Raw genomic sequence first — 483,284 nt, 5'->3', positions numbered from 1 at the left:
GTATGTATAAAATATTTGCCTTTGTAGTAAATAGCAGCCATACTGGGGCAGACCGATGGTCCATCTAGCCCAGTGACTTCCAGCAGTCACAAGTACCTGGCAGAAACACAAAAAGTAGCAAGGTTTCATGCTACCAATCCCATGGTTTTCCTCATAGAAAGAGCCTGAATTGACTGGCTTGCAACCTTTCAGGGTTACCATTTGACAGTGCTACCATACTTGCTTTAAAAATCCATCTGCTTTCTTTCAGCTGCTTCTCTATATTACAGCAGAAGCTACTTCAAAATCATTCCATTGGTGTCTTGGTAATTTAATTTTAGAACAAGCTGAATACGTGAATACAGCTAAATGTCTAGCAGCATTGATTTTAGAAAGGGAAAGTATGATTCCTTCTGAAAATCACTTCTTTAATGCATGCAACCAGAAGTGCAGGTTCCGGACCTGGTGTAAATACACATGTATATCTGCAGATGATGTCTACATGTGTACTTTGTATTTTGTGTAAACCCTAAATTCTAGCCCCAGGAATGCCTGCTTTATGAGCACTGAAAACTAGATGTGAGTTGTGCATTTGTTACTGCATAAGCTCCCAGCTTGGTTGACTGGTTTTATCTTGTATTCCACTCCAAACCTATTTAAAGGTGTTGAGGGGAATATAACATAACATAACATATTTGGTTCAGTTGTTAGTGTGTACAGATCAATTGTATGTATACAGTAGATTTACACATGTAAAAATGTTCTAGTGGGCGTACGTGTGCATTAAAAATGAATGTGTGAAACACTGAAAACCCTACCCATACATTGGGAAGAATTTGGAAAATACAAAAATGAACCGTGCACAGCCTTAGTTGTGGAAATGGTGGCAAATTCTTACTTATTTTGCTTTTTATATTCAAAACCCAGTTTTAGATGTTCAAAGTATTTCTGAATGTATTGTCCCTGTCTCTGCTAGAAACAGCAGCAGCATTCAGAGGACTTGGACCTGTCATTTGATTGGAGCATTGTCAATTACTGAAGCTAAGTTCTAGTTTTAATTCTACCAATTTCTGTGAAAAACATTGCTCCTATATTTTTTGCTATTGCACCTTGTATACTTGCTGCAAAATAGTTCTTGCAGTAAACATGACACACTGCTACTTTATGCACTTCCTTGGTAGATGTGACCTGAAAGTCCTAGAACAGCTAACACCTTCTTTTTCAGTGGCTGATAGCTTGGAGGCCTCCACTTTTACTTCCTCCCCAGAAGTGGCAGCATGCTTCTCTTCTGAAGGACACAAGGGATACATAAATTCCTATGGTTAATCCATGCATTATTTTTTGGCAAATTGGATATTGAGTTGTGTCTTTTATGTGCATTACAGCATTTCCAGCATGTTTTTCACTGCTTCCTTCACATAGCTTATAACATTGACAAGGCTGTTTTGGTACCTAGTACAGGGCACCAGGATTCTTTCTTCTTACAAACTCTAAAATTTAGAATTTGATACCCCCAATGCAGGTGGCTGTACCCACCAAACCATGGCCCGTGTCGGGTCCAACTTTTGTTGGTTTCTTTGCAATAAAGTTGTTTATATAGTCTCCAAGGCTGATCATCTTTTGTGTCATCCTCTACTTCTGCTTGATTCATATTCTACACCATAGCTACAGACTCCTGAGGCAGGTGCTGCTGTGTCGAGTCTTTGGTATATTTTTAGTAAATTCTTTAACAAAAGAATTTACATTTCCTTTGTGTCCTTCAGAAGATCCAGTCTACCTTACTCCATGGTTTGTGTGTTCTACGACCATAGGGACTTTAGTGTTCCTCTACTTTTAGTAGTGGATCCCTTCTTTCAGCATGCTTCTTTGCATATGAAGCACACAAAAAACCTCCTTTGATTTGAATTTGTTTTGCTTGTAGTATTTATTGCTAAATTTACTTAATATTTTTAAACAGTAAGCTACTGAAAGAGATAAAAATCATGTTCCTCTAAATATATTCAAGGAAGTTGCTCTTTAATAGGAACAAAGTGTGCTCTCCTTTTTAAGCCACGGCTGTCCCTCTGCAGCAGTCTTGTCAGTTTTTCATATTTCAAGCCCATTTTAGAAGCTAGAGACTACATAAAATTTTCACTGCTTTATTTTGTGTTTAAGAAGCTGAAGGAAACTTTTATGACATTCATGATTTGTGATATTCATGACTTATATACAGGGGTGTGCTGGTAAATTTTTAACAGGCTCTTTCTCCGGACGTAGCCAGCTCTGCAGTTGGAAGGGCCAGGGGTGGGGGGGGGCAACACTTGCCTCGCTCCTCAATCCCTTCGTGCAGGCACGCTAGGCATACCTTTGCTGGCACCCAATAAATGGACTGCCACCACTCCCAATGTCTTGCTCTGAGCAGCATGCTGGAACTTCTCTCACATGCTCGAGAAGTCCCAGCCTGCTGCCCAGAGCTGGAAACAAGGAGCGGGGAGCAGCAGTAGTCTATTTACTTGGCTGGCAGGGCTCAGTATCCCCACCAGCAACGTAAAAGATAATTCAGCAGGGGGCCCAAGCCCACATTTTGGGAGCCAGTTGTTAAAGTAGCCATGGAGGGCCCTACTTTAACAACCGGCTCCCAAAATTCTTAAAAACTTAACAACCGGCTCTTGCGAGCCTGTGAGAGCCTGCTCCAGCACACCACTGCTTATATAGCTTATCTGCTTACAAATTGGATTGAGCTGAAGAGTGCAGTAAAAACTAGACTGTCCCCACCCCCACATGCATTTGTATTACAGGAAGTTTACCTTAATGATGGAACTCAAAACACTAATTTCCCATTTTAATATATATTCTAATCCATAGTAGCCAGGCACTCAATTAGCTGAATGATTGTAAAATGTACAGGAACTGCTAGAGACTAGACAAAAGACCACTCAGAAACAGAATTGGAGAGAAGTTTAAGTTAAGGAGCTAAAAATGTAAAAGCTTCATGCCTGGCCTTGACCCATGTTCTGTAATTATCATCGGTCACCAGCATAGGTGATGGGTGGCCCAACTGTTTGGGGAGGCTAAAGGGGGTGGGGTTAGGGGTGGGGCCATGGGTGGAGCTTAAACCCATAATTGTCTGATAACACGCAGAAAAAATAAATAAAAATAAGTAACAATACCTTTTATTAAATTTAGATATTAGATATGTATCATATGTCAAAGAATAAAGTGGTTGCTCAAAGCATATTCTAACCACAATTGCTCAACTGCAAAACACTATGCACAACTTTGTCCAAAAACACACACAGAACCTTACTGTACCATAAATATTACACTGGGCAGACCTAATACACCAATATACCACCCATATGGAAAATGCAGACCGTCAACAATATGAAACAAGGGATCATATCATCAAAATTCTCATGTAGAGCCACAAAACACCCTAATTCATGTTTAATGTGGGATAAAAATGCCATAAATAAGTAAATAAATATAAACTTTTAATGTTGAGCACCTGATTCTCAAGTGGACATATTCCAAACACTTATAATGAAAATAAAATGATCTTTTCTACCTTTGTTGTCTGGTGACTTTTTCTGATCATGCTGGCCCAGTATCCGTTCTGCTGCTATCTGTCCTCAGTGCAGGTCAGGAAGTCATCCTCGTTAAATATCTCCCTGGCAACCCAGGACACCTCCAGCCAACCCTCCCTGCTTTCCCAGCAGTAAGGTAAACAAACCATAAACCAATTTCTACAACTGCTAGAGGGCTTTCACTGCAGCTCCTGCTATGAGGATGGAGGTAAATCAACAATTTAATCCCCTCAGAGCAGCTGAACTCCACAGCTGATCCATTCTGCTGCAGCAGGGGGGAGGCTTAGCCTCTCCAAGCCTCTTATACCGGGCGCCTATGGTCACCAGAAGGCACATAGTGCCTGTTCCAGCTTCAATAGCAGCCTCTTGGTCCTGCTTTTCTAGCTTATTTCTGTGTTTTTTGTTTGTTTTTTTAGAAGCAGCTTTAATTTTTAAGTCAACCAGTTTACCAGCATAACCCAAAGTTGGATACATCTTTTTATTTTTTTTGAGGCCTTTTCAGCAAGAACATCTCTTAAGAACTTACACTTTATACTGTAGTAGCACTTCCAAACTTTCACTCATAATCTCCCTTTTACAGTTTAAAACATTTCCATGACCCTGTTCTACCTCTTTCTTCTCTGCCTCACTCTATGCTGACTTCCAGTAAAAACTAGATTTCACGTCTACTTGTTCTACACCACTAATGGGCCCATTCACCACTCCCTCTCCCCCCCCCCCCCCCCTTACTAACTCCAAATGAGGTGACAGCCTACAGTTTGGGAACCATTTTGCTACAGTTTGAGAGCAGAGTATAGATCTCCTTACCAATGCCAAAGTGCTTAATCTTACTCCCATTTAAAATGCTATGCAAATGCCATAGTTACGTAGTGGAACAGGGTATTCTATCCTTTGTTAAACTCCTGGAAATATGTTTCTATAATTTTTTTGCTGGGGAGAGAGATGGAATGGTCATATCTCTTGAGGCAGGTCCTAGCTTTTTGATGGGTATTGGTAAAGCTAATATGGCCAATGTGATTTAATAATAATCTACCCACTACAACGATTGATGCTTCAATATTGATTCCTCTGGTATGCTTAATTGAAAACATGTAATTGGTGGAATTCAGTTGCCATATGATTAGTGCCAAACACGTGTTTCTGTGCACTTGCAAGAATCCTAATGTTTATAAACTAGAACTTGGGTTTTTTTTAAAAAATCCATTTTCCATGGTATCTTTGGCTAAATGTATTTTTTTCATGAAAAACCAACGCTTATGTTTTCTTTTAAATCCCAATATTTAGAACAGAAATAAATCAAGTGTGCAGCAGAACTTAACAGTAAGTGACGTTTCTGGATAGGGATTAAAAGATGCTTTTTCATTTGTGCTTGCAGAATATTTTAGTAGCAACAGAGTATTATTTTAAGGCAAGTGCTTTAATCTTCCTTCATGGGCAATATTTGTAGCATTTGGTTAGGGGAGAGAGACAGGTTGCAGCCTTCTACAGATTTTCAGTATCAATGAGTGATCACTGTTGAGAACCAGGTGCAGTACTAATCTACTACTACTACATGTGATCACATCCTGGTTGCTTTTGGGCTAAGATACAAGCACAGGGTATGGGCCATGAATTCAGGACGGGGCCCTTATTGGCCTTTTTCTCTAAAACTGAGAATTTAGACCAGAATTTCCCAAACTGGGAGCTGCAACCTTAAATGGGGTCATGACATTGGTAGATACTCCATAATGTGTAAAGTCCTGTGTCTGCATGTGTCACAGCCAGAGAGAGAGAGTGGTAGCTCTGGTCTATACAGAATAGGTGGGAAGGGTTCCTTCAAGCATATGACTGTAGTGTGGCCAGACTGAAATATTGCTAAGGTTGAAGGATTAAACTGTCCCTTCTATTTTTAAGGAATTACTAACCTACTGTCATCCTGAAAACCAGACGTGTGTATTACACGGGAACTACAATTGCAGTAATGCAGCCTATCAGCAATGAATATTGAAGAGGTAGTTGCCTACTCTGGATGTGTACCTTAGCTAAATGTGGGTATCCTAAAAGCCAAATGTATGTTTGGCACCAGAGTTGCTATACTTACGTTCTCTGAAATGTAGCACAAAACTATGCTAGATCTGGTCTGAACTAGCTTTCTCCGCTGCGGGCCTAAAATAAACTGCCAAGTATTAGCACCTCTCATTTTACTTCCTGTTGCATGAAGTTTATAGTGAAGGAAACATTCTTATCGTTCACATTCTTCTAGTACTGAGGATGTGCTAGTGCTATAGCACTGCATACACAGTTTACACACATGTGCTTTAACCATAATTCTCTAGATTCTGTATATGGTGCCCAAAGTTGTGTGCAACTTAATTGAATAATGAGCCCTCAACTAACAATAATTGGGTGCTAACAACCAATTGTAGTTAATGCTTCCATCTGGCTGCAGGCTAGTCTATAAGGCTTTTCACCTGACTTTTATAACGCATATCTGAAAAGGGGGGTGTGGTGGAGCGTTCCACAAAGTTGGCTTGTGGATCTACAGAATACAGCCTGCATGCACCCAAGTTTGGTGCCAACATTTTACCAGGTATAAGTGCAACACCTAAAAGTTTTGCACAGAACAGCGCTAAGCACGATTCTATAAGGCATGCACCGATGTTTTGGGGCACCAACGTTTGAGTGCCATTTACTGAATCTAGGCCAGTGTGATCTATCTGAACTCCTGCTAGCTGTTTGGTAGCCAGAGGGCTAGTGTTGTCAACCCTTATTGGTAGCATGCTTTTGGACATCAGCTGTGAAAGATGGCTTAACTAAGGACCTGGGCTTCCTTATATTACCACTTGAATGATTGCCTCCACCCTGGGGGCAAAAACCCAGTAATTCAAACACCATTCTTCAATTGGGTCTGATGCATATTTTCACAGGAAATGCTATGTAAAGGACTTGAGATTCTTGTTTTAACTCTTTGCCAAATTCATATCAGTGTCATCCTTGGTAAATTACTTGATACTTTCTGCTTTTGGTAATGTTGAGGCTGGTTTTGTTATAGGCATTTACTGCTGCCATGTATGAGTTTTGAAAAACTTTTGGTGAATAGATAAAATAGATTAGGACACATCACAGGTGTTTACTAGATAACTGAGTCACTCAGCCTAACTTCGTAATGGGACTGCTAGGATTTAACAAACTCTAAAACACCCCCAATTTTCTTATTTAAAAAAATTATCTCTCAATTATACATATCAACATAAAATGGCTATTTACCAAATGAGACCTTCTGGTCCTCCCATTCAGTGCTGCTTTGCTGGGATATCTGAGACTGAAGCTCTCTGGTTAAGCAATTGCCAACATCCAGACTGCAATGCTGCCCCGCTTTACCACACATTGTATGATTATGGATTACTTTGCCTATTGTGAAAAATGTTTTATCCATTACAAGTTATTCTGTCTCAGTTCTATGTAAACTGACTATAGCAGGTGTGGTGAACTTGGAGGGCTCGGGACCCCTAATCTAAAAGGCCTAAGTTTCAAGACATGGGAATGTTTTAGTAACAGCTTGATCTAAAGCATTTTTCTCAGACACAAAAAGGGGGAAAATTCTTTATAATGAGGCTCTAGTATTTTACAGGTTAGCACTAGAATATACCATGTAAATTAGATTATTTTTTTAAGTTGGATGTGATTTTAGAAAACGATTAGGTATGTTAACTTATTTTTCCAAGACCACCTCCTTATAAAAAATGTTATGATGTATAAAGTTCTTCCTATTAAAGGAAATGGAAAATGTCATACAAACCTCAAAGTCAACTCTGATACCAAAGTGTCTCTTCTCTACAAAGAAAATGTATTTAAAAATTGTATGAAAACTATTTGTATGTAACATTTAAAACCATGTGTAAAAATGATCAAATATTTAAAGATAACATTCTTACAGGGGAGGAGCATTTTTTTCTGCTGTTTTAAGCAATAGTGAAGACTCTGTTCTTGTGGAAAAATCATATTCTGCAAGGTGCCTTCAGCATCTATAGTTTTTGCTACCACAACCCATCCTAGTTCCCACCCTTCTCCTGTGACTCACCAGCCACCCCCTCTTCCAAATGCAACCGTGCATCTTTTGACCTTGGAGAAGGCTAGGTCATCCTTTCTCTCCATCTCTAGTGTATCCACCCAAATTATGTTGGGCAATACCGCTTGCTGTGTCACTTTACCCAACTAGCAACTGTTTGATTAGGGCACTGGTCCCTAAACCTGGTTCTGGCAGTACCCCAGCCAGTCAGGTTTTTAGGATATATACAATGAATATTCAAGAGAGAGATTTGCATGCAGTGGAAGCAGCCAAGGTTGGCTCACATAAACTATGGTAACAGGCCAACCAATATTTAACGTGATTTAAGCAGGCAGGAGAGGCTCCTGCCCAATTTTATATCACTCATTGCTGCTTAACTGCTGATATTCAGTGGCATGTAACAGGGCAGTGCAGCTGAATATTAACACTAAGTGGCCCTGTGCAGTCTGGGTAGTGTGGGGGCAGAGCCTGAGAGGAGCTGGTATTTAACCAGTTAGTGGCAATGTACAGACTGCTAACCTGTTAAGGCAATGGCTACAGTGAGGACAGCAAAAAGGCTTCAAAATGGCCATTGTGACCCCTAGCAGCAGTCTCGCAGTACTATTGAAGGCTACAGCTAGAGGTCACAGCAGTCGTTTTGAAGGGATAGCTGTAATGGGCATGAGTGGAGTGGGGGACATTGCTGCCGCCCATAGGACCCCCCTAGACCAACAAGGAGATTTCAGGTAGCCGCGGGGGGGGGGGGGGGGGGGCTGTGGAGGGAAGGGAAGAGGGCTGGGTTGATCATTGTCTTTGGATGGGGGGAATCAGAGGGGATGAGGCATATGTTTCTGATGTGGGTCCTGGGGCCCACATACGAGTGGGCAGCTAACATGTTTTGAATTAGCCCCAGCTATTCAATGCCTGCATGTAGGCCCAGCATGCAGTTCTGCTCCACTGACTGCCATGGGCTGATTATTAGCCTGTTTAATTTTTGTTTGATATAATCTTAGTGTACATTACTGTTCTGAAGTTTTAACAGATAAGTCTGTCAGCTGTATTAACTCCAAGACACCACTCCACTAAACCCCCCCAAGTCATTGAGATGGTGCCTGAACACTGTGTTGTTTGAACTGAAAACACTATTTGGCTAAAGGTTCTCCCCCACCCTTTCTAGTTGCAAAATTAAGAAAATAAAATTTATTATTGGCTCATTACCTGTGGGGTTTGATCTGAACATTTGTTGCTATGTTTCTACTAAATGCATCTTCCCAAGTTATGACATTTGATTTCTTTGCTCACTGCCTTCAATACAATCTAACCCTGTACTCATTTTATAAGAATGAAAGATAATTAAATTCTTAGTATTTTATACATAAATTTTTTATGTACTGCACAAGTAACTTATTCTTAAATGATGCAATTTTTCTGTTATGTATAAAATCTGCTATTGAAAGTTGAATAAAAATGTCTATTTGCATCACTTCTGTTCTACATGCCACTTTCTTCATCCTGTAAATCTTGTAAAAGATTTTTTTTTCTTACATTGTGGTTGACTGTTGCAGTGGTAGAAATTTACTGGGAATGAGTAGGTTTTAATGTGTCCACTACAGGGTGGTATGTTTGTAAGGTTCCCAAGGCATGTCATAACACCACAGTCCTAGCAGGAGACAATGAAAGGGGCAAAGACATATTTTGTTTTACATTAGCTGAGATTCCATGGCTTGCCATGTTTTGTACCATTCCTTTGTAAGGACAAGCAGGTATAATATTCTCACTTGTGGGTGATGTCATAGTACAGATACTGCTTAGTGTACTGTCACTTTAAAACCTTTAGGCAATGCCCCCCACCCGTGCATGTGCAGGTGCCTTCTTGCCCGATGCTTGAGTGTAGGACCAGCAGTCATTTTCCACAGAGCAGAAAGGTTGGATTTCTAATCTCTCTCCTCAGGAAGTCAAACTTTATGTATTTGGTGCCTTCCTTGTTCAGGCTATTTTTAATCATATTTTTCTGTTCTCAGTGTTAAATGAAAAAGAAAAAAAAATGTGAAAACACAGTTTTGTTTAAATATATCAGTCTTTGGGGCCTCTGAAGCCTTTTATTAGCTAAGGAGCATTGACTATTTTTGGCTAGAGATTTACTCACGTTCCCTGGACCATTGAGCTTTTTGACCTTGCATGGGCCATTTTTCCCTCCATGTCAAAGAGGGTGCTGAGTGGGCTTTAAAAGTGTACTTTTTATTTTGTTACATTTGTACCCCGCGCTTTCCCACTCATGGCAGGCTCAATGCGGCTTACATGGGGCAATGGAGGGTTAAGTGACTTGCCCAGAGTCACAAGGAGCTGCCTGTGCCTGAAGTGGGAATCGAACTCAGTTCCTCAGGACCAAAGTCCACCACCCTAACCACTAAGCCACTCCTCCACTTGATGTAATTGGACTATTTCAGATACAGGTCCCCCTAACTGGTGTGTGAGATGTATGGGTCTGGAGCACCAGGACATACATTGTAATCGCTGCAGGCTTTAAATGTCCCTGTTTGTATTCAGAGACAATCCAACATGAAAAGCATGTTTGTTTTAAGCATGGCAGGAGACTTGGCACTGGACATTGGGAATACCCAGCATTGGACTCAATACCGTGGCCATGTAAGGACTCCATGTCCTAATCGTTGCATGTATCGAGAACCTGCAGTGTAAAAAAAACAAACAAACCCCAAAGCAGCATTGCCATCATTCTTCTGTCAGGCATGGTGACCTCCCCCTGCATCAACATCGTCGATGCAGGGGAAGTGTCCATGCTTCAATGACCACTCTCCTCTTCAACTGATTACTCCTTAGTTACAGACTTCCAGGATCCTTGAGATCTTCCATACCTACACAGGCTATATAACAGGTTGTCTCTACACCGCTTTACCAGCTGTAGTGATGCCTACTGTACAGGAAGAAATCTGGGTTATGCTTGAAGAACTTTCAGGGCTACTGTGTACTATATAGGGTGCTTACGCCTGCCTCAGCCCGGCTCGAGGATGCAGAGGCAGTCACGGGAGAGGTCCTGCACACTGGCTTGGCGTCAGCCGTTGTGGGCAGCGTAAACCCAACTGCTGCATGCATTGACATTTGCAAAGGAATTCCCTCTTGGTTCAGATGCACCTAGCTTGATGTTCTTTTACGCAGAGTTAAAGCTCTAGTTGACACATTTTCATATAGTTCTCAAGCCAAGTATTTTGAAGAGTCAGACTCGGACCTTTCCTGGGCGTTGGAACAAGAACCACAGCTGAGGAGTCTTATAGAATTCCATCTGAACCTTTTCTGCCACCTCCAGGAAGTCACCTCCAGAAAGTATATCCTTCTTGGTTTTGTCTGAGAGAGGGCCCAGGCCATACCTTTCAAATTAGAAACTGAGGATCCTTGTTCAGAACACTTTGATGTTCTAGATTATGACTGTCCTCCTAGAGAGGGAATCACTGTTCCCCTGCATAGTTATGAAGGATGCTCTTTTCAAAAACTGGGAAGCTCCACTAACAGTTCAGGTTGTTCCAAAGAAGATGGACACCATGTACAGCATACAGAAATATTCCGTCTTTGAAAAAACACAATTACCCTGCAATTCTTTAGTTGTGGAATCTGCTTTAAAGTGCACACGCAGTGTGTGTTTTTGCTTCTCGAGGCAGAGAAGCTAGAACCTTTGACTCTTTTGGCAGGTGAACATTTTCAAGCCTCTATGCTAACCAACAGCATATTTGATTATCAAATTTATACTTGCGATTTCAAGTAGTTCATGGAATAGAATGCTCTCTCCTTTGCAGACTTCCTTCCTCCTGTAAAGGCTGCAGAGTTTTTTAAACTCCACAGGAAACTTCTGTATTGTTGCAAATACCTGGCAAGACAGACCTTTGCTACTTGGAGTAGCAATGAGATGTCGTTCCTAGCTCAGAGTTTCCAGTCTCTAATCTGCAGTCAAGTATGGTGTAGCGCAAAGTCCCTTGTTATGGAGACAACTTATTTGGTGACAGTCAAAGTGGCCGATCTGATTTTAAAAAACATAGATACCTTTAAAACTCTTTCTCCAGGCCACTGTCATCTACCCCTCCTAGAAGATTGCCAGAAAATTTTAATATTCTAAGTACTACAGATCTAAGCAAAGTTATACTCCTCTGCTACTGCTTCTTCTCCTCCTCAGAGGACTGCATCCCAGCACTCATGCAACGGGAGCAGAAGTCACAGGCCCCTTTATCAGCCTAAATAGCAAACCTGGTTTTGACTCATTAGTAGAAAGCATTGCCACCGTCCAGTTGTCTATGCCACTCAACCTACCGGTGAGAGGCAACCTGATCCCCTTTGAAGTGATCCCTCATACCTCTGACTGTTGGGCACTTGGATCATTCAGCACCGTTACATGCTGTGTTGAGAAAGGCAGCCTCCCAATCGTCCACCAAACGAATATTGTTTCAACTCCCTCCAAATGATGGTACTTCAGCAGGTGCTCTTGGCCCTCCTCCAGCAAAATGCAACATCTAGACACACTCTGTCTCTGGCCCTGATGGCATGGTTCTTGTTGATGTAGAGTTAAGCTGCCTTAAATCTTCCAGATGGTATCTCTAGTATACTCCTACCTCTAGGAAGCCACCTATGCTGAAATGTTTTCCTTCTGGTATACAGCCAGAGCACTCAACTGGTCTTTGTGCTCTCTGTCTTTATGATTCTGGCCTCAAAACTACCTTCATTTGAGTGCTATTAGCACTTTCCAGTCTAGGGTTGATGATGATGATGGAGAAATTAGACCTTACCTGCTAATTTGCTTTCCTTTAATCCCTCCGGACCAGGATTGGACTGATGGGTTGTGCACGCCTACCAGCAGGTTGGAGACTGAGAAAAAAACTGACTCTAGCGAGCCAATAGGAGCCCTGGTCATGTGACCCTAGCCTCAGTATTTGAATAACAAAGCAGAAAGAAAAAACAGTCTGTGCCCCAAGGAATTCAAGCAGCCAGAAAGCACTAGTAAGGACGTGCTCTAACAAAGGCTCACCGACAACTCTTCCCAGAGAAACGGTATGGTCTTATTATAATGGCTCACTGAGTACCCTAACCAGAGCATCGGTATGGCCAGATTATCCTGGCTCACCACGTACTCTAACCAGAGCAGCGGTATGGCCTTATCACAATGGCTCACCGAAAACCCTAACCAGAGAATCTGTATGGCCTTATCACAGTGGCTCACCGAATACCCTAACCAGAGCATCGGTATGGCCCAATCATTGTGGCTCACCACGTACTCTAACCAGAGCAGCGGTATGGCCTGAATAGAAAATCCATCATTTTTTTTTAAACTTGCAAACAAAACAGCTCTGCAACCAACAATTGAACATAGAAACTTAGACAGAAAGATAGAACACGGGAGGGACCTGGGCCGGTCCGGAGGGATTAAAGGAAAGCAAATTAGCAGCTAAGGTCTAATTTCTCCTTCCTTAGCATCCCTCCGGACTGGCCCAGGATTGGACTGATGGGACGTAACAAAGCAGTAGTCCTACGGGAGGGACCTCAACAGACCCGCTGAAATTACTCGCAATGCAAAAATCGCCTCCTGCCGACACTGCACATCAAGCCTCTAATGTTTAGAAAACGAATGGAGAGAGGACCAAGTCGCTGCCTTACAAATCGCCGCTGGTGGAACCAATGAACACTCGGCCCAGGACGCAGCTTGCCCTCTAGTTGAATGAGCTTTAACAGAGTCCGGGACAGCTTTACCTGCCAAAAAGTAGGCTGACCCTATCATCTCCTTGATCCACCTAGACAATGTGGGCTTAGAAGCCGCCAACCCCTTACGGTGACCGGCCAACAGTAGAAAAAGACGGTCCATGCGCCGAAAATCCTCAGTAACTCGAGATACCATTTAAGCACTCTTTTAACGTCCAGAGTATGTAACTGTCGCTGTTCCTGCGTCCCTGAGGCCGATCCCAGAACAGGAAGAAAAACTGACTGGGACAGATGAAAACGAGATACCACTTTAGGCAAAAAGGAGGGAACCGGACGAATAACTACTTGCTCCTTGGAAAACTGCAGAAATGGAGATCTACATGAAAAAGCTTGCAACTCTGAGACTCTCCGAGCCGACGCAACAGCCACCAAAAACACTGTCTTAAGCATCAGATCCTTCAAAGAACATGCTTGCAAAGGCTCAAAAGGTGGTTTCGTGAGAATCGAAAGAACCAGATTAAGATCCCAAGATGGAAAGACTGATCTTACCGGAAGACGAAGAAGGCTGACTCCCTTTAAAAAACAGGCCACCTCAGGAAGACTGGAGATTTACCCCGAATCCGACCTCTAAAGCAGGGAAGAGCTGCCGCCTGCACCTTAAGAGAAGAAAGAGACAGCCCTTTATCCAACCCTCGCTGTAGAAAATCCAACATCTGAGGCACAGATACCCGAAATGGAAGGATGTCAGCCTCTGCACACCAGGCCTCAAAAATTCTCCAAGTACGAATATAGTTTAGCGAAGTGGAACGCCGACGAGACCTAAGCATGGTGGAAATCACCGGTCCTGAAAAACCCCGTTTAGCTAAACGGGCTCGTTCAAGAGCCAAGCCATAAGACAAAATCGACCCGGATCTGGATGTGGAACTGGCCCTTGAACCAGCAAAGTCCTGTGAACTGGTAGCCGAAGAGGAGGCGCCACCAATAGACACTGTAGATCCGCGTACCAAGGACGCCGCGGCCAATCCGGTGCCACCAAAATTACCGGTCTTCCGTGATCCTCGATCATCTGTAGGAGACGGCCTATTAGCGGCCAAGGAGGGAACGCGTAAAGAAGGTCGGAGGGCCACTGTTGCAAGAGAGCGTCTATCCCTGCCGCTCTTACATCCTTTCGACGACTGAAGAAACGAGGGACTTTCGTGTTGAGACTGGAGGCAAACAGATCTAGAACTGGAGTGCCCCAGCACTCCACTATCAACCGAAACGCCTGATCGCTGAGAGACCATTCCCCGGGATCGAGAGTGTGGCGACTGAGAAAGTCGGCTTGAACGTTTTCCACTCCGGCCACATGCGATGCTGAAATGGCCGAGAGGTGAATCTCCACCCAGGCGAGGAGACTCTCCGTCTTCCGACACAAGAGGCGACATTTCGTTCCCCCCTGACGGTTGACATAGGCCACTGCCGAGGCATTGTCCGAAAGAACTCTGACCGCTTTGCCTATTAGTAGAGCCCTGAAGTGCTGCAGAGCCAACCGGATCGCTCTGGTCTCCAACAAATTGATTGATTGAACTGCTTCCATTTGAGACCAAAGACCCTGGGCCCACTGCCCCAGGCAATGCGCTCCCCAGCCTCGGAGACTGGCATCTGTCGTTAACGGTATCCAGCGAGGAGATTCCAAAGGCATGCCTACTGTGAGATTCTTCATCCACAGCCACCAAAACAGCGAGCTGCGCTCTCTGTTGCGGAGAGGCTGACGCCTCCATAGTGTCTCTCTCTGAGCGGACCAACGAGATAGAAGAGACCACTGAAGAGGCCTCATATGGAGTCTGGCCCAGGGTACTACTTCTATGGTGGCTGCCATGGATCCCAGAATCTGAAGATAATCTCGAGCACACGGACGCTGCTGTTGAAGAAAGCCCCGAATCTGAGACTGGAGTTTTAGAATCCTGGCCTACGGTAGAAAGACTCGGCCTCATGTCGTGTCGAACGTGACGCCCAAATACTCCAGAGATTGAGAAGGAACCAACTGACTCTTGGACACATTTACTACCCAACCTAGAGACTGCAAGAACTGCATCACTCGTTCTGTGACGCGACAACTCTCTTGATAAGACTTTGCTCTGATTAACCAGTCATCTAGATATGGATGAACAAGAATCCCTTCTTTCCTGAGGGCCACAGCCACCACAACCATAACTTTGGTGAAAGTGCGGGGAGCCATCGCAAGACCGAAGGGCAGAGCGCGAAACTGGTAATGCTGCCCTAGAATTGCAAAGCGCAAGAACTTGTGGTGAGCCGGACGAATGGGAATATGCAAATATGCCTCTGTGAGATCCAAGGCTGTCAAATACTCTCCCTGGCGCACTGCGACTATGACTGATCGCAGGGTCTCCATAAGAAAACTTGTGGCTCAGAGCGCGATTGACAGGCTTGAGGTCCAATATAGGGCGAAAAGAGTCTTCCTTCTTGGGAACTACAAAATAAATGGAATACCGGCCTTGCCTGTACTCGGAAGGAGGGACTGGACAGATAGCTTGAAGATCTAACAGCCTCTGTAGAGTATCCCGAACCACCCTCGCCTTGAGAGGAGAACGACAGGGAGACTCCAGAAAGGCGTCTGCAATAGGCCTTTCGAACTCTAAGGCATAACCGTCTCGTATAACTTCCAAGACCCACTGATCTGAAGTTATGTGGGCCCACCTCTGATAGAACTGAGAAAGACGAGCTCTGACAGGCACCAGTGGAGAGGCCCTCGCCCCTTCATTGGGAAGGACGGGTCTGGGATCTAAAACCTGGAGTGGAGAAACTCGCTCCTCTGCGAGCCCCCCGAAAGGACTGTGTCCTATTGTAGAACCGAGATTTGTGAGGTTGAAAACCCCGACCAGTCTGAAACCTATGGAAACCTCTACCTGAACCTCTACCAGAGAAGGAACCTCGACCGGACAGGCGAGGTCTATCTTGCGGCAAACGAGGAACTTTAGCATCTCCTAAGGATGCTTATCCAATTCTTCCCCAAACAAAAAGGAACCTTTAAATGGAAACTTGCCCAATTTGGATTTGGAGGCCGCATCCGCCGACCAACCTTTCAACCACAGCGATCGGCGAGCAGCGACTCCCAAAGCCAAAGAGTTAGAAGATGCTCGCAACAAATCATACAAGGCAATAGCCAGAAACGCCGCTCCCGTTTCAATCCTAGCCACCTCTAGATCAATAGCTTGAAGATCATCCGAAGTCCTGTCCAGAACTCTCTCTGCCCACCTAAAACAGGCCCTAGCCACTAAGGAACCACAAATGGCAGCCTGCACTGCCAAGGAAGAAACATCAAAACTATTCTTGAGCAGAGAATCCAGACGTCTGTCCTGAACATCACGAAGAGCTGTTCTGCCAGCTACGGGGACCGTATTACGCTTAGTCACCGCCGACACCACGGCATCCACGACTGGCACCTTAAGCAAAGACTTATCCGCTTCAGGAACCGGATAGAGATGAGACATAGATCTGGACTGCCGGAAAACCGCATCTGGGGACTCCCATTGTGCTTTAATAACATCCCAAAAATACTGGTGCACAGGAAAAGTCTTGGAAGCAGACCTAGAGCCTTTAATCAAGAAATCGACCTTACGGACTTCCGAAGCTGGCTGTAAATCTTCAAAGTTCAAAGTAGAAGACACCATAGAAATTAGCTCCTGCAAATCATCCTTATGGAAGACTCTGGCTACAGAAGGATCTTCTCCTTGAGCAAAAGAACTAGCCTCAGGATCTGGAGAAGAAGAATCCTCCCAGATATGTTCCGCCAGATCTTCCTCTTCTTCTAAGAAGGGCATTTCCTGATCATGAACTGACTCCAAATGCTCCCGCCAATCTCCCTCCCTAGATCTCTTAGGGGGAGGGGGAGCAGACATACTCAAAGGACCTGGCTCAGCTGAAGAATCCCCCTTCTGCAGCAAAAAAGCCTGATACATCTGGAGCACAAACTCAGGAGGAAAACCCCCTGCCTGAGTAGGCCCAGCCTGCATCAGTGCTCCTGAAGAAAAAACATCCGAAGTAGGTACCGAAAGACCTGCAGGCTGTGAGGGAGATTGGGAGGACGAATTCAAAATGGCCGCCGTTCGCGCCAAAACCACCGTTCCGGAGTCCGGGGGCGTGCCTGACCCTTCAGCAATCTCGGGATCGGAGCGCGCCGGTGAAGAGACCGAACCAGCTGACTGAACCACTGCAGGCAAAACCAGACCCGAAGCTCCCGCTAGCGCTGTACAATACTTACAAGCGCCTGAAGATGAAACACCCCGACGCTGACAAACGGAACAGCGCTTAAGTTTTTCAGACATCGCTGACGCGCGTGTGCACCCAATTCGCGCCGAAACTGTACTTTTTTTTTTTCCAATAGCGCTCAAATTAAACACACAAATCCCCCCAAAACAAACAGTGATGGGAGCCAGACCAGGTAATGAAAACTGTACTTTTTATGTTTCCCTGCTGATGGAAATGCTAACCAGCCACACCACACACACTTGACAGTAACAGAGCTGCCTGCTCGTTTAATCAATGGGGACTTAAGAGGTCCGTGGCATTAAAGCAAATTTAGCTTCTTTTCACATCTGGCTGCCTCTCCCAAAGGTAAAATCCCCTTGCTAACCAAAGGGCAACCCTTCCCTTAGAAATTGAATTAAATAATAAGGGAGGTGGGGAGGAAAAAGGGGGGAGGGACCCGGGGCACCCGAGTTTTCACCCCTGAGGCTGAAAGTCAACCAAGCTGAAAAGAAAACCTAACAAGCCTCAAAGAATTCCTGTGGCACAGAATAAAGGCAGAATAAAGCCAACAATAAAGAAAATGCTGAAAGACAATAAAGAGAGACTAATGGGCTCACTCCTACCTGCTGGGAGACTGAGAAAATACTGAGGCTAGGGTCACATGACCAGGGCTCCTACTGGCTCGCTAGAGTCAGAGTTTTTTTCTCAGTCTCCAACCTGCTGGTAGGCGTGCACAACCCATCAGTCCAATCCTGGGCCGGTCCGGAGGGATGCTAAGGAAAATACATTTTCTGTTCATCCCCTGGCTCAGTAGATTGGAGCCGTAAACCCCATACTCTGCAGTTCCATAAGCACTGGGTGCAGCAGCAGCTGCTTAAAAAACTCATATCCACTCTAGAAAAATCAATTTCTGAACTATACAGCTTCTCATAAAACCCTCAAAACTCATCCCTAACATGTACGCCCCCTGATCCATCCACCATCTGAGCTAGTCTCCCGCCCCTTCATATATTGTGCCAGGAGAATGCCTGACTTAATTTATAGGCTTTTAAGCTAATTAAGAGGATAAGAAGGTAATTTTTCATTCCAGGGCTTAATTGTGGATTTTTTTTTTATCAGCAAGTGAGTAACCCTTGGGAACAGATTAATTCTTTGCAATTTGGTGAGAAGCAAATAAAATAGTGATATAAAGTACACCAAATAAACTTTAGGGAGTTTTAGATTAGTCTAAGCATGCCTACTCCTTTCAAGTATATAGTGCTGAACAGTTGCGTTCGTATGAAGTCTGAAATGAATAGTCACATCAGATATGTAGGTGAATGCATGCTATATCCCAGACTAACCCAAGTTTAGAGAGCAATTTATTTAACATTTATACCTAGTCACAAATATGAAAAGCAGTATTACATATGTCAGAGTCTTGCTTATTTTACCTATTTTTTAGAGAAAGCATATTAGTTGTGGAGATTAACATTTTTTCCTTTTTGGATATTGATGAATAATGCTATTTCTCTAATTACTTCGCTGTATTTCTGATTTATAAGTATTATCTTGTAAATTTTGAAAACTTAATAAAGAAATTAAAATTACATATGCCAGAGTCAAAGCTAAAAGAAAACGTGCACACAAAATATATAAATTCAGCTTAGCGCTGAAACATATGCACTTATATCTACAGCCAGACATAACCACAACTGAATAAAAATGGAAGTGGAAAAATGTTAGTGGAAAAATGTTAATCTTTGCAAAAGCAAAGATCTGAACAAACGATTATATAGCACAGACCCAGCATGTGAAGATTACATAGAAAACAAGCAGTACATTTACTAAAAGAATTGACATACTAAGAAATGATGTAAAATCAGCAGAACAGAGCTTGGGCTTAAAAACTAATGTTAAGTACATAAGCATTGCTGTGCTGGGATAGAACAAAGGTCCACCATATCCAGCAGCCTGTTTTCTGATGAAGGCAATGGCAAACCACCTGCAAATAGTCTTCCAAAAAGACCAACATGCAAGTGACAGCACTCTTAAGTTGTTTGTGAGTTAAGTGTATTTTCAAAGTGCTTAGACTTACGAAGTTCCATAGTTAACCTATGGAACTTTGTAAGTACACCTCTTGGTACTTGTATGCAGAAGATTACCCTTATCTTTTACCAAATAGCAGAATTCTTTTCTCACAGTCACAGCTTATTAAGATATGTCCAGGGAACCCCCTCTCCCCCCACCAAATCTCCCTGTTATACGGAAAACGTCTTACGTGCACAGGAAGAAAAGGATTCTATGCTTACAAAAAATAACTAACAGGGAAAATGCCTTACTTGAGTTGCAAATGTAATGCAACAAGATGCTGGAACAATCCATTGGTTGTTAAGACAAAATTCCAGGTTTTAGAAATTTCAGCTTGGAAGAATGATTCATTTGATCCATTACAGGAGATCTTACATAAAGAGTTAGTATAAAATAAATCTTACAGAAAGTCTTCCAAGTTATTCCAATATAGAGAAGTTGTTATTACAGGAATTTTGTTTACCTCCCAACTAACCAATTGACTTATATAAACATTAATCCATTCAGTGAAATTATAGCTCAGACTAGGTATTCTCCGAGGACAGCAAGATGAATACCCACCATTGATGGGTGACATCATCTGACGGAGCCCAACATGGCAAGCGCTCCCCAGTATTCTTGGAAACAGCCCATCACACATACATGCCTCTTCCCACCACCGCTCAGTTCTCAGAGGACAAGCAGGATGATATCTCTTCAATGATGGGAATTGCTAGCTACAAGGATGTTTTAAATAAAAGGGAACAGAAAAGGCCTGCAATAAGCAAGGCTTAACAACCAGAGAACTTTAACTTGTTTTTGGAATTTTCTCTTTATTTGTGGTGGTGGTGGGAGGGTGGGGGGAACAGCCTGGAACAGAAACAAATGGGCCTAAGGTGTTGTAGTTGGATTCTAGACCTCACAAATTCTGAAGGACTGTCTGACCAAACTAGCTGATGTGTCAGGAAAGCGAAGATACATATCTGTAGCAGGTATTCTCTGAAGAAAGCAGGCTGATTGTTCTCACATGTGGGTCGACGTCCGCGCCGGCCTGGGAACCGGCCATTTTGCAAGCAAAATATGAACAAATCTTGCCAGAGTCTTCTGGCGCGCGTGCAAATCAGCTTCCCGCCCGTTGCGAGAGCACTCCCGCTCAGTTAAATCAAAAAAGCAACTACTAAACAACAACAACTCCAAAGAGGAGGAGGAAGTGACGTCAGCGCTACCGAATGGCTGCCTAAAAAAAGAGCTCTGAAGAGCCAGAAGTAAAAGCAGTCCCTAACGCCCCGAAAACGCGGCGAAAATCCTCACCAAGCAGGAATCTAAACATTAGAAGTAATGGCAGCTCGGAAAAAGCTTGCTAAATTCAAATACTCCGCAGAAAACCCCGGAATAGGGAGAAGCGCGGGCGCGAAAGTAGCGTCGCGAAATTTCAAAATGGCGGACGGAGTTTCCGAATCAGACCCGGAGCACGAGGAATTGGTGGAAGAAAATTCGGAGACAGATAAACTGGATGTTTCACGCTGGTTTCAGGAGCTCAAAGCGGAAATGGTGAACACCAGAAAAGGAATACAGGCAGCAATAGGAGAGCTGCGGGAAGAATTGAGAGACATGGGGAAACGAGTTGCAGAAACTGAGGAGAGAGTGGATGGTGTGGAGGAGGAGGTAAAAGAACTGCAGCAAGCTATACAAAAAGAGAATCCAAGCAGAGAAGCACTGGAAATGCAACTAGAAGATCTGGAAAACAGGTCTAGACGATGTAATCTGAGATTCAAAGGAGTACCAGAAGTGGAATCATATAAAGATGCATCAAAAGTAATAAAAGCAATCTGTGCATTCATTCTAGATCTGGACAATGAAAGCGTTGACACATCCAATCCTGACAAACATAGAATTGATAGAGCACACAGGACATTAGGGCCACAGAGAGCTGAGGGGCCTAGAGATATAATAGCATGCTTTCATGATTATAATATCAAAGAGACTGTGTGGCGTAAAGCTCGGGCCATGGGAGAGATTACATGGGAAAATAATAAAATACAAATATTTCAGGACTTGGCAAAAAAAACCCTGCAAGCACGGAGAGAATTTAAAGACATTACAATGTATTTGCAAAAAGCAGGATTGAGATACCGGTGGCTGTACCCAAGAAGAATTCTGGTAACAGTGGGAGCCAAGTCGAGACGAATCCAGATGGTGGAAGGTGCATGGAAAAGCTTGAGAGACATGGGTTGCACGGACATTCCACAGGATAAGGAAGGAGAACAAGGACGACAACAAAGACAGCAGACCCCGGAAAACCAAAGATGGCAGAAAATTGGAAGAGAAAAGAAAAACAGATCCATGGATAAAGCCAGAGTTGAGGGGGAAACGAGAGGAAAAGACTGAGAAATTAACCAGAGGACTACTATATAAAAAAGTGGTAGTATGATAAATGAGAATCATATTGATGGTTAAATGATATATCATGCTTGGTGAGGGGTAATATGGAGATGTAAATGGGGGAGGGGGAGGGCATGGATGATGTAAATATATGGGGGCGGCCTTCTGGCACAGATGCACTTCCTCCAGGGTAGCACTGGCCAGAAGAGTCCAGGGCCAAAATCAGGAGCCCACTGGGGGGGAGGGGAAAAGAGGGGGGGAGGGAAGGGAGGGGGGAGGGAGGGGGATAAAGGTAGGATCCTGGAACGTTAACGGTCTGAATAATCCCGGGAAAAGAAGTATAGTTCTTAAAGAACTAAAAAGATTGAAGTGGGAGGTGATAATGCTCCAGGAAACACACATCCAAAGGCGAGATGAACACTTGATCAGCTATAAAACACTGGGGCAGGGAACTAGGCTGGCAAATCCCAAGGGAGGGAAGACGGGTGGATTGGCAATATACATCAATGAACATTTAAGATTTGTACAAGAGGACATATATAAAGGAGAGGATGGGAGAAGCTTAGCAATTAAAGGAAAGATAGGAAACCACTTGATTACATTCATCAATGTATATGCACCAAATGAGGGGCAGGGAACATTCTTCACGAAACTTGGCTTGGGCCTAAGCAAATTTGTAAGGGGACAGATAATTATGGGAGGGGACTACAACATGACTGCTTCTGGATTGGATCACTCACAGGGGAGAGAAGGGGGTACACGAACACATAGGGGGAAATTTCTTAAACTAATGAAAGATTTAGATCTGATAGATATATGGAGGATACAACACCCAGGTCAAAAAACATACTCTTTTTATTCTCATGCCCAAAAATCATACTCACGGATAGATGCGATTTGGGGGAGTAGATCAATATGGGGGGATATGAAAGACTCAGGCATAGAAAATATACAGACATCAGACCACGCACCAGTATGGGTATTGGCGGGAAAAATAGAGATAGAGAGAAAGGAAACGGTGTGGAGACTAAACGAATCTTTGATAGCAGCTGAGACAGATTGTCAAGATATACGTACGAAAATAATTGAATACCTCCAAAATAATGATAAGGGAGACGTGTCGGAGGGCATCTTGTGGGACGCACTAAAGGCAGTGCTTAGAGGACATCTGATAGCAAAAGGCACATACAAAAAAAAAAAAAAGAGAAGCAACAGAATTGACAATTAGGATAAAATTAACACAATTAGAAACGCAGCATCAATTACATGGAGATGCAAAAACCCTCAGGGAACTAATACAATGTAGAGGGGAATTCCGGAAAATACAGATGAGTAAGATGGAATTTCATAGGACCCTCATGCAACAAAAATTTTTTGAATTTAGTAACAAAGCTGGGACGATGTTGGCACGCAGTTTAAGACAAAAACAGACAAGGAGCTTAATAACTAAACTAAAAACACAAGGGGACAGATTGGTATACCAGGATAAAGATATTAGGAAAGCCTTTGTGCAATACTACTCTAAATTATATGAGGCAGGGGAAAAAGCCCCCAAAGAGGACATACAAAGCCAACTAAGAGATTTAGGACTCCACAAAGTAACAGAGACCCAGAAATTGGAACTAGAGAAGGCCATAACGTTGAAAGAAGTATTAGAGGTGATCAAGGGGCTAAAAGGAGGGAAGGCTCCGGGTTTGGATGGATACACCGGGAAATTCTATAAAGTATTTGGAAGGGAACTAGCCCCTTTATTGGTGAGAGTAGGAAATGCGAACTTCGGAGGAAATGGGCTCCCTAACAGTATGAAAATAGCGGGTATTACAGTATTACCAAAACCAGGAAGGGACCCAACATGTTGTGGATCATATAGACCTATATCATTATTAAATATTGATGTCAAGATTCTAGCTGATCGCCTAGCCAGTATAATGCCACAACTTATACATTCAGACCAATCCGGATTCATACAAAATAGAAAGGTTGCTGATAACATCAGACGTACATTGAATATTATATGGGGGGCGCAAAGAAGAGGAGATTCGTTGAAGCTGTTGGCAATAGACGCCGAGAAAGCGTTCGATAGAGTGGAGTGGGAATATCTATGGGAAGTAATGAGGGCCATGGGGATGGGAATACCATTTATAGAATGGATAAAAGGGTTATATTCATCACCGACTGCAAGAATAAAGATAAATGGGGGATACTCTGAAATTTTCCATATTCAAAGGGGGACACGCCAGGGATGCCCGCTATCGCCCCTATTATTTGCGTTATCTATTGAACCCCTGGCACAGAGAATTCGAACCCTAAATGCGGTGAGGGGAATAAGACTAGGTGGAAAGGAACATAAAATTGCATTATTCGCTGATGACATTCTATTTTACGTGGGCCAGCCGATACATACTCTACCTATCATAATTAAAGAACTTGAAGTATATGGGAGACAAGCAGGATTTAAAGTAAATTATGATAAATCTGAAATAATGGGTATTACAATAACAGAGGCAGAATGCACCTACTTGAAGGAAAAGTGCAGTTTTAAAATAACGGAATTGGGATTCCGGTACCTAGGAATAAAAATTCCCAAAGATTTACAGAATCTATATGCCTGGAATTATGAGCCCCTGCTTAGGTCAGTGAGGAGGGACTTGAATAGATGGGGGTCAGGTTGGTTATCGTGGTGGGGGCGGATAGCAGTAATAAAAATGAATATCCTGCCGAGACTTCTATTTTTGTTTCAAACACTACCCATCCTAGTACCAAATAGGGAGTTGACAAGATTGCAATCAGAACTAGGGAAATTTGCTTGGGGGCGGAAACCGGCTAGGCTATCCAAGAAGATAATGTGGGGAAGAGTACAGGAAGGAGGGAGAGAAATGCCAAACATGCAATGGTATTACTGGGCAGGACAAATCACACAAATAGCAGAATGGTGTAAGGTAGATCTGTCACACATAACCACATTAGAGCAAGTGTTTGTCAGAGAGGGATACCTGGAGGGACTCTTGTGGGCCTCCATCCCAGAACAAAATTATGGGAAAATGACTTTAAACCCGTTTATAACACACTTGTTAACTCTATGGGGAACCCTAAAAAATAAATTAAGGGGGAGACAACAGAGATCCTCATATGCGTGGATTACGCAGGAGGAGGGATTCCCAGCGGGGAAAGAATCGAGGGTCTTCTCCACATGGTTTCAGAAAGGTTTGATCAGATTTCGTGACTTTATGGATGGAGGGCACATGAGGACATTTGAAGAGCTCCAAGAGAAATATGATTTACAAGAGACAGATAAATACGCATACATACAAGTCCAACACTTTATCATATCAGAAAAATGGATAAAATACCCACCAGTAGACCATGAGAAATTCGAAAATTTATGGGGAGAAATAGATGTGTCAGGCAGGGGAATTTCCAAGATATATGGTCATCTCCGGGGCCAAGATTTCAGAAAACATGCTTTTATGGAAGCATGGGAAAAAGACATGGGTCAGACATTAAGTGAGGCCGAATGGAGGAGGGTGTGTATTGAAGTTAAGAAAACATCAATATGTGTGTTGATCAAAGAAAATGCCTACAAGATACTAAGTAGATGGTATTATACACCAGAAAAAATTAATAAAATGTATCCAGGGGCCTCTGCGGAATGTTGGCGGTGTGGGAAAGGGAAAGGTACATTTTATCATATATGGTGGGAGTGTACCCAGATACAAGAGTATTGGAAAGAAATTGTGAACGAATTATCAAGGGTCTTGGAGATTCCCTTTACACATGAACCTAAATGGTGCTTACTTGGTTGGGGAAACCATAGAGGGCAAAAATGGCAACAAAGAGTTAAGCGGATAGGGCTCGCAGCAGCGAAAACGGGCATAGCACGCCATTGGAAAAGTAAATTGGGGCCCACAAAGACTGATTGGAAGGTTAAGTTAAGGGAGCTCATAGAGCTGGACAAATTAACAGATAAAAGAATAGGGAGATACAACCCTGAAGCAAAAGAATGGACACGATTGCAGGAACTTTTGAAAGATACGGGGAAAGAAGAAATTGATACGATATCCTGAGGATTAAAAGAAGGGGGGGAGGAGTGGGAGGAGAGGGAGGGGGGTGGAGGAGAGATGGGGGGGGGGGAAAATGTATAAAATACAGATGAGCATTGTTATAATATTATGAGAAATGCAATGTCAAGTCATGTTATAACACAGTTGTGATATTTTGTTTTCAATAAAATTTATAAATTAAAAAAAAAAAACAACTCCAAAGAGGAGGTGGGTGGGTTTGTGAGAACAATCAGCCTGCTGTCCTCGGAGAATACCTGCTACACGTATGTATCTTTGCTTTCTCCGAGGACAAGCAGGTTGCTTGTTCTCACGTGGGGTATCCCTAGCAACCAGGCTCACTCAAAACAATGAACATTAGTCAATTGGGCCTCACAACAGCTTGATTGACCTGAAACCATAAACAACTAACAGAGTGCAGCCTGGAACAGAACAAAAATAGGTCTAGGGGGGTGGAGTAGGATTCTAAACCCCGAACAGCTTCTGCAGCACCAACTGCCCAAACCGACTGTCGCGTCGGGTATCCTGCTGAAGGCAGTAGTGAGATGTGAATGTGTGGACTGATGACCACGTTGCAGCCTTGCAAATCTCTTCAATGGAGGCTGACTTTAAGTGAGCCACTGACGCAGCCATGGCTCTAACATTATGAGCCGTGACATGGCCCTCCAGAGTCAGCCCAGCTTGGGCATAAGTGAAGGAAATGCAATCTGCTAGCCAATTTGAGATTGTGCGTTTTCAGATGGCGACTCCCCTCCTGTTGGGATTGAAAGAAACAACTGGGCGGACTGTCTAAAGGGCTTTGTCCGCTCCATGTAAAAGGCCAATGCTCTCTTGCAGTCCAAGGTGTGCAAACTGCTTTCGCCAGGGTGGGTATGAGGACGGGGAAAGAAAGCTGGCAAAACAATTGACTGGTTCAGATGGAACTCCGACATCACCTTTGGCAGGAACTTAGAGTGCGTGCGAAGGACTACTCTGTTATGATGGAACTTGATATAAGGTGCATGCACTACCAAGGCCTAAAGCTCGCTGACTCTATGAGCTGAAGTAACAGCCACCAAGAAAACGACCTTCCAGGTCAAGTACTTCAGATGGCAGGAATTCAGTGGCTCAAAAGCAGCTTTCATCAGCTGGGTGAGAACAACGTTGAGATCCCATGACACTGGTGAAGGTTTGACAGGGGGCTTTGACAAAAGCAAACCTCTCATGAAGCGAACAACTAAAGGCTGTCCAGAGATAGGCCTACCCTCTACATGGCAATGATAAGCACTAATTGCACTAAGGTGAACTCTTACGGAGTTGGTCTTGAGACCTGACTCTAACAAATGTAGAAGGTACTCAAGCAGGGTCTGTGTAGGACAAGAAAGAGGATCTATGGCCGCAAACCTCCTCCATTTGAAGGAGTAACACCCCTTCGTGGAATCTTTCCTGGAAGCAAGCAAGACTCAGGAGAAACCCTCTGAAAGACCCAAGGAGGCGAAATCTAGGCTCTCAACATCCAGACCGTGAGAGCCAGAGACTGGAGGTTGGGATGCAGCAGCAACCCCTCGTTCTGAGTGATGAGGGTTGGAAAACACTCCAATCTCCACGGCTCTTCGGAGGACAACTCCAGAAGAAGAGGGAACCAAATCTGATGCAGCCAGAAGGGTGCAATCAGGATCATGGTTCCGCAGTCTTGCTTGAGTTTCAGCAAAGTCTTCCCTACTATAGGTATGGGAGGATACGCATGCAGAAGGCCTGTCCCCCAATGTAGGAGAAAGGCATCTGACGCTAGTCTGTCATGGGCCTGAAGCCTGGAACAGAACTGAGGGAGCTTGTGATTGATCTGAGTGGCAAAAAGATCCACCGAGGGGGTGACCCACACTCGGAAGATCTTGCGGGCTACACCCATGTTCAGTGACCACTCGTGAGGTTGCATTATCCTGCTCAACCTGTCGACCAGACTGTTGTTTACACCTGCCAGATAAGTGGCTTGGAGAAACATGGTGTGATGGTAAGCCCAAAGCCACATCTGGACGGCTTCCTGACACAGAGGGCGAGGTCCGGTGCCCCCCTGCTTCTTGGTGCAGTACATGGCAACCTGATTGTCTGAATTAAAATGATTTGGTTGGACAACCGATCTCTGAAAACCTTTGTGGAGGAGTAGCCTAGTGGTTAAAGCAGAGGACTTTGATCCTGGGGAACTGAGTTCAATTCCCACTGCAGCTCCTTGTGACTCTGGGCAAGTCACTTAACCCTCCATTGCCCCTGGTACAAAATAAGTACCTGAATATATGTAAAACCGCTTTGAATGTAGTTGCAAAAACCTCAGAAAGGTGGTATATCAAGTCCCATTTCCCTTTAGAGCGTTCCAGATCGCTCTTAATTCCAGGAGGTTGATCTGCAGACCTTTTTCCTGAAAGGACCAGGCTCCCTGAGCATGGAGCCCATCTACATGAGCTCCCCACCCCAGGAGACATGCATCCGTTGTCAGCACTTTCTCTGGCTGAGGAACTTGGAATGGTCGCCCCATGATCAAATTGCATCGAATCGTCCACCACTGAAGAGAATTCCGAAAGCTGATGGACAGTTGGACTACATCTTCTAGATCCCCCGCAACTTGAAACCACTGGGAGGCTAGGGTCCATTGAGCTGATCTCATATGTAGACGTGCCATGGGCGTTACATGAACTGTGGAGGCCATGTGCCCCAGAAGTCTCAACATCTGCCGACCGTGACCTGCTGGGACGCTCGAACCATGGACACCAGGGACAGAAGGTTGTCCGCTCTTGCCTCAGGAAGATAAGCTCGAGCTGTCTGAGTGTTCAACAGGGCTCCAATGAATTCCAATTTTTGGACTGGGGTGATACGGAACTTGGGATAATTTATGACGAACCCCAGTAGCTCTAGCACCTGAATAGTCATTTGCATGGACTCCAGAGCACCCTCCTTCGAGGTGCTCTTCACCAGCCAATCGTCGAGATAAGGAAACATGCACTCCCAGTCTGTGTAGCGATGCTGCAACTACAGCTAGGCATTTGGTAAACACTCTGGGTACAGACACCAGGCCAAAAGGCAGTATACGGTACTGAAGTGCTGTGTTCCCAGCCAAAATCGAAGATACTTCCTGTGAGCTGGAAGGATGTGGGTGTAAGCATCCTTTAAGTCCAGAGAGCATAGCCAATCATTTTCCTGAATCATGGGAAGAAGGGTGCCTAGGGAAACCATCCTGAACTTTTCTCGGACTAGAAATTTGTTCAGGGTCCTTAGGTCTAGGATGGGACGCATCTCCCCCCCCCCCCCCCCCGTTTTCTTTTGCACAAGGAAATACCTGGAATAGAATCCCAGCCCTTCTTCCCCTGGTGAATAGAATCCCAGCCCTTCTTCCCCTGGTGGAACGGGTTTGACCGCTTGGGCCTGTAGAAGGGTGGAAATTTCCTCTGCAAGTACCTGTTTGTGCTGGGAACTGTAAGATTGAGCTCCCAGTGGACAATTTGGAGGTTTGGATTCCAGAGTGAGGGTGTACCCTGACCGGACTATTTGAAGAACCCAGTTGAGAGAGGCCACCTTTGGTGAAAAAAATATCAACCTCCCCCCGACTGGCAAGTTGTCTGGCACGGACACTTTTCCTGAGGCTAAGCTGGGGAGCCGCAGAAGCCTTAGGTGCACGCTGTTGACAAGAACAAGCGCGCTGGGGCTGAGCCTCGACAGGCCGCCGATAAGCAGGAATGTACCTACACCTAGCATCAATCCAGGTTCCCCGTGGATCCAATATTGGGATTCAGTTCTTTTTGGGATCACGGGGTTAGACAGAGGGAACAACCAGTTTCGCATAAGGACTTCCTTCAGTACATTATGCAAAGGAGCCATTGCAGCCACTCTAGGTGGAAAAGGATAATCCAGGACCTCGAGCATCTCAGCCCTGTGTTCATCCTCAACCTCCATAGGGAAGGGAATAGCCGCAGCCATTTCCCGGACAAAGGAGGTAAAGGATAGACTCTCCGGTGGAGACAGTCTCCTTTCTGGTGGAGGGGAAGATTCAGAAGGAATCCCATAGGACTCATCAGACAAAAAGTACCTGGGATCCGCCTCTTCCTTCCACAAACACTCATCTTCAGTATCGGACAAGACATCTTTCAGAACAGTCCAAAACTGAGCCTGCCTCGATGCCGAGGAACAACGTCCTCGATGGCGGTGCCGAGAAGTCGACGCCTGGCTGGACTCCGGTGAAGCTTCCTCCACCAATGTCGAAGGGGAGTCGACCTGGGTGACAGCTGACACTGATGCTGCAGGCGGCACCTAGGTCGGGAACTCACCATAGGCAAAGGGCCAGATACCGCTGTAGCAGACAGTACGGAAGACGCAAGCACCCCTGACACCGAAGCAGACTGGCGCAGTAACCCTTCCAGAAGCTCTGGGAGCAGGGCCCTGATGCGCTCGTTGAGAGCCGCCGTCGGACAAAGCTACAGGGAGCCGGTGGCAGAATCTGTCAAGGCTCAGGAGCAGGTATCGGGCTGCTAGACCGACGCATTGGCACCTCCTGAATAGAGGGGAGTGATCCTCTCGGCACCGACGCTTCTCAGGTGCTGAATCTCTCGACGCCCCAGAGCTCCTGGCACCGTGTGTCGAAGGAGAATGATGACTGTGCTTCTTTGCCTTCACTCGACACCCATCATCGAGACTCCTCGGTACCAATGAGGAAGACGTGGAATCCTCATGTCTCCTCAGGGCCGGGGCCGCCGAACGTTGGTCCCGGGGGGCCTGCATAACAGGAGGCGAGAGGTGGAGACCCACTCGATGCCTCACTGCTCCCAGCATGAGTTGGTTGTTCCGCAGCCATTACCTTCGCTCCCGACGTCGATGTGTCCCTCGATGTCACTGACCTCGGTACTGATGTCGACGTTGAAGGACCGGACTGAGCCCCAAAAAGCTTCTCTTGTTGGGCCTCTCGAGACTCTTGGGTCCATTTCTTCATGCGAAGACACAGACTGCAAGCGGCTGGGCTATGGTCGGGCCCAAGGCACTGGATATACCAAGCGTGGGTATCGGTACCCGAGATAGTCTGGTTGCACCGAGTACAACGTTTGAAGCCGCCGGGTGTCTTCGATGGCATGGAAGAAAAAAATGGCTTCGGCGAAATCAAAAGACACGATCGTGCCTGTTAAAAGAAAAAAGGACACAAAAAAAAGGGAACAAGCTGGCCACGCCGAAAAACAAAGGAAACTTGAAAAGGGGCAAAAAAGTAAAGAAAACTACGGGAGTTTTTTTTTTTTAACTGTAATCATAGAAACCAAAGAAAGAAACCAATGCAGAAAACTCTTTCCCGAGCCTGCGAGGAGCAGGGGAAAATTCGACCACACCTCATGGCAGAGAAAAAAATAACTGAGCGGGAACACTCACGCAATGGGCGGGAAGCCGATCCACGCGTGCGTGCTGCACATGCACCAGAAGAATCTGGCAAGATTTTTAAATATTTTGCTTGCAAAATGGCCGGTTTCTGGGCTGACGCGGACGTCGACCCACATGTGAGAACAAGCAACTTGCTTGTCCTCGGAGAATCTTGTGCTAGACAGTAGTGAGAGCTGAACATATGGACTGAAGCGCATGTTGCAGCTCTACAAATTTCCTCTATGGAAGCTGTTCTCAAGTGGGCTACCGACGAAGTTATGGCTCTGATGTTATAAGCCATGATATGACCCTCCAAAGTCAGCCCAGCCTGGGCATAAGTAAAGGAAATGCAGTCTGCAAACCAATTAGACAAGGTGCATTTACTTATGGTAGCCCACATCCTACTGGGGTCAAAAGAAACAAAACATTTGGTGGACTTTCTATGGGTTTTAGTTCGCTCCACACAGCGAGCAAAGGCTCTCTTGCAGTCCAGTGTGCAGTGCACTTTCACCTTGATGGACATGGGGTCTTGAGAAAAATAGTGGCTGAACAACTGACTGGTTAAGAGAGCAGTCCAACACTACTTTAGGAAGGAACTTAGGATGGGTGTGGAGAACCACTGTTATTATAGAATTTTATGTAAGATGAAATCAGCTACTAAAGCTTGGAGCTCACTGACGTCGCATGTTGAAGGACCGCCACCAGAAACAATGACAGATATTCAAGAGGCTCAAAATGAGCTTTCATCAACTGGCTAAGGACAGCATTGAGATCCCATGATACTTTGAGGGGCTTGATTGGCGGTTTTAGTAAAAGCAAGCCCCTAATGAAGGAAACAACTAAAAGCTAAGCAGAGATGGGCTTACCCTCTACACAGTGATAAGCTCCATGCATTCTTATGGATTTGGACTTGAGACCTGACTCAGATGTAGAAGGTATTCAAGCAGTTTTGGTGTAGGGCCTTGGCCTTATACCAGATGTCAAACCTCTTCCACTTGAACTCATATGACTTTCTAGTGGAATCTCTCCTAGAGGCAAGTTGAACTTGAGAGACACTCTCGGCACATCCAAGAAGTCTATCTCTAACCTCTCAACACACAAGCCTTGAGGTCAAAGGACCGAAGGTCAGCATTTAAAATCCCTAGTTCTGAGTGCTGGAAAAAGCATTCCAGTTTCCATGACTCTTCGGAGGCTAGTGCCAGAAGTAGAGGGAACCAGATGTACTGTGGCCAGTATGGTGCGATGAGTATTAAAGATCCCTTCCCAATCTAGGAGAAAGGCATCTGAAGCTAGTCTTCCATGGGATCCTAGCCTGGAAAATAATTGAGGGACTTTGTTGTTGAGATCCACAGAGGAGGTGCCCCACTCTCGGGAAAACTTCCAGACAATGCCCACATTCAAGGACCACTCATATGGTTGCATATCTTGGCTCAGTTTGTCCAACAGACAGTTTTTCTTCCCTGCCAAGTGGGGTTCTAACCTGTGGAAGATGGCCCATCACCACTTCCCGACTGCTGCTTCTCACAGGAGGTACAAACCCATGTTTCCCTGCTTGTTGGCTGATTGTGGAAAGCCTTTAGGGCATTCAAAATAGCTCTTAGCTCTAGGAGATTCATTTGGTGCTGCCTCTCTTGAGCAGATCAACCACCTTGGGTGTGGAGCCCATTTACATGAGCTTTCCACCCTAGCTGGATGCATCTGCCATTGGTGTCTTGTGGTGCTGGAAAATTTGGAATGGGACTCCTTTGTTCAAATTGCTGCAAATTAGCGTGATAGTGATGACATCCCACAGGTTCCCCCTGGCCTGAGACCATTGGGAAGACAGGGTCCACTAACTGAAAGCATGCCACGGGTGTGACTTGCACTGTGAAGGCAATGTGGCCCAACCTTGACATTTGATGAGCTAATATCTGCTGACTTTGGTGAACTTCCTGGACCACATAAGTGAGAGCCTCTATTCTCTCGGCTGAGAGGAAGGCCTTGTTCTAGTCATGTTCTAGCAGGACTCCTATGAACTCCAATTGTTGGAACAGGCTGAGATGGGACTTGGGTTAATTGATGACAAACCCTAGTTGCTCCAGCACCTATATGTGCATGGGTACCTTTGACTCTTCCCGAGTTGTGATCTTGACCAGCCAATTGTATAAGTAGGGAAATGAGTGTACTCCCATTCTGTGTAGTGACAGTGCGACGACTGCTAAGTATTTTGTAAAGATCCTTGGAGGTAATGCGAGGCAGAATGGCATGTTATGCGATACTGGTAGTGCTGTTTCCCTACTCAGAATCACAGATACTTCCTGTGACCAGGATGCATCTGTATTCGGGTATAGGTGTCCTTTAAGTCCAGAGACCATAACCAATCTTGAGCCTGAATCACTGGAACCAGGGAGTCTAGGGAAACCATCCTGAACATTGTTTCACCAGGTATTTGTTTACGGCCCTTTGGACTAGGATGGGACAAAATCCCCCCTCTTCGTTGTAACCAGGAAGTATTTAGAAGAAACTCCCTTCCCTGATGGAACAGGTTTGAACATTCTGGCATGCAAAAGTGAAAAGAGTTCCTCTGTAAGCAATTTCTGGTAGCAAGAGCTTAACTTTGATGCTCTTGGTGGGCAATCTGGAGGGGTGTGTCCCAATTGCAGTGTGTATACTATCCCGACTATTTTGAGAACGCTCCGGTCTGAGGTTACAAGGGGCTAACTTGCTGGAAAAAAAATTCAGCTTCCTTCCTACCAGATGGTCATCTGGAAAAATTACAGCAATGCTCTCCTGGAGCCAGTCAAAGCTCTTCTCTTGCTTTGACTGGGAGCTGGCTGGGATTTTTGGGCTCTCTGCTTCCTCTGATGGGAGCGAGAACCCTGGTTATTCTGGGGAGGTGGATAAGTGGGAGGATACCTACTTTGAAAATAGTAGTTCCTTCACTGCCCTCTGATCAAATATCTCCTGGATGTGGAGGCAGAACTAGGAGTGGGCCGTGATAATGACTTGATAGTTTCAGAACATTTCTTGAGGTATGTGACCCTCTTCCACCTTATCACAAAAGAGGTTGTCTCCCTGGCACTGAACGTCTGCCTGCTTCTCCTGCACCACTGGTTCTAAGTCTGAGGTTTGCAGCCAAGCAAGTCTGCATAATAATACCTATCGTGGATATTCTGGATGCCGTATTAAAAGCATGCTCCTACTGCTTGGTTACTAGCTGATGGAGTTCCTCAGCTTTCTCCTGGGAGATAATGTCTGCAAACTCTGCCACACTTTGCACAATGTTCTGCAAATGAATGCTCATTAAGAATTGGTAAGAAGCTATGTTTATCCCAAAAGAGTCCAAGGTACAGGCTATCCTCCCCAGGGGTTCTGTGGAGCGGGTGATGGAACTCTTGGGCTCCTTTGAAAGTGTATTTGACCACCAAAGAATGGTGAGGAAGCAGAAGCGTCTCAAATCCCAGAACCTTCTTGACCCTATACATAAGAGTCAATCTTCTTGTTCACCAGCTGTACAAAGAAGAGTTTCTCCATTGTTTCATCTATATAAGCTTCTGTGCACAGGCACTGTCACAGCTTCCTTAGGAGAAGAATCAAACTGAAGGATGTCCAACACCTTGGCCTTAGGTTCATCCTCAGTCTCCAAATCAAACTGGATGGACCTGATAAAATAAAGGAGAGCTCCTCTTGATGAGATTCTTTCTTTTCATGTGGAGGGGAGGGGTCTGAGGCAATACCAAGGGATTCCTCCTCAGACACCCAGGAATGGTCAGAATCATACTCATAAAAATACCAGCCAGTGCATGGGCCTCCTGGATGGGCTGGTGCCAATGCTCTCAATACCATTGCTTCTTGTCAGGCAAAAAGGCACCCTATCTCCTTCATCATGGCCCCAAGCTGTTCCTCAAGGGCTATCATTGATGAAGGTTGGGGCTCAGCTGAAATGGTCATGACCTTTAAAGTCATCAGGGTCATATCGGTGACTTGGTCTTGGTTTGATGGAGGTTGTTGTGTCCTGTCCGATTCCCAAGGAGGGTGAACAGCCCTCTTATTGGGGGTGGGGGTATGTGCGCTTTGAGAGTATCGATGACCTCAATACCTCGGTGCTCTTGATGCTGTGCTCCAAAGTGGATCAATACAACAAAAAAAAGGGGGAGAGCGACCAAGGATACCAAAGACTGGAAGATGTATGTTGGTAAAAAAAGTTTATTGAAGTATGAAGAGTCTTCGTACTTCAATAAACATTTTTACTAACATACATCTTCCAGTCTTTGGTATCCTTGGTCACTCTCCCACTTTTTTTTTGTTGTTGTACTGTTACTTTTACCGTGGGGTGTCTTGAGTTCTCCATCTTTTGGTGGATTTCTTATCCCAAAGTGGATCAAAATGCTGATACTTTATGGCCTCTGCTCGGTGTTGATGAAGATGACGATGAATCCTTCCTCACTCCCAGAAGGAAGATTGCCTGATCCTAGCAGCTGCTATTGATGCTCAATGTTGAGAATGGTGGCAGATGATGGTCTTGCACCCTCCCCCATGTCTGATGCAGCTCTGAAGCCATTGAGACTGATGCCTCCAATGCCAAAGTTAACTGGTTTTCTCAGCACCAAAAACAGAGTTTATAAGAAGAGGGATTTTGATTGGGCCCCAAATACTGTAGGCACCAATTATAGGTGTCTGTGTTGGAAACCAAGGTGAGTTTTCTGGAACATGTCAGGAAAAACAGTAAAGGCAAAATCAAACAGCTCAATGGTGAAAACATCCCTAACCGGGTGCTTGAGGCCTAAGGGGGCCTAGTGAGCCACTGAAAATAAAAAGTAAAAGTGACAAAAAATCTTAATAAAAATAAAAGGGAGTAGAGACGCACTGGCCCTGCGTAAGACACTTACAGAAAAACAATGAAGGAAAATAGGACTGCAAATTGCAGGTCCTTGAGGGCCACAACGCAGTCAAGATCAAGTTTTTTTGATATACCGCAGAATCATTTAAAACATCTTAGTTGTTTACAATTTTAATTAAAATGGGGTAATAAAGCAGAGTCAGATGCGATTTTCTCCTGGCACCGATGGAGGTTACTCTGATTATGCAGTTTGTAAGAGTAGAAAAAATATTCTCAGTTGAACCCGATGACGTTTAGCAAAACACAGTGACTGTCAGGTTTCATGAAGAATGGACTGTCTGTGCAAAACAAGAAAATTGTAGTTGATGTAGTTCATAGTAGCGTAGTAAATGACAGCAGATAAAGCGAAGATACATACCTGTAGCAGGTATTCTCTGAGGACAGCAGGCTGATTGTTCTCACGACTGGGTCGGCGTCCACGGCGACCCCACAACAGAACTTTTCAAAGCAAAAGTCTTCAGAGCTTTGAGAGAACTTTCTGGCGCACCGCGAATGCGCGGCCATCTTCCCGCCCGTCGCGCAAGAGAACCGCTTACTTATATCCAAAAGCAAGAATTAAAGAACAACTCCAAAAGGGAGGTGGGCGGGTTTGTGAGAACAATCACCCTGCTGTCCTCAGAGAATACCTGCTACAGGTATGTATCTTCGCTTTCTCCGAGGACAAGAAGGCTGCTTGTTCTCACGACTGGGGTATCCCCTAGCACCCAGGCTCACTCAAAACAACAAAGAAAGGTCAATTGGGCCTCGCAATGGTGAGGACATAAGAGGGATTGACCTACCAAAGGGAAATCGTGCCAAACGAATCTCATTGAGTTCTTTGATTGGGTGACAGGAGAATTGAATCAGGGACGAGCTATAGAAGTAATCTACTTAGATTTCAGCAAAGCTTTTGACATGGTTCCCCACAGGAGGCTCTTAAATAAACTGGATGGGCTGAAGATAGGACCCGAAGTGGTGAACTGGATTAGGAACTGGTTGATGGACAGAAGCCAGAGGGTGGTGGTGAATGGAATTCGCTCAGAGGAGGGAAAGGTGAGTAGTGGTGTGCCTCAAGGATCGGTGCTGGGACCGATTCTGTTCAATATATTTGTGAGTGACATTGCCGAAGGGTTAGAAGGTAAAGTTTGCCTATTTGCGGATGATACTAAGATTTTTAACAGAGTGAACACCCGGGAGGGAGTGGAAAACATAAAAAAGGATCTGAGGAAGCTAGAAGAATGGTCTAAGGTTTGGCAATTAAAATTCAATGCCAAAAAATGCAAAGTGATGCACTTAGGGAATAGAAATCCCCGGGAGACGTATGTGTTAGGTGGGGAGAGTCTGATAGGAACGGACGGGGAGAGGGATCTTGGGGTGATAGTATCTGAGGATCTGAAGGCGACGAAACAGTGTGACAAGGCGGTGGCCGTAGCTAGAAGGTTGTTAGGCTGTATAGAGAGAGGTGTGACCAGCAGAAGAAAGGGGGTGTTGATGCCCCTGTATAAGTCATTGGTGAGGCCCCACCTAGAGTATTGTGTTCAGTTTTGGAGGCCGTACCTTGCGAAGGATGTAAAAAGAATTGAAGCGGTGCAAAGAAAAGGTACGAGAATGGTAAGGGATTTGCGTTACAAGACATAGGAGGAGAGACTTGCTGACCTGAACATGTATACTCTGGAAGAAAGGAGAAACAGGGGTGATATGATACAGAGGTTCAAAAATTTGAAAAGTATTAATCCACAAACAAACCTTTTCCGGAGATGCGAAGGAGGTAGAACGAGAGGACATGAAATGAGATTGAAGGGGGGCAGACTCGAAAAATGTCAGGAAATATTTTTTCATGGAGAGAGTAGTGGATGCTTGGAATGCCCACCCGCGGGAGGTGGTGGAAATGAAAACGGTAACAGAATTCAAGCATGCGTGGGATAAACATAAAGGAATCCTGTTCAGAAGGAATGGATCCTAAGGAGCTTAGCCGAGATTGGGTGGCAGAGCCGGTGGTGGGAGGCGGGGATAGTGCTGGGCAGACTTATACAGTCTGCGCCAGAGCCGGTGGTTGGGAGGCGGGGATAGTGCTGGGCAGACTTATACGGTCTGTGCCCTGAAAAGGACAGGTACAAATCAAGGTAAGGTATACACAAAAAGGAGCACATATGAGTTTATCTTGTTGGGCAGACTGGATGGACCATGCAGGTCTTTTTCTGCCGTCATCTACTAAGTTACTATGTTACAAACTAGAACATCTAACTGAGAGTGCAGCCTGGAACAGAATAAAAATGGGCCTAGGGGGGTGGAGTTGGATTCTAAACCCCAAACAGATTCTGCAGCACCGACTGCCCAAACCGACTGTCGCGTCAGGTATCCTGCTGAAGGCAGTAGTGAGATGTGAATGTGTGGATTGATGACCACGTCGCAGCCTTGCAAATCTCTTCTATAGTGGCTGACTTCAAGTAATATGACCCTCAAGATTCAGCCCAGCTTGGGCATAAGTGAAGGAAATGCAATCTGCTAGCCAATTGGAAATGGTGCGTTTCCCGACTGTGACTCCCCTCCTGTTGGGATAAAAAAAAACAAACATTTGGGCAGACTGTCTGAAGGGGCTTGTCCGCTCCACATAAAAGGCCAATGCTCTCTTGCAGTCCAAGGTGTGCAACTGACGTTCAGCAAGGCGGGTATGAGGACGGAGAAAAAATGTTGGCAAGACAATTGACTGGTTCACATGGAACTCCAGACACCACCTTAGGCAAGAACTTAGGATGTGTACGGAGGACTACTCTTTTGTGATGAAACTTGAGATAAGGAGAATGCACTACCAAGGCTTGAAGCTCACTGACTCTACGAGCTGAAGTAACAGCCACCAAGAAAATGACCTTCCATGTCAAATACTTCAGATGGCAGGAATTCAGTGGCTCAATAGGAGCTTCTATCAGCTTGAGGACGACGTTGAGATCCCATGACACTGCTGGAGGTTTGACAGGGGGTTTTGACAAAAGCAAACCTCGCATGAAGCGAACAACTAAAGGCTGTCCAGAGATAGGCTTATTCTCTACACGTTGATGATAAGTACTGACTGCACTAAGATGAACCCTTACCGAGTTAGTCTTAAGACCAGACTCTGATAAGTGTAGAAGGTATTTAAGCAGGGTCCGTGTAGGACAAGAAACGGGATCTAGGGCCTTGCTGTCACACCAGACGGCGAACCTCCTCCATTTAAAAGAATAACTCTTTTTCGTGGAATCTTTCCTGGAAGCAAGCAAGACTCGTGAGACACCCTCTGAAAGGCCTAAAGAGGCAACTTCTAAGTCCTCAACATCCAGGCCGTGAGAGCCAGAGACTGGCGGTTGGGATGTAGAAGCGACCCTCCGTTCTGAGTGATGAGGGTCGTAAAACAGTCCAATCTCCACGGTTCTTTGGAGGACAAGTCCAGAAGTCTGACAAGTCCAGATCTGACAAGGCCCAGAAAGGCGCTATCAGAATCATGGTTCTGCGGTCTTGCCTTTCAGCAGAGTCTTCCCTACTAAAGGTATGGGAGGATACGCATACAGAAGGCCTGTCCCCCAATGTAGGAGAAAAGCATCTGATGCTAGTCTGTCGTGGGCCTGAAGCCTGGAACAGAATTGAGGGACCTTGTGATTGGTCTGAGTGGCAAAAAGATCCACTGAGGGGGGTGCCCCACGCTCGGAAGATCTTGCGGACAACGTCCATGTTCAGTGACCACTCATGAGGTTGCATTATCCTTCTCAACCTGTCGGCCAGACTGTTGTTTACGCCTGCCAGATATATGGCTAGGAGAAGCATGCCGTGCTGATGCGCCCAAAGCCACATCCTGACTGTTTCCTGACACAGAGGGCGAGATCAGTTGCCCCCCTGGCTTGTTGGTGTAATACATCGCAACCTGATTGTCTGTCTGAATTAGGATAATATGATTGGAGAGCCGGTTTCTGAAAGCCTTTAGAGCATTCCAGATTGCTCGTAATTCCAGGAGGTTGATCTGAAGACCTGTTTCCTGAAAAGACCAAACTCCTTGAGTGCGAAGCCCATCTATATGAGCTCCCCACCCCAGAAGGGATGCATCCGTCGTCAACACTTTTTGTGGCTGAGGAATTTGGAATGGAGGTCCCAAGGTCAGATTGGAGCGAATGGTCCACCACTGTAGGGAATTGCAAAAATCGGTGGAAAGATGGATGACATCCTCTAGATCCCCTGTAGCCTGACACCACTGGGAAGCTAGGGTCCATTGAGCTGATCTCATATGAAGACGTGCCATGGGAGTCACATGAACTGTGGAAGCCATGTGGCCCAGAAGCCTCAACATTTGCCGAGCTGTGATCTGTTGAGATGTTCGAGCTGAGGACACTAAGGCCAGAAGATTGTCTGCCCTTGCCTGGGGGAGATAAGCTCAAGACGTCCGTGTGTTCAACAGAGCTCCTATGAATCCCAACTTCTGTACTGGAATCAGGTGGGACTTGGGATAATTTATGACAAACCCCAGCAGCTCAAGCAGTTGAATAGTAATCTGCATGGATCGTAGAACTCCTGCCTCCGAGGTGCTCTTCACCAGCCAATTGAGGGAACACATGTACTCCCAAGTCTGTGTAGCGATGCTGCGACAACTGCCAAGCACTTTGTAAAGACCCTGGGCGCAGATGCTAGACCAAAGGGTAATACACAGTACTGAAAGTGCTGAGTTCCCAGGCGAAATCTGAGGTACTTCCTGTGACTCGGGAGCACTGAGATGTGAGTATAGGCGTCCTTTAAGTCCAGAGAGCATAGCCAATCGTTTTCCTGAATCATGGGAAGAAGGGTGCCCAGCGAAAGCATCTTGAACTTTTCTCGGACTAGGAATTTGTTCAAAGCCCTCAGGTCTAGGATGGGATGCACCCTCCGTTTCCTTTTGCACAAGGAAGTACTACTACTACTACTATTTAGCATTTCTATAGCGCTACAAGGCGTACGCAGCGCTGCACAAACATAGAAGAAAGACAGTCCCTGCTCAAAGAGCTTACAATCTAATAGTACCTGGAATAGAATCCCAGCCCTTCTTCCCCTGGTGGAACGGGTTCAACCGCATTGGCCTTTAGAAGGGCAGAGAGTTCCTCTGCAAGTACCTGCTTGTGCTGGGAGCTGAAGGATTGAGCTGAAGGATTGAGCTTCCGGTGGGCAATTTGGAGGTTTGGATACCAGATTTAGAGCATATCCTAACCGGACTATTTGAAGAACCCAACTGTCGGAGGTTATAAGAGGTCACCTTTGGTGAAAAAATATCAACTTCCTCCCAACAGGTAGATCGTCCAGCACAGATACTTTTACCACGGCTATGCTGCTCTGGAGCCAGTCAAAAGCCCGTCCCTTGCCTTTGCTGGGGAGCCGGAGGGGCCTTAGGTGCACACCACTGACGAGAGCGAGCCTGCTGGGAGCGAGCTTGAACAGGCTGTCGAGAGGTAGGAGTGTACCTACGCCTTCAGCGCTGCGTGTGTCTGGTAGCATTATACAAATGCTAATAATAATAATATTATAGGAATAGGGAGGGAGCACTCCTACCTCCAAGAAACCTCCTAGATGAGGAGGTAGTAGAAGAAGGCGTCCGGCGGGAGAGAGAATCCATTGCATCATTATGCTTCTTGAGGGTATCGACCATATCCTCAACCTTCTCTCCAAAAAGATTATCCCCCCGGCAAGGAACATCCGCCATTTGCTGCTGGGTCTTCTGATCCAGGTCCGAGACACGCAGCCATGAGAGTCTGCGCATCACTATACCCTGAGCAGCTACTCAGGATGCAGCATCAAAAGTGTCGTAAGCCCCCCTGGCCAGGAATTTGCGATACACCTTCTGCTGCCTGACCACCTGGTGAAAAGGTTCAGCAAGCTCTGGACGGAGAGCTTCAACTAAACTGGACAGTTGCCTCACCAAGTTCCGTAAGTGAATACTCGTGTACAGCTGGTATGTTTGGATCTTGGCGGCGAGCATTCCAGCCTGATATGTATGCCTCCCAAAAGAATCCAAGGTCCTAGACTCTCTGCCCGGGGGCGACGAGGCATAGTCTCTAGTACTCTTGGCTCTTCTGAGAGCAGAGTCCACCACCATAGAATCGTGAGGAAGTTGGGCCTTCACCATCACAGGCTCACCATGGACTCTCCTCTTCGGTATCGGACAGAAGCTCTCGAAGAGCAGCCAGAACCCGAGCCTCATGGGGGATGTCAAGAAGTTGACCCCTGTCTGGACTCCGGCGAAGCTTCCTCCACCGACGTCGAGGGACAGTCGACCCGGGTGGTAACCGGCTCCTGTACCGCAAACGGTACCAAGGGCGGGGACCTCCTCACAGGAGATGGGCCAGACGCCGTCTCAGCAGTAGGAACGGGAGGCGCAAGCACCTCCAGTACCGAAGCAGATGGATGGAGCAGTCCTTTCAGAAGTTCTGGAAGAATGGCCTGGAGACGATCATCAAGAGCTGCCATCGTAAAAGGCTGTGGGGTCGGTGCAGGAGTCGGTGCCAGAATCTGAGGGGCCTCGAGAGGGGCACCGACTCCTGCACCAGCCCCACAGCCCTTTTCGGAGATCGATGGCGATACTTCTTAGCCTTCGCCCATCATCGACACTCCTCGGTACCGAGAAGGACGTGGAATCCTCACGCCTCCTTGGGGCCAGGTCCAACTCAGGTCAGTCCCGGGAAGCCAGCTCGAAGTGGTCTCTCGGCAGCCATTACCTGGACTCTCGGTGCTGCTTCCCTCGACGTCGACGACCTCGGTACCGATGCCGACCTCGAAGGACTGGACCAATCCGAAAAAAGTCTCTCGCGCTGAGCCTCTCGAGCCACCTGGGTCCTTTTCTTCATTAATTTACACAGCTTGCAAGAGGCTGGAAGATGATCGGCCCCGAAGCACTGGAGACACCATGCGTGAGGGTCGGTAGATGAGCTGGTCCGGTTGCAGCGAGTACAGCGCTTGAAGCCGCTGGGAGTCCTCGTTGACATGGGTGGGAAAATAGCATCGCGAAATCAAACGGCTCGATGGTGCCACTTAAAAAGGCACAAAGAGGGAAAAAAGACGCGGCCGCAACGAAAAAGAAAGGAAACTTTGAAAAGATGAGAAAAATCTAAAAATTAAGGGAAAAAACCACTTTTTTTTTTTTAAAATTTGAAGTAACTAATCAAAAAAGAAAGAAAAGGACGTGATATACGCAAAAAAAGCGATCTCCTGGGCAAAACAGACGAGGAGCAGTGAAAAACAGCACCCCTTTGCAGTCGCAGAGAAAAACAAACTGAGGGAAGCGCGCGGGTGTTGCCGGCGGGAAGTCACTTGCGCATGCGCAGTGCGCGTTTGTCGCCACGCATGCCGCGTCGCTCCCGAACTTTCTAAAGCTTTGTTGTTAGACTTCCGGTCTCCTGGGCCGTCGTGGACAACGACCCATCAGTGATGATATCCAGCCTGCTCGTCCTCGGAAAAAACGGATCTCCACCATGTATCGTCAACTACAGCTGGAAAGCTAAGTACTAACCTGAAGTTTCAGAATAAGGATGATTGTGAAAAAGCTAAAAGTAATATAAACAATATAAGTGATTACTATAATGAAAAAATAAGTAAAAACCAAAGTTGGATTGATGAGGATTGCGACACTGCCTCTAGAAGTATGCTTGGCTCATAAAAATTATTTAGCCAATATGGAGGCAGGTATGCTGATCTGATGGATCCCACTAGAGTTCGCCGATTACTTGGACCTCTATGATAGAATAAAGATGTATGTGTTGTGAAGTTGAGTACATTGAAAATTGATTAACTGTGAACTCCCTTCACTATTTAGGTTGTATATGTGCCTAACTACTGTTGTAAGAATAATTACAAGCAGGATATGCCATTAAATAATGATGATGAACACAATCCTTGTTAATGTGAGTTTGCTCACAAACTCAAAAAGGACAAGGTTCAATAATTAAAAAATACTACCCAAAGGTAACTCAGTGAAACAGCTAAATAACAGTCACTGGAAAGGAAGTTATTCAGATTCAAATTTCTCTAACATTTCACAGCATATTCCAAAAACATGCTAGAACAATGAACTAACATTTTTGATAAAATTAATGCATTAGATTATTAAAAAAAAATTAATTAAGTATTATCCTTCTTTGTCAATTAGTTTTTTAAAAATATAATACATGTTGTGATGGAAATTGAAGAGTTGTAAGAGAAATCAGATTATTTTTTTTAAAAAGTAGCTTCATTTCAGTGACTAATGTTTAAGGAACACCATACTTTAAAGAAACTAAACTAGAAACTAATCTTATGGGAGTCCAACACTTAGCAATACACTATTTAACAAACCACACACATCAAGATATCGGTTTTTAAAACTTTTTTAATTTTTAAATTTTTTTTTAAAGTTTTTATTTTATATTATCTACAAAGTAAAAGTTTGTTTTCCTTAACTTAAAAGTTACATTGCTGTCTTGTGACAGTAATCACCTCATCAAACCTGATTTATAAATAATAATCTATCAGTTTGATAAGAATTTTTCTTTTTACTGAACCTTTTTCAAGTTTAGTTAGAAGTAAAAGGGCTCTCCAAGTCTTGATTTATTTTGTTTAGTGATAATAGCAGCAAGAATCACTTTTGTTACTTCTTTTGCTAGCTGATGAGTTCATAACTTAGGAGGGTCATTAAAAAATAAATAACTTCCAGTTATTGGCAAGCAGAGTTGGGACACTTGCAGGACTCAGATAGTTCATGGAATTGCCCACAAGTTCCTACATGCCTCTACTCAGTCCAAATCTTTCCCACTGCAAGATGAACTGTTAGCATTCCTACTGGATGTTACAAGAAATCAATACCGAACAAAAATTCTAGTTGCCTGTGCTTCCAGTTGGTAGAAGCAGTAGAGGGAAAGTATTTGGCCTATGAAAGGTATCCAGCCTTTTAGTTACTCCACTTCAGCTTTACAACTGCTGTTGATGGTGAGCTTGCACTGAAAAAGAAAAGAGTTCTGCATTATAACAGTAGACAATATGAGCAGCAATTTACAACTGTTGCTAAATGAATTAACTGTAGCATCACTTTCCCTAAGCTGTTTACTTGCTTTACTTTCTTCACCCATGTTACTTTCCAATACCTTCTACCCCAGTCAAAAAAAACTGTGCTCATCTTAGCACACCATCTGATGATTTGTGATTACTAACTTCAGCAGCCAAACATTAATGCTGGTAGTAAATGTAAACAAACACTAATTTAAAACAAATCTTAACTACAATTTGTATTAGGGCCGGCTTAACCACTGAATCAGGTAAGGCTCTGGCCTAGGGTGCCAAAATATCCAGCCTCAGACTTCACCTGGTCTACAGTTTAAGTGTTTTCTCTCCACTCCCCCCCCCCCCCAGGTCCGGTGTCCCCCCTTCTCTCTTCTTCCTCCCCACTGATCTGACACTGCTCCCTCAACTTTCTTTCTCCTCCGCGGTCCTGTAGAGTTGTCGACGGTCACTGGTGGCACTGGCCGCAGTAGCATGAAAGGCTGCTTTCAAGCCAGCCTCTGGGTCTTCCCTCTGTTGCATCCCTCCTATAGGAAATTGCATCAGAGGAGGCAGGATGCAGCAGAAGGAAGACTCAAAGGCTGGCTGAAGGCAGCCTGTTATGATGTTGCTGCTGCTGCTGGTGGCGACCAACAAACTTTACAAGACCATGGTGGGGGAGTAAGATCTTCTATTGGCAACAGTAACGCTGTCTGTTCCCAAAACCTGAGTTTAGCAAATTACAGAGGAAAGAGATCTTACTACTCACCTGGAGGATGTGTCATATAGGGGAAGGGTGTAGTTGTTGAGACTGGAATGGGCTGTAGTGCACTTTGAGCAATGGCGGCTTGAGGGACACCTGGTGGTTGTGTTGTCATCAGCATCATTGGAGGGTGTGCAGTTGGGTGAGAAGGAACCATACCTGACTGTACATGAGCCTGCCAAGCAAAAAACATCATTTACTTTTAAAAAGTTTAAATTATTTTCCACTTATGAAAAAAAAAATCTGTTAAATCAGAGGGAAAAAAAATAAAACAAAATGATTCTGACCTATCCAATGAGAATTTAAAAAGATATAGATGCAAGATCCTTAAAAAATGTAAGACAAATACATAATGAGTTTAAACGTTTTACAAATAGTACATCAAAAATTTCAAATACACAAGGATGTGCTGCTAATGTCTGCTCTTTAACAAAATGATTCAACTCTTTAAAGCCAGTGCATATCTCCCTCAAACAGATGTGTGTTCCATAAAAGGCGGGACTTCTCAATTTTACTGACTGCTTAAAATATAAGGAGGGCTCTGTCTGTGTGTGTGATTTGACATTTTCATATGGGCAAGCTACAGAGCTCAAGAGGAATTTGTGCATCTGTGGTTTGATAAACATTCATATGGCAATCTACAGAGCCCAAGAGAAATTGCAGGTAGCATTTTTTTTATGACAACTGTCATCCATAACTATGATCACCACTATGTGGCCACAAGATTGGCAGATGCAAGAATGTGGCACTGCCTGTAGCTGTGAACTCACCTTGGACTCAGTGGAATACCAAAATAAAACCTTCTGAAAGACAGAAGCATTAGCTATTGTACAGTATTAATTTGCTCTTGGGAAAAAATCTGCACCAAAACTTTAAAAATTATATGTATGTTTTTAATTACTATTCAGAGGCAGTAGCTACAGAAAAATTAGTTCTTACATGATAATTTTCTTTCCCCACTATTCCAGAACCTGTGGGATAGTTGTGTCCATCAACCAGCAGGTGGAGTTATGACCTGAAAACTGAGCTAAGTTATCTCTCTCTTGGAATCCAGTCCAGCTCCTCAGTATTTACATAGACAAGCAGTAAAGAGAAACTCAGAATAAACACAACAAACAAACAACTCGATAACCTCACTAAGCACACAAGCATATCTCTCATCTCCGGACAACTTGTAAACAAGAGATATGCAGGAAGCATCATGCAAGATGACAGCCATTATTTGACCCATTACTTCACACTGACTAAACATCTCGGAAACCTTGGTCAGGTCTCTGGCATAGTGGGAAGGACTAATGGAAAGAAAATTATCATGTAAGACCTAGTTTCTCCTTCCATTACGTAGATTTTCAACAGTAATCCTTAGAGTGGGTGGGATCCTGACGCCGCCGCCGCCTTGAGGACTGAAGCCCTAAAACTGGTTCCTGAGCACGCCGCAACATCTTCTCTGTAGTGCTTAGCAAAGGTATGCAGCATTGACCATGTTGCTGCCTTGTAAATATCCGCCGGAGACAGAGCTAAGTTACTTACCTGTAGCAGATGTTCTCCGAGGACAGCAGACATATACTCTCACATGTGGGTGATGTCATCCAAGGAGCCTGGTGCGGACACTGCCATAGTGCACTGTCACTTTAAAACTCTGAGGCAGTGCCCCCACCGCACATGTATGGGTGCCTTCCTGCCGGTGTTTGAGCACAGGACCAGCAGTACAGTACTAAAGCTAAGAAGACAACTCCAAGGGAGGCGGGAGGGATGTGAGAATATATGCCTGCTGTCCTCCAAGAACATCTGCTGCAGGTGTAAATCTGGGGACTCACTAGCTACTAGGCTCACAATATAAATGAATTTTGACAACTAAGCAGATAGTAGGAGAAAAGGGGCCGGAGGGCGGAGTTGACTTAAGTAGTAAAAATATTCTGCAGGACTGCTTGTCCAAACTGGCTATCAGAATGCTGCTCTAGGCAGTAGTGAGCAATGAAGGTATGGCTAGAAGACCAATAGCTGCCTTGCAAATTTCTTCAATGGAAGCTGAGCAGAAATGGGCTTCTGAAGCCACCATGGCTCTTACACTGTGAGAAGTGACACGGCCATGAAGGGTCCCGCCCAGCCTGAGCATATGTGTAGGAGATACAGTCAGCCAGCCAAGTAGAGAGAGTACACTTAGTAATGGGAATCCCTAATCTGTTAGGGTCGAAGGATACAAAAAGCTGGGAGGACTTCCTATGAGGTTCTGTATGCTCCAGATAATACGCTAGAGCACGCTTGCAGTCTACAGTATGCAGTGCTGCTTCTCCAGGAAGAGAGTGTGGCTTAGGGAAGAAGACAGGAAGTATAATGGACTGATTGAGGTGGAACGCCAATAAAAACTTTAGGGACGAATTTAGTAACATAGTAGATGACGGCAGAAAAAGACCTGCATGGTCCATCCAGTCTGCCCAACAAGATAACTCATATTTGCTGCTTTTTGTGTATACCCTACTTTGATTTGTACCTATGCTCTTCAGGGCACAGACCGTATAAGTCTGCCACGCACTATCCCCGCCTCCCAACCACCAGCCCCACCTCCCACCCACCGGCTCTGGCACAGGCACAGACCTTATAAGTCTGCCCAGCACTATCCTCACCTCCCCAGTCCTGCCGCCCAACCCCGGCTCTGGCACAGACCGTACAAGTCTGTCCAGCACTATCCCCGCCTCCCAACCACCAGTCCCGCTTCCCACCACCGGCTCTGGCACAGACCGTATAAGTCTGCCCAGCCCTATCCCCGCCTCCCAACCTCCAGCCCCGCCTCCCGATCTTGACTAAGCTCCTGAGGATCCATTCCTTCGGCACAGGATTCCTTTTATGCTTATCCCACGCATGTTTGAATTCCGTTACCGTTTTCATTTCCACCACCTCCCGCGGGAGGGCATTCCAAGCATCCACTACTCTCTCCGTGAAAAAATACTTCCTGACATTTTTCTTGAGTCTGCCCCCCTTCAATCTCATTTTATGTCCTCTCGTTCTACCACCTTCCCATCTCCGGAAAAGATTCGTTTGCGGATTAATACCTTTCAAATATTTGAACGTCTGTATCATATCACCCCTGTTTCTCCTTTCCTCCAGAGTATACATGTTTAGTTCAGCAAGTCTCTCCTCATACGTCTTGTAACGCAAATCCCATACCATTCTCGTAGCTTTTCTTTGCACCGCTTCAATTCTTTATACATCCTTAACAAGATACGGCCTCCAAAACTGAACATAATACTCCAGGTGGGGTCTCACCAACGACTTATACAGGGGCATCAACACCCCCTTTCTTCTGCTGGTCACACCTCTCTTTATACAGCCTAACAACGTTCTAGCTACTGCCACCGCCTTGTCACACTGTTTCGTCGCCTTCAAATCCTCAGATACTATCACCCCAAGATCCCTCTCTCCGCCTGTACCTATCAGACTCTCCCCACCTAACACATACGTCTCCCGTGGGTTTCTACTTCCTAAGTGCATTTCTTTGCATTGAATTTTAATTGCCAAACCTTAGACCATTCTTCTAGCTTCCATATGTCCTTTTTCATGTTTTCCACTCCCTCCGGGGTGTCCACTCTGTTACAGATCTTAGTATCATCCGCAAATAGGCAAACTTTACCTTCTAACCCTTCGGCAATGTCACTCACAAATATATTGAACAGAATCGGCCCCAGCACCGATCCTTGAGGCACTCCACTACTTACCTTTCGCTCCTCCGAGCGAATTCCATTCACCACCACCCTCTGGCGTCTGTCCGTCAACCAGTTCCTAATCCAGTTCACCACTTCAGGTCCTATCTTCAGCCCCTCCAGTTTATTTAAGAGCCTCCTGTGGGGAACCGTGTCAAAAGCCTTGCTGAAATCTAAGTAGATTACGTCCATAGCTCGTCCCTGATTCAGTTCTCCTGTCACCCAATCAAAGAACTCAATGAGGTTCGTTTGGCACGATTTCCCTTTGGTAAATCCATGCTGTCTTGGATCTTGCAACTTATTGGCTTCCAGGAAATTCACTATCCTTTCCTTCAGCATCGCTCTCATTACTTTTCCAATAACTGAAGTGAGGCTTACCGGCCTGTAGTTTGCAGCTTCTTCCCTATCACCACTTTTGTGAAGTGGGACCACATCCGCCGATCTCCAATCCCTCGGAACCTCTCCCGTCTCCAAGGATTTATTAAACAAATCTTTAAGAGGACCCGCCAGAACCTCTCTGAGCTCCCTCAATATCCTAGGGTGGATCCCATCCGGCCCCATGGCTTTGTCCACCTTTAGGTTTTCAAGTTGTTCATACACACTCTCTTCCGTGAACGGTGCTCTATCCACTTCAATCTCATTTGTACTTTTTGCAGTCCATCGCGGTCTTTCTCCAGGATTTTCTTCTGTGAAAACAGAAGTATCTATTTAGCAAATTTGCTTTTTCTTCATCATTATCCACATAGCGGTTCGCAGTATCTTTTAGTCTCACAATTCCCTTTTTAGTCATTTTCCTTTCACTAATATACCTGAAGAAAATTTTGCCACCCCTCCTCACATTTCTAGCCATTTGTTCTTCCGTTTGCGCTTTCGCTAGTCGTATCTCTCTCTTGGCTTCTTTCAGTTTCATCCGGTATTCCTCCTCGTGTCCCTTTTCATGAGTTTTTTTGTATTTCTGGAACGCCAACTCTTTAGCCTTTATTTTCTCAGCCACTTGCTTGGAGAACCATATCAGTTTCCTTTTTCTCTTGCTTTTATTTACTTTCCTTACATAAAGGTTCGTGGCCCTATTTATAGCTTCTTTCAGTCTGGACCACTGTCCTTCCACTTCTTGTATTTCCTCCCATCCCATCAGCTCCTTCCTCAGGTATTCCCCCATTTTACTAAAGTCAGCATGTTTGAAATCCAGGACTTTGAGTTTTGAGTGGCCACCCTCGTCTTCAGCCGTCATATCAAACCAAACCGTTTGATGGTCACTGTTGCCTAGGTGGGCACCCACTCGGACATTTGACACATTATCCCCATTTGTGAGTACCAGATCTAGCGTCGCTCCCTCCCTCGTGGGTTCTGACACCATTTGTCTGAGTAAAGCACTTTGAAAAGCATCCACGATCTCTCTGCTTCTTTCCGATTTCGCAGATGGAACCGTCCAATCTACATCCGGCAGATTGAAATCTCCCAACAACAGCACCTCTCTTTTCTTCCCCAACTTTTGAATATCAGTGATCAGATCTTTATCTAGGTCCTCCAAATGTGTTGGAGGTCTGTAGACAACACCCACATGGACAGAGGTTATATCCTTTCTTTTTAAGGTGATCCATATCGCTTCTTCCTTTCCCCAGTTCCCTGTCATTTCAGTCGCTGTGATATCATTTCTCACATACAGAGCTACTCCTCCACCTTTACGCCCCTCTCTATCCTTCCTAAAAAGATTATATCCTGGTATGTTTACATCCCATTCATGGGAACCATTGAGCCATGTCTCTGTGATTGCAACTATGTCCAAGTCTGCCTCCAAGGTATTTGGGGTAGATTCGGAGTACAACCCTGTCACAGTAGAACCTGGTGTAAAATGAGTCTGCCACAATGGCTTGAAATTCACTAATTCTTTGGCAGAAGTAATTGCTATTAAGAATACTACCTTATCTGTGAGGAACTTCAGAGAACAGGAATGAAGTTGTTCCAAAGGAGGTTTCATGCGAGCTGTGAGGATGACACTGAGATCACAAACCACAAGAGATGGTTTGGTAGGAGGTTGCATAGTAACATAGTAGATGACGGCAGAAAAAGACCTGCACGGTCCATCCAGTCTGCCCAACAAGACAAACTCATATGTGTATACCTTACCTTGATTTGTACCTGCCTTATTCAGGGCACAGACCGTACAAGTCTGCCCAGCAGTACTTCCCACCTCCCAACCACCAGTCCCGCCTTCCATCACCGGCTCTGGCACAGACCGTATAAGTCTGCCCTCCACTATCCTTGCCTCCCAACCACCAACCCCTATTCCCCCCCACTTGCTCCGCCACCCAATTTCGGCTAAGCTTCTGAGGATCCATTCCTTCTGAACAGGATTCCTTTATGCATATCCCACGCATGTTTGAATTCCATTACCGTTTTCATCTCCACCACCTCCCGCGGGAGGGCATTCCAAGCATCCACCACCCTCTCCGTGAAAAAATACTTCCTGATATCTTTCCTGAGTCTGCCCCCCTTCAATCTCATTTCATGTCCTCTCATTCTACCGCCTTCCCATCTCCGGAAAAGATTTGTTTGTGGATTAATACCTTTCAAATATTTGAACGTCTGTATCATATCACCCCTGTTCCTCCTTTCCTCCAGGGTATACACGTTCAGGTCAGCAAGTCTCTCTTCATACGTAATGGAACGCAAATCCCGTACCATTCTCGTAGCCTTTCTTTGCACCGCTTCCATTTTTTTTAACATCCTTCGCAAGGTACGGCCTCCAAAACTGAACACAATACTCCAGGTGGGGCCTCACCAACGACTTGTACAGGGGCATCAACACTTCCTTTCTTCTGCTGATCACACCTCTCTCTATACAGCCTAGCAACCTTCTCGCTACGGCCACCGCCTTGTCACACTGGTTCGTCGCCTTCAGATCTTCGGATACTATCACCCCAAGATCCCTCTCCCCCTCAGTACCTATCAGACTCTCACCGCCTAACACATAAGTCTCTCTTGGGTTTCTACTCCCTAAGTGCATCACTTTGCATTTCTTCGCATTGAATTTTAATTGCCAAACCTTAGACCATTCTTCTAGCTTCCTCAGATCCTTTTTCATGCTTTCCACTCCCTCCCAGGTGTCCACTCTGTTGCAAATCTTAGTATCATCTGCAAATAGGCAAACTTTACCGTCTAACCCTTCGGCAATGTCACTCACAAATATATTGAACAGAATCGGCCCCAGCACCAATCCCTGAGGCACTCCGCTACTCACCTTTCCCTCCTCTGAACGAACTCCATTTACCACCACCCTCTGTCTGTCAGTCAACCAGTTCCTAATCCAGTTCACCACTTCGGTTTGGTATGAAATAAACCTTTTATGAATCTTACTATCAAGGAATGAACAAAAACTGGTTTATTATCAACTTTTAAGTGAAACGTGCTAAAATGGTACTCAAGTGTACTCTGAGTTAGTTTTGAGGCCAGAATCCGAAAGATGGAAGACATAACTCCATAAGGGTAGGCAAAGAGCTCATAGCAGGGTTGAGTGCTCTGGCTGTATATCAGATGGAAAATCTTTTCCACTTGAAATGGTAACATTTCTGTGTAGGTTTCCTACAGGCTAGGAGTATCCTAGAGACTGCATCAGGAAGGTTTAAGGAACAAAAGTCTATGTCATCAGGAACCAAGCCATTAAGGCTAGAGAGCAAGCGTCTGGATGGAGGAGGGGCCCCTTGTTCTGCTTTAGTACGACTGGAAAAGGATCTAACCTCAATGGTTATTTGGATGATAACTCTAGGATAAGAAGTAACAAGATTTGACATGGCCAATAGGGAGCAATTACAGTCATGGTCCCCTGGTCTTGACACAGTTTGAGAACAGCTTTCCTTATGAGAGGTACTGGGGAAAAAAGAGTATAGTTCTGTTCCCCAGTGGAATAGGAAGGCATCTGGGGCTCTACAGTTCTGGGAGAAGAGGACATTTCTTATATTGACTCCTGAAGCAGGCACTGAATTGCCAAAACACGGTTCGTGTCCAGTCTATCTGATCATGTTTGGACAACAAATTTGGATATTATTTGTAATGGCCTATGGTTTGAGTTCCTAAATACCTAAAATGTCTCTTGGAGTGAAATAGTATATACAGTGCAGTTAATTAAAATGCTACAAAGGTTTTTCCTAGCAAAAAGCAGTAAGCTACAGAGAGGCACACACATCCATCAAAGACAATGAAGCAAACATAATGCTGCTTCCAGAATGGCTATTGGAAGAGAAAATTCACACAAAGTCAGACTGGTATGTCACCTAAAACTGACAAATATCTTGACAATTTAAAATGTGCAGCAAAAATGTAATACTAAACATTTATGAGGTCCATATTCAAAACTGCACAGATAAATATGTGGGTAACTTCAACCAGATATTCAGTGGCATTTATCACAGTTAAAGAGCCGCTCAAATTATCTGGATAAATTTATCTGGGTAAATTTAGCCACTCATTGGGCTTTTCAATACTGTAAAAGGAGAAGTAGCACTCCAGCTGCACCCCAATTAGCACCTTCCTCCCATCTGTAAAATAAATGTACGGGGGGGGGGGGGGATGGTATGCAGGGAGGAGGATTTTATTTATTTTATTTTTTGTTACATTTGTACCCCGCGCTTTCCCACTCATGGCAGGCTCAATGCAGCTTACATGGGGCAATGGGGGGTTAAGTGACTTGCCCAGAGTCACAAGGAGCTGCCTGTGCCTGAAGTGGGACTCAAACTCAGTTCCTCAGGACCAAAGTCCACCACCCTAACCACTAGGCCACTCCTCCACTCCAGGATCATTCTACCCTTGCTTTTTTTATGCTAACAAAAAAATGTAACAGGTCAAACTATTCCACCCCCCATCTCCTACCTTAAAAGGTTATGCAGCAAATTCCCTCTCCCCATCCCTGAAGCATCCACAAAGCCCACAGGGAAGAGAAAAGCTCTTAACTCCTTAGCTGAATTGAATAAAAAGTACTGACATAGCTACTAGTACTTAATATTTATTCATTCATTTAATTTTGAGGTAAAAATACCAATCCTAATTCAGAACTCTACAGGCTCCAAGGGGGAATTGGTCTTTTCACCCTGAACCCTTTAAATACTGACCTCTATTTTATTTTCTTACTGAACTGAAACTTGTGCATTCTGTTTTTTGTTTCATTACACATCACCAGTTCCAAAATCTTAACTCAAACCCACTGGCTTATCACAACAGTGATTTTTTTGTAGCTTAACAGTATATCATTCTATTTCTAAACTGTACTAAAACATGTGATGTTACATTCTTACTACTACTACTACTTATCATTCTTATCATGTAATTATATGGTTTCTACTTTCAAACTGATCCTAGAACATCCAAACGAGCTCTTCTAAAATGAAAACCTACAAAACAATATACTACACATGCTGCCATATTTTACCATACAAGATGGCTACGCTCATAGAAGCACTATTTGTAATCTTTACAAGCTCTTCCTCTGTTGTATAATGCCATGTTATCCCGTCTTGCTGTGCTATTGTATATACTGCTCAACCTTTACTAAAGGTATTGTTTTAAAAACCTCCTTTACCTGTTGTACATGAGCCATATGTGGTGGGTTGGTATATGCAGGTTGAACATGTGAAGGATGAATGGCGAAGACTGTTTGCTGTGGTGTTGGGAAGCTGTTTTGTGGAGATTGGGTATTTGAACCTGGTGTCATGGAAGGTGGGGTTGGAGCAAGGCCAGCATGGTAAATTGCAGACTGCTGTGGTGAGTTTGCCAGGTGAAGTGCCTGGGCCGCCTGGTGTTGGTGATGCTACAAAATAAGCAAAGAAAATATGTGAATGTGATTATTTAGAGAAAAATATACCCTAGATTTCATGAAGCAACACAGGCATATAAACAGCAGAAAAATAAAATGATGCAAAACCAATAAATAGAATAACAAAAAAGCACCAAGGGCCATTCAAGGTTGGGATTGTCAAGAGTCTTTTATTGGTTGACCCGACATGGGCCATGTTTCAGCGTCAAGCACCTGCATCAGGGACCAGTAAAGGAATCTGTCTAAGATAAATATAGCATACAAAACTTGTGACTCACATGATCAGTAAACCAGGACTTGTTCAAAAGACGTTATTGCAAGAGGTAAAGAAATGTGTCACTGCAAGCTGCTGTCCTGAGTCACGAGTTTTGAATGTAATATTTATCTTAGACAGATAGATTCCTTTACCGACCCCTGACACAAGCGCTTGTCGCCGAAACACGGCCCGTTTCGGGTCAACCAATAAAAAACTCTTGACAATCTTGAGCTTGAATGGCCCTTGACCATTTTTTGTTCTGTTGTGTGTACATTCACCCTCTCTTCTGCAACATCAATAAATTACATATATTTATACATTTCCTAAAGGGCTTATTTATGATTCTACTATCATTCAGATGGATTTTGAAACAATAATTAGCATTTACTTCATATGGCTCTGTGAAGCTTTTTGACCCATTGATTTTCTATTAATAATAAGTAATAGCCAGGACCAGCTGTGTTGCATGTCATTAAAAATAATTGGCTCTTCCTCTCCAGTCTAACCATTTTTTCAATTAAACCTATACAATATACAAACTAAACAAAATACTTAGCTCCCATAAACTCTTCTTCAGAAGAATATTTAACTGAAACATTAAAACTGTGCTATAAAAGCGTCAACCTTTAGGCTGCTCTTATCTATATGTATCCAAATGGAAAGCCATATAGACTCCAAACATAAAGTGAGTTGGTCTGAACTCTTTATGGGAGTTAATAGAAAAAAAAATAGACAACCACAAAAATTTCTCTTCAGTTACACTCTTCCGCCAGCTAGCACCAACCTTGCACACCTCTTTCATCTACTAGAGCTCGTAGAACATCTGCTGAAGCTAGAAGTAATATTTGCCCTTGCCACTTGCTGACCTTCTAGTGTTTCATAGATAGTAATAGAATTGCAAGTAGATGTCTTACAAATTTCTTCAAATAGTAACATAGTAACATAGTAGATGACGGCAGAAAAAGACCTGCACGGTCCATCCAGTCTGCCTAAGAAGATAAATTCATATGTGCTACTTTTTTCATTTGTACTGTCCTCTTCAGTGCACAGACCGTATAAGTCTGGCCAGCCCTATCCCTGCCTCCCAACCACCAGCTCTGGCACAGACCGTATAAGTCTGCCCAGCACTATCCCTGCCACCCACCACCGGCTCTGGCACAGACCGTATAAGTCTGCCCAGCACTATCCCCGCCTCCCAACCACCAACCCCGCCTCCCAACCACCAGCTCTGGCACAGACCGTATAAGTCTGCCCAGCACTATCCCCGCCGCCCAACCACCAGCCTCGGCACAGACCGTATAAGTCTGCCCAGCACTAGTCCCGCCTCCCAACCACCAGCCCCAGCACAGACCGTATATGTCTGCCCACACTAGCCCCGCCTCCCAACCACCAGCTCTGCCACCCATTCTAGGCTAAGCTCCTGAGGATCCCTTGCTTCTGCACAGGATTCCTTTATGTTTATCCCACGCATGTTTGAATTCCGTTACCGTTTTCATCTCCACCACCTCCCGCGGGAGGGCATTCCAAGCATCCACCACCCTCTCCGTGAAAAAATACTTCCTGACATTCTTCTTGAGTCTGCCCCCCTTCAATCTCATTTCATGCCCTCTCGTTCTACTGCCTTCCCATCTCCAGAAAAGGTTCGTTTGCGGATTAATACCTTTCAAATATTTGAACGTCTGTATCATATCACTCCTGTTCCTCCTTTCCTCCAGGGTATACATGTTCAGGTCCGCAAGTCTCTCCTCATACGTCTTGTAACGCAAATCCCATACCATCCTCGTAGCTTTTCTTTGCACCGCTTCAATTCTTTTTCCATCCTTAGCAAGATACGGCCTCCAAAACTGAACACAATACTCCAGGTGGGGCCTCACCAACGACTTGTACAGGGGCATCAACACCTCTTTTCTTCTGCTGGTCACATCTCTCTCTATACAGCCTAGTAACCTTCTAGCTACGGCCACCGCCTTGTCACACTGCTTCATCGCCTTCAGATCCTCAGATACTATCACCCCAAGATCCCTCTCCCCATCCGTACCTAGCAGACTCTCACCGCCTAACACATACGCCTCTCTTGGATTTCTACTCCCTAAGTGCATCACTTTGCATTTGTTCGCATTGAATTTTAATTGCCAAACCTTAGACCATTCTTCTAGCTTCCATATGTCCTTTTTCATGTTTTCCACTCCCTCCCAAGTGTCCACTCTGTTGCAAATCTTAGTATCATCCGCAAATAGGCAAACTTTACCTTCTAACCCTTTGGCAATGTCACTCACAAATATATTGAACAGAATCGGCCCCAGCACCGATCCCTGAGGCACTCCACTACTCACCTTTACCTCCTCCGAGCGAACTCCATTCACCACCACCCTCTGGCGCCTGTCCGTCAACCAGTTCCTAATCCAGTTCACCACTTTGGGTCCTATCTTCAGCCCATCCAGTTTATTTAAGAGCCTCCTGTGGGGAACCGTGTCAAAAGCCTTGCTGAAATCTAAGTAGATTACGTCTATAGCACGTCCACAGTTCAATTCTCTGGTCACCCAATCAAAGAATTCAATGAGATTCGTTTGGCACGATTTCCCTTTGGTAAAACCATGTTGTCTCGGATCTTGCAACTCATTTTCTTCCAGGAAATTCACTATCCTTTCCTTCAGCATCGCTTCCATTACTTTTCCAATAATCGAAGTGAGGCTTACCGGCCTGCATATGCTTTTTCAACAAAAAAAGTGGTCTAGTAAAAATGAGCAGCAGCTTTGTAAAGTCTCTTGTATGTTTCAGAGATACAACTAATCCATCTAGCAATGTCTTAGATATTGAAAACCTGCTCTCCATGAAACAAAAGCTGTTCTCCAAGTAAATCTTTAAAACTCTTAGTATCCATCATGACACTTCATCTTCTACACAAGTCAGAACATTCATCTGAATGGCAAGAAACCTAGAATTAATTTGAACAGAAAATGCAAGCAATGAATCTCAGAGATACAGGTCATATCACATCCAGAACAGTATGGTAGGAGAGTATTTAGAAGATTCCTGAATTCTGGGCAATCAACCACTCGAGGGGGCTCCAGAGAAGAGTGTGTCATTACTGGCCAAAGCTTACTAAAAAGTATGGTTTTAAGGCAATCTATGTTGGGAAGCCAGGTAAAAGTAATTAGGGAAGTTCAGCATTTGGTCAGGTGATAGAGAAACAGCAGTTTTCTCACTACTGTTTAAAGCTTCATAAGCCTGACTGGAATACCTTGATGACTTAATCAGGGGTATAAGTTGTGATCTGTAAATAATGAACTTTTCAGCAGAAAAACAGAAAAATAGACCCACATGTCATGTCTCATATCTAGGATGGGAAGAAATGGAAATGGGACTTGATATACTGCCTTTCTGAGGTTTTTGCAACTACATTCAAAGCGGTTTACATATATCCAGGTACTTATTTTGTACCAGGGGCAATGGAGGGTTAAGTGGCTTGCCCAGAGTCACAAGGAGCTGCAGCGGGAATTGAACTCATTTCCCCAGGATCAAAGTCCACTGCACTAACCACTAGGCTACTCCTCCAAGAAGAGTTAGGCCATTACTCAAGAGAGCACCCGACATCCAGAAATGAATATTTTTGGGAGGGGAGGGAAGCAACAGTAACATGGGTAGAACTAGGAACCTCCCCCTCTCCAAAATACAATTAAAAATACTTTAGCTGGCAGGGATTCCTAAATCTAGCCGGCTTAAGAAATCCTGAGCAAGTGTAGTTAGGAAGCAATAGTGTGCCAAGCTGCTAGGTAGGCCTAAGGCAAAAGGGGAGGGGCTCCAGGCTCACCCATAGGTATGCCCGGAATTCCACAATGAATATACATGGGAGAGATTTTCATGCAATGAAGGCAGCGATTGCACGTCTCTCATACATATTCATTGTGGACATCCTGAAAACCAAACTAAGAGGTACAACATGATCAGCTTGAGAAACATTGCTCTGATCTCTAAACACAAACTGTTGCATTAGTCCAACACAGGTATCCATTTACCACTACCATTTTTCAGTGCCTACAGAATTACTAGTTAATTATAACCACTGGCATTCAGTGGGAAAAGAATGCTTTACATTCTTTGCAGTGCCTTTATTTCCTTCCAGTACACTGAATGTTGCATTATTACATATTTAATGATAAACAGTGTGATAACATATGAAACTAAGTTGCTTACCCTTAACACATTTTTCCCATAGACAGTAGGATAAATCAGCCATACAAGTGGGATGATGTCATCCAATAAAAAAAAAAAAAAAACATGCCAGATGAATCATTTTTTTGACTGGGTGACCAGAAAACTGGATCAAGGTTACATGCTACATTGGTCTACTTGGATTTCAGCAAAGCCTTTGGCAGCTCCTCATAAAAGGCTCTAACCGAGTAGCCTGAAGTTAAGACTCAAAATAGTGAACTAAATTAGAAACAGGTTGACTGATAGATGACAGAGGGTGGTGGTAAATGTAATTTGCTCAGAGGAAAGAAAGGTGAATAGTGGAGTGCCTCGGGGTTTGGTGCTGGATTCTAATCAATATATTTGCAAGTGACATTGCTAAAGGATTAGAAGGAAAAGTTTGCCTTTTTGCAAAGATTTGCAAGAAGGGACAACCCGGAGGCAGTAGACAATATAGGAAGTGATCTACTAATCTGGAACAACGGTTTAATGTTTGTCAGTTAAAATGTAATGTGAAAAAGTGCTGAGTGATGCACTTGGAGAGTAGAAATCCAAAGGTGTTACATGCACTAGGAGGCAAGAGGCTGATATCCACCGACTAGTAGAGGGACTTTAGACTGATAGTGTCTGAAGATCTCAAGTGCCAAACCATTGTGACAAGACTGTGGCCACAGCCAGAAGGATGCTAGGCTACATAGGAATAGGACTAACTAGAAGAAGAAAGGAAGTGTTAATGCCCTGTACAACTCATTTGTGAAGTCTCACTTGGGAATACTGTGTTCAGTTACTGAAGTCATATTTTGCTAAGAACATAAGACTTGAAGTTCAGAGAAATGCAACAAAAATGTTAAGGGGTTTGTACAAAAAGACCTATACCTGAAGACCTGAATATGTATACCCTAGAGAAAAAGAGGGATACAATGCAGATGTTTAAATACTTGCAAAATAATAATATACAATCTTTTCCAGAGACAGGAAAGTGGTAGGACCAGAGGACACAAACTGAGGTTGCGAGATGGGGAGTAACATCAGGAAATACTTTTCACAGAGAGGGTGGTGGATGCCTGGAATAGCTGCCCAGTGCAGGTGGTGGAGACAAAAACAGTGAGACAATTCAAAAATGCATGGGATAAACACAGAGAATCCCTATTTGGAAAGAGAATAAAATCAAAACAAAGTTTAAATAACCTCATGGCTGATGTGTTAAGATATGCAGACAGTTACTCCAAAAGTAGGGCCAATGCAGGGAAGACTTCTATGGTTTGGATCCCCAAAATGGCAAAGACAGGTCAGAATGAGCTGGTGTGGGCTTCAACAGCAAATCCAGTAATTGGGAAGTTAGAACAATGCAGGCAAATTTCTATGATCTGTTCCAAAAATGGCAAAGACAGATCAGAATCAAGCATATTTTATATCACATTAATATCATATGCTATGAATGTGTTTTGTTACATCTATATAATAAAACTCACCCTCAACGTTCTGAAGACACTGACGTCACTTCCTTCATGAAGGGTTCGTGGTGGTGAAGCCACCGAAATCACCAAGTCTCTGGGCCCCACCCTCGCGTCAAACGTGATGACATCGAGGGTGGAGCAATGGTGTCACACTTCGAGGGCGGAGCAATGGCGTCAGTGGCTTCACGACGACGAAGGGGTGGGGGGGAGGAAAACCTTGCTAGTGCCCGTTTCATTTGCTCCAAAAACGGGCCTTTTACTAGCGTCTCTATAAAGACATCAAGGTTGAAATTAGAAAGTAAAATATTAATTAGCAATATGGTTAGATTGTTGGTTTAATCATTATCATAATGAATGTGACTATGCTGAGGACATAAGAAGAAAACCACTCTTCAGACTATTAGCAAGGTAGTGTGATACTGTGTTGTTATACACAACTGCCCATATGTGATAGGATTGTTAAGAAATTGACAACAGTTCTGGTTGTGATGCCAGTTTTGAAACTTGAAGGGCCGTAACCTGCACCTCTGGCCTCCTCACTGGGCAGATTGGATGGTTTTTACTTGCTGTCATTTAATGTGTTACTATGATCCTTGAAAAGACATAGAAGTTAATCAGAGTTTTTGTGTGGAACATGAAAAAGGGTTTATGGCCTTGCTCTCACACCAGACAGTAAGGGCCAGATTTAGTAAATGGAGCACAAATTTAGCAGACATGTTAAAGTTGCTCATTTCAAGGCTGGAGATTATGGGACAGTCCTGGATTTCTGACCACCCCACCCAGGTGCATTATGGGACTTGCTGCACTGATTTCAATGGGCAGAACAGGCACTATAAATCCCACACTGCTTTGGGATGTAAGTTCAAAACCAGGACTACCCTAAAATCTCCAGCCTGGAACTGGGTAACTTGTCATCTCCAGGAAAAATCCACGCCAAGCCCTATTCTATAAAGGGCGCTCTAGACTGAGTGCCCTTGGTAGGGTAGGGTTTAGAGCAGATTCCCACACCCAACTTTGGGTGCAAGCCAGACTTACGTCTGCTGAAACCTGGTATGCAAGTTGGGTACATAACCCTGGCATTCTGTAACACTGTGCCTAAGTATCTGGAATGCCCCTGATCTGCCCATGCTCCTCCCATGACCAAAACCCCTTTTGGGTTACGCACGAGACACTTTGGGCATGCAGCGTTATAGAATACAATGGAGGCACATCTATCTGCATGTAAATCCAAACAAGTGCCAGTTAACTTCAATTAATGGCAAAAACTGGTTGTTAGTGCCCAATTAACTAGTTTATACACACATCTGGGTCCATGCTCAAATTTAGGCAACCTATATAGAATCCAGGGTTAAACCTCCTCCATTTTAACCTATAAGGTTTCCTGGTTGATTCCTTTCAAGGAGGCAGAGGGACCTGAAATATATTCTCAGAGAAACCAAAAGAACCCATTGTTCTGCATTCAACATCCATGGTACCAATAACTTAGTTCAAGAGAGCTATGATCTAGCTCCTGCTTGAAGGTTGCTGACACTAATACAGGGAGAACAGTAGGTGAGACGATAACTTCCATGGTGACCAGAAGGAAGGAACTGACAGTTACGACACAAACTTGTAGAGACACACACAGCTTTGACACTAAAGTAGATGCTGAACTCACCTCCTGTGGTTGCTATTTTGGAGTAGGAATGGTTGTTGAATCTAACTACAAGCTCCCAGCTTTCAGCATCAACAAGGAATAATGCACCTTAGCTATAATGCCTTTGTATGACCTTTCAAAGAGGAGCTCAACATGGATGATTCCCTTCTTCTCTCTTGAGGAGAGAGGTGCCTTTCAACTGAATAAGAAGCATCCTTTGAAACTACTGGTCTGCTTTTGTGGCAAAATCAAATGGCAAGTAAAGAAAAGCTTTAAAAAAATGCCAAAACTAGTAAATATGATGATAACCAAGGAGGCCTGTGGCAAATAAATATGTACTTACAGTATAAACAGTGCAATATTACCCCAAACAGGAAAACAACTGTATGCCCAGTCACACAAGCAAAGGATTAAAGAAGTCTGCATAGCAGTGGCTGTGCAGGAACATCTATGAATGCTTAGAAAAGCCTTAGGGGTTTTATCAGGGCTCTGAGAGAGCTTTCTTTTCCTTATTGGCAATGTCAGATCATGTCCACTCACTTGCTTAACAATGGAGAGGTAATAGATAAATTGATGACGTTTCTGGTTAACTTTTTGCCACTGTCATAAAGAGAATCTTCAGTTTAAAGCAGTGCTTTCATGTATTCAATAAATAAATTCATGATCAACTTTGTCCATGTACTTGTAGCAGGAATGAGAATTTTATAAACCATTAATTATCCAAATCTCTTAACTTTTTTCTTTCCTCACAATTGCAAGTTCCAATAAAGAAGGTTCAGAAAGCAGGATCTCGGAATATAATTTATATAGAAAGGTTCATCATGCAACTAGCAGGAAAAAAACAGAATTTCATCCTATATTAGTATTTGTTCTCCCCACTCTATATAGTTCTGTTTAGAGCAGTGGTCCTCAATCCGGTCCTCGGGACACATCTAGCCAGTCAGGTTGCAGGATACCCATAATGAATGTGCATGAGAAGGTGGCACAGAATGCAGATAGTGCATGCAAATTTATCTCATGCATATTCATTGTTGCTGTCCTGAAAACCTGACTGGGTAGTATGTCCAGAAGACTGGGTGAGAACTACTGGTTTAAAACAATGCATTCAAAATGTGTACTGTCAAAGGGTGCATGCTGCTAAGCAGTTTCACAAATACAGCTGGAAAATAAACAGAAGAATTAGATTTACTATCTCTCATTTGAAATTCTGTAAACTGTACAATTCTTTTAAAGCTGAACATTTTAGAAATGCAAATGTATAACAGCATCAATAATCTTTCAAAACAATTTACAGTTCTTTTTTCTTTGAAAATGTCTGTACCTTACAAAACAGCAAGCTCTTTATATACCCCCTCTTTGGAATAAAACTTCCATTCAAGATGGTTTACAAAATTAAAAACGTATAAATAACCAAATTGAATTTAACAATTTTATTATGCATATTACCTGGACTGGGCTGGGAGCAGGGTGACTACTGCCATGTTGGCTTTGCTGCTGTCCAGTTGGTGTGGCAGAAGGCTGAGGATGAGGAGGATGGGGATGTAACGCTGCATTAGGATGTGCATACTGTTGAGCAAGAGATCCAGTAGAAACTAGAATTCATTAAAACAAAAAGTGTAAAAATAATGTTAAAAAAATACCCAAGACCAAATAACTTTGAGGCAAACTGAAGTTTAAACCAATCATGTCATGTTCCTGACAACATTTAAGGCCCTATTATTTTTGTGCTGTCTACATAATTCACTAAATATTAAATCTCTTCCCCTTTCATTTCTACCAGCAGAAATAGCAGCAGACACTCACAGAAAACACTGGATATGACAGCAGGTAAAAACTACAAGGCCCAGCTAGTCTGTTCATTTTCCATTCCTGATGTAATCCCACAGATCCTACCCAGTCTCAGGCTTTACCTTCACATCCTTGCAACTAAGGGTCCTCTGTGCTTATCCCATGTTTTCTTGGATTCTGATACTGTTTTTGCCTCCAAGACCTCCACTGGGAGGTTGTTCCATGTATTCTCCACCCTTTCTGTGAAGAAATATTTTCTTATGTTACTCCCAAGTCTACCCCCTTTGAATCTTATATCATAATTCTTGTCTAAAACTTCCTTTTCACTGAAAAAATGTTTGTTGCTTGTGCATTGTTTATAATTTTGATGTGGCTGGATTTCATTTCATGGGTCTTGATGTGCAAATTCTTGGTAGCCCTTCTCTGAGAATGTTCTACTCCCATTTATAATATGGAAGACATGCTTACAGATGAGGTCTCATCTACATTAATAGTCTCATCACCTAATTTTTTACACTGGAATTAACACAACCTATACCTTAACATTCTTCCATCTCTTACTGAGGCCTTGTCACAATGTTTTGCAAACTTGAGATCAGGAGACGTAACCTTCTATGTAGTGGATATCACTAACTCCCATCACATGCTCTCGCTTGTTAAACTGCCTACCAGATTTTCATCAAATTCAGGTAGCTAAATGCCAACTGACTTACTTTAAACAGAATAAAGGCTATAAATACATACTTCAGGCCCAATATTCAGAAAACGCTGAGCTCTTAAGTTAGCCTTCTAAATTTGGGCCCTATTTTTAGTTAAATTTAGGAGCATAACTTTTCAGCTGAAAATTCATCTTAATTGTGTACATTTGGTATGCAATATACAAACAACTTTTCTTTCATACCTTCCCTACACTCAAGGCTTGTAACATAATGATGATGAAAAATTATCCAGACTTTTATGTTTAAATCTCTTTATTACTGAAGAGGAATAAATGTAAACCACAGACCTTCACAATCTTCAAAGAAATGCAAATTGTTCCATCCACACAATTAACAATGTTATATCAAATACAAACTTAGTTTTATTTTTACCCTTTTCCCCACCTATTTCCCCCCCACCCCCGACTGCAGCTCTCATCAAACTTCAACCTTAAAATCAGCATTAAGTATTCTGCTTTGTGCTGTGGGAGACAACGTAGTCCAAAATGGCTCCCATATCACAGTAAATCTTTTCCACTGAACAGAATCTAATTGTCCCACACTCAGTCTTTTCATAGCACACAACATAATCATATCAGCCCGTCATGAGGCCAAGGATGGTGGGGTCCAGGTGTAATACCTCAAAATATTCCTTTTCTCCATCAAAGCGGCCCTGCGTAAAAAGCCCATCAGTCCAGACCTAACAGGATGTGTCAGTCCAAAGACATCGAACAAGATTTTTGGGGTCAAATGCCAATTGTTCTTCCACACACTCAGGTGGGCTTTCAGGCGAGCCCAAAATTGATGAATTACTGGGCAGTGCCAGTGAATGTGTCCCAGTGTTGCCGAAGATGCCTGACATTTATCCTCTACACCAATAGTGGCTTTGAAGGCATGGTGAGGTGAAATATGTAGCCAAAGTAACATTTTATATTGTAGTTCTCATAAGGTAATGTTATCAATAAGGGCTTTGGTATGTTTCAGACAATCTTGTATCCAAGTAGAATCAATTGGCACATTCAGATCTTTAGTCCATGCCCCCGCCAGAGGGTCATAGTCCAAAACCAACAATAAGTCTTTCAGAGATGGATGGTGATATCGCAGAGGCACCAGTTGTTGTGCACCCAGTGTAAATGTAGAAGACAGCTGCTCCTGAATGTCCTCTGTTAAAGCAGAGGCAGGCATAGAGTTTACATAATGTTTTAACTGTAGATAAAATTCATCACAATCTTCTAATGTAAAATTCGCTCTTAAACAATCATACGATTTACAGTAACCCTCCTCCGTAAGTACATGAAAAAAAATATAACATTCTCTTTCGTCCTAAACACTGAAAGGAAGCATTACTCATACCTGGGGGGGGGGGGGGGGGGGGAGGAGGACCCATTACCTCATAGAGATAATGAGGTGAAACTTTCTGGACAAGATGAGATTGCCTGCATACCCAGCTCCACACCCGACATACGAGAGACACAAAAAGTGATTCCCTCACCCTTGTCTGGCGTAGCGCTGTCGAGGTATGCAACACATCATTAAAATGATGCGGCACACGCAACCTCTTTTCCAGACATGAGTAGGAAAAACAGTTGGTATCACAGTACCAATTGTTGAGATGTCACATGCTGCATGCCATCGAGAGCAGCTTTAGGTTAAGCAATCCCAACCCCCCTTTACCTCTAGGTAAAACCACCTTTGCTAGAGGAAGGCAAGCTCTCTTCCCATTCTATAGGTACCCTATGAGATGTTTATTAAGACGATTCTCCGTAATACCAGTTAATACACAGGAAAGCATGTGAAAATAATACAGCCCCTGTGGGACAACAATCATACTCTATAAAGTTATTTTCCCCATCAGTGAAAGCACATACACCCTCCAAATTTGTAATTTGCACCGAGTTGCCTCCAGTTGTGTCAAATCCTGTGGAATCTGGATACTTAGAGACCCAAAAGAAGTATCAGCCCACAGTAAGGGAAATGACCCTACCCAACTGCAATGAACTGCTTGCTGCACTGGAAGAGCTACTGATTTATGGAGATTTAACATAAATCCCAAATATCGAAAATCGTCTGCTGACCTCAAAAGACGTGGCAAAGACAACTGCAGAAAAGACAAAAGAACTAACAAATCATCAGCAAACGCTAATACTTTGATAGTTTCAGTCCTTATCTCTATACCAGAGATTTCACCATCCTTCAAAACCGTATGAAGGGTTCCAAATAAAGTAGAAATAAGAGTAGGGACAGAGGACAACCTTGTGGGTTGCCCGTTAACAAATAATGCTGCAGATGGGTTGTCATACAAGAGTTGCAAAGCTCTTAAAAACCAACCAGACAGGCCCATGTATTTCAAAACCAAAAATAGATAGTTCCAATCAACCAAGTCAAATGCCTTTTCGGCATACAAACTAGCATAGCTGGAACTCCAAGACGGTGACTGAGATATCACAAGTAATGACTTCCAAGCATTCAATACTGAATGTCATCCCTTCACAAAACCTGTTTATTCAGGGCCAATCACATCAAGAAGATGAAGAGCCAATCTATCTGCCAAAAGACGCAAAAAAATCTTTAAATCCACATTAAGAAGAGAAATTGGACGGTACGCTTCCAGTAAATGTCAGGGTTCACCTGGCTTTGGGATAAGAGTGACCAAAGTCATGTTATCATATGGTGGCAAAAACCCAGCATCTAATGACACCAAGTAATATGCTCTAAGGGGCCACACAGATGAGGCTGCAACATTTTGTAAAACTCCAGTGGGTAACCATCGGGACCTGGGGCCGAATAACAGTTAAGAGCCTTAATAGCTTTTTGGATCGCAATGGCACCCAACGGAGCACTCAAATGGATGAGAGCTGCCACAGAAAAGTGGGTAGTCCAGCATTCTCTAAATAATGTCAGAGGAGGCCCAACCACCCTTATACAAATTACTGAAGTAATCATAAAAAGTTTATGTGATTTCCTCTGCCTTATTACTACGTTGACTCCCAGGAGTTTGCATAGTTGAGATAAAATGCAAGCCATGCCACGTCTTCGTTACTTGAGCCAGTAACTTCCCCAGTTTATTTCCAAATTTATAACATTTATATTTCCAAAAGATCAACCCCTTTTTTGTACAATCATGGATTAAGGAATTTCAGGAGACTTGAGTTGCCACTAATATTTCTGTATTAGCTACAGTAGGATTTGCTATATATATATATATAGCTACTTATATCTAGCTTCCAGTCCAATTATTATACCTTGCGCAATCTGCTTACTTCAGGCTACAACATACACAATGGCATCTCCAAGAAGTACCGCCTTAAAAGAATTCCAGTATAGGAGGGGGTCATCGTGATGTTGCCCATGAAACTCCTCAAATTTCTTGGACTTCTGGAAAAGATACTTCTGAAAATGCTCATCTTCATAAAGATAAGCCGGAAATTGCCACAGACGACCACTATGCTGCTGTTTACTACCTTCCAAATCAACCCAAATAATATTATGATCAGGTACAGCCAATGGTCCGATCTCAGCCCCTGCAACCCAAGGAAGTAAGATTTGCGTAAGCAAGATAAAAATCAATTCACAAAAAGTATTATGTACCCTTGATAAATGGGTATAAGCTCTTTCTGTGGGGTGCAGGAGGCACCAGGGATCGACAAAGTTCAGATAGTAAGAAAGAAATGGCAACCAACTCCACACCACTCCTCGAGGCTGATCTATCTACTAATAGGCCTATCACTTGGTTAAAACCCCCCACTATTATCATAGGCAAGGTGGTATCTTGTAAACCCATCGGTATCAATTTTTTAAAAAACGCATGCTCATATCTATTCGGGCCATACACCATTAAAACAAAAAATTCCTGATCACTTAAGTTCACCCATAATAATATATAGTGACCATAGGAATCCTTAGAAACTAAATGCACAATCCCCAAAAGGTTCTTATGAATAAACACTGCTAATCCGCCCTTCCTAGTCGTGGTAGATGAATAGAAAATCTCACCCACTCAGCCCTTACATAGTTACATAGTCAATTTTGTTTCCTGAAGACAAGCAATGTCAGCTTTATGCTTAAAAGTTTTGTTCTTTTTATCAGGGAAGTGATTCCTGAAACGTTCCAGGAAAGAATGCGCTGAGGGTTTACTCAGCTAACCAATTCAATAAACCATTTCCAACCAACACTGAAACATCATTTACCCCGTGTGCCCAGCCCTCACATGGAGAACATGCATCACTCACCCCAACTAACAGAAAGTACAATGCACCATTTCCCATACCAAAACACCCACCAAAAAGGATGAAGCAAATACAAACATTACCTAAGAAATATGCAGCCATAAATGTACCCCACGCAACCCGGTCATTCCTCCCAACCCCCTTCCCCAAACCAAAGCCTAACCATGGTACTGCGGCTGTTCGCGAGAAATACTCACGAAAAGGCGTGTGCCACGTGGTCTATGCTAACCAGTGCTTCCCCCTACCTTAGTTTTGAAAAATTTCTGCATATGACATCACAACAAATACTAATTGGTAGCAATAGCATAAATGAAAGACACATCCCAAATTTGGGAGTTCAAAAGCAGACACAGATATAGTCAAAGACTTTATAGTCAAAGACCTTATGACTGCAGTCTTAAAAGGAAAATTAACCCATAACAGTGCAAGCAAAAATGTCTCTCACTCAAGAGTCTGGAACATGTTGATTCATCACCAGCGTCCTTCATGGTAAATTTTTACAATTGTGGGATAGAGCAACATGAAGCGCCAGCATTTCTCACTAAGCTGCGCACACAGCGGGTGGAAGTTCACTCGTCTCCCCATTAATACAGAGGAATAGTCCTGAAAAATCTGCACTTGAATATCTTCACATTTAACCGCATCCCTGGTTCATCTGTATGGCAGCAATAGAGTCACTTTCTGCGGGTAACTGTGCATGTTCGCTATTATAGGGTGTGGTCACGTCTCTCCATCTCAGCATCACCCCAGTCGATGCACCCTATCCAAACGAATAGGGCCCGCTGTTGCCAATTTCGGGAAGGTATTGGCTAACCAAGTCTCCAAAGTCTCTCGCAGGGTCTGCTCGGGAAACGATTCAGGGAATTCTATAAACCACAAATTCTCTCTCCTGGAGAGGTTCTCCAAATCGTACAGCTTCTCAGCATATATCTTAACTAATCGCTATAATGCAGTTAGTTCTGCAGTATGAGCAGTGTCACCATCCTCCAAGCTGGAAACAGTCTTCCAATGCCACCGTTTGAGTGGAGAGGTCTGTGAGTAATTGCTACATGCCAGCTATTTGAGTGGATAATTGCAGAAAACGGGAATCCAAAGCCTGCAACAAAGATGCTGTTATGTCAGCAGTAAGAGACTCTGCGCCTTGCTGCACCGGTTCGGTAACAGGCTCCACCATCTTTTGTCTTGAGCTATATATTTGTTCATGAAGTATGCCAATCTCTCACAAAAAAATAAAGAAAAAAATTGAGATGTCTTGTGTTAGACGGTGTACCGAGCAGCTCTAGCAGCCTACCCTGCTCACAGCATCAAGTGACCCTCATACAAACTTTTAAACATAACAGTTTTTAAAATATACAAGAACTTTCTACCTAAAAGGTAGCATTTACATTCATATAAACTTTCTGAATGTTCATCCAGGGCCTCTTTTTGAAAATACACTCAATTAAATTAGCTGAATTCAACACTCCATTAATAACTAAACCATTCACTATCTTTACCATTCATTAAAGGAAACAAGGGATTAACAGTAAATTGTTACATGGACTAAATGGCACACTGATTTCAAAGCTCACCTATGCAAGGCACACTGGCTTAGTGACATTGCTTTGAAATGCCATACAGAAGGCCTGTGGATTTATTTCCCAGGTTAGGACTCTGCCCTCTGGGATAATTAGGTCTTTTTGTGTTTGTTTGTTTGTTTTTTACTTTAGCTTTTAGTGGGAATTGATGTTGAATTTCTGGAATGGTTTCATTGGTTCGTATGCATGATCCAATATCAATGTACTTACCTATTTTATTGTAGTTCCATTTCTTAATTTTATATGTATCTTTGAATTAATGTAAACCGCTTTTATATTTGAATTATGTAAGGTGGTATAATAAATTTAATGAACTATAAACTAAGAATGCTGCAGAGACAGCATTCACAGCTCCTAAGACAGTTCTTCTCAAACTTTGCACTGTGGTGTCCTGGGGCACTGCAGTGAACTCACAGGGGAGCTGCAGGATATTTTAAGCCCCCCAAAATAGCTGGCAGGGGTACCCAAGCCCTGCCAGCTGAAGTGATCAGCTGCCCAAGCTCCCTCTTCATGCTGCCTGAGAAGAAGTCAGCAGTGTGCTTCAGCAGCTGACACCACACTCTTGGGCATGGCTCAGTTCATGAACTGAGAATGTGTGAGAGTGCCAGTATTGGTGACTGAAGCACACTGCAGACTCCTTGCTGTTCAGGCACTGAACCTTCAGCTGGGAGGGCTTGGACATCCCTGCTAGCAAAGGTAGGATTCAATGTTGTGGATGTGGTGGTGGGGGAGAAGCTGAGGAGGAAATATGTGTCCTATGGGTGCCGTGAAAAAATTACTAGGCCAGTAAGGGCACTATGAACCAAGAAAGTTTGGAAATCTCTGCCCTAGAGGGAGAGGGAGTTTCCTTTATTCCACAAAGGTCACATTTAGTGAACAGACTTTGGGTCCATGTTAGCCAGGTTCTGGAAAGAGCCTTGGTTTGTGGGCACTAGCTTAGGATATTCACTGCAAATGAATCAGCTAAGTTAAGGGGATATAAAATATACTGATAGTTTCAAATAAAAACTCCTGGTGCCATAGTCTAAAGACACTGATCCTGATTGAGCTGCAAGCCCAAAAGAACAAGAAGAAACTGCTGGACAAAAAAGGAAGAAAGAAAACAAATACCTAAAACCTTATTTTATCACTCTGATCTTCTGTGCTAAGAGAAATAAAGCAAAGATACTTACCTGTAGCACATATTCTATGAGGACAGCAGGCTTCTTATTCTCACAAGTGGGTAGCTGTCCCGTGTCGCCCTGCCCAGCAAATTTGCCATAGAAAAAAACTAGAGCTTTTAGGTGCGTGAGCCATGCTCCAGCTCGCATGAGCGAATGCATTCTCACCCGCCACGTGAACGCACCTGCCATAGTTTACTACAAAGCAAAAAAACAAATAAAAACAGTCAAAAAGACAAATCCAAGGGGAGGTGGGCAGGACTGTGAAAATAAGAAGCCTGCTGTCCTCATAGAATACCTGCTACAGGTAAGTATCTTCACTTTCTCCAAGGACAAGCAGGCTTGCTAATTCTCACGAGTGGGGAATCCCTAGCATCCAGGCTCACCCAAAACAACAAACATTGGTCAATTGGGCCTCGCAACAGTTAACCTGAAACTATATACAAACTAGATGAGTGCGCAGCCTGGAACACAATAAAATGGGCCTAGGAGGGTGGATTTGGATTCTAGAGCCCAAACAGATTCTGCAACACTGACTGCCTAAACTGACTGTCGCGTCGAGTATCCTGCTGAAGGCAGTAGTGAGATGTGAATGTGTGGACTGAAGACTAAGCCTCGCAAATCTCTTCAACGGAGGCTGACTTCAAACGGGATACCGACACAGCCATGGCTCTGACGTTATGAACCATGACCCTCCAAAGTCAGCACAGCCTGGGTATAAGTGAAGGAAATGCATCTGCTAGTCAATTGAATATGGTGCATTTCCCAATGGTGACCCCATCCTCTTGGGGTCAAAAGAAACAAAAAGCTGGATGGACTGTCTGAAGGGCTTTGTCTGCTCCATGTAAAAATGCCAACACTCTCTTGCAGTCCAAGGTGTGCAAACTGCTTTTCCCAGGGTGGGAATCAGGTCGGGGAAAGAATGTTGGCAAGACAGTCGACTGGTTCAGATGGAACTCCGACACCAACTTCGGCAGGAACTTAGGGTGTGTGTGAAGTAAGGTGCATCCACTACTAAAGCCTGAAGCTCACTGACCCTACCAGCTGAAGTAACAACCACCAAGAAAATGACCTTCCAAGTCAAGTACTTCAGATGGCAAGAATTCAGTGGCTGAAAACAAGCTTTCATCAGCTGAGTGAGAATGATGTTGAGATCCCATGACACTGGTGGAGATGTGACAGGGGGCTTTGACAAAAGCAACCCTCTCATGAAGCGAACTAAAGGCTGCCCAGAGATAGGCTTACCGTCTACACGTTGATGATAAGCATTAATCGCACTAAGGTGAACCCTTACAGAGTTGGTCTTCAGACCAGACTCGGACAAGTGTAGAGCAGGGCCTGTGTAGGACAAATAAGGGGATCTAGGGCCCTGCTCTCAGACCAGATGGCAAACCTCCTCCATTTAAAAGAGTAACACCTCTTAGTGGAATCTTTCCTGGAAGCCAGAAAGACCCAGGAGACACCCTCTGAAAGACCCAAGGAAGCAAATTCTAGGCTCTCATCTAGGCCGTGAGAGCCAGAGACTGGAGGTTGGGATGTAGAAGCGACCCCTCGTTCTGAGGGTAGGAAAACACTCCAATCTCCATGGTTCTTCGGAGGACAATTCCAGAAGAAGAGGGAACCATATCTGCTGCGGCCAGTATGGTGTGATCAGAATCACTGTTCCACAGTCTTGCTTCAATTTCAGCAAAGTCTTTCCCACCATGCTAGCCTGCCATGGGCCTGAAGTCTGGAACAGAACTGAGGGACCTTGTGGTTGATCTGAGTGGCAAAATGATCCACCGAAAGGGTACCCCACGCTCAAAAAATCTTGCAGGCTACCTCCATATGAAGAGACCACTCGTGCGGTTGCATTATCCTGCTCAGACTGTCAGCTAGGCTGTTGTTTACACCTGCCAGATAAGTGGCTTGGAGAGACATGTCATACTGGAAAGCCCAATGACACATCTAACGGCTTTCCGACACAGAGGGTGAGATCCAGTGCCCCCCTGCTTGTTGGTGTAATACATTGCAACTTGATTGTCTGTTTGAATTAGAAGACAGCCAATCTCTGAAAGCCTTTAGAGCATTCCAGATTGCCCGTAGCTCCAGGAGATTAATCTGAAGATTCGTTTCTTGGGAGGACAAAACTCCTTGAGTGTGAAGCCCATCTACAAGAGCTCCCCATCCAAGAAGAGATACATGCGTTGTCAGCACCTTTTGCGGCTGAGAAATTTGGAATGGAAGCCCCAGTGTCAAACTGGACCAAATTGTCAACCACTGAAGAGAGCATACAAGCTCTGGGGACACTCGGATGACATCTTCTAGGCTCCCTATGGCTTGATACCACTGAGAAGCCAGGGTCCATTGAGCAGATCTCATGTGCAGGCGTGCCATGGGTGTAACGTACACTGTGGAAGCTATGTGGTCCAATCTCAACATCTGCCAAGCTGTGACCTGCTGCGATGCCCAAACTTTGGACACTAGGGAAGCAAGATTGCCCGCACACATCTCCGGGAGGTAGGTTCGGACAGTTCTCATGTTGAGTAGGGCTCCTATGAACTCTAATTGTTGAACAGGATGGAGATGGGACTTGAGGTAGATGATAACGAACCCTAGTAGTTCCAGCACCCAAATAGTCATCCGAATGGACTCCTGAGCATCGTCCTCCAAGATGCTCTTCACCAGCCAATTGTCAAGATAAAGAAACACATGAACTCCCAGTCTGTGTAGCGATGCTGACACTACTGCTAGACACTTGGTAAAGAACCTGGAAGCTGATGCAAGGCCAAAAGGAAGCACACGGTACTGAAAGTGATGTGTTTCCAGCCAAAATCAAAGATACTTCTGGTAGGCTGGAGGTATTGTAATGTGAGTATATGCATCCTTCAAGTCCAGAGAGCAGAGCCAATCGTTTTCCTGAATTACAGAAAAAAGGGTGCCTAGGGAAATTATCCTGAACTTTTTGTGGACTAGAAATTTGTTCAGGGCCCCTAGGTCTAGGATGGGATACATCCCCCCTGTCTTTTTCTGTACAAGGAGTACCTGGAATAGAATCCCTGCCCTTTTTCCCCTGGTGGAACAGGTTCAACCGCATGGGCCTTGAGAAGGTCAGAGAGTTCCTCTGCAAGTACCTGCTTGTGTTGTGAGCTAATAGGCTCTCGGAGGACAATTTGGGGTTTGGAAACCAAATTGTGAGTCTATCTGAGCCGGACTATTTGAAGAACCCACCAGTCGGAGGTTATGAGAGGCCACCTTTGACGAGAACGAGCGCACTGGGGCTGAGTCTGAGCAGGCTGACGAGCCGAAGGAGTGTACCTACTCCTGGAATAGTAATAGGGAGAACTTCATGATTTGCCAAAATACCTCCTGGATGAGGAGGCAGATGCCGAAGACGCCAGGCGAGACAGAAGATTTAGTATCTGTATGCTTCTTAATCTGGTCAGCGACCTCTTCAACCTTCTCTCCAAAAAGGTTATCCACCAGCAAGGAGCATCTGCTAACCTCTGCTGAACAGAATGTTCCAGCTTAGAAACAAACAAGCATGACAGTGCGCACAGCTAGACCTTGGGCAGAATCCTAGATGCCATTTCAAAGTTGTCATAATTGCCCCTGGTCAAGAACCAACTAGCAAAACAGCTCGGCCTGCTCCAGGGGAAGCATATCGTCCAAGTCTGACAGCTGCCGCACCGAGTCCCGCAAGTACATGCTTGTGAACAGCTGGTATGACTGGATAGTGGAGGAGTGGCCTAGTGGTTAGAGTGGTGGACTTTGGTCCTGGGGAACTGGGTTCAATTCCCACTGCAGGCACAGGCAGCTCCTTGTGACTCTGGGCAAGTCACTTTACCCTCCATTGCCCCAGGTACAAATAAGTACCTAAGCCGCATTGAGCCTGCCATGAGTGGGAAAGCGCGGTGTACAAATAAAAAAAAATAAAAATAAAAATAAAAAAAAAAATATATATATATACGGACGATGAGCATAGAGGCCTGATACATCTTTCTCCCAAAAGAGTCCAGGGTTCTAGGTTCTGTGCCTAGGGGAGCCGAGGTATAGTCCATAGTACTCCTGGCTCTCTTGAGAGCGGAGTCCACCACTATGGAATCATGAGGTAACTGGGACCTCACAAACCCAGGTTCACCGTGGATCCTATAATGGGTATCAATCTTCATGGGGACCACAGGGAGAGAAAGAGGGGATGCCCAGTTCCGTACAAGGATTGCCTTGAGTATATAGTGGAGAGGAGCCATCACTGCCTCTAAGGAGGGAAAGTGTAGTCCAGGACCTTGAGCATCTTGGCCCTGGGCTCATCCTCCACTTTTACAGGGAATGGAATGGCATCAGCTATTTCCCCATACAAAAGATGTGAAAGAGAGGCTCTCAGGTGGAGAAAGTCTCCTCTCAGGTGGGTGGGGGAGGGCTCAGAAGGAATCCCATAGGACTCATCAGAGGAAAAGTACCTGGGATCCTCTTCTGATTCCCATGATCACTCATCTTCGGTGTCTGATAGCTCTTCCCTAAGGGATGTCCGAGACCGAGCCCGCCTCGATGCCGAGGAGCCATGTACTCGAGAGTGATGTCTAGAAACCGGCTCATGTCTCAACTCCGGCAAAGCTTCCTCCACTGGTCGAGGGGGTGCTGGTCTGGGTTGCGGTTAACACCAGAGCCACAAGCGGCGCTGGTGTCGGAGGCCGCACCATGGGCTGAGGGGCAGGTGAGACCTCAGAGGAGGTATGATAGGTGAAAGCATCCCCGATACCGACGCACATTGCTGCATAAGGCCCTCCAGAAGCTCTGAGGGCAAAGCTCAGATGCACTCATTGAAAGCCGCCATCGGGAAAGTCTGTGGCGTTGGCTGAGGTGCAGAACTCTGCTGCACGTCTCATATTCCGCCAGAACCGATATACTCATATCACCCCTCTCCTCAGGTCACTTCACTGGCTTCCGATCAGATACCGCATTCAATTCAAGCTTCTCCTTCTTACCTACAAATGCACTCAGTCTGCTGCCCCTCACTATCTTTCTACCCTCATCTCCCCTTACGTTCCCGCCCGTAACCTCGGTTCACAGGATAAATCCCTCCTCTCAGTACCCTTCTCCACCACCGCCAACTCCAGGCTCCGCTCATTCTGCCTCGCCTCACCCTATGCATGGAACAACCTTCCTGAACCCTTACGCCAAGCCCCCTCCCTGCCCGTCTTCAAGTCTTTGCTTAAAGCCCACCTCTTCAATGCTGCGTTCGGCACCTAACCCTTACCGTTCAGTGAATCCAGACTGCCCCAATTTGACTGCCCCTATCGGACCGACCGTTCACTTGTCTATTAGATTGTAAGCTCTTTGAGCAGGGACTGTCTCTCTCTGTTAAATTGTACAGCGCTGCGTAACCCTAGTAGCGCTCTAGAAATGTTAAGTAGTAGTAGTAGTAGAATCACTGGGGCCGATGCAGGAGCAAGATCTCGGCTGCTTGGAGAGACATCATCAACGCTTTTCAGGGGCTGAACCTCTCAGCGCCCCGGAGCGCCCAGCACCATGCTTCAAGGGGACCCGTGACAGTGCTTCTTGGCCTTCGTCTGATGCACGTCACCCATGCTCCACAGTGCCAACGAGGACGACATTGAATCCTCCCGTTGCCTTGGGGTCGGGACAGACAATGGATGGTCCCAGGGGGCCTGCATTGCAGAAGGCCTCGAGACAGGTGGAGACCCACTCGATGCCTCACTGCTCCCAGTGTCACAGGGTCTCAAAACAGCCATTCCTACCTGGACTCCCGATGCAGCACTCAACGCCAATGTCAAGGAACCAGACCTGGCTCTAAAAACCTGGGTCCTCTTTTTCATACAAAGACAGAGGACACAGGGCTATGGTCAGGCCCAAGGCACTGAAGACACCAAGAATGGGTGCCCTTCCCCGAGATAGTCTGGTTGCACCAGGTACAATGCTTGAAGCCACTGGGAAAGAAAAAAACGCACCGGCCAAATCAAAAGACGCGATGGTGCCTGAAAAAGGGGAAAAAGGCACGGCAAGAAAGAAACCCGACCGGGCAGACCTAAAAACTGCCTGCATCAAAAAATAAAGGAAACTTAGACGTGGAGCAAAAACTAAAAGATAAAGGACTTTTCTTTTTTTTTTTTTTTGAAAAAGGCAACACGAAGCGGTACGTAAGTATTACCACACTGGGGCAGACCAAAGGTCCATCAACCCAAGCATCCTGTTTCCAACAGTGGCCAATACCTAGCAAGATCCCCAAAAAGCTCAATACATTTTATGCTGCTTATCCCAGAAATAAGCAATGGATTTTCCCCAAGTCATTCTAATAATGGTCCGACTTCTTTTTAAACCCAGCTAAGCTAACCGCCTTTACCACATTCTCTGGCAACAAATTCTAGAGTTTAATTACATGTTAAAGAAAAATTTTCTCCGATTCATATTAAATTTACTACTTTGTAGCTTCATTGCATTCCCCCTAATCCTAGTATTTTTTGGAAAAGTAAACAAACGATTCACGTCTACCCGTTCCACTCCACTCATTTTATAGACCTCTATCATATCTCCCCTCAGCCATCTCTTCTCCAAGCTGAAGAGCCCTAGCCACTTCAGCTTTTCCTCATAGGGAAGTCATCACATCTCTTTTATCATTTTCGTCGCCCTTCTCTGTACCTTTTCTAATTCCACTATATATTTTTTGAGATGTGGCGACCACATTTTAACACAATATTCAAGAAAACTGTCGAAAGGCACTCAAAGAAACGCTCTAACCGGCTGTGTGAGGAGCCACCACACAAAGCAGCTGCTCCTCACGCGGAAAAAACAAAACTAAGGCAGGTGCGTTCATGCAGCGGGTAGGAAGGCTCACGCTCCTAAAACTTCTAGTTTATTCTATGGCAAATTTGCCGGGCCAGGTGACACAGGACAGCGTCTACCTACTTGTGAGAATGAGCAAGCCTACTTGTCCTCGGAGAAAATGAGACACCAAGAGATAAAATGGCCTAGAGGGATTTTCTTCAACACCTCAAAACTTTGATTTCACTGGTGTTCTAGGCTGAGCACCAGACTTCCATAAAAGGTATAACTGTACCTCTGATATTTCAACAGTGCTAATTCCCCCAAGAATTAGTGTATATGCATATACTGTACAGTCTTCTTCTAACTGGGGAGCCTATAGGTTAGGGACAATTTACAGAAGCCCACACTGCTGTAAAACAAGTTTTTTTATCAGTATTAAAAAGAAAACTGCCTAGAAGCACATGAGCAAGTGCTTGCATATTGTGTCTGCTTTTTGACAGCCAAAAGAAAGCAGCCAAAACATGACAAATAAATCTGGAATACCATTTACTTCCTAACCTAAACACATCCTGGAACATCTCCTTTAAATATGGCTAAAACTAAGTGCACTTTGAAAGCTGCTCTTAGAGGAAAACTTACAGCAAGGGCAATCAAGATAGGTTACTAATTATGCAGCAAAATCCCTTTGAAAACCGTCTTTACAGGCATAATTATATAACAGGGCACCTACAAAAATTCTCATGAAGGTAACAGATTCCTACAATAATCCCTAATAAAGCATAAGTGTTCATGCATAAATTAACACCTATTCCAAGGGAGGAGTAAATGTGTTCATGAACTCTATGCATATTCATTTGAAATTTGTTTATGCTGTCTTTCTTCCAATATCTCTCTATATAAAAGGCAACACCAACGTTCTATGAAGCCTCCAGCCGGAAGTGTGAAGGGGGCGAGATATCCGGTTTCCCTATGAGTGTCTGCCCCGCCCTCTCTGTAACACAGTCAGTGAAGGAAAACAGCAGAGCACGAAATCAAATCGCTGGCTCTGTAACAGTGAAGGACTCAGAGGGGGGAGGGGAGAGAGGCCAGAGGGCAGGGACACACACACTCCCACATGCACACAGAAGAAAACATTGCTAGCCCCCGTTTCATTTGCATCAGAAACGGGGCTTTTTAGAGCACGAAATCAAATCGCTGGCTCTGTAACAGTGAAGGACTCAGAGGGGGGGGAGGGGAGAGAGGCCAGAGGGCAGGGACACACACACTCCCACATGCACACAGAAGAAAACATTGCTAGCCCCCGTTTCATTTGCATCAGAAACGGGGCTTTTTTACTAGTCCATATATATTTTATAAAGTACGCGTACACACTGTAACTCTGTCCTTGATCTACCCAAACACCACTCCTGGGGATGTCTACGCATAGATTGCATAAAAATATGAATGTCTGCATTTGTACGTGTATTCATACACTGTACAATCATGTAAATTTATGAGTCATTTTCCACATATAAAAACATGCTTTATGATGCATAAAATTAGTGCTATGTAATAATGTTTAAAATATCCTAAGATGAAAAATCAACATATAAAGAGAAAAAAGGTCACACAGTAACAGTATCTTTTGACAAATTAACTTTTCATACAACAAACCACCAGCATGTTCCCTATTTCAGATGAACTGCGCACCAGGAAATTCTATGGCACAGGATTTGTTTCCTGTGAAGTACTCCCACGAATATAAGCTTCCCCTTTCAGTGAAAAGACTGCTTGATATACAATGTTAATCTGTATACTATACACAGGACTTTTTTTGAAGGGGTACTTGAAGGTACTGAGTACCAGCACCTTTTCCATTGTCTGCTAAAACTGACCCATGGTCCCCAAGTTTTAATGAAAGAGTTCAGGCCCTACACACCAATTCTGCCTTGTCATAGATTCTGTGACTGGTTGCAGGGGGCCTGGCTATTGTGGGGTGGGTCCTTCAGTGATCACCCCACCCCTGAAGGGTGGCCTGGCATTTGAGTACCGGCACCTTTTTTGGTAGAAAAAAACGCACTGACACCCTCATGATCAAAAGCAAACACTGGTGCTAGAGGCTGTTAGCACCATACTAGCACCGGCGTTTGCTACCGCCCCATGATTAGAGCCCTCGAGCGCGTGAAACAATGCGCTCGAGGTCTCTTACCGCAAGTAGCATGCAAATGGCATGCTAAACGGGGCTTAACACATTCATCCCCAATGATCAGCGACCAGAGCGGCAAAGATTGGGTCGCTGGCCGCAACAAACCCTATGCCAGCACAGAGCTGGCGTTAGGGTTTGCAGATCATTAGGGAGGAATGGTGAGCCCTGTCCAGCTTGCATTTGCATGCTGGCAGGCTCCCATTCTCCCCAACGACAGGGGACTGGAGGTCCGGCGGACCTCCGGTCCCCCCCCCCCCCCCCCAGGTTCAGGAAGGGCTGGAGATCCGGTGGGTCTCCAGCCCCCCCAACCCCAAGAAAGAGACTCCCTGGTGGTCCAGTGGCCACCGGTCAACCCCCTCCCTCCCACCCAGTGAGCGACAGGGGTGGGCGGACCTCCAGCCCACCCCAACTCACAGAGTTGTCTGCCGCCGAATCCCTGGTAAAAATAACCCCGAACCCCCTCCCGGCCCCCCTACCTTAGTTGGAGGAGGGACGCAGCCTGCCTCCCTCCTCTTCCTTAGACGCCGCAAAATGGTGGCGCCCGGCCCCACCCAGTGCATCCTGGGATGCGCTGGCGGGGCTACACACCATATAAGGGTGCTCGGGGCAGGGGTAGTCAGGGCCTGGTGGTCCCATGGACCTCCAAGCCCCTGCATTTGACAGGTTTGGGATTTTGACAGCCCTGACCTGTCAAACAAGTGCGGGAGGATTGTGCTGAGCGCATGCTCGGTACAATTCGCCTGCACTTCTACCCCATGATCAGAGATAACTGTGCTGCTTAAATCTGCATGCATTATCTCTGATCATCGGTGCGGTAAAGCCCCGCGCTGTTCCAGCGCTAGTTTAGAGCGCTGTTTGGAACAGCGCGGGGCTTTTGATCATCTGCCTGTGACTATACATGAGAAGTTTACTGATCTTCAGGATGCCTATATCATGCAGGAATGAGTAAGACTAGTTCCTGCTGAGTCTTAGTAAAGGTGATGATGGAGGTGATTTTAGAAGGGTTATGTGCCATTTACATATCTGAAAAACAGATTCAGACATGTAAATGGACATACACATTTGGGGGGGGGCAGTTATCAACATGGACTATCATTAAGATGGGTTTACTGTTAACCCCCATTATTAGTAACTAGGTCTCATTGTGCTAAAACAGCACGAGTGGTAGAATAGCTCATCTTAACGGTAGCCCATGTCGATAATTTCCTCCCTTAAGCCGCAATTTTAGAAAAAAACAGTACTTACAAGTATACCCAAGGCATGCACATATCTGAAGAGGATGTAATCTGGGAGACTTTAGAAGTAAATGTGCCTTCTCTATTAAGTAAAACATACACATACAGGCCAAAAATCTTTGATAGCAGCATTTATACCTGCTCCAACTCATGCATAAATGTCAGCTACCTGCTCCTTTGGATCTGGGTTTGAAGGAGCAATGGAGGTGATGTGGGATTGTGCATACATCTATGATGTAAGCCTCCACCTGAAAAAGCAGCCACTGAAATTCTGGAGTGCCTTAATTGGCTCTACTTCAACATGCAGTTTTGCAGAATTCACCACCTGAATATCTAAATGCTGCTACTTACACACAAAACCCACAAATAATGATGCTCCTTTTTAAATGTGGTTTGTTATAAAATGGACTTTCCCACTGAATGTGATGCCAAATACACATTTTTTCCCTCACAGCTTTATGTTTAACATTCCATATCCAATGAGCTTTTAGTAAAATTTTACAAATTTAGAAAGTCCCAGCTTAGATGTTCTTTTTCCAACCTTGATGAACTACTCAAAATTAGGCTTGGTATAGATGGAAATGGACAAAGGGGAAATATCTCTTAAAACTGTAAGAAATGCAGGTTAACAGTTACACAAAGTAAACCAAGAAATACAAGTGCCTGGTAATAAAAGTTAAAATAGAGGAATAAAGATATCTAGAGAGACAAATTACAGAATTAGAAAACATACATATGTGACAGGTTTCCCAAAGGTTCTCTAAACACAGATACTGGAAGTAACCAATTACAATGGCTTACTATAGAACATACAACTTAGATAACATTCAAAGCATCAAAAAACTAGGGATCATTTCATTATTAAATTCTATAAAGAAGATATTTTTTCTCAAAAATGTAGACCTCTGAGACCCAAACACACACACAAGGGAATTAAAGTTGATCCCAAACTGTCAGATGACCAGGTCTCAGTTTTCTAACATAATTATTTATTATTATTATTTATTGCATTTGTATCCCACATTTTCCCACCTCTTTGCAGGCTCAATGTGGCTTACAGTACATCATGGATAATGGAAAAGAGAAGAGAATAGACAATTGGTGTTACAGAAGGATGTTGGGTTGCATGGTAATGGAATACATGATAGTAATATAACAGAAAGCATTATTAACATTTCTGGATATATGTGGGATATTCACATTTTTTTAGTAGGAGAAGTTCACAGTTTAAAGATGAATTATTCTAAAACAGACTCAACATTAACCTATCTTACAAGTTTACACATTAAAGTCAAATTTCTTATGTAGGCTAATACATTTTAAATGTGAATGAGATGATTAGAAATGTTGTATCCTCAAAGGTTTTTGAACACTTGAATTTGTATCTTGATTTGGATTTGCTGACTTAAGAATTTCAAAACCGTGTCATTTAGAAAACTCTTTGGAACTGCTGATTGATATACTTCATTTGTAATACTGTTTGTATTAGAAATGTTTTTCTATTAGTTTTGATTTGAATGTCTCATAGCTTATGTATGTAATTATTTCTAATGTTTCAACTGTATTTTGTGTACAAAAACTTAAGGTGGCCAAACAGGTAGAAAACGTGATAGCAAAAGCTAAAAGGATGCTTGAGTGCATAGGGAATGACCAGCAGGAAAAAGGAAGTTATAATGCCTCTGCATAAATCTGTAATGAGACCTCATGTAGGACCTCTTTTACAAAGCTGCGCTGCTGATTCTTGGTGCGGCAAATGAGAGGAAGCCCTTTCAATTCCCATGGGCTTCCTCTCATTTGCCAAATGGGAATCACTAGTGTAGCTTTGAAAACGAACCCCTTAGAGTACTGTGTACAATTCTGGAGATTGCATCTTCAAAAAGATAATATCAAGTTGATCCAGAGAGTGGCTACTAAAATGGTCAGTGGTCTGTCATAAAGCATATGGAGACAGACTTAAAGGTCTCACTATGAACACTTTGGAAGAAAGGCAGGAGAGGGAGTATATGACAGAGATGTTTTAATACCTTCATGGCATAAATGCACAAGAGGCAAGTCTTTTTCAATTGAAAGGAAGTTCTGGAATGAGGAAGCATAGGATGAAGGTGAAAGGGGTCAGACTCAGGAATAATCTAAGGAAACACTTCTTCACAAAAAGAGTGGTCAATTCGTGGAACGGCCTCTTGGTGGAGGTGGTACTGAATTCAAGCAAGCTTGGGACAAGTACAGAGGATCCCTAAGAAAGGGATAGTAGGATGGCTTGGATGTGCAATCTGGATAGCCCTTATAGTCTTTATCTGTCTTAATTTTTTTCTGTGGACATGTGGGCTATAACAAACCAAATATATGTTTGAATCTTCTATTTACAAATCAAAAGGGCTGATCTACTACTTTTAAGAAGCATAAGAGGTTAGCCTCTTAAGTTGTAAATGGGAGATTTATTAAGAATCAATTTATTTTTCAAGCTCATATTAATATTCCTACTAATTTTCAACAAAGACCTTCAACATACCTAGCACACATAAATGATATGATTTTAAACAATTCCTCAGTGGGAAGATGCTAGGCCCTCTCTGGTTAATTATTACATCCTAAATGGATACATGTTTGAACAACATAGTATGGGTTACATTATGCATCCAAACTTAAGTCTTCCCCAAAAATTTAGGTTCATTTGGAAAACTGCACTGGGTACAACATACACCACCATATACTCCACCTCCTATAAATTTTATACATCAGGTCACCTATAAAAATAGTAAAAAATGTGCCTTTTTATTGTGGGGGGAGGGAAGGGGGACTATAGGGGTGGGACTTTTATTGATATTTCAAGTGATGTTATTATATTGCAAAAAAATACAATAGAAATGTAATAGATTTATTTTGTTATTGGAATAAATAAATTTGGGGAAATGCATCGATTTTTATAAAAGGCTTCTATAATACAATAGTGCACAAACACTCTTATATACATTGACACCTCTCTACGGCAGATCAAATGTTTGCTTGTACTCTATTCATGTACGTGGCCACTCTGTCCCTATTCTGCTCAGAGTATGCCCTGGGAACATCTACGTGCAGATCATGTAAAAGTAGTGGCTCTTGTCTGCATTCTTGTACATATATACCTGCACATTTTATAGGAACCATTTTTTGCGTGTAAAACATGCTTTACACATTGAAAATGATTTATAAAATGACTCTCTAGATGTTTAGAAAAAGCATCAGTTATCTTCTAGTATGAAATAGTCTAAAAACTTAAAACATTATCCCTTACCTCCCTTCTTGCTCCTTTATGGTACAACCCAATGCTTTCTCCACATCTAGCTACTCAGCATTTTGTGAATCTGCTGTAAAAGGAATTTCAAAGACCAAACCAAATATATGATTTGATTTTAGTCCTTTCCCTGGAGCAAATTAAGAACAAATTATGAATAGGCGAGATAGACCAACTTGCATATCTAGAGATACTTACTTCAACCAGAGAAATTATAGTATATGGAAAGGAAATGCTTACACATTTTATAATATGCTCCTAAACTATGAGACTAATTTATGGAACATATAAAATTTTTCAGTAAGTCAGTTACACTGGACTTTACTTTCTCGTATAAGGAAATTGGTGAGAAAACATCAAACATCAAAATTCAAGAAATTTAACAGGAGGGCTACAGTGGTGGAAATAAGTATTTGATCCCTTGCTGATTTTGTAAGTTTGCCCACTGACAAAGACATGAGCAGCCCATAATTGAAGGGTAGGTTATTGGTAACAGTGAGAGATAGCACATCACAAATTAAATCCGGAAAATCACATTGTGGAAAGTATATGAATTTATTTGCATTCTGCAGAGGGAAATAAGTATTTAATCCCTCTGGCAAACAAGACCTAATACTTGGTGGCAAAACCCTTGTTGGCAAGCACAGCGGTCAGACGTCTTCTGTAGTTGATGATGAGGTTTGCACACATGTCAGGAGGAATTTTGGTCCACTCCTCTTTGCAGATCATCTCTAAATCATTAAGAGTTCTGGGCTGTCGCTTGGCAACTCGCAGCTTCAGCTCCCTCCATAAGTTTTCAATGGGATTAAGGTCTGGTGACTGGCTAGGCCACTCCATGACCCTAATGTGCTTCTTCCTGAGCCACTCCTTTGTTGCCTTGGCTGTATGTATGGAAGACCCAGCCACGACCCATTTTTAAGGCCCTGGCGGAGGGAAGGAGGTTGTCACTCAGAATTGTACGGTACATGGCCCCATCCATTCTCCCATTGATGCGGTGAAGTAGTCCTGTGCCCTTAGCAGAGAAACACCCCCAAAACATAACATTTCCACCTCCATGCTTGACAGTGGGGACGGTGTTCTTTGGGTCATAGGCAGCATTTCTCTTCCTCCAAACACGGCGAGTTGAGTTCATGCCAAAGAGCTCAATTTTTGTCTCATCTGACCACAGCACCTTCTCCCAATCACTCTCGGCATCATCCAGGTGTTCACTGGCAAACTTCAGACGGGCCGTCACATGTGCCTTCCGGAGCAGGGGGACCTTGCGGGCACTGCAGGATTGCAATCCGTTATGTCGTAATGTGTTACCAATGGTTTTCGTGGTGACAGTGGTCCCAGCTGCCTTGAGATCATTGACAAGTTCCCCCCTTGTAGTTGTAGGCTGATTTCTAACCTTCCTCATGATCAAGGATACCCCACGAGGTGAGATTTTGCGTGGAGCCCCAGATCTTTGTCGATTGACAGTCATTTTGTACTTCTTCCATTTTCTTACTATGGCACCAACAGTTGTCTCCTTCTCGCCCAGCGTCTTACTGATGGTTTTGTAGCCCATTCCAGCCTTGTGCAGGTGTATGATCTTGTCCCTGACATCCTTAGACAGCTCCTTGCTCTTGGCCATTTTTTAGAGGTTAGAGTCTGACTGATTCACTGAGTCTGTGGACAGGTGTCTTTCATACAGGTGACCATTGCCGACAGCTGTCTGTCATGCAGGTAACGAGTTGATTTGGAGCATCTACCTGGTCTGTAGGGGCCAGATCTCTTACTGGTTGGTGGGGGATCAAATACTTATTTCCCTCTGCAGAATGCAAATAAATTCATATACTTTCCACAATGTGATTTTCCGGATTTAATTTGTGATGTGCTATCTCTCACTGTTACCAATAACCTACCCTTCAATTATGGGCTGCTCATGTCTTTGTCAGTGGGCAAACTTACAAAATCAGCAAGGGATCAAATACTTATTTCCACCACTGTATATGGAAAAAGAGCTAACTAGATAAAAACATTACAAAAGCTTCAAAAGTTGGCATCTTGCTCTAATGACATTTGCTACACTTTATCCCAATAGTTCTGAGAAACACAGTGGTCCAATATTCCCAAAGCACAAGTTTGGCGCTGTTCTGTATATGTATTTTTTAAAATTTTCAGTGCAATTAGACATATAATTCTATATGTGTAGTCCTTTATCCCCGGAATTCTATAGTCACTAAAAATTGTGCATGCAATTTAATTGACTAACAAGTTAATCAGCACCAATTAGCTTAACAAGCATTTATTGGCACCAATTAGATTTGATTAGAATATACGCATCTAGATTTTACACAGAAGTTCAAAAAGGGGGAGCAGAAATGGGAGGTCATGAGCAGAACAGGGACATTCCTAAAATTAACACGTGTAGTTATAGAATAAGGGGAAAATGCGCCTAATTTAGGCGCAAAGATTTGCACCACGTTTAGCTTGCTGCACATGGCCACACCTAATGTTAGGTGCGATTCCTCGGTTTAAGCACAATTTTATAAACTACACCTAAGAGCAGTTTATAGAACAACACTTTTTTCAATGTCAAATGTAGAATTCACCCCTATATGAACAGTATTATATATTGAGAGAAATAAGTAGAGAAAAGGCATTTTGGGGGCAGTGCCCAGTCTGCACATCTAACCCAGGGAGTCTCAACCTTGTCCTTGGAACACACCTAGCCAAGTTTTCAGGATACCCAAAATGATTATGCATGAGATAAATTTGCATGCACTACCTCTATGGTATGCAAATCTATCTCATGCATGTGGCTATCCTAAAAAGCTGACTGGCAAGGTTCTGAGGACTGGGTTGAGAACCCCTGCTCTATACATATAGGAACCAGTATTGGGTGTCTGGATGTGGCAAACGTAAGTATAGATAAGTTACTTACCTGTAGCAGGTGTTCACCGAGGACAGCGGGCATATTTTCTCACGTCACATGTGGATGACGTCATCCAGAGCCTGGTGTGGACAATGCGCCATAGTACACTGTCACGTTAAAAGTTTGAAGCAGTGCCCCCACCACGCATGCAAAGGTGCTTTCCCGCCTGATGCTCAAGCACAAGACCAGCAGTACAATACTAAAACTAACAAGGCAACTCCAAGGGGAGGTGAGAGGGATGTGAGAATATTTGCCTGCTGTCCTAGGAGAACACATGCTATAGGTAAATAACTTTGCTTTCTCAGAGGACAAGCAGGCATGATATTCTCACATGTGGGACTCACTAGCTGCCAGATGCATAATATAATAATGAATCTGGCAACTATGCAGCATATGAGCCTGGCTGAAAAAAAGGGCCAGAGGGCAGGGCTGACAAGTATTAAAAAGATTCTGCAGAACTGCTTGTCCAAACTGGCTATCCTGCTTAGAATGCTGCTCCAGACAGTAGTGGAGCAGTGAAGGTGTGGACAGAAGACTATATAGCCGCCTTGCAAATTATCTCAATGGAGGCAGAGCGGAAACAGGCTACTGAAGCCACATTGTGAGAGATGACACGGCCATGAACGGTCAAGCCCAGCCTGAGCATACATGTAGGAGACAACAATATAAATCGATGGAGAGAAACAGTCAAAGATCAACTGACAATTCAACTGAACGTATTTAAGGTTCATAATTTATGAGTGCGAGAGGTGACGCCTCACGAAGCCCCCGGCTACACAATTGAAAGCTCGCAGGGGCTGGGCTGCTTCATCATCGGTAGTCACCTCAACAAACTTTTCTTTTACTACTTTTCTTTTACTTGGAAATCGATTAAAAGATAACACTTAGCTTAAATTCAACTGAGCTCCCAAGACGCTGAACAAGACCATGACCAACGGTGGCCAGCGTTTCGTTGCCTGCCTCAGGGTCACATGGTCTGCGTCAATTCTAAGAAACTTCAGCTTAGAATTGACGCAGACCATGTGACCCTGAGGCAGGCAACGAAACGCTGGCCACCGTTGGTCATGGTCTTGTTCAGCGTCTTGGGAGCTCAGTTGAATTTAAGCTAAGTGTTATCTTTTAATCGATTTCCAAGTAAAAGAAAAGTAGTAAAAGAAAAGTTTGTTGAGGTGACTACCGATGATGAAGCAGCCCAGCCCCTGCGAGCTTTCAATTGTGTAGCCGGGGGCTTCGTGAGGCGTCACCTCTCGCACTCATAAATTATGAACCTTAAATACGTTCAGTTGAATTGTCAGTTGATCTTTGACTGTTTCTCTCCATCGATTTATATTGTTGTTTGAACAGAAGTATTTGGAGGGATTTACCTTCATATTTTGTCTTAATTGTTGATCATACATGTAGGAGATACATTCAGCCAGCAAAATAAAGATAGTACATTTGGTGATGGGAATACCTAATCTGTTAAAGTCGAAGGATACAAAAAGCTGAGAGGACATTCTATGAAGTTTTGTAGGATCCAGATAACACACTAGAGAATGCTTACAGTCTACAGCATGCAGCGCGGTTTCTCCAGGATGAGTGCGTAGCTTGGGGTAGAAGACAGGAAGCACAATGGACTGATTGAAGTGAAACTCCAATATCACTTTAGGGAGGAAATTAGGGTGGGTTTGGAGCTCAACCCTGTCATGGTAGAACTGACATAAGGTGGGTCTGCCACAAGGCTTTGACGTTCATTGACTCTTCTGGCAAAAGTAAGAGCTATTAAGAACATTACCTTATAAGTGAGGAACTTCAGAGAACAGGAATGAAGTGGTTTAAATGAAGGTTTCATGACAGCATGACACTGAGATCCCACTCCACTGGAGGTGGTTTGATAGGAAGTTTGGTATGAAAAACTTTTCATGAATCTATCAAGGAATGAACAGAAATTGACTTATCAACTCTAGAGTGAAAGGTGCTAATGGCACTCATGTACTTACTTTTGAGGCCAGAATCAAAAAGTTTAGTTTAGTTTAACAGAAGCTTGACACACCACCCTTCATAGAATATTATGGCAGTTTACAATAAATGAGAAAGAGGAAAAGAACTCCATCAAAACTAAGAGCAGGGAAGAGATACGTGCATAATCCAAAGTGCTTGGAAACGGGAGCAAGACTGCTCTATATGAAGAAGGGGAGATAGCATTACAAAAGGAGAGGGCAAGGCAGAAAAATGTGAGTGGAGGGAGTATAGGGGTATAGGAAAACAAGGAAGACAAATAGGTGGTGGAACCCTTGTACAAAACCATATGAGTGAGGGTGAGAAGCTTAAACTGTACACGGTAGACAACAGGGAACCAGTGATGGTGAGCCAACAAGGGAGAGATGTGATCATATTTATGGGCATGGGCAAATTACTGAATGGAAAGATGGAGGAGGTACTCCATAAGGGTAGGAAAACACCTAACAAGGTCGATGTGCTCTAGTTGTACACCAGAGGGAAAATCTTCTCCATTTGAAATGGTAACACCTTTATATAGAAGGTTTCCTAGAGGCTAATAGAGACTTCTTCTGGAAGGTTTAAAGAACGTAAGTCTATGTTGTCAAAAACCAACACGTCAGGGCCAGAGAGCAGGGATCTGGATGGAGGAGAGACCACTCATTCTGTGTTATTAGGGTTGGAGAAGGATCTAACCTCAATGGTTCCTTGGACTATACCTCTAGGAGAAGAGGGAACCAAGTTTGACGTGGCCAATAGGGAGCAATTAGGATTGTGGTCCCTTAGTCTTGACACACTTTCAGAAGAGGTTTTCCTAGGAGAGACAGTGGGGAAAAGGCATCTACAGTGGTGGAAATAAGTATTTGATCCCTTGCTGATTTTGTAAGTTTGCCCACTGACAAAGACATGAGCAGCCCATAATTGAAGGGTAGGTTATTGGTAACAGTGAGAGATAGCACATCACAAATTAAATCCGGAAAATCACATTGTGGAAAGTATATGAATTTATTTGCATTCTGCAGAGGGAAATAAGTATTTAATCCCTCTGGCAAACAAGACCTAATACTTGGTGGCAAAACCCTTGTTGGCAAGCACAGCGGTCAGACGTCTTCTGTAGTTGATGATGAGGTTTGCACACATGTCAGGAGGAATTTTGGTCCACTCCTCTTTGCAGATCATCTCTAAATCATTAAGAGTTCTGGGCTGTCGCTTGGCAACTCGCAGCTTCAGCTCCCTCCATAAGTTTTCAATGGGATTAAGGTCTGGTGACTGGCTAGGCCACTCCATGACCCTAATGTGCTTCTTCCTGAGCCACTCCTTTGTTGCCTTGGCTGTATGTTTTGGGTCATTGTCGTGCTGGAAGACCCAGCCACGACCCATTTTTAAGGCCCTGGCGGAGGGAAGGAGGTTGTCACTCAGAATTGTACGGTACATGGCCCCATCCATTCTCCCATTGATGCGGTGAAGTAGTCCTGTGCCCTTAGCAGAGAAACACCCCCAAAACATAACATTTCCACCTCCATGCTTGACAGTGGGGACGGTGTTCTTTGGGTCATAGGCAGCATTTCTCTTCCTCCAAACACGGCGAGTTGAGTTCATGCCAAAGAGCTCAATTTTTGTCTCATCTGACCACAGCACCTTCTCCCAATCACTCTCGGCATCATCCAGGTGTTCACTGGCAAACTTCAGACGGGCCGTCACATGTGCCTTCCGGAGCAGGGGGACCTTGCGGGCACTGCAGGATTGCAATCCGTTATGTCGTAATGTGTTACCAATGGTTTTCGTGGTGACAGTGGTCCCAGCTGCCTTGAGATCATTGACAAGTTCCCCCCTTGTAGTTGTAGGCTGATTTCTAACCTTCCTCATGATCAAGGATACCCCACGAGGTGAGATTTTGCGTGGAGCCCCAGATCTTTGTCGATTGACAGTCATTTTGTACTTCTTCCATTTTCTTACTATGGCACCAACAGTTGTCTCCTTCTCGCCCAGCGTCTTACTGATGGTTTTGTAGCCCATTCCAGCCTTGTGCAGGTGTATGATCTTGTCCCTGACATCCTTAGACAGCTCCTTGCTCTTGGCCATTTTGTAGAGGTTAGAGTCTGACTGATTCACTGAGTCTGTGGACAGGTGTCTTTCATACAGGTGACCATTGCCGACAGCTGTCTGTCATGCAGGTAACGAGTTGATTTGGAGCATCTACCTGGTCTGTAGGGGCCAGATCTCTTACTGGTTGGTGGGGGATCAAATACTTATTTCCCTCTGCAGAATGCAAATAAATTCATATACTTTCCACAATGTGATTTTCCGGATTTAATTTGTGATGTGCTATCTCTCACTGTTACCAATAACCTACCCTTCAATTATGGGCTGCTCATGTCTTTGTCAGTGGGCAAACTTACAAAATCAGCAAGGGATCAAATACTTATTTCCACCACTGTATACGATCTGTACCCCAGTAGAGTAAGAAGGCATCTGGGGTTACTTGGTTGGAAGCACAGACTCTGAAAACAAAAGTGGGAAAGCTGATTGTTCTGAGAAGTGAACAGGTGTATCTCTGGGGTTCCCCACAGCTGAAATATTCAGAAGGACCATTCATGAAGCTGAAGGACTCTGCTAAATTTGTCTGCCAGCTAGGTAAACAGCTCTTAAAGAGATGTTTTGAGAAGCTAAGTCCATATCTGGATTGCTTGTGGACAGAGGTGTAAGAACCTGTTTCTCTATGTTTGTTCAGGTAATACATCACAACCTGGTTGTGCCAACGAGTATTATCTGGTCGAGTATGCGATCTTGGAAAGTTTTGAGGGCATTCCAGATTGATCACAATTCCAGGAGATTGATATGATGTAGTTTCTACTGTGGGGGGACCAAGAGCCCTGTGTGCGTAGACCATCGAAGTATGCACTCCAACCTACCATGGAGGAATCTGTGATGAGGACTTTGTGATCTGGAAGATGCTAAAAACGAAGTCCCCAGGTGAGATTCAGGAAAGTGTCGTAGTTGTGGAGTGACTCGAATATGGGCTGAGCACAATCCCATGGCTTGGGACTACTGAGAGGAGTGTGCCCACTAAGGAATTCGGATGTGGAGTCCAGCCAATGGTATTACATGGACTGTTGACACCACATGACCAAGGAGGGGGAGCATCTGATAAGCAGACATGGAAATGTGAATGGAGAGATGAATTATTTTGCCTGCTCTTGATTAAGGGAGGAAGACTGGAATCTGATTAATGTCCAGGAGAGCCCTGATGAACCCTTAAGGTCTTAACAGGTTGAAGATTTGGGATAACTTATCACAAACCTGAAGAATTCTAGGAGTCTTAACTGCCTTATAGCCTCTCAGGAGGCTGCCTTGATTAACCAGTAGTCGAGGTAGGGGAAGATATGTATTCTCGACCTGCGGAGTGTTGCAGATCAGGCATTTTGTGAAGATTTGAGGAGCCAAAATCAAGCTGAATTGTAAGACCTTGTACTAATAATGCTGAGCTCCACAGTAGAAGTGCAGTAACCTTCTGTGGGCAGCATGGGCGTAGTTTGGGGGGGGCGAGGGGGGGCAATGCCCCCCCACGCAGGGCCGGCAGCTCTCCCTTCGTCCCGCCCTCAGTGCCCCATTCCTTCTCTCCCCCCCCCCCGGCGCGTTTTACTTTTTTATTTGCAAAGGCAGCAACGGCAGTAAAGAAGTAAACACTGCAGGCTCGCCTCCAGCTTGGAAACAGGAAATGCATCATGCGGAAGGCGGGACACTGTGAGGAAAGGGAGAAATTGGAGGGAGCCTGCAGTGTTTACTTCTTTACTACTGTTGCTGCCTCTGCAAATAAAAAGGTTAAACTATAAAGTCAGGAATCGGGCACCGGAGGGAGTGGAATGATCGCGTGTTTGGGGGTCAAAGCTATGGACCGGCGAGAGGTCATCTTTCTGTAGACCACGGCTAATGCTCTGGCCCTGCTGACTTCAGTGATCACATCTCTGCTCAGATCTGGTACAAAGTTGCTGAAAGGGATCAAGCACAACAAGGTGACTGACAGCTTTGCAGTAAAATCACAGGACCGAAGCGGCGACTGCACTTAACAGGTCTTTAGAGAGCACAGCTCTGTTGAAGCATATTTTATGGCACATCACATCAATTGATATTGTGGGTTGCAGTTATCCTAATAATTACAGCAGGCAAGATAAAATGACACAGAATTTACAAGCAGAGAAGTGGGTGGGATGAGATTAACAGACTCTGCAAAACACAATCCTTCTGGGGAGGTGGAAAGGCTGCTGTGCAGCATCAACTAGATTATCAGTCTGAAAACAAACATCTTGAAAGAAAGGGAGCAGATAGTGGGTCATTAAAATCTTTATCTCTTACAAAGCAAATGATAGCCAAGCACCCCTAAAAATTAGGCCAGAAGTTCTCCCAAGCGTATTTTAAGCACAGAAAGGGTTAATAAGACTTTCATTCTAAGCAGTGTGTGGAAAGACGACACTGGGACCAAAGCGAATAGAAAAACGAAATTATCGGACAACAAAGGTAGAAAAAAGTATTTTATTCAGAATTTATTAATTGGAATATGTCAGCTTTTGGAAATGTGCATCAGTGGTATGGGAAAGGGGGTGGGGAAATACTAATGGAGAGGACGAGGGAGTGCTGGGTAAGGAGGAAGGGAGAGAGAGCTGGCTTTTTTGGGAATAACCATAATGTATATGTATGAGATATCTCATACATATTCATTATAGTTATTCCCAAAAAAAAGCCAGCTCTTGCTCCCTTCCTTCCTTCCTCCCTCCATAGTAGCATAATTTGCATATACATATATGCTAATATGCCCCGCCCCTTCCTTTGCCCCCCCCAAATGAAACAGTCAAACTACGCCTATGGTGGGCAGGGAGGATAAGTATGTGAGTGTATGCCTCTCCTTGTGATCTACAGAGCAAAGCCATTTGAGGAGCCAAAATCAAGCTGAATGGTAAGACCTTGTACTAATAATGCTGAGCTCCACAGTAGAAGCGCAGTAACCTGTGGGCAGGGAGGATAAATATGTGAGTGTATGCCTCTCCTTGTGATCTACAGAGCAAAGCCTGAGTTGGGTTATGGGGAGATGTGATCCCAGGGAAACCAGGCAAATTTTTTCTTCGAGTAGGAATTTGTTCAAATCTCGTAGGTCAAGAATTAGTTGTACTCCCCTGGTCTTTTTTGGTATGAGAAAGCACATTTATTTATTGCATTTGTATCCCACATTTTCCACATGGGAGTAAAACCCTCGACCTCTCTCCAGCAGAGGAACTAGTTCTATTGCATTTTTCTGGAGGAGGGCAGAGAGCTCCTTCTGAAGTACTATCATTTGGAGGGCGTTGAAACAAGATTCTCTTGGTGGATGGTCAGGGGGTCTTTTTTCCCAATGCAGAGCGTAACCATGCTGTGCTCATCAATATGTAAACTTGTATAATATATCTATATTAATGAAAATAAATTTGGGGGGGTAAAAAGACCTCAGAAGCCCACGGTGCTCAGTGTTACAGCACAGAAATTTCTTAGCACTCCACAGGCGGTCTGCTTAATTATAGGTCAGAAAAACCTCCATTTTTACTTTTACTTAAATAATTCAAACTTGTATATTACACACCATCACCATATGATGATCAGGCAATATAAGGCACTCAAAATATTTTATGCCACTTAGCTTGAAAGAGGATAGGTTTGCCACCTACTGGTAGGTCGCACGGTATGGACACCTGAACAATGGTAACGCTCTCTATGAAGGAGTCAAAAATATTTGGGGCTGTACAGTTGGATGCATATATCCTGAAACAAAAGCGGGGAAGCTTGGTGTTCTGTCACTGGGATCCCCCACTGCTGGAATATTTGATGAATTACAGAGATGTTGAGGGACCATTCATGAGGTGGCAGAACTCTGTTCAGTTTGTCTCCTACAGTATTTTGTTTGCCAGCTAGATAAATGGCTCATACAGAGATGTTTCGAGAAGCTGCCCACGTCCATATCTGTATGACTTGTCAACATAGGTGGTAAGAACCTGTCCACCCTTGTTTGTTTAGGTAATACATGCAGGGAGTGTTGAAAAGTCTTGAGAGCATTCCAGACTTCCCACAATTTGAGGAGATTGATATGATGTTGTTTCTCCCATGGGGACCAAGAAACTTATGTGTGGAGATTGTCCAGATGAGCGCCAGAACCTAACATGGAAACATCGGTGGTTAGGATTTTGTGATGTGGAAGGGGCTGAAACGGAAGACCTTGGGGACACCATCCACCACTGTAGAGAATGGCGGAGCTGTGGAATGTCTTCAATTTGAGCTGAGAGCAATCACGTGGATTAGGACCACTGAGAGAGTCCACTGAAGAATTCAGAAGTGGAGATGAGCCAACAGCATTACATGGACTATTGAAGCCATGTGACTGAATAAGCGGAGCATCTGAAAAGCAGATACTTGGGTGGATTTGAACATCTGAGTGGTGAGAGTCAGTATGCTGTTTGCTCTTGGTTGAGGTAGGAAGGTCTGGCTCTCAGTAATATTGATGAGGTCTGAACTGGTTGAAGATATGATTTTGGGTAACTGATTACAAACCCAAGCTCTAGGAGCTTTATGGCAGATAGAATGGAGGTGTGTGCTGACTCCTGAGTCTGTCTTAACCAGTCATTCAGTTAGGGGAAGACATGGATGCTCCACATTCGACATGTTGCACCTACCACTATCAGACTCTTCGTGAAGACTCGAAGAGTTGAAGCCAACCAAATGGTAAGAACTTGTATATATAATGCAGAATTCCACAGCACAAGCAGAGGAATATGAGTGTATGCCTTCATGAGATCTATACAGCAAAGCCAATTGTTGAGCTGTACCATGGGAAGTAGTGATCCCAAGGAAGTCATGCAAACGTTTTGAGTAGAAACCTGTTTAAGTCTCGCAGATCGAGAACTGGATGTACTCTCTCTGTCTCTTTTGGTATGAGAAAATATTTGGAGTAGAACCCTTGACCCCTGTCCAGCAGAGGAACTGGTTCTATTGCATTCTGCCGGAGGAGGACCAAGAGCTCCTCTTAAAGTAGTCTCATTTGGAGGGAGTTGAAATGAGACTCTCTTGGTGGATGGTCAGGAGGTCTTCTTTACCAATGCAGAGGGTAGCTGTGTTGAATAGTGTGTAACATCCAATGGTTAGAGATTATGAAAGGCCACTTCTGTTGTAAGATAATGAGCCTCCTACAACTGTACAGCTGCAATGATCTCTAGGAAGGAGTCAAAAATCAGGTTCCTGTTTAGACCGAGTGGGATTGTTTTTTTACTCTGCTGCTGCTTTGGACATGAGCGTTGGGGCGTAATCCTTTGAGATGCAGAAAGAGTAGAAGTGTAACAACACTTAGACATATAGTAATTAGAGCATCGATATCCTCCTGCAAATCTTCAAGATGACAAAGAAGTTGCAGAAGTTTGTGGCCTGGATTGTGTCTTTACAGTATCTGTATGCTTTTTTTTTTTAATTACGTTGGCCACATCCTCGACTGTCAAAAAAACAAATTTTCTCCACAACAAAGGACATCTGCTAGCACAGTGGTTCCCAAATCTGGTCCTGGAGGCACTCAAGTCAGTCAGGCTTTCAGGCTATCCACAATGAATATTCATGAGAGATATTTGTCTGCACTGGCTTCACTGCATGCAAATCTCTCATATGAATATAAATTGTGGATATCACAAAAACTTGACTGGGGTGCCTACAGCATTGGCTCTGCATCAAGGCAGATGAATCTCCAAAGTTGGAGAAAGTTCCTCTGCCGACACTGACGCATGTATCGGTGGGGTTCGTGCTGCACCGGATGGTATATGCCAAGTCAGCATGTGGAACCCCTTCCATGACTGTCTCTCTGCATCAATGGGCTGCGCTGAGGCTGACACAAGTACCTTGTAAACCTGTTTTATACTGCTAATGAATAGGTGTAGGAGATCTCAAAGACCTTGAAGGCTCTCTATGAGAAACTAGTTGGAGAGAAGAGTGATCATTACAGCATGAACGTCGATGCAGGGGAGATGTTGGCAGAGTGCCTGGAGGGAGGATGATGGTGATCCTTCTTAAGTTTTTTATGCTGCAGGTTCCTTGATGCTCGCAGCACTGACAAAAAGAACAGAGTCCCTATGCTGTCATGGTACCGAGTCCAATGTCAGACCCTCTCGATGTTCCGTTGGTGCACCTGATGTCTGTGTTGAGTGCTGATTCCCCTGTCAAGCTCAATGTAGGCACCGATGTCGATGCAGAACCAAAGTTTCACATGCTGGATTCTGTGGGCTTTAAGGGTCCTCACTTGCATGAGCAGACAAAGGCTACACTGCATGTCTCGGTGCTCTGGACCTAAGCACTGAACACAGCAGTTATGGGTGTCTGTGCCTGAAATAGTCCTATTGCATTGAGTACACTTCTTAGTCACTTGGCACCCTCGGTGACATGGAGGGAAAACAGCTGAAACAAGGTCAAAAGGCTCTATGAGCCGGGGAACTTGAGTAGTTGTGTACCAGAGAATGGTCAATGCGTTCCCGAGAAAAAATGGGTTCAGAGGCTCCACAGGCTAAAAATTGAAAAATAATTAAAAAGAAAAGAGTAAAATGTAACAAATTAGTATTGGAAAAGAAGAATATGTAGAAAAAAATATCTCCAAAAAAGGAATGGCACCAAAAAGGCAACAGTTAGATGTGCTGGAGAGAGATTTTAAAAAAAACCTCCTCACTGCTCTGTGGAATACAATAGACTGCTGGACCCATTATCGAGCGTCAGGTGGAAAGGTACCAATGCATTCACAATGGAAGCACTACCTCAAAGAGTAAAAGTGACAGAGCACTTGGTAGTGTCTGCACTGGGTTCCACGTATGACATCACCCATGTGTGAGAATATTATGCCTGCTTGTCCTCGGAGAAGGCCACTTTCTACTACAGCTTTGTAATAGGACCCAAACTAACCAAATATATGTTATTATCTCTACCAACAAACAAGATTACTCTGATTTACACATTACAGTAGTTATTTGTAGCTCAGTGTAATATTACACTTGATCAGAAAAACTTATTTACAGTGTTACTCATTTTTTAGAATACAGCAAATATTGCTAATGGAAAAATACATTTACCTATTTTGAGACATCACTGATCACAAAGCAAAACACAGAACAGACAGATCTCCACAAGAAACACAAAATATTTTCAAAGAACTTAGCCTTCCAAAGTTCCATAGGTTTCTATGGAACTTTGGAAGGCTAAGTGCTTTGAAAATATGCCTCAAAGCACAACAGCACAGCAGAGAAATAAAAAACAAGACGTAGTTGGTGCGAAAAATTCTTTATTCAACTTCTGAACGACTTGACACAATCCATGTTTTAGCTACAATGCCTGCATTAGGAATGTATAAATAAAATTAAGTACAAACCATAAATAACTACACGTATATTTAAAAAAACAATAACAAAAGACTAAAAATACCAAAAGATTCCATAAATTGCATATAAAAAGGTTAATAAACATTATGAATAACTAATAATAATATAGATGGAAATGCCAATAGATATCAACTAATATATATAAATAACGAAAAAGCAATCACTCAATAATGAGTTACAAAATAGATAAATTGTAAGAATAAATAAGATGAGAACACTCGTAGACCCATACACCTAAAATTATTACATATACAGGCTCATTTTCAAGGCACATAGACTTACGAAGTTATATAGGTTTTGTGTTCTATGTAGCCCCCCCCCCCCCCCTTTTTTTTTAAAAGCTTTTTTTCAATCTATATGTTAGTGGGTCAGATCAACATTCAAAACATTTTACGTGCTATTTTGGTTTGATGAAGCCAAACAATAGTTTATTTAATACACAGTTTTTATATTTTATTGACTATGATGTAGTTATATGTATATAATGAGCATTTCATAGATTTTTTTAGGACTTTTTATATAATAATTTTAGGTGTATGGTCTATGAGTGTTGTCTTCTTGTTTAATTCTTGCAATGTATCGTTTTGTAACCCCTCATTTTATTATTCAATGATTGGTATTTCATTGTTTATTAGTTGATATCTACTGGTCTCTTTTTTTATATTATTATTAGTTGTTATCTCTTTCTTTATATGCAACCCTTTGGCATTTTTAGTCTTTTTTAAAAATATTCTTATCTTATTTATGTTGTGTAATTAATTTTACTTATTGACTCCTGATACATGCATTGAGTTGAAACACGGCCCGTGTCATCCAGAAGTTGAATAAAGAATTTTTGGCACCAACTAGGTCTTGTCTTTGTTTTCTCCACTGTGATGTTTTACATCATGATCACAATCATACAGAAGTCTGTTAGGCATTTACAACTGTAGAAGTCTACCATGCCTACATTAGACTACCTCATCTATTGAGCCTTTGTATATTTTGAACTACAATACAAATATGCACACCATCACAGAACATAAAGAAATGGCATCTGTTTATTTCACATTAATAGAAATACAGGATATAATATTCTTTTCAGAATATAGCTATTATATCCTTCTCGATTTGAATTTAGGATTTAATTACTGACCTTTTCCAAACTCATGCTCAAGCCAAGTTACATTTCAGGCTGCAGTACATTAGTTAGTTCCCCATCTATGAGGACCTATAAATCTAACATACCTGAGGAAAGGGAAAATGATGCAATTTCCTAAAAGTCACAAGCAGCATTTAGTGGGATAAGTGATATTTAAATCATGACTTACATGGTTGTCAGCCCCTTGCTTTAATCACTAAGGGGGTCTTTTACTAAAGCTTAGTTCAAGTTATCTGCAGCAGGGCCCATAGGAATTAAATGGGCCCTGCTGCAGATAACTTGAGCCAAGCTTTAGTAAAAGACCCCCTAAGTCGCTTCTGCACCTCCTTTATATGAGTTGGACAGAAGCTGTTGTGTAAATGCTTTTGCTATGGCCCTGAACTGAATTCAGAACATCTCATTCACATATGAAGTGAAAGACTCAGTTGTGCTGCAACCATTTTTCTGAGCCATCTGGTTCATCAAATACTTTATGTGTAGTTAAGCTGTATGTCAGTTTAAAAACTGTTAAGAGTTCAGAAAAAATGAACCATTTCTACTAACTGATATTATCTCATAATGGGAACCTATTCAATCTCAATTAAGCATGATTTAAATTAATAAATATAAAACACTTTCAAATAAGTGCTGTTATTCTATTTTCTAGCTGCAGCAGTTTCCTTATCTGTGGACTCTGTCAAATATTTAAGCTGAGAGCACCCAAGTTTCTACACAGGCAATATAACCTAGTGACAGAACCTACAGCCACATGGTATTCTCTTAATTAAATCCATCTTTCACAACATTCAATACTGTACTGAAAGGTTTCTTTCCAATTAACTTTCATAATAGCTTAATAAAAGCAGATGCAACAGAAGTTATTCAATCATTTCTTTATTTTTAATACATCTGAGAGCATTTTAAAACTTCCCTGTTAAGAGTCAATAAATGGTCTCTATCCTCTTTTTTAGGATGAAAAGCAAAAATTTACTATTCATAAATACATTCTATATATATATCAAACTGCTATTACTCGATCTGATAGTCATAATTAATCTAGGTTCTCAAATATATGCATTCTGCAAAATGACTAAGGCTGGTTAAAAAATACCCATCACTGAAAACTTGTTTTAAAAATTCAGTTTTGGTTCATCCAGACACATTTTAACCATAATTTGTGTCTGTTCAAAAATATATACAGATAACTTAGGTCACTATATATATATATATATATATATATATATATATATATATAGTGACCTAAGTTACTATATATATATATATATATATATATATATATAGTGACCTAAGTTACTATATATATATATATATATATATATATATATATATATATATATATATATATATATATATATATAAAAGTCAGGTTTATCAAACAGGAAAAAGATGTTAATTTTACTTTTGGTTTCAAATGTTTAAATGACTTATTTTCCTCTTTCAAAAAGAGTAATGAATTTGTTTACACTTATGTTTCCACTTAAGAGAAGGGAAACCAGAAGGCAGTGTCTTCCTTCAAGGAGCAGGCACTACAATTCCCAGAAGGCAATCAGGAATGAAGTCAGCAAGATTAACAGACAAAGTCCAGCTGCAACAGTCAAGAATCATGTTGCTAGCTGGCAGCTGCACTAAATTACAAGATCTGTGGCTGAAGAAAAAGGTATTTTAAAAGGGTTTTGACTTCATCAAAAGAGAGGGAATGAAGAATAAAGACTGAGTGAGAGGGCAGAATGCTTGAGTGAGAATCCCAAAGCTAAAGACCCTGAAGATCCAGCCAAGAAGGCAAAGCAAAGCCAGACACAGCAAGGCGGTATGTTTGTGATGAGGGTGTATATTTAAATTGTGGTCTTTAAGGTCCTTTATAATTGGAAAAAAAAGGTTATTTATTTTCATTATTTATATACCACCTATCCTTAAAGAGTTTACAATTTTCTTTTTCAGTTACAGGTACTGTCTCTAATGGGCTCAATTTAGTACCTGGGGGCAATGGAAGGCTAAGTGATTTCCCCAAGGTCACATGAAGCTGCAGAGGGAACTGAACCCAGTTCCCCAGAATCTCAGCCCACTGCACTATTAGGCCACTCCTCCACTGCTGAATAAGTTATAGCTTTATACTCCAGTGAGGCCACCAAGATTGACACTGAGTAATTTGTTGGAGGATATCAGTTTGGGGACAATTTAGGAAGGTTTTTCTGGCTGGTCTTTAGTGTAACGGCTCCTGAACAATGGAATAAATTAGAGTTGATTCAATGTAGTAGTTTGTTATTGTTTAGGAAGGGCCTTAAAACTTATCTTTTCCAAGATTTATAGTCCATCATGTTTAAGATTTTATATATGTTAATACTGCTATTTTATGTACAGATTATTTTATTCTTCTTTAAATTTCAGTTCTTTGCCAGTTTCTATTATTTTCAATATTTTATTGCTTATATGGCTTTGTGAACCATTTTGAATATATCAAATAAAACTTTTAAATAAAGAAAACTGCCCTTGAAAACCTTCTTTCTCTAAAGATAAGATGGAGCCAGCAGTTCCCTTAACTGTCTTGCAGAAGAGTGAGTCACCAGAATTGTTTGGTTCTAAAAGATATACATTAAAATTAAAAAAAAAAACTGAAGTCAAAAATTCAAAAGATTTTTCCTTAGTGCCTTCTAAATTAATTCCAACCTGGATGATTTTTTAAAATGGACAATCAGATGACTTGTCTGCACTCAAAAAAGCTTGTAAATATCTGGATAAGAAGGAACTCTTCTTTCCACTGGACCCCTAATGCATACTATTTTGCTGTTTGCACAATTAACCAATCTTAAACTGTTATACAGTTCAAACAAAAGTCCAAAGAGATTTTAGCAGTAAAAATATTCTGGTCATAATATCAGAAAGCAAACTCTCTCAAAACAATAAGTTGGAAGTCTAGTCTTTAGTAAGATCTATTTTCTGTATTTTGGGAAGAACAGTATAGGGAACGATGGAAAAAAAATGTAAAAAGGAATGTGCCTATGGATAGCCTCAAGTTACCTCTACTTTCTTAGAAGAATCATCTGGTGAGGAATAGATGGGCTACATTCTTGGTAACACTCGTCTATAAGGACATCAATCCTTTACCAGTTCTTTCATAGATATCATTTCTTACTTTTGGGACAAAGTTTGTTTTTCTCCCCTCCCCCACCCTAAACATATGCAAGGTTTCACAAGTTCAGTGGGAAAATTTATTTTTATGCGCAAAGAGGTTTTATCTCTGGGTGCGTCACTTCTTCTGAAATATCCACAGAAATTTATGCTTAGTGACATGTCTAAGTCCATACAATTATGTTTTCTTGGTATGAAAAAACAATCTAGGTATAGAATGGGATTGGTTAGGGGTCTTGGATTATAGGGTTGAAAAGGTTAGAATGACGACACTCCACTTGTATTAGTTTGCTTATTGTTGCACTTTGTGTATTGCTCTTTCACATCTTTTCTTTCTTGGGTCTTCTGAATTTTTGGCCTAGAGTTACTTCTTTTAATATTATGTTTGATTTTTGTTTATGTATATTTGCTGCATGATTGACTCATTAATGCTTTGTTTACTTTATAAATGTACATTTAAAAAACATAGCCAGCTATCAAATGGATGTGAAAATAGCCTTGTTTTAGGCCCCTTCTGTGCCATCTGCAAATCTGATCAATTCACTTGTTGCTCTCTTTAAAATATTTAATGATCTAGAAAAAAAACTGGTCCCAACACAGATCCCTATAGGACTGCATTATTTACCTCTTTCTATTGGAAACAATTATCATTAAATCCTATCCATTGCTTCCTTTTTTTAACCAGTTGCAAATTACATAAGTACATAAGTATTGCCATACTGGGTGTCAGACTTTCAAGGCAGAAACTAGGTTCGTGAGCCCTTGGGCCACTGCCGTGGAGCAGCACTGCAGGCAAAACCACCTCACACCAGAGACAAGGCAGAACTCTGACAGAAACTGCTAGACTTCACCTGCGCTTGACTGCCCTTCCCCAGCAGTTGAGCCCCTGGGTGCAGGCGGCCGGCAGGACATACCGGACAGGGCAGGCACTGGATACCAACTAGGCTGAACAGGGACTGAGGGTCAGAGGGGAAAGGAATATACATGGACAGCAAGGCAGGAAACTGGGCTAGGACTCACAGACAGACAATACTAGCCTCACCCGTAGCTGCCTCATGATTCCTGCGGCTTCAAACTTCTTAGAATTTTGCGGTATTAGTTCTTTTTTTCTAAATACATTCTGGTGCTTCCCCATTAAGCCACGTTTATATATATGACAACTAGTTTTCTTCTGAAAAATGGCTTCCAACATTGTACTTAGCAAAGACATCAGGCTCATTAGTCTATGGATACTTGGGTCACTCATGAATCTGTTAGAAAACTGGAATACACGGACTCTCCTGCAGTCCTCAAGGAAGCAAATTTAAGGGATAGATTACAGACTACTGGTAGCAGGTCTTCAGAATTTGTTTAGTTTTCTGCTAGGACCTTATCCTCTGAGCACTCTTTTTTTCCTGACTCCCTCTACCTAAAGTCATATAATGATCTAAGTAAGTGCTTCACAGGTTTCTTGTTTTTACATGTACTCAAAAGAGAGGTCACGTGACGCCATGGTGTGGGGCTGGCGCTGGAAAGCTAAGCTCCGCGCACATTCACCTGAAAATCTGCTAATTTAGCGTGCCCAACGACCGAAACGCGACAGCCTTGCTCACATAAGGTGGGAGAAACGTTAAGTGATTAAAGATCTGGTGGAGAGCAACAGCATGGCAGCAAAAACGGTGAGGAGAGAGCAAGATAAATCGAAACCGCCCGACAATAAGATGGCCGACCAGCGCGATCCAGGGGAGCTAGCGGTGGGATCCACATGGCTGACGGAGATCACAGCTGAGGTAACAGCGGCGGTCGAGGCGGCGCTGGACAAGAAACTCCAGCAATTGTTCGATTGGACGGAGGAGGCTCATGAGCGTATTGATAGCATAACTCTGGAGCTAGATGAAGGCTTACAGCGGATTTCAGAGGTGGAAGAATCTGTGGGGGCGCAGAAGGAGATTAACAAAAAATTAGAGCGACGGGTTAAGGATTTGGAGACAAAGATCGATGATTTGGAGAACAGGAGCAGGCGAAATAACCTGCGTCTGGTTGGACTGCCAGAATCGCTGGTGGATAAAGAGTTGCCTACCTTCCTAGAGGAATGGCTGCCAAAGTCGTTACACATCGAGGATAAATTACAGAGATTTTGTGTGGAGCGAGCCCATAGAGTCGGGCCTCTGCAACAGCCAACGACCAGGCCACGAGCGGTCATATTAAAAACGCTTAATTTTCGCCATAAACAACATATTCTGGATGCGATACGGGGAGGTGGCACCCTTACATATCAGGATAAGAAGATCCTTTGTTTTCAGGATTACTCACAGCAGGTGCAAATTAAGAGGAAGACTTTCGCACCTTTATGTACAGATCTTTTCAACAAAAAAATAAAATTCGCGCTCCTATACCCAGCCAAGCTGCGCCTTACAATTAATGGAGTCACAAAATTTTTTGACACAGTTGAGGCCGCTAAAGAATATATACAACAACATGGAGGCGAATAGGCTCTTAAGGAAGAAGGATATGATCACAGAATCATACAGTGACTAAATTCAGGACAGTGGATTAATTTGGACTATATGAACATGGAGAGCTACTCAAGGGAAGTTGTCATGAGATTTCCAAGTTTTAAATACTGCAGGATTGAGTAGTAGCATTTTGTATGGTTTGAATAGAGCCTGAAGACAAAATGTCTTATGGATGAGGCAACACATAATGTGACAACATAGAAACAGATGGAGATGGAGGATAAACTGTATGTTGTTATTGCTGGCTTTCGGGCATGGCATGGTGGTATGCAGAATGCGGATAAAAGAGCTGAGATCCGGTTTGGAATTGTTGAACTATTTCTTGGCCGATGGACAAGAAGATGGACAAAGTCTGGTATATAAGAAGGGACCTATAAAGCTGGGAATGGACAAGATGCTGGGCCTGGAAAGGGATGGATGGGTAAAGGGAACTGAAGGGTGAGTGCAGGTGTTAATAAGTGACTACCTCTGTGAACAGGAGGGAGGGAGGATTTCAAGGATGGGAGGTAGGAGGGAGAGAAGGGGGATGGGTGGGGGGGGGAAGGGGGAAGTATAGGGTTAGGTTAACAGGATTTCGATTGGGTACTTGGGGTCAGAAGAGATATGTGAGTGAGTGGAAAGATGAGTGGATGATGGGACAAATAGTAGGAGTGGTGCTGCTGGGACTCCATTCCTACATACCTATAGATGTGATACGTATGATGATGCACAAGAGAGATACAGGAGATTGATGGGGCTTAAAGTATACTCCTGGAATGTGGGGGGTATTTCATCTCCCATTAAACGAAAGAAAATTCTTCATAGTCTTAAAAAGAAAAAGGCTGATATAGCACTCCTTCAGGAGACTCATTTATCGTCTCAGGAGCATGGAAAGCTTAAAACATGGTGGGTGGGGACAGTGTTGGAGGCCCCAGCGGTGGGGAAGAAGGCTGAAGTGGTAATATTGTTCCACAAATCCCTCCAGGTTGAGGTGGGGCAGATGTGTGTTGATCCTGAAGGGAGATACATTTTGGCACAGGTCAAGGTGAATGGTGCCACTTGCCTTATTAGTAATATTTATGCCCCTAATGTGTACAGTAAGAAATTTTTCCATACTCTCATCAGCAAGATACAGCACTTTAATATTCCGCAGAAGATAATTGGGGGGGGGGGGGGGGGGGGGGGGACTTCAATGTGGTAGCGGACTCCACTATGGATAGATCCCATGCTGTTGCAGGTGGGCTAGGAGAGGTGGACAAAGGTATAAATTTGATGTGTGGAGCACTGGGAGTGATTGATGTGTGGAGGGTTCTAAACCCAAATACCAAAGATTATACACATTACTCTAGAGCCCACCACACGCAATCACGAATAGATTACCTATTGATAGATGAAGAAAGCTTTGCAGACATCTTAGGGGCTGATATTGACCCTACGATTATTTCGGATCATGCAGCAGTATTTATTGAATTTAAAGATCAGAATCCACAGAGTAGACAATTTAAATGGATATTTCCCATCGACCTGTACTATGATCAGGAATTTTGGATATATATTAGGGGGAAGTGGGAAGAATATACATTACATAATGCATCACACGTAGATACACCGATTTTGTTCTGGGAAGCTGGGAAGGCTGTATTGCGGGGTGAGATTATAGCGTATAGCGCCAGAAAGAAAAAATGGAGAGATCGTGAGATTCTTAGACTGGGGGAACAGTTGGTGCAATTGAGGAGATCATACGGACAAAAGTCCGCAAATCATGCTCGAGAACAACTATTAGCCACCCAGGGGGCCCTAAATGAGCTGATACATCAGCGAGCAAGTAAATCTGCCGAATATTATAGATATCAATTATACAGGTTTGGGAACAAGCCAGGGAAGATGATGGCAGGTCTGGTGAGGAGGGTGAAGGGGCAGAGGAGAGTGCTGGTGCTTAAGACACAGACGGGAGGCTTGGTACATGGGGATGAAGAGATACAAGATGTGTTTCGAGATTACTATGCTAGGTTATATGCTAAAAATGATGTTGATGATTTAGATCCTGATATATATCTAGAGAATGTCATTAAGCCAAGGATCACAGAACAACAGAAGGAGCTGAACAAACCAATTGAGATGGATGAGGTCCTTAGAAAAATTAAAGGCAGTGCTTTACATAAGGCTGCGGGGCCAGATGGATTTAGGGCTGAATTGTATAAAATCTTAATGCAGGACATAGGGGACCCCTTAACTAAGGCCTTTAATAGATCAATTGAATTAGGGGAGCTTCCGCAGTCGTTGCAACTAGCGGATATAATGGTATTTCCGAAACCCGAGAAAGATCCGACCTTACCAGATTCTTATAGACCAATCTCTTTGATTAGCTATGAGGCCAAGTTATTGGCAAAAATTTTGGCCTCGAGATTGGCAAAAGTGTTACCGAGAATAGTGGCGGCCCCTCAGGTAGGCTTTGTACAGGGGAGACAGAGTGGGAAAAATATTAGGCTGATATTGGCATCAATGGAGAGAGTGCGTAGAGAAGGCGGGGATTCCCTCTTGATCAGTTTCGATGCCAAAAAGGCGTTTGATTGGGTTGAGTGGGAATTCCTGTTTGCATCATTAAGGGCGTACGGTATTGAAAGCTACTTTACACAAGCGATCTCCATATTATATAAGAATCCGATGGCGAGAGTGTTGGTAAACGGAACGTACTCTCGCAGCTTTGTAATTAATAGAGGAACCAGACAGGGATGCCCTCTTTCCCCTTTACTCTTCGCTATCACGTTAGACCCCTTGATCAGGGAAATTTTGGGTAACACCGAGATTGAAGGTATAAAATTGGGAACCAGAGAATTTAAGATTGCGGCCTTTGCCGATGATATTCTGGTTCATTTAGCCAAACCAGAGAGTTCGCTGCTGGTGTTGATGGAGGTTTTTGAAGAATATGGGGCTCTCTCGGGATTTAAATTGAATTTACAAAAATTTGAGGGAATGCCCACGACCAACACGGTGAGGGAGCAATGGAGGGGAGAGTTTCCACTGCGATGGGCGAATACAGAGTTTAAAAATCTAGGCATAACCTGGAGACCTGAGTAGATTATATAGACAGAATGTGGATAAGTTACTACAGTATACGAGACATAAGTTAGCAGTATGGGAGGGGTTACCTATAACATTAAGTGGGAGAGTTGGCTTATTTGCAATGATGCTCTTCCCGAAATGGCTCTATGTATTGCCCATATTATTACAGACTAAAGATATAAAGAAACTTCGAGGAATGTTGTCTAGGTTCTGTTGGGGTGGAAAGAAGGCTAAATTTAATTGGACTATCTTTATGGGAAAAGAATAGAGGGGGGCCTGGGGCTGCCCGATATTAAACAATATAATTGGGCCTGCTTGGCTAGACACCTAGCGGATTGGATATTGGAAACTGAAGAGCATACGGCATGGAGTATTGAGTGTGCATTATTTAGACCGTATCATCCCTATTATATGTTACATGTTCAGGGTAAAATGCTACCTAAGGAATGGAGGCATCACATATTATTACATCCAATGCGACGTATATGGCAGTATATATTAAAGAGACTAAATAAGAACCCATGGTGTACGGACCTCCTCCCACTGGTTGGAAATGGAGCATTTGACCCAGGGAATGTTCATCCGAGATTTATAAAGTGGGCACAGGAAGGGGTGGTATTAGTGGCAGATGTCATGCAAGAAACGGGGAAGATTATATCCAGGGAGGCCTTAGAGGATATGGTGGGAGTAGAGAATGTGACATGGTATGACTATTATCAGCTCCATAGTTATATTGAGCATTTACATAGAGAAAGATGTGATAGAGGGATATATGAGCTACTGGTGAATTTGTTTTTGCCTCAGGGAAGAGAGCAGACTTCGGTGTCAATACTATATAAACAGTTAAGTATGATTGCCCCACACCGAAGTTATGAAGCAGTGGCTCAGCGGTGGTCCAAGGATTTAAGGGTGGAGATTAGTGGTGGAGATATAGTCCAGTCACTGAAGGAGATTGCACATAAAGTGCTTAGTGCCAGACATAGGGAGATACAATTTAGAATCATTCTGAGAGCATATTTCTCGCCCATACAGGCCTATCACGCAGGTAGACTGCAAGCACCACATTGTAATAAATGTAACTTTCAGAGAGCAACACTATACCATATGTTTTGGGGATGCCCAGTTATTAAGAAGTTTTGGGGCCCAGTACTGGAATTCTGTGAGGCGCTGCTGCATAAGAAGATTGGGCTTACGCCTAAAAATGTAGTGCTGGGACTGGGGGGAAGTAGGTCAAACATGCGGGGCAAGGAAAGCCTATTCATATATAAGGCACTCATTATTGGGAAACAATGTATTTTACAATATTGGACTCAGGATACAGGACCATCTTTCTGGCAGTGGAGGAGCTTGTTTCATTCCCTGGTGCAGATGGAAGCACATGCTATGAACCGTAGTCCTAGAAGTCAACAACGGTTCTGGGAAGTCTGGGAGCCGTATGTGCAGGCTCTATCAAGCAGAGCTCGGAGCCTATTGGTAAACTCACTCACGTGGTAGATGGAAGGAGAGGATGATCAACTTCCTGTTTTGGAGGGTGGGGGGTGGTTAAGGGAGGGGGTAGGGATTGCTGGGAGGGAGGGTTGAAGGGTAGGAGGTCCTGATGTTTAGAGTTAGGGGAATTGAGTTGGTAAAGGGCATTATGAGGAATTTGGGGGGGGGGGGGGGGGGCGGAGGGATGACCTGTATGCCATGTTGAAATATGTTGATGTGACTGGGAGACAGTTGATAGTTGACATTGTTATACTGCAATATGTGATGGATGTAAAGGGAATGAGTACACAATAACAAGGTGTAGGGGGGATGGGGTGGGGAGAGGGAGGGGAACTTACAGTTAAAGTTTGATGACACTTTAGTCAAAGGTTTGCTTAAGAAGACAGAGATTTGTATTAAGTACACATTTATTGATCTTTACATGTATTAAACTGTGACATCAATAAAAAAGTTAAAACATAAATGTACTCAAAAAAAGTTTTATTAGTGTTTGCCTTTTTGGCAAATTGTCTCTTGGCCTGCTTTAGCAATGTTTTACATTTGCAAGCTATAAACCTTCCTATGTACCCTGCTTTTCATTTTTTAAGAATTCTTTTTATCTTTAATAGCTTGTTTTACAGACCTATTCATCACCCTGTCAGACATAATGTTCTTGCTTCGCCTTTTTAAATTTGAGGAATACATTTTATTTGGCCTTCCAAGATGGCATTTTAAAATAATTTCTACAATTCATGTGGACATTTAAATCCTTCTAACTGCTCCTTTTGTTTCTTTCTAATTAGTTCCCATAGAGGCATATTTTCAAAGCACTTGGCCTTCCAAAGTTCCATAGGTTTCTATAGAACTTTGGAAGGCTAAGTTCTTTGAAAATATGCCTCATAGTCTCCCCTTTCAAAGTTACTGCAGATACTATTTCATTTCACTTATTAAACATATATTCTGCCCATCTAAAGAATACGAGCAGATTACAATTAAAATATCCATAAAATACAATTAAAACTACAAAAATAGTCAAGAATAAAAAGAAGCCATAACATACATTCAAATAATTCTGAAAAAAAAAAAAAATTTCAACATTTTACAAAAAACTAAGTAGTTCATCTCCAATCTCATCATCAATGGAATATCGTTCACATTTTTAGGCCCAGCAGATGAAAATAACATGGGTGCATGTGGTAAGTCTTTTTATAACTAAGATGGTATGATCAGTAGTACTTACTGACTGAAATGCAGGACACACCCAGGTACATAACCTTCTATTCTAAATGCCAAATGAGAATGCAGATTAAGATATAATGCTTTAAAAATCAGGCACTTCTATGATATTTTACTGGTAACTGATATAGCTCACATAAAATGGGAGTGATGTGTTCAAACCCCTTTATAAGACAAACATCAGCATTCTTTTTTTTTTTTTTTAAATATTTTTATTGGTGTATGAAGTCAGACTTAATACATCTTATAACATAAACATAGTATAACAGGTGCTGAATAAAATTGTTCATGGTACAACACAGCTTAGCCTTTAATCTGATTGGACTCCATGACAGTTTATTTTTAACCCCCCCCCCCCCCCCCCCCCCCCCCCCCCCCCCCCCCCACCCACTGAGTAGAGAGTTTCCCCAACTATACACATTCTTTACTACTTGGATTTGGAGTGCTGTTGCGAAAACAGTGTCTGAGCTCTGCACCACAGATCTCGGTATTGACGGAGTCTCAGAGCAACAGCAAATTTATAGGTCATGGTAACCCAGCTGCCCATTTCTATCATACTATTTTTCCATGATTCCACCTCCGGGGTTGTCTCATTGACCCACTCCTGCAATATGTACTTCTTCAAAATTATCAATGCCAGCAATACAAAGCGGATCTGGGCCGCGCCCAGTCCCTGTCCTTTAAGTGCCTCCCCACATCCCATCAGTGTAATGGAGTATTGCCACTCCACTGTGCGTTACAGAATTTCTTCCAACAACCGCAACGCATTCACCCAGAGAGTATGCAATGATGGACATTCCATAAAAGAATGTAGGAATGAACCCACACTCCTCTTACATTTATTACATGTGTCATCCTCCCATATTCCCAATGCTTTCCCTCTTGCTTTTGTGATATGCACCCTGTAGAGAATCCTATACTGGATGTCTTGCAATGCTGCATTCGGGGTTATCTTACTCAGGTTTCTAAATGTTACCCCTAGGCGATCCACCGTGACTTCTTCTACCACGTCCCCACTCCACTTCTCTGCCAATTGTGTCATATGTGGTGCTTTTTTATGGTCTTTAATCGCTTGATGCCACCTGGTCAGTCTATTGCTTATTGGATTAGTCTGCATAAACAGGAGGTCCAATTTGGTGAAATGAGCTATAGCCCGGGTCCTGCGCTCTTCACTTAGAACATAGTCTCGGGCCTGTAAGTAAGCAAAGAATTGCGAACCAACTAACCGCAGTTCCTGCTTTACCATATCAAAGGTTGGGAAGACGTCATCCCCCTGTTTCCTAAATTGACCTATGAACCGACATCCCTTTTCCCACCAGCTCCTAAATACCGACATGCCCTGCCCTGCCGGGAAGGCCAAGTTCCCTACTAGTGGCATGAATGGGCTGACCCCCTTACCTGCTTCTCCATGTCCTCTCCACCACCTCCACGCCCGCTGTAGCGCAGCCACAAATGGGTTCTCCACTATCTTCCTAGCTCCCTGCACTGCCCAGGATTCTAATACCGTAAAAGGATCATTTGGACTGCACCAGCTCTCCCAAAAACCCTGGAGGGCATAATGCTCCTCCCCTGAGATCAGCTCATGTATCCACTGCATCAGTGCCGCCACGTTATATCTCCTCAGGTCTGGGAGTCTGAGGCCTCCTTGTGTCCTCCCGTGAATCAATTTAGTAAATGCAATCCTGGGGCGCTTTGAATGCCAAACATCAGTATTCTGTGCTACTTTAGTGGATGCAAAGTACAGTCAGACAATTGCAAAAATAAAATGTTACAGCAATCTAGGTGTGGCAAATACAGTCTACCTGAATGTAACTCACCCTGAGCTACTTCCGAAAAAGGTGTGAGCAAAATCCAAATAAATAAAAATTTGTATTACAACATTCATGTTTTTAATTGCTTAATGAAATAATTTCAAAACAATAATTTAGTCAGTTTTGAAATACGAGTGTGTAATAATAACAGGGAATCAAGTAGAGTGCTTAAGTAATGGATCCCAGCAGTCAACAGAACTTCTTGTCCTGTTATCATAATCATAGTGGGTGGCTTATATTTACTGAGAGTCACTGAATAATCAATTCTGTTTTATTTAAATTTATTGGAAGCCTATTCTCTACAGCTAAGCATTTAATTGCTCAAAATGTAAGAAAATCTTGCTCAAATTTACATCTTCATCTACATCATAGGGAGAAAATACGAAGATGTCATGTGCGTATATTATCCTTCCAATAATAATCTCAAATTTAACTGCATCTTCCTGACAAGTCCTGAGAAAACATTCACCCAATTCTGATAATAAAGTAACTGAAATCTCTCATTATGTTTTCATATTTAGTAGCCTATCTAATCTCTGTTATTTCATATTTTTCTCATCTTGGTTGGGTGAATAGTGAACACGTGTTCGTATACTCTACCCTATCATGCATAGAATTTCTATTCAGAGATTCCAGAATGCAATGTGTTTCCTGCAGAATTTGTATCTTACTCTATGGAACAAAATCCTTAAAACATAGTATCATGCCACCATGGCATCTATCTAGTTATTTTTACCCTGGCATCACAGTGTTCAACTGGTTATTTCTTTTTTTAACCAGGTTCAAACTATATAATGTCATCAATAGAAATGATTTCAACTAAGAGATGCTCAATCTCCTTTTTCAGTTATTATTGCAGGCAGTCAGTTTCCTTTTGATTAAAGTGTAACCCATCTTCATTTTCAAGAATGTACTAGTTCCTAATGAACCTAGAGTGCTCCTCCTTGCACCACTGACTTATCCATACATTGAGACTACAGAGTTCAGCCTGCCTCTAGGGTTAGGCATATGGAATGTGAAGAATTCCTGATATTATCATCCTTGAGGATCTGGCTATTAGCTTTCTACCTATCTTTCTGCACCTTCCTCTTTCACTGGTATCTATGTGGACCAAAGAGTGAGGAAGGCATCATGGGAACTCTTCCTAACACAATTGGAACTGATCTAAGCAAGAAAATATTCTGTTACTGATACAATCAAATACATATACAGGGCATTTTTGATACGATGTCTAAGTCTGACTTTTGACATTTTGCTCAGAACGTCCAGAATCCAAGTGGCAAATATAGCAATTTTTGAAACAGCAAACATCTTTTTTTTTTTTTTTTTAAATGGCCACTTGCTAGATGTTTTTGTGCTCTGTACATTTATCTTTTTGGTCCATTTTCAAGAAAAAAAAACATCCAAGTGAAAACCAAACAAAATCAAGCCATTCGGAAATAGGAAGAGCCAGCATTCTTAGTAGACTTGCCACACAGAAATCCCAGAAGAGCAGTGGGTCAACAAAGGGGGCACTGCAGTGGACTTAACATAAACGCTCCCAGGTACACATCTTACAGTTACCCCTTATATTGTAAGGTGAGCCCTCCAAAACCCTACTATACCCCAACTGTACACTAGTATAATAGCCCTTATGGCTGCAGGTGTCACCTATATGTGGGTATAGTAGTTTTTTGATGAGTTTTGGAGGGCTCACAACTTCCACCACAAGTGTAACAGAGTGGGATATGGGCCTGGGTCCCCTTCTCCACAGTGCACTGCACTGACCACTAGGCTACTCCAGGGTCCTGCTTGCTGCTCCAATGACTGGCTATAACATCTGAGGCTGTCAGAGGCTGGTATGTACTGTTTCTTTCACATCTTTGAGGGGCGGAAGGGGGTCAATGGCCACTGGAGGAGTAAAGGGAAGTCATGCCTTAATTCCTCCAGTGGTCATCTGACCATTTAGGGCACCTATTTCTGACTTAGTCATGATAAAAACAGATCTAGACCAAAATGTTTAAATTGTAGCTGTGGATGTTTTGGTTTTGTTCTAATATGGCAGAAACACTTCCAAGTGTTAGGAACGCCTTAATCTCGCCCCCAACACACCCCATTGTGACTTGGACACACTGCAGAGAAACTGCATAAACAAACATCTGCAAAATAGGTTTCAAAAATAGTGATTTGAATGTGTTGGCAAGCAAAACATCCAAATGCTGCTTTATGCCACTTTTTAAATGCTTTCGAAAATGAGCCTGTGTTTTTTAGCACCCTACATTAGCCTATATAGAGCAACAGGCAATAAAATGCTGTCTCCAGCCTCTGGGCTAAACAGAGGCTCCCTGGAACAGCCAGTCTCTGAATATAAGTCCCCAGACAAGGCTATCTTGGCTTTCCTTTTAAGAATTCATGCAGGATTGTGAAAAAAACAAATCCTTTTTTTTTTTTGAGAATGGTTACACCAGCTGATCACTCAAATCATCAGCAAATTATAAAAACACCAAGAACATATCAGACTCCTAAGTGTCACAGATGCCAGAACCAAAGGAGAGCTCAATAAAATTTTTCTAGGGGTGCTTACCTGTTTTATAATGCTAGACAGATATAATTACTCCACACCTTATCACTCCGGCGTTCATAAAATATGTTACTAGCAGACAGCCTTGATTATATTAGTACCTTTCTGAAATACCAGTTGGAGCAATTGTACCATCTCACAGTTCGAAGGTATCAGTATAGGTATTCTGGAATGTCCCAAAATCTTAACTGTTTCTTCTCACATGAACTGCCATACTGGATTAGACCAAATGTTCATCAAGCTCAATATCCTGTTACCAATAGCAGCCAATCCACATTACAAGTACCTGGAAGATCTCCAAAAGTAGATACATTCCATGTTGCTTATATGCAGGCATAAACAGTGGTTCTCCCAGTTCTGCCTGGTTAATAACAATTTATGGATTTCCCATCCAAGAATTTATTCAAACCTTAATTTAAACCTGACAATGCCAAATTTTACCACATCCTCTGACACCAAATTCCAGAACTGTTTAATACTTTTTCTGATTTTCTTTAAATGTACTACTTAACTTCAAAGAATGTCTCCTAGCCTTTGTGCTTTTTGAAAGTACAACAACCAATTTGTGTTTACCTATTCCACTCAACTTATGATTTTATAGAGCTCTACTATATCTCGCCCTCAGGGGTCTCCTCTCCATACCGAAGAGCCCTAACCTCTTTAGCTTTTCCTCAGAGGAGATGTTCCATCCTCTTCATATTTTGGTTGTGCTTATCTGTATCTTTTCTAGTTTCACTGTGTTTCTTGGAATGTGGTGACCTAATACATTTCTAATGTTTCATTGGCTTTTTATGACTGCTGTCACACACCTAGCCAAAAATTTCAACATTTTGTGCACAATGCCCAGATCCTTTTCATAGGGTGCAACTCCTGATGTGAAATCAAAGAAATTAGAAAAATCTCCCAAACTTGAAGACACTTAATGAGGGGGTAATAATCTCAAGATACATAAAAATAAAACCCAGTGCAATAAAGAATTTTTTTATATACTCCTGATGTGAAGCCTGGCATTGTGTAGCTATCATTTGGCCCAACTATTTTCCCTATGTGTATCACTCCATTATTTGCCAAATTAAATTTCATCTGAAACCTGAATGCCAGTCCCTCAGTCTCGAAAGATACTCCTACAATTTTTTTGTAATCCACTTATGTTTACTGTTTAGTCAAATTTGATATAACACAATTCAAAAGAAATATCAAAACAGTTTACAATATTAAAATGCAAAACAAAGAAAAAGAAGGAAAAAGAATAGGTCCAGTTCCACCCAACCACCAAAATTCCTCCCAACTAATCAGCAAACACCTGTTGAAAAAAATACATCTTTAAATCAGTTTTGAATCTATTTAGTGATACTTCTAGATGCAAGTATTTGGGCAGAGAATTCCACAAAAAGGAACCAAAAAAAGGCAGAATCAAAACGTTGTGGCCAACTGGGCCCACACAAGGGATAGTCAGAAGACTGTCAGAAACAGACCAAAGCAGTTGATGGGTAGCCTGAGAGATAACTGCACTTGAAAGAGAAAAAAGCAAACCTGACCTCAAAACCTTTAACACAATAGCTAAAATTTTAAGTTTTACTATGTAGCTAACCAGTAGCTAATGTGACTGGATGGCAATATTCTAAATTAGCTGCAATCTTTTTAAAGCTGAACCCCATTGTAAGGAAGCTACAAAAATTGAGACAGTTAATATGCGCATGCATTATAACAAGAGCATCCTTAGTCAAGAAAGGTCATATACAGTTAATGAGACAAAGATTTAAAAAATATAAAACAACAGTAGCGATCTGGGGTTCAAAAGAAATGTCTGTCTCTATATTTTAAGAGAGGACAATAGCAACATTTGCTGCCCTAAAAATGAAGGAAATATTGATGGAGGAGTAGAACAGCTGGTCGACCAGATAGCCTGACATTTTCCAAGACTGACTATCATCTAAAGCACCATGAGCCAACGCTCAATCACTGTCTTCTACTTGTGCAATGGAGAAAAATAGCATTGATGGAGAAAAAAAAATCAGTCAAAAAGCATGAGCTCAGCCCCCCAAAAACTGAATCAATATGGCGAAAAGGCTAAGAAAAACATCAAAAACTTCTGGTGCCAGATTCACAAATATAAGCACTTTATTTTAAAAAACTTTTATTACATATTACTCTGTAGACAAAATACAAATTACAAAGACACACACAAACTCTTCCAACTCGTGAATAAATTGTTAGACACCACACCAGTCACAAATAACAACAAAGACACACCAGAAGCTGACAACCTTGCGAGGTACTTCAAGAAGAAAATCATACAATTGCGACTCAAAATACCTGTCAGCCCCATCGAATACACTACATTCCTAGACTGCCTAGACCCAGACCCTGGAGTATACCCAGCAAACAGGATTTGGACTGAATTCAAAATACTATCAGAAGATCTCATCTCACAAACGCTTAAAAGATTCGCCAAATCTCATTGCAAATTAGATATAAGCCCAAATAACCTTATGAAATCAGCCCCTCAACAATTCATAACAGACCTAACGAACCACGTGAACTTTATGCTAGAAAATGGACTCTTCCCAAGGGAGAAAGGAAACATTTTACTCACCCCCATACCTAAAGATGCAAAGAAAAATGCCAATGAATTAACTAACTACAGACCAGTAGCATCCATTCCCTTAATTACCAAAATAACAGAAGGGATGGCGACCAAACAATTCAGAGTATCTATACAAGTTCTCAATACTACAAGACTCCCAGTCAGGATTCCGCTCTAATCACAGTACTGAAACCGTACTAGTGACGCTTATGACCAAATTCAAACAAATGATAGCAACCGGCAAGAACGTACTACTTCTACAATTCGACATGTCTAGCGCCTTTGACATGGTTGATCATGGAATTTTATTACACATCCTCGAATACTTCAGCATCGAAGGCAAAGTTCTCAATTGGTTTAAGGGATTCTTAACTACACGCTCATATCAAGTGACAGCAAATTCGACTACATCAGCCACATGGAATGCAGAGTTCCACAGGGATCCCCCCTCTCACTGACCATATTCAACCTAATGATGACACCCTTGGCCAAACTACTATCGAACCAAAACCTCAACCCATACATATACGCTGATGATGTAACGATCTTCATTCCATTCAAACAAGACCTAAGTGAAATTTCCAACGAAATCAACCAAAGTCTACATATCAAGCATTCATGGGCAGATGCATTTCAGTTGAAACTTAATGCAGAAAAAAAACCAATGTCTAGTACTCACCTCGCAACACAACAAGGACAAATTTACCACCATCAACACAACAAAACTAAATCTACCAATCTCGGACACCCTAAAAATTCTTGGAGTCACCATTGATCGGCACCTAACACTTGAGAATCATGCAAAAAACATAACCAAAAAAATGTTTCACTCAATGTGGAAATTAAAAAGAGTAAGACCATTTTTTCCAAAGCCCGTCTTCCGCAATTTGGTACAATCACTGGTACTCAGTCATCTGGACTATTGCAACTCACCGTACACCGGCTGTAAAGAACAAATACTTAAAAAACTCCAAACAGCCCAGAACACGGCAGCCAGACTAATGTTCGGAAAACCAAAATATGAAAGTGCGAAACCCCTACAAGAGAAACTACACTGGCTCCCACTCAAAGAATGAATCACGTTCAAAGTATGTACTCTAGTTCATAAAATCATCCATGGAGTTGCCCCAGCCTACATGTCAGACCTAATAGACCTGCCACCCAGGAATGCAAAAAAATTTTCTCGAACATTCCTTAATCTTCATTTTCCCAACTGCAAAGGTCTGAAATACAAATTAATACACGCCTCTACCTTCTCCTATATGAGCACGCAACTCTGGAACGCGCTACCACGCTATCTGAAAGCGACCTATGAACTAGCCAACTTCCATAAACTACTAAAGACTCATCTCTTTGAAAAGATATACCACAAAGATCAAAACATGTAAAAATCTCCAAATATACCCAGTAACGCGTCTAATGTCTTATAATGTCTCTGCTACACCACTATCTTGTATTTCTAATGTCTGATAACGTCTTCTGTAATACCACTATCTTGTATTTCATGACCATGTAACCCAAAATCCTTCTGTAAAACCAAATGTATATCCTCTTCTTATTTCCAGTATCCATGATATATTGTAAGCCACATTTTGCCTGCAAAGAGGTGGGAAAACATGGGATACAAATGCAATAAATAAATAAATAAATAACACAGAGGGGTATTTTCAATATGATGTCCAAGTCTGACTTTGGACGTTTTGCAAAAAAACATCCAAAATCCAAATATGAAAGGTCATTTTCAAAAAAGAAAAACGTCTATCTTCTGTTTTTGAAAATACTGTTCCGAACAACATTTTGTGTCTTGGAAGTTTTGTATTTTTTGGTCCATTTTCGGGGAAAAAAAAAAAGTCCAAGTGCAAAATGCCCAAAATCAAGCCATTGGGATGTAGGAGCAGCTAGCATTTTTAGTAGACAGGTCCCCCTGACATCCCAGCACAGCAACAGGACACCCTAGGGGGCACTGCAGTGGACTTCATAAAATGCTCCCAGGTACACATCTCACCATTGCTCCCTTACCTTGTGTGCTGAGCCCCCCAAAACCCACCACCCCCAACTGTACACCACTATCATAGCCCTTACAGGTGAAGGGGGCACCTATATGTGGGTACAGTGGGTTTCTGGTGAGTTTTGGAGGGCTCACAGTTTCCTCCACAAGTGTAACAGGTAGAGGGAGCTAGGAGCCTGGGTCCACCTGTCTGCTGCACCCAACACTACACTACTCCAAGGACCTGCATGCTGTTCTAATGGACCTGAGAATAACATCTGAGGATGGCATAGAGGTTGGTAAATGTTTTTCATTACATTTTTGGGAGTGGGGGTGGGAGGGGGTTAGTTACCACTGGGAGAATAAGGGAAGATCACTCCTGATTCCCTCCAGTAGTCATCTGGTTATTTAGGGCACCTTTTTATGCCTTATTCGTAATAAAAAAAAGTGGTCTAGCTCAATTCTAGGAATAAAATGTATAGAATGTTTGTACGTTTGAGAAGCTCGCCAGGTGCCCTTGGCCTGGCTTGGCTGCTGTCGTGGACAGGATGCTGGGCTCGACGGACCCTTGGTCTTTTCCCAGTGTGGCATTACTTATGTACTTAAGTTTTAGTTCTGGATGGTTTTGTTTTGTTTCATTATGGCTGAAAAACATCTAAGTCTTAGGAATGCCCAAGTTCCACCCTGAACATGCCCCTGGCACTCCCCCTTGAGATTTGGATGCACTTCTGGCGGACTTCAGAGAAAAACGTCTAAAAATAGGTTTCGAAAATGCTGATTTGTGAGAAAAACGTCCAAATGTAGACTTATGCCACTTTTTGGACGTTTTTCTCTTTTGAAAATGAGCCCGACAATCAAATACCTTGGATTCCACCATGTTATATATCAAGTCTAGAATGTATATTAAAAAGCACCAGTCCAGTAGAGATCCCTGGGGCATTCCACTATTTTAGCTTTTTCCACTTAGTAACTTGCCCATTTAGTCCTACTTTGTTTGCCCAGGAATATCTCACAAAGTTGAAAGCAAAAAACAAGCGTGGCACATAATTAGGAACCAAACCATGTAATATCCAAAAAACCATAGTACAAAGTTTTAAAAAATTCAATTAGCATGGACAGGTAAGCAATGAAGTTTGATTAAAAGAGGGGTTGCTCTCTTTGCACATTTAGTGTGGAAAAAGTTAACCACAGCATTTTGTAAAATTTGTAACTGCGTAAAAGAATGTTCAGTACAGCCAACATACAAGAGGCACAATAGCTTGAACTAACACATTTAAATGATCAAATAGAAATAATTTTTAACATGCCTGATCACTTAATTTATAAAAGACTCCCTGGGATCATGTATTTATGTGATCTTTCATTGTCAAATAAGAATCCAAAGTGACCCCCAGTACACATAAGATTCAAATGTAAATTGCATGCTTTTCAATCACAATTTTATCAGTAGGGAAGGATATAGAAAGGTCCAAACTAAATAAGGGGTCCTTTTAGTAAGGTGTGCCGAAAAATGGCCTGCGCTGGTGTAGATGCATGTATTGGACGCACGCAGGTCCATTTTTCAGCGAACCTGCAAAAAAGGCCCCTTTTTTTTGCCAAAAATGGACTATGCGGCAAAATAGAAATTGGTGCACTTCCATTTTGGGCCTCAGACCTTACCGCCACTCTTTGACCTAGCAGTAAGGTCTCATGCGTTATCCAGGCGATAATGGTTATACGCGCTTTAGTGGACGTGCATAAAAAATGAAATTACCACCCAGGCCACATGGTAGCCAGGCGGTAGTTCAAAATTAACACACGAACGCTTCTATAAGGCTTAGTAAAAGGGCTCCTAAATTTGGTTTTATCCATATTTAACTTAAGGTGATCATTGTTTAATCTGGAATATGATTTCCTGTATGGAAGAATAAAATCAATAGAAGTTATATTGTATCAGTATAGGTTATATATATATATATATATATATATGCACACACACACACATCCATATCTTTCAACTCTTGGCCAAAAGTTGCTATCACAATATTGAATAGGAAAAACTGGGGAGCCTTGAGAGACACCACACTTCATCCTCCATGATTCTTAAAACTCATTTGCCCATTTCCTATATAATAATTCTCACCTCCAAAGTTCTAAAGTAGCTGCCTGTGTCCGTGGCTCCTGGAGTTGCTGAGCTAGGCTCCGTAGCCAGGCTGACGTCACTCACAGCTAGTTCCCAGGCAGGGGGAGGAGTAGGGAAACGCGCGGAGCAACTTGCTCCGCCTGTTTCCCTACTCCTCCCCCTGCCTGGGAATCAGCTGTGAGTGCGCCGCTCAAATACCCCCCCCCCCCCCGGCGTATCAACCAAGCCCCCCCCCCCTCCCCGGCACATCAACCCCCCCCCCCCCCCCCCCAGCACATCAACACCCTCGCCACCTGCAGCTGCCACTGGTAACACTGTCCAGCCGCTGCTGCTTCTCCTGTTGAGCAGCAGCGGCCGCTACGAAAACAAAAAAAAGCAATAAATGTTTTCAAACCTCAAACACGGCACCGTAGACAGCCATCAGGCATTGGCTGTCGGCTCTGCAGCCGCTACTCCTCTCGCCTCCACGTCACTGCCCCTAGAGTAAGACCCCGGAGGAGCGGCTGCAGAGCTGACAGCCAATGTTTGATGGCTGTCTACGGTGCCGCGTTTGAGGTTTGAAAACATTTATTGTTTTTTTTCTTTTCGTAGCGGCCGCTGCTGCTCAACAGGAGAAGCAGCAGCGACCGGACAGCGTTACCAGTGGCAGCTGTGGGTGGCGAGGGGGTTTGATGCGCCGGGGAGAGGGGCAAGGGAAGGGGAGGGTCGCTGGACATGGGTAGCTGAAGGGGGGTAGGGGGGAGGGGAGGGTCGCTGGACATGGGTGGCTGGAGGGGGGAGGGTCGCTGGACATGGGTGGCTGCAGGGGGCAGGGGTAGGGTCGCTGGACATGGGTGGCTGCAGGGGGGGAGGAGGAGGGGAGGGTCGCTGGACATGGGTGGCTGGAGGGGTGGGCAGTGGAGAGGGAGGGGGGGCAGGGGAGAGGGAGGGGGTCCTGAGACCAGAGAGGTGGGGTGGGGAGTGGGGCCCTGCGAGAGGGAGGCACACACTCACTCACTGTCTCTCACATACACTCTCTCTGACACATTCTCTATCACACTCTGTCACACACACAGTCTCTCACACACTCTCTCTCTCACATAGACACTGTCTCTCTCTGACACACACACTCCATCTCTCAATCACACTCTCTCTCTCTCTCTCTCTCTCTCAAACATACACACTCCGAGGAAAACCTTGCTAGCGCCCGTTTCATTTCTGTCAGATACGGGCCTTTTTTACTAGTAACTCTATAAATTCTAGCATTCAAAAATCTTTCAAATCAGTGCTTGTCAATCTTTTTGTGAGTGTGATCCCATAATAATAGCCAAATAAAATCCTCCTGAAGGTGCAAAATAATCATACCACTATAGAAGGCCCTCCCAAGTTGTGAACGTATTTGGGGTCCTGACCCACAAGGAAGCTCTGCTTTAAACCATGAATCTACTTGAAATACCAACTGAGTTCAAGAAATGAAGTAGGAGGTTGCAGTCTATAAGATCAAAATTGGAAAAGATCACATTATAATAACATCACTTGTTGACCCAGGGCTAAGTGAGTCTTTACTTTAGAGAATAAATGTTTCAGATTGCAGGACCTAAATTATAGAGTGCCCTTCCCCTTTTCCATAAGGAATTTTCAACATACAGAGGCATTTAAGAGAGAACTGAAAACATACTTGTTTCAGCAAGCCTATGGGGCAATTACCGTTACTCTAGAGACCCTGTATTAATAAAATCATACCTATGCTGGGACTGTTGAAGGAGACTTTGAAGATGTAATTCTGTAAGTGATTGTCATTTTATATTGTGTATGCTTTAATTGTCATCCACCAAGGATTTTAAATCGTGCAGAATAGAATTATAATAAATAAATAAATAAAGTTCCAAGAAGAGTCTCTGTACTGAAACCTTTTCAAAAGGTAGATTGAATTTCAGAAAGGAAATCATGAGTTTCTATAGTATGTGACTAGTTGGTCTGCTACAGTACTCTCAGCGATCTTAGCAAACAAAGGAATTCCAGTTATTAGTCTGAGATTTGATAGTTCTAAATTACTTATCAAGGAATTCTTTGGTAAATGTGTCAAAATGTTCTCTCCTTAAAGGGGCTCTTGCTGGTATATAGTGTAGCAGGAACACATAATAGAATTTCATCATGAAGAGTTTTAAAAATCAAAGTCACAATTTTAAAACATATCCTCCATAAAATGTGAAGCCAATGCAACTGTTTGAACACAGGAGAAACGTGATCATAATGGGAGACATCAGAAATCAGACAAGTTGCTGCATTCTATGCTACTTGCAATGATCATACAGGAAGTCCTAAAAAACAAAGCATTACAATAATCAAACAATGGAAACACAAAGGCTTGAACCACTGTATGAAAATTATTCAAGCTCAAAAACATGCTGAATAACATCTTTAAGATGGGATTTCATAGACAAAGAAGAATCCAAAATTATCCCCAGCTATTTGATTTTTCTCAAGATGTGAATATTGACCCCATCAACAGAGAAAGAATCCAGAAAATCCGTGGTATAAGACCCCCCCCCCCCCCCCACAAAAAAACAAACAAACTTGTGTCTTGGCTGTGTTGTTAAACTAAATTTGCTGATAACCAGGTCTTAACCGTAGGGCTATAGTTTCCAAGATCACCAATAGAGTCCTTTATAAAAGCTGACGTTATTTTAATCACCCTCCAATCTTGAGGTACCACAGATGATTTTAAAGATAGGTTACAAATGACTAATAATAGGTCTGCAATTTCATTTTGTATTCTTTCAATAGTCTGGTGTGTACACTATTCTAGTCCAGGTGATTGGCTTGTCAATTTGCCCTATTGTATCTTCCAGTATTTCGTGATTTCTTTCAGTTCCTCCAAATCATATTCCTCCCAGGTCTCCATCTGGGAAACTAAATGGGCCATTTCGGTCTTATCTTGTCTTTTGTTTTGTTGTAACTATCTAGTCTTGGATGCATTTTGTTTTAAGTGACCCTCTAATACAGAATGGCAGACATTTTATTTTATTTAGAAATTTATACTCAAACTATCTGCCATCATCTACTGTGGTACTATGCAAATACATGCATGCTGTATATGGGAGTCCTTATGGTTCAATCTTTAAACAAAGGTGTGAACAAGGAGCCTTAATGGGCCAGGAAATTACTGTAGACCCATCCATGAGGTCAAACCAGAGGTTCTGCGAAAACAGTTTCAAGGGATTATATCAAATGTGTAACTTAATCTGAAAAAAAATAGACTTTCAATTTGTTTTTTTTCTGTCTTAAAGAACCTAACTTGCAAAAATGTTCCTTTGGTCCAAAACATACATATATATATAAAAGCAAAACTTGAAAACTCAAAGCCTCCTTGTCTTAATTACAGTTTTGTATTTTCTAAAACCTGGTGCTAAGATGGTATACCCTGCAGCCCATCTGTCAAAATACTGGCCACAAGGATCCCAGATGCAAAAACGAACACAGCAAAGGCGAATAAAACAGTTGGATTAAATGCACAATTAGACCTTAGACCAGTGGTTCCCAAACCTGGTCCTTGAGGCACTGCCTCCACTGCATGCAAATATCTCTCATGAATTTTCATTGAGGGTATCCTGAAAGCCTGACTGACTGGGGTGCCTCCAGGATCAGGTTTAAAAACCACTGCCTTAGACCTTTTCTCTGAACAATGATAGAGCCCTGGAGTTGAACCATTTCTACTCTTTAATCATTTATGTAATATATATGTACATATTTGATAAAACTACTCCTGCTGGAATTCTGAATCTGTCCGAGACTCCGAGTTAAAGAGTGTTTCTAGAACGACGGCTGATGCAAACACTGAAACTACAATCCATCATGGGGCCACTGCACATTGAAAAGGCTCAGTGACTTGGTCAATCAAGGACCAATGACTCTCATCCGAGAACTGTGATTTTTAAAGTCTTAAAACTGTGTCTATAAGTAGGACATTCTCAGGGCTATCTGATCTGAAGGACCTCTATAGCATGATAATCAAAATGTTCTCTGCTTTCAAGGTTTTTCGGCTGCGATGTCGACAAAGCTCGGTCATTTCTGACATAGACATGCTATTACTGGAACTGGAAAAATTCAATGTTTTTGCTTAACAATGGTATCCAGCTAGCTAATTACTAGTGGAGATAGCTAGCACCATGGCAAAGATGTAGCCCCCCCTTTCTGGGGGTGAGCAGGTGAACCATGGAATCTGATTTGGTCACCTTGCTTCTAAATTTTTACATTGGACTCTTTCAACCTACAAGAGAGTATTTTCCTGAGCTTGTGGAAGATTAATGTTATGATGGATAGCAAGCGAGGTTGAAGATTTGCTATTGGCTCATATCATATGATTGTAACTTGCACTCTTAAGGACCATTTTCCTGTCTGACACTGCTTTTATTAACAATATCCTGCATTTTTGGACATGGCAGTGGATGAGGGTCTGTGTCATGCTGATATATCAGGCATAGATCTCAGTATTTTATTTCAAAATTTTCTATACCACTCTTGACTAGAAGAGCAGAGCGGTGTACAGGCTAAAGTAAAAGAAAGTAAGAAAGGAACTCCATTATGAGATAGGAAACCATAACAATCACACTAAGAGTCAAATAAAGGGAAGGGAAAATAGGGATTAAAATAGGTAGGGGTGGGTAGAATACTTTAATCAAAGTTGGTAAAAGGCAGGATTATTTAGGAATGTTTAGCTGGTGTTAACACTCAGACAGTCTCTCAGAATGCCAGTTTAAAAAGCCAAGTTTTAAGTTCAGTCTTAAGATTATTAAAGGAAGTATCGCTACAGAGAGAACGGAGGAGATTATTCCGGGTATGTGGGGAGAGGAAGGAAAAAAGCACTGCGTCGTGTAGACTCAAATAGGCTAAACTTGGACTGGGTAAAACTAGTCGATCATTAAAGAACCGAAGGGTCCTAGAGGGGCAGAAAAGAATAGTCAAGCATGAAAGGTAATCAGGAACGCCAATTCAAAAAGCCTTAAAGGTAAGCAACCCAACTTTATATATATAATCCATTTTTTCAATGGGAAGCCCATGATATTTTTTCAACAGGGGCAAGATGTGGTCTGATTGATGAGCATGCATAACCACCTGATGGCTGTATTTTGAAGTGTTTGTAACTTCCACAAAGTGGAATGTGGTAAACCTGCATAAACAACATTGCAGTAATCAAGGCGGGAAGTAAAAAAGGAAAGGATCAGAGCATGGAAATTTGAGCTATCAAAAAGAGATGTCTTATGTTGTATGCTACATGAGCTCCTTCTGTGGGAAGCTAAATTTCCATCTTGGGTGGAACAATGATTGCTTAATTGTTGCATTTTGCCTGGGCATAGGGTTCAGAAACATTGGTTCTCACAGAGGCTATGATTTCTCTTATTGTTTTGGACTCTGATGCTACCCCTAGTGGGACCTTTGTTGTTTTTCAGTTCTGCTTGATGCTATGCTCGGCAGGCACAGGAATTTTCTACTTTGGAACATATTTCATTTCAACTTTTTGCTTGTTTTGTTAAGTTTGTGGGCTTCACCGATGTTTCAAATCTGGGGCAGTATGCCTATCTGCATCTTATATTTCACATTCAGAAACAAGGGGGGGAGTGGGAGGGATTAAGGGAAGGTAAACTTCATGCTGTCCATAGTCCTAAGGAGGACATCAAGTTATGTTCTTAGGGAAGGGTTATTTGAAATGGGGAGAGTAATGGTTCTTTGTGACCTTTTTGGGGTGGGGGGACCTTTTTCATGTATATTATTTTTTAGGTTGGTATTTATTTTGCCTTTGTTGATTCTTTGATGTCTCTCTATCTCTTTATTTGGTATATTACATTATTGTCTTACTTGACTGTCAATGCAGGGTTTGGGGGTTTTTTTTTGGCATTTTTTGTTTTACAACATCAGGATCCTTTTACAGGCCATTACCTGCTGGGATCCGGGGGGTGCATTTCCAGGGAGGTCGATGGCTGGGACCGTCTCTCCTATAATTATCATGGTTCCTTTGGTAGAACCAAAGAGACCTCAAAATGACATCCCTTAAAATTATATCCTAAAATGTGGGAAGGATGACTTCAACTACTAAAAGACAAAAAATTCTGCAAACACATAAGAAACAAGGCGCAGATATTGTCATGCTACAGGAAATCAAAGATACATACCTGTAGCAGGTATTCTCCGAGGACAGCAAGCTGATTGTTCTCATACTTGGGTCGACAAGGACAAGAAAGAGGATCTAGGGTCTTGCTGTCACACCAGATGGCAAACCTCCTCCATTTAAAAGAATAACACCTTTTTGTGGAATCTTTTCTGGAAGCAAGACTCGGGAGACACCCTCTGAAAAACCTAAAGAGGCCACTTCTAAACTCTCAACATCCAGGCCGTGAGAACCAGAGACTGGAGGTTGAGATGTAGAAGCGACCCCTCGTTCTGGGTGATGAGGGTCGGAAAACACTCCAATCTCCACTGTTCTTCGGAGGACAATTCCAGAAGAGGGAACCAGATCTGATGAGGCCAGAAGGGAGCAACCAGGATCATAGTTTCCCGGTCTTGCTTGAATTTCAGCAAAGTCTTCCCTACTAGCAGTATGGCAGGATATGCATACAGAAGACCTGTCCCCCAATGCAGGAGAAAGGCATCTGACGCTAGTCTGTCGTGGGCCTGAAGTCTGGAACAGAATTGAAGGACTTTGTGATTGAGCTGAGTGGCAAAAAGATCCACCGAGGGGGTGCCCCACGCTCTGAAGATCTTGTGGACACAGCCCATGTTTAGCGACCACTCATGAGGTTGCATGATCCTGCTCAACCTGTCGGTCAGACTGTTGTTTACACCTGCCAGGTACGTGGCTTGGAGAAACATGCCGTGACGGCGCGCCCAAAGCCACATCCGGACGGCTTCCTGACACAGAGGGCGAGATCCGGTGTCCCCCTGCTAGTTGGTGTAATACATAACAAACTGATTGTCTGAATCAGAATGATTTGGTTGAACAGCCGATCTCTGAAAGCCTTGAGAGCATTCCAGATCGCTCGTAATTCCAGGAAGTTGATCTGAAGACCCTTTTCCTGAAAGGACCAAGCTCCCTGAGTGTGAAGTCCATCTACATGAGCACCCCCCCACCCCAGGAAGGATGCATCCGTCGTCAGCACTTTTTGTGGCTGAGGAATTTGGAATGGACGTCCAGCTGAGGAATTTGGAATAGTCCACCACTGAAGGGAACTGCAAAAGTCGGTGGAGAGATGGATGACATCCTCTAGATCCCCTGTAGCCTGACACCACTGGGAAACTAGAGTCCATTGAGCTGATCTCATATGTAGACATGCCATGGGAGTTACATGAACTGTGGAAGCCATGTGTCCTAAGAGTCTCAACATCTGCCGCGCTGTGATCTGTTGAGACGCTCGAGCCATGGACACGAAGGCCAGGAGATTGTCTGCCCTTGCCTGGGGAAGATAAGCTTGAGAAGTGCATGTGTCCAACAGAGCTCCAATGAACTCCAATGTTTGAACTGGAACGAGATGGCACTTGGGATAACTGATCACGAACCCCAGTAGCTCTAGCACTCCAATAGTCATCCGCATGGACTGTAGAGCGCTTGCCTCCGATGTGCTCTTCACCAGCCAATTGTCGAGATAAGGGAACACATGCAGTCCCAGTCTGCGTAGCGATGCTGCGACAACTGCCAGGCACTTTGTGAAAACCCTGGGCGTAGACGCAAGACCAAAGGGCAGTACACAATTCTGAAAGTGCCGCGTTCCCAGTCAAAATCGAAGGTACTTCCTGTGAGTTGGGAGCACCAAGATGCGAGTATAGCCATCCTTTAAGGCCAGAGAGTATAGCCAATCGTTTTTCCTGAATCATGGGGAGATGGGTGCTGAGTGAAACCATCCTGAACTTTTCTCGGGCTAGGAATTTGTTCAGGGCCCTTAGGTCTAGGATGGGACGCATTCCCCTTGTTTTCTTTTGCACAAGGAAGTACCTGCAATAGAATCCCAGCCCTTCTTCCCCTGGTGGAACGGGTTCGATCGCACTGACCTTTAGAAGGGTGGAGAGTGCCTGTACTGCGGCGAAGCTTCCTCCGCCAACGTCGAAGGAGAGTCAACCCGGGTGGCAGCCGACGCAGATGTCGCAAGCGGCACCGAGGTCGGGGACCTCACCACAGGCGAAGGACCAGATGTTGCTTCAACAGATGGTGAAGCACCCCTGGCACCGAGGCACACTGGCACAGCAATCCCTCCAGAAGCTCTGGAAGAAGGGCCCTGATGCGCTCATCAAGAGCCTCCATCCGAAAAGGCTGCAGGGCTGGTGGCAGAATCTATGAGGGCTTGAGAGCCGGTACCAGGCTGCCAGAAGACCGACACATCGGCAACTCCTGTATAGAGGGTGAGCGGTCCTCTCGGCGCCGACGCTTCTCCAGTGCCAAATCCCTCGGTAGCGTGCATAGGAGATCGATGACTGTGCTTCTTAGCCTTTGCTCGATGCCTGTCATTGAGACTCCTCAGTACCGAAGAGGACGTGGAATCCTCACGTCTCCTCGGTGGGGGCCTGAATAGCAATAGGCCTCGAGACAGGTGGAGACCCACTCGATGCCTCGCTGCGCCCACCACGATGTGGTCGTTCGGCAGCCATTACCTGTGCTCTCGAAGACGATGCTTCCCTCGACATCACCGACCTTGGTACCGATGTCGATGGACCGGACCGATCAGCAACAAGTTTTTCTCGGTGAGCCTCACGAGACACTTGGATCTGTTTTTCACCAAAGGGCACAGCTTACAGGCAGCTGGAAGATGATCGGGCCCAAGGCACTGGAAAAACCACGCTTGGGGGTTGGTACCTGAGATGGTCCAGTTGCACCGAGTACCAACGCTTCAAGCCGCTGGGTGTCCTCGATGACATGGACGGAAAAACGGCATCTGCGAAATTAAAGGACGCGATTATGCCAATTAAAAAGGCACAAAAAAGGGAAAGATGGCCGCAGCGAAAAGAAACTTAAAACTAGTGACTAAACTAAGGAACTACTCTAGTTTTGTTTTTAAAATTTTTGTAGAAAGACGAAATAAAATAAGAAGAAAAGTATAAACAATCGTGCAGAGACTCTTCCTGGGCCGAGAGGAACACATCGAAAAACGAAAGCCGTGTCACCTCAGACACGGAGAAAATAAGCACCGAAGACTTTTTCATGCGACACGTGGGAAACCAGTCCGCGCATGCGCGCCAGAAGACTCTGGAAGATTTTTTGAGATTTTGCTGGCAAAAACTTCAGATCCTGGGCCAACGTGGACGTCGACCCAAGTGTAAGAACAAGCAGCCTGCTTGTCCTCGGAGAAACCCACTTATCCTCAGTAGAGTATAGGAAATTTCAGAAGAGGTGAGTGGGTGATATGGTAGATTCTCCAGCGATGCAACGAAAGGTAGGTGTCCTTATACTATTCCATATGGATTCAGATATACAGATTCATAAAACTAGTCAGGGACCGGAGGGTAGATATGTGACCGCTGTTTACAACTGCATATCAGCCTTTATTGTTATGCAACTTTTATGCACCAAATGTGTTTGATAACAGAGTGTATCTAAATTGGTGAACTACAGCTTATAGTAAATATAAAATGAAATTGAGGGATAGGAATATTTTGCGCTTAGAAGCACAAGTCCGTCAGAAGTGGGTTCAATTTTGTGCCAACCTGTCGGCTCAAAATAAGACAGCTTTACTTACTTCTCAAACTCAGCTCAATGAAATAATCCCCTAGAGTGATTAAATCAATGTCTTATTACAAACACCAACTGTATGTACATGGGAACAAGAGTGGAAAACTTCTCACATTTGGTCAATACTAGGATGGGCCCTAAAAAAGTTTTACAATTTATGGGAGATAAGAGGACAAAGAATACATTCTGTTGTAGCAATTAATAAGATCTTTAAAAACTATTACGAGACTCTTTATGGTCCTGCTGAACATATGTCCGGTTATCTGTATCGCAAGATACGCTCATAAATGTTCCTATAACATTGGAAGAAGTTCAACTTACCATTCAACAAAGTGCTATGGGCAAAGCAACGGGACCAAATATGTTCAGGGCCAAATTTTACAAAATTCTCTCCTCAGCGGTGGGATAATGTTTGGTATGCATGTATACTGATCATCGATACAAAACAGATGCCCGGCTTCCTTACAATTAGCCCAGATAATTGTTTTATTAAATCCCTCTTCCTACAGACCTATTTCACTCAAACTAGGAGAGTAAACTGTTAAACAAGATCTTGTCAAACTGCCTTGCACGAGTCCTGCCCTTCCTGGTTGATGAGTCCCAGGTTGGTTTTGTGAGGAGTCACACGGCAACTAAAAATATTAGAGCAATCTTGGCCTCTACAGAGTAGGTTCAACATCAACAAACACCTTCTCTGCTCACTAGCTTTGATGCTGAGAAGGCGTTTGACCGAGTCTCATGAGATTTTTTGTTTACAGTTCTAAAAACGTATGACATACAAATAAAATACAAGGTTTCTTTGCAGATGTAGTGGGAGTTTTATATTCCAATCCACAAGCTATTATCAATGTTAATGGTGTCTGTTCTAATCCTTTATCCATTTCATAGAGGTACTTGACAGGGCTGCTCTCTTTCACCGCTTCTTTTTGTGTTTGCTTGGGATTCACTCAGGGGCTGTTGCACTTATGTCCCCGGAAAAAAATCACCCGCTATTTCCACCCCGATAAAAATTACCGAGGTGGCAATAGTAGGTGATTCGTGAAATCCTAAGTAAATGAACTGAACAAACTTTTACCGTGCAGGCGATTCACAAAAGAAATGCTATGCAAATGAACTGCACAAACTTTTACTGTGCAACTCGGTAGGGAAAGCTGCCAGGGCATGCGAAGTCAATCCCTAAGTGTGGCTGCTCTGCACATGCTCATACTGCACACGGCTTTCATACACGCATACAAGCTGTGTAGCTTGTGTTTTTTTTCCAAAACTGGAGTTAGCTGTGAATAATTCCCCCCCCAGTTCATGGAAGATCTCCCCTCGAACAGCCTTGGAAGGTTTCTCATCCTCCCCACGTAGAGCCTCACCTGGAGAGACGGGCAGCAGCAAATGTGTATTCCCTTCTGGCCGGGGCCCGAAATATGGTGAGGGAATGCTATTAGCACATGAGGCCCGCCCCCCCCCCCCCCAGCATTGTGCTGAGGCAGTAGTCAGGCAACCAAAGCAGCAGCAAGAGGAAGCTGCTTTCCTCCCCTCGCCCAAGCCTGCAAGAGAGGCCGAGAAGCAGCAGTAGTGGGAAGGAGCGGCTTTCCTCCCCCCCACCAGAGCCTGTAGGAGACTGCCATGACTGCCCATGACTGGGGCTCCACTGTCTGATCAGCAGACTGCAGCGGGATGTAGTCAGTCATGTTAGGGCTCCGGCCTGGCTCCAGCCCTCTCTGCCTCCCCATCTGTCTGTCCACCACCACTGCTCTGTAAAACAGCCACTCTTCTTCCAGTTCAGCTCTCAAACCTTTCAAGCCACTACCAACAGCTCCCAACCTCTGCTATGGCTGTTCCAGACCTCCCATAAAATGTCTGTCATTAAAGGTGGGTGGTCCTTTCTGTGCATCGCTCAGGAACGGATGTGCATCCCTCAGAATGCACATTTGAATGCTAAAACAGTTTCTTTGAATACATTAACATGTGATTCCCATTGTCTGCTGCTGCAAATGGTAAAAAAGCCAGCAGCTCCCACTGAATAACCTGCTCGCTAAACTGGCTGGAACTGGTCAAGAAAGCACTTTGTTAGCTTGGTAAGTTTGATGCAGCTCCCCCTCATTCAAGATTTAAAAAAAAAAACACCCAGAGATACCGGGGGCTCTAATTAATACCACATTTAAAATCTCAGCTTTTGCTGAAGACCTTCTGGTCCATATCATTATCCTCGGACATCTTTATCAGCTCTGATGGAAACTTTTGAGGAGTGTGTCGATTACTTGGGTTTTAAACTGAATTTTACCATATAATTAGTACTAGCCTCCCAGGACCATATCGTTAGAACATGGCAGGGTTATTTCAACATGCATTTCGGTATCTTGGCATACAGTTGACTATGGATACTTCCCAGATCACTTGAATGTAGACCATTTATTTCACACGATAACTAAAGCATTGTTCAGCTGGAGACACCTTCCTCTTAGTCTGCATAGTAGGATTCAGTTGTTTAGAATGATGGAGTTTCCATGTTGGCTCTATATATTGCAAATATTGCCCTTGAAACCTCAGAAGAAAGATTTAAGGACAATGCTGAAGTTTCAAACCAAATTTTTATGTGGAGGCTCTAAACCCAAAACACCATTCTGATTGTTGATAGGCTCTTGTTAGATGGGAGGGATGGATCTGCCAGATATTAAAAAATATAATCAGGCTTGTTTGCTCCAACATTTGGCTAACTGGATCTTAGAATTGCGAGATTATACACTCTTACTTTTGAATCAAAATTACTTTCAACCTTGGCATTTGAGCTATTTGCTTCACACACAAGCAAATTTGTTCCCTCCTAGAGCGAAACACAGTATTCTACTTCATCCCCTATGTGCCTTTTAGAAGGAGCTTACAAGATATTGGGGAATATCAGCTGAAGTTTTGGATCCCCTTCCTATTCAAGGTAATGTTTCATTCAGTCAGGATAATGGGGCGTTTCGGCTTTGGGGTATAGTCATATGTTGGGAAATGATGGTAAAATAAAGCTGATAGTTCAGCTGAGGAATGGTGCCTTGACACGTGTGCAAAACATTTTTGCATATTGCCAATTATCTCATTATGTTTCTTCTTTGAATATACGTTACAGTGTGTATATTAATATCAGATAACTAAATACAATCCTTGTCACCCAGAGCTCATAGTAGGGTGCTGAACTCTCTTTGAAAGGCCTTAGGGATCCTGATGTGGCCATTGAATCTCTGTTTTGTTTTTTTTTTATTTTCAGAGGGTCATAAGAATATAGGCCTTCTGATAATGGTTTCAAGCTTTGAACATGTGGTACTCGGGGAGGGGGGGGAAGAGTTTCTTCCAAAATATTTTTTCCTGATGACTGTTGATTGCTTTGGTACTTGTGGTTTGATTTGTATTATATTTGTCATCAATAAAAATGATCTAAATATAAATGGATTTATTGTGTAGCTATATTTTTTATATTCAATATTTAAATTTTTTGTTAAGCTATTCACTTTTATCATTTGTTCTGGACTAAACATGTATCTACTTATCAAACTGTTCTTATTACAGCTTTTTAGGTAATATCCTATACTAGTGAAAAAGGCCCGTTTATGTTAGAAATGAAACGGGCACTAGCAAGGTTATATTGATTAGTTGTTTTTTGTTAACCAAATATTTAATATTAAATTATTGTAATGAGATGGAGTAATAGTGAAGGGTGTATAATGAGGAAGGAGGAGGCCCTGTGTAGGACCACAGGGGCGGTCATTGAGACAGAGTGTTTGTGTGTGTGAGTGTGTGTGTAAGACAGAGAGACAGACTGTGTGAGTCCGTGAGTGTGTGTGAGAGTGATACAGAGGGATTGAAAGAGCGTGTCTGTGTGTGTGTGATAGAGATTGTATGTTTGTGAGAGAGAGAGATACAGAGTGTGTGTGTGTGGAACTGATTTCCATGACCCCCTCCTTCCCTTGCTCTAATTCCATCTGTGGTGAGAGAATGTATGTGCTGGACCACAGGGGTGGTCATAGAGACAGTGTTTGTGTGTGTGTGTGTGTGTGTGTGTGTGTGTGTGTAAGTCAGAGAGACAGACTGTGTGAATCCGAGAGTGAGTGTGTGTGAGAGTGAGACAGAGGGATTGAAAGAGTGTGTCTGTGTGTTTGTGATAGAGAGATAGAGAGTGTGTGTGTGGAATTGAGTTGCATGACCCCCTCCTTCCCTTGCTCTCCTTCCGTCTGATGTGAGAGTGTGTGTGTGCAGGACCACAGGGGTGGTCACTATGACAGAGTGTTTGTGTGAGAATGTGTGTAAGACAGAGAGACAGACTGTGTGAGTCCGATAGTGAGTGTGTGTGAAGAAAAGAGATTGCATTTAATTCCTGAAATACCTCAGTCAGTAAAGAAAAGAATTGACAATACTCCTTTCAACTAATTAAATCTTTGTAAACATATGGTAAAAGGCAAGAAAGTTTTCAAAAATGTTGTCTTGTGAACTGCAGGTTAAGTGCAAAAGCAGTGCTGAAAGTGCTTTACCATGCACACAACTTCCCAAGGAAGCAGAACCGCAGCAAAGAGAAGTGCGAACTGGACAACTAAAAAGCCAACCAAACCCTCAGTTTAAGGCAGCACATGGAATTCTGCACTTCACAAACAACCACCACTCAACACTCTGCCATGACTTTTAACATGAAAAATACACACTGAATGTAAAACAAATCTGTGTTTTTTTCTCCAGTCTCCCCCTCAGAAACACAATGGTACCATCTCAGCGACTGCAGCCCTTAACCCTTTTACTGCCACATCAACGTTAACACTTCACGAGCGAGCTTGCTCGGCTGGTTTGCTTGCTGTTGGAGGAGGGGAGGAGGCGTTGCTTCTTTTAGGATCATGTTAAGTCTTTCCCAATCTGCTACGTACACCCGGTGTCCCGGAGAAGGCAGGCCTATGCGATCGGCGCCGATCTGAACCCACCTCCTCCTAACTTTGCCCGCGCTGCAGCATCGCATGTCGAGGGGAAGCTGTGTCATTTCTAACCCTGCCTGGCAGCGCTCCAAGCTCACATTGATTCAGTAGTAGTAGTAGTGTGCAATCATTAGTATTCTTCCCAGACGAATCCATGAAAACAATTCTTCATCTATCATCCAGTGACAGTCCTCCGCCGTACCTGCTACCCGACCATTTAGAATACAAAGACACCCGGTAGAAGCAACACAATAAGGATAGGAGGGAAAAAATAAGTCACTGCGAGGAACCAGGCGAGAGCTTCACTGCCTGCACCGGTGTTCGGGGGGGGGGGGGGGGGGGGGGGGGGGGGGGGGTTTCAGCGATTCAGTGACTGCTTCTTTTTTCCGCTTTTGTTTTGTTTTCTTGTGTCGTGGTTCTACAGATTCCTGGGGAGCTATGTGCTTGGGGGGAGGGGCTTGTGTGATGCGCCGGGGGGGGCACTAACAGCTGATTCGTAGGCAGGGGGAGGAGTCCTACTCCTCCCCCTGCCTGGGTCATGGTTTTGTGTGGTGCGTCCGTGCTGGATACGGTGGGTATCATTGCTCCACCCTCGACGTCATCACGTTTGACGCGTGGGCAGGGCAGACACTCATGGACGAAAAGCGATCTAAACCGCCTCACTTTTAGAATGTTGGGAAAGTGAGGCTTCATTAGAACGATGAAGGTGCGTTTTATATAGAGAGATAATAAAACGCACCTCCAACATTCTGAAGCCGAGAAAGTGAAGCCTTCAAGCCTTGAAGCATTCCTGCAACGTTCCGGAACTACATGTTGTCAGTTGAGGAGATGGAGCCTTAGAGAGCGCACGAATGCTTCAAGGCTTCACTTTCTCACACACACACACTCTCCGTCTCTCACATACACTCTCTCTCACACACTCTCTCTCTCTGACACAAACACACACTCTGTCTGTCTCTCTCACTCATTCTCTCTCACATACACACTCCATCTCTCACCCACACACACTCTCTCTCTCTCTCTCTCTCTCAAACATACACACTCCGAGGAAAGGGGGGCATGGAACTTGGAGGGAAGGGGGGGCCAAGAACTCGGAGGGAGAGAGGGAGGAAGGGGGGCCTGCACCTCGGACGGAAGGGGGGTCTGGAACTCGGAGGGGAGGAGAGGGAGGGAGGGAAGGAGGGGGATCATGGAACTCGGAGCCCCACACACACACACATACACTTTGTCTCTCACACACTCTCTCTCTAACACAAACACACACACACTCCGTCTTTCTCTCACTCATTCTCTCACTCACACACACTTTCTCTCTCTCTCAAACATACACACTCCGAGGAAAACCTTGCTAGTGCCCGTTTCATTTGTGTCAGAAACAGGCCTGTTTTAGACATTGAGCTCCAGGGTTTGTTTTTTTTTCTTTTGGTAATCTAGCTTTTTCATCATCTGGTTTAGGTTAGACATACAGTTATTTATAAATTATTTTTAAAACTCATTCACTTTTTTTGTCTTAGTATTTACCATTATAGAGCACACTTTGAATACTTGTATAACCACTACATTTTATATGAACATTTTATGCATTAAAGGCCCCTTTTACAAAGTGGCGGTACCCGTATCCCACCTTGCTACATGCCAAACCAGTGCTACTGCAGGAGCCCAGCAGTAGTACATGCCCCCAACACATGCCATTTCCTGCATGTCAGATTTTTAAAATCTTTTTTGTGCCGGGGCTTACCCAGCGGTAATCACTGCCCAGTTACGCGGTTACCACTGGAGTAGCGTGGAAGCCCTCACCGCCTCCTAAATAGGCGGTTGTAAGGACTCCCTGGGAAATGGCCACATTGCGTTTCATTTACTGCATGGTCATTTCCGTCCCTCGCCCATAATTTCCTTTATCTAGGTGGCAGTAAAGGGGGGCCTTGGTATGCAGCAAACCAGCGCACCGCCACAGCATTCGGTAAAAGGGTAATGAACTGAGTCGTTCTAGGTATTAACTTTATTGGCCTATGAAAGTCAAACAAAAAGATAAAAAATGCCTGGAATATCCACCCAGAGGAGATGGTGGAGGTCAGTACTGTACTGGAATTTAAACATGCCGAGAACAGATATAAAGGGCAGTGGAAGGCACAGGGTTTAGGAGTAAAACACATGGGTGAGATCGGATACTGATTTTAATAAAGGAAATCATGTTGTTTTAACCAAAGTAACAAAGCACGAGAGAGGAACGCAACTGGACAAATTAGCTGGCCCTTCTCTGCCGTCATCTACAATGTTACTATGCACATTTAAAGCCAAGAAGCAGCTCATAGTAGCTGCTGTGATCCCTCCTAATCTGTGACAGAAGATGGTTTGAAGAACCACTGCAAGAGGAAGAGGATGATATAGGAAAGGAAATACTATGACATAACAGTCAGTTTGAAGTGACTAATTCCATTTATACCCACCAAAGAAATCACATCCTTGAGCACAGTGCCCAAACATAAATTTCTGAATGTTTGAAATCTCTGAAAGCTGCTACTTATCATACTCGCATCATGTAAACTGTGTATAGTGATGGAAACAGAGAAGATCTGTCTTAAGCCCCTTGCAACAACACAGAATAAAAAGAGTACAATCAACTGAAAAGTAGATTCAGGGAGACTTATAAAAGCAGATATACATTTACTTTATTTCTACAAAGTGCACATTTTTCATTCCAAAAATGTTTAAAAACTATATTTAGTCAACAAAAGAATATAGAGCAAAAAAGGAAATAAAGAAGAAGATGTGCTCATAATTTTGGACAACCTTGACCATGTTATATAGCAAATTCCTGTAAATAAAACTACTGTTATAATGAAAATTCGTTTCAAATGCCTTTTTTTTTTTTTTTTTTTAAATAACATATGGTGATTTAGACCTGGTCATGCCAAGTATTTGTTTTAAAAGATGTTTCAATGGCTGTATATTGTGTGTACAAGTTTGATGAACTTAACTGAAGAGAAATTACTGGTAAAGAAAACAAGAACAAAACAACTCACTGGAAAAGTAGAAAGAAGGGCCTGTCTCCTTGCTGTTTGGTATTTTGGGACACGCTGAATTTGGAAATAGAAAAGTAAATTAGCCTTATTTTTCCATATGCAGTTACCAAATACAATGGTTAAGCAAAGGTTGATACATATTTAATATCTTTCTTTTTAGCATACTTCTATGCAACTTTGAATTGTTTCATTATAGATGCCAAAGAATTGTTGCATCAACTATTATGAAAATGTTCTCTTTTTGAGCATTTTTACAGTATATAGATACAAACATTTAAGTAATTCAAAACAATCTCAGCCAACTTCAGCATGTATCTGGTACATCAGCGCTTAATCTCTTTATGGCCGTGACCCCATGATCATAGCCAAATACTGTGTGACCCCCTCAGAGGTATACAATAGAGATGTACTTATGGAGAGCCCACCAAGGTCACGACCGCAAATGAGGGTTTGGGACCCCATTTAAGGTTCTGACGCACAATTTGGAAAGCTCTGTGTTATAGTAAAAGAGAAAAACTGTCCAATCTACTATAAAGTTTTCTGTTCCAGATCAATTCTGTGTATTCCTAATAGTACACAATTACATACTGAGACTTGGCCCATACTTGTTTTCATAAGACTATCTAAAATGAAGATAGTAATTGTACCAAACAAATATAATTGGTATGATGATCAGAGTTTTAGTTCTATTAGGACTAAAAAAAATGACAACTAAAGAACTTAAATGCAAATAAGCTTCAACAAAGCAGGATTAAATATTTTATGAAGGATTAAGAGGTGCCTATAATACTTAAAACACATACCTCATTAAGAAGAATGCTGTAAGAGAACCACCACCAAGGAAAATAAATTACATTTAAATACAAGTTTGAATTTATATATTTTCTCTTTTACTTAACACCCTCATGATGTTTGAAGAGATAACCAACTTTTAAAGCAGCACTTAACCTAACTGAACAAGAAGTATCTTTTATGATATGCATAGGGTTTATTAAATCTCTACAGTGGTCTTCACAACATGTGTTAGGGCCATCAATTTTTTTTTTTTGTTCAAAAACAAGTTCTGGTAACTATCAAAGTTACTGCTGCATCCTGACCCTTCTTTCACAGGTGAAAATGACAGTATGACAAATTGTGTGAAACATCACTCATGTCCCTACATTTATAAAATTATAAGATGTCTTTACCACAGTTACCCAAAGAAAAACAGAAGACACTAAATTATTTCCCAGGAGCTTCTCAACACTGGCAAGTTCATTTAAACAGACTTCTGCACCCAGGGCTTAATTTCTGGGGGAATGGCTTGTTTACAGAACCATGGCAGCAGGGATGCTCTGTTTTAGGGAAAAGCAGAGAAAAGGGGTGAGTCTGGAAGAGCATGGAGAACAGCTACTTTACTCCCTAATCCAGCTCCTCTTCATCTGTTGCTCCCCCCATGAACTTAAAGCAGACAATGCAAATCAAAGACACAAAAAGGGGGTGAATTGGCCTCTTTATCTGTTTATTTATTTATTTGCATTTGTATCCCACATTTTCCCACCTATTTGCGGGCTCAGTGTGGCTTACAATAGTTTGTTACCATGGGTAGGTAAAATAATGCAGAAAACCATTCCATCACTTTTAGTAGGCTCTGAGGAAGCAAAGCAGAGGTGGCAGTGAAAATCAGTTCTCACTCCCTCAGAGAAACAGAGCAAAGCTTTGGATTGGCACAGATCATCTCACACCCCTTAGCTCTGAGAGGCAATATAGCAGAGCCTAAAGTATGAGAGCTGCTTACTCTTAAAAAGGAAGCAGCCACATGGCTTTGATTTCTGCATGATTTCCATGGACAACTGAGGCAGCTGTGCCAGAAACCAGGAAACATCAAAGAGATAAGGAGAATGCCTGTCAGGCCCATTGGTTTTTCTGCTGTGTCCTAGCCAGATTTCTGGCCTGCTGCTGATAATCGTGCTGGCTTTTCTGGTTCCTCTGTCCCAACTTGATTATTATAGTGTTTTATATGCTGGATTACGGAGTAAATTTCTATATAAACTTCAGCTTCTTCAGAACACAGTGACTAAATTAATCTACAGATGTAAAACATTTGATCGGGCATCCGCTTTGCTGTGTAAATTGCACTGGTTGCCCATTGAAGCCCAGGTGGTGTTTAAGGTGGCTTGTTGGGTATATAATTTTTTTTTTTTTTTTTTGTTACATTTGTACCCCGCGCTTTCCCACTCATGGCAGGCTCAATGCGGCTTACATATTGTATACAGGTACTTATGTTCTATGTTTGTGCAGCGCTGTGTATGCCTTGTAGCGCTATAGAAATGCTAAATAGTAGTAGTAGTAGTAGTAGTAGTATTTGTACCTGGAGCAATGGAGGGTTAAGTGACTTGCCCAGAGTCACAAGGAGCTGCCTGTGCCTGAAGTGGGAATCGAACTCAGTTCCAAAGGACCAGAGTCCACCACCCTAACCACTAGGCCACTCCTCCACTAATTTCAGGAAATTGCCCATTATCTCTTATTGAATTGTTAGCTTTCTCTTCTTCGAGGCTAAGCTCTCGTTTTAGTTATATATTTGGGGTTTCTGTCCATTTCACGTGCTATATGTCCCGTAAGATTTGGAATATGGTACCTTTGCAGATTAGGGGCCCTGTATACTAAGAGGTGCAAACTTGTTAGCGCGTACTAAAAATTAGTGTGCACTAATGATAGACACCTACAGGAATATAATGCGTCTCTCTATTGTTAGCGTGCGCTAAAATGTTTGCGTGCCTACAGCACAGCTTAGTAAACAGGGCTCTTAGTCTTTTTTAAATTATTTTCAATTTCGTAAAGGTTTAAAGACCTTTTTGTTTAGTAAATTTTATTATCTTAATTAGTAAATTTTAACTTTGATTTCTGCTTCTCTCTTAAGGGCAAGTTAGCTGACCTTAAGGATTTACTTTGTGTTACCCACGATTCCTGAGTAGATATAAGTGTGATATAAGTGCCAGAATAGAATACCCTTGGTGATCATTCGAGGGAGGGGGAGAATGAGTGAAAAAATAAGGGAGGGAGAGAATGAGAGGAGGGGAAGAGTAAGAATGAATGAGGGTGCGTGGAGGGGGATTGAAAAACCTATGGGTTAGCTGCAGATCAGGAGGAATAGAATGAGCAAGGGGGTGTAAAGTACTGTGGGGCCTGAGTGAGGGGATTTGAGAAGGAAGAGAAGAGATGCAGTGGAAGAGGAAAAACTGTGAGCGAGAGAAGTCATGCAGTGCTACTCCCTTTGCCTCTCTTCCTGAGAAAGCCATACTTTTAAATTCCACGCCACTCCACCTACTTGAGGGTGAGGAAAGTAGGCAGTGAAGCTAGTCCATCCCTATACCCTATGGCACAGATGCTCCTCTTTAAGGCTAGTGCCTTACTTCCCAATGAGGGAGAGGAGGGCTGCTGGAGAGGACAATATTTCAGGGAGGAGGAATTAGTACTATCATGGGGTGGGGAGCGGGGCACAAGACCACCAGGGATTGGGGGTTGAGACTTGGAAGCCTGGGATGGATGAGGCAGATTACAAGGGCAAAGAAGAGGAGGAGGAGGAGGGAGTAAAGAGAAAGGGCACTATTCTCTCTACCCCTCCTCCTCCCAGTAATCCTCCATCCCTACTCCAGGTTTTCACTTTCTTTTTGTCTACAAATTAAGTTCTATCTGTACCATTTCAAAAGTACAGCCAACCCTGGTGCTCTCCTCCTTGGCTAAGGTCATAGTGCAGTATTAATATGGCACTCGATGTCAGTTTGCATTTTTGCCCAATGAAGCTGTTTAATTTTAGGCATACTGTATTGTTGGTGTGTTCAGGCCCAGTGAGAGAGGAAAGACAGCTGCTGATAAGACAGTGGTTCCTACCAGCAAAGTGCAGTGCTGAGAATGCACCTCAGAGGAGGCAAACCTCCAATCTTCAGGACAGTAAGGCTTCCAGAGAATCACCAATGCATGTTGTCTGGGAACAGTGGTTCCAAGATGGAGGGCAGATAGTCAGTCTGAAAACCTCCTATAATGAAAATCTTGCATGGGTATACAGCATTTTATCATATACTACTAAGCTGGACCATAACCCCTACTGTATCATTTCAGAGCCCAAATTAGGGGCATGACCACAAATGAGGTCGTAAAACCCACATTTGCAGTCGCGGCCTGGGTGGGTGGTTCACAGGATTAGTCTGTGCTGCTTGGGGATCGCCCATTTTCTGTGGTGGGGTGAGTCATAGCCATAGAAAAATGTGTGTGAGCTGTATTAGAGGGTCACCCGTACTTTCCTCTCTTTGGTTTACTCTATTTTTGTGAAGAGGAAGGAGACTCATTTCAAATTGCTTTCCAAGAGGATTATTTCCTAACAGTGTGCACAAATCCTGTTAACATGTTAACTGCCGCAGAACCCACTGTATAAAATCTCTATATATAAAAGGCACCACCAACGTTCTAAATGAAGCCTTCAGCCGGAAGTGTGAAGGGGGAGAGATATCCGGTTTCCCCATGAGTGTCTGCCCCGCCCTTGCTCTCTCTGTAACACAAACAGTGAAGGAAAACACAGCAAAGCACGAAATCAAATCGCTCTCTCTGTAACAGTGAAGGGCTCAGAGGGGGGAGGGGAGAGAGGGCAGAAGCCCTCACTATCTCTGTAACACAAACATAGCACAGCAGGAAACTTAACACTGAAGGACTCGACTCCGAGGGGGGAGGGAACAGACAGCACAGGGGAAGGGAGAGAGGGCAGACGGCAGGGACACACACACTCCCACATGCACACAGAAGAAAACCTTGCTAGCCACCGTTTCATTTGCATCACAAACGGGGCTTTTTTTTACTAGTGATTATCATATTTCTCTAGAAACCACCATTCACCTCTATGCATTTAAATTTCCTAATAAAAACCCTTCAAAAAACTCTGAACCAGATCCAGGCTTTTTTTTTTTTTTTTTAAACAGGTAGTTTCCTCCTGCTTCTTTCACACAAATTTTGAACATAATTTCTCCTTCTCAAAGAACAGTAAAGGCTGAATTTACAGTTTTCTTAGCCCAGATAAACTCGAGTAGGAATCAAAGTCCAGCTTTTTTTAATCAATGCAAGCAAGAGATAAAGATTTAATTTTATTCTGATATTTGTTATTTTTTGTGAAGCCAATTAAATAATGAAGGTTTATGAAAGGTGTCCATTTCTAAGTAGAAACTGTAACAAATTTATCGTGCATGTATTTTGTACCCTACCTAGAGAACTGCAGACATTGCTGGAAAGGGTTTTGTTTTTTTTTTTTTTAAATAAATAAAATGCACAAATGACCAGGAGCTAAGTTTGAATTAAACATTCATGACGGACAATACCGCTCACAACTTTTAAACTTATGCTAATTAAAGGCCTCTTATCAAACCACTCTAGCAGTTCCCACGTAGCAATGCCAACGGAGCCATTGCTGCACGGTGACCTCTAGTGCAGCTTGACAAAAGAGGTCCTATAGCCCAGTGCACCCAGTATATGCTATACAAAAATATACTAAATATTTCAAAACATTAAATCTGGAATATTATTTTTAAAAATGGGTATCAGTATATTATCAACCCTTGTAATGTAGTAATGAAGTAAAGTGAGAATTACACATTCATACTACAAAATGAAAGAATGTGACAATGCATTTCAGAGCGCAAGCAAGGACGGGTATGGCTACAATGAAAGATAAAACTATATCAATACAGAACGCAAAACAAATATAAAGGCAACAAAGTTCATTTTAAAAATTCATTTGAACCAATACATGCTATGTCTAGATGATAATTTTTGAAAAACAAAATGCTGCCTATTTTTATTTTTTAATGTACTTTAAGTACCAGTCATATGGCATGACTACGTAGCTCATGCTAAAGAAAAAATATACAGCTACTATAATTTGTTGCTCTAACAGTATTAACAGAGACTTCCTGCATGTTTTGTCATTGCTACTAATCAACTACAGTGGGCAGCCGATCTATAAATTCTTTTCACAGGTACTTACTTTCCAAAATAAAGCAGCAAGGATTCATAAGATCTATCTTAATTAAGAAAGGTAAATTTTCAAAATTTATATGACATATTCTGTTACACAGTTTAAATTCTGAATCTTGCTGAAACCAACCAGCACACTCAATATATACATTTCCTGTGTAATGGAATCATACTATAAATTCTTTAAAAAACATACAAATTCTTGAAAGAATTATATAGATAATTATGTGGTAAAGATGAAAGAAAAAAAGGGTTTGTGATGAAGCAAAAAAATGCTTCAGGAAAATTTCCTTCAACAGTTTTAAGTTAATTTTACACAATTGCATACATTTGCAGATACTATCACATAAATTTTATTGAGAAAAACTCATGAAAGCAAAGGTGTCCTTGGATCTCTACAATTTCATGATTTAACTAGCTTTTAATTCTGTAATACAGTGCAACCACTATGTATAATGCATATATGAACATCAATGGAACAATGCCACACTTTCACTTAATGCTATCAAATATGTAAAAACCACTCAAGACGAAAATATATGTGAGAAAGTACTAAAATGGCAAAGGTTGTAACAAGATAGTGAAAATGGCTCAACTGGGAACCCAATATAACTTTTTTTTCCAAGGGAAATTGATGCAAAAGGATTGCTGCTGTTGATCCCTTGCATCATTGGAACAGTGAGCTTTAAAACTATTTTATGCACTCTGGTGGAGAGCCAGGATATAAATAGAGACTGACTGATTGAACCACAATCAACCCAATGGCTTGGGACCCTAGTCATCAAGCAACAACTACTCACAGTGTCTGAACTTATGTAGGTGGCCTCTGCTGGAGGACATGTTACAGAGAATAGACTAATAAAGTGAACTGAGAGGGGGTTACAAGTGAAGACCTGGAAAGTTATTGCTCCAAATGAGCTAGAAACCATGAGCAGAAATTGCCCAACTTTTTAAAAAACCTTAACTATACAAAACATATTTTAATTTCAAGAAAAATGAAATTTTTCAGTATGGCACAAATAAAACCTTTTTATCATATTAAACGTGTTCTGCTATTCTTTGAACTGTTTAAAAATAATTATAAATTTCTACAGACTCTGAAACCTTATACACAGAACTAGATAGGGAGGACAGATGACTACTGCTACTGTGGCTCTCTCTGCTGGCCAAAACACAGTGCCCAGGGTTTGCCAAGCTGCCATTTGGTAAGTTGACATGCAGTGGACCGAAAAGAAGGGGAAGAAGAGAGCAAGGAAAGTGACAAAAATATATCTTGAAAGGGATTGCCAACAGCACATTAAAAATCATATTTGCTATAGCTCAGTGCATTTGCATGAAATAAAGTAACTTGAATTAGTGTAAACAAATTACTTAGTAGCAATTAATGTCAATGATGACAAACCTTAAAGACATTGAGCTATAGGGCCTACAGAGCTATATGACCTACATGGCAATAGCTTTTTCCCCATTCCTTTTAGTATATGTCTGTTTTAGTTCACATGTGCATGCTCTGCTCTCTGCTGATTAAAGAAACAACAGTAGTGCATGCATTCTAGATACATTTAAAGTAGAACATATATGCCTAGTGTATTTGATACCCAGAAATAAATCTTGCTTTATAGAAGGAAACTTGTTACCATACAAGTTAATACATGCTAAGTTTCATGATCAAATTTTACTTTGTTTATACTAGCGGTGGGCAAACTATAGCCCATGGGAGATTTTGATCCTGCAGTGATAATGTCACTGCCACCACACCACAGGATGCAAATGTCACCAACACACACCTTTCAGAGCCTCACTCCCATTTTCTGAACTCCGGAGGGGAGGGGGGGAGCTGAACAACTACCCCTCACCCCAGATCAATCTCATGGGATTCCCCCAGTCCTCATGTTTGAAATATCACCCCCCCCCCCACCCCCCCAAAAAAAAAAAAAAATTTTCACTTCTAGTTCATAAACACAGATGCCTAGATGGGGTATAACAAATCCACTATAAACTTGGAAATTTAGAAACTTAGGACACGATTCTTTCTAGGGCTCACATTATAAGAATATGATATCCTACTGTCCGATGTCGGTGGCTGAAAAAATTGACCTCTACACTCTATTTCATAGTAATTGTGAGCCTGACATTCAAAGGATTCAAGCTTCTAACTTTGACAGTTATGCTCCTAAACTGACTTCTTAAAATCAAAATTCCACTAAGGGCTCAAAACACTGCCGCAAGACTTGTATGTAATGTCTCATGATTTAACAAGGCATCACCACTCCTTTACTCATTACACTGGCTTCTGATCAAAGTCAGGGTTTTTTTCAAATTATGTGTTTGTATTTCAAATTATCGATGGTATGGCCCCTGACTATATGCTCCCTTTGACTGACCTCCCTACGTGTAATTCCATCCCTGGATCCAGAGAATTCCTAATTCTCCATCATCCTAATTGTAAAAAGATTATTTACAAAACAAGTCCTGGTTTCTCCTATCAATGTATTAATTGGCGGAATCGTCTTCCACGGGCTGTTAGATCTGTACATGAGTACAATTGCTTTCGGAAATTATTAAAAACTTTTCTTTTCAAAACATTCCTGCAAAAAGATAATGGAAGATAGGAATATCCACTTTTATGCAAAATGTTGTTTCAAGCTTTATCCTGTATAACTGCTTATAATTTGATATTTGTTGGACAATACAACCTTGTAAAATAATTCATAAACTAATTTGTGTAGTTTCATATGGCCAAAGATAGAAGATTTAATCAACATTTTTCCTTTATCAGAAGATTTATAGCTATAATATGTACGTACTAAATTGTCTGGACTGTAAAGCCACATTGAACCTAAACTCTATTTGGGATAATGCAGGATACTAATGTCATTATAAATAAATATTCAAAGGGGATTAACTGGGCAGGACAGCTCTGAATAATCACCGCCAACTGGCCATCCTCTAACTGGCTAAGCTAGGGCAAGTCCAGGGGCAGAGCCACAACTTAGTCCATTAGTGGTGATATTCAGTCCACTAACCAGTTAAGCACACTTTATGCACCATGTTAAATGGGACCCCAGTCTGAATATCAGCTAGTGTTTGGTTAACTTCCAGGACAGCACATATATCTGGATATTACAAGCTGATTACTACCCACTAAACTCCTAAATTTTAGGAGCATAAAAAGTATGTGGCAACAGGGGAAGATTTAAAGTGAGGAAAAAGAGTTAGGATCTAGCATAACTTTTAAGCTCCTAAATTAAGATGTATTTTCAGCTGAAAACTTAGGTGACCTTTTACTAAAGATTAGTGCACATCATCTGCAGCACGGCCCATAGGAATAAAATGGGTCCCACAGAAGATAACACGAGCTAATCATTAGTAAAACACCCCCTTAGATTCCTAAATTTGACTTGAAAGTAGGGCACAAATTTAGGAGCTCAGCTTTTTTTATATTGTCCATGTGTTTCTAATAGAAAGCCATTAAGTTTACATAATGCTTCTAAGTACATTAACAAAACTGCTTGATTAAAAAGTTAAAATACTGATTTTCATAATCATTATTATATAATATTTTAGTTTATTATGTAATTGAATAATCCACTTATGCTTCTGTAATGAAGTATCGAAGAGGAGTACAATTAAAACAGTATATATCATAAAATAAAAATTACCCCAAATTCTTATAAAAAGCAAACACTAACAAAAATGAATAAAAAATATTTGCACCTTTTATATTCAACCAGGCTGTCAATCATGTTTATAGCAGTAACTGCCACTTGAATTCCCCCCAGCAATTTCACTTGCAACCAAGAAATTACTGCACCTTAAAGTCAGAGTCAGAAATCAACAAAATATTTATGCATCTTAGTATGTGCATATCAATGATCTGTTTATAATTATTATAAAATATAACACATCTGAAGGAGTCCAACCTCCAAAGCTCATGTACCACATTAGTTGTTGGTACTGCAGTCTACAAAGAAATTTCACACTGCACTGGTAAAGTAAAAAATAAATTATTAGGCTTCTCCTTCTTCATGTATGCGCTATAATTTAATGTGAAAGCCCTTTGTTTTGAATTGTGTATATGTCTTCATTAACCGGACATTAACGGGTAGTCCTACCTTTCACTGGCTCACATGAGATGTTGTGAACAAAGAGCTTCCAATATTACATTTCTGAAAGGAACCCACGTGGTCCTGAAAGCACATGGCCTACAAAAACTCATGAGAGTCCAGTCGAAACATACTACTTAAAAAGACTAGTTTTCTCCAGGACCACTTCAGCTACTAGAATTCTGCTCAGTGATTTATAGACCTTTGTTATTTATTCATTTGCATTAATTTATTGCTGCTATGGTATAATCCTATAAAGATATTCAATTCAAATACACTTGAAAGAACAGTGTACATACACAGAAGGTACACACAGTACACAGATCTGAATCCACATGCCCACTTTTATTTAAATTCTGCATGATGTAAAAAGTTTCCTACCATACATAGCATGCGTCTGTTCATGAGCACCATACTGTGTTGCTGAGGATGGTACTAAACCAGGCTGTGTATGTGCTGGCGGTGCCATCATTCTAGCATTACCCTGTATTACAGGGCTATATACATGAGGATGCTGTGAAAAGAAAAAGGGAGAAAATCTATTTTTGAGCTAACAAAAGACACACAAAAGCATTCTTACACACATCAGTGGGGAGAAATACATTCAGCAGATACCAGAATTACACAGTGATGTTTTAGAATGTTGCTTTAAACTACCAGTATATTTTTTCTTTGGACAGAAGGTTATGTTTAATTAACAGAACACAGAGCACTAGTACTTTTTACCAGAAATTTGTGCATTAGAGTAAATGAAAAACAGTTTAAAGGAGAAATTAGATCTTACCTGCAAGTTCTCTTTCCTTGAGTTCTTCCAGACCAGTAAAGACGCATTGGTTTAAGCTCTCCTGCCAGCAGATGGAGATTGAGAGCCAATGACTTGATGATATGACCCTATAAATATCCTGTGCAGTCTTTAACTAGTTAATCTATATAAATAAATCCCACCTCGAACGTTCTGAAGCTCACTGCAAGGCACTGAAGCACTGCACTCTTGTAGTCTTGGTAGGCTAGGGTATCAGGACCAGTTACCCTCAGTCATAGACCCACCCTCAGCCACGCCCCATCTGTACATAAAATGCTACCTCAACGTTCTGAGGACAAAAGCTCCTGAAGCCAACTGCACACTCCCTCAAGGGTTCGTTAGTTCATGGTGGTGAAGCCATGAAACTCACCATGTCTGTGTTCCCCGCCCTCGCATCAAACGTGATGACCTCGACGGCACGACACAGACAGCCAGCAACACACCCGCCCCCACCCACACACGTCACTCCCTCCATTGCTCCCACTTTGACGCCCGTCACGCCCCTAACAACCATTTACTCACTCCCCCCTCCCTCTTATTCCAACACACCCCCTCCGCGACCGTCTGCACACCACCCTTCCCTCCAAACCCCCCCCCCCCCCCGAACCTTTCGCCTACCTCTCCTAACACCGAACTTCTCTTCTCGCCTGCGGGGCGTGCCTTCATGAAGGAGTATCTGTCGTCTCTGTGCGTGCGTCTGATATCAGACGCATGCACAGACACGTCAACAGATGCTCCTTAAACAAGGAACGCCTGCAGCCCTGAATAGAAGTTCACCTCCGTCACCACACGCAAGCTGAGGCTTCAGGCCAGCTTCTCCGGAGGTAAAGGTGCTCTTCAGAGTCGCGCCGGGGGGAGGAGGGCAGCCAGTAACGCGAACGGAGGGGGTTCTAATCGGAGGGAGGGGGGAGTCTACAACTCCGTGGGAGGGCCGTCTGCAACTCGGGAGGGAGGGAGACACGAAGGAACGGAGGGGACCCTTGCTAGCGCCCGTTTCATTGCGTTTGGAAACGGGCCTTCGTTACTAGTATTTTGATAAAAGCAAGAGGTGATAAAATTAACCCCAAAGAACCAGGGAATAAAAAACAACCAACAACTTTACGTCCTACAGTCGATTCTACACATCTTAGCAGTTTATCACAAACACGCACACAGTGCCAGCCTAATCTCTCAAGATCCACCTTCTTACTCCTAGACTGCATGCTACAGGCAGGTTTTGGACTAGTGTGGAAGGGACTCAAGGAAAGAATATTAGCAAGATTGAATTTCTCCTTCCTCTTCTTTCCTCCAGACAAGTCCAGACATATGAGAATTTCCAAAGCCACAAGGGAAGGATCCAGATAAGCCAGCGACCGAAACATTAGCTCCAAAGGCTGCATCCTGACAGGCCTATACATCCAATTTGTAATGATAAATAAATGAATATGATGACCATGTGGCCACCCTACAAAATGTTTTTTACAGCTGACAAGGCCATGATGAGCCCAAGAATAAGCCTGATTTCTGGTACAGTGTGTTCTCATTAACATGGACACCTGGGTCAAGAGCCATAGTTTGCCCAACACTAGTATAAACGAAATACAATTTGATCATAAAGCTTAGCGTGTATTAACCTTTATTAATAATATATGCTGACTATGGCTTCTTTAATCCAGCAGGCTTCTGTCACCTTAGATGTTGCCTCTCCCTTTTTAGTGACCCCTACCAATACATGCAGATGATCTGAACTACAAAAGTCTTCTGTCCTTTTCAGATAATCTCTCAATACAGCCATCCCACGTCCTGACCACCTTCCTCTTCCCTAAACACCAGAAGTGAAACGGACTGCGTAATGTGAATGAGGACACCATCTTAAGAGGAAGGACAGGAATGGTCTAAGCATCACATTCTCCTGGGATAATAAACAGAAAGGGCTCCCTGCAAAAAACACCTGAAATCCTCCAAGCAGAGCAGATGGCTACTACAAGCACTGTCTTCAATACTAAATATCCTCTAATAAAATATCTTGAGGACCAAAGTCAATTCTATGGAGAAACCAATGGCCACTAGATGACGCAGGTGCTTGATCGTTCTCCAAAAATGCACTACATCAGGGTGAGTTGCCAGAGACTGACTCTAAACTCAGGTCCCTAAATCAAGATATAACTGCTATTTGAATCCTCAGGAAAGCCCAGGCCAATCTCGTCTCCAAACCAAGTACAAAGACTACACTGACTGCAAGGGCTCAACCTAATACTACACCGTGCCTCAAAACTCTTCCAAACCCTGAAATATACTAAGGAGACTGATGACTTCCTAGAACACAATGCAGTGTCTATAATGTCTCTGGAATAACCTTTCTTTCTGAATATTGCCCTTTCAAGAGCCATGCCATAAAACAGAATGGAGAAGTGTCCTGCATCAGGACTGGGTCCTGAATCAGCAGACTTGCCATCCTCAGAAGCCCTAGTAGATATCCTATTTTTAGCCTCATGAGAGCCCCCTACCAAAGATATCCCACTTTTAGCCTCGTGAGATCCTCCTACCAAAGCCTTCTTGACCAATCAGGCCCCATCAGAACCACCAAAATGTAAAATGGAGATACATACCTGTAGCAGGTATTCTCCGAGGACAGCAGGCTGAACATTATCACTCATGGGTCGTCCTCCGCGACAGCCCAGGAGACCGGAAATTAGAAAAAAACAAGAACTTTCTAGAACGCGGTGTCGCGCGGGACAGGGTACACTGCACATTCACAAGCAGGTTCCTGCCCGCGAGCATGTCACCTCAGTTAATAAGGAGTAAAAAAAAAAAAAAAAATAGAAAAGGAACAACTCCAAAAGGGGAGGAGGGTGGGTTGTGATAATGTTCAGCCTGCTGTCCTCGGCGAATACCTGCTAAAGGTGTGTACATCCATTTTCTCCGAGGACAAGCAGGCTGAAGATTATCACGCATGGGGTATTCCTAGCCCCCAGGCTCACTCAAAACAAAGAACATCGGTCAATTGGGCACCGCAATGGCAAGGACATAATATAGATTGACCTAAAAAGAAACACAACTAAGTGAGAGTGCAGCCTGGAACAGAACAGAAATGGGCCTAGGAGGGTAGAGTTGGATTCTAAACCCCGAACAGATTCTGCAGCATCGACTGCCCAAACCGACTGTCGCATCGGGTATCCTGCTGAAGGCAGTAGTGAGATGTGAATGTGTGGACTGATGACCACGTTGCAGCCTTGCAAATCTCCTCAATGGAGGCTGACTTTAAATGAGCCACTGACGCAGCCATGGCTCTAACATTATGAGTCGTGACATGCCTGTCCAAAGTCAGCCCAGCTTGGGCATAAGTGAAGGAAATGCAATCTGCTACCCAATTGGAGATGGTGCGTTTACCGATGGCAACTCCCCTCCTGTTGGGATCGAAAGAAACAAATAACTGGGCGGTCTGTCGATAGGGCTTTGTCCGCTCCACGTAAAAGGCCAATGCTCTCTTACAGTCCAAGGTGTGCAACTTGTCTTCACCAGGGCAGGTATGTGGACAAGGAAAAAATGTTGGCAAGACAACTGACTGGCTCAGATGGAACTCCGACACCACCTTCGGCAAGAACTTAGGGTGAGTGCGGAGGACTACTCTGTTATGATGGAACTTGATATAAGGTGCATGCACTACCAGGGCTTGGAGCTCACTGACTCTACGAACTGAAGTAACTGCCACCATGAAAATGACCTTCCAGGTCAAGTACTTCAGATAGCAAGAATCCAGTGGCTCAAAAGGAGGTTTCATCAGCTGGGTGAGGACGACGTTGAGATCCCATGACACTGTAGGAGGCTCAACAGGGGGCTTTGACAAAAGCAAACCTCTCATGAACCGAACGACCAAAGGCTGTCCAGAGATAGGCTGACCCTCTACACAGAAATGGTAAGCGCTAATTGCATTAAGATGGTTCCTTACTGAGTTGGTTTTGAGACCAGACTCCGATAAGTGTAGAAGGTATTCAAGCAGGGTCTGTGTAGGACAAGAACGAGGATCTAAGGCCTTGCTGTCACACCAGACGGCAAACCTCCTCCACTTGAAAAAGTAACTCTTCTTAGTGGAATCTTTCCTGGAAGCAAGCAAGACTTGGGAGACACCCTCAGAGAGATCCAAGGAGGCGAAATCTACGCCCTCAACATCCAGGCCGTGAGGGCCAGAGACTAAAGGTTGGGATGCAGAAGCGCCCCCTCGTTCTGAGTGATGGGGAAAACACTCCAATCTCCACGGTTGTTCAGAAGACAACTCCAGAAGATCTGACGGGGCCAAAAAGGCGCGATCAGAATCATGGTGCCACGGTCTTGCTTGAGTTTCAGCAAAGTCTTCCCCACCAAAGTTATGGGAGGATACGCATACAGAAGGCCGGTCCCCCAATGCAGGAGGAAGGCATCCGACGCTAGCCTGTCGTGGGCCTGTAGCCTGGAACAGAATTGAGGAAGCTTGTGGTTGGTCTGCGTGGCGAAAAGATCCCACTCCCGGAAGATCTAGCGTACCACACTTGAATTCAGCGCCCACTCGTGCGGTTGCATTATCCTGCTCAACCTGTCGGCTAGACTGTTGTTTACGCCTGCCAGGTATGTGGCCTGGAGGAGCATGCTGTGCCGGCGAGCCCAGTGCCACATCCCAACGGCTTCCTGACACAAGGGGCGAGATCCGGTGCCCCCCCTGCTTGTTGATGTAATACATCGCAACCTGATTGTCTGTCCGAATTTGGATAACTTGAAAGGACAGCCGACCTCTGAAAGCCTTGAGCGCATTCCAGACCGCTCTCAACTCCAGGAGGTTGATCTGCAGGCCTGATTCCTGGAAGGACCCACAGTCCTTGAGTGTGAAGCCCATCGGCATGGGCTCCCCACCTCAGGAGAGATGCATCCGTCGTCAGCACTTTTTGCGGCTGAGGAATTTGGAAAGGACATCCCAACATCAAATTAGACTGAATTGTTTACCAGTGAAGTGAATCGCGGAAACTGGTGGGTAGTCGGATTGCATCCTCTAGATTCCCTGTCGCCTGATGCCACTGGGAAGCTAGGGTCCATTGAGCTGATCTCATATGAAGACGAGAGAGGGGGGTCACATGGAGGCCACATGGCCCAGGAGTCTCAACATCTGCCGAGCTGTGATCTGCTGGACGCTCTTGCCCGAGAGGCGAAGGACAGAAGATTCTGCACTCTCGCTTTGGGGAGATAGGCATGAGCTGTCTGTGAATTCAGCAGAGCTCCAATGAATTCGAGTGACTGGACTGGGCGGAGATGGGACTTTGGGTAATTAATCACAAACCCCAGTAGCTCCAGAAGTTGAATAGTCACCTGCATGGCCTGAAGAGCTCCTGCCTCCAAGGTGCTCTTCAGCAGCCAATTGTCGCGATAAGGGAACACATGCACCCCCAGCTTGCACAGCGACGCCGCAACCACCACCAGGCACTTTGTGAACACCCGTGGCGCAGAGGCGAGCCCAAAGGGCAGCACACGATAATGGAACTGCTGTGTTCCCAGACGGAATCACAGATACTGTCTGTGAGCTGGCAGTATCAGGATGTGAGTATAAGCATCCTTCAAATCCAGGGAGCATAGGCAGTCGTTTTTCTGAATCAGGGGAAGAAGGGTGCCCAGGGAAAGCATCCTGAACTTTTCTCAGACCAGATATTTGTTCAGGCCCCTCAGGTCTAGGATGGGACGCATCCCCCCTGTTTCCTTTCCACAAAGAAGTACCTGGAATGGAATCCCAGCCCTTCTTGCCCGGGTGGCACAGGATCGACCAAATTAGCGCTGAGAAGGGCGGAGAGTTCCTCTGCAAGTACCTGCCTGCGGTGGGAGCTGAAAGACTGAGCTCCTGGTGGACAATTTGGTGGAACAGAGATCAAATTGAGGGTGTACCCACACCGCACTATTTGGAGAACCCACTGGTCGGAGGTTATGAGAGGCCACCTTTGGTGAAAAAATTTTAACCTCCCCCGACCAGCAGACCGTCCGGCACAGGCACTTTTATGGCGGCTATGCTCTCCTGGATCCAGTCAAAAGCCCGTCCCTTGCTTTTGCTGGGGAGCTGCAGGGGCCTGCTTGGTCGCACGCTGTTGACGCGAACGAGTGCGCTGGGGCTGAGCCTGGGAAGGAGGATTGTACCTACGCTTAGAGTAAGCGTAAGAAGCAGTCTTCTTTCCCCTGAAAAACCGTCTACCTGTTGAGGTAGATGCTGAAGGCATCCGGTGGGAGAGGTTGTCGAGGGCGGTTTCCCGCTGGTGAAGCTGTTCGACCAACTGCGCGACTTTCTCACCTAAGATATTATTCCCCCGGCAAGGAACATCCGCCAGCCACTGCTGGGTCCGATTGTCCAGGTCAGAGACGCGCAGCCATGAGAGTCTGCGCATCACTATACCTTGGGCAGCGGATCTGGATGCAACATCACAAGTGTCATAAATACCCCTGGACAGGAATTTTCAACACGCCTTCAGCTGCCTGACCACTCCGGAGGAAGCTTGTCAACCAGGTCCGCCAGTTGCCGCACATCGTTCCGCATGTGGATGCTCGTGTAGAGCTGGTAAGACTGGATCTTGGTCACGAGCATGGAGGAATGATAGGCCTTCCTCCCAAAAGAGTCCAGAGTGTGAGACTCGCACCCCGGGGGAGCCGAGGCGGTATCCCTCGAACTCTTGGCCCTCTTGAGAGCAGAATCCACCACCGCAGAGTCGTGTGGCAACTGAGTCCTCATCAACTCCGGGTCGCTGTGGATCCTATACTGGGACTCGGCTTTCTTCGGGATGGTGGGGTTAGATAAGGGCTTCAGCCAGTTTCGAAGCAGTGTCTCCTTTAGGACATTGTGCAACGGTACTGTGGAAGACTCTCTAAGTGGTGATGGATAGTCGAGGACCTCGAGCATCTCAGTCTTCAGCTCATCCACGTAACCATGGGGAAGGGAATGCTCACAGACTATCCCCAACAAAGAAGGCAAAGGAAAGGCTCTCTGGTGGGGAAAGCTTCCTTTCCGGTGAAGAAGTGGGATCAGAGGGAAGACCACAGGACTCCTCGGAAGAGAAATACCAAGGGTCCTCCTCCACCCCCCACGAGGCCTCCTCCTCGGTGTCGGACATGAATTCCATGACTTCAGTCCGAAACCGGGCCCGTCTCAACTCAGAGGACCCCAGTCCTCGATGATGACGTTGAGAGGTGGACACCCGCATCGGCGGGCTGAGTTGCCACAAGCGGTACCGGCCAGCCGGTGCTTCCATCAACGGTGCCGAGGGCACAAGCACCCCCCGACACCGGGAGAGGCTGGCGTAGCAGCCCTTCCAGGATACCTGGAAGAATGGCACGGAAGCGCTCGTCAAAAGCCTCCGTTGGGAAAGGCTGAGGGACCAGTGCAGGAGTCGGAGATAGAATCTGCTCAGGGCCAGGAGGCGGTACCGGACTGCCCGACAACCAACGCATCAACACCTCCTGGATTGAGTAGGAGCGGTCATCCCGGCATCGACGCTTCTCGGGTGCCGAATCCCTCAACGCCCAGGAGCTCCCGGTACCATGAGAAGGGGGCGACCGATGACGATGCTTCTTAGCTGCCCGTCTCATCTTCCGCCAGGGTCGCTTTATTCATACTACCCCTCTCCTCAAGACCCTTCACTGGCTCCCTATCCGTTTTCGCATCCTGTTCAAACTTCTTCTACTAACCTATAAATGTACTCACTCTGCTGCTCCCCAGTATCTCTCCACACTCGTCCTTCTCTACACCCCTTCCCGTGCACTCCACTCCATGGATAAATCCTTCTTATCTGTTCCCTTCTCCACTACTGCCAACTCCAGACTTCGCGCCTTCTGTCTCGCTGCAACCTACGCCTGGAATAAACTTCCTGAGCCCCTACGTCTTGCCCCATCCTTGGCCACCTTTAAATCTAGACTGAAAGCCCACCTCTTTAACATTGCTTTTGACTCGTAACCACTTGCCTCCACCTACCCTCCTCTCTTCCTTCCCGTTCACATTAATTGATTTGATTTGCTTACTTTATTTATTTTTTGTCTATTAGATTGTAAGCTCTTTGAGCAGGGACTGTGTCTTTCTTCTATGTTTGTGCAGCGCTGCTTATGCCTTGTAGCGCTATAGAAATGCTAAATAGTAGTAGTAGTTAGCTTGTTTCTTTCGATGCACGTCATCGGCGCTCCATGGTACCGAGGACATGGAATTCACATGCCTCCTCGGGGTCGGGTCCGAAAAGGGTCAGTCCCGATGGGCCTGCACAGCAGGAACTGTAGAGGCAGGTGGAGGCCCACTCGACTGCTCACTGCTCCCAACGAGGGGTGGTCGTCGGGCCTGTGGTACCTATTCTCCCAAGGTCGATGCCATGTCCGGTGCCGCTGTCGACGTCGATGCTGAAGAGCCGGGCCAAGCTTCAAAAAGATGATCCCGCTGAGCTTGTCTCACCACCTGTGTCCGCTTTTTTAAGCTAAGACACAATTTGCACACTTTGGGATTATGCTCAGGCCCGAGGCACTGAAGGCACCAAGTGTGGGTGTCACGGCGGCGAGATCAAAGTCATCAATGGTGGCGACGAAAAGGGACACAAAAAGGGAAGAACGCGGGCACGTGGCCAAAAGGGCCACGACGGCGCCAAAAGGAAACTTAAGGCGGCTGAAAACTAAAAACTACAGTTAAACAAGTTTTTTTTTTTTTAACTTTTAGAAAAGAAGAAAAAGAAAGCGCGGACGGCGCCACTAAACAAAGGAAAAGCAAACAAATCGAGAAACGGTTTCCGAGGGCTGAGAGGAGAGGGACACAACGCAGTCTGTCTCCACCGCGGAAAACGAAGAACTGAGCGGGAGCGGTCATGCACGGGCGGGAAGACGGCCGCGCATGCGTGGTGGGCGTGCCCCGTGTGCGGGACCTCCTGCGAGACTTTTTTTGAGTTTGCTGTGAAACTGTTCCGGTTGGAGGAGGCTGCCGTGGATGTCACCCAGTCGTGAGAACAAGCAGCCTGCTTGTCCTCGGAGAATGCTCGTGTAGAGCAGGTATGTTTGGATCTTGGCGGCAAGCATTTGCGGCCTGATACGTTCTCCTCCCAAAAGAATCCAAGGTCCTAGGCTCTCTGCCTGGGGGCACCGAGGCATAGTCTCTAGTACTCTTGGCCCTTCTGAGAGCAGAGTCCACCACCATGGAATCGTGAGGAAGTTGGGCCTTCACCATTACAGGCTCTCCATGGACTCTGTACTGGGACTCGGACTTCTTGGGAACCACTGGATTAGAGAGCGGGCAAGACCAATTCCGCGTCAGCACTTCCATGAGTGTATTGTGCAGGGGGGCCGTTGCAACCTCTGCAGGTGGAGACGGATAATCCAGGACCTTGAGCATCTCAGCCCTGGGCTCATCCACAACCTCCATAGGGAAAGGAATGTCCTTAGACATTTCCCATACAAAGGATTGTAGCATGATATACGTTTAATTGTGAGAGTTATTAATTTTGCTGGATCAGATCTAAATCATATAAAATATACAGCTTCAAAGACTCTACTCCCCCCCCTTTTCTTCTGGAAAACTACTAGCTGGGTGGTACCTAAGCCCATCAACACCTATCCAAAGAATCAATCACAGAGACTACAGTAACAAAAGACAGTGAAACTCCACCTATTACTCAGACTCGGAAGCCCATCTATCAGACAAAAGAAGCTCAATCACGCTCAGACAACAGACCAGCAGATGTTCCTTTCAAAAGACAGCTATCTCAGAGACTGCAGTAACAAAAGACTACACCTCCACCTATTTTCAGACAAAGACTAAGCCCATCTAAGCTCAATCACTCTCAGACAATGGACTAGCAGATATCCAGGCAGGAAGTCTTGTGATGTCATTGAGCATGTGACCTGTTGCCATGCTCCATCTCAAAGCCAGATGCCCAGAATTCAGCTACACAGGAGCTTTCTAATTGGACCAAGGGCAACCACCTGACGATAAATGCCCAGTTCAGACACTTTAAATGCAGGAGCTCCTTCTTTAGAAAGAGTTCTTCCTGGCTGTTCCTGATGCTCGTGCTCCTGTTCTAGTCGCTGCTGCCCTGAAGTGTTTAAATCTAAAAGCAAGCTAGAATCCTGACTTCTCAAGCTGGACATCACATCCACCTAAAAGAAACTGCTTCAAGCTCATCAGACTGCAAATCTACAAAGAAACTTCCTGTTCCAGCAAGGATCTCCTGCATCACTCTCCATAGCAACCTCCATTAATTTGAGTTATCCAGCTTAATTTACAATCAAACCTGTTATTTTGTAGCATACTTCCATTGGTAAAAGATCCTCTCTAAACTGCCTCTCTATTGTAAACTTATTACCTTGACTGTACTAGAAATAAACATTTTCTTTTAAAGTTAACTATCTGGCCTTTATATTGGGAAAAGCACATGTTCTCACATGTGCAAGCTCCAAATGCTCTAAGCACATGTTACCTTTTAAAGTTACACTGATAGCACATGGTCGCTTTTTAAACTTAGTGCCATGCTTTGAGCACATGTTCCAAAACGTACAGTGCAGGTTAATGTAATTAATTTGAATTTGGTATATAAAATTCCCCTCTATTCTTACATGATTATTATTCTTAACAATTTACCTTTAATTGGAATAGAATAAGTATGTATAAGAACAGAGAATCAAATTAGAACTGGAATTACAATTGGAATATAAGAACGTTTCATTTTGTAATTCTTTGCGACCACATGCTCTGAGTAATTCCCTCTGTTAATACATATTCTATTCCTAAATACCATTTTGGAACTATAACATTTCCTGTAACAGGATGAGAACGTAAGACTCTCAGGTGGAGACATCCTTACTTCAATCGGTGGAGTAGGATCAGAGGGAAGCCCGCAGGACTCCCCATCCGAAAAGTACCTGGGGTCTTCATCTTCTTCCCACGAGTGCTCATCTTCAGTATCGGACAGAAGCTCCCTAAGAGCAGCCCAACCTCGTGGGGGGTGTTGAGAAGTGGACCCCTGCCTGGACTCCGGCGAAGCTTCCTCCACCTATGTCGAGGGGGAGTCGACCCGGGTGGTAGCCGATGCCGGCACCACAAGTGGTACTGAGGACGAGGACCTCCTCATAGGCGATGGCCCAGATGCTGTCTCAGCAGTCGGTGCGGAAGGCGCAGGCACCCCCAACACAGAGGCTGACTGGCAAAGCAACCCTTCCAGAAGCTCCGGAAAAAGGCCCTGATACGCTCGTCGAGAGCTGCCATCAGTAAAGGCTGGGAGGCTGGTGCAGGAGTCGGTTGCAGAGTCTGAAGAGGCTCGGGAGCCGGTAGCAGGCTGCCAGATGACCGATGCATCGGCACCTCCTGAATGGAGGGTGAGCGAACCTCCCGGCGCTGACACTTCTTGGGTGCCGACTCCCTCGGCTCCCCGGAGCTCTCGGTACCGTGTCTGGAAGGAGATCAATGACGGTGCTTCTTCGCCTTCACTCCTCGGTACTGATGAGGAGGACATGGAACCCTCACGCCTCCTCGGGGGGGGGGGGGGGGGGCTACATAGCAGGAGGCCTTGAGATAGGTGGAGACCCACTTGATGCCTTGCTGCTCCCAGCTTGATGTGGTCTTTCGGAAGCCATTACCTGGACTCCCAATGTCGATGCCTCTCTCGACGCCGATCTGAAAAAAGCCTCTCACGCTGAGCCTCTCGAACCACTTGGGTCCGCTTATTCATCAATTTACAGAGCTTACAAGCAGCTGGAAGATGGTCAGGCCCAAGACACTGGAGACACCACGCGTGGAGGTCGGTACTAGAGATGGTCCGGTTGCACCTAGTACAATGCTTGAAGCCGCTGGGTGTCCTCGATGACATGGAGGGGAAAACGGCAGTCGCGAAATCAAAGGACTTGATGGTGCCAGAAAAAAAGGGGGCACAAAAAGAGGATAAGAGCCCGACCAAGCAGCCTAATGATGGTCGCGTCGAAAAAGAAAGAAAACTTATAGAGACGGACAAAAACCTAAGAAAAAACAAAGGAAACTACTTTCTTTTTTTTTTTTTTTTTTAATATTAGCGAGAAGTAGAAAAAGAAGGCTTTAAAGCGCCCAAAAAATGGGAACCAGGGTCTCCTGAGCCAATATCTCGAAGAGCAGCAACAAGACGTGTCTCCTCAAGACGCGGATTGAAAAAAGCTGAGGTGACCCTATTCTTGGAATAAACTTCCTGAGCCCTTACGCCAGGCCCCCTCCCTACCCGTCTTCAAATCCTTGCTCAAAGCCCGCCTCTTCAATGTGGCCTTCGGCACCTAACCTTTATACCTTTCAGGAAATCTAGACTGCCCAATTTGACTGCCCCTACTTGACTGACTGTACACTTGTCCTTTAGATTGTAAGCTCTTTGAGCAGGGACTGTCCTTCTATGTTAAATTGTACAGCGCTGCGTAACCCTAGTAGCGCTTTAGAAATGTTAAATAGTAGTAGTAGTGACATGCTCGTGTTGCGGACAGGAACCTGCTTGTGTATGCGCGGTGTACCCTGTCCCGCACGACGCCACGTTCTAGAAAGTTCTTGTTTTTTTTTCTAATTTCTGGGCTCCTGGGCCCTCGCGGAGGACGACCCATGCGTGATAATCTTCAGCCTGCTTGTCCTCGGAGAATAATCCTTTATCCTCTGGATAACTTTGCCTAGGAGATGCCACAGCAGAAATACACACAGAGCCCAGAGCAGGCCATCACTGAACTAATGCATCTATTCCTGCTGAGTGATGGCCCATTTGATTGAAATACCAGAACCTTTGCATTTTCAGCCATCGCCATGAGATCCTTTACCAGTGTTCCCCACCCATGAAGAATCTGAGTGAATCCTACCTCCAAAAAGGAGGCCCAAGTCTCCCACAAAAACACATAGAAAACAAAAAGAGCGGAAGAAAACCAAAATAGACCAGATCCACACCACAAAAGAGTAAGAGCATCAAAAAGTTTATTAGGACCCTACACGGTCCGTGTTTCTTCAGGGGTCTAAAATCAAACAAAATAACAGATCAAAATATATACAAACTTATGCATATATAAATACAAATAAAACCAAATATAGAAATAAAACCATACAACTCAAATATATTAATAACACAAAAAACATGGTTAAAAACAAAGACATCTAAAAACGAATCACAGATATATTGAAAAGTAATCACAAATTATTTCGAAGGGTAAATGAAAATGTAACATTTGAGATATTCTAACAATGAAACGGACTAATGCATTCTATAGCGGGTACATGTGGGCCTTGGCCCAAGTAACCAGTTACAAGATAGCTTCCATCGGTCCTAGCACCTGCAGATAATCCCAGGAACGTAGCTTTACTTTCCAAAGCAACTGTCTGAGTTGATCCTGCAACTTACTTATGCGTTCCTCAGTCAGAAAACTTCCCTTGTAGGGTATCAAACCATGCACTAGGGATAAAACTAGCTTGCCCTTTGCCACATTGACTACCCAGCCTAATTCCTACAGAAGCTGAACCACCTGCTTGGTAGCATCCTTGCTCTCCTTCAACAACTTTGCCCTGATTAACTAGTCATCCCAGTATGGATGAACCAACAACTGAATTCTTCGCACAGCCACTATCATCACAACCATCACCTTAGAGAATGTCCTTGGTACCACTGCTAAGCCAAACGGAAGAGCCTGAAACTGGAAATTGTGTTCCAAAACCATGAACTGAAGAAACCGCTAGTGATCTGCCCAAACAGTAATAAATGGGATAGCCTTCCATTAGATCCAGCAACATAAGAAACTCCCCCTAATGAACTACCACTATATCTGATCTTAAGGTCTCCTTCCAAAAGCTAAGAACATGTAAGGCTCTGTTCAGCTTAAGGTCCAAAATGGGCTGGAAGGACCTCGGGCACTACAAAAGAAATCGTTCTCCATTCTTCTAAAGGAACCGGCACTACTGTATTTAGCCACAGCAACCTATCCAACGTGGCCTTGACGGCAGACAACTTTAAGTGGGGGCCTGTATGATGACTTCAGGAAAGCGTCACAAAGCGGTCAAGCAAACTTCAGGGCGTAGCCATCTTTTATAATTTCTAGGATCCACTGGTCCAATCTTATGTGGATCCATCTCCAGTGAAACTGCCCACCTGCGGTATCGCAATGTGGACCTCCAAAACTTCACCGAGTTGTCCAGGTACCACTGGGACCTCTGGCTCCTGCATCCTGAGTTCCTCAGCAGCCACCCCGAAAAGACTGTCCCCAGGATGGGAACCTATTCCTCTGACAACTATTCACCCTTCCTGGGCTCTTGAAAATGGCTCCGATGCTTAGGAAGCGAGACAATCTCCTGGTGGCATTCTTCAGCACCCTCAGTACCTTTGACTCACTTAGACTCTTCAACAACTTCTTGAGATCTTCCCCATGGCCCTTAATTCTGTGCTGGCTGCAGGAACTGCGCTGACCACAATCCCCAGTGCAGACATGACACCGGCTACTTGCCAATACATCTGAACAACAGATATTGCACTAACCATAAAACTGACCATGATCTCCCAAGGTTGTTATGCCATTTGATGCAACTGTACACAGGCCTCCCGACTCTGTCTCACACACCGTCACATAAAAGCTCCTGAAACCCCCCTTCCCTGGCACCTAACTCCACGTTACCCCAGGCTGCTACAGCAGAAGAATCCTGCCTGAACAGAATCTTTTTTTAAAGACCCTAAGATCCCCCAAAAGAAAGTACCTCGAATTGGGAGTGGGGGTGTGGAGGGACCTAGACAACCAGGATTTATCACCCCCAGATGAACATGGGGTGGCCCTGCAGACCTCAGCTCCGTCTGTTTTGTTTCTTTGTGTTTTAAATCCAGGAGACCCTTGCTAATTCTAAAATTAGAGGTTCCCTAGCTAAGGCCTACCAGACCAATCGAGACTGCACAGGATGCTTGCCAACCAACTGATGGAGAATGAGAAATACTAACTGGTTAGGGACTACACAGGATATTTATAGTGCAATGTCATCAAGTCAGTGGTTCTTCATCTTCTGGTAGGAGGGAATAAACCCATGTGTCAGGACTGGTCTGTAGAGATTAAGATGAAAATGTATTATGCTTGGCAGTTATATTTCTGTAGCTGTTCCCTCTCTAATAGATTTTATATTTGTATAAGAATACTGGTTCTCTTTTTAGCTTATTACTTGTTGCAGAATTAGGCAGAAAGGTAACAACAGGAAACCTAATAAATGAATTTGAAGATAAATGCAAGTGTGAATCTCATTTCATTTGGCATTTATTGCCTAATTCTATAATGTGTGTGTGTGTATGTGTGTGTGTGTGTGTACACACACACACATACACACTGTTTTATTATGAGAAGTCCATATCAAAAATAGTGAATCTAAATATCTAAAATGCAGTTTTATAAAACAAATTAAAGGGAAGCTGATAAACAGGGTCATGCAGAAATGTTATAATGAAATTTTCACATCACTGTTTTCTACATTCTTGTCAATAGGCAAAGGAGACTGAAATCTCAGTCCATGCATGTCCACTCTTTATATGTCACAATACTCTTACTGGCCCTTATGCATATCAAAGAAGCATGCATAACCTTAGTACAACTAAAAAAAAGATGGAGAGAAACATGAACTATGAAAAAGGTTAAAAGGGCATCAATATATGGGGAGAAGGGGGGGGGCAATATGGCCGCCGAGCGTACTTGCTAACCGCCAGCATTTCCACAGTTCTCAGTTTCCTACTTACTGAGATGCCGAAGCGACGGGGCAGGTCCACCCCCCATGCTCCGCAGCGGTCAGATCCTCTCTCGCAAGATATTCGGACCTTTTTGCAGACAACTGTGGGTCCATCTGTGGCAGTGTTGGAAGCGTCGGGAGGCAGCCCGCTGATACGCGCCAGTGCGGATGGAGGCACGGCAGCATCTCCTGGGCTAGAGCTTACGCTCGGCCCCGATACAAGGGATCCACCCCATCAGCCGTTGGGCTATAGCACCCCATCAGAGACTATCCTGAACGGGTCCCCCAGAAGCGGTGAGACCGAACAGAGTCAGGAGGCAGAACAGTGGTCTTTTGGAGTGCAGGAAGCCTTGATGGAAACACCGATAACAACAGCAATTTTGGCGGGAAACGCTGTTGGTTTGAATCCGGATGTTTTGCTGCAGAAAGAGGTAACACCACCACTTTTCTCTTTCGAAGTGCACAAGCCAGTTGAAGTGACTTTAGACTCTTTATGGACTCTGATAGCAGATCTTGGGAAGTCTCTTACACCACAGATAAATACATTAAATCAGGAAATGTTAAAACAAGAGGAAAAAATAAAGACTATAGATGTAAGAATAGGGAAACTTGAACAGGCAGAAGAAAAGAAAGACCTTGATATGAAGAGAATCCAGTCCCAACAGGAGGTTATGATTAAAGATTTGACTTCATTAAGAAGAAAGACTGAGTCTCTTGAGAACATTGTTAGAAGTAATAATTTACGATTGTTGAATTTTCCTAGACAGATTACTAAACCTCCTCGGGAAATGTTGAAAAAATACATAATAGAGATTTTAGGAGTAAAAGAGGAATTAATTCCTCCTTTTACCCAAGTGTATTATCTTCCGGTTAAGGAGAGAAGTGAACAAAAAATTGGAGTACAAGAACAACCACTGAATGTTACTGAATTGCTTGAATTAACAGACTCTGAAGATGTGATTCCTACAACTTTGATAGTAACATTGGCACCAGATAAACAATGGTTAATATCCATGTACTTCAAAAATAAAGATAAAACATTTCTTGGTCAGAAAATTCAAATCTTTCCCGACATCTCCAGAGATACGCAAAAGCGTTGGAAATCACTCTTTTTAATGAAACCAGCTGTAATTCAACTGGGTGCAACGTTTTACTTGCGATACCCATGCAAGTGTGGTGAGATACCAATCAAACAAATATGTATTTTTTGACCCGGCTCAATTAACAGCATTTCTCATCTCAAGCCAAAATAGGGGATCTTAGAACATCTTAACCCTTGAAATATAGTTAAACACTGTGCAATGCTGGCTGTTACCATTTGTTGCTTTATTATTGATAATTTTTGTTATAATATATATTCCATTTCTTAACATCTTGCCCCCCCCCCCAAAAAAATGTGGACTTGAGCAAGAAATTTCAGTACTTTTCCTGTTTTTTTTTTTTCTTTTCCTCAAATATGTTGAAATGTATTGCTTTACAAACAAGTGTATTGCTTGATTTAAATGTTAAAATCTTAAAACTAAAATTAAAAAAAAAAAAAAAAGGACATCAATATATTCAGAATCTTAAGATGTATTATATCTTTCTATAAGTGAACCAGGGGTTATAGGATATAAATCAGTGTATAACCAATAATGACCTCACCTGGGATTGATAATGCTGCACATGCTGCATAAGGGGTTGATTAGGAAACTGCTGAGGGCTATAAGTAACATACTGCGTTGAATAGGCAGGTGGTGTAGCTACAATAGGCGGACCTGCTGCAGAGGCCGGATGAATCATGGCATTCTGGTGATGCTGATCTTGTCGTTGGGGCATATTTGGTACTAGAAAATAAGAATCTTGCAATCAGAGTGCAAATCAAATCAGCCTTTCTACATACACTAAAATAAAAAATTTACAAGCCTACCTGAATTCTTTCTGGCCTTTACTATCAACTGAAAACCCCTAACTTCAATATCCTTATTTTAAAAGCAGATATACAAGAATACATACACACAGATTTTAAAACTAAACTGAGACCCATTCTGTCCTATATATAGCGAATGCTACATACCTGTAGAAGGTATTCTCCGAGGACAGCAGGCTGATTGTTCTCACTGATGGGTGACGTCCACGACAGCCCCTCCAATCGGAATCCTTACTAGCAAAGTCCTTTGCTAGTCCTCGCGCACCCGCGCGCATCGCGCATGCGCGGCCGTCTTCCCGCCCGAAACCGGCTCGAGCCGGCCAGTCCAGTATGTAGCAAGACAATACAAGGGAAGACACAACTCCAAAGGGGAGGCGGGCGGGTTTGTGAGAACAATCAGCCTGCTGTCCTCGGAGAATACCTTCTACAGGTATGTAGCATTCGCTTTCTCCGAGGACAAGCAGGCTGCTTGTTCTCACTGATGGGGTATCCCTAGCCCCCAGGCTCACTCAAAACAACAACCATGGTCAATTGGGCCTCGCAACGGCGAGGACATAACTGAGATTGACCTAAAAAATTTACCAACTAACTGAGAGTGCAGCCTGGAACAGAACAAACAGGGCCCTCGGGGGGTGGAGTTGGATCCTAAAGCCCAAACAGGTTCTGAAGAACTGACTGCCCGAACCGACTGTCGCGTCGGGTATCCTGCTGCAGGCAGTAATGAGATGTGAATGTGTGGACAGATGACCACGTCGCAGCTTTGCAAATTTCTTCAATGGAGGCTGACTTCAAGTGGGCTACCGACGCAGCCATGGCTCTAACATTATGAGCTGTGACATGACCCTCAAGAGCCAGCCCCGCCTGGGCGTAAGTGAAGGAAATGCAATCTGCTAGCCAATTGGATATGGTGCGTTTCCCTACAGCCACTCCCCTCCTATTGGGATCAAAAGAAACAAACAATTGGGCGGACTGTCTGTGGGGCTGTGTCCGCTCCAGATAGAAGGCCAATGCTCTCTTGCAGTCCAATGTGTGCAGCTGACGTTCAGCAGGGCAGGAATGACGACGGGGAAAGAATGTTGGCAAGACAATTGACTGGTTCAGATGGAACTCCGACACGACCTTTGGCAAGAACTTAGGGTGAGTGCGGAGGACTACTCTGTTATGATGAAATTTGGTGTAAGGGGCCTGGGCTACCAGGGCCTGAAGCTCACTGACTCTACGAGCTGAAGTAACTGCCACCAAGAAAATGACCTTCCAGGTCAAGTACTTCAGATGGCAGGAATTCAGTGGCTCAAAAGGAGGTTTCATCAGCTGGGTGAGAACGACATTGAGATCCCATGACACTGTAGGAGGCTTGACAGGGGGCTTTGACAAAAGCAAACCTCTCATGAAGCGAACAACTAAAGGCTGTCCTGAGATCGGCTTACCTTCCACATGGTAATGGTATGCACTGATTGCGCTAAGGTGAACTCTTACAGAGTTGGTCTTGAGACCAGACTCAGACAAGTGCAGAAGGTATTCAAGCAGGGTCTGTGTAGGACAAGAGCGAGGAGCTAGGGCCTTGCTGTCACACCAGACGGCAAACCTCCTCCACAGAAAGAAGTAACTCCTCTTAGTGGAATCTTTCCTGGAAGCAAGCAAGACGCGGGAGACACCCTCTGACAGACCCAAAGAGGCAAAGTCTACGCTCTCAACATCCAGGCCGTGAGAGCCAGGGACCGGAGGCTGGGATGCAGAAGAGCCCCTTCGTCCTGCGTGATGAGGGTCGGAAAACACTCCAATCTCCACGGTTCTTCGGAGGATAACTCCAGAAGAAGAGGGAACCAGATCTGACGCGGCCAAAAAGGAGCAATCAGAATCATGGTGCCTCGGTCTTGCTTGAGTTTCAACAAAGTCTTCCCCACCAGAGGAATGGGAGGATAAGCATACAGCAGGCCCTCCCCCCAATCCAGGAGGAAGGCATCCGATGCCAGTCTGCCGGGGGCCTGAAGCCTGGAACAGAACTGAGGGACTTTGTGGTTCGCTCGAGATGCGAAGAGATCCACCAAGGGGGTGCCCCACGCTTGGAAGATCTGGCGCACCACTCTGGAGTTGAGCGACCACTCGTGAGGTTGCATAATCCTGCTCAGTCTGTCGGCCAGACTGTTGTTTACGCCTGCCAGATATGTGGCTTGGAGCACCATGCCGAGACAGCGAGCCCAGAGCCACATGCTGACGGCTTCCTGACACAGGGGGCGAGATCCGGTGCCCCCCTGCTTGTTGACATAGTACATGGCAACCTGGTTGTCTGTCTGAATTTGGATAATTTGGTGGGACAGCCGATCTCTGAAAGCCTTCAGAGCGTTCCAGATCGCTCGCAACTCCAGGAGATTGATCTGTAGACCGCGTTCCTGGAGGGACCAGCTTCCTTGGGTGTGAAGCCCATCGACATGAGCTCCCCATCCCAGGAGAGACGCATCCGTGGTCAGCACTTTTTGTGGCTGAGGAATTTGGAAAGGACGTCCCAGAGTCAAATTGGACCAAATCGTCCACCAATCCAGGGATTCGAGAAAACTCGTGGACAGGTGGATTACGTCTTCTAGATCCCCAGCAGCCTGAAACCACTGGGAAGCTAGGGTCCATTGAGCAGATCTCATGTGAAGGCGGGCCATGGGAGTCACATGAACTGTGGAGGCCATGTGGCCCAGCAATCTCAACATCTGCCGAGCTGTGATCTGCTGGGACGCTCGCACCCGCGAGACGAGGGACAACAAGTTGTTGGCTCTCGCCTCTGGGAGATAGGCGCGAGCCGTCCGAGAATCCAGCAGAGCTCCTATGAATTCGAGTCTCTGTGATGGGAGAAGATGGGACTTTGGGTAATTTATCACAAACCCCAGTAGCTCCAGGAGGCGAATAGTCATCTGCATGGACTGCAGGGCTCCTGCCTCGGACGTGTTCTTCACCAGCCAATCGTCGAGATATGGGAACACGTGCACCCCCAGCCTGCGAAGTGCCGCTGCTACTACAGCCAGGCACTTTGTGAACACCCTGGGCGCAGAGGCGAGCCCAAAGGGTAGCACACAGTACTGGAAGTGACGTGTGCCCAGCTGAAATCGCAGATACTGTCTGTGAGCTGGCAGTATCGGGATGTGTGTGTAGGCATCCTTCAAGTCCAGAGAGCATAGCCAATCGTTTTCCTGAATCATGGGAAGTAGGGTGCCCAGGGAAAGCATCCTGAACTTTTCTTTGACCAGATATTTGTTCAGGGCCCTTAGGTCTAGGATGGGACGCATCCCCCCTGTTTTCTTTTCCACAAGGAAGTACCTGGAATAGAATCCCAGCCCTTCTTGCCCGGATGGCACGGGCTCGACCGCATTGGCGCTGAGAAGGGCGGAGAGTTCCTCTGCAAGTACCTGCTTGTGCTGGAAGCTGTAAGACTGAGCTCCCGGTGGACAATTTGGAGGTTTGGAGGCCAAATTGAGGGTGTATCCTTGCCGGACTATTTGCAGAACCCACTGATCGGAGGTTATGAGAGGCCACCTTTGGTGAAAAACTTTCAACCTCCCTCCGACTGGCAGGTCGCCCGGCACTGACACTTGGATGTCGGCTATGCTCTGCTGGAGCCAGTCAAAAGCTCGCCCCTTGCTTTTGCTGGGGAGCCGCGGGGCCTTGCTGAGGCGCACGCTGCTGACGAGAGCGAGCGCGCTGGGGCTTAGCCTGGGCCGCAGGCTGTCGGGAAGGAGGATTGTACCTACGCTTACCAGAAGTATAGGGAACAGTCTTCCTTCCCCCGAAAAATCGTCTACCTGTAGAGGTAGAAGCTGAAGGCTGCCGGCGGGAGAACTTGTCGAATGCAGTGTCCCGCTGGTGGAGAGACTCTACCACCTGCTCGACTTTTTCTCCAAAAATATTGTCCGCACGGCAAGGCGAGTCCGCAATCCGCTGCTGGAGTCTATTCTCCAGGTCGGCGGCACGCAGCCATGAGAGCCTGCGCATCACCACACCTTGAGCAGCGGCCCTGGACGCAACATCAAAAGTGTCATAAACTCCTCTGGCCAGGAATTTTCTGCACGCCTTCAGCTGCCTGACCACCTCCTGAAAAGGCTTGGCTTGCTCAGGGGGAAGAGCATCAACCAAGCCCGCCAACTGCCGCACATTATTCCGCATGTGTATGCTCGTGTAGAGCTGGTAAGACTGAATTTTGGCCACGAGCATAGAGGAATGGTAGGCCTTCCTCCCAAAGGAGTCTAAGGTTCTAGAGTCTTTGCCCGGGGGCGCCGAAGCATGCTCTCTAGAACTCTTAGCCTTCTTTAGGGCCAGATCCACAACTCCAGAGTCGTGAGGCAACTGGGTGCGCATCAGCTCTGGGTCCCCATGGATCCGGTACTGGGACTCGATCTTTTTGGGGATGTGGGGATTAGTTAATGGTTTTGTCCAGTTCGCAAGCAATGTCTTTTTTAGGACATGGTGCAAGGGAACAGTGGACGCTTCCTTAGGTGGAGAAGGATAGTCCAGGAGCTCAAACATTTCAGCCCTGGGCTCGTCCTCCACAACCACCGGGAAGGGGATGGCCGTAGACATCTCCCGGACAAAGGAAGCAAAAGACAGACTCTCGGGAGGAGAAAGCTGCCTTTCAGGAGAGGGAGTGGGATCAGAAGGAAGACCCTCAGACTCCTCGTCAGAGAAATATCTGGGATCTTCTTCTTCTTCCCACGAGGCCTCACCCTCGGTGTCAGACACAAGCTCATGGACCTGCGTCTGCAACCGTGCCCGGCTCGACTCCGTGGAGCCACGTCCACGATGGGGGCGTCGAGAGGTAGACTCCCTCGCCCGCATCGGCGAAGCTCCCTCCGCCGACGTAGTCGGAGAGCCCTCCTGGGAGGTGGCCGCAGTCGGCACCGCACGCGGTACCGACGTCGGGGACCTCACCCCGGGCGATGGGCCAGCCGGCGCCACGCTCAACGGTACCGGAGGCGCAAGCACCGCCGGTACCGGAGGGGTAGGGCGCAACAGCTCTCCCAGAATCTCTGGGAGAACGGCCCGGAGGCTCTCGTTCAGAGCGGCTGCAGAGAAAGGCATGGAGGTCGATGCAGGCGTCGACGTCAGAACCTGTTCCGGGCGTGGAGGCTGTTCCGGGCTGTCCAGAGTGGAGCGCATCGACACCTCCTGAACAGAGGGTGAGCGGTCCTCTCGGTGCCGATGCCTGCTGGGTGCCGACTCCCTCGGCGACCCAGAGCTCTCGGTGCCGACGCGGGGAGGGGACCGGTGTCGATGCTTCTTCGACTTCTTCCGAAGCATGTCACCGGAGCTCCCCGGCACCGACGAGGAGGACGTAGAATCCAGCCGTCGCTTCCTCGGGGCCGAGACCGAAGGGGGTCGATCTCGGGGGGGCTGTACCGCAGGAGCCCTCAGGGTAGGAGGAGACCCACCCGAGGGCTCACCGCCACCAGCAGGGGAATGGACAGCCCTCACCTGCACTCCACTCGATGCACCACCGTCCGACGACATCAGGAGACGAGGTCCCGGTACCACCGACGTCGATGCAGCTATCCGATGTCTCGGCGCCGATGCAGAGGGCCGATGCCTCGATGCACTCGATGCACTGGCAGCCAAGGAAGAAGGTCTGGACGCTGATGATGTCGATGCACACGATGACCCCGGTGCCGATGCCGACGAAGAGCCCGAGAACAAAACGTTCCACTGGGCTAATCTCGCTACTTGAGTCCGCCTTTGTAAGAGGGAACACAGACTACAGTTCTGGGGACGGTGCTCGGCCCCCAGACACTGAAGACACGAAGAGTGCCTATCAGTGAGCGAGATTACCCGGGCGCACTGGGTGCACTTCTTGAAGCCGCTGGAAGGCTTCGATGTCATGGGCGGAAAAATCACGCCGGCGAAGTCAAAATCCGAAATGACGAATTTGGAGCACCAAAACTTTAAGGGAGAAAAAATCTCGACCGAGGCCGAAAGAGGCCTACCCCGACAACGAAAGAAAACTTACCGGGGCAAAACTGGAAATACGGGAAGGGACAAACGAAACCCAAGGGGGTTTCCGGAGCACTTTCCGAACGAAAATGAAACTTTTCCGAAGAAAAACACGTCGATTTAGAAAACGGACGCGCGAGGTCGACTCTCCGGGGCTCGACACGACAAAAACACAGCCGTACCGAGTGCGGACGAAAGAAGACTGGCCGGCTCGAGCCGTTTTCGGGCGGGAAGACGGCCGCGCATGCGCGGTGCGCGCGGGTGCGCGAGGACTAGCAAAGGACTTTGCTAGTAAGGATTCCGATTGGAGGGGCTGCCATGGACGTCACCCATCAGTGAGAACAAGCAGCCTGCTTGTCCTCGGAGAAATATATATATATATACACACACACACACACACAGTATGTTCATCTATATATCTACATACTAATATGAAAATCATCTTTCCTACTAATCATCGGTTGATTAAGATTCATCTCATGCATCTCATTCCCCTCCATATAAGGTTGACTGTCTTTGAAAAAAAATAGTCTGAATGTAGGAAATAAAAAAGGTCTGTCGGACAAATGTTACAGCAGCAGTTGTAAAAATGGCAACTGCACGGGTGCACTTGGGCTCCTATCACATGCTCAACCTATTATGCAAACTCCTTCCTGGAACACGAACAGTAAGTACATTCGCGGATGATTCTTGGGTCTCAGGAGGAGGGATGGGAGTTGATGCTGGCCTCGAAATTGCTCCCCTGGGCCAAAACAGAAGAGAGACAACAAGGAGCCAGATACACCCTCCTTTGGTACCAAAATAGAGAATGAGCAATGATAAAATTTTACCTAAAAATCTCTTATGATTTTTTTCACGTTTTTGTTTGTATAAATAAAATACAAAGAAACATGAAGAAGCTCTACCACATTATGACAGAGCCACATAATCAAATCCTTTCCAGTCTCTTACAAAAATGCATGCATTCGCATTTCTTACCAAAATAGCGTGGCTTGCTTAAATGCCATATTTTTCTTGTGGATTCATGCAGCATGCAGTCTCAAAAACTAAACACAGATGGCCTCATCTCACCTTTACCTGCTCTATATGTCTTGGCTTGGCTCACTGGCATCGGTGTCATAGGAATAGGATACAAAGGCTAAAACCAAGGAAAAGCATTTCATGATTAGTAGATAACTGCAAAAATATTTCATATAGTCTAGAAACATATGACACCTACTCATTAAGGAGATAATTCTATAACTGTATTCACACAGGCACTTGGGGGTGTCTGACTATTGCTTATTCTATAAAGAAAAATAGATGTCTACTTTCCTTTACGGAATACTAGCATTACTAGGTATATACATGCATATGCACTTAGGATGCAAGCATGCTAGCTATAGAGTTGGCATAAATCTGTGCGCCTATGCTCCAGAGATATGCGAGATATGCCCCATCCGTGTTCTGCCCATGTATATGCCCGCCTGCAAACTAAGCGCTATCAGAGATATGAGCAGGGTAACAGAATAGTGCTTAGGCACAGTTTTGGTGTTTATGTGTATACTAGTAAAAGAGGCCCGTTTCAGAGCAAATGAAACGGGCGCTAGCAAGGTGTTCATCGCCAACACCCCTCCCTCCCTCCCTGGCCAACCCCTTCGTTATTCTTCCATTGCTCCGCCCCGAACGTTATGACGTTTGACGCGAGGGTGGGGCCCGGAGCGATTTCCCACCCCCACCCCCCTCCCTGCCAACCCCTTCGTTGTTCTGCCATTGCTCCACCCTCTAGGGCGGGGCCCGGAGCGATTTCCCACCCCCCCCCCCACACCTCCCTCCCTGCCAACCCCTTCGTTGTTCTGCCATTGCTCTGCCCTTGAGGGCGGGGCCCGGAGCGATTTTGGTGGCTTCACCACCACGAACCTTCGAACCTTTTTGAAGGAAGTCAGGGCTTGGCTTCACTGACGTCAGTGTCCTCAGAACGTTGAGGGTGAGTTTTATTATAGTAGATATCGTTATTCTAATCATTTACAAGTGCAATCAGCACTAAAACTTTAGTGCCTGCTTTACAGAATCACCCCCATTTGTCTTTGCAATACTATAATAAATTCAATTGTCCCTTTTGGTCAATGACTACATTGAAAATAGAGACTTGCACGGGAACGGGGGAACCCGCGGGATTCCCGTGGGGACGGAAGCAGTTCTGCGGGGATCCCATGGAGATGGAAGCAATTCCTGTGGGGTTCCTGTGGGGACGGAAGCAGTTCCTGTGGGGTTCCCGTGGGGACAGAAGCAGTTCCTGTGGGGTTCCCGTGGAAGTGTATGCTGCACTTGCGCCAGCCTCTCACCTACCGAGTACCAAGTTCTTTGAGTGCTGTCTCCTCCTCCTCCTTCTTGCTTTAACAGCACAGATGTGGAAAGCCTCCATTAAGGAGATGGTAGAGATACAAATGGTGACAAAATTCAAAAAGGCATGGGATGAACACAGAGGATCTCTATTTAGAAAATGGAAGTTATAAAAAACCTAAACTTAAATGGCTGCATGTGTGTGGATGTGTTGTGTGACACTTACATGGTGACTCTGGCTGTGATGAACTAGGGCCGATACTTGGAGACCTGTATGGTCTGTCTCATATATGGCAATCTGGTTTTGGATGGGCTGAAAAGGGTTTAGACAGTAACTTTAGTGGCTGGAACATTAGGACAGTTCTGGACAGACTTTTACAGTCTGTGTCCCGCAAATGAGAAGATGAATAGGCTGGAGTGGGCATTGAGGGCAACTCCAGCAGTTGGGACATAAGGCCAGGCGGACTTCTATGGTCTATGTCCCAGAAACGCCACAGAAAGACCATAACCAAGTATATAATATCACATTCATTGTTGATTTAATCATGAATTGATAATGATTGTGACTATTGGGCAGACTGGATGGACTGATACAGTTTTTATCTGCTGTCATTTACTATTACTATTAATCCTCTCTGCTTCCGGGCTGATGCGCAGACCTCAGCTCTGATACAGACACGAGCATCAGATGTCACCTGACCTACTGTCGCGTTCATGTAGTGATCTCTTAGCACACAGTGCCAGTGAATCAGAGAAGTGTTACATGTGTGCACCAGAGTGTTCCAACGTCTGTTCCTTCCTTGCCTGCAGTGCTGCGACTCAAACCCAGAGACTGAGAGAGCCGACAGGAATTTTTTTTAATGTACCATTAAATTCTTGTGGGTGAGGACAGGTTAAATTCTTGCAGGGATGGGCGGGGACGGGTAAGATTCCCCACGGGGACGGGCGGGAATGGGTTACATTCCCTACGGGGACGAATGGGGACGGGTTGGATTTCTGTCCCCGTGCAACTCTCTAATTGAAAAGAAGAAATGACAAGCTCTCTCAACAGCAGCAGCGTACACAAACCACTTTGTAAATGCATTTTCAGTAAATATTGGCAAATTAGGATGAGCTTAACTGAGTGGTAATTTACTATCACCATTTATATGCTAGATTGATGAACCATTCTTAAGTTTAAAAATTATCTCATGAGGATGTACAGTACTATATTTATTTTGTATAACTATGTACCTACAATTAACTTTCAATCTTGCATGTTTTTAAAATCAGCTACATTAAAAGTGCCTTATTAAATAACTTACCTGTACTCCTGGACTTACAGGGACTGGGTACATCATATTTGGTGCAAAACAAACCGGTTGAGTATACACTGGAGTAGGCTGTTGATGAGCTACCATAGATGGGCTTGGCTGGGCTTGTGGACGAGGTGAGGTTGGAGTTGTAGAAGGCTTTGGCTACAAATGAATCAGGAAAACAATTCAAGTTTTGCATAGCACATGCTGAGTCTATGTTCTCAAATGTTATTCAGTCTTTGGCAGCTCAGAAAATGTCAAAATAAAAACTTTTTAAAAAACACCATTACCTGAGCAAATGTTCGTGGATTGAATTCCTTTGCATTGGGATTCAGTGTAGATTTTCTAACTTGCCTTAACACATTAAAAACAAAAATCATTTAAGCTTAGTAAGAATTGCAAGTAAGTAGAACATGGCTCTACATCACAATGTCAGAGGCCAAACATTTATAGCCAAAACTATAGAAAAATAACAGATCATGTTCATATTTTATGTCTGTGGTACTATTCAACGAAGATACCTACCTGTAAGCAGGTATGCTCCGAGGACAACAGGCTGATTGTTCTCACATGTGGGTCGACGTCGAGGGGTCAGCCCAGGAATCGGCATTTTGCAAGCAAAATATAAAAAACGTTTTGCCAGAGTCTTCTGCCTCGCGTGCAGCGAGCATGCGCGGACTGATTTCCCACCCTTCGCGTGAGCGCATCCCATCAGTTAAATCAAAAAGCATAAAAAGAAGCAAATAACTCCAAAGGGGAGGTGGGCGGGTTTGTAAGAACAATCAGCCTGTTGTCCTCGAAGAATACCTGCTACAGGTAAGTATCTTCACTTTCTCAGAGGACAAGCAGGCTGATTGATCTCACATGTGGGGTATCCCTAGCAACCAGGCTCACTCAAAACAACGAACATTGATCAACTGCGCCTCGTAACGGCGAGGACATAACTTAGATTGACCTGAAATCATAAACAACTAAGAGTGCAGCCTGGAACAGAACAAAAATGGGTCTGGGGGGTGGAGTTGGATTCTAAACCCCGAACAGATTCTGCAGCACTAACTGCGCAAACTGACTGTCGCATCGGGTATCCTGCTGAAGGCAGTAGTGAGATGTGAATGTGTGGACCGATGACCATATTGCAGCCTTGCAAATCTCTTCAATGGAGGCTAAGTGAGCCACTGACGCAGCCATGGCTCTAACATTATGAGCCGTGACATGGCCATCTAGAGTCAGCTCAGCTTGGCATAAGTGAAGGAAATGCAATCCACTAGCCAATTTGAGATTGTGCGTTTTCCAATGGTGACATCCCCTCCTGTTGGGATCGAAAAAAAACGAACAACTGGGCGGAATGTCTGAAGGGCTTTGTCTGCTCCACGTAAAAGGCCAATGCTCTCTTGCAGTCCAAGGTATGCAAACTGCTTTCGCCAGGGCAGGTATGAGGATTGGGAAAGAATGTTGGCAAGACAATTGACTGGTTCAAATGGAACTCCGACACCACCTTTGGCAGGAACTTAGGGTGTGTGAGGAGGACTACTCTGTTGTGATGAAATTTGATATAAGGTGAATGTACTAAAAAGGCCTGAAGTTCACTGACCCTATGAGCTGAAGTAACAGCCACCAACAAAATGACCTTCCAGGTCAAGTACTTCAAATGGCAGGTATTCAGTGGTTCAAAAGGAGTTCTCATCAGCTGAGTGAGAATGACGTTGAGATCCCATGACACTGGTGGAGGTTTGAAAGGGGGCTTTGACAAAAGCAAACCTTTCATGAAGCGAACAACTAAAGGCTGTCCAGAGATAGGCTTACCCTCTACACGGTGATGAAAAGCATTAATCGCACTAAGATGAACTCTTACAGAGTTGGTCTTGAGACCAGACTCTGATAAGTGCAGAAGGTATTCAAGAAGGGTCTGTGTATGACAAGGAAGAGGTTTCTAGGGCATTGCTGTCACACCATACGGCAAACCTCCTCCATTCGAAAGAGTAACACCTCTTCGTGGAATCTTTTCTGGAAGCAAGCAAGACTCAGGAGACACCCTCTGAAAGACTCAAGGAGGCAAATTCTAAGCTCTCAACATCCAGGCCTTGAGAGCCAGAGACTGAAGGTTGGGCTGTAGAAGCCATTTTTTGAAATGCTGTACGCTTTCTTTAAACACATTTAAAGCACTCCGTTCCCGATGAAGCCAGGTTTTGGGCGAAACGGGTTCCCGTTGAACAGATATTGAAGAGTGCCCGGCTTAAAAGCTAAGTGCAACAGTTAATGTTGGATTGTTGAATAATAATTGAAAAAAGGAAAAGAAGTGAAAAAATACATTTATAAAAAGAATTAAAAAGATATATTTTACAAGCCGTATTAAAGGCTATTAAATTGCAAATTTACCTGAAATGAAGTTTTTTGCCCAATGATAGAACCGTGGCGTGTGTTATAAGAACAATATAACCGCACACTAAACCCTGGGTATTTTACCCACGGTTTCTGAGGGCTTTTTCTTCATTTTTTGTAAGCACGTATTTTGCTACTAGAGCCTTATTCTTTGTATTAGGTTACCTTTTTTGCTCTAGAGTTACTGCTCCCATTCTGTTGTTTGGCCCATGTAGAAGAAAACCCTCGTTCTGAGTGATGAGGGTTGGAAAACACTCCAATCTCCATGGTTCTTCAGAGGACAACTCCAGAAGAAGAGGGAACCAAATCTGACGTGACCAGAAGGGTGCAATCGGATCATGGTTCCACAGTCTTGCTTGAGTTTCAGCAAAGTCTTCCCTACTAGAAGTATGGGAGGATACGCATACAGAAGGCCTGTTCCCCAATGTAGGAGAAAGGCATCTGACGCTAGTCTGTCGTGGGCCTGAAGCCTGGAACAGAACTGAGGGACCTTGTGATTGATCTGAATGGCAAACAAATCCACCAAGGGGGTGCCCCACGCTCAGAAGATCTTGCGGACTACGCCCATGTTCAGTGACCACTCGTGAGGTTGCATTATCCTGCTCAACCTGTTGGCCAGACCGTTGTTTACACCTGCCAGATAAGTGACTTGGAGAAACATGCCGTGACATGGAGCCCAAAGCTATATCTGGACAGCTTCCTGACACAGAGGGCGAGATCCGGTGCCCCCCTGCTTGTTGGTGTAAAACATGGCAACCTGTCTGTCTGAATTAAGATTACTCGGTTGGACAGCCGATCTCTGAAAGCCTTGAGAGCGTTCCAGATCGCTCTTAATTCCAGGTGGTTGATCTGCAGACCTTTTTCCTGAAAGGACCAGGCTCCCTGAGTGTGGAGCCCATCTACATGAGCTCCCCACCCCAGGAGACATGCATCCGTCGTCAGCACTTTTCATGGCTGAGGAACTTGGAATGGTTGCCCCATGGTCAAATTGGATCGAATCGTCCACCACTGAAGAGAATTCCAAAAGTTGGTGGACAGTTGGATTACATCCTCTAGATCCCCCGCAGCTTGAAACCACTGGGAAGCTAGGGTCCACTGAGCTGATCTCATATGTAGACGTGCCATGGGCGTTACAAGAACTGTGGAGGCCATGTGCCCCAGAAGTCTCAACATCATGCCGAGCCGTGACCTGCTGAGACACTTGAACCACGGACACCAGGAAGAGAAGGTTGTCGCCCTTGCCTCGGGAAGATAAGCTCAAACTGTCTGAGTGTTCAGCAGAGCTCCAATAAATTCCAATTTTTGGACTGGGGTGAGATGGGACTTGGGATAATTTATGACAATCCCCAGCAGCTCCAGCACTTGAATAGTCGTCGAGATAAGGAAACACATGCACTCCCAGTCTGCATAGCGATGCTGCGACTACAGCTAGGCATTTTGTAAACACTCAGGGCGCAGACGCCAGGCCAAAAGGCAGTACACGGTACTGAAAGTGCTGTGTTCCCAGCCGAAATCGAAGATACGTCCTGTGAGCTGCAAGTATCAAGATGTGTGTGTAAGCATCCTTTAAGTCCATAGCCAATCATTTTCATGAATCATGGGAAGAAGGGTGCCCAGGGAAACCATCCTGAACTTTTCTCGGATAAGAAATTTGTTCAAGGCCCTTAGGTCTAGGATGGGACGCATCCCCCCCCCCCCCCCTGTTTTCTTTTGCACAAGGAAGTACCTGGAGTAGAATCCCAGCCCTTCTTCTCCTGGTGGAACGGGTTCAACCGCTTGGGCCTGTAGAAGGGGGGGAGTTCCTCTGCAAGTACCTGCTTGTGCTGGGAGCTGTAGGACTGAGCTCCCGGTGGGCAATTTGGAGGCTTGGATTCCAAATTGAGGGTGTATCCTAACCGGACTATTTGAAGAACCCACCGGTCGGAGGTTATAAGAGGCCACCTTTGATGAAAAAACATTAACCTCCCCCCAACTGGCAAGTCAGCCAGTACGGACACGTTTACTGAGGCTATGCTGAACTGGAGCCAGTCAAAAGCCCGTCCCTTGCTTTTGCTTGCCAGCTGCAATGGCCTTAGGTGCACACTATTGAGAACGAGCGCGCTGGGACTGAGCCTGGGCAGGTTGCCGAGAAGCAGGAGTGTAACTACGCCTAGCATAGGAATAGTGAGCACTCCTCTTCCCTCCAAAAAACCTCCTAGATGAGGAGGTAGTAGCAGAAGACGCCCGGCGAGAGAGAGAATCCATAGCATCATTGTGCTTCTTGATCTGGTCATCTAGATCCTCTACTTTCTCACCAAAAAGGTTATCCCTCCAGCAAGAAACATTCACCATCCACTGCTGGGCCGAATGACCCAGGTCAGAGATACGCAGTCATGAGAGTCTGCACACCACTATACCTTGGGCAGCGATCATAGATGCTACATCAAAAGTGTCATAAATACCCCTGGACAGGAATTTTCAACACGCCTTCAACTGTCTGACCACCTCCTGAAAAGGCCTGGACCGCTCCAGAGGAAGCTTGTCAACCAGGTCTGCCAGGAAATTTCGACATACCTTCTGCTGCCTGACCACCTGGCGAAAAGGTTCGGCCTGCTCCGGAGGGAGTGCATCAACCAAGCTGGACAGTTACCTCACCGAGTTCCGCAAGTGGACACTCATGAAGAGCTAGTATGTCTGGATCTTGGCAGCGAGCATAGCAGCCTGATACGTCTTCCTCCCCAAAGAGTCCAAAGTTCTAGATTCTCTGCCTGGGGGCACCAAGGCATAGTCCCTAGAGCTCCTGGCTCTTTTGAGGGCAGAGTCCACCACCATGGAATTGTGAGGTAGCTGAGACCTCATCAATCCAGGTTCACCGTGGATCCGATATTGGGATTCAGCTTTTCTCTTTATCATGGGATTAGACTGAGGGAACGACCAGTTTCGCATAAGGACTTCCTTCAGTACATTATGCAAAAGAGCCGTTGGAGCCTCTCTAGGCGGAGAAGGATAACCCAGGACCTCGAGCATCTCAGCCCTGGGTTCATCCTCAACCTCCATAAGGAAGGGAATAGCCACCGCCATTTCCTGGAACAAAGGAGAAAAAGGATAGACTCCCCGGTGGAGAAAGTCTCCTTTCTGGTGGAGGGGAAGGTTCAGAGGGAATCCCATAGGACTAGTCAGAAGAAAAGTAACTGGGATCTTCCTCTTCCTCCCACGAACGCTCATCTTCAGTACCAGACAAGACATCACTCAGAGCAGTCCGAAACTGAGCCTGTCTCGACACCGAGAAGCAATGTCCTTGATGGCAGTGCCGAGAAGTTGACACCTGCCTGGACTCCGGTGAAGCTTCCTCCATCGACGTCGAAGGGGAATTGACCTGGGTGACAGCCGACACCGATGCCGCAGGCAGCACCGAGGTCGGGGACCTCACCACAGGCGGAGAGCCAGATTCCGCTGTAGCAGACGGTACGGAAGGTGCAAGCACCCCTAACACCGAAGCAGACTGGTGCAGCAAATCTTCCAGGAGCTCTGGAAGCAGGGCCCTGATGCGCTCGTCGAGAGCTGCCGTCAGACAAAGCTGCGGGGTCGGTAAAGGAGCCGATGGCAGAATCTGTCGAGGCTCGGGAGCAGGTACCAGGCTGCCAGAAGACAGACGCATCAGCACCTCCTGAATAGAGGGGGAGCAATCCTCTCGGCTCCAACACTTATCGAGTGCTGATTCCTTCGACGCCCGGGAGACACAGACTACAAGCAGCTGGGCTATGGTTGGGCCCAAGGCACTGGATACACCAGGTGTGGGTATCGGTACCTGAGATGGTCCGGTTGCACTGAGTATAACGTTTGAAGCCGCTGGCTGTCTTTGATGACATGGAAGGAAAAACGGCTTTGGCGAAATCAAAAGACGTGATTGTGCCTGATAAAAGAAAAAAGGGCACAAAAATAAGGGAATAACCCAACCGCGTGGCCTAAAAACCATCCACGACGAAAAATAAAGGAAACTTGAAAGGGGGCAAAACTAAAAGTACACTACGGGAACTTGTTTTGTTTTTTTAATGACAATAATAATAAGATAAAGAAAAAATGAGGCGAAAACTTGAAGACTCTTTCCTGAGCCTGAGAGGAGCGCAGAAAAAAACTACCGCACCTCAACACGGAGAAAAGAAAACTGAGGGAATGCGCTCACGCGACAGGTGGGAAATAAGTCCACGCATGCGTGGTGCGTGCTGCACGTGTGCCAGAAGAATCTGGCAAAACTTTTTTTTATATTTTGCTTGCAAAATGCCGATTCCTGGGCCGACGCGGATGTCGACCCACATGTGAGAACAAGCAGCCTGCTTGTCCTCGGAGAATAGTCATATCCTTTCAGTTTCTCTTGCTCATCACTGACATCCAAAGAGAAACACCCTATGTAAAATATTCCTGCACATAACATGTGCCATAGACCCATTCCCTTCTGACTTCAGGACACATTTTGGACTACATTCAGTAAATGGAACAGAGTGCTATCCTATAAATGGTGCTGTGAGTTGGGCAATATTTATAGAATAGTGCATAACATTAAGATCCGCGTCAAATTTTGGGCGTGAACCAAACAAAACCTGGTATAAATGCTCAACTGTAAATTAGGCACTAAAAAAGGAAAAAAATGCCAAAATTAAAATATTTGTCAAGGAAACCAGTAAGAGAAACAGACAGATTGAAGTAACAGAATGAGAAGCAATTACGATAGAAATCTACAGACTCATGTTCAACCAGACAGCAAATTAGCTGCAGTCTACTTGATCAACAAACGCAAAGGTAACAAAACAAAAAAAAAAAGGAAAAAAGGGTTTAAGTGCTGTTTTAAATCTGAAAAGAATGTGTTCTGAAAACAGGGCAGGAGGAAGGAGGTTCCAAAGTAGCTTGGTGGTATAAAACAAAGCATGCTGACAGACAGAATCAAGTCTAGCTCTGAAGACAGAAGGGATAGCAAGGTGGTGGTATTCATGAATAACATGCAGACAGCAAGCTGGGGTTTGTGGAGTGACAAATTATAATAAATATATGAGGAAAGAGAAGTATAAAGCCTTATAATTTAGCATCAGGATTTTAAACTGTATCCTAAAACTAGTTGGAAGCCAACTGATGTGACAACTACTGAAAAAGGTGTGAGCAAAATCTAAATAAATAAATAAGGCAGTATTATGTATAGTTTGTAAACATCTGAAAAGAGAAAGATTTACATCAGAATAAACTCACATTATAGTAGTCTAACCATGAAGCACTGAGAGCATAAAATAAAAAAGTGTTAATTGAGAAGAGAGATCAAGGAGAGAACGGAACAGACGAAACCGGTGCAGGGCCAAGAAGCAGGTTCTCACTGAAGCACTTACAAAGTATAGCTGGTAATCAAGAATGATTCTTAAGACACTTAAAATTATCTACAAAGACCATTAGAGAGCCACAAAGCAAAGAGCAAGTGAGAACTGAAGGGGACAAGCTGTTAGCCAACAAGTTATGGTTTTGGAGGAATTAAGAATGAGGCAATTAGATAATGATCAGGCAGAAATAGCAGACAAAGTTTCAGCTGGGTAAGGTTCTTTGGGAAGGAATATTATACTAACAGAATGTTGTCAGTGTAGCAGTATGCACTAACACCACGATCTTGAATCAGAGTAGCAAACTCAAGAAAATATTGAAAAGAAAAACAGTAAGGATGGAACCCTGAAGGACTCCAGAGAGAAGGTGGAGATAGGGGGAAGAAATATTTGATAAACACATTGAAAGAAAAAAAAAAAAAAAAAAAAAGAGTCCCTCATTGGTTCCCCTCTTTTTCTACCTGAAAGACCTGAAAGACCAATATCTGACAATTTTGCCAGCACTAAAGAGTGAACTACTATGTTGAAAGCTTCCAACAAATCAAGAGAGACTGCTAGAGAAACTTTCATGTGGCTCATTTAATGAAGTAAAGATGGTCTCAGTACTGTGCCCTAATCTGAAATCAGATTCAAAAGGGCATAGTACATACAGATTGTCTATGTGCTGCAAAATCAATACAGGAACGTAAAACCTTTGAAGTCAGAATGATTGAATATTTTGACACCCAACAGACAGGACTTAACAAGGATCTGGGTTTTCTAGCCCATTATAAACCATAAAGTTGTATTTCTCTGTTTATCACCCTCACCTCCCCTCCCCACAAACATCCTGCTGGACTATCCATGGAATGCTTTGAAGTCCCCATACACATCTCCTACCCACCCTGCTAGACTGTCTATGAGAGACTGTTATATACACTGTCAGCTACCACATTTGCTTATTTCTGATCTGACGAAGAAGGGCAACCTTCGAAAGCTAATCAAGAAATGTATTAAGTTATGTCCAATAAAAAGGTATCTTATTTTCTTTTCCATTTTTTAATTTTGTTTGATTTCTATCGATTACCTTTAAGAGTGGACTAACACGGCTACCACACCTCTCTACTTAAGATGGAAGATACCGCATACAGCCGCATGAAGAATGACATCATTCCCAAAGGACTGAGGATCAAAAATCCTTTGGCTACTACCTACAACTCTGACTATGCAGAGAAACTCTGCAAACGCACTAGTCAGAAACTAAGAAACGAACATTTATACATCAACTACAAGAAAAAGAGAATGATACAAACCCAAAGGGATGAAATCGTGAGGAACATGGAGGAACTACATCCACACCATATGAGCCAACTTAAAGAGGACCTGCATAACATCCAAGCAGAAAAACAACAATACATTGCTATCCGCAAAAAACGAAATAAAGCTGTCTTCTCTCCTGCAGAATCACAGGGAGAATAACAGGTTATCCTGGAACATCAACAGCAATACAGAACCAACATCCCCAAACACCTTGGAGACGCCTGGATATACATCTCAGGCCGGTGAAAATCAGAGTCCAAACAAACCAAGGAATACTGATCACACATTTAAGGATGCAGATCAGATGGGGATAATAAACCTCTCAAACCATGAATTATCACAGCATGAAGTCTCTGTGCTCTCCAAAGGACTTTCATTCTGCCCATCCAGCAAACTGGACAAAATCCAACTATACTCAGACCTAGAAGAATTCTTTAGAAAAATGCGCCTGAGAACACATTTCTATAATAAAGGGACCCCCAACAAACCGGAATACAGTCTTAAACGAAAGAACACTTATTTCACCACACAGGAGGGACAAAACTACAAGCTGGATAATTACATAGAAAGTTTCAGACATAGGGTAAAATCCCAACTTTCCAACAAACAAAAGAGAATTCTGTACAATCTTACCCCACCAGAAAGAGCAGCCATAAGAACTCTACAAACTAACGAACGCATTACCATCAAACCCGCAGACAAAGGAGGTGCAGTGGTAATTATGGACACACAAAAATACATTGAAGAAGGACACAGACAGCTCTCAGACAATAAATACCACAGGAAACTAGCTGAGGACCCCACACAGGATTATACAAAACAGCTAAAAGACCTTATCAGAACATTTTCTAAACAAGTACAGCCACATCTGAAGAAACTCATACCAAACCAACCATCTGTGGGCACATTCTACATGCTACCCAAAATCCACAAACCTAGAAACGCGGGCAGGCCAATCATATCAGGTATTGGCACACTCACGGAGGAAATATCTGGACTCATAGAGGGAATTCTGAAACCTCTCCTGCACAAAACTAACAGCTTCATACAAGACACCACAGACTTTCTGAATAAATTGAAAAATATCAAGCAACTACCACCTAACGCCCTTCTGGTCACGATGGATGTAGAATCACTATACAGCAACATTCCACATGTAGATGGCATAGCTGCATGTGGGAAACTCCTAAGAACATACACACTAGACCATCAATACTCACCAGAAACTATTACAAAATTAATCAAATTTATTTTAACTCACAACTACTTCCGCTTTAACAATGATATCTATCTACAAATAATGGGCACTGCGATGGGCACCAGGACAGCACCCCAATATGCCAACCTTTTTATGGCTGAGCTGGAAGAGACATTTCTGAATATACACCAGACCAAACCTCTAAAATACTACCGGTACATCGATGACATTTTTATGATTTGGACGGAGGGTGAAGAAACTCTGAAACAATTTCACTCTTCCTTCAATACATACCATCCTACAATCAGATTCAAAATTGACTACTCCCAAGAAAAAGTCAATTTTTTGGCTACCACGGTCTCAGTGACAGCTGTATACAAACATCTGTATACAAGAAACCCACAGACAGATGCAGCTACCTCCACAACTCCAGCTTCCATCCTGCACATACAAAAAGATCCATCACTTACAGCCAAGCCACAAGATACCACCGTATCTGCTCTGACCCAGGGGACAGAGACAGACACCTTAAAAGCCTGACTGCATCCTTCAAACAGAAAGGATACAACCCCAAAATAATTTCCAAAAATATTGCCTCCTCCCTCAGAACACCCAGGGAAAATCTGCTACAGTACAAAGAGAAAAAAACCACAGACAGAATCCCCCTTCTAGTGACATACAATCCAGAGCTGGAAAAACTGAGGAAAATCATAAGAGATCTACAACCTTTGCTCCAGGAGGAAGAATTACTGAAGGAGATATTCCCATCCCCACCAGTACTGGCCTTCCGACAGCCACCCAACTTAAAACACAAGCTTATCAGAAGTAAACTCCAAACACAGACTGAAAAGGAACAGAAAGGCACACGTCCTTGTAACATATCTAGCTGCAAAATATGCCAAAACATTTCACAGGACCCCACAGTCATTCACAAAGGAAATATATTCAACATAAAGGAATCTTTCACATGCTCATCTTCCAATGTGGTATATATCATTCAGTGTAAAAAAAATGTAACGACGGTTGCTATATTGGAGAAACAGGCCAGATGCTTAAGACAAGATTCAATTTACATAGACATCACATAAACAATACAGCCAGTAGGGCCCCCAATCCAGTGTGACAGCACTTCACAGAACCAGGACACTGTACCACAGTGATTTCACAGTGAGAATACTGAAAGGTAACTTTAAAACAATACAGGGACGTAAAACCTTTGATGTCAGAATGATTGAATATTTTGACACCCAACAGACAGGACTTAACAAGGATCTGGGTTTTCTAGCCCATTATAAACCATAAAGTTGTTTTTCTCTGCTTATCACCCTCCCCTCCCCACAAACATCCTGACGGACTATCTATGGAATGCTCTGAAGTCCCAATACACATCTCCTACCCACCCTGCTAGACTGTCTATGAGAGACTGTTATATACACTGTCAGCTACCACATTTGCTTATTTCTGAACTGACGAAGGGCAACCTTCGAAAGCTAATCAAGAAATGTATTATGTCCAATAAAAAAGGTGGTATCTTATTTTCTTTTCCATGTTTTAATTTTGTTTGATTTCTATCGATTACCTATATTCTAAGACAAATTAACATCCCCAGTAGCAGAGGAGGTACCTCTGAAGTGCTGCAGAGCATAGTGAAGAAAAAAAAAAACAGTTTAAAGGAGTTTGCGTATACTAGCAGGGTCACAGGTAATCCTAATAATAATAATAGCAAGAGCCAGGCATTTTCGAGATAAGACCTAGGTCCAAAATACACAGGATAAAACAATGAGGTCCTCATAAGGGCTGCAGGCCAGTTAGCAGAATCACATGCAGATTTTTAGAGTCAAGGTGAGCTTCCGTGATCTCAAATCTGACCTCATAGCAGTTTGGGGAAGGGGGGAATGAGGATCATGAAGAACATCACAGAGTTCTAGAGTGACATAACTAATGTTGGTAGGCAGTTGAAGGAAGTGGCAGAATGGCTGGAGGAGCAAGGAGAAACACTAAGAGATTTGGAGAGTCGGATTATGGAGCTTCAAAGGCATAAGGACAAGCTGGAAAACTTAGAAAATAGATCACAGTGCCAAAATCGGAGGTTTATGGGGGAGCTAGAAACCTAGAAGTACTCAGACTGCCAAGAGATGAAGCTGGGCCATTCTACAAGCAAAAGGAAAACCAGTGAATGTAGAGATAAAAATTGACTGTTCATTATGGTCATTCAGCTCACCCTGAAATAACACAACTCAAGACACTGTGATTTGTTACCAAAATTTTTCCATCAAAGAGAAAACAGCAGCTGCAATGGGAATGCTAATGTGGGAAATGCATAAAGTGGAAATATGTGCTGATATTGCTCCTTCCACATTAAAGAAAGTGAGAGAGATGAGAGATGTAGCAGTCAAACTGAAGGAAGAAAACACATATAGATTGGAACTGGGAACCTGGGAGTGGACGTTAGAATCAACCAAGCTGCGTCGCCATAGTCTGCTGAGCTGGGAGATAAGCCAAGGACCAGGAGCACCAGCCTGAATAAACCTACCATCTTCTAGAGATAGAGAAAATACTGGAGTTTTCCACTAAGCACCAGCCCTTATACTGGTTAGTTCACAGGAAGAGATTATTTTTTTTCTCTAGTTCCATCTGCTGGAAGAAGAAGATAACATCCACTTGATCAGGATGGTATGACCCCAGAGGACAAAGAAAATAGCGAAGTTACTCACCTGTAGCAGGTTGTCTGAAGACAGCAGACCAAGTATTCTCACAGCTGGGTGATGTCATCCAACTGAACCCAGTGCAGAAGCTGACTAGTGAGATTAATATAAAACAATCTAGCAGTATTGTACCGTGCATGCACTGGTGCCTTCCCGCTCGACACACGAGCGCAGGTCCCTCAGTCATATAAAATAGCTAAAGAATACAACTTCAAGGGGAGGTGCGAAAGTATGTGAGAATACTTGGTCTGCTATCCTCGGAGAGTACCTTCTACAGGAGGGTAACTTTGCTTTCTCAGAGTACAAGCAGGTCAGTTGTATTCTCACAGCTGGGAATCCGTAGCTACCAGGCTAACCAAAAACAACAATGCTAGGATAATAGGGACTTGAAACATCGAGGCCTGACATTCAATTAACATGAAACTATTCACATACAAGTAGTGAAGGTGCAACCTGGAACCATAGAAAACCGGGCCTAGGGGGATGGAGGTGGATTCTAGGCACTGAACAAATTAAAAGACTGCCTGCCTGAACGTTAGGTATACTCCTCAAGGCAGTAATGAGATGTGACTGTGTGGACAGATGACCATGTCACAGCTTTGTAAATCTCCTCTATGAAGGCTGTCCTCAAGTTGGGGACTGACATTATGAGCCTCGACATGACCCTCTAGAGTCAGCACAGACCAGGAATAAGTAAAGGAGATGCAATCTGCTAGCCAATTAGAAATTGTGTATTTGCCAATGACTACCCCCATCCAGTCTAGGTTAAAAGAAACAAAAAGTATGAAGTCTAGGGTATGCAGTACATGCTCATCAGAATTGGCATGTGGTTTTGGGAAACTCCGATAGTAAAAAACTTAGAATGCTTGTGGAGACCTATTCGATTGTGGTGAAACTTAATGTAAAATGGATCAGCTACTAGGGCCTGAAGTTCACTGATTCTGTGAGCTGAAGTGGCTGCCACCAAAAATACAACTTTCCAGGTCAAATACTTCAGATGATAGGAATCAAGTGGCTCAAAAAGAACTTTCCAGTAGGTTTAGGATAACGTTGAAATCCCATGACACAGTTTGAGGTTTGACAGGGGGCTTTGTTAATAGCAAACCTCTCACAAAGCGAACAACTAGAGGCTGTACAGAGATGGGCTTAAGTCCTACACTGTGATAAGCACTAATTGCACTTAGATGAACACTTACATAGTTGGTTTTCATATCTGACTCAGAAAGGTGCAGGAGATATTCAAGCAGTTTTTATGTAGATCTAAGGTCTTTGCCTCTCAACAGACGACAAACCTCCTTCACTTAAAATGAGTAACACCTTTTAGTGGAGTCTTTCCTGAAAGTCAGCAAGATGTGAGACACACCCTCCTGCAAATCTAGGGATTCAAATTCTACATTCTCAATATACAAGCTGTGAGGGCCAGGGATTGGAGGCTGGGATGCAGAAGAGTTCCCTCTTTCTGCATGATAAAGGTCAAAAAATATTTGAAAATCTACACAGATCTTTGAAGAACAACTCCAGAAGAAGAGGAAACCAGATCAGCCTCGGCCAGTAAGGAGTGATTAGGATCATAGTTCACTGGTCTTGTCCAGAGAGAGGTATCGGAGAATAAGCATATAGAAGACCTTTCTCCAATGTAGGAGAAAGGCATCTGACACTAGTCTGCTGTGTGATTTTGTTGATATGAGTGGCAAAAAGATCTACCGAAGGGTTGACCCACTCCTGGAAGATCTTGCGGGTTATGCCCACGTTGAGAGACCATTTGTGTGATTGCAAAACCCCGCTCAGTCTGTCCGCCTGGCAGTTGTCCTTTCCTGCTAGGTATGTGGCTCGGAAAACCATTCAATGAAGGAAGGCCCACTGCTTCCTGACACATGGGGTAGGATCCCGTAAACCCCTGCTTATTCACATAGAACACTGCAATCTGGTTGCCTGTTTGAATGAGACTAATTTCCTTCTGTAGCCAATCTCTGAAAGCCTTTAGAGCACTCCAAATGGCCCTCAGCTTCAGGAGGTTGATATGGAGATCTGTTTCCTGAACAGACCAAGTTCCATGGGTGTGAAAACCCATCCACATTAGCTCCCCATCCCAGGTTGGATGCATCTGTTGTTAGCACCTTCCGAGGAGGTGGAATTTGGAATCCTAGTCCCACAGTCAAATTCGTCCGAATTATCCACCAGAGAAGGGCACACGAGTCAACTCAGGAGGAATCTGGATTACATCCGCTAGGTTTCCAGCTGACCGAAACCACTGGGAAGCTAGGGTCCACTGGGCCTCTCTCAAATGGAGACGTGCACTGTTGAGGCCATGTGGCCCATTAATCTCAACATCTGCTGAGCTGTGATCTGCTTGCTGTTTCAGACCTGCAAGGCAAGTGCTGTTAAGGTGTCTGCTCTTGCTTGTGGGAGAAAATCCTGAGCCTGCACAGTATCAAACAGGGCTCCTATGTGCTCCAATTGCTGGACCAGGAGAAGGCGGAACTTGGGTAGCTTATGACAAACTCTAGTAACTCCAACACCCGAGAAATTAGGCGCACTGACTGTCCTCCTGCAATGTGATCTTGACCAGCCAATCATATAGGGAAACACATACTCTCAGTCTGCACAAATACACTGCAACTACCACTGGACACTTGGTAAATACTGTGGGAGCTAACACAGTGGCTTGGAGTTTCCCTATTTGGCATCTGAGATACTTCCTGGGACTGGGAAAAATCAAAATGTGGGTATAGTCATCCTTTACGTCCAGAGAGCATAGGCAATCATTCTCCTCAATTGGGGGAAGAAGGGTGCCCAGGGAAATCATCCTGAACTTTTCCTTGACTAAAAACTTATTCAGGGCCCTTAGGTCTAAGATAGGACAAAATCTCCCTGTGTTTTGGGCACAAGTAAGTATGTAGAATAGAATCTCTCTCCTTCTTCCCCTGATGGCATAGGTTTGACCACATTGACCTGTAGAAGGGCGCAAATTTCTTCTACAAGTAACTGCTTGTGCAGAGAGCTGATGAATGATGCTCTCGGTGAAACATTTGGTGGTTTTTGATACCAACACAGAACTATTTGAAGAACTCACCATCAGAGATTACAAGGGGCCACCTATGTTGGAAAATATTCAGCCATCCCCCTAGCGGTAGGTATCCGGGATAGTTACTTTGCAGCTATGCTCTCCTGGAGCCAGTCAAAAGCTAATCCCTTGCTTCAACTGAAGAGCAGACTGGGACTTCTGAGCTTAGGAATGCTGGGCCTGGGGCTGCTGGGAAGAACAAGAAGGTGGCAGAAGTCTAAGCCTTTGAAAGTAGCAGGGATGCTGCCTAGGCCCACTCGAAAACCTCCAAGATGAAGGAGAAATTTGACCTTGCCTGCTAATTTTCTTTCCTTTAAACCCCCTCCAGACCGGTCAAAATCCGTGGGTTATGCACTCTTACCAGCTGAGGAAGACTGAGAACCACTGACTTTCAGCATTGTATATTAACCCTGTGCAAAACCCAGCCAGTCAGTATTACAACAGCAAAGCAGAGGAAAGAGATCCTTGTGCTACAACTGTATCCTGGTCCCTGGCATCTAGGTTAGGTCAGTGGGGAATGTTTTTCTGAATAGGTAGGTCTTTAATGATCTCCTGAATGACTTGATTGACGTGAAAGTCCAAAATCACCTTGGGCAAAAAGGACAGGATTGAGTTCACGGTGATTTTCTCCCAGGAAAAAAAGAAAAGGCTGCCTACAGAACAAGGCCTGCAAGTGGAGGAGTGGCCTAGTGGTTAGAGCACCGGTCTTGCAATCCAGAGGTGGCCAGTTCAAATCCCACTGCTGCTCCTTGTGATCTTGGGCAAGTCACTCCATTGCCTCAGGTACAAACTTAGATTGTGAGCCCACCGGCACCAGAGGGTGGACCCCAACACTAATGAGAACTCTTAACCTGTCTGGGATCTCAGGGGCCTGCATCATGACCTCCACGATGGCCCCCTTGAAAGGACTGCGTCAACTGGAAAAAACCGACCCCTCTGGGCTGCCCAGGACAATACCATCTGGTCTCCTGAAAACAGCCCCATGAAGACAAGCCACGCCTCCTGTCTTTGGCCTATCCACCAGCAAATGAGGGACCTTAGCATCTCCTAATCTACGCACCAGCTTATCCAACTCCTCCCCAAAAAGCATAGAGCCCCAAAAAGGAAGAGATCACAATTTGGATTTGGAAGCTGCATCTGCAAGCCATCCCTGAAGCCCTAGAGCTCCGCGAGCAGCTACCACCAGAGACACATTCTTCACAGAAGTCCTCAAGATATCATAGAGAGCATCAGCCAAGAAAGACGTCCCTGTCTCAATTTTGGCCACTACCTGGACCAATACTCTCGTACCAAACTCAGGGCCATCCAACACCCTTTCTGCCCACCGAAAACAAGCCCTAGCAACCAGCCTGCCACAAATGGATGCCTAGAGGGCCAGCGCCGAAAGACCAAAGCTATGCTTCAAAAGGGACTCTATCCTCCTATCCTGAGGATCCCAGAGGGCTGCACCATCCTCCACTACACCACAACATCCACAGTGGGAGGCTTCAGGGCCTCCCAATCATCCTCTGGAATGGGATAAAGCTTGCTCATTGCTCTTGCCACCTTACAAGGGGAATCAAGCAATGCCAACTCTGCCTGCTCCCCTTCAGTAGTCTCATCTGAATCAAACTTCAGCATGGAAAAAACCTGGGAAATTAATTCCACTAACTCATCCCTTTGGAAAATCCACACCACAGACAGATCTTTCCCAGGAAGGAGGGATTGAGGAAGGTCCCCTTGCCCAAATTCAGGGCCATTGGGTTTTCCATCTCTTGGTCATTCAGGTCCTCCTCTAAAACTGGACCGAGCTCTCATATCAAGGGCTGCCCAGTCCAGCCTAGGCCTCTTTGCTACCCCAGAGGAAACCCCTGCCACTGCTGCATCCTCCTGGATTGCACCCCCAGTCTTCCAGGCCTGAAACAGTTCCCAAATAACTCTGGAGGAACCCCCCCCCCCCCCCCCCCCCGAGGTCTCCACTGCTGATGCAATGCCCTGAAGGGTGCCTCTGGATAAAGATGTGGCAGCCCCTTAGCGTGCCAAGAAACAAAAATGGTGGCAGTTACCACTGAAACTGGGAGAACCACTGAAGTGCTTGAGGGCTCAGAGGCAACTGCCACCACAGAAACCTCTGATGCTTTCCACTCTGGACCGCCACCTGCACTGAACTTAAGGAGGACTTCAGCTCACCACAGAGCCGGCGCTGCACGACCCATGCCTCCAATCCCTAACGCCCACATGCTCTGCACCAGAGCAGTTTACCTACAATCATAATCGTGGGGCCTAAGGCAGGAAAACACTGACTGAGCACTAGGGAAGCAAATAAAGAAACGCCCAACAGAGAGCCCTGAAAGAAAAACTACCTACAAATTTACCCTCTGCCCAATTCGTCTCTAGTTTTTTGTTTTGATTTTTTACAGGGAGGTTGCTGTAGGCTGTTTACCAGAACTCAAGGCTCCTGGAACCATGGCAGCCGATGCACAATGATCACACCAGACTGGAAGGCAGAGGAGGGGGAGGGACCTGGCAACCTGGGTGTGACACCCCAAGGGGAAACATGACCCCAGCAGACCAACAACCCTAGAAGCATCCAGCAACTCAGGCACAGCTGTATGTTTAATTTTTTATTTTATTTTATTTTATGTAGCCAAGAAATTTCACCAAAATGCAAACCCAGAACAAAACCCTCCTAGGCTTACCAGGCCGGCTCAGGCTGCATGCCTACCCTCTGATGGAGACTGAGAAATACTGACTGGTTGGGTTTTGCACAGGGTTAATATACAATGCTCAAAGTCAGTGATTCTCAGTCTCCTTCTGCTGGGAGGAGTGCATAACTGACACGTCTTGACCAGTCTGGAGGGTTGTTGAATCTGCAGCTGAAGGTTGCTGAGAAAGGTTTATATGGTATTCAGTATCTTTCTTTATGAGGTGAGCAACCTCCTTCACCTTAATCCCTAAAAAATGGTCTCCTTGGCAAGACTTGTCTGTCAGCCTCTCCTGAACTGCTGGTTCTAGATCAGAGGCAAGCTGCCATAACAGTCTGCACATCCCTACACCCGTGGCAGACAGTCTGGATGCAATTTCAAAACAATCGTATGATCCCTGGCCAGATACTTCCTACACTCCAACTGCTTTCTGGCCAACCAGCGAAGTTCTGCTGCCTGCTCCTGTAGGAGAGAATCCACAAGGCTTAGTGTACTACATAGCAAAGACTGTGAGTAGAGGTCTGAGTTTGTGCCTCCCTCGGCTCAGTGGAACCATGCCATGCCCCGAAGAGTGCCAAAGTACAGCCTTACCCTCAGACTCTGAGGAAGCTTACTCCCTCGACATCGAGAACAGTACAACATATGTCGATGTCAACACTCTTCAAGGCACCGGCGCAAAGGATTTCTCCACAGGCATGGATGGAGCTGATCTGCAACTGGCACGTCCTCGATGCCTGAGCAGATTGTAACTGAAGCATCTGCACTAGCTCCTCCTTGAGCATTACTCAGAACCATTCATCGAAGGTAGCCATTGGCAAAGGCGCAGGAGCCAGGAGAGAGGTAGCCAGAGAAGGCATCAGGGCCAAACCAGAAGAGAGAAACCTGGATGCCTGGAGACTTGTGCATTGGTACTTCTACTAAAGAGGTGTAGTGCTCCACCTGGTGCTGGCGCTTCTCAGGTACCGGCAATGAGAATGCCCTGGAGCTCCTGGCACTGTGAGTCAATGAGGACCGATGCTTATGCTTCATGGGATTCCCCCAATGCTCAGCAATGCAGTCCTTTGGTGCTGACAAATAAATATGTGCCCTTGGGTCCGATGCTGGCCGGTCCCAGGGCCTACTTTCAGCGCCTGACGTTGAGAGAGGTGAAGACATTCTTGATGCCAGTGCACTCACAGTAGTGGTTGAAGTCTTAGCAGCCATTGAGGCCGATGCTTCCGGTGCCAATGTTGATATATCCACCTTGAGAAGCAAAAAGGTCTCTCCTGCTGCGCTCTGTATCCTCAACTGCATTAGCAAATAGAGAGAACAAGAGTTTGGTTCATGGTCAGGCCCAAGGTACCTGATGAACCATGAGTGTGGGTCTGTCACAGAAATCACCTGATTACATTGGGCGCACCTTCTGAAGCCATCAAGAGTATTCTTGGATATCGAGAAACGAATTGTGGCCAAACTAAACTCCTCAATTGTGAACAGTAAAAAGGGGCAGCGTTCAAATTGAAGTCAGTGTCCGGCCTAAACAGGCCTAGCAACTCACAAAAAAGAAAGAAAACTTTTAAGAGCAGAACACACTACAAAATAAGGAGAAACAGGAAAATAACCACATTAGGAACAAAAATACCCGCATGTGAAAGCGCTGCAAACCAGAGAAAAATATGCACTAAGAAAACATGATGACACGTCCTCCCTGCTCCACAGAAAAATGAAGACTGAGGGACCTGCACTCATGCATCGGGCGGGAAAGCACCAGCACAAATATGTGCTGCTAGAAAGTTCCATATTAACCTCGCTAGTCAGCATCCCCACTGGGCTCTGCAAGATGACATCACACAGCTGTGAGAATACAACTGGCCTTCTTGTCCTCGGAGAAGCTATTATTAAAGAAAACATTATGTAAAATATGTGAACACTCACTCAGAGGTATTTTCTTTCTTTTCTTCTTTCTCGTTGTTTTCTTGTTTGCTTCCAGGCCCAGAAGTCTGCACACCCTGGGAGGTTACCTCTGGGCCTTTCTTCAGCTCAGAGGTACTACTAATTGAAGGGGAAATACTTGGACTAGTTGGTTTGCTACCACTACAACTGGTATTTACAATACTGCTGCTTTCATTCACAGATTCTTTAGATATCATCTCAGCCACTTTTTCCTTCAAAAGCTCTCTTGGTTTCTCCCCTCCATCACGATTTTTGTTCAGCAGTTGATCCACAGTGTCAGGGCTGGAGCTTGGTGGTAACTAAACAAGTAGGAAAGTACATCCATGTTTAAGAAGAAACCACATTAACTTTCTAGGTCAAAGTACCTATTAATGTAAACAGATATTTTCTTACCAAGATTTGAAACTATTTGCTATTTTCTTTCCCTGTTATTAATTAAATGCTATAAGCTCCTTATATCTTCTCAAAGTACAGCATTCATCATGCAGTGTTTTCCTCCACTTATTCTGTCCATCTAAAGCATTTCTTCTCCTCCCCAAATACAGCTTTAATTATTACAATGACAAAACAATCAGATGGTATTCTCAACTTCTGACTGGAAGTACAGAGGGATACTTATTTTATAATTGCCTTGAACCTCTCCCAATTTCTAATATTTAGGAAGCTGAAACTACCAGTCACAATCAGTGTGCATTAACCAGTAATCAAAGGATTTGTCAGATTATGGTTTCTTCAAACTGATATTGAAAAACAAAATTATAGTAAACACATAATGGCACTGATAGCTCATTTCCATGATAAATAATACCATAGCATGCTTAGGCCATCAGACTGAAGAGTAGGCAAGTCATAAGCAACTGTATCATACTGCTCACTCCGCCATTCTGAAATTATCTTCTGAATAGCTATTTATGTCAGATAAATAGTTTCACTATACAAATCCAACTAATCTACTTGTATTTTCCATATATGTGACTTTGGAGAAATTAGGTCCTACCTCCTAATTTGCTTTCCTTTAGTCCCTTCAGACTGGCCCACAATGACTGATGGGTTGTGCACGCCTACCAGCAGGTGGACACTGAAAAGACTGATTTCGAGACAGCCAATAAGAGCTGTGCTCAGCCCCTTGGAAACCTCAGTATTCACATAGCAAAGCAATAGGAGACACTAAACATCTGTGCGCCAGTCAGTTCATACAGCCACCTACCAACTGACAGACATTGCTGGCCACTGTCGAAAAATTTCAACTACTCCAAACTGAGTCAGCAACATCAGTAATGTGTCTATGTGCAACCGTGTAGAAACGGTTGAATAATTGGTCTGTTTGCAAATATAGACACATCCATAATATACTTTTTTTTAAAATCAAACAGCTCCCCACAGAGACAACAGCGAATGAAACTAACACCAGTATAAAACTAATCTCCAAGAACAAATCGGATACCGAACAGGGAGGGATCTGGGCCAGTCCGGAGGGACTAAAGGAAAACAAATTAATTTCTCCTTCCATAGCATCCCTCTGGACAGGCCCAGATTGACTGGTGGGAAGTACCACAGCATTAAACCACGGGAGGGACAAAACTAGAACTGCTGCCAGATCCCGGTAAACTGAGACCTGAAGCACCTGGACATCTGGCCAACTATATCAAAGTAACGATGTCCAAGACACCCGAACACCAGAGCTAAGTTCCCACCACATGGGGCACTAAAAGAGCAACCAGATACAACTCTGTCCAACTCATAAGCTGATCTGAGCACTAGAATACCGAAACCTAAAATACGCCTCATAAGAGTCACCAAACAACGCTCCTGTCAATTGGAGACCTGAATCCTTTCAGAACAAGCACAAGGAAGAAACTGTGCACCAGGACAGCAGAAAAAGACCTGTCAAAACACCGAACAATGGATGCACAAGATAATTCTGGAACTAAGAAGTCTCCCCCTATCACACAGAGACAGTTAACTACGTAGACTGCCATGCCAACCTTCTTGAGGAATGAAGTGCCTGCAAACCCCCAGAAGAATAAGGAGCATAGACTGGAAATACTAAGGAATGACCAGACTTTCCGAAGAAAGAAACTGACACCCAACGTACTCAAGGGACCAAGCCACAGAAAGATAGAGCCGTGAGAGAGAGCGAGTGCACCCATCTAGGCCCCCTAACTCGTCCATTAAAGGCTGTGAAGATAAGAGAGGAGAGAAAAGAGCACAAAGAATAAACTAAGAGTGAAATCACAAAGAGTAAAGACCAGGGAGACAAAAGAGGCAAACACTGTCGCAAAAAGACCACACACAGTCTCAGAAAGATTTGTAAACAGTCACTCAAGAGCCAGCATGACCACCTTACTGAAAGAGAAAACAAGATTATTCTTCCCAGCCGAAAATACGTATATGTGGCACCGCTGAACAACAGCGGACCAGTCCATGGGTATAGGAGAGATGTCCGAGGGATCCCAAACTAAGACAAAAGCCAAAGAAGTAGAGCTTTGCAAGGGCAAGCATCTGAGCTAAGACAACAGAAGAACATCCCAGTGTCTGAATAACAGGTCCATCTGTGACAAGGCAGAAGGCATCAAAAGGCTGTACAAGACCCAGTCGTCGGCCCAGGAAACAACTGTGGAGTCGCAGAACTACCCAACTATTGATATGAAGCACCACCGAATACGGCCTAGGAGAGCAAACCAAAAACACAAGGAAATCCAGGAACAACCTTATCATCCATCAAGAAAAACCTAGAGGAATCTGTCTGTATCACATGAAAACTCATCGAGATTGCCGATCTCGCCGCTCTGAAAGAGGAGAATAGACACACAGGGGCCTCCATGACTGACCAGCGCCGAGTTCCCAAAGAGGAGGCTCCACTCATGTCGCAAGTGAATCACTTCGACCCTGGGACCACAACCGTCATTCCAGCCTAGCCAAGGTAAGAAATTGGCAGAAGAGAGAAAAATGAGCTCCAGAAAATTCCCACTGTCAACTGAGAAACTGAGCAGCAAAGATGGGAAGCATAACCGAGTAAGGAAGACTGTGTGAGGGCTAGGCGGAACTCCCTCCATCTCGACAACCACTCAGTAGATGCTGTTGGAGGGAAAACAGCCAAGATCTCAGGAGCAAAGCCATCCTTAGATGACTCCCAACTCCTGGAAAATAGATATAGGAAGCCAGCCGGCCTCCATAGAAAAGGAAAAAACAAACAGCTGACTACTCAGCAAATCTAACAGGAGGAAATCTGCAGAAATACCTAACATCTTATGTTGAAGAGTTCCAAATTCATTAGGAAGCCACCAGGAAACTTGTAGGAGTCAAAGAAAAAAAATAGGACAGCCGCCAAAAATGTGTCTGACTGAGGGAATGAGAGATGGAACAGTTAGTCCATTCCTGCGCTGTAGGATCTCAGCTAGACAGGGTTAAACAGAGCAGAAGGATGCAAGAGAAATGCTGAAGATAGCAACCCCTGGCAAGGCAAAGCCATGCGGGACACAACAACCAACATAGGAGATAGTGAAGACTGCAGGCAGCATGCTAAGAAAGGCACTGTCAAGCCTTTGACTAATTTATAGTTCGAGGATCTCAGAGAGAAAGAACAACGAGGCAGCAGACAGTTGCATCAAATGGTGAAAGAAATGAGGTCACCAAGGAGAAATGAAATCACAAAGGAGAAAAGATAATAAATAAGCGAAAGAAAGTGAATCAAAATCTACTAATGGCAATATACACAAGTTGTGATACCTAGCAAACTTGTGCCAACACCTGGGAAAAGGAAACCAATATACGAAGTATGGAGACAAACAAAATGGAAACCATGACCCCACAAAAAATGTTTTGGCGTGAAATGACAGTTATAAATTCCCTGAGAACGGCTGAGGAAAGACCACTGATACACCAGGTATGTAGAGAAAGTGCAAATTATGATCTCAGTGGGATCGTTTGGACAGAAAACTGTCAATGCAAAATACACATAACAGAAAGTAACAAGCATTACAGAAATGCCTCGACGTCTGGAATACTGAAGGAGAAAAAAAAAACATATGGTTCCCCAAGACTAAAAGAAGGTCACCCTGAAAATAGACCCACAGAAACAGAAAAATGCGAGAAACTGACATGCTGTCACAATCTCCGGTGGACATACATTGTGCAAAAGTCCTTTTTTTTTGTTTTTTTTGTTAAGAATGTGACAGAATAGGAGAATCATCCCCAAACCATCCACTGGGCTACTGGGAACGTAACAGTTCAACAGATAGTGCTTCGCTACCTAACTCAGGGATGAATATTAGATGAATATCTAATGTGGCAGACTAGAGAAAGTAAGGAGATCTTCCAAGAGAGCACACCATAATAAACAATAGTGGGAGCTGAACCCACAAAGACAGCCCCAAACAGTTGCTCTAACCAAAAGAGCACAACTCATTAGCATACCAAACCAGTCAGACAGCTCTCCGGAAATAAACCCCACATAAGCAAAGCTAGAAGCAAGTGCTGAACCACCGGGCAGTACCAGTGCAGCTACTGGCCGCAAACCTGAAAGGCATGAGTAAATAGCAGAACAGATGAGGGAAAGGTAACACAGTCCCAGAGATTATCAGGACTGGCACATGTCGAGAACCCTAGAATACCAGAGAGAACATAGCACAGCAGATAAAACGATAAAACAGACTATAAAAACAGACCCTCAATGAATAAATAAGGAAAAGAAACCTGAACCATATAGAGAAACAATACATGCCCTGGCATTATATATAGACCAGAAAAATACTAAATAACTTGTGTCTGCATTAGTCAGCTTTCGGCAAGCAAACGAGACACCATAAACAAGTAAACTGTACTAGTATAAAACCAATAGGTTATGTCCTTGCAGCTTTCCAAATATTGTCCATGCACCATACAAACTGTAGAGAAGTACAGACAATTTCTGTGCCCCATTTAAATGCCAGAGAAAATAGTATTTTGTGTCCTTGCAAAACCCAGAATCTAGAGAAATTATTTTATCCTGCATTATACAGAATCTGGTTGTCAGAAAAGAATCCTTACCAAAGATAGTTTTATTTACACTTACACAGTATCAGACTCTGGAAGCTTCGATGCAAGGAAAGGGAAATCAGAGTACCGGAGCCTCCCACTCCAAACACAAAACATGGCAGTCTGCACTCTAGATCGCTTCACCATAAAGCAGCTAAAAAAAAGAAATATAGGTAGAGTCTGCCCTCTGCACACTCAAACTTCTTGTTCTGCAACGGCTGTTTGTCCTTCAAATTAACAGTGCGATAGGCAGAGGAACTCTTCCCCTCTCCAGAGGAGTCCTCGTAGCACTACCGAAGAGGCCGCTGCAATGATTCCGCCAAAAACCCAAACGTTGTACAAAGCTGCTAATGCCATACTGAAAGCCGGCACTGCTTCGCTAAACCGAGAAGTCCTCATACCTCCACTTTGGTTTTTGTTTTTTTAAATGGAACCCTATGGTTCCTTTGGGGGTTTTTTGTTTGTTTTTAACTAAACTAACACCTGGCGCATGAACCTAAACCAGAACAGAGAAAGCAAAGATACTTACCTGTAGCAGGTATTCTCCGAGGACAGCAGGCTGATTGTTCTCACACTTGGGTCACAGTCCACATTGGTCCAGGATCGGAAGTTTTGCTAGAAAAAATCTTCCAGACTCTTCTGGCGCGCACCGCGCATGCGCGGACCGGTTTCCCACCCGTCGCGTGAGTAAGGACCTCAGTGTAGTCCAAAAGCAAGAGGAGAACAATGAACAACTCCAAAGGGGAGGAGGGCGGGTTTGTGAGAACAATCAGCCTGCTGTCCTCGGAGAATGCCTGCTACAGATAAGTATCTTCGCTTTCTCCGAGGACAAGCAGGCTGCTTGTTCTCATACTTGGGGTATCTCTAGCTGCCAGGCTCACTCAAAACAATGAACATTGGTCAATTGGGCCTCACAATGGCGAGGACATTACAGAGACTGACCTGAAAAGAAACACAACTAAGTGAGAGTGCAGCCTGGAACAGAACACAAATGGGCCTAGGAGGGTGGAGTTGGATTCTAAACACCGAACAGATTCTGCAGCACTGACTGCCCAAACTGACTGTCGCGTCAGGTATCCTGCTGAAGGCAGTAGTGAGATGTGAATGTGTGGACTGATGACCACGTTGCAGCCTTGCAAATCTCTTCAATGGAAGCTGACTTCAAGTGAGCCACTGACGCAGCCATGGCTCTGACATTATGAGCCGTGACATGGCCCTCTAGAGTCAGCTCAGCTTGGCATAAGTGAAGGAAATGCAATCAACTAGCCAATTTGAGATTGTGTGTTTTCCAATGGTGACATCCCCGCCTGTTGGGATCGAAAAAAAACGAACAACTGGGCGGAATGTCTGAAGGGCTTTGTCTGCTCCATGTAAAAGGCCAATGCTCTCTTACAGTCCAAGGTGTGCAACTTGTCTTCACCAGGGCAGGTATGTGGACGGGGAAAAAATGTTGGCAAGACAATTGACTGGCTCAGATGGAACTCCGACACCACCTTCGGCAAGAACTAAGGGTGAGTGCGGAGGACTACTCGGTTATGATGAAACTTGATATAAGGTGCATGCACTAGTAGGGCTTGGAGCTCACTGACCCTACGAGCTGAAGTAACAGCCACCAACAAAATGACCTTCCAGGTCAAGTACTTCAGATGGCAGGAATTCAGTGGCTCAAAAGGAGCTTTCATCAGCTGGGTAAGAACGACGTTGAGATCCCATGATACTGGTGGAGGTTAGACAGGGGGCTTTGACAAAAGCAAACCGCTCATGAAAAGAACCACTAAAGGCTGTCCAGAGATAGGCTTACCCTCTACACGTTAATGATAAGCACTAATTGCACTAAGGTGAACTCTGTTACAGAGTTGGTCTTGAGACCAGACTCTGATAAGTGTAGAAGGTATTCAAGCAGGAACTGTGTAGGAGAAGAAAAAGGATCTAGGCCCTTGCTGTCACACCAGACGGCAAACCTCCTCCATTTAAAGGAATAACACTTTTTCGTGGAATGTTTCCTGGAAGCAAGCAAGACTCGGGAGACACCCTCTGGAACACCTAAAGAGGCAATTTCTAACCTCTCAACATCCAGGCCGTGAGAGCCAGAGACAGGAAGTTGGGATGTAGAACCGACCCCTCGTTCTGGGTGATGAGGTTCAGAAAACACTCCAATCTCCACGGTTCTTCGGAGGACAACTCCAGAAGAAGAGGGAACCAGATCTGACGAGGCCAGAAGGGAGCAACCAGGATCATTGTTCCCCGGTCTTGCTTGAGTTTCAGCAAAGTCTTCCCTACTAGAGGTATGGGAGGATATGCATACAGAAGACCTGTCCCCCAATGTAGAAGAAAGGCATCTGACACTAGTCTGACATGGGCCTGACGTCTGGAACAGAATTGAGGGACCTTGTGATTGAGCTGAGTGGCAAAAAGATCCACCGAGGGGGTGCCCCACTCTTGGAAGATCTTGTGGACAATGCTCATGTTTAGCAACCACTCGTGAGGTTGCATGATCCTGCTCAATCTGTCGGCCAGACTGTTGTTTACGCTTGCCAGATACGTGGCTTGGAGAAACATGCCGTGACGGCGCGCCCAAAGCCACGTCCGGACGGCTTCCTGATTGTCTGTCTGAATCAGAATGATTTTGTTGGACAGCCGATCTCTGAAAGTATTTAGAGTGTTCCATATCGCTCGTAATTCCAAGAGGCTGAAGAACCTTTTCCGGAAAAGACCGAGCTCCTTGAGTATGAAGCCCATCTACATGAGCTCTCCACCCTAGGAGGGATGCATCCGTCGTCAACACTTTTTGTGGTTGAGGAATTTGGAAAAGACGTCCCAAGGTCAAAAATTGGATTGAATGGTCCACCACTGAAGGGAACTGCAAAAGTCGGTGGGGCGATGGATCACATCTTCTAGATCCCCTGCGGCCTGGCACCACTGGGAAGCTAGGGTCCATTGAGCTGATCTCATATGCAGGCGTGCCATAGGAGTTACATGAACTATGGAGGCCATGTGTCTTAAGAGTCTCAACGTCTGCTGAGCTGTGATCTGTTGAGATGCTCAAGCCATGGACATGAGGGCCAGGAGACTGTCTGCCCTTGCCTGGGAAAGATAAGCTCGAGACGTCCGTGTGTCCAACAGAGCTCCAATGAACTCCAATTTTTGAACTGGGACGAGATGGGACTTGGGATAATTGATCACGAACCCCAGTAACTCTAGCACTCGAATAGTCATCCGCATGGACTGTAGAGCGCCTGCCTCCGAGGTGCTCTTCACCAGCCAATCATCGAGATAAGGGAACACATGCACACCCAGTCTGCGTAGCGATGCTGCGACAACACCCACGCACTTTGTGAAAACCCTGGGCACAGATGCCTGGCCAAAGGGCAGTACACCAAAATCGAAGATACTTCCTGTGAGCTGGGAGTATCAAGATGTGGGTATAGCCATCCTTTAAGTCCAGAGAGCATAGCCAATCATTTTCCTGAATCATGGGAAGAAGGGTGCAGAGAGAAATCATCCTGAACTTTTCTCGGACTAGGAAATTGTTCCGGGCCCTTAGGTCTAGGATGGGATGCATCCCCCGTTTTCTTTTGCACAAGGAAGTACCTGGAATAGAATCCCAGCCCTTCTTCCCCTGGTGGAACGGGTTCGACCGCACTGGTCTTTATAAGGGCGGAGAATTCCTCTGCAGTACCTGCTTGTGCTGAGAGCTGTAAAAATGAGCTCCCAGTGGACAATTTGGAGGCTTGGATTCCAGACTGAGAGTGTATCCTAACCGGACTATTTGAAGAACCCACCGGACGGAGGCTATAAGAGGCCACCTTTGGTGAAAAAATATTAACCATCCCCCAACCGGTAAGTCATCCAGAACGGACACTTGCACTGTGGCTATGCTGCACTGGAGCCAGTCCAAAGCCCATCCCTTGCTTTTGCTGGGGAGCCCTAGGGGCCTTAGGCGCACACTGTTGACGAGAATGTACATGCTGGGACTGAGCCTGGTCAGGCTGCCGAGAAGCAGGAGTGTACCTGCGCCTAGCATAGGAATAGCGAGCACTCCTCTTCCCTCCAAAAAACCTCCTAGATGAGGAGGTGGTAGCAGAAGACGCCCGGCGGGAGAGAGAATCCATAGCATCATTGTGCTTTTTGATCTGATCAACCACATCCTCTACTTTTTCATCAAAAACGTTATCCCCCCGGCAAGGAACATCCGCCATTCGCGGCTGGATCTTGTGATCCAGGTCAGAGACACGTAGCCATGAGAGTCTGCGCATCACTACACCTTGAGCAGCTATTCTGGATGTCACATCAAAAGTGTCGTTAAGTACCCTTGGTCAGGAATTTGACACGCCTTCTGCTGCCTGGTGAAAAGGTTCGGCCAGCTCCAGAGGAAGCGCTTGGACTAAACTAGACAGTTGCCTCACCGAGTTCCGCAAGTGGATGCTCGTGTAGGAGCTGGTATGTCTGAATCTTAGCTACAAGCAAAGCGGCCTGATATGTCTTCCTCCCAAAAGAATGCCAAGGTCCTAGCCGAGGCATAGTCCCCTAGTACTCTTGGCTCTCTTCAGAGCAGAATCCACCACCATAGAATCATGAGGTAGCTGAGACTTCACCATTACCGGCTCTCCGTGGACTCTGTACTGGGACTCAGCTTTTTTGGGGACCACTGGATTAGAGAGAGGAAACGACCAGTTTCGCATAAGAAGTGTGTTATGCAAAGGAGCCGTTGCAACCTCTGTAGGTGGAGAAGGATAATCCAAGACCTCGAGCATCTCGGCCCTGGGCTCATCCACAACCTCCATAGGGAAGGGAATAGCCTTAGATATTTCCCGGACAAAGGAGGAAAAAGAAAGACTCTCAGGCGGAGACAACCTTCTCTCAATGGGCGGAGCAGGATCAGAGGGGACCCCATAGGACTCTTCTCCATAAAAGTATCTGGGATCTTCCTCTTCCTCCCACGAATGCTCATCCTCAGTATCGGACAAAAGCTAAGAGCAGCCCGAACCCGAACCTGTCTCGATGTCAAGGAACAACGACCTCGAGGGCAATGTCGAGAAGTTGACCCCTGCCTGGACTGCGGCGAAGCTTCCTCCGCCGACATCAAAGAGAAGTCGACCCAGGTGGTAGCTGACGCCGATGCCGCAGGCAGCACCAAGGTCGGGGACCTCACCACAGGCAAAGGACCAGATGCCGCTTCAACAGACAGTGCAGAAGGCGCAAGCACGCCTTGCACCGAAGTAGACTGGCGCAGCAATCCCTCCAGAAGCTCTGGAAGAAGGGCCCTGATGCGCTCATCGAGAGCCTCCATCGGAAAAGGCTGCGAGGCTGGTGGCAGAATCTGTGGGGGTGTGAGAGCCGGTACCAGGCTGCCAGAAGACCGATGCATCGGCACCTCCTGTATAAAGGGTGAGAGGTCCTCTCATCGCCGACACTTCTTGGGTGCCGAATCCCTCGGCTCCATGGAGCTCTCGGTACTGCGCATGGAAAACCGATCAATGACGGTGCTTCTTAGCCTTCGCTCGATGCCCGTCATCAAGACTCCTTGGTACCAAAGTGGAGGACGTGGAATCCTCATGCCTTCTTGGGGCAGGGTCCGATGAAGGGCAGTTCCAGGGAGCCTGCATAGCAGTAGGCCTCAAGACAGGTAGAGACCCACTCGATGCCTCGCTGCTCCCAACGCGATGTGGTCGTTCAGCAGCCATTACCTGTGCTCTCGAAGTCAATGCTTCCCTCGTGTCAACGCCGCTGACCTTGGTACCGATGCCAAAGGACCGGACCAATCCACAAAAAGTTTTTCTCACTGAGCCTCACGAGACACTTGGGTCCGTTTTTTCATCAAAGGACACAGCTTACAAGCAGCTGGTAGATGATTGGGCCCAAGGCACTGGAGACAATACGCGTGGGGGGTCGGTACCCGAGATGGTCTGGTTGAACAGAGTACAACGCTTAAAGCCGCTGGGTGTCCTCAATGACATAGACGGAAAAACGGCGTCTGCGAAATTAAAGGACGCGATTGTGCCAATTAAAAAGGCACAAAAAAGGGAAACAAAACCCTGCCACGCGGCCTAAAAGACCGCTGCGGCAAAATGAAAAGAAACTTAAACCTACTGACTAAAACTAAGAAACTAAAGAGAAGTACTCTACTTTTCTTTTTTTAATTTTGTATAAGGACAACAAAAAGAAGAAAAAGGGAACAATCACTCACAGACTCTTTCCTGAGCCAAGAGGAACACAACGGAAAACATGTCACATCAGACGAGGAGGAAAAAATACTGAGGTCCTTACTCACACAACGGGCGGGAAACTCTGGAAGATTTTTGAGATTTTTGCTAGCAAAACTTCCGATCCTGGGCCGACGTGGATGTCGACCCAAGTGTGAGAACAAGCAGCCTGCTTGTCCTCAGAGAAAGAGGAACTATAACACGCTCCCGAGTCCAAGACCCTGCAGGGAGACAGCCATGATGGCAGGCTAAAACTATAGCACCTGCCTTCTTTTTGTTTTGCTTGTTTTTTTTAATATCATAGTGGCTGTTCCCTGCGGCTCTGCAAACTCCCTTCCCGCGAAGTGGTTGAGGCCAGCCATGGAACACAGTCCACCCTGAGCCCTCAAGCATACAGGGAATGCTCAGGGATAGGAAGGGGGAGGGACCCCGCCACACGACTGTAGTACCCCAAGGCATTCGAGAACCCCCGTGGGCCTCAGCCTCTGCCAGCAGATAACCAAAACACTGCACAGATGTACAAGAGAAAAGAAAACTTCAAACTTATTAGACTGAGAAAGAAATAGGTACATTTACCTGAGCTAACAGAAATTAGAAAACAGAATAGACATTTTGAGGCCAAGGGGCTCACCACATCTACTACTGAGGTTTCCAAGGGACTGAGCACAGCTCTTACTGGCTGACTCGAAATCAGTCTTCTCAGTCTCCACCTGATGGTAGACATGCACAACCCATCAGTCATTCTGGCCCCGTCCGGAGGGATGCTAAGGAATTTCATTTGCCATAAAACATTAAACCATTAATGTTTCATATACAGTGGTGGAAATAAGTATTTGATCCCTTGCTGATTTTGTAAGTTTGCCCACTGACAAAGACATGAGCAGCCCATAATTGAAGGGTAGGTTATTGGTAACAGTGAGAGATAGAAAATCACAAATTAAATCCGGAAAAACACATTGTGGAAAGTATATGAATTTATTTGCATTCTGCAGAGGGAAATAAGTATTTGATCCCCCACCAACCAGTAAGAGATCTGGCCCCTACAGACCAGGTAGATGCTCCAAATCAACTCGTTACCTGCATGACAGACAGCTGTCGGCAATGGTCACCTGTATGAAAGACACCTGTCCACAGACTCAGTGAATCAGTCAGACTCTAACCTCTACAAAATGGCCAAGAGCAAGGAGCTGTCTAAGGATGTCAGGGACAAGATCATACACCTGCACAAGGCTGGAATGGGCTACAAAACCATCAGTAAGACGCTGGGCGAGAAGGAGACAACTGTTGGTGCCATAGTAAGAAAATGGAAGAAGTACAAAATGACTGTCAATCGACAAAGATCTGGGGCTCCACGCAAAATCTCACCTCGTGGGGTATCCTTGATCATGAGGAAGGTTAGAAATCAGCCTACAACTACAAGGGGGGAACTTGTCAATGATCTCAAGGCAGCTGGGACCACTGTCACCACGAAAACCATTGGTAACACATTACGACATAACGGATTGCAATCCTGCAGTGCCCGCAAGGTCCCCCTGCTCCGGAAGGCACATGTGACGGCCCGTCTGAAGTTTGCCAGTGAACACCTGGATGATGCCGAGAGTGATTGGAAGAAGGTGCTGTGGTCAGATGAGACAAAAATTGAGCTCTTTGGCATGAACTCAACTCGCCGTGTTTGGAGGAAGAGAAATGCTGCCTATGACCCAAAGAACACCGTCCCCACTGTCAAGCATGGAGGTGGAAATGTTATGTTTTGGGGGTGTTTCTCTGCTAAGGGCACAGGACTACTTCACCGCATCAATGGGAGAATGGATGGGGCCATGTACCGTACAATTCTGAGTGACAACCTCCTTCCCTCCGCCAGGGCCTTAAAAATGGGTCGTGGCTGGGTCTTCCAGCACGACAATGACCCAAAACATACAGCCAAGGCAACAAAGGAGTGGCTCAGGAAGAAGCACATTAGGGTCATGGAGTGGCCTAGCCAGTCACCAGACCTTAATCCCATTGAAAACTTATGGAGGGAGCTGAAGCTGCGAGTTGCCAAGCGACAGCCCAGAACTCTTAATGATTTAGAGATGATCTGCAAAGAGGAGTGGACCAAAATTCCTCCTGACATGTGTGCAAACCTCATCATCAACTACAGAAGACGTCTGACCGCTGTGCTTGCCAACAAGGGTTTTGCCACCAAGTATTAGGTCTTGTTTGCCAGAGGGATTAAATACTTATTTCCCTCTGCAGAATGCAAATAAATTCATATACTTTCCACAATGTGATTTTCCGGATTTAATTTGTGATGTGCTATCTCTCACTGTTACCAATAACCTACCCTTCAATTATGGGCTGCTCATGTCTTTGTCAGTGGGCAAACTTACAAAATCAGCAAGGGATCAAATACTTATTTCCACCACTGTACCACTAAGTTGAAAGCACATTATTTTATTCTTGCTTTTGGTACAACTCTCCCTGAGGGTTAATGGAGAAATAGAGATCAAGCTCTGGGTAACTGAAGTGAGTGGTTTATTTTTATATGAGTGGTATGGCTATTTTTAATTTTCCTATCTGAATATTGTAGTTCTTTGATGATATTTTATGTAATTTTAATATTGTAAATCGCTACAATCTTTTCTTCTGTAAAAAGCCAAGCGATATAGTAAGTTTAATAAACTGCAACTAAAGTACTTATTCAAAACCTGTAAAAGATATTGCATTATTTACTGTACCTCTACATTAACTTAGTTACATAGTAGTCTGTTCAATAAGATAAACTCAAACCATGTGTAGCAATATAATGTATATATTCTTGATCTTGATCTACCCTTGCCATTTTCAGGTAACTTATTTTTTATTTATTTTTATTACATTTGTACCCCGCGCTTTCCCACTCATGGCAGGCTCAATGCGGCTTACATATTGTATACAGGTACTTATTTGTACCTGGGGCAATGGAGGGTTAAGTGACTTGCCCAGAGTTACAAGTTTTATATCTGTACTTTCAGCAAATCACATTATATAGTAATACAATTTTAATGGGAATTATATCTTTTTGAAATATTGAACATTTTTCACTGAAAACATTTTATGCCTTTTCCTTTATTTTATCCCAGCTATCCCACTGTTTCAGTATGTATTCTGGGCAACAATGGCTATCCACCCTTACTGGTTCAAGGCTATAGATGCCTCCCTTAAGACTTCAGTACAATATATACCAACCAAACACAACATATACAAACTGTCCTACTAAGCAAGCAAATTATTTCCACAGCATGCCTACACCTAGACACGAAAGGTGTTGCAGTCGAATGACAAAATGAGCAATTCTTTTGAAGGGCATTTTAATTATTCAGCTGCTATGGTTGTGATACAGTGCTTACATACCCTAAAATCATTCTTGAATTTCTTTAAGTCATCAAGCTGCTTTCTTTGTTCTGAAGCCATTGGCAACACAACTATAAATCAAATATTAAAACATATATTTAGGCTTCAACAAAATAGGTTACATTATATAGAGGCCTACTATTTTATGTAACATCTGTTATTCAGCTAGAATCCTAATGCACTAAGTTTACTATTTCAGGAACATACAGGTAAAACACCTAGAGAGAAGACAGTCAACCATACTTCTGGAATTCAGACTGCATGAAAGCATTCAAAGGACAGGAAGGAAAAATACTTCTCTTCCTCCATGTACACAGGACAAAAGATACACACAATGCACACACACTTAGACCTGTTAAAGTGATATCTGTCAGGGACCACACTACTGCAGCTGTAGCAATGAGGGGGCACTGTGTGCCATCATAGGCACATATTGAGCAATGAGTGTGTGTAGTGTACAAAACCAGGCAATGTGTTAGCTAGCCTTGTGCATCTTCTGTATAACAACAGGGCTCCAAGGACCTGAAAACCCAAACCAAACAGGTAGCACTAAAATCAGGTTTCAGAGAGAGATGAAAGTTCTGGGGTTCAGCAGGAGCACAATTGCTCAACAACTGCATTGCAGGTATCAACTAGTTTTGGAAAAGTTACCATACTTGATAACTTTTTTCCTTTGGTCCAAACAGACCAGTCCAGTGGTCCTGTGGCCGAAACACAGTTTCTGTGTTGAGTCATTGAATAAAGTGGTTCTTTGAAATCTTATCTCCCGGTCTCCTGGAGTCATTGGTCCACTTCCCACTCTCTCTGTACTGTTACATTTACATGGGAGTTAGTGTTCATCCACTTAGGTGGATTACTCTCTCCTATATAATTTTCTGAAACATGTCATTACCACTGCACATTAGATGCTCATAAGTACAGACCTTTGTTTTCCGGTTTGCTAAAGCTGGAAGTTTCACTAGGCTTAATATTTTCTCTATTTCCAGCTGGAGAATTCTGCCTCTGGTCCTGGAGCCTGGAATCTTTAGCTGAAAAAAAGTTTAAGTTAAAAATAGGGTTCTACACCAATTAAAATTTTTAATCACAGGATTAACCACATAAAGGACCCCTCCATCACATTTCCTCCTGTACACAGTGCAAAATATAGACAGAAGATGTAAATTCTCAAAACTGGCATATTTCAATTATTAAACTAAAAATAGCATACTTTTTTTTTCAATTTGTAAAGTTTAAGCATACCTCAAACAACAGTACAAATCCGAGCCCAGCTCAGCAATAATAATCCAACATTCTCCGAACCTACTTTTGGGAATTGTACATAGAAACGTAAATGTAAAACCAAGTCTTTTGTTCCCCCCCCCTTTTCTCCCCTTGTATGCCCCCAACCTCCCCCACCCTCCCTCACTCTCTCCCCCTCCCCCCTAAGTCCAGCTCCTCTTCCCCCTCTTCCCTATCCTTCCCTTTTTTGTTTTCCCCCCTCCCCCATCCCACCTATTCATGCCTAGTTATCCGTTCTAAACATTTCCATTCCTATGCCTCAGAATTGTACTTTCCCCACCTTTTTATCCGTTAATTCCTCTAGCATAGATATTCCTCTAATTCTCCCAGTCCAGTTCTTCACCTACTTTTTTTTTTACTTTTGTTTGGTGATTTTATTTTTATAATCATCTCATTCCCTGTCTCTGGTTCTGCTTCCCTGTGCTCTGAACTCTATTTCCAGGGCTTCCTGTCCATTCACTATTTCTTTTCTCTCCTCCTTTCTTCTTCACTTCCTGCCCTCTATTTGACTTTTGTGCTCTAATTTCTTTCATTTTTATTCCTCCTTCTCAAATCTATTTTCCAACTGTTCCCTCCATGTGCACCATCTCCCTTCCCCTTCCCTCAATGGGCAACAAATACTCCCTTATTCCTTCCCTTCCATGGGCACCATCTCCTCCTTTCCCTTCCCCTCCTCTCCATGAGCACCATCTCCTCCTTTCCCTCTACCCATGACCACTATTTTCCCTTCTCTCTTTCCTCCCCTTCCTACTATGGGCACCATCTCCCCTCTTTGATTCTTTCATTTCCCATATCCAGCACTTGTCTCTCTAAACTACCTCCCCCAAAGTCCACAATCTGTTTTTTTTCTCTTTCTCCCATCACCTCTTTTTACCTCTCCCCATAATCCAGCAGCCTTCTCTCTGCACACTTCCATTCCCTCTTCTTCTCCCTGCCCCTCGTGGCACCTGCCTTGAACTCTGCTTCTCACCCACCCAAAGCCTCTCTGTAGCATCTCGCCTCCTCTGACAGAAATTCCTCTTTCTGGGCAGGATGTCACAAAAGAGGTTTGGGGCCAGACAGCATTAAAGTTAAGTTCCGAGGGATGCGTGGGGAAGGGAGGAGGACAGCAAGAGGGAGCGTGCAGGGAGAGGTAAGAAGAGATACTGGTGGGGGGGGGGGGGAAGAGAGAGAGATGTGGACTAAGCGAGGTGGGGGGACTGCAGGAGTACAGGGCAATGCTGGAAGGAGGATGCCAGACTAGGGGGGAGGGGAGGGAGAGAGAGAGGTGCAAGAAAAGGAGGAGCTTAATGCATTAATCATATTATATTTTTTAATGTGAGAAACTTAACGTGTTAATTGCATTAATAATTAAAATGTGCAGTCCTACTTAAAAATCATGTTATACTGTATTTTCAAGGCAAAATAATGAACCAAAATAATTAATGAACAAACAGCTTTAAATCAAAAGATCATATGATAATGAAAACTGTTGTATGTCAGAAAACATCTAGATAAGATGTATGATTTAGAGGAGGAAAAAATTACAAGTTGGCATAAATAATGTATATTGGAATCAAGTCACAACAGCATTGTAAAATAGAAAGACTGTACAAATAAAGGAAGACAGACAAAAAAATATACCCTTGCAACTTTTAAAAATTTAACTGTATAAACTGAATAATCTCCAAGCTTTGAAAAAACAGGAAGACACAATCATCAATGGCATAAACTTTATGAACATTTCAGTATGCTGATGATACATTACTGGCACTTAAGAAATAATGAAAGACTATGCATAACCTGTACAACCTATGGGATGATTCCAATCATAAGCCAAGAACATAATAGCAGCCAAAATGGGTCAGACCAATGGTCCACCTAGCCCAGTATCCTATTTTCCAACAGTGGCCAAGCTAGTCACAAGTACCTGGCAGAAACCCAAATCATGGCAACATTCCATGTTACAAATCCCAGGGCAAGCAGTTGCTTCCCCATGTCTGTCTCAGTGGCAGACTATAGACTTTTATTCCAGGAGCTTGTCCAAACCTTTTTTAAACTCCAGTCTGTTCAGAATTCTGCAGCTCGACTTATTTTCCGCCAGAATCGTTATGCCCACACTAGCCCACTCCTCAAGTCACTTCACCGGCTCTCTGCCCGCTTCCGTATACAGTTCAAACTCCTATCTGACCTTTAAATGCGTCCACTCTATGACCCCTCACTATCTCTCCTCTCTCCCTACATTCCTCCCCGTGAATTCCACTCTCTGAACAAATCTCTCGTCGTCCCCCTTCTCCACCACCGCTAACTCCAGACTTTGTTCCTTTTATCTTGCAGCACCTTATGCCTGGAACTGTCTTCCCGAACCCATATGTCTAGCTCCATCTCTACCTGTTTTTAAATCTATGCTGAAAGCTCACCTTTTCACTACTGCCTTTGGCTCCTAATCGCTACTCATTTGCCCTCCTCCTCCCATATTCCTCTTTACCCTGTAATTCCCTTGCCCGTAATGTCTTGTCTGTCTGTTTTACCTAGATTGTAAGCTCTTTGAGCAGGGACTGTCTCTCTATGTCAAATGTTCAGTGCTGCGTGCGTCTGGTAGCGCTATATAAATGCTATTAGTAGTAGTAGATACGCTAACCGCTGTTACCATATCCTCCGGCAAACAGTTCCAGAGCTTAACTATTTGTTGAGTGAAAAAATATTTCCTCCTATTTGTTTTAAAAGTATAATTATGCAAAGAAATATTAATGCTGTAGAAAAATTTGCTGAACACAATGGAATTAGAACAAATTAAAGAATAGAGACATCTAGATAGCTTCTTCATAGAAAAGGTAAAATGTTTAACTGAAGTAAAAAGAATTAAGAAAGCAAAAATGACTCCTGGGTGTACATGGAGTTTCTGGAAACTTTAATTTGAAGCTAAAGAAAAGGTAAAGAGATTGTGGAGAAAATAAATGTATATGAAAAGTGATGTTATCCAAAAATGATGACGATTTGTTGTAAGGACATGGTCTTAAAATGAAAGCTGTATGAACTCAATGGAGATGGAGAAAACCTAGAAGAAGACCTGATCAAAAGAAAAAAAAACCCTAAGATTTGATGGCATATTCTCTAGTTCCAGTGGCAAAGAGCTAATTTAATGCTGGAGAGCATGATCAAGGGTAAAACAGAGAAGAAAGCAGAGAGCAAATCTGGAGCAATGTCATTAAAAATGAATGGCCTAGTGGTTAGGGTGGTGGACTTTGGTCCTGGGGAACTGAGTTCGATTCCCACTTCCGGCACAGGCAGCTCCTTGTGACTCTGGGCAAGTCACTTAACCCTCCATTGCCCCATGTAAGCCGCATTGAGCCTGCCATGAGTGGGAAAGCGTGGGGTACAAATGTAACAAAAAAAAAAAAAAACATGGGCAAAACAGAAGTAAGCTGAGCATAGAACTGGCACATCAATAACTACTGACCTCGGTATCAAAGATGGCACTCAAGCATCACACAAAGATATCTGTTTTGCCTAGCAAGTCTTATGTTTATGAGCAAAATGTGGGGACAGCAGAATATTGATCATAAATCTCAGTCTCAGAAATGTCAACAATAAGAATTTATGCAAACCAAAAAACATAGAAAAAATCCTCTGAACATCCAAATTATAAATAATTAGCAAACAAAACAGTGGAAGAAAAGACCTCATATGGGCAGCATAGTAGCTGATGTGCCAACCGACCCTTCAGTCATTACAACTTAAAGCCCTTCTTCTAATCATACCACATCTGTCTATTCATTAGCTCAGTAGAATGTAACTTCTTGGAGAGGAGAATGGATATATTTATTTATTACATTTGTACCCACATTTTCCCACCTATTTGCAGGCTCAATGTGGCTTACATAATACCGTACAGGAGTTCACCACCTCCGGTAGAGAAACAGATACAAAGTGATGATGTGGTCGAATAAGGTTCATGTGTTATAGACACATTGGGGAATCGTAGAGAGGAAGAGTTATGTAGAAACTTCTTGGAGAGGAGAATGGATATATGAAGATTTGTATCCTACTACCCACAGAGAACACCTGGCACAGGAAAGTAACTTCTCGAAGAATAAATAGGCAAGCAAGTCCTCACAACATGAGACTCATTAGCTTCAGGCTGCTTTCAATATAATAAAGAGGAATCACTATACAAGATGTTGCAACAGGCAGACACCAACATACTTTTGGTAGCAACCTGGAATAGAAAAGAAATGAGCTGGGTGGGGGGGAATTTTAGTCACCAAAGATATTCTAGAGGACTGTCTTGCCAAACTATGTCAAGAGTCCTTTTTTTTTTTTTTTTTTTTAATTTTAAACATTTTTATTGATGACTAAAACATAACAACAGTGTCACCATTACAAAAAATAAAAAATGTATAAGTAGTCAAATATTATACAATACCTTACACATTGTCACCAAATTTTTCAAAATAAATCCCTCATCCCCCTACCCCCCCCCCTTTTTTTTTAAACAGTAGTGGACTGTAAATGTATGAACTGGATGTCCATGTTGCACATTAACTATATGCTGGCTATATGAGGTCTTTTCTCCCAAAAGACTTGAATATCAATACAGCTGTGGTTTCCACTGTTTTATAACAACAAAGACTTTAAACATGTGACTCCTCAAACTTTTGCGAGTTAAACCATTTTTCTGTGTCCCTATTATTGTTTTATCAAATTTTACAAGGAAAATGGGCAAAAGTTTCAGGTTAAACTAGTTTTAATGGCCTAGTGGTTAGGGTGGTGGACTTTGGTCCTGGGGAACTGAGGAACTGAGTTCAATTCCCACTTCAGGCACAGGCAGCTCCTTGTGACTCTGGGCAAGTCACTTAACCCTCCATTGCCCCATGTAAGCCGCATTGAGCCTGCCATGAGTGGGAAAGTGTGGGGTACAAATGTAACAAAAATTAAAATTAAATTAAATACCTTCACAGGATGGGGTAAGTGCTCTGTTGGATGCAGGGCTTGCAGGCGTTGGCGACATGGCTGGAAGTGGCATGGGCACAGGCTCCGTGGAAAGGGTACTTGCTTGGGGAGAGGACAGAGGTGTTGCAGAGCCAGTGTTTCCAATACTGCTTTGTCTTGGAGATCTAGGTCTGTGTGCTTTAGGGGATAATCTTGGCACTAGAGATTCAAGTAAAAACCATCCATTAATAGGACTTTTCCAATATTACTTTACAAATTATTGCAATAAATATATTTTAAACCTCAAGAGAACAATATTCAAACACCGTTTACTCAGGTAAGAAGGTTGTCTAAAAACTGTCCACCCTTTTTCCCAGGTAAAGAACGTGTAGGACCAACAGCAAGAATTTTTTTAAAAGGAAGGCAGGCTCAGGACAGAATCAGGTCAGGGAAGGCAAAAACAAGATTAGCTCTGAATTTTCAAAATGATACATATTACTTTTTATGGATAAAGGTATCTGCAGAAACAGCAGGTGCTAATCTATGGGAGTACTCTTTTCCGAGCATTATTAAAAAGGGAAAGAATATATGTATAGTCTCTTTGAGAAGTAGTACAAAATCTTTGGGTAGATATATCCAGGGAATTTGAATTTGTATCTACCTGCAGTTTTGAAAGTTACCCTGAAAATTTCATTTATATAATGATTTACCAAGTTACTTACCTGTAACAGGTGATCTCTGAGAGGATACATGCCCTCACGGCATGGGTGACTTCACCGACTGAGCCTACATACAGGAAGCTATTCCAGCTTACTGTAACTAAAAACGTTTAAGCCACCTCATCGTGAATGTGTGCTATTTTCCACCTACCACTGGTACACTGGACCACCTCAGTTTATTCATTAGTTGAGTAGAATGTAACTCCTTGGGGAGGAGGATGGATATATGAAGATTTGTGTCCTACTATCCACAGAGAACACCTGCTACAGGAAAGTAACTTGGTTTTCTCAAAGAATAAATAGGCAAGCAAGTCCTCATAACATGAGATTCCTTAGCTTCAGGCTGCTTTCAATATAAAAAAAAGAGGAATCATTACACAAGGTGTTGAAACAGGCAGACACGAACATATTTTTGGCAGCAAGTAGCCCTTTCCATATTTTTCCCTTTTTTTTTGGAAGTAAACCTGGAACAGAAAAGAAATGAGGGGCGGGCGGGGGGGGGGGGGGGGAGGAGGGAGGATTCTAGTCACCAAAGATATTCTGGAGGACTGTCTGACCAACCTACTGTTGACAGTAGCCCCCTCCTGTTGACAGTAGCCCCCTCCTGTTAAAGTGAAAAGAAACGAAGTTGTGTGGATTTTCTAACAGTTGTAATCTGCTCTAAGTAAAAGGCTAAGGCTCTCTTGAATCCAATAAATGTAGTGTGCTTTCACCTTTGTGGTTGTGAGGCCTGAGAAAAAAATATATTGGCAGAACAATCAACTGGTTAAAACAAAATTCCAACACAACATTTGGAAAGAACATAAAGTGTGCAGAATCACTGTGTTGAATAGTTTAGTGTAAGGTGGATCAATTACTAGAGTCTGAAGCTCACTTACTCTGCATGCTGAAGTTACCGCCACCAAAAGCAAGACCTTGCAGGTCAGGTACTTCAGTTCACAGGTATAGTGACCCAAAAGAAACTTTCAACAGCTGGGCTAGGACAGTGCTGAGATCGCATGACACTGTAGGAGGCTTCAATACAAGTACGCCTGGCACAGAGCAAACAACCAAAGACTGTACAGAGATGGGTTTACCTTCTACGTGATGGTGATGAGCTTCAACTGCTCTAAGGTGTACCCCAAGAGGAGCTGGTTTTCAAACCCAACTCATTCAGATGTAAAAGGTATTCGAACTGTTTTTGTGTTGGATAGTTGAAGGGATCTAGAGCTTGCCCCTCCTAACAGCCAAGTTATGAAGGCAAGGGGATCAAAGTTGAGATGAAACAGAGCCCTGGAGCCAAAGCTGAATTAAGGCATAGGCAAACTAGGCACGTGCCTCAGGCCCAAAGGTTTAGGGGGGCCCTGTCAAATGTGCTCAGAATTCAGGAAGCTAAGCTTGCCAACTGTCTGGATTTTTTCAGGATTCTAAAAATGTACACATTACTGTTTGAAAGCCAGAAGGATGGCTAAGTGTGTGGATATTTTTCAGAGTTTAGTCCATGACAACTCTCCAATGCTCCCCCTTTCCAGTGGAAGAATGCAGCCAATGGGAAAGCTCTACACAGGGTCTTTGGAGAGAATCAGTGAGTGTTCTTGGGGAGGGGGTGGGGAGATTTTGTTCCAAAGGAGGGGAAGTATGAAGGGTCTGCTGTCTGCTGAGGAAAAGAACAGGCAGCAAATACCAGAATTTTACATGATGGCGGGCAGACCTCATGGAAGGCTGCCTGAATGAGCACATGAGCAGCAGGACAGCACTAGAAAAGACAGCTAGAAAGTGCATGTCATGTACTTGTGGATGTTTCTGTGTATCTGGTGAGGATAGTCTCACAGAAATATGAAGCTTCCCTTTGAAACCTGGGCAGGATTGGGGAAGTTCACTGATACAAACATACCTGTGTACATACCAAGTGAAGGGAATTTTTCAACCCAGGGAATTTACCCTGTTAACTAATAAATTAATAGGACAAATTCCTTTGAACACTGTCCTAATACTGCCTTCCTCACTGCCTATATTTCAGAAGTATAAGAAAATAAGCTAAAATATTTTATTTTGCTTTTCCATTTGTGAACCTTTTTCACACGTAAAACTTTGTAAATTTATATCTTGGACTACTGCCCTTAAATCTCATCGGGCAGTCCATCCTTGGAATCTCAGGTTTGTATCAGAGGCAGAGAGTGGAATATGACTTACCCAGCTTCCCTAGTTCTGAGCCCACTGCTGTACAGTTGCCAAATTGTCCAGCTGCAGTCCAGGAAGGAAACCTTTTGGCCAGTCCTGTTTTTGAAATCTTTTTGTAGTCTCCAATATCATCAATTGAAATCAGCACTTCAGGTCCCATAATGTACCAGGATAGGGTTGAAGAAATCCAGGACCGATTCGGAACTGCGTAACTTGGCAGCTCTCCTTCTCTACCCATTAAGCCTCTCCATTCAAAGCATTTGCTTGCATAATCCCTACACTCACTCATAATTACTGCTATCATATCAACAGCTAGGCTCTGCACTTTTCCCTGCTACTTCTGGAGAGATGATAGTAGGGGATGGGGGTCCCTGGTAGGGGGGGCCCACAAATATATGTTTGCCTAGGGCCCAATATAATGTTAATCCGGCCCTGCCTGCAGCTTGCATGATCAGCTATACGGGGCTCTCTTATAGAAAGTTTCAGAACAAGAGAGAACCAGACTTGTCTTGGCCCATATGAGGCTATGAGAATTATGGTTTCCCAGTCCAAGTTTCAGGAGAGTTTCACTATCATGGGTATTGGAGGATATGTGTACAGAAGACCCATCCCCCAATCTAGAAGGAAGGCATCCAGATCTAGTTTGTCATGTGTCCCTTTCCTGAAGCACAACTAAAGGAACCTTCCTATTCAGAAGGGCAGTGAATAGATCCACTAAAGGGGTACCCCACCCTGAAAAATCCATCTGGGCCACTCCCCCATCCAAGAACCACTCGTTTGGTTGACACACACGACTGAATTTCTCTGCCAGGGTGTCATCTGTGTCCACTACTACTACTAATCAGTTCTACAGCGCTACTAGGCGTACCCAGCGCTGTGCACATTATATATAGGTACTTTCTCTATACCTAGGGGGCTCACAATCTAGTTTCTTGTACCTGGGACAATTGAGGGTTAAGTGACTTGCCCAAGGTCACAAGGGCTGCAGTGGGAATCGAACCCAGGTTGCCAGGATCAAAGCCCGCTGCACTAACCATTAGGCTACTCCTCCATCTAAACATTGATGATTGGAAACGGAGCAAAAGCAATGTTACTTGAGTTGCCATTACATACAAAGAGTAGCAGGGGGAATTGAACCCAGTTTGTCAAGGTCAGAGGGTATTGTGCCAGTCACTGTGCTATACCTGCAGTCCACCAGGTACATAGCTCTGAGGGTCATTCTCATTATACATTTTGACAGTCTCCCAGCAGAGGAGATACAACCCTCTTCCTCCCTGCTTGTTGATGTACTACATTGCAATTTGATTGTCAGTTTGAATCAATATAATTTGTTGACCTACTGTTCATTGAAATCCAAGTTTTCCAAACCACTCTCAATTCTAGGAAATTTATCTGATGAAGTTCCGCCTGGGAGGACCATAACTTCCGAGTTTGAAACCCATGTACACTACCTCCCAATCTCAGTTTGGATGCATGTGTCATAAGTATTGTTTGAAATGATGAAAGTTGGAAGGGGACACCATTTGCCAGACTGGATTGAACTGTCCACAAAAAGTCCCAGAGGGGTTTCATGACAGATATGATATTTCAGAGGAAGTGTTTCCAAAGTCCGAGAGGGTGTCACCTAGGCAATCAACTAGTGATCATCATACAATATGGTTTCATATAAGAACAAAAGCAGACACAAAAATCAAAGTACTGAATTTCAGATATGCTGATTTTAGTAAAATGGGAGAACACCTGAAGAAGGAGCTAACAGCATGGGTAGGCACAGGAGAAATGGAAGTGCAGTGGTCCAAGCTGAAAGCTGCTATAAATATGGCAATAGAACTTTATACAAAGAAAGTAAACAAAAACAAGAGAAAAAGGAAGCCTGTAAGTTCTCCAAAATAAGTGGCTGAAAAAAATAAGGACAAAAGAGGCTGCATGCAAGAAATATAGCAGAACACAACAAGAGGATCACAGAAAAGATTACCAGATTAAACTCAAAGATGCAAAGAGGGAAATACAGCTCGCGAAAGCACAGGCAGAAGACAAAATGGCTAAGGATGTAAAGAGAGGTGACAAGATCTTTTTCAGATAATTGGGGTAAGGAGAAAAGCAAGGAATAGATTTGTAAGACTGAAAGATGTTGAGAACAGCAATGTGGAAAGTGATGAGAGAAAAACAAATGCGTTAAACATATTTTTCTTCTGTGTTCACAGAAGAAAATTCAGGAGACGGACCACAGTCGGCAGCCAATGGTTTATATGGGAATGGAGTGGACACTGCACCATTCACGGAAGAATATTTATAAACAAATTGAAAATCTGAAAATGGACAAAGCTATGGGGCCAGATGGGATTTATCCCAGGATACCGAGGGAGCTCAGAGTAATCCTGGCGGGACCTCTTAAGGATTTAACAGATCATTAGAGACGGGAGACGTTCCACAGGATTGGCAGATGTGGTCCCTCTTCCCAAAAGCGGAGACAGAGAAGAAGTGGGAAACTACAGGCTGGTAAGCCTCACGTCAGTAGTAGGAAAGATAATGGAGTCGCTACAGGAAAAGATAGTTAACTTTCTAGAATCCAATGGGTTGCAGGATCCGAGGTAAAATGGCTTTATCAAAGGAAAATCCTGACAAACTAATCTGACTGATTTCTTTGACTGGGTGACCAAAGAACTGGATAAGGACATGCACTAGCCTTTGATACAATTCCTCACAGAAGCCTCATGAATAAGCTGAGAGGGCTGAACTTAGGACCCAAAGTGGTGAACCGACATGTGACAGAGTGGTGGTAAATGGAATCCGGTCAGAGGAAAGGAAGGTGAGAAGTGAAATGTCTCAGGGGTCGGTACTGGGGGTCGATTCTGTATATTTTTGAGCGACGTCACTAAAGGGTTAGAAAGAAAAGTGCAGCTTCTTGCGGATGACACAAAGATAACCAACAGATTGGACATCCCAGAGGGAGTAGAAACCATGAGAAGAGATCTACAAAAATTTGAAGAATAGTCAAAGGTCTGGCAGTTAAAATTTAATCCCACTTACACACACATGGTACCCTTTCCCTCTACTGGCGAAACATGGTTCCACGTATATAGGCCAAACCAGACGTAGGATTAAGCAATGAATTGCTGAATATCTAAGCAATTTGCGAGTTTGTAAAAATGAAGTTCCATTAGTGGACCATTGGGAGCGTTATCATCATGTAGAGAATGATCTGTGATTTGTTATGTTAACACAAGCTAATTTACCTAGAGGGGGGTAACATCTCAGCTATTTTAATTAGAAAAGAACAAAGATTTATTTTCTCCTGGGATATGGTAGCCCTGTGAGGTTTAAACAGGGAGATTGAGTGGTTGACAATATAGACAGGGGATTTAACCAAGTAGAGTCAGAAGTTGGGTTGGCCAATGGGGAAAAGATAGCCTAGATATATTGAGCACATGCGCCGGCATCTTTTGAGGCTGTGTAGAGTTGGGAGCGAACAATTCCTTTCTAAGGTTAGTTGAAAAACGTTTTATAGAAGATTCTGATTGACTTATCTAAACACATTTTTATAATGATACGATATGATTTGAGTGGTTGACAATACAGACAGGGGGTTTAACTAATCACAGTCAGAACTTGGGTTAGCCAATGTGGAAAGGTTAGCCTAGATGTATTAAGAACTGTAAGTATATGCCTTCGGAGACATCTGGTGGTAAGTTATATATGGTTTGTTGTTTTTGGTGTATTGTAGGTGAAGAAATTTTAGTTGTGTTTGCGTGTATAACTTGATAGTACTGTTTAGGTGCTAATATGTCTTCCCCATTAGAACAAGTAAGTTTGCAGTATCCCCTATATAAAGATGACTTAGTCAACTTAACCCATTTCTCTGAATATTTGACTAAGAAAGACTCACAATTCCAGTGGCCTAAAGAAGGTACTCTGGAGACATGTTCGTTGCTTACTCTTTTGAACATCTTAGAGCAGGAGAAAAAGGGGAAGTTTTTAATTGATCATTTAAAATAAGCATGTGCCAGCATCCTGTGAGGGTGTGGAGTTGGCGCAGACAATTCCCTTCTAAGGTTAGTGAAAAAAGTTTTACAGAAGATTCTGATTGACTTATCTGCATACATTTTTGTAATGATACAATATGATTTGAGCATTGCAATTGACTTGACTGTTTTTAGTTCTGCTCTCCAGGTCAGGAACAGAAGAATAATTTTGGACATGCCACTTGATTTCACATAATCACTAGTGCTCCACTGGAATGAACAGTCATTCTCAACATATGAATATTGCCCATCTAAGAAGAACCCGCCTAGCAGATAAGCGATTCCCATCTTGTGAATATGAGCTTTGGACAGTCACAATTTGAGCCTCCAATTTACCACACAAGTGCTTTGGATAGTTCAAATAAATCTTGGACATTTTATAAACTGTTTTTGGACACTGAATAATTTTTTTGGCAGGCAGGCACGGATATTCGAGTGCAATGATGTAGTGATGGTTGACAATAAGTGTTTTTTTTAATTTACTAATCGGAAATAAGCAAATGTGTTAGTTGATAGTATATATAAGTGAAGCTTCAAAGCATTTCAATGACAGTTTAGCAAGGTGGGGGTGGGTAGGAGGTATGCATGGGTACATCAAAGCATTTCATTTCATTGATAGTCTAACAGGATGGGTGTGGGTAGTTGAGAGGAGAGTGATAAACAGAGAAATACAACTTTATGGTTTATAATGGGCTAGAAACAGGACCAGAACACTGCACCAGTGATTTCACGGTAAGAATCCTGAAAGGTAACTTTAAAACAATACAGGAACGTAAGACCTTTGAAGTCAGAATGATTGAATATTTTGACACCCAACAGACAGGACTTAACAAGGATCTGGGTTTTCTATCCCATTATAAACCATAAAGTTGTATTTCTCTGTTTATCATTCTCCTCTCAACTACCCACACCCATCCTGTTAGACTATCAATGAAATGAAATGCTTTGATGTACCCATGCATACCTCCTACCCATCCCCACCTTGCTAGATTGTCATTGAAATGCTTTGAAGCTTCACTTATATATACTATCAACTAACACATTTGCTTATTTCCGATCTGACGAAGAAGGGTAACCTTCAAAAGCTAATCAAGAAATGTATTATGTCCAATAAAAAAGGTATCATCTTATTTTCTTTTCCATGTTTTATTTTGTTTGATTTCTATTGATAACCTTTAAGAGTGGACTAACACGGCTACCACACCTCTCTACTTGAAATTTACTGAAAGCTTTAGCTTTCATGTGAGACACTCGGTTTGCAATGATCACTCTGAGCATCAAACACAAAAATGTATAAGTTTTAGTATATTTGATAAAGCGAATGCTACATACCTGTAGAAGGTATTCTCCGAGGACAGCAGGCTGATTGTTCTCACTGATGGGTTGACGTCCTCGGCAGCCCCCTCCATCGGAAAGTTTACTAGCAAAGGCCTTTGCTAGTCCTCGCGCGCCCATGCGCACCGCGCATGCGCGGCCGTCTTCCCGCCCGAAACCGGCTCGAGCCGGCCAGTCCAGTATGTAGCAAGACAATACACTTCAAGGGAAGACAACTCCAAAGGGGAGGCGGGCGGGTTTGTGAGAACAATCAGCCTGCTGTCCTCGGAGAATACCTTCTACAGGTATGTAGCATTCGCTTTCTCCGAGGACAAGCAGGCTGCTTGTTCTCACTGATGGGGTATCCCTAGCCCCCAGGCTCACTCAAAACAACAACCATGGTCAATTGGGCCTCGCAACGTAAAGAGATTGACCTAAAAAAATTTACCAACTAACTGAGAGTGCAGCCTGGAACAGAACAAACAGGGCCCTCGGGGGGTGGAGTTGGATCCTAAAGCCCAAACAGGTTCTGAAGAACTGACTGCCCGAACCGACTGTCGCGTCGGGTATCCTGCTGCAGGCAGTAATGAGATGTGAATGTGTGGACAGATGACCACGTCGCAGCTTTGCAAATTTCTTCAATGGAGGCTGACTTCAAGTGGGCTACCGACGCAGCCATGGCTCTAACATTATGAGCCGTGACATGACCCTCAAGAGCCAGCCCCGCCTGGGCGTAAGTGAAGGAAATGCAATCTGCTAGCCAATTGGAAATGGTGCGTTTCCCTACAGCCACTCCCCTCCTATTGGGATCAAAAGAAACAAACAATTGGGCGGACTGTCTGTGGGGCTGTGTCCGCTCCAGATAGAAGGCCAATGCTCTCTTGCAGTCCAATGTGTGCAGCTGACGTTCAGCAGGGCAGGAATGAGGACGGGGAAAGAATGTTGGCAAGACAATTGACTGGTTCAGATGGAACTCCGACACGACCTTTGGCAAGAACTTAGGGTGAGTGCGGAGGACTACTCTGTTATGATGAAATTTGGTGTAAGGGGCCTGGGCTACCAGGGCCTGAAGCTCACTGACTCTACGAGCTGAAGTAACTGCCACCAAGAAAATGACCTTCCAGGTCAAGTACTTCAGATGGCAGGAATTCAGTGGCTCAAAAGGAGGTTTCATCAGCTGGGTGAGAACGACATTGAGATCCCATGACACTGTAGGAGGCTTGACAGGGGGCTTTGACAAAAGCAAACCTCTCATGAAGTGAACAACTAAAGGCTGTCCTGAGATCGGCTTACCTTCCACACGGTAATGGTATGCACTGATTGCACTAAGGTGAACCCTTACAGAGTTGGTCTTGAGACCAGACTCAGACAAGTACAGAAGGTATTCAAGCAGGGTCTGTGTAGGACAAGAGCGAGGATCTAGGGCCTTGCTGTCACACCAGACGGCAAACCTCCTCCAATGGAAGAAGTAACTTCTCTTAGTGGAGTCTTTCCTGGAAGCAAGCAAGATGCGGGAGACACCCTCTGACAGACCCAAAGAGGCAAAGTCTACGCCCTCAACATCCAGGCCGTGAGAGCCAGAGACTGGAGGTTGGGATGCAGAAGCGCCCCCTCGTCCTGTGTGATGAGGGTCGGAAAACACTCCAATCTCCACGGTTCTTCGGAGGATAACTCCAGAAGAAGGGGGAACCAGATCTGACGCGGCCAAAAAGGAGCAATCAGAATCATGGTGCCTCGGTCTTGCTTGAGTTTCAACAAAGTCCTCCCCACCAGAGGGATAATTTGGTGGGACAGCCGATCTCTGAAAGCCTTCAGAGCGTTCCAGATCGCTCGCAACTCCAGAAGATTGATCTGTAGATCGCGTTCTTGGAGGGACCAACTTCCTTGGGTGTGAAGCCCATCGACATGAGCTCCCCATCCCAGGAGAGACGCATCCGTGGTCAGCACTTTTTGTGGCTGAGGAATTTGGAAGGGACGTCCCAGATGGATGTCGGCTATGCTCTGCTGGAGCCAGTCAAAAGCTCGCCCCTTGCTTTTGCTGGGGAGCCGCGGGGCCTTGCTGAGGCGCACGCTGCTGACGAGAGCGAGCGCGCTGGGGCTTAGCCTGGGCCGCAGGCTGTCGGGAAGGAGGATTGTACCTACACTTACCAGAAGCATAGGGACCAGTCTTCCTTCCCCCGAAAAATCTTCTACCTGTAGAGGTAGAGGCTGAAGGCTGCCGGCGGGAGAACTTGTCGAATGCGGTGTCCCGCTGGTGGAGAGACTCTACCACCTGCTCGACTTTTTCTCCAAAAATGTTGTCCGCACGGCAAGGCGAGTCCGCAATCCGCTGCTGGAGTCTATTCTCCAGGTCGGCGGCACGCAGCCATGAGAGCCTGCGCATCACCACACCTTGAGCAGCGGCCCTGGACGCAACATCAAAAGTGTCATAAACTCCTCTGGCCAGGAATTTTCTGCATGCCTTCAGCTGCCTGACCACCTCCTGAAAAGGCTTGGCTTGATCAGGGGGAAGAGCATCAACCAAGCCCGCCAACTGCCGCACATTGTTCCGCATGTGTATGCTCGTGTAGAGCTGGTAAGACTGGATCTTGGCCACGAGCATAGAAGAATGGTAGGCCTTCCTCCCAAAGGAGTCTAAGGTTCTAGGGTCTTTGCCCGGGGGCGCCGAAGCATGTTCCCTAGAACTCTTAGCCTTCTTTAGGGCCAGATGCACAACTCCAGAGTCATGAGGCAACTGAGTGCGCATCAGCTCTGGGTCCCCATGGATCCGGTACTGGGACTCAATCTTTTTGGGAATGTGGGGATTACTTAGTGGCTTGGTCCAGTTCGCAAGCAATGTCTTTTTCAGGACATGGTGCAAGGGAACAGTGGACGCTTCCTTAGGTGGAGAAGGATAGTCCAGGAGCTCAAACATTTCAGCCCTGGGCTCGTCCTCCACAACCACCGGGAAGGGGATGGCCGTAGACATCTCCCGGACAAAGGAAGCAAAAGACAGACTCTCGGGAGGAGAAAGCTGTCTCTCAGGAGAGGGAGTGGGATCAGAAGGAAGACCCTCAGACTCCTCGTCAGAGAAATATCTGGGGTCCTCCTCTTCCTCCCACGAGGCCTCACCCTCGGTGTCAGACAAGTTCACGAACCTGCGTCTGCAACCTCGCCCTACTCGACTCGGTGGAACCCCGTCCACGGTGGGGGCGTCGAGAGGTAGACTCCCTCGCCCGCATCGGCGAAGCTCCCTCCACCGACGTAGTCGGGGAGCCTTCCTGGGAGGTGGCCGCTGCCGGCACCGCACGCGGTACCGACGTCGGGGACCTCAACCCGGGCGATGGGCCAGCCGGCGCCACGCTCGACGGTACCGGCGGCGCAAGCACCGCCGGTACCGGAGGGGTAGGGCGCAACAGCTCTCCCAGAATCTCTGGGAGAACGGCCCGGAGGCTCTCGTTTAGAGCGGCTGCAGAGAAAGGCTGAGAGGTCGATGCAGGCGTCGACGTCAGAACCTGTTCCGGGCGAGGAGGCTGCTCCGGGCTGTCCAGAGTGGAGCGCATCGACACCTCCTGAACAGAGGGTGAGCGGTCCTCTCGGTGCCGATGCCTGCTGGGTGCCGAATCCCTCGGCGACCCAGAGCTCTCGGTACCGACATGGGGAGGAGACCGGTGTCGATGCTTCTTCGACTTCTTCCGAAGCATGTCACCGGAGCTCCCCGGCACCGACGAGGAGGACGTAGAATCCATCCGTCGCTTCCTCGGGGCCGAGACCGAAGAAGGTCGATCCCGGGGGGGCTGTACCGCAGGAGCCCTCAGGGTAGGAGGAGACCCACCCGAAGGCTCACCGCCACCAGCAGGGGAATGGACAGCCCTCACCTGCACTCCTGACGATGCACCTCCGTCCGACGACATCAGCAGACGAAGTCTCGGTACCACCGACGTCGATGCAGTCGCCCGATGCCTCGGCGCCGATGCAGAGGTTCGATGCCTCGATGCAGTCGATGAAGCGGCAGCCAAGGAAGATGGTCCGGACGCTGACGACGTCGATGCACTCAATGCCTCCGGTGCCGATGCCGACGAAGAGCCCGAGAACAAAACGTTCCACTGGGCTAATCTCGCTACCTGAGTCCGCCTTTGTAACAGGGAACACAGACTGCAGTTCTGAGGGCGGTGCTGGGCCCCTAGACACTGAAGACACGCAGAGTGCCTATCAGTGAGCGAGATTACCCGGGCGCACTGGGTGCACTTCTTGAAGCCGCTGGAAGGCTTCGATGTCATGGGCGGAAAAATCACGCCGGCGAAATCAAAAGCCGAAATGGCGAAAATTGAAGCACCAAAATTTAGAGGGAGAAAAATCTCGACCGAGGCCAAAAGAGGCCTACCCCGACAACGAAAGAAAACTTACGGGGCAAAAACTGAGAAATACGGGAAAGGCAGAAAACCCGAAAGGGTCTTCCGGAACACTACCGGAGCGCTTCCCGAACTTTTTCAAGGAAAAACAGCAAAAAAACACGTCGAAAAGGACGCGCGAGGTCGACTCTCTGGGGCACGAACGGCGTAACACGACCGTACCGAGCGCGGACGAAAGAAGACTGGCCGGCTCGAGCCGGTTTCGGGCGGGAAGACGGCCGCGCATGCGCGGTGCGCATGGGCGCGCGAGGACTAGCAAAGGCCTTTGCTAGTAAACTTTCCGATGGAGGGGGCTGCCGAGGACGTCAACCCATCAGTGAGAACAAGCAGCCTGCTTGTCCTCGGAGAATTTAAATTTATTTAAAATTAATATATATTTTTTTTAAATAGTTTTGGGAAGTTAAAATTTAATGCCAAGAAGTGCAGCACGATGCACTTGAGGAGCAGAAATCCAAAAGAGATGTACCAGATAGGAGGAGAAAGATAAGCACAACTCGGGGAACAAGGCCTTAGGGTGATGGTGTCTGAGGAGCTCAAGGTGACGAAACAATCTGACAAGGCAGTGGCTACGGCCAGAAGGATACTTGGCTGCACAGAAAAGGGTATAACCAACAGAAGAAAGGAGGTGTTGATGCCCATGTACAAGTCGTTGGTGAGGCCCCACTTGGAGTACTGTGTTAAGTTTTGGAGGTCGTATCTTGCTAAGGACATAAAAAAAACTTGAAGTGGTTCAGAGAAAAGCGATGAAAATGGTATGAAGTTTGTGTCATAATATGTATGAGGAGAGACTGGAGGACCTGAACATACATACCCTAGAGGAAAGGAGAAGATGGGAAAATTAGGTTCTTACCTTGGTAATTTTCTTTCCTTTAGTCATAGCAGATGAAGCCATTACGCATGGGTTGTGTCCATCAACCAGCAGGGGGAGATAGAGAGTACTCAACTTTTCACAGTGCCTCATGGCCAGCCAGCTCCACTGCCTCTTCAGTATTTGAAGTTTCCAAAGCAGTATGGCAAACCACAATGGGAATAACATGAACTTTCCTCACAGCGAACGATGGCCCCTTAACAAGGGCATGAACTCAAAAGGAGGGAATGAACACATACTCCTGGAGGGAATAAACTCATCCTCCTTATTGTATAACTGGAGGGGATACACGCAACCTCCTGGAGGGAATTTTTTTTTTTTTTGTTACATTTGTACCCCACGCTTTCCCACTCATGGCAGGCTCAATGCGGCTTAAATGGGGCAATGGAGGGTTAAGTGACGTGCCCAGAGTCACAAGGAGCTGCCTGTGCCGGGAATAGAACTCAGTTCCCCAGGACCAAAGTCCACCACCCTAACCACTAGGCCACTCCTCCACTCCAAAACATAAACTCATCCTCCAAAACATAAACTGGAGGGAATGGACTCATCCTCCTATAAGTGAACATGAATCCTGAAGACTGTTTTCCAACTTTTTCCCAAGGAAGGAACTTCAGGAAACAAGAACAGAACCTCAAACAGATTCACAGCATACAGACAATCATACAGGGAGGGCTCATGGCTTCATCTGCTATGACTAAAGGAAAGAAAATTACCAAGGTAAGAACCTAATTTTCCCTTCCTTGTCATCAAGCAGATGAAGCCATTACGTATGGGATGTAACAAAGCAATCCCTATATAGGGTGGGAACAGGTCACACCACGCGCTAGCACTTCTGCTCCAAAACACACATCCCTCCTAGCAGCCACATCCAGCCTGTAATGTCGAGCAAAAGAGAGCTTAGAAGCCCATGTTGCTGCACTGCATATCTCTTGACGAGAGAGTGCTCCAGTTTCAGCCCAAGAGGAAGAAATCGCTCTGGTAGAATGCGCCTTAAAGGCTACAGGCGGAGACCGGCCGGCAAGCAGATAAGCTGAAAAGATAGTTTCTTTGAGCCAGCGGGCAATAGTGGCTTTAGACGCTGGAGACCCTCTGCGAGGACCTGATAGCAAAACAAACAGATGATCATAGATCCTGAAAGAGATAGTAACTCGCAGATACTGCAGCAGAGTCCTGCGCACATCCAACAGGTGCAACTGCCCAAAAGATTCTGGAAACTCCTCCTTATCAAAGGAGGGCAAGAAAATAGGCTGGTTTAGGTGAAACGCTGAAACCACCTTAGGCATGAAGGAAGGCACGGTCCAAACCGTGACCCCTGACTCTGAGAATTGCAGAAATGGGTCTCGACAGGACAGCGCCTGGAGCTCCGACACCCGTCTCGCCGAAGTAATGGCCACAAGAAAAACGGTCTTTAGTGTCAAATCTTTCTCCGATGCTCGCCGAAACGGCTCAAAAGGAGAAGCCTGCAGGGCCTTCAAAACTAGCCCCAGGTTACAAGCTGGACAGGGTGCTCGCACGGAAGGCCGGAGCCGAAGCACCCCACTAATAAACCGTGCCACATCTGGATGAGCAGCTAAAGACACACCTTCAACCTTACCACGAAGGGAGGCCAACGCTGCCACTTGCACCAGCAGGGAATTATAGGCCAAGCCTATTTGTACACCATCCTGCAAAAAGTCCAGAATCGGTGAGACAGGAGCCCGCATGGGTGTGATCGCTTTTGAAGCACACCAAGACTCAAACTGGCGCCAAATCCTGGCATAAGCCATGGAAGTGGAATGCTTGCGGGCCTGCAGGAGAGTGGAAATGACTGTGTTTGAATAGCCTTTGTCCCTCAATTGCGCCCTCTCAATCGCCATGCCAAAAGAACAAAGCGGCAGGTGTCCTCCATGGCTACCGGGCCCTGTAACAACAGGTTCAGTACCAGAGGTAAAGGAAGGGGAGCCTCCACTAGCATCCGTCGGAGGTCCGCATAACAAGGCCTCCTGGGCCAATCCGGGGCGATGAGGGCCACTTCTCCTGGGTGCAGCCGAATCCGCAGGAGCATGCACCCTATCAAGGGCCACGGAGGGAACACATATAGTAGGCCCGGAGGCCAGGGCTGAGTCAAGGCACCCAACCCTGCCGAGCGTCTGCTGAAGAAGCACGGGACTTTGGCATTTGAACTTGTTGCCTTAAGATCCATCAAGGGCTTGCCCCATTTGGCACATATCTGCAGGAATACTTTGTCTGCTAGTTCCCATTCTGCTGGATCGATCTGATGCCTGCTTAGATAATCGGCTTGCACGTTGCTCTGACCTGCAATGTGAGCTGCCGACAGAAACTGAAGCTGCAGCTCGGCCCAGTGGCAAATCTGTTCGGCCTGCGCGGCCAGTGCTCTGCACTGAGTGCCGCCTTGTCGATTTATGTAGGCCACTGCTGTCGTGTTGTCCGACATCACTCTGACAGCCAATCCTTCCAGGGTCACTTGAAAGGCCAGAAGTGCCTGAAACACCGCTTTCAACTCCAGGCGGTTGATGGACCACTCCGACTCCTCGGGTGTCCATAGACCCTGGGCGTGCTTCCCTTTGCAATGTGCGCCCCAGCCCTTCAGGCTGGCATCTGTCACTACTAGACACCAATCAGGGAGCGCCAGCGGCATTCCTCGCCGCAGCATGCTGTCTGAGAGCCACCACTCCATGCTGAGTCGGGCCGCAGGGAGCCAAGAAAGTCTGCATTGATAATCCTGAGAAACTGGAGACCACCTTTGAAGTAGGGAATACTGTAGAGGTCTCGGGTGCGCTCTCGCCCAGGGCACCACTTCCAATGTGGCTGTCATCGATCCCAGCAGCTGGACAATGTCCCAAGCTCGCGGACGGGGCATCCTCAGGAGCAGACAAACCTGATTCTGAAGCTTGCACCGCCTTAGCTCGGGTAGGTATACATAGCCCGAGTCTGTGTCGAACCTGGCCCCCAAATATTCTAGAGATTGTGAGGGGGTCAGGTGACTTTTGGTCATATTGACGACCCAGCCTAGAGATTGAAGTACTGAGACCACTCTGGCTGTAGCTTGATAGCTCTGTTACAGAGTCTGCTCTGATGAGCTAGTCGTCAAGGTACGGGTGAACCCTGATACCTTCTCGCCTGAGCAAAGCAGCTACTACCACCATTACCTTCGAAAAGGTTTGGGGAGCTGTGGCGAGGCCAAAAGGCAAAGCCCGGAACTGGAAATGTTTTCCCAACACCGCAAACCTCAGAAACTTCTGGTGCAGGGGCCAAATTGGTATGTGCAAGTAAGCTTCTTTCAGGTCTAGAGATGTGAGAAACTCTCCTGGCTGTACCGCAGCAATGACGGAGCGCAGGGTTTCCATGTGGAAATGCCGCACTCTCAGGGACTTGTTTAATTCTTTTAAGTCCAGAATAGGGCGAAAAGACCCACCTTTTCGCGGCACCACAAAGTAGATGGAGTATCGGCCGTAGCCATGTTCGGCGGGAGGTACCGGGGACACGGCCCCTAACTGAATCAGACCTTGCAAAGTATCCTCTACCGCCGCCCGTTTGGCGGCAGAACCGCATCGGGACTCCACAAACACGTCTCTTACTGGTGCGTTGAATTCTATTCTGTAGCCATCTCTGATCAGGTCCAGAACCCACTGATCTGAGGAAATATTGGCCCACTCCTCTGCAAAGAGGGAAAGACATCCTCCGATGACAGGAAGCGAGGAGGGGGCCGGCGCACCATCATTGAGAGGGTCGCCCCTGAACTCCAGGCCTAGAGCCGGTGGCTGCGGAACGCTTGTCCAAGCGAAAGGAGTTCCTCTGCTGAAAACGGGCACGAGAAGTGAACCCAGCAGAACGCCCCGGGCGGTATCTTCTAGCTTCACGGAAGCGAGGTCTATAAGAGGAGTGGACCACCTGGCCCTTGGAGGAAGGCCTCGGCCTATCTTCGGGCAAGCGCTGGGGTTTAGGATCTCCCAGGCCTTTAACAATTTTTTTTCCAACTCCTCACCAAATAGGAGAAGGCCTTGAAAGGGCAACTTCACCAACCTTTGCTTAGAGGCCATGTCCGCTGCCCAATGTCATAGCCAAATAAGACGACGAGCCGCCACCGCCACTGGTTTAGCCGAAGCTCTGACAATATCATAAAGGGCATCCCAAAAAGGACAAGGCCGACTCCAGCCGCGGAGCCACATCCGAGAAAGGCTCCGCTCTATCTCCGGGCTGTTCCACTGCCTGTTGCAACCACGCCAGGCAGGCTCTAGCAGCATAACAACTGCATGCAGACGCCCGAACAGTAAGACCTGCAATTTCAAAGGACCGCTTAAGTGCTGCTGCCAGCCTTCGGTCTTGTATATCCTTCAGGGCAACTCCTCCTTCCACAGGGAGGGTAGTTCTCTTTGTCACCGCAGTGACTAGGGCATCTACTTTAGGCATTGCAAAGCGAGCCAAATGCTCCTCACGCAGAGGGTATAATTGCCCCATAGCCCTGGAAACTTTCAAAGGTCCCTCGGGGTCAGCCCACTGAGCGGAAAAAAGCTCTTGGATGAAGTCATGCAAAGGAAAGGCTCGAGCAGGCCTTTTGGTACTAGCCATCCTAGGATTCACAGAGGAGGCCGTGCCACTGTCAGGCTCTTCAATAGAAAGGACCTGTAGGGCATCTGAAATAAGCGCTGGCAGCTCATCACGGTGGAAAATCCTCACCGCGGAGGGATCATCCAGATCCTGTGGTAATTCTGCACCTGACTCTGGCTCCTCGGACCACAAAGGCCTGCCAGAACTCTCCAAATCCTCACAGCCCGACCACAACGGGGAAAAAGGTGGTGCACCACAATCTGAAGGGGAATTAGCCCTTCTACGCTTTTCTTTATGCCAATTATCAGGGGAAATAGCCTCAGCGGGCAGTCCCAGGCCAGAATCCACCGGGGAGGGGGGGAGCAATAGAAGGGGCCTCAGACGACCCTTGAGGGAGAGCTCTTTTCAGCATGTATGCGTTATGCAATAACAACACAAAATCAGGGGAGAAAAACTCGCCCTGGGCACCCAGATCCCGTCCGGGGCTAGCCGCTCCCTGAATAGCCTCAATTTGAGGAATAACTATATCGTCCTGCTGTATCATCAAAAGCAATGTTTTGGGTCTTTTGAGGCACATGTGTTCATTCCAATACCGTGGAGGATGAGCCTTTTTCTTTTTTTACATCAGTGGAGCTTAAAGGATACCTGTGACCTTGATAGCTCAGTGCTGTGCTTCAACAAGGTGCAATTTCAATGAACACCGGCATCAGTCTGGCGTTCAGTATCACAAACTCTCAGCATTGAAATAGAAGGCAAATCCTTCTTCTTCTTCAGGCAGGACTCTGATGATGACCAGTCTTGATGGATCTATCAATGCTCGTGTTGATTGCTGCATTCTTAATGCTGACACATCCCCAGCATCCAATGCAGCTATGGAATCTATTGAGACAAATGCTTCCAATGCCAAAAATTGATAGGCCAGACTTATTGGTGTCAAAAATTTATTTTTGCTGCTTCTCACCACCACATAAAGACCTCTCTTGAATATCTGTGAACATAATTTAAAGTAAGAGCGTTCATAGTCCAAGGCATTGCAGGTATCAGATATGGGTATCCATAACGGATATGGTCCTGTTGCACTGGGTGCACTTCTTACATCCACTGAAAGCCTTTTTCTAGGCATGTCATCTGAAAAAAACAGTCAAAGCAAAATCCAACAACTCGATTCTGAACAAAAAACCTGACTGGGAGCCTCGGGTCTTCAATAGAGGCCTACATTGGGCTGAGCACAAAAAAAAAATAAAAGAAACTTTAAAAACAGCCAAAAACCTTACTAAGGCACTACAGGCAAGAGAATGAAGTTGAAAAACTTACAAAATCTCAGCTTTACCTTTATTTAAAGAAAAATCTCAGCTTTACAAATGAAAATACACATCTTGATGCAAGCTCTCTTGACAGATGACTGACCAGCTCCATAAAATACTGAAGACTGAGATGATCCTGTGTGACAGCAAAGCTAGGAAACTGTGTGAATGCAGTGAGATGGTTCAAAAACATTTAATACTAAACTGAAGTAGCTTCCTGCACTCAGACTCCACTGGCAACATCGTCCATGCTGTGGGGACTTGTCCTCATCGCTCTCAACAATTCACTGGACAAAGAAATCTCAATGCAATAAAACAAGATATCATATCAATGAATATTAAAAGCAACAATAAAATACAGTCCTTATCAGAACAGTTTATAGATACATATTGCAGTATAGTATGTCTTCTACAATATATGATGAAAACAAATTTTTTGCTGAAAACTTCTCTTGATAATTTTCATCAAGGTATCTGAGTTTACTTGACAGACCTGGTCAGGTAGGAAATTATGTTTAGTTTGGTCTGTATGTTATGATTTTGTATATCATGCTATTAGCATCATTTTATTTCTGCTAAGAACCCCTGGGTAATGGCATCTGCGAAACGTAAATAAAATAAAATGAAATACAGAATGTCGAGAGACATAATACAGTAGGCATAAAAATGTTCGAACTAGGATGATGCACATACTGCATAATTTTACCAATGATATGTCTTTCTAAAAATACATATCAAGCACATAAATCAAGGTTAAACCCGAAAAAACTGTAACAGAGCTACAAGTATCTAGACATCAGGATTTTTCAAGTTTTAACCTATATATAGGAGGCTTCCCAAGCCTATACTGTAGACCCCCATGACCACCTGAGTATTCACGTACTCATAAATATGTGAATATGTGTGAGACAAATCTCAATATACTAGAGACACAGTATATGCAAATTTATACCTGCATATTCATTGTGAATATCCTGAACACTCAACTGGCCATGGGGTCACCAGTATACATTTGGGAAGCTACTATATATACTCTCTCCTCTTCCCAGACTCACTCACTTTTTACTGCTGTTGAACGAAAATGGCAGGACAACTATGCTACTGGAAAATGAAATCCATACAATGAGACAGTAGCAATGTGGTTGAGCCAAGACAGTCATCCTATGTGGGAGGTGTCATCTATCTGGCTAGGATGGGATAAGGTTTGCACCAAAGAAATAGCTGGCCTGCTGCCCTGGAGACTCAATGGGAGATGGATGTAAGGGGGAAGGGAGGGAAGAATAGGGCTGTGCAGAACAAAAATTTTGTTTCATTTAGTTCTCGATGTCATTTATGTGATTTTTTTTTGTTCTTTTCCCCCCATTTTGGGGTCAATGTCATCAATAATGCACACTGTTTTGGCAAAAGAATGTGCACTATTAAAACAGGGGAAAAAATTCCCATGTTGTTTCCAACAAAAGCCCAGTTCAAATCCCATTACAGTTCTCTGTGATCTTAGGCAAGTCATTTAACCTTCCACTGCCTCAGGTGCATTGTGAGTCCTCTGACAGGAACCTTGTGCACCTGAATGTAACGTACTTTGTGCTACAATTGAAAAGGTGCGAGTCAAACCCTAGTAATAAAAAATAAAATCCCTAGAGAAGAATACAATGAGGAGACTGAATGCTATTTTGTTAAGCAGTAAGGAAGCAATCAAAGAAAAGGAAGTTGGAAAGCGGAGCAAGGAGACAAAGACAGAAGAGGAATGCAGCTACATTTTATTTTGTGTGAAGGCTAATGGGCTCCCACATTAGATATACTCTCCTTAGTTCTGGGAAGGCCTTCAAGGCCTCAGTGCGCATGCAAGGGATTTCCTGCACTTCCCTCACGTCCCCCTCCCCTTCATTATATTCAAAACTGATTGAAATGGTACATCGTAAGCAGGGAAAGAAGGCAGGGAAGGGTGGCTGCATTCCCCTACTGTCCAAGGAGAAATCCCCATTATAGGTAGGCAATTTTGCTTTCTCTGTGGAGATGCAGGTATACTGTGGGTGATTACAAATCTGAGTGCTGCCCACATACAGAATATGTATATTCAAATTTGCACTTTGACAACCCAGAACAAAGATGATGGGAGATAGATTAAAGAAAGTATAGATTTGGGTAACTTGACTAATTTGTTCATCAGTTGACATCAGATAACCATGGCTAACAATGAAATGAGACTAAAAAAACATATTCCAAAGCTGAGCATGTCACAAATCAATATTTAATTAGTTCAGGCAAACAGGTTGTATAGGTCTGATTGCCCAAAGACGCTAGCTTAGTAAGAATCCGATTCAATAGAGTAGCACTTGGTGAAGGTGTAGATGCTTGACCAAGCAGCGGCTCTACAGATGTCCACTTAGCGGTGTCAAATGGGAGTCTATAAGAATTCTTCTTGTGATTGGTATGCTTGGATTGTTAGGACCAAACAAGACAAACAACTAGGATCCCATCCTGATACTGCTGGTAACCTAGATGTAATATATGAGTGCCCATACACAGTCTAAAATATGAAGAATTTCCCCCACTTTAAGCATGTGAGGTTTCAGTAACAAAACAAGGAACATAACTGATCGATTACGATGAAATTTCAAAAATACTTTAAGGAGGAACTTAAAATGGCTGCATAGAAACATCCTACTTGGAAAGAACTAGGAACTTCCTTGAGTAAAGATACGATCAGTGCAGCCTGTTTCCATTCCCATGGTCTCTGGCTCTGTAAAGGCTCTGTGGCACCAACTTCTTGAGTACTTAAGTGTACAGCTACATGGGTCCTGATGCTATCTCATATTCATTGTATATGGACAGGATAAGGTATGGACTACACTCCTCAAGATGTTGAGCAGTAGTGCAATCAGGCTCTGAAAATCACTGGAGAGGGACTTAGAGAGCTTTAGTCTGCTGAATAATGGAGCAGTGGTAGTACAACATTAGGAGTAACTGTGCTGCAATATGTGAACTCTATTGCTCTCTAGAACATTTTGTTCCCTTTTATTTTGAGGATCTTTTCCTGGAGGAATGTTGGTGTGAAGCTTTATTGTCCTCAGAATGTTTGCCAGTGATTAATGCAGAAGCTATGAACGCTTATGTCCTAGCACTGGAAGGCCTTTGTCCTAGATGTTGAAACACCAAGTTTTAAACTGAAGATTCTGGAAGACCTGATGGACTGGCAGTGCATTAACAGTATTACAGTCTGTTAATGCACTGCCAGTCCAACAGCCCCAGAGAACAAAAAAAAAAACTTCAACTCAGTATTACAGAGTTAAAGTTTTTTTTGTTCTCTGGGGCTGTTGGCAATATTATGTTCAAAGTCTTTGCAAGCCTGTTTAAAGAAAATGGGTAGGAGAAATCCTCCACTTGTTCAGGTTTCAGTGCTAAGGGATCTTCTGTATTCTGAGTTTGATCAATAAGATCATATTCTGTGATAGTTTCAGGGACTATGTGAGATTCAGCTTGGTGTGGATGCAAGTCATCTCAGAACCTGGCTACAGCATAAGGCATAAGTGTCCAGAAAACTCATGAATCCTGGTAGCAGTAGGGGAAACTAAAAGGCTCCCCAACACCATGTGCAAATTACTGTGTGGGAAGGATACTGCACCCACATAGTGGGAATGGGGGTGAGGGGGGGAAGAAGGAAAGTTTTCAAGATGTTAGCATTTTCTCATATTTATTTATTTGTTACATTTGTATCCCACATTTTCCCATCTTTTTGCAGGCTCAATGTGGCTTACATATTAACGTTAACGGCATTAGCCGGTTCCGGTCTTAACAAATACAAGGTATGAATGAATACAAGGTGATATTATGGTAGATAAGGTACATGTGTAGTAGGTACAATTGGGGGGAACTTAGAGAGGGAGAAGGGGAGGAAGAGTCAGTTAATGTCCATTATGGTTTTTGATTATATTGTGTCGCAGGTGTCCAGGTTTTTTTATGTTGGGTCGGTGGGGTATGCTCTTCTGAACAGGACTGTCTTGCTTTCCCGATATTTAGGTAGTCTGGCGTAGGTTTTACTGCTTTTGGCAGTGCGTTCCATAGTTGTGCACTAAGTAGGAAAAGCTGGATGCATAGGTGGTTTTGTATTTGAGTCCTTTGTTGCTTGGGTAGTGCAGGTTTAGGTAAGATCGTGCAGATCTTGTGGTATTTCTGGTTGGCAGGTCGATTAGGTCTGTCATGTATCCAGGTGCCTCACCGTAAATAATTTTATGAACAGTCGTGCAGATTTTGAAAGTGATTCATTCTTTGATTGGAAGCCAGTGCAGTTTTTGTCGGAGTGATTTGGCACTGTCAAAATGCGTTTTTCCAAATATAAGCCTGGCTGCTGTGTTTTGGGCGGTCTGGAGTTTTTTTTTATGATTTGATCCTTGCACCCCGCATAGATTCCATTACAGTAGTCTATGTGGCTTAGTATCATTGATTGTATCAGATTACGAAATATTTCCCTCTGGAAGAATGGTTTCACGCGTTTGAGTTTCCACATTGAGAGAAACATTTTCTTTATGGTGGATTTTGCTTGGGTATCTAGTGAGAGGTTACGGTGTGGACTGTTGCTCTGAAAATTTTCAGGCTGTCTGAGATAGGGAGGGTGTATCCTGGGGTGTTAATGTTTGTGGATTTGTATGTATTGTATTGGGATGAGATGATGAGGCAGTGTGTTTTTTTCTGTATTGAGTTTTAGTTGGAATGCATTTGCCCATGAGTTCATGGTGTTTAAGCTGAGCCCGATTTCGTTGGTGATTTCTGCCAAATCATGTTTGTAGGGGATATATAATGTAACGTCATCAGCGTAGATAAATGGGTTAAGGTCTTGGGTGGATAAGGACTTGGCTAGGGGCGTCGTCATAAGGTTGAAAAGGATCGGTGATAGTGGTGATCCTTGCGGTACGCCACAGTCTGGTTTCCACTGTGACAATGTGTTTTTGATTTCTCTTGATATGTTCTTGTGGTTAGAAAGCCCTTGATCTAATTGAGAGTGGCACCACTGATTCTGAAGTATTCTAGGAGTCTTAGCAGTATGTTATGGTTAACCATGTCGAACGCACTTGACATGTCAAATTGGAGGAGGAGAATGCTCCTGCCTATTGCTATTTCCTGCTTGAATTTGGTTAGGAGAGTAAATAGTACTGTTTCAGTGCTGTGTAGGGGTCGAAATCCTGATTGTGACTCATGTAGTATAGTGAATTTGCTTATGTAGTCATTGAGTTGTTTGGTCACCAGACCTTCCATTAGTTTGACTACTAGTGGGATAGATGCTACTGGGCGGTAACTGGTAATGTCGTTTGTGTTTTTATATGAGCTGCTGAAACAGTTACAATGACAGGACAGTAAATTAACCCCTTGGTTAACAAGACTGGTGGGGGCGGAACCCAAGGATCCAGGCACTGGGTGAGCACTGAGTGATATCTCACTAGCCTAGATGATTTCCCACAGGCTTGAGAGCAGCAGAAGCATTTCAATGAAATGGTAGCTTTGGTAGAGGGGATATAAGGACAATGTAGATCTTTCACTGGGTCTAAAAGTACCACCAGAATATGGTAGTTTCCAAATAGGTGCTGCCCTTTTTATTGTGCCCTTTTGTCCTTTTGCTCCATGCCATACTTGGCAGCCCTTTAGGAAGCCAGAGTGATTGTGGCTCAACTTGTTGGTTTTTGAAGAGCAGGGGCCAGTCTAGTATCTTAGTCCTCCATGCTTTGATTCTGCCTGTTCAGTGATGGAAAGGGTTATCACATTAGTGAGACTGGCAGCCTTCCCATTCTGTGAGAAGAGGCAGCATTTCTATACTTACCCATGACAGCAGTGGCAGCCTTTCTAATCTTCTCTTTGACAAGGCGCTCTTTCTACTGAAGCCACCGTGGGTCAGCTTTACTATCAGAGATCGCTCCTGCATGTGCCATTTCTGAGCCTACTGGGAAGGAATATGGCTCAAAAATCCTGTGCTTTCAGCAAAAGCCAGAGATCAGGGAGATCCTAGCTCTATTCCCCCTTTTTTTTTTCTTTTTCCTTTTTTTTAAATTTCTGAAAGCAATTCTGTTTGTGTCTGGTCATGCCAGCGAATGAAGTATACTGAAGGGGAAGAGGAAGCAACAGAAAGACCGTGCAGGGTTAGAGAGGTCTAAATGCTCTCTAAGCTAGCAAGGACACATCTGTCACAGATCCTGCCAAACATCACCCAAAGGGTGCCTGTATCTCCCCAACTTAGCCACAGAGAAAAGTACCACCTATGCAAGGAAGTTTCATGTGAAGTAGGGCAAGAGGAGAGAGGACTGGAAACATGAGGTAAAATAGGCATAAAAAAATGAGTATCGAGAAAACTTAAATGAATGGAAAAACAACAATGATAAAGAACCATAGAATAAATCTAGGCAGAAAGGTTAGCAATTTTTTTATATATATATAAAATGTTTGGTAATATATTCTTTTTTTTTTAATCATTTATATTGCCAGATCTAAAGAAAAAAAATATACCTGAATTCATAGTTTAAAAATAAAAGCAATTTTTTTGCCCATTTTGAATTAAAAAGCCACTCCATTATATGCGCTGCTTTTACTTCTAAAAAGTCCCCTATAAACTCAACTTAATTATAACTGTAATGTGAAATATATTATTGAAAACAGAAGAAAATGCTAACAGATTTAAAAACAAAATACCATATGAAGAAATAGATCATCAACAACTTCTATACATGGGGAACACCACTTCTGTACAGATTTAAGTAGTAGCTTAACAGTAGGATAACTACATGGTACAAGATTTCTTTGATAGATATAACAGGTGTCAAAATAGCAAATAACCTTACCAGAATGAACATGAGAAACACCCTGTATGTGATATCTACCAAGACTGGGAAATTAAGTGATATGAACAACCATGTCAACTTTGCAGAATGCCTCAACTAACTCCGAGGTAAAAGACTAATCGAGATTTCTCAACTATACCACAATTCACAGTGATGCCAGCAAACTAGGCAGTAAATATTAGGTAGTCAGAAGCAATTAGCTAAAAATAAATGAACTCTGAAAAGGACTATATTAATCAAGTTTCACTTACCACCACTAACAACAGATGACCAGGTCCCACCTGAAGAGTTGTTTCGTGCCACAGGAGGAGTGGCTACGTCTCCTGGTGCATTATGAGATACAAATTCTAAGCTACCTGAAATTGTACCCCTGCCACCGGAAATTCTGTGACCTCTAGGGTGCCGTTGTGCCTTAGGAGACATCCTTGGAGGCCCTAGGAGGGAGAGGGAGGGGAAGGGGGAGGGGGGAGGGAAATGTTCCATATAAGTTAAATGCAATTCTCTATATGTAAGAAGTCAGAATTTGTTTTTCATGTGAATCTATTCTAGATACACCCCCATTAAAAAAAAATCTATTTTCCTCACATCTCTCTTTCAAACCAACTACATGTAGAAAAGTCTGAAAAAACAAAATGGCCAAACTATCATGTGACTTCGATCTGACATAAAGCATACTTCAGAGCTATTCATCAGCTTACTCATGCCAGAACTATTCACAGCAACACTATTATCAAAACTATTTTTCCCCAGTCAAAACCTTTTAGTAAAGTCAGTTAACCACTAAACCATACACTGGAGGGAATGAACAGTCAGTGTTCCGCTAACCTCAGAATGCCTTCTACCAACTGTCGATTTAAACCCCAAAACTAGAACTACTTGGTTGGAACCCCACCTCCCCTCCTCAGCATTTAGCAAAACACTGGATACTGCTCATGATAGCTGAAAAGTCTTAACAGTGCTCCTCTACACTAAAATAGTAGTTTCTATCAACATCTGTCAAAACATATAGCAAATTGAGGGCTAGATTTACTAATGGACACAACCGTATTCTAACACATTCACATGCATTACCACAAATTTACTGCATTAGTATGCTAATATGATACCACACTAATAACTCTAGACCTGAAACTGTATATTAATGCACTTGTTGGATTATTATTTTTTTTAAAGATAGCTATTTTATGATCTTAATATTTTGAATGCAAATATATAATTAGAATTATGCCTCTGAAATACTAACAGGATAAAAGGCAGATACTGGTCAGAAGTAGATATTTATAAATACTAAGAGCACACTTGGCATACCTGTCTTCTAAATCATTTTAAAAACTGTGTGGGTTTTTAACTTAAAGATATTATACAACAATAAAGTTAAATGGAGAGTGCAAGAAAATTATTTTTTGGGTGCTTAGAATTTTAGGAAATGGAGCTAACTGGTTGTCCAAATGGGAGAGAATTTAAAATATGAATGGTATATCTGTAAATTGGTTTTGCTATAAAACTAGGAGAAAACACTTTGAAAAACTGAATATGAATTAGGACAGTTCTACAGAGCAATGGCACTGCTCTGTGCTGTCAGCAGAGGACCTGGGTTTAATTCCCAGCTCTGGTCTTCTGATCCCCAAGTTGACCAGGAATGCTGAAGACAGGTGTTCACAGTGCCATGGGAAAGTCCCAAAAGAGCTGGAGACAACTGCCAGCCCCCCCCCCCCCCCCCAAAAAAAAAAAAAAACCCTACTAACATCAAAGTTGTTTTTTCCTTATATCTTGGACATTGAGGGGCCTTTTTACTAAAGTGTGTTAAATAGTTAGCACGTGAATTAGTGCATGTTAACTGCTACTGCATGAGAATGCTAACTGTTCCTACGATGGTTTAATAGCATGCACTAATGCATTAAGTACATTTTCTTTTGGAGCGGGAACTAGGCATGGCATGGATGGAGAGCATGTGTGGACAGCAAACAGTAGGTAGCTTGGCGTATATACCGTGCACTGTCACCTATAGTTAGCACACATGCATCCATGCCAACTGCAACCAGGCTTTACATGCACTAATGAACATTTCTGTGCGGGACCTGCAGAGGACATGCTAGGAACACCCCCAATAGCTGCTACGTCACCTTTGCATTTACTGCGCATTAAAGGTTCTGTTTACTTTAAGCCGTCCTATAGGCACGCAAACCTTTTACTGCATGCTAAAAATTAGCATGTGCTAATAACGACATTCATTATATTCCTATGGGTGTCTCTATAATTAGCGTGCACTAATTTTTAGCATGCACTAAAAAGTTTGCACACCTACATCACGGCTTAGTAAACAGGGCCCCAAGTTTTTGCTGTTAATGCGCAGCAAAGGTAAAACAGAAGGCACTTTAGTAAAAGGGGCCCTAAACGCTGAAATTACATTTTACAGTGTTTTAACTTCTATATTATGCAGCTAAAAAGAAAACATTATTTTCAGGTATGTAGGGAAGAAGAGTTGAACATGTGTCACAATGAAGGAGGGGGGGGAGGATGAATTACTTGGTCCTGTTTATTGAGACATAGATACAATACAAGGGACCAGTGCTCTAAGACCAAACTGAGGTTTTGGTATTTCTGAAAAACAACTGAGGAAACTGAGCTAACAGCCTTTGTTAAGTGTCTAAGGTGGAACACAGAAACCTTTCATTTAATTCAGAGAACTAGTCAATCTGTTATTACCATATGTTTCAGCAGTGTGAAAGTGTTTTTATTTTTCAAACTTCTAAGGTATATAGGTGCATTATAAACAGTAAGTCAAGGTGTACATTTCCTAGAAGGGTATGCAAAATCAGAATGCAGCTTTGCTTTTGTATACTTTCTCACCCAACAAACCCCAAAATAAAATATATATATATACATATTTAACATGATCAACAAAGATTAACAAACAGAAAAAATTATAGGTTATTAAAGAGGAGGAAATAATTTTGTAATTAAAATCTCACAAAAGGAAACAAAGACAAACAAAAAACCCATGAACAACTGTGGTATTGTACCTTCTGAAGAACCGCGTTTAGGCACAGTAGAGACAGGAGCTGGAGAACCATGAGCAGAGGGGTGAGACGGGGGCCGTGATGGCCGTGAGGGCGGCCTTGTAGGGGTGGCTGCTCGAGGTGGAAGAGAGTTAGGACCTGACTGGTAGCGAGAAGGTGGGCGAGAGGAAGGAGATGGGCAAGGCGATGGCCAGGGAACACCTGACAGAACAAATGATATGAAGGAAAGTATAAAAACTAAAGAAAAAAAATTATGGGGGAATACAAGCAAACAGAAAAAGCAAAATAAGACAAAAACGTTTTTTTATACATTTATCCCTCTGAGTGTATACATATTCTGGTTACTTTTTTTTTTTTCAAATACATTATATCCAGTTTAGAGTATTCACACAAGCAATGGTCATACTTGTGACTAAGTATACACAGGCTCTCAAGGGGTTAAATGAATATTTATGTGTAAAACTAAGGGAAACAGTTATTCTATTAGACTTTTTGAAGCAAGGTTCATCAGCAATTATGTTCCACAAAAAGGTGAGCAAATCTCATACAAAGCAAATTTATGATGGCTAACAAAGCAAAATGAGTAGAGCATTTATGATAGACTTTTACTAATGCCCACCAAGAAGTCAGTGAAAATACACACTTTACCAAATAAATTGTTAACAGATTGATGTTTTGAGTCATTTCCACTATGTCTCTGAATCATGCAGGACTTGCTTTCACCAGAATGAAGGAAAAGGGAGATTATAACTTAATTTCATTCATGTGCATTTTATTAGCAAATGATTTTTCAACCTACTTCTCAGCAAAATGTCTTCCTAGTTCCACTTTGGAAAATTCTTGACACAGCCCTAACAATAAGTGATCAACTGTCACATTAAGAGGGTAATTTTATAACAGGATTCCTAGGTTAGCAGGGCAGTAAGGCACCTACTTTATAATGGCACATAGACATCTGTGTCTATATAAAATGTTATCCTGCTGAAATCATGCCTAGATTCTCCATATATAGGCGCAGATATAGCAAAGTTATTTACCTGTAGCAAGTTTTCTCTGAAAACAGTAGGCTAATTATTCTCATAACTGGGTGACATCATCAGACGGAACCCAGTGCGGATGCTGCCCAGCTTACTGTCTCAAGATATCTTTGGTAGCATCCCACTGCGCATGGGTGGGTGCCTTCCCATACAACATGTGAGCGTGGGACCAGCAGTCTAATAAACAAAGCTAGAAAAGACAGCTCCAAGGGGAGGAGGGAGGATTTGTGAGAATAACTTGCCACAGGTAAGTAATCTTGTTTTCAGAGGACAAGCAGGCTATATCATTCTCACAACTAGAAATCCCTAGCCACCAGGCTCACCGAAAACAATGCTAGGACAATAGGGACTTGCAAGGCCTAAAAAAAAAATAAATCACCCTGAAACTATACTCAGCTGGTTGTGAAGGTGCAGTCTGGAACTGAAATAACAGGCCTAGGTGGGTGGAGTTGGATTCTAGACACCAGACAGATTCTGCAGTACAGTCTAACCAAACAAGCTGTCATGTCGGGTATTCTGCTCAAAGAAGTAGCAAGATGTAAATGTGTGGACTGAGGACCACATTGCAGCCTTGCAAATCTCCTCAATGTGAATGTGTGGACTGAGGACCATGTTGCAGCCTTGCAAATCTCCCCAATAGAGGCTAACCCCAGATGGGCTACTGATGCAACCATGACATGACCCTCCAGAGAGTCAGACCAGCTTGGGCGTAAGAGAAAATAAATGCAAGCCAAATGAATAAAATGTGTTTCCAATGGCTACCCCCTTCCTTCTTGGATCAAAAGAAACAAAAAGCTGGGTGGGTTATCTATGGGCTTTAGTCCGCTCCAGACAGAAGGCTAACGCTCACTTGAAGTCCAAGGTGTGCAGAACACTTTTTCCAGGATGGGCATTTAAGTTTTGGGAATAATGTTAGAAGAACGACTGATGGTTAAGATGGAACTCCGACACCACCTCAAGAAAGAACTTAGGGTGCATGTGGAGAACTAATCTGTTATGATGAAACTTTGTGTAAGATGGATCCACTACTAGGGCCTGATGCTCACCCTGCGAGATGAAGTGACCACCACCAAACCTTCCAGGAGAACAACAATGAGATACCATGACACAGTAGGAGGTTTGATAGGGAGCTTTATCAACAGTAAACCTTGCATGAAGCAAACAACTAGAGGCTGTACAGAGATGGGCTTACCTCTCACACGGTCGTGAAAAGCACCGATTGCACTGATTACCAAGTTGGTTTATAAACAAGATTTAAAAGAGATGCAGCAGGTACTCAAGCAGTTTTTATGTAGGATGAGAGACTAGAGCCTTGCTCTCACACCAGATGGCAAACCTCTTCCTCTTAGTGGAATCTTTCTTGGACGCCAGCAAGAACTTGGAGAGACCCTCAGGCAGCTGCAAGGAGCCAAATTCTAAGCGTTCAACATCCAGGCCATGAAAGCCAGGGACTGGAGGATGGAATGAAGAAAAGACTCCTTATTCTGAGTGATGAGGGTTGGAAAACACTCCAGTCTATGATTCTTCAGAGGATAACTCCTGAAGTAGAGGGAATCACACCTGCCTCAGCCAGAATGCAGCAATAAGGATCATGGTTCTTTTGTCTCGACTAAGTTTCAGCAAAGTCTTCCCTATCAGAGGAATGCAGGGTTACACATTCAGAAGGCCTGTTCTACAGCAGAGAAGAAAGGCATCTGCTGCTAGCCTGCCATGTGACCCGAGTCTGGAGCAGTACTGAGGAACTATATTGTTGAGATGAGTGGCAAAAAGATCCACTGAGGAAATGTCCCACTCTCAGAAGATCTAGTGTTCCAACGCCCATGTTCAGAGACCACTGAGGTTGCTTGACCCTACTCAGCCTGTGTGCCAGACCGTTCTGCTTCCCTGCCAGATATATGGCCCAGAGCACCATGCTGTGGCTGGTGGCCAAAGTCCAAATTCCAACCACTTCCTAACACAAGGGGTAGGAACCCGTACCCCCCTGCTTGTTCACATAATACATGGCAATCTGGCTGTCTGTTTGAATTAGGATAATTTGGTTTAACAGTCAATCTCTGAAAGCCTTTAGAACATTCCAAATTGCCTGGAGCTCCAGGAGGTTGATGTGCAATGAAATCTCTTGGGCAGATCAAACTCCTTGGACGTGAAGACCATCTCCATGGGTTCCCCACCCCATAGTGGATGCATCAATTTGAGTCAGGTTTGAAAACATAAAGGCAGTGCTTCTCAACTCAGTCCTTGGAGGCACACCCAGCCAGTCAGGTTTTTGGAATATCCACAATGAACGTGCATGAGAGATTTGCATGCACTGCCTCCTTGGTATGCAAATCTATCTCATGCATATGCATTATAGATAGCCTGAAAACCTGACTGGATAGGTGTGCCCCAAGGACTGGGTTGAGAAGCACTGCGTTAGGGTACCATCATGGATAAGAAAAAGTCATCTTTGTTCAGTTTTAGTTTGATTTTTGTTGGATTTGCTTCTACTGGTGCCTCCTGTCAAGTCCCCCACAGCATCTTTTGACCTGCTGATGAAAGCTTCTTTTGAGTCACCTGGACCTGGAAGGTCCCCTTTTTGGTGGCATAAATTCAGCGTGTAGATTGAGTATGCACCAGACCCTAGTAAATGATCCATCTTACACCAAGTTTTACAGTAACAGGATGAGTTAGCAGAGCCACTTTACGTTCCTTTCCAATGCAGTGTTAGATTTCCACCCACCTTGATAAGTCCTTCCAATAATTTTCCCAGGATTCATGCCTACAAAGGTGAAATTGCACTACACAAATTGGATTGCAAGAGAGCCTTGGCTTTATGTTTGGAGCGGACTAACACCCTTAGAAACACCACCCCACTTCTTGTTCCTTTTGATCCAAATATGTAGGGACTGACTTCAACAAAAATAAACTCATTGACTAGCAGGGCTTCATTTCCTTTGATTATACCCAGGCTGACTTGGCTCTAGAGGGTTATGTCAAAGCAATGGTGGTGGTGGTGACCCACTTGAGATCATTTCAGTAGAGGAAATTTGCAAAGTTCAACATGGACATCTGTTCATACAATCACATCACTCTACTGCTGGTTTAACAATAGGTTTAGCAGTTAGTCCTGCTACAGTTACTATCTAAACCAGTGGTTGTCAACCCAGTCCTTGGGTCACAGCTTTTCCCAAAAGATTCTAATATCTAAGCTTCTCTTCCCAAGTGCACTGAGGAGGGAGAGTCTTGGAACTTTTGGCCATTTTGAGAGTGGATTCAACCACCAAAGAATAATAAGGTAGCTGTTGCTCCATGAATCAAGGAGTTTTCTGTACTCTGCATATAGTCACCCTTCTCATTTATTGGTGCTGCAGAGGAGGAGTCTCCCACATTCTCATCTGTATATCCTTGAGGATTCTGTGAACAGGCAATGTCACAGATTTCTTACGGGGGGCGGGGAGGAGGTAGAGGACTGGAAAGTGTCCAATGCTTCTGCCCTGGGTTTCTCCTCCATCTCTAACGTAAATAAATGACTTCAGCTATTTCCTGCACAAAAATGATAGAGACAGACTTTGAAGGCAAGCCAGTTGAGTCTTTTTCAGAGAATATTTCTGTTCGTAATCCCAGAAGCACTCATACACAGACCCTGAAAAATACTCCAGAAGAGAAGTCTAAACCTGTCTCGACCTACTGACATTGGTGTTAAGCCTTGGGCGAGAGCACTGAGACACCATGGATCTCCAATGCCTCAGTGAAGCCTCCTTCCATGATGCAATAGAGAGAGATAATGGTGTGGCAGATACTGACCCCGATGCCCTTTGAAGTCTCGGGGTCAGTATGTGCCACCAGTTGGATATCTCTCTTTCTCTCTGCATTGGGCATGACTCTAACAATAACATATCCAAATGGTCTCTACTGATGCCTGATGTTGAAGGTGAGCAAAGTAGGCTCAATGCTAACACATCCCCAGCATCCTAAACAGCTTCAGGACCTATGGAAACCAATACTTCTGATGTTGAATTCAATGGATCAGACTTATCAAGAGACACAAATTTGTTCACACTGCTTTTCACACGCACCAAGACTTCTCCTGGACATCTACAAACATAATTTACAATGAGAGGGATCGTGATCAGACGCCAGTCATTTCAAGCACTTTTGTGTATCTATGAGGGAAATGGTCCTGTTGCACCAAGTATAACTCTTCAACCTAGCAAAGGCTTCTTTTCTGAAACATATCATCTGGAAAAATAGCCACACAAAATCAAATCCAAACATACCCAACCAAGAGCCTAAGGTTCTCGACTGAGGCCTACACCAGGCTGAGAGCAAAAAATAAAGGAAAAGTGAAAACAGTTGAAAATCTGTCTAAGACACTATCAGGAAAAAGTACCGCATAATAGCGACAAGACTACATTAGAAAAACTTACAAAATCTGGAATAAAGAGGAGAGAAAATGTTTTTCCTTGAGCTCCAGTAATGTGCAACTGATCGGCTCCCTTACCCTCACTATTGAGAACACACCTTTAGAACTGGTTAATTCTCTCAAGTATTTCAGTGTGACTCTTGATTCTCATCTTTCCTTTCATTCTCACATTTCAGCAGTAGCTAAAACTTTCTTCTGTTCTCTTTGTTGTATTTGTTCCATTCAGAGTTATTTGGATGATATTTCCTGTGCTACACTTCCTTGCTCTCTTCTCGTTTAGACAACTAGAACATTATCTTTGAGGGTCTCCCTAAGGTTCTCCTCACTCGTTTTCAGACTGTACAAAACACAGCTATTTGTTTGCTTACGCATGCTTATAGATCTCACATTTCATCTCTTCTAGCTCACCACCACTGGCTCTCTGTCCCATTCCGTGTACAGTTTAAAATCCTCACATTAGCCCTCCTGTATTCTACGCTCATCCTTAGCTTCTCATCTTTCTATTCCTGCAGTTGTTTATTCTCATCTTGAGTCTACACATCATGAAGCCTTCTTTTGCATAATTCCCACACTTTGGAACACTCTTCTCCTTGATATCCATTCTGAGCACTCATATCCTCGGTTTAGATCGTTACTCAAGGCCCACCTGTTTAGGGCAGCCTTCCCTAATTTTACTTTTTAGCTTACTTTGGCGGTGGAGCCCGGTCTGGAACTTGTTTACTTGTTTGTTTTTTTTATTTCCTTCCCTTCTTCTGTACTCTTTCTTTTATATTATATGGAATTCCTTTCCTTTCATGATTTTATTTGGTTTTATTGTACACCACTCTCATTTTACTCTGAAGGGCGGTATATTTAAATTTAAATAAACTAAACTAAGACTGAGGTGATCCCATGCAACCATGGCAGGTAGAAGTGGAATACATGCACAGAAGAGTGAATCAAAACCTTCCAGTATTTGCTAGGTTGGAGAAACTTTCTCCATATGATCACCATTATTGATATCGCCTGCGCAGTAAGGGCTTGTAACCTTGCTTATCCTCTGAGAATGTTTTATACACAAAAATGGTTTATAAAATTACCCTCCAAATGTGAAAGTGCAATTTTTTGTAAATGTTAGGAATCAAAAGGGACTCCTGAGAGACACTGTAAATTGAAGTCCTGCTTGCCCACAGCTCATACTATCATTGGTTTACAAGGATGAGTTAAGATTTCTTAAATAGATGGGGCACTTAAATTGCCATCCATATTTTGCACCCCAGACATGGGTATATGTGTGCTTTAGAAGTACTTAATTATACAGCATGTTGGGATCCCAACTGGATTAAAGGTACTGTTTAGATTTCAATTGTTAGAATAATACTGATGTACTGGACGCTAAACATCACTAGTATATATCCAGAAGCTCCATAAAATTGTTTCCTAATCACACCAGTATGATTTCTGGCCTCGTGAAAGGCAATATCTGAATTTTATGTCCCGGTTTTCATTACTAAAATTTTTAATGCTGTTAAGGTACAAGTTACTTATCTTTACTGTATGCTGGCCAGATCTTCTCATCACAAGAGTTCCAATTCACTACAGGTTTAAAAACTAAAGGGCCTATTATTAAAAGGGTTCCTTCCATTCTGTGTCTCTGGGTACAATATTTTCAAGATACAACCCAAAAACTAGATACTTTCCCGAGACAATGCAGAATCACTGCAGTACTTCACTACTCAAGATATGGCATAATGAACTATAAAAAATATTTTACCCCTGAACCAAGAAAAACTGCTCAATCAGTTTGTGAAATTGCTTTACTTTTATTGATAACCCATTTACAAACTGCTGCGGTTGGACATTAGTTACAAAACAGCACAAAATACTCAAGAGCATTCACTTGAAGAAGAAACTTCTAGAGAAAGCAAATCTTGCATGACATTCAAGATTCTATTCCAATCTATACATACTCTTCTCCATGATCCAGCCATCTCTGCCTGGTCTTCCTCTACAACCTTAACTAGCAGCCATTAATACCATTATAGCAATAGAGATGATGGAGCATAACTTTCCAACACAGACACCTGTGATGTAGTTTAACTCTCATATCACATAACAGTCAATATACATTGGTATGTTATGTTCAAGACTAGTTGTTCTCTTCCCCAAAATAAATGTCTAATAGTTCCTGGCATCCCAGACACCTTTGTCATGCTTTATTCACTGCTCAGTTTTCCTTCCTTTTGTCCTTTTAAAGCGTACTAGGACAAGATACATAAACAGTGGGCCAGTGCTGTATCACTGGTCCAGATGTCACTTTACCATACTCTGAACAGTATATTTTTAATCATACCAACTAAGACTTCAAGAAATACTTCATATAAAAATCAAACAATGCCTTTAAGGGATTTTTTTCACCCGAGTTCAGACACCATTATAATACCCAATTTTGGAAGTCTTAATGTCTTTCTAATGTTCTAAATAAATGAAAGCTTCCTACTATGTTATCTGCACACTGTTTGTAGACTGAAGTTACACAGTTCTGTTAACATGCATTTTGCATAAGACAAAGCAAACCTAACAGTTTTCCTATGTGCAACTGCCTGAATCTGACATTTTAACAAAAGTTAACAAAAGATTATAAATGTATACATTGTTCATAGTTACACATTAACTAACCAACACAGATTCTCTCTGGGTACTTGCCTCCATTAACTACTCTTTGGTCTGTTCCAGAGTTGGGACTAAAGTCAGATGTATGGGATCCAGTTCTTGCAGATGTGAGTCCTGATCCTGACTGGCCCATTCTTGGAGAATTCTGTCGTCCACTATGACTGCTCCATGATATAACATCTCGATTTCTCTGCCCAGGTGGAATGTACTTATTTTCTCTGAAAAGTAACAGATTTCTTTCACTATAAGTGCTTTAAAAGTTTAGAGGTTTTGCAATAGGTAAGTACTGTTGGCCTTGCTAACTCAGCCTACCTATCCTGTTTTATAAAATATGGCATCATAACCTGTTTCTGCACTCGATAATGAAGGCAAGTACAAATATACCTAGAAAAGGAGGAGAAATTTAGGTCTTACCTGCTCATTTTCTTTCATTTAGGCCTACCAGACTAGTCCAGAACCTTGGGGTTTGTGTCTGTCAAATGGCTGATAGAGACAGAGACCAAAGTCCTGTGAGCTCTGCCCTATAAGAGAACCATGCAGCCTTAGATCTTCAGTATTCTGAATGACAAATCAATGGAGAGAAGGTAATTTTTCCTCTCAGTGGAGTTTAAATTAACACTAAGGGGCTAATTCTCAAAAGGTGGCCTAAAGTTAGGCGCTGAGATGATCTGTGCTAAGTGCAAATTGTATATCAGCAATTACATGCACAATTGCCATTACAGAATATAGCATAAGTCCAAAGTTGCATGCCTAACCTTAGACACAAGCACATATGCTAGCTGAATAGCTGTTCAAAATACTATTGTCAGGCACATAACTGATAGTATTCTATAACCCAAGTGCTAGACATGTTCTTGACAGTTTCATGCTATATTTTGCATGCACAATTTGTAGAATCCTAATTAATGGTGTGAACTGCTAATTAGTGCTGATTAGCACCAATTAGCAACTATTATATTAAGTTACACACACAAATGACCCTATTCTATAACTTGCACATGCAACTTTGCATGCTAAGCATACAACTGCACGCACATTTATAGAATTAGGAGGTATATATCTGAATATAAAGGCATATACAACTAGAGAAACACACTGCCACAGATCGAAATTTAAAACAAGAGAAGAAAATATATACTTCGATGTGAAGCAACCAGCAGAATCAGCAATAAAGAGCATCAACACACTGTAACAGTACTCGGGAGGGCCTCTGAACTGGTCTGGTAGAAACAAAAGAAAGAAAATTAACAGGTAAAAACCAAATTTCTCATTCCTTATCATCATCAGACCAGTTCAAAATCTGTAGGATGTAATTAAGCAGTCCTTAAGGTGGGTGGAAGACCAAAATCCCTGCCCAAATATCTAACTCCAATCAAAGGGGGTCTTTTACTAAGCCACGGTAGTATTTTTAGCTCGTGGTAGAAATCAGCTGGTGGTAAACGCCGAGATGCCCATTATATTCCTATGGGCGTCTCAGCATTTACCATCAGCCAATTTCTACCACAGCTTAGAAAAAGACCCCCAAAGTATCCACTCGCACTTCTATATCCCTTGTCACAGTGAGCCGTTCAGCATTTTTTGTTAGCCTGCACCAGAGGACTTTCTCCCTTGACATCAGTTCAGTTCTTCGCAGCTGTTTCTGCCCCCAAGTTGGTTCTCAAGCTTCCCTCCACAGCCTGAGCAAAGCTCCACCCACTGTGATTTCACAGTGTGCCATTGAGCATTTTTTGAGGCTCTGCTTTTCACTTTCAGCTGTTTCTGCCTCGGAGATGGTTCTCAGACTTCCCTCCATGGACTTGAGCTAACCTCCACTCACTGTGTTGAGCATTTTTTTTTAGGTAGCCTGCGCCGATCATGCGCCAACAAAGGAGCACAACAAAGGAGACTTAGTTGTAACTGTTTTAACAGATCATAGGATGTCTTTGATTCCGGTTGTAATAGCACAGGGTAGAAATGGTCACCTTGCCTCAGTCTCTAGTCATTTTAAAAGGGAGAGAGAGTGCTAGTCTCAGTTAAACATGAGCCTTTACGACATTGCTCCAGCATGTGGCCTATAAATGTTTGTTTAGTCAATGCTAGGTTGATTAGAAATAAAATTATCTTGCAGGATTTTATCTTGACTTCTAAGAAGTTTGATATCTTGTGTATCATTGAATCATGGCATTCAGACACAGATGTGAAGGTGATTAATCAATTGACACCTTCTGGGTTTTCAGAGTTCTCTAAATCGAAAATCAGCAAGAAGAGAAGTCTGAATTACTGGTGGTGGCAGTTTAATTTTAAGTTGCATGGGTTTAATTCTTCTTCAATTGAAGTCTTGTTGACATCTTCAAGTTTGCTCAATTTGGTTTTAATGGTCCACTTTGCAATTTGCTGTTGGATTATTCTTCTTTAATTGAAGTGTTGATTTGTTATAATCTCAACCTAACAAATACCATTTTATTAGGGGATTTTAATCTTCATTATGAAAAGATTGATGAGGATTTGTTTATTGGTGATTTTGATCATATTTTATCCTGTTTGGGTTCGTATCAGGTAGTTTCTGGCCTAACTCATTCTGCTGGATTTGTTTTTTTAGGTACGGAATTCCTTCCTTGTTCTCATTTCTTAGTTTTGAAAGAGAAAGTACCTTGGTCAGATCATTATACTATTATTTTGCAGTGGCTTGTGACCTCTTCTTCCAATCAGTTTGTGTCTTGTGTGGTAAATCTGATGCTGTTAAGTTAAAGGATGTTTGGTGTCCACAGCTGATGGGTTTGGATTCTTAGTCAGCTACTGAAGTTGTGGAACATAATATGTTATTGAACACGCTCAATATAATTGCCCCTGTGAAGACCGTAAGTAAGCAGAGATCTAATTCTGCTCCTTGGTTTTCTAATGTTATTAGACAGACTAGGCAAGAAGTAAGAAAGAAGGAACGATTATGGAGGAAGAGACAGCTCCAATCACTTATGTCTAGCTAAGTAAGGAACTTTGTCAGCAAAATAAAATATTATGATAAAGTTATTTCTTCCACTCCAGCTTCTTGGATTGGGCTTTTTGCTATTTATATGGATTTTGCTCACACCTTTCAGTAGTAGCTCAAGATGAGTTACATTCAGGTACACTGGGAATTTCACTGTCCCTGGAGGGCTCACAATCTAAGTTGGTACCTGAGGCAATGGAGGGTTAAGTGACTTGCCCCCTGTCCCTGGAGGGCTCACAATCTAAGTTGGTACCTGAGGCAATGTAGGGTTAAGTGACTTGCCCAAGATCACAAGAAGCAGAAGATACTTGAACCAGCCACCTCTGGATGTCAAGCCCAGCTTGAACCACTAGGCCACTCCTCCATTCAGAAGTGCAGAAGTTAACCACTAGGCCAGTTGATCAATTGTTTTGATGCTTACGCTACTAGATTTTGCCAAGGCTTTTAACAGTAGTTAGAGTGGTGGACTTTGGTCCCGGGGAACTGGGTTCGATTCCCACTGCAGGCACAGGCAGCTCCTTGTGACTCTGGGCAAGTCACTTAACCCTCCATTGCCCCAGGTACAAATAAGTACCTAAGCCGCATTGAGCCTGCCATGAGTGGGAAAGCGCGGGGTACAAATAATTTTAAAAAAAAACCCATCTTTGATTCTTTTGTGAATATCCCCTGGCCTGCAAGGGTAAGTCCTTAGGTCTTGCTGTTTGGGAGGAATTCTCCTTAGTGTCCGCTAAACAGATTTCAACTATTATGAATAGCTTGAATGTTTCTCTTTGTCCTTTGGACACATGTTCACCCTCATTGATCAAGTTTTTCAAATCAGAAATGCTAGTTGAGATTGTCCTTTTAATAAGTCTCTTACTGAGGCTTCAGTTCCTCTTCATTTAAAAAGAGCTGCTGTATGTCCAGCTTTTAAAAATGTAAGTTTAGGGTTCAGTTGGGAGAATGGACTTGCAGGCTATGACATTTGTTTTATTCTTTTAGTGTTGCTGTATTTTATAATTTTTCAATAAACAGATTTGAAACATAAAAAATGCAAGTTTAGATCCTAACGACCCTGCTAATTATCGACCAATATCCTCTTGATTTTCTTGCTAAATTCCTTGAGAAAATTGTGTTATTCCAGCTTCAGGAGTTTTTGGATACACAGTGTATTAGATGTTTCTCAGTTTGGCTTTTGGCCAAAATATTTAACTTGAGACACTTCTGATATCTGTGTTATACTCTATTTGGGCTGATTTTGACTGAGGAATTGAATAGCTCAGAGTGACTCTCGATATTTTTGCTGCATTTCATATTGTGCACCATGGAATTTTCTGAATTGATTAAAAGACTTGGGCATTAGTAGTAAAATATAACTTTGGTCTGGGTCTGTCTCTCAGAGAGTTTTAGGTTCATCTGGGTTCTAGATGTTGAGAACGGGATGATTTAGCATCAGGTGTATCCCAAGACTCAGCGTTATCACCTACATTGTTCGGTATTTATATGAGACCTATTTGTCATGTCCTTCGATTCTACATGTTCAATTTAGGCTTTATACAGAAAATATTCAGTTTTTCTTCCCTATGTCCGATACTGTTGAGAAAAGCTTTCAATTTTTATCTACTTATTTGCAGTCTATGAGGGTTTGGATGGATGTTAATCGTTTTCAGTTGAATGTTTCTAAATTGAGAATTTTGTTTTTATCTTGTAAGACTTCTTTCTTTGGTTCCAGAAACCTTTGTATTCGATTCTTTGAAAATTCCCATTGTGCAGAGCTTAAAGTATCTTGGAGTTTGGATGAATTCTAGTTTGTCACTTTCAACTCAGATACGTGTATCTGTTCAGAAAGTATTTTTCAAATTATGTCTCATTTAAGCAGCTGAAGCAGTTATCGCCCAGTAACTTTAGGTCTGTACTACTCCCTCATTTGATTACTGTAGTGTACTGTATCTTGGGTTACCCCTTTAAGTAAGATCTGTCCTTTACAAATTGCTGAAAATTCTGCTGCTCATTTGCTCTCAGACACATCTCACTTGGCTCATATTATGCCCGTACTTAAGGAGTTGCACTGGTTATCCACCCAGTGGAGAATCAGGTTTAAAATCTTATTCCTAATTTTTAAGGCTTTAAGCAATGATGTGCCAATTTTTGTGGCTAGTTCTATCAGCCTGCTCGTGCATCATATTCTTCAAACAAACTTTTGCTTAGTATTCCTTCCTTTCATCATATTAGACTAACTGAGTACCGTTCATCAATTTTTTATACTGAGGGTGCGAGAAAGTGTAATTTGATGCCCTTTATTTTTTTGACTTCACCTCTTCAGTTCCATAAACATTTGAAGGCTTTCCTTTTTGCACACACTTTTACGGTGGTTTAAAGCTGAGTGTTTAAGCTCCTTATTGTTCTAGTCAAGAATCTTTTATTGAACGTGTGTGTATGCCTTCTTTTAAAATTACATTATATATGTTATGCTGTGATCCACCGAGAGTTTTAGAAACGTGAATAGAAAATTTTTAAATAAATATCAGGGGATCATGTGACGCTGTGAGCAGAGTAACAGCGTCTTGCTGCAGCTCCAGGGCCCTTGCCGCTCAATAATGTAATTTTGGCACTGAATTTCGTTACTCGACTCTAGATAACTGTTCAATATCCTCCCTTATGGACAGATATTTTGAAAAATCACCCTCTGCAATGGCGCAAAAATCAACTAAAAAGGAGAAAAATTAACTTGGCAATGTGGAGTCCAAAATAGCAGAGGAGCCAGCTTTACCGCCGGCGGCTTTTACAGCCATGCAGCTCTCACAACTAACATCGGCAGTAGAAAAAGCCTGGGAACCACTATGGGCAGTGATGAACCAGAAGCTGGACCTGTTTCAAACAACGCTGGTCGGCCTTGGGATTCGCACAGATTTAGAAACTAGAGTTTCGGCTTTGGAGGATGATGCCCATGTGTTTGGCCCAGATTTAACTCGATTAAGCTGACAATTAACAGATCACTCACGCAACTAGAAGATCTCGAGAATCGCTCATGCAGAAATAACCTAAGCATAGCGGGCTTTACAGAGAAAAATCCCTGAGTGGAATTTTAACTACTTGGCTCGAGGACTGGTTGGCTAAGGAGCTAGTACTCTCAGATATAACAGGTCCCTTAGTAGTGCAAAGAGCACATCGTACCAGGAGTTTATCAGAGGATCAGAATCAGCCAAGAGTGGTATTAGAAAAAATAATAAATTACAGACACAAAATTGAAATTCTTCAGGAATTCGGAGGGATTCTTTGACTTATGAAGGTCACCGAATTCCTTTTTTTCAGGATTTCTCTCCAGCGGTGCAGCGTCGGCAGTGCCATCCTCTCTGCTTGGCTGCTATATCCAGCTTAACTAAAGATTTCAACCCAGGGTCACTGACAATCTTTCAAATCAGTGGCAGAGTGCGAGCTGCCTTGCTGGACAAAGGACTAATTGACACGGAGTAAAACTTCTGCCCTTGCTTGTGCATTAACGGTGTCAAATTATTAACAGTTCTGTTGTTCTGGTATTCTAAGTGAGTGGTACTTCAGTTTACTGTTGATGGTCTTTGAGGGGTGGGGGTCCCCAGCATTAAATGTGATCGCTGACATTTCCCCAGGTGCATGTTCTGGGTGGATGGAATGGGATACATTCAGGGTATGGGAGTAGTGGAGAGAGGGGGAAGAAAGGGTGGTGGGACAAGTGGGTCATTCAAGTGTTTCAAAAGATTTTTCGGATTTGCAGCATTATGGGTATGGAAACTGGGCACAGTTGTGTTGGTGATATTGATAACTTGTGTAAGGTGGGTCAACTTCTTACTGAAAGATTTTCTTTTTAAGTTTCTCAATTCTTCTGGGCACTACATTTTACAAGATCATATATTTTATGGCTTCATCTGGGGGGTGGAGCTCCTTGTCCGGGGCAGAGTTGGTCACCCGGGACTAAGTTGTTGTTTATTTCTTTTAAGCAGATGGCTTGTTTATGCCTACTCGAATAGTATCTTGGAATGTAGGGGGAATAGGTTCTCCAGTAAAACGCTCTAAAATTTTGTCAGCTTTGAAGCGTCAAGGGTCAGATATAGCCTGTCTGCAGGAGACACCTCACAGAATCTGAGCATGCTAAACTGCAACAATCTTGGGTTGGGGAAGTGTATTCGTCCGCTTCACAGGGAAGGAAAGGGTGGGGGTGGCAGTCTTGTTCAGGAACAGACTGTCATATAAAGCCACTCTATTGTCACATGGGGGACGAGGGAATTATTTAATTCTTCAATTGTGGCTGCAAGGCATAGATTTCCTCTTAGGGGTATTATATGGTCCAAATCAACATGACCTTGCCTTTTTTCAATCCTTGACTGGTCACTGTTTACAACATAATTCGCGATTGATAGCTGTGGGAGACTTTAATTTAGTTTCAGACCCATTCATGGATTGCTCTAATCCACATTCATTACATTATTCAGGGCAGCGGACCAGGGAGTTTTCTGCTTTTTCTTGTTCTCTCAATTTAATTGATTCATGGAGGGTGCTGCATCCGGGTGAATGAGATTACACTCACCATTCGAAAGCACATGGCACGCACGCACGCCCGGCTACATTATATCTTGCTAGAGCGTTCTTTGTTCCCTTTGACCTTGTCAGCGCCTATAGGTCCAGAGGAAGTTTCAGATCATGCTCTGGTGTGGGTGGACCTAGAGATGTCCGTAGATAGGCAGGGTGGGAGTGGCATCTAAAGAAGTCTTGCGGGAAGATATTATTGCATATTGTCACGCACACAAGAAATGCATAGAAGCGGGTGTATTACATTTAGAGCCTCAGTTGCGTAGAGCTAATAGTGCACATGTGAAGAGGCCTACAAAAACAACTTTTGAGTATTTACAAGCCACTCAAGTAGCCCTCAATACTTTATTGCATGAAACAGAGGCTCGGTCATCTCTGTATCGTAAATACAGATTACAAAGATTTGGTAATAGGCCTGGGCGCATGCTCGCTCGCGTAATTAAAAACTGGGGAGGGCCTTGGACTGTGGCCGCCCTGCGGGATATGCGTGGTGTTCTTACAAAACAGCCGAGAAAAAAACAGCGCAGATATTCGCTGCATACTTTTCCTCTCTTTACAAAGCAGAGGCGGTACCTGAACAGCAGAGCCTGTCTGATTATTTAGAGAGCTCAGGTTTACCTAAATTGACCCCAACTGAATTGGACAGTTTAAATGCATGCCTCACGTTAGTCAAGTTGCAGATGGCAATAAAAATGCTGAAGCTCAGGTCCTGATGGATTTACGAGGAGTATTGTAAGACGTTACCCACGGCGGCCTTAGCTTCTATGTTAGATTATTATGAAGAGGTGATAGAGCAGGGTGGCTTTCCTCCTTACGCTAATACCGCATTGATAATATTGCCAAAGCCGGGTAAATCGCGGGAGAAGGCAGACTCTTATAGGCCTATATCATTCTTGAATGTGGATATCAAGTTGTTATCTAAAATGTTGGCAGAGCGATTGGAGCACTGTCTACCTAAATTGGTAGTGTCTGAATAGGTTGGGTTTGTACAGCAACGACAATCCGTGCATAATATTAGGCGTTTACTGCTAGCAATGGCATTTTGTAGAGATAATGGCATTCCATGTTTGATAGTTTAGACGCAGAAAAAGGTAGGATGGGATTACTTATTTCGAACTATGTCTTATATGGGATATAAAGGATGGTTTTTGCAAGCTTTAAAAGCTTTTTATATTCACCCTAAGGCCTGTTTACTGATCAATGGCATTAAGGAAAAGGATTTTATCATAGAAAGGGGTACTAGACACGGCTGTCCCCTCTCCCCACTACTCTTTGTATTATCACTGGAACCATTGCTCCACGGGCTCTCTTTACTGAGGGAGGTAGAGGGTGTGTCTCTTGCAGACCAATGTATTAAAACTTTGGCATATGCTGACGATCTGTTACTAGTTTTGACTAATCCGTCAGTCGCTTGAGTTGCTACTTGCATGCTTATGACAATTTGGTAAATTTTCAGGCTTCAAGTTGAATTTAACTAAATCATATACTCTCCCTGTGTTGTCAGACATGCAAGTATGTTGGAGAGGTAATTTTCCTTTTAAATGGGCTCAGAGATCACTTAAGTATTGAGAGTTCATATACCGGCGGATCTAACGTAGCTATATGAAATGAATATCCAATGGTTATTGAGGGAGACAAAACTTAAGATTACATGCATGGGGTTCTTTACCTATTTCTTTGTTAGGGCGTATAGCACGATATAATATGTTTATTGTCCCTAAGAAGCTTTATGTATTCCAAGTATTGCCATGGTACTTGAAGTTGGGAGATGAGAAAAAACTGAACAAATTGATTCAATGTTTTCTTTGGAGGGGTAAGAGATCTCGTCTTCCTATTTCAACTTTAAGTATCCCAGTGGAATATGGGGGGTTGGGCTTACTTAGTATACGATATCTCACAATTGCAAGTGGCATGAAACATATTAATGATTGGTTCTGATCCACTCAAGATTATTCCAGTAAGTCTTTAGAGCTCCAGCTTTCTTCTAGAATTTACTTCAGCAGTCTTATACAAGCAACTGGAGCTCCTATGCCAAGTGTTTTGAAGTCTTCTTTGATTATGATTTCTGTAAAGGCAGTTTGAAGATGGATTTGTCGCTTACATCATTTTTCTTCAAAGGTAACACCATACTTGTCCATTTGTGATAACTTGGCTTTTGCGCCACGACAATTATACCCCGCTTTTCGCAGGTGGAGAAAACCAGGTATTTCCAAGTATTGTATATTCGTTGCAAGTAGTAGCATCTGAAAGACGCATTAAATCCTTTCAGGACCTCCAGTATGAATTTGCTTTATTGCCGACAGATGAGTTTCATTATGCTCAGTTGCATCACTATGTAAAATCTCTGCCTTTGGAGTCCCTGGCAGAGGATGTACAGGAAGAATTATCATCTACTTTTTCATTAAAAGCGCAGCAGAGTCTCTTTTTCCTTCCATCATAGACATATACAGGACACTATACCTGAACTGGACTACTCTCGCATGTTGGCTTTGTGGCAAAAAGAACTGCAAGTCACCCTTACCACTTCGCAAATTAAGGCACGAATACTTGCTATCCGCTGCCTCTCTCCATTTGCAGTGCACTGGGAGTGTCAATATAAATTTGTTCTCCATTTATATATATCCCCTCGCAGGGCTTTCCATATGGGACTTTCTCCTTGGGAATCGTGCCTAAAGCGTGGACCCAGTGGTGTGACAATAGGACATATGTTCTAGTCCTGTAGAGGCATTGTGCGTTTTTGGAAAGCAATACTACTTCAAGTTTCTCGTATGTGGAAAGCAGGCTGGCACTATGATCCTGCACTCTTGTTTGGTCATCCTAAGCTGGGCCCTCCGACTACACGAGGATTTGCATCATTTATTTCAAAAGCTACCATAATATCAAAGCAGGTCATTTTAGCAGGATGGTTATCATACAAGTATCCTTCGATTCAACAGTGGCGTGCACGCATGTTATTCTTAATGCGCCTGGAGCGTGTGGGAATTTCAGACTAACACTAAAGCTGGAGAGTGTTTTCAACAGTGGAGTCCTTTCTGGAACACTTTGACTCCAGCTGTCTGGAGCAGTCTACTAAATTTCTAGATTTTAATATGTTCAACGAGTGCTGATGGTCTCATAATAGTGCCCATTTGTTTCTTGCGGATAGAGGGAGGGGAGGAAGGGAATTGGTTTGGATTGTTAATTAAATGATACTGTTTGCTTGTTTATTTCTTTATATTATATTGCTGAATAAAAAGTATAAATCATAAATATCAAATTTATAATGCCTTACACATGTACGAAAGGACAACCACATCAGTGCCCTACAAATGTCTACTGGTGCCACCACAGAACTCCAAACCAAGAGACAGCTACCATTCGTATGTGCTCTCAAATCTAAAGGATGCTGTTTCCCCTTCAGCATATTGGTCGATGTAATCACTTTCTTAAGCCAACAGGCAAGAGTAGCCTTTAAAGCTACTTTAACTTTTCTTGAACCTCTGAAAAACAATCATTCAGTCTGACCTAAAATCACCGATGACCTCCAGATACCTGAAAGCACCCTATTGGCATCTAGCAAATGCAGCAACAAACTCATTACACTTCTCTGTAAAAAGAAAAGAGTTTGTGGACTTGATTCACATGGCGCAAAGATACTACTTGAAGAAAGGAAGAAACTGTTCTGAAGGAAATTCCTGTTCCTGTAAAATGGAGAAAGATATTCCTGCACAATAAATGCCTACAGCTCAAATTCTCTGTGCTAAAGCAAGAGAGAGCAGGAACTGTCTTAAGAGAGCAAACAAAAGTTACCTAGGCCAGTCTTTGACTGCTACTGGACTTATGCGGCCAAGGTAAAGAAACAATCATTTGAAGCATCCAACCTAACACTGGAAAGGGTAGAAACCCACACAGCAGCTCTCCCCAGAGACCACAGTTGTAGACCTTCAGACCCGTACCCCACTGACTGAAGAATTGTGGAACATTGGCACCTGTAGAAATGTTAAGTAGTAGTAGTAGTAGTATTTGACACCATAAGGTCTAGAAGCAGCCCGCCCCTCCTGCTTGTTATGAGTACAAAGGCCACAGGAAAACAGTTCCTGCTCTCCTGGATGCAGAGAATGTCTGCTTAGATGTTCCACACTCCTGTAACATGCGCCGCTGAAAAAGCCAACAAATCTCTTTCCATCCATGCCAAAAGATTCACTTCCTGGACTATGGTAGCACTCCTGATGCCCCTGTTGTTGATGTAAGCCACAGGTGTTGCACTCTCACTACTGGACCCTGCACAAATCGAGCAGAAGGCCTGAAGCATCTGCCGAACTGCTCCAAGTTTCGGACAGTTGATGGACCACAACTTTTCAGTGCAAAATCATGTGCCCTGCCTTACCTGGTCCTAGCATGCGCTCACCACCTGAACAAACTCACATCTGCTGTCACCATCACCTGTGGGCTTGGATGCTCGCTCCTCGAAGAAGACATGTTTGAAGCCACCATTTCATGCTGTTTCTCGCCTGGGACATCCAAGAAAGATGACACTCAACTCTGGGAGTGTGCCAACTAGGGGTTTTTTTTGAGGGGGTACTTGGGGGTACTGAGTACCGGCACCTTTTCCATTGTCTGCTAAAACTGACCCATGGTTCCCAAGTTTTAATAAACGAACTCAGTCTCTACACACCAATTCTGCCTTGTCATAGATTCTGTGACTTGTTGCAGAGGGCCTGGCTATTGTGGGATGGGTCCCTCAGTGATCACCCCCACCCCTGAAGGGTGGCCTGGCATTTGAGTACTGGCACCTTTATCCCTGGAAAAAATGCACTGGTGCCTACCAACAACTTAGCAGATAACTCAGCAATGGTCTCATGTGAGCAAAAACTCATGGGACCAGGGATCTATGGTTGCCACAGTCAATCCCAAACACCCAAATAAAGTCCCACACGAGGAACAACCTGGTCCAAAAGAAATTAAGACTGCAGCTTCACTAGTCTCTGGTGTGGGACAAAGACCATTACTACTTTGGTGTCGAATCTCACACCCAAATATCCCAGGTCCTGAGTGGAAATCAGTTTGCTTTAGTCAAGGTTGACCACCCAGCCAAGAGACTCCAGAAGGTACAGAACTCAGAGTTTCACTTCTTTGCTCTCCTCCTGTGTACTAGCTCAGATTAGCTAGTCATCTAAACAGGGGTGAACTCTGATTCTCCCTCAATACAGAAAGGCTGCTACTACAACCATTACCTTGGAGGATGTTCTAGGCACTATTGCTAAACCAAAGAGCATAGCCTGAAACTGGAAGTGTCATTCCAGAATCGCAATCTCAAGAATCTTTGATGAGGCATTCAAATTGGAAGATTCAGATAAATCTTGAGGTCCTAGGCTGTCAAAACTCTCCAGGTCACAGGGACACAATTACTGATCTCAGGGTCTCCATGCTGAAGTATGCTACCCTTAAAGTACAATTAACCTCCTTCAGATCAAGAATAGGTCAAAACACACCCTCTTTCTTCAGCACAGAAAAATAGATGGAATATTGTCCGACTCTCTATTCGGCCTCTGCAGATGGTTCCGTTGCTCTGAGATCAATGAGATTCTGTAGTGTGACTTTTACAGCAGCCACTCTGGCAGCAATACAGACACCAAAAAGGAATCTGCAAGACGACAGGAAAACTCCAGCTTGCAAACTTGCCTGATCATGTCCAGGACCCACTGGTTAGATGTGATTTGGGTCCATCTTCTGCAAATAAAAGACAGTCATCCGCCTATTTGGCCCAGTAAGGAATGGACCTGGAGGCCATCATTAGAGTGCAAGAGGAACCAGGGGCACGCGGCCCTTGGTCTACTTCCATTCTGTCACACTAAAAGGAAGACTGATGCATTTGAACATCGAAAGGACCTTGAGTCGTCCAGTCTGCACCTCTTGGCATTGCAAAACCTAGCTTTACCCAAAACTATCCCAATGCATGACTGAGGTTATCTTCAGGCAACCTCTGCAGCTTTGGCTCTCTTAAGTCCTTAACCAATTTCTCTAGATATCCTCCTCAAAGAGCAACTTACCTTTGAAAGGAAGCTTACTGAAATAGGTCTTAGAAGCAGTGTCTGCAGACCAATTTCTGATCCATAAGAGATGTCTAGATAATGCCACTACCACCATGCCCCTTGCTGATGTTCTAACTAGATCATAGAAGGCATCTGCCACATAAGCTAGACTCATCTCCAGATGAGCAGCGTCCTCCAGCTTTTCAGTCTCATCCACCTGAGTGTCCATGACATTGCTGTACCAAACAAAGGCAAGCCCTCAAAACAAACACTGTACACTGCTGTGTGGATCCACAAGGCTGAGACATCAAACGCTTACTTTAGCAAAGATTCCAATTTACAATTTTGCACAGGTTTGAATGCAGAACACCGTTCTACTGGGATAATAGTCTTTATGCTAACCGCTGTTACCAAGGCATGCACCTTAACCTTCTCAGCTTTTCTGTCTCCTCCAGAATCAATGGGTAGAGTTTAGCCATATTCTCTGCCCATTTTCAGACCAACTTCGGGAGAAAAGATAGATATGAAGCATCTGTTTACGCTTTCTAAAAACACTAGGACAAGGGGGCATGCGATGAAGCTTAAGTGCAATAAGTTTAAAACAAATAAGAGAAAATTTTTCTTTACTCAGCATGTAATTCGACTCTGAAATTCGCTGCCGGAGAATGTGGTTAAGGCGGTTAGCTTAGCAGAGTTTAAGAAAGGTTTGGACGGCTTCCTGAAGGAAAGGGCCAAAATCCACTATTCCTGGGACAAGCAGTACAAAATGCTTTGTTCCGTGGATCTTGTCGGGTGATTGTGACCTGGATTGGCCACTGTCGGAGACAGGGTGCTGGGCTAGATGGACCTTTGGTCTGTCCCAGCGTGGTGATGTCTTATATCTTAATCCCATTCCACCAAAATAAGAGCCTGAATGGCCTCATGTACTTAAAAGGTCTTGAAAAGCTTTCTAATCTCCTCAAGGATAGGATCCCCCACTGAGGAAAGTTCTTGAACAGGAATCACTGAAATACTTAGGAGGGAATTCTATAAATGGTGCCAAAACTTGATCGCCAAAATATTTGGTGCTAAGCGCTATTCTATAAAAGAACACATGCCCTATACAGAATAGCGTTTAGCGCTGAATCTGCACCTAACTTTTGACTGCCAAAATTACGCTTCCCGAAACCTGGTGTAAATGCTGGCGTCCAGCTTAGGTGCACATAGGTGGTATTGAGTAATTGCACAAACAACCTTTTAGAATGCCCCTGACACACCACTTTTCAGATGTGCACTACAAATTGGGCACCAAGCCTTAGAGAATAGCACGCAGCCAGATGCGTGTGCACATCCTAATTAAAGGCAGTAATTGTTTTTTAGCACCCAATTATTGCTAGTTAAAGGCTTGTTAATCAATTAAGTTGAATGTGCAACTTGGGCACGCACCCAAATTTTGATATACAACTTTGGGCGCCATATAGAATCCAGGAGTCAATGTCTCCAAAGATTTGGTAATCAATGTGGGGAGTTCTGCCCTCCAGAAGGTATGAGCAGAGAGTTCTTCCTCTTCCAGCTGCTCACCCAGGGAACATGTCCTAGTCCCTAATGATCCTCTCCCTTTTTCAGAGACTGCAGCTGACATAACTGAAATGGAACTCCCAGTGGTCTCCGTTTTCACTATGAAGCACCTGCAGTAGCTGTAGCAGGAGATGAAAGAACTTCTACACCTTGAAGTCTCTGAGAACACCTTTAGAAGCAATGTTTTATGTAGGAAAGACACTCGGAAGAAAAAGGAACCTCTGCTTCCAAAGCTTTCTAAGAAACTCTAGGGTTAGCAAAGGCAGAGGCATCTGATGCTTCCAAGACCTGTCTCTGAGAGCTTACATCCATAGCCCGGTGGTTAGTCCCTTCTTCTGGGGGAGCTGTGAACAGAGTGTTTTTCCCCGACATTTCTGACTGAGAACTATAGGACTGTACGGAGAGCTCTCCATCTTGCCCTGATTAAGTCTTTTCAAACAGTGCAAGGTTTTCTCTGCAACTGGTAGTCACCGAGGGACCACCACGCACTCTCCTGCTGCGCCCCACATCAGGTACAGAGCTTGGCATGCTCTTCCAGGGATTCCATTCACACTGTAACCAAATATCACCTCAAGCCACTGGGCCACATCCATATCCAAGACTGGTATAGCAGCCCGGCGTGAATAGCTGAAAAAGCTCAGGCAGGTATGCTATTACCTGCCTGAGCTTCCCCAGGGTGGCTGGCACAGATGAACTCCCCAAATCCCCCACCCACCCAACCCATGGCCTGACCACAAAAGCTCACCTGCCCACACCTCAGTACTGTGGTCCTACTGGAAGAAGCATAAAACAAGAAGGTTCTTCCTAATTGGTTTTTGTTACTTTTGTTTTGCTTTGGGTTTTTGTTTCAACGTCATTGAAAAGAAGAGCTTGAGTAAAAAGAAGGAGGGGGGGAAGGAACTCAGATTCCTCTGAGATAACCCCTCTACTCCAATTAAAATTAAATTTCTAATTTTTATTTTTATTTGAGCTGAAGCCTGCCAGGACACCTCTAGCTCAAATGGGATCCAATTTTCCAACTGGCCCAGGAGCTGTCCTTCATATCTAATCTGGAAGCTACACAGTTCGCCTGTCACCATCTGTTGGAGAGAAAGAAATACTTAAGACCTAAAGCTGTAGGTGCCTTTATAGGGTACAGCGTACAGGTCTTTGGTCTCTGTTGCCATCTGGTGGTTGAAAGGCACAAACCCACAGGTTCTGGACTAGTCAGGACAATAAGAAAGCTGATTTATCTCGACAAATTGAAAAAAGCTCTTAAATATTACAACGGAAAAATTAAGCAAAATCTCAACTTTTATCCTGTAATGAAAAATGAGTGCTGGTAGATTATACGTATCTGATCAATGAACAAAATTACTTTGTGGACCTTTTACTAAATGAGGAGTGGCCTAATGGTTAGTGAAGCGGGCTCTGATCCTGGCTTGGGCAAGTCACTTAACCCTCCATTGCCCCAGGTAGAAAAGCTTAAACTGTGAGCCCCCTAGGGACAGAGAAAGTACCTGCATATATTTGTACAGCGCTGCGTACATCTAGTAGCGCTATAGAAATGATCAGTAGTAATAGTAGTATTTAAATGCAAAAAAGCCCATTTTAAACATATAGGCTTCTTAATATTTACATTAAATTACAAAAGGTTCTTATATTTCACAAATACCCAACAAGCTGTGTGTGGATTACAGAGTCAAAGAAAAACCAGGACGTCTCTGGGAACTAATAGTGCAAATACACATATAACAAATCTAATTAACAACCAAATACCTTAAGAGGAAAAAGGTTTTAGTGCCTTCTTAAACAGATAATTCTGTATTAAGCAATCCATGGGAGCTAAGTGTCAACATACATAAAAATGAGTCTAATTAGCAACCAGAAATTTCTTAAAAAGAAAAATCTGTACTGACTTTCTAAAGAGCAGATAATTCTGTATCTTTCTGATTTGAATTAGAAGAGTATTCAGATAGCAGAAGCTTGATAAGCAAAACCTGCAGAAAAAAACGGTTTTATATTATAGCTTACTAGGATTAGGAAAATATAACAGCATGGAATCACGATGGCATCCTTCTTTAGCGCATACTAATTTCATTAGTGTGCGCCAAGCTTTAGTGAAAGGATCCCTTTGTATGTTTGCAAATGGTGCATCACTGTCTTTCAAATAAAGAACTTAGAGATGCTATTCAGCATCCTTTTTGTAAAATACAAAGAAACACAAGTTTATAAATATACCCATAGAACCTAAGGAGAAATTAGGTCTTACCTGATAAATTTTCATTTCATTACTACTTCCCGCTATTCCAGAACCTGTGGGATAGCTGTGTCCCATCATAAGAACATAGGAAGAGCCATACTGGGACAGACCAGTAGTCCATCTAGCCCAGAATCCTGCTTCCAACAATGGCTGATCCAGGTCACAAGTACCTGGCAGAAACCAAAATAGTAGAAACATTCCATGCTACCAATCTCATGGAAAGCAGTAGCTTCCCCATGTCCGACTCAATAGCAGATTATGGACTTTTCTTCCAGAAACTTGTCCAAACCTTTTCAAAACCCAGAAACGCTAACCACTGTTACTACATCCTTTGGAAAAGAGTTCCAGAGCTTAACAATTCATTAAATGAAAAAATATTTTCTCCTATTTGTTTTACAAAGTATTTCCATTTAACTTTCTTGAGTATTCCCTAGTCTTTGTACTTTTTGGAAGAGTAAAAAACAATTCACTTCAACTTGTTCTACACCACTGTGGATTTTGTAGACCTCAATCATATCTCCCCTCAGCCGTCTCTTTTCCAAGCTGTAGGGCCCTAATCTCTTTAGCCTTTCCTCATATGAGAGGAGTTCCATCCCCTTTATCATTTTGGTTGCTCTTTTTTGAACCTTTTCTAATTCTGTTATATCTTTTCTGAGATACGGTGACCAGACTGAACGCAATTCTCAAGGTGAAGTTGCACCATGGAGCTATACAGAGGCATTATAGTATTCTCAGTCTTATTTACCATCCCTTTCTTAATTATTCCTAGCATCCTGTTTGCTTTTTTGGCTGCCACCACACACTGGGCAGAAGATTTCATCAATCAGCAGGTGGCAACAGAGAACTGAACAATGAGCCGAGATATCTCTTGGCATCCAGTCCAGCTTCTCAGTTTTCAAGTAGACAAGCAGTAAGGATAAAATCAGAATAAACACAACCTTCAACAACTCACTATCCTAACACTAACCAAATCAGCAAACATGTATGGACCTTCTCTGGACAACTTGTAGAGAACAAGAGATATGCAGGAAGCACAATGCAAGGTGAGAGTTATTATTTGACTCATTACTTCTCACCATCTCAGTTAGCTCAAGTGGGCCTCTGGAATAGTGGAAAGGACTAATGGAAAGAAAATTATCAGATAAGACCTAATTTCTCCTTCAATTATGTAGCTTCCCATTAACCCAGAACATGTGGGATGGTTAAAAGCAATCCCTAGAGTGGGTAGGATGCTGGTACTGCAGCCCTGAGGAAGAAAGCCCCATAACTGGATTCCAAGCATACGGCAACATCCATCCTGTAGTGCTTAGCAAAGGTATGGAGCGCTTACCACATAGATGCCTTGCAAATATCCGCCAGAGACAGTAATGTAGTCTCCACCCAGGATGTAGCTGTACATTTTGTAGAATAAGCCTGATTCCCCACAAGCAAATAAAATGACACAACAGCCTCCTTCAACCATCTCACAAACGTTTGATTGGAAATCAAGAGGTCAAGCCTCTGCTTACCACAAAGCACAGTCTGTCAGATCTGCAAAACTTATTTGTGACTTCCAGATATTTAATGAGGACTCTATGCAAATTGAGAAACTTCAAGGAAGAATACTGAATCTCTTTATCCTCTTTGTGAAAGGACAGAAGCTCCACAGATTGGTTGAGATGAAATGTTAATACCACTTTTGGAAAAAAGGAAGGAACCGTCCACAGGAAGATCCTTGCCTCCAAAAAGTGGACAAAGAAATCCTGGACAAGAGAGCCTGAAGCTCCAAAACCCTACATACTGACCCAACAGTCACCAACAACACTGTTTTTAGTGTAAGATTTTTCAAAGAGGTCTTCCAGAGTGGCTCAAAAGGAGGCTTATGAAGAGCCCGAAAGAATAAATTAAGGTTCCATTCTCAACACATATGAAAGGGAGGCCGCAAGCAACCAGATCCCACAAGAATCAAACAATGTCCGGGTGAGCCACAAGAGACGTCTTCTGTAGTCTGCCCCTAAAACAGGCCAAAGCTGCAACCTGAACTTTTAGAGAACCCAACGCCAATCGTTTCTGAAGACCTACCTGGAGAAATGCTAGGAAGTGCGTGACCTGAGCAGAAAAGGGAGAAAGTCCACTTCAGAACACTAGCCCTCGAATGTCACCCACACTATCGCATATGCCATGGATGTAGAGCATTTCCAAGCATCAAGCAAGGTAACGGTGACCAAATCAGAATAACCTTTTCGCCTCAACTGAGCCCTTTTCAATGGCCAAGCCTAAAACAAAAGAGGCACAGATCCTCCATGAGCACCAGACCTTGTTTAAATAGGCCGTATATCTGCGGAGTACAGAGAAGATCCTGCAGTAAAATCAGATTTGTATACCATGACATCCATGGCCAATCCATGGCTAAGAGAATTCCCTGCTGCAATGATCCTTTTCAATACGTGGCCTACCAAGGGCAAAGGAAAGAAGGCATACAATAGATGTGTCTCAGGTCTGGGCAGCAGTATGACATAAATCCCCATCAAACCTGGTTTTTTCCAACAGCTGAAGAACTTGGGTATTTTGGCATTCTTTTTCGTAGCCATCAAGTCCAGAAGCGGAGAACCCCATCAGTTCACTATCAGCTGAAAACACTAGCTGGATATTTCCCCTTCTCCAGGGTCCACGGAATGCCTGAGAAAGTTCACCTCCATATTCAAGGGCCAATGTGGGCTGCAGACAAGCAGAGAAGATTTCTCTGTCCAACTCATGAGGGAGGCTGTCTCCACCACCATTCCACGATTGCAGGTCCCATCTTGCTTGTTGATATAAACCATTACCTGTTGCACTGTCAAAGAAAACTCGGATCAGGACCCTGGCCAGAAAGGGAGTGAAGTCGTGTAAGGCATTCCACGCTGCCCAGAGCTCCGAGCAATTTACTGACCACTGAGACTCCTGTTCCGTCCAGGTGCCCTGTGCTAGATGGCTCTCTCATTCTCCCTGTCTCCTCAGCTCGAAACCTTGGGGTCATCTTTGACTCTTCTCTCTCCTTCTCTGCTCATATCCAGCAGATTGCCAAGACCTGTCGTTTCTTTCTTTACATCATCCGTAAAATCCGCCCCTTTCTTTCCGAGCACTCTACCAAAACCCTCATCCACACCCTTGTCACCTCTCGTTTAGACTACTGCAATCTGCTTCTTGCTGGCCTCCCACTTAGTCACCTCTCCCCTCTCCAGTCGGTTCAAAACTCTGCTGCCCGTCTCCTCTTCCGCCAGGGTCGCTTTACTCATACTACCCCTCTCCTCAAGACCCTTCACTGGCTCCCTATCCGTTTTCGCATCCTGTTCAAACTTCTTCTACTAACCTATAAATGTACTCACTCTGCTGCTCCCCAGTATCTCTCCACACTCGTCCTTCCCTACACCCCTTCCCTGTGCACTCCGCTCCATGGATAAATCCTTCTTATCTGTTCCCTTCTCCACTACTGCCAACTCCAGACTTCGCGCCTTCTGTCTCGCTGCACCCTACGCCTGGAATAAATTTCCTGAGCCCCTACGTCTTGCCCCATCCTTGGCCACCTTTAAATCTAGACTGAAAGCCCACCTCTTTAACATTGCTTTTGACTCGTAACCACTTGTAACCACTCGCCTCCACCTACCCTCCTCTCTTCCTTCCCGTTCACATTAATTGATTTGATTTGCTTACTTTATTTATTTTTGTCTATTAGATTGTAAGCTCTTTGAGCAGGGACTGTCTTTCTTCTATGTTTGTGCAGCGCTGCGTACGCCTTGTAGCGCTATAGAAATGCTAAATAGTAGTAGCAGTAACTTGTAATGAGCTCCCCAACCCAACTTGCTGGCCAATTATCACCACTTCCCACTGTGTTATCAGAAAAGGAGCTTTGATGGGCAAATTCCTGGGTGACAACCACCACTGCATAATCCATTTGGCAACCAGCATCCAAGGATCATGAAGATGGTCTCCCGTGACACAGAAGTACAAACAGCTGAGAAGAGACTCCTGTAATGGCCGAATTATATGCCCTTGCCTATAGCACAACTTCCATCAATGCTGACATTGACACCAGAACCTGGATGTAGTCCCAGGCCCTGGGCCTGCCTTGACTGATGAGAAGACAAATCTGCTGTACTAGCTTCAACCTCCTGTGTTCCATGAGGAAGATCATCTCTCCTGCTGTGTCAAGAAGAATGCCTAGATATGCCAGTGTCTGCGATGCAGTTAGTCTGCTCTTCTTGAAATTGATCACCTAACCACAACAACTGCAAAAGATGGCCAACTTTGTCCGTAGCCACCATGCTGTCCAAATAAGACAATGTACAAATAAGTCCACTGTCGAGATACGGGTGAACTCTGATTCTCTAATGCCAAAGGAAGGCCACCACCGCCACCACCATAACCTTGGTAAATGTTCTTGGTGTTGTGGCAAGACTGAAGGGCAAAGCCCTGAACTGGAAGCAAAGAGCCCAGCATCATAAAATGTAGAAATATCCAATGCAGCAGCCATACGGGTATATGCAAGTACACCTCCTTGAGATCAAGGGTGGTGAGAAATTATTCCATTTGAACCAAGGCTACGACTACTCTTAGTTTTCTATGCGTGATTTTGGCCCACACTTCTTGAACCTCCTAAAGACATCCTCCCAACCAAAAGACAAGAAGAATAGACCAGCCTCACATCATTGTGAAGCTCAGGAAGCACTGGACGCTCTAGCTGATTAAGAGGAAGACTTCCTGTCCACACAAAAGGAAGACTGGCATGTCTAAAAGTAGGGATTCTGACCATATTGCTGATGACCAGGCCGCTACCATCTGCTGTCTCAAAATCAACATTCAGTGCCCCCTGAAGACAGACGACCAGAGGCGTTCAGCTTATCCTAAGATCTTCTCCAAATAGCCACTTGCCCTGAAAGGGCAGTTTTACAAGACGTAACTTTGACGCTTAATCCGCCACCCAGTGCCGCAACCAGAACTGCTGACGTGCCGTGACAGCCAAAGACAAAATGCGAGCTGTAACCCGTAAAGTGTCATAAATAGCATCCACCAAGCAGGTCAACCTTGCTTCCAGTTGGGCATTATGGCACCCATCTTGTTTTGCAGACTACTGACGCCACTCCAGGCATGATCTTGCCACACACGAGCTGCACACTGTCGCTTGAAGGCCCAAACAAGCTACTTCAGAGGCTTGTTTCAGCGAGCATTTTAGCTTCCCATCCTGTACGTCATTTAGAGCAATGTCCCCTTCCAACGGCAAGGTGCTCTTCTTACTCACCATGTCTGGTTAGATCCATTCTGATGTAATCAGATCTTGAATGTCTGGATGCATTGGGAAAGCCTTAGGAGGACCTATAAGCCCACTCAATATCGATGAAGGTAAAATTATGCCTTACCTGCTGATAATTTTCTTTCCTTTAGTAGCAGCAGATGAATCCAAGAACTGGTGGGTTGTGTCCATCTACCAGCAGGTGGAGATAGAAATTACAAAACTGAAGGCAGTGATACCAGACAGCCAGTTCCTCCTTCACCTCAGTACATGTCTCATCACCAAGCAGAATCAGACAAGAAACCAGGAAGCCTTCCTCACCAACCATACAAAACAGAAACTCATCAGTCTGAATTGAGAAACCATGACTGCGATGCAGTCCCCTTCAGTGATTTCTGTTCTTCCTCTTCTCCTTTATTTATTTTTTTTTTTGGAAACTAAAGACCAGGACAAGAACAGAAGGCAAAACACGCACAGATGACAAAGGGTGGGATCCTGGATACATCTGCTGCTACTAAAGGAAAGAAAGTTATCAGCAGGTAAGGCATAAATTTTACCTTCCTTAGTGTATGCAGCAGATGAATCCAAAAACTGGTGGGATGTAACAAAGCAATCTCTAAATAGGGTGGGAAGTCGCCGCACCCCGAGACAGAACCGCTGCTACAAAGGCAGCATCTGAATAGTGAAAGCACACCTTTTCCGCCCAAGAGGTAGATAGCAATCTCGTGAAATGAGCCTGCAATGCCACCGGCGGGACGCAACCTTTCCAAAAAATCCACAAAGTATCTGCAATCCAACGAGAAAAATATCAGATCAGACCAGAGGCTGCCATCCCACGGTAAGAACCAGCAACAAAGACAGAGAGAAGATCTGAACGCTGAAAAACATGCAACATCTGCAAATACCAGAGAACCCTCTGAATATCCAGAAGACGAAGCGTCTTGTACTCCGCGTGAAAATCCCCCTCCTGAAAGGAGGAAAGAAAGAGCGGCTGAAAAAGAAAAGCCAAACCACAGCTGGAAAGGAAAGAAGGAACTGAAAGCAAAGTCACTCCAGACTCAGCAAGTTGCAGAAAAAAAACAGCTCGGCATGGCTGCACTAAAAATTCAGACACACTGCGTGCCGAAGAATTGGCGACCAAGAACACTGCTTGTAAGTTCCTAAGCGGAGTCCGAAAAAATGCTCGGTAGACAAGGAGCCCCAAGCTAGACTAGGAGAATATGAACAAGGTATCAGGGTGAACAAGGTCACAGCAGCAGAGGAGCAAAGCACTCTGCAAGAAATGCACTGCCTCTGAGTGCAAGGCCAGGCCCTTCTGCAACCCATCCTGCAGAAAGAACTCAATCACTGAGGAACAGACGCCCGCAATGAAGACCAAGCATGGGCCGCAACCAGCCTCAAAAAAATCCTCAACACCCAAGAATACACTGTTGAAGTGGATCATGGACCACATACAAGATCTCAACAGAACAGTAACCACTGCGTCCAAAGAACTTTGTTAGACAGAGTCGGCCTATCAAAAAAACAGGCAGAAAGACCAAAGCGAGAGGGATCATCCACTCAGGAACGAACCCAGAAGGAAGAGTCCGGAGTCAAGAGGGATCCAAAATGAAGGTACCACCAGGAGCCGCATCATACCCACATACCAAGCGTGCAGTGGTTAATCTAGAACTACTAGAATGACTCAGCCCTGGTGGCGAGCGATCCGAGAACATACATGGAAAACACTGCTGACACTCCTGGACCACCCGTCGAGAAGCAAGAGCTGTAGATGTCGTCTATGAGCACCGCCCACGGCACTACCTCCAAAGTGTCCGCCACACAGCCCAAGACATGAATACATAGCCAGGCCCAAGGACTCAGCGCCCTGAGCAGACTGCACACCCAAGTCTGAACCTAGATCCTCCAGACCTCGGTCAAGAAAAAATTGCACCAGAGCTGCCTGAAATGGGATGAGGTGGCTCATTTGAAGGGTAACCACCCAGCCCAAGGATTCAGAGAAGACCCGGGAAGATAGACTCTCGGATCTCGTCTAGAGCGAGGTGCACTCTGATGCTGTCCTTGCGGAGAATGCCGCAAAACTCCCAAACTTAGGAAAAGGTGAATGGAGTCACAGCCACGCCGAAAGACAAAGCCTGGGACGGAACATGAGGGCCCAGAACGGCCAAACATAGAAGCCGCAGATGAGGGGGCCAAAGAGGAAAGAGAAGAAACGCTTCCTAAGGGAGAAGTGCAGGGAAGAAGGCTAAACTGAAGTAGCTCTGAATATAACTAGCTGTCCAATATTTAAAAAAGTGCAAAAGTGCAATAAAAGCCTTAGAGACACTGCAACAAACAGCTAGCTATAGTTGCCACAGATACAGAGGAAGCTGGAGCTGGTATGCAATAGTTTGATCAGTGTCAGAGAGCAAAACTAGAAGAGCAGAGCTGCCGTGGGAAACCACCACAGCTAACCTTTGGCACTATAGAATAATGTAAACTGTCCCAGCTATGCAACGAACTGCTTGTCAAGGCAAGCAATATGAGAGAGGGAAGTAAAATATGCCCCACAGAAAAAGAGCCGAGGGTCACAGCTTCTAATGTGATGCACAAACCAGCCTTAAACCTGGGATCTTCAGGCTGAAAGCCCTAACTATCTTCCAGAAAAATAAAACTATTTTGCTGAAACTACTGCACCTGGAGAAAATGCCCCCATGACAGCACTGAGGTTCCATGGTTACCATGGAGACCAGAGCACTAGCCCCAGAAAATAACAATATGTAACATTTCCCACAGAAGCCCCCTGCCCCAGAGAAGCCCCCAGAGTGGCTGACGTGCATCTTGAAAAAAAAAAAAAAAAAACAAGCAGCATCGCAGGACCATCAGATTCCTTCCGGAAAACTTAGCCATCTAGAACCCATCTGCCTGAGATGGACATAAAAACTCCCCCAATCACGAAAAGAGCTGCTGAGACCAAGCTCTCTTAAGAAGAAAGGTTCAAATTAAGGGTCTCAGAGCAGAGGAGATCCTGCTCAGAAGATATAGAAACAGCTTAAATTAGCTCTGTTCTTTCCTTGGATCCCTTGCATAGTGGGGGCAGTTTGAGAAGAATTTGTGCCACTGCCCCAGCTACATGCAAACAGTTTCTGACTCAAAAGTGATTTTGGTAAAGGAAACCAAAGGCTGGAGAAAATAAAGAGGAATCCCCTGTATCAGCAGTCTCTAATGGAACACAAGGTCTTTTAGGAGAAGCCGCCCATGCCCACATCAAGGCCTCAGGGTGGGAAAGGATCAGAGACGATATCAGGAGAAAAGAGAGGGCCGTACCGGCAAAAAGGTGTGTGTTTCCGCCATTTTAGCGCGGGAAAAGGCTGCTCGGGGAAGGGGAACTTCAGCGCTTCCCTCCCCAGCGTTCAAACACACCAGCACAGAGTCCCGCTGTAGAGGGAACAGTTTTCAAATGCCAGTGTAGCCCACACTAAAGCATGGTACCCCCACGCCGAAAAGAGAAAGGCAGGGACTCACCGAACAGCAGGTGTCTCCAGAGGAGAAACAGAGTCCCACCAACGCAGCAGCCTGCTGCCCTACTGGCACACAGACTGAAAGCACAGAACTAAGACAGGGAAACCCTGTACAGCCCGGTCCTGTCAGAAATCTTCTGGGGGGATGGGTTAACACTGAATGAAGGCAAAGGAGCTCTCTTGGGTTTTGGGTTTTTTTTTACTGGTGAGGAAGGCTAGAGCTCTAAAGACCGGAAAGCAAGGGAGGAAAGGGTGAAGCAGGGACCCAGAAGACTGAGCATGCCCCCCAAAGTCGGCACCACCAGCCAGACACTCCTAAACTCAACTGGCCCACAGGAGTATCCCCAACAGACAAATCCAGGAGCTGCTGAAGAGCCGTCCACCACCTGCTGGAGATAGAGATGTACTGAGGTGAAGGAGGAGCTGGCCGTCTGGTATCACCACCTTCAGCTTTGTAATCTCTATCTCCACCTGTTGGTCGATGGACACAACCCACTAGTTCTTGGATTCATCTGCTGCATACGCTAAGGAATAACAACGAAGATGGAATTCCTGACCCCAAAGCAGAAGACTCCTCAATGGAAAGCATCACCAATGTCTCATAAATAAGAGTACTGAGCCCCTCTTTATGAAACAACCTCAGTACTTTCAGGTAATCCCTCTCTACTCAGGAGGGAGCGCTCCCTCCTCTAATGGCTCCTCTGAACAGACCGAGGCCATATCAGATAAGGAGGGAGAAGCAGAGACAGATCTCCAGCAGTGGACAGATGAGGATAAACAAGATCTCTTAGGAGCTGGAGGGGCAGAAGGGTGAGAAAGTAAAGCACCTTACAGAAATTCTGACTGTCCCTGCTTCAGTAAATAGGCCTGGTGTAAGAGCAATATAAACTCTGGAGAAAAAAAAGATGCCAATGCAGCTGAATACTCTGTCGGACCCAGAGGTTGATGGAACCTGCTGGTTTATAGACACAACTATCCCACAAGTCCTGGAATAGTGGGAACCTATATAATAGAAGGTAAAGTTTCATATTCTTAAATTAAACAAAGAAATCCTTGTTCACAGATGGTGATTTTGCATGCATAAAAATACCAAAACACATAGAAGAGGTTTTGCCAAGAATACATACCTTGGATTCACACTATGCACTTCTCTTTCACTGGAGTTTCTCTGAACAGCAGTATATTTTTCTTCCTCTGTTCGGTCATCGTTTTCCAAGGCAACCCGAGCTTTGTATTGGGCACTTGATTCAATCTCATCAGCTAACTGAGTTGCTCGTGCTTCTCTTCTTAAAAACTCTTCTGAATTATCTCTCTCCAGGGGCACTCTTTAAATAGATTATATGTGTCTGTATTTAGCAACATAATTATCAGACACATTCACTCAAATTATTGTTATATCCAAATGATTCTGAGTGTGGTTTACTGGAAAGTGTACAAAAATTTAGAATAAAGTTTAATTCATTAATTAGCAAAATGTCGCATTTTGATATTGCTGTCATTCCAGCTATATTTAAGTTGAAAGGATCTCTGACTGTTTGGCATTCAAGCTGAAATAGCAAAAAAGTATTCTACAAGCTTAAAAACAAGACAATATGAGTTTTGAACCAAGCATTACTCCACCTAATAGAAAACAGAACAAATTTCAAGATGTACAAAAGTAATCAAGGTCTGTGTCCCACAAATGGCAAAAGATAGATGAAGCTTTGACAACTCCAGTGTTGTACATCACTTTACTGTCGTGAATTGCAAGTGACGGTGATGTGCAGTTCAGGGGGTAGGGGAAGAAATCTCAACTGGTAAATTGAATACTGTCAGTAATACCTGGGGTTGATAAATGGCTATAACCAAGACTCCATCATGTTTGGCTGCCCATATGAGGTTGGCATGGTGGAGACTTGCCAGCCAGTTAAGAATGGGTGGCTGTGATCCACACAGATTTGCAAGTGCGGTTCTGGCCACGTTGTTGGGCAGACTGGATGGATCATGCAGGTCTTCATCTACCATCATTTACGGTATTATCTAATAAAATTTATTTCATAGATGGTACAAGTGTACTACAAAAAAAAGCAGCCAATTAATCTCTGGTTTCTCTTCAGATTGAATAAATCTTTTGCCTTTTTTTTTGTATTGTATTTGTTATCTACCAACATTTACCTATATAGCAAATCTTTACAAAGTTTTACATTTTTATAAATTTAAAATATTATAAGACAGTATATTATAAGATAATAGCAACACTAATGCTATAAGTAGGTGGAAATGTATCTTCTTTTAATATATCACTTAAAATCCTAATAATTTTAATTTAACTTAAAGTGGCATTTATAACCCTCTTCTACCAACTACAAGGTAGATTACAAAGTAAGAAAGGAAAACATAAAATACAGAAAATTAGTAATTTGCTGAATACATAGTCTAACCTATCACAAGCCCCAAGCATCCCATTAAAAAAAAAATCCTGGAAAAAAAAAAAAAAAACATCTGGCTGCAAACAAGACAGGGATGATATTAACTTGCTCCTATTGGAAGATAATTATTACTTTTCTAACCAAAGTACGCAAATTAATTTTCTAGCACCACCTTTACATCCCTTACCACCACCTGTATACATGCAGTAGCATATGTTTCAACGCCAAGGGCCTGATCCAATAATGTTTTTCTCCTATTCTCTTAACTGTAAAAATAAAACTTAATGAATGACACCCTAAAAGTACTATTGGCTGTCCATTAATACCAAATCCTATGAGGCTGCACTTCTGTCAGGACAATTTGGATGTTCTGAGCTAAGTAAAGTTTACTTTTTGTCAGAATTAGAATCCATTCATTAGTAAGGATGGAAGTTTAAGCAATTCTAGCAATGTTATAAGAGTTTTTGCTCTATTTTGAGTTTTCTTTACTTGCAGGAAGGCTTCTTTGTTTGAATGAAGATTTTAGTCTAGTGAGAGATTGCTAATTAGTGTCTATTTGGGTGATTTATATTCATAGTGAGATTTAGTGTTGTGGGTATTTGGATCAGTATTGTGTTAAAAAATTGTGTTACCCTCCCTTCTGTTTTTTAAACACAGACTTTTCTCCCACTTCTTTAGAATTTTTGAAATATTCTGGGAGTTTTTCTCTGTGTTTTTTTTCAGAAGGTGGTGGAAGCCTGTGATGGTAATATTTACAGTGGAGCATAAAAGTCAGGCTCCCTGTTACACTGAGGCTATTTTTTAAAATTTAATATATTTTATCCTTCAGATCTGAATCCCCAGTGTGACACTATATTGGAGTGATGTGTTTGATAGTTTCTTTGTCCATTAATAAAACATGTGGATTGTCAGGTATACAACAGTTAAAGAGCTAACACATTCTAGAGCTCTTCAAGATTACAAACAAATTATGGTCAAATATATCAAAAAAGGAAAAGGAAAGATTTTTCAAAACTTACGTATATGAGGAGAGGCTGCTGTCATATGTTGATACAACACCATAATTTTCTTCATTATAACGAAACATGTCATTAGGATCCCATCCATTAGACTAAAGTAAACAAAAACAAAACAAAACAAAAAAAAGACAAAAACAAAAATCTTTTCTTTTCTCAACAGCTTGAAAATCTCAGGCAAATCAAGCAGTTCAAATTAAAGTGTCTCTCTGATGTGTTGCATACAGAATGGCGGAGCACCCTAATGATTATAGCAGTAGGTTGGAAACCAGGGAAGACAGGTTGTAAATCCCACTGCCATTCCTTGTGATTTTAGGGCCAAGCTATGCACTGAGAGGTTGAGTCTCCCTGTTAACTCTTGAGGGAAGACATGGTTCCAATCCAAATTACATTACAATGTATGGTGGTAATGAGTCCATTAAGCATTCCACACAGGCAGAGAAGAGAGCAGTGGTTTTTCTCACTTGGAGAATGTGAAAAACTTTTCACCAGATATAGGGTGTAAAAAGGTGAGCAGAGAGGATTTAATGGCAGGTTTTAAGACTTAACTGCCAGTTTTGTTTTCTGCAACAATGTTACATATCAGCACACATCTGCCAAAACCTTTTGTGAGGATCATATTTATGCATAAAACAGATGCCAGTGTGTGCAGACACTTCTTTTTGTTCTGACATCCACACAAGAAACTGTGCTTAAAATGAAACTTTTGAGCACATGCATCCAGCAGGCTTCCCTCAATTTGCACACTTAGCTTTCTGCATGTCACAGTATTACAGTCACAATAGAAGCCGACACTCACATGCGGTCTATTTGTACTTTTATTTGCATGTTCTAGACCTCTGACGTAGGCAATCTGCTAAAACACAGTTCACATCAGGTCAGGTCCAAATAAAATTTGCTTTGCCATAGGAGTCCATCAGATTTTTGAACTCCTCTTTGCTTCTAGTAGTCGACTACACTACTTCGTGTTATTTTGTTATGTTACCACATCTCCCTTTCTTATTGTCAACTGTATGAATTCAACGTTTGTTTCTTTGTCTCCGTTGCATTTATTTATTGTTTGTAAACTGCTCTGATGTTCTAGTAAAAAGCAGTATATCAAATCTAGAGAAATATATATACTCTCAAAACTTACAAATAAGAGCATTACCAGAAATATTTACAAACAATAATGAAAGTGAAAAAGTCATTTCTTTTTCCCCCACAACCAACAAATAACCAGAATTTTATTTAAAAATGGCTCATTTCCATAATTTCCTGGAATTCAAAAATTAAAAACAATGATACTTACCACATCTGTCTCTAAAGCCTCCAGCTCTTCAGTGGTACCAGTGGAGGTACCAGTGGAGGTGCTAGTGGAGGTGGTGATGCCCTCACCTCCATCCCAAGGCTCCAAATCCTTCTCTTTGTGTTCACCATTTACTTTAGAACTAATAGCAGAATCTGTAAAAGCATCTGCAAAAGGTGGTCACTGGGTTACATTAAATATGCCAAATTATGTAGATTAATTTTCCTCTCTCATGTAGTTGTAGCTGGATACAGAAACATTTAACACTAAATACTCAATACTAACTAGTCACAAATGATAAGATGTGCCTAACATGCACACTCCTAAGAAAATCACATGTAAACTAGGGGTATCAGACTACACACATCTGCACATTTAAGAGAGACATTAAATTGTAGTGAACAGCTGTCTAGAACAGAGTTTCCCAAACTATGGGTTGGAAATGGGGTCACAAAACCCATGTTTGGGGTAACAACCTGCATGGACTGTCCATAGATACATCACTATTATGAACCTATGGAAAGTCATACTGCTTTATTTGGCTGCAATTATGTGCAGCGCTGCGTATGCCTTGTAGCGCTATAGAAATGCTAAATAGTAGTAGTAGTAGTAGGTTAGGTCCACAAAAAGATTGATAAGCACTAACCTAGACATTATCCACATACGTTAATTTTACCAATACATCCAGGCATAAATAAGTGACAGAAAGTACATAGTAATATCAGAAATATTCAAACAGAAATGAAATATTTATATGTAAGTACCACGAGAAGAGGATATTTCTCTGGTAAGTGAACACTATTTTGCTTTGTGCTTTGGGAACTTAGAGATTGGAGTTTAAAGGAGGAATTGTAGGTTAGTGATAGGCAAAATACAAATATAAAAAGCTAATTTTATCAACTAATCTTCATAGTCTTTTCCACTTAGTTTTAAAAACTTTGTACCACAGCAATAACAGATAGAATCTAGCAGACACTGCAGGATCTAGTTTAGTCTTCCCATCCACCCTCCCCAACACCCGCCCACCCCTAGGACAACTCTTCATTTATAGTCAGTTATTGTGATTAGGGTAACAAGCAACTCTTACAGAGTATTAAATACATTTCATTACCATCTAAGAAAGAAACACTAAAGAAATCATACAATATACTATATAAACTAAAAGACACTTTTATATTAGGCTAATATCCTTAATACTGTAGCAAGTTTTAAATTACTGAAAAACTCAAAAACACTAAGATGGAGTCAGTAGTCCAGCAGCAAGAGGGATGCTATCCAGTCTTTTGCATTGAGTGTCACATGTATGATTATCTCCCAGTTAGTGAGATGTCATATGTGTGTGCCCGATGCAAAGAGCTTCTAGCTCTCAGAGAACGTGTCCGTTCTCTTGAGGCTACAGTAGCAGACTTGGTGGAGCTGAGGGAGACAGAGAGGTTCATAGAGGAGGCCTACAGGGATGTTGTAGAGAAGTTCCACCTCCAGTCTGGTAGCCCCTGTGCTACCTTGGAGGAGGGAGGTCTCCTAGGTGGAAAGCATCGCCCTGGTGAAGTAGGAAGTACTCCTGTAGCCAGGACCTGCCCACCAGGGGATGTACTATCCTCTCGCACCGAGGATATGTCTCCAAGTGTTGCCCGGAAGGGAAAGGTTAGGACAGCTGTTGTAGTTGGTGATTCGATCATTAGGATATAGATAGTTAGGTGGCTGGTGGACGTGAGGATTGCCTGGTAACTTGCCTGCCTGCTGCGAAGGTGGCGGACCTCACGCATCACCTAGATAGGATTTTAGATAGTGCTGGGGAGGATCCGGCTGTCTTGGTACATGTGGGTAACAATGGCATAGAAAAATGTGGGAGAGAGGTTCTGGAAGCCAAATTTAGGCTCTTAGGTAGAAAGCTCAAATCCAGATCCTCTAAGGTAGCATTTTCTGAAATGCTACCCGTTCCACATGAAGGGCCCAAGAGACAGGCAGAGCTTCAGAGTCTCAAAATGTGGATGAGACGATGGTGCAGGAAGCAGGGTTTTAGATTTGTTAGGAACTGGGCAACATTCTGGGGAAGGGGGTGCCTATTCCGAAAGGATGGGTTCCATCTTAACATGCGTGGGACCAGGCTGCTGACATCGGCGTTTAAAAAGGAGATAGAGCAGCTTTTAAACCAGAAATGGGAGGAAGGCCGACAGTTGCTCAAAAGCACATGGTTCGGGATAAGGTATCTTTCAAAGATATCACTGTAACAGGGAAGATAGGGTATCCTGATAGTGAGGTTGCAAAAGAGACCGTAGTAGATCAGATGTCCTTAAATAAAAATAAAAATCAGACAAAAGATTGCAAATTAATACTGTCAAGTACATAAGTAATGCCACACTGGGAAAAGACCAAGGGTCCATCGATGCAGCATCCTGTCCACGACAGCAGCCAATCCAGGCCAAGGGCACCTGGCAAGCTTCCCAAACGTACAAACATTCTATACACGTTATTCCTGGAATTGTGGATTTTTCCCAAGTCCATTTAGTAGTAGTTTATGGATTTGTCCTTTAGGAAACCGTCTAACCCCCTTTTAAACTCTGCCAAGCTAACTGCCTTCACCACGTTCTCCGGCAATGAATTCCAGAGTTTAATTATGCGTTGGGTGAAGAAAAATTTCTCCAGTGTGTTTTAAATGTACTACACTGTAGTTTAATCGCATGCCCCCTAGTCCTAGTATTTTTGGAAAGCATGAACAGACACTTCACATCCACCTGTTCCACTCCACTCATTATTTTAAATACCTCTATCTTTCACAGGATAAATCCCTCCTCTCAGTACCCCTTCTCCACCACCGCCAACTCCAGGCTCCGCTCATTCTGCCTCGCCTCACCCTATGCTTGGAACAACCTTCCTGAACCCTTACGCCAAGCCCCCTCCCTGCCCGTCTTCAAGTCTTTGCTTAAAGCCCACCTCTTCAATGCTGCGTTCGGCACCTAACCCTTACCGTTCAGTGAATCCAAACTGCCCCAATTTGACTGCCCCTATCGGACCGACCGTTCACTTGTCTATTAGATTGTAAGCTCTTTGAGCAGGGACTGTCTCTCTTTGTTAAATTGTACAGCGCTGCGTAACCCTAGTAGCACTCTAGAAATGTTAAGTAGTAGTAGTAGTAGTAGTTAAAGAAAATTAGGGACGCAAAGAAACTGGGCAACACAATAATAATGGGTGATTTCAATTACCTTAATCATGCGTCTTCAAAAAAAACTCCACTACATTAACTTCACAAAAACACTGCCACTGTGCCCTTACAAACACTTGTAGCTGAGACTCAACATGCATCGCGAAATAACTTGGAAAAAGTACTTATCTTAGATGACAATTTTCATAGATTTTTATAGTGTCCAGCCTTGCGCAGATAACTTCTAAACTTGCATAAAGTCCCAACAGGGAAGCCCTGTTTCACTAACAGATAGCTGCTTCAGGGGAAATCATTAATAATAAACAGCTCCAAGTAGTTAAGTACATAAGTAATGCCACACTGGGAAAAGACCAAGGGTCCATCGAGCCCAGTATCCTGTCCATGACAGCAGCCAATCCAGGCCAAGGGCATCTGGCAAGCTTCCCAAACGTACAAACATTCTATACATGTTATTCCTGGAATTGTGGATTTTTCCCAAGTCCATTTAGTAGCGGTTTATGGACTTGTCCTTTAGGAAACCGTCTAACCCCCTTTTAAACTCTGCCAAGCTAACCGCCTTCACCACGTTCTCCGGCAACGAATTCCAGAGTTTATTTACGCATTGGGTGAAGAAAAGTTTTCTCCAATTTGTTTTAAATTTACTACACTGTAGTTTCATCGTATGCTCCTAGTTCTAGTATTTTTGGAAAGCGTGAACAGACGCTTCACATCCACCTGTTCCACTCCACTCATTATTTTAAATACCTCTATCATGTCCCCCCCCCCCCCCCCGTCTCTTCTCCAAGCTGAAAAGCTCTAGCCTTAGTCTTTCTTCATAGGGAAGTCGTCCCATCCCTGCTATCATTTTAGTCGCCCTTCGCTGCACCTTTTCCAATTCTACTATATCTTTCTTGAGATGCGGCGACCAAAACTGGACACAATACTCCAGGTGCGGTCGCACCAGAGCAATAATGGCATTATAACATCCTCACACCTGTTTTCCATACCTTTCCTAATAATACCCAACATTCTATTCACTTTCCGAGCCGCAGCAGCACACTGAGCAGAAGGTTTCAGTGTATTATCAACGACGACACCCAGATCCCTTTCTTGGTCCGTAACGCTTAACGTGGAACCTTGCATGACATAGCTATAATTCGGGTTCTTTTTTTCCCAAGTGCATCACCTTGCACTTGCTCACCCATAGTCTCTGTGTCACCTGGAACACAAAAATGGCGGACGGCTTCTTTTCCAAACAATTCCGCTTAAATACTCAGTGTGTGACGTCACAGATCTCTCCTTCAATCAAATCAGCCAAGCAATTAAAGGAATGCTTTCCATTCAATAGATACGTTTAAACCTTTAGGAATGACTGTCTAACATAAATATCCATCATTGTTCCCTTTGTCGTAATAATCGACTTACATCACCCCTCCCCTCTGTTGTTCTTATTTGTTCAACCACAATTCATTTCAGATCAGAAAATTGATGATGTTCCTTCAAGCAATGCGATACCATTGGTTCATAAATTTTCTCAGCCTATATACAATGTCTATGTTCTATCAATCGGGTTCTCAAAGGACGAGATGTCTGTCCCACATAAAACAATTTGCACGGACAGTCTATGACATAAATTACATTCGCAGAAGCACAATTAGTTGTAGAATGCAAGGGGTAAACTTTCTCTGTGTCTGCATCCACAAACACGTTCGATTCAATAATCATGATGCTGCACACCGAGCAATGACCACATGCACTATGCGATCATTCCTTTGGTCTCCTAAAACTGGCACGATTCCAAATATCCGCAGAACATAATACATCATTGAGGTTATTGTTCCATTGAAAAGCAAAAATCACTCAGACTCTGAAAGCAAGGGTGAACTTGTAGTAAAGGTAGATGTTTTCTGATTATATTAGTCATTTTATTCAAATGAGCATTAAAGCGTGTAACAAATGTCAAAATTTCCTCTGGGTTCTGGGGCGTCGATCTAGAATACAGCTGCCATTCCCTTCTTGCTCTTTTTTTGGCTTCAGAAACTAATTTCTTAGGATAACCTCTGTCAATTTTGATTCCAGCTAATTAGCATGATGCTGATATAACCCATGTTGGAGGAACAAATCCTCCTATATCTAAGGAATTGAGCAAAAGGAATATTGGTTCTACAGTGATATGGATACATGCTACTATATTGCAATGTGGTGTTCCTATCAGTGAGCTTGATGTACACAGAAGTTTCCACCCGCCCTTGATTTAAACTGACCCAAATATCTAGAAACGCAATCCCTGAACAGCTGTGCTTAGCTTCAAATCTAATCGTTTTGTGGCATCGAATATTGTGTTCAATTCTGGTCGCCGCATCTCAAAAAAGATATAGTAGAATTAGAAAAGGTGCAGAGAAGGGTGACAAAAATGATAAAGGGGGTGGGACAACTTCCCTATGAGGAAAGGCTAAAGCAGCTAGGGCTCTTCAGCTTAGAGAAAAAGCAGCTGAGGGGAGATATGATAGAAGTCTATAAAATAATGAGTGGAGTTGAACGGTTAGATGTGAAGCGTCTGTTTACGCTTTCCAAAAATACTAGGACTAGGGGGCATGCGATGAAGCTACAATGTAGTAAATTTAAAATGAATCGGGGAAAGGTTTCTTCACTCAACGTGTAATTAAACTCTGGAATTCGTTGCCGGAGAATGTGGTAAAGGTGGTTAGCTTAGCAGAGTTTTAAAAAGGTTTGGACGGCTTCCTAAAGGAAAAGTCCATAGACCATTATTAAATGGACTTGGGGAAAATCCACTATTTCTGGGATAAGCAGTATAAAATGTTTTGTACTTTTTTGGGATGTTGCCAGGTATGTGTGACCTGGATTGGACACTGTTGGAAACAGGAGGCTGGGCTTGATGGACATTTGGTCTTTCCCGGTATGGCAAAACTTACGTACTTATGTACTTATTTTACGTATCAGCATGACAGTAGTTCTAATTCAGCCTTTTTCAACCAGTGTGCCACTGCTGCTCCCTAGGTGTGCTACGGTAGAGAGCTGAACGGGAACAGAGTTTACAGGAATCCCACAGGAATCCCCTCCAGGTCCGCAGGAATCCCATGGGGATGGAAATAGTTCCTGCAGAGTTCCCGTGGGAGTGTACAAGCCTCGCAGTGACCACCTACCCACCCATGGTCCGCCAAGAAATTAAAGTACCACCTCCTCCTCCCTTCAATAATTCAGCACAGCCGCACTTGCTCTCTGCCCAGGCTGATGCAGAAAGGCTCACACTGACACACGCAAGGGCCAGCAGTGTCAGAGGTCACCTGATCTAATAGCGCACGCATTTGAGGACTGTAAGAGATGTAAGATGCCTGGCTTTGTCTGGTTCAGAGTTCCTTTCCTTGGTCCCGGATTCACTTCTTAGGGGCAGAAGGGTTTGTAGTGTGAGAGAGAGAGAGCGCGCACAGGTGTTTGGAGACATCCTGTCTTTCTCTGACATTCCCAGGGGATCAGATTATGAGGAAGGAGGGAATGTCAGCGCTGCTCTCCCAGAGGTCTTAGGATGATACAGAGTAGGCCCTGAAGCCTCAGTTAGACTAACTCTTAGGGGATTGCACAGCATAAGGTAATGCTGGCATCATGCACTTTTTTTTTTTAACATGGGGAAAAGATGGAAGCAAACCTGGGGTACCTGATACAGCATTCGCATCTGCCCCCTGCTCTATACAGAGCTGTGGCCAGCTTGCCATATTTGTATGTCTCACATACCTCCAATATTACTTCTCCTGCATTTACCAGGAGGTCCCCTGTCCTATTGACACCATAGCTACAGAGATAAGCAAGTTCCATTATGAGTCCAAACCTCATGTCTTACAGTAGGTAGGGCAGCCACTACCAGGCAGAGAAACCCAATATGCCACCTCAGTGCCCGTCATAGAATGAACAGTGCACAGAGGATGCAGGAATTTTTCTCAAGAGGTTAAGGCCTAAAGGTATCAGGATGCCATACGTGAAGGTATGAAATAGTGGCAAACAACAATATACTACAGCTGACCCCTGGGATGCAGTGCAGCAGAAAAGGCCAAATTAGAAAGCCAAATTAAACTGTTTCAGAGGGAGATGCTAGAAAAAGCTGGTGCTGGGAGAAGTAGTGGAAAAGGTATGTGCAGCTACCTTAAAATGTTGATGGTATTTTGTAGGAGATGTGCTGCAAGGAAATGTATGCGTGTCTCATTTTACAGCACAATAAGATCATAACACTGCATAACAATTTGTACAACTGTTAAAATAATGATAAGGTGAATAAGAACATTAAAGACATGAGCAGCAGTAGGTGAATACCCAAATAAAAGTTCCCAGCGACATGAGCATCTTGTAGCAAATTGTCAACAGTTTGTTGAATCTGTCCATTCTGGTAAGTGATGGTAAGATTCACTTCTTTGTCTTAAGGTGATCAATATAAGCATGCAGTCCCGTAAAGTTCAGCAGTTTATGTAAAGTCTCTTCTCCCATGCCCAGAGGTAATGGATGCACAGCATATGGCATAAAGTCTGGAATGTCAATAGAGTCATTGGTAACCAGAGGTGTGGAATATGTTGTCCCATTAATAGTGATGGAGAACAGGTATTGTTCCATAAATAGTTTAAACTGTACAGCAAAGTATTCTTAGGACGGTGAAGGTCATGTACTCGGGGAGCAATGGAAAACGAAATATTTTGTGGAAAGAACAGATAAAAACAAGTGTCCCACTCCAAGGTAGTACAAAATGTGTGGTGAATACGAGAACTTGGTAGTCGGGGAGCAGGAGGAATTGTTCCAGCAGCAGCTGTCAGCCGCTTTAAATAGGTAAGGTTCACACTGGAAATTAAAGGGTCTGCAGGCTTGAATGAAGACCAGTTATCATCAAGTGGCTGCAGCCAGGTGAGATACACCCATGTTAACAACAGGATAAACAACAATGTGTTGTCCTGACCATGGGATCAAAGTACAGATAGAGCATTCTTGTGGTGAACAGATTGTAACACTAACTGTCCACCAAACAAGGTGAGTTATAGCAAATTCAGGCAATTTGTTGCTAGCCAGCTGAACAAGAGATGGTGCCAGTGGCCTAACTTAGTGATCGGAATTTCATTTAAGATGGTAATAAGCTCAATCTGTACTTGATCACAGGCCATAGCCCGTGAAATATTCTTTCCCAACCTATATTCCTCATGTGCTAAGGTCACAATTTAGTGTTCTATAATGAGTGATATAAGAGCAAAAGGTATCTACCATTACATTGGATAATTTAGAAGATGCCTTATTAATAACAAGCAAAAGCAGGGTCATGGTATGGTCTTACAAGTAAAAATTAGCTTAGGAAAAAAAAATATATATATACACACACACACACACATATATATATATATATATATATATATATATATATATATATATATATACATACACACACATATACATACATACTTTGGAGAAAGAGAGAGTGTTACCATCCTGGCCAATGGTGATCCCTAGAAAAGAAAGCTGTGATTTACACAGCTGAGGTTTGGCAGGATTCGCTTTAAGACCAGCTTCAAAGTGAGCCTTTAAACTCTCTCGTACATGAGCCCAGTGTGGATTGTACTGGGTATTGTTTCTGTGGAGGAGGATCCTCTCCTTCCCACAGGATTTCAGTGAGCATCGTGACACCCTTTAATTAAAAAAGCCACCAGGATTTACAGGCAATCCCACCCAGTCTCCAATCAGTTAACCAGGAGTACACAAACTCACCCCCTCCTGACAGAGACAGATGGGACACGTTTAACCCAACAGAAGAACTTCTGTGTTATCAAACTGTTATCGGTCTACTGGCTGTTATCATATAAAGCAGCCATGCCTGCCGGGACCTCTAAAATCTTATTTCTCCCCCGAGAGCAGGTTTGTGCTAACAGGACTACATGCTTGTGATGACCTCAGTGTCGCCATGCTCCACCATTTTGCAAGGTGTCCCAACATCATGGGCATCACTTCGGTGGCCTGCTGCTACATGAAAATCAGCACCGCTGAGACGCCTGTTCCACCGGGTGTCCTGAGGCCCCGTCGCTTTCCTGAGCCTGCTCAATCCTCAGAGCCTGGCTACCCTATGAGCACCTGGCTGGCACAGCTCCCCAGCCACCAGCTCTCTTGCAAATCACGTGAAGTGGCCTGCCGTGCTATCGAGGAGTACGCTGAACGCCTTCGGGGCAAGAGTACAGGCCTTCGGTCACACTGCTTTTGAGCTGTGTTGGAGACGGGATTAGGGGGTTAGACCCATCCAAGAAGCGACTAGGTGTTCAGAAAATAAAAAAGGCACATGAGCTTTTCCTTTGAAGAGTAAGTGACTTTTCCTGCTTTCCTCTAATGAAAATATCTCTCTTTCCGAAGTTCTTGTGCTCTTTTACTTGGAGGGAATCTCTCTCATAACTACCAGAATATGGCAGTATGGGATAATCGTCTAGCTTTGTTGGGCCAGGCTCTGGGTGTTCTGCTTTTATCACAAGGTTTTTAAGCTTCCCCACCTTCTCTCCTAGTGTTACAGCATTTGCACTGTGGCTGATAGATCAGGAAGAAACTCTCACTAGGTCATCATTTGGTTCATAGTGATGACAGCCGGGGTTTGAATGAGGTTTATGGTCAGCTGTGCATTCCCTATGTTATGATTATATTTAAGGTAAATCTAAGCCGGTAGCTGTGCAAACTCAAGCTGCACAAGCTGGAATGTTTCTAAATATAACCGAAATAAAATAACAATAAACAACAATGTGAATGCAGTAGCAGCTAGTTTGTTTTGGAAGTACTAAGATGGGAGCTGCTGAGGGGGAACCAGCTTTAGCTTTTTTGATGTCATGGATCTCCTGTCATTACACCTTATTGGTCCTATGTCTTCTGACTTCTTGTGACATCTTTAGGAGGTTTGCCAGTAATAGATTTAACCAACCCCCCCCCCCCCCACCACACACACACACTTTTTTTTAAGCCCTAAGATATGGGTTTCCAGCTTACAACATTATTTGTAGATTTCATTCAAAACAGAATGCACCTTAATGGGAGAACTGGAAATGCTGCCAAATATTTTGGACTCATTAAAGCTATATAGCAGAGATTGGTGGCAGCACCGGTGGTTGGGAGGTGGGGCTAGTACTGGACAGACTTCTACGGTCTGTGCCCTGAAAATGATAGATACAAATCAAGGTCAGGTATACATATAAAGTAGCGCATGAGTTTATCTTGTTGGACAGACTGGATGGACCGTACAAGTCTTTTTCTGCCATCACCTACAATGTTACTATGCAATTGATCTTGCATCCCGACTAGAGTATCAGCACCCTCTGAGGGAATTACACTCAGATCATGTGGCTGACCTGCTTTACAGCCCTGAGTCGCTAACTTCATGGGGATGACTTCGTTTATTTCTGTTTCTGACCTCACTATAGTGGGGGCAGTGGCTTCCAAAATGACACGATCCTGTTCCCTTTGTTCAGGGCTACCCATTTAACTGGGAGAGCCACACAGTTCGAAGCTGTGTCTGAATTTCATCACTTTGCACTTTTTCCTGGTCTGCAGTGGGGAAGTTCTATTGGTAAAGCTAATTCCAGCCCCTGTGTCAACCAATCAAAGCTAATTTATCCTGACCCCCTATCCTGCTCTTAACATTGGGGCATCCACAAGTGTCCAATATCCAGTGCTTTTTTTGTGCCGGTACGCAACGGTACGGTGTACCGGCACCTTTTTTTGCCCGCCCCCCCCCCCCCCCCCCCCCCACGACACTCCGGGCGAGTCCTGCACTTAGTTTTTTTTTTTTTTAAGACTCAGAACGCGCGAACGATGCAGCCGGCAGCGATTGAAAGAGGCTGTCTGCTGGGCTGGCGTCTGCGTCGGAGCTTCCCTCACCCTCTGCGAGTCCCGCGAAACAGGAAGTTGTAACAACGAAGGCGGGACTCGCAGAGGGTGAGGGAAGCTCCGACGCAGACGCCAGCCCAGACAGCCTCTTTCAATCGCTGCCGGCTGCATCGTTCTCACGTTCTGAGTCTTAAAAAAAAAAAAAAAACTAAGTGCAGGACTCGCCCGGAGTGTCGCGGGGGGGAAGGATTGGGGAGGGAAAGAGGGAAACCAACAGAGGGAAGGATTGGGGAGAGAGGGAAAGAGGGAAACCAACAGAGGGGAGGATTGGGGAGAGAGGGAAAGAGGGAAACCAACAGAGGGAAGGATTGGGGAGAGAGAGAAAGAGGGAAACCAACAGAGGGAAGGATTGGGGAGAGAGGGAAACCAACAGAGGGAAGGATTGGGGAGAGAGGGAAACCAACAGAGGGAAGGATTGGGGATAGAGGGAAACCAACAGAGGAAAGGATGGGGAGAGAGAGGGAAAACAGATGGAAGGATTGGGGAGAGGGAAAACACAGATGGAAGGATTGGCTGGTATAGGGGGTGTGGTTAATGTGGGTGTGGCTATCATAGGGGTGGAGCCATATGTGGTGACCCCGCCCATAATGAGTACTGGCACCTTTTTTTCTACAAAAAAAGCACTGCCAATATCAAAGGTGACACAAACCTTAATCTGTATTCTCAGCCTGTATCCTTCCCATTCTCCTGAGTCTCTTGAAGCGAGTTATTAGGTAAGTGGAAGGAGTCAAACTGGGCAAGGTAGGCTTGAGGCAATTTGATGGTTGGACACCGGGGATCAGGAAATCCCTATTGTTTAGCTGTCTGTTTCTCCTGGACAGCTATAAAGTCACTCTTTGCTTTATCTAATTGTAGCGGCATTAAATGCCTGTCTTGGTCCCACTTCAATTTTTCTTGCTTTAATTCATCTCTCTGTGTTTTGAGCTCATGAAAAGGTATGTAACCTGAGGAATTTCTAAAATTACCTTTGCCATGCCCTCTCCAGGGTGCCTGTCCTCTGTTCCCTTTTTTTTCTGTTTTTTTTTCTGCAGTGAGGTGATCCCTTGGTTTGCCATTTCCTAGCTTCTGAAACAGAAATTATCTGGGAAGGCTAAGTTTTGCACACCGCCCCAATTCTGAGCATTAAAGTGTCAAAAGGGGTTTCTTTAGGATCTTCTGAAAATAACAGAAGGTGTTTAGTAATTTCAGGGTATAGTAATTCTAACAGAAATTCTTTATGCTGTCTCCGACCATATTCTTCTGTACTGGGCCAACAGTTCTTATCTCTAAGGGCTGCTTCCAGTACCCACACTCTGTATGCAAACTAGTTTAGTGTATCATTTGGTAAAGGTGAAAGGGTTCTAAAGGCTTGCGATGGAGTACAGCGGAACAGTTGTTCAATACCCTTTTTCACCAACTGGTAGGGGCGAGTGAGACAGCTAATTTTATAAAAGTGGGGTCTCATCACTAGATGCATAAAATCTGAATTTTTCCTCATACTGTCCTAGACCCCCAGTGAACCAGAATAATATCAGTGGCCCATTTGCACCATTCATTTACATTAAAAGGCATAGGGCCAACTTTCTCTACTATCCTTTCAATGTCACTATTCTTTAATGAGTCCTGTTGTACCACTCAGAACTGGCAGGGAAGAATTATTACAAGGACTTACTTCCTCTGTGCTTATCCGATTACTGTCTTCAGATGCCACAGTATTTTTCCCGTTTCTTAGTCCAGCCACAGACACTTCTGTGTTTTTTGATTCTCTATAAATTAGATGCATGACTTATAGGGTGTATCATAGGCGGGGGGGGGGGGGGGGGGGGGGGGGGGGGGGGGGGGGGGGGGGGAGGGGGGAGAAGAAATATTATGGGATGACCACGGCACAGAGTTAATCTTTTTAAATGTTTTAATTCTGTATTAGCCTCTTCCGATTGTTCATTAACATATAAAAAGGAGTTGGTTGCTGGCACAATTTGCATACCATGCATAGATATACAACCTTGTGCCTCTTCTATGTCCCTAGTCAGTTGTGTGCACTGAATGTTAAGTTCAGTATTGGCTTGTTTCATACTAAGCAGCCTCTACACGTCTAGGATAAAAACACATTTTCTTTTATTGGATTTCTTTTTAAATTCTTGATAATGGTTTACCATCTGTTTTTGGATATCATACCATGAACCTTCAGAGAAGTCATTCTCATAAGGGCCTCCCTTGTGCTTACAGTATGTCTCTACAATTTCTGTCAATTCTTTAATATCAAATGCATCCATATTTGAGACTGCAGAAAACACTGAAATCTGTACAGGGGCCCGATTATTTATGTGCAACATTGGATTTAGAAATGCACTCTTTTATGAAGAAGAGAGACTGGAGAAATAGGCAGAAAAGTGGAGGTTAAACGCATTTGGCAAGGGTTACCTGCATAAAGACCACGCCTAAGGCCTACAATCTGAACACAAAGGGTACCACCTTTAATAGGGTGGAAGGAAAAATAAATTCTTACCTGATAATTTTCTTTCCATTAGTCCCAACAGATAAATCCAGAGACTTGTGGGTTGTGTCCCTCTACCAGCAGGTGGAGATAAAGAGAACCTCTGAGGTTTGCTACACGTGGACTTGTGCAGCCAGATGAACCTCAGTATGAACTCTACCAAAGCAATGGAATGGAAACAATAGAAAACTCTCCTGACATTGTCAGACCAATTGTCCAACATACTTCCACCACTTCTATATTTATTTATTTTATTTTTTAATCAAACAAAGGAATATTCAGAACAACAAAACCCGAAAAAAACTAACCAACCACAACAAAACTGCAGAAAGTAAACCCAGGGGGGGGGACTCTGGATTGATCTGTTCGGACTAATGGAAAGAAAATTATCAGGTAAGAATTAATTTTTCCTTCCATAGCGTCCCACAGATAAATCCAGAGACCTAAGGGATGTACTCAAGCAGTCCTCAAGTAGGGCTGGACTCCCCCAACCCGGAAGAAATAACCGACGAGCCAAACACCAAATCTCGACAAGCTGCCACATCCACCCGATAATGACGAGTGAACGTATGGACCGAAGCCCATGTAGCTGCCCTGCAGATATCTTCTAGAGAAACCAAACAGGACTCTGCATAGGAGGAAACTTGAGCTCACGTAGAATGAGCATGAACTTGCAAAGGGGCTTCCTTGCCCAATGCCACGTATGCCGAAGAGAAGGCCTCCCGCAACCAACGGGCTATGGTGTCCTTGGACGCCATATGACCCTTCTTACTGCCTCCAAAAAGGATGAAGAGATGGTCAGAAAGGCAAAATTCATTCATCGCCTAGAAATACCTGAGAAGAGCCCATCTCACTTCGAGGCAGCGAAGAGCCCGGAATTACTCGGGATAATTTTCCCGGCGGAAGGCCGGCAAATGCAGGGGCTGCCCCAAGTGGAAACGAGAAACCACCTTGGGCAAAAACTAATGAACTGTCCTAATCGATACCCCCACCTCCGTAAGACGCAGGAAGGGGTCTCTGCAAGAAAGGGCCTGCAACTCTGAAATTCTCCAAGCGGAAGTAATGGCTACTAGGAAAATCGCCTTCAAGGTGAGATCCTTAATTGTAATCCCCGATAAGGGTTTGAAAGGAGGACACTGAAGCGCTTTGAGAACTAGATTAAGGCTCCAGGATGGCAGAACTGGCACGTGAGGAGGGCGCAAACGATTTATGCCCATCAAGAAACGAACCACATCCGGGTGGAAGGCAATGGACGCCCCCTGAAGCTGGCCTCTAAAACACGCCAGAGCTGCCACCTGCACCTTAAGAGCTGAACAAAGTCCCAAGCTCGAGCACGAGGCATCCGCAGGAGCAGGCGGACCCGATTCTGAAGCTTGAGCCGCCTGCTGCCGGGAAGAAAAACGAACCCCGAAGCCATGTCGAACCGGACCCCCAAATACTCGAGAGACTGAGAGGGGGTCATGTGACTTTTGGGCATATTGACTATCCAGCACAGAGTCTGAAGAACTGTAACAACTCTGGCTGTGGCAAGTCGACTCTCGTCTGCCGAATCCGCTCTGATGAGCCAGTCGTCGAGATAAAGGTGAACTCTGATACCCTCTCGCCTGAAAAAGACAGCCACTACCACCATGACCTTGGAAAAAGTCCGAGGGGCAGTCGCCAGGCTGAAAGGCAAGGTGCGAAACTGGAAATGTTGGCTCAAGACTGCAAACCGGAGAAACTGCTGATGCGGCGGCCAGATGGGAATATGGAAGTATGCTTCCTTGAGGTCCAGAGACGTGAGCAACTCTCCTGGCTGTACCGCCACAATGATGGAGTGCAGGGTCGAGGATAGGTCTGAACGGCCCGCCTTTTTGAGGCACAACAAAATAGATGGCGTAGCGACCGCAGCCGCATTCAGCGGGAGGAACTGGAACCACCGCTGCGAGCTTCAGCAACACCTGCAAGGTCTCGTATACTGCCGCCCGCTTGACGACAGTGCCGCATCGGGACTCCAGAAACGCTTCTCCTACTGGGATGGCAAATTCTAGCCGGTAACCTTCTCTGATCAGGTCTAGGACCCACTGATCCGAAGTAATCTTGGTCCACTCCTCGAAAAAGAGGGAGAGATGACCCCCTACTGCGGGAACCGCTGAGTGGACCGGCGCTTCATCATTGTGGAGGACACCCCTGAACTCCTGGATGTTGCCCGGATGACGAAGTACGTTTGTCCGAACAAAAGGAGTTCCTCTGCTGGAAACGGGTACGTTTACCAAACCCCGCAAAGCGCACCGGGCGATACCTGCGAGCTTTGCAAAAACGTGGCCTGGAAGAGGAGGGGAAAGAAGGACTTTCGGAAGTAGGCCTCGACCTATCCTCAGGCAACCGTTGGGACTTAGTCTCCTAGGTCCTTAACAATCTTCTCCAAATCCTCCCCAAATAAAAAAAGGCCCCGAAAGGGTAACCTCACCAGCCTTTGTTTAGAGGCCATGTCAGCCGCCTAATGCCGGAACCAAAGAAGGCGGCGAGCAGCAACCGCCACAGACATCTGCTTAGCCGAAGCTCTGACCAGATCATAAAGGGCATCAGCCAAAAAAGACAGGGCAGATTCCATACGCGGGCCGACCTCAGCAAGGGAACCTGCTCCATTGGCAGGCTGCTCAACCGCTTGATGCAACCAGGAAAAGCAGGCCCGGGCTGCATAGGAACTGCAAATAGCTGCCCAAAAGGAAAGGCCTGAGATATCAAAGGACCGCTTCAGCGCGGATTCCAGCCGCCGGTCCTGCATATCTTTCAAAGCGACCCCTTCCTCCACCGGGAGAGTAGTCTTTTTAGAGAGCCGTGACTAAAGCATCCACTTTAGGCATCCCAAAGAGGGTCAACTGACTTTCCCTCAGGGGGTAAAGGTGACACATAGCCCTGGCCACCTTCAAGGGACCCTCAGGGTCAGACCATTGAGCTGAAATAAGCTCTTGGATGGAAGCATGCACGGGAAAAGCCTGAGAAGGCTTCTTAGTGCTAGTCATCCTAGGATTAATAGAAGAGACAGCGCCCTCGTCAGGATCTTCAATACAAAGGGCCTGTAAGGCATCAGAAATGAGAGCTGGCAGCTCGTCGCGGTGGAAAATTCGAACCGCTTTAGGGTCATCCAACTCCTGTGGCAAGCAGCCACCCTCGTCTGGATCATCAGTCCATGAGGGCCTGCCAGACCCCTCAGACTCCCCGAAACTAGACCACGGGGGAGAATTGAGTGAAGAGTCCCCCTCAGACGGGGTATTCACTCGTCTACACTTAGCATCAGCCAAAAGCTCGGAGGAAGAAATAAAGTCTCCAGCAGACGCTGGGCTATAAAGAACCGGAGGCAACCCAGACCGACAGGAATTGTCAGGAGCCTCAGGCAGTGCTCTTTTTAACATAAAAGCCTTATGCATCAGCAGCACAAATTCAGGTGAGAAAAACTCACCCTGTACATCTGCCCCCACATTGGGGGGGAGCGAAGGCAAAAGCTTCTCTACAAACCTCAAAACGAGGCGTCCCCCTGCACTCAGACCCCTCCGCAACCGCAAGGGTCGAGTCAAGCGGTGCCTCCAAGATGGCAGCCGCTGCCAACTCCGGAGGGCAGGAAGAATCACCACCCGCCATGCTCGTGCCAGCATTAGCATCTAGGCAGTATGTGCTGCAAAGCCCCGCTGCTGATCTGCGTTTCCCACAGTGGGAGCAGCGCTTAACCCCTTCAGCAGCCATCAAATACGCGCCAAAACTTACCCCGCACAGAGCGCTGTCAGCAGGATCCTCCCCGGAGGAGCTGAGCACCATTCTCACCTCAGGAGACCGAGTCAAACGAGCTGTGCTCAAGTAGCACCGAACCAGGAGCAAGCCTCTCTCTGCTTTTTTTTTTTTTTACTACTACTACTTAACATTTCTAAAGCACTACTAGGTGTGAGGAAAGTTAGAGGCAGGCAGCCACAGAGGAACTCCGGGAGGAGGGGGAGTGGGGTAAGGCAGGGACAGGGAAAACCAAATATGCCTTTAAAGTGGGCATCACCAGCCACAACACCCCCTGCTCTACTGGCAAAGCACAGGAGCCACCCCAGGCAGAAATCCAGGAGCTGAGAAGCGACGTCCACACCTGCTGGGAGATAGAGTTATACTGAAGGCAGAGGGGGTTGGGCGTCCTGGAACACCATGTGCTTTCAGTGTTCTCTATCTCCACCTGCTGGTAGGTGGATACAACCCATCAGTTAATGGACTCATCTGCTGTTGATGATAAGGAAAGTGTACTTATCCAGCTGGAGATCCCCTAAAAAAGGAGATGAAGCACCCAAGATGTAAGAAGTCCCCCAGAGGTCAGATATCAGCCTTCGGCTTTGTCTGGGTCCGAGTTCCTTTCCTTGGTCCCGGATTCACTTCTTAGGGGCAGGATGGCTTGTAGCACAATAATACAACACACAAAAGTGTGGCTTGGCAAAAGGTATTTTATCTAGAAGTCAGCTTACAGCACTTAGGGTAGAAAGATAATACAGCAGTGCTTTTGTGTATCTCAGGGTCTGCCTGATACCTATCAGTGAATGACAGTCTGTGTGGATGTGGAATGGATGCATAAGGTAATGCTGACAAGGACTTCTCCAATGGACCAATCAGACTCCCAATAAGGGTGAGGTAATTTTCAACAAGAAGTCAAAGCACTCCAAATCATGCATGTGAATACTGAAACCTCATTCACTAAACTAGTATCTCAATATATTATTTCTTGGCTTTGTGCCTCTTATTTTCAAGTGGACCCGGTTTAATTAAAAAGTATGCACTTCTGAAGTATGATTCTTATAAGAGGGTCAAAGTAAACGTAGCTATGGTTAATTTTGTACTTTTTATAGCACCACTTTTATTTAAGAGTTAAAGAACTATACAGTTTTCATACATGTGATGAACTGATGTGTAAAATAAACCTTGTCAAATAGAGCACAAGATGGACTTGGCACTGCTCAGGGTTCACTTCCAGGTCTGTCTTTTTTCTGACGATATTTTTCTAAGTACCAGTTGTTCTTATAAAACACTGAACTGTTCCCTGTATCCGACTGCTGCCAAACTTGAACATATGTATATATTTTTAATTCTTTATCAGTTTCAAAAAGAAACAAGAAATTTTACATAAACACAAGGAAACAAAGATAAAGCAAATTAAATATAATCAAGCCCACGTTAATGGGAGCATTGGCAAATTTAATAAAAAAAAAAAAAAATCAAAGGAAAAAATGGGTACCAAAAATAGAACTACAAAAAAAAAAAAAAAACTACTATGTAGTTACAACTCACACTGGCTCCAGGAGTTGAATCTTTTTTGCATCAAGAAATTTTCTAAATTGACAAAATCCAAACGCACTGTCAAATACTTCCACCTAAACTTCAAATAAAATGTAGCTCCCAATGAAAGAAGGTGTGGCTTTATTTCCAGAAAATTTTTGCATTTTATCTGTGTGGCTCTAGCCATATCAGGGAAGATCTATACCTTCTGGCCACAAAATAAAGAATCCTTATTTTTAAAGTAGGTTTCCCAGTTTATTTGAAATGCACTACTCCGCCTTATGGAAGCCGTCAGGGCACTTTACAACCTAGCTTCAGATCGGCACATAGTACAGAATTCACTGTTGCTAGATCTAACTACATATGTCAAATACCATCTATGCAAAGCCGACCAAGTAACTCTTCTCCAATTCGATATATCGGCAGCATTCAATGCAGCTGACCACACATTGCTACTCGAACGCCTAGATCAAATAGGAATAACTGGGACTGTGATCAAATGGTTCAGTAAATTCCTTTCAAATCAAAGCTATTCTAGCAAGTAAAACAACCAATGTCCAACTACTGGTCTCCTAACTGCGGGGTCCCACAGGGACCTCCCCTCTCACCTATCCTATTCAATCTCCTTATGTCATCCCTTGCCTCTATACACCTGGGTCTTAATGAACTACTATTATCCTACGCGGATGACATCCTGCTTCTCTTACAAGTGATAGCATCAAACAATGATACAACTCAGTCTGTAGTGAATAGCATGACTGCTGTTGGCACCTGGGCTCTGACTAATAAACTGAAATTGAATGTGCAAAAAGCCAAGGTCCTGTGGTTCTGAAATCAGGGAGTTCAGATCCCATCATCAATATCTTTTTCCAACGGTCAAAACTTTACAGTCGAGTCTGAAACCAGAGTACTAGGGATCTTGCTTGATTCTTCACTCACTTTCTCTTCCCTTATTAAGCAGCTATGGAAGAAAACACTATTCAAAATGAGACAGCTACGTCTAGTCAGATTATTCTTCAACCAAAAATGCCTTCGTACTACTAGTCCAAATGTTAGTCCTACCTCACTTGGATTACTGCAACGTTTTATTTCTTAGTAATAAGTGTCAATAACAGAAAAAGCTGCAAATCAAACAATACAGCTGCTAGACTAATATACAGATTGAATAGATAAACTAGTGTTTCAACTCATCTTAAACTGCACTGGCTTCCCATAGCACAAAGACTTAGGTTCAACGCTGCTTGTTTAGTTTTTCAAATCGCACAGGGTTTCAACTCTGAACTACTAAGACCGCTTTGCTAAGTTTGGTCCAGTCGAACAGACAAAGAACAATTGATGCTAATGCCACAGTTTCAAAAGATAATTCAAAATCAGAAGATTATCAGCTCTCTATTCCCTGTACTTGGAGTTAAAATATAGAACTCAATTACCATCAGAACAGAAAACAGCTACGTTAGCTTCAGAAAGAGGCTAAAAACCTCTCTCTTCCCAAAGACTGCTTCATAACAATCCATTCACTTCTACCTCATAGTATCATCCATTATCCTCTGCGTAATGTTTTAGATTGCATGCATTACACCAATGGTCTCTAATTGTTCTCATACCCCACACTAACATTACAGGCTTTTTGTCTCACCTAGAATGTAAACCGCACTGAACCCTGGAAAGGGGATATAGCGGTATACAAGAACTGATTTAATAGGGAGAGAGAAGAAAATTGACAAACAAGAATACTTCACACGTCGGACATGGCACAATAGGGTAGTAAGGGAAGAACTACAATCATGATAGAAAAGTGGAGGTGGGGTAGAATAGGAGTGCTCTGCAACAAACAGCCATTTCTGTCCAAACAGTCGATGAAAGAGTTATTGATAGGCGCTGCAAATAAGTGAGTTTTAAGTTCAGCTTTAAAGTTCGGGAGACTAGATAAGGGTCTCAGTGAACGAGGAAGAGCGTTCCAAAGATGAGGTCCTTGTACGGAAAAATGAGTCTCTAATGTGGTCATGGATTAGTATGTGGTAGCTAAGAATGATTAATTCTGCTGGGCAGATCTAAATACTCTTTTTAGACAATATGGAATTAGGAGTCGAGAGAGAAAATGATTCATTAGAAGATAGGGTTTTGAAAACCAGCAACAAGATTTTGTAGATAACACGATGTGGTATTGACAACCAATGCACTTCTTTAAGGTAGGATGTGACATGATCGAATTTCCTAATCTTAGCTATAAATATTGCAGTGTTCTGTATAAACTGAAGATGACGCATTTCTTTGGCCCCAATTCCTTGTTAAGAACATAAGAGTAGCCATACTAGGTCAGACCAATGGTCCATCTAGCCTAGTATCCTGTTTTCCAAACAGTGGCCAAGCCACGTTACAAGTACCTGGCAGAAACCCAAATCGTGGCAACACTCCATACTACAAATCCCAGGGCAAGCAGTTGCTTCCCATGTCTGTCTCAATAGCAGACTATGGACTTTTCCTCCAGGAATTTATCCAAACCTTTTTTTAAAGCCAGATACACTAACCGCTGTTACCATATCCTCCAGCAAAGAGTTCCAGAGCTTAACTATTTGTTCAGTGAAAAAACATTTCCTCCTATTTATTTTAAAAGTATTTCCATGAAACTTCCTTGAGTGTCCCCTAGTCTTTGTTCTTTTGGAATGAGTAAAAAAAATCTATTTACTTCTCGTTCTACACCATTCAGGATTCTGTAGACCTCAAACGTATCTCCCCTCTTCCTTTTCTTTTCCAAGCTAAAAAGCCTTCACACCTCTTTAGCCTTTCCTCATGAGAGGAGTCCGATCCCCTTTATCATTCTGGTCGCTCTTCTTTGAACCTTTTCTAATTCCACTATATCATTTTAAAGATACGGCAACCAGAACTGAACGCAATACTCAAGGTGCAGACGCACCATGGAGCAATACAAAAGCATTATAGTATTTTCGGTCTTATTCACCATACCTTTACTAATAATTCCTAGCATCCTGTTTGCTTTTTTGGCCACTGCTACACACTGTGCAGAAGATTTCAGCGTATTATCTACAATGACACGCAGATCTATTTCTTGAGTGCTGAACCCCAAGGTAACTATGATTCAGATTATTCTTTCCAATCTGCATCACCTTGCATTTGTCCACACTAAATTTCATCTGCCATTTGGATGCCCAGTCTTCCTGCAATATTTCACAGTCCCCACGTGTTTTAACAACTTTGAATAGTTTTGTATCATCTGCAAATTTAATCACTTCACTCATTATTCCAATTTCCATATCAATTATAATATGTTAAATAGCACCGGTCCCAGTACGGATGGATACCTGCGGTACTCCTCCATTGAAAGAAATGACCATTTAACCCTACCTTCTGTTTCTGTCCAATAACCAATTCCTAAATCCACAACAGAACCTTGCCTCCTATCCCATGACTCTAATTTTCTCAGGAGTCTCGCATGAGCACCTTTATCAAAAGTTTAATGAAAATCTAGATACACTACATCAATGGGCTCACCTTTATCCACATGTTTATTCACGCCATCAAAGAAACGAAGCAAATTGGTGAGGCAAGACTTCCCTTGGCTGAACCCATGCTGACTCTGTCCCATTAAACCATGTTTGTCTATGTGTTCTGTAATTTTATTCTTTACAATAGTTTCCACTATTTTCCCAGCACCAACATCAGGCTTACTGGTATATAATTTCCCAGATCACCCCTAGAACCCTTTTTAAAAATTGGAGTCACATTGGCCACCCTCCAATCTTCAGGTACTTTGGATGATTTTGACAGCTTACATATTACTAACAGCACACCAGCAATTTCATGCTTGAGTTCCTGAGTACCCTTGGATGTATGTCATCAGGTCCAGGTGATTTATTACTCTTTGATTGGTCAATTTGGCTCAGTACATCTTCCAGGTTCAATGAGATTTCTTTCAGTTCTACTGCATTATTACCCTTGAAAACTATTTCCGGTACAGGCAGATCTCTTACATCTTCTTTCGTAAAGACAGAAGCAAAGAATTCATTCAGTTTCTCCACTATGGCCTTGTCCTCCCTGAGCACCCCTTTTGCTCCTTCGTAATCTAACAGTCCCATGGATTCCCTCGCAGGCTTTCTGCTTCTGATGTAACTGAAAAAGCTGTTACTATGAATTTTAGCTTCTGCAGCAAGTTTCTCTTCATATTCTCTTTTAGCCTTTTTTATGCTTTGCATCTGACTTGCCAGTACTTATGCTGCTTCTTATTTTCTTCATTTCGGTCCTTTTTCCATTCTTTGAAGGACAATCTATTAGCTGTAATGGCCTCTTTTACTTCACCTTTTAACCATGCTGACTGACATTTTTTCTTCTTTCCACCTTTGCAAATACGTGGAATGCATCTGGACTGGGCTTCCAAGATGGTATTTGTGAATAACGTCTACGCCTGATTTAGTATCCTAACCTTAGCAGCCGATCCTTTTAGTTTCTTTTTAACCATTTTCCTCATTTTATTATAGTCACCTCTCACACTATGAACTGCACGCCACCAAGGACCAGATCCAAAATGGCTCCCTCTCGTCGGTTCCTGGACCAGCTGCTCCAAGAAGCAGCTGTTTATTACATCTAGAAATGTTATCTCCCTGGCACTCCCAATGTAACATTTATCCAATCAATATCGGGGTATTTGAAATCACCAGCGTTGCCCAATTTGCCAGCTTTCCTAATCTCTGTAAACACTTCATCCGTCTGTTCATTCTGTCCTGGTGGACGGTAGTACAGCCCTACAAGAATATTTCTTCAATTCACACATGGAATTTCTATCCATAATGATTCCACGCTGTTCCATTTGGAATGTTTATTTTATTTGACTCAATTCCCTCTAACATATAGCGAAACCTCCCCTCCAATTTTATCCTATCACTGTGATACATTAACACAGTGTCCCATTGATTGTCCTCTTTCCACCAAGTCGCTGAGATGCCTATTATATCTACCTCATCATTTAGTGCTATATATTCTAAATCAACGCACTGGGCTCATTGCTCCCAATCTCAGACAACCTAAAAATCCTAGGCATCACTTGAAAGACAAGCAAAGGCCACCACAAAGAAAATGTTCCACTCAATGTGGAAACTCAAATGCATAAAACAATACTTCCCAAGAGACATACTTGGCAACCTGATTCAGACCATGGTCCTGGCTCATGTGGACTACTGCAATGGAATTTATGCAGGGTGCAAAGAGCAAATCCTAAAAAAAATTACAAACAGCACAAAACACAGCAGCGAGACTCCTTTTCGGAAAAACAAGATTCAAAAGCACCAAACCCCTTTGCCTAAAACTACACTGGCTACCGATTAAGGACAGCATAGCCTTCAAGATCTGTTTGCTGGTATACAGAATAATCTTCAGCCTCTCACCGGGCTACATGACCAACCTAATAGACTTACCAACCCGGAACACAAATTAATCAACAAGATCTTACCTTACCCTCCACTCTCCAACATGTAAAGACATCAAATCCAAATCAACTCTCGCATCCAGTTTCTCCTGTATCTGCACCAAAACCTGGACTACACTTCCAAAAGAACTAAAACTGAAAGACAACTATCTAACCTTCAAAAAAAAATCTGTCTCCACGCCCCCCCCATTCTCGTTCAAGTTCCACACCCCCACGCCTCCCTCCCCCCTCCCCTCAACTTACAGGATGCCCCCTCCCTCTCTCCAAGGTCCACGCCCCCCCCTCCTCTGACTTCCACGCCCCCGCGCCTCCCTCCCTCTGCCCTCCAAGCACGACCTGTCCTCCGGCAGCCCCTCGCCTTCCTAAGTGCTGGCTGTACTTTAAAAAATCTTACCTTGGGGTGCTTCAAAGTGCCTTTGCATGTGTCTCAGCTCTGCCTCTGGTCCCGCCCTTCCGGAAACAGGAAATGAGGGCGGGACCAGAGGCAGAGCTGAGACACATGCGAAGGCACTTTGAAGCGCCGCTCGCCTTCACTGTGGACGCCGCACCCCAAGGTAAGATTTTTTAAAATACAGCCAGCACTTAGGAAGGCGAAGGGCTGCCGGAAGACAGGTCATGCTTGAAGAGCAGAGAGAGAGGGGGAGGGGGGTCGTCCTGGAACTCGAAGGGGAGGGGGAGGGAGGCATGGGGGTGTGGAACTCGAATGAGAATGGGGGACGTGGAACTCAAAGGGGAGGGGATCCTGGAACTCAAAGGGGAGGGGATCCTGGAACAAAGGAGAGGGGAGGGGATCCTGGAACTCAAAGGGAAGGAGGGGAGGGGGGCCTGGAACTCAAAGGGGAGGAGAGGAGGGGGCCTGGAACTGGGAAGGCACACAGAGAGGTAGGGAGGGGGCCTGGAACTCAGAGGGGAGAGATATGGAGGGAGGGGGGCCCTGGATATGGGTGGATGGAGGAGAGACAAGGGAGAATGTAGAGTTGATGCACATGTAGGGGGGAGGGCAAGGGACAGAGGAGAATTGCTGCACCACGCTGGATGGAGGGGGCAGGGGAGAGATGCTGCACATGGATGGATGAAGGGGGCAGGGCTCAGAGGATGTTTGCTGCATATGGATGAAAGCAAGGGAGAGAGCATAATTGGTGCACACGGGACACACACTACACTCTCTCTCACAAACACACACATTCATTATGTCCCTCAATCACACACTCTCTCTCTCTCTCTCTCTGACACACACTCTCTCTCTCACACACATACTCTCTCCTAACAGTTCCCTTAAAAACATAATTGCCGGGGTCACGTGACGCTACGGTGAAGAGAGGTCGCAGGTGAATCTCTCTCCGGAGCCTGCCTGATAATCCCCATATTTGAAGGAGAATCAAACCCCTCTAACTTGCAATACTCGCTAGAAAAGGACCCAGGGCAACAATCTGGTCAAGCAGAACGAGAGAAAAACTAGACATGGCGACGAAAGCAGCCCAAAAAGAAAGACAGAGGGGAAGGACGGCCGAAGACAAAATGGCGACGGCCTTCCCCGAGACAAACCCATCGGTGTCTTCGGCGTGGGTGGCTGAGATCACCTCCGAATTAACGGGGGTGATGGAAGATCTATTAGATCGTCGGCTGATTCCACTTGACCAAAAGTTGGATACTAAACTGGAACAGTTGAACACGAAAATAGAGGATTTGACCAAGGAATGCATAGCATTCCAAACTACAGTCAGTGAAGTGGAAAACAGACTGACGGGAGTGGAAGACTCTCAAAAAACTTTGCAGAAAACGATATCCGACTTAGAATTTAAAATTGAAGATCTGGAAAACCGTTCCAGACGGAATAACATCCGCTTGGTTGGCTTACCTGAAGCGCTCGGGGGGAAACAGTTGGAGAGGATTCTAGAACAATGGCTGACCAAAAGTATTGAATTTCCAGCAGAGCTTGGTCCCTTAAGAATTGAACGTGCGCATCGGCTGGGAGTTCGCCAGATGAACGCTGTTAAGCCACGAGTAATTATCTGCAAAGTTCTCAATTTTATGCACAAGCAATATATATTACAGGCAGCAAGATCGAATAACTCTCTGACTTATGAAAAAGCAAAAATACTCTGCTTTCAAGACTACTCAGCAGGTATTGCAGCCAAGAGAAAAGCGTTTTCTCCCATATGTTCAAAATTATTTGATTTGAAGATTCGTTTTAGCCTACAATATCCGGCTACATTGAAAATAACACATAAGGGCAAACTACATTCATTCACATCTGAAAGGGAGGCAAAAGATTTTGTTGCGCGGATAGAACACTCTGATAAGGCTGTTTCTGAGGACACAGAACCTGCGTGAGCCCAAAAAGAACGGCAGCTATGAGGCTGGGCAAAATCTAGCTCTGGATGAGATTAATCATTTCAACAAATTTGAAGCAGGAGAACTCTTAAGGGGAAGATACCAGTGAGAGACTCTGGAACAGATGGTGGTAGAACTGCTACTCGTTTTTGTTGGTATTTAATTCTCTATGTTAATACTGTTATGATGGTTATGCTCAACATAAAGGGGGGGAGGTTAAGAAGGGGATTATATTTAGAAGTTTAAAGGTTGGGAAATGTTATAATGTAAAAAACTAAATAAGAAGGTTCTAGAAGAACTGAGAACTTACAGTAATAAGGGGAGACGGTGGGTTAGCGTTAAAAAGTGACGGCTTCATATAAGGAAGCACATGGTAAAGGGAGACGGGGAGGGAGAGGGAGGGATCTGGGAGGGGGGGATGGGTTGGCGGGGAATTGGCAGTGGAGAGAATTGATGCGGAGGGTTAAATATGTCAAAGAAGTGGAAGAAAAGACACAGTGTACCATAAAATACATTAACATCAGACCAAGAGAACAGCTAACGTGTGAAGTGATGGGGAGCCATAGGCTGGGATGGCTTCTCATGAATTTGAATTTGTCAATTAAGGATAATGTGAACTTATACTATGCAAGATGATTAAAATTGTCACTTGGAATATAGGTGGTATACACTCCCCTATTAAAAGATCTAAAATTTTACAGCATCTGCAAAGACTAAGGGTAGACATAGCGATACTGCAAGAAACCCATTTATCTGATGAAGAACATGCAAAGTTGGTTAAATGGTGGGTGGGAGACTGCATTGCTTCCCCAGCGGTGGGCAATAAGGGGGGTGTGGCCATCCTTATTAGGAAAGGGGTGGTGACCCAAATTCATAATCAGCATAAAGATACAACGGGCCGCTTTGTGTTTTGTAAGGTTACTATTGCCAGAAAACAAATAATATTAGGTAGTGTGTACGCCCCAAATACATTGGACCTTAAATTCTATAAAAAAGTAACTACAACCATTGCCAACATGGAGGCCCTACCGGTGATAATGGGTGGGGACTTTAATATGCCATGGAATCCACAAATTGACAAATCCCATCCATCAGTGGCGCGAGGGGAAAGGAACACTAGAGGTTTACCTGACATGTGCAATACACTAGTCCTTTTAGATGTGTGGCGCACGTTACATCCAACAGAGAGAGAATATACACACCAATCAAGGGCTCATCAAACCCATTCTAGAATTGATTACCTGTTAGTGTCACGCAAGATTTTTACCAATATAAATGAAGTGGAAATAGGTCCTTGTGTGATTTCAGATCATGCCACAGTTTGGATGACCTGGCAATTGGGGGACAATAATTCCCAAGGAGGGGGAAATTGGTCATTTCCTAGTTACCTTTATAAAAGCCGGAAATTTAGAGAATATTTAATAACTAAATGGGAAGAGTACAAACATTTCAATAAAGGATCAGTACTAGAGGCGCCCACTTATTGGGAGGCAGCAAAGGCAGTCATCCGAGGGGAGATTATCAGCTATGTTAGCAATTACAAAAAACAACATGATAGAGAATTATTGAGATTGGAAAAACAACTTTTACGCTTGAATACTCGATATGGACATAACCCGGCTCCGAGGGTACATAAAGAAATAATCTCAGTCCAAACAGAGATAAATGCACTGCTGCATGAGAGGGCAATAAAGTCCCAAAGTTATTATCGTTTCCAACTTTACAAGCATGGGAATAAAAGTGGTAAATTCCTGGCTAAACTGATTGCACCACAATCAACATCAAGACACACAGGTGCTATTAAAGGCAAAGACGGAAAGTTAATAAACAAGGATAAAGAAATCAATAAAATTTTTCAGGATTATTACCAACAGCTCTATAGTGCTGGGGAGAATCAGGGTTTACAGAATGATCTTTATTTGCAAAATATTGAAACCCCTTTGCTGAGACAGACAGAACTCCAACAATTGAACGAACCCATAAGTTGTGATGAAATTGTTTGGGCAATTGCCCAAAGTAAATTGGGAAAGGCACCCGGACCTGATGGATTAAAATCTGAATTTTACGAATTGCTGGGAGACAACATAGTTCCCATATTAGCTGAGGTATTTAATGAATGGGTGATGAAGGGGAAACTACCGGAAAATCTTAATTTGGCTCAAATTATAGTGCTGCCTAAGCCTAAGCGCGATGTGCAGCGAGTATCCTCTTACACACCTATTTCCCTACTGAACTGTGAAGTCAAATTACTTGCAAAAATATTAGCTAAGCGACTAGGGATGGTACTACCAAGCTTGATACATGAAGCACAGGTGGGGTTTGTGCAGGGTCAATCTGTCACTAAGAACTTGCGAAGTATTTTACTATCTTTAGAACATCTTAAAGGGTCCGCAGAAAGCGCTTTATTGGTCAGTTTTGATGCCGAAAAGGCATTTGATTGTGTGGAATGGCCTTTTTTATTTTCAGCTTTAAGTAGATATGGGTTTTCGGGATGGTTTGTACAAGCAATTAAAGCACTATATACCACACCTAGAGCAAGGGTCATGGTAAATGGAATAATATCGGCAAATTTTGAGATCACGAGAGGGACACGCCAGGGATGTCCACTCTCCCCGTTACTGTTTGCATTATACTTAGACCCGTTGATACGAGACATAATTTCAGTAAGATCCATTAGAGGAGTGGAGATTGGATTGATGAAATTTAAGATTGCAGCATTTGCGGATGATTTGCTGGTAGCACTTACTAGCCCAAAGACATCACTTGCAGACCTTTTAGAAATAATTAAGGAATTTGGAGATTATTCAGGATTCAAATTAAATTTGGATAAGTCAGAAGCCCTGGCGATACCAGTTAATACCAAATCTCTTTGGAGAGAAGAATTCCCGCTGAGATGGGTAGAGGGTTCTTTTAGGTACCTAGGAATTTTGCTTGCTTCTCAGACAGAAGATATATACAGCCTAAATGTCAATAGATTGTTCAGTCAAACAGAACAGCAGCTGGCAATCTGGAGGATGTTACCGGTGCCACTAATAGGCCGAGTTTGTCTCATACGAATGGTAATATTACCCAGATGGCTATATGTATTACAAGTTCTGCCATTGAGATTATTACAGAAAGACATCAAGCGATTCTATCGACTGGTAGGACAGTTCTGTTGGGCAAAGAGAAAGGCTAAACTGAAGTTGCAGTTGATGCTGGGGACCTGGCAGCAGAGTGGATTGGGATTGCCTAATCTACAATACTATAATCTGGCAAGCCTGCTGCGGTTAGTGAGAGATTGGATTTTTTCTGCAAACACACACACGCCGCTAGAATTAGAAAAAATATACTTTAGCCCCTATAATATAGTGACCTTGCTGCATCTCAATAAAACTTCGGTGCCAAAGAAATTTAAGGGTAGTATACTACTGACTCCTTTACAAGAGGCATGGAAATACCTGGGGGCAAAACTGGGGGGACAATCGAATATGATAGAACTGCTGACCATAAGGGGGAACCCGATGTTTACACCAGGATTGGAAAACCAGGTGTTTCAGAGGTGGGCAAGGAGAGGGCTCACATGTCTAAAAATGATAATAGATTTAGAAGGGAAAATTAAACCTTTAAGTCAACTAATACCCGCTGATGATGCACACTGGGAGGATGTATTTGGGTATGGCCAGATAAAACACTATATACAAACACTTGATGCAGAAGGGCTTAAGTTTCAATTGGGGGAAAAAATTAAGCAGTTTTATGATGAAATATCAGAGGAAGCCCCCACAATTTCGCAACTCCAAAAACAACTGTGGACTTTGAGGTCAGATAGAGATTGGTCACTGCTTCGCCGTAGGTGGGAAGCAGACACAAAAGTAGATTTATCTAATTGGGACATAGCAGCCCACATTCGGAACATCCCTAAACTGATTAATGGAGCAAATTATAGAGAATGTGCATTTAGAATAATACACAGAGCATACTTCACACAACACCAGTTCTATAGAGTAGGAGGGATTGACACACCAACCTGTCTGAAATGCACACTGGAGGAAAACTCGTTCTATCACGCATTTTGGGAATGCATAAAAATACAGTTTTTTTGGAAAAAGATAATGGCATTTATGAATTCAATCATTTCGCGTACTATAGTGGGCACCCCGGTGCAATTACTATTGGATTGCCCAGGGGCATTCCGTGGCCTTACGGCAGATGAAATATTGTTAAGTCGCAAGTTATGTTTGGTAGCAAAAAAGTGTATTTTGCAATGTTGGACTTCGGATCAACCCCCAGATTACTGGCATTGGCGAAACCAGGTGCATCTTTTAATGACATGGGAAGCAAGAAATGCAAAAGGATCATGTCGTGGGAAAAAATGCTTCCTTAAAGTCTGGGGGCCTATGTTGGATACCTTATCGCAGAGAGGCCGGAGTCTTATACTCAATAAGCTTTGATAATACTATAGAATAATGGTACACATACATAAAACCCATAAGTACAACGTAACTATTAGTGAATATCAGGAGGGGAGAGGGTGGGGGGGAGGATAGGAAGGGGAGAAAGGAGGGGGGAAATGTATAAGATGACTGTGATGTATATTTAACAAAACACCCCCCTAAATGTATGTTTGGCTGTTAATGAGCATGTTTGGGAGGGTAGGTAAGGGGACAAGGGGAAGATGCATAAAAATATTGATGATGGAATTTATTGATGTATACAAGTTAATTTGCTGTATTACTTACAATGCCCAATGATAGATATACTGGCAATGTTAAAATGTTTATAATGTTGAATCATCAATAAAAACAGTTGAAACATAAAAGTAGGAAAAAAAAATATATATAATTGCCATTAGAGGACAACCCTGCAAGTGCCCGTTTCATTTCTTTCAGAAACGGGCTTTTTTTTACTAGTCTACCAATAAAATCGACAGTTGAAAGGAAAAAGCACAAGCTCACAGCGACCAACCTGAATCCAAGCACTTAATACACCATTCCGAAACTTATAACTCAACCCATCTTAACCTCCTTAAACATTCACTACCAGGACACATTTCATCCCATTGATCCATACAATCTCTAACCTTGTTCATTACGTATTGCATAGATTTTACCACATACGCACTGTCCCCCTGAACTGTAACGCTGTCCGAGTCATATTGTAACCTTATTCGACCCATTCTGTACTCATCTAACAATGAATCATGTAAACCCCATTGAACCTTCTAAGGACTTAACCTGCTCGATACTAACTGCAAGAAAGCTCTACAGACTCTCACCGTCTCTCTCGAACTGTTAACCTTGCTCAATACTTTGTAACCGCCTCCCATTGATCAATTTAAGCCACACTGAACCTACCAATAGACGGGAAAAAATGTGGGCTACAAATGCAATAAATAAACTCTCGTCTTATTAATTTAGGCTTCTAGCATTTGTATACAGGCACTTCAAATTGTGTTTTTTCCTTTGATCTACAAGCTGCTTAGAAGTTGAAGGGGATAATTTGCATCCTTTATCTGCACACCTAGCTTACTTTCACCTCTCTATTGGGATTCCCCAAATGTTCTGTCTCAATAGTATCCTTCAAAGATACTCCACATCAAACCATGTGCTCCTGAGGGACTGTCTGCTTCCCCTCCTCCCCATTCTAGTTTAAAAGCTGCTGTATCTCCTTTTTAAAAGTTAGCGCCAGCAGCCTGGTTCCATACAGGTTAAGGTAGAGACCATCCTTTCGGAACAGTCTCCCCAAGGGAATTGCAATAATCTAATTGAGTTATAACCAGGGAATGAACCAGAATGTTGAGTGCAGATGGCGAAAGTAGTGATTGTATGGAACAAATTAACCAAAGTTTGTAGAAACTGCAAAATCTAAAATCTGAGTCAAAGATGACTCCAAGAATGCGAACTGTCTCTCCCACAAGGGGATAGGTAGTAGTGTATTTGTTATTTGTGAGAAAAGCAAATATTGTTCCACCAACTGAAGTGGCCAAATCTCATTAGGCAGTTGCTATTTGTATTATATTATTGGAGGAAAAAGCCTCTGTATTCCCGCTTCAGAACACTGTAGCGTCTGTTAGACCGGGATGGAATCTTCATCAGCTAAAAAACCTCCAAACAAACTTTAATTAACAAATGAATCACATCAAACAAACACTTATCTTTAGTGCTGTAAGTGCTGTTTGGTTTCACTCTTGTACGCCCATTTTTTAGCCGATGAAGATTCCATCCCGGTCTAATAGACGCTACAATTTTCTGAAGCAGGAATACAGAGGCTTTTTCCTCCAATAATAAATACAAATAGCAACTGCCTAATGACATCTGGCCACTTCAGTTGGTGGAACAATATTTGTTTTGAATAATTGTGGCAGCATCCAATTTCTGTTTAAATTTATGAGAAAAGAACAACTTTGGATTTTGAAGGGTATAACACTAGGTTGTTAGCTCAAAGCCAGTCTGTAATTATTGTGAGCTTTTGATTCAAGATAGTGAGTTCGGGAGAACAGGAATCTGAAGAGTAGAATATCTATCATCTATATACACATACATTGTTAAACCTAAAGTTTTAGCCAAATTAAGAGAGGAGTTAGGAATACATTGAAAAGTGTTGGTGATAGGAGTGATCTCTGGGGGACCCCTACTCCAGGTTTGAATACTGTCGATGTGGATCGATTCAAGGTTATGGTATATTCGCATTCTGTAAGAAAAGAAGTAATATCAGAAACATCAATGGAATGGAGATGGTTGAGTAGAATGGAATGGTTGACCAGATCAAAGGCTGCCAAAAGATCTAATGACAGAAGTACTGATTTGCATTGATCAAGAGAAAAGTGGTAATACGAAATCCCCCCCCCCCCCCTTTCCTTCTTTCCCCAGTGGATCTGGTTCGATTGCACTAGCATGTAGAAGGGCACAGATTTACTCTGCAAGTACTTGCTTGTGCAGAGAGCTGATGAACAATGCTTTCAGTGGGCAATGGATGAAGGAGAGAGGCAAATTTGGGGTGGAGAGGGAGAAAGATACAGGATGGGGGGAGTTTTGGAAGACCCACCTATTAACTGTAAGCCTACCCAAAATAACAAGTCTGGCTATGCCACTGATCTGAAATATTCAAATTTACATACTTTAGAGAAGTTTTTCCCAAGTCTGGTCCTGGAATACCCTTCCCTTGCCAGTCAGATTTTCAGGATATCCAAAATGAATAAGCATGAGAGATTTGCATATAATGGAGGCAGTGCATGCAAATCAAGCTCATGCATATTCATTGTGGATATCCTGAAAACCTGACTGGCAACGGGTAGGCCAGGATGAACTTGAGAAACACTGCTTTAGAGTGTGGGGAGCTTCTGACACATCCATGCTCTGTTATGCCTTGAGAAGTAACAAAAAAAAATCCTTGGGGAGAAATTCAGACAATATATTTCTAGGCATTTAAACTAGAAGGCGGGGGTGGCATATGGAAGCAGTTCACTTCAAGTGGTCACCCCCAGCTAAAGCTAAAGACAAGATGCGTCAGTAGAAAAGAAAGCAATAAAAACAATCTTAACAAATCACTTCTTACCAACACAGCAAGAACTGAGACTAAACAAGAAACTAAACAGAAAATAAAAATGCCACTGAAATGTAGATGGAAAGCGATGACCACAAATGCTCGCAGTCTAAGCAATACAGTTCATGACCTTCAAGCCCTGATGCTGGAGGCAGACTTATACGTTGTTGCAATCATGGAGACATGGCTCAATGGTTCCCATGAATGGGATACAAACATACCAGGCTATAATCTATATAGGAAGGACAGAGATGGTCATAAAGGTGGAGGAGTACCTCTGTATGTGAGAAATGATATCGCAGCGACTGAAATGACAGGGACCTGGGGAAAGGAAGAAGCGATATGGATCACCTTAAAAAGAGATAATAGAACCTCTGTCCATGTGGGTGTAGTCTACAGACCTCCGACACAATTGGAGGAACTAGATAAAGATCTGATCGCAGATATTCATAAGTTGGGAAAGAAGAGAGAGGTGCAGTTGCTGGGAGATTTCAATCTGCCGGATGTAAACTGGAAGGTTCCATCTGCGCAATCAGAAAGAAGTAGAGAGATCGTGGATGCTTTTCAAAGTGCTTTGCTCAGACAAATGGTGATGGAACCCATGAGGGAGGGGGTGACGCTGGATCTGGTGCTCACAAATGGGGATAGTGTGTCAAATGTACGAGTGGGTGCCCACCTGGGCAGCAGTGACCATCAAACAGTCTGGTTTGATATGACAGCTGAAGTGGAGGGTGGCCACTCAAAATTCAAAGTCCTGTATTTCAAGCATGCTGACTTTAGTAAAATGGGGGAATACCTGAGGAAGGAGCTGATGGGTTGGGAGGACGTACGAGAAGTGGAAGGACAGTGGTCCAATCTGAAAGAAGCTATAAAATATGGCCACAAACTTTTATGTAAGGAGAGTAAATAAAAGCAAGAGAAAAAGGAAACCGATATGGTTCTCCAAGCAAGTGGCTGAGAAAATAAAAGCTAAAGAGTTGGCGCTCCTGAAATACAGAAAAACTAAAGAGGAACACGGAGAGGAATACCGGATAAAATTGAAATAAGCCAAGAGAGAGATACGTCTGGTGAAAGCGCAAACAGAAGGCTAGAAATGTAAGGAGGGGTGACAAAAATTTCTTCATGTATATTAGTGAAAGGAGGAAGACTAAAATGGGAATTGTGAGACTGAACGATGCTGCGAACCACTATGTAGATAATGATGAAGAAAAAGCAAATTTGCTAAATAGATACTTTTGTTCTGTCTTCACAGAAGAAAATCTTGGAGAAGGACCGCGATTGACTGGCAAAAGTGCATATGAGAACGGAGTGGATATAGCACCGTTCACGGAAGAGTGTGAACAACTTGAAAATCTAAAGGTGGACAAAGCCATGGGACCGGACGGGATCCACCCTAGAATATTGAGGGAGCTCAAAGAGGTTCTGGCGGGTCCTCTTAAAGATTTGTTTAATAAATCCTTGGAGACGAGAGAGGTTCCGTGGAATTGGAGAACAGCGGATGTGGTCCTTCTTCACAAAAGTGGTGATAGGGAAGAAGCTGGAAACTACAGGCCGATAAGGAATAGGGAATAGAAATCCACGGGAGACGTATGTGTTAGGTGGCGAGAGTCTGATAGGTTCAGACGGGGAGAGGGACCTTGGGGTGATAGTATCTGAGGATTTGAAGGTGACGAAACAGTGTGACAAGGCGGTGGCTGTATCTAGAAGGTTGTTGGGCTGTATAAAGAGAGGTGTGACCAGCAGAAGAAAGGGGGTGTTGATGCCTCTGTATAAGTCGTTGGTGAGGCCCCATCTAGAGTATTGTGTTCAGTTTTGGAGGCCGTATCTTGCTAAGGATGTAAAAAGAATCGAAGCGGTGCAAAGAAAAGCTACGAGAATGGTATGGGATTTGCGTAACAAGACGTATGAGGAGAGACTTGCTGACCTGAACATGTATACCCTGGAGGAAAGGAGAAACAGGGGTGATATGATACAGACGTTCAAATATTTGAAAGGTATTAATCCGCAAACGAACCTTTTCCGGAGATACGAAGGCGGTAGAACGAGAGGACATGAAATGAGATTGAAGGGGGGCAGACTCAAGAAAAATGTCAGGAAGTATTTCTTCACGGAGAGAGTGGTGGATGCTTGGAATGCCCTCCCGCGGGAGGTAGTGGAGAGGAAAACGGTAACGGAATTCAAACATGCGTGGGATAAACATAAAGGAATCCTGTTCAGTAGGAAAGGATCCTCAGGAGCTTAACCGAGATTGGATAGCAGAGCCGGTAGTGGGAGGCGGGGCTGGAGGTTGGGAGGCGGGGATAGTGCGGGGCAGACTTATTCGGTCTGTGCCAGAGCCAGTGGTGGGAGGCGGGACTGGAGGTTGGGAGGCAGGGATAGCGCTGGGCAGACTTATACGGTCTGTGCCAGAGCCGGTGGTGGGAGGCGGGGTTAGTGCTGGGCAGACTTATACGGTCTATGCCAGAGCCAGTGGTTGGGAGGCGGGGCTAGTGCTGGGCAGACTTATACGGTCTGTGCCCTGAAGAGTACAGGTACAAATCAAAGTAGGGTATACACAAAAGTAGCACACATGAGTTGTCTTGTTGGGCAGACTGGATGGACCGTGCAGGTCTTTTTCTGCCGTCATCTACTATGTTACTATGTTACTATTGGAAAAGTAATGGTGCTGAAGGAAAAGATAGTGAATTTCCTGGAAGCCAATAAGTTACAAGATCCGAGACAACATGGTTTTACCAAAGGGGAATCGAGCCAAACGAATCTCATTGAATTCTTTGACTGGGTGACCGGAGAATTGAATCATGGACGTGCTATAGACGTAATCTACTTAGATTTCAGCAAAGCTTTTGACACGGTTCCCCACAGGAGGCTCTTGAATAAACTTGACAGGCTGAAGACAGGACCCAAATCTGTAACAGAGTGGACACCCCGGAGGGAGTGGAAAACATGAAAAAGGATCTGAGGATCTGAAGGCGACGAAACAGTGTGACAAGGCGGTGACCATAGCTAGAAGGTTGCTAGGCTGTATAGAGAGAGGTGTGACCAGCAGAAGAAAGGAGGTGCTGATGCTCCTGTGTAAGTCGTTGGTGAGGCCTCACCTGGAGTATTGTGTTCAATTTTGGAGGCCGTATCTTGCTAAAGATGTAAAAAGAATTGAAGCAGTGCAAAGAAAAGCTACGAGAATGGTATTTAGTTATTTATTGCATTTGTATGGGATTTGCGTTACAAGACGTATGAGGAGAGACTTGCTGACCTGAACACATATACCCTGGAGGAAAGGAGAAACAGGGGTGATATGATACAGACGTTCAAATATTTGAAAGGTATTAATCCGCAAACAAACCTTTTCCGTAGATGGGAAGGCAGTAGAACTAGAGGACATGAAATGAAATTGAAGAAAAATGTCAGGAAGTATTTTTTCACGGAGAGAGTGGTGGATACTTGGAATGCCCTCCCGCAGGAGGTGGTGGAGATGAAAACGGTGATGGAATTCAAAAATGTGTGGCATAAACATAAAGTAATCCTGTTCAGAAGGAAGGGATCCTCAGAAGCTGAGCAGAGATTGGGTGGCAGAGCCGGTGGTGGGAGGCGGGGCTAGTGCTGGGCAGACCTCTACGGTCTGTGCCCTGAAAATGACAGATACAAATTCAAGGTCAGGTACACACATAAAGTAGCACATATGAGTTTATCTTGTTGGGCAGACTGGATGGACCATATGGGTCTTTCTCTGCAGTTATCTACTATGTTACTATGTAGAGCCCCAGCTTAAGAGTTACCCTACTGCATCAGACCAAAGGTCCACCTAGCCCAATATCCTGTTTCCAACAGTGAACAATAAAGGCCACAAGTACCTGATGCAGTTCCAAAATTAGCAAGATTCCATGCTACTTACCCCCAGGGATAAGAATTGGCATTCCTCAGGTCTACATTAAAAACGGTATATAGATTTTTCCTCCAGGAATTTTTCCAAACCTTTTTTAAACCCAGCTATATTAACTGATTTTATCACTTGTTCCAGCAATAAGTTCCAGAGTAGAGAATGAAACAGGGACAAAATCTGTCCATGTCCCCACCCCATGAGCTCTGTCTGATCCCATCTGTACATGTCTTGGACAGTTATGAATTTATATTTAAATCATTTTATTAAAATTTCCTTCATTTCACCATGTAAAGGCAGAGGATTTTTCACCTTCTTTTCTCATAAGAATTTGTGGTTATCTTCTATTTAGTACAGCCTTTAAGACATTTCTTTTTAAGAAATGTTATTAATTTGTGATAACTGAGGGGTTTTGGGGGTTTTTTTTTAGAAAGTGGCTTAAACATAGTAAATACTGATGTCTGCTCCGTTTTTTTTCTTTTGTTACCCGCAGTGGTTTGTGGTGTTTTGCAGGTTATATGACTGTAGTAATAATAATATTCTGAACAACTTTCATTTTATAAATCACAAACAATACAAAACAAAGAACAACAAATCCCTGTCTCCCCTCACAAATATCCCCTCTACTATTGGGAAAACTGAACAAGCCAAATTACACACACACAGAATACAAATGCCAAATATATAATAACTGACCAAAAATTATATTAAACCAAAACCCTAAAAAGCCACACCAAAGAAATAAAGGATGTATTTACAGAGCAAAATATAAAGATCACACATGTTAGGGATGGTGTTAGGGGGGGTGCAACTAGGACAATTGAACCCCTGGCCAGAGAGAGCCTGCACTGGAAGCTGAAGAAGGTATGGCCTGATTGTGGGCTTTGGGGAGCCCCTCCCAAATTTTTGCGCTGGGCCCCTGCCATGTCTAACACCAGCTCTGGCAGGATACACATTTCAAATCTGACATTTTAATCACAAAATAGAAAATAATTTTTTCTACCTTTAATTAGTTTATTTTTCAAATCATACTGGTCCAGACCTGGTTCCTATTTCACTCTGTATTCTCAAATCACTTGCCAGGGTCTAGTGCCAATTTGACATTTCTTCTTTCTCCGTGCTCACCATCCATTTCTTCAGCTACAGCCCCCCCCCCCCCCTCCCTCCAGCGCTGCCTATGCCCCCTTCAGCTCCCTCCCTCCAGTGTTGCCTCTGTCCCCTTCAGCTCCAGTCTTCCCTCTGCCTGCCTTTCCCTGTGCAGGGTCCTGAAACAGGAATTTACATCAGAAGGCATGAGCCAGCAGAGGAGGGAAAACCCTGGAGCAAGCCTATGAGAGGCTTTTTCGTGGCTAAATAAGGTAGGAAGATGTGGAGGGACGGGGAGGGGAGGGAGGGGAGAAGGAACGAGATGCTGGACCCATGGTAATCGCAGGTTTGTTTGGGGGGTTTTTTACCACTCCCGTGGGGCCATAAAAAGTTTGCTCCCGCACCCATAGTAAATGTGTTTTTGTTTTTTTTTTGTTTTTTACTGTGGATTTACCACGGGTCCCCATTCCTGTGTCATTCTTTATTCCTGAGTAAAACTACATGTAGAGTGAAAAATATTTTCTCCTTTTAAATGTGCTACTATTTAACTTCATGAAGTGTACCCCTAGTCTTTGTACTTTTTGAAAGAGTAAGCAAAGAATTCACATTTACCCATTCCATTCAGAAATTTTACAGACCTCTATCATAGTGGTTTTAACTATGGCTGCTTAGGTATTTGGATACTGCCGCTGAATTTTGGCGCACCTAGGTGACTTCAAGGAGCTGCCTATACCTGGATAAGGGCCCCACAAGGCTTCCCTATCCCCTGCCTGTTCCTCCAACCCCTTCCAACAGTCATAACAGTCTGATCACTAAAAACGTTTAACTCCTAACCCTTATTCACTTGTTCAGAACTCTTATTTTATCATCCTTGCTTTAATATTCCTTTATCTCTTATTTGTCTTGTTTGTCCTAATTAGATTGTAAGCTCTGTCGAGCAGGGACTGTCTCTTCATGTTCATGTGTACAGTAGCTCTTTAGAAATGATAAGTAGTAGTAAGTAGTAGTAGTTCTCATATGAGTGTCATTTTGGTCGCCTTTCTCTGTGCCTTTTCCAATTCCACTATATCTTTTTTCACACTCAAGATGTGGTCTTACCATGGAGCAATAAAAAGGCAATGATAACAACTAAATCCTTCACCTTGGTGTTAACTCCTAATGTGGAACCCATTAACATGCAACTATAATTTGAGTATTCTTCCCAATGTGTATCACTTTGCACTTGTCCACATTAAATTTCATCTGCTTGTTTGCTTAAGCACTCTGTGTGAGGTTTTGGACTCTTATTCAGACTTTGGCAGGGAAATCAAGTCCTCATTGGATTCCTCCCTATCCAGCCTGACAAAGTGGACCTTTTAGCTCAGACCTGACCAGCAGTGCATCTAGCATTTGAGGGGTTTCTTGTGGCTGGACTTAGGTTCACCAACAACTAAAAAGAGGTTGTCCTTTTGGGACCAAACAACTTTCAGCGACACCCTGGAGCAAATTTCACAATCAATGTTATGATTATTATCCTTACCAAGACAAATACAGCACATCTTTGATGGCCAGTAATGGAAGGATTTCATGTGCACTTGGGGGAAAATGTGAACTAGTTGGACTGTTTCTCTTGACTCAGTCAAACAGACCATGTGAAACTGGAACTTCACCTAATGCCTCATTTCAAGATGGAAAGTTGGGTTTTGTGGGTGGAGAGAACCAGCCTATTCAGAATATCTTTTAAAATACATTTAAATGGACTAGTGAACTAAGAGGAAAAAATATTAAATCTTCAGACCAAGGCTAAGAGTAAAAGCCTGCTGGAGTACATCCAACCAAACATCAGAAAAAAAAATAGAGAAGCTGTGTAGCTGCCACAGCATGGTAAATTACATCTATCAGCAGAAAAAGTTTCACCTATTTTCTAGAAATATCTGGAGTTTTGTTCCGAGTCACATGACCTCCTTGCACACTAAGGCAAACCTGCTAGCCTTCAGAGAAACTTGAGAACAGTCAAAAAAAATTATACAGAAAGTCTTATCAGGCAGGGGTAGACTGGGCCCTTTTTGAAGGGTCACACCCCCTCCAACTTCCCATCTGACAGATTACTGGTTCTGCATCTGTCATAATATTTTTAAAACATGCTTTTGACAAAACCTTGATGTAGAAATATAGAAAACCATTAAATCCTGCTAAAGGTGCATCCAGGGTATACAGTTGGAATGATCTGCATGTCATTTTGCTTTCTAATGGGCAGATGATCAAAAGCCCCATGCTGTTCCAAACAGTGCTCTAAAAATAGCACTGGAAAAGCGTGGAGCTTTACCGCCCCTATGATCAGAGATAATAGAAATGCACATTATCTCTGATCATAGGGTAAAGTGCAGAACGACTGTGCCCTAGCATGTGCTCAGGCACAATCCTCTGGCACTTGGTTTGACAGGTCCAGGCTGTCAAAGGCCCGGACCTGTCAAACACAGGGGCTGAAGGTCCGTGAGACCCCCAGACCCCCCTGCAAACACAAGGCCCTGGTGGCCAAGTGCCCCTCCCCCCCAACACAAGCCAGTGGACCTCCTGCCCCCCCAACACAATTTCACCCCTCAAAAAAAGCCCTGGTGGCCCAGTGGCCGCAAACTCAAGCACCCCCCCCCCCCCCCCCCCCAAAAAAAAGCTGGTGGTCTAGCAGCCTCCCCCGGTACCTTAATGGTGGAGGAGGGAGTAGAGAGTAGTACACGCTCTCCTCTTCCAGTGCCGCCTTGAAAATGGCAGCACGCAACCCTGCCAAGTAAATCCTGGGATATGCAGGGCGGGACTTCACCACTAATTAAGGCAGCGCTGGAAGAGGAGAGCATGTACTACTACACTTCCTCCTCCACCATTAAGCTACCGAGGGTGGGCCGCCAGATCACCAGGTTTGAGGAGGGTTGCTTAAGCTTGCGGCCACTGGCCACCAGGGCTTTTTTGGGGAGGTGAAATTGTGCCAGGGGGCTGGAGGTCCGATGGACCTCTAGCCCCCATGTCGCCAGCTTGGGATGGGGGCTCCTGCAGTGGGGGAATGGGATGGAGGGCCTGCTAGCATGCAAATGCATCCTGGACAGGGCTCTCCATTCCTCCCTAATGCTCTGCAAACCCTAACGCCAGCTCCTAGCTGGCATACGTTTTGCCACATGCAGCGCACCAATGTTTCGTGCGCTGCCCGCTGATCACTGGGGAGGAATAGGATTAGAATGCATTTGCATGCACTTGCACACTACTTGCGGTCAGAGCCAACGAGCGCGTTGTTTCACGTTTGCTTCTGATCATCGTCCCATCAATGCTGCTGAGGCTCAACCTTTTTTCATTTGGACACAACTGAACGATGATGCTCACATGTGACACATGCATACATGTCCTTCACAGACACTTCGGTCTGATACAGTATAGCAGTTATGTGTTAATGTACATATGCTCTGCGTTCACAAAAATCCAACCTCTCCTCAACAACAGATGCAGATCAGAACTAGGAAATTTCCCTATGAAAGCCACCAAACAAAATAACATTCTGATTCTTATTCATCTGAGTAGCAGCAACACAGATCTCTCCACTTCCATGCACATTATGAAATACAAAACTTGAAAAAATCCTTCCACCACAGAGGGACTCCTTACAAAGGAAATTGCCACTGACAGCACAGGAGCTGGTGGCTTTGGACATCCAACCTTTCCAAAGGGATGCCTCTGGATACTCCGCGATTGATAGTAGTCACGACAGATGCCAGCCTAAAGGGCTGGGGAGCCCACGGTCAGGGCAGTATGCACAGGGCCTTTGGTCGCAGGGGGAGACACCTCCTGTTTGATCAATCTCTTGGAAACCAGGGCGATTCGACTGGCGCTCCAAGTGTTTTGTCCCCTGCTGATAGGCAAATAATGTCAGACAATGCCACAGCAGTGGCCTATGTCAATTGGCAAGGAGGGTCAAGAAATCGTCAGTTGGAGCAGGAAACGGCTCAGCTCATGAGTTGGGCAGAATCACATCTGGTTGCTCTCTCAATGGCACACGTGGCAGGAGTGGAGAATATTCAGGCAGACTTCCTTAGTCGCAACACTCTGGATCCCAGGGAGGGGGGCCCTTAGCAACACTGTGTTTCAAGCAGTGGTAGAGAACTGAGGTCATGGATCTCTTCGCCTCCGCGAACAACACAAAGGTGCCGATATCCTTCAGTCACCGAAAAGATCTAAAGGTGCAGGAGGCAGATGCTCTACTTCAACCCTGGCTGGAGGGTCTTCTTTAGGCCTTTTCCCTGTGGCCGCTGATAGGCCTAATTCAGAAGAAAGAGATGCACAGGGGGTCACGTGATCTTTGTAATGCCGGATTGGCCCCGCAGACCTTGTTATACCGATCTTCTGTGTCTGCTCATCGGTTCTCCTCTCACGTTTCTGGGGGATCTTGGTCTCTTGGTCCAGGGCCTGGTGGCTCATCCAGACCTGCGTTGATTTTGTCTTACGGCTTGGCTCTTCAGCGGGCGCAACTGACAAAGAGAGATTACTCTGCGAGTGTAGTGGCCACAATGCTGGTCCCGGCATCGCTTCACTTCTCTTGAATATATCAAGACGTGGAGAGAATTCGAGGCATGGTGTGATGAGTTGAGTATCTCTCCTTTTCGTGCTTCAGTGGCGCAGATCCTGGACTTTTTACAACGAGGGTTTGAAAAAGGCTTGGTGATGTCTTCGCTTAAGGTTCAAATTGCGGCCTTGTCCTATTTTAGAGGTCATGTTCATGGGAAATCTCTAGCTTCTCATCTGGATATTGTTATGTTTCTACACGGAATGGGGCTCTTGCGTCCTCCCTCTTGGATGATTTTTCCTTTATGGGACTTTAATCTGGTCCTCTTGAAGTCTCCCTTTGAGCCTTTGGCGTCCTGTACTTTGAAGGATTTGACGTTCAAAGTGGTATTTCTGGTGGCCATTGCCTCAGCTGGGAGAGTGTTGAAGTTGCAGGCTGTATCTTGTCGATCTCCGTTTTTGGAATTTGCTAAGGACTGGGTAGTGTTGCGGCCAGTCTCTTCCTTTCTCCCTAAGGTTTTGTCGCATTTTCATTTGTTTCAGTCGGTGATTTTGCCTGTGCTCTGCTCTTTCGGAGAAGCAGTGTCTTTTGAAGTGTCTGGATATCAAAAGGGTTCTGAAGCATTATTTGAAAGCTACGGAAGAATTTCAGCAGACAGATCATCTGGTATCCTGATCGGGGGGAGCTTGGAAGAGGTTGGCAGCTTCTAAGCCCACTCTTTCTAGGTGGCTTAGAGAGATGATAGCTTCCGCTTACCTCCTGGCTGGCAGACCAGTACCCAAAGGGGTGAAGGCACACTCTACCAGGGGACAGGCGGCTTCTTGGGTGGAGCATTTTCTAGTCCCGCTTTTGTAGATCTGTAAAGCAGCAACTTGGTCTTCTTTGCATTCCTTTTCAAATCATTACAGACTGGATGTGCAGAGTCATCAGGATGCAATTTTTGGGGCGCATGTTCTAACAGCCGGTTTGCTGGGGTCCCTCTGAAGAAGATACTGCTTTGATTCTTCCCATCAGTCACATTCTGGGCTGGTCTGGAGGGACGCTAAGGAAGGAGAAATTAATTTTTACCTGCTAATTTGCTTTCCTTTAGTCCCTCCGGAGCACCCACATCCCTCCCGTGGATTATCCTGTTTATTCACTCTCCGAGAGTTAGTTTTTTGTCATGGAGAGCTGTGTTGTCCTTTTGCTGTTACATTGTTGTTTTCTTCAAATCATAAAAAAATGATAATGCTAATAAAATGTGCAGTACATATAGTATGTATGATGCGAATGGCACATAAAGCATGAGGCACATGCTCTTTGTTAGTGTGTTGCCGGTGGCTGCTCAGGTTCACAGATGCACAGAATATGGTCTTTTTATTCTTCTGCTTTATTACACTATACTGGATCTTTCTCTAGCTGGCAAGGGCTCTTATTGGCTCACACTCTAGAGTCAGAATTCTCAGTCTCCACCTGCTGGAAGGCGTGCACAACCATCATTCACATTCTGGGCCGGTCCGGAGGGACTAAAGGAAAGCAAATTAGCAGGTAAGAACTAATTTCTCTGTAACGAACATGTCATATGACAATAGCACTAATCCTATGATTCAAACAGCAAGAACCCTTCCTACGAATAGGCAGAACAACAACTATTACACTGGGCCCTAAAACACCAATACACCAACTACAATCAAAACAGAACACGTAGAACTGCTATTGAGTTCTACACAGAAACTACATACAGAATACCATACCTCAGTCATAGCCAAAACACAGACAGACCCCTCATCAAATACAGGATCACAAATTACAAATAGAAATATGAAGAAAAAATTGAACTGGGAACCCCAAGAAGTCAAACTCAGCATGTATTGCCAATACTGAAGAAATAAAAATAAATTTATGAACACAAAGCCATTTGCAACGCACATTTCACAAAGCTAACATATTGTAGTTCATAAATTCAAAATAAAACGTATTTTCAACCTTTGTTGTCTGGACATTTTTTTCCCATCATGCTAGTCCCAGTTTCTCTTTTCCTGCCTTCTGCTCTTTCCATCAGATGTCCATTCATCATTTCTCCCTTCTCCTCCTGTCTTGTTCCATTCTACTACTACTACTACTTAGCATTTCTATAGCGCTGCCAGGGTTACGCAGCGCTGTACAAGTTTAAACATGGGGAAGGACAGTCCCTGCTCAAGAGAGCTTACAATCTAAAGGTGACAAACTATACCTGTCTGACACACTGATCTTTCCCTTTTAGTTATTTCTTCCCTTTTTTTTCTTTTCTGCCTCTGTCCACTCAAGCTTCACCTTCTTTCTTACCTTCCAGTTCTCCATCTCTGGTTTCCTTTCACCTATCAACTTTCCATCTCCTTCTCTCACCCCATAGCGCTCTCATTTCTGGTAGAACCCCTCACCCAGCCTCCTATTCCATTCTATCTTTCATCTACTCCCCAATACCACATTTATATCCTCTATCCTCACTATCCTCCTCTCCCATATGGTTCCCAGTACTGCCCCTCCCCCATCAGCCTTGTAGTCTGATATCCCACTCCACCACTGTCCACACCCATGGTCCAGCATCTCTCCCTTCTGCACCCAGGATCAACATCTCTCCCTCTCTCTCTCCCTACCTCCCTTCCATGGGATCCAACATCTCTCCCCTACATCCCACCCTCATGTCCAACATCTCTCCATCTCTCTTATTTCCCTCCCTCCCTCTGTTGCCTTCTTCCCCATGCCTCCGGGTCCAACATCTCTCCATCTGCCTTCCCCATCCCTTATTCCTTCCCCTCTGTCCCAGCTCCAACATTTCCATCTCATTCCCCCCTCCACCCCAGGTCCAAAATGTTTCCTTTCTCTCCATAGGAAAAGCAAACAGGTTCAACAAGTTTCCATCTCTCTTTCTTCCATTCCTCCCTGTGCATAACATCTCTCCTTCCAGGGCCGGTCTTAGCAATTGCAGGGCCCTGTGCAGATCAGTTTGGTGGGGCCCCTCAGGCTCCTTGCCTAGCCCCGCCCCTGGGTTGAGGGGGTGGGGTCACTGTCCCTGCTACTTACCACCAGAGCTCGATAATGTTAGCCGGGGAGAAGAGGATGAAGAAGATTCCAGAGCTGAGCACAGGAGGGAGGCAGCATGGTGTCCTGCAGCCCTGGCCTCCCTCCCTGAAAGATGAGTAGTGAGTAGCCAAAGCCACAAGGCAGAAGCAAGCCTCCAAACTCCTAGGCTGCCGGCACTGGCAGCGATGTAAGCACCACCTTCAGCCTACCCCGGAAGCCTTCTCTGTATTTCCTGTTCCTACGTAGGCGAGATGTTGTACAAAGAAGGCTTCAGGGACAGGCTGAAGGCGGCGCTTACATCGCTGATTTGCTGCTGGCAGCCTATAACGGGCAAGCAGGCGAGTGGTGGAGAAAGGAAGGAGAAGAATACCGCATCAGGGAGAGAGACAAACGCTCATGGCAGCATCCCTTCATGATCGGCACCCATGGTGCACCACCCCCCACTGCCCCGCCCTTAGTATGCCACTTCACCAGCACCAGTGTGCTTTGCATTAAGGTAGGTTTGGGGAGGGCCGTGGGGCCCCTGGGAGCGCAAGGCCCTGTGCGATCACCCCTGCCTAAGACCGGCCTTGTCTCCTCTGTTCCCTCTTTCCCCACTGCCCTAGGTCCAATGTTTATCCATCTTCTTCCTTCCCTTCCCCCACCCCATGTGTCTTTCTACTACTACTACTACTACTATTTAGCATTTCTATAGCGCTACAAGGCGTACTCTGTCATTCTTCCTTCCTTTCCTCCCTCCCTGCATTTAACATCATGCTCTCTCTGTTTCCTCCTTCCCTATTGCCCCCTAGGTCCAGAATCATCTCTTCTTTCCCATTCCCACCCCACCCATCCATCATTTCTCACTCTGCTTCCCTTCCATCCCCAGGTCCACCACTACTTGTCTCTCTCAACTCTTCTCCCCCGCCCTGGTATTTCCTCCTGTATATAAGTTTAAAACCTGAAATTATGTGGCAGAACAGCCAGCAGCATCGATTCCCTTCAGCTGTCTGCCGCCAAGCTTGTGGCAAGCTCTCTGCTGCATCCCGCCCTTACAGGAAGTAGGGAGTTGTGTCAGAAGAGGATGGGACGAGTAGAGAGCAGGCCGTGAGCTCAGCAGTGGATAGCTGAAGAGAATCGCTGCTGCTTTTCTGCCACAAAAACAAAGGTTTTAAGGAAGGGGTCGGACACGTGGAGGGGGGGAGGTGCAGAGTTGAGAGAGACGAGTAGTTGAGAGTGCCAGACCAGGAAACAGAGGGGAGGCAGAGTGAGAAATGGACAAGTGGGGCAGGAAGCAATGAGCCCTCCAACTGCTCTGGGCCCTCAGGCACTGCCCTGTTTCCTAAATGGTTACCCCGCCCCTATCAGGAGATCTTTTGAGTAGAATCCAATGTGGTAGATTTCAGAGGTTGATCTGGACCTCCAAGAGTAGAAGCACACAAACAATTTAGAGCCTCTTATCAAGCCGCTGTAGTGGTTCTTGCGTGGCAATGCCGACGGAGCCCATTCAAAGAGAATGGGCATTGTTGGTATTACCGCACCAAGAGCCGCTAGTGCAGCTTGATAAAAGAGGCCCTTAATGTTTTTCAAAAAAATAAGATCCCTCTTTACCAATTTATAGGTATGCCCATAAATTTTGCTTACATTAGCTTACAAAAAAAAAAAATTTGTTGCTGTTTCTATGCAAATTTAAGGTACATGTACTGAAACATTTACAGTAAACAAACCTACCTCTTCTTGCATAATTGATGTCCAAATCTTTAAAATGCGCCATAACAAAATCTGAAGACTTGAACAAAATGCTCTCTACTATGTCTTCCCGCTTTGGCCCCACACTGGATTCTGCAGTTTTTCTATGAGCAGCATCAAGCACCAAATCACACTAAAAGTCAAATTAACATACACTTATTGTTCTTTCTTTTCACCGACTTGTACAATTCTTGTTCTGCATTAATAAGATACTTCATTTTATATAAAGTACGATGAAGGTGATGTTGATGACCTTTGCATTATCTCGGCCTATCAATAGGAAGCTCTGCTGTATCTCAAGATCATTCAGTTGAGAATGCCTTTTTGTGGACTTAATTTTGAGTGTCCTTGACAAATTGAACATTGTTTTAATTCATCCTTTTCTTCAGTTCACTTCATATAACATGTTTCTCATCATCACGTGTCTAACAAGTTTTCAGGACTGTCAACTCATGAAAACATATTTTTTAATGTCTACCAGATTTTTACTTAAAATTAAATTTTTAAAGGACACACATTTTATCACTGCCATTTTGGGCACTATTGGACTTCAGTGCCAAGACTCTTCATGCATCAAGCCACTGTCCCTAACTTCCAAGTAATACTGACCCATTTTTAAACCTAGAGAACTGTAGACAAGTCCAGTGACTCAAAGTTTTTACTGATATTGAAAACAATAATACTTGTCTATAAAATTAATTTAACACACTATTAGTAAATTTACTGAAGTTGGCAACCCTGTACGTGGTCAGGACTAAAAAAACATTTCCCCAATGTGGCCATGCCACATGAATGTTATCTTACCATAACATCACTTTGTATTTGTTCTCACCGGAGTCTGCAAACGCCTCTCCGGTACTATGTATGCCACATTGAGCCTACAAATAAGTGGGAAAATGTGGGATACAAATGTAACAAATAAAATAAATACCTGTTAATTTCCCTTTCCTTAAGTCCTGTAAAACCAGTTCAAACTAGTGGGTTACGACCCCCTGCCGACAGATGGAAAAGAAAGAGATACTGAACCCTTCCAGTGACATCGGCACAAGGGCTGGTACAGCTTGGAACTCTCCAATGCCAAAGCAGAAGAGGCAACTTTTCAAAATCACTTTGCACCGCAATGAGAACTATATATCAACCAACTACAAGTGCAACAATAACTATATACAATTTTTAAAAAACACACAAAACAGCAATAGAGCAGGTAGATCCCAAAATTATTCCTGATGCCATAGTCTTCCACGGTAGGCAGTGGACTGGTCTGGTATAACAGGACTCAAGGAAAGGAAATTAACAGGTATGAATAAAATTTACCAATCTTATCATCCTACAAGATCAGTCCAAACTAATAGAATGTGCAAAAGCAATATCTTAGTAGGAGGGGGAAGACAAGAATCAATAAATCAATAACCTACCAAAGGCCATGCCGCCCCTGGCTGGCACATCAATCTTGCAGTACTTCACAAAGGAATGTGCAGAAGACCACATCACCACCTTGTAAACGTCTGAGGGTAACCACCTATGTTTCTGCCCAGGAAGTTGCTTGAGCCCAAGGAGAATAAGCCTACAGACTAGACAAAACCACCTTCCAGCAAATGATATAGGCTGTCTCAATTGGAGCCTTAATCACCCACACTACGTAAGACGTAGAGGCAGCCTACCCCTGCACAGACCATAAAACAAGATGAACAGCTTTCCAACAATTGAACAGAGTTGTTAATTTACAGCTGATGTAACCGAACCTTGAGGAAATCTAACATATAGAGTTTTGTCAAGCCCTAGAAGCTCCTCCTAACCAAAAAAAGATGTTCTGGTTGAGAAAATCTGCCTGTACATTCTCCAGCCCCACAATTTGCATCATTGAGAAGGCCAAAAGATGATGCTCCAACCATTTAGAAACCTAACAGCCTCCACTGCCACACTATTAAAGCCCCCCTTGCTTGCTGACTTAAGCCACTGCCATGACATTGTCAGACATCACCCAAACCACCTTGCTCCATACTATGTGAAGGAACTATAGCAGTGCCAAGCAAATGACCCTTCTTTCCTGGTGATAAATGGGCCAAAACACTTCCGCTTGCAACCATCTCCTTGTGCAAGCCTCCTAAACAGTGAGCTTCCCCAGCTCAGAACGCTCATATCACGACCACCCACTCAAGAGATCCCACAGGAATCCCCTCTGGGCAGGTGGGAAAGAGGCCCAGGAAGTACATAAGTACATAAGTAATGCCACACTGAGAAAAGACCAAGGGTCCATCGAGCCCAGCATCCTGTCCACGACAGCGGCCAATCCAGGCCAAGGGCACCTGGCAAGCTTCCCAAATGTACAAACATTCTATACATGTTATTCCCGGAATTGTGGATTTTTCCCAAGTCCATTTAGTAGCGGTTTATGGACTTGTCCTTTAGGAAACCGTCTAACCCCCTTTTAAACTCTGCCAAGCTAACCGCCTTCACCACGTTCTGCGGCAACGAATTAGAGAGTTTAATTACGCGTTGGGTGAAGAAAAATATTCTCCTATTTGTTTTAAATTTACTACACTGTAGTTTCATCGCCTTGTCCTAGTATTTTTGGAAAGTGTGAATAGACGCTTCACATCCACCTGTTCCACTCCACTCATTATTTTAAATACTTCTATCATGTCTCCCCCTCAGCCGTCTCTTCTCCAAGCTGAAAAGCCCTAGCCTCCTTAGTCTTTCTTCATAGGGAAGTCGTCCCATCCCCGCTATCATTTTAGTCGCCCTTCACTGCACCTTTTCCAATTCTACTATATCTTTCTTGAGATGCGGCAACCAGAATTGGACACAATACTCAAGGTGCGGTCGCATCATGGAGCAATATAACGGCATTATAACATCCTCACACCTGTTTTCCATACCTTTCCTAATAATACCCAACATTCTATTCGCTTTCCGAGCCGCAGCAGCACACTGAGCAGAAGGTTTCAGTGTATTATCGACGACGACACCCAGATCCCTTTCTTGGTCCGTAACTCCTAACATGGAACCTTGCATGACGTAGCTATAATTCGGGTTCTTTTTTCCCACATGCATCACCTTGCACTTGCTCACATTAAACGTCATCTACCATTTAGCCGTCTAGTCTCCAAGTCTCGTAAGGTCCTGCTGTAAATTTTCACAATCCTGTAGCGAGTTAACGACTTTGAATAACTTTGTGTCATCAGCAAATTTAATTACCTCGCTAGTTACTCCCATCTCTAAATCATTTATAAATATATTAAAAAGCAGCGGTCCTAGCACAGACCCCTGAGGAACCCCACTAACTACCCTTCTCCATTGTGAATACTGCCCATTTAACCCCACTCTCTGTTTCCTATCCTTCAACCAGTTTTTAATCCACAATAGAACTTTTCCTCCTATCCCATGACCCTCCAATTTCCTCTGTAGCCTTTCATGAGATACCTTGTCAAACGCTTTTTGAAAATCCAGATACACAATATCAACCGGCTTCCCTTTGTCCACATGTTTGTTCAAAGAATTGAAGTAAATTAGTCAGGCAAGATTTCCCCACACAAAAGCCGTGCTGACTCGGTCTCAGTAATCCATGTCCTCGGATGTGCTCTGTAATTTTGTTTTTAATAATAGTCTCTACCAATTCCCAGGCACAGACGTCAGACTCACCGGTCTATAATTTCCTGGATCTCCCCTGGAACCTTTTTTAAAAATGGGCGTTACATTGGCCACCCTCCAATCTTCCGGTACCACACTCGATTTTAAGGATAAGTTGCATATCACTAGCAGTAGCTCCGCAAGCTCATTTTTCAGTTCTATCAGTACTCTAGGATGAATACCATCCGGTCCAGGAGATTTGCTACTCTTCAGTTTGCTGAACTGCCCCATTACGTCCTCCAGGTTTACCGTTAAGTCAGTAAGTTTCTACGACTCGTCCGCTTGAAATATCATTTCCGACACCAGCATCCCACCCAAACCTTCCTCGGTGAAGACCAAAGCAAAGAATTCATTCAATCTCCTGCTACATCTTTGTCTTCCTTGATCGCCCCTTTTACCCCTCGGTCATCCAGCGGCCCAACCGATTATTTTGCCGGCTTCCTGCTTTTAATATACCGAAAAACATTTTTACTATGCTTTTTTGCCTCTAATGCTATCTTTTTTTCGTAATCCCTCTTGGCCTTCTTTATCTGCGCCTTGCATTTGCTTTGACACTCCTTATGCTGCTTCTTGTTATTTTCAGACGGTTCCTTCTTCCATTTTCTGAAGGCATTTCTTTTAGCCCTAATAGCTTCCTTCACCTCACTTTTCAACCAGGCCGGCTGTCTTTCAGAGTTCCGTCTTTCTTTTCTAATTTGTGGAATATGTTTGGCCTGGGCCTCCAGGATGGTATTTTTGAACAGCGGAGGAGGATGTGGGTGTCAAAATCCTGGAGTGTGGGACCCAATAAGACAGCAACTCCTTCTATAGGGGCTGCATCTGAGCCCTACCCCAGGGCACTACCTCCAGTGTCGCTGCCATGGATCCAGGAACTTGCAAGTAGTTCCAGGCCTGGAAGACCTTCTACATGCAAAGATCTCCTTTTACAACTTCACTGTGCACTCTTTAGGGAGAAACACAGTCTACTGACTGGTACTGAAGCATGCTCCAAGGTATGCCAAGTCGTGGAAAAATACTAGATGGTGTCTTGGGATAATTCACTACCTAACCAATCCTCTCCATGAGATGGATTACTTCTGTCCTAGCTGCCCTTGAGTCCACTTCTGAATTGGCCTAGATCAATCAGTTGTCCAAGCAGGGTTGCACCCAGATCCTCTGCTTGCGGAGATGCATTACTACCGCCACTATGACCTTGGAAAAAATTTCTGGTGGCATCAGCCTGACTGGCATAGTTCTGAACTGAAAATGACTGCCTAGGATACAGAAGTACAGGAATCGCTTGTGAGACTCCCACATGGTAATGTGACGATATGCCTCTACCAGAAAAACATGCACTCGGATATAAAGTACCTAACTCACAAATAAGTTGATATGTGGCGTGTTAGATGGCACCACTCCCCCAGGCAACTTTTTCATATATTTACGATTCAGGGGCAAGCCCTGGCTGGCGTAAGGGCGTTCCTTCAGCGGGCAACGGTGATGGGGAAGAAAGCAATCCTGCAAATATGGCTAACAGAGAAACAGCCCACAGTCAGCCGCTGGAGATCACTGATGATACAAATGTGTGCTTTGGAAAGATATAGTATAACGGACCTTGCATCAGAAACAGGAGACCTGTTTTGCAGAATCTGGTCCCCCTACTGGGACATCCTGACACCAGTTGCTAGAAGTACAATTTTGAATGTTTGAGCTGGGGGGGGGGGGGGGGGGGGGGGGGGGGGGGAATTTGGAAATGTTGAAATATGGGAATGTTAACATACATGGTTGTAGATTGAAGATTGGCTTGTAAATATTGTTTTGAAGATTACAATATCTATATATATAAAACTCACCCTCAACGTTCTATTTGCACTGATGTCACTGAAGCCAGGTTCGTAAGTTCGAAGCTCTGAAGCCACAGAAAATCACAGTCTGTGGGCCCCGCCCTCGCGTCAAACGTTATGACGTTGAGGGTGGAGCACATTCTCAACTCCAACGTTGTACTGCACTGTACCTCTGCTCCGCCCTCGCGTCAAAACGCGATGACGTCGAGGGCGAAGCACACGGGGGCGTGCCAAAAGGGCCAGGGTCACACATTCGCACGGAGGCTGCAGGGGGGCCGGCAACACACGGAGACACAAAGGGACGGAGGGGAGCCTTGCTAGCGCCCGTTTCATTGCGATTTGAAACGGGCCTTCCTTACTAGTGATTAAATAAAAAAAAAATAAGTTGATGTTCTTTATGCAAAAGTTGCATATCAACAGGTCCTCCTCTCATATACAGAACACAAAAGCAAAAATCTTCAAACTTATGCCCTAGAGCAATAGAAGGTTCTACTAATGGTTTGTCTTGCAAATTTTGTTTGAATGCGCTTCTATGCTCAATCACCCTAATATTTATTTTTTCCTTTACATGTCACGGTTTTCATATTTATCATCCTGTATTTTTTATCTTTTGTTTATAAATGTAATTTTTGATTATTATTATTTTGTAGCCCCTGAAGTAGCTCCTTTGGGCAAAACACGGCCTGAGTCGGGCATTTTATTAGATTGAGATTCTGCAATAAAGATTTGTTTGGATTTACCACTGATCTGCTTTATTTCCACATTGGAGTTTGCAGATTGTCTGCCTCTTGCTTCTTTTGGCCACTGTTAGAAATAGGATACTGGGCTACATGGACCACTGGTCTGACCCAGTATGGCTATCAGAACCTGAAAAGGGGTAAAATGTTTTAGATGACTGTACTTTGAAACCAAACTACTCTCTTAGATGCAAAAATGGGGAATAAACATTATAGTGCGTCCGGTTCAGATGGCAGACTACATTATTGTAATATGGGGGAAAAAATCCATACAGTGCTTCCAGCTTCAGTGTGTTTCTCTCCACTTAGAAATGGGATCTTCAAATTCTGAAAAAGTTACCTTCTTCCATCACCCAGCAATGTATGTTTTAATATCAACTACTTAACTAGAGAAGTGTGGTAGCCGTGTTAGTCCACTCTTAAGGTTATCAATAGAAATCAAACAAAATAAAACATGGAAAAGAAAATAAGATGATACCTTTTTTATTGGACATAACTTAATACATTTCTTGATTAGCTTTCGAAGGTTGCCCTTCTTCGTCAGATCGGAAATAAGCAAATGTGCTAGCTGACAGTGTATATAAGTGAAAACATTCAAGCATTACTATGACAGTCTGACAGGGTGGGAGGATGGGGGTGGGTCGGAGGTATGCATGGGGACATCAAAGCATATCATTGATATTCTAATAGGATGGGTGTGGATAATTGAGGGGTGGGGTGATCAACAGAGAAATACAGCTTTATGGTTTATAATGGGCTAGGAACCCCAGATCCTTGTTAAGTCCTTTCTGTTGGATGTTAAAATATTCAATCATTCTGACTTCAAAGGCCTTACGTTCTTGTATGGTTTTAAAGTTACCTTTCAGGATTCTCACTGTGAAGTCACTGGTACAGTGTCCTGGTCCTGTAAAATGTTGACCAACAGGCGTGGGAACCCTACTGGTACCAGTATTGTTCATGTGATGTCTATGTAAATTGAATCTTGTCTTAAGCATCTGGCCTGTTTCTCCAATATAGCATCCTTCGTTACATTTTTTACACTGAATGATATATACCACATTGGAAGATGAGCAAGTGAAAGATCCCTTTATGTTGAATATCTTTCCTTTGTGGGTAACAATTTACATAGACATCACATGAACAATACTGGTGCCAGTAGGGTTCCCACGCCTGTTGATCACCCCACCCCTCAATTATCCACACCCATCCTGTTAGAATATCAATGATATGCTTTGATGTCCCCATGCATACCTCCGACCCACCCCCATCCTCCCACCCTGTCATAGTAATGCTTGAATGTGTTCACTTATATACACTGTCAGCTAGCACATTTGCTTATTTCCGATCTGACAAAGAAGGGCAACCTTCGAAAGCTAATCAAGAAATGTATTAAGTTATGTACAATAAAAAAGGTATCATCTTATTTTCTTTTCCATGTTTTATTTTGTTTGATTTCTATTGATAACTACTTAACTGAAAGGACTTATAAAGCACAGGCAGAGAGCATTAAGAATGAAAAGACAGCACTTCCTACAACAGTACCCAAGATATATAGAGAAAGGTATCAACCTATTTCTGCACATCCCAGTATACAGGAAAAGTTTTTTTTTTGTTTGTTTTAAAGCCCTTTACAAATCAAGAGAAAAGCTTGACTGGGGTCCAATTTAACCTATTGATCAGGAAGCACAACTTCCATTAAAATTCACTGATCCAAACTGGGATGATAGAATGAAAAATGGGCTACAGACCTTCTCTGTTGGAAATTACCTTAATTTGGAAAAGGATGCGTCAAGCTGATTTCTAACACAGTGAAAAGCACTACAAAGCTAAGTTACTTTTCTGTAGCAGATGTTCTAAAAGGACAGCAAATAACGAAGATACTTATCTGTAGCAGGTATTCTCTGAGGACAACAGGCTGACTGTTCTCACATGTGGGTCGAAGTCCGCGTCAGCCTGGGAACCGGCATTTTGCAAAATCAAAAACTAAGGTTTTAACAGAGTCTTCTGGCACACCTGCAACGAAAACTGACTTCCCGCCCAACGCGACAGCGCGTCTCCTCAGTTAAATCAAAAAGTGCAAGAAATAACAAATGACAACTCCAAAGGGGAGGTGGAAGGGTTTGTGAGAACAATCAGCCTGCTGTCCTCGGAGAATACCTACTACAGGTAAGTATCTTCGCTTTCTCCGAGGACAAGCAGGCTGCTTGTTCTCACATGTGGGGTATCCCTAGCGACCAGGCTCACTCAAAACAATGAGCATTGGACAATTGGGCCTCACAACGGTGACGACATAACATAGGTTAACCTGAAACTATATACAGCTAGCTGAGAGTGCAGCCTGGAACAGAATAAAAATGGGCCTAGGGGGGTGGAGTTGGATTCCAAACCCCGAACAGATTCTGCAGCACTGTCGCGTCAAGTATCCTGCTGAAGGCAGTAGTGAGATGTGAATGTGTGGACTGATGACCATGTCACAGCCTTGCAAATCTCCTCAATGGAGGCTGACTAAGTGAGCCACCGACGCAGCCATGGCTCTAACATTATGAGCCATGACATGACCCTCCAGAGTCAGCCCAGCTCAGGCATAGGTGAAGGAAATGCAATCTGCTAGCCAATTGGAGATTGTGCATTTTCCGATGGCGACTCCCCTTCTGTTGGGATCGAAACAAACAACTGGGCGGACCGTCTGAAGGCCTTCGTCCACTCCAAGTAAAAGGCCAATGCTCTCTTGCAGTCCAAGGTGTGCAAGCTGTTTTCGCCAGGGTGAGCATGAGGATGGGGAAAACATGTTAGCAAGACAACTGACTGGTTCAGAAGGAACTCAGACACCACCTTCAGCAGGAACTTAGGGTGTGTGCGGAGGAATGCTCTGTTGTGATGAAACTTAGTATAAGGTGCATGCACTACTAAGGCCTGATGCTCACTGACCCTATGAGGTGAAGTAACACCCACCAAGAAAAGGACCTTCCAGGTCAAGTACTTAAGATGGCAGGAATTCAGTGGCTCAAAATGAGCTTTCATCAGCTAGGTAAGAACATTGAGATCCCATGACACTGGTGGAGGTTCGACAGGGGGCTTTGACAAGAGCAAACCTCTCATGAAACAAACTACTAAAGGCTGTCCAGAGATAGGCTGACCTTCTACACGTTGATGATAAGCACTGATTGCACTAAGGTGAACCCTTACGGAGCTGGTCTTGAGACCAGACTGTGATAAGTGTAGAAGGTATTCAAGCAGGGTCCGTGTAGGACAAGAAAAAGGATCAAGGGCCTTGCTGTCACACCAGGCGGCAAACCTCTTCCATTTGAAAGAATAACACTTTTTCGTGGAATCTTTCCTGGAAGCAAGACTTGAGAGACACCCTCTGAAAGGCCTAAAGAGGCAACTTCTAAGTTCAACATCCAGGCCGTGAAAGCCAGAGACTGGAGGTTGGGATGTAGAAGCGACCCTTCATTCTGAGTAATGAGGGTCGGAAAACACTCTAATCTCCACGGATCTTTGGAGGACAACTCCAAAAGAAGAGGGAACCAGATCTGACGAGGCCAGAAAGGAGCAATCAGGATCATTGTTCCCCGATCTTGCTTGAGTTTCAGCAAAGTCTTCCCTACTAGAGGTATGGGAGGATACACATACAGAAGGCCTGTGGAGAAAGGCATCTGACGCTAGCCTGTCGTGGGTCTGAAGTCTGGAACAGAACTGAGGGACCTCATGATTGATCCGAGTGGCAAAAAGATCCACCAAGGGGGTGCCCCACTCTCGGAAGATCCTGTGCACAACATCTGTGTTCAAAGACCACTCGTGAGGTTACATTATCCTGCTCAACCTGTCAGCCAGACTGTTTTTTTACGTCTGCCAGATACGTGGCCTGGAGAAACATACCATGATGATGGGCCCAAAGCCACATCTGGACGGTTTCCTGACACAGAGGGCGAGATCCGGTACCCCCCTGCTTGTTGGTGTAATACATTGCAACCTGATTGTCTGTCTGAATTAAAATAATGCGGTTGGACAGCCGGTCTCTGAAAGCCTTTAGAGCGTTCCAGATCGCTCGTAATTCCAGGAGGTTGATCTGAAAATCCCTTTCCTGAAAAGACCAAGCTCCTTGAGTGTGTAGACCATCTACATGAGCTCACCACCCCAGGAGGGATGCATCAGTCGTCAGCACTGCTTGTGGCTGAGGAATTTGGAATGGACATCCCAAGGTCAGATTGGATCGAATGGTCCACCACTGAAGGGAGCTGCAAACCTCAGTGGAGAGATGGATTACATCCTCTAGAATTCCTGTGGCCTGGCACGACTGGGAAGCTAGGGTCCATTGAGCTGATCTCTATGTAGGTGTGCCATGGGAGTTACATGAACTGTGGAAGCCATGTGTCCTAAGAGTCTCAACATCTGCCGAGCTGTGATCTGTTGAGACGCTCGAGTCAAGGACACTAGGGCCAGAAGATTGTCTGCCCTTGCCTGGGGAAGATAAGCTCGAGACGTCTATGTATCCAAGAGCTCCAATGAACTCCTATTTCTGCACTGGAACAAGATGGGACTTGGGATAATTCATTACAAACCCCAGTAGCTCCAGCAGTTGAATAGTCATCTGCATGGACCATAGAGCCCCTGCCTCCGAAGTGTTCTTCACCAGCCAATCATCGAGATAAGGGAACACATGCACTCCCAGTCTGCATAGCGATGCTGCGACAACTGACAAGCACTTTGTGAAGACCCTGGGCGCAGATGCTAGGCCAAAGGGCAGTACACAATTCTGAAATCGAAATCGAAGGTACTTCCTGTGAGTTGGGAGCACTGAGATGTGAGTATAGGCATCCTTTAAGTCCAGAGAGCATAGCCAATCGTTTTCCTGAATCATGGGAAGAAGGGTGCCCAGGGAAACCATCCTGAACTTTTCTCGGATAAGAAATGTGTTCAGGGCCCTTAGGTCTAGGATGGGATGCATCCCCCCTGTTTTCTTTTGCACAAGGAAGTACCTGGAATAGAATCTCAGTCCTTCTTCCCCTGGTGGAACGGGTTCGACCGCATTGGCCTTTAGAAGGGTGGAGAGTTCCTCTGCAAGTACCTGCTTGTGATGAGAGCTGTAAGAATGAGCTCCCGGTGGGCAATTTGGAGGTTTGGATGTATCCTAACCGGACTATTTGAAGAACCCACCGGTCGGAGATTATGAGAAGCCACCTTTGGTGAAAAAATATTAAACTTCCCCCAACCGGCAAGTTGTCTGGTACAGACACTTTTACTGTGGCTATGCTTAACTGGAGCTAGTCAAAAGCCCATCCCTTGCTTTTGCTGGGGAGCAGCAGGGGCCTTAGACGCACGCTGTTGACGAGAACTCTTGGCTCCTTTGAGAGTGGAATCCACCACCACAGAATTAAGGGGTAACTGAGAACTCATCAACCCAGGTTCACCGTGGATCCGATATTGGGAATCAGCTTTCTTGGGAATCACGAGACCAGAGGGCACGACCAGTTCTGCATAAGGACCTCCTTCAGTACCTTATATAGAGGAGCCGTCACAGCCTCCCTAGGTAGAGAAGGATAGTCCAGGACCTCATCCCGGATGAAGGATGTAAAGGACAGACTCTCTGGTGGAGGGGAAAGTTCAGAGGGAATTCCATAGGACTCATCAGAAGAAAAGTACCTAGGATCTTTCTCTGACTCCCACGAACGTTCCTCTTCAATATCGGATAAGACCTCCTTCAGGGCACTCCGAGACTGAGCCTGCCTCGACGCTGAAGAACGTCCTCAATGGCAAAATCAAGAGGCCGATGCCCGCCTGGACAGCGGCGACGCTTTCTCCACCGACTTTGAAGGACAGTCAACCTGCCGCAGACGGCACCAAGGACGGGGACCTCACCACAGGTGAAGGGCTAGATGCCGCTGCAGCAGACGGTACAGAGGGCGCAAGCACCCCCGACACTGAAGCAGACTGGCGCAGCAATCCTTCCAGAAATTCTGGAATCAGGGCATGGATGCGCTCGTCGACAGCAGTCATCGGAGAAGGCTGCGGGGCCGGTGGGACAACTAGTGGCAGAATCTGTCGAAGGTTCAGGAGCAGGTTGATGCCCCTGTACAAGTCGTTGGTGAGGCCCCACCTGGAGTACTGTGTTCAGTTTTGGAGGCCATATCTTGCTAAGGATGTAAAAAGAATTGAAGCGGTGCAAAGAAAAGCTACGAGGATGGCATGGGATTTGCGTTACAAGACGTATGAGGAGAGACTTGTGGACCTGAACATGTATACCCTGGAGGAAAGGAGGAACAGGGGTGATATGATACAGACGTTCAAATATTTGAAAGGTATTAATCCGCAAACGAACCTTTTACGGAGATGGGAAGGCGGTAGAACGAGAGGACATGAAATGAGATTGAAGGGGGGCAGACTCAAGAAGAATGTCAGGAAGTATTTTTTCAGGGAGAGGGTGGTGGATGCTTGGAATACCCTCCCGCGGGAGGTGGTGGAGATGAAAACGGTAACGGAATTCAAACATGCGTGGGATAAACATAAAGGAATCCTGTGCAGAAGGAAGGGATCCTCAGGAGCTTAGCCTAGAATGGATGGCAGAGCTGGTGGTTGGGAGGCGGGGCTACTGCTGGGTAGACTTATACGGTCTGTGCCGGGGCTGGTGGTTGGGCGGCGGGGATAGTGCTGGGCAGACTTATACGGTCTGTGCCGGGGCTGGTGGTTGGGCGGCGGGGATAGTGCTGGGCAGACTTATACGGTCTGTGCCAGAGCCGGTGGTGGGAGGCAGGGATAGTGCTGGGCAGACTTATACGGTCTGTGCCACAGCTGGTGGTGGGAGGCGGGGTTGGTAGTTGGGCGGCGGGGATAGGGCTGGACAGACTTATACGGTCTGTGCCCTGAAGAGAGCAGTACAAATAAAAAAGTAGTACATATGAATTTATCTTCTTGGGCAGACTGGATGGACCCTGCAGGTCTTTTTCTGCCATCATCTACTATGTCACTATGTTAGGTACCGGGCTTACAGAAGACTGACGCATCGGCACCTCCTGTATAGAGGGGCAGCGGTCCTCTCGGCGCCGATGCTTCTTGCGTGCAGAGTCCCTCGACGCCCAGGAGCTCCCAGCACCATGTGTCGAAGGAAAATGATGACAGTGCTTCTTCGCCTTCTCTCGACGCCCGTCGAGACTCCTCGATACCGATGAGGAAGACATGGAATCTTCACGCCTCCTCAGGGCTGGGTCCGACGAAGGTCGGTCCCGGGGGGCCTGCATAACAGGAGGCCTCGAGGCAGGTGGAGACCCACTCAACGCCTCACTGCGCCTAGAGCGAGTTGGTCTCTCAACAGCCATTACCTCTCCTCCCAACATCGATGCTTCCCTCGATGTCAACACTGACAAAGATCTCGGTACCGATGTCAATGTCAAAGGACCAGACGGAGCCTCAAAATGTTTCTCTCACTGGGGGGAAGTGACGTCACCGGGCAAGATGGCCGCCTAGTCCCTAAGCTCCGCCATCCAGCGCCAATAAAAAGCTTTTAAAAGTAATAAAAAGTGGACTTCGGCCGACAACAAAGCTGAAAAAGGCTGCCGGATAATCCCCCCTACTCTCAGCTGCAATGAGTAAAACTCCCGCGACGCGGAAAAAGGAGAGCGAGCGGTCAGAAAAAAGTATGGCGGGAAAGACCGCCAAACGCAATGAATCGCCAGAACGGGCCACTCCTTCTGACTCTGATTCAGCTCTGTCTGCTGCCGAACATTGCAACCCGCCTTCCAAAAGAAGTATCGCGAGCGAATTGCGTGTATTCTTATCTAACATTCAAGAGGAGATAAAACAATCGAAGGAGGAAATCCTTGAAAGAATGGACACGCTGAGCACAGACCTTCGTGAATTGGGGGGAAGGGTGGAAGAGGCAGAACTCTGGCTGGAAGAGCAGGCAGAGACACTAACCAAACATACTGATCAGCTGCAAGATCTTGAAAAGAAAAATTTGGAACCTGCCTATAAGCTGGACGACTTGGAGAACAGAGGAAGCCGCAATAACCTCAGATTTCGCGGCGTTCCAGAAGGAGGCGAGACGGAGGACATACTGGTGATAGTGCAAACAATGTGTGCCACGCTGTTGGGTTATGAGGCGGGTGCCAAGCCGGTGGAATTAGAGCACACAGAGCTCTGGGGCCCCGTAGGAAACAGCAGGTGTGAGACATTATAGTGCGCTTTCATAAATTTGAAGTCAAAGAGCAGGTCATGGCGAGTGCGAGACGGGCACAGAACTTTGAATATGGAGGAGCTAAGATACTGGTGTACCAAGACCTCTCACTGTACACTTTACAACAGCGACGCCAAATGAGGCCTGCATTGGACGTACTACTTAAAAATAAGCAGCAGTACAGATGGGGTTTTCCCTTCTCCCTGAACTTTACGCTGAAAGGCAGTAAATATAGAGTGCGCTCGCTACAAGAGGCCTGGGAAGCACTGCATGCAGCGGAACTGGTGAGCACAACAGTCCCGCCGGGGGAATTAGCAACAACAACACGAGCTAAACTCCAAGGCTGGCAGCGAGCTCCAGGAAACGCGAGACGAGGCAAGTCCAAGAGATGAGAGACCCGGCCTACATCCAAACTAGGAGAGAAGTTGGAAACAACTGAGTTCTGGACATAAAAGTAGAGCCATACGGGCCATGTCAATCGAAATAAACCTGGACTGGGGCTGATAATTTATTTAATTTACAGCTTTGGGGAGTGGAATGAAAGAAGAGAGAATGAGTTATATATAAGCTGTACGAGACGTGAGCAGACATGGTAATGTATAAGAACAACACCCGAGAGGGTTACAAGGAATGTTGGGAGGGGGGACATGGTATTGAATGGAGATAGAAGAAGGAAGAGAAATGTGAAAGGCTTGGGAGGGTGGGAAGAGGGGCTGGGACGTCCTGAAGAGGGTGATTAACTTCCTAGTATCCCACTCAGAGGACTAGAGCCTCTGGTTGGTGTAGTATGGGGGGGATGATGGATAGGATCCTGGGGGAGGGATGGGGTGGGGGGAAGGGGGAGTGGCTGCTAAACTTTGATGATGTAACTGAGGGTCACACACGAATAAGTACGGGAGCCAAGGAATGCTATTGGCTTATATTTAAATAATAGAGCACAATGGGTCACGACTTGAAGATTATATCTTACAATGTAAAGGGACTGAATATGCCTCAGAAGAGGCAGAAACTGAATAGAGAATTGCATCAGCTATAACCACAAATAGTATTCTTGCAAGAGACACACCTGCGGCGTAAGCACGAGCATCTTTTACGATGCCCTGGTTACTCAGGAGTGTACTCTGCGCTTCCTCTGAAACTACAAAAAAGGGAGGGGTGGCGATACTGATTCACTCCTCCACACCGGTGCAGGTTAAACAGATTAAACGGGACCTGAGGGGCCGCTTTATTTATCTTCACATGACACTGAATCAGGTAGATATCACATTAGCATCGATATACGCCCCCAATAGTGGACAGGTGCAATTTTTCACTAAGGTTCGCAACTCCTTGATTGCTTTTGTTAGGGGGACCCTAATAATGGGAGGAGACTTCAATGCAGTGATAAACCCGGGGATAGACCGAACGGGGGCAACAAGGTTTGAGGGGAAAAAGGAGGCTCAGGCGCTAGGGTCATTGGTTTATTCCTTAGGGGTCCTGGACCTGTGGAGGTTGACACATCGGGCAGATAGAGACTATACATTTTACTCACCAGTGCATGAGTCATACTCCAGAATTGACTATATCTTCTTGGATGCTGCATTAGTAGAAAGGGGACCAAATGCTGGGATTGGAAGTATGACACTGTCAGATCACTCCCCAGTGTGGGTAACCCTGCCGAATATACAGGCCGGACAACAAGATAAGAGATGGACCCTAAACACTAGCATTCTGCAAGAGGACGAAGTGCTGGAGGGGTACAAAAAGATGCTAAAAGAATATCTAGAATTAAATGTAGATACAGGCCCAGCATTACATGTTGTTTGGGATACCCTGAAGGCAGTGTCTAGGGGTTATTTTCTACAACAGGCAAGCAAACGCTCAAAGGCGAGGAAGGCACTGATAACAGCCTGCCTGGTCAAAATACAACAATTGGAGAAGCAACATAAAATGAATAGATCGCAGCAGGTGTGGCAGGAGCTATGTATAGAGAGGATGAGGCTGGACGCCATATACTCAGAGCATTTAGAGGTACTAAGAGCTAGGCAGGGGGTACGCTCTTATGAGTTCACTAATAAAGCAGGGCGATTACTGGCTACAAAGATACACAGGCAGAGAGTAGATCGGATTTATCCACCAGGTACGGGATGGGAGTGGTAGCTTGCTGAATCAAACTGAGAAAATACGTCAAAGATTCGGGGAGTATTATCAAGCGCTTTACGAACAGGAAATTAACCCGACACCCGAGGCGGTACATGAGTTTCTGCAGGAATGCGAGCTTCCCAATTTGGCTAGACAGCATAGGGACCTGTTGGAAAAGCAGGTTACCCCACAGGAAATACAAGAGGCAATAAGTAGCTTGCCGTCTTACAAGTCCCCAGGGTTAGACGGTCTCCCTAATGAATTTTATAAGAAGTTTGCTCCCGAGTTAGCGCCGTTGCTTGTGGACCTGTTCAATCAAGTAGAGGAGGGGGAGGTTCTGCCGCTGACTATGAGAGATGCTTGGATAGCGGTGATACCCAAGCCAGAAAAGGATCACACCGAGTGTGGTTCCTTATAGGCCCATATCTGTACTCAATGCCGATGTTAAGATATTGGCCAAGGTACTGGCCAACAGGCTGGCGCCTATACTCCCGACTCTTGTGCACCCAGACCAAGTGGGCTTTGTGGCCCACCGAAAGGCGATGGACAATATCAGGCGTACGGTAGACCTAATGCACCTGACAAAGAGGAATCGGAGGCCCTTGTGTCTCTTGAGTTTAGAAGCAGAGAAAGCCTTCGATCGTGTTCATTGGTCCTTCACGTATAGAGTTCTGGAGGTTTTGGGTTTTGGAGCGAAGTTTATAGGTTGGATACGGGCGTTTTATACCTCGCCAAAAGCATGTGTTAAAATTAATGGAAATTATTCTGGGCTGTTTACATTGCATAGAGGAATGAGGCAGGGTTGCCCCCTGTCTCCTCTTCTATTTGCTATGGTTATGGAACCCTTTGCAGCACGGATACAGCAAGACCCGGGGTTCGTAGGGGCCCAAGTGGCAGAAAGAACGCATAAACTGGCGCTCTATGCAGACGACGCCTCTATATACGACACGGCCTTTGACTACATTCCCTCGGTTTATCCAACTTATAGACGAGTACTCAGTAGTCTCGGGATTCAAAGTGAATATGGCAAAGTCTGAGGCCTTGAATGTAACTATAGATGAGGAAACGGTAACAGAGCTGAAGTCATCATTCCCGTTCAGGTGGGCCCGGGGAAAGATTAGATACTTAGGGGTTAAACTGACGGTACCACTATCAGAGCTTTTCTCGGCAAACTACAAGGGGTTGATAAAGACAATTGCAGAGGACATGGAGAGATGGGGAGAACTAGAGGTATCCTGGTTTGGACGTATAGCTATTATTAAGATGAATGTCCTACCTCGCCTCTTGTATTTATTCCAAGTGCTGCCTGTGAAGGCGCCCAGGCGATTTCTCGCGTCCTTGCAAGATCGTATTGTGCGTTTCGTTTGGGCAGGAAAGCATCCCAGATTGTCGCGAACCTTATTATATCAAGAGAAGAGGAGAGGAGGATTGGGAGTCCCAAATCTTCATTGGTATTACAGGGCAGCTCAGGGAAAGGCAGCTGTAGAATGGTACCAAAACTATCCTGACAGACAGTGAGTCCACTTAGAACAGCACTCCCTTGGAGAGACACCGCTGGGGGCACTTATGTGGTTGCCAAGATCTTTTCGCAAACTGCAAGAAGGTGTATGCCCCTCAGTGGAAGTTACTCTCTACTACTGGGACAAACTATTTCCGGAGAGCAGGTGTGTGCTGTCCCGAATGACACCAATTGCTTATAACCCTTTGTTTCTGCCGGGGAATACTACGGGTGTCTTCACTCGGTGGTATGCAGAGGGAGTGCGAAGGTGGGGTCAACTGTATGATAATAATAACTCTGTACTAACTTTTGCGGCACTAAAGGCGGGGTTCCCCGTGGTGGAGGGCGAAGAGTTTGCATACTGTCAGTTGTCACATTTCCTCCATAATGCAGCAACCAGAAAGGTCATGCAGCGGCAATCACTCCCCTTTGAAGAGATATGTGAAAAATTAACTGGATCCCGAGGGCTCATTGGGAGAATATATAGATGTGTCAGCGTACAGGCTCCAGGACATAGTAGTCACAGGCGGGCGTGGGAAAAGGAGTTGGGAAGGACCATAGAGGAAGTAGAATGGGAGAGTATAGAAAAAAGGGTGGCGGGTATCTCTATACATGTACCGCTCAAAGAAAATGCAGTAAAGGTATTATATAGGTGGTACCTTACCCCGGATCGACTCCAGCGAATATACCCGACGACAACGGGGCTATGTTGGCGGGGATGCAGCCTAAGGGGAACCATGGGGCATATATGGTGGCGTTGTCTTAAAGTTAAGGCATTCTGGAAGGCAGTGCAAGATAGACTCCAGGGTTGGTTGGGATGCTTGATACCTTGGGTCCCTGAGGTGTTTCTTTTCTCTGCACCGGTGAGAGGACTGACATCTTGTCAACAGCAATTGCTGAGACAGGTGACAGCAGTGGCCAGAGTGACAGTAGCGTTGCATTGGAAACAAAGAACAGTCCCCTCAATTACAAGATGGCAAAACAAATTAAAATATGTGTGTGAAATGGAAAGGCTCATAGCCGCACGAAAACATCGGACAAGTCAATGGCACTCAATATGGCAGTTCTTTGTAAATGCAGTTAACTAGAAAAAGAGAGAGAATGTAGTTTATGAGTGTGGAGGACCAGAGAAAGCACTGGGGGAAAGGGAAAGGGGAGGGCTTTGGGGGGGTGGAGTCGGAGGGGGGAGAGAGGGGAGGGCGATAGGCAGGGAATGGGAGGTCACTTACAAATCATAATTAAAAAGTTGAAGTATATTCTGTATTTGATTATGCACGGCAAACTCTACTGTGTATTCTTTGTTATGTAATTGGCACATTGCTATGTGCAAATTTGTATTGAGAATGTGTTAGGTACGCTATGTTCAGAATTAACAATATTCAATAAAGACTTTTAAAAATAAAAAAAATAAAAAGTTTCTCTCACTGGGCTTCTCGAGACACTTGAGTCTGTTTCTTCATATGGAGACACAGACTACAAGTGGCTGGGCTATGGCCGGGCCTAAAGCACTGGATACACGAGTATCAGTACCTGAGATGGTCCGGTTGCACCGAGTACAACATTTGAAGCCACTGGGTGTCTTCGATAACATGGAAGGAAAAACGGCTTTGGCAAAATCAAATGACGTGATTGTGCCAAAAAGAAGAGGGCACAAAAAAGGGAGAAAACCCGGCCGCGTCAAAAATGAAAAACAAAATTTGGAGAAAAGAAACTAAATCAAAAAATAAAAGAAGCAACACTTTTCTTTTTAAACAAAATAAAGAAAAAAATGCAAAAAACCTTGATTCCCGGGCCTAAACGAGGAGCACAGGAGGAACCTACCGCATGCACCTCGTCACTGAAAAAAAGAAACTGAGATGATGTGCGACGGGTGGGAAATCAGTCCCTGCACGCGCACCAGAAGACTCTGGTAAAACTTTTTTTATATTTTGCTTGCAAAATGCCGGTTCCCAGGCCGACATGGACGTCGATCCACATGTGAGAACAAGCAGCCTGCTTGTCCTCCGAGAAAGTACAGATATTACATTATTCTTATATTCCGCAACATCCTCTTCAGTTCCGTGTGGATCACAAAGCAGTTAAAAAAAACAGATATGCTGAGGAACCATATCTGTATAGCTTGCTGGCAAGAGGTGGTAAGAACCTGTTCCCCCTAGCTTGTTCAGGTAATACACTGAAATCTAGTTGTCTATGTGAATGAGTATCACTTGTTGAAGAATACGATCTTGGAAGTCTTGAGAGCGTTCCAGACTGCTCGCAACTCTAGGAGATTGATATGATGTTGTTTTTCCAATGGAGACCAATAACATTGTGTGGAGAGACCATCAAGGTGAGCACCTCAACTCAACCTAAGCAGCATCCGTGGTGAGGACCTTGCTATATGGAAGGGGCTAAAACGGAATACTCCGGATAAGATTCTGCATGGCTGTTGAGTGATTCAAACATGAGCTGAAAGCAATCTCATAGCTTGGGACCACTGAAAGGAGAGTGTCCACTCAGAAATTCGGAAGTGGAGTCGAGCCAATGGTGGATCTGAACATCTGAGTGGCAAGATGCAGTATGTTGTTTGCCCTTGGTTGAGGAAGGAAAGCATGGCACTGAGTAGTAATGAGGAGAGCCACTATGAACTCTAAGGTCTGGACCGCTTGAAGATGTGATTTGGGGTAATTGATCACAAACCTGAGTTCTATAAGCCTTAAAGAAGACAACACGGAGGTATGTGCTGACTCCTGAGAGGCTACCTTGATTAACCAGTCGTCCAGGTAGGGGAAAACATGTATGCCCCTCCTGCGAAGTGCTGCAGTTACTACTATCAGATGGCTCATGAAGACTTGAGGAGACGCCAAGATGAATGGTAAGACCTTGAATCGATAGTGCAGAGTCCCACAGCAGAAGCAAGGAGAACGCGTGTATGCCTTCCTGAGATCTAGAGAGCACTAAAAAGGCAAGAGTTTGACACGCTGAGAAAATATATATTTTTTTTAACCCTCTCTGCTCTGTGGAAAACAAGAGACTGCTGGTCCCACACTCAAGCATCGGGTGGAAATGTACCGACGCATGCAAGTTGGGGGCACTGCCTCAAAGATTTAAAGTGAAAATGCACTTGGCAGTGATCGCACCAGGCTCCATGGATGTCACCCACATGTGAGATTATGTCTGCTTGTCCTTGAAGAATGATGACTACCAAACCTGTCCTGGAGGGACCCCACCATGCAGTCAGGTTTTCAGGCTATCCAGAAAGAACAAACGTGAAAAAATCTGCATACAATGGAAACAAGACAAATACCCTGCTTGTTGGTGTAATACATGGCAACCTGCTTGTCCGTTTGAATGAACACCGCAGCTCCAGCAGATTGATCTGGAGAACTGTTTCCTGGGTGGACCAAGCACCTTGAGTGTGAAGCCCATCTACAAGAGCTCCTCAACCCAGGGGCAATACATCCATCATCAGCCCTGAGGTATCCCTTCTAAGTCTGAAAATGCATAAAAAATAGGAGTAGAGAGAAAGTACCGCCACTCTGAGAACCATTTCGAGCAACAGGTAAGCCAAGTCATTAGAAGTTGCTTCATTAGGGAAGGCAAGCACGGGGCCAAAGTCAAGATTTGCTGTTTGGGTACCCACATTACGGCCCACAAGGGGATCCCCCCCCCCCCCCAATATACGCCTGTTCCATACAGAGCCACGGCTTAGGCTCACCTTAGTTGTATTGCCATATGATATAACTCAAAATTGGGGACTCCCGTGCCCATCCCCTTTACCATTTTCGTCACCCTTCTCTTTTTTTCCCCCTTTATTTTTCTTTTATTTTTTTTATTAGCATTTCAACATAAATACAAGCCCACTCTTCAATAGGAAATACAGAAAAGAGGCATATCTACTATAACAAAACTCACCCTCAACGTTCTGAGGACACTGACATCAGTGAAGCTAAGCCCCGACTTCCTTCAAAAAGATTCAAAGGTTCGTGGTGGTGAAGCCACCAAAATCGCTCTGGGCCCCGCCCTCGAGGGCGAAGCAATGGCAGAACAACAAAGGGGTTGGCAGGGAGGCGGGGGGGAATTGCTCTGGGCCCCGCCCTCGCGTCAAACGTCATGACGTTGGGGGCGGAACAATGGCAGAACGACGAAGGGGTTGGCCGGGGGGGGGGGTGTTGGCGACGAAAACCTTGCTAGCGCCCGTTTCATTTGCTCTGAAACGGGCCTCTTTTACTAGTAGTGTAATATAAACAAATTATCCATAAGAAAAATAAACCATGTGTACACAATTATTTCCTCACGACAATATCATACATAAATTTTCCCCACCATACAAAACATACATTCATACTTCTACATTTACATAAATATGCAATCCTTCCACAATGTGACATATTTTTCAGACTTGCAGCGAAAGCGCCATTTTGCAGATGCCTGTAGAGCAAGAGCAGCTCTGCACATGCAGCTGACATTATATTTAAGTTAAACCCCTGATGATGCCTTCAGGTGAAACGCAATTTGTGCGTAGGGTTTGACGGAGAAGTAAGCTGATATTATATCAACAGTCGGTGGTTTTCACAGAGTGACAGTTAGTTGGATTTTTATCCAGAATATTCAAACACAGGATTATCAAGGGTAGCATTTACAAATCTGTTTGAACATAGAAATTGGAACCGTGAACAAGGTTTGAAGGTACTCAGTGACGGACATTTCAACGGAACTATATAACAAGAGCCGAGTCAGGGCTGAAGATAAGAACATTGTTATATTGCACGGAGGAACTGCGACATAATTAGGGCTATTGACTTTTAGCGGGACTTTGATAAGAATTGAATACAGAGTATTTGTGTACCCTGGCAAGTCTGAAAAATGTGTCACATTGTGGAAGGATTGTATATTTATGTAAATGTAGAAGTATGAATGGATGAATGTATGTTTTGATTGTATGGTGGGGAAAAATTCTCTCTCTATATAAAACGCACCTCCAACATTCTAATGAAGCCTCACTTTCCCAACGTTCTAAAGTGAGGCGGCAGAGACCACTTTTTGAACATCAGTGTTTGCCCCGCCCACGCGCTGCTGATTGGCTGTGCCTCAAGTGATGCACACAAAGTACGGTTCCACCTCCCAAACACTCACATGGACTTAGAAACCACCAAGCCTTTGAATGGGACCGGTGCTGCAGAGGAGCAGGAGTGGGACAGCGAAGGAAATGCAGCGGCGTTCAGGAAAAAAAAAACAAACACACACGAGTCCCGCCCCTTCCTGAGGAGGGGGTAGCTACCAGCACGGGGACCAACCGCGAGGAAAGCGCGGACGAAGAACACCACTAAACAACCACTACATCGCGGACCTTACTCTGCAAGCTGTTCATGTGGTGAGTCTCCAAGCCGGCGTTCAGTGCCTACAACAGAGACTTCCAAACACATGCGCCCTCAGCCCCGCCCCCCCTACAGAACGCCACCCACATTCCACACTAAAACCAAACCAACCCCCCCCCCCCCCAAAAAAAAAACCCACCCAAACGGAAACCTCCGGCGCCCAACCCCCCCCCTAAAAAAACAGATCACAGCCCACCTGAGTGCCCAGCTGAAATCAGTGCCTACAAGGAGACCTCCAGACACATGCGCCCTCAGCCCCGTCCCCCCCTACAGAACACCACCCACATTCCACACTCGAAAAAAACCCATATCTACTCCTACTGCCTGCCTGCAACGGATCCCTCTGGTTTCAACAAAAATACAAGTGCCTACAAATACCACATCAGAGTGCCCTGCTGAATTAAGATTACTGTATCACACTCACACGCAGAGAATCACCCCCTACCAGCCACAAAAACCCCCCACATCTAATATGGACAATCAGCATCACTCACTAACACACATACATACAACCAAACTGCCCACCACCCAAAATGCCACACACTGCCATGGACAGACAACATCTTGCTTTCACACTCATACACACACACTCCCTCCCCCAAACCCCTTAATACAAAAACTGAAACAGTAAAAACCTACATCTCTCTCTTACAAACACCCACAGACTCCCATAATCCCCCCCCAAAAAAAAACACAAACACTCATACAGAACAACCCTACCCCACAAACACCCCCCTACAAACACCCCCCCACAAAATGGCACACACACCCACAGACACCCACAACCCCCCTCAAAACCACAAACACTCATACAGAACAACGCTACCCTACCCCACAAACACCCCTCCCCCCCAAAAAAAAATAGCATACACCCATAGACCCCCACAACCCCCCCTCAAAACCACAAACACTCATACAGACTTTACAACTTTAAAAAAACTCTTTTTCTTTTAAAAAAAAAAATATATCCCTTAATATCAAACAGAAAAAAAAATAAAAAAAAAAACCACATGCTAGCGCCCGTTTCATTTGTTTTGGTAACGGGCCTTTTTTACTAGTATATAATATTGTCATGAGGAAATAATTGTGTACACATGGTTTTGAAATGCACATAAAATAAATGCATAGAGAAATTTATAATAGCAGTGGTGGTTACTTATGAGCATATGGTACAAGTAAAAAAGTGACCGGTAATAAGCTGGAGCTCAGGATTTAGTGTAATTTTTAAGAAAAATAAACTATACACTTCTGCTCTTAAGTAGTCCACTAAAAGGACAGTAAGGAAGAGAACAAAGAAAACTGCAGGAAGCTGAAAAAACATGAAAAAAGAATCTAATTCAGGCTAACTGGTACCAGGCTATCACTTTAATCAAGCTTATCTATCCAAGAATCACATCAGAGACTTTGAAAAAAAAAAAAAAAAAAAGGTCAAACCACTGATTCCCCAGAGGCAAATTTCTTCACATTAAGAAAGGATTTCAGTTGTTAAGGAATGAAGAATATAACAGCACAGAGAGGGTCCAAAGTACAGACTAAAGTCCAAACAACAACAAAAAGCATCAAGAGCCATCAGAAAGGGGACACAGTTCCTTTAATCTTGTAAACCAATATTCCAGAGTGGACCCACTGAAGGCTCTTGGTGTTTTAAGGAATGAAGAAAATGTGGAGGGGCATAATCGAAAGGGACACCCAAGATTTTCTGAGGACGTCCTCGCAGGACATCCCCGTGAAGGGGCGGGGAAATCCGTATTATCGAAACACAATAGACGTCCATCTTTCGTTTCGATAATACGTTCGGGGAAGCCCAAATCTGGAAATTTAGATCGACCTTAGAGATGGTGGTCCTTAGACTTCGTCGTTTCTGATTTTCGGCGATAATGGAAACTGAAGACACCCATCTCAGAAAGTGGGAGGCGCCAACATTCGTAGTGCACTGGTCCCCCTCATATGCCAGGACACCAACCGGGCACCCTAGGGGGCACTGCAGTGGACTTCAGAAATTGCTCTCAGGTGCACAGCTCCCTTACCATGTGTGCTGAGCTCCCCCCCCCCCCCCCCAAAAAAAAACCCACAACTGTACACCACTACCATCGTCCTTATGGGTGAAGGGGGACACCTACATGTGGGTACAGTGGGTTTCTGGTGGATTTTGAAGGGCTCACATTTACCACCACAAGTGTAACAGGTGGGGAGGGGGGATGGGCCTGGGTCCGCCTGTCTGAAGTGCACTGCACCCACTAAAACTGCTCCAGGGACCTGCATACTGCTGCGATGGACCTGAGTATGACATTTGAGGCTGGCAAAAAATATTTTTAAATAATTTTTTTGAGGGTGGGAGGGGGTTAGTGACCACTGGGGGAGTAAGGGGAGATCATCCCCGATTCCCTTTGGTTGTCATCTGGTCAGTTCGAGCACCTTTTCGTGGCTTGGTTGTAACAAAAAAAGGACCAAGTAAAGTCGTCCAAGTGCTCATCAGGGATGCCCTTCTTTTTCAATTATGGGTCGAGGACGCCCATGTGTTAGGCATGCCCAAGTCCCGCCTTCGCTACGCCTCCAACACGCCCCAGGGAACTTTGGTCATCCCCGCGACAGAAAACAGTCGGGGATGCCCAAAATCGGCTTTCCATTATGACGATTTGGGCGACCCTGGGAGAAGGACGCCCATCTTCCGATTTGTGTCGAAAGATGGGCGTACTTCTCTTTCGAAAATAAGCCTGATATTGTGCATTATTAAATTTTACGATATTTACAAGGGAATCTTAAATGAAAAGCTGCACCTATAGAGACAGTTTCTTGACACATTGCAAGAAATACTTTACGTCTCTCCTAGGTAACCTGGGAAAGATCAGGAAAAATCCAACCCTTATGACTTTCAAACATCTTTGAAGCTTTCCTAAAGTATATCTGCATCAATGAGTTTAGGTCTTGTTTGAATACAAAAGAAACAAGTAAAGTAGCCCCCACAGCAACTGCAGACTGAAGAACTCCTGAAGAATCTAACCTATCTACTGAGCCCAAAGAGGCATCCAAATTAGGTCCCAAAGTTCCCACAAGTACCAAATCGTTTCTCATAGGTAAAAAGTAATTTTTTCCGATAGGTGGTAGTGCTTCAAGCAGGTAATCCAAAACTTCTACAATTCATTTATTACATTTGTATCCCACATTTTCCCACTTATTTGTAGGTTCAATGTGGCTTACATAGTACCGGAGAGGCCTTTGCAGGCTCCGGTGTGAACAAATACAGGGTGATATTGTGGTAAGATCAAGTTCATTTGGCACAGCCACATTAGGGAATCGGAGAACGGAAGAGTTGTGTTATGTATGTTACGTGCTTTAGTTTGGTTGTGTTGCAGGGATTAGGCATTTAAGTTGGATCGGTAGAGTATGCCTTTTTAAACAGGTTGTTTTTTTTATTGATTTCTGGAAGTTTAGATGGTCATATGCCATTTTCAAGGCTTTTGGTAATGCGTTGCACAGTTGTGTGCTTATGTAGGAAAAACTAGATGCGTAAGTTGTTTTGTATTTAAGTCCTTTGCAGCTTGGGTAGTGCAGATTTAGAAAAGATCGTGTTGATTCGGATGTATTTCTAATTGGTAAGTCGATCGTCTGTCATGTAACTCGGGGCTTCTCCGTAGATGATTCTGTGAACCAGGGTGCAGATTTTGAAGGCGATGTGTTCTTTGATTGGGAGCCAGTGTAGTCTTTCGCGAAGGGGTTTGGCGCTTTCAAATCGCGTTTTACCAAATATAAGCCTAGCTGCCATGTTTTGAGCGGTCTGAAGTTTCTTTAAAGTTTGTTCTTTACATCCCGCATAAATTCCATTGAAGTAATCTAAGTGGCTTAGTACCATTGATTGTATCAAGTTGCGAAATGTTTCCCTCGGGAAGAATTGCTTCACGCGTTTGAGTTTCCACATTGAGTGGAACATTTTCTTTGTTGTGGATGCCGTACCTTTTCTAATTCTGCTATATATTTTTTTTGAGGTGCAGTGACCAGAACTGCACACAGCATTTGAGGTGGGTTGCACCATGGAGTGATAAAGGCATTATAACATTCTCATTTTTGTTTTCCATTCCTTTCCAAATAATTCCTAACATTCTATGTGCTTTCTTAGACACCGCTGCACAGGGTTTCAGTGTATCATCAATGATGACACCTAGACTCTTTTCCTGGGAGGTGACTCCAAATATGGGGACTCCTACTCCGCCAGTATCATGCACACAAGCACTATGTAAAAGGGAAAGGCCTTGGGAGGGGCTCACTAGGCCTTCCAAGAGAGGATCCCCATTCATCCAACTGCAGCGCTGAGATCGAAAGCTGCAATGCTTCCTTGATGGCATCAATGAGGCAAGGCAGCTCTTCCTTCCCAAACAGCCGAATAATCGAGTGCACCTCCTCTGCTGCCTCGAGAGGTTCCCGCATCCGATGCAAAATCTTCCAGCAGGATGGATGTGTTCAGGGAACTGGTGCACTCAGGGGGAGGAGAGGTAAATCCCATCCCCACCCCCCAAGGCCCAGGAGCAGCACTGTCACACACAAGGGCTTCCTTAATGAGAATTAAATACCACACTCTGCATCTACTCTGGAGTGGGCCCCCCACTACCAGCCCTGATGGGGTCAAGTGGGAGCAGGCCCATCACAAGATCTTCCCTCCCTCAGGGACTGCTGCACCTGCTTGTGTAGTACCGACAAGGGAGCTGAGAAAATGGTTGACTTTCACTCCAAGTCTGTCAGGATCATGTGTCTCGCAAACTGGTCAGAGGCAGGAGTAGCAGCCCACAACTAAGACTCACCTAAGTCCCCACCCCTCCCAAGCTATTTCCATTGAAGGAACATGGCCCATTGCAAGCCAGGCAAAGGGAGCCAGCAGCTGTGCAGAGCTACTGGTTCTGGCAGGCAATGAAGAGTCTGTTGGTTGTCATACCCAAGCACATTGTCGGCCTGCCCAGGCTGGTGCACTCCTGCCTACAGCCAAGCACTCTCCAGGCACCCACAGTTTCCCTGGGCTCACATGGTGGCTGTTTTTTCCCCCTCACCCCCAAAGACTCTAAATCAGGCTCTCTCTTTTTCCTTTTTAAACTTCATTTCTCTGAACAGCAGGGAAATAAAGTTAAGCTAGGAAGCCCAAATCCTCTAACCTTTTTTTTTGTGTGTGTGTGTGTGTGTGACTTAGACTACCAGAGCTGCAGGGTGTCCCTGAGGAGGGCAGGAGGCAGAGCAAGGAGGGGCATGGGGACCCAAACCTCCACAAGCAAGGGCATGAGTGAAGCTGTTAGGCTTGATCACAGTGTTAGGCCAAAGAACCTGTGCACCGGGGAGCTAGGCCTAGGACCAGCACCAGCCCAAATATTCTTACCATAAGCTGAAGGTAGAGAAATAATGGAAAGCTCCAGCAGAGCACCAGCCTATATCCTGGTGATGTCCTACCATTTGCTGGTAGGAAAGAGAACACAATCCCACTTATCCAGACTGGTGTGGCTGGGACACTAAGGAAAATGTATTTAGATGGGTCTAACAGGCACTGAATGTATAATCTTTAATGGCAGAACTGTGCTATGCAGTACATTGCATTAAATACCAACTACCAGTTAAAAAAAAAAAAGACAACAACCAAACAATCTCAGTGATTACCTTAGGACTGTAGGTTTTAAAAACTCCTTCATATATACCACCATTTCTCACTTGTACTTCACATTTTGATCCCTATAAATGTAAAACAAAAAATGATATTTTCATTTTCTTGGCTCTGGCTATCTAAAGTACTGTTGTACAAAAACCAGATCAAGCTGTGGTATACCTTTCACAATCTTCACAAAGCATGAAAAAGTAAATGTAATATTACTCACATATTAAAGTTTTTTTTCCCCCCAGTTAGTCGCTTTCTGTGTTTAATGCAGGAAGGGGTTCCACTTTTATTAGCAGGAACTGAAGACTTATTTTCTTCAAAAATACTCTATGCAGTTCCATGGAGGTAGTAACAAATCCTCAGCTAAAGAATTCATTATGGGTATTTAAAAAAAGCCCCTTATATCCTATTCATTTTTCTATAGTTTACCATTAAAAAAACATGCCAGTGTAGTATAGCAATTATGGCGAACTGAACAACACTGGACAGTGCAATTCTGCTCGACACTCACTGTCAGACCTTTTGGTTAATACTTAACTTTATTGTACTCAACCTTTTAGACTGCAAACTCTTCATGGTAGATATAGTTGTCTTATAAATTATCCTATAATGTGTTATGTGTACTAGCTGTGCTGTACAAATATTTTTATTACTAGATTTTAAAACTGCCAAATATTTCAATACTCTCCATTCTACTCTTATTTTCTTGTATTTTGCCCTCTGTGAAACTGTTTAACTAGAAGTTCCACCTGCTACTCTTCTACCAGGCACCGATAGAGGTCAAAATGCAAAAATGATGAGAACAAGAATAAGAAGTACCCTATGAAACTACAGATATATACTGCAACTGAAACATTGCTATAAAGATTTAATTTTCCCCTGGGGGAATCAATAGAAATCAAACAAAATAATTTACATTATGAAAAGATATAGTCCTAACCACTTCCACACAAAAGGCACAAAAATCAGTTTTAAGTGTATAGCTTCAATGGTACCCTATCAAAAAATAAAAATAAAAAAGTTAGGACAAGTAGGAGCAGCAGAACACCTTTTTGGATGGAGGGGTAAAATAAACCTCTGGCCCTGCTGCCAAGCACTCTAGGTGGTGGTGCTATTATATGCAAATTGGTAGGGCATGGTATAGTATCAATGGCCTATGTGGCATAATGACACGTTTTCCCTCTTTTCATGTGTCCTTCCCCCACCTTCCCTGCACACAGAGCTAGAGACCAGCCCAGGGAACAATGGTGACAGTAACAGCACAAGCAGACTATTAAGATGCACAGAGCCATCAGCTCAAATTCCTCTGGCAGATGATCAAGAGCTGAGGGCTCCAGCAGTCAGCCCAATCCTGACCCCACCTCTACCAAGGGACTTAGGATTGGCCTTAACATTTTGTAAGCTTCTGTCCACAGGGAAAGGGACATTACATGATGGGGAGAATTCTTCAAGCCTCACTCCCGCCCACCTGACTTGCCAGAACTAAACTGTGTTATACAAATGGCAAGACAGATAAAAATGGACCCTCAACAACAGGTGCTACTGACAGTTGCAAAATGCACCTAATAGAAAATAAGCAAATAAATACAAATCTTGAAGTTTTGCAAAAGAAAGGTCTTTTTTTGGTTATGGTGCAATTAGTATCTAGAATTCTTTACCTTTGAACATTTTCTAATTTTGACTTATATGGAATTTAGAAAGATGCTGCACACACACTTTTTTGCCAAGTTTGTATGCACCAATTGTTAATTTTTGTATCTGTTATTTAACCAAAAATTAGTTCTTACCTGATAATTTTCTCTCATTTAGTTGCAACAGATTAATCTAGAGACCTGTGGGTTGGTGTCCATCTACCAGCAAGTGGAGATAGAGAGCACCAATCTGCCCTGTGCATATAGGACATGATGATGACTGGCAAGTCAATATATCTCGTACCAAAGCAAAGGAAAGGGAGCCAAAGCACTCCTTCACAGACATGCCTCTTACACAACAGCAATGAATGGAACCTTTAAAAAAAGAAGAAATACACAAAAGACAACTCCCCCACCCCCACCTCCGGAACCCAGCAGCAAAACCCAGCACAGGACAAAAAGAATAGGGTGGGACTCTGGATTCATCTGCTACAACTAAAGGAAAGAAACTTATCAGAAAATACAATTTTTCATTCCTTAGAGTCAGCAGCAGATGAATCCAGAGACCTGTAGAATGTAGCAGAGCAGTATCTAAACAGGGTGGGCAGAAGGAAGTCAGGAAGAAATAACTGCAGATCTAAAAGCAGAATCCACCTGGGCTGAAATATCTACTCAATAATGTCTGACAAAGGTGTGCATGGAGGGCCAAGTAGCTGCCCTACAAATCTTTCCCACATTCCCCATTCTTCAGGTTTCCTCCCAAGAGGACGTCAAAGCACGCATTGAACGAGCCTTCAGCCGCTTCGAAAGGGAACGGCCAGCCAAAACACAGGCCACAGAGATAGCCTCTCATAACCAATGAGCAACAGTGGGCTTCGAAGCAGCTTCTCCTTTGCGAGGACCCGCGAAAAGCACACGAGAAGATCCAACCGATGAAAGTCGTTAGTAGCTTCCAAATACCAAATCAGAGTACAGCGAACATCCAGACAGCACAATCAGTGAAATTCCTTCGGATACTGATTCACGCCAAAGGAAGGCAGAAACAATGGCTGATTAAGATGAAAGGTGGAAACCACCTTTGGGAGGAACGAAGGTACGTCTGAACAGTCAATCCTACGTCCGAAAAACAAAAGGAAGGGGTCTCTACAAGAGAGCACCTGAAGCTCTGACATCCTGCGGGCTGAAGAAATGGCCACCAGAAAAACTGCACTAAGAGTGATATCTTTCACTGTGGTGGAGCAAAGAGGCTTGAAGGGAGGAGCCTGAGGCACTCACAGAACCAGATTCAGGCTCCAACTCGGATAAGGTCAAATAAGTGGAGGCCTAAGACAGGCGACCCCTTTAAGGAACAGACTATATCTAGATGAGAAGCCAGAGGAAGACTAGCAATGTGACCGTGATAGTAGGCAAGAGCAGAGACCTGTACTCTCAGTGAGCTGGCAGCTAAACCCTTCTGTAGCCCAGACTGCAGAAAGGCTAAGATATGCAACAATGAAGTCTGAAAGAGTGAAACTGCCCCCTCAGAGCACTAGGCCTCAAAAATGCGCCAGAGCCATGTGTAAGCCGCCAAGGTGGATCACTTTTTGGCTTGAAGCAGAGTAGTGATAACAATAATAACCTAACTCAACTTCGTCCGCTCAAGAGCCAAGCCATAAAACCAAAGTGGGACGGATCCTCCATGAGGACTGGCCCCTGCCACAGAAGATCCGCGGTCAAAGGAAGGTGGAACATCGTGTCCACCACCAGACTGATCAGATCTGCAAACCATGGGTGTCTAGGCCAATCGGCCCGATGAACCTGAACCCATCGTAGGACCCTGCCGATCAATGGCAAAGGGGGGAAAACAAAGAAGAATCTTCTCTGGCCACGGTTGATGTAGAGCATCCAGCCCTTCCATGCCACGCTCCCTTCTTCTGCTGAAGAACCGACGAGCCTTGGCATCGACGCTCGTCGCCATCAAGTCCATGGCTGGAGTCCCCAGCGTCGAACAATCAAGTGAAAGACCACTGGCGAGAGTTCCCATTCACCTGGATCCAGAGTGCTACAGCTGTGAAGGTCAGCCTGTATATTGTCCACCCTGGCGATGTGGGCCATGGACAACTGCTGAAGGTGATCCTTCACCCAACAGTGGAGCAAGTCCACCTCCTTGGTCAGCAGAGGACTGCGAGTGTGACCCCCTGATGGATGATATAAGAAACTGCGGCCATGTTGTCCGAGAAGACCCAAACCAGTTTCCAGCAGAGAAGATCCTGAAAGACCAGAAGTGTCTTGCAAATCGCTCAAAGCTCCAATCAACTGATGGACCAGAACGCCAAAGGTCCTGTGTGTACTGAGAGAGACAATGTGCTCCCCCCATCCCGAGAGACTGGCATGTGATTAGCAACGTCTAGTCAGGAGCCAACAAAGGAACACTTGACGTCAAATTGCTGAATTGGAGCCGCAGGCACGCCAACAGTTGCCAAAGCAGTAGCCTCTCGTAGTCTTCCAACACATGGGACCAACAACTCAACAAGGACTGTTGTAGGGGTCACATGTGTGCACAAGCCCACAAGAACACTTTCAGGTTCGCTGTCATCGACCTCAAAACCTGGGTATAATTTCACAACTTGAGGGCAGGATCCCGGAGTAAAAGCCAAATTTGTCTCCGAAGTTTGATTTGTCTCCGCTGGGGCAAAAAAAAACCCCGGCCCTGTGCCACGTCGAAGAGCACCCCAAGGTATTCCAGGTGCTGGGAAAGGACGAGGTGACTCTTGGGCGCATTGATTATCCAGCCTAAGGACTGCAGAAGGGATACCATTGGAGACGTGGCTCACAAACTGCCCTGGAACGAGGGAGCTCAAATTAGTCAGTCGTCCAAACAGGGATGAACTCGAATGCCTTCCTGCCACAATGCGGCTGCCATTACTACCATCACCTTTGAAATGGTGGGCAGAGCCATGGTCAGGCCAAAAGGAAGGACCTGAAATTGGAAATGCTGATCCAGAATCACAAAGCGTAGAAACTTCTGATGATGCAGCCAGATGCGCATGTGTAAGTAGACCTCCTTCAGATTCAAAGCCGTCAGAAATTCCCCAGGCTGAACCACTGCGATGATCAAGCGAAGTTTCCATGAGAGTGATGAACTCAAAGAGACTTGTTCACCCAACGAAGGTCCAGGATCGGACGAAAGAATCCGCCTTTCCTGGGAACCACAAAGTAGATGGAGTAACGTCCTAGACCACACTCCACCTGAGGAATGAGGACCACAACGCCCAGTTGAAGGAGCTGCATTGGAGTGGAATAAACAGCCTGTCGCTTTTGAGGAGCAGTGCACGGGGATGCCAAGAAAAAAATCTCTTGACAGGGGAGAAAAACTCAAGCTTGTAACCGTCTCGAACAAGCTCTAAGATCCACTGGTCTGTTGTCAGTTTGGCCCATTCCTCATAATAGCAGGACAACCTCCATGTCTACTAAGGAGCAATCATCTGAAAACCTATCTAAAATGCTCTCGGACCACCGAAAACAAGCTCAACCTACCAAAGAACCACAGACAGCTGCTTGGACTGCCAGCACTGAAAAATCAAAGGAAGATTTTAGAAGAGACTCTATGCCAATCTTGTATATCTTTCAGAGCTGTGTCACCATCAACAGGGACAGTATTGCACTTAGTAACCGCAGAAACCATATAATCAACTACAGGAGGCTTAAGAAGAGCCTTGTCTGGATACAGAACTGGGTATAAGCGAATCATGGACCTAGAAAGACGAAAAGGAGCATCTGTCACGTCCCACTGTGCTTGAATGATGTCCCTGAAATCTTGGAGCACTGGAAAAGTTTTACCAGCCTTCCTAATGCCCTTGAGTAAAAGATCCACCTTATGCTCCTGAATTACCCCTGAATCCTTGTCAAAGTTTAATGTAGAAGTGACCAAAACTATAAGCTCTTACAAATCCTCCTTATGAAAAATCCTTACAACAGAAGGAACTTCACCAGGCATGAGAGAATCTGCTACTGGATCTGCAGGAGCTGCTTCCTCAGAAAAATCTGTTTCTTCTACTCCAAGACCTTCCTCTAGGAAAGGCATCTCAGGATCAAACTCCATATCAGCCTCTTCGTCTACAGCACAGGAAACTCTAGGTTGTTTGAGAGACCCCTCGGGAGAGAGCGCTGTAGAAGGATCAGATTTGTGCATCAAAAACACTTTATACATTTGCAAAAAACAACTCGGGAGGAAAGCCTCCTTAAACGTCTGCCCCCTGAGACATCCCCTGTACCAAAGACATGTCTAAGGACTGTTGTGCAGCTAAAGAAGAGAGGTTTGACGCTGAGAAGTATGGCTACAAAATGGCAGTGCTTCCTGCCAAAACCAAAGACCGAACAGCTGTTTGCACCGGAGACGAAAGCACGGATCCTGATACAGTTCCCGACTCTGAAAAAGTTGTTGGAACCTCCTTGGTGGTATAAAATTTGCAAATGCCAGACGCCATAAGCCCCCTGCGCTGGCATACTACACAATGCCGCAACTTCTCCGCGATTATATTTAGAGCATGCCTCTTTTTTTTCCCCCCACAAGAAATAGTAAAGAGTTTCCAAACGAGCAGAGGAACTACTAATTACCGCTGCAATATAAGTCGCAGGAAGCCCAAAACTGAGCTGCTTTGCTCATTTGGCAATTTTGTGGGGTTTTTTGTGGTTGGTTGGTTGGTTGTTTTTGGTTTTTTCACCACAGCGAAGCAATGCGGTTGTCTCTCCCTGTCCTTAGAACACCCTTCCCTCGAAGGGTCTGAGGTTAGTGCTAAACAGATAATCAAATTTTCAGTAAATTGCTCTAAGAAGAGAAGTTGGGAGGTAGTTGTGGGGGAAGGAACCCAGGCCACTCGAGTATAACACCCCCGCAGGCCTCAGCCTCCGTTATCAACAAAACTTGCCTGTTCTTTTTAACGATTTCACAGAAGAAAATAGAGCTGAAATAATATACATTTATATATACATTTTTAAAACAGAAAAGGGGAAGAAAATAGTTAAATATTAAACAAGAAGAACAGGAGACTGAAGGGCTCACCACCTTTCACCTGCTGGAGACTGAGAATACTGGATCTTACTATATAGCTAGATAGGGCTCTTATTGGCTGTCACGAGTCAGGATTCTGACGCCACCTGCTGGAAGGAATGCACAACCCATCAGTTATCTTTCTGGGTCGGTCCGGAGGGCCAATACATATATATACATACACACACATACATACATATACATATATATATATATATATATATATATATATATGTATGTATGTGTGTGTATGTATATATATGTATTGGCCCTCCGGACCGACCCAGAAAGATAACTGATGGGTTGTGCATTCCTTCCAGCAGGTGGCGTCAGAATCCTGACTCGTGACAGCCAATAAGAGCCCTATCTAGCTATATATATATATATATATATATATATATATATATATATATATATATATACAGTGGTGGAAATAAGTATTTGATCCCTTGCTGATTTTGTAAGTTTGCCCACTGACAAAGACATGAGCAGCCCATAATTGAAGGGTAGGTTATTGGTAACAGTGAGAGATAGCACATCACAAATTAAATCCGGAAAATCACTTTGTGGAAAGTATATGAATTTATTTGCATTCTGCAGAGGGAAATAAGTATTTGATCCCCCACCAACCAGTAAGAGATCTGGCCCCTACAGACCAGGTAGATGCTCCAAATCAACTCGTTACCTGCATGACAGACAGCTGTCGGCAATGGTCACCTGTATGAAAGACACCTGTCCACAGACTCAGTGAATCAGTCAGACTCTAACCTCTACAAAATGGCCAAGAGCAAGGAGCTGTCTAAGGATGTCAGGGACAAGATCATACACCTGCACAAGGCTGGAATGGGCTACAAAACCATCAGTAAGACGCTGGGCGAGAAGGAGACAACTGTTGGTGCCATAGTAAGAAAATGGAAGAAGTACAAAATGACTGTCAATCGACAAAGATCTGGGGCTCCACGCAAAATCTCACCTCGTGGGGTATCCTTGATCATGAGGAAGGTTAGAAATCAGCCTACAACTACAAGGGGGGAACTTGTCAATGATCTCAAGGCAGCTGGGACCACTGTCACCACGAAAACCATTGGTAACACATTACGACATAACGGATTGCAATCCTGCAGTGCCCGCAAGGTCCCCCTGCTCCGGAAGGCACATGTGACGGCCCGTCTGAAGTTTGCCAGTGGACACCTGGATGATGCCGAGAGTGATTGGGAGAAGGTGCTGTGGTCAGATGAGACAAAAATTGAGCTCTTTGGCATGAACTCAACTCGCCGTGTTTGGAGGAAGAGAAATGCTGCCTATGACCCAAAGAACACCGTCCCCACTGTCAAGTATGGAGGTGGAAATGTTATGTTTTGGGGGTGTTTCTCTGCTAAGGGCACAGGACTACTTCACCGCATCAATGGGAGAATGGATGGGGCCATGTACCGTACAATTCTGAGTGACAACCTCCTTCCCTCCGCCAGGGCCTTAAAAATGGGTCGTGGCTGGGTCTTCCAGCACGACAATGACCCAAAACATACAGCCAAGGCAACAAAGGAGTGGCTCAGGAAGAAGCACATTAGGGTCATGGAGTGGCCTAGCCAGTCACCAGACCTTAATCCCATTGAAAACTTATGGAGGGAGCTGAAGCTGCGAGTTGCCAAGCGACAGCCCAGAACTCTTAATGATTTAGAGATGATCTGCAAAGAGGAGTGGACCAAAATTCCTCCTGACATGTGTGCAAACCTCATCATCAACTACAGAAGACGTCTGACCGCTGTGCTTGCCAACAAGGGTTTTGCCACCAAGTATTAGGTCTTGTTTGCCAGAGGGATTAAATACTTATTTCCCTCTGCAGAATGCAAATAAATTCATATACTTTCCACAATGTGATTTTCCGGATTTAATTTGTGATGTGCTATCTCTCACTGTTACCAATAACCTACCCTTCAATTATGGGCTGCTCATGTCTTTGTCAGTGGGCAAACTTACAAAATCAGCAAGGGATCAAATACTTATTTCCACCACTGTATATATATATATATATATTTTTTTTTTTTTTAATTTTTTTTTTTTTTTTAAACTAGAGGCAGAAGGATCACGTGATGCTGGGCTAGAGAGTGGATGTCGCTGAGCTGAGCTCCTGGGTCCTCTCGCTTAACATCGGCCCCCGCACCACCTCAGCATTTTTATTTTAAGTTACTTACAATTTCTCTTGCTAAAGGTTTTCGCTAGTGGTTGAGAGAGTTGGTTTTCGGCAGTGGGCCAGCGATGTCCTCTAAACAGCCGAGGAGAGATGGAGTTCGATGCCGTACAGGGGAATCCAAGATGGCGGATGGGGACTCCTCGAGCCCGAAATCAATCAGTCCGCGTGGGCCGCAGAAATCGCGGCAGAAGTATCACTCATGCTAGAATCCTCAGTGGACACTAAGCTACAGAAGATTACTGACAAACTTGAAAAGATCGATGGTAAACTTGGGAATATCTACTTAACAGCGTCTCTTGGACGTGGATGATCAGCTTCAGCAGCAAGATACGCGACAGCAGGATATGCAATGGAAACTTGAACTTTTGGAGACAAAGTTAGAGGATTTGGAAAACCAGGCACGCCGGAGTAATGTCCGGATGATTCAGCTCCTGGATACTATCAAGGAACTGGAACTTCGTAATTTTCTGGAGGGATGGCTTCCTAAGGCCTTAAAATTGCAATTTACTACAGGCCCACTGCGCATAGAGCATGCTCATCACCTGGGGCTGGTAAGACCTTAGGATCCCCTTCCGAGGACTGCCATCTTTAAATTACTAAACTTTGCTCACAAGCAGGATATTTTCCGGGCTTTGCGCCGCAAATGACTTTTGTAATATGATAATCATCCTATTCTTTGTTTCCAAGATCTTTTGGCGGCTGTATCAGCACGTCGCAAGGAGTTCAGGGATGCTTGAACTGCTTTATACTAAAAAGATACAGTCTACATTGCTCTACCCAGCCCAGTTATGGATTCTCTATGACGGAAGTACATAAGTATTGTCATACCAAAGGTCCATCGAGCCCAGCATCCTGTTTCCAACAGTGGCCAATCCAGGTCACAAAAACCTGGTAAGATCCCAAAAATGTACAAAACATTTTATACTGCTTGCCCAGAAATAGTGGATTTTCCCCAAGTCAATTTAATAATGGTCTATGGACTTTTCCTTTAGGAAGCTGTCCAAACCTTTTTTAAACTCCCCTAAGCTAACCGCCTTTACCACATTCTCTGGCAACGAATTCCAGATTTTAATTACACATTGAGTGAAGAAAAATTTTCTCCGATTCATTTTAAATTTACTACATTGTAGCTTCATCGCATGCCCCCTAGTCCTAGTATTTTTGGAAAGCGTGAACAGACGCTTCACATCTACCCGTTCAACTCCACTCATTATTTTATAGACCTCTATCATATCTCCCCTCAGCCGCCTTTTCTCCAAGCTGAAGAGCCCTAGCTGTTTTAGCCTTTCCTCATAGGGAAGTCGTCCCATCCCCTTTATCATTTTCGTCGTCCTTCTCTGCACCTTTTCTAATTCCACTATATCTTTTTTGAGATGCGGCGACCAGAATTGAACACAATATTCGAGGTGCAGTCGCACCATGGAGCGATACAAAGGCATTATAACATCATCATTTTTGTTTTGCATTCCTTTCTTAATAATACCTAACATTCTATTTGCTTTCTTAGCCGCAGCAGCACACTGAGCAGAAGGTTTCAACATATCATCGACGACGACACCTAGATCCCTTTCTTGGTCCGTGACTCCTAACGTGGAACCTTGCATGACGTAGCTATAATTCAGGTTCCCCTTTCCCACATGCATCACTTTGCACTTGCTCACATTAAACGTCATTTGCCATTTAGACGCTTGTAATTTTTCACAATCCTCCTGTGATTTAACGACTTTGAATAACTTTGTGTCATTAACAAATTTAATTACCTCACTAGTTACTCCCATCTCTAGATAAATATGTTAAAAAGCAATAGTCCCAACAATGGGAACCCCACTACCTACCCTTCTCCATTGAGAATACTGACCATTTAACCCTACTCTCTATTTTCTTTTAACCAGTTTTTAATCTGCAATAGGACACTACCTCCTATCCCATGACTTTCCAATTTCCTCTGGAGTCTTTCATGAGGTACTTTGTCAAACGCCTTGTGAAAATCCAGATTCACAATATCAACCGGCTCCCCTTTATCCACATGTTTGTTCACCCCTTCAAAGAAATGGAGTAGATTGGTGAGGCAAGATTTCCCTTCACTAAATCCATGTTGACTTTGTCTCATTAATCCATGCTTTTGAATATGCTCTGTAATTTTGTTCTTAATAATAGTCTTTACCATCTTGCCCGGCACTGACATCAGACTCACCGGGCTAAACTTTCCCGGATCTCCTCTGGAACCTTTTTTAAAAATCAGCGTTACATTGGCCACCCTCCAATCTTCCGGTACCACGCTCGATTTTAAGGATAAATTACATATTTCTAATAATAGCTCCGCAAGCTCATTTTTCAGTTCTATCAGTACTCTGGGATGAAAACCATCCGGTCCAGGAGATTTGCTACTCTTCAGTTTGTAGAACTGCCCCATTACATCCTCCCGGTTTATATAGAATTCATTCAGTTTCTTTGACTCGTCAGCTTCAAATACCATTTCCAGCACTGGTATCCCACCCAAATCTTCCTCGGTGAAGACCGAAGCAAAGAATTCATTTAATCTCTCCGCTACGGCTTTGTCTTCCCTGATCGCCCCTTTTACTCCTTGGTCATCTAGCGGTCCAACCGATTCTTTTGCCGGCTTTCTGCTTTTAATAAACCTAAAAAAAATTTTATTATGTGTTTTTGCCTCCAACGCAATCTTTTTTTCGAAGTCCCTCTTAGCTTTCCTTATCAATGCTTTGCATTTGACTTGACATTCCTTAAGCCATTTCTTATTATTTTCAGTCGGTTCCTTCTTCCATTTTCTGAAGGATTTTCTTTTAGCTCTATTAGCTTCCTTCACCTCACTTTTTAACCATGCCGGCTGCCGTTTGGTCTTCCGTCCTCCTTTTGTAATACGCGGAATATATTTGGCCTGGGCTTCCAGGATGGTGTTTTTGAACAGTATCCAAGCCGGATGTAAATTTTTGACCATTCTTCTCATTTTATCATAGTCTCCTCTTTTAAAGTTAAACGCTAACATATTTGATTTCCTATGTATACTTACTTCAAAGCTTTTTAAACTTTGGCATCCGAGGCTCTACAATTTGCTCAATGTGTGACCCAGCCTGCACTACCTACTTGACTTTATCGGCAGAGCTTTGATGTTTAGCTTGACGTCTGTGAAGAAGTCTTGGGAACATTGCTGAGCGTGACTATCATTGTGGACTATATGTGGCCCTTTGAAATGGTGTATATATATTTTTCTTTTTGCTGAGGGGTGTGGGGGGGGGGGGGAGCTCACCGTGATCTAGTCCTGGAAAGGGGCTTGTGTAGTTCTTTGGGAGGGGAAGGGAGGGTAAGGTGGAGTGAGAAGTGTGGTGTATGTGTGGGGGTGCTTTGGTTATTGGTTGTGTGGCATTGTTATTCCTCAGGCTCCTGCTCATTCCTATTGATTGGCTGAAACACGATACAATTTCTCTGGCTCCCTATTCTTGCTGTTGGAATTGGGGGGCACCCATGGAAAGAGGGGGGGGTGTTCCCTTGTGTTCCTTTCTTTTGTGTTCTTTTTGGTCAGACAGTTTAATTACTGGTACACTGGGGTTACTTAAATTAGTTTCTTGGAATTTGGGAGGGGTTTCCTCATCAAATAAGAGAACCAAGGTGCTACAGGCTTTGCAACATCAGAAGGCAGATATTGTTTCTGTGCAGGAGACCCATTTATCTTCAGCAAAGCATGAAGAATTTCAGAGACAGTGGGTGGGGAGGTCTGGTAGATGCTCCTGCAGACCATCGTAAGGCAGATGTGATGATTCTCTTTTGCAAAGATTTAAATGTGCAGATAAAAATCAACAGTGCGAGATCCCCAGGGGAGGTATATTTTGGCAACCACTGAGATGGCAAAGCTTTGTAATGTTTATACCCCTAATGCTTTTGATAGAACATGAATTGCTCTTTTGACTCCTTATTGGGCTGGGAATGTAATACTGGGAGGGGATTTTAACCTGGTGTTTGATCTAAGTTTGGACAAGTCTACGTCGAGTGGTCAGCACTATGGGAAATATCCTAGAGCCTTGTCTCTGCTCTGCAATGCATTGGATCTCATAGATATGTGGTACATTTTGCACCCCATGGATAGAGATTATACCCATCTTTCTCGGGCCCATGCTTCCCAATCTCGTAAAGACTATTTCTTTGCCTCTAGCACCCTGTTTCCCTATATTCCTGAGGCAGAGATTGGTCCTTATGAGGTAATCGGACCATGCTCTGATTTGGTTTCAGCTGGAAATGAAGCTGGAGGCTGGGGGCAATTATCACTGGCAATACCCGCTGGAGTTTTATGGAGACCAAAAATTTCAAGCGTTTTTATTGCAGCAATGGGAGGATTACGAATTTCACAATGGCATACACAAACATCAACCTGCCCTTTATTGGGAAACAACAAAGGCTGTATTACGGGGAGCCATCGTGTCCTACAGAACTCGAGCCCGGAAGCTTAGAGATAGAGATACTTAGATTGGAAAAATTGATACAATGTCAGCGTATTAAATACAGAAGTGCCCCTACTGAGGCTCAGAGAGTAGCTTTGCTGACATCCCAGAGGGAATTGAATGAACTTTTACATCAGCGGGCGGTAAAATCACAGCTTTATAATAAATATCAATTGTTTTGTTATGGTAACAAGGCTGGGCCATTGTTGGCCCGCCTGGTTAGGGGAAGGAGAGGGCCAACTCGGGTTTTTCAATTGCGAAACCCGGCTGGTGGGAAGCACCACTCCGATGTGGATATAGCAGATCGCTTCCCCGAGTTTTATGAATCCCTCTATGCGACCTCTGAGCAGGATGTCTTGGCTAGTGATATCTACAGAATTTAGATTTACCCAAGCTTTCACGTAGACAACTTGTATCCTTAAATAAGCCTTTTACAGAGGGGGACTTAACGCTGGCTTTGCAGCAAAGTGCAATGCATAAAGCCCCAGGCCCTGATAGTTATCGCACAGAATTTTACAAACAATTCTATGATCAGGTGAAGTCTCCGCTTCTCCATTTGTTTAACTCAATGGTCGTGGATGGGGCTATTCCGGGCACTAGGAAAATGGCTCCTGAGGATCCGGGCTGTTATAGACCTCTCTCTCTCCTCAATGCAGATGTAAAATTATACGCAAATATCCTGGCTAACAGACTGGCGCGGGTGCTTCCGGACCTAGCTGATTAGGCCCAGGCGGGTTTTGTGAAGGGGCAAGTGGCAGCTAAAAATGTGTTCCATCTTGGCCTCCTTTGAGGTGTTAGTTGTGCGGCGGCTGCCCTCTCTCCTAGTTAGCTTTGATGCTGAGAAAGCGTTTGACAGAATGTTGTGGCCCTTTTTGTTTGCAGTAATGCGGCACTATAGCATGGAAGGATTCTTTGAAGATGCGGTTCAGGTCCTTTACACTGATCCGCAGGCATGTGTGTGGGTTAACTGAGCACTTTCCAAGCCGGTTTTTATTCATAGAAGCACTCGGCAGGGGTGCCCGTTGTCTTCCCTTCTGTTTGTGTTATCTTTGGATCCCCTTATTCGCGAAATTACCCAACATCCAGAAATCACTGGTATCTCAATAGGTAATTCTGAATTCTTTCTCTCGGCTTTTGCAGACGACTTGTTAGTTCATCTTACTAAGCCCTTGCAATCCTTGCCTGCTTTGTTGGAGTTATTTCAAGAATTTGGTGACTTTGCTGGTTTCAAACAATTATTCCAAGACTCTGGCCTTGACATCAACGGAGGAGCTGTGGAACCAGTGGGGGCCTGGATTCCCACTTCAATGGGCACGAGGCTCCTTCTCTTATTTAGGTAATACAGCTTTCTATGAAGACATCTGAATTGTACCACCAAAATGTCACCCGTTTGTTGAAGGCTACAACGGAGAGGCTGAAGACATGGATGTCTTTGTCACTCACATTACATGGTAGGATTCAGCTCTTCTGTATGGTGGAGTTTCTGAGATGGCTTTTATGATGCAACTCTTGCTTCTCCATATTCTTAAGAAAGATCTTAAGGTAAAATTAGTTCTTACCTGATAATTTTTTTCCATTAGTCCCAACAGATCAATCCAGAGACTTGTGGGTTATGTCCCTCTACTAGCAGGTGGAGATACAGAGAACTTCAGAGATTTACTATATGTGGTTATGTGCAGTCACCTTAACTTCAGTATTGTCGATACCAAAGCAGTGGAAGACGAAAGAGGAAGTCCTCTCCTGCCTGCATAAAGCCCATGTAAGCTCCTCAACCGCTCCTTCGGGAGGGTAACAGAAGGTTTCCTTTATGTTTTGATTTGTTTTGCCTTTTTTTTTATTTTTTATTTTTTTGTAGCCAAAAATCAAATGAAAGAATCTGATGAAACTGAGGCAACTAGAAGAAAACACTCAACCCAGAACAACAAAGGGTGAGCCTCTGGATTGATCTGTTGGGACTAATGGAAAGAAAATTATCAGGTAAGAACTAATTTTACCTTCCATAGCGTCCCACAGATCAATCCAGAGACTTGTGGGATGTACCAAAGCAGTCCTCAAGTAGGGCGGGGTACTACAACCTCAGCAGACTGGAGCAATGATCCACAGGCCGCGGTTACATGCGCTGCCACGTCAAATCTGGAATGCCTAGCACTGCCATGCCAAGCCTGCAAAGCCTGACAAGGGAAGGACAGCAGATCAAGTGGGTGATCTGTACAAAAGCCATCCATGGCAGGACAGAGGAACAAGTGGCCTAACTGCAAAGGGCAGCCACGGAAGCGAGACGGGACACGGAAAAGGAAGTCAACTGCACTCTGGAAGAAAGCATTGCCACCCGCAATGGGAGAGAGTGTCCCATACAGAGGCCAGCTGAAGAAATTGCCTCTCTCAGCCAACGGCCACTGCGGCTCTTGAAACCAGATCCCCTTTCTTGTGACCAACCAGAGGACAACATGAGGGTATGCCGGGAGGCATTTCTACTCAGCAGGTCAGGAATCTGAAGAACCTACCACAGTATGGGTGTTTTGTAAGGAGTCACCACCTTCCTAAATACCTAGGGGTCTCCAGGTTCTGAATATGTCTGCTTCTGATCCTGCCACCACTACAACTGCTAATCTTGAGGGTGAGCACTAGAAGACCGCTACAGTCTTTAGCAGTGCATAAGGCTATGTAGGAAGTCACTTCTGCTCAGTGGGTCATCCCAGGCAGCTGCTCCCCTAAAAGGATTTTGAATAAAATGGCACTTATCACACTGATGCCTATTCTACAAAAGGTCTGCTCCTCCTGACATCAAAACCGCTATGCCCACATCTGCCAATCTAAAATTGGCGAGCCTTCCTATCGTACCTTCCTATGGTCCCGAGCAAAGCAAGAAGCAAAGAGTTGACTAACGGAACTTGCTGGTCACTTCCACATAATATAGGGAAGAGAAAAGGGCAGAATGGGATGGAAGGCAGAAACCACCGTATGCATAAAAGACAGGACCTCAAACGGATGAAGTCAGGAGTTCTGAGAACCTGCATGAACTGGATTGCTAAAGAAAACTAGGCTGCCCAGGACGATAGCCCTGGTGTCGTAAAGATAAGGGCGAGCCTGACCCGACCGAAAAGAACTTGTAGACATGTCCTCAGGAAGACAATGGATCTATAAGTCACCCAGGTCTTTCACCAACTTCATGGAGTCCTCAAACAATAGTTGCCTTGAAAAGTGAGCTGAACCAGCCATCATTAGAAGCTGTAATCACCACCCAGCAGCGCAACCACATCAAATGACAGGTTGTGACCGCCAAAAACGTCTGTTTGATGCCCGAAACAAATCATAGAAGAAAACTGGCAATTAAGCCAGCCTCGACTCTACATCTGGCAAGCGAGGAGGCGGTCGACTGCCTTCTGGAAGCCCACGGCACACCCTAGCAGCTGCAGATAGCCACCTCCAGGGAGAGAGAACTGAAATATCAGCAGAAATCACACATTGAGACTAAGTTGGCTTGAAGGGAAACATAGAGATGGGGACCAAAGCAGAGAACGAACCCCTGAAGTGGTCTGATACGGACTCAGGCCCATGGGGGAATGTCCAAGAAAGAGAACCTTGTGCCCATAACTTGAACGTATTCCCATATCCTGGACCTGGTAGGAAAAGTAAAACCTGACTTGGGTTGGCATCTGTTGCTGAGGAGCAAAAGAGAGAAAGGATTTCCCAAACCTATATGGAACAGAACTCCTCGAAAAGCCAAGATTTGTGAGGGAAACAACTGAGTCTTGGTGACACTGATTACCAATCCTAAGGACGGAAGACGAGTAGGTATCTTGGATGAAGTCTGCAGAGTCTCTTGATAGCGAGAGCCGCAAATCAGCCAGTCACGAGGTATGGATGAACCTGCAATCCATCCTCACGAAAGAAAGCTGCCACTACCACCATGACCTTGCAAACATGTCCTTGGCAACATGGAAAGGCTGAATGACATGGTCATAAATTGCTAAGATCCCTCTGCAGCAAGAAAAACTGGGAATATGAAAGTATGAATGCAAGTTTCCTTGAGGTCCAGGGAGGCTAGAAACTCTCCCCACCAGACAGAACTATTACACACTGCAAGATTCCCACTGTGAAAAGTAGAACCATAAACACCCTAGACTCTTATGATGTCCAAACTCAGCTGGAAGGAAGCTCCCTGGTTGGAACTACAAAGCAAAGGGAACAACTTCCCCAACTGCAACTGGGGATAGACTCAACTGTGCCTAAAGGAACAAACGTTGGCAAGGTGGCAAGAACTGCCTTAAAGTGTTTGAGCTTGCATGTAGACTCCAAGAAAAATCTGTAGTGAAGTCCAGGTTATAACTGTGCGATAGAAAAACTAAGACACATTTGAGCTGAGGCAATCTTGGTTCACTCCTCCTGAAATCAGTACAGGAGTCCTGCCTGAGGAGTGAACTGAGACTCCATCATTGGAAGATGCAGTAGGCATAGGTTGACTTGGAGTTGAAAAAGAGCTCATTCTACCAGCAGCCAGGTGGATTGTGGAAGTGGAAACCCTGAAAGGGTTTTCCTGGCCCCACAAAACCTATGACAAAACCAAGCGGATTAAAAATCATCCTTAAATTCATCCCCTGGCAATCTCCGAAACTTGGAAGTCCCTCAGGTCTTTACCCAACTGCCCTAGATCTTCTCCAGTCCCAAGATTACTTCCAAAAGGCAGGTTGCCAAATGTGACTTGGAAGCCACATCAGTGGTCTGATGCCTAAGCCAATGCTAACTTCTTGCAGATAGAGACAAGAATTGGCTGGTGTGACTGTGCACCTTAACTGCTACGCATTAGAGCTAACAAGTGCGGATGAGAACCAGAGACAGATGGCGTAGCAGAATATGGCTGTTGCACCACTGCGCACTACAGATAGCAAGCTACCTCTACACTGAAGTAGCTCCTGGAACACTCCTCATGAAATGTAGGTACCCCATACCATGAAAAGATGCCAAAAATACCATAGAAGCAATCAGAGGTACCGGGTACGCTGCAGATACTGGGGTAGCTGAGGCTAGTTTGCAAAGGTGTGGCCAGTATCAGTGTGCAGAGAGAGAGAGAGAAGGGAAATCTTTAGTACAGTAGAGTTCTCATAACTGTTCCAGTCATGCAAGAACTGCTTGGCCAGGCAAGCAGTAAGACAGAATGAAATAAAATATGCCCCATTGGAAACCTAGCTCAGCCCACAGTTTCTAATAGGATGAATAAAACCAGCCTTGAACCTGAACCTTCAAGCTGAAGGGCCAGCCACCTTCCTGAATAAAACTAGTTTGATGTAAACAGTACACACAGAGCAAATGGCACCAGGGCAGCACAGAGGGTGCAGGATTACCATGGAAACCGAGAGAAACCTGAGAGGCCTGCACTAGCCTCAAAATGTAACATTTCTCATAGAAACATGGAGTCAACAGCCCTAAGCCTGCCTAACTAAACAAACTGTACTGCCATGCTCTGAGAAAGGGGAAGAGGGAAAGTGAGAAAAACCTAGAGTAGGATCCCTAATCCTGATCCCTTTCTCCCTTCCATTAATGATGTACAAACACCCTGAACCTCAAGGAGGGTCCAGAAATATTCTTAGTGTAAATCACCTAGTGAAGCACAGGCATCTCTACCTGAAGACTTTCAGATAGTCAGTACTTTCCACAAGCTGCAGCTTAAGGCTCTTGCTGCCACAGAACAGCTGCAGGGGTCTAATGGGTCTCGACCTCACCCCTGGAAAGCTGTTGGAGACTCGAAGCTGTGAGAGACCCGAGGACTCCCACAGGAGTCTGCAAATCTCCCCAGGTCTCCTTTCTTAGAAGCCCTTAAATATCAAATATGAAGAAATTGGGAGTGGTCCACACCAGTTCCACAGTCACATTTCTGAAAAGCCTACACATAAAACTGCCTGAATCGCAAGCAAATCAGGCCCCAGGGGAGCGCCAGTGCTTTTGCATTGCCATGTGGCGCGGCAAGAAAGATGGTGCCCTCAAGCGCGCACGCACGCCCAAGAAAACAACTGCCCTGTGCCTGCAAAAACGAGCCGGGAAGGAGCACACCGCTCCACGGAGTTAGGCTGTACAGTGGATCTCCAGGATGGGAAACTGCAGCAGCTCAGTGGCTCCCACACTGGCAGCCGCTTTTGCTCTGCCCCACTGGTGCATAGGATAATGACTACTCACCCCCTCGCGAATCGCTGTCGCATGCCAAGTCGGTCCTCACACCATTCAGCAGGTACTGCAAACCGACATAAGCTTGCCACACTGGACAAATCAGACAGATTTTTTTTTTTTTTTTTTAAACAGTACTAAAATGGCATTTTTTTTTTTAAGGCAGCAGAGGACGCCGGAGCAAAAGAAACCTCAGACTCCTTTTAAAGTCAGGAGAGTGAGAACCACAAACCCCAGTCAGGCAGAGAGGAGGGGTTGAAGGGGGAGGAAGGGAGGGACCTGGCACCACCAGGTGTGCACCCAAGTCCCAAGACCGGGACACCTCAGACCCCAGAAGCTCGACTACACTCAGGGGACCAGGCCAGGAGCCAATCAATCCAGAGCTGCACAGATATGACCATCCACCTGCTAGATAGAATACTGACGTTAAGGTGACTGCACATGACCACATATAGTAAACCTCTGAAGTTCTCTCTATCTCCACCTGCTGGTGGAGGGAAATAACCCACAAGTCTCTGGACTGATCTGTGGGACACTATGGAAGCTGCTTTATAGACTGCTGGGGCACTTTTGTTGGGGAGGTAAAAAAAATCTAAACTTTCACTGTCATCTATGTTGGGTTCTTGGAGGGGGGGGGTCTGGGTTTGCCTGACCTCCGGCGTTATAATCAAGCTTGTCTCCTTTGCCATTTGGGAGATTGGTTTTTAGATAGACAGGATTATTCTTCACAACAATTAGAACTTAATTATTTTGCTCCCTGTTATTTTTATTTTCTGCTGCCTGCAGTCCAGAGTTCCTGTGTCCTTTAGGAGTAGTTTGGTATTGAGTCCCCTACGGATGCTTTAGAAAGATATGACTAGGTTGTGGGAAATAGACCCATCCACATCAGACTTGCTTCCAATCTGGGGGAATCTGCTATTTACGCCTGGTAATGAAAATGGCACTTTTTGAATTTGGGAGCGTATGGATATCACCCGGTTGAGCATGTCCTGACAGATGGAGGTTCAATGCTGAGCTTAGGAGCTTTAGGTATCGGCATAGAGATAAATAACTCCTACGCATATAACCAAATATCACATTATGTTGGCTCCTTGAGTATCTAGGCACAGCCATCGTTTGAGACAATTTTTCCGGTTGGTAATAGGTGACAGGCTTTCAGTCTCGGGCCTTCATAAGGCTCATTACCCTTGGCACGTTGAAGGACAAGGAGGTCATTCGGCTGCGGTGGGCACAAGATTTGGACAGGCCTACTCTTTCTTTGGACTTTGATGCCCTGACTTCCCGGATCCCCACGTTGGCTGTCAATGCAGACCTACAGGACTGCCAGTTTCGTATTTTACATAGGCATATTTCACAAAGGTTCAAGTCTTTAAAATAGGAAGTGTTGATACACCTTTGTGTGGAAAATGTCAGCGCACCCAGGGCTCTTTTTTCCATTCCCTCTGGGATTGTTTTTTAGTGCAAGCTTTTTGGAGGGCAATTTTTCAATATTTAGAACTTTTATTGGGCTCACGGATTCCCCTTATCCCCTTGGAGCTCTTTTGGACAAGTATGAACTCTTTGCATTGCAGAGTAGACCTGCTCAAGAACTGATTCGCAAGGCATGTATGATAGGTATTTTAAGTCTCTGGACTAGTGACTCCCCACCAGACTATTGGCACTGGCATTAACAAATTTCATGGGCTCATGTTGTTTGAGTGCCGGAGTGCACGTCTGTCTCCTAAAGGGTGGAAACGTTTCCTTTTTATTTGGGGGAAACATATACACTCTTTGCATACCCGGGGGTGAGGCCTAGTGGTAAACACACTATGAGAGTCCGGGAACATGCATGTAACACACAGCAAGGTGTGGTTATTATTGGATTATTATTGGGTTATTATTGGATTATTATTGGATTATTATTGGGTGTTTACCTGCACACCCATTTTTCTTTATTTTTTTTTTTTAAGGCTTGGGGTGGAATGAGGGGGGTGAGAGAGAGGGCAGTTGGGATCCTTGAATTAGTAGTGTTGTAACAATGTTAATTTAGGGGTTTTGTTGCTCCCCCAGTCGGACATCTGTATAAGTCAGTGGCCTCATGGGTTGTATGCCTTTATAGGATATCTGCATATTATTTCTTTGTTGTTTAGTCAATTTATTGGGCTGCTGATAATTTTCTGTGTTTTTCTGTTGTACGCGCTCTATATATACACCTTTTGTTACTGTCATTAACAAAAAGTTGAATACCTGGCGGGGAGGAGAAATAGGAAGTTTGGGAAGGGAGGGTGAATGGTGGGGTGATAATGGGAGTTGTCCATGTTTAAACAAAAGTTTTTTGATGATCTTTGTTCTAATATTGCCAGTATTATAATTAGTCTTTATGTTCTGAAGTTCATCAATAAAAATGATTTAAAATAACTAGAAGCAGAACAGTGAGGAAGGCAGGGCTGGCAGAAAAAAATTTAGGGAGAGGAGGGGGGGGAACCTGGGGTGACCGGATGTACCCCCTTAAAGCTGGCAACATTCTGCCAGAACACCTCCAGCTCTACTGAATTAGGCAAACTAGAACAAGAGCCGCTACAAAAGAAGCCAGGAGCCTGTGAACACGTCCGTCCGCCTGCTGGAGATAGAGAACACTGATTCCAGACAGCGTCACGTCCTATATGCACAGGGCAAATCAACGCTCTCTATCTCCACCTGTAGATAAACGGACACAACCCACAGGTCTATGGATTCATCTGCTGCTGACGCTAACAAATTTAAGATTATAGATTTGATAACACTGTTACTCGCTTTGAACCTGATTGATTAGGGATTTGAAAGGACACAAATCGTTTGCATAACATAACTTTTAATCTAAGGGCTGGCAGATTACTTCCTACTAAAATGTACTTTTGTAGTCCTCTGCTTTCTGGGTTGGCTAGGGATGCTGAGGAGATGGCTTTTAATAACTCCCAGGGCAGAGCATGCATCAGCCAACATTTAACAGTGATACCTACTGATCAGACTCAGGAATCATGACTGCAATTCTTAGGGAAGAATGATTGTGACACCCCCCACCACCACCACCAGGGCAGGAAAAAGTGGAAAGATCTGGGCTGGGGAGGAGAACATGTGTCAGCAATCATTTAACAGCGACATCTACTGAGCAAGACTCAAGAATCATGATTGCAATTCTGATGGGAGCATGATTGTGTAACCCCATGGTTGAGTGCCATCTCCATATTACAAATCTAAGGAGTGGAGAGGAATAAGAAAATAAGGTAAAATGCCACAGAATTGTAAAAGAAGGTTCATCATACAGGCTTTCAATCCCAGATCCAAATGATCTAAAAACAGGGATTCTCAACTTGGTCCTTTAGCCAACAGTCAGGCTTTTCAGGATGTCTATAATAGATATACATAAAAATGTGCATACACTACCTCCACTGTATGCAAATCTCTCATGGCATATTGATTCTGGGTATCCTGAAAACCTGACTAGCTAGATGTGTCCCAAGGCCTGGATCAACCACCACTTTGCTAAAAGAATAAAGAAATAAGAGGAATCTACCATGACAAAAAATGAATATAAAAGTTAAAAATTCCAGATAATGAAAAATAGTTATGTATATAGACATATCTTACAATCCATAAAATACAAGACAAAATGGCAGGAAGCTAATTAAAAATACTGAATACAAAAGATAAATATTGAAAACTTACAACAACGGATGTAAGTATGTGAACCATTCTCATGTTTGCATAGATTCCATCAAACGATATCTGAAGGGAAAAAAACAAACCAATCAAACTACAAATAGCAAGAACTTAGGCCTACTATAATTCACATGTACATAAAACTATGTCAAAGAGCAGGGCTGAAGAAATATTAGGTGCCAAGTCACCCAGGTACCTACAACTGAGAATCAGGCATTTGCTGATATGGCTGGGTCCAGTTCAAGGAGATGCCAAAGTCAGCAGCAGGAAATGAACTGAAAGGCTGCTGCCAATGCTTGAACTAGGGACTTGGTTGAAAATCTGCTGCCTGGAGTCAAGCCTGAAAATCTGCTGCCTGGAGTCAAGCCTGCCAGCAGAGTACAAGCCAAGAAATTGCTACAGTGGGGCCTTGGTCAAAGTGTAAAATGGCAGCCCACTAGTTACAGCAGTGGACTGAGAACCAGGATAGCCTAGGGGTAAAACTCTTCTGTTCCCAGTAAAGCTCTTTGTGACCTTGGGCAGCTCACTTCATCCTCCATGGCCTCAGGTACAACTTAGACTTAAGCCCCTGGACAGTGAAATAACTTCAGTACATGAAATGTAACATCTTGTAACCAGATTTGGAAAAGTGAATAATTAACCTAAAATCCAAATCCAAAATGTTATAGTCCAGAGTTGTCCTATGTTGCTAGGCCCTTACAAGAAGGAACAAATGAGAGCAGAAGGTTACACTGGAACTGAGGGGACAAGGGGGAGTATCTGTTAGCAAAAAGAGAGGAGAAGGGAAAGTACTTAAAGGAAGGGAAGCTAAAGGGCAGGAGTGGCAGGGTAGGAGTGGAACAAAAAAAATTAAATATATACTGAAAAGAAAGAACAGAGGGATAAAAAAGAAACAAAAATGAAGCAAAAAATTAGATTTCCTAACTTCAAAACTTTTCAGCTGGTGCCTCAGTTTCGCTTATGTTTCCTCCTCCCCACAAGTAAATCCACTCAGGACAGAGTTCAACATTCCTCAAATCAACACAGCATAAAAACAAATATTGTAAGACAAATATCTCCCATTTATTTGGTCATTTATATGGCTCAGGAATTTTTTCAGGACTTAACATAAGAGGCTATGTCAGAAATAAATGCTTTAATAGGAAATCTACTTTATTACCAAAATGGAACATATTTAGGGTCCTGTTTACAAAGGTGTGCTAGTGTTTTTAGCACGCGCTAACCGTGTAGACGCCCACAGGAATATTATGGGTATCTACACGGTTAGTGTAAGCTAAAAACACTAGCGTACCTCTGTAAACAGGGCCCTTAATGTTAAATTTCACACATACCAATAGTTCAGTCAAATATATTTATCCAAAAATGTAATCAACCAGGGATTGCAACCAATAATTATTACATATGAATCATGCCCATAGGCACAGATTTTACCCTAACTGTATGTGCCTCATTATCATATTTTCTTAAAACTCTACAAAGGGCTCAAGTTTGCCATAAAGTGCAAAGTTAAATAGAGACAGTTTATATCAGTTAATACTTAAAAGACAACTTTTATAATATCCAGTTGGCACCAACTCCTTTCTAGCTGGAAGCCAGTTTAAAGTTCAAAGTAATTTGCTGAACTAGCCTGTTTCCTTAAGCATATGGAGAACAAAGTGGCTTCATAATCTGCTTCCATGCACCAGAAGACTGCAACCTTGGGCACCCAAGACTCCTGCAATTCACAGTGGACTCGTGATTTGGCCACAAGTAACCCCAAAGGCTCCACTACTCAGTGCTTGCTTGCCCTTGGCAGACTTTCAGAAGTCCCATAGTGCCCAAAATGGATACTGCAAGGATGGAAGAGCCAACTGTGAATAAAATGTATTTGCCCTATTTAAAAATTACAAAATAAAGGTATTCAACCAGAAGAGCTGATGCCTTGCATATATATTTAGACCTTCCCTTTTGGCAAGCATGAGAATGGTCTTTTTAATCTATTCCAACTTTTCCATTCTTAAACCAAAATATTTTTTCAATGCATGAATCAAAACATCAATAACTTCAATTACAAATTATAAATTCTGGATACAAAAGTGTGCTCATTTTCTTGGTTTCATACACCAATGTTTTAATCTCGAGCACCTGTTTTATCAAATATTTAAATATACAAACTATGCTCAAAGACTTGATTCTAAAAAATATTTTAAATGTAACTTACAGATGGAGATGGCCCTTTTCCACTGCTACGACCTCTGAAATGAGTAAAACATACTAAAGATCATTTTTTTAAAATGTGACATTCATAAAAACTGTATTATATTATGTTAGAAACAAACAGGTGAACAAGAGGCACGTAACAATAAAAATTGTTTTCAATAATACTCAGTGTAAACACTATGGGGTCCTTTTACTAAGGTGTGCTAACTGGTGCACACTAAATCCTAAGAAGCTTATTTTATACCGATGCACTTCTTAGTATTTAAGCACGCACCTTAGTAAAAGGACCCCTATATATTTACTCAGGGTTCTGAGGGAAAAAGGAACGAAGTCATTAAATACAAAACACTATAACCTACACTACAGACCAGTAAAGGGCGATTTGGTAATCTTTGCTATTCAAAATGAATCCAGAAGTCCTTGTAAACTGCTTTGGAAAAAAAATAACTAGGAAAAGCATGCAGAGCATAGCTCATTAAATTCTTTCCAATCCCTCTGTGAGTGTGTACGTGCACGCAAGTATTGGGACTGGTGTTGGCGAAATGGAGAAAGTAGGTCTTACTGGATAATTTTCTTTCCATTAGTCCTTCCCACTATTCCAGAACCTGTGAGATAGTTGTGTCCATCAACCAATAGGTGGAGATAAAGAACTGAAAACTGAACTGAGAATAAAGAATGACATGGGGACGGGGACCCGCAGTAACCACGGGGATGGGGACAGAGCCCACGAGGATGGGGACAAACTTTGTCCTTGTGTCATTTTCTACTTTGAAGTCTGTTAATGAACTAGACTGTTATTTATGTTTGAGTGATGCAGGCAACAATATTTAGATTTTTTGGAAAAACAAGCAAACATGCTGGCCACAACTAGCAAAATTTGCAAGGGGGGGGATCCTGTACATCCTGCTACCAGCACATCTTCTAAGAAGACATCTTCTATTGCAGGAAGAACTGTGGAAGACAGGAGAGCTAGATTGAATCCTGAGATTGTTGATGACTTCTTATTCATCCACAGATTGAAAAATCATAACAGTGCTTCATAGGGCATATTTCTCCCCTCTAGGGCATACAGAACAGGTTGTATTTTGTACCCCTGGACATTTTAACAGGGTGGATTAGGATTCCTTGGGGAAGTAGAAATCAGCTATTGTTGGGGTTGGAAGGGTAGAGGGTGGTGGTGAGGAAGGTTGTTATAGCTGCTCACTGTTATTATTGCTTTCTATCTGTAATTTATACACAATAGTTGCACAACATATTGTTCCTTTTTATACTTTAATAAAAAGATTTAAAAATAAAATCATAATTGTTCAAGGGTTCTGCAGATGAGAACAGAGCCTGTGGGGACAGGAACAGAACCTGCGGAGACAGGGTAAGGACGGAGACAGATCCTGCAGGGGCAGGGATAGAGACAGAACCCACGGGCACCGTGCAGGGACAAACGTTGTCCCCGTGTCATTCTCTAGCTGAGACATATCTCTCTTGGCATCCAGTCCAGCTCCACAGTATTTATGTAGACAAGCATTAAGGAGAAACTCAGAATAAACACAACAACCTTAAACAACTCTTTAACCTAACACTAACCAGACAAGCAAACGTGTGGACCTCTCGCATTTCTGGACAACTTGTAGAGAACAAGAGATATGCAAGAAGCACCATGCAAGGCAACAGTCATTATCTGACCCATAACTTCACACCAACCAGACATCTCAGAAACCTTGGGAGAGTCTCTGGAATAGTGGGAAGGCCTAATGGGAAAGAAAATGATCAGGTAAGACCTCATTTCCGCTTCCATTACATAGCATCCCACTATTCCAGAACTTGTGGGATGTTTAAAAGCAATCCATAGAGTGGGTGAGATACTGGCGATGCAGCCCTGAGAACCGAAGCCCCAAAACTGGCTTCTGGACATGCAACATCATCCAATCTATACTGCTTAACAAAGGTATGCAGCGTTGACCATGTCACAGCCTTGCAAATATCCGCCAGACACAGTAAGGTAGTCTCCACCCAGGATGTTGATGTATACCTTGTATAATGAGCCCACAATGCCTGAGGAGCCTGCTTCCCCACAAGCAAATAAGCTGACGCAATAGTCTCCTTCAGACATCAAGCAACTGTGGGCTTGAAAGCCATGAGGCCAAGCCTCTGCTTACCAAAAAGGACAAGAAGTCTCATCTGTGACTTCCCAATATCTAATGAGGACTCTATAGACAACGAAAAGCTTCAAGGAAGAATACTGAGCCTCCTCGTCCTCTTTGTGAAAGGATCCCAGCCTCCATAAAGCAGAGAAAGGGATTCTGACAAGAGAGTCTGAAGCTCTGAAACCCTGCGTGCTGACACAACAGCCACCAAAAACGCTGTCTTTAGTGTAAGATCTTTCAACTCAACTGCAGAAGATGGACAACTTTGTCCATTGCCGCCACACTGTCCGAATAGAATGACGAACAAATGAGCCACTCATCGAGATACAGGTGAACTCTGAATCCCTGGTATGAAAGGAAGGCCACCACCAGCAACACTGTAACTTTGGTAAACGTTCTTGGTGCCGTGGTGAACCGAACATGATGAACCAGCAACACAAAATGTAGAAACCTCTGATGCAGCCGCCATATGGGTTATATGCAAGTAAGCTTCCTTGAGATTGAGGGCAGTGAGAAATTCTCCCGCTTGAACTGAGGTTATGACTGCTTTTAGTGTTTCCACGTGAAAGTGGGACTGTCGGAGGCAGCACTTTAGACCTTTAACATCTAAGACAGGACGAAAGGTGCCTCCTTTCTTTGGTGCAATGAAGTAGACTATGACTTCTCCCTGTTCCACCTGGGGAACTGGAACAATGGCCCGGAGCACCAGCAAGGAATCTACGGTGGCCTGAATCTCAACCACCTTGGTTCCCTTTCAACAAGGAGATTTAAAGAAAAGAGGAGCTACAGGGCAGGAGAACTCCAACTTGTAACCTGCTGTATGAATATCCAGAACCCGCAGGTCCAGTGTGATTTTGGCCCACACTTCCCATATTGCTTTCGTCTTGAAATAAGAAATTGAGAGCCCCCTGAAAACGGATGACCACAGGCTATTGGCCTTTCCTCTGGCAACCGATCTGGCTTAGTTACCCAAAGTTCTTTCACAAAGCTACTGAGATCTCCTCCAAATAGCCACTGCACTGAAAGGGCAGTTTAACTAGACATGATTCTGACACTGCATCCACTGCCCAATACCACAATCAGAGTTGCCAATGTGTCGTGACAACCAAAGACATACTGTAGGCCATACATGTCATAAATAGCATCCCCCAAGCAGACCAACCCTGCATCCAGTTGGGTGTTACGGCACCGGTCTTGTGTTGCAGACTGCCAATGCCACTTCAGACATGCTCTTGCCATGAACAAGCTGCACACTGTTACTTGAAGGCCCAAAGAGGCCACTTCAAAAGCTCAGTGAGCCTTCTAGCTTCCTATCTTGTAGGTCATTTAGGGTGATGTCCCCTTACAAAACCAAGGTGGTCTTCTTATTCACTGCCATAAAAAGGGAGCCCACCTTGGGAAGCTGCAATATCTTTCTCCTCCTCTCAATCGCCATGCCATAAGGCCAAAGCGGCAGGCGTCCTCCATGGCCACCGGACCCTGTGACAACAGGTGCGGAACCAGAGGTAACGGAAAGGGAGCCTCCAACAGCATCTGTCGGAGGTCCGCATACCAAGGCCTCCTGGGCCAATCCGAAGCGATGAGCACCACTTCTCCTGGATGCAGCCGAATCCGCAGGAGCACTCGCCCTATCAAGGGCCACGGAGGGAAGACATACAGCAAGCCCAGGGGCCAGGGTTGAGCCAAGGCATCCAACCCAGCAAAGCGAGGATCTCTCCGTCTGCTGAAGAAGCACGGGACTTTGGCATTGGAACTTGTCGCCATAAGATCCATCACTGGCTTGCCCCATTTGGCACATATCTGCAGGAATACATCGTCTGCTAGTTCCCACTCCGCTGGATCGATCTGATGCCTGCTTAGATAGATGGCTTGCACGTTGCTCTGACCTGCAATGTGAGCTGCTGACAGGGACTGTAGATGCAGCTCGGCCCAGTGGCAAATTTGTTCGGCCTGCGTGGCTAGAGCTCTGCACTGAGTGCCGCCTTGTCGATTTATGTAGGCCACTGCTGTCGTGTTGTCCGACATCACTCAGACAGCCAATCCTTCCAGGGTCACTTGAAAGGCCAGAAGAGCCAGAAACACTGCTTTCAACTCTAGGCGGTTGATAGACCACTCCGACTCGTCGGGCGTCCACAGACCCTGGGCATGCTTCCCCTGGCAATGTGCGCCCCAGCCCTTCAGGCTGGCATCTGTCACCACTAGGCACCAATCAGGGAGCGCCAGCGGCATTCCCCGCCGCAACATGCTGTCCGAGAGCCACCACTCCATACTGAGGCGGGCCGCAGGGAGCCAAGAAAGTCTGCACTGACAATCCTGAGATACTGGAGACCATCGTTGAAGTAGAGAATACTGTAGAGGTCTCAGGTGCGCTTTCGCCCATGGCACCACTTCCAAGGTGGCCGTCATCGATCCCAACAGCTGGACAATGTCCCAAGCTCGCGGGCGGGGCATCCTCAGGAGCAGACGGACCCGATTCTGAAGCTTGCACCGCCTTTGCTTGGGAAGAAACACAGCCCGAGGCTGTGTCGAACCTGGCCCCCAAATATTCTAGAGATTGGGAGGGGGTCAGGTAACTTTTGGCCATATTGACAACCCAGCCCAGAGATTGAAGGACTGAAACCACTCTGGCTGTAGCTAGATGACTCTCTTTTTCTGAGTGCTCTGATGAGCCAGTCGTCTAGGTACGGGTGAACCCGGATACCCTCTCGCCTGAGAAAGGCAGCTACTACCACCATTACCTTGGAGAAGGTTCGGGGAGCTGTGGTGAGGCAAAAAGGCAAGGCCCGAAACTGGAAATGTTTTCCCAACACCACAAACCGCAGAAACTTCTGGTGCGGGGGCCAAATTGGTATGTGCAAGTAAGCTTCTTTCAGGTCCAGAGACGTGAGAAACTCTCCTGGCTGTACCGCCTCAATGACGGAGTGCAGGGTTTCCATGTGAAAAAGCCGCACTCTTAAGGACTTGTTTAGCTCTTTTAAGTCCAGGATCGGGCGAAAAGACCCGCCTTTTCGTGGCACCACAAAGTAAATGAAGTAGCGGCCTAGACCTTGTTCTGCGGGAGGCACCGGGGTCACAGCCCCTATCTGGCACAGACTGTGCAAAGTCTCCTCTACCGCCGCCCGTTTGGCGGCAGAACAGCATCGGGACGCCACAAACACGTCTCTCACCGGGGCATCGAATTCTATTCGGTATCCGTCTCTGATCAGGTCCAAGACCCACTGATCTGCGGAGATTTTGGCCCACTCCTCGAAAAAGAGGGAAAGTCTTCCTCCGATGACAGGAAACGAGGAGGGGCCAGCGCACCATCATTGAGAGAGTCGCCCCTGAACTCCAGGGTTGCCCTTGAACCGGCAGCTGCAGAACGTTTGTCCGAGTGAAAGGAGTTTCTCTGCTGAAAGCAGGCACGAGAAGTGAACCCAGCAGCACGCCCCAGGCGGTAGCTTCTAGCTTCACGGAAGCGAGGTCTGTAAGAGGAGCGGACCGCCTGGCCCTTAGAGGAAGGCTTCGGCCTACCTTCGGGCAAGCGCTGAGGTTTGGAATCCCCCACGCCTTTAACAATGTTTTCCAGCTCCTCACCAAACAGGAGAAGGCCTTCAAAGGGCAACTTCACCAACCTTTGCTTAGAGGCCATGTCCGCCGCCCAATGTCGTAGCCAAAGAGTGCTGCGAGCCGCCACTGCTACAGCCATTTGTTTAGCCGAAGCTCTGACCATATCATAAAAGGCGTCAGCCAAAAAGGACAAGGCCGACTCCATCCGCGGAGCCACTTCAGATAAGGTCTCCACTCCATCACCGGGCTGTTCCACTGCCTGCTGTAACCAAGCCAGGCAGGCCCTAGCAGCATAACAACTGCATGCAGACGCCCGAACAGTGAGACCTGCCAAATCAAAGGACCGCTTCAGAGCTGAATCAAGCCTGCGGTCTTGAATATCCTTCAGGGCAACACCTCCTTCAACAGGGAGGGTAGTTCTCTTTGTCACAGCCATGACCAGGACATCCACTTTAGGCATTGCAAAGAAAGCCAAATGTTCCTCACTCAGAGGGTATAATTGCCCCATAGCCCTGGAAACCTTCAAAAGTCCCTCGGGGTCAGCCCATTGAGCCGAAATAAGCTCTTGGATGGAGTCATGCAAAGGAAAGGCTCGAGCAGGCTTTCTGGTACTAGCCATCCTTGGATTAACAGAGGAGGCCGTGCCACTCCCAGGATCTTCAATCGAGAGGGCTTGTAAGGCATCTGAAATAAGCGCTGGCAGCTCCTCGCGGTGGAAAATCCTCACCGCAGACGGATCAAGCTCCTGTGGCAATTCTGCACCCGACTCTGGCTCCTCAGCCCAAGAAGTTCTGCCAGACCCCTCAGAATCATCCTCATAGCCCAACCACGGGGGGGAAAAGGGGGGTACGCCACACTCAGAAGGGGAATTAGCCCTTCTGCGTTTATCAGGAGGATAAGAAACAGGCAAAGCCAACTCCAAAAGGTCAGGATCCACCGGGGGGGCAGGCAGAGGGTCCGAAGATCCCTGTGGAAGAGCTCTTTTAAGCATGTATGCCCTATGCAGCATTAAAACAAAATCAGGGGAGAAAACCGCTCCCTGACCGCCCGGATCCTGCCCAGGGCTATCAGCTCTATTATTAGCCTCACTCAGAGGACCCCCCCCCCCCCCCAGATTCAGGGCTCTCCGTCGCAACGGAGGCTGCACCATGTGGAAAATCCAAAATGGCGTCTGCTGCCAGCTCAGAGCGCGAAAGATCGCCGCTCGCCATGCTCGGGCCGGCTCTACCGTCTGTACAGCATGAATTACAGAGCCCCTCTGCTGATTTGCGCTTGCCACATTTAGAACAGCGCTTTACAGTCTCCGCAGCCATCGCCAAAAACGGCGGTAAAATTAAAAAATGGCAGTTCGCGCCAAAAACGTCCAGATCGCGGGCCCACCCCGGAGGAGTCAGAAAACACTCTTACCTCACTAGACCGAATATCACAGCTCCAGTCCTGCAGAAGAATCTCAAGAAAAAAACCTCTTTTCCAAGATCGCTGCGCTAAAGCACGACGTGACTAATTTTTTTTTTTTTTTTTTTTTAATGCTGTGAGGAAAGCAGAGGCAAAAGAGGTAAATAAAATCACTCCAGAGGCTCAGATAAGTGGGAAAGGCAGGGAAAGGCGAACCAATGTGCCTGCATCCACTGAGTGGGAAAGGAGAGGGAAAAGCAAGCTAATATGTCCACATCCACGGGGGCATAGGTAAGGCAGGGAAAGGGATGACCTATGTGCCTTCAAAGTGAAGCTGCTATAGCCTCTAATACCCCGGCTAACAACTGGCAAGCCAGGAGCCACCCCCAGGCAGATTTTTGATGGAGCTCGAAGAAGCTGCAGCCACCCTGCTTGGGGAGATAGAGAATACTGAAGAGGCAGTGGAGCTAGCTGGCCATGAGGCACTGTGAAAAGTTGAGTGCTCTCTATCTCCCCCTGCTGGTTGATGGACACAACCCGTACGTAATGGCTTCATCTGCTTGATGACAAGGAATATAGCTTGTAACCCTACTTGTAACCCAAATAAAATTAATCAACCAGGGAGAGATTCTGGGCTGGTCTGATAGGACTAATGGAAAGAAAGTTATCAGGTAAGACTTTTTCCTTCCTTAGCATCCTATCAGACCAGTCCAGGCCAATGGAATGTAGCAAAAGAGTGTCCCCAACACAGAGCGGGACTAAAAGTTTGAAACACTCAAAAAAGAGAAACTGGAATAGCCTTAAAGATTCTTTCCAGTGGAACCTAGTAAAAACAACAAAGAAGGACTCTGGAAAGACAAAGGGTATGGAAGAGGAGAAGGAAGCGAGTTCCATGATAAGTAGGAATAATAAAAAAATAACATTGATAGACCGAGGAAGAGATGCGTAAACCAAGAAACAAACCCAACTGGTGATTTTTCTTAAATAGATCTTTGAAGGCAACACCGTAAGACCACAGCACATCTACGAGGGAATATTGCAACTACAACAGAAGTCCTGGAGGAGTTCAATATCCAGAGATGTGAATATAAAGCTATCAGGAGCTGAAAAACCACTGTGCTTCCCCTTCTATATCTATGACAACCAGGAAATCCAAAGGGAAACTGATGAATCACCCTTCACTGAGAATAAAGGAAGACCAATGGGATCTAAATAGAATGGCTACTGACTGACCTGGTGCCAAAGAATAACCTATTCAGACATGAAAATCCAAATGTCAATCATAAGAGCAAGAAGAGAGGATAAGGGCCTTGAGACACGTCACGAAATATGAAAAACTCAGACAGGACAACCAAGAATGGGAGCCTATTAGGCTTAGAATAAAATCACAATATCAAAGACTTCCTAAAGTTATGTAACAACAGTGGCTAATGCCAGTGCTATCAAGTTAGCTATGCAAAACAGTTAGACAGTAGAATCATACAAGGTATGTGGTTTATATAGCCTAAGCCAAATGGGTGACCAGCGACACTGTACCAAAACGTTGGGAAGAACAGATGAGGCACATAGCCACCAAAACCAGAGAAGACAGTCTACCGACGCATCTAAGCACCATAATCAAATGCATCAAGAGATATTACGCATGTAGCCACCACAGTTGAAGCTATAGACATGGCTGGCAAAACTAGAGACAACCAGGTGTCTGCAGTAGCTGGTGACAGAGGCAGCTGCAATAGCTGGCATCAAATAGGTGGCTGCGGTGGCTGGTGACAGAGGCAACTGCAATAGCTGGCTTCATACAGGTGGCTGTGGTGGCTGGTGACAAAGGCAGCTACGGTAGCTGGAACCATACAGTAGCAGAGTGGTAGAGGTAGCTGTAGTAACTGGCATCATACAGGTGGCCACTGCATCTGAAGCCACAGGCTTGTATGCTGCAGCTGAAGCCATATCTACAGATGCTGCATGTAATATGATAAATAACAAGCACATGGATACTACACTCAGATACCCTACTTATTGATACCGTAGCCAAGGTCATGGGGTCAGGTGCTGCCTGGGAAGCTGCACAAATGTGAATCTAAAATGTCCCACAGACAGCTGGTATATCCGATGCCACATAGGCAGCTTTGCAACTGTGCCATATACAGAGCTTCCATAACTGAAATATACAGGCAACTGCTGAAACTGTGTAGTACAGGCACACATAGCACATACAGGGAGACAGACTAGTTGTGCTACACAGCTGACCTGGAACACTACAACATGTAGGCGACAGCTGAAGGTAAAAAAGAAATTCAGCTATTTCAGCTGCACAACACAGCCGACTGTGCAACTGTATACAACAGATGGTTGTCGCTGCAGAGATGGAAAATAGGCAGTTGCTTAAGCTGAGTAGAATTGTCAGATGCTGGAACTATGGAAATGACCAGTTGTTGCAGCTATGCAAAACAGGTGACTGTTGCAACCATACAACAGAGATGATGGGAGCAGGACCACATAGGTAGATGTTGCAAGAGATCTAGACCAGCAGCTGCTTAGGAAAGTAATACAAGTGGTTGCTGCTTCTGTGAAGAAACCCAAAGGTGAAATTCAGGTGGCCGTTACCATTGTACAAACAGTGGCAAGCACCACTGTGCAACCCAGGTGGTTGCTGCAATCTCACAACCTAGGAGGGCTTCCATCCCATGCAACACAAGTGGATGCAGAAAGCTTGCAACCAAAGTGGCTGTGAAGCACAGGAAGATATAGTAAGAATTATGCACCACATATGGAAGTGCACCACAGTTGAAGAATGGAAGAACTATGCAACTGGGTAACTGAACCAGCTCCAAAACATCACTGGCTACCAAACTTCTTTGGCTGTATTATTTCTGTGGAATGCGAAAAAGTGTGATTGACCACAGATGTAACCCAAATATGGAGCCAAATTATAGAGGAAGCAATTTTATTCAAAGACCCGACACAGCCCATGTTTTGGCGAATGCCTGCATCAGGGGTCTGTTACCATAAAACATACAAAATACCAGAGACTTATTAAATAAGCATGCTAAAAAAATTCAAAAACAAATAAATACAAGTGAAAAGTACAACATAAACGTTGGTCTTTTGAAGCTCTTTGCAGCAAAAATAGCAGATATTGGAATTATAACAGAAAAACATTTTGAATAAAAACATTGCTAGTTCTTAATGAATTGTTATGGTTTGAGAAATTGACTGGATTGCTAATATGACAGCAGATGTCCCTGTCTGCTTTTTTTTTTTTTCTTAAGGTAAAGGCAGTTGTGTTTTTTCGTTCTATTTACATTTCCTATCCGGTGAAAGCCATACAGTTCAGCTGTTGGCTGCATTATATCATTTTAGATGGGCACAATCTGCTTCAACATGAGTTACTCATCTGGCTTACAAGATTCAGCATGGCTGCATTATTTTTCAGTTACGGAAATAATACAGAGCATGCAGCTCAGAGGGAAACACCAACTCAAAAGTTGTGAAATGAGAAAGTGTGATCAGCCAGACGGAACCATGAGGTGGAGCCAAATTGCAGAGGAAGCAATGTTTATTCAAAGACCCAACACAGCCCATGTTTTGGCGAATGCCTGTGTCAGGTGTTTCTCACCATAACATACAAAATATATTTAAAAAAACAGAGCATAATACCAGACATTAAAAAAACATGCTAAAAAATAAAACACACCTATTTATAGAACATACCCCCCCCCCCCCCCGTTTACTAAGCGATGCTAGCGGCTGCCATGCGGGGCTGTGTCGGCATTAGTGCACAGCAGCCACTAGCACGGCTTAGTAAACAGGGGGTACATTATGTAAATAGGTGTGTTTTTGGACAATTTCAACAACACAATAAATCATGCAATGTAATCTTAACTCTACACATATGATATAGGTGACATAATCAAAATTGTTTCTGCTATAATTCCAGTATCTGCTGGGGGGTTTTTTTTTTTGTGAAGAGCATCAAAAGACCAATGCTTATTTGTACGTTTCACTGATATTTATAAGTTGGTTTTTTTTAGCATGCTTTTTTAACGTCAAGTCTCTGGTATTATGTCCTTGATATGGGCCCAAATGATTGGCTACGTTAGAAACCGGTTAAGTGGAAGGAGATAGACGACAGTGGTAAACGGAGTTAGCAGTGGTGTGCCACAGGGATCAGTCCTTGGGCCATCTCTTTTTAACATCTTTGCGAGTCATACTGCGGAGAGCTGTCAGGTAAGGTTTGCCTCTGTGCAGATACCACCACCAGTGGTTTTGGTTACAACTGAAACTGAATGCACTGAATTTCAACTTGGCCTCCCCGCCCAACTCCTTCCACCAGAAAATAGGTCACGGCTGCTGGGACCTTCTGTGGCAGTCATCCTGATTCACCAGTGGCAGCAAGCAGAAATAAGTGGGCTCCGTTCCTGGGTTTGTTAAGGTAGGCCCATGGAGGGCCTACAAGGTGGTCAGGCAGCGCAAGGGGGGGGGGCGGTGCAGCTTATTTTCTGAAGGGTGGGGGTGGGGCTTTGATGCACATACCAAAATTCAGTCAGCTTCTACCCTGGTGTGGATAACATGAGAAGGGATCTAGTGATGTTTTAAGAATGGTCCAGAAAATGGTAACTAAGAGTCATGCTAAAAAAAAAAAAAAGTACGGTCATACAGTTGGACTGCAAAAAAAAAAAAAAAAAGAGGGAGCAGTATAGGAACATAAGAATAGCTAGTGGTCAGACCAACTGTCCATCTAGCCCAGTATGTATCCTGCTTCCAACAGTAGCCAATTCAGGTCACAATTGGCTGACAAAATCCCAAATAGTAGCAAGATTCATACTACTGATCCCAGGGACAATAGCAAACTATGGACTTTTCCTCCAGGAACTTGTCGAAACCTTTTTTTTAAACCCAGATATACTAACTGCTGGTACCACATCTTCCAGCAACAAGTTCCAGAGCTTAACAATTCGTTGAGTGAAAAAATATTTTCTCCTGTTCATTTTAAAAGTAGTACCATATAACTTCCTTAAGCGTTCCCTAGTCTTTGTAGTTTTTGAAAGAGTACAAAAAAATTGATTTACATTTACCCATTCTAAAATACTCAGTATTTTGTATCCTATCCCCCCTCAGCCATCTCTTTTCCAAGTTCAAGAGTCCTAACTTCTTAAGCCTTTCCTCATATGAGAGGAGTTCCATCCCCCTAATCATTTTGGTCACCCATCTTTGAACGTTTTCTAACTCTGAGATATCTTTTTTAAGCTATAGCGATCAGAATTGCACATAGGACTCAAGGTGTACATAAAAACATAAGTATTAACATACAGGGACAGACCAAAGGTCCATCAAGCCCAGCATCCTGTTTCCAACAGTGGCCAATCCAGGTTACAAGCACCTGGCAAGATCCTAAGACAGTACATTTTATGCTGCTTATCCTATAAATAAGCAGTGGCTTTTCCCCCAAGTCCATTTTAATAATGGCTTATGAACTTTTTTTAAGAAGTCATCCAAACGTTTTGTATGTAGTCGAACTATGGAGTAATACAGAGGCATTATAGTATTTTTTGTCTCATTTTCTATATCTTTCCTAATCATTCCTAGCATTCTGTTTGCTTTTTTGGCCGCCACCACACACTGGGTAGAAGCTTTCAATGTACTGTTCACAATGACACCTAGATTTTTTTTTCCTGGGTGCTGGCTCCTAAGGTGGAGCCTAACATCAGGTATCTATGATTTGGATTATTTTTTTCAATGTGCATCACTTTGCATTTGTCCACATTAAATCTCATCTGTCATTTGGTTGACCAGTCTTCCAATTTCCTAAGGTCTTCCTGCAATTTTTCACAATCCACATTTTTTACCAACTTTGAATAGTTTTGTGTCATCTGCAAATTTAATCACCTCACTCACTATTTCCATTTCTGTATCATTAATAAAAGTGATAAATGGCACCAGTCCCAGTACAGATCCCTGGAGCATTCCACTATTCACCCTCTTAAATTTAGAGAATTGGCCATTTAACCCTATCCTCTGTTTTCTATCCATCATCCAATTCCTAATCCACAACAGAACATTGCCTCCTATCCCATGACTCAAAGTCCCTCATGAGAGACTCCTGAGAAAATTAGTCAAATGCTTTCTGAAAATCAAAATACACTACATCAACCAGTTCACCTTTACCCACATGTTTATTCGCGCATTCAAAGAAATGAAGCAAACTGGTGAGACAAGACCTCCCTTGGCAGAATTCATGTTGACTCTGTCCCCTTAAGCCATGACTGTCCATGTGTTCAATGATTTTATTCTTTATAATAGTGTCCACTATTTTGCCCAGCACTGATGTCAGGTTTACCGGTCTAATTTCCCAGTAAGCCTGACGTGAAGTACTTCTGTGCATGAAATAAATGCAGCATTTGTGGGTGATTGTATCTGATGACCTTAAGGTGGACCAACAGGTAGAAAAGGTGACAGCAAGAATCAGAAGGGTGCACAGGGAAAAGAATGGCCAGCAGGAAAAAGGATGTGAAAATGCCTTTGTATAAGTCTCTGGCAAGGCCCCATTTGGAGTACTGTGTACAATTCTGGAGACAGAACATTCAAAAAAAGATAAACAGGATAGAGTTGGTCCAGAAGGCAGCTAATAAAATGGTCAGTGGTTTCTGTCATAAAGCATATGGGGACAGACATACAGACCTCAATATGTATATCCTGGGAGAAAGAAAGGAGACAAGAGATATAATAGAGACATTTAAATATCTCTGTGGCATAAATCCACAGGAAGCGAGTCTTTCAATTGAAAGAAACCTCTGGAATGAGAGGGCACAAAATGAAGTTAAAAGGGTAATTCAAGGAAATACTTTTTTATGTAAAGGGTGGTTGAGTGGCCTCTTGGGGTGGTGTAAACAAAAGACTGTATCTGAATTCACAAGAAAGCATGGGACAAGAACGTGGGATCTTAAAGTAGCCATTCCCAACCCAGTCCTTGCGGGACACCTAGTCCCATCAGGTTTTCAGGATATCCACAATAAATATGCATGAGATAGATTTGCATGCACAATTGCATGCAAATCTATCTCTGAGGACTAGGTTGGGAATGGGCTGTCTTAGGTAGAGGAGAGATAGTAGATGGCATGAATGATATGATAAAGCCTTTATCTATAGTCATGTTTCTAGTTATAGTGAATTAGTGTACATATGCTGCAGCTGTTGAACTACTTCTCCCATAGAAATCTATTGTGGCTTTTCTGGAGGGGGATAATTTCTCTTCCCCCACCCCATTCAGAAACTTCACAGCACATGAATTTCTTCCTGGTCACCTCCTCCATTCCTGTGACTAGAGCTGTTTTCCAGTCCTTTGCCTCTACTTCCTTCCCACTAGCTGGATCCTGCAGAACTGCAGACAGCAGTTTTAAAGGTAGAAAAATGTCCAGACATGTTACTTATTATTCTACTTTCTGGACAATTAATGCAAAATTCTGCTGACTTCGGAAAAAAGCCACATGTTGGCAATACTAGCCTTCCAAGTTCTGAACGCATATCACAGGGAGCCCCTAAGCATGTGGGCACAAAATACGTGCAAAGTTTGCCAACAGCTTAATCTAGCCTTGTCCATAGCAACAAATGGTACTTGGCAAGACACATGTTAAGTTATGTTATAACCAATAATAGTTCTATGCGGATCACATAATCAATAAAAAAGAAGAAACAGGAACAATCATCCTCAAACACAATAATATAACCTAAATATATAAAAAATATTTTACAAATAAGTATGTTTTAAGATTCTTCCGAAACGTAAGATTAATGTGATATACCGCGAATCGATACCGACAATGAATTCCACACAGACAGCTTGATAATATATAGAGGTGTTAAATACCTTAAACTTTTTGATCAATTTAGGCGATGGAAAACTAAGTAACATTTGATTACGAGTCTTACTATGAACACCATTAGAAAGAAGTGAAACCCAATCAACTATAATGAAACCTCACCATACAAAATGTGATGAAGTACAGAGTTTAAAACGCACTATGGCATGCACAGCAATCAGTTTAACCTTTCAAACAATGGAGAGACAGAGGCTCCTGCTTGCTTAAATCATTTTAATTATTAGTCAGACTGTTTTTATGTTGTCTCATATTTTAGTATATTTGATTTTCTTTGCCATTTCTTTGTTTTTTTGCTTCCAACAAAGGGAAGCCGGAAAGAATTGTAAAAAAAAAAAAAAAAAAAAAAAAAGTGTTGAGAATGTCTGTGTGTCTGGGAGCAAAAATTACTCTCCAAAAACTTAACAGAATGGGATGAAACTTGGTATAAGGTAAAAGCCAGTAAAAAGATAAGTCTGAAAATGAACCAAATCGGACTGAGGGTTCTAGAGAAATAGCCCCTCTCACCCCCCCTCCAAAAAAAGGCCCAAAATATTTCTATGGAAGAATGAGTTCCAGCTTCTGTATCGGAGAAACAGAGAGAGATCAAATGAATTGTTTGCTTCAGTTTTCAACAAGGAAAATGTGGGAGAGATACCAGTGCCAGAAACGGTATTCAATGCTGATGAGTCAGAGAAACTGAAACAAATCTCTGTAAACCTGGAATATGTAATAGAGCAATTTGACAAACTGAAGAGTAACAAATCTCTTGGACTGGATGGTATACATCCCAGAATACTGATAGAAATTTTAAAAAATGAGCTTGCAGAGCTATAGTTAGTAATATTTAATTTATTTTTAAAAGCAAGCATGATACTGTAAGATGGAGAGTGGCCAATGTAACGCCAATTTTTTAAAAGGGTTCCACAGGTGATCTGGGAAATTATACACCAATGAGCCTGACATCGGTACTGATCAAAATGGTACAGACTATTATAAAGAACAAAATTACAGAGCATATACGAAAGCATGGATTAATGAGACAAAGCCAACATGGATTTAGTCAAGGGAAATCTTGTCTCACTAATCTACTACATTTCTTTGAAGAGATGAATAAACATGTGGATAAAGGTGAGCCAGTCAATATTGTATATCTGGATTTTCAAATGGCATTTGACAAAGTACCTCATTAAAGACTTCTGAGGAAATCAGAAAGTCACGGGATAAGAGGAAATGTCCTATTGTGGATTAAAAATTGGTTAAAAGATAGAAAACAGAATAGGGTTAAATGGTCAGTATTCTCAATGGAGAAGAGTAGATAGTAGGGTTCCCCAGAAGTCTATACTGGGACAGTTGCTTTTTAACATATTTATAAATGATCTAGAGATGGGAGTAACTAGTGAGGTGATTACATTTGCTGATGACACAAAGTAATTCAAAGTTGTTAAATCACAAGATACAAATGCCAGAAGCCATTTAATGTGAGCAAGTGCGATACAAGTTCCACAATCCTAATCACCACCCAAGGAAAAGGATCTAAGTGTGGTCATTGATATGGTTGAAACCCTCTGTTCAGTGTGCAGAGGTGGCTAAGAAAGCAAACAGAATTTTAGGAATTATTAGGAAAGAAATAGAAAACAAAAATGAGAATGCTATAATGTCTTTGTACCTCGAATACTGTGTGCAATTCTTGTCACTGCATCTCAAAAAAGATATAGCGGAATTAGAAAAGGTACAGAGAAGGGCAATAAAAATGATAAAGGGATGGGACAACTTCCTTATGAGGAAAGGCAGATTACTCCTCTTTTACGAGCACATCCATCTCACCTGAGATCGGTGAAAAGATGTTCAGGGAATATTCCCTGGAATTTGCGCAAACCATGGCAGACACCTTCATGATGTCCCCATGTAGCTCAAAGCTCTTACCTTTCCACGTTTGCCCGACTTGAGCAGTGGAGTCCGTTCCAGTTGCAGGGTGAGGTCAGGGCCACTATTTATTTTATGGTCCCAAAAAGGGATTGAATGCGTTCCCCTCACGGGCTACATTTTAAGTTCTCTGCTCTATCTTTGCTGCACTTCCTGGATTCTTTTGTCCTCTCGGGTGCTTCTCTGAACTTCTTATTGTGGAGCATCACAAATGGCGTCTGCACTTTTGTGTGCTTAGCCATCATTTCCAGTTTCAGGCTCCTCCCTTTGGGCTGTGGGTGGTATTGGCAATCCACTTGAGGCGTTAGAGTCTCCAGGAGCTTCCATATTTGAACATTTGGATGATCCAGGCCAGCTCAATGGAAGAGGCTGGGGAGGGTGGGGTCTGGGCTGGGCGATGAATTTCTGAAGAGTCACCTGCTCCCGACCCAGATCCTAGAGTATCTGGGGAGTCTGCTTCGACCTAGTTCGCGAGATGGTTTTGCTCCTGGAGGTTCAGGCAGCAAAGCTTCAAATCCAGTAATGCAGGCTCTGTGAGCTCCCGACTCCCAAAGTTAGATGCAAGCCTGTGGGCTCTTGAGCTCTTTGATAGCAGCCTTGGTGTTGGTCTTGTTGGTCAGGTGTATTCGTTACTCAGGATTTCAAGCGCTTTTTGCCTCTCTTGGGAAAGGCACAAGCCATTCTAGAATGGTAGGGCTGTGCAGTTGTCCTCCTTCAGGCGGTATCGCTGGAAGCCTCACAGTGAATGGTTGCTGCCATCAGTGTGAGTCACCTCAGCTGGCGAGTATGTTGCCTGTGCCAGGTGACCCAGGGGGCCTGTACGCCCTGGATTCATCTTTGTTATTAAATCCCCTACGGATGCAAGCAGTTCACCTGGCATTAAGTTTTTTTCCTCTGCCCTAGGGAAGGGCACACCGGGTGATGATAGACAGCACCAGAGTGGTGGCCTGCATAAACAAACAGGGCAGCACCCAGAGCCAAGTGGTGATGCTGGAAGCTACAATCCTCTGTGACTGGGCAGAGGGGCATCTACAGACTTTAACAATGGTGCACTTAGCAAGTAAAGACAATGTCCAGGCGGACTTCCTCAGCCGCTCCCAACTGGATCCGGGGGGGGGGGGGGAGGAGAGCTAGGGGCAGAGGTCTAGCTAAATCAGGACCATTGGGGGCTACCAGTGTTTGACTTGATGATGACTAAGTCCAGTGCTCAAAGTGATGCTTCAGCCGCCAGAGGGAGGCAGTCTCACAAGGGCCAGTTGCACTGGTTCAGCCGTAGCCGGCAGAGGAGCCTCTGTACATCTTCTTCCTGAGGCCTCTGATAAGCCAGCAGTTGTGCAACATAGTGCGTCTTCCTCGTCCTGTCCTGCTGGTAGCCTTGCCAGACATGATATGCAAATATACTCCACTTATGGGTGGCCAAGCCGCTTCCTCTGCCCAAGGATTTCAAGATTTATTAAGGATTTAATATCCTGCCCATCGTAAATACATCTGTGCGGCTTTCAGTCTAAAATACAGGGGGGGGAGGGTAAATAACAAAACATAATTGAGGAAAGGAGGGTAGAACTACAATTCAAGATAGGAAAGAAAAAAGGGTAAAAGGGGAGGAAGGGTTTGTCTAGACTATCTGGTCGAACAGGCCCACCTGCTGTGCACACAGGATGCAGACATATCAAAATCTTCAACAGCAGATTCCCCTATGCCCCACCCACCCAAAAACCCACCAAAATGAGAGAAAAAGACAAATTAAGCTAGGCACTATTAAAATTTACTGTTGGTGAATTTCTAGGTGGGGATGGGCTCCTCATTGCCTAGGGCAAGAGACATATATATATATATATATATATATATATATATATATATATATATATATATATATATTTATTTATTTATTTATTTATTTATTTATTTATTTTTAACCTAGGCAGTGAAGAGTCCATCCCCCACACAGAAGTCCACCGCCAGACCAGAGTACTCAAAATGCTGGCTGGTGGTTGGCTTCTGGGTGGGGGTGGGCTCTTCACTGCCTAAGGGAAAAAATGGTATATTTTAATCTTTAAATATACCTTTTTGTGCCCTAGGCAGTAAAGTGCTTAACCCATCCAGAAGCCCACCACCACCAGCCAGCATTTTGAGTACAAAAATTACATGACATTAAAAAAAAATTTTTTTTAATATGTATTTAAATGTTATTACCTGCTGTGCTAGGCAGCTGCTTACAGTTGCATGTGCCATCTGGTGTAGCACCCAGGCTCCTTTGGCTGATTCAGACTGTGTTGTGGGGCCACGGGGGAGTGCTACTGCTGCTGGCTGCTGCTGCGACTCTGATCGAAGATTCAAGTGACTCACTATCGAGAACCCAAGAGAACCCAACCGGCACTGAATCATCTAGACCCAGACCCGACCGGCAGGGCACCAGGCAGGCATACCTGTGAACTAAGGAGCTGTGCCCACAACACAGCCAGGCCAGCAGCAGCCTTTCCCATGAGGCACTGTCTGTGGCCCGGCCACCGCCATCATGCCATGCGCACTGCAGGCCTAGCCGGGGGGGGGGGGGGGGGGGGAGAGCAGGCAGTGCCACACGGCCATGGCGCATGCAGCAGCTGAGCTTATGCTTGTTTAGTGCGAGAACGAGGCTCAGCAATCACGGCCGTGGTGTGGGATGGAAGGCAGCACTGACCGAGGAAGAGGAGGACAAGAAGTCTCGAGATGCCAAGACTGCTAAAAAGCAGGTGGTGGGACTGGGAGGTAAGCTGAGCGGGCTGCCGCCATGATGGCAGAAACTAAGGCTCAGACCCGCTCAGCTACTGCTGTGCACTTTTCGCCAGCATTTAGAACTGGGTGGACCTGAGTGATTGGGTGGGCCTGGGCCAACCCAGGCCCACCCATAGCTACGTCCCTGGTTACAAAGGGACCTTCTGTGCTTTGGCAGATGCATACAAGAACTTTCCCAGAGCACCAGCAGGTTATATCGGTGAGCTCACTGGAAAAGCCTAGCATTTTCTCTACCACCATCTGCTGGTAGGAGGGGATAACACCCACATGTTCAGAATGATGCAGCCAACTAAAGGAAAAGAAATTATCTAGTAAGACAATTTCACCTTACTAAGCATTAACACTGTTTAGGTATTTAAGTATCTTATCGTATCCCCCTGTTTCTCCTCTCCTCTTAGATTCCCAAGCCCTCAGAAATGCTACTAGAGTGAATCCATTTATTACCACCCCTGTTATTTATCATAACAATTCATCATGACTTCATAAGAACATAAGAGTAGCCATACTGGGTCAGATCAATGGTCCATCTTGCCCAGTATCCTGTTTTCCAAACAGTGGCCAAGCCAGGTCACAAATACCTGGCAGAAACCCAAATCGTGGTAACACTCCATACTACAAATCCCAGGGCAAGCAGCTGCTTCCCATGTCTGTGTCTCAATATCATCCATTATCCTTTCCTATGTTTTTAGTCTCATGCATTAATCCAATGGTCTCTAATGTTTCTCAAACATCACACTAACATTATTTCGCTTCTGTCTCACCTAGAATGTAAACTGCACTGAACCCTGGAAAGGGGATATTAGCAGTATAAAAATTGATTTGAATTGAATTAATTTCAAATGAAGTCTATTGTAGACCCCAAATCATTTGGGTTGTTTTTCACTGAGCCACCTCTAACCTACTTGGGATACAGCCTCCAAAATTTAATACAGTGCTCCATACAAGGCCTCACCATCAACCTGTAGAGGAGTGATCACTTCCTTTTCACTGCTGGTTATACCTCTATGTATCCAGCATTCCTCTGGCTCTAGTCATTGCCTGGCTGTATTGTTTTGCTACCCTAAGATCATCTGGCACTATCACCTCAAGGTGTCTCTCCCAATTAGTGCACGTCAGTTCCTTACCCCACTCCCATCCCTTTGAATGTTTGGACTCCCCAAATGTATGACTATTTTTTGCAGGCTTATCACTTCTTATTCTGTCTACGTTCTCAAGGGTGTCCACTTTGTTGCAGCTCTGATTATCATCAGCAAAATGTCAAACTTTTCCTTCTAACCCTCTGCAGTCGTACTCACAAAATGTTTGAACAGAACTGACTCTAGGTTGGACTCCTCAGGAATGCCACTAAAGTGAATCCATTTTTTTTATCCCTGTCATTTATCATTCAACCAAATCCCAAGATCGCCAGATCACTGCCTCTTGTAATTTTGCTTAAGTTCATAGAACACAAAGATAATTACATTTATACAATAGTGGGCTATAAATTTACAAAATAAATCAATCTTGCTAGCTGTCATATATAAATATCCCTTGTTCCCAAAGTGTTGGTACCAGAATTAACTAGTACTTTTATGAACACCCTTTGAGTTGATGCAAGGCCAAACAAAAGGGTCCCAAACTGTAAATGCCAACTGTCCTAGCAACAAAGCAAAGGGACTACTGGTGACATTGCATAAGCAGTGGGAATGTGACAAGAGGCATCCTACAAATGCAATGAGCATGTAGAACAAAAACCTTTGATTGCTTAAAGGATGGAAGGTAAAGATTCTGTATGAAAAGATTACTATACAATGAATTTGTTCAGTCATCAGAAGTCCAATATGGAGCAAAATATCTGATTTTTGACACTATGAAACCCAGATAAATATAACCCTTTAAAAATATCTTCTTCTAATAGAAGACATCAATATTCCCACCTTTTCTCTCAGGATTCTGGAGCTAAAAGGCCTTGGTGTGGGCAAGGATCAAAGCTATTTTGTAACCTTTTTTTTTTTTTTTTACTACACTTAAATACTTGTGTACTTCGCTGATGCATTCCGAACTGTGCATTTTTGGCTGGGTCACCACATTTGCCAAGATTCAAGATCTAGAGACATTACTGCAAATCACTGTTATTTGAAAATATCTTTATTAAAGTTTTGCAACAGAAGAAGTTATCTACTATTACTACTTATTTCTAAAGTGCTACTAGACGTACGCAGCGCTGTACACTTGAACATGAAGAGACAGTCCCTGCTCGACAGAGCTTACAATCTAATTAGAACAGAAGTTATCAAAGAAACACAAATGCAAACAATAAAAATGCCGGTGGCATATGAACACAACTTTAAAAATCTCCTATCACAAGAACCCCCCTCGCTTGCAAATCATTGTTATAACTTGTAAGCTGGTACTTCTTGACTGCTGATCTCATATATCAGTGGTATTTGCAGCTGGTGGATATGCCTCCAGATGCCAAAAATGAAAAGAGATTGCACAGAACTGGCAAAGCCCATTCCACCAGCCATAAACGACAAAACAAGCTGCAGGTGGAGCCCAGCCAGCTGCAGGCATCTGAAGAAATGCAACCTGCCAGTCACCAAAGGGTAAAGAAGCAGCTCCAAGGCGACTAGCAGAGCACATATTTCCAGATTCCAAAAAGAAGAGAGAGTCCTTGGGCCACTGTGGCTGTTTGGGAAGGAAGACAGGCAAGGAGAAAGAGAAACAGCACATGAGAGGAGAGACAAGAATAGCTGACATTTTCTTTCATGAGGAGAGAGCAAAGAACAAGGGAGATGGTTTGCATAGGTATAAATCCTTGCTTCTTCCCCCACCAACCAACTCAGTACCTTTTTTTGATTTTTATGAAAAATCAGCACTGATGGGCTGATGTAAAAAGGTCATACAGAGCCACATGCTCTGGGTGCATGGTTTCTACCAAAACTTAACAAAAAAAAATATTCTACAATGCAGTAATCAATGAGCATGCAAATTACTGCCACATAAAATATGCGCCGTCGGAAAAAAATACTGCACACACCATGTACATCCCAATAAAATCTGCGACCAAAATCATCTAGAGTTTTGGGAATTATTTTTGATACCACTCTTGTCTTTTGTACCACAAATTAACAATGTAGTAAGACTATTTTATAAATTAAGACAGTTTAGATCAGTACATTCCTATCTTTATAGGAAACACTTCACTTTCTGGTACAGGCGTATATACTGTCGCAGCTGGACTGTTGTAATTCAGTTCATATGGGATTACCCCAGAAGCAATTATACCAACTACAGTTACTACAAAATACTGCTGGCTAAGCTGATTTTTGGACATCGGAGATATGGTAAGTGACGCCACTGCCAGGATTATTTACAAGTTGATGTGTCTGATCTTTAAATGGTATGAGCTCAGTTTATCCATATGATTTGTTGCATTGTTCTAGCTTTCCCAGGACATCTAGAATTAGGGATAACAATCTTCCTTATATTTCTGTTAAATATCTTACTTCTAAACGCAATCATGAACATTCTTATTCATATCCAATTACTCACTACTAGAATTTATTACCATTAGAGGTGTTCAGCGCTGCGTGCATCTGGTAGCGCTATACAAATGCTAATAATAATAATAATTAAGCCATGAAGTTTTTTATGGTTCATTTCATAAAAACCTGAGCACATTTCTATTCCATGAATATTTTAGTCTTAAATGTCATATAGACAATGGAGAAATTAGGCCTTACCTGCTAATTTGCTTTCCTTTAAGTCCCTCTGGACCAGCCCAGTGATTGACTGATGGTTGTACACGCCTTCTGACTCATCTGAGATAGCCAACAAGAGCCCATGCTAGATAGAAGAATCCAGTAAACAGTACCAAACCAGAAGAAAAGAAAGCTACACTCTGTACACCCAGGAACCTGAGCAGCCAGTAACACAAAACACGCAAGGTGCCTTACTCTCCCGTAGGCACCAAGGCATAGCTGGAGAACGCATGAAGAAGAAATTAGATCTTACCTGCTAATTTTCTTTCCTTTAGTCCCTCCGGACCAGTCCAGGAACTGACTGGTGGGTTGTATACTCCTTCCTTCCAGCAGGTGAAGACTGAGGATTCTGACTCTAGAGAGCCAATAGGAGCCCTGGCCAACTAGCCGTAGATTCAGTATCAAAGTAACAAAGCAGAAGAAGAAAATCGAGAAACTTGTTCTGTGCCATCAGGAAATTAAGCAGCCACTCTATGTAAGATATAATACAGCAAAGGCAAAATCGCAACACCACCGTGCCGGACAGCCCAAGAATAACTAGGACAAAACAATGTCCTTGTTGCAAAAGAACTCTGTTTACATGAACAGGTATTAAGGTAATGATTTATTTCTTGTTAAATAAATTGTAAAGAATGAGAAACCACAAAAACAGCTCTGAATATAAAACCAAACAGTAATGAAACAAGCAAAACACTCTTTCTAAATATATAAACAGTTCTGGGAGGGATCTGGACCGGTCTGGAGGGACTAAAGGAAAGACAATTAGCAGGTAATATCTAATTTCTCCTTCCTTAGCATCCCTCCAGATCGGTCCAGGAACTGATTGATGGGAAGTAAAGCAGTAAATCTAAGGAAGTGTCAGGTCTCTCGGGGAAATGTGAGCCCTTGGGCCGCTGTCATGGAGGTGGCAGCAGCAGGCAAAACCACCCAACAGGAGACAGGCAACCCTAAGACAGGCTGAAGTAGACAGGACTGGAGTGACTGGCTGGAGCTGAAGAGGAAAGCAACAAGGAATCCAGGAACAACGTCCTACAGCAGGGTTCAGGCTTGAGTAGCAGGATACAGGATACTCAATACAGGCTTCTCCCACAGGATTCGGGAAACTTGCACAGCTAGACTGGATCCGGGTTCACCCAAACACTAGGCAGGCAGGGTGTCCATGGAAGCCTAGCTTGGCAGGAAAGAGAACACAGGAGCTACATACAAGCTAAGCTCAAGGGAATGGGAATGACAGATACGCTTGCCAGAGGAAGGGTTAGACTGGAGCTACAGTAGCAAAGATAGAAAGGAGAGAATGGCTGCAGCATCAGCCGCTAACCAACCTCAGACAGGGAGCAGGGCCACTGCACAGGGATATCAGAAAGGCTAGAAGCCCACAGAGAATAATATACACAGAAAGGCTGAAAGCCTACAGGTCAGAGAGATACACCCAGAAAGGCTAGAAGCCCACAGAAGGGCTGGAAACCCCCAGGCCGCAGTAATACACGCAGAAGGCCTAGAAGCCCACAGATAAAAGTGAAATACACAGATAGACTGGAGGCCCTCAGAGCAACGGGCACAGAAGGACTGTAAGCCCACAGAACAACAGACACAGAAGGGCTGGAAGCCCACAGAACAATAGACACAGAGGAGCTGAAAGCCCACAGAGCAAATATCCTGAGCAGGAAAGCAAGAAGCCCACAGGTAAGTAGTAGACTAGGCAGAAAGCCTACGAGCAATAATACCCTGAGCCAGAAGGCAAGGCCCACAGGTGATAGTAACTAGCAAAGCAGAAGGGCTGGAAGCCCACAAGAAAAGACAAGGAAAGCTAACTGTGCAAACAGCACACTAACCTCGGGACCTAAGGCACTGCGGAGGCATTGGCACAACGTCTCACTCGGCCGGACCTCAGGGACCTGGGTAGGACCGTCCCTCGGGCTGAACTCAGAGGCTTAGCTGGAGGCTTCACTCGAACAGGATTCGAAGGCTCTGTTTGAAACCCTCCTCGGACTGGACTCGGCGCCGGTGGACTGGAATCCCAAATAGGAACTAACCCGCTATGGTACCGCAGGCTGCTCTGCTGAGGAGGCCTGAGCGGAGGAATTCCCCGGTGTCTTCTTTCGGCCTCAGCTTCAGGAGTCTGAGGCGGTACTCACAGAGTGAGATAGCAGGATTCATGTCAGCAACTGGGCTATGGCGGACCAGACGCCACCAGAGACGCTTTCTTTCAGCTGCTGCTTCAGGAGTATCCTTCAGGGCTGGATCAGACAAAAGTTTATCTCGGTACTCCCGAAGCGTCATAAAAGGACCTAAAATAGAAACTGGGCTGGCATAAGGATCAAAGTCAAAATCAGAAACTGCACCCGGATTGTCCACAGGGAACAAAGCTATGGGCAGGAAGCCCACCTGGACAGCTGATCTTGCCGGACTCATGGCCTTTGCATTCTGTCGCGTTCTCGAGGGCCTTGGCATTCTATCAGGTTCTCGAGGCAGAACTGAAGTTTGTGAGCCCTTGGGCCACTGCCGAGGAGCGGCAGCAGCAGGCAAGACCACCCTGGAGCTGGGAATACGGAAGGACCGGACTGGAACTCTGGATTGGAAGTAGGCAGCTGGAACCGGCAGGACAGGATCCGCTTCACCTGCGCTTGGCCACCGTTCCGCTAGAGTTGAGCTCCAACGTGCAGGTGGCTGGCAGGACTTGCAGGACAGGGCCGGAACTGGAGAACCAGAGGACCCACCCTGGATCTAGGAAACACGAGGAAGACTAGACTAGGAACTAAACAGACAGTGTGCTGCTGCACAGCCACTAGCAAGACCCAGAAGACAGACCAAGGAACACGAGGCGTACAGAAACTAGCAGGAGCAAGGACTAGGGCAGCATACACACTAGGCAGAACGGGGATCCGGGAATACCCACAGAGTAAACCCTCTAGCTAGGTGCAGACAGGATACTGGAATAATCACCCCGAAAAATACACACTAGCTAGACAGATACAGGATATACACTCAGGATATACAAGCAGGGTAGGCACACAGGCTAGGCTAGGCAAGGCAGGACTCAGGGTAGAGAGCAAACCAGGAATAACAGGCCAAGGGTCTTGGGCAGGCAGCAGAGCAAACAGGGTAACCAGGAATAACAGGCCAAGAGTCTTGGGCAGGCAGCACAGAAAACAGAGTAACCAGGAATATCAGGCCAAGGGTCTTTGGGCAGACAGGAGAACAGACAGAGTAAACCAGGAAGAACAGGCCAAGGGTCTTGGGCACGCAGCAGAGCAAACAGAGTAAACCAGGAATACAGGCCAAGGGTCTGAAGCCACCGCCGTTCCACACACCGACTAGGGAACTCACAAAGGCTGAGGCTTCACATACAGACAGAGAACCAACCCGGACAAGGGCTTCACCCCAAACACAGGGTAAGCCTGGAGCAGAGACTTCACACCAAACACAGGGTAAGCCAGGAAGGACCTGCAGTCCACAGACAGAGGCTTCACCCCAACTCAGGGTAAGCCAGGAAAGACCCGCAGTCCACAGACAGACAGTGGCAGGGAAGACCCTCCCACGGAAGGACAACAGACACAGACACACAGAAAGAAGCTGGACAGGAACCCAGAGAGAGGCTAAGCAGTAGTGCAGCAGACACTTACTAACCTGACCTAAGAGCATAACACTTATGCAAAGGCCCTGACTGCAAGCACAGCACTTCCTTATGAAGGCTCTCACTGATGAGTCACCAGCAGCAGGACAGAAGCAGGAAGTACACTGACCCCAAAGAGAGGCTTGACACACATAGGAAGTGAGCCCACAGGAAAGACAGAGAGGGGCCATCTTGGAAACTGGAACAGAACAGATGGAAGCCATCTTGGAAACTGGCCAGGCAGGGAGGCATAGCCTACACAGGTGAGGTCTAGTGAGATAATCAGCACAGAGACTAGAGACAAGACTAACAAACACAGACAGAAGCCAGCAGAGCTGCTGACCCCCAGAAAGAAGGTAAGGCTGAGGGTGGTCACGGCCACAGATGTGACAGGAAGGGACCCCAGCAAACCTGCCGTGAGAACCCTAGCTCCAAAAAACGCTTCTTGACGGCACTGCACGTCTAATCTGTAATGCTTCGAGAAGGAATGTAAAGAAGACCACGTAGCCGCTTTACAAATGTCCAAAGGAGGAACCAAAAAACGTTCCACCCAAAAAGCTGCTTGCCCTCTGGTTCCTTGAGGAACTTGTTTGCCTGAAAGAAGGTAAGCGGATTCTATCGTTTCCTTCAACCATCTAGAAAGAGTTGGCTTAGAAGCTGCTAGACCTTTACGGGATCCCCCGATAAGGAGAAACAGACGATCTGAACGTCTGAAATCTTCCCAAACTTTCAAATACTGTCTGAGAACCCTTCTGACATCAAGAAACCACAGTCTGCGCTGTTCTTCTGAACCTGAGGAAGAACCTAAAACTGGTAAAACTATCGACTGAGACATAAAAAAGGGAGACTACCTTAGGAAGAAACGAAGGAACTGGACGCAAAACTACACGCTCCTTAGAGAACTGCAAAAAAGGCGACCTACAGGAAAGAGCTTGTAATTCCGAGACACGTCTAGCCGAGGCAATATCTACCAAAAACACCATCTTGAGCGTTAAATCCTTAAGAGAACAATCAGTCAACGGTTCAAAAGGAGGCTTAGTAAGAGCCGACAAAACTAGATTAAGGTCCCAAGCCGGAAAAATAATTCTCAAAGGAGGCCGCAAGAGACCTACTCCTTTCAAGAAACGAGAAACATCTGGAAGACTAGCTAAGGACTTGCCCTGAAAGCAACCTCTAAAACACGATAAAGCCGCCACTTGAACCTTAAGGGAAGCAAAAGCTAAACCCTTATCAAATCCATGCTGCAGAAAGTCCAGCAACTCTGGTACCATTGCTCTTAAAGGAGAGATGCATCTATCAGCACACCAGGCCTCAAAGATCCGCCAAACTCTAACATAATTCAGAGAAGTGGAAAGACGACGAGATTGAAGCATAGTGGAAATAACTTTCGAAGAGAAACCCCTCTTTATCAAACGCGCCCTTTCAAGAGCCAGGCCACAAAATGAAAAATCGGCCCTTGAACTAGAAGGCAGGGAAGATTCGGCAGGCAAAGAGAAGGAACCGCCAGTGAACGCAAAAGATCTGCGTACCAGGTCTGCGAGGCCAATCTGGAGCTACCAGTATCATCCTTCCCGTGTGAACCTCTATGTGCTGAATAAGTCTGCTCAAAAGAGGCCACAGAGGAAAGGCATACAGAAGACACGGAGGCCAAGGCTGAAGTAGAGCATCCACTCCGTCCGCTCGAGGATCTTTCCTGCGACTGAAAAAAAACGACTTACCTTGGTGTTGACATGAGTGGCTAAGAGATCCATGACTGGCCACCCCCACTGATCTACTATCATCTGAAAAGCTTGTGATCCGAGAGCCCATTCTCCGGGGTCTATGAGATGTTGACTGAGAAAATCTGCTTGCATGTTTTCCATTCCTGCCACGTGGGACGCCGAGAGAGAGACCAAATGAGTCTCCGCCCACAACATGAGAATTGATGACTCCAGATGTAATAAACTCCTCCTCATTCCTCCCTGCCGGTTGACATATGCCACCGCTGTTGCACTGTCGGATAGAATGCGAACCAACGTGCCCTCTATTAGGGATGAAAACACCAGAGCTAGTCTGATCGCCCTGGTTTCTAGAAAGTTGATCAACAATACCGTTTCCAGAGGAGACCATAGACCTTGAGCAAATCGGCCCAGCCCTTGAGACTGGCATCCGTAGTTATTATTGTCCAGCTCGGCAGGTCCAATGGCATGCCTTTGGTCAAGTTGGACATCCTCATCCACCAAAACAAGCTGCTGCGCTCCAGCATCCGCAAAGGCAACTTCAGATGTAACGGACCTGTCTGAGGCGACCACCTGGACAGAAGAGACGCTTGAAGACACCTGATGTGCGCTCTGGCCCAAGGCACCACTTCTATTGTCACTGCCATGGAGCCTAATACCTGCAAATAATCCCGAGCACAAGGGACCTGCTAGCGCAACAAGATCTGAATCTGAGACTGAATTTTGAGAATTCTCGTCAGAGGAAGAAATATTGTAAGAAGGAAGAGGCTGTCCTACCCTGGTTAGGCCCTAGAGGGCGTAGTTCCCCTAAAATGTCCAGGGAAAAGGGCTGGGTGAGTTGCTGAAGGGAGCCAGAAAGGGGAGGTATAGCTGGAGGTCGCTAGGACCGGGGCGAGTCCTGGAGGATAGCTGGAGGTCGCTAGGACCGGGGCGAGTCCTGGAGGATAGCTGGAGGTCGTTAGGACCGGGGAGAGTCCTGGGGATAGAAACAGGTGCAGCAGGTTATGGGCTGGGGCCTGTTTGGCTATTAACTACTTATACTCCTCCTGAGTTGTGAAGGGAGGAAGGAGAGCTGGCAGCTGAAGAAGGGGCTGGTAACTGAAGCAGAGGAATCCCCATGAGAAGTACTGGCTGTGCCCTTTGGACTGGTGGTAGAACTGTGTGTTCTGAAGAGGTACTGTGTGTCCAAGGGGAAAAGACTGGGTGTCCGGGGACTGTGGGTCCGGGGACTCTGTGTCCGGGGACTGAGTTAGTACTGAGCCCAAAGGCCTGTGTGAGAGGGCTCAGGGGGGAAGAAATCTATGAATGTTGAACTGTGCAAGAAGAAATGTTAAAGGAAGATTGCACTGAGTAAGAAATGAAATGGTTAAGCTGGAAGAACTGTTGAAGCTTGTAGCTTGTGAAAGTGTTTTAAGCTAAAAGAAGTGTGCCCCAGAGGCTGGAATAAAGTTGTGTATGAAAATAGCCTGAGAGGTGAAACCTGACTGTGTTTGCTTTTTGAGAAGCAGGTCACCCTGAGCAGAAAAGGGTGGTAGATTAATTTGCATAAATCTGCATACTGAGAACCAGCTCACCCTGAGTGAAGAGGGACCTGGGATCCTGAGGTGGGAGCTTCATCATCATCACAGTAGCCTCAAGATTTTTCACAATATACGGCCCCGTGCCGTGTCGAACAAAACCCCCAAGTACTTTAGGGTTTGAGATGGCACTAACTGACTCTTTGCTAAATTGACTACCCATCCAAAGGACTGCAGAAAGTGCACAACTCAATTTGTGACTTGAAGACTCTCCTGGTATGACTTTGCCCGAATCAACCAGTTGTCTAGATACGGGTGAACTAAAATACCTTCTTTTCTGAGGGCCGCTGCAACAACTACCATGACTTTGGTGAATGTATGAGGAGCCATGGCCAAACCGAAGGAAAGCGCCCGAAACTAAAAATGCTGACCCAAGACTACAAAGTGGAGAAATCGCTCATGCTCCTGCCGAATTGAAATGTGCAGGTAGGCTTCCGTCAAATCTAGAGCTGTCAAAAACTCTCCCGTGCGGACTGCTACTATTACCGAGCGCAGAGTTTCCATTCAACAACTGGAAACCCTGAGTGCTTGACTGCCTGCCTTGAGGTCCAAAATTGGACGAAAGAACCTTCTTTCTTTGGAACCACAAAATAAATGGAGTAACGGCCTAGCTTGAGTTTTGACGGAGGAACCGGACAAACAGCCTGCAGCTGAAGTAGTCTTAATAGAGTGTCCCGAACTGCTCCTGCCTTTAGACGAGACCGGCAGGGAGACTCTAGAAAGGCATCGGGAAGAGGACGAGCAAATTCTAAAGCATACCCTTCTCAAATAACCTCCAAGACCCACTGATCTGAAGTAATTTGGGCCCATCTCTGAGAGAAAAGAGCTAAACGAGCTCCTATCGGAATCAGAGGAGAGGCCCTCACACCTTCACTGGGCTGGACGGTTAGATGATTGAAAAGAAGATGCAGATAGGAGGAAGTGACGTCATCGACTGCAATGGTCGCTTGAAAAATTAGCTCCTGCTCCCCTTCGAGTTAAATTATACTTTTATTCCAGCCTATGCTCCCAGTAGTACAGCGATCGAGTGAGCTAAGATATATCAAGGAATCCATATTTTTCTTTTGTGAGATGAATCGGCAAGCAGATCTCTCCCAGTTTGGGTTCACAAGCGCAACTGCAAACCGCGTGGCGAGCCCACAGTTGGAGGCCATGCAGCAAGACCAACAACCAGGGGAATCGTCCCCGCCAGACCTGTTTGGATCTCCTATGGTTATTGCGAAGTCAGTTGCTATGCCTTTTGCTGAGTTTAAAGAGTGGCTAAGGGAGCTCAGCGGAGATCTTAAAGCAGTACGAGCGGACTTGGCTGCCCTGGGAGCGGACTTGCGGGGGGGAAATTCGAGAGCTCGGGACAAGAATGGAGGAAGTAGAGACTCGAATGGATGATCAGACGGAGGAGTTAAGTTCGATACATCGGCGATCCGATGAAGTGCAAGCAGAAGTTCAACAGCTTGCGGAAAAGATTGAGAACCTTGAGAATCGGGGCTGGAGGCGCAATTTGCATTTTCGAGGATTGCCCGAGGTTCCGTTGTATCAGGACTGTGAAGCAACGGTGCAGCAAATTGTCAGCTCATTGCTAGCAGAGGCGGGTGCAACGATCGAACCTGCGGGGATCCTGTTGGAGCGTTCTCATAGAGCCCTGGGTCCCACGCGAGGAAATCTCTCCAAAGACATTATAGCCTGCTTTCAGGACTTTAAGCTAAAGGAGCAGGTGTTGCAGGCAGCTCGCAAAGCTCATAACTTTAAATGGGACACATACTATCGAAATCTATCAGGATTTGGCTGCAGCAACCCTGAGACATAGAGCTGCACTGAAACCAGTTACCCTTAAGCTCCGAGAACTGGGGATTAAATATCATTGGCGGCATCCGTTTGCCCTGGTTTTTTACAGCGATGGCCACATGCAACAAATCAAATCGATAGAGGATGCTCGAGTGATTCTGCCAGAGGGAAGTACTGCGGAACCTACTACAACCGTCAGAAGTTCAAGAGCGACATCTCTGCCTGCAAGTCCACGGTGGCAGTGAGTTGAAAAAGGCCACACGCGTCTGCAGAGCCAAAAATCTGATGGACAGCTGACCTGACTGCATCAAATGTGCTGGCTATTAGTCAGGCCATCTGGTTTGTTTGATATATGAGTGGAACTAGGCCTGAGAAATTTAACCTATTTCTGCTGTTGGGAATAAAATGCGTATCTTAAACTAAGTTTTAAAATATTTGAGGCAGGAGGGAAGCAGAGAGAATATGTCACTTCTTTCCATTTGATACCTCTCTGTTGTGATCTAAGAGAGGATCTCAATGCTATGGGTGTGGTGGTAGGGATGGGAGGGATTAGGGATGGGGTTGGGGGAACAAGACGTTAGAGAGTTTCTGATTGTTCAATGTAATCCTGTTAGTCAGAGGGAGAAGCAGGAGGGATTTTGGTATGTTAAAGATAATGGGTATCCTGAAATTGTATTTCTCTTAATAGATCACAAATGTCTGATACAGTTTTGGTAAGTTTAAATGTGAGAGGCCTTAATATTCCTATGAAGCATCAATTGATGTTTAGGGAGTTGGTACGCTTGAGGGCAGATATTGCCTTCATTCAAGAGACATGCTTAAAACCGACTCATGAGTCATTATGTAAGCATGGACATTATCCTTATTTTGCTTCTAATAAGGAGGGTGGTAAAATTAGAGGGGTTCTCATAACCTTTAATGACTCGCGGCCTTGGAAAGTGGATAAAGTTGTCAGAGATAAAGAGGGACGGTTTTTATTACTAATTACTTAACTAGGGGGTCAAAAATATACGCTATTGAACGTATATGGGTCAAATGCTGATCACAGAAATGTTTTCCATCAGCTGGACCAAACATTGTTGAAGCATAAAGTAGGTCGATTGCTCAATTGGGGGGGGGGGGGGGGGGGGGACTTTAATGTAACTCTCGATCCCCATTTAAGACAACTCCACTAGAAAGGGTACTATATGTGAAGAGTGACCGCGACTTGTTCCATGCTTTTTTGGAGCAATGGGAGATATCAGACTTTCGGAGGCAGAATAATCCTGTTCTTCGGGAATACACCTATTTTTCACAGGTCCACCAGTCTTTCTCACGCATTGACCTCTGGTTGGGGGATGTTGAGCTGATTCACGTAGTTCTGGAACATCAAATCGTCTGCCGCATATGGTCAGATCACAGCCCAGTAGTATTAAAGCCGAGTTTCCCGATGGTGCAGAGAGCCCGGCCTGAATGGCGTCTGGACGATTCCATCTTATCAAAGCTGTCGTATGTTGTACCAATAGAAAATCATATTAAGGAGCACATTCAGTTCAATGATAATGGGGAAGTTTCACTGGGTGTTTTGTGGGATGGGTTGAAGGCAGTACTGCGTGGACATTTCATAGCCTTAAAGTCCCATATACAACGAGAGCACTGAGCGGCAGAGCATGACCTGAGGAGGAAAATGTTAACAGTAGAAAGGACATTGCATCGTCAGGCCCCGCAACATTCACCCAAAGAGTTAGAGCAATTACATACGTTGCAAAATGAATTACACGAGCTGCAATTAGCTGACATAGCTGAGCAACTGCAAAGTGTTTGGCAGTGTCAATTTGAGTTTGGCAATAAATCTAGTAAACGTCTAGCTCACAAGCTTAAAAAGCAAGCCACTCACAATCATGTGTCTAGCCTCAAAACTGAGGATGGCACAATAACCTCTGAGTTATCGCAGATACAAAGGTCGTTTCAGAGGTTATATGAAAATCTTTATACGCCGGATGTGCACCCCTCTGAGGAGGGTATCTGGGGGTTTTTGGACCAGGTTACATTGCCGGTACTTTCTGCAGGGGCTCAACAACAATTATCTCGTCCGGTTGATCTAGAGGAGATCCTCCTGGTGATCCGTACTCTCTCCCCCAGCAAGGCACAAGGGCCGGATGGTTTCACTAACAAATTCTATAAAACCTGTGCTAAAATCTTGGGTCCGTTGCTATTGCGTCTATTCGATTCCTTTAGTGAGGGTCAGCCCATACCAACAACATGGAATTTGGCAACCATCTCAGTTATATTAAAGCCAGGTAAGGACCCCCTTAACTGCGGCTCTTATCACCCCATTTCACTATTAGGGGTTGAACTATCTTCCGGCTTTGATACATGAAGATCAAGCAGGCTTCATCAGTGGCCAGCAGACTTTTGATAAAATACGGCGGGCACTACATCTCATATACTATGCTAGGGGGTCATTCCATGTCAAGTGGTCTGGTGGTCCCTGCGCGACCATCACAGATTTCGATGAAATTTTCTGTGAACAATTCATACATGTCCCCAATGAACACTGGTAAAGGTCATGAGCGATTTCTATGAAGAAAACTTTTTAAGGGGTTTGAAACATGCTCTTTCTAATGAAAATGATTAAAAAGAATTTCCAGAAGGAATTTTTTTGTAAAAGTGGGCTAACAATACCCTATTTTTGGCGTTTTTGCAAAAATCATCAACTTTACATTCAATTTGTGAACTAATGGAAAATATTAGGAGAATGAAATTTTATATTCGAAAACTTTGTGTTGATAAGTTGTTGTGTGCAAAGTTTCACATTTATCACACCTTTAATTCCAGAGATATAAAAAGCCAACCTTTACAATTTTTTCATGCCGCAAATTTTTCAGACCAAGTTTGCTCCAAGTTTTCTTCATGGAAATCGCTCATGAAGATTTTTTTTATTATTTTGTTTAATAGAGCGCAAAAAGTTGTATAAGATGGCCAAGTTTTGTTTCTCTCAACAAAATATTGCTGGAGATACAGTGTCTCAAATTTGCTGAAATCTTGGAGTCATAACATAGAAGGCTGCAGTATGGGGTCAAACAGATTACTATATCTCAGCAAGTATTGCATCGGCGAACGTAAAACTTTACCAATGTTCATTGGGGACATGTATGAATGTTCACAGAAAATTTCATCGAAATCCGTGACGGTCGAGCAGGGCACTTCTCTGAAATCAGACCACTTGACATGGAATGACCCTAGGGCGACTAAAGTCCCTATGGGTTTGTTATCATTGGACGCGGAAAAAGCCTTTGATAGAGTGCACTGGCCATTTATGTTTGCAGTCCTTGAAAAAGTGGGCATTGGGGATCAATTTTTATCTTGGCTACGTCTCTTGTATGAGAGGCCTTGCGCTTCAGTGAAAATTAATGGGCAGAGTTCTCCCTCCTTTTGTTTAAAAAGGGGCACAAGGCAGGGATGTGCCTTGTCGCCTCTGCTTTTAGCACTGGCGGTGGAGCCCTTGGCCTCCTATATTCGAGAACATCCAGAGGTCATGGGGTTGTCTATCTGGGGTTTGGAGTCGCGAATCTTGTTATTTGCGGATTATATCTTATTAACACTGACCAACCCGGACACCTCCTTTCCCGCAGTGTCATCTATTTTACAAAGATATGAGCGAGTTTGGGGCTTTAGAATTAACATGGAGAAATCGGAAGCCTTGAATATTAGTCTCCCAGAGGCTCAGGTGATAAGGCTGTAATCTAAGTTTCCTTTTCGTTGGGCAAAACAATTCATTCGATACCTAGGAGTTAATTTGACGCGTGACTTAAGTGAATTATATGAAGCAAACTTCCCAGGGAAAACACGAGAGCTATTCTTGGAGCTGGAGCGCTGGGAGGGACTGACAATTTCTTGGATGGGTTGCATTAATGTGGTTAAAATGATTATTCTCCCCAAATTGCTATACTTATTCTTGGCTCTTCTTATTTCCCTCCAGGATAGCTTTTTTAAGGATATTTTCTTTTATCTGGAAAAAGAGTGCGAGCAGCGGTGATGTTTCAGAGGCGTGAGCATGGAGGAATGGGTGTGCCTTCCTTTGCCGACTACCATCAGGCTGCCCAGCTTCGTATTTTAGCAGAGTGGCTTCATGGGTCGGGTAAGATTTGGCAGCTTTATGAGCAAGGAGAGCTTGCTTCTTATCCCCTGCGAGCTATTCCCTAGTTGTCGGGTCAGTTATTGAGAAAGATTGCTCTTGAGGCCTCCCCACTTCTTCGCTGGCCCCTGTTAACTTGGGTGGGTATCTGAAACAGGTTTTTCCCAGGGCGAAGGTATTTTACAAATATGTATATTTGATTTGCTCCACAGTTTATGCCGGGGAGTATTGATCCCTGCTTTCGGTCCTAGGAGAGATGGGAAAATTAGGTTCTTACCTTGGTAATTTTCTTTCCTTTAGTCATAGCAGATGAATCCATTACGAATGGGTTGTGTCCATCAACCAGCAGGGGGAGATAGAGAGCACTGAAAAACCATAGTGCCTCATGGCCACCTAGCTCCATCTGCCTCTTCAGTATTTGAAGCTTCCAAAGCAGTGTTACACCGCAAAGGAGAACAACATGAACTTTCCTCCCAGTGGATGAACGCCCCAGAACAGGAGCAATAACACAAAGGAAGGACGAACTCAACCTCCTGTAACAGAACAGAAATCCTGAAGACTGTTTTCCAACTTCTCCCAATGAGGGAACATGTCTGCAGGAAAAACTGAACATACACCAACATCAATCACACAATGAATCACTGAGGGAGGGCTCATGGATTCATCTGCTATGACTAACGGAAAGAAAATTACCAAGGTAAGAACCTAATTTTCCCTTCCTTGTCATCAAGCAGATGAATCCATTACGAATGGGATGTATCAAAGCAATCCATAGATAGGGTGGGAACAAACCACACCACGCGCAAGCACTTGTGCTCCAAAATGTGCATCTCTCCTGGCAGCCACATCCAGCCTGTAATGTTGGACAAAAGAGTTTAGAAGCCCATGTCGCTGCACTACATACCTCTTGAAGAGAGAGTGCTCCAGTTTCAGCCCAAGAAGAGGAAATCGCTCTTGTGGAATGTGCCTTGAAGGCTTCAGGCGGAGACCAGCCAGACAGCAGTTAGGCTGAAAAAATAGCTTCCTTGAGCCAACGGGCTATAGTGGCTTTAGACGCTGGAGACCCTCTGCACAGACCTGATAACAGGACAAAAAGATGATCAGAGGTCCTAAAAGCATTTGACATGCACAGATACTGCAACACAGCCCTTCGCACATCTAGAAGGTGCAATTGCCCAAAGGCTTCCGGAAACTCCTCTCTGGAAAAGGAAGGCAGGAAAATAGGCTGGTTTAGGTGAAACGCTGAAACCACCTTAGGCAGGAAGGAAGGCACCGTACATACTATAACTCCAGACTCTGAGAACTGCAGAAAAGGGTATCGACAGGACAGCTCCTGGAGCTCAGACACCTGTCTCGCTGAAATAATGGCCACCAAAAAGACAGTCTTTAGGATCACATCCTTCTCTGAAGCTCGCCTTAGCGGCTCGAAGGGCGAACACTGAAGGGCCTTTAAAACTAACCCCAGGTTCCAGGCCGGACACGAAGCCCGCACAGGAGGACGGAGCCGAAGCACCCCTCTAAGAAACCGTGCCACATCCGGATAAGCAGCCAGGGAGAGGCCAGCAACCTTCCCTCGAAAACATGCTAAGGCTGCCACTTGAACACGCAGGGAATTGTAGGCAAGGCCTTTTTGTAAACCATCCTGCAAAAAGTCAAGTATCGGCGAGACAGAAGTCCGCATAGGTGTAATAGTTTTAGCAGCACACCAAGCCTCAAATTGGCGCCAAAGTTGAAATTTGGTTGGCCTCTAACACCAGGGCATTAATCTACAGCTCACTGATAAAATATCCTCCTTCCTAGGGCATTTAAAAAAAAACCCTGCTGGGTCTGCATTGCCCATCCTCTTCACCCCAATTAGTAAAATGCCTACTAGTCTAGCAGGCCCTTTCCTCCCTTCCCCCCCTGAACCAACCTCCTACCCCCAACCCACAATAAACCTTGGTAGTCTACTGGATCCCCCATTCCCTATCCTTTCTTCCCCTCCTGCCCCTGGCAAACAATAAATTACTGGAAGTCTTAAAGTCTTCCACCTCTCCCCCCAACCCAACATTAACAACAAAAAAAATCCCTGGTAAACAAGTGCAGTGCTTCTCAAATCTGTCCTGGTGAACTATCAGCCAGTCGGGTTTTTAGGACATACAGCCTTTTTAGGATAGACAGATTTGCATGTCACCTCCATCATATGCAAACCTCTCTCATGCATACTCATTAAGGATATCCTGAAAACCTGGATGGTGAACCCCAGGATTTGAAAACCACTGTTCTAATTTCCCCCCCTTCCTTCCCTAAACCTCCTTGACCCTCCCCACTCACCTCAAAACGTTAAGTCAGGAGCAATGCTTATTACCTTACTAGTAAAAAAGCCCCGTTTCTGATGCAAATGAAACGGGGGCTAGCAAGGTTTTCTTCAGAGTGTGCATGTGGGAGTGTGTGTGTCCCTGCCCTCTGCCCTCTCCCCCTCCCCTCTCGGAGTCCAGTCCTTCAGTGTTAAGTTTCCTGCTGTACTGTGTTTGTGTTACAGAGAGAGTGAGGGCGTCTGTCTCCCCTCCCCCCTCTGAGTCCTTCACTGTTAGAGAGAGAGGGATTTCGTGCTGTGCTGTTTTCCTTCACTCATGGGGAAACCGGATATCTCTGGCGCTTCACACTTCCGGCTGGAGGCTTCACGTTGGTGGTGCCTTTTATATATAGAGAGATTTGGCATACTGGCCCTTAGCAGTGTGTCAGGATGCACTACTAGGGGGGCAGACGCTCCTGCTTCTGTGCCATCATCTTAAAAAATCCCCCCCCCTCAAGTGCATCCTGGAATGCAACGAGCGAGGTCAGTCTATCAAATAAAGGGATTTTTCCCTTATAAAATCCATTTATTTTGCAGAATGACCCACATATGGTGTGTCCTATTTTTCAAGGTGGCAGCAGTGATCTCATCTATTCCTGCCTACTAGCATCCACGTATCATACGTCACTCTTTCACAGACCAGGTGCAGTGATACAGTATTGATCAGATACATCCACTCCACAAAATCCAGAGATGGCCCCTAGCCAGCTGTTAGCCCTCCATGATAAAAAATGAAGATACATACCTTTAGCAGGTATTCTCCGAGGACAGCAGGCTGATTATTCTCACTATTGGGTTGTCGTCTGCGACGGCCCAGGAGACCACAAAAAAACTTGGGAGCAAACGAAGTCGTCTTTGGAAAGCTCCATCGTGCGGACTGAGCACACCGCGCATGCACGAACGGCTTCCCACCTGCAACACCAGCGTCAGTTCCTCAGTTTAATAAAAATGCAAACCAAAAACAAGAACAACTCCAAAGGGAGGAGGGCGGGTATGTGAGAATAATCAGCCTGCTGTCCTCGGAGAATACCTGCTACAGGTATGTATCTTCATTTTCTCCAAGGACAAGCAGGCTGATAATTCTCACTATTGGGGTATCCCTAGCCCCCAGGCTCACTCAAAACAATGAACATTGGTCAATTGGGCCTCGCAACGGCGAGAACATGACAGACATTGACTTGAAAAGAAAAGCAACTAGGTGAGAGTGCAGCCTGGAAGAGAACAGAAATGGGCCTAGGAGGGTGGAGTTGGATTCTAAACCCCAAACAGGTTCTGCAGCACTGACTGCCCAAACCAACTGTCGCGTCGGGTATCCTGCTGAAGGCAGTAGTAGATGTGAATGTGTGGACAGATCACCACGTAGCAGCCTTGCAAATCTCCTCAATGGAGGCTGACTTTAAGTGAGCCACTGACACAGCCATGGCTCTAACATTGTGAGCCATGACATGGCCCTCCAGAGTCAGCCCAGCTTGGGCGTCAGTGAAGGATATGCAATCTGCAAGCCAATTGGAGATTGTGCATTTCCCGATGGTGACTCCCCTCCTGTTGGGATCAAAAGAAACAAACAACTGGGTGGACTGCCTAAAGGGCTTAGTCCACTCCACGTAAAAGGCCAATGCTCTCTTACAGTCCAAGGTGTGCAACTTGTCTTCACCAGGGCGGGTATGAGGACAGGGAAAGAATGTTGGCAAGACAACTGAGGGTGAGTGCAGAGGACTACTCTGTTATGATGAAACTTGATATAAGGTGCATGGCACTACCAGGGCTTGGAGCTCGCTGACTCTACAAGCTGAAGTAACAGCCACCAAGAAAATGACCTTCCAGGACAAGTACTTCAGATGGCAGGAATTCAGTGGCTCAAAAGGAGCTTTCATCAGCTGGGTAACATAGTAACATAGTAGATGACGGCAGAAAAAGACCTGCACGGTCCACCCAGTCTGCCCAACAAGATAAACTCACATGTGCCATTTTTTGTATATACCTTACCTTGATTTGTACCTGTCTTTTTCAGGGCACAGACCGTATATGTCTGCCCAGCACTATTCCCACCTCCCAACCACCAGCCCTGCCTCCCACCACCGGCTAAGCTTCTGGGGATCCCTTCCTTCTGAGGAGGATTCCTTTATGTTTATCCCACGCATGTTTGAATTCAGTTACCGTTTTCCTCTCCACCATCTCCCGCGGGAGGGCATTCCAAGCATCCACCACTCTCTCCGTGAAAAAATACTTCCTGACATTTTTCTTGAGTCTGCCCCCCTTCAATCTCATTTCATGTCCTCTAGTTCTACCGCCTTCCCCTCTCCGGAAAAGGTTCATTTGCAGATTAATACCTTTCAAATATTTGAACGTCTGTATCATATCACCCCTGTTTCCCTGGGTGAGAACAACGTTGAGATCCCATGACACTGGTGGAGGTTTGACTGCAGGCTTTGACAAAAGCAAACCTCTCATGAAACGAACTACTAAAGGCTGTCCAGAGATAGGCTGACCTTCTACACGTTGAGGGTAAGCACTGATTGCACTAAAGTGAACCCTGACGGAGTTGGTCTTGAGACCAGACTCTGATAAGTGTAGAAGGTATTTAAGCAGGGTCCATGTAGGACAAAGAAAAGGATCTAGGGCCTTGGTGCACACCAGACAGCAAACCTCCTCCATTTGAAAGAATAACACTTTTTCGTGGAATCTTTCCTGGAAGCAAGCAAGACTCGGGAGACACCCTCTGAAAGACCTAAGGAGGCAACTTCTAAGCTGTCAACATCCAGGCTGTGAGAGCCAGAGACTGGAGGTTGGGATGTAGAAGTGACCCCTCGTTCTGGGTGATGAGGGTCGGAGAACACTCCAATCTCCAGGGTTCTTCGGAGGACAACTCCAAAAGAAGAGGGAACCAGATCTGACAGGGCCAAAAGGGTGCAATCAGAATCATGGTTCCACAGTCTTGCTTGAGTTTCAGTAAAGTCTTCCCTACTAGAGGTATAGGAGGATACGCACACAGAAGGCCTGTCCCCCAATGAAGAAGAAAGGCATCTGACGCTAGTCTGTCGTGGGCCTGGAGCCTGGAACAGAATTGAGGGACCTTGTGATTGAACTGAGTGGCAAAAAGATCCACTGAGGGGGTGCCCCACGCTCGGAAGATCTTGCGGACAACCTCCATGTTCAGTGACCGCTCGTGAGGTTGCATGATCCTGCTCAACCTGTCAGCCATACTGTTGTTTACGCCTGCCAGATACGTGGCTTGGAAAAACATGCCGTGGTGGTGAGCCCAAAGCCACATCCGGATGGCTTCCTGACACAGAGGACGAGATCCGGTGCCCCCCTGCTAGTTGGTGTGTAATACATTGCAACCTGATTGTCTGAATTAAAATGATTTGGTTGGACAGCCGATCTCTGAAAGCCTTGAGAGCGTTCCAGATCGCTCATAATTCCAGGAGGTTGATCTGAAGATCTTTTTCCTGAAAAGACCAAGCTCCTTGAGTGTGAAGCCCATCTACATGAGCTCCCCACCCCAGGAGGGATGCATCCGTCTTCAGTACTTTTTGTGGCTGAGGAATTTGGAATGGACGTCCCAAGGTCAAATTGGATCGAGTGCAAAAGTCGGTGGAGAGATGGATCACATCCTCTAGACCCCCTGTGGCCTGGCACCACTGGGAAGCTAGGGTCCATTGAGCTGATCTCATATGAAGGCATGCCATGGGAGTTACATGAACTGTGGAAGCCATGTGCCCTAAGAGTCTCAACATCTGCCGAGCTGTGATCTGTTGAGACGCTCGAGCCAAGGACATTAGAGCCAGGAGATTGTCTGCCCTTACCTGGGGAAGATAAGATTGAGACGTCTGTGTGTCCAACAGAGCTCCAATTAACACCAATTTTTGAACCGGGATAAGATGGGACTTGGGATGTTTGATTACAAAGCCCAGAAGTTCTAGCACCCGAATAGTCATCCGCATGGACCGTAGAACGCCTGCCTCCGAGGTGCTCTTCACCAGCCAATCGTTGAGATAAGGGAACACATGCACTCCCAGTCTGTGTAGCGATGCTGCGACAACTGCCAGGCACTTTGTGAAAACCCTGGGCGCAGACGCGAGACCAAAGGGCAGTACACAATACTGAAAGTGCCGAGTTCCCAACCAAAATTGAAGATACTTCCTGTGCGCTGGAAGTATCGAGATGTGAGTGTAAGCATCCTTTAAGTCCAGAGAGAATAGCCAATCGTTTTCCTGAATCATGGGAAGAAGGGTGCCTAGGGAAACCATCCTGAACTTTTCTCGGCCTAGGAACTTGTTCAGGGCCCTTAGGTCTAGGATGGGACGCATCCCCCCTATTTTCTTTTGCACAAGGAAGTACCTGGAATAGAATCCCAACCCTTCTTCTCCTGGTGAAACGGGTTCGACTGCATTGGCCTTGAGAAGGTCGGAGAGTTCCTCTGCAAGTACCTGCTTGTGCTGGGAGCTTTAGGATTGAGCTCCCAGTGGGCAATTTGGAGGTTTGGATACCAGATTGAGAGTGTATCCTAACCGGACTATTTGAAGAACCCCCCTGTTGGAGGTTATAAGAGGCCACCTTTGGTGAAAAAATATCAACCTCCCCCCGACCGGCAAGCCATCCGGTACGGACACTTTTTTTTGAGGCTATGCTGCACTGGAGCCAGTCAAAAGCCCATCCCTTGCTTTTGCTGGGGAGCCCTAGGGGCCTTAGATGCACGCCATTGACGGGAATGAGCGTACTGGGACTGAGCCTGGACAGGCTGCCGAGAAGCAGGAGTGTACCTACGCCTGTTGTAGGACTAGGGAGCACGCCTCTTCCCTCCAAAAAACCTCCTGGATGAGGAGGTGGTAGCAGAAGACGCACGGAGGGAGAGAAAATCCATAGCATCATGGTGCTTTTTGATCTGATCGACCATGTCCTCTACTTTTTCTCCAAAAAGATTATCCCCCCCGGCAAGGAACATCCACTATCCGCTGCTGGGTCTTATGATTCAGGTCAGAGACACGCAGCCATGAGAGTCTGCACATCACTATACCTTGAGCAGCTACTCGGGATGCCACATCAAAAGTGTTCCCTGGCCAGGAATTTGCGACACACCTTCTGCTGCCTGACCACCTGGTGAAAAGGTTCGGCGAGCTCCGGAGGAAGTGCTTCAACCAAACTAGACAGTTGCCTCACCAAGTTCCACAAGTGGATGCTCGTGTAGAGCTGTTAAGTTTGGATCTTGGTGGCGAGCACAGCGGCCTGATACGTTTTCCTCCAAAAGAATCCAAGATCCTAGACTCTCTGCCTGGGGACACCGAGAGCAGAGTCCACCACCATGGAATCGGAGTTGGGCCTTCACCATTACAGGTTCTCCATGGACTCTGTACTGGAATTCGGATTTTTTGGGGGACCACTGGATTAGAAAGAGGGAGGGAACGACCAATTTCGCATAAGTACTTTCCTGAGCGTATTATGCAAGGGGGCCATTGCAACCTCAGCAGGCGGAGAAGGATAATCCAAGACCTCGAGCATCTCGGCCCTGGGCTCATCCACAACCTCCATAGGGAATGGAATGTGCTTAGACATTTCCTGAACAAAAGATGAGAAAGAAAGACTCTCAAGTTGGAGACATTCTTCTTTCAATTGGCGGAGTAGGATCAGAGGGAACCCCATATGACTCTTTCTCTGAAAAGTATCTGGGGTCTTCCCTCCTCTTCCCACGAGCGCTCATCATCAGTATCGGACAAAAGCTCCCTAAGAGCAGCCGGAACCCGAGCCTGTCTTGACATCGAAGAACGACGACCTCGTGGGGGATGTCGAGAAGTCGACTCCTGCCTGGACTCCAGCGAAGCTTCCTCCACAGACGTTGAGGGGGAAACAACCTGGGTGGCAGCCGGCGCCAATACTGCAAGCAGCACCGAAGACGGGGACCTCACCACAGGCGATGGCCCAGATGCCGCTTCCGCAATCAGTACAGAAGGCGCAAGCACCCCCAACACCAAAGCAGATTGGCGCAGCAATCCCACCAGAAGCTCTGGAAAAAGGGCTCTGATGCGCTCGTCAAGAGCTTCCATTGGAAAAGGCTGGGGAGCCCGTGCAAGAGTCGGTGGCAGAATCTGAGGGGGCTCGAGAGCCGGTACCAGGCTGCCAGATGACCGATGCACTGGCACTTCCTGTATGGAGGGTGAGCGGTCCTCCCGGCGCCGACGCTTTTCGGGTGCCAACTCCCTCGGCTCCCCGGAGCTCTCGGTACCGTGCATGGAAGGAGAACGGTGTCGGTGCTTCTTAGCCTTCGCTCAACGTCCGTCATCGAGACTCCTCGGTACCGAAGAGGAGGACGTAGAATCCTCACGCCTCCTCGGGGCTGGGTCCAACGAAGGTCTGTCCCGGGGGGCCTGCATAGCAGTAGGCCTCGAGATAGGTGGAGACTAACTCGATGCCTCGCTGCTCCCAGCGCGATGCGGTCATTCGGCACCCATTACCTGCTCTCGATGTCGACGACGCCGACCTCGGTACCGATGTCGATGCCGACGTCAAAGGACCGGACTGATAAGCAAAAAAAAAGTTTCTCACGTTGAGCCTCCCGAGTCACTTGGGCCCATTTCTTCATCAAAAGACACAGCTTACAGGCAAGCTGGTCGGGCCCAAGACATTAGAGACACCACGCGTGGGGGTCAGTACCCGAGATGGTCCAGTTGCAGCGAGTACAACGTTTGAAGCCGCTGGAAGTCCTTGATGACATGGACGGAAAAACAGCGGCTGCGAAATTAAAAGATCGTGTCAAATAAAAGACACAAAAAAGGAAAAAAATGACCCGGCTGAGCAGCCTAAAGGGCGGGCACGACGAAAAAAAGAAGGAAACTTAAAAAGGTGAAGAAAAAAACTAATAAAATAATGGAAAAACTATTTTTTTTTTTTAATATTTGAGAAAAAAATACTACAACTTTAAGAAGAAAAGGAAGAAAGGGAAGCGGTAAACTCTGAGTCCAAGTCTCCTGAGCCAAAAAGAGCGCAGTCGAAGAAAAGACGTATGACTCCAGATCGCGAATCAAAAGAACTGAGGAACTTTGCATGGGAGATCCTGTACATTCCTGCTAGCAGCACATCTTCTAAGAAGACATCTTCTATTGCAGGAAGGACTGTGGAAGACAGGAGAGCTAGACTGAATCCCAAGATTGTTGATGACTTATTATTCATTCAAAGATTTAAAAAATCATGACAATGTTTCATAGGGCATATTTCTCCCCCATTTGGCATACAGAACATGTTGTATTTTGTACCCCTGGACATTTTAACAGAGTGGATTAGGATTCCTTGGGGTAGTAGAAATCAATTATTTTGAGGTTGGAATGGTAGAGGGTAGTAGTGAGGAGGGTTATTATAGCTGCTTGTTATTATTATTGCTTTCCTATTTGTAATTTATACACAATAGCTGCACAGCATATTGTTCCTTTTTATACTATAGTAAAAAAGATGTAAATATAAAATCATAATTATTTGAGGCTTCTGCAGATGAGGACAGAGCCCATGGGGACAGGGTTAGAACCAGAACATGCGGGGATGGGGTGGGGACGGAGACAGAATCCACGGGGACTGGGACAAACTTTGTCCCCGTGTCATTCTGCACCTACTACTACTACTTGACATTTCTAAAGCGCTACTAGGGTTACGCAGCGCTGTACAATTTAACATAGGACAGTCCCTGCTCAAAGGAGCTTCCAATCTAAAGGACAAATGTACCTCCAACACCTACCTTCCTTGGGCTACAGGGAATACCACCTAAGCATAATTGTATAACCATTTTCCTTATAGTCAATACTAGCCGTTAAGCCCGTAAAAACGGGTGAGTATTGCAGCTGTCCTCTCTCCCCTGGCCTCACCCTGTCCACCGATCCTCCCCCCCCCCCATATCCAGCAACCCTCCTCTTTCCCTTGGCCTTCCCCCTCCTCCAGCTACCCTCCTCTCTGCCCTGCTCTCACCCCATGTCCAGCAACCATGCCCTCTCCCCCCTGCCTTTCCCCCATGTCCAGCTACCCTCCTCCCCTCCGTGCAAGGCCCCCTGCACTGACCTGACAGCGCCTCTCACCTCCGTGTGAAAGCGCTACAGGCAGATCGCTCTGCTGCTGCCTGCAGCACTTCCACACGGAGGTGAGAGGCGCTGTCAGGTCAGTGCAGGGGCCTGATACGGAGGGGGCCGGGGATGGGGGGGTGGAGGTTGGTTTACACGATGTTCGTTTCCAGGCGGCGTGCGACAGTCCGACTCAGGTTCCCTCAGTGCTCCGCCCTCTGATGTCATGACATCTTGACGCGAGGACGGGACAGAGAGGGAAGTCTGTACTGTGCATTTGCAGGTGAGTCGGTCACTTGCCATTTATATGTTTGATTGATGTTTTACTCAACCCTCTCATATCTTCTTCCATTATTTGTCTGTCAATATTTCCTCCAGGTCCCTTTCCAACTCCACCATACACTTAAATATTCCCAATTTAGTATTGCTGACCATCTTATATAGATCCATGATTAACCTCTTCAGTGTTGCTTTCCCCCATTTTTCTTTCAGCAGCAACTCTTTATGTTATCTGATTGTCCCCCTGCTTTAAATAGTAACTAACCCGAGTATATACAAAGTAATCAGTATCTATTATTTATTTTAACACATTTATACCCCACATTTTCCCACTAGTAGTAGGCTCAATGTGGCTTACACAAGACCGTAAGGCAAACAGTAAAATACAATTAAACATATCATACTCCTCTAAGTCTTGGAACTCTAAATGCCCCCTCCCTCAAATCCCTGGTTCAAAATCCTTCTTGTACCAGAGTGACACGCACAGAAAATCTTTCCCCTCAGTCTATTCCACTGCATTCATATATTCTGCATACAGGGGTTAATAGAACCACAGTAGTTTTTCAGTTCCAATATAGTGTCCTGTCTAACTAATTTGCAACACAATCACCACAGCTCTACATATGACCTAAAGAGTACCACAGGAACCGCTGGCTCATCCTTGTGCAGAAGCATGAGGTTTCTTCCTCAGCATGTCAGCAGACCAATGCAAAAAAACCTCTGGGATGAGAAGAAAGAATCCTACATGAAAAAAAGCCTTCATGGAAATCCTTGATAAGAAGCATGATATTGTTTTCCTGGATCAGCTCAATTTCTAAGCACGTTCAGAATATTCAGAAATGTCAAATAGCAAACTAAAAAACTGCGTAAAAAGAAAAATGACTCAGTTGTTAGCAAACCCATGCCTTGTCCATATTTCCTTTTCAGCTAACATGTCATGCAGGAACCTGATATGCAAATTTAAAACATGCAGACCTTGTGCCCATCAGACTTCCACTATTAACACGCATTTTTACTGCTGTAATTGTCTATTGCTTATGTTTGACTTATTCTTGCAGTACAACACCTTGAGTGAATTCCGTCAAAAAGGCAGTAAATAAATCCTAATAAATAAATGTGCATAAAAGTTTTATGCAAAGGGCAGCTTCTTTTGCACATGTCCAAACAAAAACAGAAGTGCATGCACATATTGGTGTCTGTCTTTCTGCTCATAAATATTAGCCTCAAAAACATTTCTTCCATACTCATAAAACCTGAAGTAACTGTGTGGTAAACCTCACACCAACTTCTGCACACACCCCTTAAACCTTAATTCCCTCATCTCCCAATGACAGCAAATTGCCCTATGCATTAGCGTACCGCTTACTCAAGATTTTCCCACACTGCTCCCTGATGCAGAAAGCCGTCCAGTGCGGGGAAATCTTGAGTACAACCACTGTGCCAAAGGAACAGTGGACATGCAAAGTACTTGAATTAGTAACTGCTCCTGATGTAACAATATTTTTAAAAAATGCACTAGAAGTCAGCACAGTTTTTCTTTTATTCTTCACAACAGCTTAGGGCAGGCATGTGAGAAATGATATCGCAGCAACTGAAATAACAGGGACATGGGGAAAGGAAGAAGCAATATGGATCACCTTAAAAGAGAACCTCTGTCCATGTGGGTGTTGTCTACAGACCTCCAACACAATTGGAGGAACTAGAACAAGATCTGATCGCGGATACTCAAAAGTTGGGAAAAGAAGAGAGAGGTGCTGTTGCTGGGAGATTTCAATCTGCCGGATGTAGATTGGAAGGTTCCACCTGCGGAATCAGAAAGAAGTAGAGAGATTGTGAATGCTTTTCAAAGTGCTCTGGTCAGACAAATGGTGACAGAACCCACGAGGGAGGGAGCGGCGCTGGATCTGGTGCTCACAAATGGGGATAGTGTATCAAATGTCCGAGTGGGTGCCCACCTGGGCAGCAGTGACCATTCAAACGGTTTGATACGACAGCTGAAGTGGCGGGCAGCCACTCAAAACTCAAAGTCCTAGATTTCAAGCATGCTGACTTTAGTAAAATGGGGGAATACCTGAGGAAGGAGCTGATGGGCTGGGAGGGCGAATGAGAAGTGGAAGGACAGTGATCCAGGCTGAAAGAAGCTATAAATATGGCCACAAGCCTTTTTGTAAGGAGAGTAAATAAAAGCAAGAGAAAAAGGAAACCGATATGGTTCTCCAAGCAAGTGGCCGAGAAAATGAAGGTTAAAGAGTTGGCGTTCCTGAAATGCAGAAAAACTCAAGAAGAGGAACACGGAGACGAATACCGGATTAAACTGAAAGAAGCCAAGAGAGAGAGATACGTCTGGTGAAAGCGCAAGAACAAATGGCTAGAAATGTAAGGAGGGGTGACAAACATTTCTTCAGGTATATTAGTGAAAGGAGGAAGACTAAAAAGGGAATTGTGAGACTGAAAGATGCTGCAAACTGCTATGTAGATAACGATGAAGAAAAAGCAAATTTCCTAAATAGATACTTTTGTTCTGTTTTCACTGAAGAAAATCCTGAAGAAGGACCACAATTGACTGGCAAAAGTACATATGAGAATGGAGTGGATAAAGCACCGTTCCCGGAAGAGTGTGTGTATGAACAACTTGAAAATCTAAAGGTGGACAAAGCCATAGGACCGGACGGGATCCACCCCAGGATATTGAGGGAGCTCAGAGAGGTTCTGGCTGGTCCTCTTAAAGATTTGTTTAATAAATCCTTGGAGACGAGAGAGGTTCCGTGAGATTGGAGAACAGCGGATGTGGTCCCTCTTCACAAAAGTGGTGATAGGGAAGAAGCTGGAAACTACAGGCTGGTAAGCCTCACTTCGGTTATTGGAAAAGTAATGGAAGTGATACTGAAGGAAAGGATAGTGAATTTCCTGGAAGCCAATAAGTTACAAGATCCGACATAACATGGTTTTACCAAAGGGAAATCGTGCCAAACAAATCTCATTGAATTCTTTGGGTGACCGGAGAACTGAATCAGGGACATGCTATAGACGTAATCTACTTAGATTTCAGCAAAGCTTTTGACACGGTTCCCCACAGGAGGCTCTTGAATAAACTTGACAGGCTGAAGATAGGACCCGACGTGGTGAACTGGATTAGGAACTGGCTGACGGACAGACGCCAGAGGGTGGTGGTTAATAGAATTCGCTCGGAAGAGGGAAGGGTGAGCAGTGGAGTGCCTCAGGGATCGGAGCTGGTGTTCAATATATTTGTGGGAGACATTGCCGAAGGGCTGGAGGGTAAAGTTTGCCTTTTTGCAGATGATACTAAGATTTGTAACAGAGTGGACACCCAGGAGGGAGTGGAAAACATTAAAAAGGATCTGCAGAAGCTAGAAGAATGGTCTAAGGTTTGGCAATTAAAATTCAATGCCAAGAAATGCAAAGTGATGCACTTAGGGAGTAGAAATCCACGGGAGACGTATGTGTTAGGCAGTGAGCGTCTGATATGTACAGACGGGAAGAGGGATCTTGGGGTGATACTATCTGAGGATCTGAAGGCGACGAAACAGTGTGACAAGGCAGTGGCCGTAGCTAGAAGACTGCTAGGCTGTATAGAGAGAGGTGTGACCAGCAGAAGAAAAGAGGTTTTAATGCCCCTGTATAAGTCGTTGGTGAGGCCCCACCTGGAGTATTGTGTTCAGTTTTGGAGGCCATATCTTGCTAAGGATGTAAAAAGAATTGAAGCGGTGCAAATAAAAGCTACGAGAATGGTATCGGATTTGCGTTACAAGATGTATGAGGAGAGACTTGCTGACCTGAACACGTATACCCTTGAGGAAAGGAGAAACAGGGGTGATACGATAGACGTTCAAATATTTGAAAGGTATTAATCCGCAAACAAACCTTTTTCATAGATGGGAAGGCAGTAGAACTAGAGGACATGAAATGAGATTGAAGGGGGGCAGACTCAAGAAAAATGTCAGGAAGTATTTTTTCACGGAGAGAGTGGTGGATACTTGGAATGCCCTCCCACGGGAGATGGTGGAGATGAAAACAGTAACAGAATTCAAAAATGCGTGGGATAAACACAAAGGAATCCTGTTCAGAAGGAAGGGATCCTTAGAAGCTTAGTGGAGATTGGGTGGCAGATCTGGTGGTGGGAGGCAGGGCTAGTAGTTGGGAGGCTTCTAGGTCTGTGCCCTGAAAATGACAGATACAAATCAAGGTCAGGTATACACATAAAGTAGCACACATGAGTTTCTCTTGTTGGGCAGACTAGATGGACCGTATGGGTCTTTCTCTGCCATCATCTACTACGTTACTATAAAGATGCAGTGGGGAGCAAAGGGGTTCTATGACGTGAAGTGTGATATTTCACCTCAGATAACCCTAAGATCACTGTCAGCCTGGGCCCTCCAATCCCTCTCCCCCACAAACCCCATAAAAAAATCCCTGGTGGTCCAGTGGTTCCCAATCTTCAACCTCCCCCCCCCCCCAGCTCCACCCCACTCTAAGAATTTCCCTGTTTGCCCTCGAGTTCCCCACCTCCTTGCCTCACCAAAAGTACCCCAGGGATCCAAAACGACCCTCCTGACTCCAAAAATATTTCTGGTGGCCCAGTGTTCTGCTCTTGCAACCTAAAGATTTTGCTAGCAGCCCATGTGCCCCCCATCCTGCTCCTCAATCCCACCAAAAATATTCTAGAAGCCCAAGTGTATCTGTCCCCAATACTTACAATTTTCCCTCCTCCAAGAACCCCCAAAGCACAGTTGTGGATAGTGCGGAGGAGTCAACTTGGGCCCCAGAGAGAAGGGTGGAACCCCTTAGGCCACCAGGGAAATCTTTGGGGTGAGGCTCCAAGGGGAGCCCAGGGACATTTCTGACACCAAGAATGTGTGGACGGAGGGGAGGAATCGGATCTGTATAGTGTCAACTGGAAGCTTTGCACAACACCTCCAGTTGAATGTGCACATGGGTCTATGCTAGTGTCACTCAGTGTGCTCTGCCTTATTAGCACATTTGTTTTTGCGTTGGGCACATTTATATAGCTTGGTTACTGTAAAGGGAGCTAAAAAGCCATGCATCTAAGCCATTTAAAGCCATTAAAAAGCCATGCATCTAAGTGCATGGATCTAGTATATAAGTTTATAACAGTGGCCCCAGAAATTGAACCCAAGCTTGCAAAAAAGGAAAGTGGTTATAGCTCATCTGCTTATTCCCTCTGTTTTATTTCTTCTTGAACTACAACAGGAAGCTAAAAAAAAAACAAAAAACTTCCACTGTGAGTATACTAATACATTTAATAGAAAAACGTATTTGCTCAGTTGGGGAAGGTAAACAACCTTAAATTTTCAGAAATGCACTTTATCATCCTGATATATTCATTTGGAAAAAGTTCTACATTAATGGAAAACTGTGGGGACCTACACTGGAGAGGTTTCCCGCTGGTACTATTTTAAAGCAATGCATAATTTAAAAAAAAATGACATTTATAACCTGTTACATAAACACTGGCATGTTGTCCCTAACTAAAATATGGTAGTTATGAATGATTATAACATTCTGCTGAATACAAAGGATATCCTACAAGAACGGGCACTACATGAAACGGTCTATTCCATTCTCGGTTTGGGCTACTGTTTCTATGTGCAGAAGTTGATTTACCCTACAAACGTTTGCTACTGAACTGCAAATATGTTGTCAAGGCCCTGACTCGCAAAGTACAAAATAAGTCAGTGCTGAACACTGTATGCCAGACTGCAATTTACTATAGCCATCCAGCACGAAAGCGTACGTTTTACTATTTTCTGAAGACTGCAACAATTTTTAACCAGTTTCTCTACCCGGACGATGGTGGAGGCGGGGAGAATATAAGAAAGCAAAAAAATGCGCAACCGGCATAATATAACGCCCTTTCTGCCTTTGGAGGCCAACAGCACGTTGATCTGATCCCAGCTGGTGAAGGAAACCCACTGCGGATAACACCACATTTTTTTTATTCCTGGGCCAAATTCGACACATAAAAGGGCAGTAGTGCAAAACCCCTCCAACAGAAAAAAAAAACAAAACCAACACTGGTGTCAAAACAAACATGTTTAAGAAAATGACCCTAGATCCCGATCCCTACATAACATTGATTAAAACCCTCACTCTGAATCCAGAAAAATGCAGGCAAAATTGCTCTGTTTCTATTTTTGTTTTATTTATTTTAGTCCATCATAATGCCTGCTTGGTTTGCAATTTTCAGAAGGATTTGGGGTTGTTTTTTTTTTTAACGTCTTCAATTCGGGCCTCGGACGCAGGCAGAGGGGAAGGCCTGAAAGCTGCGAAAGGGAAGAGGGAGAAAGCAGCAGGGCTTCTCTCAGGCCTAGCACCCGCTGCCCCCCTCCTCCACCCCTCCGTTCAGTAACCGCTGCTCGCGGGACTTATCTGGTTAAGGAAATCACTACTAGCCTTACCTGCCCATAGTCTGCCGGCCGCCGCCGCCGCTTCCTGCCGCCGTAGAGACGCTCCCCCCGCTACCGGGTTTTCGGTTACCGCCGGCCTGTTTCATGGACATGGTGACGAGCCCATAAACAGCACAATTTTCACCAGACGGGAAAAAAAATAAAACTTTTCCACTTTTGTTGTTGTTGTTGTAATTTTGTGTTTCAAAGCACCAGCCGCAGTTTCCGACTGATGGATGAAGACGAGGTTGACAAAGTTGTCGCCGGGTAGCTGTCGGGATTTTGTTTTTAGTCTTGGTCGGATTTTGGTTTTACGTTGTGCAGGCTTTCGTTTTGTTTTGTTTCCCCCCCTTGCTTTTAATTCGGTTCTTTGATAATAATCCCGCTGACAGTTTTAAAGATGTGAATAAACTCTCCGCTGTTGCTACAGGCGAAAAAGACCAAAACAGTCTACTCTGAGGAGAGCCGACCGGCGGAGGGATATCTGTGCCAACAGCCACTGTTACGTAGCTGCGCTGCTTTCGCTTCCCAAGCCGTGACTGCTCCGCCTCGGGGGGGGGGGGGGTACCACGAAGAGGCTGCACGGGGGAAAACGGTATAGCCGCGATTATGTTAAAGGGCACCGAGGAGGGAGACCGTACTTTGTTGGTTTCTGGGGAGTAAGTTGGAGGTTGCTTGTTTTTGCCTTACAAAATTAAAGAGAAGGGGAAGCGAGCGGACTATTTACGGGAAGTCAAGAGAGGAGACGGTGGTGGCAGCGGCGGCGTGCGCGCCCCTGTGATCTCTGTGAGGCACGTAAGCGCGAGCCGGTATCTCTGCGGTCAGCGTTTCTTTACGCTGCCGCTGTCGAGCAGAGGTCCAGCCTGCTAGGCTACACGGCTGCCGTCACACACCACTCATACACGTTTCTGTCAGAAACTTTCTGACTTTCTGTGTAACTTGTGTCAAAACGTCCTCTACACCCCTCGTGCCTACAATTCTGCGCTGTCCTGTCTCGGTATTAAATATATACTCAGTAACTTAAACCATAATGTTTGTTGTGTGATGGCATATGCACGTCACTAATAAGATTTTTTTGCCTTTAAGGGGGGGGGGGAAGTCTAGCCTAGGCCCTGTAGTAAGAAATAGACCTAGAACTTGTAACATCTGGATAGGCGGTTAAGCAAATCTGGCAATTTTATATGCAATCGGAGTTCGAGGTCATCTCTGGGTGTGGAAGCATCTAAAATGTGCTCATATGTTGGACAGGTACTATCAGGCTCGTCTAAAGCACGGTCCTCTAACCCCCCCCACCCCTAACCCCCCTTCCCGTGTGATGCCGTAGGAGGAGGGCCCGGCAATCGATGTGGTTTGCTGCACGTCCATTGGAATGCGCCTGCTGGAGAAGTGAAGATACTGCCGGCTTCGCTACAGCTGGAGAAACAGAAGAACACGTCTTCGGATTTCATCAGGAATTTTGCGCTGTCTGGCTGCATAGTTAACCCTTTCTGTGCTCTGGGGAGCAATGCTGTGCCGCGAACGAACGCTGTCCTGGCTCTCTGGATTCCCAGTGAAACAGTGCCTCCTTTACCGCGGAGGTGACAAACAAGCGTCAACCAACGAGTTCTAGGTGCGACCTTTCTCTTGAACTCCCTTTCTCAAATCAGATGCATCTTGCTTGTATTGTAATCATGTTTTTAGTTTGCAAATTACTGGGGGGGGGGGGGGGAGTTTCCTCCTGCTTAATTCTAGTTAAAGAAGAAGAACTAACGGGCATCCCTTTTATCTGCGACGTGAGTGGGCTTTTAATTAAAGATTTTCCCCTATGTGCTTCTAACTCATTCTATAAATCGGTAAGAGAATTGAAACAAATAAGCGTATTCAAGCCCAAGACAAATTGGAAGACTATATGGAGGAGAGCAACTTTTTCAGGAAAACGAACTCCGTGGTCTTCATTGAAGGATTTTCCCCCATGTGCTTCTAAAACATTCTACAAATTGGCAAGAAAATTGAAAGAAACCATGAGTATTCAAGCTCAAGACAAATGGGAAACTACTAAGAAAGCATGGGGGGGGTGGCCTGCACAATGTGGCGATTGCAGCACTCACTACATTGCTAATGTCGTCTTTGCTGTCATTCACTCTGTTTTTGTTTTGTTTATTTATTTATGGCATTTGTTAAGGGAGATGCCTCGCTAATAGAAACCATATGAAACTGAGGCCTTGAACCATATGCTACACAGCAGACTGAACTCCTCCTGCCTTATTTTTACTTTCAGGAAAATCTAAACCACCACAGAGCAAGCAAGGATATGGGGAGAAATAGAATACAATCTAGGTATGACAAATATCCAAAATCTCTGATGTATATGATTATTGAGAGGAAAAGCCTCAAAATCTAGGGGAACACTCTATCGCTGAGTCATCAGCATGAGGAGGTCCTCTAAATCATCATAGGCAAAAAACCTCTTTTTTTATACGCTAGTCTGGCAAATCCGCTCAAATACTGACGTGTGAATTTTCACTAATCGGTTACTTATCTTTTCTTTTATATTTAGCAGTCAAAAACCATCAGCCAATGCCCAACTTCGGCCCAAGTTTCGAATTACTGCCTCAGGGTCCGTGGTACATGACTGAAAAAATAAAGCACTGTCTCTCTCCGAGTTCGTACTTTCACTAAACTGAGGCGCCTCCATGCCTCCAGTAGACCAGAAATTCTGATAATGCTTCTGTCTCCACCACTGGTCTGAAATATTCGATAACATTTCCATTGCATGATATATAATCATAATTCATAATTAATTCATAGTAATTAGAAGGAAACAGGTAAAAAGACGAATAAGGTAAGAAAACAGGTAACAAAATGAGTAAAGTAAAGAATTCAGCAACAGCTTTTGGAATTTTCTGAACAGGATTTGCTTCATCAACACACATTGGAAGAAAAAAGGGAGAAGGGATTAATTGTCCAGTAGAAGTGAAATTAGGTGCATCTTTTCTTTATCTGCTGTCATTTACCATGTTTATTTGTTACATTTGTATCCCACATTTTCACACCTATTTGCAGGCTCAATGTAGCTTACATAGTACCGTAAAGGCGTTCGCCAAGTCTGGTAGAGAAACAAATACGTCGTGATGTGGTTGATTAAGATTCAGGCACAATGCGGATCAAAGACAGGAGAGGTTATATAGTGTCCATTATGAGCTTTGGTTTTGCTGTGTTGCAGATTGTAGGCATTTATGTTGGGTCGGTAGGGTATGCCTTTTTGAACAGGTTGGTTTTTAGTGATTTCCTGAAGTTGTTTTCACAGCTTTTGGCAGTGAGTTCCATAGTTGTGTGCATATATAGGAGAAGCTGGATGCGTAGGTTGCTTTGTATTTGAGTCCTTTGCAGTTTGGGTAGTGGAGGTTTAGGTATGTTCGTGATGATCTGGTTGTGTTTCTGGTTGGTAGATCTATGAGGTCTGTCATGTAGCCTGGGACTTTGCCGTAGATAATTTTGTGGACCAGGGTGCAGATTTTGAAGGTAATATGTTCTTTGATTGGGAGCCAATGCGGTTTTTCTCGGAGGGGTTTGGCACTTTCGAATCATGTTTTACCAAATATCAGCCTGGCTGCTGTGTTTTGAGTGGTCTGGAGTTTCTTTGTGAGTTGTTCTTTACATCTCGTATAGATTCCGTTGCAATAGTCTGCATGGCTTAGTACCATTGATTGTATTAGGTTACGGAATATTTCTGTCAGGTTCTCAGGTTCAGAGCCCGCGGGGCTGGGCTCTGGAGCAAACGTGAGCCCTTGGGCTGCTGACGAGGAGCGACAGCAGCAGGCAAAACCCACCAACCAACACTGGGTAAGCACACCGGCAGGGACTGCAGGCACTGCCCAGCGAACCGGAACACATGGACTGGAATCCCCCGGACTGGAGGACACCGGACACTGGGCTGCAATCCCCCGGACCGGAACACACTGGACAGGAGCACACCAGACTGGAACACACACCGGACCGGAACACACTGGACTGGAGCACACTGGACTGGTCCCCCGGACTGGAGGACACAGGACTGGAACACGGGACTGGAGCACACTGGACTGGTCCACACAGCTTCACCTGCACTTAGCTACTAAGCCCCCCAGGAGTTGAGCTCATGGGTTCGAGTAGCCGGCAGGACTTACTGGACGACACAGGGACCAGGACTAGAACAAGCTGTAACTGAAGTGCACCTTCCGCCAGGGTCGCTTTACTCATACTACCCCTCTCCTCAAGACCCTTCACTGGCTCCCTATCCGTTTTCGCATCCTGTTCAAACTTCTTCTACTAACCTATAAATGTATTCACTCTGCTGCTCCCCAGTATCTCTCCACACTCGTCCTTCCCTACACCCCTTCCCGTGCACTCCGCTCCATGGATAAATCCTTCTTATCTGTTCCCTTCTCCACTACTGCCAACTCCAGACTTCGCGCCTTCTGTCTCGCTGCACCCTACGCCTGGAATAAACTTCCTGAGCCCCTACGTCTTGCCCCATCCTTGGCCACCTTTAAATCTAGACTGAAAGCCCACCTCTTTAACATTGCTTTTGACTAGTAACCACTTGTAACCACTCGCCTCCACCTACCCTCCTCTCTTCCTTCCCGTTCACATTAATTGATTTGATTTGCTTACTTTATTTATTTTTTGTCTATTAGATTGTAAGCTCTTTGAGCAGGGACTGTCTTTCTTCTATGTTTGTGCAGCGCTGCGTATGCCTTGTAGCGCTATAGAAATGCTAAATAGTAGTAGTAGTAGTAGTGCACCTAACTCCTAAAGTGACCAAAAGTGTTCCTAAGCCCAGCACCAACAGAAAAGCTCCTAAGCCCTCCACTAACAGCAGTGCTCCCAACAGAAACTAACAGGGGTGCCCCTACGCCCTACACTAACAGAAGTGCAGGGAAACCACAAGGGAAAAGGAAGGGAAGACAAATGCCAGACCTTAACACTGGTACTTCCTAAGCACCAAGCTGCAGCAGCTAAACATGGGTTCTCACCCTGGTGCTTCCTAAGCACCCAGCTACAGCAGCTAAACACAGGTCACGAGGAAAAGCGGGGAAAGCACAAGAAAACAAGCAGGAAAGCCAAATACCCAAACAACAAAGGGTGCTTCCTAAACACTTACTCACAAGGGAGCTCCCAGCACCAAACTCCAGCACTGCACTAACAGCAGTGCTACACACCGTAACAAAAGGGAAAAACAGGGAAGTCAAACACACAAGTCACAAGTGCACACTGCACTAAACTAACCTGGACCTAAAGCAAGTAGCCAGAAGCAAACGTTGCGAAGGCCCTGAAGGAAAGAACCCACTTCCTTATCAAGGCCCTCCCTGATGATGTCACACTCCCTAGACCCAGGCAACAGCACACTAACCCAGAGAGCACACTGAAAACCATAGAGGCCCAACCCACACCAATGCAACACCGTGAAACACTTGAAGCCAGTACACCCAAAGAGAGTTAGAGCAACTCAGACTACCCACACAGGTGTAGGGTTACCATTCGTCCGGATTTCCCCGGACATGTCCTCTTTTTGAGGGCGCCATGGGGAGTCCGGGCGGATTTCCGCATTTCCCCGATTTGTCCGGGTTTCGTCGGGACGAATGGTAACCCTACCTACTGCGATCCTGTAACGCGGCCGTTGCCGAGAGGGTCCGCCGACTCCGCTCTTCATTTACTATGAAAAACGGGTCGGGATACGCCATACTCCTTCCCCTGTTCTTGCGCTCCGTTACCAGCACTGCACTTCCGACTGCTATGGGACCGGACATGTCATCTCCTCGAAGCTCGAACGAGGAAGGCGGAAAATCAATCCCCGATCCTAGCGAGCAAGTAGGAACAGCCTCCTCATTCACCCGAGTACCATATGAAGCTATACAAAACGACCAAATGTAAAGCACATTGTTGTAACAACTTACAGGCTCTCTGAATCCAGCATCAGGGAACAAAATAAGAAAAAAAAAAAAGGCGCTCGCGGGTTTAAAAAAATTAGATGTCATCATGCCGTCCAGCGTAAGTGGGTGCGTCCACGCGGCAATGAAAACCAAAGGGACTGAAGAAAAAAACTGGAGATGGCATGACGTCAAAACGTTGAAGTCACTTAGGTTAGCCTCTGTTTCCTCTTCCTCGCGCAGCCATCATCTGGTACACTCAAAACAAAGAAAGCAAACCTATGAGCTGCTGCATCCTCGTTGTTGTCGTTCTTTATTGTTGGTAGCATTTTTATTTAATCTCACTTATATTTTCAGACATGGTCGCTTGTGCAGCATACAGATGTACAAAGAGGAAGGATAGGTTTCATCATTAGTACTAATGGTGTCATATTTGGAGGGGCTGTCTATAGGGGCTCCTTCATGCATAAGTTCTGTCCAGTCTAAATGTGCCAACATAGTCCAGTTCAAAAGCAGTTATATGTACCACTCCAAACTGCTCATTCAGTGAGAGGGGAAAAGGTCTCATAATGTCATAATGTGAACCTTTAGTTCAAAATGAGGTGGTAGACCACCAGGGCTAGATAGTAAGTGAGGGGAGGGGTATGTGACGGGGGGGAGTATGTGACAGGGGGGTGCGGGGGGTAGGTGATGGGGGCAGGGGAGGGGACTATGTGACGGGGGAGGGGAATAGGGGGCGGAACGAGGATCCAAAAGGGGCAGGGGCGGGGCAGGGGGGCGTGATGGGGCGGACCAGGGGGCGTGGCATGTGTCCTCTTTTTCAGAGGACACAAAATGGTAACCCTACACAGGTGCAGTATAGTGAAACAATTAGAGCCCTGCTGCTGGAAGCTGCCAGCACAGAGAGACAGAGCCAGCTCAGAAAGGACAGACAAAGAAACAAAAGCCAGCCAAGAAGCTGACCCCCAGGAAAGAGGTAAGTTTGAGAGGGGTTCAGACCCCAATCATAACAATTTCCCTTGGGAAGAAAGGTTTTACGCGTTTAAGTTTCCACATGTTACTATACTATGGGGATCTTTTTGTTATGTGCAGCAGAGCCAGTCTAAAGCAAGTGATTATATAGCTAGTAATGCACAAAGGGGTCTTCCTTGGCTCTAATGTGTGCAGATAGCAGCCACTGAGAACCCCGTGCCAATGTTTGCAATGAGCTCATTAGTATTCTAATGTGTATTCCAGGGGATGCACAGCTCCAGAGCAGCCGTAATTTAAGGAGCAAATTTTATGGCTGCTATGGAGCTGTTGGAGAGGAGAGAAGCACAGGCAGCTCAAAGGCTGTGCTTCCTACCTCTCATTTCCTGGTGCCCCCCCCCCCCCCCCCAGTTTATTTTTTTTCCCTGGTGGTCCAATGGACCCTGAATTTTTTTTTTTTTTAGATCCCTGCCCCCTCCCCCTCCAAATCTTTTTTTAAACTTTTCCTGTGAGGTCCAATTAACTAGACCCCCCTCCATGTGTGTGCACCCCCCCCCCCTTCCTGGTCCCAAACCCACCCGCACTCCTCCCTGTACCTTTACAAGGTGGAGGCAGAAGCAACACCTCCTGCCTCAGGCCCGCCTGGAACAAAAGGGTGGTGCCTAAGCCCTGCCCAGTGCATTCTGGGATGTACTGGGCAGGGCTAAGCACCATATAAGGAAAAAAAATCCTTATATAGTATTTATCCCTGCCCAGTGCATCCCAGAATGCGCTGCCATTTTGTTCTGGGTGGGCCTGAGGGAGGAGGTGTTGCTCCTGCCTCCACCTTATAAAGGTATAGGGAGGGGTGCAGGTAGGATGGGGTGAGGGATGCAACCGGGAGTAGGGGTGGGGTAAGAGGTCTGTTTCAGATCTGCTCAACTCTGCTGCCCGTCTCGTCTTCCGCCAGGGTCGCTTTACTCATACTACCCCTCTCCTCAAGACCCTTCACTGGCTCCCTATCCGTTTTCGCATCCTGTTCAAACTTCTTCTACTAACCTATAAATGTATTCACTCTGCTGCTCCCCAGTAGCTCTCCACACTTGTCCTTCCCTACACCCCTTCCCGTGCACTCCGCTCCATGGATAAATTCTTCTTATCTGTTCCCTTCTCCACTACTGCCAACTCCAGACTTCGCGCCTTCTGTCTCGCTGCACCCTACGCCTGGAATAAACTTCCTGAGCCCCTACGTCTTACCCCATCCTTGGCCACCTTTAAATCTAGACTGAAAGCCCACCTCTTTAACATTGCTTTTGACTCGTAACCACTTGTAACCACTCGCCTCCACCTACCCTCCTCTCTTCCTTCCCGTTCACATTAATTGATTTGATTTGCTTACTTTATTTATTTTTTGTCTATTAGATTGTAAGCTCTTTGAGCAGGGACTGTCTTTCTTCTATGTTTGTGCAGCGCTGCGTACGCCTTGTAGCGCTATAGAAATGCTAAATAGTAGTAGTAGTAGTTCACTGGACCACCAGGGAAACATTTTTTAAAAGATTCAGGAGGGCCGTGGTGAGGTGAGGGTCAAGGTCCACTGGACCACCAGGGAAATTTTTTAAAAAGTATGGGGTCTGGGATGGTTCCGATGCATTTGACAGCTCAGACTTGCAAACACCGAGCAATGCATTGCTGACTGTTAGTGAGTCACTACATTTTACCAAGGCAGTCGTATTTTATGGCTGCCTTTGTGTTTCAGGCCCTCAGCCTTGATTTTGGTGTTCTCATGTTTTTCAGGATAGGGAGGGATTTTGGACAGTGCATTGGCATATCACTTGTAACCACATCTGATTGCAATTATGTCAGAAAACTTGATGAAAAGCTTTTTATTTTCTTTTTACAAATTCAAAATACAGGTGATTGCAGAACATCCCACATGAAGGCATCCCTATATCCAGTGTAATAAAACATAGTAAGGAGGAGATATGGATCCAAGATGGCACTGGCTTGAAAATCTGCCTTCTGTATGCTGCTCTTTCTATTCTTGAATTGGAAAACATAAGTCTAAATGGAAGATCCTCCCACCAACTTGCTGCCTATTTTACCTCGGGACCTTATGGATTCTTTTTTGTAGGGTTGGGAACCCCGGATAGCCTTGGATGAGTTACCTGATTTGACTTTGGTTTTCCATCTCTCTGAGCCCCAGGCTGTGAGTGTTTCCCCCTTCCTCCACCTGGAGCCGCAACTGTGCTCTGTTTCATTGGCTAATGCACCAAAGTCCCAGTAAAGCACCAATTGCTATTTCCACCTTGGTAAAAATTACCAAGGAGGAAATAGCGAGCGATGCACACAAAAAAATGGATACAAATGAGCTGCTCACAAAAACAGCGAGCAGCTTGGTAAGGGGGAAGCCAGTTGGTAAGCTGAGCATGCGCAGAAAAGCCAGTCACTAATCGTGGCTGCTCTGCACATGCTCAGTGTGCTACCCATGGCTTTCACACAAGCTGTGTGTATGAAAGCCTTGGGTAGCTTTTTTAATGTTGTTTTTCACGATTTTTCAGAAAGTGAAGCTCTGGCACACTTTTGTTCCAGGCCGCCACTCGCCCCGCTCCTTCCTCAAGTCAACTGCCCCTCCTGTACCTCTTTTGCTTGTCATTAGCTGCCGGCTCCAGCATGCTCCCCAAGCTCAGGTGGAGGAGGGCAGGTTTTCGAGTGCAGACGGGCCAGAAGGAAGAAGAGGACTGGGGGAGCCGCTGTCAGTAGCCCCGTGTGGTGCTGCAGCTGTGCCGGGAGAGACCATCCAGTCCAGGGATCAGAGCACCAGAGTCCGCTAATTAATAGAACTAAACGAAATTTGGAATAACTAAAAGATCAACTATTTTAACTAATATGATTTGTAACATAGTTGTTTTGGGGTTGGAATGATCTCGGGGGCAGGTGGAGGCTGGGACGAGTCACTAGACAGGGAGGGGAGGGGAGAGAGGAGAATCGCTGGACATGGATGAGAGGGAAGGGTGGGGGCAAAGGAGAATCGCTGGACATGGATGGGAGAGAAGAATGGGGGCAAAGGAGAATCGCTGGACATGGATGGGAGAGAAGGATGGGGCAAAGGAGAATCGCTGGACATGGATAGGAGGGGAGGGCAGGGGAGAGAGGAGAGTTGCTGGACATGGATGGATGGAGGGGAGGGCAGGAGAAATGCTGGCCATGGATGGAGAAGAGGGAAGACAGGAAGGAGATGTACATGGATGGAGGGGAGGGAAGAGAAGAGAGGAGAAATGCTGGACATGGGAGTGGAGAGCATGGAAGAGAAATGGAGGGAAGGAGATGCACACGGATGGAGGGGAGGGGAGAGAGGAGAAATGCTGGACGGATGGGGAAGAGGGAAGACAGAGGAAGGAGATGCACATGGATGGAGGGGAGAGAGTTGAAATGCTGGATATGGATGGAGAGGAGGAAAGAGAGGAAGTGAGATGAACATGGATGGAGGGGAGGGGGAAAGGAGAAATGCTGTACATGGAGATAGTTGAAATGCTGGACATGGATGGAGGGAGAGAAGAGAGAAAAAGTGAGGTGAACATGGATGGAGGAGAGGGAAGAGAGGAAGTGAGATGAACATGGATGGAGAGAGGAGAAATGCTGGACATGGATGGATGAGAGAGGAAGGAGATGCATATGGATGGAGGGGAGGGAAGAATAGGAAGGAGATGCATATGGATGGAGGGGAGGGAAGAATATGTAAACTTTATAAGAAGAGTGGTTAGGGTGGTGGACTTTGGTTCTGAGGAACTGAGTTCGATTCCCACTTCAGGCACAGGCAGCTCCTTGTGACTCTGGGCAAGTCACTTAACCCTCCATTGCCCCATGTAAGCCGCATTGAGCCTGCCATGAGTGGGAAAGCGTGGGGTACAAATGTAACAAAAAAAATTTAAATAAAAAGGTTTGCATCTCTCAAACTATTACAGCGCTGTGGTTATATACAATACCAGATCCACTAGTAGATCTCGGGTGACCAGCAGGTGCGTTGCAAGACAAAACATACTTGAAACAAGGTGAACCAAGAGCCAAGAAGAGTTGTATGTAAATGATTTTATGCCTATAACTTTCAATTTTATATTAAAACTGAAAAAAATATCACCTGAGTTTGGTAACATTTCTTTGAGTTTCACAAAGAAAAGTACCTTTCGGTCTTAAATGTTCATATACATCATCATCTTTGGCCCACTCTTCTGTTGGTAAAGATGCCACAACAAATCCAGTTTTGTCTAAGACCAATGTAATGGTAAAAGTTATTTGCTGCTTCTCTAGTAATGTTACAAATCATATTAGTTAAAATAGTTGATCTTTTAGTTATTCCAAATTTCATTTCGTTCTATTAATTGGCGAAAATTAAGAAATAATGTTTATACTTCACTGTCTAGAGCAATACCATTCACTGATAGTCCTTGAGAACTGAAAACAGATTTGAGTTTTCAGGATATCACTAATTGTTATATCTAAAAGAGATTTGCATGCATATCACCTGCATGGTACACATACAGATCTCTCTGGGATATATTTCATTATGGGTTTCTCAAAAATACAACCTAGTTGCAGCCCTTGACAACTGGAAATTAACAGCATTGGCCTACGGCCATAAATTTAAGCCATCTTTCCATAAATAAGAATAGAATTGGAACAGAATAGGGAGGTGACTTGAAGCACTGATGTAAGAAATGTTACCACTCAAGAATAAACTAAGATGATTTAGATTTCAGCTACTGCACAACTGGAACTCAACTGAACCAGGAAAATAGTAACAAGGGTTAGGGGTACATGACTGATTCTCTAAACATCATGGACTGTATATTTCAAGTTGTTGATTTATTAAAACATTACATTTTTTACTTTAAAAAAAAAAAAAAAGTTAAAACTCCAAACAAAATGATCCACTCAAAAAAAGGGGGGGGGGGAGAAGCCTCAAAGAGCTCCAAATCCACAGATTTATAGAGCTGAATGTGATCATAACGATCTACTCTTCATCATTGGTAAAAACCTTCCGATAACATGTATTTCTTAATTTTTCAATTTTCAATATCCATGTTCTTATAAAACATCTATAGCAATTTAGAAGTCACTTCTTTAAATATTAAAAAAAGGCAATCCATAGCTCTACTAGAGTAAGTGAGCAAAACTTCTGCTGTACCAATTCAGGTATCAAATGTATTTATCTTTAGAAAGCACATACAGAGCCAACTTCTTAAATCTTTCTCCCAACATCCCGGACCAAAGATGGCCAGTGTTTAGCTTAACTGCTTCAGGGTCCAAAATAACGGGGTTAATCTAGAGAGAAAAAAACATAATCAGACTTAACTCGCAATACTGTATACATGTTCACATCTCTCTCACAATCTCTCACATCTCAGGACAGCATTTCCATTTCTCAAGGCTGCCTCTGGCTCTCACAGTTTTTCAAAATGGCCACCTCTTATTTCAAAAGTGACATAAGATACTCCTATTGATTCCTCCAATCAACAAGTCAGAAAAACGTGACACCACTGTAAACATGAATTCAGACACGTATATTCCAAGGATTGTGACTTAAAAATCCACTTCTGCTCCTGTTGCAGTAAAATCCTCTGTCTATCTCCTCTACTCCAAAGCAGAGCCACTTGCTGCAAGACTACACAGCGCATGACTTGGAAAGTGTGCTGCTAAGGGCAAACCTGTACTATTTGTTTGCAATGAGCTCTTGTGTTCTGTTAAATGTACAAAAAGGCTCCTTGACATTTGGCCAACATATATTATAGGGACATGTCAGACAATACATTACATGAGCCATTTTACATGAAGTTCTTAAAAAAAAAAATAATTTTTGTGATCCACCGGATTAGTAAATATGGAAGTTTCTAACATAAAAGTCACACAAGGTACAATCGCCACATTTAAAGTGGCCACCTGGGGCCTTAGCAACAAAAGAATTGTCGTTGAGGCTAGGCAACAGTGAAAGGCTTAAATATTCCTTCTACTATAGGAAAAATGGATGGATGACTGCCAAAATAGGTATCGTCTTCACAAACTCCCAATGCTTCTTAACAGCTTTAACAACTCTGAATTAAAGCATATTATAGTGCATCACATAGGTAACTATTGGGCTCATTTTCGAAAGAGACGGACGCCCATCTTTCGACATAAATTGAAAGATGGATGTCCTCCCTGGGTCATCCAAATCAGTATAATCGAAAGCCGATTTTGGACGTCCCCAACTGCTTCCGTCGCAGGGACGGACAAAATTCAAGGGGGCATGTCGGAGGCATAGCGAAGGTGGGACTTGGGCGTGCCTAACACTAGGATGTCCTCAACCCATAATCGAAAGAAACATGAACGTCCCAGACGAATACTTGGATGACTTTACCTGCTCGTGTTTTTCTTTTGACCAAGGCACAAAAAGGTGCCCGAAATGACCAGATGACCACCGTAGAGAATCGGGGATGACCTCCCCTTACTCCCCAGTGGTCACTAACCCCCTCCCACCCTCAAAAAAACTGCTTTAAAAATATTGACTGCCAGCCTCTATCACAGCAGTTTGTAGGTACCTGAAGCAGTTTTAGTGGGTGCAGTGCACTTCAGGCAGGCGGACCCAGGCCCATCCCCCCCACCTTTTACATTTGTGGAGGAAACAGCGAGCCCTCCAAAACCCACCAGAAACCCACTGTACCCACATCTATGTGCTCCCTTCACCCGTAAGGGCTATGGTAGTGGTGTACAGTTGTAGGTAGTGGGGTTTGGGGGGCTCAGCACACAAGGTAAGGGAGCTATGTACCTGGGAGCAATTTTTGAAGTCCACTGCAGTGCCCCCTAGGGTGCCCGGTTGGTGTCCTGGCATGTCAGGGGGACCAGTGCACTACAAATGCTGGCTCCTCCCATGACCAATCCATCATTTCGTGATGGATTGAAATTAAAAACAGTTTTCTGTTAGGTTACATTTCTCCTGAAGAAGTAGCAAAGTTTGCTGTCCAGAAATTAAGAGAAATTGAAAGTTTATACTCGGAAGAACTTATGAGAGACATTTTGAAGAATTTTTTGTGAACAGTTACTCCAGATCCGGTTGGGGGATCGAGGATATTTTCAAGACCAACATACATACAGAACCCTCATGATTGAGTACACCAGGGGAGACATCAGAGTCACTATGGTGCTCATTTTCAAAGCACTTAGACTTACAAAGTCCCATAGGTTATTATGGAACTTTGTATGTCTAAGTGCTTTGAAAATACACCTCCATGGCTCACAAATTCAGCAAAAGCTAAGTTTAATGCATATAGTCATAGTTGTGACAATAAGGTTCTGTCCAGTATATATAAAAAAAAAAAAAACATAGAGGGCAGTTGATTTTGTTCTCCTCGGGGCTATATTAAAAGTTTGGGGTTCATAGTGGGTTTGAAATTATAGTCACGGTTTTTGATTTGAGTTTTTCAAGTCAGGATTTAGTGATAGAGGTTAGATTTGTGCACTTAGATCATCTAATTAGCAATAGTTATGACCCCCTCTTCCATTTTTTGACTACAGACTTTTTCTTCTTCGAGTGAATAGCTCTGGAAGTTTTTACTCTGTTGTTTTTTTTCGGAAGGAGGAGGAGCCTATGATGCTAGCCAATACAGTGGTGCATTGGCGTTCCTAGTCTGGATGGCACCCGGGAAGGATCGCCGATGTGCCCCCCCCCAGGTGCAGCACCCCCCCCTGCCTGCAAAATGACACCTTCCCCCCCCCCCGGTGAAATGACACCACCACCTGGGTGCACGCCGCTGGGGGGGTGCCGCAGTGCAAGCCTGTGGGCTCCGACTTCGCTAACTTCGCTCGTCCGCTGCAGCTCCCTCTGCCCCGGAACAGGAAGTAACCTGTTCTGGGGCAGAGGGAGCTGCAGTGAACGAGCGAAGTTAGCGAAGTCAGAGTCCACAGGCGCGCGCCGCGGCACCCCCCAGCGGCGTGCATCCGGGGTGGACCACCCCCACCACCCCCCCTTGGTACGCCACTGCAGTGGTGTCCTATGTTAAAGGTATCCTGGGCTTTTGAGGCTAATTTTATAAAAGACATATGTATTTATATAGAATTGTTCAAAGTGCCTAATCTAGTATTATAACACAGAGTGTTTGTTGTTTTATAATAACTAAGATTTAATGCCAAGAAATGCAGGGTCATGCACTAAGGTTACAAGAATCCATGGGAATGGTACAATATAGGGGGTGAAATGCTTCTGTGTTCAAAAGAAAATTGAGATTTGGAGATGATTGTGTCCGATGACCTTAAGGTGGCCAAACAGGTAGAAAAGGCAACAGTCAAAGTCAGAAGAATGCTTGAGTGCATAAGGAGAGAGATGACCAGCAGGAACAAAAAGAGGTGATAGTACCTTTGTGTAAGTCTCTGGTGATGCCCCATTTAGAGAACTGTGTGCAATTCTGGAGTCTGCACCTACAAAAAGATATAAACAGGATGAAGTTGGTCCAGAGGATGGCTATAAAATTGGTAAGCAGTCTCCATCATAAAACATATAGAGACAGGTTTATGAACCTCAATATGTATACACTGGAGAGAGGGGATATGATAGAGACATTTAAATACCTCCGCGGCATTAATGTACAGGAGGTGAGCCTTTTTAAAATGAAGGAAAACTCTGGAATGAGAGGGCATAGGATGAAGTTAAGAGGAAATAGCTGGAATCTAAGAAAATACTCTTTCACAGAAAGGGTGGTGGATGCGTGGAATGGCCTCCCGGTGGAGGTTGTGGAGACGGGGACTGTGTCAGAATTTAAGACAGCATGGGACAGGCACATGGGATCCCTTAAAAAAAAGGAGGAGCTAGTGGTTACTGAGGATGGGCAGACTGGATGGCCCATTTGGCCAGTATCTGCTGTCATGTTTCTTTGTCATCTCTTCATTTGTGGTCTGTTCCTAGATTCTTGCTTCACCTGTCACATTATGGATTGTCTTATACCTCAGTGCATCTTACAGCCCTGTCCGTGTTCCATGCTGCAACTGACAATACAACACTTATGAAGCACCCTATCATCAAACGCTTCCTCAAAGGCTTAATGCACCTTCATCCTCCTATTCGTCCTTCAACTCCAGCATGGGATTTCAACTTAGTTTTGAATTCTTTGATGATACCTTCCTTTGAACCAATGGAGTTTGCAGATCTCAAGTATGTTACTTGAGAGACTTTGTTCCTTATCACTTTGACATCAGCAAGAAGCATAGGGGAAATTCAGACATTGTTCCATTATCAACTATTTACTCAGATTCTCCATGACAAGGTATAATTATTAACTCCTTCTAAGTTCTTGCTTAAAGTATCTTCAGAGTTTTATCTCAATCAAATAATTATACTCACTATGTTCTATCTGCCTCCTCACACTGATGAACGTCACAAACAACTTTACACGTTGGATTGTACAAGAGCACTTACAGTCCACCTACAGAGAACTTCATCTCAAGATAGACCCTCTCAACTTTTCATTTCTTTTCATTCTACATTCTGTTCCAGGCCAGTAACACTTTTATTATGGATAGCAGACTGTATACATTTCTGTTATTCTTTTGCTACTGAGGTGAAATTCTCTACCCTTTTCTGTTATTATTTTGCTACCGAGGTGAAATTCTCTACCCTTCTGCATGTTACAGCCCACTGTTTGAGTTCTGTGGCAGCAACCAGAGAGCATTTACAACAAGCATCATCTCAAGACATCTGAGAAGCATTCACATGGTCAACGACACATACCTTCATGAAGCATTATTGCATCCTCTACAGCTACCAGTTATGGACAAGTACTGCTGCACACAGGACTCCGAGGCATCAGCTCTCCTCCTCCTCCATAAGCAAGGTACCAGTTTTATTTCTTTAATGTATATATTACATGATTAAAAGTATATTCCTGACAGATACCTTTTAGCTTGGGATTCACCACTTATGTGGCTGCAAGATCTATCTGTTCATGGAGAAGATAGATTTGTTTACCTGTAATGGTGGTTCTCCTTGGACAGAAGATCTTCCAGTCACATAATCCTGCCTTCCCTCCCAGAGTTGCCACCAGAAGGTAACTGAAGAGGAGCGGGACATACAGAATCTACAGTAGACCGGGAATATATGCTCATGGGCAGAAAGCATTTCTAGAGCTTTCTTTTGAACTGGCTGAACCGGCTCCATCATCGTGATGTTATCCACTTATGTGATTAGAAAATCATGATCACGGAGAACCACCGTTACAGGTAAGCAACTCTATTTTACCGGAAGGCTGTGTGGTTGGCGCAAACTGTTGGAATGTAATTGTATTTTACATGCATTGACTGTCACCTATTATTTCTCTGTGATTACTCTGTGACCTCTGATGTGAATTACTTAGAGAGGTCACATAGCTATGCAACTTCCTGTGGGGGTTAGATGCAGCAGATGCAGCACATGGAGCACATGGAGATCATGATCTCTCCTAACCTGAGAGGATCTATGGTGGTGTGAGCATCCATTACCATCTAAGCACATGGAAGGAGCTGATAATACAAATGTATAGTAATATGTATATATAAGCCTGTCTGATTATAATCTAACTACAAACTGTGAGTAAACAGATGTTTTGTTACTTCAACTTTAAAGTGACTCAGCAGTGAATTATTCAGGGGTGAATGAGAGAGAGATGAAGAAAGAAATTAACATTTCTAAAGCTGAAGCTGTGTGTACTAAAATCTGCTAATTATTTACTACAAATAATCCAACAAAAGGGTTATGGGCCCAGGGCTCAGGAATTGAAAAAGAAGAGAAATATTACCAGGCAGAAAAAAAGGCCACATTTTTCTCTTAAGTTTTAAAGGAAAGATTCAGTCTGTCTCTCTCTCCCCCCACACAGCAGACAGAAGGCTAAGAAAATGGCTGAGGGAGGAAATTCACCATTGTTCTATTCTCTCAAGGTGCCTAGATTAACTGAGTTTAATTATCACCAGTGGGAACTAAGATTCATATGTCTCCTTCGAGCAAAAAGATTAAATATATGCTTAGACCAAGACAGAACAGATGAAAATATGGCTGAATGGGACAATGCAAACTATTATGTGAAGTGCATGCTTTTGGAAGCTCTCTCAGAGAAACAAGCCATATTAGTGGAGGGAAAAGATACACCAAAGGACATTTTATATAAACTGAGAACTATGTATGCAACTACATATGCAAAGCAGCAACCAATTTGGCTGGCAGAGTTGAATGAAACCAAATTAAGGGATAAAAGTAAATGTAATGATCACATTATGCATCTTATGTCTTCATTTCAAAAGCTAGAACTTTCTGGAATTCCCATGTGTGATGCATTGAAAAGAGCATTTCTTTTTACCTCACTATCAAAGAAGTTTGATGTTTTTAGGTCTGTAAATGAGGCCATTGAAGGGCAATCTTTTGAACAGGCAACATCAAAACTAAGGCAGGAATGCATAATAAATGATTCTGAGGAGATGTGTTCTCAAAGCAAGTCAGAGAGAAATGAAACAAATTTCTTGGCAAAGAACAGAGGAAGGCGGAGCTATGGGAAAACTCCACCCAAGGGCAAGCTGATTTGCTACTCATGTGGAAAGGAGGGACATGTATCTAAATGGTGTAAGGAAACACAAAACACTCCCTCTAGCTCACCTAAGCCAATGGAACTAAAGAATTTTCAAACCAGGAAATGTATGAAGGACAAAGATAAACACAAGGGCTTTCTAATGGCAGAAAAATCTTTGACTATGGTAAATAATAATTCAAATGAAAGTACTTGGATTTTGGATTCGGGGAGCACATGCCATTTAACCAATTGTAAAGATTTCTTTCAGGAAATGTGTCCAGAGGAAGGTATTCTTAAAACTGCAAACGCAGGGACTGCTAAGATCCAAGCAAAAGGTATTGGATTCTTAAAATGCAAAGTGTCTAATGAAGTTAAAGAAATTCCTGTAAGTGATGTCTTGTATATTCCCCAAGCAGTTTGCAATATGCTTAGTGTATCTACATTAGATAAGAAGGGATTTGCGATTCATTTTGAAAACAGTAAGTGCACAATCTCTAAAAATGATGAAGTGTATGCTGAAGCTTTTATGCATAATGATGTTTATAAGCTGAACATTTCAGGTGAAGCCTCACATCTGGCGCAAGTAAGGAAGAATGATGGTAAATGTAGTCTGGAAATCTGGCGCCGCCGCCTGGGACATCGTGATTCTAAGGTGATCCAGGATCTTTACAGTAAGCAACTAGCCACCGGCATTCAGATAAGTGCAGATGCTGGTAAAATGGAGAAATGCATAGACTGTGTTACTCAAAAAGGTGTGAGACCCTCATTTCCTGCATACACAGGAAATAGGAGTAATAAAGTACTGGACTTAATACACAGTGACTTATGTGGACCGTTTAATATCCCATCATTGGGAAATAACAGATTTGTGCTAATATTCTTGGATGATTTCTCTAGATATTGTGTGGCCTATTTGCTGAAAGAGAAAAGTCAAGTCACAGACATGCTGAAGAAATACGTAGCCATGGTGAGCAATAAATTTGAAAGAAAACCAAAGGTTCTTCAGACCGACAATGGTGGTGAGTTCACTTCACAAAGCATGCGCACATTTCTAGAACAAGAAGGCATTCAGCATATCACAACAGTAGCTTATACACCAGAGCAAAATTCTGTTGCAGAGAGAAAATTTAGGTCACTTGTGGAAATGACCAGATGTATGCTGTCAGATAGCAATCTCCCTAAAAGACTATGGGGGGAAGCCATTCTCACAGCAGTGTACCTACAAAACAGAATGCCAACTAAAGGCGCTGAGCGCACACCACATGAGACATGGCATGGTAGGAAGCCAAACCTGTCACACATAAGAACATTTGGAAGTACAGCATATGCTCATATACCAAAGCAAAGAAGGCATAAGCTGGATTCCACAACAGAAAGGGGCATTTTAGTTGGCTATACTCCAGGACACAAAGGATATAGAATTTTGAATCTGAAAACTGGCATTGTTGGCATAAGACATGTTACATATTTTGATGAAAACAAAAGGGTTGATAAAGGCTGGATTATCCCAGATGAGCCTTATCATCCAGAATATGAAACTAGAACCATAATAGACATGCCAGTGTATATAAATGCCATACCAAGGCAGATGTCTGAAAGCAACTCATCTGTATCTAACGAGGAACAGGCAGAGGAAGCAGACACAGAAAGGATCATTGAAGAAGACAGTATAGTTGGAGAAGGGGAATCAATTGGAGAAGGACTCTCAGATTTAGAGGATGCAGAAAGGTCGGACCAACCTGTTGTCAGACGCTCATCCAGGGAAAACAAAGGTGTTCCACCCCCAAGACTGTCTTACCTAACAAAGTCAGCAGAAGCTCAAGAGCCCTTAACATGGGATGAGATTGAGAAAATGCCAGCAGAAGAAGCTGCTGAATGGCATAAAGCTGCACAAGAAGAAATTGATGCATTGGATAAAAATAATACTTGGATTCTTACAAAATTACCTCCTGGCAAGAAAGCTATAGGATGCAAATGGGTATTCAAGTTAAAAAGGAATGCACAAGGAAAAGTGGAAAGGTATAAAGCCAGATTAGTCGCAAAGGGATATCTTCAAAAATATGGAGAAGATTTTGATGAAGTGTTTGCACCTGTAGTGAAACACACGACAATTAGAACACTTCTGAGCATTGCAGTCTCAAAAGGCATGCAAGTCAACCACATTGATGTGAAAACAGCATTTCTTCACGGAGATATAACTGAAGACTTGTACATGGAACAGCCAACAGGTTTCATAAATACAAAACAAAGACAGCTAGTGTGTAAATTAAACAAAGGTCTTTATGGATTAAAGCAAAGTGCAGAATGTTGGAATGAAAAATTGCATGAAATATTGACAAATTTAGGATTTAAGCAAGGTGAAGCAGACAAATGCTTGTACACTAGGTGCAGAAATGGACAATATGCATACATTTTAGCTTTTGTTGATGATCTGCTCATTGCAAGCAAAAGTGAGCAAGAGTACAAGGACATTGTAAAGTGTTTAAACCTCAATGTTGAGATAAAAGAACTTGGTAATGTGTCATACTATCTTGGTATAGAAATTGAGAAACAAAATGATGGTTCTTATCTTCTAAGCCAGAAGCAGAAAATAAATGAGCTTATTGAAAGTTTAGGTATGCAAGATGCCCAAGTTGTAAGCACTCCCATGATCACTGATTTTCTGAAGGATGAAACAGTAAGAGAACCTTTACCAGATAACATCCAATATAGATCAGCCATAGGTAAGCTTTTATATCTAGCTACCACATACAGGGCTGATATAGCAAATGCAGTAGGAATTTTGAGCAGAAGGGTCAGCTCACCTACCAAATCAGATTGGACTGCAGTTAAAAGGATGGTAAGGTATTTAAAGGGTACCATTGATTGTAAATTAAAGATTTCAGCCAATAGTAATCCAAAACTAATATGTTACTGTGATTCAGATTGGGCAGGGGATCATTCTGATTATAAATCCACAAGTGGATATGTGTTTATGTATGGAAATGTACAAATTTCATGGGCCAGTCATAAACAAAGTATTGTGAGTTTGTCTTCTACAGAAGCTGAATACGTGGCCGTATCGGAAGCGTGCAGAGAACTGATGTGGATTGAAAAACTTTTGCTGGATTTCGGAATAGCTGAAAAGAGACCAATCCAGATAATGGAAGATAATCAGAGCTGCATCCGACTGTCACAGAATGACAAGGTTCAGTCACGCACCAAGCACATCGCAACGAAATACCACAACATGCGAGAGTTGGCGAAAGAAGGGGTCATCAGTCTACACTATTGTCACACCAGTGAGATGACAGCTGACATCATGACCAAACCGTTACCCAGAGAACATTTTGTGAATCTGCGTATAAAGCTTGGACTTTGTATGAATAAATAATTGCATGACAGTTATGCATGAGAAGGGGTTTGTTGGAATGTAATTGTATTTTACATGCATTGACTGTCACCTATTATTTCTCTGTGATTACTCTGTGACCTCTGATGTGAATTACTTAGAGAGGTCACATAGCTATGCAACTTCCTGTGGGGGTTAGATGCAGCAGATGCAGCACATGGAGCACATGGAGATCATGATCTCTCCTAACCTGAGAGGATCTATAGTGGTGTGAGCATCCATTACCATCTAAGCACATGGAAGGAGCTGATAATACAAATGTATAGTAATATGTATATATAAGCCTGTCTGATTATAATCTAACTACAAACTGTGAGTAAACAGATGTTTTGTTACTTCAACTTTAAAGTGACTCAGCAGTGAATTATTCAGGGGTGAATGAGAGAGAGATGAAGAAAGAAATTAACATTTCTAAAGCTGAAGCTGTGTGTACTAAAATCTGCTAATTATTTACTACAAATAATCCAACACAAACAGTATGTATCAGTCGCTGGCTGCTTATGCTCACTGCTGGCGAAGAACTTTTAAAATGTACATGAGGGGGCCTTGATTTTTACAAAAACTACATGATTAAAATCGATTTGTAAAAATAAAAAAATTGGTGAATCAATTTGAATTGGAGAGCTCTAGTGCCAGGCTCTCCTTGGAGGTCAGGCCTAGGGAATCTTGTCCCCCCTGCCTCCCCCTTCTCGGTGGTCCTGGTGCTTTGGTAAGAGAGGTGATAGGCCCAGACAACCTGACAAAGGAGAGATGTCTCTCTGGAAACAGCACCAGGCTGCCTAACTCCAATCACTCTAGTACAGGGACAGCATATGGATGAAAATAGTATGGTTAGGAGAGGGTTGCACTAGGAAGCAACAGAGGACTGGTGGGAAAGAATGCGGAAGCCTCTTTCTGTAGTTGCTAGGGGATTAGAACCTTTCCACCCTATCCTTTTACTATATGTTTCTGTGCTTCCATGAAGCTGATCTTAAAGCTTCTCTCAATATATAATTATATTTTATGCTGTAATGACAGCCCTAAAACCATTACAGGTTGATTACTTGACTGATTGATGTGATTAAAGTCAAAGTAACACTATTAAAGCATTGACTAAATGAATTTCCTCTTCTTTCTCTCCGTCCATGCTAGCATAGCCTTTTTTGCTGTTAAGCTTCTTGATTTGTTTTAGTGAACAGCCCTAAATCACGATACAGTGACACATATTTGGCTTGGTGACAGCAAATGCCAACTGAAATGGCTACAAGGAAGAAAGAATTCTTTATACCATGTAGAATGCATTTTCAATTCAGAGTCAGGAGACACATTAAAAAAAAACAAGAGTTTGCACTCTTTTTTTTTTGTCGGTGCTGTTTCTAAAGCACAGAATCATGAAAACAAAAGAGATTGCAGAGAGGGTAGACAATGCTGGGGATTTTAAGAACTATAGCTGCTGGGATGCAGAATTTAAGTCACCCCTATTTAGTATTGGTACAGACTTGGTGGAAACATTGATACAAATTCTTTTTGTATCAATATGACGAAAATGATAAAAGGGATGGAACGACTTCCCTATGAGGAAAGGCTGAGAAGGTTAGGGCTCGTCAGCTTGGAGAAAAGGCGGCTGAGGGGTGATATGATAGAAGTCTACAAGATAATGAGTGGAGTAGAGCGGACAGATGTGAAGCGTTTGTTTATACTTTAAAAAAAATAATAGAACCAGCCAGGGACACAAGATGAAGCTAGAATATGGTAGATTTAAAACAAATAGGAGAAAGTTGTATTTGGACTGTGGAACTCGTTACCAGAGAATGTAGTGACAGCAGCTGGCCTTTCGGAGTTTGAGGGGGTTTGGACAGATTCCTGAAGGAAAAGTCCATTGAACATTACTATATATATATATTTTTTTTTTTTGTGGGTTTTGCCTGGTTCTTGAAGCCTGGATTGGCCGCTGTCAGAGACAGGATGCTGGGCTTCATGGACCCTTGGTCTTTTCCCAGTATGCCGGTGCTTATGTGCTTATTAAATCTTGCTGCAAAAAAAGCAAAACAAAAAAAAAAAACCTTGTCTAATTTGGAAAATATTTTGTATTAATTTCCTTCATGTTTGCTTGAAGAGCTTTTTATGTCTACTCCCACACTGTACAGTGAAGGCCAATCTGCACAGATACTTGTATGTCCATATGGTTCACTTCAGTGCTAAATCTTCTTGTTTTCTGAATAATATTGCAGTGACAGCCGCGTGCCTTTCCTGGCTGACACAAAACTTGTACTGGATTCAGTTTCAACTTGGCCCGCTTGGAGAGGAAGCTGCTGTAGCATGAGAATCCCCACCCTCATAATTTTATTTGACTTTATAAATGACTATTTGTGTGGTATTTGTGGTATATCAAGTAAACTGAGCTTGACCTTGCTGTGTGATTACCCATCTCTACAGTTCATGGCCCACAGTAGCACTCACTTGGGAGAACATAAGTACATAAGTAGTGCCATACTGGGAAAGACCAAAGGTCCATCTAGCCCAGCATCCTGTCACCGACAGTGGCCAATCCAGGTCAAGGGCACCTGGCACGCTCCCCAAACGTAAAAACATTCCAGACAAGTTATACCTAAAAATGCGGAATTTTTCCAAGTCCATTTAATAGCGGTCTATGGACTTGTCCTTTAGGAATCTATCTAACCCCTTTTTAAACTCCGTCAAGCTAACCGCCCGTACCACGTTCTCCGGCAACGAATTCCAGAGTCTAATTACACTTTGGGTGAAGAAAAATTTTCTCCGATTCGTTTTAAATTTACCACACTGTAGCTTCAACTCATGCCCTCTAGTCCTAGTATTTTTGGATAGCGTGAACAGTCGCTTCACATCCACCCGATCCATTCCACTCATTATTTTATACACTTCTATCATATCTCCCCTCAGCCGTCTCTTCTCTTCTTAGAAGGTAGCAGGTATAGCTTACCTAATAAAACTATATGGAAAACTACGAAGGTCAAGCAAGTGCTGTGGGTTGCAGAAAGCAATGATAAATTATTGTATTCTTTTGCCAAGAAAAGATCTCAGACACAAGGGTGGGATTAAGATTACCTAACCTCCATATCCAGAAATGGGTAGTAAGGGGATGGGGGGGGGACTTCAGTTATTATTTTTTTGTAAACTGCATAAGGATCATTCAAGAACATCTGATGCCTCTTCGCCGTAGGTTACTGACGTCAGACAGGGGCGGGCCCAGGAGGAAAGGAGAGACGCGAAGGATCGGAGGCATCAGCTGTTCTTCTTGCCCGTGCAGCGCCTTCACACAGAGGTGAGAGGTGCTGGGCGGGCCCGGTAAGGCGGAGGGGGGGAGCGGCGACGACGACGACCTCAGGGATGGCCGCGGGGGCGGGGCACAGGGCGGAGGATGGTGGGAGGCGGAGCTGTGGGGAGAAAGAGTTGAGAGAAAGGAAGGGAGGGGGGCTGCTAAAGTTTTGAATTGTTTTTTTTTTTATGTAATTCAAGTGGGGGGGGAAGCAGGGAGCAGTGGCGATGACCTTGGGCGGGGGGGGGGGCAAGGCCATCCATACAGGACGCTCCTGACAAGCGCCTTTGCCCCTTCCCGATCCACGTGTTTGTGTTTTGGGGGGGGGGTTGTTTTTTTGACGTTTCTGGCATGTGCAGATCAGCCTGCATAACGCTTGGCTGCTCTGTGCATGCTTTAGGGGCCAATTACCAATGGGGATTACACCAGTTTGATGCATTGTACTTTACAATACCGCACCGAACATGTGCGACTTGTTTTTTTGGTGCATTGTTCATTTTTTAAAAATTTGTTAAGGACTTTTACATTTTTTATTTTCTAATGTTTGGTTGATGCATCTAGCTCTCAGTTCAATCTGTGACAGTATTGGCTTTGCTCCATTGCATACATGGCAGTGTAGTCTTGCTTTTCACTGGGAAATCAACATTACACACCCATGCATAGAATGGGGCTAACCCAGGACTGCAAGCACCTATTTGGTTTGAATGTAAAGAACTGGCAAACTCCTTTTAAGGAGGGGGAGTTGAAATATCACCTTATGAAGGTGCTAACTCTGACATTCAGTAGGTATGGGAAGTCCTGATCCCTCAAGTCTGATATAATATTTTATTTTGTTACATTTGTACCCCACGCTTTCCCACTCATGGCAGGCTCAATGCAGCTTACATGGGGCAATAGAGGGTTAAGTGACTTGCCCAGAGTCACAAGGAGCTGCCTGTGCCTGAAGTGGGAATTGAACTCAGTTCCTCAGGACCAAAGTCCACCACCCTAACCACTAGGCCACTCCTCCACTCAGATATATTAGATGTCAAAGTTGATTTACTAGTTAAAATCAAAGATCACACATTTTTCTAGATCATTTCTTCACACCAAGCCCTCTAGGTTTCTGTGAACTAATATTTTACAAAATGATTTAATATGAGAACTTTCATAACCGCTTGTATTCCTGCACAATAGCAGATAAATTAATTATCAGTGTTACTTTCATTAATCTCTCCACTAAAAAAAAAAAAAAAATCAAACAAGTGGAAACAGAGAAAAAATGTCAGCGTTGACTTAATACCCTAGTGCACTTTCAGCTATATTTCTCCGTCTTCAGCAGATGGTGTTGACATCAGGACAGTTGCAGCAGTAGCTTTAGAAGTAGGGTTCCTAGAGCAATTTTCCTTGTATATGTTCACCCTTAGAACCACCTGGAGCAGGACTTCCTTTTGCAACTCAACAATTAAAGTTCAGCTGATTTTTTTTTTCTTTCTTCCCCATCGGCCCTGGGACTAGTAAATTAAATCTAATGAGGCTTTATTAGGTAAAATATGTTTGTTTAGTTTTTATACAAGTAGGTCTCAAAATGTCCTTTAGAGGCAGTAGAAGTCATGGGCTGCTTGTTTTTTTTTGTTTTTTTCATGATGTAAGGGAAAAGTTATGTTAGGGTCTTAGTCATCACTCTCAGTTCTTGAGGACTGCCAATAGGTTAGAATTTCAGATATCCCTAATTAATATCTGAAAGAGATTTGCACACCTATTACGTCCATTCCATGCAAATCTCTCTCATGGATATTAATTAATCTTAAATGATATTCAATGGGATTATAACAATAACAAACTAAGGGGTGTATTTACTAAGGTGCATTAGCGTTTCTAATGCACCTTTAAATTTAAGACATATTAAACTCTAATGCACCTATACATTTCTATGGGCGCGTCAGTGTTTTATCTGCATAAACCATTTACACGTGTTAAAAATGCTAATGCGCCCATAGCACACTTTAATAAACATAGGTGTAAATTAGAACATCCCAGGTTAACAAATATCATAAATATGACTATTTCCCAGGTATCAAACAAGAAAAAAAAAATTTAAATTTTTTTTGTGAAGGTGCTCAGAAAACCATTGTGCCTGAAAAGTGACAAATCACACATATAACCACCGTTATCTATCATAGCACTTCCTCATTAATCTGAGACAGCAGTCCTAAAAAATGTCAGTATCACAGTTTCCAATAGCACTTCAACAATATTTCTTCAGGGTACCTGGTCAAAATAGCTCCAAACAAAAAAAAAAAGCTCCCGACGTAATAGTCCCTGACATAACAGCCACTGTCAAAACGGCCTGCCCACAACATAACCCTTGACAAGTTAGCCCCCCTGACAAAAGGGCCCTGCCCAGAATATGGGACTGCATTTTTTCCCCTAATAATCTTACCTTGTCAAACAGGAGAAGGTTGGTAAGACTATGAAAATGATGACAATATTGGGTTTTTTTTTTGTTTGTTTTAATTAGCATGTTGATGGAAGAATAGTTTCTTTAAATAGTAGAACAGATCATGAATACCAGTTTGTAGCTATAGAATTGTATTTATATATGCTTTATGCAATTGAATGCTGGTAGGAGTCTTTATCAATGAAGATTTCAGTTGTAGTTTATTATAGCTTTTGTGATGTGTTATTTCTTCTTAGGGGGCTATTTTGTCAAGGGTTGTTTTGTGGGTGGTGCCATTTTGTCAAGGGCTATTTTGTTAGGGTGTGAAATGTCAAGGGTTATTTTGTTACAAGGCTGTTTTGTCAGGGCTATTATGACTGGGTGCCTTTCTTCAGCAATGCTATAAAAAAAATGTCAAAACCACTTATAATCCATCAGATCAAGCATTACTGCTGACAAATGCCATTGAAGATCAACTACTGTATCGTGGTGTATCACATATCTACAATGAATAGATAACATGAAAACCCAACTGGTTGGGTGTGCCCCAAGGACCGGGTTAAGTACCACCAGCCTAGGCTACTGTTGCCTTATGGCTGTCATTGGAGCCCAGTGTGTGAGCTGCGTCGTTCCTTTTTGTACATATGCTGCTATGTGCACCGTGGCAAGACTTGAGGAGCTTGTGCAGAGAATGCAGGATCAGAGACAGCCAGGTTTTACCAGAGGTAGCTCACGTCAGACTTACTTGATCTGTTTCCTACATTGTGCAACTAGAGAAATAGATCACAGGCAGATGCTGGATCTGGTTTACTTAGATTTCATCCAAATCTTTGATAGTGTCCCACATATGAGGTAGGCTGGGAGCTAGACTGGATTAGATACTGATTACGTGATAGACAACCAAGGGTGGTGGTAGGTGGAATCCATTGAATGAAATGCCTCAGAGATCAGTCCTGGCCCTGGCTCTTTAAAAAAAAAAAAAAAAATTGCATGCAGCAACGCGGTGATGCTAGAAAGAAATTTTTCTCTATTTGTAGATGGCAGCAAGCTCTGCAATAGAGTGGATGCACCGAAAGGGGCAGTGTGATCTAAAAAATGTTAAGGAGTATTTGGTGGTTAAATTCAAAAAAGTGCAGAATCAAGCTTTAGGGGAGGGTGAGAAAACAATCTTGGTGTAATCAGTTTATGAGCCTTAGGTAGCAAAACAGTGCAACACAGCAGTAGTGATAACAAAGATACTAGGGCGAACTGAAAGAAAAGCATTAGCAGTATAAATGGGGATTTGATAATGCTTGTGTTACAGTCATTGATGAGACCTCAGCTCAACTATTGTATCCAGATCTGGAAGTTATACTTCCAAATGAGATTCATGGACCCACATATACACCCTTGGAGGAAAGCAGGGGGCTATGATAGAATTAAATATTACAAAGATATTAGTGCACAAAAGCAAGTATTTTTCAGAGAAAAGAATGCTCTAGAATAGGGCCTCTCTTTTTCAAGAGAGGGGCCACACAGGATAGTTGAAAATCAGAAAAAAGGGTTGGTGGGAGGTTCTTTCTCCCAGGAAGTTTGTTGCCATGCTATGCTACCATCATAGGAGCCAACTTTTCAAAATTATTGGGTGTGCTAAACCCAATGAAAATAATCCCTCCCTGGACACATACAAGGAAATTTCTTAATATTGGGGGTGCTCAAGCACCCACAGAGTCGGCTCCAATGGCTACCATTACCTATTTTGACTAGCAGAACCTGGGAACTGTGTAGCCTTTGTAAAATATGAAACATCCTTCCACTGAGGCAGCAAAATGTAACTTGGGGAGGGGGGGGGGGGGCTCTGCTCCATAACAAGAGGCCTTGCTATGAGGATCCAGGAATAACATCAAAAATACTCTCTCACACAAAGAGTAATGGGTACATGGAACAGCCTCCCAAGGGAGGTGATAGACAAACAGTGATAGATTCAAGAAAGCCTGAGGTAAGAACAGAGGATTCCTGGTTGTGGAGGAGGAAAGTAAATAAAAAAAAAAAAAAAAAGCAACTGAGCTTTATAGCACAGCAGTAGAAATAAAACTGGGTTAGTTCTCCTAACTTAGAACTCATAAATAAAAGTCACCATAAAATTAAAAACAGTAGACATTAGAGGTAAATAGGATCTAACATCAGTTATACTTGTTAATGGCCTGGACCAAGAAGCCCCACTCTTTGCCTTCAAATCATATAAAATGCTAGTTTGCCTGCTTCTCTGCAGGATGTTGTTTGCCAGCTTAACATAGGCAGCCGAGACACCTCAGCCTAAAAGTTTTCATAGTACACCAATAATACAATAATAACACGACACATGGTATTTGAATATGGCATAACTCGGCCGCAGCTTTATTTATATACAACACATCTTAACCATGGCTATACCCAAGCCTATCCAGCCTCTGGCTCATTGTCCAACCCAGTCCGCCGTCACAGCAAGACTGACCAATCGTACACAGAGCTCCCCGCCGCCCAGCAAGGGAGCTCAACCGTAAGCGCAGCAGCCCCAGCGGTCTAGCTTACACCATCAGGCTTGGGTACCCCGCCAAAGCTGCGACAGGATCTATACAGTACCCACAAAATTTGGGGAGGGCTGGGTGCGCTTGGTACCCGGACACCAGAAAAGGTCGTCTGGGCTCCGCCCAGGGGTTTTTAAACCCCTTTCCTCACTCCTCCCTTACCAGCGGGGTGCCCTCAAGTGGCGGGAACCTGCTTCCCTCACCTCGCCTGCACCCCGCTGGTAACCCCGCACATGCTCCCTCGGTGCACGGCGCCATGTTATCTGCGGCTCCGTGCACCTATGGGGCACTGCGCCTATCTTTAAGCTCTGCCTAATTTCCAGTGACCAGAAGCAGTGAAGCAGTCATCTAGGGGTTTTACAAACAGTTGCTTGATAAACTGATTTAGCATTGTACTTGGTGTTTCCCAGATGTGGCAAAATGTACATGTTTTACCAAGCCAAGGATGTAGAATTAAATGCTTCTGCGGGCTTTACTTTGTGCTGAAAAGCTAGGTATGAAAAAAAAAAAAGTTAGCCTTAGCATGTAGCTATGATTTGAAATAAGAAATAAAGCAGCCAGTGAACTACAGCCAATTGCTACTCTAAAAACCTCCAGCCTAAGCTATACGATTGCTTAGAAGCACTACTGAATTTGTAGCCAAACAGTAGTCATTAGTTACAGTGGGGGAAATAAGTATTTGATCCCTTGCTGATTTTGTAAGTTTGCCCACTGACAAAGACATGAGCAGCCCATAACTGAAGGGTAGGTTATTGGTAACAGTGAGAGATAGCACATCACAAATTAAATCCGGAAAATCACATTGTGGAAAGTATATGAATTTATTTGCATTCTGCAGAGGGAAATAAGTATTTGATCCCCCACCAACCAGTAAGAGATCTGGCCCCTACAGACCAGGTAGATGCTCCAAATCAACTCGTTACCTGCATGACAGACAGCTGTCGGCAATGGTCACCTGTATGAAAGACACCTGTCCACAGACTCAGTGAATCAGTCAGACTCTAACCTCTACAAAATGGCCAAGAGCAAGGAGCTGTCTAAGGATGTCAGGGACAAGATCATACACCTGCACAAGGCTGGAATGGGCTACAAAACCATCAGTAAGACGCTGGGCGAGAAGGAGACAACTGTTGGTGCCATAGTAAGAAAATGGAAGAAGTACAAAATGACTGTCAATCGACAAAGATCTGGGGCTCCACGCAAAATCTCACCTCGTGGGGTATCCTTGATCATGAGGAAGGTTAGAAATCAGCCTACAACTACAAGGGGGGAACTTGTCAATGATCTCAAGGCAGCTGGGACCACTGTCACCACGAAAACCATTGGTAACACATTACGACATAACGGACTGCAATCCTGCAGTGCCCGCAAGGTCCCCCTGCTCCGGAAGGCACATGTGACGGCCCGTCTGAAGTTTGCCAGTGAACACCTGGATGATGCCGAGAGTGATTGGGAGAAGGTGCTGTGGTCAGATGAGACAAAAATTGAGCTCTTTGGCATGAACTCAACTCGCCGTGTTTGGAGGAAGAGAAATGCTGCCTATGACCCAAAGAACACCGTCCCCACTGTCAAGCATGGAGGTGGAAATGTTATGTTTTGGGGGTGTTTCTCTGCTAAGGGCACAGGACTACTTCACCGCATCAATGGGAGAATGGATGGGGCCATGTACCGTACAATTCTGAGTGACAACCTCCTTCCCTCCGCCAGGGCCTTAAAAATGGGTCGTGGCTGGGTCTTCCAGCACGACAATGACCCAAAACATACAGCCAAGGCAACAAAGGAGTGGCTCAGGAAGAAGCACATTAGGGTCATGGAGTGGCCTAGCCAGTCACCAGACCTTAATCCCATTGAAAACTTATGGAGGGAGCTGAAGCTGCGAGTTGCCAAGCGACAGCCCAGAACTCTTAATGATTTAGAGATGATCTGCAAAGAGGAGTGGACCAAAATTCCTCCTGACATGTGTGCAAACCTCATCATCAACTACAGAAGACGTCTGACCGCTGTGCTTGCCAACAAGGGTTTTGCCACCAAGTATTAGGTCTTGTTTGCCAGAGGGATCAAATACTTATTTCCCTCTGCAGAATGCAAATAAATTCATATACTTTCCACAATGTGATTTTCCGGATTTAATTTGTGATGTGCTATCTCTCACTGTTACCAATAACCTACCCTTCAATTATGGGCTGCTCATGTCTTTGTCAGTGGGCAAACTTACAAAATCAGCAAGGGATCAAATACTTATTTCCCCCACTGTATATCACATTAGCAGTGTGCATGTATAATTTATACTTAATCTAAATTAAAAATAACTCAAGGTCAGATGTTCAGTAGTGAGGTGGGAAACAGAACAAGGTCCACAGCTGGCATGGGAAAGTGAGAGATGCTAACAGCTGTCTTTTCCTCCTCCTAAAGTATGACAAATTTATTTGTTAGGTATCCTGGAACATCCACGAAAAAGTGGTTCTTCCTCCATCATAATTCTTAGTTTGAGTTCTCCCTCTCCTGTGTCTGTTCAGACTGATCCAACAACAACAAACTTACTGAAGCAACCACATACTGTATTTGGCAAAAAAAAAAAAAAAAAACCCAGCATGTGTTACAGTATGATTCACTAAGACATTAAAATACTTTCTATGATAATAAACTTGTACAGCATTTCAGTAAGTGCACTATGCTTCATATAAAAATGGCTATAAAAACATTAAACAAAAGAACATAAAAATAGCTGTACTGGGCTTTCTATATACATACAGTTATTTGGAATTACAACTTCTCATACAGTGAGATCAGTCCTACTATGCATTATTATCTTTTCTATTGAATCATCCCTAATTTCTTCTTGTGCTGTTTGCACTGTATAAACTGTGAATTTTATCAAGGGGCACACATTGTAAACATGTCTGAGTAGTCTGCTTGTGTTGCCTGAATAAGTACATAAGTAATGCCACACTGGGAAAGACCAAGGGTCCATCGAGCCCAGCATCCTGTCCATGACAGCGGCCAATCCAGGCCAAGGGCACCTGGCAAGCTTCCCAAACGTACAAACATTCTATACATGTTATTCCTGGAATTGTGGATTTTTTCCTGTCCATTTGGTAGTGGTTTATGGACTTGTCCTTTAGGAAACCGTCTAACCCCTTTTTAAACTCTGCCAAGCTAACCACCTTCACCACATTCTCCGGCAACAAATTCCAGAGTTTAATTACGCGTTGGGTGAAGAAAAATATTCTCCTATTTGTTTTAAATTTACTACACTGTAGTTTCATCGCATGCCCCCTAGTCCTAGTATTTTTGGAAAGCGTGAAGATGCTTCACATCCACCTGTTCCACTCCACTCATTATTTTATATACCTCTATCATGTCTCCCCTCAGCTGTCTCTTCTTCAAGCTGAAAAGCCCTAGCCTCCTTAGTCTTTCTTCATAGGGAAGTCGTCCCATCCCCGCTATCTTTTTAGTCGCCCTTCGCTGCTTTATCTCTGTAGAAACATATGTGTGTGTATGTCTTATTAACTGCTCTCTCTCTCCTTTCATTCCACAATACTGATCAAGGAGGTTTTATGACAGGAGACAGCATGAGCCTATCTAGCCCATTCTGTGGGCTGTAGCCAGTGAGTGGACCTTGCTGCCATATCATGTGACCCCCACACATTTGCAGACGCTATTGAAAACAACAGCAAACTTGTGAGGTTTTTGATTACTTATGTGCGTTTTTTTTTTTAATTTGAAAGCTTCCAATATGTAACCTGAGGTTTTTGACTTCTGGGGGGTCCTGGAGCATAAGATGGAGTCCACAGGTGTGGGCACTCTGGAGCAGCCAACTTCTTTTTGAAGCTGTGGGAGACTCGCTTTTTGTAGGGGGCAGCTTTAAGAAAGGCCCTGGCTCTGCCTGAGCCTTGGTGCCTAGTTGTAAGGGAACTCCCCCCCCCTGTTAACAAAATAAATAAATCTCAGGTTACATATGGGAAGCTTTCAAATAAATAAAAAAAGCTGTCAATAAAAAAACACATAGACGCAGTCATAAACCTCACACGCTTGCTATTGTTTTCAATAGTGTCTGTGAATGTTTGGGGTTACACAACATGGCGTCTGCCTGGGGTAGACGGCTTAAACGTTTTGACATCATGCCACCTCCTGTCATAAATCCTCCTTAGTTCTCATGATTCAAATATCCCTAAAAATTAAAGCAAACCCATGCTACAAATTTATAGATATTGTGTTTTTGTTAGTTTAATTTTAAAATTAAGAGAGCCACGGTAACACATAACACAAAGCCTTGAAAGAATTCACATAAATTGTCAGCAAAAGATATCCTAATTGGTGAAAAAAATATATTTTGAATAAAATAAACCATCTATATGAAAGGAATATTGTATATGGTACATTATACTGCTTACTCTGATTTTTGGATAAAGCAGATGTCACTATAGATTCATGCTACATAGTTGAGGTTTTATATAACAGAAAACTACATCATCATAAGATTTAAATTCAATATACCAGTGGTAAAGAAGATGTACAACTTCTTTCAAGTATACCATTCTATAACTTATACACATGTAACAGAAAAATAAAATCAGTGTACAGCTGGCAAACTGTTTAGACAGAGGTAAACATGAATCATTTACTCAAATAAGCAAAAGCAAGATTCTTCGGGAGCAAATCTATATAATGGTCACCTAAATTTGGGCCCAAAATGCAGCATGAATTCTATAATGGTGTCTGGTCGCCCAGATTTCATTGTAGAGCATAAGTTGGTATTTGCACAGCAACATTTAGTAATGCCCACGTATGCCATGTAAAAGGCCAGTGTAAATGTTAGCACATAAATATCGCATGAGAAAATGCATGTGCAAATTAATTGACTAATGAGCTCTTTACCAATTAGTGATAATTGGCACCCAATAAAATTTACACATGCATCTGGATGCATGCTATTCTATAAGGCAGGGTGAAAACTTTGATAGCATGTAATTTAAAAGGGGGCACGGCCATGGTCGTGTCAGGGGTGTTCGTAAAAGTTACACACATTGTTGAGAGAATACTGTGTCAGTGTGCCCAACCTGGGCACCAGGTTTCAGCAGGCCCAAGTCTGGAGCCTAATGTCTGGGTGTGAGAATCCAAGAGAACGTGAACGTCCCACGGGAAACCAGAAAAATGTCAAAAGAAAAAGGTGGGTGGTTGACCACAGATACCAAAATTCACTTTCACCGTCATGACATTCTTTTTCTACCAAAGGTCTTTCTCAAGACCATCATCCAATTCACCACTTTAAGGGACTGGATGTCACCTCATGTGTACAGATCATTCTGTACAGAACCACATCAGGGCATTGAATGCTGTTCTATGTTTGATCTTTTTTATTGAATAAAGAAAACATTGTAAATACAGAAGCATAGCGACCAAAAACTTATTTCGTTTAATACTCCCCCCCCCCCCAACCTGCCTCCTCCCTCCCATCCCCCCTTCCCTTCCCCCCCCCCCCCCCCCCCTCAATCTCCTCCTCCCTTCCAGTCTTTCTGAGTCCAGCCATGTAGGTCCCATTAGAAGTTCAACAATCTGCTCCTAGCATGCGGGGACAGTGTATTAAGAAAGGGGCTCCAGATGTTCTGGAATTGTAATCCTGTTTTAGATTTGAAGTCTGCAACTGCCATCCTTTCAACTCGCACCAGTGTGAATGCTGTTCTATATATGCAGACTCCTGATGCAGGCCTAGCAGCTGAAACACATGTTGAGTCCTTTTTTAATAAAATTTTTTAACAAATGTTTTTTTGTTTCTAAGTCAATTTTTTCCAGTCCTTGGTATCCGTGGTCAACCTCCCACCCTTTTCTTTTACATTCTTGGGTGTAAGAATCAGCACCCTTTTATAAAATTGCGCTCAGCACCTATCTGTTTTGGTGCCCATTTTTGAATGCTGTTTATAGAATTTCCCCCCCCCCCCCCCACATTGGACCTGTGCACTCATACACTGTTGAGCATGCCCATCACACATACCCATACGGAGGTTACATTCAAATGCATAAATGCTAGCCTTACTGCACAAATTGTACTTATCTGTAAGCATTAGGGTTATAGAATAAGAGGGGTTAGAGCAAAGCGTGTTTTCTGATGGTTTAGTGGTCTGTCAGAACCAAAGGAAAACTGGAAACCAAAACAGCGAAGATGACTAAAAAATGCAAAAGACGATGCAGCAGGTAAAAATCCAATAAAAAATAATACAATTTTAATGGTCAATAAATAAGATAATCAACAGACAAGATGAAAAGTCCATATACAATTAAAATGTTCATCATCGAATATTTTAATTGTATATGGAGTTTTCATCTTATCTATTAAAATTGTACTATTTTTTATTGGCTTTTTACCTGCTGCGTCGTCTTTTGCATTTTTTATTTTTTAGTCTTCGCTATTTTGATTTGCAGTTTTGCGGACTTGTTTCTTCTGGGTTTTTTTTTTTTGCATTAGAACCAAAGGAAAGCAAGAGAATTTATGGAACATATTGCAACTGGTTATAACTATTCTATGTATCAAATTAAAAATTATGTCTGCTCTGTGTTACAGAGCTGGAGAGCTGCATTACAGTGAGCTCACAAGGCGAAATGATTCTCTGTGTTAGACAATATGGAAACTGTTTATTAGCACACAAACACTTTTATATTTTTTAAAGAATTTCAGATTTTCACTTGTATATGTAACATAAAGCGACTGCCCGGCTATCTCATTGTACTAGAATTTTACTTGTATAAAAGGCTAAACTGTTAAGATGTAGTGTTTCAACTAATCAAATTCTCTTGAAAGCAGTTGCTTTGCTCAATAAAACAAATATAAGCCTGAATGTTTTCTTCAAATCTCTATCTTCGGTTTTACTAACTACTTCACCCTGAAATCTTGAGTGTCTCAGACTTTGAAGAAACATTTATACATTCCATGATTAATCTCAGTTCACATAATTTGACTAGGCTAATAAATAATAAAATATGAAGGCTAACATTTGCCAGTGTACTTTAAACAATTGCCATTTATACAATGATGATACATGACAGATTTGTACGGATTTCATGTTCAATAATCCCATATGTCAATACTGAACTTGCACAGGGATATCTAGTATTGTCTATATGTTACCTTGCAATGAGACCTACTAGCATAAGGGCCAGATTTCAGAACAAGATATTTCACACTGATAGTATACTAATATCTTTCTGTCAATATACTCTACATAGTAAATGGTAGGCACTGTACCACCTTTACAGCATCAAGTCATGTAGGGGTTCTGGGAAAGAGCTCAGAACTAGCACAACGCATACATCACATCATCCATATCTCAAGCCAAAGGAAATCCCTTGATGGGGCATATAATGCACACACAGTAACAGGTTCATAATACCGTGCAGTACAAGCATTCATTTTGTGTGAACAAGGTGAGAATACACCAGTGGTGTAGATACGGGTGGGCACAAGCCCACCCATTCTTGGCTCAGCCCCACCCAGCGGCAGCACCACACTGCTCTCTCCCCCCATCCTCTGTGGTGTTACGGCATCTGCACGCCTGTCTCTGAACCTCATCCTTCCCCGGTGTACTGTATAGGCGTCTTCAACGCCTGCAGCGATTAATTCCGCCAGACAGGAAACAAGCAATGACATCACCAAGGGCAGGACACGGCAGATGGAAGCCTGTGGGGCCAGCGCAAGCAGTGAGACTGAATCGCTGCAGGTGCCAAGGACACCTGTACGGTACACCAGGGAGGGATGGGGTTCAGAGACAGGAGCGCTGATGCTGGGATGCCACAGAAGAGAGGGAGGAGATGTGGGGTAGGTGGAAAAAAAAAATCTGTATTTAAAAAAATATATCCGGGAAGAAATTTGTGGTGGTGGTATGGTGTGTGTGGGGGTTGGGGCTCGTGCGCGTGGAAGGGCCCATCCAAAATACTGAGTCTTGCTACACCTCTGGAATATACAGTCACATATGAAAAGCTGTAAGAATCTGCGACATCAAGATTTAAAAGGAGGAAAATATACATCCAATTGAGCTGACTGATCCATTTTGATTTTAAAGAAAATGCTATGTGAAATTTTAAATGAACCCTGAAGTATAAGGAACAACGGTAAACAACGAGGTATAGAGTGCCAATGTGCGATTAAATACATCTGTTATCAACGCTTTTCTCTTACAGGCGGTTCAGCCACCAGTCAGTAATTTACTTATTGAAAACTAGTAAAACAAAAGACTTGTGCAACTCTGAAGCAATATTTTTTTTTATTTTATTTCTAAAGCAGTATATGAGAAGCGTAGAAGAGATCAGTGTTAAATGGTAGCACAGAAAGGATACCATCAGACTTAATGTATTAAGATATACTCAATACAATTTTACATCTATCTATAGATAAATAGTCTGCTAACACTCTACTGTAAGGTATGCATACTTAGCAGAGAATAGTTA

The 483,284-nt window shown here is 44.2% G+C and overlaps 1 protein-coding gene and 1 long non-coding RNA gene across 8 annotated transcripts; one reads left to right on the top strand and one right to left on the bottom strand.

The window, feature by feature from the left end:
- Window positions 1-44,560: 44,560 nt before the first annotated feature.
- Window positions 44,561-445,570, bottom strand: ATXN2 (ataxin 2). 7 transcript variants are annotated; one of them, XM_030217312.1, is made up of 25 exons: window positions 444,837-445,570; window positions 391,565-391,598; window positions 389,371-389,430; window positions 366,231-366,302; window positions 337,246-337,396; window positions 288,926-289,089; window positions 287,638-287,729; window positions 285,338-285,535; window positions 258,182-258,366; window positions 250,061-250,258; window positions 247,289-247,471; window positions 220,912-221,109; window positions 215,625-215,729; window positions 214,702-214,772; window positions 200,093-200,409; window positions 179,804-179,867; window positions 179,541-179,675; window positions 176,968-177,034; window positions 169,668-169,849; window positions 151,927-152,059; window positions 141,443-141,496; window positions 64,470-64,615; window positions 55,250-55,477; window positions 45,986-46,154; window positions 44,561-45,179 (listed from the first exon to the last, which is right to left on the bottom strand). In XM_030217312.1, exons 1-25 carry the CDS (start codon window positions 444,935-444,937, stop codon window positions 45,151-45,153), a joined length of 3,336 nt encoding a protein of 1,111 aa, XP_030073172.1. In that variant the 5' UTR covers window positions 444,938-445,570; the 3' UTR covers window positions 44,561-45,150. The 7 variants fall into 7 exon arrangements, with proteins under 7 accessions (XP_030073172.1, XP_030073170.1, XP_030073171.1 ...); XM_030217310.1 differs by having other exon boundaries at window positions 179,523-179,675; window positions 444,837-445,569; XM_030217311.1 differs by having other exon boundaries at window positions 176,974-177,034; window positions 179,523-179,675; window positions 444,837-445,569.
- Window positions 82,850-98,233, top strand: LOC115479427. Its single transcript, XR_003943693.1, has 3 exons — window positions 82,850-82,860; window positions 97,404-97,410; window positions 98,141-98,233. It is a non-coding gene; the product is annotated as an uncharacterized LOC115479427 (long non-coding RNA).
- Window positions 445,571-483,284: the final 37,714 nt, after the last annotated feature.

The sequence above is a fragment of the Microcaecilia unicolor genome, chromosome 11, assembly GCF_901765095.1.
Source record: "Microcaecilia unicolor chromosome 11, aMicUni1.1, whole genome shotgun sequence".
Classification (NCBI taxonomy): domain Eukaryota; kingdom Metazoa; phylum Chordata; class Amphibia; order Gymnophiona; family Siphonopidae; genus Microcaecilia; species Microcaecilia unicolor.
This window is presented reverse-complemented; position numbering and strand designations above follow the sequence as displayed.

Bases quoted from the DNA above. Each gene is read 5' to 3' on its own strand.
- ATXN2 (XM_030217310.1), bottom strand. From the start codon at position 444,937: ATGTCCATGAAACAGGCCGGCGGTAACCGAAAACCCGGTAGCGGGGGG. The intron at 258,367-285,337 runs GTATGTATTCTT...GTTACTTTTCAG, and splicing joins GTGCATAGTGTGAATCCAAG to AGAAAATAAGTACATTCCAC. The intron at 64,616-141,442 runs GTGAGTTGTTTT...AATGAATTCTAG, and splicing joins CCCTTCTTTCTACTTTTCCA to TTTCTACTGGATCTCTTGCT.